Source organism: Physella acuta, unplaced genomic scaffold, assembly GCF_028476545.2.
Source record: "Physella acuta isolate Inbredline_101_S28 unplaced genomic scaffold, ASM2847654v3 ptg000166l, whole genome shotgun sequence".
In the NCBI taxonomy this organism is placed as follows: Eukaryota; Metazoa; Mollusca; class Gastropoda; family Physidae; genus Physella; species Physella acuta.
Genome location: NW_026731685.1, coordinates 1,460 through 540,575, shown reverse-complemented (window position 1 = coordinate 540,575; position 539,116 = coordinate 1,460). Strand labels below are relative to the sequence as shown.

The following is a 539,116-nucleotide window of genomic DNA, read 5'->3' as shown; positions in this document are numbered from 1 at the left end:
TATATATATATATATATATATATATATATATATATATATATGTATGTATGTATGTATATATACATATACATATATATATATATATATATATATATATATATATATATATATATATATATATATATATATATATATATATATATATATTATTCAGGAAACTGCTTCCATTTCCATCTCACTTAATAATCTATCATTGGGGATAGTGTTAAGCTAGTGGATGCCTTTCTCAAGCTCTTAGTTTGGATAGATCTGCTGGTGGCAGTTGTTGCTTTCCAGGATTCTTTGCCATACAGTAGGAAGCTAAGGACATTGCTGACTTTTGAAAAGTCTACATTTTGTCTTGGAGGAAATTTTTTCTGGCTACCACTGGTCCTCTTGTTTCTGATCGGGCCGATTAGCTTGTCCAAGTGAGGACTAACTATGCTGGTGCACCATAAAACGGCCCAGGACAAAACGTCAATATGACCCCGTCAAATCGATCCCCGACAAAACGATCCAGTCAAAAAAGCCCCGTCAAAAGTGCCCCGACATATTGGCTCTCGTCAAATGTGCTCCCTTCATATTAACTTGCGAAAGATAGGGCTCCCGAGCCCGATATTTAGACTCCCGATATATTGGCTACCGACAAATAGGTTCAGGACATATGGCTCCCGACAAATAGGTTCAGGACATATGGCTCCCGACAAATAGGTTCAGGACATATGGCTCCCGACAAATAGGTTCAGGACATATGGCTCCCGACAAATAGGTTCAGGACATATGGCTCCCGACAAATAGGTTCAGGACATATGGCTCCCGACAAATAGGTTCAGGACATATGGCTCCCGACAAATAGGTTCAGGACATATGGCTCCCGACAAATAGGTTCCGGACATATGGCTCACGACAAATAGGTTCAGGACATATGGCTCCCGACAAATAGGTTCAGGACATATGGCTCCCGACAAATAGGTTCAGGACATATGGCTCCCGACAAATAGGTTCAGGACATATGGCTCCCGACAAATAGGTTCAGGACATATGGCTCCCGACAAATAGGTTCAGGACATATGGACCCCGACAAATAGGTTCAGGACATATGGCTCCCGACAAATAGGTTCAGGACATATGGACCCCGACAAATAGGTTCAGGACATATGGCTCCCGACAAATAGGTTCAGGACATATGGCTCCCGACAAATAGGTTCAGGACATATGGCTCCCGACAAATAGGTTCAGGACATATGGACCCCGACAAATAGGTTCAGGACATATGGCTCCAGACAAATAGGTTCAGGACATATGGCTCCCGACAAATAGGTTCAGGACATATGGCTCCCGACAAACAGGTTCAGGACATATGGCTACCGACAAATAGGTTCAGGACATATGGCTCCCGACAAATAGGTTCAGGACATATGGCTCCAGACAAATAGGTTCAGGACATATGGCTCCCGACAAATAGGTTCAGGACATATGGCTACCGACAAATAGGTTCAGGACATATGGCTCCCGACAAATAGGTTCAGGACATATGGCTCCCGACAAATAGGTTCAGGACATATGGCTCCCGACAAATAGGTTCAGGACATATGGCTCCCGACAAATAGGTTCAGGACATATGGCTCCCGACAAATAGGTTCAGGACATATGGCTCCCGACAAATAGGTTCAGGACATATGGCTCCCGACAAATAGGTTCAGGACATATGGCTCCCGACAAATAGGTTCAGGACATATGGCTCCCGACAAATAGGTTCAGGACATATGCTTCCAGACAAATAGGTTCAGGACATATGGCTCCAGACAAATAGGTTCAGGACATATGGCTCCCGACAAATAGGTTCAGGACATATGGCTCCCGACAAATAGGTTCAGGACATATGGCTCCCGAAAAATAGGTTCAGGACATATGGCTCCCGACAAATAGGTTCAGGACATATGGCTCCCGACAAATAGGTTCAGGACATATGGACCCCGACAAATAGGTTCAGGACATATGGCTACCGACAAATAGGTTCAGGACATATGGCTCCCGACAAATAGGTTCAGGACATATGGCTCCCGACAAATAGGTTCAGGACATATGGCTCCCGACAAATAGGTTCAGGACATATGGCTCCCGACAAATAGGTTCAGGACATATGGCTACCGACAAATAGGTTCAGGACATATGGCTCCCGACAAATAGGTTCAGGACATATGGCTCCCGACAAATAGGTTCAGGACATATGGACCCCGACAAATAGGTTCAGGACATATGGCTACCGACAAATAGGTTCAGGACATATGGCTCCCGACAAATAGGTTCAGGACATATGGCTCCCGACAAATAGGTTCCGGACATATGGCTCACGACAAATAGGTTCAGGACATATGGCTCCCGACAAATAGGTTCAGGACATATGGCTCCCGACAAATAGGTTCAGGACATATGGCTCCCGACAAATAGGTTCAGGACATATGGCTCCCGACAAATAGATTCAGGACATATGGCTCCCGACAAATAGGTTCAGGACATATGGCTACCGACAAATAGGTTCAGGACATATGGCTACCGACAAATAGGTTCAGGACATATGGACCCCGACAAATAGGTTCAGGACATATGGCTCCCAACAAATAGGTTCAGGACATATGGCTCCCGACAAATAGGTTCAGGACATATGGCTCCCGACAAATAGGTTCAGGACATATGGCTCCCGACAAATAGGTTCAGGACATATGGCTCCCGACAAATAGGTTCAGGACATATGGACCCCGACAAATAGGTTCAGGACATATGGCTACCGACAAATAGGTTCAGGACATATGGCTCCAGACAAATAGGTTCAGGACATATGGCTCCCGACAAATAGGTTCAGGACATATGGCTCCCGACAAATAGGTTCAGGACATATGGCTCCCGACAAATAGGTTCGGGACATATGGCTCCCGACAAATAGGTTCAGGACATATGGCTCCCGACAAATAGGTTCAGGACATATGGCTCCCGACAAATAGGTTCAGGACATATGGCTCCCGACAAATAGGTTCAGGACATATGGCTCCCGACAAATAGGTTCAGGACATATGGACCCCGACAAATAGGTTCAGGACATATGGCTCCCGACAAATAGGTTCAGGACATATGGACCCCGACAAATAGGTTCAGGACATATGGCTCCCGACAAATAGGTTCAGGACATATGGCTCCCGACAAATAGGTTCAGGACATATGGCTCCCGACAAATAGGTTCGGGACATATGGCTCCCGACAAATAGGTTCAGGACATATGGCTCCCGACAAATAGGTTCAGGACATATGGCTCCCGACAAATAGGTTCAGGACATATGGCTCCCGACAAATAGGTTCAGGACATATGGACCCCGACAAATAGGTTCAGGACATATGGCTACCGACAAATAGGTTCAGGACATATGGCTCCCGACAAATAGGTTCAGGACATATGGCTCCCGACAAATAGGTTCAGGACATATGGCTCCCGACAAATAGGTTCAGGACATATGGCTCCCGACAAATAGGTTCAGGATATATGGCTCCCGACAAATAGGTTCAGGACATATGGCTCCCGACAAATAGGTTCAGGACATATGGCTCCCGACAAATAGGTTCGGGACATATGGCTCCCGACAAATAGGTTCAGGACATATGGCTCCCGACAAATAGGTTCAGGACATATGGCTCCCGACAAATAGGTTCAGGACATATGGCTCCCGACAAATAGGTTCAGGACATATGGACCCCGACAAATAAAGTTCAGGACATATGGCTACCGACAAATAGGTTCAGGACATATGGCTCCCGACAAATAGGTTCAGGACATATGGCTCCCGACAAATAGGTTCAGGACATATGGCTCCCGACAAATAGGTTCAGGACATATGGCTCCCGACAAATAGGTTCAGGACATATGGCTCCCGACAAATAGGTTCAGGACATATGGCTCCCGACAAATAGGTTCAGGACATATGGCTCCCGACAAATAGGTTCAGGATATATGGCTCCCGACAAATAGGTTCAGGACATATGGCTCCCGACAAATAGGTTCAGGACATATGGCTCCCGACAAACAGGTTCGGGACATATGGCTCCCGACAAATAGGTTCAGGACATATGGCTCCCGACAAATAGGTTCGGGACATATGGCTCCCGACAAATAGGTTCAGGACATATGGCTCCCGACAAATAGGTTCAGGACATATGGCTCCCGACAAATAGGTTCAGGACATATGGCTCCCGACAAATAGGTTCAGGACATATGGCTCCCGACAAATATGTTCAGGACATATGGCTCCCGACAAATAGGTTCAGGACATATGGCTCCCGACAAATAGGTTCAGGACATATGGCTCCCGACAAATAGGTTCAGGACATATGGCTCCCGACAAATAGGTTCAGGACATATGGCTCCCGACAAATAGGTTCAGGACATATGGCTACCGACAAATAGGTTCAGGACATATGGCTCCCGACAAATAGGTTCAGGACATATGGCTCCCGACAAATAGGTTCAGGACATATGGCTCCCGACAAATAGGTTCAGGACATATGGCTCCCGACAAATAGGTTCAGGACATATGGCTCCCGACAAATAGGTTCAGGACATATGGCTCCCGACAAATAGGTTCAGGACATATGGCTCCCGACAAATAGGTTCAGGACATATGGCTCCCGACAAATAGGTTCAGGACATATGGCTCCCGACAAATAGGTTCAGGACATATGGCTCCCGACAAATAGGTTCAGGACATATGGCTCCCGACAAATAGGTTCAGGACATATGGCTCCCGACAAATAGGTTCAGGACATATGGCTCCCGACAAATAGGTTCAGGACATATGGCTCCCGACAAATAGGTTCAGGACATATGGCTCCCGACAAATAGGTTCAGGACATATGGCTCCCGACAAACAGGTTCAGGACATATGGCTACCGACAAATAGGTTCAGGACATATGGCTACCGACAAATAGGTTCAGGACATATGGCTCCAGACAAATAGGTTCAGGACATATGGCTCCCGACAAATAGGTTCAGGACATATGGCTCCCGACAAATAGGTTCAGGACATATGGCTCCCGACAAACAGGTTCAGGACATATGGCTACCGACAAATAGGTTCAGGACATATGGCTCCCGACAAACAGGTTCAGGACATATGGCTACCGACAAGTAGGTTCAGGACATATGGCTCCCGACAAACAGGTTCAGGACATATGGCTACCGACAAATAGGTTCAGGACATACGGCTACCGACAAATAGGTTCAGGACATATGGCTACCGACAAATAGGTTCAGGACATATGGCTCCCGACAAACAGGTTCAAGACATATGGCTCCCGACAAATAGGTTCAGGACATATGGCTCCCGACAAATAGGTTCAGGACATATGGACCCCGACAAATAGGTTCAGGACATATGGCTCCCGACAAATAGGTTCAGGACATATGGACCCCGACAAATAGGTTCAGGACATATGGCTCCCGACAAATAGGTTCAGGACATATGGCTCCCGACAAATAGGTTCATGACATATGGCTCCCGACAAATAGGTTCAGGACATATGGCTCCCGACAAATAGGTTCAGGACATATGGACCCCGACAAATAGGTTCAGGACATATGGCTCCCGACAAATAGGTTCAGGACATATGGCTCCCGACAAATAGGTTCAGGACATATGGCTCCCGACAAATAGGTTCAGGACATATGGCTCCCGACTAATAGGTTCAGGACATATGGCTACCGACAAACAGGTTCAGGACATATGGCTACCGACAAATAGGTTCAGGACATATGGCTCCCGACAAATAGGTTCAGGACATATGGCTCCCGACAAATAGGTTCAGGACATATGGCTCCCGACAAATAGGTTCAGGACATATGGCGCCCGACAAATAGGTTCAGGACATATGGCTCCAGACAAATAGGTTCAGGACATATGGCTCCCGACAAATAGGTTCAGGACATATGGCTCCCGACAAATAGGTTCAGGACATATGGCTCCCGACAAATAGGTTCAGGACATATGGCTCCCAACAAATAGGTTCAGGACATATGGCTCCCGACAAATAGGTTCAGGACATATGGCTCCAGACAAATAGGTTCAGGACATATGGCTCCCGACAAATAGGTTCAGGACATATGGCTCCCGACAAATAGGTTCAGGACATATGGACCCCGACAAATAGGTTCAGGACATATGGCTCCCGACAAATAGGTTCAGGACATATGGCTCCCGACAAATAGGTTCAGGACATATGGCTACCGACAAATAGGTTCAGGACATATGGCTCCCGACAAATAGGTTCAGGACATATGGCTACCGACAAATAGGTTCAGGACATATGGCTCCCGACAAATAGGTTCAGGACATATGGCTCCCGACAAATAGGTTCAGGACATATGGCTCCCGACAAATAGGTTCAGGACATATGGCTACCGACAAACAGGTTCAGGACATATGGCTCCCGACAAATAGGTTCAGGACATATGGCTCCCGACAAATAGGTTCAGGACATATGGCTCCCGACAAATAGGTTCAGGACATATGGCTCCCGACAAATAGGTTCAGGACATATGGCTCCCGACAAATAGGTTCAGGACATATGGCTCCCGACAAATAGGTTCAGGACATATGGCTCCCGACAAATAGGTTCCGGACATATGGCTCCCGACAAATAGGTTCAGGACATATGGCTCCCGACAAATAGGTTCAGGACATATGGCTCCCGACAAATAGGTTCAGGACATATGGCTCCCGACAAATAGGTTCAGGACATATGGCTCCCGACAAATAGGTTCAGGACATATGGCTCCCGACAAATAGGTTCAGGACATATGGCTCCCGACAAATAGGTTCAGGACATATGGCTCCCGACAAATAGGTTCAGGATATATGGCTCCCGACAAATAGGTTCAGGACATATGGCTCCCGACAAATAGGTTCAGGACATATGGCTCCCGACAAATAGGTTCGGGACATATGGCTCCCGCCAAATAGGTTCAGGACATATGGCTCCCGACATATAGGTTCAGGACATATGGCTCCCGACAAATAGGTTCAGGACATATGGCTCCCGACAAATAGGTTCAGGACATATGGCTCCCGACAAATAGGTTCAGGACATATGGCTCCCGACAAATAGGTTCAGGACATATGGCTCCCGACAAATATGTTCAGGACATATGGCTCCCGACAAATAGGTTCAGGACATATGGCTCCCGACAAATAGGTTCAGGACATATGGCTCCCGACAAATAGGTTCAGGACATATGGCTCCCGACAAATAGGTTCAGGACATATGGCTCCCGACAAATAGGTTCAGGACATATGGCTCCCGACAAATAGGTTCAGGACATATGGCTCCCGACAAATAGGTTCCGGACATATGGCTCCCGACAAATAGGTTCAGGACATATGGCTCCCGACAAATAGGTTCAGGACATATGGCTCCCGACAAATAGGTTCAGGACATATGGACCCCGACAAATAGGTTCAGGACATATGGCTACCGACAAATAGGTTCAGGACATATGGCTCCCGACAAATAGGTTCAGGACATATGGCTCCCGACAAATAGGTTCAGGACATATGGCTCCCGACAAATAGGTTCAGGACATATGGCTCCCGACAAATAGGTTCAGGACATATGGCTCCCGACAAATAGGTTCAGGACATATGGCTACCGACAAATAGGTTCAGGACATATGGCTCCCGACAAATAGGTTCAGGACATATGGCTCCCGACAAATAGGTTCAGGACATATGGCTACCGACAAATAGGTTCAGGACATATGGCTCCCGACAAATAGGTTCAGGACATATGGCTCCCGACAAATAGGTTCAGGACATATGGCTCCCCACAAATAGGTTCAGGACATATGGCTCCCGACAAATAGGTTCAGGACATATGGCTCCCGACAAATAGGTTCAGGACATATGGCTCCCGACAAATAGGTTCAGGACATATGGCTCCCGACAAATAGGTTCAGGACATATGGCTCCCGACAAATAGGTTCAGGACATATGGCTCCCGACAAATAGGTTCAGGACATATGGCTCCCGACAAATAGGTTCAGGACATATGGCTCCCGACAAATAGGTTCAGGACATATGGCTCCCGACAAATAGGTTCAGGACATATGGCTCCCGACAAATAGGTTCAGGACATATGGCTCCCGACAAATAGGTTCAGGACATATGGCTCCAGACAAATAGGTTCAGGACATATGGCTACCGACAAATAGGTTCAGGACATATGGCTCCAGACAAACAGGTTCAGGACATATGGCTACCGACAAATAGGTTCAGGACATATGGCTCCCGACAAACAGGTTCAGGACATATGGCTACCGACAAATAGGTTCAGGACATATGGCTCCCGACAAATAGGTTCAGGACATATGCCTCCCGACAAATAGGTTCAGGACATATGGCTACCGACAAATAGGTTCAGGACATATGGCTCCCGACAAATAGATTCAGGACATATGGCTCCCGACAAATAGGTTCAGGACATATGGCTCCCGACAAATAGGTTCAGGACATATGGCTACCGATAAATAGGTTCAGGACATATGGACCCCGACAAATAGGTTCAGGACATATGGCTACCGACAAATAGGTTCAGGACATATGGCTCCCGACAAATAGGTTCAGGACATATGGCTCCCGACAAATAGGTTCAGGACATATGGCTCCCGACAAATAGGTTCAGGACATATAGCTCCCGACAAATAGATTCCGGATATATGGCTCCCGACAAATAGGTTCAGGACATATGGCTCCCGACAAATAGGTTCAGGACATATGGCTCCCGACAAATAGGTTCAGGACATATGGACCCCGACAAATAGGTTCAGGACATATGGCTACCGACAAATAGGTTCAGGACATATGGCTCCCGACAAATAGGTTCAGGACATATGGCTCCCGACAAATAGGTTCAGGACATATGGCTCCCGACAAATAGGTTCAGGACATATGGCTCCCGACAAATAGGTTCAGGACATATGGCTACCGACAAATAGGTTCAGGACATATGGCTCCCGACAAATAGGTTCAGGACATATGGCTCCCGACAAATAGGTTCAGGACATATGGCTACCGACAAATAGGTTCAGGACATATGGCTCCCGACAAATAGGTTCAGGACATATGGCTCCCGACAAATAGGTTCAGGACATATGGCTCCCGACAAATAGGTTCAGGACATATGGCTCCCGACAAATAGGTTCAGGACATATGGCTCCCGACAAATAGGTTCAGGACATATGGCTCCCGACAAATAGGTTCAGGACATATGGCTCCCGACAAATAGGTTCAGGACATATGGCTCCCGACAAATAGGTTCAGGACATATGGCTCCCGACAAATAGGTTCAGGACATATGGCTCCCGACAAATAGGTTCAGGACATATGGCTCCCGACAAATAGGTTCAGGACATATGGCTCCCGACAAATAGGTTCAGGACATATGGCTCCCGACAAATAGGTTCAGGACATATGGCTCCCGACAAATAGGTTCAGGACATATGGCTCCCGACAAAAAGGTTCAGGACATATGGCTCCCGACAAATAGGTTCAGGACATATGGCTCCCGACAAATAGGTTCAGGACATATGGCTCCCGACAAATAGGTTCAGGACATATGGCTCCCGACAAACAGGTTCAGGACATATCGCTACCGACAAACAGGTTCAGGACATATGGCTCCCGACAAATAGGTTCAGGACATATGGCTACCGATAAATAGGTTCAGGACATATGGCTACCGACAAATAGGTTCAGGACATATGGCTCCCGACAAATAGGTTCAGGACATATGGCTACCGACAAATAGGTTCAGGACATATGGCTCCCGACAAACAGGTTCAGGACATATGGCTACCGACAAATAGGTTCAGGACATATGGCTCCCGACAAATAGGTTCAGGACATATGGCTCCCTACAAATAGGTTCAGTACATATGGCTCCCGACAAATAGGTTCAGGACATGTGGCTCCCGACAAATAGGTTCAGGACATATGGCTCCCGACAAATAGGTTCAGGACATATGGCTACCGACAAATAGGTTCAGGACATATGGCTACCGACAAATAGGTTCAGGACATATGGCTCCAGACAAATAGGTTCAGGACATATGGCTCCCGACAAATAGGTTCAGGACATATGGCTCCCGACAAATAGGTTCAGGACATATGGCTCCCGACAAATAGGTTCAGGACATATGGCTCCCGACAAATAGGTTCAGGACATATGGCTCCCGACAAATAGGTTCAGGACATATGGCTACCGACAAATAGGTTCAGGACATATGGCTACCGACAAGTAGGTTCAGGACATATGGCTCCCGACAAATAGGTTCAGGACATATGGCTCCCGACAAACAGGTTCAGGACATATGGCTACCGACAAATAGGTTCAGGACATATGGCTCCCGACAAATAGGTTCAGGACATATGGCTCCCGACAAATAGGTTCAGGACATATGGCTACCGACAAATAGGTTCAGGACATATGGCTCCCGACAAATAGGTTCAGGACATATGGCTCCTGACAAATAGGTTCAGGACATATGGCTCCCGACAAATAGGTTCAGGACATATGGCTCCCGACAAATAGGTTCAGGACATATGGCTCCCGACAAATAGGTTCAGGACATATGGCTCCCGACAAATAGGTTCAGGACATATGGTTCCCGACAAATAGGTTCAGGACATATGGCTCCCGACAAATAGGTTCAGGACATATGGCTCCCGACAAATAGGTTCAGGACATATGGCTCCCGACAAATAGGTTCAGGACATATGGCTTCCGACAAATAGGTTCAGGACATATGGCTCCCGACAAATAGGTTCAGGACATATGGCTCCCGACAAATAGGTTCAGGACATATGGCTCCCGACAAATAGGTTCAGGACATATGGCTCCCGACAAATAGGTTCAGGACATATGGCTCCCGACAAATAGGTTCAGGACATATGGCTCCCGACAAATAGGTTCAGGACATATGGCTCCCGACAAATAGGTTCAGGACATATGGCTACCGACAAATAGGTTCAGGACATATGGCTCCCGACAAATAGGTTCAGGACATATGGCTCCCGACAAACAGGTTCAGGACATATGGCTCCCGACAAATAGGTTCAGGACATATGGCTACCGACAAACAGGTTCAGGACATATGGCTCCCGACAAATAGGTTCAGGACATATGGCTCCCGACAAATAGGTTCAGGACATATGGCTACCGACAAATAGGTTCAGGACATATGGCTCCCGACAAACAGGTTCAGGACATATGGCTACCGACAAATAGGTTCAGGACATATGGCTCCCGACAAACAGGTTCAGGACATATGGCTCCCGACAAATAGGTTCAGGACATATGGCTCCCGACAAATAGGTTCAGGACATATGGCTCCCGACAAACAGGTTCAGGACATATGGCTACCGACAAATAGGTTCAGGACATATGGCTCCCGACAAATCGGTTCAGGACATATGGCTCCCGACAAATAGGTTCAGGACATATGGCTCCCGACAAATAGGTTCAGGACATATGGCTACCGACAAATAGGTTCAGGACATATGGCTCCCGACAAATAGGTTCAGGACATATGGCTCCCGACAAACAGGTTCAGGACATATGGCTCCCGACAAATAGGTTCAGGACATATGGCTACCGACAAACAGGTTCAGGACATATGGCTCCCGACAAATAGGTTCAGGACATATGGCTCCCGACAAATAGGTTCAGGACATATGGCTACCGACAAATAGGTTCAGGACATATGGCTCCCGACAAACAGGTTCAGGACATATGGCTACCGACAAATAGGTTCAGGACATATGGCTCCCGACAAACAGGTTCAGGACATATGGCTCCCGACAAATAGGTTCAGGACATATGGCTCCCGACAAATAGGTTCAGGACATATGGCTCCCGACAAACAGGTTCAGGACATATGGCTACCGACAAATAGGTTCAGGACATATGGCTCCCGACAAATCGGTTCAGGACATATGGCTCCCGACAAATAGGTTCAGGACATATGGCTACCGACAAATAGGTTCAGGACATATGGCTCCCGACAAATAGGTTCAGGACATATGGCTCCCGACAAATAGGTTCAGGACATATGGCTCCCGACAAATAGGTTCAGGACATATGGCTCCAGACAAATAGGTTCAGGACATATGGCTACCGACAAATAGGTTCAGGACATATGGCTCCCGAGAAACAGGTTCAGGACATATGGCTACCGACAAATAGGTTCAGGACATATGGCTCCCGACAAATCGGTTCAGGACATATGGCTCCCGACAAATAGGTTCAGGACATATGGCTCCCGACAAATAGGTTCAGGACATATGGCTCCCGACAAATAGGTTCAGGACATATGGCTCCCGACAAATAGGTTCAGGACATATGGCTCCAGACAAATAGGTTCAGGACATATGGCTCCCGACAAATAGGTTCCGGACATATGGCTCCCGACAAATAGGTTCAGGACATATGGCTACCGACAAATAGGTTCAGGACATATGGCTACCGACAAATAGGTTCAGGACATATGGCTACCGACAAATAGGTTCAGGACATATGGCTCCAGACAAATAGGTTCAGGACATATGGCTCCCGACAAATAGGTTCAGGACATATGGCTCCCGACAAATAGGTTCAGGACATATGGCTCCCGACAAATAGGTTCAGGACATATGGCTCCCGACAAATAGGTTCAGGACATATGGCTCCCGACAAATAGGTTCAGGACATATGGCTACCGACAAATAGGTTCAGGACATATGGCTACCGACAAGTAGGTTCAGGACATATGGCTCCCGACAAATAGGTTCAGGACATATGGCTCCCGACAAACAGGTTCAGGACATATGGCTACCGACAAATAGGTTCAGGACATATGGCTCCCGACAAATAGGTTCAGGACATATGGCTCCCGACAAATAGGTTCAGGACATATGGCTACCGACAAATAGGTTCAGGACATATGGCTCCCGACAAATAGGTTCAGGACATATGGCTCCTGACAAATAGGTTCAGGACATATGGCTCCCGACAAATAGGTTCAGGACATATGGCTCCCGACAAATAGGTTCAGGACATATGGCTCCCGACAAATAGGTTCAGGACATATGGCTCCCGACAAATAGGTTCAGGACATATGGTTCCCGACAAATAGGTTCAGGACATATGGCTCCCGACAAATAGGTTCAGGACATATGGCTCCCGACAAATAGGTTCAGGACATATGGCTCCCGACAAATAGGTTCAGGACATATGGCTTCCGACAAATAGGTTCAGGACATATGGCTCCCGACAAATAGGTTCAGGACATATGGCTCCCGACAAATAGGTTCAGGACATATGGCTCCCGACAAATAGGTTCAGGACATATGGCTCCCGACAAATAGGTTCAGGACATATGGCTCCCGACAAATAGGTTCAGGACATATGGCTCCCGACAAATAGGTTCAGGACATATGGCTCCCGACAAATAGGTTCAGGACATATGGCTACCGACAAATAGGTTCAGGACATATGGCTCCCGACAAATAGGTTCAGGACATATGGCTCCCGACAAACAGGTTCAGGACATATGGCTCCCGACAAATAGGTTCAGGACATATGGCTACCGACAAACAGGTTCAGGACATATGGCTCCCGACAAATAGGTTCAGGACATATGGCTCCCGACAAATAGGTTCAGGACATATGGCTCCAGACAAATAGGTTCAGGACATATGGCTCCCGACAAATAGGTTCAGGACATATGGCTACCGACAAATAGGTTCAGGACATATGGCTCCCGACAAACAGGTTCAGGACATATGGCTACCGACAAATAGGTTCAGGACATATGGCTCCCGACAAACAGGTTCAGGACATATGGCTCCCGACAAATAGGTTCAGGACATATGGCTCCCGACAAATAGGTTCAGGACATATGGCTCCCGACAAACAGGTTCAGGACATATGGCTACCGACAAATAGGTTCAGGACATATGGCTCCCGACAAATCGGTTCAGGACATATGGCTCCCGACAAATAGGTTCAGGACATATGGCTACCGACAAATAGGTTCAGGACATATGGCTCCCGACAAATAGGTTCAGGACATATGGCTCCCGACAAATAGGTTCAGGACATATGGCTCCCGACAAATAGGTTCAGGACATATGGCTCCAGACAAATAGGTTCAGGACATATGGCTACCGACAAATAGGTTCAGGACATATGGCTCCCGACAAACAGGTTCAGGACATATGGCTACCGACAAATAGGTTCAGGACATATGGCTCCCGACAAATCGGTTCAGGACATATGGCTCCCGACAAATAGGTTCAGGACATATGGCTCCCGACAAATAGGTTCAGGACATATGGCTCCCGACAAATAGGTTCAGGACATATGGCTCCCGACAAATAGGTTCAGGACATATGGCTCCAGACAAATAGGTTCAGGACATATGGCTCCCGACAAATAGGTTCCGGACATATGGCTCCCGACAAATAGGTTCAGGACATATGGCTCCCGACAAATAGGTTCAGGACATATGGCTCCCGACAAATAGGTTCCGGACATATGGCTCCCGACAAATAGGTTCAGGACATATGGCTCCCGACAAATAGGTTCAGGACATATGGACCCCGACAAATAGGTTCAGGACATATGGACCCCGACAAATAGGTTCAGGACATATGGCTCCCGACAAATAGGTTCAGGACATATGGCTCCCGACAAATAGGTTCCGGACATATGGCTCCCGACAAATAGGTTCAGGACATATGGCTCCCGACAAATAGGTTCAGGACATATGGCTCCCGACAAATAGGTTCAGGACATATGGCTCCCGACAAATAGGTTCAGGACATATGGCTCCCGACAAATAGGTTCAGGACATATGGCTCCCGACAAATAGGTTCCGGACATATGGCTCCCGACAAATAGGTTCAGGACATATGGCTCCCGACAAACAGGTTCAGGACATATGGCTACCGACAAATAGGTTCAGGACATATGGCTCCCGACAAATAGGTTCCGGACATATGGCTCCCGACAAATAGGTTCAGGACATATGGACCCCGACAAATAGGTTCAGGACATATAGCTACCGACAAATAGGTTCAGGACATATGGCTCCCGACAAATAGGTTCAGGACATATGGCTACCGACAAATAGGTTCAGGACATATGGCTCCCGACAAATAGGTTCCGGACATATGGCTCCCGACAAATAGGTTCAGGACATATGGCTCCCGACAAATAGGTTCCGGACATATGGCTCCCGACAAATAGGTTCAGGACATATGGCTCCCGACAAACAGGTTCAGGACATATGGCTACCGACAAATAGGTTCAGGACATATGGCTCCCGACAAATAGGTTCCGGACATATGGCTCCCGACAAATAGGTTCAGGACATATGGCTCCCGACAAATAGGTTCAGGACATATGGCTCCCGACAAATAGGTTCAGGACATATGGACCCCGACAAATAGGTTCAGGACATATAGCTACCGACAAATAGGTTCAGGACATATGGCTCCCGACAAATAGGTTCAGGACATATGGCTACCGACAAATAGGTTCAGGACATATGGCTCCCGACAAATAGGTTCAGGACATATGGACCCCGACAAATAGGTTCAGGACATATAGCTACCGACAAATAGGTTCAGGACATATGGCTCCCGACAAATAGGTTCAGGACATATGGCTACCGACAAATAGGTTCAGGACATATGGCTCCCGACAAATAGGTTCAGGACATATGGCTCCCGACAAATAGGTTCAGGACATATGGCTACCGACAAATAGGTTCAGGACATATGGCTCCCGACAAATAGGTTCAGGACATATGGCTCCCGACAAATAGGTTCAGGACATATGGCTCCCGACAAATAGGTTCAGGACATATGGCTCCCGACAAATAGGTTCAGGACATATGGCTCCCGACAAATAGGTTCAGGACATATGGCTCCCGACAAATAGGTTCAGGACATATGGCTCCCGACAAATAGGTTCAGGACATATGGACCCCGACAAATAGGTTCAGGACATATGGCTCCCGACAAATAGGTTCAGGACATATGGCTCCCGACAAACAGGTTCAGGACATATGGCTACCGACAAACAGGTTCAGGACATATGGCTCCCGACAAATAGGTTCAGGACATATGGCTCCCGACAAATAGGTTCAGGACATATGGCTCCCGACAAACAGGTTCAGGACATATGGCTACCGACAAACAGGTTCAGGACATATGGCTCCCGACAAATAGGTTCAGCACATATGGCTCCCGACAAATAGGTTCCGGACATATGGCTCCAGACAAATAGGTTCAGGACATATGGCTCCCGACAAATAGGTTCAGGACATATGGCTCCCGACAAATAGGTTCAGGACATATGGCTCCCGACAAATAGGTTCAGGACATATGGCTCCCGACAAATAGGTTCAGGACATATGGCTCCCGACAAATAGGTTCAGGACATATGGCTCCCGACAAATAGGTTCAGGACATATGGCTACCGACAAATAGGTTCAGGACATATGGCTACCGACAAATAGGTTCAGGACATATGGCTCCCGCCAAATAGGTTCAGGACATATGGCTCCCGACAAATAGGTTCAGGACATATGGCTCCCGACAAATAGGTTCAGGACATATGGCTCCCGACAAATAGGTTCAGGACATATGGCTCCCGACAAATAGGTTCAGGACATATGGCTACCGACAAACAGGTTCAGGACATATGGCTACCGACAAATAGGTTCAGGACATATGGCTCCCGACAAATAGGTTCAGGACATATGGCTCCCGACAAATAGGTTCAGGACATATGGCTACCGACAAATAGGTTCAGGACATACGGCTACCGACAAATAGGTTCAGGACATATGGCTACCGACAAATAGGTTCAGGACATATGGCTACCGACAAAGAGGTTCAGGACATATGGCTCCCGACAAATAGGTTCAGGACATATAGCTCCCGACAAATAGGTTCAGGACATATGGCTCCCGACAAACAGGTTCAGGACATATGGCTACCGACAAATAGGTTCAGGACATATGGCTCCCGACAAACAGGTTCAGGACATATGGCTACCGACAAATAGGTTCAGGACATATGGCTACCGACAAATCGGCCTATATGATGGGATCCATTTATCGCTGGGGTCGATTTGACGCGACTCTTATGTCGAGGCCGTTTTGTCATAGGCCGTTTTGTCATGGAGCAGCAAAGCATCGGCACAGTATACATTTCAGAGTTTAGGGTTGAGTTTTAGAAAAAAAATTCTTTCAGGTTTTGAGTCTAGAACAGTGGTTCTTAATGCGCATTCCCCGAACCCTTTTTAATGGTTCTATCATCCGCACTGACAAAATCCGATGGTGTGTCTTGACCTCTGCCGAACCCTTGAGACTGATCTGATTCACCGAAGCCTTGTGGTTCGATGGTTGAATATAACTTGAATAAAGCAAGCTACACTGTTTCGGGTTTACGATGCAGGTTACACTGTTACAGGTTTACGATGCAGGTTACACTGTTACAGGTTTACGATGCAGGCAACAAAGTTACAGGTTTACGATGCAGGTTACACTGTTACAGGTTTACGATGCAGGTTACACTGTTACAGGTTTACGATGCAGGCTACACTGTTACAGGTTTACGATGCAAGCTACACTGTTACAGGTTTACGATGCAGGCTACACTGTTACAGGTTTACGATGCAGGCAACAAAGTTACAGGTTTACGATGCAGGCTACACTGTTACAGGTTTACGATTCAGACAACAAAGTTACAGGTTTACGATGCAGGCTACACTGTTACAGGTTTACGATGCAGGCAACAAAGTTACAGGTTTACGATGCAGGCTACACTGTTACAGGTTTACGATGCAGGCTACACTGTTACAGGTTTACGATTCAGACAACAAAGCTACAGGTTTACGATGCAGGCAACAAAGTTACAGGTTTACGATGCAGGCTACACTGTTACAGGTTTACGATTCAGACAACAAAGCTACAGGTTTACGATGCAGGTAACAAAGTTACAGGTTTACGATGCAGGCAACAAAGCTACAGGTTTACGATGCAGGCTACAATGTTACAGGTTTACGATGCAGGCAACAAAGTTACAGGTTTACGATGCAGGCAACAAAGTTACAGGTTTACGATGCAGGCTACACTGTTACAGGTTTACGATGCAGGTAACAAAGTTACAGGTTTACGATGCAGGCAACAAAGTTACAGGTTTACGATGCAGGCAACAAAGTTACAGGTTTACGATGCAGGCTACACTGTTACAGGTTTACGATTCAGACAACAAAGCTACAGGTTTACGATGCAGGCAACAAAGCTACAGGTTTACGATGCAGGCTACTCTGTTACAGGTTTACGATGCAGGCAACAAAGTTACAGGTTTACGATGCAGGCAACAAAGTTACAGGTTTACGATGCAGGCTACACTGTTACAGGTTTACGATTCAGACAACAAAGCTACAGGTTTACGATGCAGGTAACAAAGTTACAGGTTTACGATGCAGGCAACAAAGTTACAGGTTTACGATGCAGGCTACACTGTTACAGGTTTACGATGCAGGCAACAAAGTTACAGGTTTACGATGCAGGCAACAAAGTTACAGGTTTACGATACAGGCAACAAAGTTACAGGTTTACGATGCAGGCAACAAAGTTACAGGTTTTCGATGCAGGCAACAAAGTTACAGGTTTACTATTTACTTCGTTACACACTGTTAGTGAGCTTAACTAATTTCTAAACAAGATCAATATTTTATAATTGCACAAACAACTGTTCTAATTAAACTAATCTGTGTTATTAAGGATTATTTTGCTAAACAACTTGCTTGATTACCTCTGAGAGAAAGCACAAATGAACAGCATAGCGCCCGTTGTGTTTTCTTCTCAATGGGCGGAGAGGAAACCATAGTACAATAATAGGGACATATTTTTCGTGAATCGTTCAACTGGGATTTAAGGATTGTGACTTCATAACCTTTTTTACAATATTTCTACCCACTCCCTCCTCAATGACGTCTAAAAAATTAAATCCCCTCTACCTTCTCATCGAATGAAAGTGAAAAAGCTGTTTTTTTTTTTTAAAAACATTTTTATTTTAAAAAATACAACTACATATTAGGGCCGAATTTGTTACATTGAGTCAGACGTGGCACATCTTTGCAAAGTTTAAAGCCTAGACGTGCCAGCATTTACAGACAAACCACTAGCAGGTGAATTATTGCGTCAAATCACAATTGAATGTCGAATTAGATTGACTTGTAAACATTCTTGCACTTATCTGCCAAAATTGAAAGAAATCGCTCCAAAAGGTCACTATTGAGTTACAAGCAGAGTTTCCTCCAGCCCTGCTCCCCCCCCCCCCCCCCGAACGAAATGGAATTTATATAGAAAATAGATACTTTTTACAGTGTCCGCCCCCCCCCCCCCCGAAAATTTTAGTTTGCCCCCCCCCCTTCCCCCTCAACCCCCGAAAATTTCAAGTGCCCCCCATCCCCCGGAGAAAAAAGTCTGGAAGATGAAAGAAACATTGGTTTCAAGTTTCAAACAAATTTATTATTAACCCAAAAGCCAACAAACATACAGACCACATGACAGAAGAGAAAGCTTGAAAAAATAACTTGTTTTGTTTTATTTCGTTTTCAACTTTGTATTTATAGTTTTTTTTTTCTCGAAACATATTTTTTCTTTTATTCTCCACTTGAAATAGATTTTTGTACGATTTTTTTTCTAATCTTCAATGTTTAAAACAAGGCCACGAGCTTCCTGTGCAGACAGGAGACAACACTCAAACTTCACAATAAATGGAGTTGTCTATCTTGATGAAAGCTACCCGGATGTACATAAAAATGTTCACTGGAGGCGTCCTGTAAACAAACGAGGCGGCGTGCTCTACCTAGACCTAGGTTTACTCACCACCAATCTCACCGTGGGCCATCGATTATATCTTCAAGGCTTCATTCATCAGCAGCAAGGTGCTACAGAAGATCACGGATAATCTCAGGATAATGGCAACATCAAGGTTAATGCTGATTGATGTCAGCGGTCCTCAGATTACCCCCAGTGTTTCTTCCAGACTTTTTTCTCCGGGGGGGGGGGGGGGCACTTGAAATTTTCGGGGGTTGGGGGGGGGGGTCAACATTTTCCGGGGGGACAGGACACTAGTAACATTATGTTTTCTATATAAATTCCATTTTGTTCGGGGGCGGTAGACCTTCTTCGGGAGGGGGGGGGGCACCCCACAGAATAAATGCCTGGAAGAAACTCTGATTATCGCCCCTCCTTTACTTAGACGGGGCTATATTGTTGCCAGATCAGCTAAATTACCGCCCCTCCTTTACTTAGTTAAAATAGCCCTCAAAAAGGAGCTCTAAACTAAATAGCAACCGACAACAGGACTCACGACAAAAAGACCCATGACTTCATTAACTACGACATTTACTACACATTGACTGCATTTAGAAAAAACACTAATCTGTATCTCTTTGTATTTGTAACCCCCCCCCCCCCCCCCCCCCCCCCCCCACCGCCCCCTCGCTGTCTAGTCAGCCGCCGCCAAATATATTTGAATGACCGGTCTAGCCGGACGTGTATTAAATGAATGACTTGGTCATTACTGGCTGGAATATTTGAATGACCGGTCTAGCCGGACGTGTATTAAATGAATGACTTGGTCATTACTGGCTGGAATATTTGAATGGCCGGTCTAGCCGGACGTGTATTAAATGAATGACTTGGTCATTACTGGCTGTTGACAGCCTCCCGGTGTTTCCGATCTTTTGTCTGACGCTATTTTCTCTCGGCTCATTCACAAATATTTTTAAACGATGAAAAATGTTTTCCTCGCAGTTAATAAATCAGAGCTCTTCATTTCTAAAGTACAGGATGAAACAAATGAGGCACTGGATCTAAATTTAGAACAACAATTGGCTGATCACTTGGGGCGGCTAATGGAGTCTCAACGCCACACCACTAAAGTACACGGTTCATTCTCCAGCTGATTAAAAACAATTCTTATTTTGGAGATGACAAAAGAAACGGATCACGTGCTACGTCACGCGCCGTAGCACGAGCCAACGTTGACCAATGAGAGGCTCGGAGACAACAACAACAACCACAAAAAACAACGAACCATCACAAGCCACTGGACGCTGTTTCAATGTTCGCGGACAGGCTGTCAGCACCAAGTAGAAACTAAACAAATGGATGGTTTCATTTGTCCAGCTTATGGTCCATGCAAATCTCTGTTGTTTGAAGGTTTAAATCTGAACATTTCAATACCCAATGCTAAGCTTATCCCGTTGATATGTCTAGAGTGCTGATCTGTCGGGGTCAACAAAGCAGGTCTGAAAGGTTCTCACATCTGACATACGGGGGGGGGGGGGGGGGGGGGGGGGGGGAAACTAGGTCTAATACTTGACAATTGTCGCATACTTGACATTTTGGGGACAAAAATTTACGCCTGTCACCTGATATATTGCAAATGTCGACAAGGGTCACGTGATCATATTGTGGTACTCGATCCTCTGTGTGCAACCAATGGACAGAGACCCAAAAACATCACCACGACAGTCTCCTTGACAGTGCCAGTTAATTGACCAGATGACTTGACATTGACTGTCAAATCTTCAGCCGCTGGCTAGAGTACAGTCAGAATGTGATTGTTGTTGACCTAATTTTTCACTTAGCAGCAACGACCCCCCCCCCCCCCAAACATCCCTTACTTTGTATAGCTTACATTGTCTTACTACTCTTACATTAACTCACACAAACAATGTTTAATTTAGAATCGTTAGTTTTAAACGGGGAACTCTATGTGTTTTAACCCTCTCATATTTTGCCATTTTGTACAGAAGCCCCCCCCCCCCCCCACTACCACCCCGTTTGGCCAGAAGAAATTTACCTCAATTTACTTTCTCACAACTTACATTGATACAGTTAAAGACACAAAAAATGCACAACTTTTTATTTTTTTGTCCGCACATCGAGGTCACTTGTGGATCTTCTTTTAGGGGCGTCTACGACGGACCTGATTTCTGAGCCCTCGAAAAATGGCTCCCGTTAACACGGCCCTCATTGTGCATTGGTTATCTTGTAATTAAACTTGTCTTGTTTTGATGTCATTTGTTTTCTTGTAAAGTTGTCTTGTTAGGATGTCATTTGTTTTCTTGTAAACTTGTCTTGTTTTGATGTCATTTGTTTTCTTCTTAACTTGTCTTGTTTTGATGTCATTTGTTTTCTTGTAAACTTGTCTTGTTAAGAAGTCATTTGTTTTCTTGTAAATTTGTGTTGTTAAGATGTCATTTGTTTTCTTGTAAACTTGTCTTGTTAGGATGTCATTTGTTTTCTTGTAAACTTGTCTTGTTAAGATGTCATTTGTATTCTTGTAAACTTGTCTTGTTAAGATGTCATTTGTATTCTTGTAAACTTGTCTTGTTTTGATGTCATTTGTATTCTTGTAAACTTGTCTTGTTATGATGTCATTTGTTTTCTTGTAAAATTGTCTTGTTACTATGTCATTTGTTTTCTTGTAAACTTGTCTTGTTAAGATGTCATTTGTTTTCTTGTAAACTTGTCTTGTTAAAATGTCATTTGTTTTCTTGTAAACTTGTCTTGTTAGGATGTCATTTGTTTTCTTGTAAACTTGTCTTGTTAAGATGTCATTTGTTTTCTTGTAAACTTGTCTTGTTAAGATGTCATTTGTTTTCTTGTAAACTTGTCTTGTTTTAATGTAATTTGTTTTCTTGTAAACTTGTCTTGTTATGATGTCATTTGTTTTCTTGTAAACTTGTCTTGTTAAGATGTCATTTGTTTTCTTGTAAACTTGTCTTGTTAAGATGTCATTTGTTTTCTTGTAAACTTGTCTTGTTTTAATGTAATTTGTTTTCTTGTAAACTTGTCTTGTTATGATGTCATTTGTTTTCTTGTAAACTTGTCTTGTTAAGATGTCATTTGTTTTCTTGTAAACTTGTCTTGTTAAGATGTCATTTGTTTTCTTGTAAACTTGTCTTGTTATGAATATTATGATGTCATTTGTTTTCTTGTAAACTTGTCTTGTTAAGATGTCATTTGTTTTCTTGTAAACTTGTCTTGTTAAGATGTCATTTGTTTTCTTGTAAACTTATATTGTTAAGATGTCATTTGTTTTCATGTAAACTTGTCTTGTTATGAATATTATGATGTCATTTGTTTTCTTGTAAACTTACTTGTTATTGTGTAATTAGTTTTTCCGATCAACTGACTAAAACATTGAAAGATTGATTAGTTGTTAAACTACCGTAATGATGCTAAATAAACCGTGGCATTGTTATACTTACTGACCTTAATTCAGTCATTTGATCTAAAAAAAGAATCGAATGTTGTTTTGTCAGAAGGAAGATCTGATACACAGTGACAAACATATGTTCAAAGTTAGACCAGTTGTGCCACGTTGTGGGCCAGTAGTGTCACGTTGTTGACCTGTAGTGTCACGTTGTGGGCCAGTAGTGTCACGTTGTGGGTCAGTAGTGTCACGTTGTGGGTCAGTAGTGTCACGTTGTTGACCAGTAGTGTCACGTTGTGGGTCAGTAGTGTCACGTTGTGGGCCAGTAGTGTCACGTTGTGGGTCAGTAGTGTCACGTTGTGGGTCAGTAGTGTCACGTTGTGGGTCAGTAGTGTCACGTTGTGGGTCAGTAGTGTCACGTTGTGGGTCAGTAGTGTCACGTTGTTGACCAGTAGTGTCACGTTGTTGACCAGTAGTGTCACGTTGTTGGTCAGTAGTGTCACGTTGTTGACCTGTAGTGTCACGTTGTGGGTCAGTAGTGTCACGTTGTGAGTCAGTAGTGTCACGTTGTGGGTCAGTAGTGTCACGTTGTGGGTCGGTAGTGTCACGTTGTGGGCCAGTAGTGTCACGTTGTGGGCTAGTAGTGTCACGTTGTGGGTCAGTAGTGTCACGTTGTGGGTCAGTAGTGTCACGTTGTTGATCAGTAGTGTCACGTTGTGGGTCAGTAGTGTCACGTTGTTGACCTGTAGTGTCACGTTGTGGGTCAGTAGTGTCACGTTGTGAGTCAGTAGTGTCACGTTGTGGGTCAGTAGAGTCACGTTGTGGGTCGGTAGTGTCACGTTGTGGATCAATAGTGTCACGTTGTGGGTCAGTAGTGTCACGTTATGGGCCAGTAGTGTCACGTTGTTGGCCAGTAGTGTCACGTTGTGGGCCAGTAGTGTCACGTTGTGAGTCAGTAGAGTCACGTTGGTCAACGATTGATTAGGTGTTAGATCGATAAATGATCGAATGGTCGACGATTGATTGTTTGGATAAAGCCAACATTATAATTTCTTGCAAACTTTTAATTACATTGATTACACCTGACAAATAGCAAGTTGCAAACAGCTAGTTAGCAAACAAGTTATAGCTAGGTTAGTAACAGTAATGTAGTTAGGAAACAGGTAATTACAAACATGTAGTCACAAACATGTAATTAGCAAACGTATAATTAGCAAACATAGAATTAGCAAACATGTAATAAGCAAATATGTAATTAGCAAACATGTAATAAGCAAACATGTAATAAGCAAACATGTAATTAGCAAACATGTAATTAGCAAACATGTAATTAGCAAACATGTAATTAGCAGACATGTAATTAGAAAACATGTAATTAGCAAACATGTTGCAAACAGGTAGTAAAGAAGCAATTAGTTCGACATTTTTTTTACACGTTTAAGAATTGACAATAACGAATGAATGGATGTCATAAAAATCGGATGACATGATGACATTGGGTCATCTGACATATATCAGATCTGAATGCAGCTTTCAATATGAGAGTTTGATTGTATGTAGTGTAAGTTCACTGTAAGCTTAAGCGTCGAGTGACAGCTGCTCTAGTGAGTTGTACAATAGAATTAGGGTAACTGTAGGTTATCCCCCTTGGCATTCGCTTGACGTCATCATACCAAACAACGCGTACAACTAGCAAAGTTTAACAACTGTTTCAATAGACCCGCTCAATTGGATTTGAACCCGCGCCATCCTGCACGGGCTCCGCTGAGTTGTTGTTGAAACTGTTAGTGACCGAGTAGGACGGAAGGTCCCCCCGCCAGTAGTCCTCCCGCCAGCCGTATCGTGTGACGGCGGCCCCTCCCGTGCTGTAGTCACCCACCGTCTTCCTGTGTCTCCTGCCCATCAGCCCCACGCTCGTCGAGTTCCACGTCTCCTCGCTGCTCTCCCAGCCGAAAGTTCTAGAAAATCTGGCGAACATTTGCCGGAAGCTGCGGCGGTACTTGGAGCTCATCCTGTAGTAGAGGAAGATGTTGAGGCTGGCGTTGGTGGCGCCACAGATGAAGGAGAAGGACCAGGCCGAGTAGAAGATGTTCTGGTAGCGCCCCAGCACGCTAAACTCCTGGACGAAGAAGGCGACGATGGAGCAGGCGATGCTGGGGATGGAGCAGACGATGAGAACACTGGAGATGACGAGCACCATGCTCATGGCCTTCTTGCTGCGGGCGTAGGTCGAGTCGCGGGGGTCGCTGTGGTGCTGTTTGCGCCACCTGGACGTGTGTTTCAGGTTCCAGACCAAGATGGCGGTGAAGGCGAGGACGAGCAGGAAGGAGAAGACCCCCATGGAGGCGTTGAGGATGAACACAAGGCCCTCCATCCGCGCGCGGTCCTCCGTGAAAGCAAGGCCGAACAGAGTTACGTTTGTTTCGGGGTGAAGTTTCCAGTCGTAGTAGGAAGTGACGTATTCGGGGACAAGCATCAGGATCGTGATGACGTAGGTCAGGCAGACGGCGAGGGTGGCTCGCCTGGGCGTGATGAGGCGTTTGACCTTGAGCGGGTAGGTGATGCAGAGACACCGCTCGGCCGTGACGAAGGCCGTGATCAGACAGGTGGTCCTGGTGAAGCAGACGTGGGGCCAGCCCGCCACCAGGTACTGCAGCTCCCTCGTGTTGACCGGAAGTTGTGAGTGTTCGACCAGCGGGTTGAGCAGGACGGTGAAGGCGAGCAGCGTGAGCAGGCTGCAGAGGTCGGAGATGGCCAACCCGAAGAAGCTGATGTTCATGGTGGTCCTCAGGCCCTGCCGGAAGAAAATGGCGATGTTGATGGCGTTAGCCACGATCCCGAACAGCGACAAGCCCCCGCAGATGAAGACGTAGTTGACCACCTCGATGATCGTCCGCTGCTGGTCGGTCAGCAGGACGCTTTCATTCAGGTGCGGCATGGTGTGGCCAGAGAAATCAGCCAGAAAGATTTTCATACCGCTGCTTGAGTTGCCACATAACACTGTGCGCGGAAACGTATCTACAATAAAATGACACGCTTGCGTAAAGACAAATTATATAATTATTTAAATATTATTTAAAAACATAATTTTATATATATATTTGCTAAACCTAAAATATTGTGGCCCTTCAAGCCACTAATGTCATAAGTTAATGTAAAGCTGTTTGAGGGTCGTTTTAGTTTTGTCTTCTATACAGTAGAAAAAGTGCAGATGTTTTATGTATTACATGTTATAAAAAATACAGATGTTTTATATATTACATGTTATGAAAAATACAGATGTTTTATGCATTACATGTTATAAAAATACAGATGTTTTATGTATTGCATGTTACAAAACATGGAGATGTTTTAAGTTCTAATTGACTGAACATAACCTGTGAGATGACAGCCGTGAGATGACAGCCGTGAGATGACAGCCGTGATATGACAGCCGTGAGATGGCAGCTGTGAGGTGACAGCCGTGAGATGACAGCCGTGAGATGACAGCCGTGAGATGACAGCCGTGCGATGACAGCCGTGCGATGACAGCCGTGCGATGACAGCTGTGAGATGACAGCCGTGAGATGACAGCCGTGAGATGACAGCCGTGAGAAGACAGCCGTGAGATGACAGCCGTGAGATGACAGCCGTGAGATGACAGCCGTGAGATGACAGTTGCTTGTACAGAGTTAAAGTTTAAAGTTAAATTTAGAGTTAAGTTAAAAGTAAAAATTTAGAGTTAAATTAAAACTGAAAATTTACAGTTCAATTAAAACTGAAAATTTAGAGTTAAATTAAAACTGAAAATTTAGAGTTCAGTTAAAACTGAAAATTTAGAGTTCAATTAAAACTGAAAAATTAGAGTTCAGTTAAAACTGAAAATTTAGAGTTCAGTTAAAACTAAAAATTTAGAGTTCAGTTAAAACCAAAAATTTAGAGTTCAGTTAAAACTAAAAATTTAGAGTTCAGTTAAAACTAAAAATTTAGAGTTCAGTTAAAACTAAAAATTTAGAGTTAAGTTACAACTAAAAATTTAGAGTTAAATTAAAACTGAAAATTTAGAGTTAAATTAAAACTGAAAATTTAGAGTTAAATTAAAACTGAAAATTTAGAGTTAAATTAAAACTGAAACTAATGTTACCCTGCTGTACGAATAAGCTCCAGCTGTTAGACTTGGTGTGTGTTTCTGCCCTGTCAATGGCACAACGGTGGCACCGGCACTGTCCTATCACTGGCAGTGTCCTGCCCTCCGGTACTGTCCTGTCACCGGCACCCTGTCACTGCCCTGCACTACGGGACTACCCTCGTGCTGCCACCCTCCCCCCCCCCCCTCCGGCACCACCACCCGTGTCCCAGCACTGGTCTGACCCATCTCGCGAGCCGCTCGCTCCGTCTGTCGTGGCGTGGACAGAACCAAGTCTCATGAAACATCAGACAGTACCAAGTCTCATGAAACATCAGACAGTACCAAGCCCAGTGTGGCGAGGGTGAAAACAGAACCACGTCTAATGAAACATCAGACAGTACCAAGCCCAGTGTGGCGAGGGTGAAAACAGAACCACGTCTAATGAAACATCAGACAGTACCAAGCCCAGTCAATTTGAGTTGGTGTCTTGCTTTGGTCTCTGGTTTGTTGGTGATCAATATATTCTTGTCTAACGTTAATGGATAATTGTTAGGTCTGCAGTTTAAAAAGCGTGTACTCAACTTGGTCACACCCCCCCCCCCCTATACACACACGACTGTAGACGGACGGACAGATGGAAAGACGGACAGACAGACGGACGGAGAGATGGAAAGACAGACAAACAGACAAATGGCATATGACACAATATGTCTTAATGGCACGTGACACTTTGTGTCTTAAATGTCACGTGACATTTAGTATCACAAGGTTGAAGCTACGATTCCGGTAAAATTATGATGTTACTAAATGAGTCTAATCAGCGTGCACGTGAGTCTAACCACAGGTCACGGTTCAATGGTTGCTTGCTGCACAAGACCGTGAGTTAGACACGCTCGTTGATTGCTGATTAATTAACCACATATCTTCATATGGTTGTCGGGGGGGGGGGGGGGGGGGGGGCTAGGTAAGTCAGGTTTCAAGTAAAGGGGTGGGGGTGGGTGGAATTTGGTCAGTTCCAGTAATTTTTGTTGTTCATTGGTTTCATCCATGATGAACGAAGATGACCAACGGTTTCAAAATGTATCTGATGGCAGAGCACACGACTGCCGGCCCTTAAGTCTCAACATCGGGTCCCGGGTTCGAATCCGTAGGGTTCACCCTACCCTGATGGGTACCTGACTCACGTTACGAAAGTAAGGGCGACTGGGTGGGTGGGTGGGGGGAATGTCTGGGGGGGGGGGGGGGTAATTGAAGGGGGGCTGGTTATGTCCTAGACCCGTGCTGACCACAGTGCTGACCATATTATCCTTTTTTTCCCCATGGTCAGCCAGGCTATGAGGGTAGGAATGGACTAAATCACATTACGACTATACATTTTGGACGCCATTAAAAATATTTCTACTAGGTTATGACTCACTAAAAAAGTAAGCTTAAAACTTCTTTCGTATTGTAATGTAGCATGCCAACATTCACTTTAATGTAGGATAATTTTGTATTACATTCACGGCAATGAGGATAATTTTGTATTACATTCACGGCAATGTAGTTTGTTTAGTGTTACAATGATGTAGGGTAGTTTGTTTAGTGCTATAATGATGTAGGGTAGGTAAGTGCTACAATGATATAGGGTAGTTTGTTTAGTGCTACAATGATGTAGGGTAGTTTGTTTAGTGTTACAATGATGTAGGGTAGTTTGTTTAGTGCTACAATGATATAGGGTAGTTTGTTTAGTGTTACAATGATGTAGGGTAGTTTGTTTAGTGTTACAATGATGTAGGGTTGTTTAGTGTTACAATGATGTAGGGTAGTTTGTTTAGTGTTACAATGATGTAGGGTAGTTTGTTTAGTGCTACAATGATGTAGGGTAGTTTGTTTAGTGTTACAATGATGTAGGGTTGTTTAGTGTTACAATGATATAGGGTAGTTTGTTTAGTGCTACAATGATGTAGGGTTGTTTAGTGTTACAATGATGTAGGGTAGTTTGTTTAGTGTTACAATGATGGCAATGTAGAGTAATCTGCTTTTTTTTCTGTTTTCATCGTTTCCAGGACAAACCAATTAATTTTTCTTTATCGTCCAATTAGCTTTAATTGTTAATCCCTGGAGTAAACAAATGTTTATTTGTGTTAATTGACGCGCGCCTTAGCGTCATGACGCAAATTTGAAACAAAACAAAAAATCTTCACAATAGGATCGTTATTAGTTTTAATAATTAAACTCGTGATTAAAATTTTAAAATTATGTTTTTATTTAATCGATGATAACTTTTAATGAAGCAAAAAATAATGTATTTAAAACATTAGAAATATTCCGAGTATTTTAGAAAAAAAAATGTTTTAATAGCATCGCACGAGCCAGTGCTAGAAAATGGAGGGTCAGAAGTTAGTGTCGCAAATAGACGGTCAAAAATAACATCTTGATTTTCTCGGTGAAAATCGATTTTAACAAATTAAATTTGAAACGATGCCTGGGCGAATAGTCCTACAATCGCCGTGTTGTCCTACAATCATTGTGTGAGTCTACATTCATCGTGTGGCCCTACAATCACTACAATCACTGTATGGTCCTACAATCACTGTGTGGGCCTACAATCACTGTATGGTCCTACAATCACTGTGTGAGTCTACATTCATCGTGTGGCCCTACAATCACTGCGTTGTCCTACAATCACTGCGTTGTCCTACAATCACTGTGTGGGCCTACAATCACTGTGTGGGGTTTGTGGTGCCCAATCAACAATCTTCATGTTGTAGGCCAAGGACTGTGTTATTGTTTTCTTTACTAGTATCTTATACAAATGATTGGTGATTTTTGTTAACTTGGAAATGTTTATTTTCAACATAATGGCATTGTCTGTGTAGCTTATATGCAAAGGGAAATAATTCAGTTTATCTTCGTATTTTATCATTTCTTTGTAATTACCTCCCTTGTTTTTAGTGACTAACCGTTACACATTTCGTTTTCTTTTAGCAACACCCCCCTAGGCCCTAGGGCGATTGTTGACATCAATGTGTGAGCAGCTATCACAGGGTGAATGGGCCGTACAGTAGTGATCAGCTAGAGTCGAGGGGCCGTATAGTAGTGATCAGCTAGAGTCGAGGGGCCGTATAGTAGTTATCAGCTAGAGTCGAGGGATCAGCTAGAGTCGAGGGGCCGTATAGTAGTGATCAGCTAGAGTCGAGGGGCCGTATAGTAGTGATCGGCTAGAGTCGAGGGGCCGTATAGTAGTGATCGGCTAGAGTCGAGGGGCCGTATAGTAGTGATCAGCTAGAGTCCAGGGGCCGTATAGCAGTGATCGGCTAGAGTCGAGGGGCCGTATAGTAGTGATCAGCTAGAGTCGAGGGGCCGTATAGCAGTGATCAGCTAGAGTCGAGGGGCCGTATAGTAGTGATCAGCCAGAGTCGAGGGGCCGTATAGTAGTGATCAGCTAGAGTCGAGGGGCCGTATAGTAGTGATCAGCTAGAGTCGAGGGGCCGTATAGTAGTGATCAGCTAGAGTCGAGGGGCCGTATAGTAGTGATCAGCTAGAGTCGAGGGGCCGTATAGTAGTGATCAGCTAGAGTCGAGGGGCCGTATAGTAGTGATCAGCTATGATAGGGTGGGGGACCGTATATTAGTGATCAGCTAGAGTGGAAGGCCGTATATTACCAGACTAGAGAATATTTCAATCTCACAGCGTTGTGTTTTTAGATAGTGGAGACCTGCATACCTCAAGCAAAACAGGTGTAAAAAAGCACGTTTGAATCAACAAGTTATAGGTCGACAGTTAAAAATAACACACTTGGCCTACATAAGAATTTAGTCAATTAGGGGTCGAAATAAATAGCCTTACATTTTAGCGACCAATTTGTTTATTTTTTAAATTAAAAAAATAAAGGTTGTCCTAGCTAGTACTGCTCGTAATGCTAAAACTACAATGTTTATTTTGAAACCTACAAGTACTTAATTTATCGTTTGGAGGCAAACATTTGACACAATCAATTAGCTCTCAACCATATACACATAGGCCTATACACACACACACATACACACACACACATATATATATATATATATATATATATATATATATATATATATATATATATATAATAAAAAGGTTCAAATTATTAGCTATTAATGCAACTTTGTATAAAGAATACCCTTTTTTTATCCTCAGGTAAGAATGACTGTGTTGAATGTAAGCACTTTGTCATACATTACACACATGTAAGCGAAGTGTCCCAGGGAAATCTATCAACTTCCGGTCGGGGGTGTTGAAAAGTTGGCCGGGAAGTTTTTGAAGCCGTGCCCACAATATTAAGGTGATCACAGGATGTCTTTGATGCTAGACACAGGAACAAAAGGTGTGGGTAGAGGGTGGGGCTGAGCTGGGGGGTAGGGGGGGGAGGTATGCCACACCTGTTTCATCCCATGTTTGAACACATGCGAGGCTGAGTGAAAAGGGCATATGCCTACACTTATGGTAGAAAGGGCATATGCCACAACTTGAGACAGAGCATGTGAGCGTTATTGTGTTCTTGTATTTGTGTTCGTGTGTTTTATGTGTCTGTGTGTTGTGTGTGTTTATGTGTATGTGTGTTCGCCTGTGTGTGTTTGTGTTGGTTTTAAGTAATTAAAAACTGATAAAAAATCATTTCTATATCCCGAGTTGCGATCCCCCGTAGTGTTATATAAGAATATTCGAGAAAGCTTAGGGGAGATTACTCCAGGTTTATTTGCATTTACATCCAATTGTTTCTTTTAAATGTCCTTTCTTTAATTTCAAAACACTGTGGGTTTTACTTCAGTGTACCCGAGGGCCCCACTTCGAAAAGGTTACTGGTACCCACTTGGGGGTGTAGGTCACCAAGGTGAGGTGACGAAATGATTCTCATACACCTGGTCAACTGGTCAGTGATAGGCAGTGGCGTAGCGAGGTCGGGTGTCACCCGGTGCGGCACTTAATGGTGTCACCCCCCAGAAGCGTAGCGACCCTTCCCGGGGACAAACTTTCAAATTTTCGATTTGCACCCCTCCCACTCAAATTTTCGATTTGCACCCCCCCCCTCAAGTTTTTCTCTATATATTTTGCTATTTTTTTGCATTGGTGTCACCCCCCTAAATGGTGTCACCCGGTGCGGTCCGCACCCCCGCCACCCCCTCGCTACGCCTCTGGTGATAGGTCAACTGGTCGGGGCTAGGTCAACTGGTCAGTGATAGGTCAACTGGTCAGTGATAGGTCAACTGGTCAGTGATAGGTCAACTGGTCAGTGATAGGTCAACTGGTCAGTGTTAGGTCAACAGGTCAGTGTTAGGTCAACAGGTCAGTGTTAGGTCAACTGGTTAGGCTTTGGTCAACAGGTCAGTGATAGGTCAACAGGTCAGTGTTAGGTCAACTGGTCAGTGATAGGTCAACTGGTCAGTGATAGGTCAACTGGTCAGTGTTAGGTCAACTGGTCAGTGATAGGTCAACTGGTCTGTGTTAGGTCAACAGGTCAGTGTTAGGTCAACTGGTCAGTGTTAGGTCAACTGTTCAAGGTTAGGTTAACTGGTCAGTGTTAGGTCAACTGGTCAGTGTTAGGTCAACAGGTCAGTGTTAGGTCAACTGGTCAGTGTTAGGTCAACTGGTCAGTGTTAGGTCAACTGTTCAAGGTTAGGTTAACTGGTCAGGGTTAGGTCAACTGGTCAGTGTCAGGTGTTAAGTTGTCAGTATTAGGTCAATGCTGTGGTTAGTATCGGATAATCGTCCATAATGTCACGAGAATCTCGTCACATGATGTGACTATGACGTCACCAGCACCTCGTCACTTTCTGCGAGCCATGACGTCACCAAGTCACGTGATTCAGGTTTGTTTTCTGTATGACTCATCCCCTTACCTAACCATGCGCGTCTTCTGTATCTTTTTTTTTTCTCACCAGCAAAAAAGTCAATGGAGAGAAAGTAAAAAATGGAAAATAAAAAATGGAAAGTATACAAATGAGGTAAAACAATTTGGTGGGACCAGCTCACACACACACACACACACACAAACTCAAGAACACACCTACGCACTCAGGTAAAACAATTAGGTGGAAACAGCACACACACACACACACGGATAAACACATTCTCTCTCTCACACACACACATCCCGCTGTCTCTCCCCACACATTAACCTGCGGCAACGATTTCATTGTCTTAAGGTTTGGTTACCCCCTTAACCCCCCACCCCTCTACCCCCACCTCCCCTTTTAGCACCTCTCCTCCTCCACCCCACCACCACCTCCACCCCACCACCTCCTCCAACCCACCACCTCCTCCACCCCACCACCTCCTCCACCCACCACCTCCTCCACCCCACCACCACCTCCACCCCATCTTTTCCTGCAGTCATACGATCAGTTGACTGCATACACACATCTTTCCCTCCAGTCACACGATCAGTTGACTGTATACAAATGTTTACATCTTGACTCAAAAAGACCTTTCGCAAGTCACACTGACCTAACCTCGCCACACGCAGGTCATTTCAATCTATTTTAGTCCCCCAGACCTTCAGCGGATCTCACAAACCTCACATTGGTCGTAAACCTGGCACAGACCTTGAAATTATTTGCATGTTTTTTTTTTGTATCAATATTGAGTGTGTGAGTGAGTATCTACGCGTCAGTGGAGGGGGGAGGGGGTGGGGGAGCAAAATCAAATTGGCAATTTCTTTTTTCCTCATCTTCTGAAGTTAGTGCGTCAAACAGATTGCTAATGAACACAAATACACCCGCACCATACGCACTGACTAACACACTGACTAACACACTGACTAACACACTGACTAACTGACTAAAGCAGCGATTAGCCGACTCAGAACGAGGCTCCTGCCAACAGGTGTACCCAACTAGCGCGGGCGTGGGAAAGTTGCTTGGCCAGATATTTTCTCATCTTTGTCTGCCGTACTATTTCCCCCACCCACCCCGCTCTCGACTTATTACGTTTTTTTATGTGAAGCCAAAGTGGCAAGTCTCGTTCGCGTGCTATCAACCAATAGTAGCTGGCCAATCGCGTGCTTGCAGCTAGCTTTTTTCTGGCGAATGTCATGCTCGCGTCTTATGGCGAGCGCTATATTTTGATATTTCGGCGAATGTTAGGTGTATGTCATTTATTTTTGGCGAATGTTTTGTAGCGATTTCTGGATGAAAACCTTTCCAACGACAACACAAAAATATATTAATTTCAATCTATTCAGATATTAAATGAATTAATAAAATAAACTTTAAGATGTTTATAATTAACAAGAAAGGGGGGGGGGGGAGTAAGAAGTTGTGCCAAACAATCAGTCGGGTGAGCTGTATTCATACCTGACCAGTCGGGTGAGCTGTATTCACACCTGTCCAGTCGGCTGACCACTCGAGTGAGCTGTATTCACACCTGACCAGTCGAGTGAGCTGTATTCACACCTGACCAGTCGGGTGAGCTGTATTCACACCTGACCAGTCGGGTGAGCTGTATTCACACCTGACCAGTCGGGTGAGCTGTATTCACACCTGACCAGTCGGGTGAGCTGTATTCACACCTGACCAGTCGGGTGAGCTGTATTCACACCTGACCAGTCGGGTGAGCTGTATTCACACCTGACCAGTCGGGTGAGCTGTATTCACACCTGACCAGTCGGGTGAGCTGTATTCACACCTGACCAGTCGGGTGACCAGTCGGGTGACCAGTCGGTGAGCTGTATTCACACCTGACCAGTCGGGTGACCAGTCAGGTGACCAGTCGGTGAGCTGTATTCACACCTGACCAGTTGGGTGACCAGTCGGGTGACCAGTCGGGTGAGCTGTATTCACACCAGACCAGTCGGGTGAGCTGTATTCACACCTGTCCAGTCGGCTGACCACTCGAGTGAGCTGTATTCACACCTGAGAACTGACCACGGATTTCTAATGGACAGTTAATTGACCGAATAAAAAGAATAAAGTTGGTACTACTTACTTCTTAATAACTTCTCTAAATATTAAAAAGTAGATAATAAAAGAAGTTTAAAAAAAAACCTCTTTAATTTAAAGCTTTTTAAAGCAAAACTAAAGAATATCAACAAAAGTTATCTGTAGAAATATCAGTACAAAATCCCGAGCTTTTAGAAAAGGCTTTAAAGCAACAGAAGTTCTCCAACTCATTAGGTCCACACTACAGATGGTCTCCAGCTCATTAGGTCCACACTACAGGTCTCCAGCTCATTAGGTCCACAATACAGAAAGTCTCTAAATCATTAGGTCCACACTACAGGTCTCCAGCTCATTAGGTCCACAATACAGAAAGTCTCTAAATCATTAGGTCCACACTACAGGTCTCCAGCTCATTAGGTCCACACTACATAAGGTCTTCAGCTCATTAGGTCTACACTACAGAAGGTCTTCAGCTCATTAGGTCTACACTACATAAGGTCTCCAGCTCATCAGGTCCACACTACAAAAGGTCTCCAGCTCATTAGGTCCACACTACATAAGGTCTTCAGCTCATTAGGTCCACACTACAGAAGGTCTTCAGCTCATTAGGTCCACACTACAGAAGGTCTTCAGCTCATTAGGTCCACACTACAGAAGGTCACCAGCTCATTAGGTCCACACTACAGAAGGTCTCGATCAACTCTTGGCCCATTCTTCGAGCTCAAAGGTCAAATTTAGCTCAACAATTTGAGCTCTAAGGTAAAAATTAGCTCACCATTGTGAAATAGCTGAAATGCTAGCCTGGATCAGTTTGTCTAATAGACCACCCTGGGCGACCTAAGTCTGCTTCAGTTTGGCGGGAATTCGGGCTGTTAACCAAAGTATTCATCATCCAGTTGTAGATGGGGTCTGCCGGTGGGTGGAGGAGGGGGGGGGGCAAAGGTGACTATTTTTTAAATACGAATTATTTGTGTAAAAATCATTGTTTGAAGAGGAATTTGTGGTGTGTGTACCGTTGTGTAAGTATGGGGTGAAAGTTTGGTTTAGGGGGGGGGGGGACTATTGTGGTGGGGAAAACTGTGGTTTGTGGGTGGTGGTGGGGGGATAGTGTGGTTTGAGGTGGGGGATAGTGTGGTTCGGGGAATTGTGTTGGGGGATAGCGTGGTTTGAGGTAGGTAGTGTGGGAGTGGGGATAGTTTGCTTGTAAAGGGGGGGGGGAATGGAATGGGTAAGGAGTTAAAGAGAGGAGGGGGAGATTTGTGTAAAGTGTTAGATCTTGGCCTGTCAGGGAGATTTGTTTTGGTATTTTAGGTGTAGATAAAACACAGATAGGCTTGTTTGGTACAGGTGGCAAAAATTGTCTGATTTTTGTTGAAGGTCAAACAGGCAGGGTGCTCTGAAGGTCAAACAGGCAGGGGGCTCTGAAGGTCAAACAGGCAGGGGGCTCTGAAGGTCAAACAGGCAGGGGGCTCTGAAGGTCAAACAGGCAGGGTGCTCTGAAGGTCAAACAGGCAGGGTGCTCTGAAGGTCAAACAGACAGGGTGCTGCTGATACAGGGCTGCTGCTGATTGTTATGACCCAGTAGTTTAATTATTGTCTAGCTATTCACATCACTAACTCGATGTAATAATTCTATTACCAAAGTCTATTCACATTACTAACTCGATGTAATAATTCTATTACCAAAGTCTATTCACATCACTAACTCGATGTAATAATTATATTACCAAAGTCTATTCACATTACTAACACGATGTAATAATTCTATTACCAAAGTCTATTCACATCACTAACTCAATTATCACCCTATCGTTTCCCCGCTGAGCGAGGTAGCGCGCAGAAACACGATCACTACAACAATGGAAGTACCTTATTTCCGCCGTCTTTCTTCTGGCTACCGTTGCCATAGCGACACGGTGACGCCGAAATTGAGTTAGTTTATCTTGTTTGGGAATCAGTGGTGTAGCAGATATCAACACTAGGCGCTCAGAACAGGCATCGCTACAACAGACATCCACAAGACAGACATCCACAAGACAGACATTCACAAGAGAGACATTCACAAGAGAGACATTCACAAGAGAGACATTCACAAGAGAGACATTCACAAGAGAGACATTCACAAGACATTCACAAGACATTCACAAGACATTCACAAGACATTTACAAGACATTCACAAGGCAGACTTTTCAATGGAAATGCATTCTAAAGACAGACATCCACTATACAGAAATTCAATGGACAGACATGCCGTAGACAGACATCTATGGTGTTGGTGAATGGTTGATGTGGTCGATGTGGTTGATGTGGTCGATGTGGTCGATGTGATGGATGTGGTCGATGTGGTTGATGTGGTTGATGTGGTTGATGTGGTTGATGTAGTCGATGTGGTTGATGTGGTTGATGTAGTCGATGTGGTCGATGTGGTCGATGTGGTCGATGTGGTTGATGTGGCTGATGTGGTTGATGTGGTCGATGTGGTTGATGTGATTGATGTGGTTGATGTGGTTGATGTGATTGATGTGGTTGATGTGGCTGATGTGGTTGATGTGGTCGACGTGGTTGATGTGGTTGATGTGGTTGATGTGATTGATGTGGTTGATGTGGCTGATGTGGTTGATGTGGTCGATGTGGTTGATGTGGTTGATGTGGTTGATGTGGTTTATACGGTTGATGTGGTTGATGTGATTGATGTGGTTGATGTGGTTGATGTGATTGATGTGGTTGATGTTGTTGATGTGGTTGATGTGGTTGATGTGGTCGATGTGGTTGATGTTGTTGATGTGGTTGATGTGGTTGATGTGGTTTATACGGTTGATGTGGTTGATGTGGTTGATGAGGTTGATGTGTCTGATGTGGCTGATGTGGCTGATGTGGTTGATGTGGTTGATGTGGTTGATGTGGCTGATGTGGTTGATGTGGATGATGTGGTTGATGTGGTTGATGTGGATGATGTGGTTGATGAGGTTGATGTGTCTGATGTGGCTGATGTGGCTGATGTGGTTGATGTGGCTGATGTGGCTGATGTGGTTGATGTGGTTGATGTGGTTGATGTGGTTGATGTGGTTGTGGTAGACCAAGGTGTTGGTTGAGTCCCTGGCCTCGCTCTCTTACACCCATGAGACCACCCGACAGGTGATTCCGGTACCTGGGTGGTCCCCCGACCCTGCCCCCTCCCCCCTCCTGCCCCCTCCCCCCTCCTTCCCCCTCCCCCCTACCCTGCTCCATGGACCGACGATGCTCACGGATCCTGAAAAAATGGAAGGAACAGCAGCGGTGACTTGACAGGTGACTTGAAAGATGACTTGACATGTGACTTGACAGGTGACTTGACAGGTGACTTAACAGGTGACTTGACAGATGACTTGACAGATGACTTGACAGGTGACTTGACAGATGACTTGACAGGTGACTTGACAGGTGACTTGACAGATGACTTGACAGATGACGACAGGTGACTTAACAGGTGACTTGACATGTGACTTGACAGGTGACTTAACAGATGACATGACAGGTGACTTGACAGATGACTTGACAGGTGACTTGACAGATGACTTGACAGGTGACTTGACAGGTGACTTGACAGGTGACTTGACAGGTGACTTGACAAGTGACTTGACAGGTGACTTGACAGGTGACTTGACAGATGACTTGACAGGTGACTTAACAGATGACTTGACAGGTGACTTAACAGATGACTTGACAGGTGACTTGACAGATGACTTGACAGGTGACTTAACAGATGACTTGACAGGTGACTTGACAGATGACTTGACAGGTGACTTGACAGCAGCGGTGATTCGGCGGAAACAAAAACTGTAGTGTCAATAAAAATACATTATTGGGGGTGGGGGAGGAAGGGAGTTGAATTCCCCACCGCCCCTCCACCCCCAGCTACCTGGCTGCTAGTTAATGAACCAAAGTGTTGAGTAATTTTAAAATAGGCTACGGGGGCAACTTAATCCGACAGGAATCAATCCGACTAGCTAATGGGGTCTTCCATTCCAATTTGTTGTTAGCAATCAAAGCCTGTCTTTAAATGTCGGTGGTCTTTTTCTCCCTGATAGAATTGGTGTTTCAGTAGGTAACACTAGGTGGTGGTATATATTTGTGTGGCTATAGGTCTATATATTTGTGTGGGTATAGGTCTATATATTTGTGTGGCTATAGGTCTATATATTTGTGTGGGTATAGGTCTATATATTTGTGTGGCTATAGGTCTATATATTTGTGTGGGTATAGGTCTATATATTTGTGTGGCTATAGGTCTATATATTTGTGTGGGTATAGGTCTATATATTTGTGTGGCTATAGGTCTATATATTTGTGTGGCTATAGGTCTATATATTTGTGTGGCTATAGGTCTATATATTTGTGTGGGTATAGGTCTATATATTTGTGTGGGTATAGGTCTATATATTTGTGTGGCTATAGGTCTATATATTTGTGTGGCTATAGGTCTATATATTTGTGTGGCTATAGGTCTATATATTTGTGTGGCTATAGGTCTATATATTTGTGTGGGTATAAGTATATATATTTGTGTGGCTATAGGTCTATATATTTGTGTGGGTATGGGTCTATATATTTGTGTGGCTATAGGTCTATATATTTGTGTGGGTATGGGTCTATATATTTGTGTGGCTATAGGTCTATATATTTGTGTGGCTATAGGTCTATATATTTGTGTGGGTATGGGTCTATATATTTGTGTGGGTATAGGTCTATATATTTGTGTGGCTATAGGTCTATATATTTGTGTGGGTATGGGTCTATATATTTGTGTGGCTATAGGTCTATATATTTGTGTGGGTATGGGTCTATATATTTGTGTGGCTATAGGTCTATATATTTGTGTGGGTATAGGTCTATATATTTGTGTGGCTATAGGTCTATATATTTGTGTGGGTATGGGTCTATATATTTGTGTGGCTATAGGTCTATATATTTGTGTGGCTATAGGTCTATATATTTGTGTGGGTATGGGTCTATATATTTGTGTGGGTATGGGTCTATATATTTGTGTGGCTATAGGTCTATATATTTGTGTGGCTATAGGTCTATATATTTGTGTGGCTATAGGTCTATATATTTGTGTGGGTATAGGTCTATATATTTGTGTGGGTATAGGTCTATATATTTGTGTGGCTATAGGTCTATATATTTGTGTGGCTATAGGTCTATATATTTGTGTGGGTGTAGGTCTATATATTTGTGTGGGTATAGGTCTATATATTTGTGTGGGTCTATATATTTGTGTGGGTATAGGTCTATATATTTGTGTGGCTATAGGTCTATATATTTGTGTGGCTATAGGTCTATATATTTGTGTGGCTATAGGTCTATATATTTGTGTGGGTATAGGTCTATATATTTGTGTGGGTATAGGTCTATATATTTGTGTGGCTATAGGTCTATATATTTGTGTGGCTATAGGTCTATATATTTGTGTGGCTATAGGTCTATATATTTGTGTGGCTATAGGTCTATATATTTGTGTGGCTATAGGTCTATATATTTGTGTGGGTATAGGTCTATATATTTGTGTGACTATAGGTCTATATATTTGTGTGGCTATAGGTCTATATATTTGTGTGACTATAGGTCTATATATTTGTGTGGCTATAGGTCTATATATTTGTGTGGGTATAGGTCTATATATTTGTGTGGCTATGGGTCTATATATTTGTGTGGCTATAGGTCTATATATTTGTGTGGCTATAGGTCTATATATTTGTGTGGCTATAGGTCTATATATTTGTGTGGGTATGGGTCTATATATTTGTGTGGGTGTAGGTCTATATATTTGTGTGGCTATAGGTCTATATATTTGTGTGGCTATAGGTCTATATATTTGTGTGGCTATAGGTCTATATATTTGTGTGGCTATAGGTCTATATATTTGTGTGGGTATGGGTCTATATATTTGTGTGGCTATAGGTCTATATATTTGTGTGGCTATAGGTCTATATATTTGTGTGGCTATAGGTCTAAATAGTTGTGTGAGTATGGGTCTATATATTTGTGTGGGTATGGGTATATATTTTTGTGTGGGTATAGGTCTATATATTTGTGGGAATGTAAGTGTGTATGGATGTGTTTTTGTAAGTAGGCCTATGTGTGTATATGCTTATATATAATATATGTTTTATAAGATGGCGGTAAAATGTTGAATGTTTTATGAGATGGCGGTAAAATGTTGAATGTTTTATAAGATGGCGGTAAAATTTTGGATGTTTTATAAGATGGCGGTAAAATGTTGGATGTATTTGAAGATGACGGTAAAATGTTGGATGTATTTGAAGATGACGGACACCTGTAGGACGCTGTACCATTGACCAGCTGACCACCACACCTCCACATAATGTCTGCAGCAGTAGCGACACTCACCTCAGCAGCCCAGCCTAGGTATGTCTTTTACATTGGCTGCGTCTATGGCAGGGGAGGGGGGGGGGGGTGCTGGCTTTAAAACACACCGTGTCGAGATGGCCTCGGTGTGAGTACAAAGGTCAGGTGTAGGGGGGTGGGGGTGGGGGATGTTTATTACAACAAATAACTGGGAAGGTGAGGGGAGGCCTTTCCCCTGAGGATGGGGGGGGGGATGGAACTTCGAGGTGGATCTTTGCTACCTCGTGACTGTAAGAAAAAACAGAAGCCAACAAATTATGCAGGGGGTGGGGGGGGGGGGGTGAGGAGCTAGTATTGTGGAGTAGTGGTGGTACGGGGGGTGTATAACAATGTAGTGGTGGTTTTGGAAGAAAAGAAAAACAGAAAGTTAAAAAAAAACGATTCCGGGCATTTTAAAACTTGTAAATGTCCATTCTAAGCCAACCTGTAAATGTTCATTCCATAGTGGGCCATCCCCACATGTAAACGTCCACAATACTTTGATCCCAAGATCCACGCTATACTCCCTAGTTCCCCTCTGATCCACGCTATACTCCCTAGTTCCCCTCTGACCCACGTTATACTCCCTAGTTCCCCTCTGACCCACGCTATACTCCCTAGTTCCCCTCTGATCTACGCTATACTCCCTAGTTCCCCTCTAATCCCAAGATCCACGCTATACTCCCTAGTTCCCCTCTGATCCCAAGATCCACGCTATACTCCCTAGTTCCCCTCTGATCCACGCTATACTCCCTAGTTCCCCTCTGATCCACACTATACTCCCTAGTTCCCCTCTGATCCCAAGATCCACGCTATACTCCCTAGTTCCCCTCTGATCCACGCTATACTCCCTAGTTCCCCTCTGATCCTAAGATCCACGCTATACTCCCTAGTTCCCCTCTGATCCACGCTATACTCCCTAGTTCCCCTCTGATCCCAAGATCCACGCTATACTCCCTAGTTCCCCTCTGATCCCAAGATCCACGCTATACTCCCTAGTTCCCCTCTGATCCCAAGATCCACGCTATACTCCCTAGTTCCCCTCTGATCCCAAGATCCACGTTATACTCCCTAGTTCCCCTCTGATCCCAAGATCCACGTTATACTCCCTAGTTCCCCTCTGATCCACGCTATACTCCCTAGTTCCCCTCTGATCCACGCTATACTCCCTAGTTCCCCTCTGATCCACGCTATACTCCCTAGTTCCCCTCTGATCCACGCTATACTCCCTAGTTCCCCTCTGATCCACGCTATACTCCCTAGTTCCCCTCTGATCCACGCTATACTCCCTAGTTCCCCTCTGATCCCAAGATCCACGCTATACTCCCTAGTTCCCCTCTGATCCACACTATACTCCCTAGTTCCCCTCTGATCCACGCTATACTCCCTAGTTCCCCTCTGATCCCAAGATCCACGCTATACTCCCTAGTTCCCCTCTGATCCACGCTATACTCCCTAGTTCCCCTCTGATCCCAAGATCCACGCTATACTCCCTAGTTCCCCTCTGATCCACACTATACTCCCTAGTTCCCCTCTGATCCACGCTATACTCCCTAGTTCCCCTCTGATCCACGCTATACTCCCTAGTTCCCCTCTGATCCACGCTATACTCCCTAGTTCCCCTCTGATCCACGCTATACTCCCTAGTTCCCCTCTGATCCCAAGATCCACGCTATACTCCCTAGTTCCCCTCTGATCCACGCTATACTCCCTAGTCCCCCTCTGATCCACGCTATACTCCCTAGTTCCCCTCTGATCCACGCTATACTCCCTAGTTCCCCTCTGATCCACGCTATACTCCCTAGTTCCCCTCTGATCCACGCTATACTCCCTAGTTCCCCTCTGATCCACGCTATACTCCCTAGTTCCCCTCTGATCCACGCTATACTCCCTATTTCCCCTCTGACCCACGCTATACTCCCTAGTTCCCCTCTGATCCTAAGATCCACGCTATACTCCCTAGTTCCCCTCTGATCCACGCTATACTCACTAGTTCCCCTCTGATCTCAAGACCCACGCTATACTCCCTAGTTCCCCTCTGATCCACGCTATACTCCCTAGTTCCCCTCTGATCCCAATATCCACGCTATACTCCCTAGTTCCCCTCTGATCCCAAGACCCACGCTATACTCCCTAGTTCCTCTCTGATCCACGCTATACTCCCTAGTTCCCCTCTGACCCACGCTATACTCCCTAGTTCCCCTCTGATCCTAAGATCCACGCTATACTCCCTAGTTCCCCTCTGACCCACGCTATACTCCCTAGTTCCCCTCTGATCCTAAGATCCACGCTATACTCCCTAGTTCCACTCTGATCCACGCTATACTCCCTAGTTCCCCTCTACTGAATGTTTAACTCTTAGCACAGTCCCCCCCTCCCCCCAATTTTTGGTTTGCATTTTTAAAGTAATAATCGACCTCGATCGCCTCCCCTGCCCGCCCTCCTAAAAACCTCGCCCAACCACAAGAGAGACTCATCCTTCCACCCCACCCCCACCCTATCCCCAACTAAAAGCCGCCCCACCACCCAAACATCAACCGCCCGTCACCCACCCCCAAACATGTTCGAGTGAGTGGCTCCTCCATGCCCCCTCTCCTTCCACCCTGAGTAAAGACGCTCCAGGTGCATTAAATATTTATTTTTTCTGTCATGACTAGGTCAAGACCAGCAACTCGTACTTACTTTTTACTGGAAGAGTTACGCCTCCTGATGTTCTTGCTGTCTAGGGACATCACAGTGGCTTTGTGTGGTAGACTAAGACAAATAAACAAAAACATGTCGGTACACAGTCAGTAAACTGCCTACACTGTGCCCTAAAGCTGCCCAAAAACATATACCCACACACGAACACAAATATATATATATATATATATATATATATATATATATATATATATATATATATATATATATATATATATATATATATATATATATATATATATATACGTGAATATATAAATATAAGTTAGGCGGTATGTGAGTGAGTTCCCATCTGTATATGGTCAGTGGTGTGTATCTGTGTGTATTTGTATGTATATGTATGTATATGTGTGTATATGATTGGAACTTCAATACACGTACATGCGTAATAAATTGATCGATATTCCTTTAGGTCTGAGATTTCTGGCCGGTGACTCCTGCTCCCCCCCCCCTCCCCCCACCGCTTTCCTTCCCTCACCTCACCTAACCTCAATTCCACATCTGACTCAAGGATTTTAAATACGTAAAAAAATCTTTAACAAAACGTGGACATTTTTTTTGTCCCAAGTTTTTGTATTTCCACAAACCAAAAGTAAAAAGAAAACAAGACGCCCTTGAAAGAATGATTTAACAGACAAAAACATCGAGACAAGTTTTTCTCTTCAGTCGGCCAAACACGCATCAGTGCCGATGTTCAACAGATCTACTGCTCAATGTAGGTCTGTGTGTGTGTATGTATGTGTGTGTGTGTGCGTGTGTGTAGGGAGGGTTCAACAGATCTACTGCTCAATGTAGGTCTGTGTGTGTGTGTATGTATGTGTGTGTGTGTGCGTGTGTGTAGGGAGGGTTCAGCAGATATACTACTCAATGTAGGTCTGTGTGTGTGTATGTATGTGTGTGTATGTGTGTGTGTGTGCGTGTGTGTGTGTAGTGAGGGTTTAATTGACCCGAGGAAAAAATTTGGACCGTGTGTCACCCCAAACGCCGCCATCTTTAACGTGAATTAATCCGCCACGTTGTGGCAGAGATGTGCTGATCTCAAACATCAGTCAAGACGTTAGTGACGTCAACAACTAGACGTTAGTGACGTCAACAACTAGACGTTAGTGACGTCAATAACGTGACGTCAAAGACTTCAAGACGACAAGACCTGAGTACCTCCAAAGATTTCAAACATGAAAAAAAGACATCAGCAGACGGTATTGTTTTGACAACTACATGCGGCGGCCATACAACGGTCAAACAATTTGAACTGACCAGACGTCAATAAACTTTGTTTGAACAGACGTCAATCAACTTTGTTTTAAATTGACCAGACGTCAATCAACTTTGTTTTGACCAGACGTCAATCAACTTTGTTTTGACCAGACGTCAATCAACTTTGTTTTGACCAGACGTCAATCAACTTTGTTTTGACCAGACGTCAATCAACTTTGTTTTGACCAGATGTCAATCAACTTTGTTTTGACCAGACGTCAATCAATTTTGTTTTGACCAGACGTCAATCAACTTTGTTTTGACCAGACGTCAATCAACTTTGTTTTGAATTGACCAGACGTCAATCAACTTTGTTTTGACCAGACGTCAATCAACTTTATTTTGAACTGACCAGACGTCAATCAACTTTGTTTTGACCAGACGTCAATCAACTTTGTTTTGACCAGACGTCAATCAACTTTGTTTTGACCAGACGTCAATCAACTTTGTTTTGAATTGACCAGACGTCAATCAACTTTGTTTTGACCAGACGTCAATCAACTTTATTTTGAACTGACCAGACGTCAATCAACTTTGTTTTGACCAGACGTCAATCAACTTTGTTTTGACCAGACGTCAATCAACTTTGTTTTGACCAGACGTCAATCAACTTTGTTTTGACCAGACGTCGATCAACTTTGAAACTGTAAATGTCAATGTCGATGGACTCACACAACTTGAATGTAACAGACAAACACACGTTGTACGTCAGATAAAGCTTCGTGTGTGGATGTGTGGGATGTGATGTGGGATGTGGGGGTGGGGGGAACAGATAAAATGGCGGCAGGAAACTTATGTGACAGAGAGATGTAATCTCGACCATAAAACTGACGTATGCGCTAACACAAAGGGAAGGAACTCACAGAACCTTCTGGCTAACGAGCCAAACAACGGGGAAAGAGATTCCGCTCCTAATGATTCAAATATTTTTGTTTGCTGCACCAGGTGTCGTTTCCAAAACATACTTACATACATACATACATACACAAAATGATTTCTTTTTTTTTCCTTATTGTTCGGCTCAGTCCCAAGTTACATCACTCAACTTGACTTGGTGAGTGATGATCAACTTGACTGGGTGAGTGATGATCAACTTGACTGGGTAAGTGGTGATCAACTTGACTTGGTGAGTGATGATCAACTTGACTAGGTGAGTGATGATCAATTGAATGGGTGAGTGATGATCAACTTGACTGGGTGAGTGATGATCAACTTGACTTGGTGAGTGATGATCAACTTGACTGGGTAAGTGGTGATCAACTTGACTGGGTGAGTGGTGATCAACTTGACTTGGTGAGTGATGATCAACTTGACTAGGTGAGTGATGATCAATTGAATGGGTGAGTGATGATCAACTTGACTGGGTGAGTGATGATCAACTTGACTTGGTGAGTGATGATCAACTTGAATGGGTGAGTGATGATCAACTTGACTTGGTGAGTGATGATCAACTTGACTTGGTGAGTGGTGATCAACTTGACTGGGTGAGTGATGATCATCTACTTGTTTGTTATCGAACTGTATATCATCTAATACTATAGATGTATTTTATATCATCTTTCTGTATATCATCTTATATTACTGGTATATTTTATATCATCTGTCTGTATATCATCTTATATTACTGGTATATTTTATATCATCTGTCTGTATATCATCTTATATTACTGGTATATTTTATATCATCTGTCTGTATATCATCTTATATTACTGGTTTAACGAATGTTGTATGACGCGGTATCAATGACTAACGGAAATGTTCCAAAAAATTTTTGTCTGATTTTTCTCACGACAGCCAACTGACTAATCATGACGTCATCGATATGTGCGCAGTTTACAACACAGACTTTAGCAGATCGAGGCCAGCATCACATGGCTGGGTTCAATGGACCGTGACTAACGCTGATTTCAGCTCCAGAATTTTCTACTGGCAGTGTGCCTTGTCATATATTTGGATCTAGAGAATTCTACTTTTTTCAAGTTATATTCAATTATTATTTTTCTTTTGGTTTTTATTTTGACTAGTGTTTAAACATCTACGGATGTTCGGAGCAATCAAACCTAACCTAACTGTAGGGGCGTCACTCGGGGGTGACATCATTGATTGTAGGAAAAAAAGTCACAGGAAAAAAGTCACAGGATAAAAGTCACAGGAAAAAAGTCACAGGAAAAAAGTCACAGGAAAAGTCACAGGAAAAAAACAACAGAAAAAGTCACAGGAAAAAAGTCACAGGAAAAAAGTCACAGGAAAAGGTCACAGGAAAAAGTCACAGGAAAAAAAAACACAGAAAAAAAGTCAGTTTCCACATTGTTGTTAAGCAGAAAATAGGAGTAGCATTCTTCAAACTGTAGAGGGGCTGTCATGTGACTGTTATTTAGCCTGCACACAGAAGGTCATTGACCAGATGACAAGCTTGAAGGTCAGTGAACAGATGACAAACTTGAAGGTCAGTTACAGATGACAAGCTTGAAGGTCAGTGACTAGATGACAAGCGTGAAGGTCAGTGGCCAGATGACAAGCGTGAAGGTCAGTGAAAAGATGACAAGCTTGAAGGTCATTGACAAGATGACAAGATTGAAGGTCAGTGACCAGATGACAAGCTTGAAGGTCATTGACAAGATGACAAGATTGAAGGTCAGTGACCAGATGACAAGCTTGAAGGTCATTGACCAGATGACCAAGCTTGAAGGTCAGTGAATAGATGACAAACTTGAAGGTCAGTGAATAGATGACAAACTTGAAGGTCAGTGAATAGATGACAAACTTGAAGGTCAGTGACCAGATGACAAACGTGAAGGTCAGTCAGCAATCTTGCTCGCTCCCCTTCTCTCACCTGAAGGTCAGTGATCAGACCTCGCCCCCCCCCCCCTACAGAGGCGGCCACTTGCACCTACCTGGATTGTTGATGTTTTCACCTGAGTCTACCTAGTGCCGCAGGTGTTCCAGTAGAGGCTGCCAGAACTACCTAGTTCCAGACGGCGCGACTTGTTGGTTTGTTGTGGTACCATCGGTGAGTCAAGGTGTTGGCGGGACTTACCTGGGGAACTGGGCTACGGCTGGTGGAACCTGACCTCTGACCTCGTTAGTAGGTCTCGAGAGAATCGATACCAGAGGAAGGGAATGCTCGGGATTGTTAGATTTCTTAATTAGTAGAATATGTTTAAACAAAACAAAACATACAATACTATAAGACGGTGTTTCAAAAATACAAAACTTCTAGCCCATATGAAGACATCTCGCCGAAAGGAAAATTCAATGCACAATATATACGACCGATACATACATATACATATATATATATACATTATATATATATATATATATATATATATATATATATATATATATATATATATATATTATTTTAATTTTATTTTTAACACATTATTTACATTTTTGTGTATCTAAATTTAGCCAATACATTTTTGTGTATCTAAATTTAGCCAATGAAAGCTTGTATCGTATCTGTGTGTGTTTACACTTAGTGTACAAACACGTTGCTGATAGTTGGATGTAGGGCTTGGTGGGAGGGTGGGGAGCTTTAAATTGAGATTCTTAATGCTACCAAAGGTCAAGGTCACTGCCAACGGAACCCCGGTGTTGGTTGCCAGTTGTTTCCACTTGCGGTTCTCAAATTGTAAACAGACGGACCTTGTCCGCAGACAGGTGAAAGGTCATGGCCGTCTTAAGTGATTGAATCTGGCCGTCAAAAAAGCGGTCACTCATCATAAAGTTTGAAAATTAATTACTCCTGACACATTCGGCTGTGTGGTGGTCTGGTTTCGGCCAGAGTGTGGACGGCCATGTTGTGGACGGCCTGAAGTGTGCTGGTCTGGACGGCCAAAGTGTGGACGGCCATGTTGTGGACGGCTGTGCGCCAACCATCAGACATGGATGAAAGATGTCCGCGGCCATGTTTGTTTAGCTGGCGGCATCCGGTTAAAGGTGAATGACCTCGGGGTAGCCAGAAGCTAGCCGCTACCATAGGAGTCGGGTGTGGGGGTGGCGCACCTTTGATGGGTGTCGGGTGTGGGGGTGGCGCCCCTTTGATGTGTGTCGGGTGTGGGGGTGGCGCCCCCTTGACAGGTGTCGGGGGTACAAGAAAAGCCTCTCCCCTTCAATCGCCGGCTTGTCCGAGAGGGTTAACACAAGACGCAGACGTCGACTCCAGGCACAATCAGATCTCATCAGACACGAGGTTTGAAATTTTAAAAGCTCGGGCAAACTCTGGTCTGATCACATGACCACGTGTCACGTGATAAGGTAAAATGGTTTCCCTTGTACAACATCCAGTGCTATGAGACCTTTAAGTGAGAGCGTGTGTACGGTCATACCACAAGACTTTACACACCGATGTAAGATCTATCAAACCTTTAGTGATGTGCGCATCCAAACTTCACACGCCGATGTAAGATCTATCAAACCTTTAGTGATGTGCACATCCAAACATCACACGCCGATGTAAGATCTATCAAACCTTTAGTGATGTGCACATCCAAACATCACACGCCGATATAAGATCTATCAAACCTTTAGTGATGTGCACATCCAAACATCACACGCCGATATAAGATCTATCAAACCTTTAGTGATGTGCACATCCAAACATCACACACCGATGTAAGATCTATCAAACCTTTAGTGATGTGCACATCCAAACATCACACGCCGATGTAAGATCTATCAAACCTTTAGTGATGTGCACATCCAAACATCACACGCCGATGTAAGATCTATCAAACCTTTAGTGATGTGCACATCCAAACATCACACGCCGATATAAGATCTATCAAACCTTTAGTGATGTGCACATCCAAACATCACTAGCCGATATAAGATCTATCAAACCTTTAGTGATGTGCGCATCCACACACCGATGTAAGATCTATCAAACCTTTAGTGATGTGCACATCCAAACTTCACACACCGATGTAAGATCTATCAAACCTTTAGTGATGTGCGCATCTAAACATCACACACCGATGTAAGATCTATCAAACCTTTAGTGATGTGCACATCCAAACATCACTAGCCGATATAAGATCTATCAAACCTTTAGTGATGTGCGCATCCACACACCGATGTAAGATCTATCAAACCTTTAGTGATGTGCACATCCAAACTTCACACACCGATGTAAGATCTATCAAACCTTTAGTGATGTGCGCATCTAAACATTGGGGCTAAATGAAGAGTTCTCGTGTCTCTGGGTAGAGAAAGGTAATCAACAGAGGGAGGGAAATAGGGAGGCACGAGAAGGCATCAAATGGGAGTAGTGGATGGTACAAGATGGGGGGGGGGTTGAGCTAGGGAGGGTTGGAGGGAGGGTGGGTTGGAAGACACTTTGGTCGAGTCATGGGATGTTTTTTTTTAGAAAGTAGGTAAACTAGAAGCAGGATGCCATGGTTTACTGTGGGTAATGGTTAGGGTATGGATAGAGGGTGGGTAAGGGTTAGGGTATGGGTAGAGGGTGGGTAATGGTTAGGGTATGGGTAGAGGGCAGCTGGTTGCTGGTTAACGTCTGGGTGGGGCTGGGGTGGGGTCTAAAGCCAGGTACGCCATGCAGGAAATGGAGGTGGTTCAGCTGGTGACACGCCCTGTGATTACGTATTGCCCGGGGCGGGGATTGTGTAAATGTTTACAGAAGGGGCGGGGCGGAAACAGAAAACGACCATGTCACATTTTTAAAGCAGTTTTTTTTTTCTGAAGTACATGACGTAGTGGACCTCGTTCTGATCTTCTCTTAGCCAGATCCAAAACAGATCAGTAGGCCCCTAGAGGAGGCTAACAGGGTCCCTGGCTAGTGCAGGCACATGGAAAAGGGATCTGAGCCCAGTGCAACTAAGATCGGTCAAATGCGCTTTCTACCTGGTCACATTTTAATTGCAGCTTTGTTTACCACTTTGTTTACCTTAGTTACGTCACTTCCGGGTTGTGCGAGGTTCTTTCCGTCTGGTACTCCTGTACAGCCTCACGCTGATTGGACGGTTCAAACGAGGCTGAACTCTGTATTTGTGGAACAACGAGTAGCTGAACCATTGAAGACCAGGACTAGAACAGGTGTACGTGACTACCGTAGGTGATTACTGCACGTGATTACTGTACGTGATTACTGCATGCAGGGGATTGCTGCAGGTGATTGCTGCAGGTAATTACTGCAGCTAATTACTGCAGGTGATTAAAACTATTTATAACTGAATTTAAAAGTTTTAGCCACTGATTTTTGTATACATGAACGGTAGAAATCGAACCAATCAGATTCATTGTCACAGTTGTGAAATGTGACGTCATTAGTTGTGAATGATCTGAGATTGAAACAGCTGTGACGTCACAAGTTGTGAATGACCTTAGGCTGCAACAGGCTTGTAGAACAGATTTCATTGAAAAGTTGGCCAGGTAACAAAAAATGTTTACCTGGCACGTCACGGCACTCGCCTCTAGAAATAGATCTCTTTCATTAGCGTGATTAGACGGAGCCGTGTCACCTCTCATTAGTGGCCGTTTTAAGATGGCGTTTCATATTTGTAGGATTATCCCCCATTCAAGGGGAGGTAATGCGGTGGGCTTGTCTTGGGGGATCAAATGATGAGTGTGATACAGTTAATGCTGTGCTGCGTGGTATTCTATGCAGAATACTCTCTCTCTCCCTCTCACACACACACACACACACACACACGCAGAGACACACAGACACACACATACAAATGACGTTAGGATCAGAGGCGTAGCTAGGGGAGGGCGGGTGGGGCGGTCGCCCCGGGCGCCGAACCTAAGGGGGCGCCAAACGGGGTTAAACGGGGTTAAAAAAAATTAAAACTCATTCTGAGCTGCATTACTGATTGATACACATTCAAAGTTTTAAAAAGATATAGGCTACTGCTGGGCTTTCCTGAATAACTAGACAGTTTTTAATTTTGTTAAACCATACTAACAACTGTCACGGTATAGTGACTACTAACACTGGGTAAGGAGGGGGGGGCTTTGTTTTGCTCTTTTTGCGCAAATTTGAAAAGTTCGCCCCGGGCGCCGGAATGAGTCGCTACGCCACTGGTTAGGATAGAGATTTTTTTTGGGGGGGGGGGGGGGAAGAAATGACGTTATGGTAGAGATTGGGGGTGGGGGGATGATTGGGTTAAGATTTGAGGAGGGGGGGGGCAAATGACGTTAGGGTAGAGATGGGGGTGAAGACGTGAACTACCTACAAAAAAAGTCAGCATGAGCCGACTCAGCATGAGAAGAGTTCCAGCAAGTTTCAGAGAAGAGTTCCAGAAAGTTCCATCGTTAGATGTGAAATTCAAATCTGGTTTTTGTTTTCTTCCATCTCCCCTAGTCCGGCACGTTTTATTGTCTTTCGTTTAGCTCACAGCAAGCAGCCTTTCTGGGGTGGTTTTTAAGTTTACTTTTGACGTTTTTAAGTGGGTTTTTTTTTTATTTAAAGTTTTGTTTTCTTGGTTGTTTTTTTTATAAAGTTTGATTTTGTTGATTTTTGAAGACAAATGGATCGCGTCAAGTTTTTATAGACAAGTTTTTAAAACTAACAGCATCCTGTGTCTACTCTGGCCAAAACACAATTATCAGAAAAACAAAAACGAACTGATAGACTTGGATCAGTTGTGCTTTGCTTGTCTTGATCGCCGCAGCGAATCTTGTCAATCTGAGATGACGTCACCGTTTTTGCATCATCTGAGATTGCGCCTGACGTAGTTGTCTACCCTAGTTTTTCAATCAACGTTGTCTTTAATTCACATCGAAATATTTCTCTTACCTTGTTTTTGCTCCACTCTTTATTCGTCAAAGCTGTGTGCGGTGTAGGGGTTGGGCAACTCACGATGTCAGAATTACAAATCTTTAGGTTACAATTTCTTTTCCAGATTAATCAATAAATAGCGCTGGTCGACCTCGCCCCTCCCTCGGCAGATTTCATCACTTAACTCAGAGCCCAAATCACTCAACCTAGAGCCCAAATCACTCAACGAGAGCCCAGAGCCCAAATCAATCAACTCAGAGCCCAAATCACTCAACTTAGAGCCCAAATCACTCAACTTAGAGCCCAAATCACTCAACTCAGAGCGCAAATCACTCAACTCAGCGCCCAAATCACGCAACTCAGAGCCCAAATCAATCAACTCAGAGCCCAAATCAATCAACTCAGAGCCCAAATCACTCAACGAGAGCCCAGAGCCCAAATCACTCAACTCAGAGCCCAAATCAATCAACTTAGAGCCCAAATCAATCAACTTAGAGCCCAAATCACTCAACTCAGAGCCCAAATCAATCAACTCATAGCCCAAATCACTCAACTCAGAGCCCAAATCACTCAACTCAGAGCCCAAATCACTCAACGAGAGCCCAAATCACTCAACTCAGAGCCCAAATCAATCAACTCAGAGCCCAAATCAATCAACTCAGAGCCCAAATCACTCAACTCAGAGCCCAAATCACTCAACTCAGAGACCCATCACTAAACGCAAATCCCCCCCCCCCCCCGATGTAACTGTCGGTTACATCAATGACGCCCCCCTCCAAATCACACACACACATTTTGTCTAAGCATTTAAAAAAATGGTCACAGCATACAAAACTATTTTCATATCATACAAACTATGATGATAGATACAAAAACCATGCTCTTAGCATACACATACAATGCATACAAATACTATAATGATAGCATACAAATACGATGGTCTTATATACTATGAGAGAGGTTTACCGACAAGAACCTATAAAACTATCATTAAAACTTTTCCACCAGCTCCATGCATTCATCAAGTATCAAGAACAATAACTCTGCTTACGTTTCAGGAACAATAACTCTGCTTAAGAGAAGTTTCAGGAACAATAACTTTGCTTAAGTTTCAGGAACAATAACTCTGCTTAAGAGAAATTTCAGGAACAATAACTCTGCTGAAGTTTCAGGAACAATAACTCCGCTGAAGTTTCAGGGACAATAACTCTGCTTATGACAAGTACCAGGAACAATAACTCCGTGTGAGCTCCAACTGTTTTTTGACGTATTTATATTGCCATGTCTAGATTTTTCAGACACCTACCTGTAGTTTGACACTGAAGATTAGAACTTAAGACATACAAACTGTAACAGAGCTGCCCCAATAAAAAAAAACCTCACCAATAGCTCGATATGTCAAGAAGCTTCTCCTCCCTATCTGTTGGTGCTTGTGTTTAAAAGGGGGCTAACTCCGGCAGTTTCCTGAGTGGTTACCTCCCTGGTTACATGGCAACTATAAATAAAGTGAAGGGTGGGCCTTACAAGATGGTGACAGGGGTGTAAAGTGAAGGGTGGGCCTTACTAGATGGTGACAGGCTAGTATACGGTGTACGGACACAAGATCAGGGGGTCCATCTACCTACTGTATCTTCTTTCTGTGGGGGGGGGGGGGGTCCATCTACCTACTGTATCTTCTTTCTGTGGGGGGGGGGGGGGTCCATCTACCTACTGTATCTTCTTTCTGTGGGGGGGGGTCCATCTACCTACTGTATCTTCTTTCTGTGGGGGGGGGGGGGGGAGTCCATCTACCTACTGTATCTTCTTTCTGTGGGGGGGGGGGGTCCATCTACCTACTGTATCTTCTTTCTGTGGGGGGGGGGGGGGTCCATCTACCTACTGTATCTTCTTTCTGGGGGGGGGTCCATCTACCTACTGTATCTTCTTTCTGTGGGGGGGGGGGGTCCATCTACCTACTGTATCTTCTTTCTGTGGGGGGGGGGGGAGTCCATCTACCTACTGTATCTTCTTTCTGTGGGGGGGGTCCATCTACCTACTGTATCTTCTTTCTGTGGGGGGGGGGAGTCCATCTACCTACTGTATCTTCTTTCTGTGGGGGGGGGGGGTCCATCTTCCTACTGTATCTTCTTTCTGTGGGGGGGGGGTCCATCTACCTACTGTATCTTCTTTCTGGGGGGGGGGTCCATCTACCTACTGTATCTTCTTTCTGTGGGGGGGGGGGGGTCCATCTACCTACTGTATCTTCTTTCTGTGGGGGGGGGGGGAGTCCATCTACCTACTGTATCTTCTTTCTGTGGAGTCCATCTAACTACTGTATCTTCTATCTGTGGGGGGGGGGTCCATCTAACTACTGTCTTCTTTCTGGGGGGGGGGGGTCCATCTACCTACTGTATCTTCTTTCTGGGGGGGGGGGGGTCCAGCTACCTACTCTATCTTCTTTCTGGGGGGGGGGGGGTCCAGCTACCTACTGTATCTTCTTTCTGGGGGGGGGGGGTCCATCTACCTACTGTATCTTCTTTCTGGGGGGGGGGTCCATCTACCTACTGTATCTTCTATCTGTGGGGGGGGGGGGTCCATCTAACTACTGTATCTTCTTTCTGGGGGGGGTCCATCTACCTACTGTATCTTCTATCTGTGGGGGGGGGGGGGTCCATCTACCTACTGTATCTTCTATCTGTGGGGGGGTCCATCTACCTACTGTATCTTCTTTCTGGGGGGGGGGGTCCATCTACCTACTCAATCTTCTTTCTGGGGGGAGGGGATCCATCTACCTACTGTATCTTCTATCTGTGGGGGGGGGGGGTCCATCTACCTACTCAATCTTCTTTCTGGGGGGGTCCATCTAACTACTGTCTTCTTTCTGGGGGGGGTCCAGCTACCTACTCTATCTTCTTTCTGGGGGGGTCCATCTAACTACTGTCTTCTTTCTGGGGGGGGGGGGGGTCCAGCTACCTACTCTATCTTCTTTCTGGGGGGGGGGGGGTCCAGCTACCTACTGTATCTTCTTTCTGGGGGGGGGGGGGGTCCATCTACCTACTGTATCTTCTTTCTGGGGGGGGGGGTCCATCTACCTACTGTATCTTCTATCTGTGGGGGGGGGGGGGTCCATCTAACTACTGTATCTTCTTTCTGGGGGGGGGGTCCATCTACCTACTGTATCTTCTATCTGTGGGGGGGGGGGGTCCATCTACCTACTGTATCTTCTATCTGTGGGGGGGGGTCCATCTACCTACTGTATCTTCTTTCTGGGGGGGGGTCCATCTACCTACTCAATCTTCTTTCTGGGGGGGGGGGTCCATCTAACTACTGTCTTCTTTCTGGGGGGGGGGTCCAGCTACTTACTCTATCTTCTTTCTGGGGGGAGGGGATCCATCTACCTACTGTATCTTCTATCTGTGGGGGGGGGGGGGGGTCCATCTACCTACTCAATCTTCTTTCTGGGGGGGGTCCATCTAACTACTGTCTTCTTTCTGGGGGGGGGGGTCCAGCTACCTACTCTATCTTCTTTCTGGGGGGGTCCATCTAACTACTTTCTTCTTTCTGGGGGGGGGGGGGTCCAGCTACCTACTCTATCTTCTTTCTGGGGGGGGGGGGTCCAGCTACCTACTGTATCTTCTTTCTGGGGGGGGGGTCCATCTACCTACTGTATCTTCTTTCTGGGGGGGGGGTCCATCTACCTACTGTATCTTCTATCTGTGGGGGGGTCCAGCTACCTACTCTATCTTCTTTCTGGGGGGGGGGGTCCAGCTACCTACTCTATCTTCTTTCTGGGGGGGGTCCAGCTACCTACTGTATCTTCTTTCTGGGGGGGGGGTCCATCTACCTACTGTATCTTCTTTCTGGGGGGGGGGGGTCCAGCTACCTACTCTATCTTCTTTCTGGGGGGGGTCCAGCTACCTACTGTATCTTCTTTCTGGGGGGGGGGGGTCCATCTACCTACTGTATCTTCTTTCTGGGGGGGGGGTCCATCTACCTACTGTATCTTCTTTCTGTGGGGGGGGGGTCCATCTACCTACTGTATCTTCTTTCTGGGGGGGGGGTCCATCTACCTACTCAATCTTCTTTCTGGGGGAGGGGTCCATCTAACTACTGTCTTCTTTCTGTGGGGGGGTCCAGCTACCTACTCTATCTTCTTTCTGGGGGGGTCCATCTAACTACTGTCTTCTTTCTGGGGGGGGTCCAGCTACCTACTCTATCTTCTTTCTGGGGGGGGGGGGAATCCATCTAACTACTGTCTTCTTTCTGGGGGGGTCCAGCTACCTACTCTATCTTCTTTCTGGGGGGGGGGGGGGGGGTCCATCTACCTACTGTATCTTCTTTCTGGGAGGGGGGTCCATCTACCTACTGTATCTTCTTTCTGTGGGGGGGGGGTCCATCTACCTACTTTATCTTCTTTCTGGGGGGGGGGGGTCCATCTACCTACTGTATCTTCTTTCTGGGGGGGGGGGGGGATTAAATAAAGAGACTTGCCTGGGAATGTCAAGGGAGATAATGGGCCAAATACAGGAGCTTGATTTACATGGCAACTCTCGCTCTCTCGCTCTCCCTATCTCTCTCTGTCTCTCTCAGATCATGTCGTATCTTTGTTCTGAAAGATAATCTCTAATGTCAAACTCTGGTAGCTTTGGAGTGTGTTTTTTTTTTTTTTACAAACTTTTATTTGGTTTCACTGTGTCTGTTGGCTTGTATGTGGTGTTGTGGCCTGCACCAGAAGGAAACAACATCTGTATGTGGTGTTGTGGCCTGCACCAAAAGGAAACAACATCTTAATCTCACGGGGCTAAGGGAGACTATCATATTTAGGTTATAAACGAATTGCTTTTCATTTCGAAGCTCTAGACTCGTATATATTTTTTCACAGTTCTCTTAATATATTTTACTGGGCTCTATTGTCTTAGGTCTTGATAAATGTTTACAATTTGCTCTATTGTCTAAGGTCTTGATAAATGTTTCCAATTTGCTCTATTGTCTAAGGTCTTGATCATGTTACCACTGAGTTGAACTATACGAGAGCTGTCCTGTGGCACACTTTCGTTTGGCTCCCTCGGTGGCCCGTCTGTGGTGCCGCCTCGATACACGTCAGCATAAACTGCGCAGTACGTCACCTGTGAAGTGATGTCATCAAAAAGTGGTGGCCACTGGTAAAGTAGAAATAGACTAGTCGTATCGATCCTAAATACAGACTAATTTAACTAATCAAGTAATTAAACACCAATTGTGAGTCTCATGTTAGGAAAAGTATATTTGATGGGGGTGTAGTGGTGGGGGTTGGAGTAGGGGGTGAAATGTGGGGCCCCGCACCAATTTTCCCACAAGTATTCACGCTTGAGAGAAAATGAGAGTGATATCTGCTGCGTTTGTCTGAGGTGTAAGGGGAAGGGGGAGGGGTGGTGCGTTTGTCTGAGGTGTAAGGGGGAGGGGGGTGCGTTTGTCTGAGGTGTAAGGGGGAGGGGGGGGTGCGTTTGTCTGAGGTGTAAGTGGGAGGGGGAGGGGGGTGCGTTTGTCTGAGGTGTAAGGGGGAGGGGGGGGGGGTGCGTTTGTCTGAGGTGTATTGGGGAGGGGGGTGGTGCGTTTGTCTGAGGTGTAAGGGGGAGGGGGGGGTGGTGCGTTTGTCTGAGGTGTAAGGGGGAGGGGGGTGCGTTTGTTTGAGGTGTAAGGGGGACGGGGGGTGGTGCGTTTGTTTGAGGTGTAAGAGGGAGGGGGGTGCGTTTGTCTGAGGTGTAAGGGGGAGGGGGGTGCGTTTGTCTGAGGTGTAAGGGGGACGGGGGGTGGTGCGTTTGTCTGAGGTGTAAGGGGGACGGGGGGGTGGTGCGTTTGTCTGAGGTGTATGGGGGAGGGGGTGGTGCGTTTGTCTGAGGTGTAAGGGGGACGGGGGGGTGGTGCGTTTGTCTGAGGTGTATGGGGGAGGGGGTGGTGCGTTTGTCTGAGGTGTAAGGGGGAGGGGGAGGGGGGTGCGTTTGTCTGAGGTGTAAGGGGGAGGGGGGGGTGCGTTTGTCTGAGGTGTATTGGGGAGGGGGGTGGTGCGTTTGTCTGAGGTGTAAGGGGGAGGGGGGGTGGTGCGTTTGTCTGAGGTGTAAGGGGGAGGGGGGTGCGTTTGTCTGAGGTGTAAGGGGGACGGGGGGTGGTGCGTTTGTTTGAGGTGTAAGAGGGAGGGGGGTGCGTTTGTCTGAGGTGTAAGGGGGAGGGGGGTGCGTTTGTCTGAGGTGTAAGGGGGACGGGGGGTGGTGCGTTTGTCTGAGGTGTAAGGGGGACGGGGGGTGGTGCGTTTGTCTGAGGTGTATGGGGGAGGGGGTGGTGCGTTTGTCTGAGGTGTAAGGAGGACGGGGGGTGGTGCGTTTGTCTGAGGTGTATGGGGGAGGGGGTGGTGCGTTTGTCTGAGGTGTAAGGGGGAGGGGGGGGTGCGCGCGTGTCATCAGTGGCTGACTCGGTTCACTTTTTAAAATTACTCACCATCTCTCTCCTTTACCCCTTCCCAAACCGCTCATCCACGCCCCCACCACCTCCCCCGACTTGCACACTGCGCTATCGTATTTTCCCGCTAACATTCAATTTTAGGGGATTTTTTTTTTTAAATGGAGAAGCATCAAGGTAAGAGCTAACAGTAGAATGGAGAAGTGGCCAGTTTATGGCAAAATTTTACTTGTAGAAAATGGGCAGTTCAGGACAACATTTGATGTCTATGGCAGCGTCAGTCAAGCTCTGTGGTCGGGCAGTGACGGAGAGCACGCGAGATGTACCTCACCTACCTCCCCTACCTCCCCTACCTCCCCTACCTCCCCTACCATCACAGCCCACTACCTCCCCTACCTCCCCTACCTCCCCTACCATCACAGCCCACTACCTCCCCTACCTCCCCTACCATCACAGCCCACTACCTCCCTTACCATCACAGCCCACTACCTCCCCTACCTCCCCTACCATCACAGCCCACTACCTCCCCTACCTCCCCTACCATCACAGCCCACTACCTCCCCTACCTCCCCTACCATCACAGCCCACTACCTCCCTTACCATCACAGCCCACTACCTCCCCTACCATCACAGCCCACTACCTCCCCTACCATCACAGCCCACTACCTCCCCTACCTCCCCTACCTCCCCTACCTCCCTTACCCTCACAGCCCACTACCTCCCCTACCTCTACAACCTCCCCAGCTCTCCCCCCCCCCCCCCCCAACCTCCATGGGAACCTGGACAACTGGTGGCTGACCTTGACCTTCAAGGTGAGAAGGTCATCAGACCGAGGGGTTAAGTGGCCGGGGTTCTATTACTGTGAGCATCATTAGCGTGCAACCTATAGGCTTTTGATACTCTACATACGCTGTTATGACGCCAAACAACCGGCTCATATTTCATTGTGCTTGAATATCAGATGCATTGTGGGTCTCTCTCTCCCTCCCTCCTCTCTCTCTCTCTCTCTCTCTCTCCCAAGGGAAGTAATTAAAGCCGAGATAAAAAAATAAAAGAAGCGCGTCTTGAAAAAGTAAGGGCAGATAAGCATCTTCTGGTTATTACATAAAAACAGGTTTTTGTCTCCTAACCGCTTTCAGTGCTTTGTGAGTTGCGAAGGGGGGGGGGGGGGGATAGATAGATGAGGTATGGTGAAGATGTCTTGCTACTACGGGAGGGGGAGGGAAGGTCGTGGAAGGGGTAGAGTGGGTGAGCAAAGGCACTTAACTCCTGGAAGATTTGGTGAAGTCATAGTATGTCATCCACCGGGGGGAGTGGGGGGGGGGCCAAATTATGTGGTGGCGTGGGTGGGGTGAGGGGAGGAAGGAAGAAAATAAATAACGTCGCAACAACTGGCTAAAAAACATACACAAAAAGTAGAAGCTGAAAGAAAAAAAAATAACGGAGGAAACGTACGCGCTGTTTAAAAAGTGGAGATGGCCGCGATATGGAGACAAAGGTACGGAGCCAGGGGAAGCTACTAGGATGTCAAGGCGAACGGGGATTACCTCCCCTGCCCTTGCCATTAATTTTCGCGTTGCTCATCCTCCAGGTCGGGCCACTCTGGCGGACCGCTTCAAACCACGTGACTCGAGCGCAGTATTGAATTAGTTTACCTATAGGTGGGGAGGGGGGCAGCTACCTACCCCCTCTCCTCCCCCACCCCTTCCTCTATCGGCTCTTGTGGCCTGGCTCCCCTGTACTCACGCTTATACACACACATGCACGCACATGTGGTAGGAGTGAGTAGGTGGATGGCTGTGGTGGTGGCCCGTGCTGCCGTCTTTGTTTGAGTTTTACCCCAGTCAGCGCGCGTGCATGCTGTCATACGGAGTTCCAATGGTGAGTAGGTGACACGTGCGGCTTCGTTAAAAGCTGACCGGCCGTGGGTCTCAAACTATTAGCCGTGAGTTGGTCACTATAACAGCAAGTCTCTTTGGTGGTGACCGGCTAGTTTTCCTACAACTATTGGATTTATTCTTTCAAGTTCGATAACTCACGATTCAAGTTCTGAGAGTTATCTATCGTGATGACATCTTTTTGGCGAGAGTTTATTATTGTGATAAACTAAACTAATTTCAAATCTAAGCTTGTGTTTACATTTGGATTGGTTCTATTGTACGTGCTAGGTCATGCTCGCATCCGTTGACTTGTTTTCTTTAGACGATTAAAAAGTTGTTCGAAAATTCGACAAAAAATACCAAAATAAAATATTTTTAAGACTTAAAAACAAAGCGACAATTTGAGTAACATGACCGACGTTTAGATTGGGATGACCCCGGGTGTGACGGTAATCAATGTTTTGATTTTGTCGTCTGCAGTTCTCACCAAAACCCCAGCGGCGACTGACAGGTGTCTGTAATTAAATTAATCAACGAAGACTAATTTTGTTTAATTGGACTCGATAAAATACTTTTTTTTCTCAAAGATGCTCGCTTATTCTAACATCTCTTGAATGTAATTTAGTCTTTTTAGTTTCTACTAAATAAGTGTGATTTCATTGAACTAATTAGTCTAATTAATTTTTACGAGTGGCAAACCCAGTATATCGCCTTTGTTATGTAGTGGTCAGTCTATCAAATTTGTTATGTAGTGGTCAGTCTATCAAATTTGTTATGTAATGGTCAGTTTATCAGCTTTGTTATGTAGTGGTCAGTCTATCAAATTTGTTATGTAATGGTCAGTATATCAGCTTTGTTATGTAGTGGTCAGTCTTTCAGCTTTGTTATGTAATGGTCAGTCTATCAGCTTTGTTATGTAGTGGTCAGTCTATCAAACTTGTTATGTAGTGGTCAGTCTATCAAATTTGTTATGTAGTGGTGAGTCTATCAAATTTTTTATATAGTGGTCAGTCTATCAGCTTTGCTATGTAGTGGTCAGTCTTTTAGCTTTGTTATGTAGTGGTCAGTCTATCGCACTTGTTATGTAGTGGTCAGTCTATCATCTTTGCTATGTAGTGGTCAGTCTATCAAATGTCTTATGTAGTGGTCAGTCTATCAAATTTTTTATATAGTAGTCAGTCTATCAGCTTTGTTATGTAGTGGTCAGTCTTTTAGCTTTGTTATGTAGTGGTCAGTCTTTCAAATTTGTTATGTAGTGGTCAGTCTATCAAATTTGTTATGTAGTGGTCAGTCTATCAAATTTGTTATGTAGTGGTCAGTCTATCAAATTTGTTATGTATTGGTCAGTCTATCAGCTTTGTTATGTAGTGGTCAGTCTCTCAAAGTTGTTATGTAGTGGTCAGTCTATCAAATTTGTTATGTAGTGGTCAGTCTCTCAAAGTTGTTATGTAGTGGTCAGTCTATCAGCTTTGTTATGTAGTGGTCAGTATCAAACTTGTTATGTAGTGGTCAGTCTATCAAATTTGTTATGTAGTGGTCAGTCTATCAAATTTGTTATGTATTGGTCAGTCTATCAAATTTGTTATGTAGTGGTCAGTCTCTCAAAGTTGTTATGTAGTGGTCAGTCTATCAAATTTGTTATGTAGTGGTCAGTATCAAATTTGTTATGTAGTGGTGAGTCTATCAAATTTTTTATATAGTGGTCAGTCTATCAAATTTGTTATGTAGTGGTCAGTCTATCAAATTTGTTATGTATTGGTCAGTCTATCAGCTTTGTTATGTAGTGGTCAGTCTCTCAAAGTTGTTATGTAGTGGTCAGTCTATCAAATTTGTTATGTAGTGGTCAGTATCAAATTTGTTATGTAGTGGTGAGTCTATCAAATTTTTTATACAGTGGTCAGTCTTTCAAATTTGTTATGTAGTGGTCAGTCTATCAAATTTGTTATGTAGTGGTCAGTCTATCAAATTTGTTATGTAGTGGTCAGTCTATCAAATTTGTTATGTATTGGTCAGTCTATCAGCTTTGTTATGTAGTGGTCAGTCTCTCAAAGTTGTTATGTAGTGGTCAGTCTATCAAATTTGTTATGTAGTGGTCAGTCTATCAAATTTGTTATGTAGTGGTCAGTCTATCAAATTTGTTATGTATTGGTCAGTCTATCAGCTTTGTTATGTAGTGGTCAGTCTCTCAAAGTTGTTATGTAGTGGTCAGTCTATCAAATTTGTTATGTAGTGGTCAGTATCAAACTTGTTATGTAGTGGTGAGTCTATCAAATTTGTCATATAGTGGTCAGTCTATCAAATTTGTTATGTAGTGGTCAGTCTATCAGCTTTGTTATGTACTGGTGAGTCTATTAAATTTGTTATGTAGTGGTCAGTCATTCAGTTCTATGTGTTAGTGATAAAAAAATACCCTGTATTTATTCTGTAACATAAGACTTTTTTGTTAAATTTTTAAAATCGTGTAAGCTTTTTTTCTTGTAATTTTAAATATGAAAAATATGTGTTAAGTAATTATCTCCCTTTGACTGAGTTTACATTTTTACTTCTTTCAAAAAGTTTATTCTTTACTAACAGCAAAGATTGTTGTGGACAGATATTTAAAAAGAGCGAAAATATATTTAAATATTTCAAATAATTTATTATTAATTAGTAACCACTTTACTATTAGTTACTAACAGCGTTATTATTAATTACTAACTATTAATTAGCAGCCACAGAGTAAATTGTCTCCCCTTAGTATTGTCTTTTAAGCTGTACAACAATGTTCTTGGGAACGAACAAAGGCAATGAAAAATCTAACAAAAATATTTTCAAATCTAAATATGTTAATAGGAACCTAAAAATAAAAGAAACTAATAAAATGCACCTTCAAAATAATTTTATATTTATTATACAATCTTATACAAGCAATTCAATCATGCGGGGGAATATAAAAAATCAAATTTCTGCTAAATAATGTAATCAAATTATATGACTTATGTGTATGTGAAACAGTATGAAAATCTAAAGTCCTTTTATAAAATGTATCGAGTTGCACAATAATTACTGGGTCAAATATATAATAATAAAAGTTTCAATGATTCCCCCCACCTGCACCATCCCCACCTTGTGTTTCAACCCAAGGCTAGAAATATCAAGGGCTAGTTTAAAAAGGAATGCTTTTTGTTTTTATTTTCCTTTAAAATAAAACCTATTGATATATATTTTAAAAATTGTAAATGTTGATTACTCCCCTTTATAAAAAAAAAAACAGCCAAGAAAATATGTCTTGATTATCCCTGTCTCTGGCTCCACAGTTCCTCCCGTTCTGACTACTGACACTAATGGCGGATGTCCACGTGACCCAAGCATGCCACGGTCGTTCCTGATTACACACAGGCGTTTCGAGGAGGACAGCCGTGTCTCGGACAGCCGTGTCTCGGACAGCCTGAGGGACAGCCTGAGGGACAGCCCGAGGGACAGCAGCAGGGACAGCAGCAGGGAGAGCAGCAGGGAGAGCAGCAGCACACAGGGAGATAAGATGCTACAAGACATGAACTCGCGGGAACCTGCACGTGCATATAACAGCCCTCCATCAGGTGAGTCCACGCTGCCAACTCCCCACTGCCCCAACTCCCCACCCTCTCAACCCCCCCCCCCCCCCCCACCCTCCCTCCTCCCCCAACCCAACCATCCTCCATCCTATTTTGTTTCTTAAGTTTGTTCCTCAAGAAGCTAGTTCCGCCCTGGTTAACGGTCAGCCAATGGTCGCACTCACCTTATCATGTTTATCGTGTGTGTCGTCGTCCCCCCCCCCTTTCTCCCCTGACGGTCAGGCAGTGGACGCACTTGACCTACCCCATGTTTACCTAATGAGTCGCCCCCCCCCCCCCTCGTCCCCCTCCCCCAGCCCAGGCGCCGCCTGATTCAATCGACCGTGACTGACCTGTTGCCACAACAAACACCTCAGGTGCAGCCAAGCGTGAAACGCCGCGAAACATCGCGTGCACGCGGCACCGTCACAGGTGGCTGGTCCAGCAGATGTCGGTCGGTCTGGGTAGGAACTACGGGAACCACGTGACCTGGGCAGGAACTACGGGAACCACGTGACCTGGGCAGGATGGGCGGGAACAGGATGCCATTCTGTTAGAGCAATGGTCCTTAATCTTTTTGGAGGAAACGAACCCCACCAACCGAAAATCCCACCAACCGAACCCCACCAGCCGAACCCCACCAACCGTTTTATTGTCCACAATGAGAAATCATATTATGAGTCTGAGACTGACTACCGAACCCTTGGGGTTCGATGAACCCAGGTTAAGAACCAGTGTTAGGGTTATGGTTAGAGTAGAATTGAGTTGCCAGATAAGAGATGCCACGGAGAGAACCGAATACTATTTTTATTGTGGAAAAACTCCTGCAAAAAGAAATTCGCTGTCGGGACTACAGGCTAACTACTTCATACACATTTGTTAGCAATAATTATTTATAGCGACACTCACTATTTTTACTTTCTCGTGTATACAAAGTATAGAAAAGTCATGTAATCGCGCAAAAAAAAATATCGAGATTTTTGCAAATCTCGACGTTTTACAGTTCCATGAGTCGGAAAAACATAGTTTTGCAATCTTGTACGTATGTCTGTGTGTGTGTTGCGTGTGTGTGTCTGTGTTTGTGTGTCTGTATACACGATAACTTGAGCACTTTACAGCTAGGTTGATGAAATTTCATATACGAGTATTTTATCAAAATCGTAGATCCGTATCAACTTTTGAGCGATTTCCGATAAACAGAAGTGGAACTTTTTCTACTTTGAATTTTTCAAAAGCCTATAACTTATGTACTATTTCACATAGATAAATAAAATTTCACATGTAAGTAAAAGCTTTAACTCTCTGCGTTCTGTGAAATTTTGAGTAATTTCCGTTGACCGGAAGTAGTAATTTTTGCTATTTTCGATTTATCAAAAAACATATGTGAATTTATTAAGTACTAATAATATTCCGCACTATTATGCATATTTTATTTGGCGTTCACTTGGTGTGCAATTCTTTTTTTTTTTACAAGATTTTATTCTATTTTAAAAAGTTTAAGTATTTAAAATGGATTAAAAATCATGTCTATATCCCGAGTTGCCATCCCCTGTTGTTTCATATAAGAGTATTCGAGAAAGTTTAGGGGAGATCACTCCCGGTTTATTAGAGGTTATAGTTTACCGAGTGTTTAGATCAGGCAAATCGGCATGCAACCTATTTGTGTTCGGATTTTCGTGAGCACATCTTGGTCGCACCCCGATGTATTAGCACGGGCGTATGTTGTTTGGCTCATATTTATTTAGTTGCCACGTCCCGTCTACGTTTTTTGTTGTTGTCACGTCCTGTCCCGTACATGTTTGTGTTTTGTTGTTACGTCCCGTCCATGTTTTTGTTTTGTTCTTACGTCCTGTCCATGTTTTTGTTTTGTTGTTACGTCCCGTCCATGTTTTTGTTTTGTTGTTACGTCCCGTCCATGTTTTTGTTTTGTTGTTACGCCCCGTCCATGTTTTTGTTTTGTTCTTACGTCCTGTCCATGTTTTTGTTTTGTTCTCACGTCCTGTCCATGTTTTTGTTTTGTTCTTACGTCCTGTCCATGTTTTTGTTTTGTTGCCACGTCCTGTCCATGTTTTTGTTTTGTTCTTACGTCCTGTCCATGTTTTTGTTTTGTTCTTACGTCCTGTCTGTGTTTTTTTTTTTGTGTTGTTATGTCCCGTCCATGTATTTGTTTTGCTGTCCATGTTTTTATTTAGCCCCCGTACTCAGCCGTACTGTTAATGTTCGGTAACTGTGACAAGCACGCGAAAACGAGGTCGGTTTTTGAAGAGCGCGCGTCAATCGCTCATGGACCGGCTTACTTCTGCTAGAGCAGTCAGCGGGAAACACAGCACTGTTTAGCACACGGTACCAGGGTTTGTGCGGTTTTCTTCATTGGGAAATCCCCAACTGTTTAAAATATAAGTACATAAACATTAGCATTGAGACTAACATTACTAGTGGGATTTAACATTACAAGTGTGAATAAACATTACAAGTGTGAATAAACATTAGCATTGGGATTTAACATTACAAGTGTGAATGTCAGTGAAAATAAACATACAATATTTAAAACGTGGTAATTCGGTTTTCACAAAATAAAAAGATCTTGGTAGTTGAGGGAAATTTAAGACAATATTCAAATGTGAGCCATGCCCTTATAAGGAAGTTGATAGATTCCCGTTTTTTCCCGCACGGACCGCCGCACGTAACTTGAGGCTCACAAGATTCACCGCTCACGGCGTGACCTTTGCCCTGTGCGCGCGGGATGCCTCGTGACGTCAGCTGCCGGTGGTGCCGTTTTCTTTGTTTCCCTCCAAGACCGAACCGACAGGCGAGGATGGCACCGGGCTGGGGGAGGGGTGGGGTGGGGTGGGGTGGGGTGAAAACACAGGTGGAAGAAATGGGGGGGGGGGGTGTAGATTGATGATAATGAAGCAACTATTTGGGTGACACTTGTAGCAATAGAAACGCGGCTATCAAGATTCTTACAAGCAATTTTTGCTGTGGTTAGGCGTGCCTTGGATCAAATGATGGCGTCTAGAAGTATCAGTTCACTGGGATAGGTTTTTGTAATGTTCAGCTAGGCATAGCCCATAACTTGCCCATAAACCATACGCCACCCCAACCCATCAACACTAAATGTAAGTCAACTCACTCAGTCAACCCTCTCACTCAACTCACTCAGTGAACTCACTCAGTCAACCCTCTCACTCAACTCACTCAGTCAACTCACTCAGTCAACCCTCTCACTCAACTCACTCAGTCAACTCACTCAGTCAACTCACTCAGTCAACTCACTCAGTCAACTCACTCAGTCAACTCTCTCAGTCAACTGTGACTAAATGCAACGGTTCTGTAAGCCAAATGTGACTAAATGGACTAACAGAACAATCTAAAGTTTTGGAAACTGTGGAACGAAGATGAGACAATGAGTCGACCTAGGAAATTCTCCCCCCCCCTACCCCTACCCCTACCCCCACCCCACCTACCTCCCTCCCATCCCTCCCCACCTCCCCCCCACACCTCTCCCCCTCACCTTCACCCCAAAGTTGCATCACCGTGACATGAATGCCTGAATTCCAACTTAACTGGAATATTTTCTGGGGGGAGGGAGTGGGGGGGGGGGGGGGGGTGGAGATTACCTGCATCTGCATTGCTTTGTTACACTCGCTTGCTCTGAGAATTGTAAAACAAAATGGCGGCTGTTTTGGCTTTAGAATAGGGACCGATCTATCATTAACTCGCCGGTTATGGAGGGGAGGTTCATTACGTTTCTATGTGGATAGAATAATTGACATAGTCGTACATCGCGTAAAGTAAAACATAACATAGAGAAGTAATGGTAGCCTTCTGTATGGTAGCCTTCAATACGGTAGCCTTCTGTGCGGTAGCCTTCTGTACGGTAGCCTTCTGTACGGTAGCCTTCTGTACGGTAGCCTTCTATATGGTAGCCTTCTGTATGGTAACCTTCTGTATGGTAGACTGTAGCACCTACTGTTTGGTAGCCTGTAGCCTTTTGTGTTTCAAGATTAATTGTGGGTTATTTTTATTTCATGTGGTTTAGTTGTGTGTTTGTATGTAGAGTTACACAAAACTATGACTTGAAAGAAATGGCGTTGTCTGTTGTCTTTCGAAGCGGGATAATGATTCAGGCATCCTAAACGAAGCTATCATTTGTAGATAGTTTGTAAGCATGCAGCATATACGGACACCAAATAAGTAGAATGTTAATCTTAGAAACTAAGACCAAAATAAGACCAAAATAAAATCAAAATAAGACCAAAATAAGACCAAAATAAGACCAAAATTACACAACGTCCCATGAGCAACATTTTCTGCCAATTTAAAAATGAGCAACTACCCCAGCCTGACGTGAAGGTCTAAACGTCGGTTGTGAGTTATTTTAAACTCACGCAAGGTCGTCTATTTGATGTTTCTTTGTCAGAACATATCTTAAACCTAGACACGCTCACACAAACACACACACCAACTAACTTATACACCCGTAAACTGTTTCCCTTCACACAAACACACACACACACACACACTGACACTCACACCCAAGCTCACCACATTCCAGGCTGCATGCGTGAACTGCAGGCAGTGAGCAGTCACCTTCCCCTGAATGCTCACGCGTAACATTTTTGCACCTTTTTTATCCGACCGACTGATAGCTTTATGGACATGCGCGTTTGGCAGAGAGAGGGGGTGGGGGTGGGGAGGTGAGGATGGAGAATCAACTCAGTTTATTATTGCCGATGAATTGAATTCACTGCTCTCCCCAACCAACCCCACCCCTAACCCCACCCCAGCGAATACACTCTCTATACCAGACTAAACTAAAAGGCCAGTTCGTTCCCTGTAGGAAAATAACTTGGTTATTCGGGGCCCGACGTCTCTTAATATCAACCACACCTACCTACAGAATCGAATCGTAGTAATCAGTGGCGTAGGCAGGAATTTTCTTTGGGGGTGGGGGGGGGGGTCCATGGGAGAGAGGAAAAAACCATACCTACAGCAGACCCTGGGGCACCTCATACCTACAGCAGACCCTGGGGCACCTACATCAGACCCTGGGGCACCTACAGCAGACCCTGGGGCACCTACAGCAGACCCTGGGGCACCTCATACCTACATCAGACCCTGGGGCACCACATACCTACAGCAGACCCTGGGGCACCTTATACCTACAGCAGACCCTGGGGCACCTAAAGCAGACCCTGGGGCACCTACAGCAGACCCTGGGGCACCTAAAGCAGACCCTGGGGCACCTACAGCAGACCCTGGGGCACCTAAAGCAGACCCTGGGGCACCTAAAGCAGACCCTGGGGCACCTACAGCAGACCCTGGGGCACCTACAGCAGACCCTGGGGCACCACATACCTACAGCAGACCCTGGGGCACCACATACCTACAGCAGACCCTGGGGCACCTACAGCAGACCCTGGGGCACCACATACCTACAGCAGACCCTGGGGCACCTAAAGCAGACCCTGGGGCACCTACAGCAGACCCTGGGGCACCTACAGCAGACCCTGGGGCACCACATACCTACAGCAGACCCTGGGGCACCTAAAGCAGACCCTGGGGCACCTACAGCAGACCCTGGGGCACCTACAGCAGACCCTGGGGCACCACATACCTACAGCAGACCCTGGGGCACCACATACCTACAGCAGACCCTGGGGCACCTACAGCAGACCCTGGGGCACCACATACCTACAACAGACCCTTCTGCTAGAAGACATCTCGCCTTCTGCACATCTCGCGTTCTGTTGTCTTAGTGACAGCTTACGATTTGAGTAACATTTACTTAACACTGCTCATAAACAGAATGAAACGGCTTTCTGCTGACCCCGATATTTCTATTTTTTGCTGTATAGAGTTGATATATACTGACGATGTTTTGGGCTGTATAGAGTTGATATAGACTGACAATGTTTTGTGCTGTATAGAGTTGATATAAGCTGACGATGTCTTGTGCTGTATAGAGTTGATATAGACTGACGATGTTTTGGAACGAAGGTGGGATGACGTGTGTGTGGGTTACCTTAGAAGTTGAATTTCAAAAAGCAAAATGTAAACAAGATACAACAGGGTGGCCAGTTGCGGCGCGAATATGTCAACATTCTGTCGCCATCTTGGGTCCCAGTCTATGTCAACATTCTGTCGCCATCTTGTGTCCCAGTTTATGTCAACATTCTGTCGCCATCTTGTGTTGGGTCCCAGTCTATGTCAACATTCTGTCGCCATCTTGTGTTGGGTCCCAGTCTATGTCAACATTCTGTCGCCATCTTGTGTTGTGTCCCAGTCTATGTCAACATTCTGTCGCCATCTTGTGTTGGGTCCCAGTCTATGTCAACATTCTGTCGCCCTCTTGTGTTGGGTCCCAGTCTATGTCAACATTCTGTCGCCATCTTGTGTTGGGTCCCAGTCTATGTCAACATTCTGTCGCCCTCTTGTGTTGGGTCCCAGTCTATGTCAACATTCTGTCGCCCTCTTGTGTTGGGTCCCAGTCTATGTCAACATTCTGTCGCCATCTTGGGTCCCAGTCTATGTCAACATTCTGTCGCCCTCTTGTGTTGGGTCCCAGTCTATGTCAACATTCTGTCGCCCTCTTGTGTTGGGTCCCAGTCTATGTCAACATTCTGTCGCCATCTTGTGTTGGGTCCCAGTCTATGTCAACATTCTGTCGCCCTCTTGTGTTGGGTCCCAGTCTATGTCAACATTCTGTCGCCCTCTTGTGTTGGGTCCCAGTCTATGTCAACATTCTGTCGCCCTCTTGTGTTGGGTCCCAGTCTATGTCAACATTCTGTCGCCATCTTGTGTTGGGTCCCAGTCTATGTCAACATTCTGTCGCCCTCTTGTGTTGGGTCCCAGTCTATGTCAACATTCTGTCGCCCTCTTGTGTTGGGTCCCAGTCTATGTCAACATTCTGTCGCCATCTTGTGTTGTGACATGTACAAAGACGCACGCACTAGCTAAACATGCACAAACGCACGCATTAGCTGGGTTTATGCACAAAGAAAGTCGTCTTCCACCAATGGAAACAGCATCTCACATTTTTAAAAGACATGTTTTATCTATTTTATTTCTTATTTCAAATTACATCTCCCCTATCGCTTTTTTTTCCCCTTTCGATTTGAAACCTCTTGAGAGTTATCTTTCTTTATCAGCGCGCGCGAGATTGTTTTATTCACACCTTTTGACTGTTTTCTTATGACACCCCACCCCCACCACCCCTCACACCTAGTTACTGCCCCCCCCCTCCCCCACCCTGACGCTGTAACTCCCATCAGCCCTCTCGGACAGGGCTGGGGCGTCCCTTAAGTTGGGCGGCACGCTCAAACTCCTAAAACTTTTTCTGCCCCACCCCGCGTGCCCTTTCCCTCCCTTCTGCGCATGCGCCTACACTGCACTGGGTACCCTCAGATGTCTTTTACAGCGAGCATCTTTCAATCACCAACCACCCCCCACCCCATCCACCCTTCAGTTTTCGCCTGGTTCTCATTTCACTGTGACACGTCTCACAATTAGTTAACCTCACTACATGTCTCACCATTTAGCGCCACTACATGTCTCACCATTTAGCCCCACAACACGTCTCACCATTAGATCTGCATCTAGCCAATCATTTCCTCATCAAAAGGTCTTTAGAGCTGCACCAGTTGATGTGGTTTTATTACCACACCTGACTCCACACGTGACCAGCACCAGAAACCACAGGTGGACCATCACACACACACTCACACTCACATGAGGTCCACCACACACACACAAACGTGAGGACATGACTACCACCACTGCTGGGTATGAACTATTTAGTTCCTATCACGTGGTCTAGTCACGTGATATAATCAAACGTCTAACTTCCATGTGCCATCCACCGTCTCTTGGGAAACTCAAAAAATTCTGCTACTCGCGTGCCCCCCCCCCCCCCCACCGTAACCTTCACCCCCACCCTTATCCACCAAGCAAACCCCTTTATCTATCTACACTGTTGCTTTCTTCCATACCTCCCCCCCCCCCCCCCCACCGCCTTCTGCTGGAGCATTTCTGGAACCTCCTGTTGTCATGTTCCCCACCCCACCCCTCTCTCCCTTCGTGTGCCCCCACCAGCCACCCCACCCCCACCTCTTCACGGGCGTGCGTCTGTCCTCGCCCGACCAACATTAAAACTAAGTTCGACTTTTTTCTATCCCCCCCCTCCCCCCGACCAACATTAAAACTAAGTTCGACTTTTTTCTATCCCCCCCCCGCTCCCCCCACCCCACCACCCTCAGCAAACGTTTAGGACAGGTTCCCACCCCCGTCCGCTCCCCGCCCTCCACTGAGCCTCGGTGCCGCCTGTTTCTTTGTGTCTGAGACTCGCACGATGCTAGGTAAAGATGACATCTCTGCTGTCGGTAGCAGGCGTGCTACCGGCTACATTGCGCGGCCTAGCTACCGGCTGTATGTGGCACTGATTGGCTCAACTAGCAATAGGCTACATGTAGCACTGATTGGTTCAAAGTAGCAATAAGCTACATGTAGCACTGATTGGCTCAACTAGCAATAGGCTACACGACATGTAGCATCAATAGGCTACACGACATGTAGCATCAATAGGCTACACGGCCACTTGAAGCATTGCTTGGCTCAGGCTAGCTACCAGGCTACCTATGTAGAAGTATCGCTTGGCTCAAGCTAGCTACCAGGCTACCTATGTAGAAGTATTGCTGGCTCAGGCTAGCTACCAGGCTACCTATCCCCTTTCGTCTCCCCCCCCCCCTCCCCCCCCCCCCCCTCCATGTGATCTAGCTAACTGCCGCCATCTTACAATGGTGTGTTTATAAAAACAAAACTTAACATGATATTAAGACTCACAATTCACCTTGACCTTTATTACCGTGAGATGTTGTTCGTCTTAACCCTTTCATTCAAATTAAGACCCCCAAATTTCTACGGTCACGGTGACCGCCCGGAGTACGCCACTACCAGACCTGCCGGTGGTAATTGCTGTAACCCGTTTTTATCCACTTCCGGTCTGCTAGTGGCTGAGCCTAATGAAAATCGCGAGGTGGGGAAAATCGCGAGGTGGGGAAGATCGCATTGTAGAGCTGATCTATTTCTGGCCCCTCACCAAGGGGGACGGCCAGTGGCAGGGGATGTTTACCCTGCAGCGTGTCTGCTGTACCTGTTTTATCCTGTTGTACCTGCTGTACCTGTTTTATCCTGTTGTACCGGCTGTACCTGTTTTATCCTGTTGTACCGTCTGTACCTGTTTTATCGTTTGTACCGGCTGTACTTGTATAAAGTGTTGTTTTAGCCCGGAACTTCTTAACTTTCCCTTAACTTTTCTCGCAACTTTCTTCACAATTTTTTTTTCTCTCTTAACTTTTTTCACTCAACTTTTTCTGGCAACTTTTTTTTTTTACAATTTCTCTCTTAACTATTTTCACTCAACTTTTTCTGGCAACTTTTTTTCCTGTTGAAGAAGACCTCTCTGGGTCGGGCAGGAACACACCACTGCCGACTTCAAACAGTCAGCTGTTTCTTGATTGGCTGCAGCTGTCACAGTAAACCACGCGCTAATTGGCCAGACCTCTGTCAGCTGACTAGGACAAACCACTGGTCTTCCTAGTTGCCGAAATGTTGAGGAAACCTGGTGAAAAGCTCAAAACTTTTTCTCATTTTTAATTGGCTTGTAATGATTGAATGGAGGATATGGGGGGGGGGGGAGTAAACTCCGTTACTTGATTCGGGCACGTTTGTGATGACGGCAGGTGAAGCCAGGGTAGAACCTCTCGTCCACTCGGCACCAACAAACCAACAAACCAACAAACCAACAAACCAACAAACCAACAAACCAACGAACCAACAAACCAACGAACCACTGGACTGAAAGAAAATATCAAAATGGTGCTGTTAAAGCCTCGGCTATTTGTAGGCGTGGGTTCAAACCTCTTTCGACAGCTATGAACATCTTGATACGGTTTCCAACAATGATAAGGTACTGTCAAAATCACTGTGATACAATACTTACAAAATCACTGTGATACAATACTGACAAAATCACTGTGATACAATACTGACAAAATCACTGAAATGTACTACTCACTGTGATGTAACACTGACAAAATCACTGTGCCGACCAAGGATTTACGCATCTTTTTAGCCTCAAGAAAAAAAATTTGCTCCCCCACAACTACCTCTCTTGAACCTAAGTATCACAGGTTGTGTATTTAACAACAACCAAGGAACCAGGAAGTGTGTGGAGGGGGGGGGGGGTAAGGGAGGTAATTCTACAACCCATCCACCACCCCATCCACCACCCCATCCCGCCTCTAATAGTCCACCAACCCCACTAAATAGTCCACCTACACCCCTCCGATATCCCCCCTCCCCCAGGATGGTCCACCCCCCCCCCCCCGTTCGTCCACCTAGCATGCACGAGGTGGTGTATAAATCTTTCAAGCGGTGTGTGCCATATGTCGGCAGTGTTTATAGCCCCCACCTGGCACGCTCGGTACTTAGAAGTACCACGCGTTGTCTGGCATGGGCTGCCGTCCGTACAACTGCTGCCATCTTTGATCTCTAAGTACAAGAGAACTTTCTAAGCACCAGAAACACTCAATACCATTGGCTGACAGCCCAGAAACACTAAATACCATTGGTTGAGTTACAACATGCGAGCATGTATTGGCAGCTCAATCTGTCGCCTGATTTTATTGATGTACAGATTGAAAAGTTTTTTATTTCTTAGAATGGGCACCCTGTGACTTTGTTTGTGCTAATTCTGATATGCTTACATGTAATGGTCTTTCATCGTATGATATTCTTACATAATGTGATGTGCTTACAGCATGTAATCATCTTACATACTGTGTGCACATCAAGGGGTAACTTTACAATGACAAATAGTGTTTTATATTCGGCAAGGGAAATCATCCTCTAGATTAGTGCAAGGGAAACCATCCAAAGAGAGACAACTGCCGTTTAGGATTAAGCCAATAAATTACTGCCCTTATCTTGGGGTAGATTACCGTGGTGAGATCGTGGAAAAATTCTTGACATTTTTTCAGGCAATTTTCGCGTCTTCGCCCGGCAAGTGGTTTGACCAGGTTACGGGCCTTTCTTTCTTTACATCTATTTGATGATGATGCAATTTTTTACCATCTGCCAGGGGGGTGGGGGGGGGGGGGTCAGACAGACAGTAAGTCAGACAGTTGGTCGGACATTTAGGTCAGACAGTGGGTCAGACAGTGGGTCAGAGAGACAGGGGGTCATTCAGTGGAGCACGTATGGAGAAATTCCATCCATCATATGATTACGCTGTATGGAAGTAATTCCCAAACTGGGTGGTGTTTTTTTTTGGTCTTGCCGATCACTTGGCCGAGTATCTGGCGTCGCTAGTGCTCGCCTGCTGCACCTACTGAACAATGGCTGATGGTGATGGCTGATGGTGATGGCTGATGGTGATACTCCGCGCCATCAAGCAGCTCACACACTGAACATGAAAGCCTCTATCCCACGCCTTTAAAGCTGAGAGTCAGATCCGGTAGCCTGCAGACAAGGGACGCTAGAAATGAAACATATCGCGGTAGTTACAGATCCAGTAGCCTGCAGACAAGGGACGCTAGAAATGAAACATATCGCGGTAGTTACAGATCCAGTAGCCTGCAGACAAGGGACGCTAGAAATGAAACATATCGCGGTAGTTACAGATCCAGTAGCCTGCAGACAAGGTGCGCTAGAAATGAAACATATCGCGGTAGTTACAGATCCAGTAGCCTGCAGACAAGGGACGCTAGAAATGAAACATATCCCGGTAGTTACAGATCCAGTAGCCTGCAGACAAGGTGCGCTAGAAATGAAACATATCGCGGTAGTTACAGATCCAGTAGCCTGCAGACAAGGTGCGCTAGAAATGAAACATATCGCGGTAGTTACAGATCCAGTAGCCTGCAGACAAGGGACGCTAGAAATGAAACATATCGCGGTAGTTACAGATCCAGTAGCCTGCAGACAAGGGACGCTAGAAATGAAACATATCGCGGTAGTTACAGATCCGGTAGCCTGCAGACAAGAGACGCTACAAATGAAACATATCGCGGTAGTTACAGATCCGGTAGCCTGCAGACAAGGTGCGCTAGAAATGAAACATATCGCGGTAGTTACAGATCCAGTAGCCTGCAGACAAGGTGCGCTAGAAATTAAACATATCGCGGTAGTTACAGATCCGGTAGCCTGCAGATAAGGTGCGCTAGAAATGAAACATATCGCGGTAGTTACAGATCCAGTAGCCTGCAGACAAGGGACGCTAGAAATGAAACATATCGCGGTAGTTACTTCCCCGCTTGCTTGCCCGTGGCAGTCAACTACTGGAAGGGACTAAACCACCCGGTCACCTCGGGCCAACTGTGGTGATGGGGGGGGGGGGGGAGAAGGATGAGCTGTCCGAGGTCATCGTCTGCAGATACAACAGGGCTGAACGGTCAGATGATGGCGGCGGTCGGCTGCAACTTGTGAGAAAAAACAACACAAATTCCCGCTTGGTTCAAAGCACGCTTACCTGCAACCTTGAAATAAACGGAAAAATGGAGTCGGGGGTGGGATGGTGGGTAAGGGGGGGGGGGGTGCATACCCCAAGATTTGAAAGAGTTGAGTCATTAAAGTGTGCTTAGATATTGTTGGACCCCCGATAGCGTACATTTGTTGGACACCCATCCTACCCAAACACCCCCACCCTCACCCCCACCCTCACCCCCACCCCCTCATATGCATACATATAATTGTATCTGTTTTAGTCTCACGTAAGAATCCCACCTTTAAAACGCGTTTAACCTCGTTCTGGTTTTTTGTGGCTCTCATCTCGCGATAATCAGACGGCCTTAAAGTTGTGAGTTACCCGCCCCTGTGGAGATGCACACAGACTGGCCATCTTTGTGGGGGGAGCTGGGCGCCATTTAACGACTCATGCGGCCAATGAAACACACGCAGTAAACACACGGCTATCTAAAGCTATTGAACTTACGCGCTTTTACGGTCTTTTATTTTAAGTTCAAGACCGAATGTAATTTATTACACAACCTCTGCGCGCCACATCTTTCCCATAACTATTACACACCATTCTGTTGTTAGCCTTTCCTTAATTACAGTTTTAAATATACGAACTTTGACCTTTGGCATAACCCCACATTGGTGTGTACGTTCATGTATGTATGCCTCTATCCACGCCTGATCCAGACCTTCTCTCTATTCCCCAGCGTCCCCCGTGTCCAGGAAACAAGCCATTCTCCAGCGCCAAAGTTTAGAGAAGTCGACGAGCGTGTCGGACGGGGAGAGCGACAGTGGCTGCTCGAGCATCACGGATGCCCGCCACGACATTTCGCCGGAGCTGGAGTACACCTGGGACTGCCCGTCTGGACTCTCGCTCCTGCTCGAGCTCATGACGCAAAGTCCGCAGAGAAACGTGGGGCGGGACGGCATGGAGGCGGACCTCAAGAGCCCCGAGAAAAGGGCTGAAGATTTCGACAAGACACCAGGTCACGTGGTGGGGGGAGGCGACCCCAACCCCCACGCCTCCCCCCGCAAGATGGCGCGGCTAGACGATGACCGGTGTGGTCAGTCTGGGACCAAAACTTTAGACTACGCTGACCTTGGCATGAAGCAGACGTGCCGAGTTCACGTGACTGTGTCAGCCGACGCCCACATCTACACCCACCCGCCCCCCGGTTACCCCTACGACAGTTCGCACGAGCTGGAACCCAAATCCTTCTACGCGCAGAGAAAAATTTCCTTTGAAGGCAGCAAGGCTAGAGACGGCCACCCCCGTCGGTCAGCGAGTCCAAGTGAGCAGCCCATCGACTACTCCCAGCTGTCCTCCCGCCGCAAGGAGTCTGCCCCTCAAGAGGTCAGATCTGCCCGGCCCAGCCTGGGGCCATCTGTCAAGCTGGAGCCTGCCAGCACGGCCGCTGTAGTAGAGGCGCCGACGGAGAAGTCAATGTACACGCCCAAATACGAATTTATTCTCTCGCCAAAGATGGACGGAAACGGTAACCTTCTTCTTCCTACGTCACAGAGGTCAAAGTTCAGCCCGGCGTCATCCAATCAGGTGCCATCAAGCAAGCTGGTCAAAGATGAGCTTCCCAGAATCCTCGCCTCCCCCTCCTATGGCCCCTACACAGCGCAAATCTCCCCGGCCCACGGGTCCCCAGCCTCGCCCAGTGATGGCGGGCAGGACAGCAAACAAAGCGTCATCACAGACAGCAGCAGAAAGTTCCAGACCTCGACATATCCTCAAGAGAGATCCAGCGTGCCGTACCACCCCAAGCTGAAGTACCTGCTGGCAGCGTCCCAGTATGCTAAAAGCAAGGCCGAGCACGACGAGGCCGACAGACAGACGGCAGCATGCAGCAGCTCACCCCTGTACTCCGCACACACGCCATACCCTCAGAGCCTCCTGTTTTCTTCTGACCAAAATGCTCAACTGGAGAAGATGACGTCACTCAATGAACAACATCACGAGGGCGTCATCTACACGATGGACGCTGGTCATCGACAAGTTCCGTCCAGCGACAACTTCCAGCCCCACGTCTCCAGCCAGCCTCAACCCCATGTGTTCACAGCGGGCCCAGCGTTGCGACCCATCCACGTCTCAACCAGCAGCATCGACCAGAAGCTTCACGCTGTAGACGCCCATCCTCGCCACCTGGCAGCTTCCTCCAGCCTCCAGATCTCAAGCCCAGACAGCTATGACAGCAAGCTCATGTCCCCAGACAGCTACGACAACAGGTCCAACCCAGGCTCCCCCTCGCCGTCCGACCCACCCCTCAGCCCCGCCTCCATAAGGGACCAGCAGTCTGCACTCAGCGAGCTGCTCTTTTCATCCTCTCGCAAGGCCGGTGTTGACCCTTACGCATGCGCAGACTGCGGCAAGCGCTACAGCACCTCGAGCAACCTGGCGCGCCACCGACAGACGCACCGCAGCGTGTGCGACAAGAAGGCCCGCAAGTGCCCACACTGCGACAAGGTGTACGTCTCCATGCCGGCCTACAGCATGCACGTGCGCACACACAACCAGGGCTGTGAGTGTCCGCACTGCGGCAAGAAGTTCAGTCGTCCGTGGCTGCTCCAGGGCCACATCCGCACCCACACCGGGGAGAAGCCGTTCGGGTGTCCTCAGTGCGGCAAGTCGTTTGCCGACAAGTCAAACCTGCGCGCGCACATCCAGACCCACTCGACGGACAAGCCGTACGTCTGTGGCCGGTGCGGGAAGGCCTTCGCTCTCAAGAGTTATCTTTACAAACACGAGGAGTCTTCCTGCATGAGGGGTCAGAGGTTTAGTCGTGCCTGAGGGGTCAGAGGTTTAGTCGTGCCTGAGGGGTCAGAGGTTTAGTCGTGCCTGAGGGGTCAGAGGTTTAGTCGTGCCTGAGGGGTCAAAGGTTTAGTCGTGCCTGAGGGGTCAGAGGTTTAGTCGTGCCTGAGGGGTCAGAGGTTTAGTCGTGCCTGAGGGGTCAGAGGTTTAGTCGTGCCTGAGGGGTCAAAGGTTTAGTCGTGCCTGAGGGGTCAGAGGTTTAGTCGTGCCTGAGGGGTCAGAGGTTTAGTCGTGCCTGAGGGGTCAGAGGTTTAGTCGTGTCTGAGGGGTCAGAGGTTTAGTCGTGCCTGAGGGGTCAGAGGTTAAGTCGTGCCTGAGGGGTCAGAGGTTTAGTCGTGCCTGAGGAGTTTAGGGGTTTTGTGCCTGGGGGATTAAGGGGTTTTGTGCCTGAGGGGCCAGGGGTTTTGTGCCTGGGGGGTTTAGGGGTCATGGGTTTAGTCGCGCCTGAGGGGTCAGAGGTTGAGAAAGTGAAAGTCCCCCCAACAGAATCAGTACATCCGGAGTGAGGTCAGCTCTAACATTTTTTATAAACAGGCTTAAAAAACTAGGATTATTTGTTAGGGAGCGTATAGAGTTGGGTCAATTATAGTGGGGGGGGGACATCTGGGGGGAGTACTTGGGTCTACCATCTGGGGGGACAGCACCTCGGTCTACCAGCTGGGGGTGGGGACAGTACCTGGGTCTATCATCTGAGGCTGAAGATCATCCTCTGATAAATGTATCTCAAACTAATCCCCGTGACTTCGTGGAGGTCCGCTACATCTTTCAGCTCTGCACATTGTTTCATACATTTTATAGTTTTACACTTGTTGACTGTCTGCCTTCTGCCATGTTGGCCTACTGCCCACCAGTTATGTGCCTTGTGCCCTGTACTGCCCACCAGATATGTGCCTTGTGCCCTGTACTGCCCATGACAGCTGTGTGCCCTGTACTGCCCATGACAACTGTGTGCCCTGTACTGCCCATGACAGCTGTACCATCTGGCATGACAAACTCGATCGCCTCTGATTGTTGATGTTGGACCAGCTTAGAACTACAACGAAATGTGCCAATTGCAGCCAAATATACACAAAGTGGACCAAATTAATCATGCTCATTCATTGTCCATTGTATCCGCGTCTAATTAGTTTTAATTTTGTCTGGCCGATGGTGACTTATGTGACAAACTACATTTAACGTAGAAAAACTTTTTTTATTTAATTAATTACATGTATTAATATTTTCAAAATCAAAACAAGGATTTTGAAAACTTGTTCAATAAACATATTTTACTATATAATTTTTTTGTAATAAATAGTAATTATTTATAGGATTATTTTTTTTTATTATTTATAAGTATTTTTCCAAAACACTTTAAAAAATTGTATTTAATAAAACTATTTATTTTTAGCGAGTCTTACGGGAGCTGTTCCATTTTTTTACCAAACAGTTTCTCTGTAATGTCAGAATTTGAGAATCTCTTTGTGTCCTGACTATTTATTCTATTTATTTAATTTAACTTTTGGCGTGATGAACGACCATGTGACGTCACCAGCTAGGAGGCGTGTACATAGCCTTACGTTTAATTTATCCTACGTTATTTAACCCACAGCATGTATAGTTTAATTTATAGAAACCTTTTATTTATTTATTTTATTTATTTGATTATTTATAACATTGTTATCCTAACTTACATAGGGCCCTATAACTTATTGAGCTTTTTCATGTAATTAGCTCGAGCTTACAGAATTTTATGTAATTAGCTCTTTTTATGTGATTTGTAAACCATTTATTTATTGGAAGTCGTCTCTACTTTTAAATGTGTATTAGAACGTGAACGAAACATTGCCTTACCAGACAACTAATTAGCCGTATTTTTTTTTCCTTGTAAACATAATGTCCAAGATATCCAAATTAAATGATGCATGCATCAGAATTCTTACATTCAAAACTTTTGACGTCCTTTAGGAAATTATTTCAAGGAAAAACGTTCAATCCCTTTAACATTGTGTTTATATATATTTCATTCAGCAGTATTACAAACTTTGTGAATTTTTCCTGTGTGATTTTTTAATGTATCCATTTTTAATGTGTAAATATCAAGTGATCTTCTTATATTTTGTAATTAATCAAAGCTAATTAAATTATTCTCAAATATTTTTATATTCAAACGGTTAGCTTTTTAAAAGCATTCAAGTATTTCAGTATTACAATATTTTCCCATACTTACGTGCAGACGTGTCATCGTCTGCTGTCAATGTCTTCCCTACACCTGCTCAGCTGACTGGGTGGAGTTGAATTTTTATAAACACAACAATACATAGAACACGGTGAATTACATTGTACTGTTCCCCAAATGAACACAACAATACACATTACAATTACATTATATCAACACAACAATACACATGACAATTACATTGTACTGTTCCCCACATCAATACAATGTAACACAGTGAATTATATTTATAGTGCTGTCTTCCTTGCATTACATTAAGACACAATTCAAAATGTCAGTGTATAAGTTTGTACATTAATTTCTTTTTGTTTTTTATGCATTTATGCTATTATGTTTTTCGTAAGCCTGGGATGTTTTGGTCAGTCATGTCAATAACCTTCTGGTCAACCAATAACTTTTTGGCCAATAAATAACTTTTTGGTCAACCAATAACTTTTTGGCCAATAAATAACCTTTTGGTCAACCAATAACTTTTTGGCCAATAAATAACTTTTTGGTCAACCAATATCTTGTAATAGCTGGAACCCAGTTTTCTGGGCCAGTTGAGAGATTTGGTATTTGATGCACTGAACTCTTTGATCTTCCACGCCAGAAGTGCTGAACTACGTCATATGATGACCTTCACAGTCCATCCAACCAAAGGGTCATGACCTTCACTCATGTATTATCCATTTAATTATTTGACTATTGGGTGGTAGTAAGACAGGTTGTGGAGGGGAGGGGTGGGGGTAGATTTATTTCATTTGAAAATTGATTCCATTTCATTTTTGTTTTCATCTAATTATTTTGTCTCATTGAAACGAAATGGACCAATTTGCATTGTTGTAGCTCATAGTGTTATTAACTTTGTACAAAATGTTTTCTTGCCATTTTTACGACACCCTCAGCAAGAAATACGCCTGCTTTGTTCCGCAAACTTTTGACGTGTTTGTTTTTATCTAACCCACGAGTTTGTTATTGTTTGGCCTTTATTTGCACTGTGTGTATCTGACACGCTGGCTCCGCCCACCAATATATTTACATATTCGTGAGCCGGCACGGACTATTTTTGTGCTCATTTTGTTTCACTCGTTGTTGGATTTCTTTTGATTTGATCTTTTCAATTCTACTAACAAATTGTTTTTGACTTTTGAAATAAAAAGCCAGCGAATGTTATTGTTTACGATGTACCCTGAAACTGCCACTGTAAATGATACATTTTTTTGCCATTTCTCCAAACATACTTTTGCATGTCATTTGCTTAAAATTCCATGTCTTTAGTCAATATTTTTCTTTCTACTCACTGTGTACTTTACAGGGCGCCAAATCTTCTATCTTTTCTCTTACTATTGAATGTAGGCTGCTATAATCACAATGTTTACGTTTACTTTTTTAAAAAACCATTCCTTTTCCTTTAGTGTTCAGATGAAAGTTTAGATAATTTTGTCATCGCCAATTAACATTCAGCCATTCATTTCCTTTACTCTCCTAACTGATCACAAGATTTATCTTCCCTTTCTTAATTCGCCCTAACACTGGTTGCTAGAGACAACTATGCCAAAAAATGTAAACAAAGATAGTGGTATACATATATATATATATATATATATATATATATATATATATATATATATATATATATATATATATATATATATATATATATATATATATATATATATATATATATATATATATACTTTCACTTTGATGATTTTTTGTTTATATATATATATATATATATATATATATATATATATATATATATATTCACTTTGATGGTTATTTTTGTACTTTCTGTATGGCTGTTTAACATTGTTTTGAAACATTGATGCATATTTAAATTTTATGAGAGCAATTAACCCACTTTTACAATTTTAATTTAACACACTGAGATGAATCAGCTAATCAGCATGCAACTATTACCCTCCAGTGCAGGTGTACCTACGGAGTTATTTATTTGTAGCGTGTAGTACTCTTATACCATTGTGATTTTATTTAAACTATTTCAATATTTATTTATTTATTGGCTAGCCAAGATTTATCGACCAGGAAAATATCAGAAAATATTTGTATACAGCCCATCTCAGTATTTAAGTGACATATCAGTTTTTACTCTTTTGTATTGACCTTCGAACTAAAGTCACGTGATCTGTACACGAGGTCATGTCTCCTTAGAGCTATCTAAAAGTAGGCAGATCCCGCTAATGTGAAGGTCAATGGTCTATTCGGTTTCATGTTATACAGCTAAACTCAAGGCGAGACAATACAAATAAATGTGTTTAACTTTTTAAAAAACACAAATACACAACGAATTATTTGTAGCTAATATAACTTACACAAGGAGTGGGGCTTATCCTTCGTGTTACTTCTGAGAATCCCCCATAGTTATTCACATTTTCAGTAACTGATTTGATCTACGTAGCTTTAGTTAGGAAGTAAAACCCATCGAGTGTCTCAGTTTTGATAATTACGATTTGTTTATTATTTTAAATTAAAGCATTTAGATCTGTTTTCTTTTTGCGCCAGTTGTATTCGTTAATGTGATGTTTACTTCAAGTAACTTGCTAAATGATGACAATGAAAATCTGGGCAGCACAATTTTTAAGTGAAAAAAAAAATTTTATGAAAAAAATGTAATAACGTTGGATTTAGACAATGATACTATTCCTAAATTTTAAAAACTTTTTTGTCAACATTTAATAGAAAATATATCGCAGGAAAGTATTTTAAATTGTAAACTTTTATTTGTATAAATTATTTTTTTTAATTAAAGCAACATTAATATCGATAACTGTACACATTTAAATTGATGAACACCCCATTTTCTTAACAGTAGTGCATGCTGTTTTTGTTTCATTTAAAGAATTTGAGTTGAACTTTTCAACAAGTTAACCTGATGTGTTCAGCTGTGTCTAACCATGCAATGTTTGAATGATTCTTGTTAACCCACTCGTCTGGCTCGACCATTGGACATTCCTCTTACACAGGAGACGTACTACAACCAATGAAAAAAATTCACTCATTTCAAATCTTTTTGTTTCATCCAATCAGGAACCGGAACACCATTGATTGGCTCTAGTCAAGTTGAAAAACTAAGCAAAAATGTACATCTTGTTAATTGCTACAGAGCGTTTATTTTTTTTTAAATTGAATAACGATTCAAACGGATATTTGAAACATGCTCAAGTCATTTCTGTCCAATCAAAAAAAAAAGTTTGTTCTGCTGACGTGGCACTAAATAAATATCAAAAAGTCTCTGGTTCAAGGCCGTGGTAACTAGGCGACAACTCCTCAATGGTGTTCCGTTTGACCTGACCCCATCTTGAAACCATCACTGACCTAACGCCATATTTAAAACATCACTGACCTAACGCCATCTTTAAAACATCACTGACCTAACGCCATCTTTAAACCATCACTGACCTGACGCCATCTTGAAACCATCACTGACCTAACGCCATCTTGAAACCATCACTGACCTGACGCCATCTTGAAACTATCACTGACCTTATCTTAAAACCATCACTAAACTGACGCCATCTTGAAACTATCACTGACGCCATCTTGAAACTATCACTGACCTTATCTTAAAACCATCACTAAACTGACGCCATCTTGAAACCATCACTGACCCCATCTTGAAACCATCACTAAACTGACGCCATCTTTAAACCATCACTGACCCCATATTGAAACCATCACTGACCCCATATTGAAACCATCACTGACCCCATCTTGAAACCATCACTAAACTGACGCCATCTTTAAACCATCACTAAACTGACGCCATCTTGAAACCATCACTAAACTGACGCCATCTTTAAACCATCACTGACCCCATATTGAAACCATCACTGACCCCATCTTGAAACCATCACTAAACTGACGCCATCTTTAAACCATCACTAAACTGACGCCATCTTGAAACCATCACCATTGTTTATTTCAGCATGAGCAGCTTTACCATAGGTGCCTTTGTTTTATTGTGCGAAGCGACTGGCACTTGTTCTAGAAAGATTAATTCTTTTTTCAACTCTTCTTCTTCTGTTTTGTAAAAAAGAAGCAGATATAAATACTTTTTTTCTTTTTAGCTTGATTAGGATCCGATTATTTTGTGTGTACAAAACCCTGTAAACCCACGAAACACACAAAAATGTTTTTTTTTTTTAAATCATTTCTTCTGTCAGTCGAATATCTTACAGCCTTATAATCGGTGTCATTAATTTAACAATATGGGGCACTATATGTTATAAATTACTTTATTAAGGTATTATTCTTTGGTGTTACTGTAATTGTTTCACTAAAAGTGCCCCAGCTAGTAGTTTTACACCAACCGTTGATCACGTGTTGGTTGGTTGCTCATGTCGTCATCCATTTCCTCCCAGATTTTTCCCTTTCCGCAAACCAGCTAAAGACGAGGATAGACACAATGTTTGCCAACAAATGCAGCAATTTTTTTACTTTTTATATTTTAATGCCTTTTGTAATACGCAAGTTTTGTTTCGTATATTTTTTAAAAATATTTAACTCTACAAATACACATTGCTATTGTGTAGGTTGTATTTTTGACCAGACTTTTGTACTATAATTAGTTTGAGAACTATGAACCCCATGATACTGTACTTACTTTGTCCAACTTTTGTCCAGTATTTTAGTGAGTAAAATTTTAGAAGCTTTTCAACTAATTTTGTCTTGTGTTGTATTTCTTTGCGGTTTTTTTTTTACTCCATCTGAATTTAGAGATACTGGGGGTGGGTTCCCATCCCTCCACCAACTGAAGTGGGTTCCCGTCCCTCCACCAACTGAAGTGGGCTCCCGTCCCTCCACCAACTGAAGTGGGTGCCCGTCCCTCCACCAACTGAAGTGGATTCGCGTCCCTCCACCAACTGAAGTGGGTTCCCGTCCCTCCACCAACTGAAGTGGGTGCCCGTCCCTCCACCAACTGAAGTGGGTGCCCGTCCCTCCACCAACTGAAGTGGGCTCCCGTCCCTCCACCAACTGAAGTGGGCTCCCGTCCCTCCACCAACTGAAGTGGGTGCCCGTCCCTCCACCAACTGAAGTGGGTGCCCGTCCCTCCACCAACTGAAGTGGGCTCCCGTCCCTCCACCAACTGAAGTGGGTTCCCGTCCCTCCACCAACTGAAGTGGGCTCCGGTCCCTCCACCAACTGAAGTGGGTGCCCGTCCCTCCACCAACTGAAGTGGATTCGCGTCCCTCCACCAACTGAAGTGTGTTCCCATCCCTCCACCAACTGAAGTGGGTGCCCGTCCCTCCACCAACTGAAGTGGGCTCCCGTCCCTCCACCAACTGAAGTGGGTGCCCGTCCCTCCACCAACTGAAGTGGATTCGCGTCCCTCCACCAACTGAAGTGGGTTCCCGTCCCTCCACCAACTGAAGTGGGTGCCCGTCCCTCCACCAACTGAAGTGGGCTCCCGTCCCTCCACCAACTGAAGTGGGCTCCCGTCCCTCCACCAACTGAAGTGGGTTCACGTCCCTCCATCAACTGAAGTGGGTGCCCGACCCTCCATCAAATGAAGTGGGTGCCCGTCCCTCCACCAACTGAAGTGGGCTCCCGTCCCTCCACCAACTGAGGTGGGTTCCCGTCCCTCCACCAACTGAGGTGGGTTCCCGTCCATCCATCAACTGAAGTGGGTTCCCGTCCCTCCACCAACTGAAGTGGGTTCCCGTCCCTCCACCAACTGAGGTGGGTTCCCGTCCATCCATCAACTGAAGTGGGTTCCCGTCCCTCCACCAACTGAGGTGGGTTCCCGTCCCTCCACCAACTGAAGTGGGTTCCCGTCCCTCCGCCAACTGAGGTGGGTTCCCGTCCCTCCACCAACTGAAGTGGGTTCCCGTCCCTCCACCAACTGAAGTGGGTTCCCGTCCCTCCACCAACTGAAGTGGGTTCACGTCCCTCCATCAACTGAAGTGGGTGCCCGACCCTCCATCAACTGAAATGGGTTCCCGTCCCTCCACCAACTGAAGTGGGTGCCCGTCCCTCCATCAACTGAAGTGGGTTCCCGTCCCTTCACCAACTGAAGTGGGTTCCCGTCCCTCCATCAACTGAAATGGGTACCCGTCCCTCTACCAATTGAAGCAGGTTCCCGTCCCTCCACCAACTGAAGTGGGTTCCCGTCCCTCCATCAACTGAAGTGGGTGCCCGTCCCTCCATCAAATGAAGTGGGTGCATATATCTAACTGATGTATACCATGTGAATGAACTGTAGGAAATAACACACCCACAAAGAGTATCTCAGCTCAAGCATAGCAGGGTATTTGTGCTGGTACAGCTTTACTCTCTGCTTTTTTTATAACTTGTTTCGCACCTTGGTGCGTAAAATTATCCTCGCACTGGGAAAAAGTTGAACGCTGACTCCAAACTGCGACTGTTGTAATCCGTGGCCATTTTGAAACACCAATAGCAAGTTAGTCTTGGTGTATTTACAAACACACACCACCAAGATGCTGTTTTCGTTATTTGGCAAGGATATTGCTATTAACTTTCCACGCAATAGTAAGTAGTAAGGTTTGGTTTATTGTCGTAGATGTACAATGAGAGATATATACCGCGTAATGGACGCCAGCGAGAAAAGTCTCAAAGGTATTTGAGAGGTCCATAAATTAATTTAAAAATCATGCACGGCGTAGTTACAATTAATATGGTTATAAAATCCTGCATGTCTGATTTTTTTTGGACTTTACTAAAGATTGGATGTATCTGATGCTTTTAATATTTTCGGTAACTAAATAAAAAAAATTTAAAAAGCAAAAACAATTTGGTTTTGACGTGTAATGGCGACATAAACAATCAATGACATCCTGCTATTCGATAGGCCGCCCTAAATTTTATTGTACACATTGTAAGCTAAAAATAGAAAAACTAGGTCATGGGGTTTAAATTTGCATTGTTATTTAAAAACTTGATCTGCAAAGTTTTGTAAACAAATAGTTATCGATCACTAAGTTACTGTACAACCAATCAATATTTGTCTTACGAAAGTGAAACATCCGGTTAAAACTTAGGCTTGATGAAAATAAATAGAAATGTAGCCTTAAACTCAACAAACTATTTTCAAGTTCTCTGGATTTGCAACTTTTATAGCATTTATTCTAAAAATATAAAATTTCTAAATAAATTTTAGGCTTAAGTTTTTATTTTTTATTTTTACGGTCTAAATCTAAAAAGCACGTTTTTATTCCATGTCAACAACATTATGGAAGGAATCTCGTCAACTCGCTGGTGTCCATTCTAGATCTAGATCTAGTAGATTTCAAAGTCATTAGGTTTTTTAAATGTTTAAAATTAAAGACATATTGTAATTAATTGTAAGGTATCTCAAGAATCATACAAGTGGGATACAGATTATGGGGGTCGTTAGGGGATCAGGAAATAATTATTTTCACTGGTGTATTCGGTTGTCCTTTTTAGCGCAATTTCCATACTGGCAATTGCGTTTAATAATTCGTCATTTCTGGATGGATGGATGGATGGATGGATGGATGGATGTGTGTCCGCAGCTTTAAGTCGTATCTCCTCCTCAAAGAAGCAATATCGAGGACTAGTCCCAAAGCAAATATGTTAAGCAAGTTCCGAGGATGATTGTGGGCCAAAAAAATTCCGGGAATTCCTTCCTGGATTTCCCGGAAAAGCCAAAAAACCTCGAAAAAATGCAGTTCTTGGCCCATATCTCGGCAACCAGACCACTTAGCGACTTGAAACATTTACCAATCAATTCCTGCCATAATTTAGAACAATATTGCCGAAGAAAGTTTTCAAAAATATCCTTTCGTTTGGTCACAAAAAAATTTTTAAAATTACATAAAAACCTACAAACCGATCGTTCTCCTAGCTTGCACGCACCCCAGCATTATACGTCTTTGTGATCACTATCTATTTTTAGATAACATAAGGAAATTGCGCTTAAATTGTCACTAGACTTTTTATTAACTTGTTTTTAATTTTGTTTATCACTTTTTAAACTTATTAAATATAGATATAGATCTATGTTGATCTACATGTATATCAATCATTCGATATGGATGGATTGTAATGCAGAATCATTACTTTGAATACTCTGAAATCACTGTGTAGTAAGACAAGGCGGTCCAAGTTGTGTTTTTAGCTGCTAGAACTATTTACACCCCCCACACACATACAGACACACATTTGATCAACATCCTGAGCGGCTTTTTGTTTAGACCTGGGTTAAGTCTGAGAATAAATGTTTCATAGAGTCTGTAGAAGAATTTTTTTTTTATTTTACCCTTTTGTGTGATTCCATTCTATGCTCAATTAAAAAATGTCAGTATTCCCTCTTTCCCCCCCCCCCCCCCCCCACCCCTCTACTCGCCTAGCGTCCCCACTGGAGAACGGCCGAGGCGTGGTCTGGGAGAATGCCGTGGTGACCAGCTACCCGGCCAGCTCGTTCACCCTCAGGTCCATCCTCTCGTCCTGCCAGACGGCGCTCTTCAATGGCGGGAAAACCATCTTTAGGTAGGTCAGAGTCGCGCTGCTACACGCCACACCATATATCATTTACAGCAACCAGCAGTTTAAAATATCCGTTAGTGACAGCCCAGATTTTCGGCTAATGGTATAGAGCAGATCGTGGGGGACGGGTAGGCCGACCATTAAGGCTTGAAAAGCTGGTTCCAAATGGTTCACAAATGGTTGGTGCCAGCAGCGTTTCTTCCAGACTTTTTTCTCCCGGGGGGGGGGGGAGGCGGGGGGAATGCCTGGAAGAAACTCTGGTTGCCAGAGAGCATGTTTTTCAACCTAAATTGAATATTTTATAACGCTTGAGCTTTGGCTAGAAATATTCAAACCAATTTTTTCTAAACCAACAAACCAATTTTTTCTAAACCAACAGACCAATTTTTTCTAAACCTCCAGACCAATTTTTTCTAAACCTCCAGACCAATTTTTTCTAAACCTCCAAACCAATTTTTTCTAAACCAACAGACCAATTTTTTCTAAACCAACAAACCAATTTTTTCTAAACCAACAGACCATTTTTTTCTAAACCAACAAACCATTTTTTTCTAAACCAACAGATCAATTTTTTCTAAACCAACAAACCAATTTTTTCTAAACCAACAGACCAATTTTTTCTAAACCAACAGACCAATTTTTTCTAAACCAACATACCAATTTTTTCTAAACCAACAGACCAATTTTTTCTAAACCAACAAACCAATTTTTTCTAAACCAACAGACCATTTTTTTCTAAACCAACAAACCATTTTTTTCTAAACCAACAGACCAATTTTTTCTAAACCAACAAACCAATTTTTTCTAAACCAACAGACCAATTTTTTCTAAACCAACAGACCAACTTTTTCTAAACCAACATACCAATTTTTTCTAAACCAACAGACCAATTTTTTCTAAACCAACAGACCAATTTTTTCTAAACCAACAGACCAATTTTTTCTAAACCTCCAGACCAATTTTTTCTAAACCTCTAAACCAATTTTTTCTAAACCAACAGACCAATTTTTTCTAAACCAACAAACCAATTTTTTCTAAACCAACAGACCATTGTTTTCTAAACCAACAAACCAATTTTTTCTAAACCAACAGACCATTTTTTTCTAAACCTCCAAACCAATTTTTTCTAAACCAACAGACCATTTTTTTCTAAACCAACAAACCAATTTTTTCTAAACCAACAAACCAATTTTTTCTAAACCAACAGACCAATTTTTTCTAAACCAACAGACCAATTTTTTCTAAACCAACAGACCAATTTTTTCTAAACCAACAAACCAATTTTTTCTAAACCAACAGACCAATTTTTTCTAAACCAACAAACCAATTTTTTCTAAACCAACAGACCAATTTTTTCTAAACCAACAGACCAATTTTTTCTAAACCAACAAACCAATTTTTTCTAACCAACAGACCAATTTTTTTCTAACCACCAGACCTAATATACATAAAGTGGCAGAAAGAACTATCGTACTGGAGAGGACGGAAGCGGATGAAAAGTTTGTTGTAGAGCCGGGATTTAAGGATGAAAGTGAAATGCCGTCATCAAATATTTTCCCCGAAATAGAGTTGGAAGCTTTGAAGCCCGTTGGTCGGGGCGATGGAGACTTCGGTGAGGACAACATCAGGTGAGATTATTTACTGGTAAATCGTTAATCCTGCTTTCATAAAACGTTAATCCTGCTTTCATAAATCGTTAATCCTGCTTTCATAAATCGTTAATCCTGCTTTCATAAATCGTTAATCCTGCTTTCATAAGTCGTTAATCTTGCTTTCATAAATCGTTAATCCTGCTTTCATAAATCGTTAATCCTGCTTTCATAAATCGTTAATCCTGCTTTCATAAATCGTTAATCCGGCTTTCATAAATCGTTAATCCTGCTTGCCTGTTAATCCTGCTTTCATAAATAGTTAATCCTACTTTCATAAATCGGTAATCCTGCTTTCATAAATCGTTAATCATGCTTGCCTGTTAATCCTGCTTTCATAAATCGTTAATCCTGCTTGCCTGTTAATCCTGCTTTCATAAATAGTTAATCCTACTTTCATAAATCGGTAATCCTGCTTTCATAAATAGTTAATCCTTCTTTCATCGTGGTGCCAGATACCGGCCTCGGTTTCCATGGCAATCAGTGCAGTGGGTAAACTCTGCTGCCTCTGTCGTGTTCAAACAAATCTTTGAGATAGGTGCAAATCTTTAAAATGGCATTGCTCACTGAAATAATTCATGGTGACTAGAAATAGCCTTAAAGTTTGCATCACATCTAGTGACTTGATAAGATTATAGATTATACTTAGGGGAGCCAGGGCTACGCCGAAATTGACTGCACGAATTAAAAGATTTAATTAGAGCTAAGTGTGGTCTGGGACAGCTGACAGATACAACCCTTCACGTACTGGACTCTGGGACAGCTGACAGATACAACCCTTCATGTACTGGACTCTGTGACAGCTGACAGATACAACCCTTCATGTACTGGACTCTGTGACAGCTGACAGATACAACCCTTCATGTACTGGACTCTGTGACAGCTGACAGATACAGCCCTTCATGTACTGGACTCTGTGACAGCTGACAGATACAGCCCTTCATGTACTGGACTCTGTGACAGCTGACAGATACAACCACGTACTGGACTCTGGGACAGCTGACAGATACAACCCTTCATGTACTGGACTCTGTGACAGCTGACAGATACAGCCCTTCATGTACTGGACTCTGTGACAGCTGACAGATACAACCCTTCACATACTGGACTCTGTGACAGCTGACAGATACAACCCTTCACATACTGGACTCTGTGACAGCTGACAGATACAACCCTTCACATACTGGACTCTGGGACAGCTGACAGATACAACCCTTCACGTACTGGACTCTGGGACAGCTGACAGATACAACCACGTACTGGACTCTGGGACAGCTGACAGATACAACCACGTACTGGACTCTGGGACAGCTGACAGATACAACCCTTCACGTACTGGACTCTGTGACAGCTGACAGATACAACCCTTCACATACTGGACTCTGGGACAGCTGACAGATACAACCCTTCACGTACTGGACTCTGTGACAGCTGACAGATACAACCCTTCACATACTGGACTCTGGGACAGCTGACAGATACAACCACATACTGGACTCTGTGACAGCTGACAGATACAACACTTCATGTACTGGACTCTGTGACAGCTGACAGATACAACCCTTCATGTACTGGACTCTGTGACAGCTGACAGATACAACCCTTCATGTACTGGACTCTGGGACAGCTGACAGATACAACCCTTCATGTACTGGACTCTGTGACAGCTGACAGATACAACCCTTCACATACTGGACTCTGGGACAGCTGACAGATACAACCCTTCATGTACTGGACTCTGTGACAGCTGACAGATACAGCCCTTCACATACTGGACTCTGGGACAGCTGACAGATACAACCCTTCACATACTGGACTCTGGGACAGCTGACAGATACAACCACGTACTGGACTCTGGGACAGCTGACAGATACAGCCCTTCACATACTGGACTCTGGGACAGCTGACAGATACAACCCTTCACATACTGGACTCTGGGACAGCTGACAGATACAACCCTTCACATACTGGACTCTGGGACAGCTGACAGATACAACCCTTCACATACTGGACTCTGGGACAGCTGACAGATACAACCACATACTGGACTCTGTGACAGCTGACAGATACAACACTTCATGTACTGGACTCTGTGACAGCTGACAGATACAACCCTTCATGTACTGGACTCTGTGACAGCTGACAGATACAACCCTTCATGTACTGGACTCTGGGACAGCTGACAGATACAACCCTTCATGTACTGGACTCTGTGACAGCTGACAGATACAACCCTTCACATACTGGACTCTGGGACAGCTGACAGATACAACCCTTCATGTACTGGACTCTGTGACAGCTGACAGATACAGCCCTTCACATACTGGACTCTGGGACAGCTGACAGATACAACCCTTCATGTACTGGACTCTGGGACAGCTGACAGATACAACCACGTACTGGACTCTGGGACAGCTGACAGATACAGCCCTTCATGTACTGGACTCTGTGACAGCTGACAGATACAGCCCTTCATGTACTGGACTCTGTGACAGCTGACAGATACAACCACGTACTGGACTCTGGGACAGCTGACAGATACAACCCTTCATGTACTGGACTCTGGGACAGCTGACAGATACAGCCCTTCACATACTGGACTCTGGGACAGCTGACAGATACAACCCTTCACGTACTGGACTCTGTGACAGCTGACAGATACAGCCCTTCATGTACTGGACTCTGGGACAGCTGACAGATACAACCACGTACTGGACTCTGGGACAGCTGACAGATACAACCACGTACTGGACTCTGGGACAGCTGACAGATACAACCCTTCACATACTGGACTCTGGGACAGCTGACAGATACAACCCTTCACGTACTGGACTCTGGGACAGCTGACAGATACAACCACGTACTGGACTCTGGGACAGCTGACAGATACAACCCTTCACATACTGGACTCTGGGACAGCTGACAGATACAACCACGTACTGGACTCTGTGACAGCTGACAGATACAACCCTTCACATACTGGACTCTGGGACAGCTGACAGATACAACCCTTCATGTACTGGACTCTGGGACAGCTGACAGATACAACCCTTCACGTACTGGACTCTGGGACAGCTGACAGATACAACCCTTCACATACTGGACTCTGGGACAGCTGACAGATACAACCCTTCATGTACTGGACTCTGGGACAACTGACAGATACAACCCTTCATGTACTGGACTCTGGGACAGCTGACAGATACAACCACGTACTGGACTCTGTGACAGCTGACAGATACAACCCTTCACATACTGGACTCTGGGACAGCTGACAGATACAACCCTTCACATACTGGACTCTGGGACAACTGACAGATACAACCACGTACTGGACTCTGGGACAGCTGACAGATACAACCACGTACTGGACTCTGGGAAGCTGACAGATACAACCACGTACTGGACTCTGGGACAGCTGACAGATACAACCACGTACTGGACTCTGTGACAGCTGACAGATACAACCCTTCACATACTGGACTCTGGGACAGTTGACAGATACAACCCTTCACATACTGGACTCTGGGACAGCTGACAGATACAACCCTTCACATACTGGACTCTGGGACAGTTGACAGATACAACCCTTCACATACTGGACTCTGTGACAGCTGACAGATACAACCCTTCACATACTGGACTCTGGGACAGTTGACAGATACAACCCTTCACATACTGGACTCTGGGACAGCTGACAGATACAACCACGTACTGGACTCTGGGACAGCTGACAGATACAACCCTTCACATACTGGACTCTGTGACAGCTGACAGATACAACCCTTCACATACTGGACTCTGGGACAGTTGACAGATACAACCCTTCACATACTGGACTCTGGGACAGCTGACAGATACAACCACGTACTGGACTCTGGGACAGCTGACAGATACAACCACGTACTGGACTCTGGGACAGCTGACAGATACAACCCTTCATGTACTGGACTCTGGGACAGCTGACAGATACAACCCTTCACATACTGGACTCTGGGACAGCTGACAGATACAACCACGTACTGGACTCTGTGACAGCTGACAGATACAACCCTTCACGTACTGGACTCTGGGACAGCTGACAGATACAACCCTTCACGTACTGGACTCTGTGACAGCTGACAGATACAACCCTTCATGTACTGGACTCTGGGACAGCTGACAGATACAACCCTTCACATACTGGACTCTGGGACAGCTGACAGATACAGCCCTTCATGTACTGGACTCTGTGACAGCTGACAGATACAACCCTTCATGTACTGGACTCTGTGACAGCTGACAGATACAGCCCTTCATGTACTGGACTCTGGGACAGCTGACAGATACAGCCCTTCACATACTGGACTCTGGGACAGCTGACAGATACAACCATATACTGGACTCTGGGACAGCTGACGGATACAACCCTTCATGTACTGGACTCTGGGACAGCTGACAGATACAACCACATACTGGACTCTGGGACAGCTGACAGATACAACCCTTCACGTACTGGACTCTGGGACAGCTGACAGATACAACCACATACTGGACTCTGGGACAGCTGACAGATACAGCCCTTCACGTACTGGACTCTGGGACAGCTGACAGATACAGCCCTTCATGTACTGGACTCTGGGACAGCTGACAGATACAGCCCTTCACGTACTGGACTCTGGGACAGCTGACAGATACAGCCCTTCATGTACTGGACTCTGTGACAGCTGACAGATACAACCCTTCACATACTGGACTCTGGGACAGCTGACAGATACAACCACGTACTGGACTCTGGGACAGCTGACAGATACAACCACGTACTGGACTCTGGGACAGCTGACAGATACAACCACGTACTGGACTCTGTGACAGCTGACAGATACAACACTTCATGTACTGGACACGTAAAATTAATATTGAAAACTGTTTCTTTTCAGTGCACAGTCAGTATAAGGTGACCAAACATCAGAGTACAGTTATAAGGTAGGAGGCCAACTATTTGGGTACAGTTATAAGGTACAGTCAAAGTAGGAGGCCAACTATTTGGGTACAGTTATAAGGTACAGTCAAAGTACGAGGCCAACTATTTGGGTACAGTTATAAGGTACAGTCAAAGTACGAGGCCAACTATTTGGGTACAGTTATAAGGTACAGTCAAAGTAGGAGGCCAAAGATTAGGGTACAGTTATAAGGTACAGTCAAAGTAGGAGGCCAACTATTTGGGTACAGTTATAAGGTACAGTCAGTGTAAGGAGAACAAACATTAGGGTATTCATATTGTCAGGTGTTTTTTACCAACCTCTTTTACACTTTCTTATCATGTGTATATATATATATATATATATATATATATATATATATATATATATATATATATATATATATATATATATATATATATATATATATATGCTTGTCATAATTTTTTTCCACAAGCAGGCCCCTAGTGAAAATCCAGTCCATCTACTCATCAACTGTTTAAAGAACCCACTTTATGAAAATCCAGTCCATCTGCTCATCAACTGTTTAAAGAACCCACTTTATGAAAATCCAGTCCATCTGCTCATCAACTGTTTAAAGAACCCAATTTATGAAAATCCAGTCCATCTGCTCATCAACTGTTTAAAGAGCCCACTTTATGAAAATCCAGTCCATCTGCTCATCAACTGTTTAAAGAACCCACTTTATGAAAATCCAGTCCATCTGCTCATCAACTGTTTAAAGAACCCACTTTATGAAAATCCAGTCCATCTGCTCATCAACTGTTTAAAGAACCCAATTTATGAAAATCCAGTCCATCTACTCATCCACTGTTTAAAGAACCCACTTTATGAAAATTCAGTCCATCTGCTCATCAACTGTTTAAAGAACCCACTTTATGAAAATCCAGTCCATCTGCTCATCAACTGTTTAAAGAACCCACTTTATGAAAATCCAGTCCATCTGCTCATCAACTGTTTAAAGAACCCACTTTATGAAAATCCAGTCCATCTGCTCATCAACTGTTTAAAGAACCCACTTTATGAAAATCCAGTCCATCTGCTCATCAACTGTTTAAAGAACCCACTTTATGAAAATCCAGTCCATCTGCTCATCAACTGTTTAAAGAACCCAATTTATGAAAATCCAGTCCATCTGCTCATCAACTGTTTAAAGAACCCACTTTATGAAAATCCAGTCCATCTGCTCATCAACTGTTTAAAGAACCCAATTTATGAAAATCCAGTCCATCTGCTCATCAACTGTTTAAAGAACCAACTTTATGAAAATCCAGTCCATCTGCTCATCAACTGTTTAAAGAACCCACTTTATGAAAATTCAGTCCATCTGCTCATCAACTGTTTAAAGAACCCACTTTATGAAAATCCAGTCCATCTGCTCATCAACTGTTTAAAGAACCCAATTTATGAAAATCCAGTCCATCTGCTCATCAACTGTTTAAAGAACCCACTTTATGAAAATCCAGTCCATCTGCTCATCAACTGTTTAAAGAACCCACTTTATGAAAATCCAGTCCATCTGTTCATCAACTGTTTAAAGAACCCAATTTATGAAAATCCAGTCCATCTGCTCATCAACTGTTTAAAGAACCCAATTTATGAAAATCCAGTCCATCTGCTCATCAACTGTTTAAAGAACCCACTTTATGAAAATCCAGTCCATCTGCTCATCAACTGTTTAAAGAACCCACTTTATGAAAATCCAGTCCATCTGCCCAACAACTGTTTAAAGAACCCACTTTATGAAAATCCAGTCCATCTGCTTATCAACTGTTTAAAGAACCCAATTTATGAAAATCAAGTTCATCTGCTCATCAACTGTTTAAAGAACCCACTTTATGAAAATCAAGTTCATCTGCTCATCAACTGTTTAAAGAACCCACTTTATGAAAATCAAGTTCATCTGCTCATCAACTGTTTAAAGAACCCACTTTATGAAAATCCAGTCCATCTGCTCATCAACTGTTTAAAGAACCCAAGGAGTGAAAATCCCATCTTGTGTTAACTAGTTAATGAAGCCAAATGTGAAAATCCTCTCTATTTTCCCTTCTACTAATTTAAAAAAGACAAATTTTAATGTGAAACTCCATCTTCAACATTTTTTAAAGAACCCAAATGTGAAAGTGTGTCCATTTTCCATTCATCCGTCAACATCTATGCAGCAATATGGTCCATCAATCCTCTAGCAATCTTATGGCAAAAAATGAATGAAAACAATCATTGAATTTTTAAAAATTGTGGCTCGATAATAATTAAGAACACCATTAAAGCAACTTTTGACATTTCATGTTAATCTGCATTTTGTGTTGTTTTATCAATAAATCAATGTTTAGAGTTTGGGAAAACTTAATTCGTGAAAATATCAAATTCTTTTCTTTACAACCATATTCGTGAATAGACATGCCACACCTAAGGATTTCAGCTGGTGTATGTATGTGTATTTGTATATATATATATATATATATATATATATATATATATATATATATATATATATATATATATATATATATATACACATATACATAAATATACATATATACATAGGCCTATATGCCTATTTACAGATGTGCGTCTGTAAATTGTCACTCCCGGGTGAAAGCAAACGAACAAAATATTGTCAGCATTTGTCTAATACCATAAGGCCTCGTATGTTGTCTCTTTGTAAATTATGTTCTTTAAATGTTCAATACGATCTAACTATTTTCGACATCTTCAATTACTTTGTTTTTAGCTTATCTCTAAATAAATGAAGGTCAAAGGTAACTAACAGATTTTATGTTTTTAAAAAATCGGTAGCCTCCCTTTTATAGCTATATTTATTTGAAATTATTAGCGTTGGGGAGAGAAGGGGGTATATAAATATTTATCATTACATGTACACGCTTAAAGACTTCATATATATATACATATATATATATATATATATATATATATATATATATATATATATATATATATATATATATATATGTGTATGTATATGCCAGTAGCTTACGTTTGTGTGTGTGTAACAGAGGTGTGACATTCTTGTAGGGTTGTGTTCAACCCCTTCTCGCAGCACCAAAAGCGACAGAGGACAGAGCTTGTGTTACCACTTGTGTGTGTGTGTCCATAAAATAAAAACTCTAGTCACGCCAACAAACGATTTTTTAACAGGCACAATTTACAAATCCGTGTTATCTAATCTTTTGGAACATGTTAGCTATCTGTAGGGATTGAGGAATGATTTTAAGCTTAAGAAATATCTTCTTTCTTGCCTTAATGACAGGTGATCCAATGACAAGTGATCCAATGACAGGTGATCCAATGACAAGTGATCCAATGGCAGGTGATCCAATGACAAGTGATCCAATGGCAGGTGATCCAATGACAGGTGATCCAATGGCAGGTGATCCAATGACAGGTGATCCAATGACAAGTGATCCAATGACAGGTGATCCAATGGCAGGTGATCCAATGACAGGTGATCCAATGGCAGGTGATCCAATGAGAAGTGATCCAATGACAAGTGATCCAATGACAAGTGATCCAATGACAGGTGATCCAATGACAAGTGATCCAATGGCAGGTGATCCAATGACAAGTGATCCAATGGCAGGTGATCCAATGACAGGTGATCCAATGGCAGGTGATCCAATGACAGGTGATCCAATGACAAGTGATCCAATGACAGGTGATCCAATGACAGGTGATCCAATGACAGGTGATCCAATGGCAGGTGATCCAATGAGAAGTGATCCAATGACAGGTGATCCAATGGCAGGTGATCCAATGACAAGTGATCCAATGACAAGTGATCCAATGGCAGGTGATCCAATGAGAAGTGATCCAATGACAAGTGATCCAATGGCAGGTGATCGAATGGCAGGTGATCCAATGACAGGTGATCCAATGAGAAGTGATCCAATGACAAGTGATCCAATGGCAGGTGATCCAATGACAGGTGATCCAATGAGAAGTGATCCAATGACAGGTGATCCAATGACAGGTGATCCAACCATCCGAATGTGCCTGTCTGACTCTCATGCTGCACTGAACTTTAACCTTGACCGTGTATTACATTATTACATTAATAAAAATTCTTGGTTACAAGATTTGCCATGAATGATGAACAGTCTGAAACAAAAGGACAGACGGGCAAATAATGTGAACTAAATGTAAGATTAGGATAACAAAATATCCCATTAAGTATGATATAGTTTTAAGACAATACACACCAACTACAAATATAATTTATACGGCCTCTCTACGATAAACAAAGTTATACGCGTATGTATGGCTATAGCCCACCCCGCCCTCTTTAAAAACTATAAAATTAAACTTAAAATATTTGCGTAAGTGTAATTAATAAATTTTCGAATTATGGAGAAAAGCGTAAATGGGGATGAACTGGACACACCTTGCCTAAACCAACTAGCAACATCACCCGACAGGTACTAGGTTGGGATCCCCTTAGCAAAATAATTAGGCCAAAACAAACTTGAAATAGATCTGTTTTTAGCGCAGCAAAGTCAGCTGGAATGTCGTGGCCCAACTTGGGGAGGGGGGGGGGGATTGCCACGTTGGAGAGATACGGCTGCAGTAGCGTTGCGAGGGGGGGGGGGGGCGGGGGGGGACATATGTCCCCGGGCGCCGACCTTAGGGGGGCGCCAAATTGAAAGTTTGAGGGGGGTGCAAATGAAAAGTTCGAGGGGGGGGGGGGTGCAAATCGAAAGTTTGAGGGGGGGTGCAAATCGAAAGTTTGAGGGGGGGTGCAAATGAAAAGTTCGAGGGGGGGGGGTGCAAATCGAAAATTTGCTCCCAAGGGGGCGCCAAATTGAAAGTATGTCCCCGGGCGCTGGGAAGGGTCGCTACGCCTCTGTACGGCTGCGTCCATATTCTCCACAGGAAAAGAGATGCTGACGTTTTATCTTACTTTATTATTAGGCTACAATTTGGAGAAAAAGCTTGAGAATGTTAGGCATGTAATACTGACATCTAATAAATCAATAGCATGTAAAAGGTATAGCTCCCTATGCATAACATTCACCACTTACGCCGTTATATATATATATATATATATATATATATATATATATATATATATATATATATATATATATATATATATATATATATATATATATATATATACATATGATATTGCTTGGATAAAGAAAGCAAGTTCGTTTACATTTATTTTATGTTTAGTGCAATTTAAAAAATATTATTATTTAGATCTAGGTTTTTCTGTTGTTTTTTTTTTTTTTTTGTTTTTTTTTTCATGGTTATTTTCACTAAAACAAATTATCAGTTAAGGCGCCTGTGCTGATTTCTTACACAGAGACTAAAAACTAATAAATCTACTATTTTATTTAAATAATTTCGTACTTTATACAGGGGGGGGGGGGGGCTAAAAGAAATACTACTTTTTAAATAATTCAGCGAACTTAGACCGTGACCCCCAAGGGCCAAGAGGACATTTCTGTATCAAGGTCATTGCTAGACTACTGGCTGCGTAAGTCAGACGAGCTTTACCAGAGATCTGCAAACCAGTAAAAACCTGTAGAGTTAACTTTGGTGTTCGCTGATAGGCATACGTGAGTATTCTTAAAATTATTGAATAATAAATTTGCAACTCAGCTTTATGCACTTTTTTTACTAGATCTAGATCCATTAAAGTATAAGCACATTGTCATTTGTGTGCTCTTTAAAAAAAAAAAAAATAACCGGTTTGCGTTGCTTTGCTTCCATTCAATTTATTTTACAAGTTCTAGATTTCTAGAGTTTTATATAGATCTAGAATCTAGATCTACTATTGTTTAATCTAGGTCTGTTTTATTTTATCATTATAAACTGCTCGTTGTGCAGAAAAATAGCTTATTATATTATTTGCAAATAATATAAATCGTGTGTTGAGTTGTCATTTTGTTATTGTTGTCGGTTTACTGGGTGGGTTGAAGGTGAAGGCCGTTTCAGGTACTGCTTGTTTTTTGACCTTGTTTCACATTTGGCAAATGGGAAAGGAGGAACCTTCTCTATTTTTATATTTGAACCTTTCAAATGTAACTAATCTGCTTCTATGAATACAGTTATTATACAACCGCATTCGTTATTTAATTACTGCCTCTGTCAAATTACTTGTCATATTATTTTATGCGCACTAAAATATTTATTTCGATCCATTAACATTTTCCAACAAGCACGTAGGCAGTTGTTTTTTTGTATAAAGAACTTTTTGGGTTGGTCTAATTTTAGGACAAATGATAAACTAGATCTATTTATTTATAAACACAGATATTAAGAATAATTTTACTTTAAATTTTTTGAGAAATAAGAACCGCTTTTAAAGAGAAAAAAGACTAGGCCTACTCATCTATTTCTTATTTTGCCTTTATGCAGTATTCCATATTCATCCACCCATCATGCCCTTGAGATTTACAGACTAAGAGTACTTTTATAATATTGAAGGAAGGTGACCTCTGACCCAAGAGGGTGTTTTGAATTTCTTCTACAGTTTATAAATTTTATTGCTCTGCTTACACATCTAGTCAGGTTTTAAATTAGTGCAGTTTTAAATTCATTTTTAATACTTTCTCTCACTTCATTCTTAGCAGTTATTTAAAAGCATCTGCAAAGTATAGCTTGATCAAGATCAAACAACTTTCCATCTTCCTTGGGACTCTGTCTGATGGGTGCAATAATTACTATCAGATCTATCCCTTCATGTTCAGCACACTCTTGTTGTATCTTTTGTACAGTTGTATTCAAGTAATACTTATCAAAATCACTTCTCTTTTAGCACCATGTCTGAGGATGATCTAGTATACGAGGTCCATGAGATTGTTGTGCAAAAGGTTGGCCACATCCCAGTAGCCAAAGGAGATTTCACACATTTGCCAAAAAAAGTTAAGACCTTTGTGGCTCATTGTGTAAGTATTTTAAAAATTCTTGATTTTTTTTTAAGTTACCCATTTTATAACTTTTCTCATTATGTTTGATTGGAATAATTCACACACCTTTCACTTGATGAGCTCTTGTAAATGCTTTACACATTTGTTTGAAACCCTGATTTTAACTACTTTCACCCTTTTAACAGCTATCCTCTTTATTTACATTGACACCCATAAAACTTGTCTACTCTGAGAAAATGTTTACATTTTGTAAGCTAATTCTACTAATATAATGTAGATAGTTAATAGTAAAAGCCACTTGTTGTAAGTAATGAATGCAGAATGAGTTTTATAAGTATGTTGGTTGTTTTTTTTTCAGGTCCAGCTCTGCTCTCCTAGAGGCATTTACATTTGTGATGGCAGTGAAGAAGAAGCAGATGAGATTATTCACAAACTGCTTGAAAGAGGCACACTAACCAGGCTCACCAAATATAAAAACAAGTAAGAAAAATGTTTTTACCATATTATAAAATCTTTTGAGCTGTTGTAGGAGCATGCAGTGCATGTTGTCCATTTTTATCAGCGCTTTAACATTTTTACTACTAGGCCAGTGCACAACTTATTGACCCAATCCTAAGGGAAACGGCACAGTTTATAACTTTATATTAGGGCGGGCCATTCAAAAATTTGACTATAAATAAATGTACCAACATATTTTTAAAAACAATAAAATGGACAACAAATTTATAATAAAAAATGAGGTCTTTATTCCTTTTAATGTAGCAAATTTATAAATGATTTATGATTGTTTAAAATTCTCATAAAACTAACCTTTTTTGCATTTTTGTAGCTACAAATAGCATTTTTGTTGCTAAAATTTGCATTTTGATAGTTAAAAATACCATTCTCATTTTTAATAAAATGAAATATTTACAGCAATAGTGTAATGACTCGATATTAAAACCAAGTTTAGCAACATGCGTTTTTGAGTTACATTTTTTGTCAAGAACAAAATAGCAAGTAAAAACCTTTGTGGCTCACTGTGTAAGAATTTTTAAAATTCTTTTTTAATTTTGTTTCCCAAAAGCTACCTCTGCCGTACTGATCCTGATGATGTTGCCAGAGTTGAGTCTAAGACATTTATTACTACAAAAAACAAGTATGATGCTATTCCCCATTGCCGTGAAGGTGTCAAATCTGCACTTGGCTGCTGGATGAGCCCTGAAGACATGAAAAATGAGCTGGATCATCGTTTCCCTGGCTGCATGGCAGGTTTGTTGGCTGTTTACCTTCTCCCAATTTTTGTGAATCAAGTTTAACATTAGGTATTTTTCTGTAGAACATTTGTAATTCATAAATGTTTTGTGCACATGGCAGTTTTTCTTCATCTTTTCCTCCAGGTCGCATGATGTATGTGATTCCATTCTGCATGGGTCCTCTTGGTTCTCCACTGAGCAAGATTGGTGTGCAGGTAACAGATTCAAACTACGTGCTGCTGTGTATGAGAATCATGACCCGTGTCTGCCCCAGGGTGTGGGAGCTGTTGGGGGATGATGACTTTGTCAAGTGTATTCATTCAATGGGTTGTCCCAGACCTGTGGCAAGTAAGTCAACTTTACATTTTCTTAGGCAAGTCAGTTCTTTTAGATTTCATGTCACTTGGACATTTTTGTAGTGATGGAATTACTTTCTCTTAGGACGTGTGAAGAACCATTGGCCATGCAACCCAGAAAAAGTTATCATTGCCCACTTTCCTGAAGAAAGAAAAATTAAGTCCTTTGGCAGTGGCTATGGAGGAAATTCTTTGCTCGGCAAAAAATGCTTTGCATTGCGTATTGCTAGCGTGATTGCCAGAGATGAGGGCTGGATGGCTGAGCACATGTTGGTGGGTACACTAATTACTAAGATGATTGATGTTAAGTAATATAAATTAAAAAGTTAAAATACTTTGAAAATGTTTAATGGGAATTATAGTGAACTAAGGTTTATAAACATCATTAGACTAAGCTACCTTCAAGCAATCCTGTGGAAATTGTTTCTCATTTTATCAAATCACAAGAAAATATACTGCTCTAAAGTTACATAATATTACCTGCTTGATATGTTCTAAATGTTCAAAAATGCTAATGGACTAAACCAAATACTTGTCAGATTATGAGTGTCACTACTCCAAAAGGTGTTGAGAAATTCCTGGCTGCAGCTTTCCCCAGTGCTTGTGGCAAAACAAATCTGGCTATGTTGAACCCCAGCCTTCCTGGCTTCAGGATTCAGTGCATTGGTAAGTATTAAAGTCTAATTTTTTTTAGTGTTGTCCATTTTATAAACTGTTATAATACTTCTGAATGCCATGTGTTTTCAGGTGATGACATTGCATGGATGAGGTTTGACGAGGAAGGTGTGCTGTATGGTATCAACCCAGAAGCTGGTTTCTTTGGTGTTGCTCCTGGAACAAACATGAAGACAAATCCAAATGCTGTCCTCTCCTTCCAGGAAAACAGCATTTTCACCAACGTTGCTGAGACTACAGATGGAGGATACTTCTGGGAAGGCATGGAAGAAGATATGGAGAACAAGGTTGGTAGATTTTTTAATGATGGGTTAGGTTAGCTTCTTTGGTTAAAGTTAGAAGTTTAAAATTTTCTAACTTTAATAACAGAATGTGGGTATTACAAACTGGTTGGGCCAGCCCTGGCACATTGGTTGTGGAGGCAAAGCTGCTCATCCCAACTCTAGATTTACTGCCCCAGCCAAGCAGTGTCCCATCATGCACCCTAAATGGGAGGATCCTAAAGGTGTACCCATAAGTGCAATCATCTTTGGTGGTCGTCGACCAACTGGTAAGTTGTAAAAAAAAAGTTTGTTCCATTAGCAAAGTGTTTCCAATGTAGAAACTTGATTGAAAAATTAAGCCAAATGTCCACTACCTGTTCAGGTGTGCCACTTGTGTTTGAGTCTAAGAGCTGGGCTCATGGTGTTATGCTTGGTGCTTGTGTCAAGTCTGAGGCTACTGCTGCTGCTGAGTTCCAAGGTATTGTTTCTTCTATTGTTTTGGTGAACATCTCAATCTCTCATTTTAATCATTCCATTTTAGAGTTTAAATATTTTTTTATTCTATTTACCATTTTAGTAGTTGAACACTAAGTTTTTTCACACATTGCCCAAATTATGCATGACTATATATTTTAGGAAAAACTATCATGCATGATCCAATGGCCATGAGGCCTTTCATGGGCTATAACTTTGGACATTATTTGCAACATTGGTTGGATCTTGAAAAGCCAGGCCGCAAGGTTAGTTGTGTTTGTTGTTTAATTAGTAACAACAGATAACTTATTATATTTAAATCTCAACCCATCCTACCTATAAACTCTATAGATGCCAAAGATCTTCCATGTGAACTGGTTCCGTTTGGATGAGCATGGCAAATTTTTGTGGCCAGGATTTGGTGAAAATATTCGTGTCCTAGACTGGATCATTAAAAGGTGTGATGGTGATCAGTCCATTGCTGTTCCATCACCCATTGGCTGGCTTCCCAAAAAAGGTAACCAATTTGTATCATTTTAAATAATCTGTCATAATTGCTTTTTCTTCTGGTCATGGTATGTTGCTCTACTTAATAATCACTATTAAAAAGTAAAAAAAAACTTCCAAGAAAAATGTGATGCTTGTACCTTGAATGTTTCTGGATAATCCATGTTTCCACTTTTTAGTTCATTATCAGAAATCATGAATCTTTCATTGCAGGTTCTATTGACATGTCTGGTCTGGGTGCTGTCAATGAGGACGAACTTTTCAGTCTTCCAAGTCATTACTGGCTTGATGATACTCGTGAGAGCAAACGTTTCCTTGAAGATCAGGTACATATTGCTATTTTATTTTAGGGAATTCTTTATTAGCTGAAGTAGCTTTTGAAACTAAAGAATTAAAGTTGCAAATGATTTCAAGTGTCAGAATTAACTTTTTATGCATATTTATCAGTCACTAAAAAAAATTTTTAAATTACACAATCCCTTGCCCGTGGCCGCTATTACAAAGTTGATTTTGTTTTCCTGTTTCCAGGTTGGCTCGGACTGTCCACCAATCATTCACAAGCTGCTGGAAGAACAGGAAGTTGAGTTTAGCAAAATTCAGTAGGAGAATGTCACATGTGAACCTTGTCCTTGTACAGTGAAAGATCGCTGCTACATTTGTCTTGCCCCTGCACGAAGAATCAGGCAGCTTTAAGCTTATGAGATGTTTAGGAAATTTTCATTATCAAGGAAAGAGACAAGAATTTGCAAGCAGTTGACTTTTTTTAAGGAAAATATTAGCTAGCATTGATTAGGTGCACAGAGAAGGCATGAGCAAAGTGGTTTTTTTGTTATGTTCTCTTACTGCCATTCTTGGAACAATAATTCACTTGGGTTGTTGCTAATGATTGGCCAAGGAAATCTTGCCACTTGATATGCAATAGCCTCCACTTTAGTTTAAAAAGTACCATGTGTGCAACCAAATTGTCAGATCTGTTGTACTGCAGTATTTTTTATCAGTATAGTTTTTTTTATTTCTTTACATTTATTTACATGTTTCTGGGAAGGCTCAGTCTTATAAGTATGTACACATAAAGTCTAGCATGCTTTATCACTGTAAGTTAAGCTAGCTATTAGTATGCTGGTGGTTTTTTTGTTCAATTTATGTCAAGTAGTGTTAATAATCCTAGTTTAAATTTAAGATTTTCACTAACTTGTTGAAATTGATTTTTTGTTTTTTCATTTGCTAAACTTGGCCTTAAAGAGTCCAATAGAACAAATCATTTTTAATGTGAGAAAGAAATTTCATTAGGTCTGATCATTCCATCTGTTTTCAGGTATATTTCATTTTATGCAGAAACAATTATAATTTTGCTCAATTTTGATTTTTAGGCAATATTTTACATTTCTTTGTAACACTTTTTGTAATACATAGTTTGGTAATGTTATTCCTGATATATTTGTGTGAAGTAGTGTATGGAAAATAAATGTACTGAAACTTGTATACAAGCTATTTTGTCATCATTTAACAAATACAAATCATGTTATTAGGAAGTTTTATTTAGCTTATTACAGTACAAACACAAAATCTCCATTAGCAGGATTAAATTCAGTTTGTATATGTACAGATGAATCTTTATTTACAGCTCTTTCATGCCGATAAAGTTTGACAGCTTGTCTAGAAAACTTGTCCCACCTGAAATAATTAAACCTTGTGTCAATATGCAAAGTATAGACTCAAGATAAGAAAACTGATATTTAAAAAAAAAAACACACCTGATCTTTTTGCCTTCCCAATCATTGTTCAGTAGACCTGTGCTTGTAACAAGGTTTTCACCAAAGTCGTATTCTGTCCAAAGGGCTATTCCATTTAGAGTTTCATCTCTGTTGAGTAATTTCTTAATTATCTATGGGTATTGTAACTCGTGAAACAGCTGATAATGCAGGGGACAAATTGAATAAAACAATACACCAATTGGCTTACCGACAGCACTGCAAATCTGTGTTGTTGAGAACAGTTTCCATATTACAAGGGTTGGAAGAAAATTGTATAGAGAAAATTGTTTTGGGGGATGATACAGCCATTGCTGGGTATTCCCACAAAGGTTGGGGTTCTATATCTTCATCTGCTGATTCTGAGGATTTCTAAAGGATGCAAACAAATATAGATTTGATGCTTTTTCTAAGCTAGAATTTATTTAGAAACAGCAGGTAGACTAATGCAAAATTATAATAAATCATTTAGAAATTTACCCCACCTGTATTGACATTTTAAATTTATAGTAAATTTTGTAACACAATTTAAATTTTATTTTTACAGTTTATTGCTTTCTTTTTTTTCTTCACATATCCCAGTGGTGGTTGCTTCAAATGATAAGTAACCCAGCAGTGTAAATTGTTATGGTATCACTTGTGGAAATAATAACACACCTCAATAAGCTTGTCAAATTCTGTGATGTTAAATCCTTCACAATACCCAACAGGCGACCTTATTTTCTGTAGGTTTTCAAAATGGACTGCAATAGCTTGAATTGTCATGGACTTGGGGAGAATGACAACTGATTCACTGAGGTGAGCTTGTACATGATGTAAGGCATACCAGAAGTACAGGTGCTCCCATGGCAAACTGGCTGACTGGAAGAAGGGCTCAGCCACAACAACATCTATCTGAAATGTTCATTGGTGAAAAACAAAATTATTCCTATTTTATAATGGTAAAATGCTTACACATTATAACACCTTTATATTATAAAGTAGTGTAAAACTAGAAACACTAGCAGGGGCGGAACTACAGTGCCGCCAGACCCCGCAATGGGGGGGGGGGGGGGGGCAGCCCGTTTAGGGGCCCACAGCCGACCATAATCAATTTTTTTTTTAATAGATAAAAAAATAATTTTCTTGTAAAAAAACAAACAGGTCTACTACAGTAGTGATGTTCTACAGTAGGTAAAGGGAAAAAAATTATAGGCTACATGAGTTGTAGTGTGAAAGATAGGCAAACGTTCAAACCACTTCCATGACTTATAATAGTCAAATATATGTGCTCTTAAGAAACTTTTAACAGATTTGCACTAAACAAATTAAAAAGCAATTACTTCTCTTAATTATTATTTTTAAAAATAATACATAATAAAGAATGAGATAGTATAAAAAGGAAATGATTAAAAACTAATAATATAAATTTAAAAAATAAACACAAGGCGAAAAACCATTACACATACAAAGCTTTCATGCTTCATATTCTTTTGACCTACTTGTAATTTAGGAAGCATTATGTCAGACATTGAAACAGAATTTCAAAACAGACTAATAGCACTCACACAAATGATGAATGATGTGTTGTTGTAACATGTTTAAGTTAAAAATAAAAACTAAGTATTTTTAATTTTTTCAAATTTCAAACAAGCCCGTATTGAGGTATTGAGTATTCTATGTTCGTATTTTGTTTATATATATATATCTATATATATAAAAATAAAAATATATATATATATATTTATATATATATATATATATATATATATATGGGCCCGAAATATTTTTTATGGGGGTGGCCCTTTTTTTCTAGTTCCGCCACTGAACACGAGTATGTATGCATCAGGTTGGTGATGGAGCAGGGCAGTTAACTTTCTGTTAAATATCTAAAGTGTAGAATAAAATATGTAAAATTTTGATCAAAGGAGGGCTGTAAGTACACCAAAAAAAAGCAACCTTTAGTTGTTCCAAATCTTCTGCTGTAATATCCTCTACATTTTTCTCCAACACACAAACTTTATCTCCCAACTGGTTGAAATTCACCATTTCTTTGATCACTTTACGACAAGACCAACTACTATCCAGGTAGAAAACCTTAAATTTGTTAAGTATTATACCATTAGTACAGTAGAAAATTATGGGCAAAAAACTTGAAATAAATTTTAACATTAAAACAAATTGTTCTATAGTAATATCATATTGTGTAAGAGCTATTTGTAGCCCAAGCTTATTTATTTGCTGCTAAGAAATGAGAAAAAGTGGGACCAACCTTTTTAGCACCCAGGCATGCAGCCATAAGGGGCAACATACTTCCATCAGAGATCACAAGACAGACTGTATCACTGGTTATATGCTGAGGGAAAAGTTTGACACAACTATTTGAAGTTGGTTACTTGCTATAACAGAGTTTAAAAAATCTTTCAACAATTGACAGAGGTGTACTAGCAAAAGCTGGCTGTTTTTATTTTTTGGTTAAAAACATCTCTATTTACCTATCATCAAATATAAATATACCTGGTCTTTCAGTAGCAAAGTTAGGGATATTTTTTTGTACTGTTTAACAATAAAAACTTGGTATTTAAACTTGAAAACTGCTATAAATGTATAGATTATATTTTTTCTATTACAACAGTGTACACAGATAGTGTTTGTACAAATACTTAGCAGACCTTATAAAAATTTTCATAGAACAAAAAATAATGTTTAAAAGATTATTTTATAAGAATGGTAACATACTGTCTGTAAGACTTTGGTATAAAAAACATTTCTTTCAGAATCATTGATCTGTCCAAGCCTACTGCGACTAAAGGCTACATGGAGTCCACATGTGCAGCTGGGGGGATGACTGCTGGGAATATATGAAAGTCTGATATTTAACCATGCAACTGTATCTTGAAAGATAATTAGTGCTTCTGGATGCTATTTGTTTTCTGTTCTAGATACAAGTCACCCTGAACTATATCACAGCTCCATTAAACACATTGCTCATTTAATACACTTATGGATATACAAAGTTCCTCCAATATATACCAATCTGTTTTTCTATATAGCTCAGAAACATGGAAGGCGCTCCAGGCATTGATAAAAAAGCTTAATTGCTTAATTTACAAAAAATGAAGACAGCATCTTAAAATTGGGGAGCCACAAGTTTGAAACATTAACTATGAGATGTGTAGACAGCCATGAGTCTAAACCACCACCACAAGGTGAGGAAGTGGCCAGGAAATCTTTTGAAATGGAGATTAGTGACACTAGACTGACATGTTAGAGGTGAAGTGTTGTCTCAACCCAATGCAATGCCAACCTTACCTATCTGTAACAGCAGTATCAAACCAAAGGCTGTATTCATCATGATAGCAGTTAATTTCAAAACTTTCTCCTTTTTTCACACTTTTAGACACCGAAGGATAATACAGGGCCTGCATCCAATGGTCCCTCCACTTAAAATATACAGATGTTTGTTATGTGCAAAAGAATACAGAGTTTATCAAAATCCTACATCAAACTTAAAAGGAAAAATATACTGTATGTTACATTGAAAGTTGCTTTTATAAACAAAGAAAATAACTTATTAAATAATAAATATTATGTTTTTGATATTGCTGTAAAAATAGTTAAATAAGGTAGAGCCTATGTGGTCTCCCGAGAATTTTTGTGTGTGGTATAGTCTGGTGCTCCAGCTGTCACTTAACTTTGTATAGTGCTTTTACTTAGAAGAAGTAGCAGAAGTCTCTTTGGTAATGAGATTTTGAAGTTACGGGTGCAAGCGGGCAATAATAAGTTTTATTTACATTGTTTTCTTGTTGTTATATCACTAGTGGTTTATTTTCTAAAAAATTTTCTTAAGTTAAAAACTTTTTTTTTAAATTATGGGTAATATAATTAGTGAAATAAAATCTAATTAATATGCCTCTGCCATTGAAAGGGACTTTATTAATAATGTAACTATTGAACAAGAAAGTAGATCCAGTGTCTACTTGAAATTTTTTTAAACATTTAAAATCAAAATTGTATAGAAAAAATATTAAAAGTTATGTTTGTTTACATTTTTCTGGAATTAGTGTTATTTTTTATTTATAAACTAACATGCTAGTTACCTCATACATAATAAACATAAACCACTTTTGTGTACAATGCTTTTTATTTTATTCGTTTAACACAAGTGGTTAATTTTTTTTAAAATGCCATGGTTGAAATTACATTGTTTTATTGCTCGTCCGTAAGGGAAGTAAAAAGTTTTGATGCCCTGGTTGGTAAATGGTTTGAAGATATTGTAAAAATAAAACTTAGTTTCAAAATAAAATCTCCCAACTTGACTTTACTTATTATATCTCAGTTAAATGCTATTATATTTTTGTACTAGGATCAGACTTACAGGGACTGGAACATCTGCCTTTCTATTCCAGCATGGAGCACAGCTGAGGATAATTTCCCCTTGGGGATCCATGACCAGTTCCCACCACATAACAAATCCATTAACTGAACCGTCTAGTTGAGCCTCTGTAACTAGCTTTTTACTCTCAGTTTTAGGTAATGCATTTCGATGACTAAAGTCAAACCTAGCAGTTTCAAGAGAAAAAAAAAATCATGCATTGCTATATGAGTCAAAATTAGGCAAAGCTATTAAAGAATGCATAATTATTTACTACAATTTTTTTATTTTACTCTATAATTTTTAAATTATACTCTAAAATTTTAAAAATTATATTCTAAAATTCAAAATTATATTTTGATGTTGAATAAATAAATTAAAAGCCAACATAATGTGTTATTTTTTAATATCACTATTTCTAAACTTGAACTTTCAAAACATGTATTTGAAATATTGTTATTCTTGTCAATATTACAGTTTGATTTCTTCTAATTAAAACAAAATGTATTCAAACCTCTACTGACCTAAATACCTCTACTGGTGTAGAAACAAAAGTCAAATCCTCCTGTAATTCATCTACCTGCAGATCATGCAGCAGTGGAGCACCGCCACACCTGGCAAAATGGGCAGGGACTGATATGACTGACCCATTGGGCAAACTAATAGACTGTAGGTTGTTCCAATTGGTCAGGAGCGGGCTCTGCACAGCTTGGACGTACATGATTCCTGTGCTTGGGACAGCTACACAGTCTGACTACATTTGATGGAACAATGCAAGTTTTAATATTTATGATCCTGTAAACCTTGTAAAGCAAGCTTAAGTTAACAATGAACAAATAAATAGTAAATAATGAACACTAAGTTTAATTGTGATAAAATAAAGTCTTTTAATTTAATACAAAACTGTAACGGTAACTGGTAATATTTAATTCCTTATTATGCTTTACTTGCATATATATTTGTGTGTTGAATAGAAGTATTAGTAAAAAATGAACTACTTTTTTTACTATGCAAATAATTAAACTTTTTAAAATTAATTATTTATTGCTCAAAATGCATGTTAAAAGATAACCTGTTTACAATAACTAGAATATAAAAACCCATACTTCCATTAGTCGATCATGAGCATCAGAATAAGCACCAATAGCTCCTTCACCAATTAACTCTGTATCAAACAGCTCAGTTATTAGCAAATTAGCTCGATCTCCAATGTCATCTGTTGATAACAAAGAGTACAAATTCATTGCATTATTTTTTGTATTATAACTTTAATCAGCAGCAAATGTAGAAGGGTGGTTTGGTTATAACATATAATGTGTGAACGCTACCCCCAATAGGTCTTGCTACTAGAATAAGCCATATCAGAATTAACATATTAGGACAACTTGATAATGATACCACAAAGAGATACCTGGTTTTATGTGAAAACAGCATATTATGCTAGACTTGCATAACTTTCTAATGAATGTGTAAATTGACTTTATAAAATTTTTCTTGTTTAATAATCTAAGAATTTTTTAAGTTTTACTGTAAAAATTAATTTTAAAGTATTATACCCTCCAGGGAATAAAAGTTTGTACAACACTATAAGTGACATTTGATTAGAAAGACTAAAAGAGCTACTCATATTTTTCAATAAGTTGACTTTTGCCAGAGGAACTCCTCACATACAGCTAGCTGCATCATGCCATTAATAGGAATTATTTTATGAAAGGGTATTTTTAGGTAAATGTGTAAGTAATAATCATTCAATAAAAACACATCTTCTACAGTGTGATCCCTTTTTCAAAGAATGCAAGATTTTAAAAATGTATTATATAAGAAAGCATTAATATAAAGAAAAATAACTATTTACCTAATAAAACCTCGTTTGATCTCTTTGGAATAAGTTTAATTTTGTCTTTAAAGCCATTTATTTTCAGCACTGCATCTGCACATGCAGCCATTGGAGGAAATGCCTAAAAACACACATGCACAGTGAATGAAGAAAGTAATTAATTAATAAAACCTATACAATAAAGCCTGTGTACTTTTCATGGAGGGTTACCAAAATAAATACAGACAGGCTACAGTTGTTCACAAACTGATGCTTATGACAGATCCTCAAGGTAAGATGACCAGACAAAATATCCAAAAAAGACCCATGGCAAAACACTACAAATAAGAGAGCCACTCAAACCCGAGTCTGGTGGAAAAAGGTGTGGCTGCAGCCCTTTGCTCCATAAAGAACACGAAGGAAAAGTCAAGTACCTCACACGCACTGATGGTGTCCGCCCCTGCTTCTGCTGCCATCATGGACAGAAGACCAGTGCCTGTCCCAATGTCTAAGGCTTTGACTTTCTTGCCTTGATCCTTCAACAATTTGACAGCTTGTTTAATTGCCAGGTAGTATTTTTTATTCTATTAAAAATGGTAGAAATGACAATAGATTAATCATGAGGTTACATGTTTTTTTAAATGTTTTTGTCGCACATAATACCTTGAGCATGTATAGCTATAACTGAGGTAATTGATAAATTTTAATGCTGACGATATAATTAATAACTTAAACAAAAACATAAAACTATGAGCGTATAGTAGGGATTATACTATTAAAATAATAAAAATGTAGGCCTATGTATTTTGTATTAGTGTTAATACAATTAAAATGTTTTCTTACCCTGTCTGTGTCATGTAGCATATCACCATATCCTGACCTAAGAAAGGGTTGTTTTTTTTGTTTATTATTTAGAATAAGATTTCAATTGTTTATTCTTTTTTAATCTGGGGTAAATTTTCTATACAGTTAGTAATTACTCTTCAACTCTTACAAAATCTATGATTTTTTTCTCTGAACATATGCTGTTGAGACCGGGCAACCCAGTCTCAGCACAGTTTGTTCCCCTCCAGTGAGTTGCACTCATCTTGAATTTTGCATCTATGCTGACTTTTTAATTTAGTTATATTTTAGCTTTTTAATCTTTCATCAATAAAATGTGATTTTATATACCTATAACTCACTTCTCCCCACTAACAATCCACCCAGACCCTTCTTCCAGCAATTTTCATCATTACAGTTACCTAGTGGGGCTCTTAACTATATGTAGCACACTTACAATAAATGGTAGTAGTAGGTCTAGCCTATTAATTACTGTGATAGTTAATACTAGGTTGCATAGTACTAGGCCCATCTTAATCTGTCTAAAATCCTGAAGTGACAATATTATGTAGACATGTTATTCTCTATGGATAAAAAATGAAAGCATGTCCCTTATGCATCAATACACTGTTCAGCCATCACCATGAAACTATGGAAAGTTGTTGAGACTACTACTGGGAAGGTCTCTATTGAAAATAATGGTGTTGCCCTTGCAAAATGTGATTTCTCGAAAATTCTTATATAACACTACAGTCTACAGGGGATGGCAACCTGGGATATAGACATGATTTTTAATCAATTTTTAAATACTTAAACTTTTTAAAATAGCATAGAATCTCGTAGAAATAAGATGTGTGCACAAAGTGAACAACAAACAATGTGTGTATAATAGTGCAGAACATTAATACATTGTAAAATCATATGCATTTTTTTGAGAAAGTACAAATTACTCATAATATGACAGAAAACAAAGAATTAGATATTTTACTTATATGTGAAATTTATTTCATCTATCTATCAGAAACAGTTCTGAAAAAACCAAAAGTAGAATGAATTCCACTTCCGGTTACCGGAAATTGCTGAAAAGATACCGAACTACAAATTTGATGTGATACTAAATTACTTAGATATGAAATTTCATCAACCTAGCTGTAACAGTACTCAAGTTATCATGTTCACCGACACATATACACACACAGACTAAATTGCAAAGCCCAGTTTTTCCGACTCAATGACGCATAAACTGCCAAGATTTTGATAAATCTGGATTTAGAATTTTTGCCAGATTAAAATAAGTCCCCTACGCTCCATATATATAGGATGAAGTACTCTATGTGTAAAACTGTGGTAACTGTCAAAATTTAATGTGATTTTTGTGCACGATTACAATACTTCCTCTATACTCTATGACTCTATACTATACTCTATACTCAGTGAGAGAGCAAAAAATGGTAGAATCTAGAAATCTAGACTTAGCAGCGACTTAGCTAGATCTAGAATCTAGACCTATAAAAAATGGCATGTGTTTAACTGTTTTTTATTTATTTGGCTCACCTAGCAATTTCTTGAACATAGTCATAATGTTCATCCTGAACAACCCAATCCATTTTCCCAGTAAGTGGATTCACTCTTGAAACGAAAGTCAACTTCGGACTGTCCAACTCTTCTGCTATTCTTTTGTTTTTTATTAAAAACTCATCAAAATTTAAAAGGCTAACACTACTACTACTATTATTACTAGATCTATTATTAACATTGTTATTTGTAGTATTAAAAGCTCTAGAAATGTTAATATTGCCACAGTTTTTCTGAATGTTTAGGTTATCGCTTGTTAATGTTGTAGTAGGTAGATCTAGATCGTGTGACATTTTGATTTTACTGTAACTGTGACACCGAGAGTGATTGATGCTAGATCTAGTTTTTGTATTTATTTGCAATTTGGATAGAAAAAAGATTTTAAAATATATTAACGTTGATAATGATTGTTTTTGGCTAAAAACAAGTTGTTTATTGGGTATTAAAATGAAATGCAAATAACTTAATCTAGATCTACCAAATTTAAACAAAGTTCTAGATCTAGATCTAGTTTTATTTAACAACATCAGACTCATAACATTAACAAAGTGTAAAAAGCACATGGGAAATAGGACCGGAAGTTGTTGATTCTATATTTAGATTTATAGCTGGTAAACTGGGGTCACTCAGGCATGACATCGTCTAGAGTCTAGCCTAAGGGGTCATCTACTTATGACGTCCACAAACATTTTGGATTTTAGACCCCCTCCCCATTCCCCTACCACCGTCCAAATGCGTCTACTTTCTACGACCCCCCCCTCTCCATTGTGGACATCCACAAAAATTAAGTGAATATCTTTAAATAAAAATGTTTTATTTGAACAACATGTATTTTTTTCACTTTTTCACAAACAGGAATAACTATATATAGATATGGGAGGGCGGGGTTCAGAGATTCTTCCAGGCATCTCTTCGGGGCGGGGGAGGGCGGTGCCCCCCTCCCCCCGAAGAAAGTCTACCGCTCTCCTCCCCCCCCCCCCCCCCCCCGAATGAAATGGAATTTATATAGAATATATATACTTTTGACAGTGTCCGCCCACCCCCCCCCCCCCCCCGGATATTGTTGTCTGCCGCTCCGCCCCCCCCCCCCCCCCGAAAATTTCAAGTGCACCCCCGAAGAAAAAAGTCTGGAAGAAACGCTGGCAAGGTTGGAAATTGATAGTCCACTTCGGACTAGGTCGGTACGCCTGACCCCTGCTCCTCCCCCTATCAATTTGTACTTAAATTACTAATTAACTTATATCAGTCATTAAAAGCATTTTTCTTATGTGCAATTGGCAATTTTTTTGCCTTGGTGTCACCTCCCCCCATTTGTAAGAGATTTTATATGTGATCAATGCTTTTAATACTTTTGTTAAAGTAAATAAGTTTGTTTCATTTTAATTGCATATAAATGTAATAAACTTTTTAGCGCAATTTCCTTATTAGCGCAATTTCCTTACAGGAATTGCGATTATTAACTCGTCATTTCTGGATGGATGGATGTGTGTCCGCAATGGATGGATGTGTGTCCGCAGCTTTAAGTCGTATCTCCCCCTCAACGAAGCAATATCGAGGACTAGTTCCAAAGCAAATATGTTAAGCAAAATCCGAGGATGATTGTGGGCCAAAAAAAATTCCCGGAATTCCTTCCTGGATTTCCCGGAAAAAGCCAAAAAAACTAAAAAAAAAATGCAGTTTTTGGCCCATATCTCGGCAACCAGACCACTTAGCGACTTGAAACATTTACCAATCGATTCCTGCCATAATTTAGAACAATATTGCCGAAGAAAGTTTTCAAAAATATCCTTTCGTTCGGTCACAAAAAATTAATTAAGGAAATTGCGCTTAAATTGTCACTAGACTTTTTATTAACTTGTTTTTTGTTTTATTATCAACTTATTACTCACTCTTTCTTATTAAGTCAACAATACCCATACGACTAAAATATGTGCTTCAAAACATTAAACCCAAACAGTTTGTTGCAGTGTTTCTTCTAGACTTTATTCACCGGGGCAGGGGGGGGGGGGGCGGACGGACACTGTTAAAAGTATATATTTTCTATATAAATTCCATTTAAGAGATGCATGGAAGAAACTCTGGTTTGTTGCTATCTCAATAAAAAAATAATAAAAGACAATATTTGTTTTATCTGTCCCTTCTTAGGCCGTGGTCATTCGCAGGCATGAATCCAAGCATCCTTGTCCAACAGGATCCGTTATCTGATAGCTGACTGAGCAAAACGCTAGTACTTGATCTTGTTTTCTCCCCTTCTTTCATTTAATTTAATATGTAAATAATATGTAATTAGATAAAAACCTGTGATAGTCTAACATTGTCATCGGTGCATTACAAGTGGGTCAAAACTGAGTTTCAAAATTTGCATTGACATTCATTGTATTGTAAACTAAATGGTTTTAAAAAGCTAAATTCGGTAGATACCCAGCATGCTTAATAACTAACTAAAACGCTCGAGAAAGACTTCCCAAGATTTCTTTTTCTTAGATGTATGTGATGAAAGTTTAATAGGTCTATATAAATGTAATAATATTGGATTATTGAGTTTTATTAATGATGTTAATTCCCACTTCACAGGTGTTAAGTATTAACACTATTAACAGTGTTTGTATACGGTTTGATTTTGCATATGAGCCATTAAGTTGGTATCTGGTCTGTAGTTTTTCTTACACGTCTGTAAGTTAGTGTAAGAAACGCTTTCCAGAAATGATTCACAATCCAAAGTTAATAAAAAGCTTTAGTGAAAGAAGTTTTTAATGCAGGGGGAGGCAATGATAATGCTTTTCAGAAAAAAGTAGTAAAAAATATTTTTTTTTAAAGTTTATTAATTTTATTACTCAGATTCACATAACAAGTCACATAACCTTTTCCTTTTACCCAAAATTGCAGTCGGTAGCTACAAGCTAGTAAGCAGATTGGTGGGTTCTCAACACTCAGCTATGGATCCAATTATGGCACAAATTTTCTTATCCTGCTGGTTGGTAAATACTTCAGTTTTAAAGCAATGTGGAAATTATCTAAACAACTAAAAAAATAGTATTGTAATAAGGACAAGTTTTAGTCTGGGTTGATATAAAAAGAGAGTCAAGACAAAACACACTTTAAAAAAAAACACTAAAAGCATTCACATCAGAAAATACTTGACTAATTTGTTTTAGATAGGTATACTCTTGTAATATTGCTGGCATAGCAAAGTTGTGGCTGACTTAGCAATATGCATTCAATCCTAAAAGAAAACCTATAAAATACATGGCACACAACCATTTTTATTCATAATGCTTGATTGTTTACAATGTCAAACTTGTCCAATACTTGCTTTAATTTCAGCACATTCATTACAAAGCAAAACCCATGTGTTATACTAACATTAGTTAACATAATAAAACCCGCGTTGCTAACAAAAATGGATATTTCTATTAAAAACTATTAATAGTACCATACATGATTAGTTTGATCGAGACCAAGAGCATTTCCTACAACTTTATACATTTGCATTTGATGAAACACTGGGCAGGTAAACAAGCACATAAATCTGATGTGACAACACATGACATAACATTCTTTCTCTCAGCTGCCAATATTAAGTTGCAACCTGAATGGATTAATACAAAATAAATTACAACTAACCAATTGGAACAAGTGTACCAACTCCTATACTTGCCATGTGATACAACAGAAGGACACACCAAAATTGCTTCTGTTTAAAATTTGCCCATACTGCTCCTTAACTATATGTACATTCCTAAAAAAAAAACTCGTAGACACATTACTGTACATGGAACATCTGAAACAATGATCACTATTTTGGATTTTTTACTCTAATTTAGGCTGAATCATAAAAAGAGTTTTTAAAAATCAAATGACATTAATGCAAACTCTAATCTATACTGTATAGCTAAGTTTAAATATCTACCATCCATCAGAAACTTTATAAGAAACAAGTTATGGTCAAATACTTTATTTAAATTGCAACAGTAGATAAAAATAATGAAAAGTGAATAGCATTAATGACTGACAGAAGTTTATACAAGTTTATTCCTAAAATCAATAAAATAATAAACATTTTAATCTGATGGATAGATAAACAAGAAACACTTTAAATGTAACAGCCACTCTTCATTCACATAACCAGTGTACACTTTTATAAACCCCAAGGTCTAGTGAAATCTAAATGTGGTAAAGTAATTTTTACTAACATTTTAGTATTTTGATTTACCATCAGGATCAGTTATCCCGAAAACACAAAACCAGTGTATCTGACACTATCTTTCAAGAAATAATCTACATGTGATCTGGAATAATAGAGCATTCCTAGATGTTTAAAGCATCATACTAGCTTTAAGTGTGAAGAAAACTTAGTTCTAAAAACAGTTCTAGAAATTAAAAGAAATCTAGCAGCAAGAATATATTTAAAATAGTACACCATATACTTTAACATTCTTTTCACTGAATTCCAAAAGCAAAAGTACTAGTATACAGTATGGACTAAAGTTGACATTCACTATTGCAAAATGTGGACATAAAAAAAGAATTACTTTAGTTATCAAATACATTCTTCAATCAACCAAAGTTCCTGCTTTAAATTAACATGATAATGGTGATAATTTATGGATGGCAGGTGACCTAAGATGACATTCACCAGACAACAACTCAATGCAATGAAGAAAAAGACATCACTCCCCTTGAAATCTATATTTAATAAAATGAATATACAACAGTAGAGTTGAAGAGAAGGGCAAAACAGCCAAAGACTTGAAGACATCATAAATGATGGCTTTCAGCTTAAATAATTTGCAATAGTTTAGCTCTGAGCAGTGGCTGCATTGTTGGGCAGGGTGGCCATATTGGAGGACATAACAGGGGAGCTGGACGAACCTACTGTGCTGGTAATGGATGAACCTATAAGAAAAATAGATAGGATTTAACACAGTGCATTAAATTAAGAAATATTTTAAGACACCACCTTTTAAGTCAAAATTTCGTAAAATAGTAATTTTAACAAATATTAATTTAAAGCAAATGAACAAATTCAAACTACTTTTAACGAGAACTTATAAAATACACAATCTGCTTTATTTAAAGATTAAATGACTTTGATAGTAAAAGCAAAGACTATGAGCACTTCATAATACAAGAACCAGGCGCATATTCAACAAAGTCCATTAAGAATGAAAAACCTAAGTTAGAGCTAGTTGTTTTAGAGGATTGCTTATCAGATCTATACAATATAAATTAAGTTGCTCTATAGGATTGCTTATCTATACAATAAAAATTACGCCTCTCATATTTGTTAGGATTTTATTAAAACACCAAAAAAAATAATAACAAAAGAGCTTTTAAAATGTGATTTTAATATGATGAACTTGCATTTAAAATTTGATGTTGACCTTGTTAAATTTTGTACAAAGGTAAATTTGAAACTAATTAAAAACCCTAAACTAATTAGCAGCAATTATTCAAACCTTAAATGTATTATAACACACCAGAACTAGGATTTAAATGTATTAACAATATCAGCAAGCAATGCAACAAAAATTAGAAATCCTCAACAAAACATGCTTACATAATAATATGCTAATTTGAATAACAGAAAAGTTTGTGTAAATTTATTTTCCAAAGCTGAAGTAGCAACATAAGTGATGGGAGTTGCCAACAAAATTCAATGTTGTAGTGATAGCTATCCAAGAGATTTTTTTATCATTAAATAGTTCTGGATAATTAAGCTGATCATAATCACCATTTATAATAGAAAGCAATCACCAGCGGATGCAACAAAGTTAGAACTTTAAAAAAAAAAAAAAAGAAAACATCTTAACCTGTATTCCTCAGGCTTTCTGTTGTACTTCCCAATTCACATCTGAAAAATGAAATACCAAGGTGTTTTTTCTAAACTAAACAATAGAGTTTGACACTGTGAAGGTTTAAATTTTATTGTCTACATAAAAATAAATAAAAATCTAGCCTGCATTAAAAAGAAAGAAAACAAAACAGCATTATAAAAAAAAATCTTTGAGAGGGCTGAGAAAAAAAAAGTGACAAATCTTAAACGATGTTTAATGACACTAGACCAAGCAAGACTCTGATTTCCACAGTATAGTGCAACACTCAGTAAATGGCTCATGCTATGCAACTTGATGTAGCAAGTTGAAAAACTAAAAACTTACAAGAGCTAAAATAAACATGTACTTGCTGAATAGATGTTAAATCTAAAACTATTTTTCCTACATAGACTACTCTCTCTTAATAGCTTTTATTATTAGTGTTGTAGTATAGATTTTCATTATGCATCATGCTATTATAATTTAAGTTCAAATGTTGAGGGGGGGGGGGGGGGGGGGGGAAGAGAGAGAGAGAGAGAAGAACACATTTAGCTTTATTCTGTAAAACTAGCTTAAATTATCTGTTATACTTATTCAATGGGGTATTTTAGGCAAGCATATCAATTTTTAAAATGAGTCAGTTTTATGGCATGTACCTAACAAAAGGTAGATAATTAACAAAACATTTCAAATATTGCAGAATTAAATAATTTTAAATTCATTCTTATTCTGTGGAACTTATACATTTTAACATCTAATGCACAAAAATGGCATTGCTTGTTTTAAAAAGAGTGAATCAGTTAATGATACCCACAGCATATATAAATCAATATATCAATTATACAATGCATACAGTGCAAACTAGAGCTAGGGATAAAGCTAGGTAGCATCCTCAAGCTATAAACCCATTGAATGTGGTTTTTAGTCAACTCTGGACCATTAAACCAACCTCTATTTTCCTCCAGCTCTTCTATTCCCTCCTTCCCTATTGCATCCCTAAGAACACCATCTAAGACTGGCAAAATAAAGCAAATACTAATTATATTCCAGCTTCCATTTAACAGATCAAACTGATCTTCTTTGAAAGTGCATCAATAAATATGTACCGCAGCATTTCCCAAATCAGTGCACATTTGCAAGCCTCTGACAACAAGAATAACATGACAATATAACAGTTAAGCATATCTACACCAAATTACTTGACTAAAAATATGTGTAATCCCATACAGCACATAATGTATGAAAATGAGTGAAGCAGTTTAAGGTAGAAGCTGCTATTCATTAGGGATGCAGAATATCCATTAATAATATATTAAATTTATAAACAAACTCCATTAGACAATGATGATACTATTACGAGATATCTGTTACTTAAGCTAGAGAAAGCCTCAAAAAGTTGCATATTCCAAGAGTTAACAGAGCTTTTATCAGCTGCAATTTACTGGAATTATCAGCTGGAATTTATTTCCAACACAAAAAACAAACAGTAAACTACTGTGTCCTGTTGGATTCTAGTTCAATACATCGTTGCTAAATTTACTTTTTCTATACCATGGGAAGAAAAAAAATGCACATCAATTATATATAACAGCACCACCATAGAAAATGTGGGAAATGCTGATGTACAGTACTAAAATAAACACTGATCGAATACTGACCAGAGCCAATTTGTGGAGAAATGGGTTAGAAACAAATAATGCATAGCATCTTCTTGATGCATTAATATTAATGTGTGCAAAGGTCATAAACAAAAAAAAATCTAACAAATATTACTGAAAATAACAAGTGTTATATATAAAAAAGCATCAACAAAAGCTTACTGAAACTTGTTAATTAGCTATTATATTATTAAAAGCTAAGTATTTCAAAAACCTAACTTACTTTAGTTTTCACTGATGCTAACACTATGTAAGTTTAAAGAACAAAAATAAATTTAAGCACTATAAATTGTCAAAATTAACCACAAAAGGAAAATTTATAAGACTAGACTTTAAAATGTAACATTATTACAACAGCTAGGGTGATAATGGAAAAACAACATGAGAGTTTGTATTAAAAGTATACTGCATTGTAAAAGAAGTGCTGCAAACTACATTTCAGACTAAGAAAAAAAAATTACATTTAACTTGCCTCCAATCTGACCAGCAGCAGTTACAGGAGTTGGTGATGTGTGCCCTGAAATGTTGGACAATCGCCCTTGCTCTTTCACAATAGGGTCTGAAAAGTAAAAACAAAAGCAATGGTTTGCTTATTCTATTCATCAGCAACAATAAATACACTAGCCTGTAGCATAAAATCAATAATCTTACAGAAATAAGGATGGTCCATTGCATCTCTTGCTGTTAAACGATCATTATGGTCATAACGTAGAAGTTTATCTAGAAAATCCAGTGCCTCAGGACTGACAAGATGTTGATTTTCACTGTGTACAAATCTCTCCCATCGCTTTCTTGAGTGCCTATAAAAAAGTTAGAGAGGCTATAAAAACTTTATACAAAAGTTGTATTATTAGTGTGTAGTACTCATGATGACATTCAATGTTCTGACATAACCCAGCAGCAACTGACAAATTGTAGTTGACACATGTATTAATATAAAAAACTAACCTTCCTAAAATGTCATTAAATCTTGGGTCCAAATCAATTTGATACTTTTCAATATAACCATAGAGATCATCTGTTCCCAAAACTTTGGCAATCCTCACCAGCTGTAAAAACAAAATTTAAATGAAATATCTACACTATGCACTTACTAGAGTTAGTAAAATATATGTACTGTATTACAAAAGAAAAATAGCATTATTAAAAAAAAAAGTACCTGGTCATAGTTGTCATGACCATGAAAGAATGGTTCTTTCCTAAATATCATGCTGGCAAACATGCAGCCCAAGCTCCACATATCTAATGAATAGTCATACATCTGTAAAAAAAAAATATATATAGATTTTGATCATATTATAGTTTCCTGGATATACAATTTTAGCTTACATCCCTACACACACAAAAATGATTGTGCTCACCTGATAGTCTAACAAGAGTTCTGGTCCTTTAAAATATCTAGAAGCTACTCGAACATTATACTCCATGCCAGGATGATAGAACTCAGCCAATCCCCAGTCAATCAGACGAAGCTAGAAATTTAAAAATACATTACAACAATTAAAACAAAGCTAAAAAAAAATACATTAACACAACATAAATAAGACACAACAAAGTTTTAGAAATATTCAAATTGGCTGAAGTTTGCAGAAAACCTTCTAACCTTTCTGTTTTCATGATCAATCATCACATTGTGAGGTTTGACATCCCTGTGCATTATACCCATACTGTGACAATAGTCCAATGCCTGTAAAGAAATAAGAAAATAAATTAATATTCAAGTCTACTCCTCTGAAAATAAAGTAAGCTATGAAAGTTTAAAAAATTTGCATTTTTTAAAAAGTTACATAATTATACATTTTAAATAAGTTATTACAAATTAACTAAAATATTTTACCTTTAATAATTCATACAGGTAGAAACGTATATCAAAATCTATGAATGTCTGGTAGAGTTGCTACAAGAAAAAACAAATATTTTAGAAATAGGTCTAAGGATGCTGTTTGATGTAGCTTAAATTTCTTTGCTTTTTAATATTTATCAATGCCATACATATGTAATGTTGTGCCTGTGATTTTGACCAAACAAATAATGTTAGTGTTTTAAAAAGGAGGACACTTGATTCTCTTTCATCTACAGTAATAAGAGATTTAAATTGTAATTTACCTTGAAATCTGTATTATTGACATGCTCAAATATGAGGGCTGGTGTACGTGACTGAAAAAATAATTGAAAAGTAATGGCTGATCAAAATAAATTTTCATAATAAAATAATAATTCAAAAAAATAATAATACCCTAATAAAAACAACAAAAAAATGATTAAGTTTTTATTATAAGCTGGCATACTAACCACTGGATCTTTTACTATTGCCAATAATGTTATGACATTTGTGCCACCCCTGAGATTTTCTAATATCTTTATTTCCCGTTTGATTTTCTTTTTCTTTACAGGCTGAAAAGAGATAGTATTAAAAGCTGTTTATATCTGAAACATTAAACCAAATATGTTTCTCTTTTAAAACTAATAAGTCAGAAACAATTTTTTACCTTTAGTATCTTTATAACACATTTTTCATTGTTTGTGACATTCACTGCTTCAAAAACCTCGCTGTACTTTCCTCTTCCTAATTTTCTGACAACCTGATAATCATCCTGATTTCTGAAATGCATGCAACAATTTGTTAAAATAAGGTTCAATGCCTTCCCTATTAAGATTTAAGAAATAATTTGGATGGTTGTATTATGGTTCTAATATGCATTGATTTTAGTGCTAAAATTGTTTTCAAATAAAAGTAATAAAAATTATTACAAACCCCCAATCAACAACATGTGATTCATAATCCCAGTATTCTCTTGGTTTATGAGTGTTTATGTCAGCATAAACGCGAGCTCTGCTTGGAAGAGGCATTCTTTTGCCAACAAATAGTTGTGGGACAACTTTGCCCCCTTCTGTATGAAAACTTTTAAAAAGTTTTCTTCCAAAATGTTCAAACAAAGAAAATTTGAAATGCCGAAGAATATCTATGACTGATCTTGTTGAGCTCTGAAAATAATAATTATAACCATATTGCCAAAATTTTAATACATTTATAATACATTAACTATTGCTCTTCAATTCTACATGTAAAATGTGTTAGCTTGGTCTAAACTTGGAACCAACAACTAGTGATGGGGATAAAATAATTATACTCTGGCCCATCTATAGGCTTCTAGGGGTCTAACTAAACTAACTTATTTCAAAACAAGAATAATTTGGTTTTTAGCCTATACTAACCATCACCAAATACCCTTAATAAAAAAATATAGCATTGGTTTCATTTTCAAATAAATCAGACAACACAAGTCAATATTTAATTTATTTATTATATTTAAATCCTAACAAGCATGGGGCATTATAGCATGTAGATAGGTTTACTGGTTGTCTATTTTTTATATCTAAAACTAAACTTAAGGTCTATTAAAATCAACCATATTATTCAATTTAAATGATATAGGCAAGTATAACACCATCAGATATTACATGTGATTGTGTTTTGTTAATGTAATGTTAGTGAAAAGAGACAAGTTTAGGGGCCAAATGATTAGGCCTAACCTATTCCTTGAATGTTAGTTCATGGCATTATTGTTATATATTCCTACAGGCCTAGATTCTAGATCTAGAGTAGATAAAAAGTAAAAACTTATGGCAGTGGTTTGGTTATGTAGAGCTAGAATCTAGATTATAAAATTCCCACAAATGCTCTGTTACTTAATGATCTAATGATGAATCTAATCTAGATATCTATAGGCCTATAAAAGTATAAACTTATAAAATCTAGATCTAGATTAGATCTTTTTATTTAAAACCAAACAAAAAATGCACAGTTAACCTAGATCTAGATTCTAGTCTATACCTTAACACTCTGTGATAAACCAAAACTTAAAAGTGATAAAGAAAATCTTATTCATAATAAAGTATCAATCTAGCTAGGCAGTGCTAGAAAGCTAGGCCTAAAATGTCCACTAAATGAAAATAAATTAAATCACCCTAAATGTGTACAGCAGATATAGATCTGCATGCAGTGTTAAAACTATATGTATAATATATCTAGATAGATCTATATCTAGATCTAGTAAATTGAGACCAGTTAAGCAATTTTTTTATACAAAGACGCTTCACAAGGTCGGTAGACTCAGAATTTCACTAAAAAAATGAACCCACGCGGGATGTTAGCCAGCTAAAAAGATAACCTTACATTCTCTATCCAATTGTTAAATGATCCCAAAGATAAAAAAATTCAAAATAAGTGTTGCTATACTGGATTATAAAGATTAAACGTTAACAACTAGGCTTGTGACCAGACAAACGAAAAAGACTCGAGACAGACCACACTACGGAACGATCTCATTCTGTGCACAGTACAGACAGCAGATCACGACATGCATGATTAAAAAAACGCACCTCTACAACAGGCCTTTATCTGATCTAAGGAAATTAAGAGACGAAAATGTTATTCTTTACGTCACATTTCATGTTCGTGTTAAACACAAACATGATTCGTAGGAAAAAATAATAAGAGTATCGTTTGAATGTGTCAGGTTTATCTACATTTTAGAGGAATTTATAACAAGATGGCTACCGTCGTAGTTCTCAGACAAAACGAGGCTGTAAAACTTTCAACTTCCGGTAGATAATTAACCATTTATTCCCCTTGTTATAAATTTGAAAAAAAAAATTGAGTCATGGCTCAGGTGTATTAGATCATATACAGGACGATCCGTTGCTGTAGGTTTAAATATTCCAATCCTAGTTAATTTCCCATTAAACTTATTACTTGCAGACGATGACTAGACATGTTAGAGATGCTAAAATGAACTCCGGACGCTAAAGACCAGTGACAGTAAAAACCGTTCCTTCGCCACTGTCTATCGCCCAAGAGGGGGAGGGGTTGCTAAAGACGCTGAATGACTTATACTGGATCGGAAGGTTGAGAGGAGGAAGAGCTTACGTTCGATCAGTGTTTCTTTCAGACATTTTTCTCCGGGGGAGGTACTAGAAACTTGCCGTTTTTTTTTCTATTTGGCGTTGGGGGGGGGGGGGGGGGGGGGAAGGGGCAGTGGCATAGCTAGGAATTTTGGGCCATTAGCAAAAATGATCAGTGGGTCCCTTTATCAGCAGTTAAGGAGTTAAACATAGGAAACTAAGAAATCGACAGCTACTTACGGGGTAGGGATTTCAAATAATAGAAATAATCAGTACATTTTGTATTGCATACGTCCTGATTGTGTATTTATACTGTATACATATTATCCTGTAACGTAAAATATATTTTATTTTATGTCACTTTTCAGTAAAAAATAAATAAATTCACTGTAAATTCAATATAACTTATATAATGTAAGCATACACCGTAGCGTTACAAGGCGGGGAACGAGCGCATCTGATGACACGATAGGCACGACACCATGACAAAAAACATTATAAAATTAACTTTCCAAAGTATGGGGTCATCTATAGATGACGTCACGCATTTTTGACGATTTTTACCTCCCCCTCCCCTCCTTCATACATTGTCACAAAAAAGCCAGACCCCCCCCCCCCCTTCCCCCTAAAATGACGTTACACCTCAGCTTACAACCCCCCCCCCCCTCTCAAGATTGCAGTTGAATTTTTCTTAAAACATCGATATTTTTTTCAAAATCATGTCTGATCTCTGTCAACATAATTTTAATAAATTCTTATTACAAGTTATTAAAACTGTTTTCTAAAACACGAAATAACGGCTAAAACTAGTTTTCTAACATTGCTTTTTATAACCCCCCCCCCCCCCTCATCACACACCGTCACAAAATTACGCCCCCCCCCCCCTACGACCTACGACTGTGACTTCATTTATGGACGACCCCTATGTTTTATCCAGTTAAAATAAAAGGGAGATAAAAAAAGGGGGGGGGGGGGCACCTTTTGTAAAAGCACAGGGAGACACATGACCTTGTGACGCAACGAACCAAACACAATATATTTCTTTTAATTGCTTATGATTTTTAAAAAAGTTTTTAAGTTTGCAAGATGCTTAGTAAGTTTCTTGATATCTATTTTAGCTGCTTTCTGTATGTTAGATACTTAGGATGGCCTAATATCTGACAAAAACGGCATATCTACAATCAGTGGCGTAGCGAGGTCGGGTGTCACCCGGTGCGGCACTTAATGGTGTCACCCCCCCCCCAGAGGCGTTGCGACCCTTCCCGGGGACAAACTTTCATGTTTTCGATTTGCACCCCCCCTCAAACTTTCGATTTCCACCCCCCTCAAGTTTTTGATTTGCACCCCCCCCCCCTCAAACTTTCGATTTGCACCCCCCTCAAGTTTTTCTGTATATATTTTGCTATTTTTTGCCTTGGTGTCACCCCCCTAAATGGTGTCACCCGGTGCGGTCCGCACCCCCCCCTCGCTACGCCCCTGTCTACAGTGTATTTCCTAACATCATCATGATGAGCGAATCATGAGATAAACAAGTAATTAAAAAAAGTCTAGTGACAATTTTAGCGCAATTTCCTTGTGTTATCTAAAAATAGCTCTGTCGTAGCGTAAATCAAGAACAGGGTTAGTAAAACCATTGGTTAGTTATTAAAACGTTTTTTATTAAAAAAAAATTCAGTATTTTACATGTTTTATTTACAATAGAGTAGTAACATGACTAAAAACCATTGCGCGCCCAGCTACCGAACGTGACGTCGCAGCCATTGAACGTGATGGCGCAGCTATTGAACGTGATGACGCGTGTGGTATGGTTGCATAAAATGCCTACTAATTCGGTCCAAATTTTAATTAATTCAAAAATTTTTTTGTGACCAAACGAAAGGATATTTTTGAAAACTTTCTTCGGCAATATTGTTCTAAATTATGGCAGAAATCGATTGGTACATGTTTTAAGTCGCTAAGTGGTCTGGTTGCCGAGATATGGGCCAAAAACTGCATTTTTTTCGAGTTTTTTTTACTTTTTCGGGAAATCCATGAAAGAAACCCGGAATTTTTATGGCCTATGTTCATCCTCGTAACTTGCTTAACATAATTGCTTTTGGAACTAGTCCTCGATATTGCTTCGTTGAGGAGGAGATACGACTTAAAGCTGCGGACACACATCCATCCATCCATTCATCCATCCATTCATTCCCAGAAAAGACGAGTTAATAAACGCAATTCTCCAGAATGGAAATTGCGCTAAAAATTCCATCATATACATCAAAATCTCCTTCCCGAATTTTTGTACGGAACTAGCGTACCCGTCAGCGTTGCTGCGATCTAGCCTACATACCAGGGTAACACAACATTTTGATTTAATTGAGTAATCAATTTTAGTAGCCCTCCGTATACCAAGTGTATGGTGCTCATTAAAATGAATATAGGTGCCGTTGTGCTCATGGGTGAGCCCGAGCCGCACATGGTCATACCGTGACCGCCAGGGTGCCGACTGATGCGCCTGTGCAGTTTGACCGTTGAATCCATTTGTAACACTGAGCGCTGTGCAGGACGCACAATCACCGTGCCCATATGCTAAGATAGCCGCTGGGAAACAATGGGTGGCAAACGCACCACTCTACTGCCGGGCGCTGCCTTCCGATATTAAAAAAAAATAATTGCAGAAACCTTCCAATGAGTTAGATATTCTTGTAGGGGGGCGGTGGGGGAGGACCCGAGGAGGCGGCCGCCCGGGCGCCGACCCTAGGGGGCGCCTAAAGGGATAGCAATTTTTTTGAAAGCTCATTTTAAGCTTCAGTTTTGAATTATAAACAGTCAAAGTTAAGAAATTTAATGGCTTCTAGCCTCCAAATACTGATTTAACTAACCCTAATCCTGAGTGTGTAGCTGTAAAACATATACCCTTAAGAAACAGTGACCGGCAAAAAAAAGCTTTCCAGTTTTTTCTAAGGGGCTTGGGGTAGAAAACGACGACTGCTACTGCGTTGTTACTTTGTTCAACCTAACTGATAATTTAAAACTGTAGTATACTTTTATCGAAATTGTTCTAAAGACACGGTTAAAAGTAGACGAAATAAGCTTTCACCTTCTACAAACTACACTCTAAAGCAGTGGTTCTTAACCTTTTTGGAGGTGCCGAGCCCCACCAGTTTTATATGCGCATTCGCCAAACCCTTCTTAATAGTTTTATCGTCGACCATGACCAAATCGTGAACCCAGATTAAGAACCACTGCTCTAAAGGCTAAACTCTTTTGATTTTTTTTCTTTTTATATATTTTTGTCTTCCAAAGGAGCATATGCGTGGGCAACACTTCGTCAACTCAATTGATTTTTTTTTTGAAGATCGAACCCTGATAATCCAGCCTCCCACATCATTCTCTATTTCAAACAATTTTCTTCATGACTTTTTTGTCTCCATCTCTTCCTCTTTCCACGTGGACTTTACATCAGCACTTGTTATTTACTGTTTTTCTGATATTGTGCCCTAACCACCACTTTTTCGTTGCTCTTATTTCATTCTCCACTGTATGTAACCTAGCTCTCTGAGTCATACAGTAAAAGAGTTTCTTTGCATTTAGCTGCAGATCCTGATTGAATTTTAGTGAAAATGCATTTGACTTCTACTTGGTTTAGAATGTTAAAACGCGTTTCATCGCTGCTGATTCTAATCTGAACGTCATGGGCGGTGCCACTATAATTGAACCGATTATTAATGCTTCTTCAACCAGTACAATTTGTTGTTGACTATGCGCAAGCAGACAGCGCAGATCTGCGAAATCCAAGACTTCAAGCTCCTGTGTTTCCGTTGGATTCCAGTTTGAATGCTCTAGATTATTCATTATACAATTACCAGTCAGCGAAATACCCATGTCATATTCAAATGTGTATAATAAATGTTTATGATAATTTGCTATCGTGTGTCGCTTGTATTACCATATTCTAACAAGCTTATAATCCAACTATGTAACATATCAATATCATAACAGAGATTGTTCCAAAGATAGAACATAATAGACTGGCCTAAACGAATTAGCGCCCACTACAAACTTCCCTCGAAATTCAGACGAGGCTTATTTTTAAAAGGATAACGCATCTTAAGGGGGATTTTAAAAAAAAAAAAAAAAAAAAAAAAAAAAAAATATATATATATATATATATATATATATATATATATATATATATATATATATATATATATCTATATATATATATATATATATCTATATATATATATATATGCAGCCTATATATATATATGTATAAATGGGTGGGGGGAGTGGGGGGGGGGGGGCGCCAAATTGAAAGTTCTCCCAGGGAGGGGTCGCTACGCCTCTGGCTGTAAACGCCATCAAATATAAAAATTTAGTCTGCACGAGGATTCGTTGTTTTTATTTTATTTATTTCTTCTTTCCCTCGCGCATTTGACAAGCTTTTATTTAATTTTAACTTGCTTTTGTCGTCATGGATCGAAACTAGCGAGCGAAATTTTCACAACTTCTAACGAGCCAGTTCCCAAATCTTAGTAAAAGTATCCAATACACAATATTGCGACCCTCGCTATTCTTTACAGTTAAAATAATAAAATAGTGGTGGATTGTTTTATATTGCTTGAAAAAAATTTATTTGAAAATAATTATATAAAAGCTTGTTATTAAAACGTTTTTACAAGCTTATTTTTAACTTGCTTCCTCTGACTGTCTGTCTTTCTGTCGTCATGGATTGAAACTGTCGAGAGAAATTTCGATCAAACTGACCGATTCGTTTCAAACTTGGCACGTGGGTAAAGACCAGATGATAATCTATCAAGATTTGATAGAATCAAGAAAATAGGATTTTATACATTTGAATAACATTTCCGCCACCAAAACGAAATGGTACTTATGTTATCGATATTTTAGAAACCGGAAATAGAGTAAAGTACCACTTCCGGATATCGAAGGTTACTCAAATCTTGAGAGTAATCAAAATATAAGATCTTGTAAGTAGGCTATGTATGAAATGCTGTCTATTTATTAACTGAAACAGTTCTCAAGTTATCTTATACCAACGGAATTAAAGTACCACTTCCGGGCACCGGTTGTCTGATAAAATGTAATAAATGCTTTCATATTATTTTTTTTCTCCTTCGTTTTTTTTTTCGCCTCAGATATGTAATTTACAGCGTCAGTTTGCCTTGTATGTTCGCTTTAGTATTACAGTTTTCATCATCGGCTTGTGAGGACTGATACAGATTTACAACAAAAATACTTCTTACTTTCATTTTAGTGTTACAGGTTAAAGGGTAATAATAGAATGCAACATTTTGTTAAAACTGGTGATATAAACTCTTATATTAATAAGGTTTCTACATCAACATTATATATAGTCCCGTCCCCACCCCCTCACCATAACACCATCCCCGGAGAAAATGTAAGTGCTGTAAGTTTAAGTTTTTAAATAACCCGACCATTAAAACATGTGTTTAATTGAAACAGGATTGAATCCAACCAGATGTCAAGCACAGTTGTCTCTTGTCCCCTTGGATCCACCCCTGACATGGCCGCTACTGTCAGACAGGCGAGAGTTATGTCCCCTGACGACATAATCCCCCAAGTATTTCCACCGCCTGCTCGACCGTGTAGTTACAAAATTCTGGCCAGTCAGTTTTTCTCTGGTTAGGCGACGTGCAACATTCTAGGTAAGAAGAATATAGGGCTGTGTGTTGACTTATTGCAGAAATACGTTGTTGATATTCCATTCTATTACAGCTGGGGTATTGTTTTCAAACATGAGGCAGCAACGTTTATCAAAAAAAAATTTTTTTTGAAATTTCATAAGTGAATTTGAGCGTCTATGTTCTTGTTAGTTGTGGGTACTGTCAGATCAGTGCACCGTGCGATTAGATCACGTTAAGTGTAGGCTATTCTTTGATTAGATCACGTAAGGTGTATTCTTTAATTAGATCACGTTAGGTGTAGGCTATTCTTTGATTAGATCACGTTAGGTGTATTCTTTGATTGGATCACGTTAGGTGTATTCTTTGATTCGATCACGTTAGGTGTATTCTTTGATTGGATCACGTTAGGTGTATTCTTTGATTGGATCACGTTAGGTGTATGCTATTCTTTGATTGGATCACGTTAGGTGTATTCTTTGATTAGATCACGTTAGGTGTATTCTTTGATTGGATCACGTTAGGTGTATTCTTTGATTGGATCACGTTATGTGTATTCTTTGATTGGATCACGTTAGTTGTATTCTTTGATTGGATCACGTTAGGTGTATTCTTTGATTAGATCACGTTAGGTGTACTCTTTGATTAGATCACGTTAGGTATATTCTTTGATTAGATCACGTTTGGTGTAGGCTATTCTTTGATTGGATCATGTTAAGTGTATTCTTTGATTAGTGAACATGACTAAAATCTGCCTTAAATCAGAACCCGTGTAAGAAAATGTGTGTGCTGTAAAACTACGGTCACTAGCCCCCACCCGGTTCGTGTCGCCAGCACTAAGGTTGACCAGGGGCGGCTCGCCACAACACAACCTGAAGGGGACCACTGGCCAGCAACCATTGATTGATGTAGAACACGTGACCTATACATTGTGCACATGATATTTAATGTTAAGACATTTTGAAACAACCGACAACTTCGTACACCAACACATATTTTATTATATAACATCACGTGGTACAACAACCCTCTTTTAACCCCATCCCTCTTTCACCCCGCCCCACCTGTATAACCCGCATAGCTACAAACACCTGTATAACCCGCATAGCTACAAACACCTGTATAACCCACATAGCTACAAACACCTGTATAACCCACATAGCTACAAACACCTGTATAACCCACATAGCTACAAACACGTGTATAAGTCACATAGTTACAACACCTGTATAACATAGCTACAAACACCTGTATAACCCACATAGCTACAAACACCTGTATAACCCACATAGCTACAAACACGTGTATAAGTCACATAGTTACAACACCTGTATAACATAGCTACAAACACCTTTATAACCCACATAGCTACAAACACCTGTATAACCCACATAGCTACAAACACGTGTATAAGTCACATAGTTACAACAACTGTATAACATAGCTACAAATACCTGTATAACCCACATAGCTACAAACACCTGTATAACTCACACAGCAAAAAACACCAGTATAACCCACATAGCTACAAATACCTGTATAACTTAAGAGCTACAAACATCTGTAGCGAATGCCGTCCATTAAATGAACCTCTTCTCTTGTTACCCCTAGTCTTGTTCGGCCTTCCACAGTCCAACCTCTCAGTGTTAATCCAGTCCTTTTTTTAGACGGCCGTCCAAAGGTTTAACATCCCAGCAGTTTCCACAAGGGTGTTGTCTACAGACTCGTGTTTGATTGGTCGAATCATTTTAGATACCAAAAAATTACAGTAGGATTTAACAATGTTTTTGTCTTCTGTCATCTTTAAAATGTTGTCATGCAAAGTGGTTTACAAAATGCTGACATCTAGACTAAAGTGGTTTACACAATGCTGACATCAAGACTAAAGTGGTTTACAAATAGCTGACATCAAAAGTGGTTTACACATAGCTGACATCTAGACTAAAGTGGTTTACACAATGCTGACATCTAGACTAAAGTGGTTTACACATAGCTGACATCAAAAGTGGTTTACACATAGCTGACATCTAGACTAAAGTGGTTTACACAATGCTGACATCTAGACTAAAGTGGTTTACACATAGCTGACATCTAGACTAAAGTGGTTTACACAATGCTGACATCTAGACTAGAGTGGTTTACACCATGCTGACAACTAGACTAAAGTGGTTTACACATAGCTGACATCAAAAGTGGTTTACACATAGCTGACATCTAGACTAAAGTGGTTTACACAATGCTGACATCTAGACTAAAGTGGTTTACACATAGCTGACATCTAGACTAAAGTGGTTTACACAATGCTGACATCTAGACTAAAGTGGTTTACACATAGCTGACATCAAAAGTGGTTTACACATAGCTGACATCTAGACTAAAGTGGTTTACACAATGCTGACATCTAGACTAAAGTGGTTTACACATAGCTGACATCTAGACTAAAGTGGTTTACACAATGCTGACATCTAGACTAGAGTGGTTTACACCATGCTGACATCTAGATTAAAGTGGTTTACACAATGCTGACATCTAGACTAAAGTGGTTTACACAATGCTGACATCTAGACTAAAGTGGTTTACACAATGCTGACATCTAGACTAAAGTGGTTTACACAATGCTGACATCTAGACTAAAGTGGCTTACACAATGCTGACATCTAGACTAAAGTGGTTTACACAATGCTGACATCTAGACTAAAGTGGTTTACACAATGCTGACATCTAGACTAAAGTGGTTTACACAATGCTGACATCTAGACTAAAGTGGCTTACACAATGCTGACATCTAGACTAAAGTGGTTTACACAATGCTGACATCTAGACTAAAGTGGTTTACAAATAGCTGACATCTAGACTAAAGTGGTTTACACATAGCTGACATCTAGACTAAAGTGATTTACACAATGCTGACGTCTAGACTAAAGTGGTTTACACAATGCTGACATCTAGACTAAAGTGGTTTACACAATGCTGACATCTAGACTAAAGTGGTTTACATAATGCTGACATCAAAAGTGGTTTACACATAGCTGACATCTAGACTAAAGTGGTGTACACTTAGCTGACATCTATACGGCCTGTGAGTGTCTATTTTAAGGTGGCCCTTACGTTCGAGCGTAAAGCTAATGAATATTTTATGGAAATGGAGACATGACAGGAGGCGGGGAATGGCTGGTTGACATCGTGTTTGGAGGTGTTTAAATTTATCCTGGCCTGGGCTTTTGATCAGAGTTGTCGCTCACAGGTCCCAGCATCGATGTGGTTGTGTACACTGACCAATCCCATTCGATGTGTACAGTTCACTGGCCAATCACATCTCTGGTTACATCGGCAGTCGTTTACAGATTTTTCCTGATGATGGGATCCTACATTCTATGTTTGTTTTTTCACTTAACTTTTGAAGACAATTATTAATCAACAAAGGTACGTGCGATTAAGGAACTCTTTTAAATTGGTTTAAACTGAGTAGCCAAAAATACCACAAAGACGAGTGGGTTAGGCCATTTGCCAAAACAATAAACCGGGAGTGATCTCTCCTAAACTTTCTCGAATATTCTTATATAAAATAACCGGGGATGGGAACTCGGGCTATAGACATAATTTTTAATCCATTTTAAATACTTAAAGTTTTAAAAATAGAATAAAATCTCGTAGATAAATTAATTGCACACCAAGTGAACGCCAAATAAAAAAGCGCATTATAGTGCGCAATATTATTAGTACTTTTAAAATTTACTTTAGTTTTTTGAGAAATCGGAAGTAGCGTAAAGTACTACTTCCAGTCAACGGAAATTACTCAAAATTTTGCAGAAGGTAGAGAATTAGATCTTTTACTTACATGTCAAATTTCATTTATCTATCTGGAATAGTACTCACGTTATAGGCTTTTGAAAAATTCAAAGTAGGAAAAGTACCACTTCCGGTTATCGGAAATCGCTCAAAAGTTGATACGGATCTACGATTTTGATAAAATACTTATATATGAAATTTCATTAACCTAGCTGTAACGGTACTCAAGTTATCGTGTTTACACACGGACAGACAGACACACAGACACACAGACAAGATTGCAAAATTATGTTTTTCCGTATCAGTGAGGTGTAAAACGTCGACATTTGTAAAAATCTCGATTTTTTTTTTTGCACGATTACAAGACTTTCTCTATACTTCGTATATACGAGAAAGTAAAAATGTAAAAAAAGAAATGTAACCCCCCCCCCCCCCCCCCGTACATATCGCAATTCTCTAACAACGCCACTTACCATCTCGTGAAGTAAACCACAGCTCCCCACCCTGTTGGCGGTCATCAGCAAAGATTGATGACGTACACCGCACGGCCTAGCGCCTTGCTGTCAACAACAGCCATTTTTTGATGCGGCGACAACAAGCATGGAATCTTCGAGAGAATTTTAACTCGGGGTTGAATGCTAATTTTCGCGCCAAAAAAAAATCTGCAACCACCAGAAGACAGATTTGGAGGAAGTAAATAGTAAACATGCGTGATAAGGCGTGTCTGGTTTAATAATTAAATTTCACAAGGATCGGCTAGCGAGCACGTTACAGGATCAGCTAGCGAGCTCGCTGCGTCCCACATACTTGGACTACAAGCAATCTGGTTGTTGCTCTAATGTCAGGGCAATTGGTGAATCCTACGTGCTCAGTCACGTGACGCTGTTAGGACGTCATACTTGTGTCACATAGGACGACATACTTGTGTCACATAGGACGTCATACTTGTGTCACATAGGACGACATACTTGTGTCACATAGGACGTCATACGTGTGTCACATAGGACGACATACTTGTGTCACATAGGACGACATACTTGTGTCACATAGGACGACATACTTGTGTCACAAGGACGACATACTTGTGTCACATAGGACGACATACGTGTGTCACATAGGACGACATACTTGTGTCACATAGGACGTCATACGTGTGTCACATAGGACGACATACGTGTGTCACATATGACGTCATACTTGTGTCACATAGGACGTCATACTTGTGTCACATAGGACGACATACTTGTGTCACATAGGACGACATACTTGTGTCACATAGGACGACATACTTGTGTCACATAAGACGACATACTTGTGTCACATAGGACGACATACTTGTGTCACATAAGACGACATACTTCTGTCACATAGGACGACATACGTGTGTCACATAGGACGACATACTTGTGTCACATAGGACGACATACTTGTGTCACATAGGACGTCATACTTGTGTCACATAGGACGACATACGTGTGTCACATATGACGACATACTTGTGTCACATAGGACGTCATACTTGTGTCACATAGGACGACATACTTGTGTCACATAGGACGTCATACGTGTGTCACATAGGACGACATACTTGTGTCACATAGGACGACATACTTGTGTCACATAGGACGACATACTTGTGTCACAAGGACGACATACTTGTGTCACATAGGACGACATACGTGTGTCACATAGGACGACATACTTGTGTCACATAGGACGTCATACGTGTGTCACATAGGACGACATACGTGTGTCACATATGACGTCATACTTGTGTCACATAGGACGTCATACTTGTGTCACATAGGACGACATACTTGTGTCACATAGGACGACATACTTGTGTCACATAGGACGACATACTTGTGTCACATAAGACGACATACTTGTGTCACATAGGACGACATACTTGTGTCACATAAGACGACATACTTCTGTCACATAGGACGACATACGTGTGTCACATAGGACGACATACTTGTGTCACATAGGACGACATACTTGTGTCACATAGGACGTCATACTTGTGTCACATAGGACGTCATACTTGTGTCACACCTGCGTATCTTTTCCCCCAGACTACAATGCCCAGCCTGCTACAGGACATGTGGCCACGGATGGCGGGAAGTTTTAGACTGCTGGTGACTGTGTTGCTGGTGCAGGCTGTTGTCCCTTCTGCCAGTGGCGTAGAAATAGATGCAGCATCTTTTCAGTAAGTAGTAGAAATCTTCTTGTTTCTTTTTGTGATTGTTTTCGTCATAAATATTTAATAATGGCGGTCTAAATATGCAGGTGTTGCAATACGTCACCAACGTGAAAGAAGAGGTTAAAGGTTGAGGCCATTTGTGTTTGTACCCGATTTATGTATAACTCTACTGACACTTGCTATGTACGACTGTGTAAAATGTCCATTGTTTGTATCTGTCAGATATTGTGGTAAAATGTCCATTGTTTGGATCTGTCAGATATTGTGGTATAATGTCCATTGTTTGGGTCTGTCAGATATTGTGGTAAAATGTCTATTGCTTGGATCTGAAATGAAGCAAAATGCAAGATAAAAAGTAGTCTATACTTGTATGAACCTTTTTCAGACTTCCTCCCCCTCCTTATCTGACTGGAAGTCTAGAAACAAACAGCCTGCTGGTAGATGCCGAGAGGGTGCATGAAGGAGTTATTGGTGCGCCTCACAGTTATGTGGTTCATGGCGGTAAGTGGCCGAACCAACAGCTAGGTGAAAAGGGGAAGTAAGAGTGTACAGGGAGATAATACTGTTGAGCAACCCGGAAACAATACTCGACAGCCAGCAAGGTAAATAATGTGACTAAAATAAATTACAGACCAAGGCTGGACAACTTCCTGTTTGATGTTCGGCCTTGAACTCATTTACCACAACGATAGACTAGAGGCCTACACGAAACTAGCTTGGCTCCTAAAATAACGGAATGTGGGGAAAACCTGTAAGAAGTAGTAGTGACTATCACGTTAATTCTTACTTGGAGCTGACGACTATTTGCTATCTGTTATCTTGTCACAATCTTGTGCGTCTTAAGTCCATTCACAAGCTGGCTATTGTGAAGGCTTTGGTGGTATTTGTAAAATGTAATAGTCGAGGTCTAGAGGTTTAGGGAAATAAAACATTTTAATTTTATTTATTGTTTCCATGTCAACCGTTCTGGGATAGGTGGATACGTCTTGTCCCCCCCCCCCCCCTCCCCCCTCCAACTTTATGGCGGTATATTACATTTTAAATGTCTTTCTAGAATAATACTGTCGTCTCTGAATAAGCGTCCACATCAGCTAAGCAAATCAGGAACGTCTTGTGGGGTTTGTCCTTGTGTGTCCGACACTGTGGGCTGTGTCCTTGTGTGTCCGACACTGTGGGCTGTGTCCTTGTGTGTCCGACACTGTGGGCTGTGTCCTTGTGTGTCCGACATTGTGGGCTGTGTCCTTGTGTGTGTCCGACACTGGGCTGTGGCCTTGTGTGTGTCCGACACTGTGGGCTGTGGCCTTGTGTGTCCGACACTGTGGGCTGTGTCCTTGTGTGTCCGACACTGTGGGCTGTGTCCTTGTGTGTGTCCGACACTGGGCTGTGGCCTTGTGTGTGTCCGACACTGTGGGCTGTGGCCTTGTGTGTGTCCGGCATTGTGAGCTGTGTCCTTGTGTGTCCGACACTGTGGGCTGTGTCCTTGTGTGTCCGACACTGTGGGCTGTGTCCTTGTGTGTCCGACATTGTGGGCTGTGGCCTTGTGTGTGTCCGACACTGTGGGCTTTGGCCTTGTGTGTGTCCGACACTGTGGGCTGTGGCCTTGTGTGTGTCCGACACTGTGGGCTGTGTCCTTGTGTGTCCGACACTGTGGGCTGTGTCCTTGTGTGTCCGACATTGTGGGCTGTGTCCTTGTGTGTGTCCGACACTGGGCTGTGGCCTTGTGTGTGTCCGACACTGTGGGCTGTGGCCTTGTGTGTGTCCGACATTGTGAGCTGTGTCCTTGTGTGTCCGACACTGTGGGCTGTGTCCTTGTGTGTCCGACACTGTGGGCTGTGTCCTTGTGTGTCCGACACTGTGGGCTGTGTCCTTGTGTGTCCGACATTGTGGGCTGTGGCCTTGTGTGTGTCCGACACTGTGGGCTGTGGCCTTGTGTGTGTCCGACACTGTGGGCTGTGGCCTTGTGTGTGTCCGACACTGTGGGCTGAGTCGGTGTGTGTCCGAGATTGTGGGCTGAGTCGGTGTGTGTCCGACATTGTGGGCTGTGTCCGTGTGTGTCGGACGTTGTGGGCTGTGTCCGACATTGTGGGCTGTGTCCTTGTGTGTGTCCGACATTGTGGGCTGTGTCCTTGTGTGTGTCCGACATTGTGGGCTGTGTCCTTGTGTGTGTCCGACATTGTGGGCTGTGTCCTTGTGTGTGTCCGACACTGTGGGCTGTGTCCTTGTGTGTGTCCGACATTGTGGGCTGTGTCCTTGTGTGTGTCCGACATTGTGGGCTGTGTCCTTGTGTGTGTCCGACATTGTGGGCTGTGTCCTTGTGTGTGTCCGACACTGTGGGCTGTGTCCTTGTGTGTGTCCGACACTGTGGGTTGTGTCTGTGTTGGTGTGTATGTGTGTGTATCCTCAACACAATGTATGTCAGACACTAATGCCGCTCGAACGTTTCTTGAATACACCAAGATCTTTGATGAGTACATTTATATTGTAGAAACATCTTTTAAACATGCTATCTCCGGTAAATTTACAGCATTTTTCTTAAACGATAAATTAGCCGTATGCTAATTAGACAAATGGTTGAAATATAACTACATTAACATGTACCGACGCCAACGTTTTAGACATTGTGTTCCGTTTTAACACCCTGTTTTGAAATGTTTTTGTACAAAGCCCACAAGCCTAATATGATGTGCAGCTTAACATAACACAAACTATCCCTTCTTTTCCTTTTAGAAATCTTTTTCATTGTACAATAAATCCTTTTACGGCTCTTGAATTATACAGACGAACACTGAATATGGCAGTAAACCATGGCTCAGCATTGCAGGGCGTGTCCTGACTCCAAGGAAAACTTTTGTCTTCATAACGATTTGACCGGGAAAGTGTTTCACCGGTCAGCTTTCTCCGAAATGTGCGTGATACGATATTTCCAGCAGCAGCAGTATAAAACTTGTTGTCATTTGTAAACTCCAGCGACTTCCGGTCCTGAGCTCGTGTGCCAGTGACTCCAATGGCCGAGACGGCGTTAAATAATAAAAAATAAACAAAGCCAGTGACAGTTGTAAACATGCTTCATCAGACGACATCCTTACCCCTCATGTGACGTTAGGGATTATGATGTCACTTAGGATCACAGTCCGTGTTAATTGTTTGAAACCCCCATTTACAAAATGAAAGCATTGTTGTTGTTTTTTTAATTTCAAATAAATTTAAAAATAGCAAATGTTTATTTTTGTTTACTGAAACAAAACTTTTTAATGGCGTCATGTAATATATAATATTTCCATCAAAGTTTAGCTAGAGTTATGGCACAAAATTTGTGGTGTGTACAAATGTCAATGCAGCGATCTAAAACGTTTACACACGCATACACATGTATTAGACACATATTGTAGATCTATCAAAATACAAGGCTGGACCAGTGTTGTATGGTAGTGGTGGTGGAGGGGTTAACCGGAGCACCACACAAAATGGTCAAAAACAGATTCATTAGGAAACAAACTTGTATTTGCGACAATAAAACAAATATCAAATAACCATTATAGTAATACGCTTTCAAATACTCTGAAAATTAGAAAATTAATGAACTTGTTTTTCTTTACTGAAAGCATTGGTCGCAATCCGCAAAGGTGTTTTAAGAGATTTCACGAGCATTAATACCTTTACTAAAGAAAGCAAGTTTAAAAAAAATGTTTTGAGTGCTTTGTGTGAAGACAAAGGCCTAATTATTTCAGACAATGTTTATATTTTGTTTTATTTTGTTTTGAGTGCTTTGTGTGAAGGCAAAGACCTAACTGTTTCAGACAAAGACCTAATTATGTGTGAAGACAAGACCTAATTATTTCAGACAATATTTACACGGTCACATCCAGCGGTTTGGTGGTCAACGTTGCACCGTGTCGACCCCTGACCATCGCCTCCCTCGCGCCAAGAGGATGCCGTAAGTTGACCAACTCTGTCATTGATTTTTTTTTTAAAATCGATTTTAGAATGTCTTCTACATTCCAGAAACCATAGTGTAGTATAGTGTTCATCTTTGTGTATATTGATCCTAGGGTTAGACAATACATTGATCTGATATATTATGATATTGATACATTCATCAGTTAGACAATACAATAATCTGATATATTATGATATAGATACATTCATCCTGCTGTAATTCTGATCATTTGACCAGGCGTTAATTCTATTTACCAGAGACATTTTATTATTAGTGTAATGTTGTCAGTGTAATTGCCTGTCGTGTCAGTGTAATTGCCTGTCGTGTAACTGTAATTGCCTGTCGCGTAAGTCCAATTGCCTGTCGTGTCAGTGTAATTGCCTGTCGTGTAAGTGCAATTGCCTGTCATGTCAGTGTAATTGCCTGTCGTGTAAGTGTAATTGCCTGTCGTGTGTTATTGCCTGTCGTGTAAGTGTAATAGCCTGTCGTGTACGTGTAATTGCCTGTCGTGTAAGTGTAATAGCCTGTCGTGTAAGTGTAATTGCCTGTCGTGTTGGCGTCAGTGTAATTGCCTGTCGTGTAAGTGTAATAGCCTGTCGTGTAAGTGTAATTGCCTGTCGTGTAAGTGTAATTGCCTGTCGTGTAAGTGTAATTGCCTGTCGTGTAAGTGTTATTGCCTGTCGTGTAAGTGTAATAGCCTGTCGTGTAAGTGTAATTGCCTGTCGTGTAAGTGTAATAGTCTGTCGTGTAAGTGTAATTGCCTGTCGTGTTGGCGTCAGTGTAATTGCCTGTCGTGTTGGCGTCAGTGTAATTGCCTGTCGTGTAAGTGTAATTGCCTGTCGTGTCAGTGTAATTGCCTGTCGTGTCAGTGTAATTGCCTGTCGTGTAAGTGTAAATGCCTGTCGTGTAAGTGTAATTGCCTGTCGTGTCATTGTAATTGCCTGTCGTGTAAGTGTAATTGCCTGTCGTGTAAGTGTAATTGCCTGTCGTGTAAGTGTAATTGCCTGTCGTGTAAGTGTAATTGCCTGTCGTGTAAGTGTAATTGCCTGTCGTGTAAGTGCAATTGCCTGTCATGTCAGTGTAATTGCCTGTCGTGTAAGTGTAATTGCCTGTCGTGTAAGTGTAATAGCCTGTCGTGTAAGTGTAATTGCCTGTCGTGTAAGTGTAATAGCCTGTCGTGTAAGTGTAATTGCCTGTCGTGTTGGCGTCAGTGTAATTGCCTGTCGTGTAAGTGTAATAGCCTGTCGTGTAAGTGTAATTGCCTGTCGTGTAAGTGTAATTGCCTGTCGTGTAAGTGTAATAGCCTGTCGTGTAAGTGTAATTGCCTGTCGTGTTGGCGTCAGTGTAATTGCCTGTCGTGTAAGTGTAATAGCCTGTCGTGTAAGTGTAATTGCCTGTCGTGTCAGTGTAATTGCCTGTCGTGTAAGTGTAATTGCCTGTCGTGTAAGTATAATTGCCTGTCGTGTAAGTGTAATTGCCTGTCGTAATGTTGCAGGGACGCCAAAAGAATGCGGCCATCTCATCAGTATTCGACTCAGTCCGGACAAATTACTGCTGGTCTTGGATGCTTACCGCGGACTTTTCGAAGTCAATCCAATAACAGGTAAACAAAATAACAGGTAAACAAAATGACAGGTAAACATAATAACAGGTAAACAAAATAACAGGTAAACAAAATAACAGGTAAACAAAATAACAGGTAAACATAATAACAGGTAAACAAAATAACAGGTAAACAAAATAACAGGTAAACAAAATAACAGGTAAACAAAATAACAGGTAAACAAAATAACAGGTAAACAAAATATCAGGTAAAGAAAATATCAGATAAACAAATTAACAGGTAAACAAAAAACAGGCAAAAAAGTAAAAGGTAAATATTAAACCGTTTGAATAAACTTGGTAATGAAAACCCTTAAACAAGCAAAGAAAAAACGCAACCAAAGAAAAAGAAAAAGAAGACGAGTACTCAAGACACCACGTCACCATTAGCGTACTGTATGTGGCCATATCATGAGCGTACTGTATGTGGCCATATCATGAGCGTACTGTATGTGGCCATATCATGAGCGTAGTGTATGTGGCCATATCATGAGCGTAGTGTATGTGGCCATATCATGAGCGTACTGTATGTGGCCATATCATGAGCGTACTGTATGTGGCCATATCATGAGCGTACTGTATGTGGCCATATCATGAGCGTAGTGTATGTGGCCATATCATGAGCGTAGTGTATGTGGCCATATCATGAGCGTACTGTATGTGGCCATATCATGAGCGTACTGTATGTGGCCATATCATGAGCGTAGTGTATGTGGCCATATCATGAGCGTAGTGTATGTGGCCATATCATGAGCGTAGTGTATGTGGCCATATCATGAGCGTAGTGTATGTGGCCATATCATGAGCGTAGTGTATGTGGCTATATCATGAGCGTAGTGTATGTGGCCGCGTCATCATTAGCTTAATGCAGGGGTCTCCAAACTTTTCAGTCCGAGGGCCGCAGTTTCTTCCTTGCATGTCTTTAATTTTTCTGTGCAAAGTTCCTCAGCCATCACCAACAAACGTTTTTTTCCGTGGTCAAAAAGATCTCCGCGGGCCGGATGAAAGGACCTCGCGGGCCGTAGTTTGGAGACCCCTGGCTTAATGTATGTGGCCGCGTCATCATATAGGGGGAGAGTGTGGCTTGATCAAGTAGAACAGCGTTTGATTACTAATCCGAAGTTCTAGTTTAGATCTAGGATTACGTCATTTTAGAAGAAGACGAGTGAGTGATTGATTTGTAATAAGTGTGACGTCATCTATAAATGACCGCCCTCCCATGACCGCCGGTCAGCCCGGTCTAAATGACACTGGTGATCCACGCTTTTCTCCTAACTTTTTAAATAGTGTTGCACTGCTGTATATTTGAAGATAATTATTTCTTTTCTTTTTTTTTAGCGCATACATACATGCTTGTCGTTTAAAAACGCTTTTTGTTTAAAACTCTTTAAAAATTTCATTGAATCCAATCACTTAAAACATTAGCGCATAAAATTGAATAAATGTCAAATGATTACGAAATTTGAGTTACATTGCATTGTCATCGGGTTCTGACCTACGTGTTAAGTTAAAAAAAATAGGTTCTCTAGAAATGTTTGAAATTCCGCTCGTAAGTTTGAACCCACAATGAAGCAAGTAAAACTACAACAGCACGGATGAAGAATCAAGTAAAATAAAAACTTATAAAAAGAAACATTCCACTTGCTAGCAGAAAACTGCACATTGTGCTACGATGTCTGTTTTAAATGCCGTGTTTACCTGCCCCAGGCGTGGTCCGGCAAATGTTCGACTCAGGCACGTTCGTGAGTGGCCGAGCCAGCATCTACCTGCACGACATGGTCAGCCTACAGGACGGCACCATCATCATCAGCGACTCCAGCCCCACCTACGACTACCTCAACGATTTCTGGATTCGCTTTGAAGGACGGCCGGACGGAAGGCAATCATTTTCTCGTATTTTACGTAAATCTTCATTTCATTTAGCTACGGTGTTCTGTTGTTACTGTTTTCTCGTATTTTACGTAAATCTTCATTTCATTTAGCTACGGTGTTCTGTTGTTACTGTTTTCTCGTATTTTACGTAAATCTTCATTTCATTTAGCTACGGTGTTCTGTTGTTACTGTTTTCTCGTATGTTACGTAAATCTTCATTTCATTTAGTTACGGTGTTCTGTTGTTACTGTTTTCTCGTATTTTACGTAAATCTTCATTTCATTTAGCTACGGTGTTCTGTTGTTACTGTTTTCTCGTATTTTACGTAAATCTTCATTTCATTTAGCGACGGTGTTCTGTTGTTACTGTTTTCTCGTATTTTACGTAAATCTTCATTTCATTTAGCTACGGTGTTCTGTTGTTACTGTTTTCTCGTATTTTACGTAAATCTTCATTTCATTTAGCTACGGTGTTCTGTTGTTACTGTTTTCTCGTATTTTACGTAAATCTTCATTTCATTTAGCTACGGTGTTCTGTTGTTACTGCACATAGATCTACTCTTGACTTATTCAGACAAATATAAAATAACGTTATTTAAATGTTTGATGTTTAATTTTGTATGTATATGTAACTGTTTCTTTTAATTAGTTACAGGAGTTTATATGTAACTTAAATGTTATTTTACTTAGCTACGGGCGTGTGTGCTGTCTAAATGTGGTTTATGTCACTTAGCTACGTGAGTGTGTGTAGAAGTTTATCGAACTGTAATTGTGTCCGTAGCTATCGTTCACACTAAAGCAGCATCTGTGTTGACCAGCTTGTGGTGGGGGCGGGGATTAATTGATATGACCAGTCAGACTGGTACTAACTGGCTGAGATGGAGAGCGCTAGCAAGGGTTAACACCAATAATGAAATGATTTCCTTGTTGTAGACTGCTAGGATTTAATCCCAGCAACGGTCAAGCTAAGGAGATTTTGTCTGGTCTCGCGTACCCCACGGGACTCGAACTCACGTCTGACAAACAGGCGCTGCTGGTGGCCGAGGCAGGGAGAGCCAGGATCCTCAGGTGGGTGTGGCATGTGGTCAGATTAAAATCTGGATGCTCGACATTCTAATTTTAAGTGAAGAAACATGACCAACTGATGATTAACATTCGTTACACTCAACTGTGATTACTGGTCAAGTCATATCTTTTTAAAACTAATCCTTCAGGATAGAACTCAGCAAAGATAAATTTTTCCAGAAGTCCAATTTCAACGGAAACCTTCCCGGCATGCCCGAGCACATCCGGAGATCAAACCGAGGCACGTACTGGGTGGGGCTGACGTACGCCAGGTTTCATGGCGAGACGTCGGTCATGGACCAGTACTCCAACATGGCGTCGTCCAGAAATTTTCTTGCAAGGGTTAGTCAATGTTTTTTTTCCCCGCTGATCACGGCGTGTGTGTTGATCCAACTGTGTGTGTGTTTGTTAATTCTAACCCAGCCGTTAACTCAGTATAGAAAGTAGGTGTAGACCACGTGACCCACGTTTGCTCATGTCGCCAGCGCAGGACCATGGAGCAGCTGCGGATGATGTACAACCAGCGAGGGCTGGCCGTGGAGATGGACGAGGCGGGGCGAGTGCTGGCCAGCATGCACGACTCTATCGGCCTCAAGGTCAAGGACGTCCTGGAGGTCATGGAACATGAAGGTGTGGCTTATGTGGGTACCCGAGGCCAGAATGCCGTTATTCGGGTCATCAAGTCACAGAATGACCTCACGATCACATCGGTTGTCCAGGTAAACTATTTCATGTCACTGGTAGACATTGTTGTCACATCAGTGTCTTGTGTCTGTGTCTGTCATATTTTGTCACACCAGTGTCTTATGTCTGTGTCTGTCATATTTTGTCACATCAGTGTTTTATGTCTGTGTCTGTCATAATTTGTCACATCAGTGTCTTATGTCTGTGTCTGTCATATTTTGTCACATCAGTGTCTTATGTCTGTCACAGGTAGACCTTTTTGTCACATCAGTGTCTTATGTCTGTGTCTGTCATATTTTGTCACATCAGTGTCTTATGTCTGTGTTTGTCACTATGACTTGTTTCACGTGCCCACTAGAAGTGAGAGATTTAGAGCAGTGATCGGGTCAGATTGTCTATAGCACTAACACTGAATGACGCAGCTGAATAGATTTTCTTCCATGTAATTTAGTTTTACTTTTATTTCCCCAGGTCCTGAGGGGCAGGTGTAAAATACAAGAGGACAAAGTCAGCCTAGCTAAATCAAACTTGGAGCAGCAAATTTTAACGCGGAGAGGAGCGACAAGAGGGACGTTGGGAAACTTCCTGACTGCACCCACTCTAGATCTCACAGTACAATCATACCAGACCCCTAATATTGCCACTGGACAATCATACCAGACCCCTAATATTGGCGCTGGACAATCATACCCGACCCCCAATGTAGCGACTGGATACGGATTCGCTCAGCCTCAGAGACCTGCCGCTAATGCCCAACCCCAGACTACGCCGAATAGGCGACTGGACACGATTCGCCAGGGTCTGGCCAAGCTTCACAGCACACTGTCTGCCGGACTGTCTATCCCGCGACCCACGCAAATGCCGACCGGACCCGGCAACTTACCACGGGTACTTCCCCAGCAATACAACCAGTACAACTCAGGGTTTCCCAACCTACTTTCCAGGAACCAATCAGTGCTCTTTGCCCATTCAGAGGATCCCTTTCTTCCAGCTGGCTTCCCGCCCATTAAGTTCCCACTGGACGGCAATATCCCACAGAGTGACACGGGCAAGCGGCCGCCTGTCAACGCCGCATCCCAGTCGTCTCCTCTGGTCGTGCACAAAATGGAGAACGGAGAACTGGTCACCCACATCCTTATCGGCAATGACTTTAAGCCACAGACACCCAAACCTACCCCGTCCTCGACCACCCCAGCCACGCATACGACGCCGATGAATCTGGTAGAGGCGGCGCAAGTGGAGGCGAAGATTGCTGGCGTGCACCACATGGGGCAAAACGGGATTCAACATTTGACGCCACATGAACCTCAGCACCTTCCCCACGACCCCAACTCTTCCTTTGGTCATCCTCCCCCGGTGACCCACGACCCCCATTCTTCCGTTGGTCACCCTCCCCCGGCGACCCGCGACCTCAACGCTTCCTTTGGTGGGTTTTTTGAGTTTTTGCAGGGAGCAGCCTCCAAAAAGAATGAAGCACTAGCCACCACCCCAGGCGCCCCCTTGCCAGACCACGGCCCCCTCCTGGCTGACAGCCCCTACCTGCCCGTGGCAAACCCCAACGAGATCTACAACAAAACACCGGACTTTGATTCCAGTTTTGGATTACATAATCTCGGTGCCATCTCCGGGCACCAGCAACCAGTGACCGATGCAGGTCACGGACCTTCTCAGAAAAGACCAGAGAGCAGCCTACAAGATATTTCTAACAAAACCCCAATGGACCTCCAGCAGATGCAGATGTTTCACCCTTCAGATCGTCCCGACGCTTCAGTACTCAACCAAGCCCGCACAAAGGCCCAAAGTCCATTGGACCCGACCAAAACCTCTTTTCTAAAGCAAGGACTTCGAATGTTGCAGCAGTACTTTAAACAGAACAAACCAACCAATGGCGCCGCACAGTCGCCTGCACAGCATACCAATCAAGCAGCTGACATTGGAGTTACTAATTCCACAAAAACCCCAAATAACACACACACCACAGAGCCTGTGCCCCCGGTAACCACGGTAACCCCGACTTCCACGAGTCGTCCTGAAAGCACGACTCTAGCGCTGCCGCAAGAGAAAGACATGTTCTCCCAGATGGAAGAGATAAGTCAGGTGTCCGCTAATGATGTCATCAAATCTCAACAGCTTGCATCGTTTTCTGGGGCCGCCACCATCCACCCCAACCAGCCCCTCAATGAGGTGGCCAACACGTATGAACATCCCCATTTTAAAACCTCCAACCCGGCTGCTGCAAGTGATCCATCTTTGGCATCTGGTAGTACAGCGGCCCAACCAATGCTGGATGCTGGTCCTAGTGGAGCCACGGATGAGAGCAACTTCATCAAGATCGTCCAAGGTCCGGGGAAATACATTCTCATCCCTCTAACACGGAGCACCCTACTGCAGGCGCTCAGCGGCTTGCCTCTAGGCTCGTTAGACACAACTCTATCTGGCCAAACACAGGGCCAACCGACACAGGGCCAACCGACACAGGGCCAACCGACACAGGGCCAACCGACACAGGGCCAACCGACACAGGGCCAACCGACACAGGGCCAGCCGACACAGGGCCAGCCGACACAGGGCCAACCGACACAGGGCCAACCGACACAGGGCCAACCGACACAGGGCCAACCGACACAGGGCCAACCGACACAGGGCCAACCGACACAGGGCCAACCGACACAGGGCCAACCGACACAGGGCCAACCGACACAGGGCCAGCCGACACAGGGCCAACCGATACAGTCACAGGCTTATTATAGCCCCATGCAGCAACAGTGGCAACCCCAAGGACCAACACAGAACTATTTCCCGCAAACTTCTCAACAAAGCTGGAACAACCCACAAACACGGGCACCTTACAGTGGTGGGCCGCAGCCTTACAGTAGTGGGCCGCAGCCTTACAGTGGTGGGCCGCAGCCTTACAGTGGTGGGCCGCAGACCAACTGGGGCCCCCCTCAACCTACTTCCCCTTCATCCACAGCTGGGTGGACCGGTGGTAACGAGCTACAGGGCTGGGCCACGCGTTCCTCCCCAGCAGTTCAGTCAAACTGGCCAACACAGCCCACACAACCAGGCAGTAGCCAGTCTTCAGCTTACCGCGCACCTGAACCGACTGGTGTTCCAAACCAAACTTGGATGCAAACATCAGCACTAAGTCAACCATGGCCGACAAACAGCCCACTTCAACAAATGTGGCCGACAAACATTCCACCCCAGCAAACATGGCCGACGCCCGGAAACAACTGGCCCCCTGGCTATGCTCCGACTTGGCAAGGAAGCAACCCACCTCCTCAAACCTGGCCACCAGCTAGCACCTCACAACAAACCTGGCCGTCGCCCAACACACCGCAGGCATACCAACAAACCTGGGGGCCACAAGTAACCCCAACACAGTCGAGTTCTCAGCAAACAATTCAAACAATGGCGCCCACACTCAGTTCCAATTGGAACAGTAACCCGACTCAAGAAACTTGGAACCCGAGCAGAACCCCACCTCAACCCTGGCCCACCAGCTCAGGCCAACAGTCGGCTGCTGGCTCACATGCTAATGGAACCACTGCAGCCGATGTGGGTTCTGCTCAGTCTAAAAACGCCACCGCAATTGAGACATCAGCGAACAATCAGGACACAGCTTACGTCACTGAATGGCAGAGCACGGTGTAGGTTGATGACTGGGGCTGAGAAAATTGTACATACACAATCTTTTTCATGTTTAACATATGTGTGAGCTCTTTGTGAATAAAAGCATTTGAACCATTACTTTTTTAAACTGTTTTTATTAAGAGTCTTTATGTTATGCGTGCTCTAGATCCTGTTTGAAACTATGGATCTAAATATGTTACGCAAAGTAAGTTATGTGCACAAATTTAAATTTAGCTCTAAGGCAGCGTGACAATGTAATTTTTTTTTTTACTAGGCCAAGTACATTTACTTTAAAAAAAAATAATAATACACACTACGCCTCACACTTTAATGTACCACCAAGTTGTTTTGTTAAAACCCTCCACTGTGAGAGTTTCTTTCCATTTTTCTCAGAAGAGCGGGCTCGAAGGCTGAGCGGGGGCGTTTGATGTGCTCGATTGGGGGGGGGGGGCAGTGCCCACCGAAGAGATGCCAGACAGGAATTCTGGCTACATGGTAGCTAGTAGACAATATTGACGCAGTAGGGTGGGACCGGGTTTAATGAAGTAAAATTGAAGAATTGAATAGTGAAATATTATAGAAAACGGTATTAGAATTTAGAAGAAATCAAACTTGGCACCACACACTGTTCCACTTTTCCCCTGTGTGGGGCGAGGCATTTATTTTAGCGTTTGTAAAAATAAATGTGTTCATAATACACGTTTATTCATTGCTGCGATTATTTCTTCCTCTGGGAAGGTAACAAAAGTACTGAGGCCGTAAAGTCAGACTGCCATACAATGACTCTCAATGAGTACAGTTATGAGCCTCATTATTATCAAATAGTTGAGCTACCATGTGAGATTTTCAAATGAAAATAACTACGATGAGAAAACATTTCAATGCGATGACGTTATAACTCAGTTCTTGGACTTTCAAATGCTGCTGAGTTTTCAAAACAAGCCACTTGTTGAGTGTTCAGAAATTTTCAAATCGATATCACTGATGGATAATATCAGCTCAACTCTGTGTGCGAAGACATTGCCTTGGTTAAATCTTTGCTCAATCATTCGTATTAGTTATCAAAAAATGTATGACGCCCTTTTATGAACTCTCCTTGCCCAGAAAACACCCATACGCCTCTGACAGCAAGAAAAGGCACATTAAAAAGATATTTGGGTTTTGACATTCGTTAAGGTGAAAATGTGTAGTTATGAAATTTCAAGGTAAACAAAACAAAGATATCAATAGTTGAAGGATAAGAAACTAATGTATGGTCAACATCGTAGACAAAGATACATTTCTAACTTATGTTTTAATTTTGCTATAATATATTTTATATAGAATCTAATACAACCTAGTCAGTGGCGTAGCCAGGATCGTCTCAAGGGGGGGGGGGGGGGGGTTCCAATTTTTACCCGGGGACAAACTTTCGATTTGCACCCCCCCCCCCTCAAACTTTCTATTTGCACCCCCCCCCCTCAAACTTTCGATTTGCACCCCCCTCAAACTTTCGATTTGCACCCCCCCCTCATACTTTTTATATATACCGAGGGGTCTATGGGGGGGGGGGGGGTTATGACCCCCCCCCCTAACCCCCCCCCCCTGCCTACGCCACTGAACCTAGTTCTATATATCAAAGCTATTAAATAAAGTACGCTTATGTGTTGTAAAAATGTGTTTTTTTTTTTAAAAAAAGAAAACGGTTGTGGGGCTCTATATTATATTTCATTAAAACAACTAGACATCTTTATGTTTTCCTTCCTAATTTGTCAATGTCACTCTTTCCACTACAGTTGTATCTGATGGTACTCAAGTACTCAAGGTCCCTTTGCATATGCCCAGTTTGCCTTTTCAGTAGAGCGGAACCAGGGAAAAAAAATATTTTTAGTGGGCCCAAAGGGCATCTACTCTAATATTTTTAAAATGCTGCTTAGCTTGCAGCCGCTTGTTCCTGACGTCATGTTTGGTTGATGTTTAGTCAGAGTAGCCATAAATAGCTTCTTATTTTTGTACACACTTCTAAAACATTTATTTATTTACATTCATAGACTAGATCTAACTCTGACTGGAGTTCGATAGGATAAGTTCTGGATCTTAAGAACTCAATTAATAGATCTAGAGAGAGCTAGCTTCTAGATCTAGATCTAGATTAGGCCTACATTTTTTAAAATAAAAATTAATTTTAAAAAACCATTTGGACTTTTTATAAAATCACCAGATTCAAGATTCTGAAGCAAAAAACGTAAAATAGTATAGTCTTTAAAAGTAAAACTATCTAATATCTCAAGTCTTAACCTTTTTAAAAAAATGGATGGTAAGTACAAAGTTGTATTTTTAAAAAGTTCTAGTCTAGTTCTAGAATCTAGATTTAACTTTAAGTAAGTAGATTTAGTAATAGTAATAAGTAGTACTTTATAAGTTTATTTGGTAATCTATCGTTTTAGGTACGTAAAATCGCCCGCGACTAGTAATGTGAAAAACAGGTGACTCCTTACATTTTAATAATTATTTCACATTTTGAGAAGGATTTATGTTTTAAAAAATACAAAAATGTTTCCTTGTTTCATTTATGTACCTGTTTTTAAACAATTGAATTAAAACTTTTTAGTAATAAAAGAACACCAGCGATGTTTCCAACAGATGCAAGTTGCATTGCAACCATGCTCATTTAGTACATTTACTATAGCAGCCATCTTGTTAAAGTTTTATTTTTATAGACTTAAGAGCCGACCCGCGGCATATCATACGCCGCTATTTAGTTGTTGCTTTTTCTACTTTTCAGTTATTCATAATTTGTGCATTCGACACTACCAACGCTGACACTGAAAATGTTTCTTTAACACACTATAAGTAGCTCGTTAAGGACGATAACCTCCCCCCCCCTCCGTTAAAGTAAACTCCACTTAGTTACCCCCCCCCCCCTACGTTTAAAATCGTTTCAAACTAAATTATCTGCCCCTAATAGTCATCACTAAACCCGGCTCTGCTTGTTAGCATTTAGAGTGAACACAGCTCACTAAGACCATGTAGGGGTGGGTGTGGTAGGGAGCGCGTTTACAGCTTGTTTTCTAGCGTCTCTCAGAAGAGAATTATATATATTGGGCTTGTAAGTTTATCGTTCTCTCTCGCGTTAATTCATGTCTGGTTAGCCAGGGAGAGATAAAAGTTTTGGAACTAAATCAATTGTTGTGAACGGGATTCCCATTGATAACAAAAAACATGTGTATTCTAGATCTATCTATATAAAATATAATATATTTGTGTGTGTGTTATTTTAAAATTAATTTACATAAAACAACTCATCGTCTATCGATTCCAAAAGCGAAAGTAGATTTCATAACTTAAAAAAAATATTCACATTTGGTTTGAAAAAAAAAACGCTAGCTGGCAACTACCGGAGCGAGAACTTGGTAAGCTACTTTAACAACTTACAAGCCCAATAGAAGATAGCACGAGATTCAGGCGGAAGTCACTCTATTTTACAAATGGCTGCTGTTTATATAGCAAATGCAGACACTGCTGTTTAAAGTTAATTTCTGGCCTATATTGATATATTTAGCCATTGATTTAGGTTTATTATTCATTTATCTATAATATTTGACACAAACATATCACAATATACTTCTATTACAGCCTTGACATTGAGGTAATGTTTTCGTACATTAATAGCCGCGGGCCATTTTACGTACCCAAAACGATAGATTACCCTTTATTTTATATAGATCTAGATTCTAATATATATTATAAAAAATATATTATATAATTCTCTTCTTGGAGACGTTAGAAAACAAGCTGTAAGCACGCCTTGCAGTCCCCTCTCTTCCTCTCTAGGCATATCTCAATCACCCCCACCCCACATGGTCTGGTGAGCTGTGGTTCACGCTAAATGTTTACAGTTACAATCTTAGAGCCGGGTTTAGTGACGACTATTAGGGGCAGATAATTTAGTTTGAAACGATTTTAAACTTAGGGGAGGTAACTAAGAGGAGGCTGCTTTCAGGGGGGGGGGGGGGTTGTAGGGTAGGGGTTGGGGGAAAGGAGGGTGGGAGTAGTATTGTCCTTAATGGCCTACTGATAGGGTTTTAAAGCAAATATTTTCAGTGGCAGCATTGGTACTGTCGAATTCACAAATTATGAATTACTGAAAAGTAGAAAATAAAACAACTAAATAGCGGCGTATAATACGCCGCGGGTTGGCTTGTAAGTTAATTAATAAGTAGTTACTTCTTGTACAATCAATCTTTGACTATTTTGTACATTGTATTGTAATGCAATGTGAGAATGTACACAGGTAAAAAAAAATAGTAAATAGGCCTAGGTAGGCTAATCTATCATTAATCATTTTAAGGTATGTAAAATTAGCGGATACTAGTAGTAGTACTAGATCTAGTAATGTCACAGTAATTGAGTAATGTGTGAGAAAGGTGACTCATTAATAACATTAACATGGCTTTAATTAAATTATCTTTAATACTAATAGAATTTTATTGTGATATATTAGGCTTATTAATTATATAACAGGAAATTAACTTTAAACAGCCATGTTAATGAGCAAGTTTTGCTATATAAACAGCGGACATCTGTAAATTAGAGTGGTTTCCCCTGAATCTATCTTTTACCAAAAAACTTAAGCAAGATGGCTGCTAAAGTAAAAGAGCTTAGTTGCATGTAATGAAAACATTGTAAATCGTTATTTATTACTGAGTAACGGTTATTCAAAAACTGGGTGATGAATGAAATTTTGAAACATTTTTTTACCTTTCAAATCATTATTCCTTCTAAAAATGTGAAAAAATTACTAAAATTTTTTGCGTCACGTTTTTTTCACATTACTTGCTTCTGACAATTTTACGCACCTAATTATTACCCAGATCTATACACTATACGATTTGTAGGTAGACTAAATCTATAATTAATATCTAAATACCATCATCATTTCCTGTTCATGCCCAAGACACATTGGGTAGATGAAGTAGAGTTCATCTGCTTTAGAGACCTTGGCATATGAAGGCATAGCGAGGTCAGCACTATGCCCCGCCCCCTTTGTTTCTCTAACTTGAGTTAGGTACCCGTCAGAGCTAGGTGGACACAGGGACGTTCCACTGATTTGAATCCAGATGTGAACTTGAAGACTATCGCTTTAGCAGTCTAGCTCTCTACCGCTAGACCACGCCATCCCCAATAATTAAAATGGTCAGATAGTATTTTTAATGGACACAAACGAAAATAGTCTCAAAATTGTTTGAAAGGCGCATTAAAATAAACATGATTATAAAATCTGACGATTTGATTTTTGTTGGACTTTACTAAAGATTGGTTATAGTTCTAAGGCCTAATTGATGTTTTTAGTGTTTTTGATAACCAGTTACCTAGCAAAAATTTTTAAAGTCTAAAACAATTTTATTATTTTCATTCATTACAGAAATTGAAAAAAAAAATGGCTAAACTTTATGCATTGGCAAAGTTTTGAGTACAAATTTAATTACTATGAGATTTTTATGAAGTGGGATCACAGAGTTCTTGTAGAGCCAATGAGTATTTGTCTTGAAAGTGAAACTTATGATTATAACTTAGGTTGATGAAAATAAATAAAAATGTAGCCTTAAACTAAAAATAATCATTTTAGCTCTTTCTGAATTATTTTCAAAGTTAAGTTTTTATTATTTTTATGGTCGCTTTGATTGCTTTATCTAAAAAAACATGTTTTTATTCATGTCAACAATATTGATAGAAGGATTCTCATCAAGTCGGTTATGTCCATTGAGTTTAACAAATAATACATATTGAGTAGCTTGACATCGTTTCAACAAAACAATTCATGTTTGATTATGAGGGTAATAGATGCAACTAAAAATATTGCTTTAACACCCTTTCTCTAACTTGTGTTCTTTGAAGGACAATAATTATATAGATTAAAAGCTAGATATTATTGCATTGTCTTTGGAGATAAATGTATCTGGAAAGTTTGAATAGCTGCTTTAGAAATTGTTCAAAATTGAGTTACAAGATTTGTAACAGACACTGAGACTGACAGACATGGTGAACTAAATAATATGCTCATAAAAATAGCTATATTTGTGATTACATCACCCTATCAGTATTTATTTTAAAAAATAGAACCTCTGGGTTAAGTGACATTTATAAAATTAATTCTTCTGGGCTAAGTGATGTTTATAAAATTAGTTGTTCTGTGGTAAGGTAATAAAGAAACAAAAATAAAAAATTTCCAGAAAAAATACAACCTTCTAGGCCTATAAATTATAAGTACTGTATATTGCAAGTACATTTTGAGCCAACAATTATATTTTGTGGACAACCACATCAGGCGTAGTGGTTTTATCCAAATGGGTTGCTTGTGGACCAGGAGAGGGGGCTGTCTAAAAACTATATCGACATCATAAATAGATGATCCCTTGGGGAACACCCCAAATGTATGGGAGGGATGGTGCTATTAACTGCTCACTGATCTCTGACTTGGGCTGAACTTACCTTTATTTTGTAACTGTTAAAATCATGATGAAAAATTGTCAGTAAAAACAAACAACTGTTGTACAACTATCACTTCAAGTTAAAATAACATGTTAATGTTCAGTTGAAAATATTGTGTACTTGTTGCATGCTTATTAAATCTAACATGGAAAGCAATAGTTAACATTCTATCACCACGGTTGTAATAGCCTTTACACACAGCCAAAAATCAGGTTAATAAGCCTTACGTGTCTGGTAATTGTAATACTAAAACTGAAAAAAGAAACAATATCCAGTTGTTTCCCCAGGCCTGGTTAATTTTGTGATTTATTGTTACAGTCTCATCCCTTCTTCATTTTGTTGAACCTTTTTATCCCCAGATATGCTGTTTCAACTTAGAGTAAGTTTTGATTTTGTTGGAAGTTTTTACATATTTTGAAATATTTACATATTACGGTTACCTATACTGTAAGAAAACATAGTATTTAAGACAATTTTAAAGCTTTTAGCTCACATTTTACATAAACAATGGATTTATCAATTGTGTTTATTATAGTTTACTGCCAAACAACTTGAAAGGTTGGCAAAAAAAGCAGAGAAGGACCAAAAATTGCAACATGCTAAAGTTAAAAAGGTATTTTTTATGTTGTTTTTTATTTTGTATTTCCAAAAGCTTGTTATGCTGGCTGTGATTGAGATTTATGCCATTTTTATTAGAAGTTTTCAAAGAATCAGATGAGTCTGATAATAAGTTTAACATCTATAAACCTTTAATTGATTACAAAATATTTAGAACCTGAAATAGACAGACCTTGTGCACAGTAGTTAAGTAGTTCTATTAATCTGCCATCGAATCTGGTGCTGACCTTTACTGAAAATTTTGTCAGGGAATAGAAAACTAAAAGTAGTTCAGGTCTGTAAGGGATAAGATAAATATTGTTTTTGTATCTTCTAGTAAACTTTTTATTTCATTTGAATATTTGTAGTTTGTTAAGCATTTTATTTTGAAATCGCTATTTATAGCATCAGGTCAGTAGTTCAGCTAACACATTTTATTAATAATAAAAAAAACACTTTCCTTATTGTGATATGTTTGAATCATGAATTCACAATTTTTCTAGTAGAACTCAATCTTATGTTTTAGGCTTTACAGCAAAAAAATATTGAGGGTGCCCAAATCTATGCAGAGAATGCAATCAGAAAGAAGAATGAGGGCTTAAATTATTTACGGTTTGCTGCTAGAGTTGATGCTGTCTCTGCTAAAGTACAGACAGGCCTTGCTATGAAAAATGTGAGCATTTTCTAAAATTCATAGAATATTTCAGTTAAATTTCTCTCAACAAAACACAACTTTGTTATAAATTGTTTTTAAGTGCAGGAATGAAGAATTTTTAAAAAAATACTCTGTTTTTTTTTAAACTCCACATTTTCAGATAACCAAAGATATATCTGGTGTTTGCAAAGCTCTAGACAAAGCTATGGCTTCGATGAACTTGGAGAAAGTGAGTTTATTTATTCTCATTGTCTATCCTGCTCATATGACCCTCTGAAAGCTGTGCTGATATACAAAAAAATTACTCTCTGCATGTGCACTGTTTTTAGTTTGCTTTTCTTTCATGCAATTTTTACTTTATTTTGTTTAAATCTTGTTTTGAACCAATCAAGTTTAATTGTAGATCATTGGATCATTGAGTAACTTTGTATTAACCTTAAAGCTATGAGGGCAACGATAAAAAAAAATGTTTTTTTAAACAATTTTTTTCAGATATAAAGTACATATCAATAAAAGTACTGATTTAGTTAAAGATTTATATTTTTTTAAATTTATTTTTACTGCTATTTAATTTTTTTCTAATTAAACCTGTGTATGCAATGACAGGTTGAACAAGTGATGGAGAAGTTTGAGAAACAGTTTGAAGATCTGGACGTCAGGACTTCAGTATGTAGTTTTTCTCTTATTTCTACCTCTGTCATTTATCATTCATTTATTTAGATCCACTCTCAGTTTAGTTCATATTTAGAAACAGGTATAATTTTCACATCTTAAACAATGTTTGCTGTAAATTTGAAAAATATCTGAATGACGATACAGGAATTCCATTGTGTGTGTAACTTTCATGATGTTTCTCTTTGAATAGACTTTAGAAAATTCAATGGGGGCAGCAACCACTTTGTCAACTCCACAAGACCAAGTGGAGGCCCTAATACAACAAGTAGCAGATGAAAATGGCTTAGAAATTGTAGATCAGATAAAAGACTTGCATGCACCCTCCACATCCATTCGATCCTCTGCAGCCGGAGAATCTAGTAAAGAGGATGATCTTTCTAGAAGGTCAGTAAACTACACACAGTTTATAAGATATTTTTTTGAAATCATCTATTGGGCTTATTAGTAATACTTGAATAATTGTTGCATTTATTCAAAGCAATAAAAAATTTAAAAATTTTGACATCATTATTATATATTTTAATGTTATATTTTAAACATTATAAATAATTAGCTATTTGTCACTGGTAAAAACGTAATACAAAAATTAAAATATTTTCCTGATACTTTTTGATAAAAGCCTTTTTTCCTTTTTGCCATCTTTAAGTGTACTGAATCCTTATTTATAATATTTTTCAGACTTCAAGCATTACGGAACTGATAGTTTCTATAGCTACCATATGAATGTACTGTTTGTAACCGAATGAATGGGATCTGGTTAAAATAAATTCTTTCTTTTGAGACATTGCACAATACTAGAAAAAATAATATCTTGTATTGTATTTGTGATTAAAATAAATACAAAATGTGAAAATCATTTTAGCAGTGTAAGAAATAGCCTGAGACTTTGCTTTATTCTTTGATTTTGGTAAAATGTGTAGAAATACTAGGTTTTTTGTTTTTCAACTTTTCCTTCTAAAGAAATGAAAATGCTATTTTTTTGTCATGAGAAGGTTGTTTCCAAATATAGCTAACACTGCTAAACGTTATCAGACTACTTTAAGTCAAACCTATTGCCATGCATGTTATTCATCTTTCCAAATTGATTTCAACTACATACTGAAAGCAAATATGTTTAAATTAACTGTTTAAACAGTTGTAAATATTATTTTGCCTTAACAATTTCTTGTTAAAGTGTCACTGTTTTGTTTATCTGCCACCCTAGAATAATTCTGAAAATGACACTAAAAGAAATTGGTAGGCCACATTGTGAATTTTGTTGGCTCATGTAGAGCTCAGACACCAGGAGATATCTGATTGCCAGACCAAATAACACTTTCTGCCATCCTGTTGGTAACTTTCTATTTCAAGAATAAACTATAAATGTCTAATTGAAGATGTTTTCTTCTACATTTCCAATACTATGCCCATTCATTTAATTTCCCCCCTGATTAAGCCTTATAACAGGTGATGTTTTACAAAGTTTTTATGAAATGCTTTAGCAAGAAATATGTATCTATGCTTGTACTTGTCACTATATTAATGTTTTACCAGGAAATGAGTTTTATGCTGTGATGCGTTGTATATATCATCAGTCATTCATTTTTGCCGTCTTGGTTGTATGTGATGAAGATTTGTTCATAAAATTACTCAGTTTGACAAAATGTTTTTATTTTAAGCATTGGAACTTGAATAAGGGTTTAACTACAATCAAAATAAAATTAGCTACTGCATATTATTTGAAAACAGGACATAAATAAATAGTATTCTATTACTTGCTTAAGTTGAATCATCATATTCTTAATTATACTCGGTAAATTTCAATAATTAAACTTTCTTTTTAATTACATTGTGTTGAATTTCTTAACAACGTTGAATATTTAAAGCAATTATTAACTTGGAAAATAAAAACCACAAGGCAAAGCTCTTCATACATATTGTGCACTTTATTTTCAAATGTAACAATACTATAGCTAGGATTCAGTGTTTCCAGTTTAATGTTTCAGTGTGTATCAACTTTACACAATGAGTAACTGATAACTTTGGAAAGATGTTTCTCTATTGTACAATTTTTCACAAAGCTTCTTGTAGTGTCTAATAATGTTATGTACAATTTTGAACAAAATGTCTGTTGATCAAGATCTATACTTCAAATATTACAGCATATTAGGGGTTATTAAAGGAAAGACAAATCATGTTTGTAAAATAACAGAGGAATACAAATTAAGTAATTCCATTCAACATGTTGAGATAATTTTGACATGATAAAAAAGCAATAATATATTATTCAATTAATGGTACTCATGTTGCAGTAATTTACTCTACACAACCAAAACACGTACTGTAATATTTGGCAAGTTGTATTAATTTCACCTATCTTAGTAGACTGCAGCAACTTAAACATTTAAAGCTTCAATGATAATGTTCAGTGGACAAAACATTACTCTGTACTGTAATGTTTTTATTCCTTGAAAGATTTAGTTGTTTAATAAGCAATGCGCGCCTCTTCTAAGTTTTGAAATCCTGTAGGGGCTGGTGCACCACTGTGGTTGCCGAGGGGAGGAGCACCACCAGGATAATTAGTTGTTGCCGTGATGTTAGCGGGGAATCCAGATGTTCCTGGGTAGGATCGCACGTCAGCATAGGCAATATCAGCTGGATACGCATAGGAGGGATGTCCGGTGTAGAGTGAGGGGACCAGCCCTGGATCAGCAGTAGGAAGCACATGAATCTTGCCATGACCCTTGAGGAGGAGCAAACATTCAATCGGTTAAATCGTTTTTAACCCTTTATTTACGGAATTATGTTCTGAATGAGATTTTTACTTAAACAATGTGTTACTATATTGCTTTTGGCACATTCAAAGCATATATCGAAGGAAATTTTGTTTCATAAATTTTTAATGGCCCAAACAGATATTGGTACTTATAAGTACCGTCAGTAAACTAGGACATTTTTTTTCAAAAATTTTTTTTTACAAAACAGGAACAAACGATACAATTTATTAACTAATAACATGGCAATCATTATAACAATCGCTTTTTGTAATTTTCACACATAAATACAGCACAAAAGTATATTTTGAGTATGATTTTTACTGGATTTTCTATCGGAACACATCTTAGACCTCAAACACAGCAAAAGTAGTCGACATGTCATGCTCCTTCAATCTTGTCTATGGTCTTTCTGGTGTAGCAACGGTTGCCGGAATGAACATGCTTTTGCTGGAAGCTTCCAATAGCTAGTACAATGAGCCGCATTAACAAACAAAAGCCTAGTCATTCAGCACGCAACTACAAGCAAGTAATACTAGTATAATTGTAGCCTGCTAGAATGTTATGACAAGTCTAGACTACAGTGCAAAGTTCATAAATAGAAGTGAGCTCAATGTGTTTAGGATTGCTGTAGTGGCCTACTCCTTTCTGTTTACTGATTAAAATTTACCATATAGATCAATACTATATGCAGAAGTATGGACTATTACTAGCCTACATGTATACATTACGTAAATGCTAGTTGTTGTAGGCAAGACAGTTTAGTGCAGTAATTATAACTAACAAATTAAATCTTACAACTAGAACTAGGCTTTGGTATACAAATGAAGTAAACTAAACCTTGTAAACGAGTCTGCAACTGATACCTTTATTCTTGTTAATTTTTTACTTCTAGAAATTAACATATAATTACAATATTTCTTAGGTAAACCATATGATAACCTTCTTATAAATGTGTAAATATCATTTTTTGAGTACATTTCGATAATTAATTATCAAGACAATATTTATGTAACTCCACATAAAAAATCTGCCATTTTCTAAAAATCTTAAAAAAATGACCGTGTGCCCTGACGGTACTTATAAGTCCACTTGTAAACATCGATCTAATACAAAGACAATTTGATTAAAATTGTATAACTAGAAGTTAAATGCGTTTGCCTGACTATTGAAGTTGCCAATAAAAAATATTTGGGGTTGAAAACTTGAAAAATAAGGTAAAACAAAGGGAAATCAAGAACGTATGTGAAAAATGTACAGAAAAATTGTGAACTACCGATATAGCAAGACATTGAAAATGGCGTCACACCAGTAATTTTCAAAAAACAATGATACCTCCGACTACCGGCGACTTGGGGGAGATAATACTATTAATTACTTCAATATTTTTAAAAATTCGTATTAAATTAAAAATAATACAGGCATTTAATTAAAGTGGTACTTATAAGTACCGTCAGTAGATAAAGGGTTAAAACATTAATTGATTTTAAAATTCAAGAAGAATCTCGTATCCCATGCATGATTTAGAGTAGGCTGAGCGAGCTGTCTATTTGATCAACAGACATTCATCACAATTTTAAAAACCTATATATGATCTTTGACTATCCAGTTAAAAAAAAAATCTCCATGACTAATCCTAAGAAATTTGTAAATTCAACAAAAAAGGATTTTATAAAGAAAACACCATTAACAATTAAATACTCACAGGGGCACCCTCTGTTTGTTTTTCAAGATCTCCATACAAGTTGTATAGGAGAGGTCTCGCTTGTGAATATAGAGTGCCAAATGGTGCGTAACCTTGGTGACCACCGGCTGCAATGTGATCAGCTACATCTGATCTCACCTAATATTAGTGGATACAAATGACATTTAATTTGTATGTTGTTAGTAATGAAAAATGTCTAGTTACTAACGAGAAATAAATCCTGGGACTTACTTCACTGTATGTGCTTTTAAAGATTGGCCTTTACTCCAGTACACACTTATTTAAAAATGGTGTTCTTTTGACAAATTCACAAACAATGTTGTACATGGCAAAAAAAAACTTACAGTCTGTTGAATGGCTCTAGCCCTGGACTTATCATTTTCATAGATCATGGTACTGAGAGAATATTCCTCCCCTAAGGTGGTTTGACTGTCAGTCAGGACTCTGGTAATTATAAAAATAAATTTGGTTGTGCTATAGGCCTAAGTATTTTTATTATGGTTGATTACAATGTCATATTTTGTATACATGTTGTGGGGGCCCATCCTGTTATAGTTCTTTAACGGCATAGGCGGGTGATGAAAACAAAATTAGCCAAATGCTTGTTTCTAAACCTAATGCTATAATATTTAGCATATAGTCATAACTCACATAGTTAAGTCTAAAAATAACAAAATGGCCAAAAATTTCCTGCTGTTGCCATGGTGATGGCAGCAATCTTGGATTAACTATAGGTAAGAAATAAAAGAAGCTACTTTAAATTTGAGACAAACAACTTTGTTCTGAGTAGTAATTAAATGGCAAGTTTTAATTTTAAACATATTACAGAAGGAATTTGGTGTTTTTAATTCCAAAATATGTTTTGCCAAATATTAAACTAACCACTATTGTTATGTTCATAATGCTGAATAAAACTTGGCTTTTTTCTATTTATAACCAGGTGACAGATAAAAAGTACCAAAATATTTTAAAATAGTGTTAGCTCTGTATTTCTTAAAGCTACTAAAATATTTTAAAATAGTGTTAGTTCTGTCTTTCCTTCCTTCCTAATCTTTTCCTATCTCTGGGAAGGAGCATCGGGCTGAGACAACACTTCACATATGTACTTGATTACTGGCTATCTGTTTTTTTTTACAGTTCTGTCTCTTAAAAGATCTCCTACATAATTTTTTGTTGCTTCCTGTAAATTCCACTCCTGCACATGTCTAGTAATGTTGATAGCCTTCATTTTGATAATGTTTATACTCATCACCACTTCTTTTCTAAAATTTCCTTCTCAACTGTTTTTTAGATTCTTTAAAATAGAGCAATGATTTTCTTTACCTTTTAACACAATCAAGAGCAATTAGCCTATCATTATGAATGCTTATAGCTTCAATAATTTTGCGAGCCTCTCTGCATGTCATCCGACATAATCTCTGCAAAGTTAAAAACAATCAATTTTTAATGGTATTATAAAATCTCTGCTTTTTTTTTAAATTTTAAATGCTGTATTAAGAAATATTAACTTACAGATTCAAGCATTCGTAGAGCTGCTACTTTATCAGCTGGTCTTGGAAGCTCACTAAGTATTCTTCCAGCCTAAACAGTTAATAAAAATTAATAATCAAATATATCCTATTTATGAAAGAGTGAGAAATTAGGATTAGAAAATAATTGTTTTTTATAATACACATTTCTATTTATACAAACCTGCTCTGCATTAAAATAGCCCCGTGATGAAAATAAAATCTGCAGTTTTTTCACATGTGAATCAGTCTCCTGTGAGAATAATAGTGTAAATACTAGTTAAGCGTCTTCCATAAATAACTTTATTTTTTTATGATTTTTATCTACCCCTCCCCATTGTCTTACATCATCAACAAAAGCTAGACCCACAACCCTAAAATGGTGTCAATCTTCAGCTTGCAACCTCACCAAAATTGCTGCTTTTGTTTTCGATAATATTGATTTCTTTGTAAAATATTTCCTGAACTCTGTCAGCATTGAGTTTATTGATCAATATCTATTACAATATACAAAAATAGCCTTTTAAAAACATGAAAAATTAAAATGGCTACAATTTTTTTTATTTACACTGCCATTTAAAATGCAAAAGTGTTGTCACAATTTGAGGTCCCCCCCCCCCCCCCATGTCACACACGGTCACAAAATTCTGAGCCCTCTCTCAAAAAAGTGTGACATCGTTCATGAATGACCCCTTATTAAACTGAGATCTACATATTTTAAATTTTACTAAAAATGTTAAAAATTAAATCCCAACCCTTAACAAATAATAATAATTATTATTTAATAATCAACAATAGTCATACAACTGAAGCTAATTAGTAATTAGGCCTACTTTTATTTAATTTTAATTAGAGACCACTGATATTAATTTAAATAATAATTAATTAATAATTAGCCATTAGGTACTTACACACTCACACTGATATTAGATAAATTAATTATTAGTACATGTATAATGAATGTATGACTGTAGATTGTAGTATACATTCGTCATACATAATTGTCATTGAGTAACATTGTATTATAAATATATTTAATAATTAAAGTAATTATGTAGCATCCACCACCTAAACCTAACGCGGCGGATATTAGATCAACTTTAGATAGCGCCTTATGTTAAATGTTTTTTAAGTGTTATTTCTGCTGGATTTAGGATATAATTATAATCATATGCAAATAGTATACAATTTAACTATTAACACAAACTTGCCTGTCGTATTTTACAAACAAGTCTTTCAAAGTCAGAAGGGTTCATTGGCTCTTTCGCCATTTTCACAAAAGTAATTCGGACTTCAAGAGAGATTTTTAAGTAAAATTCATTCGCGTCCCTGACAACAGTGGGAAAATACAAAACATGGATTACAACTAAAACTTTCGGTTATTCAAAAATGCTTCGACACGGCATACGAAATATAAATACGTATTATACACCTTCACATAACATAAAGTCTAGACAAAGGCTTTTTAAACTTTTAAAATAAACTGTCATATTTTTTAAAATTAACTCTCGCAGTAGGCGTACCAGGTTGCTTTTTTCTTTTTGCAATACAATCAAAAACCTAATTACTAATTTACATGGACAGCTGTTCAAATTCACTCTGATTACTGGTTGCAGTTCAACCATAATACGTTTAATATTAACGACATGCAATTTTACCGTAATACCTAAGTTTTACCGTAAGTCATCAAAAAATTCTGTTATTATGAAATATAAATGCTACGTAAAATATATCCCCCCCCCCCCCCCCATCATCGCTCAAACATGTGGAATGTTCCTACAATTATTTCGCATGTGATTCAAGAACCAGTTTGGACATAATGTGCATTGTTGCTTTGAAATCTTTAGGGGTAATCGTGTCTCCTTAGTGCAAACACTTCCATAGGAATCATCACTCTGAACAGTGCTGTTTTCTTTTTGACAAGTGTTGTGAGATGTCATCACAATTGGAGGCCTATCATTTGGGTAAGTTTTGATAAGCAGTTCATTCCATCAACATGAATTTTTTTCACATTCTCCAATATCCTGTGGTTTAGGACAATAGTGTTGGTACAAACAGAAATAGAAGCTTATGAGTGGTTTTATAGCTTTTTATTTCTCCGTTTAATAAATAAAGACATACAAGAAAGATCTAACTAGTTTTTAACACACTTTCCTTAACAATTTATTTTTAATACAACAAATGAAAACTACAACTTTGGTACATGCCTAAAGAGATTCAACAAAAAATTCTTGACTTGTTTCCAAGTGTACATGATGATTAAACAATTGTTCTTGTGTTATGATAAGCCAAATTTTACTGGTTTGATTAACAATCAGAACCTAACAAAAGTTGTTTTACAATGCTGAAGTCAAAGAGAATTTAAAATTCCAGGTGCAACTTAGACATTTTTATTTAATGCATGTACTGCCTGGTTGAAATTATCAATTAAGTGTACAGAGATCTAGTCTATAACAAACTTGTTTAACTACACACAATTATACATAAATGTTTCCATAAATAAAATTAAATACATTTAATGATTATCAACACAACATTTTAGCATACACGACAGACTGTTGTACAGAATATAAAAATTGCTTTCGTGATGAACTTTAATTTGAAAAGCTATTTTTCTTTACATTTAATTACAAAAATTAAGATGTTTAAACACATAAACTTGGTTTTCACACCTTTTTAAATGCTTAATTACTTAGTCCTAAATGCAGCTTATACAACTTTTCAAAAATTTTCATACAAAAATTAGAAAGAATTGAACACAATATCACAAACTTTTTCTTACACCTGGGTTGTTCCCCTTTAATCGATTAGTAATAATACAGTCATAGACAGATATCCACCCAAGGTTATTCAGATTATTACTGTAGTTTGCTTGAAATATTTACAACACTCTTTTCAAAATCAAGCAGTAAGTATTTTACATAACATCACAATCAAGAGATGACATACTTAAATATGGTATGTTCAACATGCATTATGAAACAAAAGTCAAAGTTTATCACATTCAGCATGTGCTGTTTTTTGACACTTGTAGTGTTATAACAGTCATGAGATTTTATGACCAACAGCACAGATCTACTTTGATTTATTTGATTTCTTTTTTTATCTCACAAAAAAACTTAATTTCTTTTATAGATCACAATATCTAAAATCAAATATTTTTAGATCCTATCAAAATGACCCACAAGAAAAAAAAAACAACCTCAATAAGTTGGAATGTTAATTTTCTTGGAAGTAGCAGCAAAACCCATTCAATAATCACAAGAATATCAAATTCAGAAGATGTGAACATTTGAAGTTATGACTGAGAAAAACATCAAAATTGTACTAAATTACAAGTATTTCTCTATGTTCTTAACTATGAAAAGTGACAAATCTGGATTATTACTTATAGTAAATATTTTAAACCACTAAATAATTATAACTTTACAATATGTCATGGCAATAATTACGGAAACAAATGTATCACAAATAAATCTAATAAAATATATTTTAAAGAACCCACCTAACCATATTTCAGTACTAATATTACTTTTCAAAAGAAAATGTTTGCATCTTAAAATTTACTGTGAAAGTCATACAGGTACAAAAAGTTTAAATTTTGTTTCCAATATCAGTAGAAGACATAAGATAAGAAAATCTAAAATATTGGAATATAGCTGTCTATTTTTGCTCTATGTCTCTGAGCCACACATTCAGCAATCCAGATGATGTTTCTGATTTCCTGCTCCTTGAGACGAATGTAGGCATAGAACACACCAAACTGGAACTGCTGCATGAAAGCTTTCTTCATCAGTTTTACCTTGAAAAAATCATAATACAATCAATTAAAAAGGGTGGAGCTAAAGTTACAGCTTTTTTCAAAAGGTCTGTTTTAAAAATCTATACTATTTACATGAAAAATGTAGGATTTGTTTGAATAAAATAATAACCTCATATTCAAAAAATTTATCTTCCAATGTTTTATCACCAGGGTTTGAACCTGAGTTGTCAAAGAGTTCTTTGTATTCCTGAAATACAGACATGTACATTTATAGCAGAAAGTTATATTAGAAACCTATTTTTAATGGCAATACCACACCCACTAATATACACATAGAAGTACCCTTTTCTGGTAAATAGCTAATAGAGGGAATATGAACTTACAGGGTAATAATCAGCAACACCCCTGACTTGATCAAAGTCATCACAATCACCCAGTAGTTTTAGACCAGTGGGGTAAAGATGACCACAGCGAGGGTAAAGCTTCATTCTGTCTTCCTTGCTCAGTTCAGTTCCAAAAGAATTGATTGTGATTATGAATGATCTTCTGTCTGCATCAAACTGAAATTTAGAAAAACATACTTTACTGAGTACAAACATCTAGCAATGAATTAACATTGATGGCTTACTTCCTAAGCTACTAAAATATAAGAACACTGTGAAATAAAAGATGTTAGCCAAATATGTGAGGTGCAGTTAAAAATGTCACCTACTGCTAGTGCCTCACACATGACTTCTGCTGTAGCTCCTCCCTGTTTCTTGCAGAAATTGTAAAAGTCCTCCAAATAAGACTGTAAATATATATTTAAAAATAGGTTAATTACAAAAGAAAATATTTATGAATATGAGAAATAATAAAAGCACAGATTGATAACATTCAGACAAAACACAGAATTATGAAGTGATGAAAATATGACCTTGTAGAGTGTGTTCCGAATAATTTCTACATTCATTTCATCCAAATCTTCAGCCGAGATGCAGTCTTTAATGTATGGAGCTAAATCACAAAAATAATTTTAATTTTAAGAACAAATAAGTACCTCTGAATTAAAAATGATTACATCTAGTCATAAAGAGTTAATATACATGTCTCAATGCAACAATGTTGAAAATACACTGTCTACTGCAAAAAAACTTTGGGAAAAAAAACAGCATACTTTTTAAAAAATTTTTGTCACATATTCTTACCCAGAGGAGTATCTACTAACACAGCATTGTACAACATTATTGAAGTATTGGCTAAGTTAATAGCTGCCAACTGGTCAAATGTTCCCAACGGGTGACATTTGGGAAGTAGCTCATGAATAGGTCGGCCATGAAGAGTTCCAGTGATAAGAAGAATGACATTGTCAATCATGTAGCTGTATCTGAAATTAAAGAACAAATGACTGATTCTACATAGCATTTTTTTTAGTTCAACTTAACAGAAGCTATCATTAACACTAGTTAGCGTTTTATGTTATAATCTATTTTAATAATTTTCATTTTTTCAAAATACACGACTTACTTTATGTAATCAATGAATGCTGCTAATGGTTGCAAAGCTTGTATGCGCATATGTTCTACTTCAACAACAAGCTTCTCACGCAACTTGTCATCTATAACAGAAACTGTCAGTGGACTTGGCTCATTAGCTAAGAAGTTTCCATAGTCTGTAGACTGCAAATGTAGCTTCAAATCTAGGATGAATGTCACATTATAAAATTAAAAGTGGTAATACAAAATAGGCCTCGCACAGTAATTAAAGCAATTGCCTATTATTTATTTCAACATTCCGGAATAAACTGTGACTAAGCCTATATTTATGGTTAAAGGTTTAAGTTTACAACACAGTTACACTTCTCAGTTTTAAGTTTACAAAGTAACAAATTTTGAAAAATCCACCTTAAACAGTAGTTTTAGTCAATAATCATAGTTTTACCAAAATGATTAGGCCCTATTACATTAACTGAGCAACCAGATGAGAATTCTCCCATCATATTGTTGACATGGATTAAAAAATTGCTTTTTTAGATTTTGCAATCAAAGCGAACGTGAAAATAATAAAAACTAAAATCTTAAGCCTAAAAATAAGTCAAGTCAAGAATCAATGTTATAAAAGTTGCAAATAGAGAACTTGACAATAATTTTTTTTTAGTTTAAGACTACATTTCTATTTATTTTCATCATCTAGGTTATAACCTGATGTTTCACTTTCATAAGACAAACACTGATTTGCTGAACAGGAACTACGTGATCGATTTCTGACAGCCCCACGTCATAGTTTTTTGTTTACAAAACTTTGCAGATAAAGTTTTTAAATAACCCTGCAAGGATGATTATACATACCGGTGTCAAATAATGGAATCTTCTTTAAAAAAGGGGTGTTGGGTTGTTAGTAGTATTGTAATCTTGACTAATTTTATGGTTAGAAATTAGAGTTAGGCATACGGTAGGACCAGGGTTTGGGTTAGGGACAGGGTTAGCATTGACATTAGCCAGCGAAGCGTGTATTTAGTTAACTACCAGTAACCTAACATCCCTTTATTAAAGAAGATTCCATTATTGGACACCGGTGTAAACATTCTCCCCAATGCAAATTTAAACCACATGACCAAATTATGCCATTATTATTTATTATATTAGCTTTTTGAATTACCGGATGACATTGCTTATGCTGCCATTACACATGAATCATGAAAACCGAACTGTTCTTGCTTTTTAAAAAAAAATTTATTTAGTTACCAAAAATATTAAAGACATCAAATACATCCAATCTAGTCTATTCTAGTCAAGTCAGAAAAAAACAAAAAGGATTTTCTAACCATATTAATTTTAAGTACGCCGTGGCGGGCCGTGCATTATTTTTAAAAATTTTAATGGGCCTCTTGAATACATTTGAGACTTTTCTCGATCGGGTCCATTAAACAACTTAGACTTTAGGTCTAGTACTTACCGATCAACCTGCCTAAAAATATAAGCTAGGCCAAGCAAGGGGCACTAAAAATAAAGAAACGTAGGCTAGAGTAGAAACTAGAATAAGAATCTAGTTGACTTAGGGCCTAGAGTCTAGTATTTTTAGTAAAAAATTTAAAATTAAGTTAACAGTTTCCTGTGTTGGACTTCGGAGATTTTCGGTTTAGACTTTGTTAGGAAGAGACTTTCAAGTTTTCAACTTAAGATAAAAAAATAAATAAATTGACTTGGACTTAGGCCCCTAGGCCTCACTTACAATTAGGACTTGACTTATAGGGACTTAGTGACTTACTTAGGCTAAAAAAAAATTTCTCTGGTCTTGTCTTACCATCAAGTGTCTCACACTGAATCAAATTCAGGTAATCTGCCTGCTTCAATATTCCAGACTTAAACCCTCGGAGTAGACCTTCGAGATATCCATGGTCGATATTGAAAACAATTTCTTCAAACATTTTAATATTGAAGTAAGGTATTAGATTCTAACCTCTAACGTACTATATTCTAGTAAATAAGAAGACCGGAAGTCACAATGCAAAACAAATCACATGACGATCGCAACGCCTTCCGATTTATGACTGAAACGGAAGGTTACTCCCAAAAAAAAAAAAATCCATTTAGAATCTAAATTTAAAAAAATTATTACTTTAAAAGTAATAGTAATATAAAACACCATCGCTGACGAAACTTTGACCACCTCCACCGAACAATGTGACATAAATTTGACTTAGAATTTAGATGTTTAATCAATAATTATTGAGGTAAAAACAAGTTAATAAAAAGTCTAGTGACAATTTATTAATTTAAGCGCAATTTCCTTATGTTATCCATAACAATTTTAAATCGAGATAAATCATATATTCAGCAACGGAAATAGTTTTATTTTAACGAGTAGGCCTACACGATGCTCAGTTAAAAAAAAAAAGACAACTATATTATTATTAACCTATATTAACGAGTAGGCCTACACGATGCTCAGTTTTAAAAAGTAGTAAATATTTCTTAATTAAATTTTTTGTGACCGAGCGAAAGGATATTTTTGAAAACTTTCTTCGGCAATATTGTTCTAAATTATGGCAGGAATCGATTGGTAAATGTTTCAAGTCGCTAAACGGTCTGGTTGCCGAGATATGGGCAAAAAACTGCATTTTTTCGAGGTTTTTTTTTTGGCTTTTCCGGGAAATCCAGGAAGGAATTCCGGGAATTTTTTTGGCCCACAATCATCCTCGGAACTTGCTTAACATATTTGCTTTGGAACTAGTCCTCGATATTGCTTCGTTGAGGAGGAGATAAGACTTAAAGCTGCGGACACACATCCATACATCCATCCATCCAGAAATGACGCATTATTAAACGCAATTGCCAGTATGGAAATTGCGCTAAAAATTAGTTTCCTAAATTATTAGAATCTAATTTTTTGCGCTATTAAACACACATTGTTTTGCGTTCTTTCGGTACACGATTATTTTTAGGTAAATCTAGATTCTAGATCTAGACTAGATCTATTAGGCCTATGTAATTTTATTTAAAATTTAAAATAATTTAGTTTTAATAATATGCACCAAACATTTATTAAAAATGTTTAAATAACAAGCTTTTCTACAATAGTGCACTAAAAATGAAGAAAAGAAATGATTTAAAAAAATATACAATAAATAATATTTCAATAACTAAAAATACTAGCGTAGATCGCTGCTTAATGTTTAGCCCGTGCTTTTTTTTTTAGGAATTTAAATAGTGGTTAATAATTATATATTTAAAGAAAATCAATCATTTAGGCCTACTTTCTTACTTTTTAGAGCATATAGTTGTAAAAAAAGACTTTTTATAAAGACGGTTTAAAAAAAAATTAATATAGATCTAAATGCTTACATTTTTTGCATACCTAAAAATCGTGCACGCCAAATGAAGGCAAAGAATGTGCGTGCAATAGCGCGTTAAAATTAGAATGCCTACTTTATATAGGAAACTTTGATTGAATTTTTATTAAAAAATAATTAAGGATCAAATTAAGTCAAATTTTATGTAACAGTTTGTTGTCATCATGTCTTGTCCCAAGTGCTAATTTTTAAAGAAAATTAGTCCGCTAGAAATGGTCGAAATTTCGCTCGCCCGTTTCGACCCGAAATATAGCATGACAGTTAAAACAGACAGAGAATGCAAGTTTAAAAAAAAAAAAACTGTTTTAATAACAAACGTTTAGTTATGCACAAAAAAAGAAGAAAATAAATTAATTTCTTTAACTATATAACGCATCTCTATTTTAATATCTATAAAGAAAAGCGCAAGTCAATTGTTATTATTAAGGGCACCATTTAATCAAAATATCTAAATTCGGATGACTTTCGTTTATATTGTCATTCCATGTTGTTTCTGTAAACTTTTTTTTTAGGAACTGACCTAAATAACTGAAAGAACATCTAATAAAAGCTCGGTTATTAAAAATATTTTTTTTTACTTGAAATAAAAGTTCAAGCCAGCCTCGTGAGAGGGATGCTACGATATGCATCTTTATTTCTTCTGATGTCAAAGGGACACCGGATTCTAAATTAGAAGACTAAAATATTTATTTTTATATTTTATATAGACCCTAGAGCGTCACAATGTTCAAGCGCGAAAAAAAACCCCATTGTTTAATCAGTACATTTTGCAGGCCTTGGTGCCACTCCCAGTAAATGGTGTCACGTTTAATTTTATCCATGCATCTAATAAATCATAAACTAATTTAAACTATACCAAATATCTCTCTCGAAGAGCATAATAATAATATAGGTGCACTACCAAAACTTTTTTTTCAACAGAAATTTCGGCAAAATACGACCCCCCCCCCCCCCCCCCCCATAAATAGTGTTCTCTACAGCATTCATTCGTAATAGTACTAATAGTTCATTCTTTGTTTAATAAGATACTAAATGAATGTGGGGGGGGGGGGGGGTCGATGTGTACAGTTCCTTATCTTGTTCTTAGTTGTCTTAGTAACATTATTGTGGATATTGCGTTTTCCGCCTGGATAGATTTTTTAATGGATTTTCTTATCCCGCATTTGATTGGCTGTCGCAAATGCGAAGTAGGTCGCTAGATGCTATATAAGACGACGAGAGCTATTATTCTGTCTCTCAGTTTCACACCGGTTTGATCGGGGCTTAGAAAGTATCAGAAAACAAGATAGTTCAGGAAAATATTTTGCAAAGCGTTAAAAAAAATATTTAAAAGCAGTCAAGAAATTCAGATATACTAAGTCAAACATGTCTAAGCCTTTATACAAAGTCGGTACGTGAATTTTAAGGGACTACAATAATAAACATGAGAACTTTTTTTTCTATTTTACTTTTACCAAACAAGTTCAGTGAAGTTATCAGATACCCAAAAAAAATAAAAATAATGTTGAATCAATGAATAGTGTGAATGCTTATGCCGCTTGGGCGGCTTAAGCATTTAATTTATTTTAATCTAATAACAAAAAATTGCATTAATCAATTATCAATTTGATCTAGATCTTTAATAAAGATGCTTTATAATAATTATATTTTATATTCATTAGGCCTAGATCTAGACTCTATATACAGTGGTAGGCATATAAAATATAATAATCTAGAGTCTATAGTTATAGGGCCTAGATCTAGGCCAATTACTAAAAAAAGTAATTAGGCCTCAATATATCTATTTATCTAGATCTAGAATCTAGTTGTAAATAAATAGCCTATAATGCCTATATTTTATTTTTTAAGTATTGTTTGCATAAAAAAAAAACAGGATTCTAGACTTATTAGTATGATGATGATTTTTATATTTATTACCTTTACACTTCACTTTACAGCTGATATTGGTCTTGCTGAATGGGGACGCAAATGTCTTGAAATAGCAGAAAATGAAATGCCTGGATTAATGTCAATGAGGAAGAAATATGGAAAGTCCAAACCATTGCAGGGTGCAAGAATTGCAGGATGTCTTCACATGACTGTTCAAACCGCTGTTTTAATTGAAACATTAACAGAGTTAGGAGCTGAGGTAAAATTTTGATCTGCTTAAACTCAACAATTTATATAATATAGATCTATATTATAGAAGCATAGCTGAACAATTGTCATTTATTGATATAGTAACTAAAGAAATTGTATTTAATTATGTTATTTCTAGGTTCAGTGGTCAAGCTGCAACATTTTCTCAACTCAAGATCATGCAGCAGCTGCCATAGCTAAGACAGGGGTACCAGTTTATGCATGGAAGGGTGAAACTGATGAGGAATACATATGGTGTATTGAGCAGGTAAATTATTTATTTTTAATATTATAAAGCTGCTCTTTATTGTTTGAAAAGTAAATGTGTTAGCATATATGAATAATTTATTCTGATGTCTTACATTTCTGCAGACAATTTTTTTTCCTGATGGCAAACCTCTGAATATGATCCTTGATGATGGCGGGGATCTCACTAACCTTGTTCATGAAAAATACCCTGAACTCTTAGAAGGTAGGGTAAATTCCTAACAAGTTTATAGTTGTAAAAGTTGTCTTTAAAATTTTGTTGCACTGTTTAATAAAAACAATGTTAGACCAGATGTATTATTATTTTTAAGGAATAAAAGGCATTTCTGAAGAAACAACAACAGGCGTACACAATCTGTACAAGATGTTTGCAGCTGGTGAGCTTAAGGTCCCAGCTATTAATGTTAATGATTCAGTCACAAAGGTATATTTTTTGGTTGATATTTGAATTGAAAATAGTAGCCTAATCATTACATCTGTTAATGGTTAGAAATACTACTTTTATCTGATCTTTCATCTATTTAGTACTAAAGCAAATGAAAATCAATTAGGCCTAACTTAATTTTTAGTAGCTTGAAAGTGTTGTTAGTTTTATAAAATATTTTTCTAAATGCCTCTAACAATTGTCTATCATCAGAGCAAATTTGACAACTTGTATGGCTGTCGTGAATCTCTTGTTGATGGCATCAAACGTGCCACTGATGTAATGTTAGCTGGGAAGGTGGCATGTGTTGCTGGTTATGGTGATGTTGGTAAAGGCTGTGCTCAGGCATTAAGGGCCTTTGGCGCAAGAGTCATTGTCACTGAAATAGATCCCATCAATGCACTACAAGCAGCCATGGAAGGCTATGAGGTAAACCATAATGATTCTAGTATCCAAACATTAAAAATTGAAAGAAAGATTAACATTTGCAATAGCTGAATGTTTTCTGTTGTAGGTTAGTACAGTGGATGAAGCTGTGAAAGAAGCTCGCATCTTTGTAACATGTACAGGCTGTAAATCCATTTTGAGACCAGAGCATTTTGAACACATGCTTGAAGACACAGTTGTTTGCAATATTGGTCATTTTGACTGTGAGATTGATGTTGCATGGCTCAATGCCAATTGTGCTAAGAAGGAACAAATAAAACCCCAGGTAAGATCTTGTTCTCCTAATGTTGCAATATTGCTAAAAATTCATTAAAAATTTAAGATCATATAGCAGGATAATTGATTTAAAAAACAAATACAATGATTTAAATAAAATTGTTTAACTTATTGGTATTACAGTGTTATGCTACAATTAAAGCTTGATTCATTAGCAGTAGTATTTATTAGTAATTGCTTTCAATCAATTTGCCAGTAATATCAAGAATAAAATGTAACTTTACAAATAATTGCAGAAAATCAGAATAGCATAACATTTGTTACTTCATGGAAATACATGTTTAGGTACTTCTGATAGTAACTGCTAAGTCAGTGTATATGGTCTGTTATAGGAACTCAGCTGAATCTTGTAGTGTTGTAGGCACAAAATATTGTACATGAGGGAAAAGAAATGTAGACCATTGAGATTTTGTTTTCTAAATTAATAGTAATATTTTGTAAACAGGTGGACCGTTACACAATGAAAAATGGTCGACATATCATTCTTCTGGCTGAGGGTCGCCTTGTAAACTTGGGATGTGCTCATGGTCATCCAAGTTTTGTGATGAGCAATTCATTTACAAATCAAGTTCTTGCTCAGATTGAACTGTGGACTAAAACTTCTGAATACAAACTTGGAGTTCACATGTTGCCCAAAAAGGTATATTTTTCTGTAATCCATTGATGTAACGAATAATAGTTAGTATAGCAAAATCGCAACTTAAAAATACCCCACGAACTTACATAATGACTTCACCTTAAGATTTTAATGATACTAATTACAATATATTTTTATTAGCTGGATGAGGAAGTAGCAGCTGCTCATCTTGAACATCTAGGAGTAAAACTGACAACATTAACAAAGGATCAGGCAGATTATCTCAATATCCCACAGTCTGGACCATACAAGCCTGATTACTACAGATACTAATTTGTAGACAGCTAAGATAATGAAACTCTCTCTGCATACCAGTTGTAATCATATTTAGTGTATGACTGCATTATTCCAAAAATCTAATTCCCATAAAGATCAAATAAACAGATTCAGTGTTAACATAATGAATATTATAGGTTGACTGGTCTCATGGTTTTTTTTTATACCTAATTTCTGTCATTTCATGTTGCAATGTGTTCAAGCTGTACTGTAAGCAGTTGTTAAAAAAAAAAATAAACAGATGTATGAAATTGAACTTTCATTGGTCTGTCTTTCTAAAGTGTCATGGTTCTTCAAATTGAGCATTTTTAGACGCCCATGTTGTTTTTAGAATTTTAAAACGTTTGGGCAAGTATTGAGAATAACCTTTAAATTACCAGACAACACATTTATGACAATCAAAACAAATATTTGTGTCTAAAGGTTTAATACATTAGAATATTTACAATAACTTCCTGGCAGTAAATGTGTCTTATTCTCAATCTTTTTTCATAGCTTTGTCCCCAAAACTGTCTGATTTAGGGACAGCAGTTTTAGGATTATATGGGTATGTCTTGACAATAGGACCCTGCGCAGCCTTTCGGTAACTCAAATCCTCAAGTCTCTGTCGTTCCATAACTTGCTGAGAAGCTTTCATATTGCTGTAAGCTGAAATGAACCCCCACCAAAAAAGTATGCATGATATTATCCTTAATGAAAATCTTTAAAACAAAAAGAATAAAAACAACTAAGAATTACTAAAAAATAAACTGGATCAATTCCTGAGTGAGACAGAAACTTATTGCTAAATCTAAAGTTATGAATTTTCTTAAATTTGAGAACTACATCACCTTTTATAAGCACATATGAAAAAATGAGTATCTGAGGACCCCACCTCCCCCCCATTATTTAAAAAAAAAATTATGAAGAACTCTAGTTTTTATACAAATACCAAAGCCAGTTTTTTTTAATGAGCATTTCATAAAGATTAGAAAGTTTATTCAGATTTTTAAATAAAACAAATATAAAAACCTTTGTAATAACAGTCTTTTTAGCGCACATTGCAAATTTTACTGACCAAAACTATTTTATTTTCCGTGCATTTAAAAGCTTTTTATTATAGAGGTTTTCAAATTTTTTACCACTTTGTAGTCATTTGTTCTAAATGTAGATGCATTAAAACCTAACTAATAGCTCTAAAAGACAGTTATCTGCCCCTTAACAAAGTTCATGATCAACAAACTGTGACCAAACATTTGGCATGAATCACAGCTCAACAGATTGATCACACAATTGCAGCTGGCTAGTTATCTCCCCTTTTATTATATAATTCAGTAGTCTTTTAATTAGATTTTAATGACTAATCTATAGGATAATTAGATTTTAAAAATTGACATTGTTATGTTATCAATGAAGAAGGTATCTGGAAAGTTTGACTGAACTGGCGCATTAGAAGTGGGTTAAAATTGAGTGACAAGATTTGCCACAGTTACCATTATTAATATGGTCTGTTATATGAAATTTTAAAGTCTAATGTGAAATAATCAGAAAGAAAAGTAGTTAAGAAAAGAGAAAGAGTTGTACAAAATATGAATAGCAAAATAAGCTGATAAAACAAACTAATGTACAACCACAGCTCAACTATTTTTTTTTTAATTAATGAATTTTTAAAATCACTTACCTTCTTTAAATCCTTCCAGAAATCCTTTTTTCTGTGTAAGATCTATTGGCTGTTCAACTCTTTTAGGTATATTAAAGAACAATCTGACTCTAGGAATCTTGAGGAACAATACTTGAATAAGAGAGAATCCATTGGATGTAAACCAGTAGACAAGCATAGCCTGAAAATTAACAATACCAATTCACAAAATTCCTTAGTTTCAGCATATGGGATCAACCATAAACACACCCAGAAAAACTGAGTTGTAGCCACCCCTCCCCTATCCCAGATTGAAAGTAGAATCTAGAATGCGTTGAGAAAAAAGTCATAGTATAAATAGATACCTAGATCTATATGATAAGCAACTTATTTTATTTTCATGATTTAATATCCCATATCAACCAAAAACTGAAGAAGAAAACTTATTTTTTGCATGGAAAAATAAGTTTTAAGAAGTATTATTTTTTTGGGGTATTATAAAATTATTATTCAAAACATGAATCATTCCCTCCTCAGGTTTATGACCTTGATTTCTTTCTGTTTACTTCACTGCTTGCTTACCACAGGGGCACTAATTTTTAAACTAGATTTTGTTATTTATTAAGTGGGTTTAAAAACCTGAGCATTGCCTTTTCAGTTTAAATATACATTTTGTAAGTAGGCTAAGTGTTTTTTTAGGAATATCCTGATGTTATATATTCTGATGTTATAATATTCTGATGTTACAATCAACATGTGAGTGGTGGACCTGAAGCAACCCTTCCCTACAAAATTCAGAGATGTAACCGCACTCACCAAAGATTTTTTTTTAACAAGCAGTGTAATAATTTTCTCAAACACCTTATTTCAAGGTTTGAAACCTTGAAAAATGGATTCGAGGTGGTTTGTGTTATGGAGAAGTGTAGCAAAAAATGTCTGTAAAGTTGAGTAAGATAAAATGCTGAGAACAACAGATTTGTTTCATATATAAAATAGTCATAGGCAAAACAAAGTACAAAGAAAAAGTATTGGCGCAAAATCTTTCAGCCTTTAAAAAAAATATGACAATATGCTGTGCTAGAGATCATCCTACATAGACCTACGGTTGTAATGCTATAGTTATCTTTATTGCACAGCCCAGTTAATCCCCCTTCCCCTCTCCTGAATAATGTAACTAAGCGAATGGGATTCATATTGGGCTTGTAAATTTTTCCATTTTCATAAAAAAGTCGTAAGGTGGAAAAATATCAGTTTTCTTTTCCAGCGGAAAATGTTTTTTTAAAGCAGAAAATTTCCCCCAAAAGAAAATGGCAGATTTCTGACAAAAAAAGAGGAAAAGTTAAATCTCGGAAACGTTCATTCTTGACATCATAAACGGTGCCTGTTTACCATTATAGTAGACCTGTTTTTACATAACTTTTTCATAATATTTAAAATGCTTACTGAAGGAAAGTTAGCAATTAATGGCAACATGATGACAGGCATAGCTCTTAAAAACCATTTCATCACATGAGTCTGGGACTGAGCACTTAGACCATCTACACCAGCCTGTAACAAAATATTAGAAGGGAATAAAAAGTTGTACATTAATGCAACAAGCCACCTTGTGTAATTTTCACAATTATTCAAAGCAAATATATATTAATTTGGAGTATCTATAACATTTATCATATGTCACCTTTATAAACAATTTCAATAATTGGTCACTTAATCACTAAATTAGACCAAACTAAGAGTCTCCAACATAAAATCTATTTTACTGTATTTGTTTGGGGCTGAAAGTTGATGATCAACAAAATCAGACTAAAACAAGCTAAAATCATTGATAAATATCTGCTTATGACAAATATTAATAACAAGGCTGTTTGATAAAGTTTCCAACACAGCAGTATGGAGAAAGGGAGGATAAATCCCAGAAAAATTCAGAAAAGAAGGCGGAGATGGATAGACCATACTTTGGGGAAACTGGAAGCTACTATTTCCAGACAAGGAATTGCAAGGATCAAGAAAAAAAAGGGATACCCAAAAACACTTTGCACAGAGAACGGAAAAGGACATGAAAATAATGTATTGAGTTAGCTAAAAATGGAAAAAAAATAACAAATAACAGAAAAGTCCAGAGGGGGCAAATGGCCTATGCACCACTGTAAGTTGAAAAAAATTGAAGTAGTAGAAAAGATAATTTAGCTGAATCAAATAAATGTCCAAATGAAGGCTGCCTAAACAAACATAATAGAACAAGGTGTGTGTTATGACTCATTGCTTCCTAATGACATACCTCAACTGTGAGCCAGAAAGTAGCAGCTGTTAAAAGTGGTAAACCATACAGTGGTCCAGTGATGGTAAGGTCAGGAAACCAAAGGCAGCCACCAGTCTTCATACTTTCAACTGGCAGGTTTGCCATACCTCGTAATCCAATAAAGACAGAAAGAAATATTGGAACCTGTAATGTTGCAAAATATTAGCATTAATTGTGATGTAAGAGGGTACTGAGTGTTAAAGCCATTTTACTGAGTGCTGTTATTGTGAGTCTCAGTGTTTATCACGAGGTATAGGTCTATGATCAGTGTCATTATTGTTATGGTCACTAAAATTCTTTCTTTGCTGGTGATAGTGGTCCACCTTCTCACTTTCTGTAGTCTTCTTTAGTTTTTCTGTTCTCCTAAGATTTTACAATGCTATTTCAAAACTAAATTTGTTATATTGTACTCAGAAGCTTGATCACAGTATTCCAGCATCGCTCTCTCTCCATGTGCTGAAGTCAATGAAACAGGTGAAACTCTACTTTACCTGCCACACAGACCATAATGTTCGAAAATGTACTTTATATACAAGGGCAAAGACTATATTGTACACTCTTCACCCTATTTTTAATCATACTTGAAGAAATGACAGCTTGGTGAGGCATCCTATTCTGCTATACCCTCATGGCACCCATGTACAATTTTAGGTCTTGTTGCCAGATGTCGCGAAAACGTGACAATAATAATCAATGTAAGTAGGCTGAATTCACGAGTTCAAAAAATTTGCAATGTGCTTGAGTCAAGAGAGTGTGACATAAATTTTGACTCGACAACGTGACTGATGGTACAGATACAACCAGCAGCAGTAGGATAAATGTACCTATGCTGGAAGCTGTAAAACATTTGGTATGTATAAATTTAGGATGTATAAAACACAGAAAAATGTTAAACTCTCATTAAATTTTTGTAGACGATTAGAATATTTCCTCTGTACTCTGTAGTTCTATACGAGAAAGTAAAAAAGTTTAAGATTACAAAATCCTATAAAATTTTATTTTTAAAACAAGCAAACAATAAAAAAATATTGCAAGAAGAAACTTAGAATTGTGTCTTCACCTGACAAAGGGGCATCAGCATTTGACCAAATGGCTTCACATTATTTCTTTTCATGTAATCTCCCAACTCTGAACCATATCGCAGAGCTATGAAAAATTGAAGTAAATGCAAGAAAAACATTAGCAGAAACACTTTTTAAGCAACTAAATAAAACTACTTCATTCACAAAACATTTTTTTCCTAAACTTTTACAAGAAAACTTGTTTTAGATCTACATGTGATGACTAAACTTGGTATTCTTACACAAAATGTTAGTCAATGTTTGCTTGGACTAAAAAAGACTAATTTGTTGTATTAAATCAGAATAAAAAGTAACAACCTATTCCTGGGAAAACCCTGAAGCAGGTTACAATTAACAGTTCACTGATGTTGCCAAAACTTTTTATAAATATTAAAATTAAAATTCTGGATTTGATAAAAATAACACCACAGAAAACTTCCTTATAAGTATTTTAGCTAACAAAATCACAAATGGTATAGTTTAATGTTTAAAGAAAAAAATTGCATACAAATTTTCATTGTTTTGGGTATGATTACAGGCACCTCTGGACTAAGTTATAATCAGGATATGGAAATTTAACAAATGAAACAATAATTAAATAAATAAAGTAATTTTCAGAGGTGGATGTACACCTGAAGATTGAAATCCATAATAACAGTTAAGAAATACCAGGAGACATGTTTGCCATCTCATCTAGTCATTAAGTAATGTATTTTTGTTTAACTTAAAGCAATAAAGAACTCATTTATATTTCATATACATTTGTTGTCCATTTTACTGTTGTTTAAAAAAATGTTTGTCAATCAACGTTTTATTAATAGTGAATTCTAAGTACCAGTATTTAAAAAAAATTCTTACTCATATTTTCTTACTCCTTTTAGGATGAAGAGTTTAATTGTAATATCTAAGATCTAGTTTTATTTCCTTACTACTGTATTAAAAAACAACTTAAAAACAGAACCAATCAAAGAAGTACATCTACCTTCTACCATATTTCCTCTCTGTCTTGCTTGTGTGAACTTGAGTTGCAGTCTCTGTACAGTGGGCATGTGATTCATCATATTAATTGACATTTTTTGTGCTTTCACAACAATGGGGAACATACATGTCCTCACAATTATTGTGCCTGAAAAAAAAAAGAGTTAAATGTCACTTAGTATGCAGCTAATTACTAAAAAATATTAATTTTAAAAAATGTAACATTAAAATATTTTTCTTGCACTTCAAAAGACTGACAGGTCTGTCGGTTTTCAACCAAATCCAAATATTGTTTTCTATTATTAATACTAATAGTTTCGCTGTCTGTCTATCTGTGTATCTATGTATCTGACAAAAACGCTATAGAGAAAACACAAGCAAAATAAATACTCTCATAGTAAAACGAAAAATGACGTCACATTTAGCATGTAGTATAAAAAAAGTCTACAGCTGGAGAGTGCACACAATAATATGACGTCATTGATTCTCGAGTAAACATTGAATTAAAAAGCCAATTTTGTCTAATCTAAGTGGTTTGCGTGAAGAGTTTCATTCATACAATTCTTAGGGTAAGGGCAAAGCCCCACCCTCGCGAAAGAACGTCTAAGGCCCTCCCCCAACTCAAAAGAAATTTCTTCATCGATACTCTATAATAAAATTACCGCCTAATTAATGTGTCTAATCTAAAAAGTGGTTTGCTTGCAGTTTCTTTCATGCAATTCTTCGGGTAGTGGCTGAGCATGACACCAGTGTTTCTTACAGACTTTTTCCTCCCGGAGGGGGGAACTTATTCTAATCTAAAAAGTGTTTAGTGTGCACAGTTTTTTGCATGCATCTCTTCCGGCAGGGGCAAAGCCCCGCCCAGGTTCCTCCTTTAGTTTGTATGATCTACAAATGCGACCAGTGTTTCTTTCAGACTTTTTCCTTCCCGGCGAGGAGTGGGGATACTTGAATTTTTTGGGGGGCGGGGGTAGAATTTTCTGGGAGGGGGAGGACACTGGAAAAAGTATATTATTATATTTCGTTGAATGGGACGGTAGACATGTTTTGGGGTGTGTGTGTGTGGGGGGGGCAGCAGAGCCCCATCCTCCCAAGTAGAGTTGCCTGAAAGAAACTCTAAATGAGACTTTTGTCATGAATGAGATTAGCTGCATGGTTTAGGGATATGCCTATGACTATATTTTGTATAAATTAAAGTAGCGATTCTGGATAAAAATCCGTTTTCAATGTCATTTTTCGTTTTCGGTTAAATTGAATTAAGGTGGTGATTTTGGTTTTAGTTTAGAGAAAATAGACAGCACTATCAACCGAGTGCCAGTTGTATCCTTCCTCAACTGGCCATTTTTCTCGTAAATAAAATAGTTTTACTAATAGTTTTTACTAAATGCAGCTACAAATATAAAAAAAAAAAACTTTACAAGTATAAGCAGTTATATGCACTGAAATTAAAAATAAATAAAACAAACTTGCTTTCTCAAGTAAAAAACCATTGGTTGGTAAGTAAGAGATTTCATAAATGGCCAATGGTTTTACTAAAGAAAGTAAATAATGTGTGATCTCTAAAAAACTGTGTTTTTCTTAACAAGACTGATTGTGTATCACCATGAATGATTCTTGTTATCTCCCTTTTTGTTATTAAATAAAATAAATCAATTTAATTTTAAATGTCAAATTTAACACTTAATTAGATTAAAAATGGGATACTATTTTGCTGTCTTTAGATATTAAAGTATCTGCAAAGTCTATATGAAATAGCTGCATAAAAAGTAGATTAAAAATTGAGTTACAATGTTTATTAGAAATCCAGACAGACAGACATTGTGAACTAAAAATAGCTAATAAAAAGAATAATAATCTTCAGAAAATGTATTATAATCACACAAAGATCTAGATAAAAATAGTAGTTGTGATTTACCAACAACAATTGAACCCCACCAGGGTAAACCAAGCCCAGCATGTAGCAACTCCAACCCTTGCTGAACTAAGCCTGGAGGCAATAAGCCCCCTAAACCTACAGACTGTAATGTGGGTTCACCAAGTGCATTTAATGTCTCAACTAATTCTGATGTTGCTGAATCAGGTAGTGGTGGTACTGGTGGTATATAGTCTGTAGGTGGATTAATGAAACTTGATGGTTCTGTGCTCTAAAGTTAAAAAACAAAAGTACCAAAAAATGTTTTTTTCAGGATAACAAACATGAAAATGATAACTTTTTTTAAAAAGAAAAAACAATTACTAAATTTTAAAAATTCATTTATGTTAAATGGACACAATAACAATGGTGATCAGCACAAACATTAGTTAATATCAGTAGGCCTATAAAGTGAGAGAATTAAATTTTGCCAAAAAATAAATTGCTTACTTGACTGGTGTTTGAAGTTGCTGAACTGTTTAACCTAAAGCAACCTACAGATACTGGTGCTGCTCTAATGTGATGCTTCAGGGAACTTCTAGAAACAACACACCTAAGCTTTGGAAGATGTCTCCCGGTATGTAACGAAGCACACAATACATCTGATACATTCTGTAATTAATAAATTGAAGGTAGTATTACTTGCTAACCTGGATATTCTGACAGAGATTCAAAGGAGCGACTCAAAATATCGCTCCTTAGGATTGTTTAAAAAAATATTTACCACAAGCAAAATGACGAAATTTTCACGGTATAAAAACAATAGGTGGCAGGGCTATATATGCTATTGCTAGAAAAGCATTTTAAAATTTGGTTTGGAGAATGGAGGCTAAATTAGTTTCATTAAAATTAATAGAACTTTTAAAATACCAAATCCCTATCAAATAGGTATAAAAGTGAGCAAGTAAGTAAACTTAAAGCATTATTAGTTTTATCAGTCTATGAAAAAGAAATCAATTTTAGTGGGCACTTTTTTATAAGACCGGCTCTCATATCACAACCAATTTATTTTTATTTTTTAAAAACCATGTGACCCCTATATTTGGGTGATCACTAGCGAGGAACTCTTGTGCAGAGCTAATTACACTCCAGTGGGATCAAACAAAAGATTGATAGGATGATTTTTAGATACCAATGTCCGATAATAAACTGTTCCATAATAATATAGGTGTGTTGGGTTGTTAGAACGGGAGAATGTTTACACCGGTGTCCGATAATGGAATCTTCTTTAAAAAAGGGGTGTTAGGTTACTGGTAGAATCTAGTAAGTTAACTAAATGCACACATGGCTGGCTAATGTCAATGCTATCCCTGTTCCTTAACGGCGACGGCAGTAACAGTTAACCCTAACCCTGATGATCTGATCCAACCATATGCCCTAACCGCTAACCTTAATTTAAATCTAGATCGTAATTTCTAACCATAAAATAATAAAATGGCGAGATTACAATACGAGAATACTGTAACAATACAATACTACACTACTAGACTAGATCTAGACTTCTATTTTAGTAGTAATAACTAACACTCTAAGCAACCAAACAACAGTAACAATTTGTAACAAAACAAGTTACAACCCAACGCCCAACACCCCTTTTTAAAGAAGATTCCATTATCGGACACCGGTATCTATAATCATCCGATATGGGGCCTATTATATTCAATTTACTTACATGCTTTTTGGCTGGGTGTATGCATTTTAATCCGACTTTTAACAAATTAGACGAAGAGCGAAACTGTCGCAAAATACAGCACTGATTCATAAGTTGCATGCAGGCTGCCATTTTGACATTCAGCGGGGTTTCGGTAATTACCGTGAAATGATGCAAGACAGTTTGTCGCTATGATGTATAATATTGTTGCAAACAAAATAATAGACTAGATCTATATATTTTATACAAATATTAAATATAGTCTTTATTCTTTAGTATTGTCTTGAAGGCATGTAAACAATGTATCACATTTTGAATAGAGGTGCCGCAAGTTTAAACAAAAGAGACCTAGATTCTAGATCTAGGCCTATTATTATTATTATTTTTTTTTTTATATTTGTACTTAACCTGAATATGCTGAATAATATTGAATAGGCCTAGATCTATATCTACATCAGACTAGATCTACCTGTGTTCTAAAATAAAATATTCATTGCCCAAAATAATGTGATTGGGAGAATAACGCCCAACGCCTCCTCCCGGATGAAAATTGAAAAAAAAACCCAACCTCGCCCAGGGGAGGGGGCTACTGACTGAAATAAATTGCCTACAACTAATGGCAGGAAATTAAAATATTCACAAAATACTGATGTATTTAATAAGTAGGCCATAACAATAAGTCAATTAAAATAAAAATCACATATAGACCTAATTGCAAAAACTGCTGTAAAATATCTCGGAGACCCCGGCGTGTAATCGAGAGAGACGCTGAAGAGATATCAGATCGAGTATTGTTAATTTTATTGAACTGATCTTTCTTACGCCTTCTTTGAGTGCAATAAAACTGAGCATGCGATGTTTAGCATAAATATAAAATAAGCAGGCATGTTATACTGCGAACTTCATTATTATAAAGCTATTAAGATGGTTTCCCGTCAAGCGTATCATTATTTTTATACGACATTCCAGCACGCGGTGACCAGTTTCTCCAGGCATATCTTCGAAGAAAGTCTACCGCCCCCTGAACGAGATAGAATTTATATAGAAAACATATACTTTTACCAGTGTCCCCCCCCCCCCGGGAGGAAGAAAAGGCTAAAAAAAAACACTGGCGGTGACGAGGGTAGGATTTGGAAGGGCCGGTGGAATTTCGTGACATAGGCCTAACTTGGGTTTGGGATCATACTTTTTGTAACGAAGTGTAACAAAAGAGAACGAGTGGGTTAATTAAGAAATTTTCTCTTTTCTGGCAACATTCTTTTTTTTATGTTTATAAAAAAATCGAATTAGGATTTGATTTTTCCAAACATTTACAAACACGCATGTACGCGCACACACATACACACGAATTTCGTCAGTGCAGACAGTAGGCCATATTTTAGCAAGGCCATAGGCCTAAGCCTCTGCTTTTTCGCTACGACGGGCTAGTCCCGTGAACACAATTTAAAGCCAAATCTATTTATTTTTCATTAAAACGAAAAACACAAATTTTAATATAACGATCCTTTATTTTTGTTTTTTATCATAACAAGTAATAAATGTTACATGTCTCTACTAATTCAAATAAACAGTAATAATTGGATAGTATAACAGATAAACAAAGTATTAAATAAGGCTATATATATATATATATATATATATATATATATATATATATATATATATATATATATATATATATATATATATATATATATATATATATATATACATAATTAAAAACATCGCATCCTGGCATACAATGTTTCTAAGAACTCTAATCAAATATAAGGCAGTATTTTACTAACTTCCACAAATTCAACTCTCCAACCAACTTTACCAATACTTTTTTGATAGATGCAAGTTTTATATTAGATCTAGGCCTACTTTTGCTCAAGTAAATGATGAGTTGGGAAGAAATTATAAAGGAAACTTTGACATTTGTTTTTTCTATTATTTTTACACTGATTCTAATTGTTATAGGTGATTGTTTGTAAATACAACTACTTACTACTACATTTACTACACTATCTATACACAATATAGAAGGTCTATACAAATTATTAATTATAGATCTAATATTATAAATAATAAATACATGGTACTCTATCGTTTTGGGTACGTAAAATCGCCCGCGACTAGATCTAGTAATGTGAAAAACAGGTGACTTCTTAAATTTTAATAATTATTTCACATTTTGATGAGGATTTATATTTTGAAAAATACAAAAATGTTTTCTTGTTTCATTTAATATTTAATATGATTTATGTACCTGTTTTTAAAGAATTGAATTAATTTGAATTAAAACTTTTTAGTAATAAATGAAGACTATGTTTCCAACAGATGCAACCGTGCTCATTTTACTATAGCAGCCATCTTGTTAAAGTTTTTTTTTTAACTTATAGCGCGAGATTCAGGGGGAAGCCACTCTATTTTACAAATGGCTGCTCTTTTATATAGCAAATCTTGCTCTCAAACACTGCTGTTTAAAGTTAATTGCTGGCCTATATTGATATATTTAGCCATTGATTTAGGTTTACTATTCATATATCTATAATATTTGACACAAATAAATCACAATACACTTCTATTAAAGCCTTGACAATGAGGTAACGTTTTCGTACATTAATAGCCGCGGGCGATTTTACGTACCCAAAATGATAGATTACCAAATATATAAATATATATTATATTATATATTATGTATATTGGATTATATATATTAATAAATAATATTAGGCCTATTCATTTAATTATATTATATAATATATATTATATAGTATTTTATATATATAATATAATACTAATAGTATTTCAATATATTATTCTATATTATACTATATACTATAACTATATTAATATAGGATAGGCCTATTCAATATATTAAAATAGTATGTGTAGCATTTGGACAAAGGGAGATAATTTTCATACAAAAACCTGCACAAAGCTCTTGAGTGATTTTTCAAATTTTGTTTTTACCAAATTAAAAAATTAATATGATATTAATTTCCAATACTCAATACACAAAGCAACCACATTTTCCAAATCTACTGAGCATACCTAGCAGATATATTCCAAATTCAACATAAGCTTAATCTGAAGATTTTGGGAAAATGAATGAATATTATCTTTTTTCGTGATAAACTTGGGGCATATGTATCAAAGCTGCAAAATTGGCAAAGAAAAATAAATCTTTGAAATATTGCCATTTTTGAGAAACTCTGCAGTGCAATAGATTAATCTGATTGTGAGATAAATAAATTTTTGAAAGAGGAGATTTCTGGGTATTTTGAATCTCTTGAAAACTAACTGCAGCGTTACTTCGCTGAGCTGAAAAAAGAACAATCTGGATTGACATGTAACCCATTTTCTGCTTCCCTTGATGTTGCCAGCATTCCCGATGAATTCTTAAATTTGCGGAATTATTCCACGTCACATACCATGTTAAATGAATAACTGCTCACACAACTTTGGTGTAGTATGCACCATTCATACCCAAATGTGAAAATTGATTGCCTTTTGAGTGTTAATTCCTTTTGTGTCTACATATCTTTGCGAGAATAGATTTTTATTACTACTTCAATTAAAAACAAATCAAAGAAATAAATTAAATGTTCAGAATTAAATGAGGTTGGCATTAACAAAAACTTAACTGTGTATGTTGAGGCTTGTCAATAGCATATAATTTCATTCATCATATTAAAACAGTTATCAAGAATAATTCATACTGAAATTCTACGACAAAATAATATTTTAGTGTTTATTAATTTCTTTACTAATTTTGACTTTTTTATTCTATGGGGGTTGCGGGTCACTTAATTTTTATAAATGGGGGTCGCCAGTTAAAAAAGTTTGGGAACCACTGCTCTAGAACAATATAAGAATCTGCATCACAAATGTTAAGACAATACTACTTTATTGCTTAGAGACTTGGAGGGTTCCAATATCAAACCACTACATATTTTCTTTGCCTTTTTCAACTCCCAGTGTCACCTAGTGTAGTATAGGCAAATGACATCATTGCAAGAAATGTCTCATCTGATAATACTAGTTGCTAGTTTCCTCAACGTAAGGTATATCCATCTCCACTTTCTTGTCAGAATTTCTTGCTCCACTGGGATTGGCCTTGTTCTTTTCTATTCTGATTTTTATAAAAAATTGTAGCCTGTTACAGTCTCCATTTTTTATCGACAACTTTCAGCAGCGTGAAATCTTATGTTGGAGTTTAAAACTTGTTGTTTGATCTACTTTGTAGATTGGGATGACATTATTGAGTGCTAGACTACTAACCCAAAAGTCTTGAGTTCAGATTTCTGACTCGAGTCTGTAAGACTTCCTTTAGTCCACCCAGTTCTGATGGATGCCTTACTCAGGGAGATTAAAAGTGGATGGGCATGCACCATATTTTATACCCAGAAATCAAGAGACAGATGAACTCTACTTTATCTGCCCTATGGATTGTTAAGTCTGAAACCAAAGGGGAACTTTACAACTTTTAACTTATTCAAATCAATAGAAATTAGCACTTCAGTGAACAAACCCCTGCAGGGAAGGGATTCGTTTTTTTTTTACCTAAGCACCACTGTATATTTTTCAAATATTTTGAAATGTTTAAATTCCAATCTAACATGAAAATCACAAACTTAATTTTAAAAATATGTTTTTACACTTAACAGCATGGATGGTGATGTGGCGACTATTTTTCTCCAAAATCCAATTTGTTAGAGAACTGATATTTCCTGATGGAGATGTAAAGCAGAAAGATCCAGGTAAAAAGGAAGAGCTACGCAGTAGGAGAGAAAAAAAAACAAGAAAGGATTCTTGACGGTTCCCTGTAATAGTCTTCAAATTGATCTATCTTCACAAGATTTTGTTAGGTTTTGATAGCACACGTGAAGAGTCAACCAGCATTCACCTACAGAATCATGATTGATACCTCTAGTTTAGCAACATCTCAAGTTCATTTAAAAAACTTTTAAAACAAACTGTACCCAGCATTCACTTGTGAGCAGTGTAAATAGCTGTTGATAACTGCAATATGTGTGTAGTGTAAATAGCTTTTAACAGCAATATGTGTAAATATCTATGTATGTCGTCGTTGAGAATAGTGTATGATGGGCTGGTATGTCATCCATTTGTAATCACATAAAAGCGCATTTGTGTCACGCAGTTGCATGGACAAGGGGTTTAGACCCCCCCCCCCCCCCCCCTCCATGATCCCCCAAAATGGCAACTTCCTCATTATTTTTACAGTGCACACGTTGTTTTAACTTCATGGCTACAGTTTCAAAATTTCATGAAACCACAAGTTCATTTTTTATAATTTGTATGGAGAATAAATATATGTATTTGTGGAAAATATTTAAAAACCCACCCTTCCCCTCCATAACAAAATCCAGCCTACGCAACTGATCATATGTTCTGATACATCCTGAAATAGAAAATAATATGTAAAATCTAATTACAACAGTTAAACTTAATATTAAAAATACTTGTCACATTTTTAAACTAAGTGTAGTAAGGATAAGAAATAAAAAGAGTAAAGAGGACTAAATAACATTGCATTTGTATAACATCGGCCTCAGGGGCCTAGGCTTTTTGATTTAGTCTATATTGACATCATTAAAAAAAAACTTTTAATAAAAATGAATTTTTTTGTTCTGTTTCTATTTTATTCCTTTATCATGCAAATAAAATAAATTATCAGAAATATGATCTCACGAATTATTTGTCACTTCTCTTGAGAAGACCCTAAAATTTCCAGTGTGTGTGAAGTCAGCATGAAGACTGAGCCCATAATATATGAGTCCCAATTGTTAAAGGGAGACTTCTTTCTAAAATATGGTGAACAAATGTGTTGGAAAGATAAACACACCCTTTCCTTCACTCAAATCTCTACCTAATGGGTGAATGATTGTTCACTTTTAAATGCCTATAAACACATGTAGTGTGAATGGTTGTTAAATTTATATACACCTATTGTAAATTGTGTTTATAGTTTTTCTTTTTATACATACTATGTTCCACTATTTTTCAAATTAACTATACATTTAAAAAATTACTGCTGCTAGTTAATAACTAAATTCATTTTTAACTTTAAAGAGAATAACTAGTAAAACAAAATGAAGTTAAAGAAGTCATATATTTCTTCAAAATGTTTAAAGCATGGAAATTACTGCCTTATGCAACATGAGAACACCAGAGTGATAAGAACATGCCTAAATAAATATATCAAACCTTCTGCTCTGAAGTAAGTCCCATAACTCCAGAGTAAACATAGGCACTTCGAAGAAGAAAAAAAACAACATTGCTAACAGATTTTAATGCAAATTTCATAAACAATATATATAATCTGCATACAGCTAAATTGTCTTTGCTGTTTTCTCAATGATGCAAACAACTTTTTTTCTTTGCATAATCATAGAGAAGTTCTATAAATTAAAAAAAACTTAAAACATCCTACTTAGTGGTACTTGATGTTTTTGGTTTTACTTATCTATCCAGTGAACACGTTAGGGAACTTTGCTTAAAAAAAACAGGTAAAGGAAAATCATTCATGAAAACACTAGATACTTTTTAACAGTAAAAAATATTCCGACATCAACCCTATGAGTAACATTATAAGTTCTCTAAAAATAGCTCATCATAGTAATTAAGACTAGCCCCACATAATATATTAAATTATTGATGGGCCAACATAACATTTTGAGTATTTTGATCAATTTAATTAGTTATAAATTATAAATGTTCCTACATTTATAATTTATTTTGATATAGTACTGACAGTAATAAAATACAAATTATGCAAATTAAAGCTTCAAGTGTATAGCGCCATACATCAATAAATTACTGTACATTTTTTGCAACTTGTGTAGGATCTTTCCTAACACTTTTTATCAAAATATATAATACACCGAACTAGCTTCCAGCCCCGTCAACAATTTCTGCATTTGAAAGTTGCCCCTGAACCTGACAAGAATTGTTTCTGCTAGACTCTCCAGCCACATTATGAGCTGAGATTATAAGTTGACTGTTGTAGTTGTCTAACTCTGAGTGACCGTAGTGACTGCTCTCCCCCTCTGCCACCAGCAGCTGACCCTCAGTGTCTATTGTAATTAGTTGACCGGAATCCTCTGAAGACATGATCTGAGCATGCCTGCTCAGGAGCTGACCAGCTGTTGTCAGCAGCTGACCATCATCTCCACTTGTAATGATGAACTGACTGGATGTGCCAGGGGAGGAGTCTGTAGTTGCCAGCTGGACACTAGTGCTTGAGGTGCTGTTGCTGACCAGAGCATCCGGTGATTGCTGTCAGGACCAGATTCAATTATAGTCAGTACACAAAGACAGGACCAGATTCAATTATAGTCAGTACACAAAGACAGGACCAGATTCAATTAGAGTCAGTACACAAAGACAGGACCAGATTCAATTATAGTCAGTACACAAAGACAGGACCAGATTCAATTATAGTCAGTACACAAAGACAGAGTGATTTCTAATGCTGTCAGGACCAGATTCAATTATAGTCAGTACACAAAGACAGGACCAGATTCAATTATAGTCAGTACACAAAGACAGGACCAGATTCAATTATAGTCAGTACACAAAGACAGGACCAGATTCAATTATAGTCAGTACACAAAGACAGGACCCGATTCAATTATAGTCAGTACACAAAGACAGGGGGATTTCTAATGCTGTCAGAATCAGATTCAATTATAGTCAGTACACAAAGACAGGACCAGATTCAATTATAGTCAGTACACAAAGACAGGACCAGATTCAATTATAGTCAGTACACAAAGACAGGACCAGATTCAATTATAGTCAGTACACAAAGACAGGACCAGATTCAATTATAGTCAGTACACAAAGACAGGACCAGATTCAATTATAGTCAGTACACAAAGACGATTTCTAATTATGGTTTGTGGTTGGCCGATATGTGTTAACACAATTAGATTAAAGCTGCCCAACTTAGCCTCACACTGTTGTATGTTAGAGTTAAGAAGTTCTAGAATAAATACATAGATTGTCTTATTAAAAAAAACTGATAAAAAATGTAAAGTTTAGGCTTTTGGCATTTCAAACTCATTCAATTTGTTGTTCAAAAACATCTATATCACTAAACAACCATAAAAACTTAAACCGCAGTCCAAACCTATAAGAAACTGGCATTTGTTAACTAAAAAAACCTGTTAAGTACTATATTACTTATCAAAGTAATGCTGAAAGAAATCTTTTTGAAACTGACCACTTCCTCTGGGTTATAATACTGTATGACATATTGACTGCCAGGGAGCATCCCACTGGCATCCCCAGTCAGTAGCAGCTGACCATCCTGCTGGACTGTGATGTCCAATGGCTCACCATCTTCATTGACCACACGCAGCTGATTCTCACCACCCTGATAGAAATTGTTTTTTTTAAATTACAGAGCTACAAAAATCTTTGGAGAAAATCTAACACATCCACATATTTTTTCTTCTCTAATGAAATAAAAACAGAAAAGTAGTTGATAACGTATAAAGTATGTCAGAAATCAACAACAGTTAAACAAGAACATGATGGGCAGGTAGTTTCCTACCTGAGACATTCCAATCAAATGCTGGATAAGATTAACAGCTGACAGTGACATGTTGCCATCATCATTTGCCATTTGTAATTGGAGCTCTTCTGCACACACAAAAATTGATCATTGCAATTAAAAATTTAAATAATGTAATCCTAATAGAATAAGAAAATATTGACCATCAATTTTAAAACAAAGGGAATGAATAAAGACTGACCAGAGGGAGGCTGACCTGCAGCCTCAAGTTGTTTGTTGACTAAAACTGCCTGCTCATCCTCATACTGGACAACCTACAAAAAGAAAATCACTCATCACAAACTTCACTGGTAGAATATACGGATATAATTATATAAATAGAAAAAAAAGGAATAATTTTTAAAAAATAAGGTTTTGAAAACAAGCAAAATATGGACAAGTAGTATATGTTAAATAAAAAATAAGCAGTTATTTAACTGCAAAAAAATCTGTATGTTAGTTCAAGGCATAAAACTAATATAAGTCCAAGTTAGCTATCATAACTAGGTACCTAAACACCTACTATTGTATCTGACTTAAAGACACAATGGTTCATTGGAGATAATAAAGCATGAAAACTGAATAAAAAACTGAATTAAAAAAATAGGCTGAATGAAATAGTTTACCTCAACCTCTGATATCTGCATTTGTTCCATGCCTGCTATGTCTTGAATCTGGACATGATGCTTAATTTTCAGGTGGCGTTTAAGATCTGAAAGGTTCCCAAACAAATATCCACAGCTCAGGCACTTGAAGACCCTTTTCTCAGGGGACATGACTGTGGTGTCAACCACCTCATCATGCACAAAGGCTTTACCCTGCAGACAACAGCACAAATATGTGACAGCAGCTCAACATTAGTTTGGTATAAATAGCACAACTGGCATCTTAACTCCCAGTGACAAATCACAAAAACAGCTGGCATACCTTGTGCTCAATAAACATGTCTAGAGAGGTTCTAATAATTGAAAATTGTAAGCAGCCTTTTTTATCCAATAGCCAGTCCATCAATAAGTAGAAATTTTGAGTCTGTAAAGGACCTACTTTGTGACTTTTGGCATAATGTATCTTCATGTAGCCCTGGGTGTTGGCAGAAAAATCACAATGTTTACAGATGAACCGCTTTAAAACCTCATGAGTCTCCATGTGTCTCTTTAAGTGGCTGCTCTGTGTTGCCTCATAGGGGCATCTGAAACATCACCACATGCCAGGCCAAAGATATAGATACAGGGTGTAATACTACAATTTTACAAAGTTTAAGTATAGGATGTATCTCTACAATTTCAAAGTTTAGATATAGGATGTATCTCTACAATTTCAAAGTTTAGATATAGGATATAACTAAAAGGAAGTGTTTCTACAATTTCAATAATAAACACCTGTTTAAAACACAAATTCATTTAACAATTTCATCTGCTAGAGATGGAATCTATCAAATCAAGAGAAACACATTTAAAGATGATGAAAGCAAGTCAAACTAGTACTAACTTATCACATTTAAAAAGTCAAGCTAGTACTAACTTGTCACATTTAAAAAGCTTTCCTCCCTTGTGTGACCTAACATGCCAGCGGAGCGCTGTCTTAGACTTGTACTCTTTCCCACATTCTGAACAGGAGAAGGGTTTTTCTGTAGAGTGGCGCAGCATGTGGGCCTACACAACAGAAACATGAGCTCAGTATAACTGTATTCAAATCATTAAAAATAAACATGTCTACAAATAATCAATGGCGTCCATCGTATTCTTTTTACAACTAGCTAGCCCCACCCACAACTAGAACACATTTTATACCTGGAGGTTGTTTTTAGAGCGACAGGCATACGGACATATGGGGCAGGCAAACGGCTTTATGCCTTCATGTATCCATATGTGCTTCTGTAGCTCAGAGTTAGCCCGGATAAACACACGAGGACAATGTGGACATTTGAAAGAACGTCGACCTGTTCAATTTTAGAACCTCAATTAAAACGGAAGTCGACCTGTACAATTTTAGAACCTCAATTAAAAAGGAAAGTTTGTAATTGTTTCAAGCATGAAGCACCAATGAAAATTCTAAAGCTACCCATTTTCCCGAGAGGTTTGTGCCTATAACCAGTGAGCTTTTCTAGAGTTTCTCTGTCCATATCTTTGTGGGTGTTGAGTATATGGGCTCTAAGTTGTTTCATTCTGAAAATAAGTTAATTAAGTTGATCAGGACAAACAAAGATCATGGTAAGAACATTAATTATACCTGTAGTGTCTTATCTGATCAAACTCATGTGAACTACTGGAAGACCAGCCCACCAAACCTGCATGCCACACCCACCAAACTTGTATGACCCACCCACCCACCAAACTTGCATGCCCCACCCACCAAACTTGTGTGACCCACCCACCCACCAAACTTGCGTGCCCCACCCACCAAACTTGTGTGACCCACCCACCCACCAAACTTGCATGCCCCACCCACCAAACTTGTATGACCCACCCACCCACCAAACTTGCATGCCCCACCCACCAAACTTGTGTGACCCACCCACCCACCAAACTTGTGTGACCCACCCACCCACCAAACTTGCGTGCCCCACCCACCAAACTTGTGTGACCCACCCACCAAACTTGCATGCCCCACCCACCAAACTTGTATGACCCACCCACCCACCAAACTTGCGTGCCCCACCCACCAAACTTGTGTGACCCACCCACCAAACTTGCATGCCCCACCCACCAAGCCTGTATGACCCACCCACCAAACTTGTATGCCCCACCCACCAAGCCTGTATGACCCACCCATCAAACTTGTGAGGACACTCAGGACAGGAGAGTCCACTGATGCCCAGGTGCTTGAGCTGATGGTTCCACAGCCTAGCCCGAGTGGGGGCCAGAAAATCACACTCCTTACACTGGAAGGCCACCTTCTCATGCTCTCTCTCTGAATGTTTCTTTAGTTGGTCTTTAGTTGTAGCGCGGAAACTACAGTTGGCACAGGCAAATGGTTTGTCACCTGGTATAGACCAAAACGAAAAATCTTTTTGCATCAAAACAAGACCAAAAATTTATTTACAACTTTTTTTACCATTTGATTTGTTGAACACAAAAAACAAATTAATGAATTTTTAACAAAACTAGACATTCTTTGAGTCTGTATTGTCAGCTGATTATTTATGTTTATTTTCTTGAACAAATTTTCCCTGATAAGCTTCACAATACAAAAGCAGCAAATCTACTAAGCAAGAAACAGCATCCGGTTACCTGTGTGGGTCCGAATGTGAGGCTCATAATCAACTTTACTGTAGAACAGCCGGCCACAAAATTCACACTCCTCCGTGCCAAAAGTTTCTCTCATCTTGTTAAAGATTTGCATGGACATGTTTCTGTATCCCAGCCTCTTGATCAAGGCGTCAATTTTTTCCTCCTTGCTCAGCTCTAATTTTTGACTGGCATCCTCCATTATCTGCTTCCCACTTTCTTCACCAGCAGCTAAAAACATGGAACAGAAAATACTGACAGTTCTAGTCAGCTCAATGATAACAGACCGATAGAATACTAAATTTTTTACATATTATGTTCCATACGATGAATTGAAAAATAAGAAGATATGACAAAAAAACATACCAGTGCTGCCACCATTTGCTGCATCCCCAGAATTGTGTGCAGGATCTAACTCTCCACTGTCCTCTTGAGCTGGACAAGCCAGGTTGTCTAGGGAGTTCTCCTTATCATTGCCATCAAGGTCATCATTGCCATCAAGGTCATCGTTTCCCTCTAGATCAGAGCCTGGGTTCTGCAGCATCAGCAGAGATGGGGACTTGGATTTCTCTTGACCATTGTCTTCCAGGTCTTGTCCCGACCCAAGTGGGCTGATGGTGTCACATGAATCTGTCTTGGTCAGCTCTTCCTTGACACTGTTCTGCTCTTGGATAAACTGCCTGTACTCTGAGACAAAGTCACTCGACTGCTCCTCTAGTGTAGGTGGACTAGAGTCGGACTGAGAAATTCCTATCTGGCTGATGTCAGACTGTGAGAGGCTGTGAGACACCTGGCTAGTCTCTCTTAGTTCTTCTGGCAGGTTCACGTACTTGCTTCCTTCACTTGTTGTGCCCAGAGGCTCAGGTAGGTAGAGGGACCTGGGGTTAGATACACAAACAATCAGCCACGCAGGTACAGAGACATGGGGTTAGATACCAAAACAATCAGCCACGCAGGTACAGGGACATGGGATAAGATTCACAACCAATCAGCCACGCAGGTACAGGGACCTGGGGTTAGATACACAATCAGCCACGCAGGTACAGGGACATGGGGTTAGATACACAAACAATCAGCCACGCAGGTAAAGGGACATGGGGTTAGATACACAATCAGCCACGCAGGTACAGGGACATGGGGTTAGATACACAAACAATCAGCCACGCAGGTAAAGGGACATGGGGTTAGATACACAATCAGCCACGCAGGTAAAGGGACATGGGGTTAGATACACAATCAGCCACACAGGTACAGGGACATGGGGTTAGATACACAATAAGCCACGCAGGTACAGGGACATGGGGTTAGATACACAATAAGCCACGCAGGTACAGGGACCTGGGGTTAGATACACAAACAATCAGCCACGCAGGTACAGGGTGTTAGATACACAAACAATCAGCCAAGCAGGTACATGGGGTTACATACACAAACAATCAGCTGTGTTTTGAATGTCATATGTACATCATTGGCCTTACTACGGAAGTGGATGATGGGTGGTTTGGGTTATGGAGACACTCTAATTGTTCATATAAAGTAGAGTTAAATTAATATGCTGCACTTAAAATGGCATCAAATAAAATTGCCTTTTTTATAAATGCAAGGTGGAATTGATAAGTCTGCAATAAAAAAAAAAATGATACATCTTTGGCAATATGAGATAAATAAAAAATCCTGATGAGCTGAGAAATAAATGGAGCTTTACCTGCTGATACATTCCTCTAGCAGAGACTCAGTAGAAATAGTTGCATCACTGTGTGCAGATGTCAGGTGCTCCATAAGTCTGATTGTACTAAGGAACTAGAATAAAATATCTAACTGTCAAACAAATCAACAAACACTTGTAGATACACACTTGTAACAATAAAGTAAACAAGAGATTAATGGTGAAGTGATGCCTACCCTCTGATCACACACAGCACAGCAGTAGATGACTCGATGTTTTAGGTAGTGTTTGTCAAGGTACACCCGCCTGCTTGCCCAGTAGTCACATAACTCACACTGTCAACAGTTTCAAACATTAGATCATAGTCACACAACTCACACTGTCAACAGTTTCAAACATTAGATCATAGTCACACAACTCACACTGTCAACAGTTTCAAACATTAGATCATAGTCACACAACTCACACTGTCAACAGTTTCAAACATTAGATCATAGTCACACAACTCACACTGTCAACAGTTTCAAACATTAGATCATAGTCACACTGTCAACAGTTTCAAACATTAGATCATAGTCACACAACTCACACTGTCAACAGTTTCAAACATTAGATCATAGTCACACTGTCAACAGTTTCAAACATTAGATCATAGTCACACAACTCACACTGTCAACAGTTTCAAACATTAGATCATAGTCACACAACTCACACTGTCAACAGTTTCAAACATTAGATCATAGTCACACAACTCACACTGTCAATAGTTTCAAACATTAGATCATAGTCACACTGTCAACAGTTTCAAACATTAGATCATAGTTTTTGAATAATGTTGTATTTGTAGCTAAACAGATAATATTATTAGAATAATGTTGTATTTAGCTAAACAGATATTATTTGAATAATGTTGTATCTGTAGCTAAACGTATATTTGATTATGTTGTATCTGCTATCTGTATTTAAACAGTTAGTGTAATTTAATTACTGTTGTATCTTTTACCTCGAGTTAAACAAATGGCATACTTAAACCGTGGTGGAATCGTATAAACAAAAGCAAATAACCTGCTGTACATAGGGCAGATCTTTGATGTCATGAATGAATAAGTGGCGATCACGGTCAACTCTTTTTTTAAACTTTCTGTTACAAATATGACATTGATGGATAACCGTGGTTCCTTTTTGCCCTCGACCCTAAACATGGAGAAATTAATTGTGTTATTAGTTGTGACAATTGGCAGATATGACAGCTAATCCAAAAAAAGGTTAAATAACCCAATGAACAAAACATAACTCAATCACAAGTCACTTCCTGATTACCCCAGCAAGTTCTTAGCAACAGGGGAGATAACTCAATATTTATATCCAGTTTACTTGAGATATGAACTAGGTTAAATTAAAAACAATGTATAGAACATGCTACATTTAAGTTTTGAAGAAAACTTGGCACAAATTACACTTAAAAAATAATATGCTTAAATAAACTGTAATTTTTTAAATGACAAAGGCATATTAAACTTTATGTTGCATGTGCACTTAAATCTTCATATTGTAAGTCCATCTAAAATCTTTATATTGCCAGTTTAAAAAACAAATAGTCATGGTAATCAAAGAGTACTAACCTGTAAAAATGTCTGTAAATATTCTTTTCCTCTTTTATCCGTGTGATACTTGCGTATGTGGTTGATGAGTGATTTCACCGTGGAGTAATCTTTCTGGCACAGCATACACTGTGACCTGCGGTTGTCATGGGTCATCTGGTGCTCAGCCAAGTGACTTTTGTTGACAGTTTTAAACTCACACTGCTCACAGCGATAAAACTGGCCAGTGTGTTTCCTCATGTGTGTGTAGAGGTTACCTGTCAACACAGTGACATGCATTTGACAGAGCAGGTACAAGCTTTATAAAGAACAGGACTAGAGATTTTATAAACTTTTTTATGCTATACAAGTGGGGATGATATGGTTGTATGTTGTATCACATGACTGAATGGTGTATCGCATGACTGAATGGTGTATCACATGAATGAATGGTGTATTGCATGACTGAATTGTGCATCGCATGACTGAATTGTGTATCGCATGACTGAACAGTGTATCACATGACTGAATGGTGTATTGCATGACTGAATGGTGTATCGCATGACTGAATGGTGTATCGCATGACTGAATGGTTTATCACATGACTGAATGGTTTATCACATGACTGAATGGTGTATCACATGAGTGAATGCAGCTGATGTAGCTTACAAGTCAGGGTCAACATAGAGGCTGTTTATACTCCTAAAAGTTAAGAGTGGCGAAATAAAATCAGCTCTCCCTATCTAAACAATCATGAAGACTTTATAGTTACTGGCAAAATAATTAAACTTATACTACACAATAATACATCATATTTACCACCTTATTTTTATTCAGATTAAAAATAGAATGTTTAATTGGTTTCAGATTTGAAAATACCTGTAGATTTTCTTCCCTAAGGTTTCACTTTGAATATACCTGTAGATTTTCTCACCTTTGGAATTGGTTTCATATTCACATTTATTGCACTTGAAAGGCTTGGTGTCCGTGTGTGTAACACAGTGGAAGCGGATGTGGGAGAGGGACTTAAAGACCTTATCACAGATGTTGCATGAGTAGACCGAGAGGGAGGACATGGTGGGCGTGTTGTACACCAGCCCACTCAGTTCGTTCAGCTCCTGCTCTATGATGTGGATACGGAACATGTTGTCTACCTAAATAAGACAACAAACAAGCATGATGTGGATACGGAACATGTTGTCTACCTAAATAAGACAACAAACAAGCAATAACACTATAATAACACTATAATTTTTTTTAAATTCTGAAAAATAAAAAAAAAACTGTTTATTAGAAATTGTGAACAATATACATACTTGGGACAAATCAACATCAATGCAGGATTCAAACTCAGACTTCTCATCCTCAGTTTTAAAAATGGGGACATTTTCCATGGACTCCACGGCCACCTTCAACTGTTTAGCCCCAATGTTTTCCTCACTCACATCAGTATTCAACTGAAATTACAATTGATTGGAGACTTTTCATCTAATAGAAGAATTAGGTTTACTCATAACTTCTTCATTTTGTTATAAACATTAACGAAAATGATTTAATCAAATGTAGATAATTCTATGTGACATTAAAAACAAAAGACCACCTTATAACTAATGCGTTTTCTTTTCTTTCCTCTTCTACTTTTCCAGGGCCATTTTTCTTTGTCAGACTCATCTTTATCCATTTCATCTTCATCTTCTTTCTCATCCTCATGATCATCATCTAGTGGAGCTGTAAAGTCATCTTCATCCTCTTTGGCTCCTGAATCTGGCTCCACAGAATCATCTTCCTCTTCTAGTTAAAGACAAGTTTACAAGAGTGAATGTTTAAAGCTAAAGACAAGTTTACAAGTGTGAATGTTTGAAAAAGACAAGTTTACAAGTGTGAATGTTTGAAATTGTTCACATATTGAACTGTAGTGGAGCAGTACTAACTTGAAACAAAGTAAAATAAAAAACAAAATATTTTTTACCTGAGTCAATTTTGAGGATGTCTTTTTTAGTGATATCAACATATGAAGAAGATGCGAGGCACTTGTGTGTGTTGAAGTGACGTTCTTTGGTAAAAGTTCTTTTACATTGTGGACACACCAATTTCCCGTCTGAACCTACAGTTAAACAACAGTCATATAATTAGGGTAGAAAGACATCTAAGATAATATAAACTATTATTTAGATCAGGAAAACCCCCAAAATTTAAACCAATAAAAACCCCTACAGTTAAACGAAGAAAATCTCTAGTAGTTAAACTCCCAAAAGTTAAACCATTAAAATCTCCAACAGTTAAACCATTAAAAACCCCAGTTAAATCATTAAAAACCCTAGCAGTTAAACCCCCAACAGTTAAACCTCCAACAGTTAAACTATTAAAAACCCCACAGTTAAACCATAAAACCCCCAGCAGTTAAACCAGGGCAACTACCTACTTGTTTCTGGGACTGTTGGTCTAGGTGCAGTGGGAGGTACAGCTTCAATTATTTTTATTTTTCCTTCACCGGTCTTTGAACGTCCAACACGTTTCTCTGAACATTTGAACAAATCATTTTCAATCATTATATTAAATTATGTTGTTCTGAGCGCTTTACTAAACAAACTTCAAAAGTAATTAAAAATATATGATCCAATATGTTGAATTTGTCCCGAAATGTTTTTCTTACTTTTTGGCACTGCAACAATATCTGCATCCTGTTGGTCCAGTCCTCCATGTGTGTCTTTAGCTTGCTGCTCACTGAGTGAGGGATCCGTTTTTACAGTCACGCCAGAAACAGATCTAGGGCGATGAGAAGCGTTAAATTTGAGTTTTAAAGTATCAATATTCAATGTGCTCAAATGATAACACTAACAACACTCAATGTGACAAAATATTGAGACCAACAAATTCTTAATGTGACAAATTTCAAAATATTGAGACCAACAAATTCAAACAGTGACAAAACACTGAGACCAAAAACTCAGATGAAATATTCAGACAAGTAAAATGTGCAAGAGAAACCTGTTGAGAATGATCAAATGTGTGCCCCCAGCAGCAGGGTGGGGCTCCATGTCTCCCTCGTCAATACTGGCTCTCTCCAGCTCGGCTTCCATGTTGACATCATTCAAAAAAGCCAGTGACGCGGCATTGTTCAGTGACGCGGCATTGTTCACTTTCTCATCTGCACGTTCATTAACATTTTAAAATTTTACTAAACATTTATAAACAGTAAATAGACCTAAACTATACTTTTTGATTTTGATGGAAAACTTAATAATTATGTTTTAAACCTGATAAATGTACTCAGATATCTTTTTACTGTCTCCACCTACTGAGCTAAACCTATCAACAGTGTAGGTGATTCCTGTACCTCTCTCTCCCATAGGTTCTGTGGTCAGGCTGGTGATCTGGCCGGAGTGGTCCAGCTGCAGCTTGATGATTTCTGTCCTGTGCTGGCTGGTGGTGACCTTGAGGGGGTCAGTCTGTCCACTGGCACAGCTGCTTTTCTTGTGGTACATGAAGTCATTCAGGTCGGTGAACGTGTCTTGACATGAGCCACAAATAAATGTGTCAAGAGGCATTTTGGTGGTGCTACTCCCAGAACTAGACTTGGCTTATAAACTAAACAGATTCACCTGGAAAAAAATTGCTTTCAAATAAATTTTTGTTTAGACAACAGATTTATACCATTGGCTTGATGAGTGCCCCCCCCCCCCCACATTGGTAAAGCAACACATCAAGTGACACCAGGGTAGAGTAGAACAATTCTCCAGTCAGGACCCCCCCCCCCCCCTAGTTTGTTTCATTTACCATACAAAGCAATGTTTAACCTTATAGAGCTATAAAAAAAATACCTGCCAGTGTTGCTCCAGATGATATGCATTAGGTACTAACTTCAAGCACTAAAATATGGTACAAGGAGGGGATATCTTATTATCACTTTACCAGTGAGATTTCTCTCTTAGCCTGAAATCTGGTACCTACTGCAATGCATTATTATGTGGATCCATCTTTTTGTTGCATTGTGGTCAGTGTCTTCATGTTTCAAAATGAACTGTGGTCAGTTTATGCTTGTTTAGAAGTGTGAAAGCTAACATCTTATCAATTTATTCTCTAGTTTGTACATTACTATAAATTTGCCAACATCAATTAGTTAGGTGACACATGGTGCCCCCTCCCCCACTGACAATTTTGAGTCTTCCTTACCCTGAATGATGCCTAATATTATAACTTTAAAAATAGTATAACTGTAAAAGCTTGTTAGCTAAAAATTCTATACACACATTGTAAAGCTACTGCTTGCCAATGTGTAATTATTTCTCTGGTGCATGGTGTCAATAACACTAGCAAAAAGATAATTATTCAGTTAAAACTATAACTAGAATGAGTTGAGGTTTTCATTACACATCTAGACAACAGTCTACAAATGTTTTTGTGTGTTCACCTTCCTCATACCATACATTTTAAAATACAAAAACCAGACAGAACACAACAAACTGTTGAGACAAATTTTAAAATACAAAAACCACAGACAGAACACAACAAACTGTTGAGACAAATTTTAAAATACAAAAACCAGACAGAACACAACAAACTGTTGAGACAAATTTTAAAATACAAATACCACAGACAGAACACAACAAACTGTTGAGACAAATTTTAAAATACAAAAACCAGACAGAACACAACAAACTGTTGAGACAAATTTTAAAATACAAATACCACAGACAGAACACAACAAACTGTTGAGACAAATTTTAAAATACAAAAACCAGACAGAACATAACAAACTGTTGAGACAAATTTTAAAATACAAATACCACAGACAGGACATAACAAAATGCTGAGACAATTAAAAAAAATGTTCCATAGTTGTAATAGAGTTTATTGAATAGTCCAAGCAAGTAGAAACTTAAATTCAGTTATCACACACCAGGAATATTATCCTGACTGACAATTTAGTGAATCAAACTCTAGGGTAATATAGCATTATAGTTACTTTCAGACCACATAACTATTTACTGTATAAATCTCATAAGGACAAATAAAACTTCATGTATATCCCAGTCTCCAGTAGGACACAGTGATGCTGTAGAGGTAGAGGCCACTTTTGGCTCCAGCTGAGACTCTGGTTTAAAAATTAACTGTAAAATTTATTTTAAATAATTTTGCTGCATCTTCACTTCACATACTTTTTTTAAAGTACCCATTTAAAAAACATTGCAAATCAGTGGAATAGCTTATATATGATATAAAAATACATGAAGAAAAAAAAAACTCCACAAAAATAACACCAACATCTTGGTTTTCTAAAATCAAAAAAATCAAACAACATCAGCACCTAATAATTATTTGCTAAAACTAAAAGTACAGCAAACAAAAAAAAAGTACATATTTAAAAAAAAAATAGTTGTCCGAAAAATTGATTATTTGATTATAACTATATATGTTACATTGAACGAGATAACATTTTGTAACTTCAAACAAACATTAAACATATTTGAGTTGTATTCAAACAAATTAATACAAAAAACTGGTACTTTGCTTAACTTATGATCAAACAAATTAATTCATTCTTGACACTATCACTATCAGTAATGTCATGTCTCTCAATACCCTGGGTATAAGCATTTAATTGTAAAAATAATTACAGTAACAATAAAACCATGTATATTTATACTGGGCTGGAGGTTAGTCTGTTCAACAATGATTTTAATCACATTTTCAGATTACAAAACTCATTGAACATTTTAGGTACCATGACAAAATAAGCTCACACCACAGGGTGCACAACTGAATCACAACAAAATGAGCAAAACTAACTTTTTGTCTTATTGTTCCCATAAGTTATGCCAAATTAACCACTTACATAAAATGGTTTAACATTGGCATTTTGATATTAAAAAATACACGCAGTAATGATACTTTACATGAAGACATGGAGTCTACCACTGGAGTTAGCACCAACAACTGTGCATGTTGTATTGGGGTGAAACACATTCAGACTGCACACAGATCCTAGCCAATTTTCATCTGTAAGTGATCTTAACAGTGTTCCATCAGCATTGAAAACTTCAATTTCTCTGGGACGATTCATTGAGCCAGAAACAAACACACCCTCCACAGTTGGGTGCCAGTTGGGCTGGAATTTGGTCAACCACCGCCCTGTGAAGTTGTTGTGCTTCATCTTAATGCTATGTTGCAGTGTCATGTCTTTGTTAACCGTATAAACCATGATGGTATCATCTGCAGCACAGGACAACACTTTTGTCCCTTGAGGAGAGAAGAAGGCACTGGACACAGCTTTATGGTGGTCATGTAAAGATTGGATAGGCTTTGGTGTTTTTGAACCCATGTAACGCAAGTCCCATAACTGGACAGTGGGGTCAATTCCTGCAGTAATGAAGTAATTGGAGTCAACTGGATTTACACTAACTGAGCGGAGGCTTTTCTTGCTAACTGGGTATTTTGATGCAGAGTGAGGATTTCTAATGTCAAGAAATGTGACATTGCCGCTGAACTGAGACAGCAGCAGCGTATTGGGGGCATCAACAAAATTAAAGTTTCTAAAAAGGTCATCATTTTCTTCAGGAACAGAATATACATCATTGAAAACACCATGCTCAAAGTCGCCACAGCGTAAAGTAGCATCATAACTGCAAGAAAATAATTTGTTGGGTGCTGCTGGGATAACACTCAGATGGCTGACAGGTTTAGAGTGAGGTTTAAATGCTTCAACATGAGCATCGTCAACTGTGTCTTCAGCCGGCACATGCCACAGTCCGATGTGTCCATATTTGTCCCCAGCAAATGCCAATAAAATATCTGGAGATGGATGCCAAGTAAGTGAGAAGACACGGCCAGGTACAACTTTTGCCACTCTGTACTCTGTTGTCTTTATTTTATTCAATCTGGCTACAAATTTTTTTAAATCTACTGATGTTTCTGCTTGTAAAACTGGCTTGATGCCACAAATAAGAGATGAAACAGGATTACAGACTTCATCTGAATCAGTGCCTTTTTTGGAGTACACACAATCTGTCATAGGAATAGGCCCTGGTGGCAAACGTGCATCAAACTGTGAAGTTTCTGTTTTAGGTTCTGGGGATGGCAGTGGAGTGCCTGTTGGATCAATATGTCTGATGCGCAAACTCTTTCGCAGGAGAGTGGGCTCTGGAGGTTCTTTCTTAATTTTCAAGCCTCTTTTAGTTGATTTTAATTGTTTTTGTTTAAGTTGTAGTAGTGATTCTCTTTCTTGCTTTATGCCAAGACTGGCAAAAAAAGCTTGGTTAGCTTTCATGTTCTGTTCTCTTATTTTTAGGTAGTTGAAAGAATCAACATCAACAGCCTGATCTTCAGAACTTGATTGAACATCCAAGTTAACATTTTCTTTGCAGACAATCTGTAGATCTAGTTCTTTTTTGTTACTAGTTAAACTTTTATCAACTTTTGGCAAATAATCCAGTTTGGAATTTAATTTTTGAAGCTTCTTTGGACTTGACATTTTTAATTTAGTATGTGATTCATCTTGAGAGTCATCAACTTCAAGTTTATTATTAATTCTTTTTGATCGCCTCATTGTGGTTATTAATTATTTAATTTATTGATAATAAGAAATTATCACTAGGTCTAGAATCTACTATTTTACACTATTACTATACTAAGCTAAGATTTAAGAACTAGAATCTAGATCTAGATTCTTCGAGTCTAGATCTAGATTTTGATTCTAGTTACTAGATCTACATCTAGATATTCACAGATATTGTAACTAGATCTAGTGGTAGACTATCTTTTCTTGTTCATTTTCTTATACAATAGATTTAAATCTTGAGAACTTAAATGCTTAGGCTTTAGGGAAAACTTTTGTTTACATTAAAACGTTATGACTATGAACATAGGCTAGGCTAGATTAAATCTAGAGCTCCAACGGGAACTACGAATAATAAAACCGCGCCAAAGTTTCGTAGGCTAATGTTTACGAACAGAAATAGAAGTTAAAGTACGAAAATTTCCTCACAACACAGCTCCATCATGAACAGAGCTGTGCACTGAACTTCGTGTTTACGAATTTATTATCACTTTATTTAGCTTATTTTCGTGTTTTATAATGTAAACTGCTAGTATAAATAAAAATAAGCGACATTATAACTCACCACAACAGCGAATTCAATCTTTTCATTATTTTGTTCTACGGCTAGAAAATGGCTGCCAATAATATTTGTTTAACGTCTCGTAAAATCTCTTAACGAATTCGAGATCAAAATAGGCCAAGGAAAATAACAACGAGTAATAATAAAGTTACTTCGTATTATATCCCTTTGAACGCCACCTAATATATTAGGTGGCGTTCAAAAACTTGAATCTAACATCCAAGACTAAAATGCCACCCTCAATCAAAGATTGGCACCCAGGGCCGGCGCTACCTATAAGGCGAACTAGGCGGTCGCCTAGGGCGCTGTCCGTAGGGGGGGGGGCGCCAAAATGGGTTGGAAAAACAAATAGAAAGTTTGAGGGGGGGGGGGTGCAAATCAAAAGCTTGAGGGAAGGGGGGGGGTGCGAATCGAAAGTTTGAGAAAATTGCGGGGGGGGGGGGGGGGAAGGGGCGCTTTTAATAAGTTTTGCCTAGGGCGCTAAATACCCTGGCGCCGGCACTGTTGGCACCAAATCGTGTATTTTACAGCATTTAGTTTTAATATTACGCCAACTGAGAACAAAATCTTTCAGCTAGTGGTATAGTTAGTATAGTACAAATGGTAGGTGCAGTGAGGTTAATACAATAAGTAATAAAACAGATAGTGTTAGTTACCTCACAAGTTAAAGACAGTTACAAATACTATGGACGTTTCGACCCAAGGTCTTCGTCAACACATTATCTGTTTTATTACTAGTTAGTATAGAAGAATATGTGCAAAGGGTGGACTGGCCCGCCGGACTAGCGGGAAAAATCCCTTTGGATTCAGAGTTTCTTCCACATGCATATCTTCGGAGGGGGGGGGGGGGGGGGGCTCGCCCCCCCCCCCCCATCGCCCCCGAATGAAATGGAATTTATATAGAAAACATACTTTCCACAGGAAAATTTAGTCCACCCCCCCCCTGAGAATATCAAGTGCCCCCCCCCCCCCGCCCCGAGGAAAAAAATTCTGGAACAATTTTTGGATCCCCAGGTAAAAAAAACCCACGTGGGCCCATAATGAACAGGGTTGTACGAGGCCTTTAAGTGCTTTGATTAAAAAAAATTGAATTCCCATTAACCACCAGGCTTTGATTGGGAAAATAATACACAATGAAAATCTTAATATGAGGTTCAATATGTGGTGCCTCCTCCCCTACCCGCAAAATATTTATCGCCTCCCATGATTATATATATATATATATATATATATATATATATATATATATATATATATATATATATATATATATATATATAATTAGTAGATTATCTCGCTAAATTGTATATAACTTATCTTATATAAACAATTTAGTAATTTCATTGTAAAGTAGATCCACCGTGTGACAACAATTCACAAACAGATTTTCTCATATCGGGCCTGATAATCGCGTTTGAAAATAATTTTAAATTCGCCTTTATCTCATTACTAGGCATGCTGCCCAGCTTCGCTTAGGCTTTCGAAAACATTGCGAATTTGAATGCTTAATTAATTCGCCCGAGGGTCGGTCTACGACCTCAGGAGTTATGAAGAGGTTCCTCCGTGGACATTTTTTTTCGATTTATAGCTCATATAAGGCGCCGGTCAGTCGAGGTCAGTTTTGACCCCATCATCGTAGACTTTTCAGCCAACCGGCCCCCGTGTTCTGTCGCCCCAAGGCAAGATCCTGCCAAATTTGAAGCGCCTGCGGCGCCGGGAAGTGCCCTATCGGGCACCCGACAACTTTGCTTTATATATTACTAGCCGTCCCGGCCAGGCCCTGCTCTGGCTTCTGTGAAAAACCTTTCTGTTAAAGACCATTACCTGTGTGTTTAGTAATCATCATAAACCCGGCATTGCCCACCCAAACCACAACCAACCAAAACAACAAAACGCAAACATAACGCTAACACAATTACAAATACAAACGAAAACAAAAACCTAACAACAAACCCAACCACAAACACCAATACAAACACAAAGAAAAAACAAACAAAAAAGCAAACGAAAACAAAAACCTAACAACAAACCCAACCACAAACACCAATACCAACAAAAAAAAAACAACGAAAAAGCAAACGAAAACAAACCAAATCCAAACGCAAAACCAACCAAAAACACAAATACAAACCCAAACAAAAAAACACAAACAAAAACGAAAAAAGAAAGAACAAAAACGAACCAAATCAAAACGCAACCACTAACGCAAACCCACCTAAACACAAAGAAAACACTAACGCGAACATAAACGCCCGGGGCGGAATCACCTGTTTTAGCTTAATGAACGACTATAGTACCCCAACTTATTCATAGTCTTTTGCACTCACTTAAACGAACGCGCCTGTTTCAATTTAATGAACAGTTATAATACTCCAAGCTTATCCGTAAAATACCTACAACATTTGCACTTGATCAATCCCCGCTAATTATGTAATTTTTTTTTCCCAACACCAAAACAAAGTAATTAAAAAGTAAATTATTTTCCACAAAATGCAATGGTTTTATAAAGGGAAGTAATTGTGTTTTTCCTAATTTATCAAAGGGAAGTAAGTGCTATAAGACTAAATAAAGACATAATTAGAATTTTTGTAAAAGATGATATTTTTTTAAAACTTGTGTTTAATGAACATGCCGACAATTATTACTATAATTTGAAAAATGAAAATTATTTCCCAACACTTTCAATAGTAATTTTTTAACTCATAAATTTAGAGAAATGCGCACGATAATATTATAACACTTTAATCCATCGAAGACCAACGACAAACATATGCATTACATACAGAACTGAGCTTTATATATTAGATAGAGATTAGCAAATTGCATAGATAAACAAAGATTTCAATAAAGTAATTAAGGCCTGAAATACTTCAGTATAGAAATGTATTATTTGAATAGATTCTAGATATAGGTAGGGTCTACATAAATTTTATGAGTTTAGGCCGGAAAAATTGTATTGTATACATTTCATAGTGTACGTAGATCTAAATCAAATTTGAATGAAATAGTTCATTTCTTTTTATTCTAAACACTGCAGATGACGTCATTAGTTAATGTATAAGCAATAGTGACGTCACAGTTTTATGCGTTCTTTTTCACATCTATTAATGCTTTTCCGGTTGCATAAATAAAATTGTTTTTCTACATTCGAATACGCCTTTATTTTTTATTTTTATTCTTTAAATAAAATTGTGGTTATACATTTAAAACATCTAACATATTATTTTCAACAAAAGTCCGTATAAAGTTCTCCATATATCGCTGCCGTTTCTGACTTGATGTCCGGCGAAAATATTTTGCGGACAGAGAGAGAGAGAGAGAGAAGAGCGCACATGGCGTTTTATAAATTAGGATATGCCCGCCAAAAATTGTGAAAAGATTAACTTCATATCTGGCAAGCCGGTCAAAAGTATTTTAACACGAAGGTTTGATATGGGCTATGGTTTCCTGTTTTTTGTTTTGTTCTTAGGACAAAACTATTTAACTGAGCTTTATGGGCAGAGTTTCTTCCAGGCCCCCCCCCCCCCCCCGAAATTTTTTTACCGCCCCCCCCCCCCCCCCCCCCCCGAACGAAATGAAATTTATATAATTTATATAGAAAATATATACTTTTAACAGTGTCCGCCCCCCCCCCCCCGAAGAAAGTCTACCGCTCCCCCGAAAATTTCAAGTGCCCCCCCCCCCCCCGGAGAAAAAAGTCTGGAAGAAACACTGTTTATGGGCACCCCTATTCGCCTATTTAAAGAGAGCGATAAGTCATGGAAGTGGTCCTATGGTGTGCCTTCACACTAACACTACAGCTTATGTAGTTATTTTGCCTTTTTTTTCTTTTACAAAACCACTAGTGCAAAAAAAAATATTTTGTTGTTAATGGGCAGATTTGGATCCCCTAAACAGCCTCCCCCATTCCGGGATCTGGCAGTATGGTAGATCCACCCTGGTTGGGGGGGGGGGGGGGGGGTCCCTTTTAAAGGTGGGGTAAAGGTGGCGCTAGAGAGGGATCTCGTCAATTTATTCTTGTCCCCACGTATTTCTCCCTTATCCCACGTATTTCTCCCTTATCCCATGAAGATAATTTTGATCCCATTATTTTCTTCCTTCCCTCTCAAATTTCTTCCTTGTTCCTACGAATTTATCTTCAAGGGATTATCAATAATAACGTCACGCTCAGATTGCTATAAACCATCGCAAGTAGCCTGATCATTTTGTCACTGGGAGAATTCAACAGTTCAATATGTAAAAAAAAAGACCAGCCTCCAACCAACGTTGATTCAGGTGCAGACTTACATGTGATCACTTGTGTAGATCCCGTCTTATATTTCAGTTGATTCTTCCATTCCCCATGTCTTATATTTCAGTTGATTCTTCCATTCCCCATGTCTTATATTTCAGTTGATTCTTCCATTCCCCATGTCTTATATTTCAGTTGATTCTTCCATTCCCCATGTCTTATATTTCAGTTGATTCTTCCATTCCCCATGTCTTATATTTCAGTTGATTCTTCCATTCCCCATGTCTTATATTTCAGTTGATTCTTCCATTCCCCATGTCTTATATTTCAGTTGATTCTTCCATTCCCCATGTCTTATATTTCAGTTGATTCTTCCATTCCCCATGTCTTATATTTCAGTTGATTCTTCCATTCCCCATGTCTAATATTTCAGTTGATTCTTCCATTCCCCATGTCTTATATTTCAGTTGATTCTTCCATTCCCCATGTCTTATATTTCAGTTGATTCTTCCATTCCCCATGTCTTATATTTCAGTTGATTCTTCCATTCCCCATGTCTTATATTTCAGTTGATTCTTCCATTCCCCATGTCTTATATTTCAGTTGATTCTTCCATTCCCCATGTCTAATATTTCAGTTGATTCTTCCATTCCCCATGTCTTATATTTCAGTTGATTCTTCCATTCCCCATGTCTTATATTTCAGTTGATTCTTCCATTCCCCATGTCTTATATTTCAGTTGATTCTTCCATTCCCCATGTCTTATATTTCAGTTGATTCTTCCATTCCCCATGTCTTATATTTCAGTTGATTCTTCCATTCCCCATGTCTTATATTTCAGTTGATTCTTCCATTCCCCATGTCTTATATTTCAGTTGATTCTTCCATTCCCCATGTCTAATATTTCAGTTGATTCTTCCATTCCCCATGTCTTATATTTCAGTTGATTCTTCCATTCCCCATGTTCTATATTTCAGTTGATTCTTCCATTCCCCATGTCTAATATTTCAGTTGATTCTTCCATTCCCCATGTCTTATATTTCAGTTGATTCTTCCATTCCCCATGTCTTATATTTCAGTTGATTCTTCCATTCCCCATGTCTTATATTTCAGTTGATTCTTCCATTCCCCATGTCTTATATTTCAGTTGATTCGTCCATTCCCCATGTCTTATATTTCAGTTGATTCTTCCATTCCCCATGTCTAATATTTCAGTTGATTCTTCCATTCCCCATGTCTTATATTTCAGTTGATTCTTCCATTCCCCATGTCTTATATTTCAGTTGATTCGTCCATTCCCCATGTCTTATATTTCAGTTGATTCTTCCATTCCCCATGTCTTATATTTCAGTTGATTCTTCCATTCCCCATGTCTTATATTTCAGTTGATTCTTCCATTCCCCATGTCTTATATTTCAGTTGATTCTTCCATTCCCCATGTCTTATATTTCAGTTGATTCTTCCATTCCCCATGTCTTATATTTCAGTTGATTCTTCCATTCCCCATGTCTAATATTTCAGTTGATTCTTCCATTCGCGTATTACATTAACAAGTTACCAATAACCTCCCCTGACCAAAATTCAAACGACAAAGGTTGAAAGGCAAACAAGTTTGACTTGAATATGATTTTAATGTGATATTTAATGTACAATGTTGACAAGAACATTATCGTTGAGAAATGTATGTTTCATGTACAATAAAAAAGTAATTTTAACCATGTTATAAATTATATACAATAAAAGAAAGTTATCTTATAAGCATCATATAATTCATGTACAATAAAATATCTTTAAGCCATGTACAAAAAAAAAATCTTTTAGGCATGTAATGTTTCAAGTAAACATTTTTTTTACATACCATGTAAGGTCAGGATCAATAAGTAACAACACCTTAGTAGATAAACTCAAATACAAATATTTAAGTGTCAGCCCATTCAAGGGGATTTTAGAACATGTAGGGGATTTGGTTAAACTAAATGGAATTTTAGAAGATTTCATTGACTCACTGATTGAAACTCACTGGGATATTTAATAAAAGATTTAACTCCATAGGATATTCGAAGGTTTAATTGATTCACTGATTAAACTCAAGAGGATTTTAGAAAATTTAATTGATTAATTGAAACTCACTGGGATATTTAGAAGATTTAATTGATTATCTAATTGAAACTCAACAGTTTTAGAAGGTTTAATTGGTTTACAAATAACTAAAATGGCCACAAATAATTCTGGACTGTAACTAGGATGTTACTTTCCCAACAAAAGGCTTCACATAAAGGTATCACATCATTTCATCACTGTTTCTTATTAAATATTTTCTTTGTAAGTAAAACAATACATTTACATTGCTATTTTGATTGTGTAACTAGTTGATAAATAATATTCTTCTTGAGGTTTATGTAGTGACAACGAAAAGGCGAAATAAACAAAAGATAAACTCTCTGAAACCTGAATGGCGTTGGAGTCTTCAACTACAACTTGCTTAGCTTCTATCCATTTGCCAAACAATTTGTTAACATCTAAATGTAAGGGGGACTACTGTTCCTAGTAAATCAACCCTATACAATTACAGTGTTGTGTTAATGCATTATAGTTTGATGCTGCTTTAGGACCATCAAAAATATTTTAAAATTAAAACGTTTTGTCACTAGCAAGAAGATAACACATGTACCCTGTATATAGTCTTAACAGTACATTACTAGAGAGAACACCCCAAGACACGTGCATACAAGACACGTGCATACAAGCAAAGATTGAGTGAACAATTCAGACCAGTTATTGAAAAGTAAACTGGGGGTCAAGTTGCATTACATGTTGGTCTACATGTATGGATGGATGTCATTAATCAGCATGCTATGTACAAACAGAAAAACTTTCACAAACAGGAAAAATCATTCTACCGGTAGATTTAGCTGGAAGCACTAGCACAAAATGGAGGCCCAGCACAAAATGGAAGCACTAGCACAAAATGGAAGCCCACAAGTAACTATCTAAATATTTACATGCATCATCTCAAGCCACTGGGTTGGCTTGTAACACTATGATGTTTGTTTTAAATGGGTTGACTTGTAACACTATGACGTTTGTTTTAAATGGGTTAGCTTGTTACACCATGATCTCTGTTTTAATTAATCCTCCTGGGAGAGTGAAGCTAAGACTAATGTCAGTAGGACATGTCCTGGTTGTGTTTATAGGACATGTCCTGCTCATGTCAACTAAATCACTTGCTGGTGTCATTAGCAAGAGGATGTTCACACAACATCCCTGTTTCCAGCTACTAGGATACAACGAGACAAGTCTAAGCTAACCTTTGCTGACAACCTATTTCTGGGGGTTTTATACATGCTTCAGACAACTATTGTGCTTGAGAAATTATTTGTGACCCTAAATATAAACATAGGCTTATAGCAATGTCATCACAACCTTAAAACAGTCCACAAATGGAAGATAGAATGCTGCAATATTGTGCGTGTTATACCATTTAAGCCAACACAATTGTGTTTGTGTACCACATTAACCCAACACAATTGTGTTTGTGTAGCACATTAACCCAACACAATTGTGTTTGTGTAGCACATTAACCCAACACAATTGTACCAGATAACCCATGTTGTGTTTGTTTCCCTGTGTAAACTGTGCAGTACAGTGGCAAGTTTAAGTCAACAAAAAGATGCAAAGAAAGAAAACAACTTAGGCACTCGACGTTTTCTACACAAATTGCAAGTTTTGGTAGTTCTTCCATGTACATGTGTGTAAAAAAAACATGTAAAAATTTTGATTGAATGTTCAACAGGCATGTTCTAAAAAACTTGTTCTAATACTGATAGTCTGTACAGCAAAGCGTTTTATTTAACAAGGTGTGAAAGTAAGGGGGGGGGGGGAAGAGTGGTCTCCCAAAAACAATTATGAGGGTATTAATCTTAATCCCCACACTTAATAACCCATGATTAAAACAATTTTAACAAACACTGAAAGCTTTGAGGTTAGTCCTGTAACACCAAGAAATGTACAATTTGCACTTGAGAATATAAAATAGTTTAAGTCAGTCTAGGGCTTTTAAAAACAAAAATAAACAATATGTACATGTTATTTTTACAAGCCCAGAGTGATGGCTTTACAAATGTTGCTGGAGTTTAAATCTAAGGATGGCATGTCCTCTCTGGGTGGAAACCATTATGCACACTTGATAGTGCTTGAGCAGAAGGGATGTTAAGAGTTATAGTTAACTAACTTGGGAATGTATTGACTCTGAGAACATTGTTTGAGCACGCTACTAGATTCATCTGCTTTATTATGGTTAGCCTTCAGATCCTAACTCTTATGGCATGTTAGAGTAAACAAAGTCAATGAAAGAAGATTAGGTAGTAACTTATTAGTTAAGGTAAACGTTAATCCTAGTTGAGTCCTAGAAGTGTTCTTATCAAATCCAACTGTACAAGATGTTTCTCTGATAGATTTTGATGTTGATGTTGTTGCTAGGCAACCATGGCTATTGTTTGGCTGCCTGTGTGATGACAAACTTGAGCTCGTGAGCTGCATGGGAAACTGCGATGACACGGTCCACCATTTCCTGGATGGCGGGAGGGGATGGGTACAACAGGGCGGCCGCCTTGGTGGCCGTGACCGAGGCCTTGAGGCAGTCACACAAGTGGTTGGCGCAGTGCATGATGCGGGCACTCACGTTGTTGCTGATCAGGTTGCGGTGGATGCTGTCACCGATGTGCACTAGTTTATGGGCGGAGACGATGACAAACTTGCTGTGGGATATAAAGACGTTGGGCGGCTGGTTGCTGCTGACGACGCCGATGAAGGCGTCAACAGCGTTCCCCAGCAGGGTGGAATGAGAGTTCATCTGCTCAGTGTAGTACACCAGGACTTGCCGGTCGTTGGGGTCCAACGGCTCAGGGCAGTTTAATCCTCCTTCTACAGCCGCGGATGGAATAATAAAGTTGGATCCTTGTGAGAGAGAGTTGTTGACATTGACGGGCGTCTTCATGTCTTCTGAGAACTCGGTAACTGCACCATCCTCTGAGTTGTCATGGCTACTCTCCTCGGCTGCTACACCAACATTACTTTCTGTCTTAGCCACATCTCCCGTTTCTGTTTTACATAGATTAGCTTCAGCGGCAGTTTCTTTGACAGGAATCATATCCACGCCATTATCGTCCAGACTCAAGTCCCTGACACCACTTGTGATACTCCCAGTCTCCAGCTTTGATTTGGCCGTGTTGTTGCCGTTAGTTTGAGCTTCATCCCTGCCACCCCCCTTCTTGTTGTCTGGCTCCGTGACACTGTTGCTGCTCAGAGATCGTGTCAGCGTGTCCCTGTTGTCCAGCTGGACGTAGTCGTACTCCTGACCAACGTGTCCACCGCTGCCCGCGCTGTCTGAGGGCAGCTCGCCACACTCGGCGTAGTCGTCCTGATGTAGCGCGGCTTTAATGTCGTACAGAGAAACTTTGCTTTTCTTGGACAGCGTCGGCGCAGCAGTGGCTGGCGGTGTTGGCGGTGGGAGGCTGCCCGGCACGGCAGGAAGTGGACGGTGCTGGATGCCTTTCTGTTTACCAAAACCGTAGCCCGGAACTTTGGCGCCGTTGCTCTCACCAGCTTTGGGAACAATGGGTGGTTTGGACGCCACAGATTTCTTGCCGTCACCACTGGTAGCTTTCCTGAACAGGAAGACGCTCTGGCTCTGTATGAACGACGCCACTTTCTTCACCTCGGGCAGGATCTCCTTAGACACGAGCGCTATCTGCCCCAGGTCGTCAGGCTTGTTTTTGTCTAGCGGCTCGCACAGCAGCGACACCTGCCACTTCATGTCCTCCAGACTGGTGAACGACTTTTGAACAAAGTCCAGCGTGTTTTGGAGTGGGGATATGTACTTCTGTAATCTGCTTGCTAAATTCCTATCGGGAATTCGAAGTGCGTTAGCAACAGTCCCGTGAGCAAACTCGACGAAATCACTCAAAGAATTCCTCACGAGGGAACAAGACACTTTGATGTCGTACAACGTTTTCTCAAGGCTGGACCGGCTTCTCCACGTGGTGTTCACAAAACCGGTCAGCCGGCTGGTTGCCTTGGTAACGTCCTGCTGCTTCTTGGTCAGCTGCTCTAGCGCCGAGTCCAAGTCCAGCAGCAGTTCGTCCCACAGAGGCGCGTCGTTGAGCTGCTGGTCAGCGTCCAGGCTGGAGGAGGAAAACCTCTGGTTCTCGTCTGAAGAGTCGGACCTCATCGAGATGACCGAGTCTCTCATGACTTGAGGAGGAATGTCATACACGCCCGAGGTTTCGTTCAGCGCCGTGGCCGAGCTGTACCCAGCGTAGCCGCTCAGTTTCTTCAGAGTTACCTTAGGGGCGTTGTTGGTCGGAGTATCGTAAAGGTCATCCAGTGCGTGCTCCAGACTGCGGCTGCGCTTGATGTCCCTTGGAGATGGCGTAGATTTGCAGTCAAACGAGGACTGTGAGCTCCTGAGGCCGTCTGAGGGCGTCAGCGTGTTGGAGTTGATGGAGGATGGCCTTGACTTGACTGGACTGTCGTAGAAGCCGAGGCCCGAGTCCATGGACAGTTGTTTGCGTGACTTGTCTGCCTCTTGAGCAGACGGCGGTATATCATAGGTCTCTAGCGGCAGGTCCATGCTTGACCGAGCAGAGTCTGGGAGGCTGGTGGTCTGGGAGAACCTGGCACTACTCACACCGGAAGTGTTGGACAGCAAGGATTCGCTGGAGGCGGCTGAATGAAGACTAGACTGGGAGGCGGGGCTAGCGTGAGATAGTGTGTAGTTGCGTGCAGGGGGCGTGTCGTACGTTGGTTCGTTTAAGTTCTCGGTGGAGTGTGTTGGTGAGATGGACTCGTATATCGGCGGGCCCTCCTCGGACAAGATCCTCTCTAGAGATGACCTGTTACTCCCAGGCGGGGTCTCGTAACACGTGTCACTCGAGTTAGAGTGTCGGCGCTTGACGAGACCGGGCAGGCTCAGGGCGCTGTTGTTGAGGGGGGTCTGGCCCGGGCTCGACAGGAGGTTGGAGCCCGAGTCTCTCAGGGCGCTGTTGTTGAGGGGGGTCTGGCCCGGGCTCGACAGGAGGTTGGAGCCCGAGTCTCTCGAGGCCGAGGATCTGTTGCTGTGGGGTGGCGTGCGTTCAGTCGAGGCCCTCTTACTGCTGGGTGGGGTGTCGTATATCCCACAGGCGGTCTCCGCGGAGCCTCGCTTGCTGCTAGGTGGTGTATCGTACAGGTCGTCCCCCAGAGAAGCTTTCCTCGGGCCAGCGGAGAACTTGTCGTGGGAAGCTCTCCGTGCTGACCCTGCGTCCAGTGAACCTCTGTGGGAGGGCGGGACGTCGTAGTCTTGCAAGCTTCGATTGGGTTGGTCATAGAGCTCCATGCCGCTCTGGGGATGAAATAAAGATCAGTGTTATACATAGACTGGTATACTTATTTAAATAAAGATCAGTGTTATACATAGACTGGTATACTTATTTAAATAAAGATCAGTGTTATACATAGACTGGTATACTTATTTAAATAAAGATCAGTGTTATACATAGACTGGTATACTTGTTTAAATAAAGATCAGTGTTATACATAGAATAGCATAATTGTTTAAATAAAGATCAGTGTTATACATAGACTGGTACACTTGTTTAAATAAAGATCAGTGTTATACATAGAATAGCATAATTGTTTAAATAAAGATCAGTGTTATACATAGACTGGTATACTTGTTTAAATAAAGAATACAATGTTGAACGCCACATGCTTTAATTATTTGTTTAATTAAAGAACAGTTTCAACACATCGTACAGTTAAATTTGTTTAAATAAACAACGCAGCGTTTAAATTCTCCCCCCCCCCACACACACACAAGCCCATCCTTAAGATAGTATTGCGCATTATTTTACTTGGTGTGTTTGATTGAAGTGGTTTTTACATTTCATATTACCCCACTAAATGATCTACTTCTATTGACGCTTCAGGCTAGGCCCATTGAAGTGAAGAAAGTTGGAGCGGCTCATGGCTTGCTATGTACGGCCTGCATCTTCCCAGCAAACTTTGATTCGGGCTGCAGTCAAACGTTTTGATGGTCTCACCCCCCCCCCCCTCTCGTGCAGACCTAGGTGAGTGTTAGCTCACCGTAAAAGATCGGTATATTTTTATCTGGTCGCTTTTTTAATCTCCCGCACTATTTCTATTTTTAGCATCCAGCACTCAGCGCTCAGATAGCGTAGACGCGCTGCAACACTTGGCGCCTGTAAACACGTGCACGGTCGTCAGGACTTGAAATCATAAAATCTTGCCGCATCATCCGCTTACACGTCAGCAGCAGCACCATGTACACGCACAGCTAGAGAACAAGAACCGCATTAAATAGCAATCACCCTCAACAACTTTTGATTGAAGTCAATGCAGCTCCATCGCATTCTTTTCACTGTCAATTTAGCTCAAGGCTCCAATAACAAAGGCCAGTTTCACTGACAAGTTAGCTTAACATGTTTTGTACTGCTAGTTCTCGCAAGTGTGAAGTTTACAGCCGTGAGACGACACATAAAGTGCCCGCCATCTTGTCCATACGATGCAACCTTTGACCTAGCACTAGAACGTACTACACTCAGCGAGCTCTGTTGCCAGTGTGTAATGTCTATAAAATAAGACAGTAGCAAAACACAAACATGTTGCCAGTGTGTAACGTCACTAAAATATGACAGCAGCAAAACACAAACATGTTGCCAGTGTGGTCAAACATAACCGTTGTCAAAAGTGTGGCAAAACACGAACTCTGTCGCTTCACCAAATACACAGGCAGTTTTATCTTTAGACACCAGAGTTCCCACGTCCTAAAGCCTGGAGACTCTAGCGTCTTCTCCAGTGTGTTGTGACGATATTTACTTGTACAAACCCATCTAGTGCAGTTATTTTTTTGTGTTCATAAACTTTCGAATCTAGACAACTATCGCATCAAAACAAGGTTCTCTTACTATATGGCTGAGTGAAGCTAGGTAGCAACAAATGTAGTACAAGTCTAAGTAGCAACTAATGTAGAACAAATCTAAGCTAGCTTGGCAGCAACCAATGTAGCACAAGTCTAAGTAGCAACAAATGTAGCACAAGTCTAAGCTAGCTGGGTAGCAACAAATGTAGCACAAGTCTAAGCTAGCTAGGCAGCAACCAATGTAGCACAAATCTAAGTAGCAACAAATGTAACACAAGTGTAAGTAGCAACAAATGTAGCACAAGCACCAGTACAGGTTGAGGATGTAAGTACTGTCTGTAGCTGATCTAAAAATAGCAGGTTGCGCACCGAAGTGTAAGTTGTAGACAGCGTGTCAACACAGTTGTACCCGTCTTATCTGGTGTATCCTAGTGAGCCCGACAACGCCGACATTCCGCCCTAATCTCTGGCACTAAATATTCTAGCGCCACTGACGCCGAATGCTGTCTTTAAAAAGTGAGCGGGACAGAAATTCGCGAAATGTTTGTTTTTTAGCCGGACCAGCGGTGGACCAGTCTCTAGCAACTCGCGTTTCTCGGCTGGTAATGTGAGCACTAGGCGTGCTAGCCCATTCATGGGGGGAGTGCAGGACGCCCATTCATGGGGGAGTGCAGGACCCCCATTCATCATTGTAGGGCATCAAACAAGCCGTTGATTCATTCAGCACTAGGTGCGTACTCAGCATTATCTTTATCATCTCCCATAGCCTCTCGATGTTTATATGAATGGAAATTGTTTATTCCGTGCACAACGGCGGCGTCAGAAAGAAATTATCGCGAGCGGAATATCAAACTACCGCAAGTACAAGCCGTGTTAATTTTGTCGTGCGCACATAAAAGTGTATCAAAATGGGAGACATATGAGGCGAGGTATGATGTAAGCCATACAATGTTTCTTTAAACTTGTCTGAACCTGTATGTGCGATTGTATGTGAGCCGGCGAACTGTTCTATTTGTGTACGTTTTGTAGGAGTGATTTTCTGAAGGTCGAGAAAATACACGCCCCACCCACAAGTAGCCACGCCCATATCAAGATGGAGTCCTCATCTAAGTAGGGGGGGGGAGCAATGTTGGTGGTGAGGTGTGAACGAAGTCTGTTGGCTGAAAATGATTTCAGTATTAGAGGGGGAAAACCGCCTATACATTTGATGTATAACTTTGTTGGACCAATCTATAGATTTGCTGCATGTTGTTTTTGTATCTCTATCAAGTTATTGCAGATAAGCTGTAGGCCTCTAACTAAATCAAGACGCTGTTGGGATGTACAGCGACAAAAAGGGTGAGTCTGGGTCAGCTTTGGATTATTGTATCACAGCTACTTCATCCTCGCTAGTTAACGCTCAAGTAATTATATTCGACATTCCCTCGTACAAACAAATTTCAAGTGACGACTGTAAACACTCCCCCCCCCTCCCACAACCCAAGAACAAACTTAATTAAGACAAGTCATCGGATTTGCTACCCAATTGTTCAATCACCCTCTCCCCACCTCCCCTCACATCAACTGTGACGCTCCAGCTAATTATTCCACGAGGAATGACGCAAACAAATGGCGCCCATTGCTGAACGTGGTGGGTGACGCATCGCATCCTAAATGAGTTATGGGTAACGCTTGCACCAGCGGAAGGACGTCATTTGGGCAGTATATGTTTCACGACTGTTGTGCCATTTCTATATATGTTCATGACGTGGTATTAGGTGGCTGTTGTACCATTTCTGTATATGTTCATGACGTGGTATTAGGCGGCTGTTGTGCCATTTCTGTATATGTTTCATGACGTGGTATTAGGCGACGGTAAAGCCATTTCTTCTAGCTACACGGAAGTGATTTATTTATTTCTATAACAGGAAATAAGAGAACCTGTGTATGTTGTAATAAATATCAAATGCATATTAATAGCGGCAAGCGATTACCCCATCCATTATTCTTCACGATCCCATTAACCTAGGCTGCTATCTAGGTCACCGTCTATTTATTTATCCAGCCTGTCATTCCCGAACTAATCGTGACGTAGGCAGCCCATATCCCTAATCCTATTATCCCCTAGTTCTCCCCACACTAATGCCCGATGACGTGATCAATCGAGCCTTAAAGCTGTGGAGATGAAAATCTCGGCGTCCTTGTACGACCAATCAACGGTAATCTGACGTCATCATTGGCTCAATGGCAGACAACGGCAGGGGGATCACGGCGGCTAGCTGAGGGGGGGGGGGGTCATGCCGGCTAGCTGAGGGGGGATCACGGCGGCTAGCTGAGGGGAGATCACGCCGGCTAGCTGAGGGGGACTTTAAAATGTGAGGAGCTTATGGGCTGTAGGACATGGGGACTAAAATGTCTTTTCAGCCTACATTGACAAGTATAGACAAGTGTCCAGTCTTGACATTGTACCGTATAGACAGGTGTCCAGTCTTGATATTGTACCGTATAGACAGGTGTCCAGTCTTGATATTGTACCGTATAGACAGGTGTCCAGTCTTGATATTGTACCGTATAGACAGGTGTCCAGTCTTGATATTGTACCGTATAGACAGGTGTCCAGTCTTGATATTGTACCGTATAGACAGGTGTCCAGTCTTGATATTGTACCGTATAGACAGGTGTCCAGTCTTGATATTGTACCGTATAGACAGGTGGCCAGTCTTGACATTGTACCGTATAGACAGGTGTCCAGTCTTGATATTGTACCGTATAGACAGGTGTCCAGTCTTGATATTGTACCGTATAGACAGGTGTCCAGTCTTGACATTGTACCGTATAGACAGGTGGCCAGTCTTGACATTGTACCGTATAGACAGGTGTCCAGTCTTGATATTGTACCGTATAGACAGGTGTCCAGTCTTGATATTGTACCGTATAGACAGGTGTCCAGTCTTGACATTGTACCGTATAGACAGGTGTCCAGTCTTGATATTGTACCGTATAGACAGGTGGCCAGTCTTGATATTGTACCGTATAGACAGGTGGCCAGTCTTGACATTGTACCGTATAGACAGGTGTCCAGTCTTGATATTGTACCGTATAGACAGGTGTCCAGTCTTGACATTGTACCGTATAGACAGGTGTCCAGTCTTGACATTGTACCGTATAGACAGGTGTCCAGTCTTGATATTGTACCGTATAGACAGGTGTCCAGTCTTGATATTGTACCGTATAGACAGGTGGCCAGTCTTGACATTGTACCGTATAGACAGGTGTCCAGTCTTGATATTGTACCGTATAGACAGGTGTCCAGTCTTGATATTGTACCGTATAGACAGGTGGCCAGTCTTGACATTGTACCGTATAGACAGGTGTCCAGTCTTGATATTGTACCGTATAGACAGGTGTCCAGTCTTGATATTGTACCGTATAGACAGGTGTCCAGTCTTGATATTGTACCGTATAGACAGGTGTCCAGTCTTGATATTGTACCGTATAGACAGGTGTCCAGTCTTGATATTGTACCGTATAGACAGGTGGCCAGTCTTGACATTGTACCGTATAGACAGGTGGCCAGTCTTGACATTGTACCGTATAGACTACTGTCCACCCACTAATTAATGACCTCCAAAGACCGTGTTTCAAACTTCAGCATTATTACACGCAGATAAATCTCGATCCCCTTCAACACTAATAATTAAGAACGAAGAAGAAGAAGATTGCACGCAGAGAGTGTCACGTATGCGAATTGTAAACTCCGGTAGAGTACATGGATTACTTTATACATGACTGCTTGTGCTTTTCAAATAACTTGTAGTTAGACATGTGTTAAATTTTATTCATAAACAGGAGTAATTAACAACGTGCATCATCCGTGGTATGCGAGGTTATGAAGCTGCCGTGGGTTTGTGTACAAAATACGTGACGTCACATGTACACACTTCGTGACGTCATTCAGTTATACACAGTAGTCTAGATGGCGTCACTAAGGTGTTGGCACACAGTCGTGTCATCACGTAGCTGTGCTGTGGGTACCGGGCAGTGATAAGGGGAAGTAACTGGATCACAGTGGCGGTTGTCTAACCTAGCAGGAGCCTGTATCCAGGTCACATAATCTCTAACACCTCTTCAGCTAATCTGGGACAATGAACTCTCTGTCTCAAATTGTTTTGGACACAACCAGGCGAACATTAGAAACATACACGTTAGTGGATGTGGTGGTGCGGCTGTTGGTGGATGTGGTGGTGGAGCTGTTGGTGGATGTGGTGGTGGAGCTGTTGGTGGATGTGGTGGTGGAGCTGTTGGTGGATGTGGTGGTGGAGCTGTTGGTGGATGTGGTGGTGGAGCTGTTGGTGGATGTGGTGGTGGAGCTGTTGGTGGATGTGGTGGTGGAGCTGTTGGTGGATGTGGTGGTGGAGCTGTTGGTAGATGTGGTGGTGGAGCTGTTGGTGGATGTGGTGGTGGAGCTGTTGGTGGATGTGGTGGTGGAGCTGTTGGTGGATGTGGTGGTGGAGCTGTTGGTGGATGTGGTGGTGGAGCTGTTGGTGGATGTGGTGGTGCGGCTGTTGGTGGATGTGGTGGTGGAGCTGTTGGTGGATGTGGTGGTGCGGCTGTTGGTGGATGTGGTGGTGGAGCTGTTGGTGGATGTGGTGGTGGAGCTGTTGGTGGATGTGGTGGTGGAGCTGTTGGTGGATGTGGTGGTGGAGCTGTTGGTGGATGTGGTGGTGGAGCTGTTGGTGGATGTGGTGGTGGAGCTGTTGGTGGATGTGGTGGTGGAGCTGTTGGTGGATGTGGTGGTGGAGCTGTTGGTGGATGTGGTGGTGGAGCTGTTGGTGGATGTGGTGGGGCTGTTGGTGGATGTGTTGACAAACAGAAACTATGTTTTCTTTAAAAAAAGACTTCGCTCAAATAATCAACTGCGACGACTTTGAAATCATTTCCGGTATTTGTCATCAGGAAACTTCTTGAAAGGCTGGTTAATATAAAAATATAACCGGAATCAAAACGGAAGATTAAAAAAAAGTTGTACTAGATAGGCGTTATCTTCAAAAACTTTGAACTGAAGTGCAAGGTACAAATACATGGTTATTTATAAAAGTGTTCAAAGATGTACATTTTAATTTTGGGCTGAGTTGGTTACAGACACCTGTATAATCCTACCATCAGTTCCAGATAGGTTACAGATACAGTATAATCCTACCATCAGTTCCAGATAGGTTACAGATACAGTATAATCCTACCATCAGTTCCAGATGGGTTACAGATACAGTATAATCCTAGCATCAGTTCGAGATTGAATGCGAGTTTGTTAATTGTCCATTATTCGGTACGGCTAAAGTAACCCAGGGTTAACCGTTTAAATTAATCAAGCAAGGGAAGCCACTCCAGCAGTCAAGGTGATGTCACCCATACATAAACTACAACACTCCGGTTGAACAAAATTTACGACGGAAAAACTTAGGTCGGTATCTGATGGTGTTAGAACAGAAATCGGCAACAACATGGCTGGGTAAATAACAATGTCAAGGGCAGAGTAAAACAAGGACACGGTACACGAGAAGACTGGGTGACGATTTAACAACCCCCATTGACACCCTTGTGACGAACATCCCATACTTAACGGACTATATACCCAAGTGAAAATTTACCAAACAACCCTTTAATACAGACTAACTAAAACCTCCACCACTAAACTACAGACTAAAACCTCCACCACTAAACTACAGAACTACAGACTAAAACCCCCGCCACTAAACTACAGACTAACTAAACCCCCGCCACTAAACTACAGACTAACTAAACCCCCGCCACTAAACTACAGACTAACTAAACCCCCGCCACTAAACTACAGACTAACTAAACCCCCGCCACTAAACTACAGACTAACTAAACCCCCGCCACTAAACTACAGACTAACTAAACCCCCGCCACTAAACTACAGACTAACTAAACCCCCGCCACTAAACTACAGACTAACTAAAACCTCCGCCACTAAACTACAGACTAACTAAACCCCCGCCACAAAACTACAGACTAACTAAACCCCCGCCACTAAACTACAGACTAACTAAAACCTCCGCCACTAAACTACAGACTAACTAAACCCCCGCCACAAAACTACAGACTAACTAAACCCCCGCCACTAAACTACAGACTAACTAAACCCCCGCCACTAAACTACAGACTAACTAAACCCCCGCCACTAAACTACAGACTAACTAAACCCACGCCACTAAACTACAGACTAACTAAACCCCCGCCACTAAACTACAGAGTAACTAAACCCCCGCCACTAAACTACAGACTAACTAAACCCCCGCCACTAAACTACAGACTAACTAAACCCCCGCCACTAAACTACAGACTAACTAAACCCACGCCACTAAACTACAGACTAACTAAACCCCCGCCACTAAACTACAGACTACCTAAACCCCCGCCACTAAACTACAGACTAACTAAACCCCCGCCACTAAACTACACACTAACTAAACCCCCACCACTAAACTACAGACTAACTAAACCCCCACCACTAAACTACAGACTAACTAAACCCCCACCACTAAACTACAGACTAACTAAACCCCCGCCACTAAACTACAGACTAACTAAACCCCCGCCACTAAACTACAGACTAACTAAACCCACGCCACTAAACTACAGACTAACTAAACCCCCGCCACTAAACTACAGACTAACTAAACCCACGCCACTAAACTACAGACTAACTAAACCCCCGCCACTAAACTACACACTAACTAAACCCTCGCCACTAAACTACATAAACTACAGACTAACTAAACCCCCGCCACTAAACTACAGACTAACTAAACCCCCGCCACTAAACTACAGAGTAACTAAACCCCCGCCACTAAACTACAGACTAACTAAACCCCCGCCACTAAACTACAGACTAACTAAACCCCCCCCCCCCCCCACTAAACTACAGACTAACTAAAACCCCGCCACTAAACTACAGACGATCCTATGTCTGCATACATCCCCCCCCCCCCCCCCGGAGAAAAAAAAGTCTGGAAGAAACACTGCTATATAGCCAGGCAGTGTTAAAGCAGACATTTCTTTTAAAATGTGTTGAGGCTAAAACTGCCCGAGAAAAAAAAAAAGGGCAAGCTGGCAGAAGGTGGAGTAGTTTTTGATTGATCCATCTGAAATAACAGCAACAGTGGCAGACGATCAGTTGCAGTACGCTGAGGTGAGTGCCAGCAGACAGCAGTCAAGAATTCGACACCTGTTATTGCTATCGGAAGTTATATTTAGAAGTGTGGAGGCTATTCTCGAGAACGTTTTGCTAATAGAAAAGAATTGAGCACAGGTCTGGAATGTGATGCTGATGGGGGGGGGGGGGGGGGGGGGGGAGAAAGAAGGAGAGATAAATACCGTAAACAAACGTAACTACGTTGGGGAAATATTTTTAGATTGTTGCTATAAATAGAATACAACAGACGGGGCGATGTATCGTTAGCGTCGTGAACAGACAAGAGACTGTTACAGGTCTCACCATTGGAACTGTGATAGTGTGGCACAGGAGGTGATACATAACAGGGTCACCATCAGTCTATAGCGTGACCGATGTACCATCAACGTGACTCTGGTCTACCATCAGGTCTATCATCAGCGTCACGCTGGTCTAACACCAGTGAACAAAGAACTGTGTGTTCACTGATCTCAACAAATCTTGGCCGTGTCTCGGTGATTGTTGTCTTCTGGGTGTAGCGCGGTAATTTGATAGAGCCCCACAGCACCGTGCAGCCAGTGCAGCGTGTTACGTGTACACACAGTTTGTGACGTGTGCACACAATTAGTGACGTGTGCACACAGGAACCATGCTTTGTTGGGTCCTATCTTTATCTGCTGACAACGACATTAAATATTGGAACATAATATACAGCGGCCATTGATGGATTACGTACTTAAAGAACGACAACAAATACGGCGTCCATTTTACCCACGAATAACTGCCTCTAACCTATACTCTTAGTTCAACCATTGTAAACTTAACCCTAACGTAGGAATAAATTACTTTATTTCCAGTAATACAACACATTAAAATTAATAGAGGTTTAAATTTCCCTCCATTAACAATAGCATACATCAAAGAGTTTGGACAAAATTACTTTTAGTTTACCGGAAGTCTCTCATTATGGCGCATAAGACACTGCGCATGACCGGGTTCTTACAATGTTAAGGGACGGCGTGCACCGCCTTGTTCTATAATGACAAAGTACATCACACCGTGATGAAAGGCTTCTTGTTATCGCGACATCTAGTTGATAGTATCGATACTGTTTGAACATTGTTTTTTCAACTAAAAAGGTTTTTAAAGTTGCACAATTAATTCCTTTAAAAATCTCAAAGGCATTTAGCGGTCTGAAATATTTGACTTAAGCGGCCATTAAGCCAGTACACCGGAGGTAATGAAATAACGATAAAAACACGTTCCTGGTCGATGGGCAGCTAATCCATGTTTTAGAGGGGAAGTCAACATCCCCCTATCTAAATGGGCGGTTAACTACCTGGGTATACGTCATACGGGCATCACGTGGGCAGAATGGGAGGAAAGGGGGAGATAATTGCTGACAGGGGATTGGGTAATATCGTGGGTCAAGGTCCCAGTCGGACAGGGGACTGGGTCAAGGTCCGACAGGGGACTGGGTCAAGGCTACCAGGGTCAAGGTCCCAGTATAACAAGAGATTTGGTCCCATCGAAGCTCCAATGACTTTTGTCTACCAACGTTGTGCCACCACATTTAGAGAAATGTATGGTCATTGTTTCCATGGCCAGCCACCACATTTAGAGAAATGTATGGTCATTGTTTCCATGGCCAGCCACCACATTTAGAGAAATGTATGGTCATTGTTTCCATGGCCAGCCACCACATTTAGAGAAATGTATGGTCATTGTTTCCATGGCCAGCCACCACATTTAGAGAAATGTATGGTCATTGTTTCCATGGCCAGCCACCACATTTAGAGAAATGTATGGTCATTGTTTCCATGGCCAGCCACCACATTTAGAGAAATGTATGGTCATTGTTTCCATGGCCAGCCACCACATTTAGAGAAATGTATGGTCATTGTTTCCATGGCCAGCCACCACATTTAGAGAAATGTATGGTCATTGTTTCCATGGCCAGCCACCACATTTAGAGAAATGTATGGTCATTGTTTCCATGGCCAGCCACCACATTTAGAGAAATGTATCGTCATTGTTTCCATGGTCAGTCACCACATTTAGAGAAATGTATCGTCATTGTTTCCATGGTTACTCCACGCGTATAATGGCCGACTTATTTCTAAACATTAAAAGGTAGCTGACAGAGATGAGCAGCATGTCCAAAAACAAACGACGAGCCACATCCAGCACACATACAAGCCACATCCAGCACACATACAAGCCACATCCAGCACACCACATAGGCGTCAAGTCGGGAAGGTGTGGGTAAACGGTGGGACAACAGTAGAGATGGGAGATAATCTTCTAGTACACCAACAAACAGTAAAGATGGGAGATAATCCTGGCTATGCCCAACATCTTGGGCAGCCTTGTCAGATCTGTGAGTAAACAATTAGTCGCGCGGGTGGTTGAGTGGTTGCCACCGTGGTTGCCACGGGGGTGGTTGACATGGCTGTTTCATCCAACACAGATATTCTGTTGTCCGACCCACCAAACAGCACAGACTAGCAAGCAACTGACCAGTATCACTGTATCACTGTCCAACACAGTATCACTGTCCAACACAGTATCACTGTCCAACACTGTATCACTGTCCAACACTGTATCACTGTCCAACACAGTATCACTGTCCAACACAGTATCACTGTCCAACACAGTATCACTGTCCAACACAGTATCACTGTCCAACACTGTATCACTGTCCAACACAGTATCACTGTCCAACACAGTATCACTGTCCAACACTGTACACATGTACAACACAGTATCACTGTCCAACACAGTATCACTGTCCAACACTGTACACATGTACAACACAAGTTCGTCCTATTTGTTTCAACTGTTTAAAATGTGGAAGTTGCTCAACATTCTCACTTTAAATAAGTTAGAGGGTGACCGTGGCGAGTGGGTGCCCGTGGCCATATAAATCCATAAATGGATTCATAATATAAACAGAGTATCAAATAAAGATCAACTTACTGTATACAGATTACAAGTAAAAATAAACTTACTGTATAGAAAGTATCAAGAGAAGATCAACTTACTATAAACAATGTTACAAGTAAAGATCAACTTACTGTATAGAAAGTATCAAGAAAAGATCAACTTACTATAAACAAAGTTACAAGTAAAGATCAACTTGCTGTATACAGATTAAGAGTAAAGATCAACTTACTGTACATAAAGTATCAAGAAAAGATCAACTTACTATAAACAAAGTTACAAGTAAAGATCAACTTACTGTATAGAAAGTATCAAGAAAAGATCAACTTACTGTAAAGGAAGTATCAAGAAAAGATCAACTTACTGTATAGAAAGTATCAAGAAAAGATCAACTTACTGTAAGTAGTAGGGTGGCTGCCATGATACACGTGCAGATAGATCCTGACAGAGTGAGTTCGTGTGGACACAGGCTTTAAATAAAGAAGATCCGCTTATCGGGGATGGGAGGGGTGGACATATGCGGCACGGTGTAGTGTATCGGCATGAATGGTCGGGGGTGTTAGCAGCCTAGGCAGGACAAGGCTTGAGTGTGTAGGAGCGCCCCACTGAAGGGTGGACCATCTTGACGTGTTATATTTACACAATTCAAGTGGTCCCACAAACAGAGAGATGATGAGAATTTTTTAAGTAGGATGTGACGTCAAATGCTGGACCAAGGGAGACTATTACAATGACGTCATTTAGCGTAGAATGCTATACACTACCAACGTAGGATGATTCGACAACCCTGTTATTTAACTAGAGCAGCATTCTGTATTATTCTAACGAGGAGATTGCGTCATATTTTAAAAGCTTACAAAACCGTGTCAAATATTTTAAACCGTTATGGATTCAACAAACTACCGGCAAAGATGTAAGGTTTAGCTTTCGTCAACATTTATTTTTAGAAACGTTTCTATCTTACAAGTTAAGACTGGTCTACGTTTTTGGTTTCGTTTCCCTATTGGATTTATAGATGGTTCTTTAAAGTTTGATGCATGAAAATTGCGTTTCGCCTTTAAGGAAAACCAAGATAGACACGTTAGATCGTCATCGTTGGCTTCTTTCTTCTGTTAATTTTTAGACATATTTGAAAAGTAAACAAACCACGGCATCTCTCGTGTTGTAGGTTTTTATATCACATCCTCTGCTATCAGCGGGAAATGTGGCAAATTGTGAACAAACGTGGAACAGACGTGCAGCAATGATGTTGTGCACTATTTCTGGAAGCTCTAGATTGTAGACCACAAGTGTGTGATGAGGCTCATTGAACTATCTGCCGTTAAATATCCCTACACCCAGATCTGTGGTGCAGCAGTGCTTGTAGGTCTGTGAATCTGTTTAGGTTTAGGATAAGTGTGAGGGAATCGTTTGCTCGTTTGAAGATACACGTGCTCACTTTATCAGGGCTGGTTTTAAAATGTTGATGAAGAGTTGCTTAGTGATAAGCGAAAGAAAATTAATTAAATAACATTTTCAGAGGGCGACGTCTGGATAGATGGCGCGTTCAGCTACTTGACAGTTGATAAAACCCTACCCTGTTTACGTCCAGTTGACGGTTGATAAAACCCAACCCTGTTCACGTCCAGTTGACGGTTGATAAAACCCAACCCTGTTCACGTCCAGTTGACGGTTGATAAAACCCAACCCTGTTCACGTCCAGTTGACGGTTGATAAAACCCAACCCTGTTCACGTCCAGTTGACGGTTGATAAAACCCAACCCTGTTCACGTCCAGTTGACAGTTGATAAAACCCAACCCTGTTCACGTCCAGTTGACGGTTGATAAAACCCAACCCTGTTCACGTCCAGTTGACGGTTGAGGGCTACAGAAAACTTGTTACGTCTGTCACGGGGGGGGGGGGGGGGGAGGGAGCGGTAAAACATGTACGGTAACTTAGTTGACATGCGCAGAATGTCGGTGACGTCTGCAATGTGTGTATGTTATGAGAAATGTGTCGGTACGTCTGCACTGTGTGTGTATGTCATGTCATAGGCAGAATGTGTAATAGAGATAGATAGGGAGTGTGTGTGTGTATGTCATGTCATAGGCAGAATGTGTAATAGAGATAGAGAGGGAGTGTGTGTACATGTCTAGTGCGGCTACTGTAACCTTCACAAAACCGCTTCCCTCTAAAGTCGCCCGTTAAGCCGCCTGTACCTCATGACATCGCGACTGACACACAGACACAACAGTATGTGCCGTCTCGTGCCGTAAACCTTCTCAAGTTCCGGGCTACAGAATAAACACGTTTTACAGTCTTACACGCAACTGGTATTTCATGCTTGTGGTATCGCAACCCTAACCAGACCATATTCTTGACCCGGGTATCGCAACCCTATCCAGACCCTATTCTTGACCCGGGTATCGCAACCCTATCCAGACCCTATTCTTGACCCGGGTATCGCAACCCTAACCAGACCCTATTCTTGACCCGGACGAACAATGGCAGTGTAAAAAAGATAGCATTGAGCAAACTGCGGGGTCCTATGAACTGATGTATAAGAACTGTTAGATATGCAATAAGATTTACTAGACGTAGAACCACAGGACTCTAGGGGCAGGATGATTACTGGTCTGCTAGACACATTTACCAACACACACACAAGTACCTGTGACTGTCATTTTAAGGGGGGGGGGCTGTTATATGTGTGGTAAGCATTTTAAGAAAGGAGAAGAAAACCGTAGGTCATTTACAGCAAGCGTGTCAGAACGAGTACACACCTTGCCACCTACCTGGTCACATTTACCTGCTACGTCAGGTAACCCAGGGCTTCATTAAAGCGAGACCAACGTGCTACAGTAGGCCCGCCACACGCCTCCCGTCAGTACAGGGCGACCCATCCTCTGTGTCCGCCTATAGGACGACCCATCCTATATGTCCGCCTATACAAAGGACATAGTTGGAAGTTTTTACCTAAGGAGGGCACGCGACTCCATTTAGTGGGATGAGCTGGTTTAGCAACCCTAAGGTTTATACACGGCGTGGTGGTGCATTTGTATTTGTCAGGAAGGGGGGGGGGGGGGGTGAAGGTTTCATCATACACCTGCAGTTTACATAAACATTTCAGCTGACAGCCAATACCTAATGGATAACCAGGTCGAGAGGCTGTCTGAAAACTTAACAGTTTGTTTAAAAACTTGACTTGGTCTACAAACTTGACAGTCTGTTTACAAACTTGACAGTCTATTTAAAAACTAGACTTGGTCTACAAACTTGACAGTTTGTTTAAAAACTTGACAGTCTATTTAAAAACTAGACTTGGTCTACAAACTTGACAGTCTGTTTAAAAACTTGACGGTCTAAAATCTTGACAGTCTATTTAAAAACTTGACGGTCTAAAACAGGGGTCTCCAAACTGATGTCCTCTCATCCGGCCCGCGGAGATCTTTTTGTCCACGGATAAACCGTTGTTTGGTGATGGCGGAGGAACTTTGCCCAGAAAAATCAAAGACATTTCTGGAAGAAACTGGCCCCCGAACTGAAATTTGATAGTTAATGCGGCCCTCGGACTGAAACGTTTGGAGACCCCTGGTCTAAAAACTTGACAGCTGTTGTATCAAGTACCAGCACACCATAAGGGTTAGACAACTCTAGTGTAGCTTTGTGTTGTGACAAGTCTGATCTCGTTCATAATGCTTGATTTAATATACTGACTGTAAGAAGTTGACTGTAAGATGTTGACTGTAAGAAGTTGACTGTAAGAAGTTGACTGTAAGAAGTTGACTGTAAGATGTTCACTGTAAGATGTTGACTGTAAGATGTTGACTGTAAGATGTTGACAGATGTTGACTGTAAGATGTTGACTGTAAGATGTTGACAGATGTTGACTGTAAGAAGTTGACTGTAAGATGTTGACTGTAAGATGTTGACTGTAAGATGTTGACTGTAAGATGTTGACTGTAAGATGTTGACTGTAAGATGTTGACTGTAAGATGTTCACTGTAAGATGTTGACTGTAAGATGTTGACTGTAAGATGTTGACTGTAAGATGTTGACTGTAAGAAGTTGACTGTAAGAAGTTGACTGTAAGAAGTTGACTGTAAGATGTTGACTGTAAGATGTTGACTGTAAGAAGTTGACTGTAAGATGTTGACTGTAAGATGTTGACTGTAAGATGTTGACTGTAAGATGTTGACTGTAAGATGTTGACTGTAAGATGTTGACTGTAAGATGTTGACTGTAAGATGTTGACTGTAAGATGTTGACAGATGTTGACTGTAAGAAGTTGACTGTAAGATGTTCACTGTAAGGTGTTTACAGTAAGATGTCCACTGGATGCCGGTGTCAGTTGTACAGAGAGGAGAGTAGCAACTACAACACAAACCTACAGGTTACAGAGAGGAGAGTAGCAACTACAACACAAACCTACAGGTTACAGAGAGGAGAGTAGCAACTACAACACAAACCTACAGGTTACAGAGAGGAGAGTAGCAACTACAACACAAACCTACAGGTTACAGAGAGGAGAGTAGCAACTACAGCACAAACCTACAGGTTACAGAGAGGAGAGTAGCACAAACCTACAGGTTACAGAGAGGAGAGTAGCACAAACCTACAGGTTACAGAGAGGAGAGTAGCACAAACCTACAGGTTACAGAGAGGAGAGTAGAACAAACCTACAGGTTACAGAGAGGAGAGTAGCACAAACCTACAGGTTATAGAGTATCGAGTAGCACAAACCTACAGGCTACAGAGTATAGAGTAGCACAAACCTACAGGCTACAGAGTATAGAGTAGCACAAACCTACAGGCTACAGAGTATAGAGTAGCACAAACAAACCGCGCAGTATTTGACGGGTGGAATAATTGGTTAACTCTGAGATGGGCTGGCGGAAATGATGAGCGTCTCATTAGCATATTTAAACATGGCGCTGATTAAAGGTCAATAGCGAGAGCTGATGTAATTAATGAAGCAACGTCACGTCCGATGCATGCCTGTTCCCTGCCTGTTTCCTGTGTAAAGTTGGGTTTGGACGAGTCTCGTAGTTTCACCATTAGCAAGCAACATTCTCCAAATACATGTGACTTCATACATGTTTAAAGCTCTATTTTTTGTACAGCTTCTGCATCGTGTTCGATGCTTCAAGCGTCGGCCATTGTTTAAAGTCTAAGTTGAACTAGTCCTCGGCCAACGCCCCCTCAGCTGGTCCAGATGTGGGCAGTGGACTTGACGTCCTCTCTACAAAACCAAACAAAGCCAGTTGACCAGAGCAAAGGTCAGAATCGACCGTCAAATGAACAAAAAATATGGGGGCTGGTGTAGGGGGGGGGGGGGGGTAGTCCAACAAAAACGTCTCAATGTTGTAGAGGTGCCGCTGAGCTGGGGGGGGGGGGGGGGGTGAGGGTACACGGGGAAGCGAGACTAAACTTTAAAAAAGAAACAATCAAATGTCGAATTCTGGACACTAGACTTTTTAAACAGAGACAATCAAATGTCGGATTTCTGAATTTTAGATAAATAACACACCGCTCACGGACTTTAGCGATAGAACCACAAACAGAATGTTAAATATTTTTAAAGTGTCCAGCGTTGGCTGCCATTGCTTACAACAGCATCACGGGTTATCCTCCCCCTCCCAAGATAAGACAACTCTTATCCCAACACTCGGCGATACGAGGGTCAATGGCCTGGAGCAACGTCAACACGCGCAGTCTATGGCAGAGTTCTCGGACATGGCACGCACGAGTTATCTCACACTGCCTCACTCACACAGGGGTCCTGCCTCACTCATACATGGGTCCTATATGTCCTGCCTCACTCACACAGGGGCCCTGCCTCACTCACACAGGGGTCCTGCCTCACTCACACATGGGTCCTATATGTCCTGCCTCACTCACACAGGGGTCCTGCCTCACTCACACAGGGGTCCTGCCTCACTCACACAGGGGTCCTGCCTCACTCACACAGGGGTCCTGCCTCACTCACACAGGGGTCCTGCCTCACTCACACATGGGTCCTGCCTCACTCACACAGGGGTCCTGCCTCACTCACACATGGGTCCTATATGTCCTGCCTCACTCACACAGGGGTCCTGCCTCACTCACACAGGGGTCCTGCCTCACTCACACAGGGGTCCTGCCTCACTCACACAGGGGTCCTGCCTCACTCACACAGGGGTCCTGCCTCACTCACACATGGGTCCTGCCTCACTCACACAGGGGTCCTGCCTCACTCTGACATATGTTCTCAAGGAATCTTATGTACCACACACGCCACAGCAGACCACCCCCCCCCCCCACACACACACACAGATGAGACATGTGCACCAGTTAAGTTCCATTTATAACAACGGCCAAAACCTGGATAGACGTGCTCACAGCCCTAATTGTCGGCACTAGGGACAAATCGATATTTTAGGCCCACTTCTTCAGACCAATCGAGGCCCATCACGATGACAGATCCAAAACACAAACTTGTTCAACCACGGCCCACGTGGTCGGCCAGCCAGACTGGGCTGATCGTTATCTCGACAGTGAAAACAAAAGAATGCGCACCAAAGCTTCGCCGATCAAAGGGAAAATCCGAAACCTTTAAATGCTCGCAACATTTTGGGAACATCCTCTTAGGAAAGTTTGAAGGTAAGAAACTGAAGCCAAGAAATCGCAGGAGATAAATCGTTTGTACAATCAACACAGAACACCATCAGTAGCGGTACAGCTAACCGTACCTTCGCCACATACCACTAACCACACTACCACCAAGTCACATTATCTTGAGAGAACAAACTATTCTACACTTCCTGATGATTTGGTGTTTCTTAGATAAAATGAGATGAAATAATTGATCAATGGCCTGCATAGAGTGACGTGCATCAATACACACAGTGTACAACTGAGGGGGAGACTAGCATGGCGCTGTTTATTTTGTTGGGGGCAATAGAGCAATGTCTCGATATGGAGAGAGTCGCGTTAGAACACACACTTGGTTGAAATGTTGAGATAAAGCAAAATAAAGAGGAATTGTCCTATTCAGCCTTCAATCTAGAATCAATCACAAATTTTGTAGTAATGGGTTTTAAGTAGATACATCAAATAAGGTATTAAGGAATTAGTACCTGGCCATATTAGATCATTAGTGTGTGGGCATACAGAGGAACAGTAATAAGACTAGCAAATACTGACAACCAGATTCCTGACACGAAAAGCTGACAACCCCTGACATAATGACGTGACCAAATGTGGTATGTAAACAAATCACGAGGTCAAAGAACTTTGATCACATTCTTCAAGCGTTTCCGGTTCATCCTGATCACATCCGGACTGACTTAGTCACGTGAGTTGGGCTGTCATAAAAAGGTTAGGTGTCTGACATAACGTTTGGATGTCAGCCACAAGCAGACTATTGCTCACTCAGTTATTAGAGTTATGTTTAAATTTGCTTAGTGATACCCCACCCCCTCCAAAGCCTGGTTCAAATTCATTCCGGAGAGCCAATGAGAGATAAGATGGGTTAAAAACGAACCAATGAAAAAGCCGGTTATGTAGCATAAAGTTAGCTCATAACGAGGCACAATAGTGATGATACATGCCACCATTAGGGTTGACATCCGTGCTAAGTGGAAAGGTCAAAGGTGACTTGGTTAAAAGGCTGTGACAATGAAACGAGAGGGACTGGGGGTCGGAATAACGACCTTATTGGGGGGGAGGGGGGGTGAAACGATGAGAAAAAAACTAGATCTACAAAGTGAAGAGACAACATGGAAAGTGGCGAGTACATGCTCCACATTCACTGGCACAAACGAAACATCATTAAACAAAGCTGATGTCTATTACTGAACTATTTTTAAAAAAAACCTACTCATGAGAACATACATCAACAATCGGGCCAGTCGGTCGTGTAAGACCTGCCATAGCTGTTTGTTCTAACATTACTCACAGAACTTAGCTGTTTGGTGTGTGTGTGTGTGTATGGGGTGGTGTGTGTGTGGGTGTGTGTGTATGGGGTGGTGTGTGTAGGGGGTGGTGGGTGTGTAGGGGTGGTGTGTGTAGGGGGTGGTGGGTGTAGGGGGTGGTGTGTGTGTAGGGGTGGTGTGTGTAGGGGGTGGTGGGTGTAGGGGGTGGTGTGTGCAGGGGTGGTGTGTGTGTGATTGTAGGAAAAAAAGTCACAGGAAAAAAAAACACAGGAAAAAAAAACACAGAAAAAAAGTCACAGGAAAAATAGTCACAGGAAAAAAAGTCACAAATATATATTTGCATGATACTTGTTAATACTTTTATGTATTAAATATTCAGAGAGTGCAAATTAACTTAGGATTAATTAAATGTAATGTAATGTGTGTAGGCTGTATACGCATAGGAATTTTTATAATTCATAAAAAAATATTTAGTATGAAGTATGTAGATTGTAATTATTTTAAACTTAAGATTAGTAGCGTTTAATAGAATGCTCCAAAGTCCACGGTTTTAATCCTGTTTTTTTTTTAAATACCAACATTAAATTACCGTGAAATGGTAAGTTCGTCTGACTTGCTGCCCTCAACTCATGGCCATAATAGTTATGTTTAGATGTTTAGTTCAACCACCTTTACTGCCCTCATTTATCACGCTCATTACATAACAACACTTAGGATAAAAAAAGAAAGCCGACAAGGTTCAAATGCTGTCATTGACGCATGACGTTCGGACAATGCCTACTGAGGAGAGGCCGACCAGAGAATAGCCTACGGCAAAATTTGCCTAAATTTCTTTTATAATGAAATTTTCTACCGCGTTTTTAACTAAATACGTAACAAAAGTTGAGATTGTTGTGTAAATTATATTAGAGTATTTTTGATTACAATTGTTATAAACCATAATGCTTTTATGCTATAATTTATGCTATAAAAAATACAACCCACAACAATAAGCATACAAAATTTTACAATTCTAAATAAATTAAAAAAAATATTTCTAAAAATATTTTTGTGACTTTTTTTCTGTGACTTTATTTCTGTGACTTTTTTTCCAAAAAATTTTTTCCACTGTGACTTTTTTTCTGTGACTTTTTTTCCTAGCAAAAACTGTGACTTTTTTTCTGTGTTTTTTTTTCCTGTGACTTTTTTCCTTTTACCGTGTGTGTGTGTGGGGGGGGGGGGGGGGTCGCTGTCTAGCGGTAAGCCACATAAGCGGCAGGTAAAATTTTAAACATGATGAGATCACATTAACCAACAGATAAAAGTACATGTAAGTGTAGAGATTATTGAGTCGGGGCTTGGGGGGTGGCAAGTCAGAGACAAACAGGCAGAGACAAACAGGCAGAGACAAACAGGCAGAGACAAACAGGCAGAGACAAACAGGCAGAGACAAACAGGCAGAACGAAAAGTTGTGTTAGCGACACCCAACAGAGACACGCCAGAGAGCAGCAGGACAGACCAGGTCACCCCAAACATCCGCGGGGCCGGTGCGGTCAACCTACCGCCGATCTTAGTGCTGGCTAAAGGTGACTCATTGCACCTGGCTAATTGGGTCAACCTAATTACGATGTTGTTTCCCCGACACATCCAAAATATACCAATATAAGAAGAACTTATGATAATAAGATTAATTTAATGCAATAAAAAAGAAAGTAAAACTAACTTTCTTTTTCTAGTAAAAGCATTGGTCGTTAAATGTGTTTTTTTTTTATAATTGATAGTGCATTTAAAAACTTATTTCTGTAATACCAGGTTTTTAATATTACTTTTACTTTTTTGTTACCAGCGATTGGTTTGTTTTTTTAAGTAAAAGAATAAGTCTGTATTGAAATTAAACAAAAATAGCCTACTATTTATTCTTTCCATCCCATTAAAAAAAGTTGACAGCCAGCACAACACAAATTATTTGCAGTAAGATTTGACACTGTAAAGGCCATTATCATTCCCTAATTAACGTTCACGGTCGGCACTCGGGTATGAAATTAGTGAAAACATCCGGGATCACAACCCACCCGGATGGTCGCTGCCACAACCCATATGGATGACCGCTGCCACACAACCCACCCAGATGGTCGCTGCCACAACCCATATGGATGACCGCTGCCACACAACCCACCCAGATGACCGCTGCCACACAACCCACCCGGATGGTCGCTGCCACAACCCATATGGATGACCGCTGCCACAACCCATATGGATGACCGCTGCCACAACCCATATGGATGACCGCTGCCACAACCCATATGGATGACCGCTGCCACACAACCCACCCGGATGATCGCTACCACGACTTATCTCCCTTTTTTATCCCATGTAGAACCTTAACAAATGTGTCGGCTTACTTAACATCTAATTAGAATGAACATTAGATATTATTGTATTGTTATCGAAAATGGATGTATCTTGAAAGACAATGCGATGTCAGTAAGAACTTATATGAACAATGCGACTGTACCAAAGCCTTGGCTAGGAATGTGATCTTAAATCGTGTCAAAAAGGTGTAAAATCTATCCGCCGTGTGTCACCGTCAGCTCGTGTCACAGTGACCCAAATGTGACGAGATGTGACATGGACGTTGAATGTGTACAGCTCTCGGAATGCTCGCGGTATGTGCAGTTGGCCGTGAAGCTTAGCCCATGTCGTACAGTGACGTCATTAACAACGTCATCAATGGAAAAAATGTTCCCCGAGGCACATGACAGCTATGAACGTCAAACAGGTAGGAATTACCTTGTCTTGTCTATGTTACTAGTAATATAGGCAAGTATCTTTGTAATATAGACAAGTGTTTTTGTAATATAGACAAGTGTCTTTGTAATATAGACAAGTGTCTTTGTAATATAGACAAGTATCTTTGTAATATAGACAAGTACATTTGTAATATAGACAAGTATCTATGTAATAAAAGGAAATTGAAGGTGTCTTAGTGATGAAGAAATGTTTGGAACACACATAATTAGGAGTATCACTGTAATACAGAGAAGTTTTTTTGCACTGTGCATTTTGTAATTCAGAGAACTGTCTGTAATATTGTAGTGTCTTTGGTAACCTTGAATATTGACCAGATGATGTTAAAGAAATCCGCGGAATATTCGAGGTTGTGTGACAGGGGCGGGGCTGACTTGTTGACACGTCAATCACAGCAGGGCAGACAGAAAGCAAAGATGCAGTAAGGCATGTAGAAACTGGATTTGGTTGGGGGAACAGACGACAAGCCCACAACAAGTTGACAACCAACGCCAACTGTAAGCAACGTCACTGGGAGCTACAGGACATCGTGTACACCATCTGTACACAAGTAGTGAAGCAACAAAAAAAAATGACAGTACTAAAAAATAACAACCAAATTATAGTAGTAAAGCACAACAAAAATGACGGCACAAAACAACAACAAAAATAACAGTACTAAAGAACAACAACAAAAATAACAGTACTAAAGAATAACAACAAAAATGATAGTAATAAAGAACACAACAAAAACGATAGTACTAAAGAATAATAACAAAAATGACAGTACTAAAGCACAAGACCAAATAAATCCTGAAGTACATAGAGACATTAGACAAGAGCTGATGTTTAATCTCTAACACAAAGCCACAGTTCTACACAGTATGGGCTACGTCATCATCTAGTCAAAACATGACCCATATATCATTAACCCTTTAAACAATGGAGAGGTCTGTTACTTAGAGCTTTATATAAACACTACATTAATTGATGAGGGAGGTCTAGAAAATAATTAACTAATTATGTGACACCAGCCTCACACATAGGGTAGATACGTTTAACAAATTACCACCAACCATGAGCGTTGGACCACCGCTACAGCCCATAAAGGGTTAAAGAACTCCGGCGCCATCTTTCTAGTGACGTCTGATAATGTTATCTGGCGATGGGCCGCCATCTTGTTTTTGTTCGCTTAACGGGAATGGTGACATGGGTCTTTGGGATAAAACATAACTGGCTGGCTGTTGAACCTTTTGTCAGATATTTAACTGGCTGGCTATTTAAACGTTTGTCGGATAACTTTTTGCTCTTTAATAATGGAGTGGTTTGATGTTTTGATGTTAATTTTAAATGGCTGAGCCGACGGATTAGGCGAGGACAATTTTCTCCTTACCAAATCTTATCAGACGAGCATTGCAGCTGTCAATCAAAATTGAAACCCAGACTTCGGTCTGGCGGAGGTGGGTGAGGGTGATGGGAAATAGGAATGGGGAGAGGAGAAGTTAAGAGAGGAAGATTGTTTAAACCACGACAACATCCCCCCCCCCACTCAAAAGTTATAACTGAATAAGATGCCGTCAAAGTTAGCCTGGTAAAAAAATGAAAATCCGAGAAAGTAATTTTAGTAATGAGGTTTGTCCCAACAGCCGTGAAGACCTCAGCAAGAAATGTAGGTTAAGGGCTCCGTAAGAGGCTAGCTACACACTCAGTCATCGACTTGAGTTTTTTTTAATGAAGGTAAGGCTGGGGTTAGATAACTGGAAGGCTGGACTGACCAAACTGTACAGCTGGGGCCTGGGGTGGCCAAACTGTACGGCTGGGGCCTGGGGTGGCCAAACTGTACGGCTGGGGCCTGGGGTGGCCAAACTGTACGGCTGGGGCCTGGGGTGGCCAAACTGTACGGCTGGGGCCTGGGGTGGCCAAACTGTACGGCTGGGGCCTGGGGTGGCCAAACTGTACGGCTGGGGCCTGGGGTGGCCAAACTGTACGGCTGGGGCCTGGGGTGGCCAAACTGTACGGCTGGGGCCTGGGGTGGCCAAACTGTACGGCTGGGGCCTGGGGTGGCCAAACTGTACGGCTGGGGCCTGGGGTGGCCAAACTGTACGGCTGGGGCCTGGGGTGGCCAAACTGTACGGCTGGGGCCTGGGGTGGCCAAACTGTACGGCTGGGGCCTGGGGTGGCCAAACTGTACGGCTGGGGCCTGGGGTGGCCAAACTGTACGGCTGGGGCCTGGGGTCGCCTGTACGGCTGGGGTCACCTGTACGGCTGGGGTCACCTGTACATCTGGGGTCGCCTGTACATCTGGGGTCACCTGTACGGCTGGGGTCACCTGTACGGCTGGGGTCACCTGTACGGCTGGGGTCACCTGTACGGCTGGGGTCACCTGTACATCTGGGGTCACCTGTACGGCTGGGGTCACCTGTACGGCTGGGGTCACCTGTACGGCTGGGGTCACCTGTACGGCTGGGGTCGCCTGTACGGCTGGGGTCACCTGTACGGCTGGGGTCACATGTCACAATGTTAACCGAGGCTTACTGAAATAATTTGGGTCAGATCTGACACTGTGTGCAGCTAATGGTGTAGCTAATTTGCAACATTTGACGACTTGCGCTGTTAGGCTGTGTTCCTTTTGTGTTACTATAATTTGTTCTGGTGTAACTGAGTAAAGACAAGAGAAAATAACCGGTCATTTAGTCACGTGGGCTGGCCAGACTGGTCGTGTAACTGACCAGTGCACTAAAGTCAGTAGCATCGACCTTCAGGTAAGGAACGAATCCGAGCTGCACCTGCCAAGGGACGTTACTCTGTTCCAGCAGTATCGATTTCTATTGAGGCCAGCGAGTATTTGCTTTAGTCTTTTTGACAGTTTCCGACAGGAAAGGAAACCTTTGTTAGCAGCAAATGCTTTGTTCTATGTTACGTGTGAGGTATGGGCCGAGGGGGGGGGGGGGGGAGGAGAGAGAGAACTTTGGTAGCACATACACGCTATTTTAAGTATTTTCCAGGCCGTCCCAGACTACATCACGGCTTTACTCAGCGATTGTTTACAGTCGGGTATTTAGTACCCCCCCCCCCATATGGCTTTTGTTAAAGTTCAACACGTTACTCACACAAGCCGATAGTTACCTAAAATACGAACAATGGCATAACAATCAGCTGACACAACTGTCCGACAGCGTCTGAGACCCCCACATAAACTACATGACCCACCCCCACATAAACTACGTGACCCTTCCCCACATAAACTACATGACCCACCCCCACATAAACTACATGACCCACCCCCACATAAACTACATGACCCACCCCCCACATAAACTACATGACCCACCCCCACATAAACTACATGACCGACCCACTTCAAACAACCCCCCCCCCCACCTAAAATATATGCCCCCCCCCCCCCCCATAAATAAACTACACGATCCCTACATGACAGTATAGCCCATGCACACGTTAGCGAGCATCTTCTGTGCATTAAGACAAGATGCTGATACAAGTACTAGCAGGGAGCAGTAAACAGAACATAACTAAACAGAACGTAACTAAACATAAACTAAACAGAACGTATCTAAACAGAACGTATCTAAACAGAACGTTACTAAACAGAACGTAACTAATCAGAACGTCACTAAACATAAACTAAAAAGAGCGTTAATAAACATAACTTAACTAATGGGAACGTAACTAAACATAAACTAAACGTAACTAAACATAAACTAAACATATCTTGACTAAACATAAACTAAACAGAACGAAACTAAACATAAACTAAACAGAACGTAACTAAACATAAACTAAACAGAACGTATCTAAACAGAACGTATCTAAACAGAACGTTACTAAACAGAACGTAACTAATCAGAACGTCACTAAACATAAACTAAAAAGAGCGTTAATAAACATAACTTAACTAATGAGAACGTAACTAAACATAAACTAAACGTAACTAAACATAAACTAAACATATCTTGACTAAACATAAACAAAACAGAACGAAACCAAACGTAACTGATCATCTCTTCCCGACCAGACCCACCAACGTCCCAAACTTCTCCACCAGGTGAGGTTGAGATTATCAAAGGTTTGCCTTCACCTCACCAAATTACCTGCGATGGGGCAAATTAATGCGCGTGGGGGCTATTCAAATCGTCTATTTATAGAACCCTAATTTTTTTTTTTAGAAATTTACTATACGGCATTTAGGGGATCGGCTGTAGCAGTTACGACTTCAGCTTTGTAAACTTGTAAACTTACATCATCAGACAACACACGTGCTACCCATATATATATATATATATATATATATATATATATATATATATATATATATATATATATATATATATATATATCCATTGGAGCGCAAGTGAGTGAGACGTGCTTAGATTAACCTACGCCCTACGATCACTCCTTACCCCGCCCCTCTCCCGCACGCCGTAACGTAAACAAAGAGGTTTGTGTACACTCAGGACGACCAGTTTTTACCTGATATTTTTAAAAGGTAAAAACAAAAGGCTCCACACACTGTATGCACGGTACCTGCCTGACAGTGCAGTTTTTGGGGGGAAAAAACCTCACAAGACCCCCCCCCCCTCCCTCCATCGTAAGGTAAACGTCAGTAAACTAAAGACATGGTTGTGGGGGCTCAGGGTCCCCCAGCTACTAGCGGGGCCCCAGGTACTAGCGGGGGCTCAGGGTCCCCCCAGGTACTAGCGGGGGCTCAGGGTCCCCTAGCTACCAGCGGGGCCCCACACCCCGTGTCCTGGAGTCTGCTGATAGTCTTTTAGCGGTCCGAAGTTGTTTGAAAAGCAGGGCATAAAATATTTTGGCTAATTTGGTGGAGCTAATTAAAAGCTCGTTAATAGCATGCCATATTTTGTAAAAACAATCTGCAGAAGCAAATTAATGGCGTGAACAAATTAGGTCAAAGGTCAAATAGGAAAAGAATTTAATTTTTTTTTAATATTTCAACATCATTGAGGCTAGGGCTGGTACATTAGGCTAGGGCTGGTACATTAGGTTAGGGTTGGTAAATTAGGCTAGGGCAGGTTCATTAGGCTAGGGTTGGTACATTAGGCTAGGGTTGGTACATTAGGCTAGGTTGATACGCTAGGCTAGGTTGGTACATTAGGCTAGGGAAGGTATGTTAGGCTAGGGAAGGTATATTAGGCTAGGGAAGGTATGTTAGGCTACAACACAAACAAAACAACAGCGGATATACTTAATCAAAATGGTCATATGTACGTGTCTGCGTGCTATGTGTGTTAAAATGGCATGTGTGTTACTGTGAGTTGATGTGTACTCTACAAGAAGGATTGTCGATTGGACTACTCCACACAAAGACTCCAACGTCGACTGTTACAACATCATCCTACAACCATGTTAAAACCAATGTCGACTGTTACAACATCATCCTACAATCATGTTAAAACCAATGTCGACTGTTACAACATCATCCTACAACCATGTTAAAACCAATGTCGACTGTTACAACATCATCCTACAATCATGTTAAAACCAATGTCGACTGTTACAACATCATCCTACAACCAAGTTAAAACCAATGTCGACAGCCAAGTTAAAACCAATGTCGACTGTTACAACATCATCATACAACCAAGTTAAAACCAATGTCGACTGTTACAACATCATCCTACAACCAAGTTAAAACCAATGTCGACTGTTACAACATCATCATACAACCATGTTGACACCATTGAGCTGTAGCAACATCATCCTACAACCATGTTGACACCATTGAGCTGTTACAACATCATCCTACAACCAAGTTAACACCATTGAGCTGTTACAACATCATCCTACAACCAAGTTAAAACCAATGTCGACTGTTACAACATCATCCTACAACCAAGTTAAAACCAATGTCGACTGTTACAACATCATCATACAACCATGTTGACACCATTGAGCTGTAGCAACATCATCCTACAACCATGTTGACACCATTGAGCTGTTACAACATCATCCTACAACCAAGTTAACACCATTGAGCTGTTACAACATCATCCTACAACCAAGTTAACACCATTGAGCTGTAGCAACATCATCCTACAACCATGTTGACACCATTGAGCTGTAGCAACATCATCCTACAACCATGTTGACACCATTGAGCTGTAGCAACATCATCCTACAACCATGTTGACACCATTGAGCTGTAGCAACATCATCCTACAACCATGTTGACACCATTGAGCTGTAGCAACATCATCCTACAACCATGTTGACACCATTGAGCTGTAGCAACATCATCCTACAACCATGTTGACATCATTGAGCTGTTACAACATCATCCTACAACCATGTTGACACCATTGAGCTGTAGCAACATCATCCTACAACCATATTGACACCATTGAGCTGTAGCAACATCATCCTACAACCATGTTAAAACCAGTGTCGACTGTTACAACATCATCCTACAATCATGTTGACACCATTGAGCTGTAGCAACATCATCCTACAATCATGTTGACACCAATGTCTGACTGTTACAACATCATCCTACAATCATGTTGACACCATTGAGCTGTAGCAACATCATCCTACAATCATGTTGACACCATTGAGCTGTAGCAACATCATCCTACAATCATGTTGACACCAATGTCTGACTGTTACAACATCATCCTACAATCATGTTGACACCATTGAGCTGTAGCAACATCATCCTACAACCATGTTGACACCATTGAGCTGTAGCAACATCATCCTACAACCATGTTGACACCATTGAGCTGTAGCAACATCATCCTACAACCATGTTGACACCAATGTCGACAACATCATCCTACAATCATGTTGACACCAATGTCGACAACATCATCCTACAACCATGTTGACACCAATGTCGACAACATCATCCTACAATCATGTTGACACCAATGTCGACAACATCATCCTACAATCATGTTGACACCAATGTCGACAACATCATCCTACAACCATGTTGACACCATTGAGCTGTAGCAACATCATCCTACAACCATGTTGACACCATTGAGCTGTAGCAACATCATCCTACAACCATGTTGACACCATTGAGCTGTAGCAACATCATCCTACAACCATGTTGACACCATTGAGCTGTAGCAACATCATCCTACAACCATGTTGACACCAATGTCGACAACATCATCCTACAACCATGTTGACACCATTGAGCTGTAGCAACATCATCCTACAACCATGTTGACACCATTGAGCTGTAGCAACATCATCCTACAACCATGTTGACACCATTGAGCTGTAGCAACATCATCCTACAACCATGTTGACACCAATGTCGACAACATCATCCTACAACCATGTTGACACCATTGTCGACAACATCATCCTACAACCATGTTGACACCATTGAGCTGTAGCAACATCATCCTACAACCATGTTGACACCAATGTCGACAACATCATCCTACAACCATGTTGACACCATTGAGCTGTAGCAACATCATCCTACAACCATGTTGACACCAATGTCGACAACATCATCCTACAACCATGTTGACACCATTGTCGACAACATCATCCTACAACCATGTTGACACCATTGAGCTGTAGCAACATCATCCTACAACCATGTTGACACCAATGTCGACAACATCATCCTACAACCATGTTGACACCATTGTCGACAACATCATCCTACAACCATGTTGACACCATTGAGCTGTAGCAACATCATCCTACAACCATGTTGACACCAATGTCGACAACATCATCCTACAACCATGTTGACACCATTGTCGACAACATCATCCTACAACCATGTTGACACCATTGAGCTGTAGCCGCAGGAGAAGCGGTTTTATCTTGGAGGACACTTCATGCCATACATGACAAAATGTCTGCCGGCCTGACGTCAGGCAAGTGTATCCTGACCGGCAACCGGTCTGTCACGGTCCACAGATCGACTAAAGACGTCTCTGCTGCACATACTGTCTTTACAAACGGTTGTATGCAGCATAATTGAAGCAACGTACCCCTGTGTGATCTACTGTGTCCTTTAGTCAATTCAGCGGTTCTAACATTATATCACTAAAAGACTTTAAAAAAAACTTTTAAAAAATTAAGCATGATGTCGCATCCTGGTGTTGGGGGCTTACGGCAAGTCTAGATGTCGCATCCTGTGTTGGGGGCTTACGGCAAGTCTAGATGTCGCATCCTGTGTTGGGGGCTTACGGCAAGTCTAGATGTCGCATCCTGTGTTGGGGGCTTACGGCACGTCTAGATGTCGCATCCTGTGTTGGGGGCTTACGGCAAGTCTAGATGTCGCATCCTGTGTTGGGGGCTTACGGCACGTCTAGATGTCGCATCCTGTGTTGGGGGCTTACGGCACGTCTAGATGTCGCATCCTGTGTTGGGGGCTTACGGCAAGTCTAGATGTCGCATCCTGTGTTGGGGGCTTACGGCACGTCTAGATGTCGCATCCTGTGTTGGGGGCTTACGGCAAGTCTAGATGTCGCATCCTGTGTTGGGGGCTTACGGCAAGTCTAGATGTCGCATCCTGTGTTGGGGGCTTACGGCACGTCTAGATGTCGCATCCTGTGTTGGGGGCTTACGGCAAGTCTAGATGTCGCATCCTGGTGTTGGGGGCTTACGGCAAGTCTAGATGTCGCATCCTGTGTTGGGGGCTTACGGCAAGTCTAGATGTCGCATCCTGGTGTTGGGGGCTTACGGCAAGTCTAGATGTCGCATCCTGTGTTGGGGGCTTACGGCAAGTCTAGATGTCGCATCCTGTGTTGGGGGCTTACGGCAAGTCTAGATGTCGCATCCTGTGTTGGGGGCTTACGGCACGTCTAGATGTCGCATCCTGTGTTGGGGGCTTACGGCAAGTCTAGATGTCGCATCCTGTGTTGGGGGCTTACGGCACGTCTAGATGTCGCATCCTGTGTTGGGGGCTTACGGCACGTCTAGATGTCGCATCCTGTGTTGGGGGCTTACGGCAAGTCTAGATGTCGCATCCTGTGTTGGGGGCTTACGGCAAGTCTAGATGTCGCATCCTGTGTTGGGGGCTTACGGCACGTCTAGATGTCGCATCCTGTGTTGGGGGCTTACGGCAAGTCTAGATGTCGCATCCTGTGTTGGGGGCTTACGGCACGTCTAGATGTCGCATCCTGTGTTGGGGGCTTACGGCACGTCTAGATGTCGCATCCTGTGTTGGGGGCTTACGGCAAGTCTAGATGTCGCATCCTGTGTTGGGGGCTTACGGCAAGTCTAGATGTCGCATCCTGTGTTGGGGGCTTACGGCACGTCTAGATGTCGCATCCTGTGTTGGGGGCTTACGGCAAGTCTAGATGTCGCATCCTGTGTTGGGGGCTTACGGCACGTCTAGATGTCGCATCCTGTGTTGGGGGCTTACGGCAAGTCTAGATGTCGCATCCTGTGTTGGGGGCTTACGGCAAGTCTAGATGTCGCATCCTGTGTTGGGGGCTTACGGCAAGTCTAGATGTCGCATCCTGTGTTGGGGGCTTACGGCAAGTCTAGATGTCGCATCCTGTGTTGGGGGCTTACGGCAAGTCTAGATGTCGCATCCTGTGTTGGGGGCTTACGGCAAGTCTAGATGTCGCATCCTGACTGTGTGACGGTCCGAAATGGCGAGCCGACGCAAGCACGAACCTTGGAGACGGGAGGGGGGGGGGGGCGGGTTAACGGTCAGCCAGTGTCAACAAGCGGATATTGTTTCACCTGATCATTGTTTGATGCGGCCAAGGCCATCCAGATGGCTTGACATGCCCCGGGGGACGAGGAATATTGGCCTCTAATGGGAGCTGGCCACCCTTTAGTGGGCCATAACTGTCATTTATAGCCCTCGAACCGAGACACGCATTACATTTAAGTGACGATCGAAAATTAACCGTTTGATCGATGACCTGCGGCTGTTTGCTTTTCATCTGCGAGTTACGAGGGCGCCAATTTTAGAAGTATTCAGGATTTCGATCGGTTATTTCTGCACTGTAAGGATAGTCCTAGCACATCTATGCCGCGATTCACGTTAGAGAAGGTATGGCATGTCAATAAAACACTTCAGCACTAAGGCTCAATGGACACGGTTCTCTTGCTCGACGAGTTTTCCCACAAGACAAACATGAGTGACCTACCTTATTTGGGTCCAGGGACACGCCGTCCCCCACGAGTTTTCCCACAGGACAAACACGAGTTACCTACCTTATTTGGGTCCAGGGACACGCCGTCCCCCACGAGTTTTCCCACAAGACAAACATGAGTGACCTACCTTATTTGGGTCCAGGTTTTCCCACAAGACAAACACGAGTTACCTACCTTATTTGGGTCCAGGGACACGCCGTCCCCCACGAGTTTTCCCACAAGACAAACATGAGTTACCTACCTTATTAGGGTCCAGGGACACGCCGTCCCCCATGCCAGACAGGATCTTGAGACGGTTGCCAGGAGCTATCCCATGTTTCCCTCGGAGTGAGCACAGCCACCAGCCCTCGAGTCCGCTCGTGTCCTGTTCGACCACGGTCAAGACGTCGCCGCGACGGAAGGCCAGCTCGTCGGGCGTCTCGGCGATGTTGTCGTATAGAGCCTTGGCCAGGAACATGCCCTGTGGACAAGAGGTCAGACGTCAGTGTGGACAAGAGGTCAGAGGTCAGTGTGGACAAGAGGTCAGAGGTCAGTGTGGACAAGAGGTCAGAGGTCAGTGTGGACAAGAGGTCAGAGGTCAGTGTGGACAAGAGGTCAGAGGTCAGTGTGGACAAGAGGTCAGAGGTCAGTGTGGACAAGAGGTCAGAGGTCAGTGTGGACAAGAGGTCAGAGGTCAGTGTGGACAAGAGGTCAGAGGTCAGTGTGGACAAGAGGTCAGAACTGTGGGCTCAGTGTGGACAAGAGGTCAGAGGTCAGTGTGGACAAGAGGTCAGAGGTCAGTGTGGACAAGAGGTCAGAGGTCAGTGTGGACAAGAGGTCAGAGGTCAGTGTGGACAAGAGGTCAGAACTGTGGGCTCAGTGTGGACAAGAGGTCAGAGGTCAGTGTGGACAAGAGGTCAGAGGTCAGTGTGGACAAGAGGTCAGAGGTCAGTGTGGACAAGAGGTCAGAACTGTGGGCTCAGTGTGGACAAGAGAAGTGGTCAGTATGGACAAGAGATGTGGTTAGTATGGACAAGAGATGTGGTTAGTATGGACAAGAGATGTGGTTAGTATGGACAAGAGATGTGGTTAGTATGGACAAGAGATGTGGTTAGTATGGACAAGAGATGTGGTCAGTGTGAATAATCAAACCTTTTTCGTCACAATACCCCCACATGCCAAGACAAAACGTTTCGGCATTTATAAAATCAGATACAAACCCTTGGGGAAGATAATCTAGAGTAGGCCTACATGACCATGCTGTTCTGACCTAATTGTAAACAACAATTGTCAAGAAAGTCTTGTAAACAAACACACAAATGTAACTTTTACTCCCCATAGACATTAAGGCAAAAAACATACCATAAAATAAGTTTGACTAGATGTTTTAGTTGTTAAAATCAGCGAATGCACAGAGAATACAGAGAATGCACACCATAGTGCGCAAACCCTGTACTACTACAACCACTGCTACACTAAAACGTTTGCCATTAACTCTTGCCGTGTAACACAGCAGTAGCTAGGACAAGTGACCAACCTTTAGCGAGCCCCTTTTCATTCCCCGAACATTATCAAACAGCCAGTGCATATCCAACTATCGATCGATAGCAAATGTAAACAGTGATCGATTTCACCGAAATATCATATCCACAGGTTGAAGAAGTTTGAAGAGAATATTTTTTTATAATCCAGCATGAATAAACGATTGCACGTGGTGAGTTCACTGAAATGTTGGGTAAAACAATTTGAGCTGGTGAATCACAGCAGCAACCAGTAATGACCAACAATGCGAGAAAACGGCCGGTTGAAAGTGAGTTAATCTCCTGCTGGCCTGCGGTCCACTCAAGGATTAACCACGCTCTCAGCCGGACGAGTGGTCTCGCCCTCGCTCATCGTGTCAAGAGGCCGCAACAAACGAGCGAATCCAAACAACCGCTGGGCTAACACCGTGTTCGGGCGACGTGTTGGGCCACCCAAGTCTATGTCAATAAAGGCCATTGTAGCTTGTTGCGAACTTTGACCCGGGGCCACAATGTTGTCCATTTTAATGTTTTTGAGCACTACCCTCAAATGTTTTAATAAACGGACGGTTATAGTCTCCCAGCAAACTGACAGCTACAGCAAAAGTTGCAATGGCCCTCAAACTCACGTGCGTAATGGCCCTCAAACTCACGTGTGTAATGGCTCTCAAACTCTCGTGTGTAATGGCCCTCAAACTCACGTGTGTAATGGCTCTCAAACTCTCGTGTGTAATGGCCCTCAAACTCACGTGTGTAATGGCCCGGGTATAAAAGGGCCGTCTATCATGTGCACAATGGCCCCGAGTACATGATGGCCTTTGTTCTCATTTTGTTTATAGAATGCCAGACCCGGCACAACGTGAGCAAGAACTTGAGAACCGCCATGATAAAGTGGAGATATAAATATCCTTGACCTTCCAGCTCCAGGCATCTTGTGTATTACAAGGGGGGGGGGGTTGGGCTATTTAAAGACCAAAGTCCAATAGGAGTGTGACTGACCAAACCCTGACTTATTAGACACGCTTCACCGCCTACACGCCGGAGGGGGAGGGGTGGAGGTATGAATGCGTTGGATGGATGAGTGACCACTTGAGGAGGTGTGTGCTTATACCAGTTGGTTGAGGTTGGTTTCAGATGAGAAGAACCCCCCACCCACCCCTCCCAGACATACCCCATCGGTCCGTGGCTGATGGAGAAATGGTTTTAAACGCTCCAAGTTTACCGAGCTGATGGCGAGAGTCAGCTAAAGACAAGTGGGTGAGGGAGGCATCTCCTGGTGCCAACAACAACGTTACTAGAGGGGTTCGATGGCGAGATTAACGGATGATGTGTTGATAGTTGGGGGCAGTTTGTGTGGGGAGGCTGGTTTGGGGAGGCTTGTGTGGGGAGGTTTGTGTGGGGAGGCTGGTGCAGGGAGGCTTGTGTGTGGAGGTTTGTGTGGGGAGGCTGGTGTGGGGAGGCTTGTGTGGGGAGGTTTGTGTGGGGAGGCTGGTGCAGGGAGGCTTGTGTGTGGAGGTTTGTGTGGGGCGGTTTTTGTGGAGCGGTTCGTGTGGGGAGGATGGTGTGGGGAGGTTTGTGGTAGGCGGCTGGTGTGGGGAGGCTTGTGTGGAGAGGTTTGTGTGGGGCGGTTCGTGTGGGGAGGATGGTGTGGGGAGGTTTGTGGTAGGCGGCTGGTGTGGGGAGGTTTGTAGAGGGCGGTTTGTGTGGGGCGGTTTGTGTGGGGAGGTTGCTGTGGGGAGGCTTGTGTGGGGAGGTTTGTGTGGGGCGGTTTTTGTGGGGAGGCTGGTGCGGGGAGGCTAGTGTGGGGCGGTTTGTGTGGGGAGGATGGTGTGGGGAGGATGGTGTGGGAAGGCATGTGTGGGGAGGTTTGTGTGGGACGGTTCGTGTGGGGAGGATGGTGTGGGGAGGTTTGTGGTGGGCGGCTGGTGTGGGGAGGTTTGTGGAGGGCGGTTTGTGTGGGGAGGATGGTGTGGGGCGGTTTGTGTAGGGAGCTATGTGTGTGTGTGGGTAGTTGTGTGGGGAGCTCGAAACGGTTTACAAGCGCGGTGATTCTCTTGGCACGTGTCTAAGTTGACCCATATCAATGCCAAGGTCAGAGTGTGAGTGCTATCCTGTGCTGTGGCGTCATGTCTATAAAAATGCGAGTTGTAAACGAAAGGGACGAACTGTAAACACAGGCACATAGCTTCTATTTGGTGCTAATCGATTTATTGATCATTGTGCTAATTGGTTCAGGTACTAATTGATTCAGGTACTAATTGATTCGGGTACTAATTGATTCAGGTACTAATTGAGTATGGTAACAATCTTATCTACAGGTACGAAAAGCAGGTAACGCGAATACTGAACCAATAGGCTTACGGCTGGGATTAGGCTAAGATTAGGGTTGGGTTAAGGTGAAAATGTTATCGGCGATGTTATGTAAACATGTATGTCTACAGGGCACGATGCCATACACAACATATGACGCAGGTAGTTGGAATGATAAATTGTGACTACTGTCACATACGACGAAGGTATACAGTTGCCTATTGAGGAGAGCAGACGAATAGCTCAAGTGTCACACACGATGACTAATGCAACAGTGGCCCTGTGTGCAGGTCGTCAACACAGTGAACTCTGACCCTTAAGGCACGTTTATCTACGTTTGAAACCAACCTTTGATAAAGTTCTATAAATAGCTGAGATATCAGAGACACATACATCATTTAATGGTTGGTTTACTTTATTTGATGGGATGGCCTCTAATTGCTGGGGTGCCTCTATTTGCTGGGGTGGCCTCTATTTGCTGGGGTGGCCTCTTGAAGCAATACATGTGTTATAGTCACACTACATGTGGCACTCTTACAGTAAACCATCATCACGTGTCACGTAGCGACACCTACAGATGATCACACAACATCTACAGCTGAATACACAGCAACAACAACACCGGATCACGCAGCAACATCTACAGCTGACCACACAACAACAACACCAACATCTGACCACACAGCAACACCAACATCTGACCACACAACAACACCAACATCTGACCACACAGCAACATCTACAGCTGACCACGCCTACTTAAGGAAGCTTTAGTTAGAGCAAGCCTTAAGGGTTGACACAACACCGCCTTCACTGACCACATAACCAGGACAGAGGCGGACACTCCACCCACACTCAAATCCCCCTCAGCAAACACGGCCTCCACAGTAAACCTCTCGCATCAAAAGATGGGGCCACGCCCATGATAAGAAAACAAACAGAGCGTCGCCTAATTTATTTGCACAAGTGAAACTGGATTACTTATATAGTAAACCACTTAGATCAATTGTGTGTGGAGAGTACTTAGCGCTTGTTGCCAACTACTGGTGATTCACGATTCCACTCCATGACACGACTAGTTCTTTAATTCTTGGCGGTACAACTTTGGCCACAGTACAACATGGGCCACAGTACAACATGGGCAACAGTACAACATGGGCCACTACAACATGGGCCACGGTACAACATGGGCAACAGTACAACATGGGCCACTACAACATGGGCCACGGTACAACATGGGCAACAGTACAACATGGGCCACTACAACATGGGCCACGGTACAACATGGGCAACAGTACAACATGGGCCACTACAACATGGGCCACGGTACAACATGGGCAACAGTACAACATGGGCCACTACAACATGGGCCACGGTACAACATGGGCCACGGTACAACATGGGCAACAGTACAACATGGGCCACTACAACATGGGCCACGGTACAACATGGGCCACGGTACAACATGGGCCACGCCACAAAACGTGTATTCTGTTCAGTGTTTCTTCCAGACTTTTTTCTCCGGGGGCACTCGTAAAAGTATATATTTTCTATATAAATTCCATTCGTTCGGGGGGGGGGGGGGGGGGGGGAGAGATTTTCTTCGAAGAAACTGGAAGAAACTCAGATCCTGTTTTAAAACAAAACTGGGCCCAAAAAAGTGATACCACCTCTAATAATCAACTCAAACGGTAGAGCTGATGAGTCTAGCTCAAGTCGTCAGTCCATACAGTGCCATACACCACCCAACACGTCGTCAGGGGAGAAGATTTCGCTGGGGCGCCTCGTGCTTATGCCGTTAGCTCCCCCCCCCCCCCCCCCCCCCCCCACACACACACAATAGCATTTTTTAAACTATCGCACGTGTGATGATTTAATACGGCCCAAACAAAAGGATGTTCAAAAATAGCGCCGTTACTAAAGGTCAGCTTCACAATACCTGCCCACACATAGCAACAACAAACAAGTATGGCTGCTGGTGTGACGTCGGTCACGTGAGAGTGCCGCCCCTTTACAAGTGTCTTCTTGCTTGAGGACAAGAGTTTGTTTTCACGCCTAGGGTGGAGGTAGGTGGAGATAGCTCCACCCTATACACAGGTCTGGTGGAGGATTCCACCATAGGTGGCCATACGGGGCTTCCCTGATCGGGGCGAGGAAAGGGGCTTCAGTTATAGGTGTGGGAGAGTTCAAAGATGTGAAGAAAGAGGCTTCAGTAAGGTGAGATGTATTTTAACATGCGCGTGAGTCTGTGTATAAGTGTAAACGGGGGAGGCTTGGGGAAAGATAATACATATGTGTATGGGTGGGGTGAAGAAGCTAATACATATGTGTATGGGTGGGGTGAAGAAGCTAATACATATGTGTATGGGTGGGGTGAAGAAGCTAATACATATGTGTATGGGTGGGGTGAAGAAGCTAATACATATGTGTATGGGTGGGGTGAAGAAGCTAATACATATGTGTATGGGTGGGGTGAAGAAGCTAATACATATGTGTATGGGTGGGGTGAAGAAGCTAATACATATGTGTATGGGTGGGGTGAAGAAGCTAATACATATGTGTATGGGTGGGGTGAAGAAGCTAATACATATGTGTATGGGTGGGGTGAAGAAGCTAATACATATGTGTATGGGTGGGGTGAAGAATCTAATACATATGTGTATGGGTGGGGTGAAGAAGCTAATACATATGTGTATGGGTGGGGTGAAGAAGCTAATACGTATGTGTATGGGTGGGGTGAAGAAGCTAATACATATGTGTATGGGTGGGGTGAAGAAGCTAATACATATGTGTATGGGTGGGGTGAAGAATCTAATACATATGTGTATGGGTGGGGTGAAGAAGCTAATACATATGTGTATAGGTGGGGTGAAGAAGCTAATACATATGTGTATGGGTGGGGTGAAGAAGTTAATACATATGTGTATGGGTGGGGTGAAAAAGCTAATACATATGTGTATGGGTGGGGTGAAGAAGCTAATACATATGTGTATGGGTGGGGTGAAGAAGCTAATACATATGTGTATGGGTGGAGTGAGGGATACAACTGTTTTGACTTCGATTCAAACTAGGACAGATTTACTTTAAATAAACCGGGAGTGATCTCCCCTAAACTTTCTCGAATATTCTTATATAAAACAACAGGGGATGGGAACTCGGGCTATAGACATGATTTTTAATCCATTTTAAATACTTAAAGTTTTAAAAATAGAATAAAATCTCGTAGACAAATTAATTGCACACCAAGTGAACGCCAAATAAAAAAGCGCATAATAGTGCGCAATATTATTAGTACTTTTTAAATTAGTTTTTTGAGAAATCGGAAGTAGCGTAAATTACTACTTCTGGTCAACGGAAATTACTCAAAATTTAACAGAAGGTAGAAAATCAGATCTTTTACTTACATGTGAAATTTCATTTATCTATCTGAAATAGTACTCAAGTTATAGGCTTTTGAAAAATTCAAAGTAGGAAAAGTACCATATCCGGTTATCGGAAATCGCTCAAAAGTTGATACGGATCTACGATTTTGATAAAATACTTATATATGAAATTTCATCAACCTAGCTGTAAGGGTACTCAAGTAATCGTGTTTACACACGGACAGACAGACAGACACACAGACACACAGACATACGGACAAGATTGCAAAATTATGTTTTTCCGTATCAGTGAGGTGTAAAACGTCGAGATTTGTAAAAATCTCGATTTTTTTTTTGCACGATTACAAGACTTTCTCTATACTTCGTATATACGAGAAAGTAAAAAACGTAACAATTTTCATGGTCAACTTTTACCTATCCGTGTTCGCACCTATTATGTTGCTAGTAAAATAAAATGCCGCCGTCTATTTTTGGAGCAGCCATCCATCACATCCATGCTAAAGGGACAGAACCCTTGATGTGGGGACAGAAGCCTTGATGAGCTGCCAGAAGGTAAAAATAAAATTGGGAAAAATAAAGCCGTGATCTAGACAATTAATGCGCTCTATTCTTGTACTGTATGGAACACCGCGGGTTTGTGGTTTCGATAACTCCCTCATTCTTTCTAGAAACTTATTCAAGTGTCACGTGACCGTAGCTGTGCAAAGATGGCGGATCAATGGCAAGCACGGAGATAATTAAAACGACATTGAAGCATTAGAAGCTGACGCCAGTACAAATTGCAGCTGTAATATCCGCCCAGACACCCTACCCCCCCCCCCCCCCCCCCCCCCACCTATGTGGTACAGTATTCACTTATTGGCCCAATCTCCCCAAACATGACCCAGAGTTCCCGACCCGACCCCCCCCCCCCCACCCTAGCCCAGACGCCCCCAGACCCACAGGAATACAACAAAATATAATTAACGCAAATTACAGAGGGGACCTTGCTGTGCTCAAACCGCCCAATTAGGGCGTGTATTCACGGAACAAGGGAGATAAGTCCACAGGTAACTCTATTCAGTTTGTCTTTCCTTTAGCTGACACTCTCGTGACACATTGTCTGACCTGACAATGGCGGGAAATAAAGTGCGTCTGGTTGGCCCCACCCTCCCACCTTACAGCAGGAAAACAAAAATCGGGGGAAATATCTTCTAACGCAATTTATTTGATACATAACAAGGGAAAACAAAATTACCACAGAACGAGATAATACTTTTTTTTTGACAAACGTAACAGGACTTCCGGTTGGAATTTATCCGGCCACAAAGTATAGTGGTGATAGCCAATCAGCGTGCAGAATGAGATGGTGATGGACACGCACAGGTAATGCTGGGAATTAAGCCGCTTATGGCGTGCTGAGAAGGCTTTAGATAGTCCACAGGAGATGGACCATTCACGTCAAATTATGCACGGTCTGTGAGCCATACCAGCCTACATACGTTTTTGTCAGATGTATAACAGCATGTCCAGTATTGACGCCACACTGACCAACACTGCATGTCCAGTATTGAGGCCCCACGACCAACACTGCATGTCCAGTATTGACGCCACACTGACCAACACTACATGTCCAGTATTGAGGCCCCACTGACCAACACTACATGTCCAGTATTGACGCCACACTGACCAACCCATCTAGATATTTAGCAATCCTAGAGAATTTATTCCAAATCACGCGCTCATTAACATCTTCCCAGAAGTGATTGCATCGAGGGTCAAGGTCGGCCCTGATTCAATTAATGTCAGAGATAAACAATACGAGAGGAAAAATAACGGAGGGGGGGGGGTGAGATCTAGGGGAGATAGAGCAGGTTGGAACAATCGGGACATGAACTGAATACCTACAGGTCCACCAACAGAGAAATTGTGCCTATAGGTCCAGCAACAGAGACATTGTACCAGGGTCTTATAGGTCCACCAACAGAGATATTATAGGACCACCAACAGAGATATTATAGGTCCACCAACAGAGATATTGTACCAGGGTCTTATAGGTCCACCAACAGAGATATTATAGGACCACCAACAGAGATATTATAGGACCACCAACAGAGACATTGTACCAGGGTCCTACAGTATGCTACAGTGAGGGATGGGTACATGGAGGACAATGTAAAAAGACAAGAATTTACTGACCAAACTTTCTATACAGACAGATCCCGACACAACCCGATACTGCCCCCCCCCCCACACACACACAGTCCAGGAAGGATCTTCATTACGTCATAAGTTGGAGCACCCCAGCAGATAAGGGTAGACCACGCCCACCTGTCACATGACACCAGAGGCTGGAGATTTAACGCGGTGTCCAGGTGCGGTCTGTTTGTTATCTCTGGCCAGACAACACGTCCCCCTCCCCCACCCCACCACAGTTATTTCATTTAACACGTAGGGTTCTATCCTCATGAGCAGACTTCCTTCGTATTGCAGTGCGAGGGTTTCTTATGTTTGACCCATTTCCCATTGTCCCGGTTTATCGGCCCTCCCACTTACTGACACCAGGGCCGGGTTTAGAGAGTATCATCTCGATATATAGACATTATGTTTTAGAGAGTATCATCTCAAGATATATAGACATTATGTTTTAGTGAGTATCATCTCAATATATAGACATTATGTTTTAGAGAGTATCATCTCAAGAATACTCAAGATATAGACATTATGTTTTAGAGAGTATCATCTCAATATATAGACATGAGTGCCAATACCAAAACAACCAAAGAACACATCGCGATCAGCAAGTCGGTACGGTCGTCAGTACCGTGCTCTGTCAGTTACCCGGTTCCAAGTTTGTACTAGAACCTCCTGGACGGGCACCACCCCTCCCCCCTCACTGATGAAATTGTCTGGCTGTTGGCGTGACCTTTAAATGTGTACATTAGCAAAAGGGCGACCCCGTGGTAACGATTAAAGAGATAGTCGTGGGCGCGTGCAGTCTCCTGTGTCTTAGCATGGCATGGAGCACCAGAATTTAGTGCAGTCATTTTTAGCGGCCCGACTACCACAGTATTTTCACCTGACCAAATTAGCAGGCCAAAAGTTTCTCGCCCAAATAACTTGTTTACATACTGGCCAATACTGCCCCCCCCCACCCTTCTTCACGTTCACGCCGTGATGTAAACAAGAAAGGGGGGGGGGGGGGGGGGGCTAGCACCGACCATCAGCTGGTCACGTGACCGTTGGCTTACAATCAACAGTCCACTTTGGTATCTGAATGAGCTAACTGGTCACCGAGAAGTAATTGCCTGAAGATGAGGGGCGGCGGCGTTCATCAGACTTCCATCACGAGGGTTCTCAAACTCTCGGGGATTCCCAGCGGGTTGGGCGGGACCACCCGTGGCAGAACAAGGGAGACAACCCGTGGTTGTCCCGTGTGATGTTTCACCGTAACACATCCCGTCAGACCGAGCGGTCCGGATATTGTCCGGAGCTTGTCCGATTTGTTAACGTAATCAACCTTGCGGGATCGTCGAGGCTACGATGTCCACGTGTAAAGTGGTATCACGTGTTTTGCTAACTGGTGAGTAGTCGTCTGAGATAGGGCTGATGCAAGCAGAGAATGTAGGTTTTCTCTCAGGTAGGGATGGCCCAACAGCTGACCAAGGATGACTCAACAGCTGACCAAGGATGGCCCAACAGCTGACCAAGGATGACCCAACAGCTGACCAAGGATGACTCAACAGCTGACCAAGGTTGGCCCAACAGCTGACCAAGGATGACCCAACAGCTGACCAAGGATGACTCAACAGCTGACCAAGGTTGGCCCAACAGCTGACCAAGGTTGGCCCAACAGCTGACCAAGGATGACTCAACAGCTGACCAAGGGTGACTCAACAGCTGACCAAGGTTGGCCCAACAGCTGACCAGGGATGGCCTGACCAGGGATGGCCTACAGCTGACCATGGTTGGCCTGACCAAAGTTGGCCCTACAGCTGACCAGTGATGGCCCAACAGCTGACCAAAGATGGCCCTAAGCATTCCCTAGACGATGTTTCACACCAAGATTTGCAGTAAATAAAAGTATCACACATGTTAGAAACTTACAGTCAATAAACTATCGTTTGAAATTGACAACGAATAAACTATCGGTTAGAAATTTAGAGTGAATTACAGCGAATAAAGTATCAGATATTTAGAGTGAACAAACTTTGAGATTTCCAACGAATAAAGTATCAGATATTTAGAGTGAATAAACTTTGAGATTTCCAGCGAATAAAGTATCAGATATTTAGAGTGAATAAACTTTGAGATTTCCAGCGAATAAAGTATCAGATATTTAGAGTGAATAAACTTTGAGATTTACAGCGAATAAAGTATCAGATATGCAGACATGCGTTATCAAGGCCCGCCGACCTGTAGGAAATGTGTGTATTTTAACTAGGTTAAAGTTTAATAAGGAGGGGGGGGGGGGCATGGGTGGAGCTGCAGAGCTGAAGAAGTCGAATGATAACAGTAAGATGGGTGGAGTCTTTACTAGGAGCTGGGTGGCGCACTATGGGTGGAGCACTAGGACTGGTGGGTGGAGCACTATGACTGAGGTGGGTGGAGCACTAGGACAGGTGGGTGGAGCACTAGGACAGGTGGGTGGAGCACTAGCGCTGAGGTGGGTGGAGCACTAGCACTGAGGTGGGTGGAGCACTAGCACTGAGGTGGGTGGAGCACTAGGACAGGTGGGTGGAGCACTAGGACTGAGGTGGGTGGAGCACTAGGACAGGTGGGTGGAGCACTAGGGAGGTGGGTGGAGCACTAGGACTGAGGTGGGTGGAGCAGTAGGACTGAGGTGGGTGGAGCACTAGGACAGGTGGGTGGAGCAGTAGGACTGAGGTGGGTGGAGTGTAATTGTGAGGTGGCTAGGCGATAGGTGAGACTTAAACTAGCTTGATTTAGCGGGGCCTTAAAAAGAAGTGAGGGGGGTGGTGTGAAAACAAATCTATTTCAGTAATCAATTTCTTTTGACTCTAAGACACTGCGGGGATTTGAGGGGGAAGGGTGTGGTATCCAACGAGAGGTTTAATAGATGGGGGGGGGGGGGGTCTGAGAGCACAGTGTATGGGGCGATACGTTGTGAAACAATGGGAGGGGTGCTCTAGTGAAGACAAGGGAGGGTGTCAATGGTCAAGTTAAATGCTGTTGATTGGCAGCCACAAATCTGGCTACCCTCTGTAGTGTGACCTTTTAATTATAGCCACGGCCAGTTTTAATGAGTGGTCGACTGTTCTTACTTAAAGCGTTTCTTATTAATTTTAAAATGAACAATTAAATATCATTGTTTGCTCAGTGAAGTAGATCTGTATCACGTCATTAAGAAGTTTTTTATCAACTGAGATGTGTCATGTTTAAAAATAACTGGCGATTGTCCAGCCGCCCTTTGTGGACACTGATCGCTACTTGAGCCAGCACAGGGGACCCTGTCACACAACTATTGAGTGACCAGAGGTCAGCTGTCACGAGTACGTGCACACAGGGTGGTGGGTCAGTTGTTTCCTTGGAGTGGACACAATTCACAACGACACGATCCTGTCGATTTTTCAATCAACTTGTAAAGAAACGGTTCCACTATTGACTCGGGTAATTAGCAACTAATGCCACACGAGCCAGCATGTACTTTTCTGTGTCCGCCACAATCTCCCCCCCCCCCCCCCCCACCAGTCCTGGTGTTGTGAAACTAGAGAAGGGCAGCAACCCCGTCTGGCCCGTGGCAGGCGGCCAACTGTCCAGTGTTTGTCCGGCTCTCCGCATGTCCATCCATCCCCCAGTGGGCGGGGACACGAAGTGAAGAGTGACCCACCCTGACACCCGCTGGTATCGGGTCATCTCCTGCTTGTGGACGGTTTGTTGTGTCAAACTATCACAGCGTCCAGTCCACGGCCATATTGAGTACACAACAAATCCGGCATTAATGTGTATTAATGTGGCCTACATTATTAATGTGTATTAATGTGGCCTACATTATTAATGTGTATTAATGTGACCTACATTATTAATGTGTATTAATGTGGCCTACGTTAATGTGACGTGTGTGGCCCACAGTAATCTAATGTGTATCTATGTGTCCTACATTAATGTGATGTGTATTTATGTGGTCATATTAATGCGACACATGAATGTCCACTGCACTAACGTAAGAGGACTAATTTTTTTTTATCCTTGCTTTAATTTAAAATCTAGCGTCGGACATGTTCTGAACTTTAGCTGAAGTTTTAAGGTGAGCTAAAGGTTTCCATGGCAACAGTGTTATCTGGTTCCTGCTACCATCGATGATAATTTTCTGATTTAATGCTCAAACGTCAGTCAGTTCCACTGGGTTGGACAAAATACCAACAGCCGGATGGCGCACAAGTCAACACGGAAACTCGCAGAGGGGATATTAAACTTCCACTTTCACAACTTAGCTAGATCTATAGCCTCAGAGTCGTAGCGAGGTAGGGGGGGGGGGGCAGGGGTGCGGACCGCACCGGGGGACACTATTTAGGGGGGTGACACCAAGGCAAAAAATAGCAAAATATATACAGAAAAATGATAATTTCACTTAATTAAATAATTAATTAGAGTGAATTAATAGTCTTTTAAGAACTAAGTGGACAAATACCGACACGGGTGGAGGGGGGGGGGGGGGAGGGGGTGACACCATGACGTAAACCTGCTAATGATAAAGAAAACATGCAACATCCAGCTTAATTTATAACCGAATATAGATACAAATCGTTAGTATTATCTGAGCACAGTTTAAAGCAATCGCCGTGGGGGTGACGAAGGGGGGGGGGGGGGAGAGTTACATCAACTCTACGTTGCAATATATATGCCTGAGGAAAACGGTTTGGTTGAGAATCGTAATAAGCTATATGTTAATCCATGTATCGGGTGTGTGTGTGTGTGGGGGGGGGGGGTGACACCCGACCTCGCTACGCCACTGTATAGCCAAAACCCCACCACGCTAAAAATCGAGAATTTCCCTATCGCAGGACTAGACATTCTTATACAAGTAGTTTTTTTTTTAAATAGCGCCAAGAAGAAGTTTAATTAAAAGATCTAAGTGCTGCTTCAGTATCCCATACTGAGGGATGGGGTTACAGGTAACTGGCCGATGCTTAGTCAACGTGGCAGTTACAAATCTGGTCACGTGTCCAAAGAACATTTCTGTCAGCGAATTTCGTTTGTCTAACTCGTTTCAGCCACGGTAGATCAACAACACACAACAGATCAACAACACACAACAGATCAACAACACACAACACATCAACAACACACAACACATCAACAACACACGACGTCCGTGTTCAGCCATCAGCAGAAGTTGCATCATACAGAGGACACGATCGTCCCGAGTCTATCGGCTCAGTTGTTAACTCAGTTCACACCTGCCCGTTCTCACCATCTTCAATATCGATTTGTCTAGTGGGTATCGATAACAGTGCACACCTAGTGGGTATCGATAACAGTGCACACGAGGTAATGGCTAAAGCTGCAGCATGGACATTTTATATAACGACTTAAATTGTTTGATTGTCGGCAAAGTTTTTACTCTTTCGCACACGTCAACAAAAGAACGTGAAGAAAATAATAAATACACGCATAAAATTTGGGACGGGGCTTCACCAAATACCACTGGGGGGGGGGGGGGGGTAAACTTTTGGCCGACAACAACACTAGTTTAAACCAGCTGAAAGCATTGACCTGCCTGTACCATGGACACAAGAATGCGTGTATATTCCTGTAAACGTGAACAGCTTAATTGTCCAGCTTTACATTCCGCGGCCCGTCGCTTGTATAGCAGCTCTCGCTATCACCATTTTCACTCTCGCCATGAGACTCGGTTTACAAAAGTTTTAGAGGGCCGCGACCACCAGAGCAGAGCGAAACCCGTACACATGTAGCATGATCTGTACACATGTAGCAAGACCTGTACACATGTAGCAAGAGCCGTACACATGTACAAAGACCTATACACACCACGTCTATAGTCTGTACACTGTACATTCCGATGTTTGCTCCAGCCACTTGGACATTCCAGTCCGAGCAGCTTGGTGTTATTCGGAGAGCGACCGAGTTCTGTGTAGCGTCGACCCAAAACGTTTATTTTTACATTCCGGCAATCTAAGGGGAGATTACTGCTACATCAAGCGAACGTCTTTTGAATGAGCCCCGTACACACTTTTCAGATGCTGACATGTATGATAAAGTGCTAACACGACCAGGTCACGTGACCTCTACACAGTAGCACTGAAAACATTGAGACCAATACGTGGATGGCGTTTTTGTGGATGGATGTTTTTTTTTTTTTTTTTTACGGAGTTCCCTTGTGTGGTCGTTTCAGGACAATCTCGCTGTTAAGTGCGGGACTTGGTACATTGCGCAAACGGCTGGTCAGTCACATTCGGAAAACGCCTGGTCAGTCACATAACAACGTAGTTACACAAGAATAACGACGTAAACAAGAATAACGACGTAAAGTTACACAAGAATAACAACGTAGTTACACAAGAATAACGGCGTAAACAAGAATAACGACGTAAAGTTACACAAGAATAACAACGTAGTTACACAAGAATAACGACGTAAACAAGAATAACGACGTAAAGTTACACAAGAATAACAACGTAGTTACACAAGAATAACGACGTAAAGTTAAACAAGAATAACGACGTAAAGTTACACAAGAATAACGACGTAAATCTACACAAGAATAACGACGTAAAGTTACACAAAAGAATAACGACGTAAAGTTACACAAGAATAACGACGTAAAGTTACACAAGAATAACGACGTAAAGTTGCACAAGAATAACGACGTAAAGTTACACAAGAATAACGACGTAAAGTTACACAAGAACAACGACCTAGAGTCTCACAAATATACAGTTGTCATGTAACGACTGATTCATAAAGGAATCAGTCCTGACAGTTATTGCATATGAACGTGAGAAAAAAGACGGCTGGGGGGGGGGGGGGGGGAATAGGTCGAAAAGCAGAAACTCATAATGACTTAAATTATCACCGTAATGAGTTAATGGTAAAACGTGGAGGGAGTGGGGAGAGAAGGCAGTTGTACCTTGAGAAAACGAAACAGATGGAGGACGCACCTGGTCTTTGAACGTTCACGCCAAAAAAAAAAAAACCTTGCCGGTGCCAATCAACTTTTTACGTTACTGCCATTAAGTTAAAGACTCTCAGTAATATATACAACCCAAGACAAAATTTTGTCTGGAAAGAAATATCAACTATATATATATATATATATATATATATATATATATATATATATATATATATATATATATATATATATATATATATATATATATATCCCTATAAAGCATGCATAATATCCGTAAGTAAACCTATGCGGGCACAAAGTGAAGCTTATCTGACACACGTGCCGTGATATTTATTATCTTCATGTTTCTCAATGGATCTCTTCTGCAACCAGGAAAAACGTGTGTGTGTGTGGGAGGGGGGGGGGTTGTTAGCCATTTCAGCATTTCTTACTCACGTTCATAAAACTCGGCTCAGCTGGTAATAGCAGGTCAGACATTCTTGAGACTGAGGAGGTAAATCAGTGCTGGGTAGCGCTGGGCTTCTCCCCCACCCCCATAACCCACCCACCCCCTTGTTTATATTCGAGCATTTCGTTTTTAAATTATTTTTTTAAATTTATAGCAACGTCCGCGCTAAAACTAAACGACAGATGCAATATCTCTCCAATAATTACACCTGAAGTTTTGTAGCTAATTAAGTGAAACTTTTACCTGTCTTTTATATAAGGGGGAGTTTAAGTGTAGCCGACAGTTTATAAAATGTACCTGTGAGGCCGGCAAGAACCGGAAGTTTATAAAATGTACATGTGATGCCGGCAAAAACCGGCTTGTGCTATATTATGGGAAACGCCAAAGTTTAGACTAAATATTTAGTTGACCCTAATCTTATAAGTAATTAGTGGCACAGACGTTTGTAAATATTGGCTTTAATGAATGAAAACAAGTCGTCTAACTGACTCATTTTTACCCAAGTTACTAAATATCAAGACTAGCTTCATCTTAGGTGTGGTCAGTGAGGTTGGCTGATGTTGCATGTTACAAGGTCGATGGTACAGATTGTATGTGGTCAGTAAGATAGGTCGATGACACAGACTGTATGTGGTCAGTAACGTAGGCCGATGATACGAGCTGTTTGTCAGCAAACGATCGCTCTTTATTGACGAGCCCTCAACTAGCGTGACAGTGATGTCAGCTTTATGCTCACGTGAGGGTTATACGGACTGGGGGGGGGGGGGTAATAACAATGATAGGATATTTATTAGTGGACCAGAAAATGTGTGTATGTGGGCGTGTGAGTAGGAAACTATGACCTCTCAGAAGTCTGGTGTGTAGGAAACTATGACCTCTCAGAAGTCTGGTGTGTAATGTGGGCGTGTGAGTAGGAAACTATGACCTCTCAGAAGTCTGGTGTGTAATGTGGGCGTGTGAGTAGGAAACTATGACCTCTCAGAAGTCTGGTGTGTAGGAAACTATGACCTCTCAGAAGTCTGGTGTGTAATGTGGGCGTGTGAGTAGGAAACTATGACCTCTCAGAAGTCTGGTGTGTAGGAAACTATGACCTCTCAGAAGTCTGGTGTGTAATGTGGGCGTGTGAGTAGGAAACTATGACCTATCAGAAGTCTGGTGTGTAGGAAACTATGACCTCTCAGAAGTCTGGTGTGTAATGTGGGCGTGTGAGTAGGAAACTATGACCTCTCAGAAGTCTGGTGTGTAGGAAACTATGACCTCTCAGAAGTCTGGTGTGTAATGTGGGCGTGTGAGTAGGAAACTATGACCTCTCAGAAGTCTGGTGTGTAGGAAACTATGACCTCTCAGAAGTCTGGTGTGTAATGTGGGCGTGTGAGTAGGAAACTATGACCTCTCAGAAGTCTGGAGTGTAGGAAACTATGACCTCTCAGAAGTCTGGTGTGTACCTCATGAAAAAAATGAAAGAGCAAGAAAAAGCCGCAGGTACCGCGGGCTATACCGTAAGGACGGGAACTGGTTCATAAATACAGGGCAGATAACCACGGTAGCCGGCAGCTTATCGGATACACGGAGGGGGGGGGGGAGAGATAACGTAACCATTCCACGAGCACTGGTTTACACATGTACAACAGCACCTGATACAGGTACCACAGCAGCTGACACAGGTACAACAGCACCTGACACAGGTACAACAGCACCTGACACAGGTACAACAGCACCTGACACAGGTACAACAGCACCTGACACAGGTACAACAGCAACTGACACAGGTACCAGAGCAGCTGACACAGGTACCACAGCAACTGACACAGGTACCACAGCAACTGACACAGGTACCACAGCACCTGACACAGGTACCACAGCAACTGACACAGGTACCACAGCAACTGACACAGGTACCACAGCAACTGACACAGGTACCACAGCAACTGACACAGGTACCAGAGCAGCTGACACAGGTACCACAGCAACTGACACAGGTACCACAGCAACTGACACAGGTACCACAGCAACTGACACAGGTACCACAGCAACTGACACAGGTACCACAGCAACTGACACAGGTACTACAGCACCTGACACAGGTACTACAGCACCTGACACAGGTACCACAGCACCTGACACAGGTACCACAGCAACTGACACAGGTACCACAGCAATTGACACAGGTACCACAGCAACTGACACAGGTACCACAGTGTGATGACGCAAGGTTGCGTCGAGCTCAGGTAGATAGCAGAAGCAGGCTATAGCAAGTTGGTCAGACTAGTCAGAGAGAGAGACCAATAAAAATACGCGAACTGACCGGTCACGTGGGAGGGTCAGCTGACCACTGAGGCGTGGGTCAGTAGTAGAGAGATAGGACAGGAGTTGATGATTAGCTAGCGAGGAGAGAAGGTGTTAGGAAGCGGTTAGAGACGGTCGTAATATGTAGAGCTAGGGAACAGAAAGTTAGTGTTAGGATTGGTCATGGGAGTGCGTAGTTAGTAGTATAGTGAACAGTTAGTAGTAGTAGGTAGCATGTGGTATAGACAGTCAGATAGAAGTAGTACAGTGTAGATTAGTTAGGTAGAAAATTGATTATATACATTTGAATAAAGAACATTTTGATTTTCAACTTGGAACCTGTGTTGGATATTTCTGTCATCATCATTCATTCATCGTAAAACATTCGTACCATCACACACAGCAACTGACACAGGTACCACAGCAACTGACACAGGTACCACAGCAACTGACACAGGTACCACAGCAACTGACACAGGTACTACAGCACCTGACACAGGTACTACAGATGGCAGACTATGAAAGGCGGTGTAACGGGAACCTTGCCGCTGGTAGGATGAGAGGTTATGTGTTACTATCTTCTGCTTTAGAAAATAAAAAACGTTATCAAATAAATGAAATTAAGTGTAACGAAAACAGTCAACTTTTGTGAGCTAAGAGAAAAGGCGTGGGGGGGGGGGGATGTGTGAAGAGAAAAAGCAGAAGCCAATAAAAACGATGAGATGCTACGTTTCAGTTCCCGTCAAAATCGTGCATTTTCGGAGATTCTTAGACAGAGATATCAGTTTCAGGAAGTGTGTAGGGTTCCTTCAATCTGGGCCCTTCTCAGGTAACAATAGGTGTACTTATGTAGGTCACACTCTGCCCCAGTGGCGATGAATCAGGGGGGGGGGGAATTTCTCTGCTCGGTATTCGTATAACATGAGTGGTAAAAACTTTTTTAATATTAGAGTTGATGGAAAACAGAAAGTTTAAGTGGTCAGATGAATTTTTTTTGTTTACAGCTGTTCACATTTTAACGTCAAAGTGAGGTCTGCGATCTGTTGCTTGAGGTCAGTTCTCTGGTCATTTCACGGTCACAAAGACCAGTTGACCGTGAAGGTTTACATTTACTAACTGACCCATCAGGACTGGTCAGAGATCTTAATCCCACTGCCGACCAGAAGACAGTTGTTTGCAGTGGTGCACGCATGCGCATGGTGTGTGAAGACGTCTTTAAGGGGAGGGGCGCTTTACACAAAGTGATTAACACCGTAATAATAGTTAATAATAGTTACGGATGTGTCTATTACGGGGAATAAGAAAAAAACGTGCCGAATTTCAACGCCTTGAAATGGGTTTGGCTAGTTTTGGACTGTCAGACAAAAATAGCTCATTCTACTAACAAAACTGGCTAGGGCACATTGCAATACCGGGAAGCAAAAACTTAACCGTTTAGGCAATTTTTAAAAAATTACTTTAATTTTTTTTTTTCATGTCTGCCAAGTGCGCTGAAAACGAAGATAATTTTTAACGCAGTATTTGTATAAAAAAATTGGCGTACTGAGTGCAGGTAGAGAGATAAAAATAATTCTGGCGTTTGCTGAAGTCAGCTCACATCAACGTCTGCAGCACCTAGAGAGTCACTGGAGCTAATTACGTCATCACCGCTCGCCGCTGCCAACAATGACAACAGTCGGTGTAACAGTAGCTTCCCCTTTTTACAGGGCTCTGCTCAACATAGGAGCGGACGAAAATAAACTGGAAACAAAGAGCGGTGTACACCGGGTGGGATAAACTTGGCCTGGTGGGACTAGCACCATGGCTGATTGGGGATTCTATGGCTTCATAAAAAATAATCTACATTTAACTACACATCGTGATTTGGATGACTATTTAATCACTAGGTTAAATTGTGTACTATTTTTTCTAGTTAATAATTATAGACCCAGATATTATATCTTAAACTCGCAGAATACTTCAATAAGTGAGTAAAAAGTAAAGTTTCCCTCTCAAACCTGGCGGTCTATGGGGCAAGTGAAGTAGAGTTCACTTGTTTCTGTGACCTCGGCATATGAAGAGATAATGTGGTCAGCACTATGCCCAGCCGCCTTTACTTTCCCTAACAGGAGTTAGGTACCCATCAGAGTTGGGTGGACTCAGGGACGGTCTACTGACTTGAACCCGGATTCGAACTCGAGACTTACGGGTTAGCAGTCCAGCTCTCTACCTCTAGGCCACTCCGTCCCATCAAGTGAGTACAAAGTATAAACTAAACTGCCTTTTATTATTGGTAGATGTTCCATCTCTGTTGGCTTGGTAGATGTTCCATCTTTCCATCTCTGTAGGTGTTTTGGATGTTCCATTTTTCCATCTCTGTAGGTGTTTTGGATGTTCCGTCTCATGTTACCTCGAGGCTCTCGTGGTTTATAAAGAAAATCCTATCACCTGGCATATCAATCAAAAGGGGCGTGTCCTATTGATCAGTGGCAGATGGTGATCCAGTGAGCAGCCAAATTAAGCATGCACCGACCACCTCCCCGACCCCTCAGCCACAATGGCACCATCAATCTTCCACGGCCATACAGTAATCAAGTTCGGATAGAACCAACTTCTGTCAGCTATTCATTTTTTTTTTTTACTTGGACAGTTAATTTACGAGTCTCAATGACGGATAACACACTGCTATTTATAAACTTGTCCAGTTTAAAAAGTCCGAACTTAGCGGCGTCAACAGATCTGGACATTACTCGCCAGGTGGTATGTGGTCTGAGTGTGATGGACAGGCACTTGCTGTCGTGACCATCACATGCCGCGGCATTCAATAACCCCGCGAAATTTAAACCCGAGCCTTTAGCTGCTAGTGCTGAATGGACTACCCAAGTTTTTCTGCTACTGTTGTATGGCCTGTGTACCGCCTTATTTTTTTAAACAAACTGGGAGCTTTACAGGCAACCAATGAAACAAAGAAGATGAAATAAAATACAAACAAGGGAGTGTCAGATAAACTCCAGAGTGTCGTTCTAAGAAAACACTGGAATGTTACGACTAGTTACGTTGTGTTACGGTGTAACCCTGAGGTAAATGGTTGACCTAGCATGACATTGTAGCCTGACTCTGGTATACCCAACGTCATAAGTCTATATCTGACCCAGTATGACATATTCTTCTAGCCACCCCCCCCCTCCAAACATAAAACGGCACATGCCTATCGAACGGGGTCAACACGCCCGAGTACTGAATAAATAAACCGTTGTGCAACGTACACAGTCCAACGGTTGTCGGTTTTAGCTTTTTGTTTCCTTTCGGCGCATTCGGTACACACTCGACAGTTTATTTGCCCGTCCACCACTCCAATGCATGTGGCCCAACCCCCGGGATCACGTTATGACTTTAGCTAGGCAGCCTCAGACATCAAAGGTTGATAGAGGACAACCCCCGGGACATGTGTTGGGCCGGGGCAAACAGTTACCTGGTCATGGACATTTGATTTCGGAATCAAACACATCTGTTGTTTATCTTTGGAAACTTTCGCTGATAAGGTACATGCGGCAAGCCAGTTGGGGAAAGTACATGGACGTTAAAAAAAGTGAAAGAAGCTGTTACAAAATAAATGTGATAAAAAAGTTTAAAGAGAGATTTTGATCTACACTAGGCTTAGATTCTAGTTCTACGTCAGACAAAAAGTAGACTGTTTTCTGTAATTCTTACGGTTCTTACAAATTGCGTCCAGTGTCCAGTCAGTAGTTAGAGTTAAACTATCTATCTAGATTCAATCTATCACAACCAGGGTAAATTAAATTTTGTATGTAACCTAACTTTATCTAATAAACATCTCTATGTTAGCCTACTAGCTTAACACTGAAAACCTAAAAGAACTTTATATAGGCCTAGATCTAGATCTAATCTAAATCTAGAAAATCTAGACTAGATCTAAGCCTAGCCATCTAGAATACTCTAGGTCTAGATCTCTATACTACTACTAATAATATTAATATTAGGTCTACAGACCTATAATTCAAAATAGGCCTATGTAATTCTTAATGCTATAGTATAATAGTATAGTATAAATAAACTAATAGTAGGCCTGTATATTTAAATTCATGTAGGCCTAATGCCTAACCTTACCTAAACTCAAAACTAGGCCTAGAGATCTAGAAATCTAGACTACTAGACTAGGGGGCTGGGCTTAGTAAATAAATAAACTACACCAACAGGTAAGTTGACTTTTTAACTGGAAGTGCGTTGTAACTTACCTGACTCATGTTGGTAGTTCTAGGTGTAATATCAATGCGTCAGCGTTTCTCCTACTCTAGATCTACATAACACAGGTAAAGATAAAAATAACACGCTCCATACTGTTGTACTGAAGAGTATCCTTTTCTCGGCAACAATAAATAAATTAATCCTTTTCTAATCTGCTCATGATGTATGTAAATCCATCAATGTAAGAATTTGAATGTGTGAGTCCTTACACATTACACACAGCCCCTTTGAGAAAAAAGAAACAAGCGATTGTTTAGACACAGCGACCGGGCGGTAACTGCACGAATACGTGAACAACGTGAAGTTTCCACTGCGATGGCACATTCGGGGTTTCCGAACCGCCAAGCGAAGCAGACTACACAGGGTGGTGTTGTGTCGAGTTTTGCCAGCCTCGATCCCAACGTCAGAGCCCCGGATATATCAACATTTGCACCTATGGGGAAAACCACCAATGAAAATTCAAAATCATGTCTAAAAATGGCAACCAATGGAAAAATAGTGGTGTTCTATTTTTGGAACAATAGAACCTCGATATTGATTTTGAAACTTCGTAACCGCTCATTTGTTTCGCCGAGGTCTTTATGCTATTTTGAGGCAATGAGTAATTCCAAGATGATTGGTGGAATTAAGAAACGTAACGATTGCTCAATCTACAATGGAAAAAACAATAACATGTGGAAATGTAATTAAGATAGTGAATAAAACAACATTAAAGTATGTTGCCTTTGGTTGAATTTTAACAATACTTTACCTAAGTTATAAACTACAATTAAAGTATAGATTAATAGTCGGCGTAAGTCCAATTAGGGTTTCTTTCAGATGTTTTTCTCCGGGGTGGGGGAGGGGGTCACATTAAAATTCCGGGGAGGGGGAGGCGGCCGGGGGTGGGGGGACGCTAGTTGAAGTCAGTGTTTCTTCCAGACTTTTTTCTCCGGGGCGGTAGACTTTCTTCTTCTTCTACTTTCATCTCTTCCCCCGAAGAAACTCTGGGTGAAGTATATAGAGAGCCTATATATTTTAAGAATTATACAATGTTTCATTTCGTTCTGGGGGGGGGGGGGGGAGAGGAGGTGCTCCGTCGGTAGTGCCTTCCCCCCTGATGAGATGCTTAAATGAGATTTTGAGTCTAATTTTTAATGTATTATGTCGACACAAGGAAGAAGAAGAGTGTACGTGAGTGTATGTGCGTGAGTGTATGTGCGTGAGTGTGTGTGTGTGTGTATCTAAAGAAGACTTTAAACTGGTGGTAAGGTGGGGTTCGGAAATATATTGGAAATTGGCATATAAATAACATGTTTAGATCTAGTAGGTATATATTGGAAATTGGCATATAAATAACATGTTTACGGAAGTCCCCATTGAGTCTGGGGAGGGGGGGGGTCCAAAATGGACGCTGGTGGACAGCAGCTGGTCATGTATCTAAACAAATGTTTTGCAGACGTCATAAATGGATTGACCCCACAGCTTCTGAACGTTTGTTGATCTAACGAGGGGATTGTGCGACTATTAGGCAACAAACAGTCTGCACAAGCACATTTAAGCATCGTTATTGAACAAACTGCTACTATAAACTAATGAAAGCTAGTCACACTAGGTAGATAATGTGTGTGTAGGGGGGGGGGGGGGGTTAATCAGTTTTAAATGTTTGTGTCCCCGTGTGGTTTAGTGAGTAGAGATTAATTAATGATAAGAATCACACACAACCAGAGGAAACTTGCTTGTAAAAATAAAATCATTTGAAATTGATCACACATTTTCTTCAGAGTTGATCACGTGTTATAGAACAGCCTATATGTAAATAATTTTAAAATAACCTCATTTTGAGGTCGATGTATCGCCTTCATCTGGTGGCATCTGCAGGTGTAAATTGTAAGCACATAGAGTCTATAGGTTTTTTTGTCAGAGGGCGATTGTTGTCTATTAATTACTAAATGTACAAATGGAAATGTTGGATGGCAAGGATAAATTCTATCAAAGAAAAGTAACTCTAGATTAGATATTTTCGTTGTCAAAATACAAGAGTTACCGTTATTTGAGACAAAACATTTTTTTTGTGTGTCTAACTTAATGACTTGATTGTTTTTAAAATATGATTGGAAACACAACTGTCGTTACAAAGTAGAGAAAGTGAGCAGTGCAAAAATTATCAGGCCGATAAAAAAACTCTTCTTCTGTAAGGTCAACAAATCAGATTGGGAAAAAATCACTCGAAAAAAAAAATTATTTGCTCCGAGTTCGCTAATAAATTTAAATTGACGTATATTTTGTTAGGTATTTAAAAATTGCTCATCAATATACTTTAATTAATAGTAATTTTTAAAAATTAGATTTGGTTTCATTCAAGAATTGAACGCAGAGTTTCTTCCAGGCATCTCTTTTTTTACCGCCCCCCCCCCCCCCCGAACGAAATGAAATTTATATAATTTATATAGAAAATATATACTTTTAACAGTGTCCTCCCACCCGAAGAAAGTCTACCGCCCCCCCCCCCCCCGGAAATTTCAAGTACCCCCCCCCCCCCCCCCCCGAGAAAAAAGTCTGGAAGAAACACTGATTGAACGAATGTTCAAATCAACTATGTTTAGGATTCATCCTCAGTTTTTAAATACTATTGACTTTAAATGTAAAGACGTAATTAAAAGGAAGTTTTGTCCCCATTTGATCTCAATAAAATATCAGCCACATTTATTACCCAAATGTACCTTTAATATAGCAACCACGTTAGGGGTATAATGACTGGTAAAAGTTGAGGAGGGTGGACCAACGTGAATAACTTTACATTAAGTGAAGGGGGGGGGTGTGATAGTTCACCAGGGCTTCAAAATAAGTTGATACGCCTCTGATAATGGACCAAGTACATCAATAAATGAGTTTATGTACAAATTAATACCATTTATTATATTACACGTTTAAAGTTTTGGCTTATTTGGGTACATGTCTTTATAAAAGGGCAGAAAATTATCAGCTTTTATTTAGCGTTAGAGAACTAGACTGCTAACCCAAGAGTCTCGATTTTGAATAAGGGTTCAAATCAGTGGAACGTACCTGAGTCCACCCAACTCTGATGGGTAAGTAATTTACGTTAGGGAAAGCAAAGGCGGCTGGGTATAGTGATGACCACATTATCCCTTCATATACCGAGGTCTACTTCATCTGCCCCGTGTGTCTTGGGCACGAACGAGAAATGATGATGATGTAGTTCACAACTCCTGTTTGTTTGTGGGTTTGTGGAAAATCTTGTGACTCAGTTTTGACCCATGGCTAATGCAGCGATTTTGAAAATTTTGTTCAAATTTTCCGAACGCGTTTGTCTTTGCTGACAATGCAACCATGCAAGAATATCTGATTTTTAATTAAATTAGGCATTGTATTAGTAATGACAAATTAATTTAAATAAATAACTATATTTTAAAAAAATGGAAGACAACAACCGCTTTAATCTGAGGTGATTACTCAACCACTCTGTTTACGTACGTTTGTAACGGACAGCTGGTTGCTACGGACGTTAACGAGGGGGCAGATACGATAACTGACTTTTCGAGATCGCGAGCTACTGATTAAATTTCAAAGCAAAATTTTTAGTCGTATGTGGTGTCGATTTAATAATAACGAATTACTAAAAACCAAAAAATATATAAGCATAGTTAAAATTCCCCCCCCCCCCCTTTTTTTTAGCGACCAATGATTTTATTAAAGAAAGCGGTGTTTTTTTTTTCAGTTTTAAAATTGTTTTTGTTCAATTTTTATCTTGAACCGTTTATTATATTGAGGTGAGTGGGTGGACAAGGGAATATTTATTGGTGGATGTAATTAAAAAAAGAACATTTAATTGTGAAATCATTTTTTTAATTGCTGTATTTCATAGTAAACTGGTCCAATAGTGGCTCACACGATTTCATATTTGCCATTGTAAGGCTATACTGCATTTTACCGTTGCTATTTTTTTTCTCTTAGAATAACATGATGATGTAAAAATGTTTTATTTTAAACCTAGAAAAACTTGGTCTACCATGAAGTCAAGGAACATAGGATTGTTTCCCTTTAAATGTCAGGCGTGTGGGAAAGGCGTCATCTACAACACACTGCAGACCCACATGCTGACACACACCAACCACAGGCCACATGCTGACACACACCAACCACAGGCTGACACACACCAACCACAGGCCATATGCTGACACACACCAACCACAGGCCACATGCTGACACACACCAACCACAGGCCACATGCTGACACACACCAACCACATGCTGACACACACCAACCACAGGCCACATGCTGACACACACCAACCACAGGCCACAAGCTGACACACACCAACCACAGGCCACATGCTGACACACACCAACCACAGGCCACATGCTGACACACACCAACCACAGGCCACATGCTGACACACACCAACCACATGCTGACACACACCAACCACAGGCCACATGCTGACACACACCAACCACAGGCCACATGCTGACACACACCAACCACATGCTGACACACACCAACCACAGGCCACATGCTGACACACACCAACCACAGGCCACATGCTGACACACACCAACCACAGGCCACATGCTGACACACACCAACCACAGGCCACATGCTGACACACACCAACCACAGGCCACATGCTGACACACACCAACCACAGGCCACATGCTGACACACACCAACCACAGGCCACATGCTGACACACACCAACCACAGGCCACATGCTGACACACACCAACCACAGGCCACATGCTGACACACCAACCACAGGCCACATGCGTGTGACATTTGTGGCCACATGCGTGTGACATTCTTGAATTATAAAACTCATTCATCTTATTTTGTGAAGCTATAACCGTTGCATTGCTATATTATAGTTGTGAATGAAGATAATTAAACATACACTTGTTTTGGTGTTCTGTAATGTTTTCTTCTCATTATGGTGAATATCATTCACTTAAATCACGCTGGTTTATATCATTGTAGCTTTTAGAAATTCTACTTTGATTAGTTACCAAATGTTTTCAAGTGCACCACAATTCTATATAGTGAAGAACTTTAAGGAGTTCGAAAAGACACAATCAAGTGAATTTTTCTAACGTACCAGAATGAATGACTCAACTATTTGTCAGAAGATAATTGTTCATTACAGTCACATACTGTAAAACAAAAAGACAAAGGCTTTAGAAAAAATATATAACTATATTTGTATTTAAGTTAATAAGTTTAAATATGTTTACAATAAATAACAAGAGGCAACAAATCGAACATAAGTGAATGTGTCACTAAAGCTGGAACTACATTAAGTTTTTAACATACCAGGTAACTATTTGATGAATACAAATATTTAAGTATCAAAAAGCTGCCTTGACATCATAACTTTAGTCACCATGGAAAGGGAGGTAATATCAACATTCTTTGAGCAACTCAAAAAGTTTCTACAAGTTTCCTTGGTTTGAGGTAAGCGAAAACAAATTGCTAGTAACAAGAAACAGGTAGGCAACAAAATTAATGTGCTCATTGAAGAACAAGAAAAAAAATTCATTTAAAAACTTTACAAATGTATGTACAAATTACAAAAAGTGACTAAAATAGGTGGTTAATATAGGAGACAAAATAATAAAAATGGTAAAAAGGGAAGTAATAAAAAGTAGTTTGCTTGAATATAATTAATTACTTAAGTAAAAATTAAATAAATTGTAAATATACTTTTAAAAAATGTATAAACATACAGAAAGCTTATACAAATACAGTATAGGTATCAGGTGTTCAAAGGATTCATCATCATTTTGATTAATCATCAACATTTTATTAAGTAATGTCAGTTGAAGTCTCCTTTCACTGAACTTAAAACTAGATTATACAATTACCCTGAATTATTCTCATCCCATCCTTACATTAAATATAACCAATAATGGTTGCATCCATTTTCTTTTGATTTTTTTGCTTTGATTTTTTTTTTCACCAAGACCAAAGATTTTATGTCATTTCTCATATTTGTTCCTTCATTTTATAAAATTTATGTTTTTAACAGATTTAAACTTTTTAAACTTCAATGTAGCATACAGTCCTGTCTTATATTTGTATATGAATGTATTTATTTATAAGTACAAGATAATAAAAGGAGAAAACATACAATAACAATGTGTAAGTGAAATATTTCACAAAACTATGGGTAACAATTGGAATGCTTAATCAACATTTGCATATTGCACAGGAGAAAGATCATGGTAATTAAATCTTTATATAAAAAATATAATACTATTATACTCTATATTACAGCTTACATAATTAGAGTTGATATATCACATTTTATAATTACTAACAATCTTTGGTGTAACCAGTTCACTTTATAAAATCAAAGTGAGAGAGAGATAGAATATACAAGGAATAAATAGAATTTACACAGAAGGTTATAAATTTAAAATAATATTTTAAATATTATGCAACAAAATGCTTAGGTGCAGCTAGATTTTTAAAAACGATGACAACATTCTGAAGTCTTCAATCTCTACAAATAGAAATAATGAAAGATTTAAAAATTTTCAATATGCATTGTAGACAATGGCTTTACAGCGGTTTACAATTATACAAGATGCCATAGACAACTGTATTGTCTAATAATATCTTTATCTACTAAAGTTATCTTTCCATCCATTGGTGTTTTAACTAGAACCAGCTAGTAAAGGTGTCTTGTCATCTACCTGATCAGGTGCTAGTGTACTATACCTTCCAGTCACCTCCCCATGGGAAAGTAGACTTGACGTGTCGTTGTACACAGCACTAACATTTCTGCTGGCCTGTGGAACTTCCCTGTGCTGATGAGGAACATCAAAGCTTCGAGCCTACAGAAGCAAAATCAAATGCTTCATTTAAATTATAGACATGATGCAGAAATACTATAGACAATGAAGTATATTTTAAAAAGAGATTTATTCTTTACTTGCTACTGTTGTTTATTTTTTCTTAAGGGGACATAACCTACATTGGTGATTTTTGCCAAAAATATTGTATTGTTGCCCTTTGTAAAGAAAAAGGCTGGTTTAGCCAAACGCTATATATTTACATATTTAATGAAATTTTAGCAATTTTTAGCCAATATTACATTCCTTTTTTCAATTTTCATAACAATTCACACAAACAGGTGAAAAAAGCCTTGTTATTCAATTTCTTAAAATGCTAAATAGTGTCTTATTTGACACACCCTCATGATAAGTCTGAATTCCCCCCCCCCCCCCCTCTCCTTCCACTTGATGTGATGTGTATGGGACAACCACTAAGCTAAGTTTCTGCTTTAAAAAAAAATTTTTTGCAAGTTTAGACTGATACAAATAAAAAAAAACTTTTGCTGACATAAGAATTGCAATAAAAACTAAATACGTATGGACACATAATGTAGTGACTTACATTAATTTTACATTTCCGATAAATAATTGTCGCGAGTGAAGCAAGAACCATGACGCCACCTAAGCAGATGAGAGCTATCTTGACAATAAAAGCAATTTTGATGGGAGTGAAGAGTTGGTCCTTCAGCATGTCAGCATGCTTGTCATCAGTCACAGAGCTCTGGGGTAACATGAAAACATTGGCTCATGGTTTAAACTCACAAATAAATACAAGAGATGAAAACATTGGCTCATGGTTTAAACTCACAAATACAAGAGATGAAAACATTGGCTCATGGTTTAAACTCACAAAGTAATAAAAGAGATGAAAACATAGGCTCATGGTTTAAACTCACAAAGTAATAAAAGAGATGAAAACATTGGCTCATGGTTTAAACTCACAAAGTAATAAAAGAGATGAAAACATTGGCTCATGGTTTAAACTCACAAAGTAATAAAAGAGATGAAAACATTGGCTCATGGTTTAAACTCACAAAGTAATAAAAGAGATGAAAACATTGGCTCATGGTTTAAACTCACAAATACAAGAGATGAAAACATTGGCTCATGGTTTAAACTCACAAATACAAGAGATGAAAACATTGGCTCATGGTTTAAACTCACAAATACAAGAGATGAAAACATTGGCTCATGGTTTAAACTCACAAATACAAGAGATGAAAACATTGGCTCATGGTTTCAACTCACAAATACAAGAGATGAAAACATTGGCTCATGGTTTAAACTCACAAATAAATAAAAGAGATGAAAACATTGGCTCATGGTTTAAACTCACAAATAAATACAAGAGATGAAAACATTGGCTCATGGTTTAAACTCACAAATACAAGAGATGAAAACATTGGCTCATGGTTTAAACTCACAAATACAAGAGATGAAAACATTGGCTCATGGTTTAAACTCACAAAGTAATAAAAGAGATGAAAACATAGGCTCATGGTTTAAACTCACAAAGTAATAAAAGAGATGAAAACATTGGCTCATGGTTTAAACTCACAAAGTAATAAAAGAGATGAAAACATTGGCTCATGGTTTAAACTCACAAAGTAATAAAAGAGATGAAAACATTGGCTCATGGTTTAAACTCACAAAGTAATAAAAGAGATGAAAACATTGGCTCATGGTTTAAACTCACAAAGTAATAAAAGAGATGAAAACATTGGCTCATGGTTTAAACTCACAAATACAAGAGATGAAAATATTGGCGCATGGTTTAAACTCACAAATACAAGAGATGAAAACATTGGCTCATGGTTTAAACTCACAAATACAAGAGATGAAAACATTGGCTCATGGTTTAAACTCACAAAGTAATAAAAGAGATGAAAACATTGGCTCATGGTTTAAACTCACAAATACAAGAGATGAAAACATAGGCTCATGGTTTAAACTCACAAATACAAGAGATGAAAACATAGGCTCATGGTTTAAACTCACAAATACAAGAGATGAAAACATAGGCTCATGGTTTAAACTCACAAATAAATAAAAGAGATGAAAACATTGGCTCATGGTTTAAACTCACAAATAAATAAAAGAGATGAAAACATTGGCTCATGGTTTAAACTCACAAATAAATACAAGAGATGAAAACATTGGCTCATGGTTTAAACTCACAAATACAAGAGATGAAAACATTGGCTCATGGTTTAAACTCACAAATACAAGAGATGAAAACATTGGCTCATGGTTTAAACTCACAAATACAAGAGATGAAAACATTGGCTCATGGTTTAAACTCACAAATAAATAAAAGAGATGAAAACATTGGCTCATGGTTTAAACTCACAAATAAATACAAGAGATGAAAACATTGGCTCATGGTTTAAACTCACAAATAAATACAAGAGATGAAAACATTGGCTCATGGTTTAAACTCACAAATACAAGAGATGAAAACATTGGCTCATGGTTTAAACTCACAAAGTAATAAAAGAGATGAAAACATAGGCTCATGGTTTAAACTCACAAAGTAATAAAAGAGATGAAAACATTGGCTCATGGTTTAAACTCACAAAGTAATAAAAGAGATGAAAACATTGGCTCATGGTTTAAACTCACAAAGTAATAAAAGAGATGAAAACATTGGCTCATGGTTTAAACTCACAAAGTAATAAAAGAGATGAAAACATTGGCTCATGGTTTAAACTCACAAATACAAGAGATGAAAACATTGGCTCATGGTTTAAACTCACAAATACAAGAGATGAAAACATTGGCTCATGGTTTAAACTCACAAATACAAGAGATGAAAACATTGGCTCATGGTTTAAACTCACAAATACAAGAGATGAAAACATTGGCTCATGGTTTAAACTCACAAATACAAGAGATGAAAACATTGGCTCATGGTTTAAACTCACAAATAAATAAAAGAGATGAAAACATTGGCTCATGGTTTAAACTCACAAATAAATACAAGAGATGAAAACATTGGCTCATGGTTTAAACTCACAAATACAAGAGATGAAAACATTGGCTCATGGTTTAAACTCACAAATACAAGAGATGAAAACATTGGCTCATGGTTTAAACTCACAAAGTAATAAAAGAGATGAAAACATAGGCTCATGGTTTAAACTCACAAAGTAATAAAAGAGATGAAAACATTGGCTCATGGTTTAAACTCACAAAGTAATAAAAGAGATGAAAACATTGGCTCATGGTTTAAACTCACAAAGTAATAAAAGAGATGAAAACATTGGCTCATGGTTTAAACTCACAAAGTAATAAAAGAGATGAAAACATTGGCTCATGGTTTAAACTCACAAAGTAATAAAAGAGATGAAAACATTGGCTCATGGTTTAAACTCACAAATACAAGAGATGAAAACATTGGCGCATGGTTTAAACTCACAAATACAAGAGATGAAAACATTGGCTCATGGTTTAAACTCACAAATACAAGAGATGAAAACATTGGCTCATGGTTTAAACTCACAAAGTAATAAAAGAGATGAAAACATTGGCTCATGGTTTAAACTCACAAATACAAGAGATGAAAACATTGGCTCATGGTTTAAACTCACAAATACAAGAGATGAAAACATTGGCTCATGGTTTAAACTCACAAATACAAGAGATGAAAACATTGGCTCATGGTTTAAACTCACAAATACAAGAGATGAAAACATTGGCTCATGGTTTAAACTCACAAATACAAGAGATGAAAACATTGGCTCATGGTTTAAACTCACAAATACAAGAGATGAAAACATTGGCTCATGGTTTAAACTCACAAATACAAGAGATGAAAACATTGGCTCATGGTTTAAACTCACAAATACAAGAGATGAAAACATTGGCTCATGGTTTAAACTCACAAATACAAGAGATGAAAACATTGGCTCATGGTTTAAACTCACAAATACAAGAGATGAAAACATTGGCTCATGGTTTAAACTCACAAATACAAGAGATGAAAACATTGGCTCATGGTTTAAACTCACAAATACAAGAGATGAAAACATTGGCTCATGGTTTAAACTCACAAATACAAGAGATGAAAACATTGGCTCATGGTTTAAACTCACAAATACAAGAGATGAAAACATTGGCTCATGGTTTAAACTCACAAATACAAGAGATGAAAACATAGGCTCATGGTTTAAACTCACAAATACAAGAGATGAAAACATAGGCTCATGGTTTAAACTCACAAATACAAGAGATGAAAACATAGGCTCATGGTTTAAACTCACAAATAAATAAAAGAGATGAAAACATTGGCTCATGGTTTAAACTCACAAATAAATACAAGAGATGAAAACATTGGCTCATGGTTTAAACTCACAAATACAAGAGATGAAAACATTGGCTCATGGTTTAAACTCACAAATACAAGAGATGAAAACATTGGCTCATGGTTTAAACTCACAAATACAAGAGATGAAAACATTGGCTCATGGTTTAAACTCACAAATACAAGAGATGAAAACATTGGCTCATGGTTTAAACTCACAAATACAAGAGATGAAAACATAGGCTCATGGTTTAAACTCACAAATACAAGAGATGAAAACATAGGCTCATGGTTTAAACTCACAAATACAAGAGATGAAAACATAGGCTCATGGTTTAAACTCACAAATAAATAAAAGAGATGAAAACATTGGCTCATGGTTTAAACTCACAAATAAATAAAAGAGATGAAAACATTGGCTCATGGTTTAAACTCACAAATAAATACAAGAGATGAAAACATTGGCTCATGGTTTAAACTCACAAATACAAGAGATGAAAACATTGGCTCATGGTTTAAACTCACAAATACAAGAGATGAAAACATTGGCTCATGGTTTAAACTCACAAATAAATACAAGAGATGAAAACATTGGCTCATGGTTTAAACTCACAAATAAATACAAGAGATGAAAACATTGGCTCATGGTTTAAACTCACAAATACAAGAGATGAAAACATTGGCTCATGGTTTAAACTCACAAATACAAGAGATGAAAACATTTGCTCATGGTTTAAACTCACAAATAAATACAAGAGATGAAAACATTGGCTCATGGTTTAAACTCACAAAGTAATAAAAGAGATGAAAACATTGGCTCATGGTTTAAACTCACAAATACAAGAGATGAAAACATTGGCTCATGGTTTAAACTCACAAAGTAATAAAAGAGATGAAAACATTGGCTCATGGTTTAAACTCACAAATAAATAAAAGAGATGAAAACATTGGCTCATGGTTTAAACTCACAAATACAAGAGATGAAAACATTGGCTCATGGTTTAAACTCACAAATAAATACAAGAGATGAAAACATTGGCTCATGGTTTAACTCACAAATAAATACAAGAGATAAAAACATAGGCTCATGGTTTAAACTCACAAATAAATACAAGAGATGAAAACATTGGCTCATGGTTTAAACTCACAAATAAATACAAGAGATGAAAACATTGGCTCATGGTTTAAACTCACAAATACAAGAGATGAAAACATTGGCTCATGGTTTAAACTCACAAATACAAGAGATGAAAACATTGGCTCATGGTTTAAACTCACAAATACAAGAGATGAAAACATTGGCTCATGGTTTAAACTCACAAATACAAGAGATGAAAACATTGGCTCATGGTTTAAACTCACAAATACAAGAGATGAAAACATAGGCTCATGGTTTAAACTCACAAATACAAGAGATGAAAACATAGGCTCATGGTTTAAACTCACAAATAAATAAAAGAGATGAAAACATTGGCTCATGGTTTAAACTCACAAATAAATAAAAGAGATGAAAACATTGGCTCATGGTTTAAACTCACAAATAAATACAAGAGATGAAAACATTGGCTCATGGTTTAAACTCACAAATACAAGAGATGAAAACATTGGCTCATGGTTTAAACTCACAAATACAAGAGATGAAAACATTGGCTCATGGTTTAAACTCACAAATACAAGAGATGAAAACATAGGCTCATGGTTTAAACTCACAAATACAAGAGATGAAAACATAGGCTCATGGTTTAAACTCACAAATACAAGAGATGAAAACATAGGCTCATGGTTTAAACTCACAAATAAATAAAAGAGATGAAAACATTGGCTCATGGTTTAAACTCACAAATAAATAAAAGAGATGAAAACATTGGCTCATGGTTTAAACTCACAAATAAATACAAAAGATGAAAACATTGGCTCATGGTTTAAACTCACAAATACAAGAGATGAAAACATTGGCTCATGGTTTAAACTCACAAATACAAGAGATGAAAACATTGGCTCATGGTTTAAACTCACAAATAAATACAAGAGATGAAAACATTGGCTCATGGTTTAAACTCACAAATAAATACAAGAGATGAAAACATTGGCTCATGGTTTAAACTCACAAATACAAGAGATGAAAACATTGGCTCATGGTTTAAACTCACAAATACAAGAGATGAAAACATTGGCTCATGGTTTAAACTCACAAATAAATACAAGAGATGAAAACATTGGCTCATGGTTTAAACTCACAAAGTAATAAAAGAGATGAAAACATTGGCTCATGGTTTAAACTCACAAATACAAGAGATGAAAACATTGGCTCATGGTTTAAACTCACAAAGTAATAAAAGAGATGAAAACATTGGCTCATGGTTTAAACTCACAAATAAATAAAAGAGATGAAAACATTGGCTCATGGTTTAAACTCACAAATACAAGAGATGAAAACATTGGCTCATGGTTTAAACTCACAAATAAATACAAGAGATGAAAACATTGGCTCATGGTTTAACTCACAAATAAATACAAGAGATGAAAACATAGGCTCATGGTTTAAACTCACAAATAAATACAAGAGATGAAAACATTGGCTCATGGTTTAAACTCACAAATAAATACAAGAGATGAAAACATTGGCTCATGGTTTAAACTCACAAATACAAGAGATGAAAACATTGGCTCATGGTTTAAACTCACAAATACAAGAGATGAAAACATTGGCTCATGGTTTAAACTCACAAATACAAGAGATGAAAACATTGGCTCATGGTTTAAACTCACAAATACAAGAGATGAAAACATTGGCTCATGGTTTAAACTCACAAATACAAGAGATGAAAACATAGGCTCATGGTTTAAACTCACAAATACAAGAGATGAAAACATAGGCTCATGGTTTAAACTCACAAATACAAGAGATGAAAACATAGGCTCATGGTTTAAACTCACAAATAAATAAAAGAGATGAAAACATTGGCTCATGGTTTAAACTCACAAATAAATACAAGAGATGAAAACATTGGCTCATGGTTTAAACTCACAAATACAAGAGATGAAAACATTGGCTCATGGTTTAAACTCACAAATACACGAGATGAAAACATTGGCTCATGGTTTAAACTCACAAATAAATACAAGAGATGAAAACATTGGCTCATGGTTTAAACTCACAAATACAAGAGATGAAAACATTGGCTCATGGTTTAAACTCACAAATACAAGAGATGAAAACATTGGCTCATGGTTTAAACTCACAAATAAATACAAGAGATGAAAACATTGGCTCATGGTTTAAACTCACAAAGTAATAAAAGAGATGAAAACATTGGCTCATGGTTTAAACTCACAAATACAAGAGATGAAAACATTGGCTCATGGTTTAAACTCACAAAGTAATAAAAGAGATGAAAACATTGGCTCATGGTTTAAACTCACAAATAAATAAAAGAGATGAAAACATAGGCTCATGGTTTAAACTCACAAATAAATACAAGAGATGAAAACATAGGCTCATGGTTTAAACTCACAAATAAATAAAAGAGATGAAAACATAGGCTCATGGTTTAAACTCACAAATAAATACAAGAGATGAAAACATAGGCTCATGGTTTAAACTCACAAATAAATACAAGAGATGAAAACATAGGCTCATGGTTTAAACTCACAAATACAAGAGATGAAAACATAGGCTCATGGTTTAAACTCACAAATACAAGAGATGAAAACATAGGCTCATGGTTTAAACTCACAAATAAATAAAAGAGATGAAAACATTGGCTCATGGTTTAAACTCACAAATAAATAAAAGAGATGAAAACATTGGCTCATGGTTTAAACTCACAAATAAATACAAGAGATGAAAACATTGGCTCATGGTTTAAACTCACAAATACAAGAGATGAAAACATTGGCTCATGGTTTAAACTCACAAATACAAGAGATGAAAACATTGGCTCATGGTTTAAACTCACAAATAAATACAAGAGATGAAAACATTGGCTCATGGTTTAAACTCACAAATAAATACAAGAGATGAAAACATTGGCTCATGGTTTAAACTCACAAATACAAGAGATGAAAACATTGGCTCATGGTTTAAACTCACAAATACAAGAGATGAAAACATTGGCTCATGGTTTAAACTCACAAATAAATACAAGAGATGAAAACATTGGCTCATGGTTTAAACTCACAAATAAATACAAGAGATGAAAACATAGGCTCATGGTTTAAACTCACAAATAAATACAAGAGATGAAAACATTGGCTCATGGTTTAAACTCACAAATAAATACAAGAGATGAAAACATTGGCTCATGGTTTAAACTCACAAATACAAGAGATGAAAACATTGGCTCATGGTTTAAACTCACAAATACAAGAGATGAAAACATTGGCTCATGGTTTAAACTCACAAATACAAGAGATGAAAACATTGGCTCATGGTTTAAACTCACAAATACAAGAGATGAAAACATTGGCTCATGGTTTAAACTCACAAATACAAGAGATGAAAACATAGGCTCATGGTTTAAACTCACAAATACAAGAGATGAAAACATAGGCTCATGGTTTAAACTCACAAATACAAGAGATGAAAACATAGGCTCATGGTTTAAACTCACAAATAAATAAAAGAGATGAAAACATTGGCTCATGGTTTAAACTCACAAATAAATACAAGAGATGAAAACATTGGCTCATGGTTTAAACTCACAAATACAAGAGATGAAAACATTGGCTCATGGTTTAAACTCACAAATACACGAGATGAAAACATTGGCTCATGGTTTAAACTCACAAATAAATACAAGAGATGAAAACATTGGCTCATGGTTTAAACTCACAAATACAAGAGATGAAAACATTGGCTCATGGTTTAAACTCACAAATACAAGAGATGAAAACATTGGCTCATGGTTTAAACTCACAAATAAATACAAGAGATGAAAACATTGGCTCATGGTTTAAACTCACAAAGTAATAAAAGAGATGAAAACATTGGCTCATGGTTTAAACTCACAAATACAAGAGATGAAAACATTGGCTCATGGTTTAAACTCACAAAGTAATAAAAGAGATGAAAACATTGGCTCATGGTTTAAACTCACAAATAAATAAAAGAGATGAAAACATAGGCTCATGGTTTAAACTCACAAATAAATACAAGAGATGAAAACATAGCCTCATGGTTTAAACTCACAAATAAATAAAAGAGATGAAAACATAGGCTCATGGTTTAAACTCACAAATAAATACAAGAGATGAAAACATAGGCTCATGGTTTAAACTCACAAATAAATACAAGAGATGAAAACATAGGCTCATGGTTTAAACTCACAAATACAAGAGATGAAAACATAGGCTCATGGTTTAAACTCACAAATACAAGAGATGAAAACATAGGCTCATGGTTTAAACTCACAAATAAATAAAAGAGATGAAAACATTGGCTCATGGTTTAAACTCACAAATAAATAAAAGAGATGAAAACATTGGCTCATGGTTTAAACTCACAAATAAATACAAGAGATGAAAACATTGGCTCATGGTTTAAACTCACAAATACAAGAGATGAAAACATTGGCTCATGGTTTAAACTCACAAATACAAGAGATGAAAACATTGGCTCATGGTTTAAACTCACAAATAAATACAAGAGATGAAAACATTGGCTCATGGTTTAAACTCACAAATAAATACAAGAGATGAAAACATTGGCTCATGGTTTAAACTCACAAATACAAGAGATGAAAACATTGGCTCATGGTTTAAACTCACAAATACAAGAGATGAAAACATTGGCTCATGGTTTAAACTCACAAATAAATACAAGAGATGAAAACATTGGCTCATGGTTTAAACTCACAAATAAATACAAGAGATGAAAACATTGGCTCATGGTTTAAATTCACAAATAAATACAAAAGATGAAAACATTGGCTCATGGTTTAAACTCACAAATAAATACAAGAGATGAAAACATTGGCTCATGGTTTAAACTCAAATATAAATACAAGAGATGAAAACATTGGCTCATGGTTTAAACTCACAAATAAATACAAGAGATGAAAACATTGGCTCATGGTTTAAACTCAAATATAAATACAAGAGATGAAAACATTGGCTCATGGTTTAAACTCACAAATAAATACAAGAGATGAAAACATAGGCCCATGGTTTAAACTCACAAATAAATACAAGAGATGAAAACATTGGCTCATGGTTTAAACTCAAATATAAATACAAGAGATGAAAACATTGGCTCATGGTTTAAACTCACAAATAAATACAAGAGATGAAAACATAGGCTCATGGTTTAAACTCACAAATCAATACAAGAGATGAAAACATTGGCTCATGGTTTAAACTCAAATATAAATACAAGAGATGAAAACATTGGCTCATGGTTTAAACTCAAATATAAATACAAGAGATGAAAACATTGGCTCATGGTTTAAACTCACAAATAAATACAAGAGATGAAAACATTGGCTCATGGTTTAAACTCACAAATAAATACAAGAGATGAAAACATTAGCTCATGGTTTAAACTCACAAATAAATACAAGAGATGAAAACATAGGCTCATGGTTTAAACTCACAAATAAATACAAGAGATGAAAACATTGGCTCATGGTTTAAACTCACAAATAAATACAAGAGATGAAAACATTGGCTCATGGTTTAAACTCAAATATAAATACAAGAGATGAAAACATTGGCTCATGGTTTAAACTCACAAATAAATACAAGAGATGAAAACATTGGCTCATGGTTTAACTCACAAATAAATACAAGAGATGAAAACATAGGCTCATGGTTTAAACTCACAAATAAATACAAGAGATGAAAACATTGGCTCATGGTTTAAACTCACAAATAAATACAAGAGATGAAAACATTGGCTCATGGTTTAAACTCACAAATAAATACAAGAGATGAAAACATTGGCTCATGGTTTAAACTCACAAATAAATACAAGAGATGAAAACATAGGCTCATGGTTTAAACTCACAAATAAATAAAAGAGATAAGAGCTGAATGTTCATGAAAAAATAATGTTATTTTTAAATTCTGAACTGCAAGAAAAAACTATTTGCTAGGAGATAATTGTTTGATCTAGGTTATAGGATACAAAAATAGAAACAATATCTCACCTCATTTACCCACAGGACAGGAAAATACAACTTCCTTATGTTGAATGTTTGACTAAAGGATGAAGAATGCAATACAGCATTATTTTACTTGTTCATACTCTCTACAATCATACACTCTTTTTAATATCTCAACTTTTTTTTTTACCAGCATACACCCATTATACTATCTCAACTCATTTTATATATTACAAATTTTATTATTTTGTAAATATTTTTTTAAATTATTAAACAATAGCAACTTTGATGTGCATTTTATTCAACAATCACTTTAATTGTTTAATTATTTACTTACGCAATATCTGGTATTTTCTCAAGAAAAATGTTTATTTGCAACCGCTTTGATACCCTCAAAACCAAACCTGTCCACTGAACAAAAAATAAACAGATGAAGGAAATAAAATAAAAATACCATTTATTTAATTTCAGAGTATGTTTTGACTGTAATCACCAGAGGAAAAAATGATGTTATGGTTAGCTTAGTAACTATTTGCTCAAATATTTATTTACAGATGTATAAACACAAGCCTGAAATATTTATTGATCAATATATATAAGCATACATGTCTGTATATATAATATTGGCCGGCTCTCTTGGCCAAAGCCCGAAGAACTTAGCACTAAGAGCGTATTTTGTACATTGGCCGGCCAATGCACGGACTGGCCGGGATGTCCTGGCCAATGGTGTATCTAGACTAAATTGTGATCGCGTTTTCATTATTCTGGGTGCGGTTTCCTTGTGAGTAACGTATTGTTTGGCTCTTGTTGGTATAGCATTCTATATGCAATGCGACATGGACCAAAAGGACCGTCAGATCAAGAGACAGACATACCAGATGGCTGCCTAAAAAAATAATCATAATCCTAATGGAAAAGAATTTGTGGCCTGAACTGAAACTAGTTCACAGAAAACCAAGGCATAGCCAAAGCCAATGTTCAGTAGAACCAAGATGTTCAAAACATGATGACATGAATGTAGACCAGGGGTCGGCAACCTGTATACATATACATATATATAAAGCTGGGTAAACATTTTATTTAAGACAAAGTGTTTGACTGAATGCCTTACTGGCTCTATATCAATGATAGTTTGATGTTCCCACTCCTGAGGGTGTAAACCTCCCACATGGTTTATTACTTCCGGGTCAGCATACAGGAAGTGTGGGAAGGAAAATATAATCGGAAGAGGAAAACTGTCAACTGAGAGGAAATAAATTATAACAAGTTTAGTCAATTAGGTAGAAAAAATGAAATAAATCATAACAAGTTTAGTCAATTGTGTACAAAAGATGAAATAAATCATTACAAGTTTAGTCAATTGTGTACAAAAGATGAAATAAATTATAATAAGTTAAGTCAAATGTGTAGAAAAGGTGAAATTATGACAAGTTTACTCAATGTGTAAAAAAAAGTGTAATTTATACAAGGTAAAAATGCCCCCCCCCCCCATCCCCTCCGCCATGAAATACCTGGCTCCTGACAGGTGGTAGAGTTGAGTAAACCAGTTGGCAGACAGTTGGTCTGGGGTGTACAGAAGCCAATGTTGTCAGGGTTGACTGAAGAGTTCATCATATCATTTTGATCCCCACCAAAGCGCCTGAGGTCAATGCCTTGAGGTATTGAAACATCCTCTTTATAAACACCTCTTATTGATCTGACAACACAGGTGACAAATGTTGACATTTTAAGGCAATTGTAGATTGGGTCACTGGACATTGTCAGTGGTATAAAATATCAACATCTCACCTGCAAATATCTGATACAAAAATCTTGGCATCGTCTCTGTCAAAGCCAAATGGCGGAGTTAATGTTCCATCTGGGGACAAGGTTTATAGGGGAGTTAATGTTTGGATAAGGTTTGGGTTTTGTTAAAAAGGGGAATAATGTTGCATGGTGGGGAACATATTTGGGTTTTAATTTTTGTGTAAAACAATTTGAAAATGAGAACACAGTTTGTGTACCTGAGCCATTGATCATGTTAGCCCATTCTGTTGTCCACACACTGACATGGCTGAGAATAGAATTGGTTTCTCACATAATTATTAATTAATTTTAATTAGACAACAGTTGAATATTGATGGCTATGCATCAACACCTTAATACAACTTGAATCTGATTATTTCCAGTCAAACATTTGGCATTTCAGGTCAAACAGTTGTCATTTCAGGTCATACAATTGTCATTTCAGGTCAAACAGTTGTCATTTGAGGTCATACAATTGTCATTTCAGGTCAAACAATTGTCATTTCAGGTCAAACAGTTGTCATTTCAGGTCATACAATTGTCATTTCAGGTCAAACAGTTGTCATTTCAGGTCATACAATTGTCATTTCAGGTCAAACAATTGTCATTTCAGGTCCTAAGGTGTGCACCTACTGCCATTAGTCTGCCCCACATCCCACCCACTCCCCTGTCCCCAACCCTCAGGTGCAACAGCAGTAGGAACACCAGACCACAAACATACCTCTCTCCGTTATACTTTGTGATGACACCAACAGAACCACAAACATACCTCTCTCCGTTATACTTTGTGATGACACCAACAGACCACAAACATACCTCTCTCCGTTATACTTTGTGATGACACCAACAGACCACAAACATACCTCTCTCCGTTATACTTTGTGATGACACCAACAGACCACAAACATACCTCTCTCCGTTATACTTTGTGATGACACCAACAGAACCACAAACATACCTCTCTCCGTTATACTTTGTGATGACACCAACAGACAACAAACATACCTCTCTCCGTTATACTTTGTGATGACACCAACAGAACCACAAACATACCTCTCTCCGTTATACTTTGTGATGACACCAACAGACCACAAACATACCTCTCTCCGTTATACTTTGTGATGACACCAACAGAACCACAAACATACCTCTCTCCGTTATACTTTGTGATGACACCAACAGACCACAAACATACCTCTCTCCATTATACTTTGTGATGACACCAACAGACCACAAACATACCTCTCTCCGTTATACTTTGTGATGACACCAACAGACCACAAACATACCTCTCTCCGTTATACTTTGTGATGACACCAACAGAACCACAAACATACCTCTCTCCGTTATACTTTGTGATGACACCAACAGACCACAAACATACCTCTCTCCGTTATACTTTGTGATGACACCAACAGACCACAAACATACCTCTCTCCGTTATACTTTGTGATGACACCAACAGAACCACAAACATACCTCTCTCCGTTATACTTTGTGATGACACCAACAGAACCACAAACATACCTCTCTCCGTTATACTTTGTGATGACACCAACAGAACCACAAACATACCTCTCTCCGTTATACTTTGTGATGACACCAACAGACCACAAACATACCTCTCTCCGTTATACTTTGTGATGACACCAACAGAACCACAAACATACCTCTCTCCGTTATACTTTGTGATGACACCAACAGAACCACAAACATACCTCTCTCCGTTATACTTTGTGATGACACCAACAGAACCACAAACATACCTCTCTCCGTTATACTTTGTGATGACACCAACAGAACCACAAACATACCTCTCTCCGTTATACTTTGTGATGACACCAACAGAACCACAAACATACCTCTCTCCGTTATACTTTGTGATGACACCAACAGACCACAAACATACCTCTCTCCGTTATACTTTGTGATGACACCAACAGAACCACAAACATACCTCTCTCCGTTATACTTTGTGATGACACCAACAGAGTCTGTGTCTTTCTCTCCAGTCAAAACTGTATACACTCCATCATCAGTGTCATTCTTCTAAACAATGTAAACAGAAACAACAGACAACTGGTATAGTAGGAACTACTGGTGTTTTACTAAACATTGGACACAAACAACAGACAACTACTTACTAAATAAATGTGAAATCCTTATAACTATAAATGGTATACAATTATTATCAACAAACCGTTCACTGAACTATTAATATTAATGCTCATTGCAATGATAGTTAATGATTTAAAAATTTAAATCAGGCAAAAAAGATGGTGAAAGTAAAAAGGGCACTAACTCTGATAAAATAGCCAATCTGTGTAGTTTGAAACCATGAGGGTAATATAGATTTGAGCATGACTAAAGCAGGATCTTCGTAGCCCCACAAGGTTTCGTAGACAGTTCGAGTCATAAATAGATCCTCATTAGGCAAGACTTCCAAAACCACAGAAATTGCTTCCTTGATAAAGTTGGGCATCCACCTGAGATTTTGGGCTAAAACCTTGAGAAAATCACCCATTAAATATCATTTCATGCTAGAATAAAAGAGTAATAGTAATCTTTTTTTTAAAGATCTTGTTTACAAAATATTTTCATTTACACAACAAAGTTAGTTGCAGCACGTTATGCCTAAAGCATAAAAAAAATTCTTAAAGATTTTACAAAATTTATTAACGGCCATTTTAGGTTTAAAGTTAACTTTACATAAAATGAAATACATCAAAATGTGTGATAGTCTACTAATGTAATAACAATCTGCAATCAGCATTAACTTACACCAATTAAAGGATTGACTGTTGTAATTAAGTCAGATTCCCCACCAACAGATTTCTCTGGAACAAAATGAAATGTGCGATTCTGCTTGTAGGTCACAGTTCCATTGTCATTCCAAACAATGTCAAACTTTGTGCGCCTTTCTCTAGTAGAAAAAATGTCAGAACATTCCAAACAATGTCAAACTTTGTGCGCCTTTCTCTAGTAGAAAAAATGTCAGAACATTCCAAACAATGTCAGACTTTGTGCGCCTTTCTCTAGTAGTAAAAATGTCAGAACATTCCAAACAATGTCAAACTTTGTGCGCCTTTCTCAAGTAGAAAAAATGTCAGAACATTCCAAACAATGTCAAACTTTGTGCGCCTTTCTCTAGTAGAAAAAATGTCAGAACATTCCAAACAATGTCAAACTTTGTGCGCCTTTCTCTAGTAGAAAAAATGTCAGAACATTCCAAACAATGTCAAACTTTGTGCGCCTTTCTCTAGTAGAAAAAATGTCAGAACATTCCATACAATGTCAAACTTTGTGCGCCTTTCTCTAGTAGAAAAAATGTCAGAACATTTCAAACAATGTCAAACTTTGTGCGCCTTTCTCTAGTAGAAAAAATGTCAGAACATTCCAAACAATGTCAAACTTTGTGCGCCTTTCTCTAGTAGAAAAAATGTCAGAACATTCCAAACAATGTCAAACTTTGTGCGCCTTTCTCTAGTAGAAAAAAATGTCAGAACATTCCAAACAATGTCAAACTTTGTGCGCCTTTCTCTAGTAGAAAAAATGTCAGAACATTTCAAACAATGTCAAACTTTGTGCGCCTTTTTCTAGTAGAAAAAATGTCAGAACATTCCAAACAATGCCAAACTTTGTGCACCTTTCTCTAGTAGAAAAAATGTCAGAACATTCCAAACAATGTCAAACTTTGTGCGCCTTTCTCTAGTAGAAAAAATGTCAGAACATTCCAAACAATGTCAAACTTTGTGCGCCTTTCTCTAGTAGAAAAAATGTCAGAACATTCCAAACAATGTCAAACTTTGTGCGCCTTTCTCTAGTAGAAAAAATGTCAGAACATTCCAAACAATGTCAAACTTTGTGCGCCTTTCTCTAGTAGAAAAAAATGTCAGAACTTTCTAAATAATTTGAAGTGCAAATCAGGCTATTTTGTTGTTTATTTTTAGCAACTTTGTTAAAAACAAGGACTACTATTTAAACCAAATTTTAAAAATCTATACTAATATATCTTAAGAATAAGTGTATGGTTCTCTTTAAATGATAATATCATTACATCTAACTGTTAAGTGTAATAATATATCTTACAGATAAGTGTATGGTCCTCTCTGGTTAACATAGGGCCTCTCTCCAGCCTTGACCTCCAGTACATTAACGACATCAAAGATGTAGAACTGCATGTACACTGGGATTGGGATGTCTTGCCAGATGTCATAGGTTTCACTGGTGTTGGAGATTACAACTTTCTGCACACAACAAAAGTTGTTTTATGGAGAATACAACTTTCTGCACACAACAAAAGTTGTTAGATGAGAGATTACAGCTTTCTGCACACAACAAAAGTTGTTAGGTGGAGATTACAACTTTCTGCACACAACAAAAGTTGTTATATGGAGATTACAACTTTCTGCACACAAAAAAAGTTGTTATATGGAGATTACAACTTTCTGCACACAACAAAAGTTGTTAGATGGAGATTACAACTTTCTGCACACAAAAAAAGTTGTTATATGGAGATTACAACTTTCTGCACACAACAAAAGTTGTTAGATGGAGATTACAACTTTCTGCACACAAAAAAAGTTGTTATATGGAGATTACAACTTTCTGCACACAACAAAAGTTGTTAGATGGAGATTACAACTTTCTGCACACAAAAAAAGTTGTTATATGGAGATTACAACTTTCTGCACACAACAAAAGTTGTTAGATGGAGATTACAACTTTCTGCACACAAAAAAAGTTTGTTATATGGAGATTACAACTTTCTGCACACAACAAAAGTTGTTAGATGGAGATTACAACTTTCTGCACACAACAAAAGTTGTTATATGGAGATTACAACTTTCTGCACACAACAAAAGTTGTAAGATGGAGATTACAACAAAAGTTTTTAGATGGAGATTACAACTTTCTGCACACAACAAAAGTTGTTAGATGGAGATTACAACAAAAGTTGTTAGATGGGATTACAACAAAAGTTGTTAGATGGAGATTACAACTTTCTGCACACAACAAAAGTTGTTAGATGGAGATTACAACAAAAGTTGTTAGATGGAGATTACAACTGTCTGCACACAACAAAAGTTGTTAGATGGAGATCACAACTTTCTGCACACAACAAAAGTTGTTAGATGGAGATTACAACTTTCTGCACACAACAAAAGTTGTTAGATGGAGATTACAACTGTCTGCACACAACAAAAGTTTTTAGATGGAGATTACAACTTTCTGCACACAACAAAAGTTGTTAGATGGAGATTACAACTTTCTGCACACAACAAAAGTTGTTAGATGGAGATCACAACTTTCTGCACACAACAAAAGTTGTTAGATGGAGATTACAAAAAAAGTTTTTAGATGGAGATTACAACTTTCTGCACACAACAAAAGTTGTTAGATGGAGATTACAACTTTCTGCACACAACAAAAGTTGTTAGATGAAGATCACAACTTTCTGCACACAACAAAAGTTGTTAGATGGAGATTACAACTTTCTGCACACAACAAAAGTTGCTAACCTCTAAATAAAATGTTGACTAGGAACCAACAGTCAGCCTACATAGAAACATTATATAAGGGAGATAACTATTCATAACAGTTTTTTTTCTAAATCTTGTAAAACAAGAAGTAAATCCATTTACAAAGAAGATGGTCTGTTGTCAGAAGTGTATTTTTTAATGTATGAGTTTCAATGGAAACTCTCTACAGATGTAATATTGTTATAATGTTAAGTGTAAGGCAATGGTCCATATAGTTGATCCTCTTTACCAACATGTTTAAATCTTTTCAATTATTATTTTAAAAAATTTCCTAAGCATGACAACAATCACTGTGAGGTTGTAACAAAAGAAATAACCAATGAGCTCAGGTAACATTATTATAATCACAATTCATTATAATATTATTACTCTTGAGATAATACATTAGATATTTCTAAGTGGGCCTGCTACTGATAACATTTTACATTTTTTCATGGTCATGTGTATTTATAGCTTCATATCAGTAAAAAATGTCATAAACCATACAACCTAGCTTGGTTTTTTATTTACATTTTACATTATTTTTAAAAAATTAGATTTAAAAAAAAATCCTGATATAATTGTATAGATGGATAGAAAAGATGGTACAAAATGAAGTGAAAATGTGTAAAATTTAACTTGTTAAGGAATCAAATCTGCTTCAAGCCCTAACAGTTGTACAAATATAAAAAGAAGTTAAAGGAGAGAGTATTCTATGCAGAAAATTCAGTCTTTTACACAAGTATTTCATTCACTCAGCCCAAACACTCAACATGATCACACAAGTATTTGATTCACTCAACATGATTACACATGTATTTGATTCACTCAACATGATCACACAAGTATTTGATTCACTCAGCCCAAACACTCAACGTAATCACACATGTATTTAACTCACTCAGCCCAAACATACCTTTTTGATCTCCTCCCTGATGATGTAGTCAAGCAGAGGGAACATTGCACCACCAATAGCTGCCACCAACACACCCACTGCCAATATTATTCCAAGTTTTTTCAGGCTTAATTTTGACATTTCTTACTGCTGTTTTACTATGGAAAAAACATTTTAAATTGTATTAAATTTTTAAAAAAAAGGTTATTTTAAAATCTTACGCATATCCAATAAATAAAGACATTTCTTAGTGCTGTTTTACTATGAAAAACCATTTTAAATTATATTTATTTAAAAAAAATAATTTTAAAACCTTACGCATATAAAATAAATTTTGACTAAGTACAATTGAAAAGCAAACATTGGCAATAATACAACTGCCGTGATGATTGCTGTTACCTAACCCTAAGTCAACAATAAATTTAAAGTATTTAACTTTACACTTACATCACTGAAGAAAGTAAACTAATTTACTAAAGCACAATTTCAATGGTTAAAATAAAATTTGATTTGACATATTCCAGGTGGAAAATGAAAACAGCCTTTAAGAAGGAAAGTTTAAAAAAGTCTATCACATGTGTTTATTTATTAGGCCAGAGTTGCTTGTTGTTCTCTGCACAGGCCTGATTACCAAAGTTAGATAACACTAGATACTGCTGGTTGGGTAGGTACTCGTGGTAAATAAAACATGCAAACAAAACAAATAACTGAATCAGAAATTATGGAAAAAATGTAATTAAAAGCTTGTAATTATTTATAATCAACAGTGATAATGACAGGTTTGAGCACCACTTTGTTATTACATAACAGGAGGTCTTATGATAATAATTAGGTAATCACCCAAGTGTTATCAACATTGATGAACAGTTGTGTGACCTTGACAGGCTATCTAGTAGTTGATTTTAAACAACAGAAGATTGTTAAAAATAATGGAAAATATAAGCATATTATAAATAAAAGTAAACATGGAACAAAGTAAACAAGTATAAAGTCAACAGGTATAAAGGTAAACATCTATCTAGTTAAAGTAAAGTAAAGTAAAGTAAAGTAAAGTAAAGTAAAGTAAAGTAAAGTAAAGTAAAGTAAAGTAAAGTAAAGTAAAGTAAAGTAAAGTAAAGTAAAGTAAAGTAAAGTAAAGTAAAGTAAAGTAAAGTAAAGTAAAGTAAAGTAAAGTAAAGTAAAGTAAAGTGAAGTGAAGTGAAGTGAAGTGAAGTGAAGTGAAGTGAAGTGAAGTGAAGATCCCCTTCCAAACCTGATGGTCTATGGGGAAAGTGAAGTAGAGTTAATCTTTTTCTGTGACCTCAGCATGTGAAAGGATTGTGTGGTCAGCATTATGACTTTACTTTCCCTGATGTGAGTTAGGTACCCATCAGAGCTGGGTGGACTCAGGGATGGTCTACTGACTTAAACCCGGATTTGAATTAGAGACTTACGGGTCAGCAGTCTAGATCTCTACCCCTAGGCCCCTCCGTCCCCCAGAGTTCAGTTATTACTAGCTTTATTTATAAATCTTTAGTTTCCTTTCTATTATATCTATTGTTGAGAAATGGACAAAACTGTTACAATCGAATAGTTTAATAACAGGAAACCTTTATTCCCTTTTACTGTAAGTTAAGAACAGTGTTCAGCCCATCTCAGTGGGAGGTCCTGGTCAAATATCAGACAGGGTATCAGTTTGCTCCATCAGCTATTCTAGATACCAAATCGATCATTTTCAGTTCATTAGAACCTGAGTTATTAAACATACCCAATTCCTAAGATGTTAGTTGTTTGACACAAATATTCCACACTCCACCCTGATGCCCAAATATAATCTGTATGAAAACCTTGAATCTACGTTGATCACCCTCTACAAGGGTGAGATATAACACCACTTGGTAACCACTTGGAAAGTCAGATGTCCAATAAATGGACCCTCAATGCTAAGGTTGGTGTGGGGGAACTTGAGGTGCGTCTTTTATGCAGTACTACACCATTCATCTGATAGCTTGACAACCAGCAGCATCCTGCGCTCCCCAAGTCCACTATGGCACCTACACTTGTTTTAAAAAGACCCAACACTAGGGATAATGTGGGTTAATACAATCCATGACTAAACCAAACCAACGTTTGCACTAGTTGCCACTGTGGTAGTTAACTAATGGCTCCCACGAACGCCCTGCGGCGCCCCTGACACCTGATCAAAATACACTCAAGGTTTTCATAAAGAGCACCCTGGGGGTCTAGAGTCTAGAAGTCAGCATGGTGTGGACAATCCTGAAAGCACATTTTAAAAAATGGAACTTGTAAAGCAAAACTTACAGGGTCGATCCAGTCATGAAATCTTTCTGGTATTGACTGCATACTATAAAGTTTGTACACGCCATTCCCTTTCATTGTGATTTTATTACTTATCTTAATGAAGAAATAAAAAAAATTATGAAAAATTAATAAGATATTATTAGTCTAATTAACATATTAGGAATCTGTGTGGTTGGGCTGGGAAAAAGCATTGTTGCTAAACAGATAAGTCCCAAGTTCAAACCCCTGTGCAGATGGGGCTCATTAGTTAGGGACAGTTTAAAGTTTAAATTAAATAATAAATAGTATAGGCCACTATAGTAGTGCATATCACCTAATTATCACAGTTTACATAAACATAGTACATACTACTAGATCTACTAAACTTAAACTCTTAAACTAATTCAATCATTGTATTAAGTATTACTTTATTACTATTAAATAGTATTAAACTATTAATAAAGTGTAAGGTCAGTATCACAAGTATTTAGTTAGAGTTAGAGTTTAGAGTAATAATTAATAATTAAGTTAGTATGCAGTATGCTGGTAATTTTTTTCTTTTTTTAATTCAGTATTCAGTAGGCTTATATTTGGTAATCTATCGTTTTAGGTAAGTAAAATCGCCCGCGGCTAGTAATGTACGAAAAAGTTACCTCATTGTCAAGGCTTTAATAGAAGTATATTGTGATATATTTGTGTCAAATATTATAGATAATTGAATAATAAACCTAAATCAATGGCTAAATATATCAATATAGCCAGGCAAGAAATTAACTTTAAACAGCAGTGTTTGTGAGCAGGATTTGCTATATAAAAAGCGGCCATCTGTAAGTTAGAGTGGCTTCCCCTGAATATTACGCTATAAGTTTACAATTTTAAAAAATACACAAGATGGCTGCTATAGTAAATGAGCATGGTTGCATCTGTTGGAAACATTGCTAGTCTTCATTTATCACTGAAAAGTTTTAATTCCGTTATTTAAAAACAGGTACATAAATTAAACAAGGAAACATTTTTGTATTTTTCAAAACATAAATCCTCCTCAAAATGTAAAATAATTATTAAAATTTAAGCAGTCACCTGTTTTTCACATTACTAGTCGCTGGCGATTTTACATACCTAAAACGATAGATTACCCAGTCATTATTATAATTATTAATTATATTATGATTATAATGAATGCCCTTTATGGCCTTTAATATTAAAATTTAATTCAGTAGGCCTATTAATTATAATTAGGCCTACTATTAAATATTAATAATTAATAATAATTAATATATTATTAACAAACGTATACATTATGTATTTAACTATTTATTACACATCCCTCTAGAGTCATTAACTCTAGAATCGAGAGATCTCGATCTATGATGTGCTAGATTTAGATCTAGATCATATAAGAGTCTTTTATTAGACTACTAGAGTCTACTAACTAGATCTAGATATCTAGATCTAGATCTAGATTCTAGAACTTGGCCTGCTAAAGAAAATGTTTTAAGAGTTATATCCCTTGGTGTTATGTTGTCGTTGTTAAGGTAAGCTTTGGCCAGTTCAAAGTTGAAAAATCTAATTAAAATTAAAAGTATTTCAAATTTTTTGTTTACAAGTTAAAACAAATTACTAAATGAAGATATTGTGTTTGTAAATTGTTTACCAATAGGTCAATTAACGTGGCAAAAGGTCACGTGTTTGCAAGGGGTCTATGGATGTAGGATACAGTATTAACTGTTAAATCTAGACAATGTAAAGTTAAGAAACAGTCAATTTTCTTTACTTCGACGGTAGCCTATATTCTTCAGAACAGTAAATCAGAATTAGCTTATTTTTCTATACCCCGTTTGGCGACTCTGTGGGGTGGACGGCCGGGGCGACAACCCCACCCGCCCTCCATTTCATCGGACTGCCGGTGCGCTCATCTGGTTCTTTCATAGCTTTCAGTTGTAACATTGCAAACGCAATACAAAAGAGATATAATGACATTGTCCATGAAAGTGGCATGATCTTTTAAACAGATTAAGCTAATTGAATGGTTCGGCAAAAAATTAAGACAAGTTCAAACTGCTGAAAAAAAAAATATGACCTTTCAGAAATTGCAAACTTAAAACTGTCAACAGCTATATTTCCTTGTCCAAATTTATGTTAAGTAAAATAATATTTTTTAAATTACTCACCACATGCTTTCTTTTTCGCCTCCTCGGCGTCAAACTGAGAGCCAAAAGCAATATCGAGTCGTCTTTCTACGCGGTGAGGACAATGTCAGCCCTCTACAGGAGCATCTCGCTATGGCTCTTAACCCAGACTGGGCTTAACCTACATTTTTTTTTTGTATTACTTCTAATTAGAAACTAGAATGAAATAAATGAACAATACATCCACAATGTTTCACTTTAAATTAATAGAAACAAAAAAAAAATCATTTAAAAAAGATGACCATTTTTGAAGTTGGTTTTAGCCCTGTTATTAATTAGAAAAAAATATATCGCCTGTCATTATTTATGAATGAAATCAAGGGGTTGATTATCATAGAATAGCCTACAACAAAGGACCTGAATGTTGATTAGGGGTCATACATAAATACGTCACGCTTTTTTGACGATTTTTACCTCCCCCCGTACTTCCCTCCGTCACACATCGCCAAAAAAAGCCAGAATCCCCTAAATGAAGTCAGACCTCAGCCTACAACCCCCCCCTCAAAATTGCAGTTGTATTTTTCTTAAAATACGATATTTTTCCAAAATCTTGTCTGAACTCTGTCAACATAGAGTATTTTAATCAATTCCTTTTACAATTTATTAAAACAGTTTTCTAAAACGCGAAATAAAGGCTAAAATTCGCTGTCTAACATTGCTTTTTTTATAACACAAAAGTGTGACGTCCCACGATCTGAACCCCCCCTCCCCCTCATCACATACCATCACAAAATTACGGACCCCCACTCCCCTCTACGAGTGAGTGTGACGCCATTTATGGACGACCCCTTAATAAAATCCAGCAAAACATGTTTTTATGTATTTTCTTGATTTATTAGCAATTAGTCAGGACAAAATATTATGACATGATTTACTAGATCTGCCCTATAGGCCAAGTCAATAGGGACCGTCTATAAATGACGTCACTTTTTTGTTGTTGTTGGCGATTTATAACACCCCCCTCGTTGTCGTTTCACACCATAAAAAAACAATAGACCCCCCCCCCTAAAATGACGTCATACTTCACCTAAATCAAATTACATTTTTTTAGCTGGGTCCACAATTGTTTCTATTAATTTACCCCTCCCTCCGATTTACAATAAAGGTATTTAATTTGCTTAATGCATGCCAAAATTTGTTTCAAAAATTACTTTTTAAATACAAATCAAGTGAAGTCAAATCACCCCCCCCCCCAATACAGAAGTTGTCATCCCCCCCCCCCCCTAGAAGTGTGCTGTCATAAAGTTATGGACAACCCTCTTAGGCCTTAGGTTAAGCATCATCAGTAACTCTACACCACACGTCTCAAGATTCGGACAGGGATAGGGGGTGTGTTGTCTAAGGCAGTATTTACTGTATTATTAAACAAACAAAAGCTAGCTTTACTCATAGTATTGTTACGCAAAATAATAGGCCTACTATGACATGATACATATTCGAAAACCAAATATTTAGTAGGCGTTATCTAGATCTATATTTTGTTAGAATCTAAATAATAAAAATGGGCTTTAAAAATAAAAGTGAACATCGCTTAAAAATCTGGCATCACAAGTTAACGATACTCGTCAACCCATAGTGCGAAAAGTGAGTATTATAATTAAATGTATTTTTGTGAGTAATGTAAGCGTCTTAAATTTATATCTTGAAGCTGCAGTTGCAGTATGGTAAACCAACAAATATAAATTATTACATTGAAATGCTTTTGTTTAATATTTTTTGGAGCACGACATGCAACTTGCGGTCAGACAAGACAGTCTGTTATGAACAGCAGCAACATGGCGTCGAGGCTAGAAAAAAAAAACAAAAATATAAACTCGCTTGTCTTTTGAAAATTATCGAAAGATCGGTCGGCATCTTAGAGTTTCATTAGACAATTGGTCCATTGTTTTTTTCCCGTTTCGCGGCGTTCTTTAGTTTAAATTCAAGATAGTTGAAGATGGTTTATAGATTATCCATCGTTAATCTATCGTTTTAGTACGGTTTTAGGTACGTAATGACAGCTGAGTAATGTAAAATCGGAATCGCCCGCGACTAGTAATGTGAAAAACAGGTGACCCCGGCCTTACTGTGTGTTACTCCTTAAAATTTTAATAATTAGGCCTATTTCACATTTCGAGGAGAATTTAATTGAATTTATTTTTTGAAAAATACAAAAATGTTTCCTTGTTTCATTTATGTACCTGTTTTTAAACAATTGAATTAAAACTTTTCAGTAGCCTAATAAATGAAGATTAGCGATGTTTCCAACAGATGCAACCATGCTTATTTACTAATATTTACTATAGCAGACATCTTGTTAAAGTTTTTTTTGTAAACTTATAGTGCAAGATTCAGGGGAAGCCACTCTATTTTACAAATGGCTGCTGTTTATATAGCAAAAAGTTTTAATTCAATTTCACAATTTTCACTGCTGCATCCATTAAAAAAGTATCAGGCCTATAGATTACTATTAATTAGGCCTAATTAATGCTATTAAAACAAGTAAAAAACAATTCCATTTGTAGCTTCTTCTTTTTAGCGCAATTTCCATTCTGGAGAATTGCGTTTATTAACCCGTCATTTCTGGATGTATGAATGGATGTGTGTCAGCAGCTTTAAGTCGTATCTCCTCCTCAACGAAGCAATATCGAGGACTAGTTCCAAAGCAATTATGTTAAGCAAGTTACGAGGATGGACATAGGCCAAAAAAATTCCGGGTTTCTTTCATGGATTTACCGGAAATGCCAAAAAACCTCGAAAAAATGCAGTTTTTGGCCCATATCTCGGCAACCAGACCACTTAGCGACTTGAAACATGTACCAATCGATTCCTGCCATAATTTAGAACAATATTGCCGAAGAAAGTTTTCAAAAATATCCTTTCGTTCGGTCACAACATTTTTTTGAATTAATTAAAATTTGGACCGAATTAGTAGGCATTTTTATCCAACCACACCACACGCGTCATCACGTTCAATAGCTGCGTCATCACGTTCAGTGGCTAGGCGCGCAATGGTTTTTAGTCATGTAACTCTATTGTAAATAAAACATGTAAAATACTGAAAAAAAATTTAATAAAAACGTTTTAATAACTAACCAATGGTTTTACTAACCCTGCTCTTGATTTACGCTATGACAGAGCTATTTTTAGATAACATAAGGAAATTGCGCTTAAATGTCACTAGACTTTTTAATTAACTTGTTTAGATAATTTATTAAAAAAATTGGAATTTCTAGTTCTAGCTTAATTATTTAAAAATTCTAAATTTAGAAGTCTATATCAGAAAAAAAAAATTTTTAATTTTTTTTATTGACAATTAAACAATCAAATATTTTAAATTCAATATTGTTTTATTTTTCAGGTTTTAGTCTATGAAAGACTATGTATGACATGCTTGTTGCCCATGACACCAGCTGGAGGTAAACTTTAAAGAGCAACCATTCAAAGCAAATTTTAGGTGATTACTAAGAGTAGGAATGGATTCTGATGTGATTAGAATGGAGGAATATATGGATGTTGTCTATAGCTGTAAATTCTGTCCAGTCACATGCAAGCTACCTACGGATATGGGAGCACATGTTAGAGAAAATCATTTGCCGCTCCTGTTAGCAGCTCAAGGTAGTCCATCTATCAGAAACAAAGAGGAGTCTAGTAAGTTGGTTATTTTGTCTTATCAAACATAGGAGAAAAAATTATCATGTAATAGGTCTAGTTTCCAGCTTGACATTTTAACACTTGTCTTTATATTTTGAATTGTAAATTTATTTAAATAGTTTTGACTATTAGACAAATCTATGTAACAATTTTTATATCTTTACAGATGCATCAAATTCACCATTGACCTTAACATTAGATGGTTCTGCCTCAATGGCCGCTATTAATTCTGGAAACAGCAGAATAAATGCAAATAGTTCTAGCAGTAACAGCAGTAACTTTAACATGCAGGAATCAGAGGATGTTTTAGGATTTTCAGCTGATGGTCACACGTTCATGGACAAAGGTTTGAGTGCTGGTAAGGCTTCGTAACTTCCTGATTTCACTTGAGCAACGACTATAAATGGTTGTTACGTAAAATGTTGGATTTTTCTACTCACCATTGTTGAAACTTTCATTCATGCTTAATTTTTTTTATCCTGCTCTGTCTGATTTGTATCCTTAAAAAAATTGATGTAAAAAACACATTGATTTGTTTTCTCTAGGATTTTAAATCTCTTTCCACCTCTTCCAGTATCTTTTGCCCCTTTGGCTGTTCCAGTATCCCAAGGGGAACAGATTAACCTGAGCAACAACTCAACTCCAGATCTGACAGAGCTGATTAACTTGGTCAAACCCTCAGACAGCAGCAGCAGAAACCTTGTTCCTTCAGAAGGCCACTTCTCCACTGGAGGCCCCTCACAGTACCATGCCAGCATTAGTAATCACATGCCAGTGGTCAGCATGAGCAGTGGTGACCATGTTTCAAGTAGTGACATCAACAAAGCTTCCGTCATTCAGCTACATTCTAGTTCATCACAGATGTCACCCATGTCACAATCTTACAACACTGCAGAGTTAGATGCTTTGAATGTGTCACAACCATATACAGTCATGGCTATACACTTGCCTAATTTAGGTAAGTCTATTCGTACAATAATTGATCTTTCTTTAAAAAAAATCTTTGTGACATTTCATTTTATGACAAACATAATGTGATGTTGAATGTATGATTTCTTTAAACTAGTTTTGATTCTTTCCAATGAGTACTAGTTAATTCAATTGTTTCAGCTATGAATGGAACTAACTCAGTTCCTCAGTATATCATGAACACCCCTGAAGCAGATTCTGTCAACATTCCAGATCATACCGAAACTAAGGTTACATTTTCAAAGATTTTAAAATACAGAGTTAATATTAAAACAATTTTGGTGACAGTGTTTAAAGTTTGAGCTATTTAAACAATGTTCTGTGATTTTAAAGGAGTTTCTGCTGTGTGGATTGTGTCGGCTTGCATTTAACACCATGGAGGAATGCCAAGCCCACATGCAGCTAGAACACAAAGAACTGATGCAAGGGAGTGGGGTTAGCATTGGTGTACAGGTGAGAGAAGTGTGGAAACATTGTGTTGACATCAGCTGTAGATAATTTAGCTTATCAAACATCCATATACTGACTGCTTCTCCTAAATAAAACAGACGGATGGTGAATAAAATGTAATTAACTAAAGTACACACTAATACTTTGTTTAATTTAGGAAAACTTTTGTTATCATTCACAACACCATTGTTTTTAAAGGATTTTGTTTTATTTTTAAAGATTTAACTTGTAATGCATGCATGATTAAAATATATTTGATTCGGTAAATCTATTTTCCTTTATTAAATAAATAGTTGTTTTAATACATTTCTGTACCAAAATGTGTTTTCATGTAAAAAAATTAGCCTTTGCAGTGAATACCAGGTAAGATAACAATCTCATCATATATTTCCAGGCAGGTGGTGCCAAGCGAGGTAGAAAACGCAAGTCTGAGCAGCAGCTGAAGATAAAAACTGAGTTCCTTGATTCTGAAGACCTTGAGTGGTTGCCCAGTGTATCTGACAACAGTAGAACTGCTCACGCTGATGGTAGCATGCGACGCAAGGTCAAGCCTCCACGTGCTTTGAAAGAGGACTATGTTCTTGGAAAACGTCCTAGAAAGCGAATCAGAGAATCATGTGTAAACTTGGGTTATAAAATTGTCTGCCCCATGATGAATTGCAAGGCTAAGTTTAAAACTGATCTTGGTATGTTGATGATTAAATATTGTTACATCTTGGTAGTTAAAAAAAGTTTTCAATTTAATGTACTGTAAATGTACAGGTAGAGAAGTAGGAAGCAATACTTTTTTAGACGTTTTTGTTTTCCTTAAGCTGAATGTTCTTTTTGTGTTTAACGTGAATTTTCCCGACGCCAATAAAATGGATGTGTATTAATTTAGGTTTACACATTCATATGTCTTGTCACAATATGGATGACACTGCCTTTACCTGTATGAAATGCCAAACTCACCATGAATTCTGGAAACACTTGAGGATACATTTATGGAGACAGCACAAGGTTCGATATGAATTGTTAAAGCTGTGTATTTGAAATAGCTCTGCTCGAGTAACCAAACACCTATAGTGATGTTTTTTATTCTTAGGTTGATTGTGATCTGTTTAAATGTGAACAGTGTGATTATAAGACTGATACCCATCATAAATTAAGCATTCATAAGGTTTGGCATATTTTTCTTGTAAACATTTTAAGTAGTAAATTACTAGATATTTCATATACTAAAAATATTTTCTGTAATGTTTATCTTCCTAAAATATGAACAGAGTAAATTGTGTTGGCTAATTCTCATGTACTATTTGTAGGAGATTCACACCAATGTTAAGCCCTACACTTGTGATGCTTGTGGTAAAGGCTTCAGACAAGCCTCCCAGATGAAAAATCACCAAGTGATTCACGCAGATCGTGGGGAAAAGTCCGGAGCCAGGGGTTGGTTCTCATCTAAGTCATGTGATGTTTGTGATCGTGTTTTTGCTAACAGGTTTGTTTTACTTTACAAACAGCTGGAAATTTATTTAGTAATTACATGCAGGGTTCGACCTTCCATTAAACTGCTTTTGAAATCTTGCAAATGCTGACGATTAGGGCTAGACAAACCCGTCCCTCCTTGTAACTATGGTCACTGATATCTAAGCTTGTGTGAACTGGGGGGGGGGGGGGAATAAGTTACATCACAGTTCATGTTATGATGTATTAACCCTTAAAGCGCGCCTGGCCACGATCGTGGCTTTGCTATAACAGAACGTATAACGCGTAAGGCCACGATCGTGGTTTCGTGTGTTTGCGGCCGTATTTTTCGTAAATACTCGGCAATTAGACCAGTAACCGTAAATATACGACTACTTCCGCCATTTCCGATTTCAAACATCGTGGTTTAGAGTTTGCAGTGTGAAAGCAAAATTTTTTACAAATTATAATGGACAACGACTCAAGTGACAGCGAAGTTGATTTTCCTAATCTCAAGAACAGAATTGAGACTGATGATGAATTTGATAGCAGCGATTTAGATGATTTGTCTGGTAAGTGTTCGACTTTAAATTTAATAAATAGTAGATCTAATACTTTCTCTTCAGCGTGGTATGGTGAGTTGTAAAAATAAAGTAGAAAAATGTGACATTATTTTATTTCTACTCTAAGGGTGTGGGTGTTTGAAGTGCCACGCCCACCTCTTCAGGTAGATACTGTTTTAAAATTTATGAATGAATAGCTAGAACTATCGAATCTATATTAAATTTTACTACTTAGGTAAACAGATGTAAATGAAATCAATTTAATTATAAATAAATAATAAATAGGCTCTAATTAATTAATTTTAAATCTATTTTTCAGATTCAGAGGACAGGGAATCTCTTACAGCTGATGGACATTGGCAGCCTATTGTTGGAGAGGATTGTGGCCCTAGACCTATCCAGTTTACAGCAAATCCAGGACCCAAGCATAAACCAGCTGCTACTGCAAAGCCTGTTGAATACTTGGATCTGTTTTTAACAGCAGAGCTCACCAATGTCATCATAGCTGAGACCAACTGCTACGCTAGTGATTTTATAGAGACCAACAAAGAGAAGTTGGACAGCCTTCCCCGATCACGAGTCCACAAATGGACTCCACTCACCCTAGCTGAGTTTAGGGCCTTTCTAGCTGTGGTCCTGAACATGGGCTTAAACCAAAAGCCCAATTACAACGCTTATTGGGACTCCTGCCACCACAGTCAAGAAACACCATGGTTCCCTGCGCATTTTAACCGCGACAGGTTCCAGATAATTCTGAAATTTCTCCACTTTGCTGACAACAGCCAGATGCCTGAAAGGGATGAGCCAAATTTTAAGCTTTTCAAGATAAAGGAAGTGGTGGATTACTTCAACCAGAAATTTATCTACCACTACCATCCCTTTCAGAATATCAGCATCGATGAGAGCATGATTGGGTTCAAAGGACGCACCCCCTACCTTCGCCAGTACATGCCCAATAAAAGGCACTCAAGGTTTGGCATCAAGCTGTGGTGCTTGTCAGACAGCTCAAATGGCTATCTATGCCAATTTGAAATTTACACTGGCTCTCAGGCTAAAAGACCAGCAGTTCCTCCAGCCAGGTCATTCACCCACGAACTTATTATTCGTCTGCTGACCAATGCAGACTTGCTACACAGAGGTCACCACTTGGGTGTGGATAATTTTTTCACCTCTGTGGATTTGTTCAATGAACTTTATTCTCTGAACACTACAGCTACTGGCACTGTCAGGATTAACAGGAAAGGGCTGCCTGAATTTTGTGTAAAAAAAAAATTAAAGTCAAAAGAAATAACATCCGCACGGAATGGCAACCTTCTATGTTTGGCCTATCAGGACAATAACAGAAAGCCTGTTCTGTTGTCTACCATGGCAAAGTCTGGCTTCATTGACACAGTCAACAGCAGGAACCAAGCTGTCAGGAGGCCTGCTGTTATTCATACATACAATGAAGCAATGGGTGGTGTGGACTTAGGGGATGAAAAACTTTATATGTACCTGGCTGAACGTCGAACCCTCAAATGGACAAATAAAGTTTTCTTCTCATTGTTGGGTAGAGCTGTGCTAAACAGCTATATATTATACAAGCTTAACACTACAGACAATCCTGTGCTTTCTAGATACAATTTTATAATTTCTGTTTTGGAGAGCCTGGCCTCAAAGTTCACACCTGCAAAAATTGTTCGTCGCAAACGGACAAGGGAGGAAATGACAACCGCAAGAAATGGTGTTGAGTCCCCAGTGCCTTCCATTTCCAGTCATCCACTAGATGGCCATGACTTGGTAAAACTGCCAGTGGGCAAAAAAAGACAGTGTGTTGCAGGTCATTCTGCAAGAGTCAGAAGTGGGTGGGAGTGTTCTGGCTGCAATGTTGGACTGTGTCCGGAATGCTTTTCCAAATACCATAGGACCCTGTAGTTACTAGTGTTTGTGATTTCTATCAAAGATATATATGTGCTTGTTTTAGTACTTTGTTTTTTTATATTGTGGTGTTTGTTTTTTAAAATTTATGTGTATTTTATTCAAGGCATTAAAATTATTTGTGTTGGTGTAAAAAAATGGTTTGTATTTAATTTTCTTACATTTTTACAATTGTGTTTTTATGTTTATAGTTAATGTGTTATCATATTCTTTATTATTTAAGCTTTCCAATAATATATGGGTTTGTAGGTCTAAAATATATAGATCATACTTAAATATGGCCAAATTACAAGGGGGTATCAAAATTTGTGAACATAGCAATTTTGATCCCATTTTTTAATGCACTTCCTGGAAACCAGCTGAGCGCTTTAAGGGTTAAACAGGCGTACTGAAGTTTAGACTACCATGACCTCAAAGTGACCCCTTCTCAGTGTCTTGTTTGGGGGGAGGGGGGGGGGCAGGAATTTTGTAATAGCAGACTAAAGTTTCTCAGACAAAAGCATAAATAATGATGTGGTTACTGCAGAATGTTTTTTTTTTGTTGCTACAATTTTTCTTTAAATGTAGCTTACTTTATTATTATTCTTTTTCAGTAATTAACTATCACTAGTATGCAATACCATTTTAGTAATAGTTTAATTGAAAGCATAAGCAATTAGATCATGAACAGATTACATAAGTGCAGGGGCGTAGCGAGGGGGGGGGGCGGGGGGTGCGGACCGCACCGGGTGACACCATTTAGGGGGGTGACACCAAGGCAAAAAATAGCAAAATATATAGAGAAAAACTCGAGGGGGGGGGGTGCAAATCGAAAGTTTGAGGGGGGTGCAAATAGAAAACTCGAGGGGGGGGGGGGTGCAAATCGAAAATTTGAAAGTTTGTCCCTGGGAAGGGTCTCTATGCCTCTGGGGGGTGACACCATTAAGTGCCGCACCGGGTGACACCCGACCTCGCTACGCCACTGCATAAGTGTAATGTTGGAAACAAAGGTTTCATCATTTTAATCAATTATTTTAATTATTAAATTTTTGGGGGGAGTGGTACAGGCAAACTTAGAAAAGATATTTGGCTAGAGTAAGTTCAATATAATTATTAGCTCAATTGCCTAAAATAACTGTTAATTTATCATACTGAGAGTATGAATGCATAATTTAAAAATTAGTCACTAAAACTTCTGTATAAATTCTGGAGTTTTTCCAAAAAAGTCTGGAATTTCATTTTCAAAAAGTAGTACAAACAACCCTTTATATGTCATGTCAACACGGAAAGGGTTTTTTTTAGAATTTTGAGTTATGAAAATATATTAATTTTAGTTATTGATTAAATTATGGCTATTTAATTGTACAAATTGATCTTTGTATTGATTGATTGATTGCCAGCAAGTGCTTGAAGAAACATAAAGAAGCAGTACACACATCACATAAACCATTTGAGTGCATGTACTGTAACCACACAACAGCAAGGAAAGCAATGATGGAGTTGCATATCAGAACACACACAGGGGAAAAACCTTTTAAGTAAGTAGCCATTTTGAAATAGTTATTTAAGGATCCATTTATGTAGTGGAGTATTTTTGTTAATTTAACTTATTTTATTACTCGTTTATAAAATAATGCCTATGACAAGTCTATTTAGAACACCTAAAAAAATGTTCTGTTATTTCCAAAGGTGTGATATATGCACATACAGCACTGGTGATCACAACTCTATGAGACGCCATAAGGTAAAACATTAAAATCTTTCACCTTTATAGAGTTTGAAGCAAAAGTAACATACTCAATTATAATTCTAAATAGGCAGTGAAATGGTTCTTATTTAGTTGAGTAGAAAGGACAAGATCACATGATAAAATATATGAACCTCTGACTGCCCCACCCTGATATGTATATAAACTTAAGAACTGCAGTGAAGATTTTTTCTTGTTGTGTATTTTCTAATGTATTTAAATGTAATATAAAGCTCTGAGAATAAAAGACGTGACATGGTTGAGTGGTAAAGCACTTGACTGCTAACTAGAAAGACACTGGTTCGTATCACAGACTCTAGTGTCTGTAGGACATCCTTGAGTCATCCAGCTTTGATGGGTATCTGACTCCCTTTTAAGATAACTAAGGTGGCTGGGCATAGTACTGACCACACTATCCCCATGTATGTCAAGTTAATTGAAACAGATGAACTCTACTTCATCTTCCCCGCATGTCTTTGGCACGAACAGGAAAAGATTATATGTAAATTAGCTTTTTTATTATTTTACCCATACATTCATTTCTAATGTTTAAATTTGCTGTTCATTAACAAACTAGATGCGGCACACTGGTCAGAAACAGTACAGGTGTACACAGTGTCCTTACACATGTATCCAGAGTATTTCCTTAAAGCAGCACATGAGACACAAGCACCCAGGGACCTCAGCTGGAATATTCCAGTGCTCACGATGTCCTTTCCGCACAATCAATCAGGGAATCTATGGCAATCATATGCAGGTAAACACGTCTAACCAGTCAAAGATACAGGCTTGGTACTTGCTGGTTATGCTGTAGAGCACTCATCAAGCATCAAAGGCTGTTTTTAACTCCTCTCCCTTTGATTTCACAAAGTAAAAATTACGTGTATGGATATTGGACTGAGAATACAGCAGTTAAATATATGAGATAGTCTTGTGGTAGAGCATACTAAGGTCTCAAGTTTGATTTAGGCCTTAGACAACAGGACATCCCAAAGTCCCCCCAGCTGTGATAGATACCTTACTGAAGTAAAAGAAAAAAGTGGACTCTGCTTCATCTGCTCTATTGAATGGGAATTAATAGCTGACAATGTACATTGTCAACCTTGTCCTAACAAGTGTAGTAGATTTTGTTTACTTGTTTAACAAAATATTCCTCATTTTTTATTTTCAGGACCATAAAAAAGGCTTAATACCTGATAAGCTGATACCTCCTAGATTAGAATTACCTAAAAGTAAAAAGTTAAACCACAGATCTCAGAGTGGAAAGCGTCAAGCAGCAGGACAAACCTTGGTTAGTTGAAAGAAATGTGAATTTTTGGAATTTGTTTTAACATTGTCAAAACCCATTATGTGTGATAAAATTCAAATCTGCAGGTTGAACCATTGCTAATAAAACACCCGCAGTTCCATGCTGTTTTACCAGGCAGTGAACCAACATCATTGACAAACATTAGTGGAGATGCTATAGGGGGACTGAATGCTGCTAACAATGAAGCCTCACAAACTGAAGTTTTTACAATGCAGGTAACTAGCACCTAACTCTGTTGCCTGAAAATATATACATTTTTAATAATATAATAATTTTAAAAAATTTCTTGCAACAGGTGACAATGTTGCCAGAGGGGGACACCCAGATCAGCGCTGATGACATGACAAGACTGTCAGAGAGCACAGGTCTTCTTGCTACAGGAGTTTCACCCCTTCAGCTCATCTACGCAACACTTTCAACAATATCAGAACAAGGGGAGCTTGCCAGGGTTGGAGAGGGCAGGTCAGCTTTGTTAACTGCTGAACTGATTGGGGGAATTCATACTGCAGTTCTTAGTTCCATGCAGGACGGTGTGACTGTTCATTCAATATCATACCATCTCCCTAAGGTTTTAACCACAAATGAAATGAGCGGACAGATCAAACTAGACGGTGGTTTGATTAAGACCATAAAAGTAGAAAACACGGATGAAGCATTTCCAAAAGATGAATCAGGTTCAAACCCTGTGGTTTTACCCCACAGTTCCAACCATGTTGATTTATCCCATCTGGTTGAGAGTGCTGATGACAAGTGTGACGAAATATTTTTCATTGGGAACTCTGAAACCAGGACGGACAGTGTTGTTGTCACTGATCAAAGTGTCACCAATGAAAAGCTCAAGAAATCCCAGAAGAACAGAGTTGAGAAGATTCTGGGTTCTAGTGCACTCAGGGAGATGTTAGAGTCTAGAGAGAAGTTGACTGTCCTCAACACAGAAAATGGGGAAGTGAACTTCCTAACTGTTGATTTTCTTGAGCCCCAACCCATAAGTTCAACTTCCCAAGTTTTTAGCTCCAGTGAAGACAGCTAGCGTTGTGAGAGTAATGTGATAGTAACATTTTTTTTACAAATGTTTTATTTATAATTATCTGGTTCTTCAGTATTAATTCAAGACATGCTCTGTTGGTACACACTTGATTAGTTGTTTTCAAACAACTTAAATATTTATTTCTTGAAACAATGGAATCTCAATCTACTGCATATCATTTTGCAAAAGCCAGTGGTGTTCATATTAAAAAAAAAATTCTTTTTAATTTTGCTTTATTAAAAATTAAATTTGTTGCTAATGTTACTGTTAAATAAAATTTTAAGAAAATCTTGAGCTTTATTTTACTTTTAAAATAAGAAACCAGCAGGCAAGAGAGCTCTTGTGTTTGAGTTATTTTAAATAAAACAAGATCAGTGAGATAATGTGTCTATCATTTTTTCAACACACTGAAAATAATAGATAAAACAATCTTGTTAGTAAAAGCAACACTATCTAAAATTTCGAAGAGATTTCATGAGCGACCAATACTTTTAATTTAGAGAATGTTTTTATTTTCAGTGCTTTTAAAAACTTCTAGATCAGGGGTTCCCAACCTTTTTTTACTCTAGAGCACATTCTAAAATATCGGTAGGGTGGCGGGCACCACCTATTTAAAATCGACAAACTCCTTCCATAACTTGTCATTTTCCCATAATTTATTTTCTTATAGTAATAATGTATTAAAAAATAATAAACAAAAATGTTTCAAAATAATAAAATTATTTGGTATTTTTTTCAAATTGCATACACACAGAGAAATGTATTTACAAAACATAAATAATGCAGTCAAGTTGGGACTAGTATTGAATATATTTAATAAACCTAGGCAGTCAAAAAAAAAAATTAAAACTAACAAATTAATTAAAATAAATCATATTTTAAAATAATGTTTATGAAAAAAATTCTGTCTCTGTCGAATAGTGAGAGGCGGGCACATACGAATCGTTCGTTTGGGAACCCCTGATCTAGATTGTTTATTGATAAAAAAATGTAGTTGCTTTAAATTTAAGACATAAATACAGCTCATCTGTATGACAAAATACATTTGTTACAATATATATTGTGACCCATTTGTAGTAGACTATAACTAATAGTAATCTTCTTGTTGAATTTTGAAGATTATTTATCAGGTTTGTATTTTAAAAAAGCTGTCATTAGAGATAAATGTCTCTAAAAACTCAAAATGCAATTGCCATTAGAAGTGTATCAAAACTGAGATGTGCCACTAAACCAGACAGACATTGTGAACTAAGTACTAAATGTAAAAATTTGAAGTTGTAATTAAAATAGTCTCACATTTCTACAGAATTGTAGTTCTGAGGGAATAAATTTATGTCCAGGTTTACCTCTATGTATTTAACTTCTGTCTGCAGTTATTCCTGGGTGTACTTACAATAACTTATAGCCTTTTTTCTACTGATAACATCTGCAATGCATCAGTTTTCTTCCCTAGATAAGTAGAGTCCTCAGCTAACAAGTCTTATCTGCCTGGATGTGGTCCAGGGACTTAAGTTAGCAGTCACACACTTGATCATAAGCCATACAGACAATCAAGCAAGTGACTCTTACACAAGTTTGACATAAAATTTATTATTTCTGCATCACTTATATTGCAAACAAATTACAATGAATTTACAAGACAGCAAAGTTTATGAAAGACAATCAACTGGGCAAAACACTGGCTTTCAACTTCTCAAGATTGTGAGAACACGCATGTGTTAAAAAGTCTAACCACTTGGTATCCTCATTATTTGTAAGTTTGCAATCTCTGGTGAAAAGTATAAACAAAAAGAAACATTGAAAAACAAGTCAAGATAACGCTAGGTATTGTATAAAAAATTAATTTCACTCATGAAAATAAAATTTCAAAACAAAGTTTGTTTTAATTAGTTACATTTAATGAAGTAGGTGTCAGAAAGGTGTAGGCCTACTATAAAAACTGTTTGGGACAAAAGGGAAAAACCTGAATGCAATAATTTGATCATAAAATGAGATAATAAAAATGCTAATTTACTTACTTTAAAAATTTTATAATGTTTCTGCCAACTTCAGAAAGGACTTCACCCTGCAAAACAAACATTTGTTTTACATAAATTTGCAGCATAAAATGCAAGTGAGCAAACCCAAGAAAGAGTAATAATGAAAGTTTGTTAAAGTAGAAACTCACATTCTGAACAAAGGCATCATAATCCATGGGAGGATAAATGCCAGATACAAAGTCATCCACTACGCTGCTGACACCTGATGTCAAAGTTGACAATTCATCCAATGTAGATATGCCCTCATTAGTTGAAATATCTCCAGATTTTTCAACACAGCCACGAGTTTTTTTAACAATGCTAAGCAATGTTTTGACCTACAATAAACAAAGAATGTGATATTAGTTCTAACTACAGACACATACAACTACTAATCTTTTGTATTGCAGTCTTTTAATGAAACAATTTAAAAAAAAAATAACTGACCAGACCACCACAAGCAGAGATCACAGTTTTATCATGTTCTGACCACTTGTCATTATCTTCATCAAGCAAATCGTCTTGCATTTCAATTGAACTAGCCTGAAAATTATTTTTTTTTGCTTCATATTGAGGTTAAATTTGCATAATTCACAAATATTTTTACAACAATTGGTTTCAAAAGCCATCCAAACTGTTTTTAAAGTTGTAATTGTTTCATTTTGAAAAACATTGTTAAAAAAATATATTTTTTTATTAAAATGTATTTAAAGTGCTTTCTATTTAAATGTAATTTCATGGGAAAAAAATTTTAGTTGTCTTTTTAAGGTATTTTTTCACATCCAATAAAAAAAAAAGTATAAAAATCTTTTAAAAACAGCTAACTATTAAATGCACAAGAATACGAAAAAAAAAGCAAATAAATTCTCTAAATTTTAAAATGTATTATAAATTTCATTTGGCGTAAACTGTTGTCTAAAGAAAGAAAGGTTTTATTTTCTTATTTTGAGTGCTTTTATAAGCTTGTTGTTATCTAAGTTTTAAGTTAGTACTTGTTTAAATTTCTACCTTAAAATAACTATGAATTTCATTCAATATTTTTAATTAAGTCCACACACAACTAAAAATAGTTGCTTTACAAAGATCTTGCAAAAAAAATCTCATTCACATGGCTGATTGTGTTATCCTATTATCTTCCCTTTGTTTTTTACCACTATATATAAACTTTTGATGACTAGTTTAACATCAAATTAGGAATGAAAATGTATATTTTTGCAGTCATTTGGAATAATCTAATCTGAAAAATTTGAATGTCAACACTGGATTAGAAATTGGTTAAAATGGAATTACAAGATTTGACCACTAATCCACCCACCCAGACAACCTTGTAAAAAAATTAACACCTGGAATGTTTTTTTTTGTTTACCGACAATTTAAATTATTTTATTTTTACCTTTTCCAGCTCTTGTAACGCATCTTGAACAAGCTCATATGTTTCTTGTAAATCTTTTAAAACACATTCTCTGTTATCTGCACACATAGATTGTAAAATAAAGTAATAAATACTAAAAAAAAAAACAACAACAAATATAATTCTTCATGAAAGTTTAAAAAGAAAATTACATCACCTCTCAGAAGAACAAAATTGGAAGCTTCCCAGACTCCCCCTGTCCACTGAATTCTCTTATCACTGTAGATACAACACATCACAATCTAAGATGTTTACAAACAACTCAAGTATTTATGTATGTACACTTTAACAAAATGTTAAGGTTCAAATGAAAAAGTAGCAACAAAAAAGAAACTTTTCCACACAGGCGACATTAGTGAGGCAGGGGTCCCAAATAATGGACGATTGTGGACTGGAGAAGGAGGGGGTGTTCTAGTTTACATATGTTTAATTTAAAACAAAATAAATAATGAATTTATACTTTGACAGTTAAAATATAGCCTACTACTTATTTTTCACAACATTTTATAGGTTCTACTTTTTAATTTGTGAGCCCAAAAAATAAAGATTACCGAAAATATAAAATCTGTATATTAACTAACACAAAGTATATAATTATAATACTTGTAATTAAAATAGTAAATTGGAAATAAGTTTTGGGAAGTCTGCTAGATTTTTGTGGACATTCACATCGGGAGAGGGAGGGATGTTTTGTCAAAAGGGTACTAGTTTGTGGAGGGGGGTTGTTGGAAGATCAAAATTTGTGTGGATGTCATTAATAGATGACCCCTTATCAAATAGACTCAAATTGACTGGCATTACTATTTAAAATTAATTTAAGTTGTAGGTTGTTCATAAAACTGTGATTAAGTCTTGAAAATACCTTTGAGAATTGATGCAATCAGACAGTGATAAGACGAACTGCTGCAGGTTATCTAAAACTTGAAGCACAGCTTGTTGAAGATGAGACTTAAGTGTACTGCCTATAGCAGAGAAAAGGAATTCAATGTTATGATTTACAGTGAAAATTATTGATTAAACAAAAATAAGATTCTGATAGCTTATTTGTCATTAATTAGGATAATTTTTGTCAAAGAGAGCAACATTTATTAAAAGAGATGACTACCTTGAGAAGTAGGAAGGGAGTAGTATATAGAAACTAAAGTTAATATAGCTTTTTCCATCTCTTGAACTAATGCCTCTGTATTCTGTAAAACAAAAAAAGTTTTAATTTATTAAAGTTTTTCCTAAACTTTCAATATTCTATTTTACTCTATTTCTATTTTTAACAATGGAAATAGAGTACAGTTAGCATGTAAAGCAATTTAAAATAACTATTTTTTTCAAATTAATTTGTTTATCAGACATCTTAGTATATTCATTTGGTGATATCTTACCTTATTTGAAGGAAATGGTTTCTTAGAAAATGCCAATGAAAGCTTAGTGGTTTCCATGGAGAGAATTTTAAATATGGCAGCTGTGAAAATATAAAGCATGTAGTTTTTGCCAAAGAAAAATGTGTTACTGCAGTTCTCCACAATTTTTCTTATTTACTCTTTTACAGGTACTACTTTTGGAAAACTATTTTAACCTCAAGAAATCATTAAAGTTTTAATATTTTAAAATGTGATTTAGAAAGAAAACTATTCTAGAAAAGATTCATTAATACCAATTTTATTCCAATAAGTTTCTTTGTCAAACTCAGCAGCATCTTTGCGGGTATTCACTCCATCTGAAATGAAAATTAAAGATTTACAAATCTATATAGGTTTAGGTAATTTTATATAGGTTTAGGTCATTTTATGTACTGTCAAAAAACAGGTAAAAAATTAAAAACAAAATATTTAGAGGAACATTACAAAATTGAACATAAGCAGATAAGGTAAAGAAAACAAGTTTGGAGATACTCCTTATCTGCACACATTAAAAGTAAGTTACCATTTTTAAACCAGGTGGTCTATAAGGCAACCAAAATAAGAATTCACCAGTTTTCTGTGACCTTAGCATATGAAGGAATGTGTGTTCAATATTTTGCTTATCCTTCCCTAACATTAGTCACAGCTTGGTGGACACTAGGATATCCTATGCACTCAAGCTCTGGATTAAATCATGACCTTTTCAGGTAAGCAGTTGTCAACTAACAATCGCAACATTAAAACTAGTAGGCCCATTCATTGGTACAAAATAATCACAAATGGATGCGAGATGGATCTTGTTGAGTTTTAGATTGTATTGATAAAAAGGATAAAAAAAGAAGACAATATCATTACGTAATTAATTAGCTAATAAATTAATTAAATATTGCTAGGCTTAATGATCATATATTTTGGTTTACGATACAACACACATCAAGTGTGTGGTATGTGGCCTGACCTATTTAAATGAGATTGTTTATATTATTGTTTTGAGTTTATATTTAACTCAATGCAACAAGCCCACCGATTGGTTGAGGCCAGGCCGGGGGACGTTCTGACCGGGATTCAAAGGGACAACTCGAAATATCGTCCTCATTTACTTATCAAGTATGTTCTTTCATCAGACATTTTTTGGTGATGTTTTAAAAATGTACAAAATTTGTGTTTTCTACTTCCACTTCCCTTATAATTTTTTCAAAAAGTGAGAAAGGCCAATTTCAATGCAATTAATTTAAATGATGTAGGCCTATTTATTTTTGAGGTTGGAAAAAAATTGAGTCTGTTCTCTGTGTATGTGTGTTTGTGTTGAGTTCAAAAGATTTTGTTTATGACATAGATCTAGTCCAGGGGTCTCCAAACTACGGCCGGCGGGCCGCATGCGGCCCGCGAGGTCCTTTCATCCGGCCCGCGGAGATAATTTTGTCCACGGAAAAAACATTTGTTGGTGATGGCTGAGGAACTTAGCTCAGAAAAATCACGACATGCCTGGAAGAAACTGGCCCCCGAACTGAAATTTGATAGTCAATGCGGCCCTCGGACTGAAAAGTTTGGAGACCCCTGATCTAGTCTATATTTTTATTTTTACTGTGAGATGTAACCTCTCAAACATGGCACTTTTTAGGATGTTGGAAAAAAAGTTAAAAACCAATTTTTCAAAACGTCCCAACTTTTTTACTTGATCTAGATCTATTTGAGATATGTGATAAAAATTTAGGGCCCACTAGATCTATCTTAGAATCATGAGTTCTTGACATAGCAACTTTCAAAAAAGCTCTGGTACCGTTTTAAAAAATCAGTTTGACACCCCTAATAAAAAGCATGTTTTAAAACCTTGTCAACAATTATATTTATAAACTGAAACTCAGTATCTCACGAATATGATCCAATGATTCTCGTCAACTCAGTCGCCTCGCCTCCAACCAATCCATCATTTCATTATCCAATGGATCCATTCATTCAACATTTTGTCATTTTCACGTGCTTTTAGTGCCTTTTTAGTAAGTTTGCTACTCATACTGTTTGTTTTTTCAATTTTTTGGGTCTATGCCTAAATAAATAATTAGCCTATATCAATCCGGGTTCTTATTTTAAGTTTAGTTTACCAGTTATTTGTCTCGATACAAGCTGAATGTTCTCTCTAAGATTTTTAAAGATATCACTTTGGTCATGATTGTTGTGTACATTTACATTGGAGGCCATCTTTAATTCTTTAGTCTCTCTAATTACCAAAACTTTAAAAAATAACCCAAAAAAAACAAAAAACCAATAGGCCTAACTAAGACAATATCTTTCTTTTGTCTTCACATAAGAAAAGACTGAAGCGTCAAGACTATGCCCAGCCACTTTTACTTTACTTAATTTGAGACAGGTAGGCCTCCACATGTGAATTGCGTGGACAATAGGACCCTAACTTGAGACTTTTCATTAACAATCTATTGGACACTATTGGTCTATTACTTAATATAAGGCCACTCAGTCCTATCAAACAAAATGTCTACATGTATATAATTCTATAAGATTTAAACAGTGATAGGTCTAAAATAAAAACATGGATATTAATTCAATATTTAGTTCTATATTTCGATTCCATCCATTTATGATGCCCACAAAAAAAAGAGGCATTTTAATCCACCTATCACCCCATATCCACTTTGTTGGCCTTTCAAAACATACTGTTATTAAAAAAGGTCACTCGCAGGTTCAAGACATCTATTTATCTTACCTTCAGTGCTCGATAACTGCAGAGGTACTAATTTTATAAGAATGGATCGATAACTGCAGAGGTACTAATTTTATAAGAATGGATATTTAATTACCCACAAAGTTGCACCATTTATATGTATAGATTTTGTGAGCAGTTTAAACATTTTGTGTTTTCTTGTAGCATATAAATATTATAAGAATATTGATGTTTCATTCAACATGCTTACGTCTGCATGAATCAAACACTGCCTTTCCCACACATCCACAAAAATTGACTTCATCAGGACACCCCCTAGTGGTCATCATAAATGGATGACCCATTACTTAATGTGGGCATTTTTCTTAGCTAAATTTTGCTTTATGAAGGATTTCTATTTGTTAACATGAAAGAATAATGACTAAAATTTAAAAAAAAAAAGAATTTAACATGGTTTAATCAAACAATAACTTAGCTATATTATAACATTTTAACTTTATAAAAACATAAAATAAATACAAATATATATATTCTACCCTAATAAACAGAAGTAAAAAAAAAATCGCAACACATTTTACTCTGTTGATCACAATACATTTTATTGGAAGGGTTAACAACAGTTTAGGTAGTATGTCACAATTAAGCCTGTGTACATATAACATTAGTGGAAATAATTTCACCTATAAAGACACATGCACATTTCCATTTGAAAAAAAATGGAACAGCGTTTTAAATTATCACAACATATTAAGCTTCACAGGGTTGAACAAAATTAACCTCAGCTATAATAAATTAACATTGAAATAATAATTATTTTAAAATATATGTTAAAACAATAACATTTCTTTCACACAAAATGTAAATTTAAAAAATTAAATTCATCTAGAATATCACCATACAACCTCCGCTACCCCCAATCACTTATTCCTACTGTCCATAATGCATTTTCTGTCTTTGTTTTATTTTAACTTATGTGTTGTGCTTTCCTTGAAACGTACATGTTAAAATTCACATTTTTTTCTGTTGTCTCAGGTAAATAAACTTGTTTAAACCAATACAACACTTTAATCACAAAACTTTCACTACATAGAAGAATATTTTTACATGAAATCAGAGACAACAAATGTTACAATTTAGATTTTTCTTTAGCAGCTTCCACTTGCTTCCTGTAAGCATCCAGAGTTTGGTGGTATACTGCCTCTTTCATTTTTCTTAATGAGTCTCTTGGATAGCCGTTCTTTCCATAAAAACTCTTCAACACTCTTAAGGTATCAGGCAACAGCAGACTTTCATTTCGTATTGCACTGACGAGGCCACAATTAAATGCTTCTTCTGCTGTGTATCTTTTGCCCAAAACAACAGCATCAGAAAAGTTTTTACCAGTGCCTATTTTGTCCCTACAAAAAATGTTATAAGGGAATCAAGATTTTCACAAAACTAATTAGTTAGCTATAAAATACTTTAAAAAGTAATGTACCCTCTCAAAACTGTCTTTCCTCAGGGCAGGTGAAGTAGAGTTCACCTGTTTCTGTAGCCTTAGCTAATGAAGGGATAGTGTGGTCAGCACTATGGCCAGCAGCCTTTAGTTTCCCTAATGTGAGTCAGGTACCCATCAGACCTAGGCGGACTCAACTAGATTTTTGGGTTAGTACTCTACCATTGAGTACCATCCAACCACGCTATCCTTATATATACTTTATTTACAAGAAAAAGGAATACATACATCAATTGGCTGAATAATGAATATTAAATTATAACTTAAAACCTTAAAGACAGCCTTACCTTAACATCTGCAATAGGAACTCAGGAAAAATTCTATTAATAAAAACTTCATTAAAAGAAAGCCATCCTCTGTCTACCCTCATTGTGCGAAGATCATGAGCAAATGCCAACAGGGCTCCACCAGCAAATGCATGACCTGGGTAACAGAAATAAAAGAACATAAATTCATATAAGTTCCTATCAAATTTAATATTGGTATAACTGGTATAATCAACAACTACTTGATTTGGGTTTAGATATTAAGACTAGGCTTTGAGGCTGATATAATCTCAAGTTATTAAGGTAGATTCTATGTGTAATTAAGAAATATGTGGTAGGGCAGTTGGAATGAGTTATCATTATATTGAAATAATTCTTTCAAGCAAAAAGTAAATTTTGCAGCAGTAATTCTTCTTCTTCTTCGTTCTTAATTTTTAGTGTTGGAAGGGGTCGAGCCTTATCTGCCATAGGGTTTGAACTCGAGACTTTTTTTTCGAATTTATCAACAATGAGTTTTTTTGCAGACTCGACCACGCCTCCATCACAATTAAGTATGTGCCATTGAGGCCATTGACTCCGATTTCAGCCTGCTTTTCTTTTTGGATTTGCTTCCATAGCCTTTGTCCAACCAAGAACAAACTACAAGGCAGCAGTTGTTTAATTTTGGAGTTGTCTCTCCTAGAAGAGTGGCTGTCCCCAGCTAACGAGCCTCATCTGCCCGAGGGTTCGAACTCGAGACTTTTCGGTTTAGCAACCATGAGCTTTACCGACTCGACCACGCCGACCCACGCAGCAGTAATTAAACTTCTTGCTATCCTGGAAAAAAATAAATCTTCAAACAAATAAAAAGGTACTGATATATTAGAATATGGCATATTTCTAAATTTGAAGCAGAAAACATAAACAAACCATTAATAGCTGCCAAAGTTGGTAGTGGAAAGCAAAGTAAACGTTTGAGACTTGCAGACATCAAGTCTAGAAAGTCAAGCAATTCAGGAGCGGATAAATTAGTCATCCATTCAAGATCTAGTCCATTTCCATAGAATTTCCCTACTCCTGTGGTCACTAGTCCTTTGCACGACTCATTACTGTAAAATATTGCATTTTAACTTCAAACATGAAGTTTAAAATATATAAAATCTGAAGTTTGTAATACTCTAAGGCTGTAGTAGTAGCAACAGGTTTAAAATGCTACTAACCTATTAACCTCATCCAATAAACTATTGAAGACTGTGAAAAATTCATTGTTGAGTCTATTTTCTCCTCTGTCTATAACAATAAAGGCAACATCCTCAGCAAAATAAAGGGAAAATCCTTTGATCACCTTGCATGGGTTGTGTAGATATGAAACACTCATGATAATGATTACATCAGATTGAGTAGCTGTGGAGATTTACATAAATATCACATAACTTAATTCACACTAAATGCACTAAAGGATTGCATGGTACTTTAGTTATAATAATAAATTATACAACACGAGCTGACCCGCAACGTAGCATACGCCGCTATCTAATTGTTTTAATTTCTACTTATTAACAATTCATAATTTGTGAATTCGACACTTTGAAACATTTTGTAACTTTCAAAACATAAATCCTCCTAAAAATTTGAAATAATTACTAAAATTTAATTTTTTAATCAGTCACCTTTTTTTTTTACATTACTAGTCTCGGACGTAGGCCTACCAAAAATAATAGATTAATTTAATTAACATACAATATAATAGCTCTAGATCTAGATGCAGCCAAAACCAAAAGGCCAGTTGGACTATTAGTTATTTATTAGTTCTATTACATAACATTGATGATAACATTGGATTACAATGATTACAAAATCATTACATGCTGATTTTACAGAGAGTCTGAGAGAGTGATTAGTTTAGTACTTAGTACTACTGTAGTCTAGTAAAAAAATTGTAGACGCACTCTAGGACTTTGGGCATTAATGCCCTTAATATAAATTATTATGTCATATGAAACAGAGATGTAGATCTACTAACATTTAGATCTAGAGATCAACAACTCACTACACAACTTACGTACGAATCAGACCGGTTTGAACTTTAACCCAAAACAACAATATTTAACAGGAAGTCGTAAACATAAATAATAATATTACTGATAAATATTGTATAAATTGGCCAAAATTTACGGAGATCTAGGGCCTTGTTATGTAGTTAATTAATAATTATTAATTAACTAGGCCTACTTACTGCTAACATAGTTGTAACAACCAAAATGTCCTAAAATTAACCAATAGTCTAGGATATAATTTTATAAATGTTAAGAATATAATATACATTATCAATTTCTAATGTTGATTGAATCTAGATTTCCGTATAAAATAATGACGAAATTCAAGACGGGTTATGCCTGGCCTAGAATCCAAGAATCTGTAAACTTACGGCGGTAAAATTGCGATTTTAAAATTTCAACTCAAGGCCTCTAACTTCAGAAGTCTGTAGAAAGGTTTAGGAGTAAAGAAGAGGGTGTGACTCTAGATCTAGATCTATATTTTAATATTATTTAAACGTTTTAATGAATATTTTAGGGTAAAATCTTAGTTTAGCGTCGTAAATTCGGCCAAAACTAGTAATGTGGGAGAGAGTGAACTAATGAATATGTCATTAAATATAAGTATATTTTCGTATATTTTGATAAAATATTATAGATAATTGAATAATAGATCACCATTTATGATTAAATCAATTTAAATATCCTGAAATTAATTTTTATCAACCCTGTTCGAGATAGTAAATCTGCTATTAAAAACAGCAGCCATGTTGAGAAAATGTTATTTAGAGTAACTTCCCTTTCATTTCTATTCGTATGAAAATGTATTTAAATATGATTGTCTTGTTGTATAGTCCGTATTACAAAACATTTTTTTATTTAAATTCTGCCCTTTAAAAACTGAATTTCCTAACAAACAACTTTATTAATTCTAGAAGCATTGTGAGATGCAACTTGTATCCATGTATTAAATCACGTTTTTTTTAACTAATGTTTATTTGATCTTACTATTACTATATAGTTTGAGTTTTTTCTTATAGTTTGAATGACTATTTTCATTTCAGGTTTTTCTTTTCATTAATTAGTGATTATATCGTAACTTATGACATTTTTTTTTACTTCTCTTTACCTTAATTAAACCCCAACCTCCGTCATATTTTTGTTGTCAATGTCGCAACAAGCAGAGGCGTAGCGACCCTTCCCGGCGCCTGGGGACAAACTTTTCGATTTGCACCCCCCCCCCTCAAACTTTCAATTTGCACCCCCCTAAGCCTTTCAATTTATTTTTCCAACCCATTTTGGCGCCCCTTAAGGTCGGCGAACGGGGACATATGTCCCTCCCCCCCCCCCCCCCCCCCCCTCGCTACGCTACTGACAACAAGTCATAATGTAAAAAATTACGCTTCACTCTGCCTTATCTAAGATCTTTAACCATAATTTTGACAACATTAAATGTTTGTCATCATTTATATATATATATACAGAGAGACAAAATGTATTATCCACCAGCTTCCCCCGTAAAACATTATCTAAAACAATGAGCCAGTCCACCCCTTAAGTGCGTGTTGTCATTATGGTCGATCGCAAGTCTCCACCTGTCAGACACATTTTGGTTATCATTTGTTGTCAAATTGTCAATATCAAGTACCCAAGTGAGTGATATGGGGTTGTCCATAAATGATGTCACATATGATTTGCTATGGGAGTGAGTAAAGATTTGTGACGTCAACTCAGGCGGCTCCGCAATTTATGACGTGTCGGTCTCATGAAAGGAGGTGAACGGGGAAAATACCTAGGTCATTGACAGAGAACCTCTATAATGCTTTGTTCAATCAAAATAACGATAAATAAGCATTAGTATACGTATACCTTGCTCATCACAAATGTTGCAAGCCTGGTAGTTTAAGACATTAGGCAAAACGGCCTCAACACATTATCCCCGTCAAAAAGGCTTGCCACCAAATGCCTGCCGACGAATAAGCCGCGTCTTATGCGGGGCGTTAGGAATACGGCCATGAGCATGGGCCGCGTAAGAGCAACAGTAGGCTATCGCGCTTTGTAAGATGATACTTAAATTCAATTTCGCTAAACTGCGCGAAAATTTAGTAATGTTCCGTCGTTTGAGGAAATTTATTTTCTTGGACTTAAATTGAAATATCATGTTGACTCTCTGGCTCTTAATTTCCAAATATCACTTTTAATGTATCAAGATTCAGAACTATAATTTACCTTAATATAAGTGTCATCTTATCGTTTATTGTGCTTTTTATAAAGCGCAGAGCAGCTTCAAAATCGGACGGCCATCCTGTTTTCACCAAGCTTCTTTTGGAGCTTAATATGGGTAGTCTAGTTCTATACGGTGAGAGCTTAATACATTTTTAAAGGGCCGAAAGTCTCAAGACAGCAGAAATAACCAGGTACCTACTTTAAATGGACGAGTGATAGATGTGTTAGGGGCTGTTTAATGAACACCAACTTATGTAATCAAATTAAACGTCGCATAAGCGTCAAAACGGCAGTGCTTGTTTGTATTTTTCTATAAAATTAGCCTAACGGTCGGCTGTACCGGTATATGACGTCACGCGCGAGCGTTAACTCGGGTGACGATGTGCTAAGTGGGGGAATGAAAAGGTGGGGTTCAAGAAATGCGACTCAGCATGCTTTTTACATTTCTTGACCCTTCTTAATAGTTCTATCGTCCCCACTGAGAAAATGGATCACCAATGAATGACGCGTCATACTTCTACAGCTGGTCTTTCTCCCACAACCATCCCCTGTTTTCACAATAAAAAAAAACCTGACCTGTCTCCAAAATCATATCGATGAGTTCTACTCAACCTCTCCCCACCACAAATCACAATTTCTATCTGAAACAATATGTTCATATGTTTGTTCTGTAATAATGCACGCTGTCATTATTATCTTATGAGCGACATCATGTATGAGCGATCTAATATTGATTTGCTTACTGCAAATAAAGTGTTCAAAAGTTCGACCTCCCAACAATTGTTGTGGTCCTGGATGCACACTATTAAGTCTGAAAAGGTCTATTAGTCATTCATGTCAACTATATTAAAAAAAAGAAAAATATTACTATACAGGGGGTCATCCATAAATGATGTCACGCTTTTTTGACGATTTTTACCTACCCCCCTCCCCTCCGTCACAAAAAGCCAGACCCCCCCCCCTAAAATGACGTCACAACTCAGCCTACAACCCCCCCCCCCCCCCTCAAAATTGCAGTTGAATTGTTTTTAAACAGCTATATTTTTCCAAAATCTTGTCTGAACTCTGTCAAAATAGAGTATTTTAATCAATTGTTATTATAATGTATTAAAACAGTTTTTAAAACGCAAAATAACGTCTAAAATTCGTTTTCTAACATTGCTTTTTTAAAATGCAAAGTGTGACGTCGCACCATCTGAACCCCTCCCCACACAACGTCACAAAATTACGGACCCCCCTCCCCCCTACGAGTGTGACGTCTTTTATGGACGACCCCCGGCATATATTAAAACAATACAAAACAATCATATTAAACCACAAAATCAACACAAAAGACATGCGAATAGACAATTTATTGTTTTTAAAACATGGCCGCTGCTTGTATTTAGTCATTGTTGTCTCGAACGGGGTAGTTTAAAGTTTATTCCAGGATATTTATGACTGGTTTGGTCTTGGATTGTGATTTGTTATTCAATTATCTGTTATATTATGTAAAATATGACATAAATATGGCCAAATGAAAGAAATATTCATTAGTTACCTTCATCGCACATTACTAGCTACGTTGGAATTTACGACGCTAAACTAAGATTTTACCTATTTTAGATACTAATAGTAATAGATACTGCACTGACTTAACAACTACACTCACACTGACACTACACACTACTTTTTACTTTCTCGTATATACGAAGTATACTTGTATAGAGAAAGTATTGTAATCGTGCAAAAAAAAAAAATCGAGATTTTTACAGTTCTCGACGTTTTACACCTCACTGATACGGAAAAACATAATTTTGCAATCTTGTCCGTATGTCTGTGTGTGTCTGTGTGTGTGTCTGTCCGTGTGTAAACACGATAACTTGAGTACCGTTACAGCTAGGTTGATGAAATTTCATATATAAGTATTATATCAAAATCGTAGATCCGTATCAACTTTTGAGCGATTTCCGACAACCGGAAGTGGTACTTTTCCTACTTTGAATTTTTCAAAAGCCTATAACTTGAGTACTATTTCAGATAGATAAATGAAATTTCACATGTAAGTAAAAGATCTAATTCTCTACCTTCTGTTAAATTTTGAGTAATTTCCGTTGACTGGAAGTAGTAATTTACGCTACTTCCGATTTCTCAAAAAACTAATGTAAATTTTTAAAGTACCAATAATATTGCGCACTATTATACGCGTTTTTATTCGGCGTTTGCTTGGTGCGCAATGTTTTTTTTTATGAGATTCTATTCTATTTTTAAAAGTTTAAGTATTTAAAATGGATTAAAAATCATAGCTATATCCCCAGTTACCATCCCCTGTTGTTTTATATAAGAATATTCGAGAAAGTTTAGGGGAGATCACTACCGGTTTATTTTTTACACTACACAGTACTACACACACTTACGTAAAAAATACATTAATAATGAAATCATACATTCAAATTCAAAGTTACATTCGTAGTAAGTTAGGACAGTATGAGTAGTCACAGTGTGGCGCCTTAATATAAGTTTATTATTAGTATGTATTATATTAAGTATGTAACGAAGTACTAAGTAGGCTGTTACAACTATGTACTAGATCTATGTAGTATTGTACTACTAACTAATACTAATACCAGTCTAATAGTATAGTTAGTACTAATAGTACTATATTATGAATGTAATATAGAACACTCACTGTCAGTACACGTACCGTACAGTGTCGTACAGTCATTCACACTACCAAAATCTCCCCGTTTTTACAGTTCCACACATTATGATGGGGGGACAGGGGGGGGGGGGGGACGACGGGGTCAGATGGTGCTACGTCACATTTTTGCATTATATAAAAAAGCAATGTTAGAAAACGAATTTTATACGTTATTTTGCATTTTAGAAAACTGTTTTAATAAATTGCAATAGGAATTGATTAAAATACTCTATTTTGACAGAGTTCAGACAAGATTTTGGAAAAATATCGATGTTTTAAAAAAAATTCAACTGCAATTTTGAGGGGGGTCATAGGCTGAGGTGTGACGTCATTTTAGCGGGGGGGGTCTGGCTTTTGTGACGATGTGTGATGGGGTAGAGGTAAAAATGGTCAAAAAAAGCATGACGTCATTTATGGATGACCCCTTGAGTACAAACATTGACTCTAGATCTAATAATAGTAGCCTACTAGATTCAGTGGCGTAGCGAGGTCGGGTGTCACCCGGTGATGCACTTAATGGTGTCACCCCCCCCCCTTCAAACTTTCAATTGTACCCCCCTTCAAACTTTCGATTTGCACCCCCCCTCAAATTTTTCTCAATATATTAAGCTATATTTTGCCTTGGTGTCACCCCCCAAAATGGTGTCTCCCGGTGCTGTCCGCACCACCCCCCCCCCCCTCGCTACGCCTCTGACTAGATCTACTAACTAAATACTTACTTCTTAGGCCTAGAACTAGATCTACTCTACTTACTATCTAGATTAATAGATTTAATACTAGAAAATCTAAACTAGGACTAACTAAACTCCTAGTCCAAGTAGATTGGTCTAGTACTTCAAGTACTAGATGATCTAGTTTAGAGCCAAGAATTGAAGATCTAAGACTGGACTAGATTTACTAGAATCTATTCTATCACAACCGTTGACATCTTAAAATCACTATCTTACTTTATATGACATTATCATAATTCATAACATTATCATAACTTTTTTTATCATCAACTCTGTGTATAATAAGTTATGCAGATATATAAGTATAAGTTTCCAGTGTTAATATTAAGAATTTAAAATAATTTCTACCTTAGTAATACATGTAATACTGAAATGTATTATTCAATCTTTTTCTGCAGGGGTTGATTGATATATGCCAATAATTTTGAAAGGTGTGTTAAATCTAACCAGAAATATCTGAGCAAAGAAACAGTTATAACACAAGCAGTAAACATAGTGTTTCTCTCTCTGCTCTAGCTGATTAGTTCTATCATTGATCATGCCATTTAGCAGTGACACTCAGTGTATTGTGGATGATGTGGATGTTAAAGACTATTCAGCTGAAAGGAGTCCAATTGCTAAACTGTTTACTGGGAACCATGGTAACCTGATATCTACAGAAGCAAGTAAATATAATCTTTCAGTGGCAACTGATGAGTGTTCAACACAGCCTCATTGTGACACTGATACATTGTGTACCAATTCAGTGGCAACTGATGAGTGTTCAACACAGCCTCATTGTGACACTGATACATTGTGTACCAATTCAGTGGCAACTGATGAGTGTTCAACACAGCCTCATTGTGACACTGATACATTGTGTACCAATTCAGTGGCAACTGATGAGTGTTCAACACAGCCTCATTGTGACACTGATACATTGTGTACCAATTCAGTGGCAACTGATGAGTGTTCAACACAGCCTCATTATGACACTGATACATTGTGTACCAATTCAGTGGCAACTGATGAGTGTTCAACACAGCCTCATTGTGACACTGAAACATTGTGTACCAAGAGAAAAGTTTCTTCGGGCGACCCTTTTGACTTGTGTGATGACGAAGAGGAACCAAAAAAAAAATACAGACCAATTCAAAGAAAATGTAATACTCTTAGACAGGATGTTGATTCTATTGGTTCACTAGTGAAAGATTTAGATAGTGACACTTACACAGTGAAAAGTGAAGGTGGTGACACAGACACAGTGAAAAGTAATTATGGTGAAACGGACACAGTGAAAAGTGAAGATGGTGACACGGACACAGTGAAAAGTGAAGGTGGTGACACGGACACAGTGAAAAGTGAAGGTGGTGACACTGACAAAGTGCCAGTTTTCGAAGATGCCCCTACTGAAACATTGAAAGTAGCCAACACTGGACCAGCCAAAGATATTGGCAAAGTGTTAAGAGTGATCTACCTTCACAGTGATGAGCTATTAGATAAAACAAATCAATTGATTCGAATAGAAGGTCGAGCTGAGCTTGTCCACAGTCTTATTAGAATTTACGGGCTGTTAAACTACCTTCAAGTTTTCCCACCACGGACAGCAACAGAGAGTGAAATTCTGGGCTTTCACTGTCCAGAGTACATCAGCTGTCTACGTGGTGACAGCCTGTCCGACACTGAGTCAGGTGAAACAGAAGAATTTGGATTGTCCTATGACTGTCCTCACCAAAATGGAGTTTTTGAAACTGCCAGATTAATTTGTGGGGCTTCTATTGTAGCAGCGGAGAAGATCCTGGATGGTTCTGCTAATGTTGCTATAAACTGGTATGGGGGGTGGCATCATGCCAAGCGAGACAGTGCCTCAGGGTTTTGTTATATGAATGATATTGTGTTGTGTGTTCTAAAATTAAGGGAGAAGTTTGAGCGGATACTGTATGTTGATATTGATCTTCACCATGGAGATGGTGTAGAGGAAGCTTTCTTCACCACGTCTAAAGTGATGACAGTTTCCTTTCATAAACTGGCTCCAGGCTTCTTCCCTGGGTCAGGGGATGTTGACAGTGTTGGTAGTGGACGAGGCAAGTTTTATTCTATCAATGTCCCACTCATGGATGGGATCAAAGACTCAGAGTTTTTTACAATGGTTTACAAAGTGATGAACCAGGTGAGAGAAAAATTCACACCTGATGTCCTAGTTCTGCAGTGTGGGGCTGATGGGCTGGCTGAAGACCCTATGGCCTCGTTTAACTTAACCCACACAGGTATGGCCAGGTGTGTTAGCTACATGCTGTCCTGGAGGCTACCCACGGTTTTACTGGGGGGAGGAGGCTACAATTTCCCTGCTACAGCCAAGTGCTGGACTGTCCTGACGTCCGTGGCTGTGGGCAAAAAGCTGCCAGTGGACATCCCTGAACACCAGCACCTTCTGGCTTACGGCCCCAGCTATGACCTCAGCACTTGTGTGGGAAACAGGAGAGACTGCAATACCAAGCCATATCTGGCAAACCTGCTGGCCAAGATATCCAAACACCTCAGTAACATACCAGCAGCACACACAAGTTAGGCTTACCCATCATATTGTTATCACCCATCATTTTGTTATCACCCATCATATTGTTATCACCCATCATATTGTTATCACCCATCATATTGTTACCACCCATCATATTGTTATCACCCATCATATTGTTATCACCCATCATATTGTTATCACCCATCATATTGTTATCACCCATCATAATATTCCAGAGCTATACATTAAAATTCCCCCACTGTTATGATGGAACTGTATGAAAGATGTGGATGTAGAGGATGAAGTACTGTCAACTGTGTGTCTGTACACCTTGAATACAGTATTGGGTAAATTAAAAGCTTAGTTTATAAGGTTTTACCTGCCCGGTATTGTGTTGTGAGACACTGTCTAGTCCTGGTTTGTTGACATGTGTGTTGTTGTATGGGGGGAATGAGGGTAACAAGGGAAGCAACTGGTCGAGTGACAGCGGGTGTGTTGTGATGGATGTGTGTAATGGTGGATGTGGGTGTCAGCCAAGGGTTGTGATGGGGATAAGGAGCCGTGTTGTATTGATGGCATCACTGAGAAGTTGACATTAAACCCTTTTTGTGTCATCTTAATGACTTGTTTCTACTCCCTTTGTAATCTGTTAAATACCGCCATCACATTTTATATCATCCATTATATTCCAGCAGTTTTACCCCTCTTCACATCAGTCTGATACCACTAATGTGACATCACCCATACTATTTAAACACTACACAATCATGCCACATCATATTCTTACCACCCATACTATTTAAACACTACACAATCATGCCACATCATATTCTTACCACCCATACTATTTAATAAACACTACACAATCATGCCACATCATATTCTTACCACCCATACTATTTAATAAACACTACACAATCATGCCCCATCATATTCTTACCACCCATACTATTTAAACACTACACAATCATGCCCCATCATATTCTTACCACCCATACTATTTAATAAACACTACACAATCATGCCACATCATATTCTTACCACCCATACTATTTAATAAACACTACACAATCATGCCACATCATATTCTTACCACCCATACTATTTAAACACTACACAAACATGCCCCATTATATTCTTACCACCCATACTATTTAATAAACACTACACAATCATGCCACATCATATTCTTACCACCCATACTATTTAAACACTACACAATCATGCCACATCATATTCTTACCACCCATACTATTTAAACACTACACAATCATGCCACATCATATTCTTACCACCCATACTATTTAAACACTACACAATCATGCCCCATCATATTCTTACCACCCATACTATTTAATAAACACTACACAATCATGCCACATCATATTCTTACCACCCATACTATTTAATAAACACTACACAATCATGCCACATCATATTCTTACCACCCATACTATTTAAACACTACACAAACATGCCCCATCATATTCTTACCATCCATACTATTTAAACACTACACAAACATGCCACATCATATTCTTACCACCCATACTATTTAAACACTACACAATCATGCCACATCATATTCTTACCACCCATACTATTTAATAAACACTACACAATCATGCCACATCATATTCTTACCACCCATACTATTTAAACACTACACAAACATGCCCCATCATATTCTTACCACCCATACTATTTAATAAACACTACACAATCATGCCCCATCATATTCTTATCACCCATACTATTTAAACACTACACAATCATGCCCCATCATATTCTTACCACCCATACTATTTAATAAACACTACACAATCATGCCACATCATATTCTTACCACCCATACTATTTAAACACTACACAATCATGCCACATCATATTCTTACCACCCATACTATTTAATAAACACTACACAAACATGCCCCATCATATTCTTACCACCCATACTATTTAATAAACACTACACAATCATGCCCCATCATATTCTTACCACCCATACTATTTAAACACTACACAATCATGCCCCATCATATTCTTACCACCCATACTATTTAATAAACACTACACAAACACGCCACATCATATTCTTACCACCCATACTATTTAAACACTACACAAACATGCCCCATCATATTCTTACCACCCATACTATTTAATAAACACTACACAAACATGCCCCATCATATTCTTACCACCTATACTATTTAAACACTACACAATCATGCCACATCATATTCTTACCACCTATACTATTTAAACACTACACAAACATGCCCCATCATATTCTTACCACCTATACTATTTAAACACTACACAAACATGCCCCATCATATTCTTACCACCCATACTATTTAAACACTACACAAACATGCCCCATCATATTCTTACCACCTATACTATTTAAACACTACACAATCATGCCACATCATATTCTTACCACCCATACTATTTAAACACTACACAAACATGCCCCATTATATTCTTACCACCCATACTATTTAATAAACACTACACAAACATGCCACATCATATTCTTACCACCCATACTATTTAAACACTACACAAACATGCCCCATCATATTCTTATCACCCATACTATTTAATAAACACTACACAATCATGCCACATCATATTCTTACCACCCATACTATTTAATAAACACTACACAAACATGCCCCATCATATTCTTACCACCTATACTATTTAAACACTACACAATCATGCCACATCATATTCTTACCACCCATACTATTTAAACACTACACAAACATGCCCCATCATATTCTTACCACCCATACTATTTAAACACTACACAAACATGCCCCATCATATTCTTACCACCTATACTATTTAAACACTACACAATCATGCCACATCATATTCTTACCACCCATACTATTTAAACACTACACAAACATGCCCCATTATATTCTTACCACCCATACTATTTAATAAACACTACACAAACATGCCACATCATATTCTTACCACCCATACTATTTAAACACTACACAAACATGCCCCATCATATTCTTATCACCCATACTATTTAATAAACACTACACAATCATGCCACATCATATTCTTACCACCCATACTATTTAATAAACACTACACAATCATGCCACATAATATTCTTACCACCCATACTATTTAATAAACACTACACAAACATGCCCCATCATATTCTTACCACCCATACTATTTAAACACTACACAAACACGCCACATCATATTCTTACCACCCATACTATTTAAACACTACACAAACACGCCACATCATATTCTTACCACACATACTATTTAAACACTACACAAACATGCCACATCATATTCTTACCACCCATACTATTTAATAAACACTACACAAACATGCCCCATCATATTCTTACCACCTATACTATTTAAACACTACACAAACACGCCACATCATATTCTTACCACCCATACTATTTAAACACTACACAAACACGCCACATCATATTCTTACCACACATACTATTTAAACACTACACAAACATGCCACATCATATTCTTACCACCCATACTATTTAAACACTACACAAACACGCCACATCATATTCTTACCACCCATACTATTTAAACACTACACAAACATGCCACATCATATTCTTACCACCCATACTATTTAAACACTACACAAACACGCCACATCATATTCTTACCACCTATACTATTTAATAAACACTACACAAACATGCCACATCATATTCTTACCACCCATACTATTTAAACACTACACAAACATGCCACATCATATTCTTACCACCTATACTATTTAAACACTACACAAACATGCCCCATCATATTCTTACCACCCATACTATTTAAACACTACACAAACATGCCCCATTATATTCTTACCACCCATACTATTTAATAAACACTACACAAACATGCCACATCATATTCTTACCACCCATACTATTTAAACACTACACAAACATGCCACATCATATTCTTACCACCTATACTATTTAAACACTACACAAACATGCCCCATCATATTCTTACCACCTATACTATTTAAACACTACACAAACATGCCACATCATATTCTTACCACCCATACTATTTAAACACTACACAAACATGCCCCATCATATTCTTACCACCCATACTATTTAAACACTACACAATCATGCCACATCATATTCTTACCACCCATACTATTTAATAAACACTACACAATCATGCCACATCATATTCTTACCACCCATACTATTTAAACACTACACAAACATGCCCCATCATATTCTTACCACCTATACTATTTAATAAACACTACACAAACATGCCCCATCATATTCTTACCACCCATACTATTTAAACACTACACAAACATGCCCCATCATATTCTTACCACCTATACTATTTAATAAACACTACACAAACATGCCACATCATATTCTTACCACCCATACTATTTAAACACTACACAATCATGCCACATCATATTCTTACCACCCATACTATTTAAACACTACACAATCATGCCACATCATATTCTTACCACCTATACTATTTAATAAACACTACACAAACATGCCCCATCATATTCTTACCACCCATACTATTTAATAAACACTACACAAACATGCCCCATCATATTCTTACCACCCATACTATTTAAACACTACACAATCATGCCACATCATATTCTTACCACCTATACTATTTAAACACTACACAAACACGCCACATCATATTCTTACCACCCATACTATTTAAACACTACACAAACACGCCACATCATATTCTTACCACACATACTATTTAAACACTACACAAACATGCCACATCATATTCTTACCACCCATACTATTTAAACACTACACAAACACGCCACATCATATTCTTACCACCCATACTATTTAAACACTACACAATCATGCCACATCATATTCTTACCACCCATACTATTTAAACACTACACAAACACGCCACATCATATTCTTACCACCTATACTATTTAATAAACACTACACAAACATGCCACATCATATTCTTACCACCCATACTATTTAAACACTACACAAACATGCCCCATCATATTCTTACCACCTATACTATTTAATAAACACTACACAAACATGCCACATCATATTCTTACCACCCATACTATTTAATAAACACTACACAAACATGCCACATCATATTCTTACCACCTATACTATTCCAACCAGACCTGGTGAATAAACCTATTGAGTTAACTTGTTATCACACATTTTTTGACTGTATATGTAATGTTTGGTCAAGACTTTGATGTACAATAGTATCATTAAAAATTGCTTTTTTGTGTGTTCACTTGCATTTTTTTTTAATAATTTCATTTTCCTAAATAAAACTTAGGTAGATTCTAATTTGTAATATATTTGTTATAAATTAGCTATCTAAAAAAAAAAAAAACGAAACGTTCACCATGTTTATTTTCCGGTAACAGAATTTTTTCAGGTAAACAATCCAATTATTTCTCTACAATCATTTCCCTTTAAGTGTTGAATTATTTCCCCTGAAAACGTATTTCACTTTTAAAATACTAAAAAATAATAATTAAGAATTATAATTTCAGGCATTACTACAACTATCCTAATATTTCAACCCACCCCCTACCCAACATGAAATATTACCAGACCATAAGTCGACTGACAGCGCCTGAGACCACGGGGAGATCTCTAGCATTGTTAGAAGTGATCTTATCATAGAGCTCAACAAACCAGCTCGACCCCGCTAACCTGCTCGAGTCACACTGACAGGAGACAGAATATTGAACAATGTCCTGGCTTAACACTTAGCTACTGCCAGATGCAACGCTGCCGTCAAACGCCATTCCGCTGACAAATGCCGAGTTTATCGGTCGACCGGAGCTTGGCCAAGGGGCGAGGTAACAGATGTTAATTAATTATACGTGCCGGCAAGTTATTCCAAGTTTTTCTCTACACGACATTGCTAAACTTCAAAAAATTATTTTTCTTATGGTTGTGTTTAATTGGGGGGGGGGGGGAGTATATAAATTGTAGATCAATTTACTGATCGAGGTCTGAATTACTCTCTGACCACAACTCATTGAACAAAGTGACCAACGCAAACCTTTTCCAAAATCTGTTTATTTATTTCTACATCTCCTATATGGTCATTTTTAAGTTTGGTTCTCTGTAGTTCTGGTATGTCAGTTTGTGAAGGCTTTCTGTAGTTCTGGTATGTCAGTTTGTAAAGGCTTTCTGTAGTTCTGGTATGTCAGTTTGAAATGGCTTTCTGTAATTCTGTACATTCGCTGAAGGCACATCAAAAAGTTTTTGTTGAATAACTCCCAGCCGCATATCTCTGTGGAGAGAAAGTTTGAACAACTTGTACATCACACTGTGTACATCCCCTACACTGTGTACATCACACTGTGTACATCCCCTACACTGTGTACATCACACTGTGTACATCCCCTACACTGTGTACATCACACTGTGTACATCCCCTACACTGTGTACATCCCCTACACTGTGTACATCACACTGTGTAAATCCCCTACACTGTGTACATCACACTGTGTACATCCCCAACACTGTGTACATCCCGTACACTGTGTACATCACACTGTGTACATCCCCTACACTGTGTACATCGCACTATGTACATCCCTACACTGTACACCACACTGTGTACATCCCCTACACTGTGTACATCACACTGTGTACATCCCCTACACTGTGTACATCCCCTACACTGTGTACATCACACTGTGTACATCCCCTACACTGTGTACGTCCCCTACACTGTACGTCCCCTACACTGTGTACATCCCCTACACTGTGTACATCACACTGTGTACATCCCCTACACTGTGTACATCACACTGTGTACATCCCCTACACTGTGTACATCACACTGTGTACATCCCCTACACTGTGTACATCACACTGTGTACATTACACTGTGTACATCCCCTACACTGTGTACATCACACTGTATACATCCCCTACACTGTGTACATCCCCTACACTGTGTACATCACACCGTGTACATCCCCTACACTGTGTACATCCTCTACACTGTGTACATCACACTATGTACACCCCCTACACTGTGTATATCCCCTACACTGTGTACATCCTCTACACTGTGTACATTCCCTACACTGTGTACATCCCCTACACTGTGTACATCCCATACACTGTGTACACCCCCTACACTGTGTACATCCCCTACACTGTGTACATCCCCTACACTGTGTACATCCCCTACACTGTGTACATCCCCTACACTGTGTACATCCCCTACACTGTGTACATCCCCTACACTGTGTACATCCCCTACACTGTGTACATCCCCTACACTGTGTACATCCCCTACACTGTGTACATCACACTGTGTACATCCCCTACACTGTGTACATCCCCTACACTGTGTACATCACACTGTGTACATCCCCTACACTGTGTACATCCTCTACACTGTGTACATCACACTGTGTACACCCCCCACACTGTGTACACCCCCCACACTGTGTACATCCCCTACACTGTGTACATCCCCTACACTGTACATCACATTGTGTACATCACACTGTGTACATCCCCTACACTGTGTACACCCCCCACACTGTGTACATCCCCTACACTGTGTACATCACACTGTGTACATCCCCTACACTGTGTACATCACACTGTGTACATCCCCTACACTGTGTACATCCTCTACACTGTGTACATCCCCTTCACTGTGTACATCCCCTACACTGTGTACATCCCTACACTGTACACCACACTGTATACATCCCCTACACTGTGTACATCCCCTACACTGTGTACATCCCCTACACTGTGTACATCCCCTACACTGTGTACATCACACTGTGTACATCACACTGTGTACATCCCCTACACTGTGTACATCCCCTACACTTACATCCTCTACACTGTGTACATCCCCTACACTGTGTACATCCCCTACACTGTGTACATCCCCTACGCTGTGTACACCCCCCCCCCCCCCAACGAAATTGAATTTAAATATAAAAAATAAATATTATTACAAGTGTCCCCCCCCCCCCCCCCCTAAAATTTCAAATTTCAAGTTCCCCGCCGCCGCCTTAGAAAAAAGTCTGGAAGAAACACTGAGACACTAGTTACCCAAGGGAAGCAACTAGCCAAGAGTTTTCAGAAAATCGCATTGTTGACGTCGAAGTTTGTAGTCCACATTGACGCCATCTTTGTTAATGATGACGTAAGATTCTGTCTCTGTGTTGTACTCTGGCCAGATTGTCTCTTCGGCTTTATTTGGATTTCTGAGAAGAAAACAGAGAGAGAGGAAGTGAACAGTTGGTCATGAAATTAACGGCAATGGTACCTGACATTGTCGGTGTTGTAGTTATTTAACTGTGTAGTTATTTAACTGTGTAGTTATTTAACTGTTGTAGATATTTAACTGTTGTAGATATTCAAGTGTTGTAGATATTTAACTGTTGTAGATATTTAACTGTTGTAGATATTTAACTGTTGTAGTTATTTAACTGTTGTAGTTATTTAAATATTGTAGTTATACTGTTATATAGGGGGAATCTATGGGCTCGAAATCAGTTTATTCCCTGTTGGCTATGAGCTTCAGGACAAATTGACTTCAAGGCTATTGGCCTTCATGTCTAACGGCATCCCCTAATGGTATCTATGGCCAGCAGTTCCCAACTTTTCTTTCATCACCCCAGTTCCCAGGCCAATAATGTGGCTATGAGCTTTATAATTCCCACGCAATTGTGTGTATGGAGAGGGGGGGGGGGTTGGCTTTGTTCTCTCTATGTATCGGCATCAGAAGGTAAAAACGACAGTGACGCCACCTACCCCGCGAGTCAGAAGGTAAAAACGACAGTGACGCCACCTACCCCGCGAGTCAGAAGGTAAAAACGACAGTGACGCTACCTACCCTGCGAGTCAGAAGGTAAAAACGACAGTGACGCCACCTACCCCGTTCTGGCAAAGTTGGTCAGGAGTCCCATGACGTTGAGGCTGAGGTTCTTCTCGTCGTTGGTGTAGCTCGAGTTGAGGGCCAGGGGCAGCCCGAACACGACCTCGATCTCGTAGCCGTGGGCCACCCCGAGCCACTCCGGCCAGGCGTTGGTGCTGATCCGGTGCTCGAAGCTGTACATGTAGACACGGCCGCCCAATCCGGCGTAGGCCTCGGCGAAATCCACGACGGGACACTTGAATAACTTGTCCCCAGTGGCGCTGTCAATGACCTTGATGCGGTCCTCGGCTGAGCTGACCGGATACAGCTGGCTGAACGCGGCTGACGAGCTGACGTTTGGGGTGAAGATGTAGCTGATGACCTCATCGTACTGACTCTCGCTCAGGCTGCCAGTGCCGTTGAGAGGGAAGTAACTGAGGAAAGCATACACGACGAAATAAAGTCCTTCATTTTTGTTGACGCCCACCAGGACGCTGGTATTTTTTATCTCGCCCCGACTGATCAGGTTTTCCGGCGTGTCGGGTAAAAAGTGTTTATCGACAACTGGCGGGAAAGGTAAATCGAAGAAATCGACGATGCTGTTGTTAAGGTACTGGTTGTTGGTTAAGTCTGCGGGATTGGCTTGTCTAAGACACGTGATCCTGGCCTCTGGGGTGTTGTTCGGGCAGTTGACGATGTCGGCCAGCTGGTTGGCCCTGTCGACAGCCCGGCTGGTGTCTATCGTGCCCCAGTCGGCCAGGGGCGAGGCACTCTCCATGATGGCGTACTTGAAGAGGTCACGTGAGAGGGGAGACAACAAGTGAAAGCCGACACTAACGGCGCCGGCACTTTCTCCGAAGATCGTAATGGCGTCGGCACTGCCGCCCAGATTCTCAGCATTGTCCTTGACCCAGTTCAAGGCCATGACCTGATCCAGCAGTCCCACGTTCCCAGGGGCGTCCTCCGTGCCCAGGTAGATAAACCCCAGGGGTCCCAGCCTGTACGCGATCGACACAACGACCACGTCATTTTTTATCGCCAGCTCCGTGCCATCATACACGTCTAGAGTCGTGGTGCCGGTCGTGAAGGAGCCGCCGAAGATCCACACCATGATGGGCTTCTTCTTGGAGCTGTCGCAGTTGGCCGTACACGCCGGTCTCCAGACGTTCAGGTACAGGCAGTCCTCGCTCATGGGGGTGTTGGGGTTCCACATGTCCGCCCCGGAGAAGTTGCCGAACACCTCGTCCACCATCTGCCAGCAGGAGTTGGGCTTGACCGAGCAGTTTCTAGGACATTCCCACTGGTCCGACGCTACAGGCGCCTTGAACCGCAGCTCCCCTAGCGGCGGTTTGGCAAAGGGAATCCCGTAGAACACGTCCACGGTCTGCTCGCAGATAACTTTTCTGATGCCAATGACGTCACCGTTTGTCGTGGCCATGGTAACGGGTGAGGTTCTGACGTGGGTGGATGATACGGATACAAGTAGTGTCACCATGACAACCAGAAGTTTCTCGAGCGCCTGCATCGTGCTGTTGGGGTCAAATAAGTGAAAGATTATCAGTTTGTATTCGTATCTCGCATGTGTAGGTTTGTAATGAATCAGTTTGTATTCGTATCTCGCATGTGTAGGTTTGTAATGAATGAACTGGTCAGCTAGACGTGTACCCTGTTTGAGTCGCATCATTTGACAATCTCATTCGTCAAGGATCTACACGCAGCATTTGCACTGACATTCCTACCACCCCCCACCCCCGCCCCACCCCAACCCACAAAGAAATTAAAAAAACAATATTTAATTCAAATAAAAAAGAATACTAACAATAATTCCCCCCCCCCCCCACCCGCAAATTTGAACTCCCATCAACAGTAGCTAAATGTCTGGAAGAAACCGGCGCTATTTGGAACGTTAACAAAACCCTAACAACATGGCTGGCGTCGTGCTACAAACATACGTCGTTAGACTCAGGGCGGCCGCTCACTGCCCCCCCCCCCAACATACGTCGTTAGACTCAGGGCGGCCGCTCACTGCCCCCCCCCCCCAACATACGTCGTTAGACTCAGGGCAGTCGCTCACTGCCCCCCCTCCCCCCCCAAATATGCCATTACTCAGGGCGGCAGATGAAAGGGTCTACACCATGTCAGTGACGTCTTTGTGTCGAGCTCTATCTGGCAGCAAATATTGACCAAGTTTGATTGGACGCATCTTCTTAGCTTTGTGACATCAACTGACATCTTAGCTTTGTGACATCAACTGACATCTTAGCTTTGTGACATCAACTGACATCTTACCTTTGTTATATCAACTGACATCTTACCTTTGTTATATCAACTGCCATCTTAGCTTTGTGACATCAACTGACATCTTACCTTTGTTATATCAACTGACATCTTACCTTTTTTATATCAACTGACATCTTAGCTTTGTGACATCATTTGACATCTTAGCTTTGTGACATCATTTGACATCTTAGCTTTGTTATATCAACTGACATCTTAGCTTTTTGACATCAACTGACATCTTAGCTTTGTAACATCAACTGACATCTTAGTTTTGTGACATTAACTGACATCTTAGCTTTGTGACATCAACTGACATCTTAGCTTTTTGACATCAACTGACATCTTAGCTTTGTAACATCAACTGCCATATTAGTTTTATAACATCAACTGACATCTTAGTTTTATAACATCAACTGACATCTTAGCTTTGTAACATCAACTGACATCATAGCTTTGTGACATCAACTGACATCTTAGCTCTGCGAGTAGTATAAACGTAAATACTTTCATACTAACCTTTTTAAACTTTGACTCGTCCAACAGCTAGATGTAGAGATTCTGACCAGCTTGGCTTACAATCACAACATTAGAGCACCAGCTACTTCCCCGAGTTAATTAGACGAACCCTAAAAACAACAGAAAATGTTATTGGTCCTGCCCGCCCTCTCCATATATAGGCCAGAAAGATGTTACCATCCATTGGTCGACCTACCCGCCTCAAATCTCTCAAATGTCATGAGTAGGTGACATTTCAAAGCGAGCATCATTTAGAAAGCCAGGCTCCCGCAGTTTTACAGCCCTCTAACCGGACGTGTCGTGGTGGTCAGCGGGCCGTCCACTTGGCCGCCCCATCGCGTTTAATGACGCCACTTAGTGGTCAAAAGGTCAGCGACGTCTGCTTGAAATAAAACACAAGATGCCGGCTATTGGAGTCACTGCAGTCATTTAGTTCTGGTTTAGGTGACTCGTGACCTCTGACGCCACACACCCAGTTTAGTTCTGGTTTAGGTGACTCGTGACCTCTGACGTCACACACCCAGTTTAGTTCTGGTTTAGGTGACTCGTGACCTCTGACGTCACACACCCAGCGGTCCACTCAGCTTGACACAGAGGCCGCAGCAGACGACAGATGGTCACGTGGGTGGCATGGATGATGACACGCGAATTCAAATTTTGTATCTTTTTTACAGACCGACTTTTCCAAATCTTTTACACAGACCGACTTTTCCAAATCTTTTACACAGACCGACTTTACACAGGACAACCGATGTATGTAGGACATACATCGGTTATTGCTCACGAAGCATACAAAAAATACAAGTCAGAGTAAACATAATCTTGGTTCGTTCAATTAGATTTGATCTTTCCAAAACACTGATGTACTTGTCGTTTTAAATTACCGCCAGACGACAAAACATGGCTCATGTCTTGGCTGTAACTCTATCAAACTCAAGTTGAGCTGGTGGGTGTGATCTCCCTTGTTTTAGTAGACTATGCTGTGTGTGCTAATTACGTCCCTTGTTATGGTATGACTCTTATTTAAATTACGGGTTTGGGGAAGGGATAGGATTTGTTGGGGAAGGGAGAGGATTTGTTGGGGTAGGGGAAATGTCTTTTTGGGAAGCGCCAAGATTTGTTGGGGGAAAGGACAAGATTTAGTTGTGTTTTAAGACAGACATTAAAATAAGATTTGACGGGGAAGCGCCAAATGATTAAGGCAAACATAGGCTTAAAGTCAACAAGCTTTGAAACCGCTTTTTCAGTTTCTAGTTTAAATCTGCTCAAGTTGCAATTTTGTATTTAAAAATGTGAAGCGATGGTTACACATCTGTAGTTGCCAACCAAGATTTTTCGATGTTTTATTTCGCTGTACCCCAGTCGGTCGGTTCTTGCACCAGCACGTCAGTGCAGAGTTTCTTCCAGGCATCTCTTCGCGGGTGCTCTGCCCCCCCCCCCCCCGAAGAAAGACTAACGCCCCCCCCCCCCCCCGCCCCCGAACGAGATGGAAATTATATAGTAAACATACACTTTTACTAGTGTCCGCCCCCCCCCCCCGAAAATATCAAGTGCCCCCCCCCCCCCGGAGAAAAAAGTCTGGAAGAAACACTGCGTCGGTGACCGGACCCAGTCAGTCGGTGCTTACGTCGGTGACCGGAGACAGATCACCACCGCCGTGTATCTAACCACTCACCACTTGCTTCCATTCATAAAATGTCGCAGCGTGCCGTAATTGGTGATCCCCAACAATTCACTCAATAAAAATAGGTGACCGGAAGCCAATTATTCGGTACACGTGGTGTCAAAGGTCAGCTGATCGTGTAGAGGTTATTTATGGCCAGCAGGTGTGCGGGAGTGCACCACGTGCAGCCAAGTACTCACGACAGCGTTATTTATGAGATTCTGTGACCCCCGATACAAATGTGTCGCCAGGAATTCATACATCTATTTATAGTTTTTATGGTGACAGGAAGTCATACATCTATTTATAGTCTTTTTCGTAATGCTGCTGACATTTTAGGCTTTTTATAAAGTTAAATAAAAATATGCGACCGTCTGGATTGAGGTTTGGATAAAGATGTAGAAGCCGCGACCAAACCTAAATACTGCTGTTATATTTAACCCTGTTCTAATCCGAAAATAATCCAACCTAGCCTTAAACCCAATTTTTATCCAAGCATAAGTTTCTACTTTGGAATAAATAACTTCAACTTTGACCGATATTCACTTCTTGTGTTTAATGCCGAGGTATTGAAACAGATGAACTCTACTTTATCTGCCCCATGTGTCATGGGCTCCAACGGGAAAAGATGATAAAAAAAAAATAAAAAAATAAACTAATTTGCTTTCTTTATTAATAAAAGCATTGGTCGCAAAAATGTCAAGATTTCATGAACATCGACACTCATGCAAAACATCAATCATCATGAAAAACCAGTTCACTGTCGTCGGCTAGCTGATAGAGGAATCGCTAATATTTAGTCTTGTATTACCCCCAACCCTTCCACCCCCTTTTTGAAATTAGTAATCTTTTTATAAAATTGTAATGTCTATTCTAATGTCTAATTAGATTAAAATGAGTATAAATTGTATGTCAACGAATGGATTTCGCATTTAATTTTCAACTCAACAACACAGAAAATCGTTTCCATTTATCATGGACCGATGTGATAATTATGTGGTCAGTTTGAACCGTAGACCGATGTGATAATGATGTGGTCAGTTTGACCTGATGAATCATAGTGGCCTAGCGGTAGAGAGCTAGACTGCTAACTGTAGAACTGTCCTTTATAGTCTGACCGATGTAATAATGATGTGGTCAGTTTGACCTGTGGACCGATGTGATAATGATGTGGCCAGTTTGACCTGAATGCACCACCCTGATTATTTTGTGGCTAACAAAAACATTCCAAAACAAGGTAATTAAAAAGTCTAGTGACAATTTTAGCGCAATTTCCTTATGTTATCTAAAAATAGCTCTGTCGTAGCGTAAATCAAGAGCAGGGTTAGTAAAACAATTGGTTAGTTATTAAAACGTTTTTTATTAATTTTTTTTCAGTATTTTACATGTTTTATTTACAATAGAGTTACATGACTAAAAACCATTGCGCGCCTAGCTACTGAACGTGATGAAGCAGCCATTGAACGTGATGGCGCAGCTATTGAACGTTATGACGCGTGTGGTGTGGTTGGATAAAAATGCCTACTAATTCTGTCCAAATTTTAATTAATTCAAAAAATTTTTTTGTGACCGAACGAAAGGATATTTTTGAAAACTTTCTTCGGCAATATTGTTCTAAATTATGGCAGGAATCGATTGGTACATGTTTCAAGTCGCTAAGTGGTCTGGTTGCCGAGATATGGGCAAAAAACTGCATTTTTTCGAGGTTTTTTGGCTTTTCCGGGAAATCCATGAAAGAAACCCGGATTTTTTTTGGCCTATGTTCATCCTCGTAACTTGCTTAACATAATTGCTTTGGAACTAGTCCTCGATATTGCTTCGTTGAGGAGGAGATACGACTTAAAGCTGCGGACACACATCCATTCATACATCCAGAAATGACGGGTTAATAAACGCAATTCTACAGGATGGAAATTGCGCTAAAAAACTTGACAGTTGACACTTAAGTTTAACTAAGGAAAAAGTAATTGAGACGAACCAAAATGGTTTGTTCAACCCTATTACCTCCCTTTGACCATTTTGCTTAAAGTATCGAAAGGTCAACGCAAGAAGTAACCCCCCCCCCCTCTCACCTACAAATACCCACAAACAGAATTTCAATAGACATTTGTTTATTTGTAGAGCAAAGGGCTGCAACTCCAGTGAAACTTTGCAAAACTAAAATCAGCGACAGTGTAGTGTAATATGAAGATCTCTGTACAACCTGTCCAACATAACAAACGAATACACCACCTCCTTCCCACTCCGTGTTCTAAAATATGTGCACAATTCCTTAACCACGATGCTACATTGTTTCCACTACTCTGCCCACGAAACATATATTATACTCAGTAACACTGACCCCAACCCACCCCTAAAAACAGGAAATACACCAAATCAAAATTATACCAGAGCCCTAACCCCCACCCCCAGCCTAAACCCAGGAAATACACTAAATCAACATTCTAACAGAGACCGAACCCCCACCCTCCCTAAACCTAGGAAATAGGCCTACACCGGATCAAATTTCTACCAGAAGCTAATGCTAGATAATATCTATGTATCCCAAACCTACATCTGTTGTTCACAAGGCGTTTAACTATCTAAGATGGCACGGCGTATTTAAATCACTTTGCCTCTACGGACGGCAATGTTGATTTTTTGAGTGAGAGGGTGGGGGGGGGGGGGGGGGGGGGGGCGGGCTACCTCTTGAGGGTGGGTGGGGGGGGGGGGGCTACCTCTTGAATGTAGATCCTTGTATGTTACGAAATACAGGTGAGACATAGGTGACATCACTGTATGAGACATACCTCATATCTTTCTTTTAATCTGTTGATATTGTAGTTAGCCCAGTCTTACATCTTACAGGGGCTACTGACAGGCACTGATGTCAGTGCTTACATCTTACAGGGCCTACTGATATATACTGACATACGCATACAGGGACTAGCCCGATACTGATTTAGAACTCATGTAAAGCTGTGTCAACAGTTTTTATATAAGTGACCTTGGTGAGTTGACATGTGACCTTGGTGAGTTGACATGTGACCTTGGTGAGTTGAGATGTGACCTTGGTGAGTTGACACGTGACCTTGTTTAGTTGACATGGAGCTGACATGCTATATTTACCCTGGCCACAGAAAGACGCTTTAGATCGCACAGGTAGACTACCCGGACGTACAAGGATGAAAATATTTTATTATTTATTTTATTGGGCCAAAAAACGGGAGATCTGTTTGTACTCCAGTGACCTGTAATTATTTTAAAAGATTAGATTTTTTCGAGTGGATTCAAACACTTTTTTTTATGAAAGTTTATTACTTTTGAGTAAAAACTTAGTTTTCAAAATGAGCGCTATATCAATAATTGAAACATCCAGGAACATAGTTACTGTGGCCTCGTGACTTTTGTTTACCTTTGAATCTAGTTCCGGTTCATCGTGTCGCAGCAAGTTTGTACAAACTTTATCCTGCTATTCGCATTTCAATTGCTTTATACTTTATTATGTCATTCTGCCAGCACTCCCTTAAGTAAATTAAGTTTCAACTTAAGATCTACATCTGCTCCTGCTTTTAGTAGAAAAACAAGTCTATCTATCTGTCTATCTGCCTATCTGTCTGTCTGTCTATCAGTCTATCTCTCTGTCTATCCGTCTCTCTGTTTATCTGTCTGTCTATCTGTCTATCTATCTATCCGTCTCTCTGTCGGTAAGTCGGTTGGTCGACCTGTCGATCGGTCGGTCGGCCTGTCTGTCGGTCTGTCTCGTCGGTCATGTATGTCAATATGTCTACCATTTCTGCCTGTTACAAATCTAGTAACCCACCTATGACTTCTTTCATACAGAAATATTGTCTTCAGACTAATTCTTATCCGATGGCTGTGCAAGAATATCTCATTTTCAAACTTAATTAAAATTGATTAAAAGATTACTATATTCATTAACCTTCGGACCACTAAGGAGAGGTAAATATCGTCTAGAAGTCTCTCTTAACCTTGAGTACCGTTACAGCTAGGTTGATGAAATTTCATATATGAGTATAATATCAAATTTGTAGTTCTGTATCAACTTTTCAGCCATTTCCGGTAACCGGAAGTGGAACTTATTCTACTATAACTTGAGTACTATTTCAGATAGAGAAATTCAATTTCACATGTAATTAAAAGATCTAATTCTCTGCCTTCTGTTAAATTTTGAGTAATTTCAATTGACAGGAAGTAGTAATTTACGCTATTTTCGATTTCTCAAAAAAACGCATGTGATTTTATAAAATACAAATAATATTCCGCACTATTATACATATATTGTTTGGCATTCACTTGGTGTCCAATTCTTTTTTCTGCGAGATTCTATTCTATTTTTTAAAGTTTTATCAAAAATGGATTAAAAATCATGTCTATATCCCGAGTTGCCATCCCCCGTAATGTTATATAAAAATATTCGAGAAAGTTTAGTGTAGATTATTCACGGTTTATTTTCTGCTGTGAATGTTTTACAACACAGACTAGCGTCATTTATAGTGTAGTGGAGATACAGTGAAAACCACATCTTGCCAGCACAAAAACATGGCAACTGGTGGTTAATGGAAGATATTTAATTTATCGATACTTAGACGGACGCGATAACAATAAAGCGAAACGTACAATTGAAATAGTCCTCAGAACATCATTGAGTCCAACCAAGCTGTTTTTGGTACCTGAACTCTACTTCACCTGCCTTGTAGAATAGCTGTCCTGACGCAAACAGACAACTAACGCGAGTCTGTAGAATAGCTGTCCTGACGCAAACAGACAACTAACGCGAGTCTGTAGAATAGCTGTCCTGACGCAAACAGACAACTAACGCGAGTCTGTAGAATAGCTGTCCTGACGCAAACAGACAACTAACGCGAGTCTGTAGAATAGCTGTCCTGACGCAAACAGACAACTAACGCGAGTCTGTAGAATAGCTGTCCTGACGCAAACAGACAACTAATGCGAGTCTGTAGAATAGATGTCCTGACGCAAACATAGCTAGCTGAGACCGACGCATTAAAAAGATAACATTCAAGTACAGACAGTCACCGATATGGCCTTCACCTAGCTCAGAACTTCTCGGTGAAGGTTCAGTTATCTGGGGGGGGGGGGGGGGGGGGGGGGGTCCGGTTATCTCCGAAAGGATTCGGTTAACTCCGGGAACGATCGTTTATCCTCGGTAAGGTCCGGTTAACTCCGAGAAGGTCCGGCTCATTCCCCCGTTTGCACGACCAAATTTTTCTTGCTGTTCACCTGTGATCCAGTACTGAACCTACCTCATCTGTTATCTCTTACTGTCCAGTACTGAACCTACCTCAGCCGTTATCTCTTACTGTCCAGTACTGAACCTACCTCAGCCGTTATCTCTTACTGTCCAGTACTCAACCTACCTCAGCCGTTATCTCTTACTGTCCAGTACTGAACCTACCTCAGCCTTTACTGTCCAGTACTAAACCTACCTCAGCCGTTATCTCTTACTGTCCAGTACTGAACCTACCTCAGCCTTTACTGTCCAGTACTAAACCTACCCCAGCCGTTACTGTCCAGTACTGAACCTACCTCAGCCGTTACTGTCCAGTACTGAACCTACCTCAGCCGTTACTGTCCAGTACTGAACCTACCTCAGCCGTTATCTCTTTGGGTGTCATGCTATGGCCTGTAGCGAAGATTGCCCCAATACCAAACTACGGCTATGTCAGTGATTAAAGGGGAAGTTAGTATCGATCCTTTAGAAAGACATTTGTGTGTGTGTGTGGGGGGGGGGGGGTTATGTAGTATGGAGATTAGACTGCAGTCATTAGAAATGTCAGCTAGTTTAAACATTTATAAATTTACATTACGACCTATAATTTTTTAGCTGAAGGAATGAACATTTAGAGGACAAAAGCAGATGTCTCGAATAATGTAACAAAACAAAGGCGAGTAACATTGTCATGTTACACAGAGAGTTAGATAAGAATGTCGCATATATATATATATATATATATATATATATATATATATATATATATATATATATATATATATATATATATATATATATACAAGACACGTGTCTTAAGCAAGAAACCAGTAGCGGCAGATTTTAAAACATCGAATAAAGTAAACAAAATTTGATATAAATTGAGTCTGGGCAAACACTCCACATATCACAGCATATTTAAACAACTCCATCTCTGTCGATATAAGATCCCATTTTTGCTGGTCTCAGTGGTATCTAGATACAGTAACCAAACGAGACTTATGCAAACGAAACTTGCAGAAAGTGAACAAAATATTTGCCCAGAAGTCCTCCCATCCTGTCACGGTCTGGTAGGTGAAGCAGTGTTTACCAAGGTCGATCGGCAAGTATAGAACGTCAGGTTTAAAATTACCATACGGAATTCCAAGAAAAAAATACGAATGTAAATATAAAGCGCTTCAGACTTGCAAACAGACGGACATGCACACAGAACTAGCCCTACAAATCTCAAAGTGGCTGTTAATATTGCAGCCCATTGTAAACTTGGTATTAAAAACACAGTTGTTACGTCATTTGTAAACTTGGCATTAAAAAAACTTGTTGTTACACTGTAATCCCGTTTGTGGGTGTAAAATTGTCACTGGTAAACAATTGTTGACTTGTCATCTACACCTGTGACAGGTAAACAATTGTTGACTTGTTATATACACCTGTGACAGGTAAACAATTATTGACCTGATGCCGAGAACTGAGCGGACAGGTAAACTTCTATCAAACCAGAAATCTATAACTGTCTTTACAACTCTTATGTTGACTTAAGTGTAGACAAAAAAATAATTTACAGTTGTCTGCCCCTAAATGACACAGCTATTAAAACCATAGCTGTTGTTATCTCCCTTGTCACATGGCAACAAATCTTTGTTCCGTTATCTCGACCAGTCTTAACTCTATTCTGTATTTTTGTTAAACCTGGCCCTTTTAAATTACGTTTTTAATGTTGGAACTCCCTTACCCTCCCCCCCCCCCCCCCCACCCCCCGTGTCCTGACCATCCTCTTCGATCCCCTTATCCGTCACTTGAGGTGTTTTTAAGACGTGCCAAGGCCGATCTTCCACGAATTATCTCGCGAGTTTCCAAAGTTTGTCCAGTTCCGTCAACACTCCGCCAGCAGTTTAAAATCTAGCGTACATCATACCTACTCCTTTATTTACCTGTGGGCCCGCATAGCCCGACAGCAGGCCTGACGAGCGCATTAGTTGGTACAGTGTGTTTGTCTGTGATATTTTATTCAAACTGCGGGAGACCACGACACGGTAAGAAGAAAAATTGTTTTGGAATAATTTTCTAAATATTCACTTTTTAAATTGATTTAAAAACCATTGTTTGTGCCTTTTTACTTATGTTAAAAACTTAATTTGCAACATTATTCATAAAACACATTAAACAAACACATATTTTGTATAACCAACACATGTAAAATTTATCAGTCCAGTAAGATGAACAGAAGACTTCCATTTAAGACATCTTTTTGTTTAGTTACAATTTAGACTAAACATGACCGCATTGTTTCGGTGTTTAGACAATCCTTTTATAATACATGACGGGAAAGGGAGACAATGCTGGCTATTAATTAACTCTAATTTATCGTGTCATGTTTCGTTTTTTACTTGTTGCACATTTAATTAGTTTCTTAGTTTTATTCTACCGTCAACTGCATTAGCTTGTGAGATGAAGGCCCTCCACCAACTGTCGTGAAATAGACTCCCCCCCCCCCTCAATATTAGGTCAACTAACACTAACTGTCGTGAAATAGACCCCCCCCCCCCCCACCACCAATCTTAGGTCAACTAACACTACTAACAGTGAGCATTGAACTTTGAGCACCGTCAAGCAATTACACGGTGTGTGCACACGAGGGACTAATTACACGTCACCAAAGGCAAATGTTAATTACATTCATCAAATACAGGTCGTGACATCAGTCATCTAAAACATGTCGTGACATTAATCAGACACCTAAAACATGTCATGACATCAGACACTTAAAACATGTCATGACATCAGTCATCTAAGACTTGTCATGACATTGATCACTCGCTCATGTAAAAAAAAGACCTAATTAAATAGTCAGAGATCTTGTAATGAGAGCTGTGAATTAGATAAGAGCTGGAGCAGCTGGTTAGATCAAAGAGTCTTCAACAACAAGATAACAGAGCTGGAGCAACAACAAGACAATCGTCCACAGCTGCTGGAGTAGGCTGGTCTTCGTGGTACACGGTAGAGATAAGAGAAGTGTGGTTTTGTTAGAGGGGGGGGGGGGGTGTTCTGGGGGGGGGGGGTCTGGGGGGGTCTGGTTATGTTGGAGGGGGGGGGGGGGTAATTTCTGGTTATGTTGGGAGGTATTGTCTGGTTATGTTAGAGAGGAGTTGTATTGTCTGGTTATCTCACAGAAATTGTATCGGTCCAGTGAGTCCTACATCAGTCCAGTGCTCTACCCTCCATATCCCCTCCCCATGGTGCATGGACCACTTGAACTCTGACCTTGCATATTTTAAAACAACACACCCACTGAGGCAGCAGCACACCAAAGTACAGCAACAACAGATGGCAAATTATTTATGTTTTCCAATCATCGATCCAGCCATTGTCATGTCAAATTAGAGTCGCACCAGGTCTAAATGTGAACACGTCCTACATTCAGCCTCGCCATAGATTTGTTGAGACTGGTCGTGTGGAGATGAAATAAGCAAACTGCTTGCCATTGTTGATGTCGTTGACCAAACCTAGCACTTGTAGATGGACCTTGCTCAGGTGTGGGTCGCAAAGATTTAAATTTTAAAGCACTCCATCTTACACAGTTTACAATTAACATTGGACCCTCTGCTAGGTCAGGAACAGTTAAGAAAGCCTGGGAGAAAGAAGAGATAACAAAGAAGTGGGAGCAATCCACCTGGGCCAAGAAACTAGCTACAGATACAGATACAGCTCAAATGAGAGCTCAACTGTCGTCATCGCCTAATCAACATACAATACGGTCAACATACAAAATAGTCAATATACAATACGGTCAACATACAATATGGTCAAAAACATACAATATGGTCAACATACAATATGGTCAACATACAATATGGTCAAAAAAATACAATATGGGCAATTGAGGAAAGCAGAACACAAAGCCCCAGCCAAGCCCAAGAGGCTTAAAAAGTAGAAGACTAGCAAATCATTATCTAAATTATAACTGACAATCGCATTAAATTTAATTTTAAAAAGTCGGCCCATTGAGGGGCATCAACAGCTAAATACCACATTCCCAGAAGCGCCTCTGCAAACAATGAATTAGGTTCACCAAATCATGACTTGTGCCAACAAGCTAACACTTCACGGGTCAAAGGTTAATTCACCAGACAATACCATTATCACATTCACACGGTTTTTGACCGGGTTACGTTTAGGCTTAGCGGCTAAACTAAGTGTCAGTCGTGTTCCAGCTATATGTTCACTTGAGAAATGTCCAAATTTGATGTTCAACAAGAAAATGTTCGCAGTAAATTAGAAGTAAATAATGGATTGGCTAAAACAAAGTTGATTTAAATAACCTCAAGCAGTGATGATTCGTTCACATTAGGCAGGTGATGGAAGAATTTGAAACTTGTCTCATATAGTGGAAGTTGTCACACATAGTGAAACTTGACTCATATAGGGCTAGAATGTCCTACCCACTCTCAGTATCAACCTGATTCTTTCTATTGTATTTTATGGAGCATAGACTTAGTCCTTCTTGACCGCACAGATGATCGTTAATTCTTGACCGCACAGAGGATCTTTAGTTCTTGACCGCACAGAGGATCGTTAATTCTTGACCGCACAGAGGATCTTTAGTTCTTGACCGCACAGAGGATCTTTAGTTCTTGACCGCACAGAGGATCTTTAGTTCTTGACCGCACAGAGGATCTTTAGTTCTTGACCGCACAGAGGATCTTTAGTTCTTGACCGCACAGAGGATCTTTATGTAAGGGGTGACTGGATGGGGTTGGGAAATACTGTCACAACCCTTTGTGACATTTGTCCCTCTACTGACCACAGGATTTGGTTACCTAATCCACCAAATGTGACATTTGTCCCTCTACTGACCACAGGATTTGGTTACCTAATCCACCAAATGTGACATTTGTCCCTCTACTGACCACAGGCTTTGGTTACCTAATCCACCAAATGTGACATTTGTCCCTCTACTGACCACAGGATTTGGTTACCTAATCCACCAAATGTGACATTTGTCCCTCTACTGACCACAGGCTTTGCGTTACCTAATCCACCAAATGTGACATTTGTCCCTCTACTGACCACAGGCTTTACGTTACCTAATCCACCAAATGTGACATTTGTCCCTCTACTGACAAAGGCTTAGGTTACCTAATCCACCAAATGTGACATATGTCCCTATACTGACCACAGGCTTTGCGTTACCTAATCCATCAAATGTGACATTTGTCCCTCTACTGACCACAGGCTTTGCGTTACCTAATCCACCAAATGTGACATTTGGTCCTCTACTGACCACAGGCTTTGCGTTACCTAATCCACCAAATGTGACATTTGTCCCTCTACTGACCACAGGCTTTGGTTACCTAATCCACCAAATGTGACATTTGTCCCTCTACTGACCACAGGCTTTGCGTTACTTAATCCACCAAAATTGACTGACGTAAAGCAGACGATTGCGGTTCCACGTCTGGAAGTAGCAAAAGAAAGCGTGGAGCCAGTATTCGAACCCACGCCCGCTGACGTCTGTTATCATTCGATTGGTTGAATCTATGGACACTCAAACCTTATCTGGTCTTCCGCGTCGGTCACGTGGTCGTTAGATCTATATTTAGCTTATCCAAGCGGTTACCTGTGATTAGAAGAAACGGATCTAGAAAACCAACCCAAAGATCTACAGGTAACCTGACCATATATCAGCCTACACCCTGTTTTGAAGTAAAGCGACTGTGGGGTTGGTGGGGATGGGGGGGGGGGGGGGTTAAAGGTGAAGGCCGTGACGTCAAGATTATTACACTGTACACGTTAAAAAATTTACCTGTTGTTTACAGCCTTTACAATAGCTTTTACACACCATGAATGTAAACAGCATGAATGTAAACATCATGAATGTACACACCATGAATGTACACACCATGAATGTAAACACAATGAATGTAAACACCATGAATGTAAACAGCATGGGGTGTGTTTAATGCATTGTCGATGATGAGATATGTGTCACATAAGAAAAACTCTATTTTAGAATCTTTAATGACAGTAAAAAAAATTAACTACTCGAAACAATCAAGTTATTGAACTCGAAAGTCTAGAGTACCGTGTTTAGGTCAGTAGGATGTCACTGAGTCCACCTAGCTCTTGGGGGTACCCAACTCACGTTGTAACTTAGAATCATGATCGTCTCAATATATGTAACTAAAAATAATGATTTTCTCAATAGGCCCTATGTAAAAGTTTAGTTTTGAGATTGACAAAATTCACGTGAATATTTCTCTCTATTTGTAGAGCAATAATACAAACAAACGCGAGAGTTGACCTACTTAGACATATCTTCTTGTCAGAAATGTCTATTTACGTTCTGTAATCCGACACTTGTTACAATATTAGCTGAGTTGTCCTCTCAAAATTAACATAATATATGCTGCCAATATCGCACCTTTTACAACGATTAAAGTTTAATATCAAACAAGACGCTTTTTTGAAATCAACTGAAATTGTACTTTGTGATGAATTTTCTCAATTACCTGATCACAAAATGCAGTTTGTGTGCTTTAAAAAACTGCCGACCATTTGATAAATACATTTTTAAAAACATCTCCTGTCGAGTACAGTCAGTATTTGATCAGTATTTGTTAATTATTTTAACAAAAAGAGGTAACTCTTTTTAGTTATAACAGTATTCATTTATTGGGTTGTCTTTCTTTTTTCTTTAGCATAGCATCAATATCGTAGTAACACCTGTTGGGATAGTTCACTGCTCCTGAAATATTTTTTAATAATCATGCACACAATTTTTGTTAGTCTTCAGGAAATAAAACTTTAAAAGGGAAACGATTAGCGCAAATTTACAGTGGGAGTAGAATTAATTTTTTAAATATAAAAAACGTTTTAATAACAAGCTTTTATGTAATAATGCACTAAAAAAAGTAGAAAATAAATGATTTTGTTTAAATCTATAAGTTGACCGCACTTAGGGTTTGTCTGAAGTGATAGTGGGTTGAAGATATTTTGTATAATCGCAGTCAGCAAACTATAAAAGGTTTTAAAATCTAATTAACCTAGTTTCTAATTAATTAGTCTAAAAATTTCAGAGCCCAGAGATGGACGAAGACTCCCCGACCCACACGGACAAGCCCTCCCCGACCCACACGGACAAACCCTCCCCACTTGAGATGGTGGACGTCAACCTTCACAACTCATCCAAAGATGGACACAGCAATGGCAAGGTCAAGGATGATGAGGTCACAAGCAAAAAAGTTTCCCCAGAAGCGCAAGGTACAGCATTGTATTAGAAGTGTTACACTTGGATGTACTGACTCGAACAATTGCGTAGACTTGAAGTAACATTTGGGTGAATTCACTCTAAAAAATGTGTACACTTAATGTAACATTTGGATACATTGACTTAAAGATTGTGTAGCCTTAATGTAACATTTGGATGAGTTGACTCTAAAATTGTGTACAACTAAATATAACATTGTGTAAACTTGTGGCACAAAGAAAGGACCAGCAGCATCTGAAAGTTCACCAGTGTAGGCTGTTGTTTCCATCAATCTTTACAATTCATGAAAGTTATAAGCGCTAGAATAAATGATGGGAAAACATAATGGATCCTAGCAGTTCGCGGTGTAAACTTGAAGACATTATCTCCCCCTCTTTCTGTAAATTATATAGTTTAATTATTGTTACTTTTTTGTTGAAAATTAACAGAAATAATATTTATTGTTATTTTAGATTACAAGCCATTTATGGGCATGAAGCAGATCCTAAAGAACGTTTTTGTTGTTAGTCTGGCCTTCACCTTCCTCTTTACGGCCTTCAACTCTATGGCGAACCTGCAGACCAGTTTGAACAAAGAGGACGGTAAGGCTCCAATATTTTCTGTAGCTCTTTGAACAGATTTTATCAGGAGAAAAATACAACTCGCTGGTGTTAAATTTTAATTGAAGAAAAAGCGTAACGATGGTGCTACGTCAACAGGTTTTGGAAATTAGATTTAAAAAAAGAAAAATTCCACGAATATATATATGTACTTTTATATATAGGCCCTATATATACGAAAGTGTGTGAGTGTGTGTATGTGTTTGTATTACTACATCTTTGTTCCAATTTCCAATAAACAAGATTAGAATACTCCTAGCAAGGTAAGTTTCTGCGGGGAAAAAAAAATTCAATTTCGATCCCCCTGAATTGAATTTTGAATAATCAGAGGAATTAACCATGCTTAGATTATTTTGCAAAAATATTAACTTGGTTGTTTCCCTTTGTCCATAAAAAAAATTCTGTCGAAAACTGCGATAAGCCTATAGTTCTAAAAAATAATTTAATAATGTTTGTTTCACTGTGTGTGTTTTTTATTTATTACTCAGTCTTTGGGAAGTTGTTGAGAATACTTATTGGGAGGTTTCTTAAAAAAATGTTTACAAAGGGGCGGCGTTTTCACTAAATCGCCCCGGGCTCCCTCGTGAGCACTTACGCTTGTTTTAAAGAGTACGATACATTAAGGATACGTTTAAAAAATCGAATCTAGTGCGTCAGCTGGGGGTCGGGTGACCAGCAACAACCCGAGTCCCCCCTGTGGCACATGCCTACATCCGTTTAATCAAACCAAACTAGGGGCCGTATTGGTGCTCCTGCGTTAGTGGCTTCCGAGAGCATAAGTGTTCTAACTCTCTATATAAACGAGGGTGATTAACTTACAGTCAAGGCTTTTATACAGCACCCCCTGGGGCGTCTGGCGGTAGCGGGAACGTCATTGTTTACATTTAATGAAAACAAGTTGACGCGTCTAAATGCGTTAACGCATTAATGACATCTTCATACAATATTGCGTTAGCCCGCGGATCAGGTACGCTAGTAATAAATAAATAGTTTCGTTTTAATCTAATATATTTGTATAAACCTATTTATATAAAAGAATATTTGATCTTAAATAATTTTTAAAACGTTTCGTTTGAATGCGCTATCATTATATATATATATATATATATATATATATATATATATATATATATATATATATATATGTAAGTACAATGTTGTATTTGTTACAATATATAGGTCTAGTTCTGAATGTAATTTGACTTTTCCAAAGTTTCACCGCATTTTGTGTACTGTTACTTCTTTTCAGGTGTTGGAGCTTGGAGCTTGTCCACGATTTATGTCAGTTTAATTGTTTCCTGCATGTTCCTGCCCAATTTTATCATTTCTAGATTGGGCTGCAAGTGGACGATACCGATCTCAATGGTTGGATATATTCTATACATGTGTGCTAATTTTTATGCTGTCAAAGGTAACGTATTTTTTCTCCAAAAAAAATCAATTTGAATTTGTTTAAATTATAAGATTAAGATAAATGAAATTGTAACGACAGATCAACATAAAACATTTAGTCCTACTAAAATATTTCAAAGGGAAAAATTATCTTCAAGTACATAATTGAGTTTATTTTTATAAAAATGAAATTAAAATAGTTGTCAAATGTTGGTTTTGTTGTGTGCAGGAACTATGATCCCAGCCTCCATTATCCTCGGCCTTGGAGCGGCTCCACTTTGGTCTGCCAAGTGCACGTATCTGACACAGCTGGGTGTCTGGTATGCCAAATTGACAAAACAAGACCAAGATGGAATCATCAACACGTTTTTTGGCTTCTTTTTTCTCTTTTTTCAGACTTGTGAGCAAACTTTAAAAACAAAATTTAGTTTTTGATATAGATCTAGGTCTAGATCGACTAGAGTAACGTGTGTAGAACAAGCTACATACACCATAAAAGTATGGATAACCCCACCAATACTAAAATCTAGAGCTAGAACACTGACTTTTTTAACTAAAATATACTAGAAAAAAATGTGAATAGAGCTTTGTTTGTTATAGGAAACAGGGAAACTATCAAACTATGTTACAATTATTATATTTTTTAACCTCGGAAAAATTATGTCAGGTGGAAGAAGGGAAGGGCGTTCAAGTGGGTTTAAAAAAATAGATTTTTAATACTTGCAATTTACATGAGAACAGTAACTGTTATTAAAAAAATAATTCATGCACTTAGTAGGCCTAATTAATTAGTAATTAATTTTGTCTACTCCAGCCCAGATTTGGGGTAACCTCATCTCCTCCCTGGTGTTCACGCCAGATAAAAGTAATGGGACAGAAACCAAACAATGTGGGGCCAGTTTCTGTCCTGAGGTTGCCACAACTAACGGATCGGATAACTTTTCACAGACATCAGACAAGGTAGGTTCAGATAACTTTTCACAGACATCAGACAAGGTAGGTTCAGATAACTTTTCACAGACATCAGACAAGGTAGGTTCAGATAACTTTTCACATACATCAGACAAGGTAGGTTCAGATAACTTTTCACAGACATCAGACAAGGTAGGTTCAGATAACTTTTCACAGACATCAGACAAGGTAGGTTCAGATAACTTTTCACAGACATCAGACAAGGTAGGTTCAGATAACTTTTCACAGACATCAGACAAGGTAGGTTCAGATAACTTTTCACATACATCAGACAAGGTAGGTTCAGATAACTTTTCACAGACAAAGTAGGTTCAGATAACTTTTCACAGACAATAGACAAGGTAGGTTCAGATAACTTTTCACAGACAACAGACAAGGTAGGTTCAGATAACTTTTCACATTTATCAGACAAGGTAGGTTCAGATAACTTTTCACAGACATCAGACAAGGTAGGTTCAGATAACTTTTCACAGACATCAGACAAGGTAGGTTCAGATAACTTTTCACAGACATCAGACAAGGTAGGTTCAGATAACTTTTCACAGACATCAGACAAGGTAGGTTCAGATAGCTTTTCACAGACATCAGACAAGGTAGGTTCAGATAGCTTTTCATAGACAAGGTAGGTTCAGATAACTTTTCACAGACATCAGACAAGGTAGGTTCAGATAACTTTTCACAGACATCAGACAAGGTAGGTTCAGATAACTTTTCACAGACATCAGACAAGGTAGGTTCAGATAGCTTTTCACAGACATCAGACAAGGTAGGTTCAGATAGCTTTTCATAGACAAGGTAGGTTCAGATAACTTTTCACAGACATCAGACAAGGTAGGTTCAGATAACTTTTCACAGACATCAGACAAGGTAGGTTCAGATAACTTTTCACAGACAACAGACAAGGTAGGTTCAGATAACTTTTCACAGACAAGGTAGGTTCAGATAACTTTTCACAGACATCAGACAAGGTAGGTTCAGATAACTTTTCACAGACATCTGACAAGGTAGGTTCAGATAGCTTTTCACAGACATCAGACAAGGTAGGTTCAGATAGCTTTTCATAGACAAGGTAGGTTCAGATAACTTTTCACAGACATCAGACAAGGTAGGTTCAGATAACTTTTCACAGACATCAGACAAGGTAGGATCAGATAACTTTTCACAGACATCTGACAAGGTAGGTTCAGATAACTTTTCACAGACATCAGACAAGGTAGGTTCAGATAACTTTTCACAGACATCAGACAAGGTAGGTTCAGATAACTTTTCAGACATCAGACATGGTAGGTTCAGATAACTTTTCACAGACATCAGACAAGGTAGGTTCAGATAACTTTTCAGACATCAGACATGGTAGGTTCAGATAACTTTTCACAGACATCAGACAAGGTAGGTTCAGATAACTTTTCACAGACATCAGACAAGGTAGGTTCAGATAACTTTTCACAGACATCAGACAAGGTAGGTTCAGATAGCTTTTCACAGACATCAGACAAGGTAGGTTCAGATAGCTTTTCACAGACATCAGACAAGGTAGGTTCAGATAACTTTTCACAGACATCTGACAAGGTAGGTTCAGATAACTTTTCACAGGCATCAGACAAGGTAGGTTCAGATAACTTTTCACAGACATCAGACAAGGTAGGTTCAGATAACTTTTCACAGACATCTGACAAGGTAGGTTCAGATAACTTTTCACAGGCATCAGACAAGGTAGGTTCAGATAACTTTTCACAGACATCAGACAAGGTAGGTTCAGATAACTTTTCACAGACATCTGACAAGGTAGGTTCAGATAACTTTTTACAGACATCAGACAAGGTAGGTTCAGAAAACTTTTCACAGACAACAGACAAGGTAGGTTCAGATAACTTTTCACAGACATCAGACAAGGTAGGTTGAGATAACTTTTCACAGACAACAGACAAGGTAGGTTCAGATAAATTTTCACAGACAACAGACAAGGTAGGTTCAGATAACTTTTCACAGACAATAGACAAGGTAGGTTCAGATAACTTTTCACAGACAACAGACAAGGTAGGTTCAGATAACTTTTCACAGACAAGGTAGGTTCAGATAACTTTTCACAGACAAGGTATGTTGAGATAACTTTTCACAGACAACAGACAAAGGTAGGTTCAGATAACTTTTCATAGACATCTGACAAGGTAGGTTCAGATAACTTTTCACAGACATCAGACAAGGTAGGTTCAGATAACTTTTCACAGACATCTGACAAGGTAGGTTTAGATAACTTTTCACAGACAACAGACAAGGTAGGTTCAGATAACTTTTCACAGACATCAGACAAGGTAGGTTCAGATAACTTTTCACAGACATCTGACAAGGTAGGTTCAGATAACTTTTCACAGGCATCAGACAAGGTAGGTTCAGATAACTTTTCACAGACATCAGACAAGGTAGGTTCAGATAAATTTTCACAGACATCTGACAAGGTAGGTTCAGATAACTTTTCACAGACATCAGACAAGGTAGGTTCAGATAACTTTTCACAGACATCTGACAAGGTAGGTTCAGATAACTTTTCATAGACATCAGACAAGGTAGGTTCAGATAACTTTTCACAGACATCAGACAAGGTAGGTTCAGATAACTTTTCACAGACAACAGACAAGGTAGGTTCAGATAACTTTTCACAGACATCAGACAAGGTAGGTTCAGATAACTTTTCACATACAAGGTAGGTTCAGATAACTTTTCACAGACAAGGTAGGTTCAGATAACTTTTCACAGACAAGGTAGGTTCAGATAACTTTTCACAGACAAGGTAGGTTCAGATAACTTTTCACAGACATCAGACAAGGTAGGTTCAGATAACTTTTCACAGACAAGGTAGGTTCAGATAACTTTTCACAGACATCAGACAAGGTAGGTTCAGATAACTTTTCACAGACATCAGACAAGGTAGGTTGAGATAACTTTTCACAGACATCAGACAAGGTAGGTTGAGATAACTTTTCACAGACAACAGACAAGGTAGGTTCAGATAACTTTTCACAGACAAGGTAGGTTGAGATAACTTTTCACAGACATCAGACAAGGTAGGTTGAGATAACTTTTCACAGACAACAGACAAGGTAGGTTCAGATAACTTTTCACAGACAAGGTAGGTTGAGATAACTTTTCACAGACATCAGACAAGGTAGGTTCAGATAACTTTTCACAGACATCAGACAAGGTAGGTTCAGATAACTTTTCACAGACAATAGACAAGGTAGGTTTAGATAACTTTTCACAGACATCAGACAAGGTAGGTTCAGATAACTTTTCACAGACATCAGACAAGGTAGGTTCAGATAACTTTTCACAGACAACAGACAAGGTAGGTTCAGATAACTTTTCACAGACAACAGACAAGGTAGGTTCAGATAACTTTTCACAGACAATAGACAAGGTAGGTTCAGATAACTTTTCACAGACAAGGTAGGTTTAGATAACTTTTTAGACATCAGATAGGTAGGTTCAGATAACTTTTCAGACATCAGATAGGTAGGTTCAGATAACTTTTCAGACATCAGATAGGTAGGTTCAGATAACTGTAAATAGACATGCCAGATTTGAAACACAGTGCTAAAGAAATGTGTCTTGATCTCCAGGTGTACACTGTCTGTGGAATTTACCTGGCGTCTGCTGTCATTGCTGTCATCATTGTGTCCATCTTTCTGGACCGGATAGTCCTGGATAAAGAGACAAGTGAAGAGGACAGAAAACTGAGCCCCAAACTTTTGATCTCCACCTTCCGCCATCTGTTCAGTTCACCCTTGCAAGCCATGCTCATCCCCATCACTATCTACAGTGGAGTGGAGCAGGCATTCATGGGAGGGGATTTTACAAAGGTATTTACACAATCATTAACACAATCATTTTTAGCAGGGGATTTTACAAAGGTATTTACACAATCATTCACAGGAAGTGGTTTTAATATGGTACTCACACAATCATTCATTGAACATTAATAACTTCTTTTTGATTATTATTATATTAAATTATTATAGTTTACCAGTTTTATTTTGTAACACAATTTTAATGGTTAATAGCTTAAAATGTGTAGTTGCTAACATAACAAATGCCTATGGTTAAAGTATGTTTTTATTTTTTTTTAATAGAAAAACATTTTTTGATTAGTTAAAAGAAATTATTATCAATAGCTAATTATTTGTCCACCACTTGTTTTAATGTGTAATTCTGTCCCTTAGGCCTATATCAGCTGTACCCTGGGTATTTGGAACCTTGGCTACGTTATGATATGTTACGGTGTTGCTGATGCCCTTTGCTCTATTCTCTTTGGTCGTCTGGTTGTTTATATTGGTCACATCCCATTTTTTATCTTCGGTGAGCTTTTTTCTTTCCAAAAATGTTTAAATGTAACATTTAAATGTGTAGAAAATAATTTTTCTCTGTGTAGATCTTCACTTTGTTTTGCATTTAAAAACAAAATATAAAAAGTATAAACCACCAAATATATTCTGTCATCCCCAGCTTTCATAAATCACGGAGCTTTGCAGATTGCGTTTTTATTGTGGAGTCCCCAGGAAGGACAAGAAGTGATCTTTTATGTTTGTGCTGCATTGTGGGGTATGGGGGATGCTGTGATACAGACACAGCTCAATGGTAAGTTCTTACTTCAGGAAATATCAGGAAATAATCTGACAAATGATGTATAAAGGTGTCTGGTTGTTAGATTATGTATGATTAAAAAAAGTTAACAATTTAAGTTTTATTTTTCAAGAAAAAGCTAATTTAACATTTAAAAGTTTGAAATTTTCTGTGTGTTAAGAACTGGATTAGGTTTACTTGACTCTTTGAAATCAATAGGAATTTGAAATGTGTGCATGAATGTAAATCAAAAAAATGTTATACATAGTGATTTAATTACAGTAGGGCTCAACAAATGATTTAATTTTTTTTCAGCACTTTATGGTCATTTATTTTCGGACAAAGCTGAGGCAGGTTTCGCTAACTACCGCTTGTGGGAGTCGTTGGGTTTTGCAGTGACATACGCCTACAATGATTATCTGTGCACAGACACAAAACTGTATGTGTGTTTGGGTGTTCTAGGCACATCTGTCATTTGTTATTTTATTGTTGAACTCATGTCATGGCGAGCAAAGAAAACCAGTTTAGATATAACAAAACAGTGATTCTCATAATGTGCAACAAATATATTCAAATCAATTCTTTATGGGTAAATATTCTTGGTTAAATATTGGTCTGAATTTTATTAAAAAAAAATATTTTAAGTAAATCATATAACATTTTTTTAAGTCGTGAAGAATGCAATGCTTGTCTAAAATGTGGGTAATCTATCGTTTTGGGTACGTAAAATCGCCCGCGACTAGTAATGTGAAAAACAGGTGACTCCTTAAATTTTAATAATTATTTCACATTTTGAGGAGGATTTATGTTTTGAAAAATACAAAAATGTTTCCTTCTTTCATTTATGTACCTGTTTTTAAACAATTGAATTAAAACTTTTCAGTAATAAATGAAGACTAGCGATGTTTCCAACAGATGCAACCATGCTCATTTACTATAGCAGCCATCTTGTTTAAGTTTTTTTTTATAGCGGATATAGCGCGAGACAGGCGGAAGTCACTCTATTTTACAAATGGCTGCTGTTTATATAGCAAATCTTGCTCGCAAACACTGCTGTTTAAAGTTAATTTCTGGCATATATTGATATATCTAGCCATTGATTTAGGTTTATTATTCATTTATCTATAATATTTGACACAAATATATCACAATATACTTCTACTAAAGCCTTGACAATGAGGTAACTTTTTCGTACATTAATAGCCGCGGGCGATTTTACGTACCCAAAACGATAGATTACCAAAATGTGTAATGTCTAATTAAAAAATCACAACACGTGTGGTTTTATAAGCTTCTCTATTTTAAAATCATCTCAAAACTTTAATGGACTAACAAGCAGAAAGCATTTATTTCATATGGCCTGAATGGGAGATTTTTCTAAAAAAGTTTTTTAAAATCTAAGTAAATGAAAGAATGAAAGCAGAAAAAAATGTTATCAGATGCCAGTAAGGATAGGCTTACTGTAATGAAAACAAGAATATATTTAATGTTTCTTTTGATGGTTGATGGTGAAGGCTTTATAACTGGTAAAAATGAAGTTTTGAAAAAGTAAAAAAAAAAATGTATCTGTCTCATTGATAAGCTTAAGTTAATTATAGACGCTATTCTGTGCAAACCATTATTTAAGCCTCTGATTTTGTATAATTAATGTTGTACATTTTTAAAAAGCGCTGGGACTCTCTAAGAGGTAGAGGAGGTGGGGTAGGGTCTAGGGTTACCCCCCCCCCCCCCCCCCAAGTTGCAGTTGCCCAACCACTGTTATGCAGCTTTTAAATTTTGATACATGCTGCTACTCCTAAAACAGAGCTATTTCCATTTACTAAAGGGGAGTAACAAATAAATAACGATATATTTATAGGCTCAGAAACAGTTAATTATCTGCAGTCAAATTGTAAAACAAGTTTTATCAATTTAGTAATGTTGAAACTTTAGCGAAAATTAGGTACGCTGGCTAATTTTTTAATGCATTTTTTTTAAAATTTACACACTGTTGAATGTTGAAATTCAGTTCAAAATATTTTAAATTAACATATTTGACGTCATACGTTCTGTCAACCGTGAAACCCCCACTACCTGTTACACAAGTCCCTCCCCCACACACACACACACTTCTTCCTACAGGAAGGTAGTGTTATTTATGGGCGACTGCCAGAGTAAGTCCCTGTATGTGTACTGCACTGAACAGGAAAGGAAAATTTCCTTAGTGGTCATGTACCCCGTAGGTTGCAACTGTATTTAGCCATAGTTCAAGAGCAGCAAATACAATTTTATTTTAATTTGACTTTTACTAGATCTATACACAAATACATCTTTTAAAATAATATTTTTCACTTTTAAAAGCAGCTATTTAAATGGTTATATGTAAAATGTAAATATATATATATGTATTACACCTATTTATATCAACTCATTCATGATTTTTATGTACTGTAATTGTTAAATAAAATATTTTGATATATACATTAGTTTATGGGTTGTCCTGTCAATATTGCTGTGTACAGTAAACTTTTAATCACTTTTAAAAATATTTTGTCTTTCTATTAGTGTAACTGCCAATTGGTTTTAAAATCTTTTAAAAATGTCCACACGGCATCAACTTCACATGCTTCTCTATCAGTCTTCAGTCTCTCTCTCTCTTTCTCTCTCTCTATGGATATATATATATATATATATATATATATATATATATATATATATATATATATATATATATATATATATATATATATATATATATATAGTCTACAGATTTATATGGTGAAGAGAAAGATGCGCAACGAAAAAAAAACGCAATGGAAAAAATAAGCGCATAAAAAATTCTTTGTAGGTATACAATGCTCAGTTTGGTAGTAGGCTATTATTTACTTGTACACAAAGCCATGTGATGTTGCACAATAATTTGTTGGTATATGATATTGCAAGCTAACGTTTGTTATTATGTTGTTACACGCCAGAGGGGTATCGACCCCTCCCGGCGCCCGGGGACAAACTTTCAATTTGGCGCCCCCCCCCCCATATATTTTTTGTTTATAATTCAAAATTTCAGCTAAAATGAGCTTTTAATATTTTTTCCAACCCATTTTGTCGCCCCTTGGGTCGGCGCCCGGGGACATATGTACCCACCCGCCCCCCCCCCCCCCCCCCCCCCCCCCCCCCCCCACTTCGCTACTCCTCTGGTACACGCAACAGTTTTGATGCAAGCAATGAACAAGTTTTATGATGAACTGAGACAGAAACACAGACATTGACATCTGGCGGCTTCTGAATGAATGCAAGATTTTCAAAAGAGACAACACGATATGAAAGTTTACATTATGTTATTTTACATTTGCGAGTCTAGTGTTGGCGTTTAGCTCAATTATTTATGCCGTGTGGAGCTATAAATGCTTATTTATTGCTTGATCTCTGTCCGATTTTGCGCGTTCATTAAAACATTTTTCTGTTTGCAACTACTTTAAAAAATTTGCTATAAAAGTTGGAATATCTGTGAAAAGGCAAAAGATAAAAAACAATACTATCAAGCATGCAGTGGAGAAACTACTTGGTGTGTGTGTACTATATTCAGAGGTAAAACTGCAACAGGCGCAGCCGTCGTGCCCCGTCATTGAATGAGCACTATGTCGTCTACATTAGTTTTTTTAAAAGGCTCCCGGTGCGGCACTTTGTGGTGTCACCCCCAAATGGTGTCTCCCGGTGTGTTTCTCGCTATGCCTCTGACTATATCGAATCAGACTTGTCCGCCGAAACCACAGAGGTGATTTGGCGCCCAGGGCTCACCCGTAAACACTATGGCGCCTTTTTAAGAGTCTGATAAGATAACGATACAATGAAATGCTATAGCCGCTAATTAAATCAAATCAGGCGCGTCCTCCTGCGTTCCGCAGGGTGCTATTTTGCTCCCTGGGCGTTCCCGTGAGCGCTATAACGCATACGTTCGTTTTAAAGAGTGGGATAGAATATAGATAACATGTAATATTATAGTCGCTCTCTAACCAGGCGCGTCCTCCGGCGCTCCAGCTGGGTGCAATTTGGCGCCCCGGGTTATCATGTGTGCACTATGGCGCCTGAGTTAATTTTAAGGAACACCCTATAAAATTGACACGGCGACACACGACATTCAATGATCAAACAGATCCAGGGGTCGTACGCGGCGCTCTTGTGTTTCCTACCTCATAATTACGAAGAGTGATTAACGTAAACTCTACGCTTTCATACACCGCGTGATTGGCGATAGTGTAGGTAAACCCGTGCCTCGACAAATATGATCCAAGAAATGTAGCGCAGGAATGGTTAACACTTAATTAATTCAGTTTTAGAAAAAAAGGTCACACGTCTAAGACCATAGGATTGGTAACGTATTGATGAAACCGTCTTAAAATATTACGTCAAACTTTCTTCTGTGACCGCGGCAACGCTCGGGGATGGGCATGCTAGTATACTATATTTACTTTCATATATATATATATATATATATATATATATATATATATATATATATATATATATATATATATATATATATATATATATAATATATATATATATATATATATATAATATATATATATATATATATATATATATATATATATATATATATATATATATATATATATATATATATATATATATATATATATATATGTGACTAGGGTAGGCCTAGCCACTAGTTACAAATCTGATAACGAACGATAAGCCGAGACGCAGTATTACAGTCTGATGCAACATAGCAGGTGGCTTATTGGATCGGACTGATAACAATCTCAAAGCCAACGCGTGCTATTTTGGGAAACGGTACGAGGGGATTCAGACAGCCTGTCAACTTTGATTGATAGGATGCAGATGTTATTTCACGGACTGTACGTTAGAACTGCGCAACTAGTGGTCGGAGACATCGAGTACAAGTATCGATTACGGAGGAATACAAGTACAAAGACGAGTACGGATACAAGGGATAAATAGGAGGGGACGGCTGAACTCGTTCTCTTCCCTCTTCATCGCTCGCTTTAGATCAGTCAGTCTGTGTGACATATCAAGTTGGTTATATTGTGTTAAGAAGGACAATAGACATGTGGATTCAGTTATATGAAGCCTAGTGAGGACTGTTAGGGGTCAGTTGATTCAGACTATTATTGTGAAACATTCCTGTTGATTCATTGTGTTATATTGAAGCATTTCTTGATTCATGTAATAAAAGGATCAATAGCGAACCTGCATCTTCGAGTCTTTCTACTGTAGTCGATGTTGTGTAGCATGAGTGGTTCAACTCGTTACAATTGGCGTTGTCGGGCAGGATAGACTCGGGGAAGGTCACATTTGGCGCTGCGATCAGGATGAATTCAACTAGACTTGCCGGTTGAGGCACCCATAGTCAACCTTGTGCATAACTGTGTTTTGTGTGTATGTGAATTCGGACATTCAGGAACTGTGAAAATTGAGGAAAATTTTTTCATACACACACGGTAAGAAAGAACTCTTTTGTTTTACTTACGGGATAAAATGTCTACTCTGGACGAGAAGCAGACCCATATAGTGGTCCTACCCAGAGAGTCCCACATTAACAAATTTTACGGGGACGGGGATCCAACTTTAACCAACAGGTTCAGTGAAGAGGTCAAAGCGGCCTGGGCCTCGAGAGGCATGTCACCAGAGGAAAGATTAAGACTGCTGATGGGCAGTATAGGAGAGACGGTCAGGGCAGAGGTCAAATGCCACGATAAAACCATCCAATCAGATCCGGATAAGGTGCTGGATCTGATTATGGAGACCTTTGGGGAGAGACGGTCGGGATCGCAACTGCTAGCAGGGTTCGTAGGCTTAAGGCAGAGGTTGGCGGAGAGTGTGATGGAGTACTCACACCGGATGAACAGGGCCTTTGATTCGGTAAAGGTCAAAACACCTGACATTGATGTGCGCCTACTGAGGGACCATTTCATTGAGGGGCTGGCAACCCCGATCCTAAGAAGAGAGTTGAAAGAGGAGGTCCACAAAGACCCGCAGTTGACCTTCCTTCAGGTCAGGAACTCAGCGATCCGCAGGTCCGAGGATGAGGACCAATCGAACTGTTCGGTGGACAAAGTCTCGGTGCCTGAACAGAGACAATCCCCACCCACAGGGGCCGACACGATGGAGACCATGATGGCTCAACTGTTGGCCCACCTAGATAAGGTTGACCAACGTTTGGAGAGGTTAGAAAGCAGGTCAACAGCTGAGAATCAGGAAAAGAACGGGACAAAACGGGGACGGGTTGGACGGCCGCGTCCTGCCAAGCCATCACTCCAATGGACGGCCGACGGTCGACCAATTTGTTTGTCTTGTTCACAACCCGGACATATGGCACGGTACTGCCAGGGAAACGGTCGTCCTCTGTAAGGCAGGGCCAGGCTACAGAGGGGCGAGGGTATGGCCCAAGAAGCAAAATGATGGGAGTCTGTCCAGAAATGGTGATTACGATTGGGGACATCGCGGTGAAGGCAATTGTGGATACAGGCTCCCAGGTGACGACAATCACGGAAAATTTTTACACCAAATGGATGAAAGAAAAAGACCATAGGTTGAGGTCTGACACATGCATGCGCCTGACGGCAGCTAATGGACTAACCATTCCATACTGTGGTTATTTTCTGGCGGATGTCGTGGTGGCAGGACATAGGTTGAAGCAGGTTGGGGTGTTCGTTACGAAACACAACCTAGAGACAAATGTGTCAAATATACCTTGCCTGTTGGGCATGAATATTCTTGGCCAGTTGCCAGAATTTCTTCCAAATATTGTCGGATCGACCACACCAGGTCGGGGATCCAAGTTGGCCAGGTTTGCCAAGACCAGAGGAAGGACAGCAGTCCCGGCAAACACGGTCAAGGCAATCAAATTACAAATTGGTGATAGAAGCGTGAATGGTGATGTGATGATAGAACCATGTGGCGCCGCACTGAGGGCAGGCGTCGTGTTACTGCGGACATACACATCAGCGGAAAATGGACTAGTTCAAGGATTAGTGGCAAATGTTTTGGATGAGGAAATTTTTATACCGCCTAATACTCTGGTAGGAGTACCACAGAACGTCGAGGTACTAAGGTCGGCACAGTGCATCGAACTGAGCAATACCAGCAGTAATGAAGTAACAATTAGGTCGGTCAATGTGACGGCCGAGGTGAAGAAAGAGGATGGCCGATCATATACATTCCCGGAAACTGAGGACCCAAAACTAAATGAATTGCTGAATAAATACAGTGATATATTTGCCTCGTATGAGGGTGATTTGGGGTACACGGAAGTAATCAAACACCAGATACCCTTACTACAAGACAAGCCGGTGGCGCAACCCTACCGAAGATTACCGCCAAGTCACTACTCGGCGGTGAAAGCACACCTGAATGATCTACTAAAAAAGGGAATTATTACAACCAGCACGAGCCCGTATGCGGCACCGATAGTAGTGGTAAAAAAGAAGTCAGGGGAGATAAGACTGTGTTGTGATTACCGGAAATTGAACAATATCACAAGAAGGGATGCATTCCCCTTGCCTCGTATTGATGAATGTCTTGATGCGTTGGGGGGAGCAAGATTTTTTTCTACCTTGGATTTGGCTAGTGGCTACCACCAAGTGGCCATGCACCCCAACGATCAACATAAAACTGCATTTATTTCTCCACTGGGACTGTACGAGTGGACCCGTATGCCGTTTGGTCTAACTAATGCACCTGCTACATTCCAGCGAGTAATGCAGAGTGCTATGAGTGACTTTCTATTTCAAATAATGTTGGTGTACTTGGATGATATACTAGTTTATTCAAAAACTTGGGAGGACCATCTAAAAAGATTAGAACAAGTGTTTCTCCGTCTTAGGGAGATAGGAGTAAAGCTGAACCCAGACAAATGCTGCTTTGGTTTGAAATCGGTACATTTTTTGGGTTACGTGATTTCGTCGGATGGCATCGCCACTGACCCAGATAAAATTGCAGCTGTTAAAGAATGGAAACAACCAACAACTACGGTAGAGGTCAGGTCATTCTTGGGCTTTGCCTCCTATTATAGAAAATTTGTGCCTGGTTTTGCAAAAATTGCCGCACCATTGCATGACTTGGTAAACAAAATGACAAAGAAACACAGTAAGGAGAAAAAGAAAGGTAAAACACAACTGATAGGTGAATTATGGACTGATGAATGCCTGAACTCGTTTAAGCTATTGAAAAAGGCTTTGACAGAGGCGCCGATATTGGGATACGCGGACTTTGACAAACCATTTCGGCTAGAAATTGACGCCAGCTCTAAAGGTCTGGGAGCTGTGCTATCACAACAACAAAAGCAAGGTTTCAGGGTTATTGCGTATGCCAGTCGAGCTCTGAAGGGATCAGAGAGGAACATGACAAATTACAGCGCCATGAAACTAGAACTTTTGACATTAAAATGGGCTGTGACTGAGAAATTCAGGGACTATCTATTAGGTGCTAAATGTGTGGTATACACTGACAATAACCCCTTGAGTCACCTAAAGACAGCAAAGTTGGGATCCATCGAACAGCGATGGGCAGCAGAATTGGCACTCTTTGACCTAGAGATAAAGTATCGCCCGGGGCGGTCCAATGGCAATGCGGACGCCTTATCAAGGAATCCTTACGAGAGACCGGGTGATGAGGAAGAAACACTGACAGGAATATGTGAGGTCAGAGCGTCAACAGATATCCCTCATGGGGTACAAGTGATGCAAAACGGGCAGACCGGGGTGGAGCACATATCCACAGAGCCCGAACATATGGACAGTAGTGATTTTAATTGCCTTAATCACAAAAAGATAAGAGATGCCCAGAGAACGGATAGTGGCTTACAGCCGCTGTTGAAACACGTCCAGGAACAAAAATTCCCAGGAAGAAGGGAAAGAGAACAATTTGGTCGAGAAACAAAGAAAATACTGAGTCAGTGGGACCGTCTCAGTATAGAGGATGGTGTTCTCATGCGGAGAATTCATGACCAAATTGATGGGACAATACACCAGGTGGTGGTGCCTGGACAGTTACGAGAAGAAGTGCTAAGGTTGGCACATGACAGGGCAGGACACCAGGGTCAGGACAGGACGCACAAGATATTACGACGGAGGTGTTACTGGCCCAATATGGAAATGGAGGTCAAACGCCATTGTGAGGCTTGTGTGAGGTGTCAGCATGCGAAAATGCCAGTTGTCAAATTGAGACAGCCATCAGGACACCTACTAGCGACAAAACCACTAGAGATTGTGGCTATGGACTTTACGTCGTTGGAGCAATCATCGGATGGGACGGAACATGTGTTGGTAATGACTGATGTATTCACCAAATGGACGGTGGCGGTGCCCACGCGAGATCAGACTGCCAAAACAGTGGCAAAGGTCTTAATAGAACATTGGTTCATCAAATATGGCATACCAAGACAATTACACTCTGACCAAGGAAGGGCTTTCGAGTCAGAAGTAATTAACCAACTGTGCAGCCACTACGGGATCAACAAATCTAGAACAACCACATTTAATCCGAAAGGAAACGGACAGTGTGAACGGTTCAACCGCAGCATGCATGATTTGCTGCGTACGCTAGAACCTGAACAGAAAAAACGTTGGCCTGATTTTCTCCCAGAGTTGGTATATCTATACAACTGCACACCCCATGCCACAACCGGCTTTGCGCCATACATGTTGCTGTTCGGACGGGAGGGTCGACTCCCTCTTGATTTGTTCCTAGGAAAAAGGGAGAGTATGACTGGCTCATACACCGCACTGGAATATGTGAATGAACACATGAGAAGAATTAGAGAAATGTACAGGGTAGTACAGGAAAGACTAGAACATGAAGCACGGCGAAGGGAACCGCCGGTACAGACAAAGGACCCGCCACTCAAACTGAATGACAGGGTATTACTGCGTAGCCACCCGTTAGGCAGAAACAAAATCCACGATCTCTGGGGACAGGAGATATGGCAAGTCGTGGAGATGCCTAAAGTAGCAGGTGGCCCCTTTAAGATAAGACCCATCGATCACGCCAAACCGGATCGGTGGGCGAATATTGCTCAATTAAAGAAATATTGGAATAGGCAAGAAGAGCAGTTACACACAAGGAAATCCAAGACAATTAGGGAACCGGAAACTATAACGGAAATTCACATACCCATCCCGGAACCATATCACCATCAACAGAACAACCGCGATACACAAGTGGAGGATAACGGCAACAAAGAGGATCCCGTTCCTTCCAGAAGCAGAGAGACAGTAGACCATCAGATAAGTGGTCCGCGGAGAAGTTTGAGGAACAGAAGGAAGACGAAATTTTTTGTCAGCAACCATCAAGTCTTTCATGGTCGCGCTGGTATGAGAACAGACGGTTCAAAAAGCTATAAAAGTGAACTGGTGAAGGCACCAAACGAAAAGGGTGGATGTGAATTCTAGAACTGTTTTGTGTCTCAGGAAGATGATGTAGACACAGTTGATATGTGAAATAGGTATAACTGTCAATCGTATACGAATGGGACGTCGTGGACAGTGAGTGGAATAATAAAAAATTTTTTACGATTGTGCGATTGACTTTGGAGGAGTGCACCTGCCAGGCGTTTTTTGTGGTTAAAAACACACAAAAAAAGGCAGGGGTGGATGTGACTAGGGTAGGCCTAGCCACTAGTTACAAATCTGATAACGAACGATAAGCCGAGACGCAGTATTACAGTCTGATGCAACATAGCAGGTGGCTTATTGGATCGGACTGATAACAATCTCAAAGCCAACGCGTGCTATTTTGGGAAACGGTACGAGGGGATTCAGACAGCCTGTCAACTTTGATTGATAGGATGCAGATGTTATTTCACGGACTGTACGTTAGAACTGCGCAACTAGTGGTCGGAGACATCGAGTACAAGTATCGATTACGGAGGAATACAAGTACAAAGACGAGTACGGATACAAGGGATAAATAGGAGGGGACGGCTGAACTCGTTCTCTTCCCTCTTCATCGCTCGCTTTAGATCAGTCAGTCTGTGTGACATATCAAGTTGGTTATATTGTGTTAAGAAGGACAATAGACATGTGGATTCAGTTATATGAAGCCTAGTGAGGACTGTTAGGGGTCAGTTGATTCAGACTATTATTGTGAAACATTCCTGTTGATTCATTGTGTTATATTGAAGCATTTCTTGATTCATGTAATAAAAGGATCAATAGCGAACCTGCATCTTCGAGTCTTTCTACTGTAGTCGATGTTGTGTAGCATGAGTGGTTCAACTCGTTACAATTGGCGTTGTCGGGCAGGATAGACTCGGGGAAGGTCACATATATATATATATATATATATATATATATATATATATATATATATATATATATATATATATATATATATATATATATAACTAGAAGCAGTGGGCGACTACGGAAAAGAGAAAGTACGCTATTGCTCCAATGACGTCTTAAGTCCAAATTATTTTTTTTTGGAATTCGCATTTTCCAAAGTTCAACAGCCACATTGTTCTTAATTAAATTAGACTGATTCGTTACGCATCATATGTTTGCGGTCAAGTTACCAGAAACAAAATAGGTTATTATGTATGTCCGTGAACTTCTAAGATAATTTTTAAAAGTCTTCCCAGAGTTTGTGTGTATTATAACACTTAGAATCTAGACTATAAGAGAGCCATCATTTTTCCCATCTGATACCCAGACCTGTGGACCACGCTCAAGCGCTTGTGGCATGTGTTAACTTCTGCTGGTTTGGTCAAGCTAGTCGTCTGCTGGATATTTTGTGTTCTTTCTATCCCAGCGGTGGGGAAAATTTATTTTTATAAAAAAAAAACGGTAAGAGAAAGAAAGATTGTATTCGATAGTATCTATTATTATGTGTGTTTAATTAACTTCAAAAAGATATTTGACTTTAAAAAAATGTGCGGAAAGATAACGATAAAAATTCTAAAATTGAATTATACAAAAATTCTAAAATGAAAATTAGACCATATACATTAAATAAAATCATAAAAAAATGAAAATCAGAGCATATTTTAAAACAATTGTCTTGAAGAATAGAGTGCGGTGAATTTACTCGACTTGAGTAAATGACTTCAATGACTAAATGTAAACAAAAGTAGTCAGAGTGTGACGAGTAAATGACTTCAATGACTAAATGTAAACAAAAGTAGCCAGAGTGTGACGAGTAAATGACTTCAATGACTAAATGTAAACAAAAGTAGTCAGAGTGTGACGAGTAAATGACTTCAATGACTAAATGTAAACAAAAGTAGTCAGAGTGTGACGAGTAAATGACTTCAATGACTAAATGTAAACAAAAGTAGTCAGAGTGTGACGAGTAAATGACTTCAATGACTAAATGTAAACAAAAGTAGTCAGAGTGTGACGAGTAAATGACTTCAATGACTAAATGTAAACAAAAGTAGTCAGAGTGTGACGAGTAAATGACTTCAATGACTAAATGTAAACAAAAGTAGTCAGAGTGGGACGAGTAAATGACTTCAATGACTAAATGTAAACAAAAGTAGTCAGAGTGTGACGAGTAAATGACTTCAATGACTAAATGTAAACAAAAGTAGTCAGAGCGTGACGAGTAAATGACTTCAATGACTAAATGTAAACAAAAGTAGTCAGAGTGTGACGAGTAAATGACTTCAATGACTAAATGTAAACAAAAGTAGTCAGAGTGTGACGAGTAAATGACTTCAATGACTAAATGTAAACAAAAGTAGTCAGAGTGTGACGAGTAAATGACTTCAATGACTAAATGTAAACAAAAGTAGTCAGAGTGTGACGAGTAAATGACTTCAATGACTAAATGTAAACAAAAGTAGTCAGAGTGTGACGGGTCGTGAGTGAGTTATTGTTTACGTACGTCTGGAGATGTTGTCACGTATGTTTTTGGTAATTAGTTTATCCTCACCTCCTTCGTAACAAATGGTCATAGATTCACACCTCAACTCATACACCATCCCAAAGTCACACCCATATCCCATTTTATTCACATTTCTTATTTTAGAAATCAAATATCCTTGTCACTATTGACGTTATTTTCATAAACTAAACGTGGGGGTAGCGGCCATAACGGGTAGGAAATGTTGGGAACACACACTTGAGCTGCTGTAGACATAACGGGTAGGAAATGTTGGGAACACACACTTAAGCTGCTGTAGAAAAAGTATGAGCCTGTAGGCCCATACATGGTTTATTAAACATTTCTACGAGTAGATATTTGAAAAAATGCCGAATTTATATTAACCAACAGCCTGGAATAAGTGATTCCCAAAGTTAAAAGTCTAAGAAGAAAAGTCTTTAATTAAACAAATATTCCAACTAGGGCATCACTCTCTTGTCACTATGCCCCAAAAAGTCAGACCCCCACCAACCCCCATCTGCTGAGGGCACCTATCTAGTGCAAGACAGTAAACACATGATTAATGTCTGTGTGGACTGAGGTCAGTAGCTGGCGTGTACTCAACACAGTGAGTGATGGACAGAGAACAGGTGTGGTTAGTGGTTAGTCGGTGTACTGACGGCTGGGGGGGGGGGACTCATGCGGACGTACTTTAAGTTCTGTTAGTGGAGCATAGTCAATCTCACAACTCTACTGACTGTACACACATTATTTACTCAATGTGCAAACATTATCAACTGAATGTGCATACATTATATACTGGCTGTGCATACATTATTTACTCAGTGTGCATACATTATCAACTGACTGTCCATACATTATCAACTGACTGTCCATACATTATCAACTGACTGTCCATACATTATCTACTGAATGTGCATACATTATCTACATTATTTCACGAAATCGCTTGCCCAGACCAAATAACTAGACCGTGGGCTATGTACAGAGATACAAAACTTTTCAAAACAAAGAACTCACTGACGCTACATGCACTCTAACCTACTGATATATTCACCTTACGAGAAAATACATCCGCCCTAACCTACATTATAAACCCCACCAGAAAATATATCCGCCCTAACCTACATTATAAACCCCACCAGAAAATATATCCGCCCTAACCTACATTATAAACCCCACCAGAAAATAGAAGAAAGAAAAAAAAAACAGCAACACTCCGACACATCACGGACAGGAGAAGATCCAGAGAGAATGTCAATGAGATGGTTGTATCCAGGTGGTATGTTCCCAGGGTGGGGGGGGGGGAGGTTATATAACTTGTATGTCCTGTATGTCGTGGGAGAGAAATGTGTGAAGGGTGTGTGTCGGGGGGGGGGGGGGGGGGGAAGGGAGGTTGTCAATGCCTGTGATCTAGGAACGACGGCACGTATTTCCTGGACTTTAGGGAAACTTTAATTAGGTTAAAACCAAGGTGAAGGCCGGGTGACCATAGACAATAATTTAATGAATGCAAAGATATGGCAGGACATGTTGGCCAGGAGAGATTACATAATGTTGACCAGGAGAGATAAAATAATGTTGGCCAGGACAGTTAACATAATGTTGGCCAGTAGAGATAAAATAATGTTGGCCAGGACAGTTAACATAATGTTGGCCAGTAGAGATAAAATAATGTTGGCCAGGAGAGATTACATAATGTTGGCCAGGAGAGATAAAATAATGTTGGCCAGGACAGTTAACATAATGTTGGCCAGTAGAGATAAAATAATGTTGGCCAGGAGAGATTACATAATGTTGGCCAGGAGAGATAAAATAATGTTGGCCAGGACAGTTAACATAATGTTGGCCAGTAGAGATAAAATAATGTTGGCCAGGACAGTTAACATAATGTTGGCCAGTAGAGATAAAATAATGTTGGCCAGGAGAGATTACATAATGTTGGCCAGGAGAGATAAAATAATGTTGGCCAGGACAGTTAACATAATGTTGGCCAGTAGAGATAAAATAATGTTGGCCAGGAGAGATTACATAATGTTGGCCAGGAGAGATAAAATAATGTTGGCCAGGAGAGATGAAATAATGTTGGCCAGGAGAGATAAAATAATGTTGGCCAGGAGAGATGAAATAATGTTGGCCAGGAGAGATAAAATAATGTTGGCCAGGAGAGATGAAATAATGTTGGCCAGGAGAGATAAAATAATGTTGGCCAGGACAGTTAACATAATGTTGGCCAGTAGAGATAAAATAATGTTGGCCAGGAGAGATTACATAATGTTGGCCAGGAGAGATAAAATAATGTTGGCCAGGAGAGATGAAATAATGTTGGCCAGGAGAGATAAAATAATGTTGGCCAGGACAGTTAACATAATGTTGGCCAGTAGAGATAAAATAATGTTGGCCAGGAGAGATTACATAATGTTGGCCAGGAGAGATAAAATAATGTTGGCCAGGAGAGATGAAATAATGTTGGCCAGGAGAGATAAAATAATGTTGGCCAGGACAGTTAACATAATGTTGGCCAGTAGAGATAAAATAATGTTGGCCAGGAGAGATTACATAATGTTGGCCAGGAGAGATAAAATAATGTTGGCCAGGAGAGATGAAATAATGTTGGCCAGGAGAGATAAAATAATGTTGGCCAGGAGAGATGAAATAATGTTGGCCAGGAGAGATAAAATAATGTTGGCCAGGAGAGATGAAATAATGTTGGCCAGGAGAGATAAAATAATGTTGGCCAGGAGAGATGAAATAATGTTGGCCAGGAGAGATAAAATAATGTTGGCCAGGAGAGATAAAATAATGTTGGCCAAGAGAGATGAAATAATGTTGGCCAAGAGAGATGAAATAATGTTGGCCAGGAGAGATTACATAATGTTGGCCAGGGGAGATAAAATAATGTTGGCCAGGAGAGATAAAATAATGTTGGCCAAGAGAGATGACATGATGTTGGCCAGGAGAGATAAAATAATGTTGGCCAGGACAGTTAACATAATGTTGGCCAGTAGAGATAAAATAATGTTGGCCAGGAGATATAAAATAATGTTGGCCAGGAGAGATGACATAATGTTGGCCAGGAGAGATAAAATAATGTTGGCCAGGAGAGATAAAATAATGTTGGCCAGGAGAGATGAAATAATGTTGGCCATGAAATAATGTTGGCCAGGAGAGATGACAATGTTGGCCAGGAGAGATAAAATAATGTTGGCCAGGAGAGATGAAATAATGTTGGCCAGGAGAGATGAAATAATGTTGGCCAGGAGCGATGACATGATGTTGGCCAGGAGAGATAAAAATAAAAGCAAGAATAAATATCTTAATTTATCTTATAAAGTCTGAACACACAAAAAACAAGATTTACAATTAGAGACTACAATTTTTAAGCGTAAGCTTTTTAAATGTGTTTCTGTTGCGTAGGCAGCCAACAGACATGGACGGCGAAAGTCCAAGGAACACTGACCACACTGACCACACCTCTTCCCTTGAGATGCTGGACGTCAACCTCCACAACCCATTAATAGATGGACACACCAATGTCAAGGTCATTGATGGTGTGGCCAGCACTAAAGCCCTACAGGAACCTGGTACTGTTCTCCGCCAAACGTTTTTTTTTTTTTGTTAACTTTGAACAAGGCAGGACAACTAATTAATTATGTTGAAATTATTTTCATTGTTTTTAGCTGTTGGCCAGTCTATGGGACCGAGACAGATCCGAAAAAATATTTTTGTGATTAGCATCGCCTTCGTCTTTCTCTTCACTGCTTTTAACTGTATGGCAAACCTTCAAACGAGTTTGAACAAAGAGGACGGTATGAATTTTACATAGTCTAGCATTATACAGGCCTACTTTTAAAAATAACACAACACATTTTTAGGGTAAATATTTCTAAATTTTATACATAAAAATGTGAATATCAAAATGCATATCTGATGAGGCATGTATTATATTGTATTGTTTCATTTCAGGTGTTGGAGCTTGGAGCTTGTCCACGATTTATGTCAGTTTAATTGTTTCCTGCATGTTCCTGCCAAATTTTATCATTTCTAGATTGGGCTGCAAGTGGACGATACCGATCTCAATGGTTGGATATATTCTATACATGTGTGCTAATTTTTATGCTGTCAAGGGTGAGTGGCTCTCAATATAATTCGATTATTGCATGCGTTCATTTAAATTCTAGAATTGCATGCGTTCATTAAAATAATGTTGGAAAATTTTGAAAAATAAAAGCTTTCCTATTTGTTCCGTGTAGGAACTATGATCCCAGCATCCATCATCTTGGGTGTTGGAGCAGCCCCTCTATGGATATCCAAGTGTATTTATCTGACACAGCTGGGCGTCTGGTATGCCAAATTGACAAAACAAGACCAAGATGGAATCATCAATATGTTTTTTGGTTTCTTTTTTTCTTTTTTCCAGACTTGTAAGTAGAACGTTTCAAGACACGTATAGAATGTTTTACAAAGTTCAAAACTATTCTATTCTTTTTAATCTACAAGCTTTTATTTAGTTTGCAACGTCCGTATGTTTGTTTGTTTGTGGGCAAATCTTGTAACTCCATTTTGAACAACTTTTAATGCAGCGATTTCTTTCAAATTTTCCAGATTTATTTGGGGGCAATGCATGAATATCTATTTTTAAATCTGATTTTACATTGGATTAGTCATTAAATGTAATTAAACGTATTCGAAAATAAGGGGAGATAACAAGATTAAATACTAACAACCATTCGATATATTACTATAAGAAGGGGAAATAACTAATTAAACTCGATCCACCGATGACCTGAGCTGTGGTTCACGCTGAATTTTAAAGATATTCAAAAATAAAAGGGGAGATAACCAAACTAATTTTAAAAAAAAACTTTATTATAGCAAACTTTTAACTGGAATGAAAATAAGAAAAGAAACACATATTCTTTCATAAAAAGCTTTTGTCGCACATGAGATTCCCATCATTTTTCGCATCCAAAGCTTTTAATAAAGAATACATGTTTATTTATTTTCTTATTTTAAAGTTGTAAATTTTTAGTTTCTGCTATTTATATTTATGGAATAGAACAGGTCCAGGTGTTTACTTTTAGTGAACTACATTTAAAATAAAATACTAAAATGCTTTATTCCTGGAGCATCAATTAAGACAATCTTCTGCAGCCCAGATATGGGGGAACCTCATCTCCTCCCTTGTTTTTGCCCCTGACAAAAGTAACACGACAACAGATACCAAATATTGTGGGGCGCGTTTTTGTCCAGAGGTCACTAAGACAAATGGGTCAGATAACTTTTCACAGACAACAGACAAGGTAGGTTCAGATAACTTTTCACAGACATCAGACAAGGTAGGTTCAGATAACTTTTCACAGACATCAGACAAGGTAGGTTCAGATAACTTTTCACAGACAAGGTAGGTTCAGATAACTTTTCAGACATCAGACAAGGTAGGTTCAGATAGCTTTTCAGACATCAGACAAGGTAGGTTCAGATAACTTTTCACAGACATCAGACAAGGTAGGTTCAGATAACTTTTCACAGACATCAGACAAGGTAGGTTCAGATAACTTTTCACAGACATCAGACAAGGTAGGTTCAGATAACTTTTCACAGACATCTGACAAGGTAGGTTCAGATAACTTTACATAGACATTAGACAAGATAGGTTCAGATAACTGTAAATAGACGTGTCAGATTTGAAAAACAATTCAATAGATTACACAATGCTAAAGAAATGTGTCTTGATCTCCAGGTGTACACTGTCTGTGGAATTTACCTGGCGTCTGCTGTCATTGCTGTCATCATTGTGTCCATCTTTCTGGACCGGATAGTCCTGGATAAAGAGACAAGTGAAGAGGACAGAAAACTGAGCCCCAAACTTTTGATCTCCACCTTCCGCCATCTGTTCAGTTCACCCTTGCAAGCCTTGTTGGTTCCTCTTACAGTCTACAGTGGTTTAGAGCAGGCATTTTTTTGGGGAGATTTTACACAGGTCAAATTGTTTTTAAATTTGTAATCAAATAAAGTTATGTTAAGTCAGGCCTAATTATTGACTAATTTAACGTCAAAAATAGAAAAGATTTTTAAAAAAAAACCAGCTGAAAATCATATCTATTAAGAGGAAAAGTGAGAGAAATGGATGAATAGATTTTTTTTGGATTAATGATTAATGACACAGTTTTTAACAGCTTAACCAACACTCTTTTTAATTAACTTAATCGTTAACATATAATTACTTCACCTAAACCCTCCTGTACAGGCCTATATCAGCTGTACCCTGGGTATTTGGAACCTTGGCTACGTTATGATATGTTACGGTGTTGCTGATGCCCTTTGCTCCATTCTCTTTGGTCGTCTGGTTGTTTACATTGGTCACATCCCATTTTTTATCTTCGGTGAGCTCCTACACATTTTTAAACTGTTTTTTTACACGCAACATTAAAATATATGGAGAATAATTTTTGTTGTATGCATTTTTAAAATCTAAAAATATATCCACTTAAAAATTAGAAACCATCAAATGTTTTGTTGTCCCCAGTTTTTATAAATCACGGAGCTTTGCAGATTGCATTTTTGTTGTGGAGACCCCAGGAAAACCAGCAAGTTATTTTCTATGTATGTGCTGCATTGTGGGGCATGGGAGATGCTGTCATGCAGACACAGCTCAATGGTAAGTTTTTACTTCATACCTCAACGCAGGCCAATTAAATATTGATAAACTAAAATCAGCTTATTTAGGCCTGTTTAAATTAAGTTTTAATAAAGTAATTAAATCCTTGATAAGGAGAGTTTTTATTTTATTATTGTCTATGGTTTTTTCAGCACTTTATGGAAATTTATTTTCTGACAAAGCTGAGGCAGGTTTCGCTAACTACCGCTTGTGGGAGTCGTTGGGTTTTGCAGTGACATACGCCTACAATGATTATCTGTGCACAGACACAAAACTGTATGTGTGTTTGGGTGTTCTAGGCACATCTGTCATTTGTTATTTTATTGTTGAACTCATGTCATGGCGAGCAAAGAAAACCAGTTTAGATATAACAAAACAGTGATTCTCATAATGTGCAATAAATATATTCAAATGAATGCCTGAGTAAAGTATCTATTATTTAACTGCTATGAAGTTGGAGAATTCAGTGCAGTGGCACTGGTAGGCATGGCTAGCTGGAAGTGACGAGGTGAAATGAGAACAAACAGAAAAACTTTGAAGATAAATTTATTTCACCAAGTAGACAACAACAAATGTATAAATAAATAAATATTTATACAAACATAAATATGTATTAAGCTTCAATTTACAAGATTTAACACTAAAGATCTAATCAATGGAAAATGTTGATTGAATGAACCTGTCCCAACACTCATAAAAACTAGTGCTAGATATAATTATAAACCTGCTAGATATAATTATAAACCTACTTCTGCATTTTCTCAAGGGGAACAACTGGAAAGTTATTGATTTCTTATTTTTATATTAAATCTCCTTTCCCTTTTAATATCAAGCCAAAGGCTTACAGCTCTAAATATTTCAAATATTTAATTTTGAGCAGAAGAGTGCAGCCATTTGATATTCAATGCCTTAATGCCTGGCCAACAATCTCGCCATGATCTGTCAATCAATCCTCACTGGCCATACATAAATGATGACATGGCAGCACATGTTGCTGGTTGTTATCATGTCCATCCTGCTCACTCACTGTACCGTTATCATGTCCATCCTGCTCACTCACTGCACCGTTATCATGTCCATCCTGCTCACTCACTGTACCAGTGTAGAATTGACTTTTGTTGGCTCACTCACTGTACCAGTGGAAAATCGACTTGTGTTGGCTCAGAAGACTCCAGTCCCATGGACTTAACTAAGTTTTGATTTTACACTAACTCATCTGCATTTGAAACTATAATTTTACGTAAAGTTAATTTGTAAAAAGTAATTTAACCCTAATGGTAATATGTGAGCTTAATGGGTAAGAAATATTTTTTTCCTGCAGTAAAAACACACACCTTGTATAAAATCTTCTACATGATTGCTAGCAGTGGAATGTTTAGAAGATTAAAAGAGCACATACAAATGTATAAAACAGATTGACAATACTAAAGTGTGTAAGATTTACTTGGCTAGATTTTAAGCACTGAGTCAAGGTTAAACTTGGACGACAGAGTAGATACAAGCTGGCATCCACACAATGGATTACAAGCAACAACTGGCATCCACACAATGGATTACAAGCAACAACTGGCATCCACACAATGGATTACAAGCAACAACTGGCATCCACACAATGGATTACAAGCAACAACTGGCATCCACACAATGGATTACAAGCAACAACTGGCATCCACACAATGGATTACAAGCAACAACTTGCATCCACAGATTGGAATGTTCAAGTCTTTTACATTGGGTTAGAGATGGGCTAAACAACACGTCAAACACAGCAGCAAAATATTCTGGGAACAAAAAACTTGACGCAAACAACGAAATGCTTTACAGTAAGTAGTTTTTCAAGTTTGATATCATTACAATCACACAGAGGTTTGATATCATGACATTCTAACAGAGATTTGATAATCACAAAGAGATCACAAAAAAGAGAAAAATCTCTGTGTACTTAAATAGCCATGAATTAATCGTGACAGAAAAAGATTGTTTCACAAATAGTCAAGTATGGCTGAGAACAAAACTGTTGTACAAGGCTGAGCCAATCATGATTTAGCATTGATCACAGCAATGATTGGCTGAGAACAAAATTGTTGTACTAGGCTGAGCCAATCATGATTTAGCATTGATCACAGCACTGATGCCTACAAGTTTGCCTACATAAACTTGACAAATGTATATCAAATTTCTGTAGCCTCAGCACAAATATTTACAAAAAAAAAAAAAAAAAAGGTTATTATGAATTTGAGCAATGAAATATGCATAGATGTCTAGCTTAGAGAGAGAAAAAGAGATTTTTATTTGCTTTACAGCAACATTTGAAATCCATTTAAAGAGATGATCATTTGCTTTACAGCAACATTTGAAATCCATTTAAAGAGATGATCATTTGCTTTACAGCAACATTTGAAATCCATTTAAAGAGATGATCATTTGCTTTACAGCAACATTTGAAATCCATTTAAAGAGATGATCATTTCCTTTACAACAACATTTGAAATCAATGGTTCTGATGTGATGTAACAATTTGACCAACATATTAGATTCAAAGGCTGGACATCCCAATGACCATTGGACCAGTCCAGCCAACTTAGTGCCTTCACATCAGTTGTAAGCTGTCAATAAACAAGGACACAGACATGAATCAAATGACCAGTAAGTGGTCAGAGATAACCAAATGTTTGAAAGTTCCTCCAGAATTTCTTGGGGCCGTTTCCTACAGTAGGCTGTACAAACTGTTAGCAGAGTGTAATGGGAAGTGTCTGACACACACCATGGGTGACTGAAAGAGTGTCTGACACACACACACACAGTGGGTGACTGAAAGAGTGTCTGACACACACACACACAGTGGGTGACTGAAAGAGTGTCTGACACACACACACACACACAGTGGGTGAGTGACCCCAAGGCCAGCCAACATCACAACACAAATATTGCACTAAAGCATCAAAAGATCAGTCTAACACTTTCCTGGGGTTAAATCTCACTAACTCGTCACAACAACTGGAAGTTCTAAATAATTTATTTTACACAACCTTAGGTTGGGTCCTAACTGTGTTGGGTATAGTAGCTTTTGGGTGTGGGGGCACATGGGTGTGGGGGCTCATGGGCGGGACACCTGGGTGTGGGGGGCACATGGGTGTGGGGGTCATGGGTGTTGGGGGCACATGGGTGTGGGGGTCATGGGTGTGGGGGGGTCATGGGTGTTGGGGGCTCATGGGTGTGGGGGTGCATGGGTGTGGGGGGTCATGGGTGTGGGGGGGGTCATGGGTGTGGGGGGCACATGGGTGTGGGGGGGGGGTCATGGGTGTGGGGGCACATGACAGGTGGTTTATATCACTGGGCATGTGTTAGGATGGTGCTCAGTTTTCTAGATATACAAGTTACATACATATCTGCTTAATTTTGACATTATGCAGTCAGTTATTGTACATTCCATAGAGCAGGTAATGAGGAATTGGTCTGACCAAATCAGGTGGTACAAGACTGGTTAAACATTCTGGGCACAAAAGATGTTTCTATATCATAATCACACGACTCTGGCAGATCTCTTTAATGAAAGAGCTGTGACCACGTGATATACTGACCACGTGATATACTGACCACGTGATATACTGACCACGTGATATATTGACCACGTGATATACACTCCACCACATCTTGTCTAGCCGGTATTTTGGGTTGACACACCCTACAGTGTGCTCAGACATGTGGACTTGTTTTGGTGACCTTTTTCAACAGTTCACAACATTGTGGGCAGTCTAACATCCAAAACAGGACAAAATCCACTTTAATACCCCAACAACCTAACAGGAAACTACATTTATGGCCAGCTAAGTGCCTGGTGTAAGACAGTCAAAATATTCATAGTACATCTGTGGTTCAGAGAATTAATTCACTCAATAATATAGTCTGTGTTACTATTTCTGAGTAAATTGAATAAAACAAAAGATCACAACATCATACCTAAAGATTTTTACATATAATCTTTTATCATATAATCTAGCTAAATCCCTTGACTTTTATTTTTTTCTAGTAAAGATATTGCCAATATTTGCTTTAGAGGTCGTGTCCTTGATCTTTGACATTACCGATGCCTTGAGGTCATCTGTTGGAGCAGGGGTCAAGGTTCTAGAAAATAAAATAAAAATTGACTTTTCAATCTAATTGAAGAAAAAAAAATTGACTCTAAATCTGAGAATCAACCATAAGTTATCCCATCACCACATATGAAAGTAAGTGCACAACAAACTGACCTCTCACCAAAATGACCTCACACCAAAATGACCTCACACCTAAGTGAGCTGACACCTATGTGACCACACACCCAGGGAGCAGACCTATCGTCAGCTAGTGGATGACTGACCTGTGGTCAGCTAGTGGATGACTGACCTGTGGTCAGCTAGTGGATGACTGACCTATCGTCAGCTAGTGGATGACTGACCTATCCTCAGCTAGTGGATGACTGACCTGTGGTCAGCTAGTGGACTGACCTGTGGTCAGCTAGTGGATGACTGACCTGTGGCCAGCTAGTGGATGACTGACCTATCGTCAGCTAGTGGATGACTGACCTATCGTCAGCTAGTGGATGACTGACCTGTGGTCAGCTAGTGGATGACTGACCTATCGTCAGCTAGTGGATGACTGACCTATCGTCAGCTAGTGGATGACTGACCTGTGGCCAGCTAGTGGATGACTGACCTTTGGTCAGCTAGTGGATGACTGACCTGTGGCCAGCTAGTGGATGACTGACCTGTGGTCAGCTAGTGGATGACTGACCTGTGGTCAGCTAGTGGATGACTGACCTATCGTCAGCTAGTGGATGACTGACCTATCCTCAGCTAGTGGATGACTGACCTGTGGTCAGCTAGTGGACTGACCTGTGGCCAGCTAGTGGATGACTGACCTATCGTCAGCTAGTGGATGACTGACCTATCGTCAGCTAGTGGATGACTGACCTATCGTCAGCTAGTGGATGACTGACCTGTGGTCAGCTAGTGGATGACTGACCTATCGTCAGCTAGTGGATGACTGACCTATCCTCAGCTAGTGGATGACTGACCTGTGGTCAGCTAGTGGACTGACCTGTGGTCAGCTAGTGGATGACTGACCTGTGGCCAGCTAGTGGATGACTGACCTATCGTCAGCTAGTGGATGACTGACCTATCGTCAGCTAGTGGATGACTGACCTGTGGTCAGCTAGTGGATGACTGACCTATCGTCAGCTAGTGGATGACTGACCTATCCTCAGCTAGTGGATGACTGACCTGTGGTCAGCTAGTGGACTGACCTGTGGCCAGCTAGTGGATGACTGACCTATCGTCAGCTAGTGGATGACTGACCTATCGTCAGCTAGTGGATGACTGACCTATCGTCAGCTAGTGGATGACTGACCTGTGGTCAGCTAGTGGATGACTGACCTATCGTCAGCTAGTGGATGACTGACCTATCGTCAGCTAGTGGATGACTGACCTGTGGCCAGCTAGTGGATGACTGACCTTTGGTCAGCTAGTGGATGACTGACCTGTGGCCAGCTAGTGGATGACTGACCTTTGGTCAGCTAGTGGATGACTGACCTGTGGTCAGCTAGTGGATGATGACTGACCTGTGGCCAGCTAGTGGATGACTGACCTGTGGTCAGCTAGTGGACTGACCTGTGGTCAGCTAGTGGATGACTGACCTGTGGTCAACTAGTGGATGACTGACCTGTGGCCAGCTAGTGGATGACTGACCTGTGGTCAGCTAGTGGATGACTGACCTGTGGCCAGCTAGTGGATGATGACTGACCTGTGGCCAGCTAGTGGATGACTGACCTGTGGTCAGCTAGTGGACTGACCTGTGGTCAGCTAGTGGATGACTGACCTGTGGTCAGCTAGTGGATGACTGACCTGTGGTCAGCTAGTGGATGACTGACCTGTGGCCAGCTAGTGGATGACTGACCTGTGGTCAGCTAGTGGACTGACCTGTGGTCAGCTAGTGGATGACTGACCTGTGGTCAGCTAGTGGATGACTGACCTGTGGTCAGCTAGTGGATGACTGACCTGTGGTCAACTAGTGGATGACTGACCTGTGGACAGCTAGTGGATGACTGACCTGTGGCCAGCTAGTGGATGACTGACCTGTGGTCAGCTAGTGGATGACTGACCTGTGGCCAGCTAGTGGATGATGACTGACCTGTGGCCAGCTAGTGGATGACTGACCTGTGGTCAGCTAGTGGACTGACCTGTGGTCAGCTAGTGGATGACTGACCTGTGGTCAGCTAGTGGATGACTGACCTGTGGCCAGCTAGTGGATGACTGACCTGTGGCCAGCTAGTGGATGACTGACCTGTGGTCAGCTAGTGGATGACTGACCTGTGGCCAGCTAGTGGATGACTGACCTGTGGCCAGCTAGTGGATGATGACTGACCTGTGGCCAGCTAGTGGATGACTGACCTGTGGTCAGCTAGTGGACTGACCTGTGGTCAGCTAGTGGATGACTGACCTGTGGTCAGCTAGTGGATGACTGACCTGTGGTCAGCTAGTGGATGACTGACCTGTGGTCAGCTAGTGGATGACTGACCTGTGGCCAGCTAGTGGATGACTGACCTGTGGTCAGCTAGTGGATGACTGACCTGTGGTCAGCTAGTGGATGACTGACCTGTGGTCAGCTAGTGGATGACTGACCTGTGGTCAGCTAATGGATGACTGACCTGTGGTCAGCTAATGGATGACTGACCTGTGGTCAGCTAGTGGATGACTGACCTGTGGTCAGCTAGTGGATGACTGACCTGTGGTCAGCTAGTGGATGACCGACCTGTGGTCAGCTAATGGATGACTGACCTGGCTTCCAACTTGTTCTGGTAGTCTCTGATCATGGCCGCCACGACCTCCTGATGGTCAGCAGCGATGGCCTCCATGTCCAGCTTCAGACACCTCAGGCCGGGCAGCATGGCCTCAGCAATCAGCTGTTCACTTAGGACTGTCTCCAGTTAAGGTGTAGAGAAACTACGCTAACCTACAAGCTAACTCACAAAGTAAGATGGGCTAAGGCTAAGGCCAGTCACGTAAACTCAATGAGCTAAGGCCAGTCATGTAAACTCAATGAGCCAGGGCCAGTCACGTAAACTCAATGAGCCAGGGCCAGTCATGTAAACTCAATGAGCTAAAGCTAGTCATGTAAACTCAATGAGCTAAGGCCAGCCATGTAAACTCAATGAGCTAAGGCCAGTCATGTAAACTCAATGAGCTAAGGCCAGTCATGTAAACTCAATGAGCTAAGGCCAGTCATGTAAACTCAATGAGCTAAAGCCAGTCATGTAAACTCAATGAGTTAAAGCCACTCATGTAAACTCAATGAGCTAAGGCCAGTCATGTAAACTCAATGAGCTAAGGCCAGTCATGTAAACTCAATGAGCTAAGGCCAGTCATGTAAACTCAATGAGCTAAGGCCAGTCATGTAAACTCAATGAGTTAAAGCCAGTCATGTTAACTCAATGAGCTAAAGCTAGTCATGTAAACTCAATGAGCTAAGGCCAGTCATGTAAACTCAATGAGCTAAGGCCAGTCATGTAAACTCAATGAGCTCAGGCGAGTGGTATAAAGGATACAGCAACACGAGAGGGCGCTGTAGGCCTCAAACAACTGCATGGCGATGTCCGTTCTCTTGGTGTCGTTGGTGCGGTTGTTGTTGGCCGTTGCCATGGCAGCCAGTCGGGGCAGGATGACTGAAATAAACAAACAAAATATGACGTCCATATGTGGAGCTATGTGGGCCAGGATGACTGAAATAAACAAACAAAATATGACGTCCATGTGTGGAGCTATGTGGGCCATAAACAAAATATGACGTCCATTTGTGGAGCTATGTGGGCCAGGATGACTGAAATAAACAAAATATGACGTCCATTTGTGGAGCTATGTGGGCCAGGATGACTGAAATAAACAAACAAAATATGACGTCCATTTGTGGAGCTATGTGGGCCAGGATGACTGAAATAAACAAACAAAATATGACGTCCATTTGTGGAGCTATGTGGGCCAGGATGACTGAAATAAACAAAATATGACGTCCATGTGTGGAGCTATGTGGGCCAGGATGACTGAAATAAACAAAATATGACGTCCATTTGTGGAGCTATGTGGGCCAGGATGACTGAAATAAACAAAATATGACGTCCATGTGTGGAGCTATGTGGGCCAGGATGACTGAAATAAACAAAATATGACGTCCATGTGTGGAGCTATGTGGGCCAGGATGACTGAAATAAACAAAATATGACGTCCATTTGTGGAGCTAAGTGGGCCAGGATGACTGAAATAAACAAACAAAATATGACGTCCATTTGTGGAGCTATGTGGGCCAGGATGACTGAAATAAACAAACAAAATATGACGTCCATTTGTGGAGCTATGTGGGCCAGGATGACTGAAACAAACAAAATATGACGTCCATGTGTGGAGCTATGTGGGCCAGGATGACTGAAACAAACAAAATATGACGTCCATTTGTGGAGCTATGTGGGCCAGGATGACTGAAATAAACAAACAAAATATGACGTCCATGTGTGGAGCTATGTGGGCCAGGATGACTGAAATAAACAAACAAAATATGACGTCCATTTGTGGAGCTGCGACAACCACGGGACAATGCTTGACTAGATCAATAGAGCTCCTACATGCAGGCTTTTCTTTCTTAGCTGGGGGAGGGGGATAGTGGGGGGGGGGGGAGAGAGAGATGCTGACGTTTACATATGCTAGCGACACAACAAAAAGTAAGAAAAGATTAACAAGGACATTATCCAATAAGCGTTAAGGGTGAGTCTGGTGGTGGTGGTGTATATAATTACAGACGACGATTCACATAGACGCGAGTTCCCATTCAAATGTGCCACTCCTTACAATTGTGCCACACAGACCCACACAGAGTACATTTTAAAAAGCAAAATAAAAAGTCGGCCCCATCTTGTACATAACACATGGGTCATAAAACATGGGTCACGTCTCATTGTGGTTAAACATGGGTCATAAAACATGGGTCATACAACATGGGTCACGTCTCATTGTGGTTAAACATGGGTCATAAAATATGGGTCACCTCTCATTGTGGTTCAGCATGGGTCATAAAATATGGGTCATAAAACATGGGTCATATAAGATGCATCACGTCTCATTGTGATTAAACATGGGTCATACAACATGGGTCACGTCTCATTGTGGTTAAACATGGGTCATAAAACATGGGTCATATAAGATGCATCACGTCACATTGTGGTTAAACATGGGTCATAAAACATGGGTCACGTCTCATTGTGGTTAAACATGGGTCATAAAACATGGGTCACGTCTCATTGTGGTTAAACATGGGTCATAAAACATGGGTCACGTCTCATTGTGGTTAAACATGGGTCACTATCATGTTGTAAAAAGTCGGCCCAGTATGGACGACGCGCGACGATGTATATCGTGTTACTTGATTAAAGAAAGCCAGTCAAAACCTAGGGGTTAATCAAGTGCTGGATCAATTACACCTTGTCTTGATCACGTTCACAGAAGGAAGGTCTTTATCGGGTACACGGAAGGAAGGTCTTTATCGGGTACACGGAAGGAAGGTCTTTATCAGGTAACGGAAGGAAGGTCTTTATCGGGTACACGGAAGGAAGGTCTTTATCGGGTACACGGAAGGTCATTATCACATTCACAGAAAAAAGGTCTTAATCGGGTAAACAGAAGGAAGGTCTTCAGTATGTATACGGTAGAGAAGGCAGAAGGCCCTTATCATATTAAAGGATCAGAGGTCTTCACTCATCACGGCATTCTTAAATGGGAAAAGGGAAATATTCTTTATCAAGTCAATAAAAGAAACACGTCATAATACCAAGTATTCAAGGATAAAGGGGCATCACGTGATCATCTCATGACATCAAATCATCTCATTTCATCAGCGACAGCTCTTGGGGTATTCTTGGTAGTGCTTGAAATAGTAGGAAGCTTGTTTACATCTTGTGACGGTCACATTAGAAAGCGGCCACATTAGGACGTCAACTCTAAACAAGACGTTCACATTAAGACGTCAACCCTAAACAAGACGGCCACATTAGGACGTCAACTCTAAACAAGACGGCCACATTAAGACGTCAACTCTAAATAAGACGGCCACATTAGGACGTCAACTCTAAACAAGGCGGCCACATTAAGACGTCAACTCTAAATAAGACGGCCACATTAGGACGTCAACTCTAAACAAGGCGGCCACATTAGGACGTCAACTCTAAACAAGACGGCCACATTAAGACGTCAACTCTAAATAAGACGGCCACATTAGGACGTCAACTCTAAACAAGGCGGCCACATTAAGACGTCAACTCTAAATAAGACGGCCACATTAGGACGTCAACTCTAAACAAGACGGCCACATTAGGACGTCAACTCTAAACAAGGCGGCCACATTAGGACGTCAACTCTAAACAAGGCGGCCACATTAGGACGTCAACTCTAAACAAGACGGCCACATTAGGACGTCAACTCTAAACAAGACGGCCACATTAGGACGTCAACTCTAAACAAGACGGCCACATTAGGACGTCAACTCTAAACAAGACGGCCACATTAGGACGTCAACTCTAAACAAGAACCCTCAATTGACGATTTCTTTAAAATAAAAATGGCGTCATCCATTTGGCGTCATCCATTGGAGCAGCTGAACACGTGATCTGCCCCATCTGCCAACAACTTGGGAAAAAATATTATTTAAAACTTCATCAAAAAGAAAAAAAACCTCGATTTCCAAAGTGATCAACGTATCTTGAAGTGTCTTCTATGTAAGCTGGTCGATCAACGTATCTTGAAGTGTCTTCTATGTAAGTTGGTCGATCAACGTATCTTGAAGTGTCTTCTATGTAAGCTGGTCGATCAACGTATCTTGAAGTGTCTTCTATGTAAGCTGGTCGATCAACGTATCTTGAAGTGTCTTCTATGTAAGCTGGTCGATCAACGTATCTTGAAGTGTCTTCTATGTAAGCTGGTCGATCAACGTATCTTGAAGTGTCTTCTATGTAAGCTGGTCGATCAACGTATCTTGAAGTGTCTTCTATGTAAGCTGGTCGATCAACGTATCTTGAAGTGTCTTCTATGTAAGCTGGTCGATCAACGTATCTTGAAGTGTCTTCTATGTAAGCTGGTCGATCAACGTATCTTGAAGTGTCTTCTATGTAAGCTGGTCGATCAACGTATCTTGAAGTGTCTTCTATGTAAGCTGGTCGATCAACGTATCTTGAAGTGTCTTCTATGTAAGCTGGTCGATCAACGTATCTTGAAGTGTCTTCTATGTAAGCTGGTCGATCAACGTATCTTGAAGTGTCTTCTATGTAAGCTGGTCGATCAACGTATCTTGAAGTGTCTTCTATGTAAGCTGGTCGATCAACGTATCTTGAAGTGTCTTCTATGTAAGCTGGTCGATCAACGTATCTTGAAGTGTCTTCTATGTAAGCTGGTCGATCAACGTATCTTGAAGTGTCTTCTATGTAAGCTGGTCGATCAACGTATCTTGAAGTGTCTTCTATGTAAGCTGGTCGATCAACGTATCTTGAAGTGTCTTCTATGTAAGCTGGTCGATCAACGTATCTTGAAGTGTCTTCTATGTAAGCTGGTCGATCAACGTATCTTGAAGTGTCTTCTATGTAAGCTGGTCGATCAACGTATCTTGAAGTGTCTTCTATGTAAGCTGGTCGATCAACGTATCTTGAAGTGTCTTCTATGTAAGCTGGTCGATCAACGTATCTTGAAGTGTCTTCTATGTAAGCTGGTCGATCAACGTATCTTGAAGTGTCTTCTATGTAAGCTGGTCGATCAACGTATCTTGAAGTGTCTTCTATGTAAGCTGGTCGATCAACGTATCTTGAAGTGTCTTCTATGTAAGCTGGTCGATCAACGTATCTTGAAGTGTCTTCTATGTAAGCTGGTCGATCAACGTATCTTGAAGTGTCTTCTATGTAAGCTGGTCGATCAACGTATCTTGAAGTGTCTTCTATGTAAGTTGGTCGATCAACGTATCTTGAAGTGTCTTCTATGTAAGCTGGTCGATCAACGTATCTTGAAGTGTCTTCTATGTAAGCTGGTCGATCAACGTATCTTGAAGTGTCTTCTATGTAAGCTGGTCGATCAACGTATCTTGAAGTGTCTTCTATGTAAGCTGGTCGATCAACGTATCTTGAAGTGTCTTCTATGTAAGTTGGTCGATCAACGTATCTTGAAGTGTCTTCTATGTAAGCTGGTCGATCAACGTATCTTGAAGTGTCTTCTATGTAAGCTGGTCGATCAACGTATCTTGAAGTGTCTTCTATGTAAGCTGGTCGATCAACGTATCTTGAAGTGTCTTCTATGTAAGCTGGTCGATCAACGTATCTTGAAGTGTCTTCTATGTAAGCTGGTCGATCAACGTATCTTGAAGTGTCTTCTATGTAAGCTGGTCGATCAACGTATCTTGAAGTGTCTTCTATGTAAGTTGGTCGATCAACGTATCTTGAAGTGTCTTCTATGTAAGCTGGTCGATCAACGTATCTTGAAGTGTCTTCTATGTAAGCTGGTCGATCAACGTATCTTGAAGTGTCTTCTATGTAAGCTGGTCGATCAACGTATCTTGAAGTGTCTTCTATGTAAGCTGGTCGATCAACGAATCTTGAAGTGTCTTCTATGTAAGCTGCTCGATCACAACTGATGTCACACCGTAACAACAATGGCAGGTGGTGGTGCTGGACAGTCTTACTTTGTTAGAGCTATCAGCTCCCAACCCTTCCATATCTCGAGAAATCACGGGGCAGATAAGATGGCCGCCCAGCCCCCAACCCTTCCATACCTCGAGAAATCACGGGGGAGATAAGATGGCCGCCCAGCCCCCAACCCTTCCATATCTCGAGAAATCACGGGGGGAGATTAGATGGCCGCCCAGCCCCCAACCCTTCCATACCTCGAGAAATCACGGGGGAGATAAGATGGCCGCCCAGCCCCCAACCCTTCCATATCTCGAGAAATCACGGGGCAGATAAGATGGCCGCCATCATCGTGACTAGATTTACTGCACGAGCAACAAGTTGAATAAGAGAAATGTTTGCGGCAAGTCTTTAGCTGACACTTTTTGTTTATTGTAGTGTCATAACGGGTGTAGCGTGTTCTTAATAAATCGTAACGTGTGTAGGATTGGAGGTTCAAGCACTGAGTCAGTCTACGGATCATCTAGCGAGCACTGGGTCTATGGATCATCTAGTGAGCTGCACCCGATTTTCTTCATTTGGCTTTTATCTGCCTTGTGTTTTTTATCCCCAGAAACGTGTTGGCTTGAGGGAACGAGTGAGAAATTGGAAAAACATGCCAGTCGTGTGGGACGTCTACCTGTTGGTACCGACACGTTTTTTAAACGTCTGACAGCCAATCAGCAGCTTCACTGTTCATTAACTCCTCGACTTAAATCTGGCTAGCAATCGCCTCCCTTACAAAGTGGAGTGGTCCCATCTACACATTTTTGGGAACATCAACAGTAGGTAAATACATAGGATTGGCTGGGTCGGAGGTGGCATAGGGAGGGGTGGCATAGGGAGGGGGTGGTATAGGCAGTTTCTTCCAGGCATCTCCTCGGGGGGGGGGGGGGGGGGGGGGGGGGCTAAGGCCCCCCCCCCCCCGAGGAGATGCCTGGAAAAAAATTACCGCCCCCCTCCCCGAACGAAATTAAATTTATATAATTTATATAGAAAATATATACTTTTAACAGTGTCCGCTCCCCCCCCCCCCCTAAGAAAGTCTACCGCCCCCCCCCCCCTTGTAAATTTCAAGTGCCCCCCCCCCCCCGGAGAAAAAAAAAGTCTGGAAGAAACACTGGGTATAGGGAGGGGGAGGCAACGATGCCTTATGTCCATTTATGCCCTTCAGCTTAGTCCTGTCAAATGCCCAGATAAATTGACTAGTGACAAATCAAAGCGATCCATGTCCCCCACAGACCGACCCAACTTTTTAAAAAGAAACCAGCCAATCAAAAGCTTAGGAACAATGGTACAGCCTACAGATCCAATTACCGACGCTCACATTTACATTGAGCCTTCCTCCGTCTTAATCAAAGCTCTAATCCAATTGGCTGACACAATTCAGGCCACAGGTCGGCTCAAAGGTCTAACACCAAGTATCATGAACTTCGCTTTGGTCAGACCATACCAGGAGCTGGAGTAGAAGCTGGAAGAGTCAGGAGCTGGAGTCAGGAGCTGGAGGAGTCAGGAGCTGGAGTAGAAGCTGGAGCAGTCAGGAGCTGGAGGAGTCAGGAGTTGGAGGAGTCAGGAGTTGGAGGAGTCAGACTATACGGGGAGGGTGATGACTATTTGGTTCATGGCTAATGGAGATAGTGGGTAAAGACAGATTCTAGAGGTAGTGGGTCAATGTTACAAGATTCAGGACTTAAGGAGGTAGTGGGTCGATGTTACAAGATTCAGGACTTAAGGGAGATAGTGGGTCGATGTTACAAGATTCAGGACTTAAGGGAGATAGTGGGTCAATGTTACAAGATTCAGGACTTAAGGAGATAGTTGGTCAATGTTACAAGATTCAGGACTTAAGGGAGATAGTGGGTCAAGGTTACAAGATTCAGGACTTAAGGAGGTAGTGGGTCAATGTTACAAGATTCAGGACTTAATGAGATAGTGGGTCAATGTTACAAGATTCAGGACTTAATGAGATAGTGGGTCAATGTTAAAAAATTCAGGACTGAAGGAGGTAGTGGGTCAAGGTTACAAGATTCAGGACTTAATGAGATAGTGGGTCAATGTTACAAGATTCAGGACTTAAGGAGGTAGTGGGTCAAGGTTACAAGATTCAGGACTTAAGGAGGTAGTGGGTCAATGTTACAAGATTCAGGACTTAAGGAGGTAGTGGGTCAATGTTACAAGATTCAGGACTTAAGGGAGATAGTGGGTCAATGTTACAAGATTCAGGACTTAAGGAGGTAGTGGGTCAATGTTACAAGATTCAGGACTTAAGGGAGATAGTGGGTCGATGTTACAAGATTCAGGACTTAAGGAGGTAGTGGGTCAATGTTACAAGATTCAGGACTTAAGGGAGATAGTGGGTCAATGTTACAAGATTCAGGACTTAAGGAGGTAGTGGGTCAATGTTACAAGATTCAGGACTTAAGGGAGATAGTGGGTCGATGTTACAAGATTCAGGACTTAAGGAGGTAGTGGGTCAATGTTACAAGATTCAGGACTTAAGGGAGATAGTGGGTCAATGTTACAAGATTCAGGACTTAAGGAGGTAGTGGGTCAATGTTACAAGATTCAGGACTTAAGGGAGATAGTGGGTCAAGACTAAAACAGTTAAGACATTTAGAGGTCAAGTATATGCTTGTGCGTGAAAAGCGCCGAAGCCGTAGTGGAGATAAATCCATTGGGACGATCCAACGGCACAGAGCCAATAGGATTACCGCCTTTATCTAGAGAAACCACACAACAAAACAGGCCATATTTAGAGTTGGTTTCACTCGACACAGAAGACTTAATCAGAATTGGAACAGTCAGGGGGTGGAGCAGTCATTACTCAACCCACCCAGCCCCTAAAACAGATACCACGGAGCCCCTAAAAATTATACCACCCAGCCCCTAAAACATGTACCACTGAGTCCCTAAAACATATACCACCGAGTCCCTAAAACATATACCACCGAGCCCCTAAAACATATACCACCCAGCCCCTAAAATATGTACCACTGAGTCCCTAAAACATATACCACCGAGTCCCTAAAACATATACCACCGAGCCCCTAAAACATATACCACAGAGTCCCTAAAACATATACCACCGAGCCCCTAAAACATATACCACCGAGCCCCTAAAACATATACCACCGAGCCCCTAAAACATATACCACCGAGCAACTCAAACAGATACCACCCAGCCCTCCAACAGATACTATACCACCAAGCCCTCTAACAGATACCACTAACCCGCACCAACAGATACCACCAACAGATACTATACCACCGAGCCCCTACCCTCAAACAAGAAAGTATCCAAGACATTCTGACAGACGTTAAGACTAAGAAAAATCTCAACCTTTCTCAACTGGTGTCTATGTCCGACACTGGCTAGGGGTGGGTGAAGGTTGAAATAGTTTGAGGCTTTTATTAAAATTTGGGCTATTCCAATGATACTGTTCTTTACCTCGGCACAAATTTGGGGCTATTCCAATGCTACTGTTCGCTACCTCGGCACAAATTTGGGCTATTCCAATGATACTGTTCGCTACCTCGGCACAAATTTGGGGCTATTCCAATGATACTGTTCGCTACCTCGGCACAAATTTGGGGCTATTCCAATGATACTGTTCGCTACCTCGGCACAAATTTGGGGCTATTCCAATGATACTGTTCGCTACCTCGGCACAAACTTAGGGATATTCCAATGCTACTGTTCGCTACCTCGGCACAAACTATCCTAAAGATCATTTACCCCAACCACGCGGCTATAACGATCACGTGACTCTAATGGCTCCAGCAACAGTTGGCACGTGACAAATGGCGGGATAATTCAGCTCTAGCCAATGAAAACTTAGAGGCAAATCAAATGAAAAAGCAATGATAGGATATTAACAACTGGCTAGCTCTTAAACTCTTCACCCCCCCCCCCCCTCCATATGGTTGACGTCATCCATTAACCTCTGACCTAAATCACAATTGCGTTTTAAAATGTTTATCGCGAGTTGTGGGAAAAGTTTGGACATATGCATAGACCCGCAGCCTAGGCTGGTACTTGACACTGGCCAGTGGCTTGCTGATGTCCATTGTGTCATTATCAAGTTGGTGTTTACTCAAGTCACGTGACTTGCTGATGTCCATTGTGTCATTATCAAGTTGGTGTTTACTCAAGTCTCGGGAGTTCACAAACCTAACACGTGATCAGTTACGCGACCTGGGGGCGTGGTGCTAGAAGTTGCTGGGGTCAAAGGGGACCGCGAACCACAGGCAGCAACAGGCTGACACAACCACAGACTGACACAACCACAGACTGACACAACCACAGACTGACACAACCACAGACTGACACAACCACAGACTGACACAACCACAGACTGACACAACCACAGACTGACACAACCACAGGCTGACACAACCACAGACTGACACAACCACAGACTGACACAGACTGACACAACCACAGGCTGACACAGACTGACACAACCACAGACTGACACAGAATGACACAACCACAGACTGACACAACCACAGACTGACACAACCACAGACTGACACAACCACAGACTGACACAACCACAGACTGACACAACCACAGACTGACACAACCACAGACTGACACAACCACACACTGACACAACCACACACTGACACAACCACAGACTGACACAGACTGACACAACCACAGACTGACACAACCACAGACTGACACAACCACAGACTGACACAACCACAGACTGACACAACCACAGACTGACACAAGCACAGACTGACACAACCACAGACTGACACAACCACAGACTGACACAACCACACACTGACACAACCACAGACTGACACAACCACAGACTGACACAACCACACACTGACACAACCACAGACTGACACAGACTGACACAACCACAGACTGACACAACCACAGACTGACACAACCACAGACTGACACAACCACAGACTGACACAACCACAGACTGACACAACCACAGACTGACACAACCACAGGCTGACACAACCACAGACTGACACAACCACAGACTGACACAACCACAGACTGACACAACCACAGACTGACACAACCACAGGCTGACACAACCACAGACTGACACAACCACAGACTGACACAGACTGACACAACCACAGGCTGACACAGACTGACACAACCACAGACTGACACAGAATGACACAACCACAGACTGACACAACCACAGACTGACACAGACTGACACAGACTGACACAACCACAGACTGACACAGACTGACACAACCACAGGCTGACACAGACTGACACAACCACAGGCTGACACAGACTGACACAACCACAGACTGACACAGGCTGACACAGACTGACACAACCACAGACTGACACAGGCTGACACAACCACAGACTGACACAACCACAGGCTGACACAGACTGACACAACCACAGACTGACACAACCACAGACTGACACAACCACAGACTGACACAGAATGACTCAACCACAGACTGTCACAACCACCGGCTGATACAACCACAGACTGACACAACCACAGGCTGACACAACCACAGACTGACACAACCACAGACTGACACAGACTGACACAACCACAGGCTGACACAGACACAACCACAGGCTGACACAGACTGACACAACCACAGACTGACACAGGCTGACACAGACTGACACAACCACAGACTGACACAGGCTGACACAACCACAGACTGACACAACCACAGGCTGACACAGACTGACACAACCACAGACTGACACAACCACAGACTGACACAACCACAGACTGACACAGAATGACACAACCACAGACTGTCACAACCACCAGCTGATACAACCACAGACTGACACAACCACAGGCTGACACAACCACAGACTGACACAACCACAGATTGACACAGACTGACACAACCACAGACTGACACAACCACAGACAGACACAGACTGACACAACCACAGACTGACACAGACTGACACAACCACAGACTGACACAACCACAGACTGACACAACCACAGACTGACACAACCACAGACTGACACAACCACAGTCTGACACAACCACAGACTGACACAACCACAGACTGACACAACCACAGACTGACACAACCACAGACTGACACAACCACAGACTGACACAACCACAGACTGACACAACCACAGACTGACACAACCACAGACTGACACAGACTGACACAACCACAGACTGACACAACCACAGACTGACATAACCACAGACTGACATAACCACAGACTGACACAACCACAGACTGACACAGACTGACACAACCACAGACTGACACAACCACAGGCTGACACAACCACAGAATGACACAACCACAGACTGACACAACCACAGACTGACACAACCACAGACTGACACAGACTGACACAACCACAGACTGTCACAACCACAGGCTGACACAACCACAGACTGACACAACCACAGGCTGACACAACCACCGACTGACACAACCACCGACTGACACAAACATAAAATGACACACACCACCACACACTCTCACACACACACTTGCGTGAAATCTAGCAAAACTTATCTGTTTTCCCCGTTCAATATTTATGGGGGGAAATGAAATGAGCCAAAGGAAGATGTAATCCTCCAATTAATAAAACAAATCCGAGACTCGAGCGGCGATAGAGTGCTCATCAAGCCAGACTTACCCGCCCCCAATTAACCAGGCCCGCTCGTGGGGTGCGCGTGCAATGATGGGTGCCGACGTTTCGCGGGCTGCCAGTGCCGCGCGCTCCCTGGCCCGAGCCACGCGCACAAAACCTCGACGGGATTTGAAGCGGTTCGAAACATTCCGGGAATTTAAAAAACTGTTCCATTCAACGAAAAGAAATTTAGATTTAACCTAAGAGGAAATGACCTTTAAAAAACCAAGAGGAAAAAGCGTATAGTGATAAGAAAGTCAAACAAACAGTAGGTATGTGGCTAGGATTAGTGGATTAAAGTGTGTCTAGGACAAGAGGACTTCTATAGTGGGTCCAGGACATAAGGACACTCTCTGAGCAAACTGTCCCGTCGTTGTATGCTACAGGACATAAGGACATTCTCTGAGCAAACTGTCCCGTCGTTGTTACAGTTTGACTCATGGATTATAGGAAGATTCAACACAACTAAGGTCAGTCATTCAAATTGGTTGTAAGCCGGGTTCAAACCGTTTTAAGTCGGGTTCAAACCGTTTTAAGTCGGGTTCAAACTGTTTTAAGCCGGGTTCAAACCGTTTTAAGTCGGGTTCAAACCGTTTTAAGTCGGGTTCAACCCGTTTAAAGCCGGGTTCAAACCGTTTTAAGCCGGGTTCAAACCGTTTTAAGCCGGGTTCAAACCGTTTCCAACGGGTTCAAACCATTTTTAAGTTTTGACTGAAATAAAAATAAGTGTACTATCGGAGCACATAAAACTTGACATAAGACCGACAAGACTGTTGACATAAGACCGACAAGACTGTTGACATAAGACCGACAAGACTGTTGACATAAGACCGACAAGACTGTTGACATAAGACCGACAAGACTGTTGACATAAGACCGACAAGACTGTTGACATAAGACCGACAAGACTGTTGACATAAGACCGACAAGACTGTTGACATAAGACCGACAAGACTGTTGACATAAGACCGACAAGACTGTTGACATAAGACCGACAAGACTGTTGACATAAGACCGACAAGACTGTTGACATAAGACCGACAAGACTGTTGACATAAGACCGACAAGACTGTTGACATAAGACCGACAAGACTGTTGACATAAGACCGACAAGACTGTTGACATAAGACCGACAAGACTGTTGACATAAGACCGACAAGACTGTTGACATAAGACCGACAAGACTGTTGACATAAGACCGACAAGACTGTTGACATAAGACCGACAAGACTGTTGACATAAGACCGACAAGACTGTTGACATAAGACCGACAAGACTGTTGACATAAGACCGACAAGACTGTTGACATAAGACCGACAAGACTGTTGACATAAGACCGACAAGACTGTTGACATAAGACCGACAAGACTGTTGACATAAGACCGACAAGACTGTTGACATAAGACCGACAAGACTGTTGACATAAGACCGACAAGACTGTTGACATAAGACCGACAAGACTGTTGACATAGCGACATTTGACGGACGTACCATCTTATGTCACACCGACCAGCGACAGTCAGCTGTAAACAACGACCCCAACTGACATCTGTAAACAACGACCCCAGTGACAGCTGTAAACAACGACCCCAGTGACAGCTGTAAACAACGACCCCAACTGACATCTGTAAACAACGACCCCAGTGACAGCTGTAAACAACGACCCCAACTGACATCTGTAAACAACGACCCCAGTGACAGCTGTAAACAACGACCCCAGTGACAGCTGTAAACAACGACCCCAACTGACAGCTGTAAACAACGACCCCAACTGACAGCTGTTTTTAAACAACGACCCAAGTGACAGCTGTAAACAACGACCCTAACTGACAGCTGTAAACAACGACCCTAACTGACAGCTGTAAACAACGACCCTAACTGACAGCTGTAAACAACGACCCCAGTGACAGCTGTAAACAACGACCCTAACTGACAGCTGTAAACAACGACCCTAACTGACAGCTGTAAACAACGACCCTAACTGACAGCTGTAAACAACGACCCTAACTGACAGCTGTAAACAACGACCCTAACTGACAGCTGTAAACAACGACCCTAACTGACAGCTGTAAACAACGACCCTAACTGACAGCTGTAAACAACGACCCTAACTGACAGCTGTAAACAACGACCCTAACTGACATCTGTAAACAACGACCCCAGTGACAGCTGTAAACAACGACCCCAACTGACAGCTGTAAACAACGAGCCAGTGACAGCTGGAAACAACGACCCCAGTAACAGCTGTAAACTACGACCCCAACTGACAGCTGTAAACAACGACCCCAGTGACAGCTGTAAACAACGACCCCAGTGACTGGCAGCTGTAAACAACGACCCCAGTGACAGCTGTAAACAACGACCCCAGTGACAGCTGTAAACAACGACCCCAACTGACATCTGTAAACAACGACCCCAGTGACAGCTGTAAACAACGACCCCAGTGACAGCTGTAAACAACGACCCCAACTGACATCTGTAAACAACGACCCCAGTGACAGCTGTAAACAACGACCCCAGTGACAGCTGTAAACAACGACCCCAGTGACAGCTGTAAACAACGACCCCAACTAACAGCTGTAAACAACGACCCCAACTGACATCTGTAAACAACGACCCCAGTGACAGCTGTAAACAACGACCCCAGTGACAGCTGTAAACAACGACCCCAACTGACAGCTGTAAACAACGACCCTAGTGACATCTGTAAACAACGACCCCAGTGACATTTGTAAACAACGACCCCAGTGACAGCTGTAAACAACGACCCCAGTGACAGCTGTAAACAACGACCCCAACTGACATCTGTAAACAACGACCCCAACTGACAGCTGTAAACAACGACCCCAGTAAAGCTGTGTGTAAACAACGACCCCAGTGACATCTGTAAACAACGACCCCAGTGACACCTGTAAACAACGACCCCAACTGACAGCTGTAAACAACGACCCCAGTGACAGCTTAAACAACGACCCCAGTGACAGCTGTAAACAACGACCCCAACTGACAGCTGTAAACAACGACCCCAACTGACAGCTGTAAACAACGACCCCAGTAAAGCTGTGTGTAAGCAACGACCCCAGTGACAGCTGTAAACAACGACCCCAGTGACAGCTGTAAACAACGACCCCAACTGACAGCTGTAAACAACGACCCCAACTGACAGCTGTAAACAACGAGCCAGTGACAGCTGTAAACAACGAGCCAGTGACAGCTGTAAACAACGACCCCAGTGACAGCTGTAAACAACGAGCCAGTGACAGCTGTAAACAACGACCCCAACTGACATCTGTAAACAACGACCCCAACTGACATCTGTAAACAACGACCCCAACTGACAGCGACACTTGTCAAGCAGCACACCACTTGTCAGATGATTCCTTGATGGAGTGAGTGATATTTTAATTGCCTATCGCCGTTGATAGAAGTTGAACCCAGCCCAGGAACGTGACCTCAGGTAGATAATATGTCAGTCCAACTACTTGTACAAGACGGACTTTTAAAAAAAGATATTAGCTTTACGCCAGTGTGAGCGGTTAGAAAGATTATGTTTCACACAGACTCACCCACGCACGCACTCACGCACATCTCCCTTCTAGGTGTTACACACCTGCTGAGAATGGAAGAAAGTGTGGTCAAAGATGGCCAAATCGGCAGCGGTGGCCAGAGATGGGCAAATACGCAACGGCGGCCAGAGATGGCCAAAAAAAAACAATGGCGGTCAGAGGTGGCCAAAGAAACAATGGTGGTCAAAGATGGCCAAATCGGCAGCGGTGGCCAGAGATGGTCAAATAAGCAACGGCGGCCAGAGATGGCCAAATAAACAATGGCGGTCATTTAATTGTACTTAAAAACGATGTGTCAACAAGCGTATGTGTTTAACTCAATTAGGCGTCCCCCATACAGTCCTGTCACTAATTAAGTGTCACTGTCCTGATCGCGATACAAATGAGTCAGTCTGAGGCCAGGGTTGATGCGATACAGCTTAGCTTCAGATTTCAGGCCATTGGGCGACTGATGTTTGATCCTAATGTGGTATAACAGATGGAGGGGGGGGGGGGTTAAGTAATTCTATACTATAAAAGAAACAGCTTAACGCCAGCACAAACAGCTAAACAACGACATTAGAAACAGCTAAACAACGCCAGTAGAAACAGCTAAACAACGCCAGTAGAAACAGCTGAACAACGAAATTAGAAACAGCTGAACAACGAAATTAGAAACAGCTGAACAACGCTAGAAACGGCTAAACAACGCTAGAAACGGCTAAACAACGACATTAGAAACAGCTAAACAACGCCAGTAGAAACAGCTAAACAACGCCAGTAGAAACAGCTGAACAACGAAATTAGAAACAGCTGAACAACGAAATTAGAAACAGCTGAACAACGCTAGAAACGGCTAAACAACGCTAGAAACGGCTAAACAACGACATTTGAAACAGCTAAACAACGCCAGTAGAAACAGCTAAACAACGCCAGTAGAAACAGCTGAACAACGAAATTAGAAACAGCTGAACAACGAAATTAGAAACAGCTGAACAACGCTAGAAACGGCTAAACAACGCTAGAAACGGCTAAACAACGACATTAGAAACAGCTAAACAACGCCAGTAGAAACAGCTAAACAACGCCAGTAGAAACAGCTGAACAACGAAATTAGAAACAGCTGAACAACACTAGAAACGGCTAAACAACGCTAGAAACGGCTAAACAACGACATTAGAAACAGCTAAACAACGCCAGTAGAAACAGCTAAACAACGCCAGTAGAAACAGCTAAACAACGCCAGTAGAAACAGCTAAACAACGACATTAGAAACAGCTAAACAACGCTAGAATTGGCTAAACAACGACATTAGAAACAGCCGTATTTTTCAGTCTGACGTGGCTACACGCAGCGATTCGAGGATCAGATTCTCCCCAGTTAAACCATTGTACGGCCAAAGATTCCACTAAATACGAGTCTAGATGGCCAAAGATTCCACTCAATACGAGTCTGGATGGCCAAAGATTCGACTAAATACGAGTCTGGATGGCCAAAGATTCCACTAAATACCAGTCTAGATGGCCAAAGATTCCACTCAATGCGACTCTGGATGGCCAAAGATTCTCGTCCACTCAATACTAGTCTGGATGGCCAAAGATTCGACTAAATACGAGTCTGGATGGCCAAAGATTCCACTCAATACGAGTCTGGATGGCCAAAGATTCCACTCAATACGACTCTGGATGGCCAAAGATTCTTGTCCACTCAATACTAGTCTGGATGGCCAAAGATTCCACTAAATAAAAGTCAGGATGGCCAAAGATTCCACTCAATACGACTCTGGATGGCCAAAGATTCCACTAAATACGAGTCTGGATGGCCAAAGATTCCACTCAATACGAGCCTGGATGGCCAAAGATTCTCGTCCACTCAATACGAGTCTGGATGGCCAAAGATTCCACTCAATACGAGTCTGGATGGCCAAAGATTCCACTCAATACGAGTCTAGATTGTAACGAGCACCAATCTATCAGCCAGATAGTTGGCGAACGCTCCCGGATTCATTAAACTGATTACACACAGATGGCGACAAGCCTAAATAAAAGAAAGCTAACACAATAGTTTTACTAGGACTCGTACTTGATGTCTAGGGAAAACACTAGAGAAACTACTGATGCCAACAATACATTTAATCTGCATATAACTTTTAATGAGTGTACAAAGTCGTGGCAGAACACTAGATTTATACAGGATAAAATAGATTTACAGAATGAACAAAACCCAACTTACAATTTGTGGGAAAAAATAATATGATACACTATCACAGCTTTTAACACTTCCGAAAAATCACCACAGTATACAAATCACTGCTATAAGCATATAGTATTACTTAACCACAAGTAATATAAGAATATGCTACTTAAACAACTTAGTACTACACAGCGACACACAGGGCTTATTCTCTTTCAAAGACGTCTGGTCAATGAACTGCCTCGAGAGACCTGTGCGCGGTCTATTTATAGACTTAGGCAACATGGAAGGTCACCTTCAAATCATAAGGCTATTGGTTGGGGTATCACCTGGTCCGAATCAACCAATCATCTCATGATGGAAAAATAATGAGTCTAAGACTTTCTTAAGACAGTGGAAAAAACCAGAGATTATACCACAGACCATATATGGTAAGGCAACAAATGTAAAAATAAACATTACCAGACCTAAGTAGGTCACAAGATGGCCAAAGATTCCACTAAATACGAGTCTAGATGGCCAAAGATTCCACTCAATACGAGTCTGGATGGCCAAAGATTCTCGTCCACTCAATACGAGTCTGGATGGCCAAAGATTCCACTCAATACGAGTCTAGATGGCCAAAGATTCCACTAAATACAAGTCTGGATGGCCAAAGATTCCACTCAGTACTAGTCTGGATGGCCAAAGATTCCACTAAATACGAGTCTGGATGGCCAAAGATTCCACTCAATACGAGTCTGGATGGCCAAAGATTCCACTCAATACGAGTCTGGATGGCCAAAGATTCCACTCAATACGAGTCTGGATGGCCAAAGACTCCAGGAAACAGTCTGACGGCCACGAAACCTTTCAACGTGTCTATCATTTCAAAAGAGCAGATCTGACAAATCTTCCGTCCCCTGTAATGAGGCGCCATTAGACGCGGGAATCAATGAGATGGGAGCGGACTTCTTTTCAAACGTCTCTTTGTGTCGGCCATTTCAAAACTTAAATGTAATAAGGTCAGGGAAAATAGCGGGAAAATGGAAAAATACACGAAGTAATGAGGCAATCGATTGTCCCAATTATACTATCCATTCAATTAGTTTTGTCTTAACGATTTAACTACGTTAACATTAAAATTAGTTCTATCTTTAGACATAATTAAGTAAACATTTAACGTAGTTCTATCTTTATACTATATATGAAGTTAACATTAAAATTAGTCAACATTAAAATAAGTTCTATCTTCAGATTTTACCTACGTCAAAAATTATTTCTAACTACAGATTTTACCTACGTTAAAGTTTAAATTATTTGTCTTATAATTTGTCTTAGCCGGGGATTTATAAAAGGCTTAAGTGGAGTTTAATCACATGTCTGATTTCAAGGTGTTTTGTTTCTGTCTGTTGTGGGTTGTTTGTCTGTTGTTGTTTTTCTTTTTGGCTGTTGTTTTCTTTTATCTGTTTTTTTTCTTGTCTGTTGTGTTGTTCCTGACTGTTTATTTCCGTCTGTGTGTTTGTTTCTGTCTGTGTGTTTGTTGCTGTGTGTGTGTTTGTTTCTGTCTGTGTGTTTGTTTCTCCCTAACACTAGGGCTATCACCCTAACACTAGGGCTAACACCCTAACACTAGGGCTATCACCCTAACACTAGGGCTAACACCCTAACACTAGGGCTATCACCCTAACACTAGGGCTAACACCCTAACACTAGGACTATCACCCTAACACTAGGGCTATCACCCTAACACTAGGGCTAACACTAGGGCTATCACCCTAACACTAGGGCTAACACTTGGGCTATCACCCTAACACTAGGGCTAACACTAGGGCTATCACCCTAACACTAGGGCTAACACTAGGGCTATCACCCTAACACTAGGGCTATCACCCTAACACTAGGGCTAACACCCTAACACTAGGGCTAACACTAGGGCTATCACCCTAACACTAGGGCTATCACCCTAACACTAGGGCTAACACTAGGGCTATCACCCTAACACTAGGGCTATCACCCTAACACTAGGGCTATCACCCTAACACTAGGGCTAACACTAGGGCTATCACCCTAACACTAGGGCTAACACCCTAACACTAGGGCTAACACCCTAACACTAGGGCTATCACCCTAACACTAGGGCTAACACTAGGGCTATCACCCTAACACTAGGGCTAACACTAGGGCTATCACCCTAACACTAGGGCTATCACCCTAACACTAGGGCTATCACCCTAACACTAGGGCTATCACCCTAACACAAGGGCTAACACTAGGGCTATCACCGTAACACTAGGGCTATCACCCTAACACTAGGGCTATCACCCTAACACTAGGGCTAACACCCTAACACTAGGGCTAACACTATGGCTATCACCCTAACACTAGGGCTATCACCCTAACACTAGGGCTAACACTATGGCTATCACCCTAACACTAGGGCTATCACCCTAACACTAGGGCTAACACTAGGGCTATCACCCTAACACTAGGGCTATCACCCTAACACTAGGGCTAACACTAGGGCTAACACTAGGGCTATCACCCTAACACTAGGGCTATCAACCTAACACTAGGGCTATCACCCTAACACTAGGGCTATCACCCTAACACTAGGGCTATCACCCTAACACTAGGGCTAACACAAGGGCTATCACCCTAACACTAGGGCTATCACCCTAACACTAGGGCTATCACCCTAACACTAGGGCTAACACTAGGGCTATCACCCTAACACTAGGGCTATCTCCCTAACACTAGGGCTAACACTAGGGCTATCACCCTAACACTAGGGCTATCACCCTAACACTAGGGCTATCACCCTAACACTAGGGCTAACACTAGGGCTATCACCCTAACACTAGGGCTATCACCCTAACACTAGGGCTAACACTAGGGCTATCACCCTAACACTAGGGCTATCAACCTAACACTAGGGCTATCACCCTAACACTAGGGCTATCACCCTAACACTAGGGCTATCACCCTAACACTAGGGCTATCACTAGGGCTATCACCCTAACACTAAGGCTATCACCCTAACACTAGGGCTATCACCCTAACACTTGGGCTATCACCCTAACACTTGGGCTATCACCCTAACACTTGGGCTATCACCCTAACACTAGGGCTATCACCCTAACACTAGGGCTAACACTAGGGCTATCACCCTAACACTAGGGCTATCACCCTAACACTAGGGCTATCACCCTAACACTAGGGCTATCACCCTAACACTAGGGCTATCACCCTAACACTAGGGCTATCACCCTAACACTAGGGCTATCACCCTAACACTAGGGCTAACACTAGGGCTATCACCCTAACACTAGGGCTAACACCCTAACACTAGGGCTATCACCCTAACACTAGGGCTATCACCCTAACACTAGGGCTATCACCCTAACACTAGGGCTATCACCCTAACACTAGGGCTATCACCCTAACACTAGGGCTAACACTAGGGCTATCACCCTAACACTAGGGCTAACACCCTAACACTAGGGCTATCACCCTAACACTAGGGCTAACACTAGGGCTATCACCCTAACACTAGGGCTATCAACCTAACACTAGGGCTATCACCCTAACACTAGGGCTAACACTAGGGCTATCACCCTAACACTAGGGCTAACACTAGGGCTATCACCCTAACACTAGGGCTATCACCCTAACACTAGGGCTAACACTAGGGCTAACACCCTAACACTAGGACTATCACTCCCATGTAAATGATCCAACTGGGCTAGCGGCAAACTGGAATCAGGCCGGGTGGGAGGAAGATAAGACTCTGCCTGTTTGGTGAACCGTTGGACATCTCGCGACATGGGAGAAGATATTGGACATGTCGCCACATGCGTGTATTCACCTAATCTGTGTGTAACACAAGCCAAAGTGAAGCCACCGGCTGGTCTAAAATAACTGTAGGCATGGTGTTGATGTCGTTTAATGGTGTGGGTTTAGTTTTGGTGTGGTGCTGATGGTGAAGCTTTTGTGGTGGTGGATGCGTTGGTGTGGAGTGGTTGATTCTGATGTGGTGTTGCTGTTGTAGTATTGGGTTGGTGTTGTTGTGGTATGCTTTTCGAGCTTAGAATGTTGTCCACAAACCAACTGTCTTGGTGACACATGTCTCACCAAAACAACTGTCACCAACCAACTGTCCTGGTGACACAAGTCTCACCAACTGTCCTGGTGACACACGTCTCACCAACCAACTGTCATGGTGACACAAGTCTCACCAACTGTCCTTGTGACACAAGTCTCACCAACCAACTGTCCTGGTGACACAAGTCTCACCAACTGTCCTGGTGACACAAGTCTCACCAACCAACTGTCATGGTGACACAAGTCTCACCAACCAACTGTCACCAACCAACTGTCCTGGTGACACAAGTCTCACCAACCAACTGTCCTGGTGACACAAGTCTCACCAACCAACTGCCCTGGTGACACAAGTGTCACCCAGTGCACTCTGCCCTACGCTAGATGGGCCAGGTCTACAGCCCCCATCAAAGAAACGGATCCGACTGATGTATCCCCTGATGTATCCGACTGATGTATCCCCTGAGAGCGCGAGTGAGCCTGCCAGAAAATTACAATCTTTTAAAATTCTCGCCCAAATTGAACAGCAATTTTCGATGAAAAACCTCAGTGTTTTATGCATGCCACAGGGCGGACGTTGGTAATAGATTTTATTTTCATCTGGTGGGTTGGCGGTTCGATTGTAGGGGAAAAAAGTCACAGAAAAAAAAAAGTCACAGGAAAAAAAGTCACAGGAAAAAAGGCACAGGAAAAAAGGCACAGGAAAAAATGCACAGGAAAAAAAGTCACAGGAAAAATATCACAAATGTGTTTTTGCATGGAGTTTATTAAAGCTTTTTCGTATTAAACGTTCAGAAATTGCCAATCAACTACTATTAATTAAAATGTAATGTAGTGTGCGTAGGTTGTACACGTATAGTAATATTTATAACAAACGTAAACATATTTAGTATGAAGGGTGGCTTTGACGTAAAACGTCAACATCACACAATATGGTCGGAAAAAGCCGATTGAAGAGAAGCCGACCAGCGAATGGCCTTCGGCAAAAAACATATGCAAAACACAATGATGTGCCAAAATGTCTTTTGTAATTAATTTTTCTACCGTGTATTTACTACTGTGTAAATCACCTTATAGTATTTTTATTTATTATTGTTATAAACCATAATGCTTTTAAAGTATTTAAATATGCTATTAAAAAAACCCACAAAGATAAACGATTCTCAACAACTAAATCAAAATATTTCTTAAAAGAAACTGGGATAACTGGGATGTGTGATGGCGGGTAACTGGGGTGTGTGATGGCGGGTAACTGGGGTGTGTGATGGCGGGTAACTGGGGTGTGTGATGGCGGGTAACTGGGATGTGTGATGGCGGATAACTGGGGTGTGTGATAGCGGGTAACTGGGGTGTGTGATGGCGGGTAACTGGGGTGTGTGATGGCGGGTAACTGGGGTGTGTGATGGCGGGTAACTGGGGTGTGTGATGGCGGGTAACTGGGGTGTGTGATGGCGGGTAACTGGGGTGTGTGATGGCGGGTAACTGGGGTGTGTGATGGCGGGTAACTGGGGTGTGTGATGGCGGGTAACTGAAGTGTGTGATGGCAGGTAACTGGGATGTGTGATTGCGGATAACTGGAGTGTGTGATGGCGGGTAACTGGGGTGTGTGATGGCGGGTAACAAAGGTATGAAACTTGACAAAATGCGACCACTACAGTTCACGTTAAGGCCTACATTTACACTTCCAATGAATAATGACGTTTAACATTGAGGCCAACTATAACACATACGTCTCACTTAGACCTCTATATCCAACTTAAACCCCTATGTCCAACTATGACCCCTCTGTCCAACTATGAACCCACTGTCCAACTATGACCCCTCTGTCCAACTATGACCCCTCTGTCCAACTATGACCCCTCTGTCCAACTATGACCCCTCTGTCCAACTCTAATCTCCATTCACCTACCACCTACAAGTCACGTGATTTATTATTCTAGACAAAAACAACAACATATGTATCTGGGCCCATGAAAATTTTTCTATCGATTTTTTATTGGCAGCACACACGTAAAGGCCGCAGCAAGAAACGGGCTTTTATTGAATGGAGTTACGGCCTTCATAGGATGGTTAAACTTGGGTTTAACCTGGCTGTATGTTTAACCTGACTGTATGTTTAACCTGACTGTATGTTTAACCTGACTGTATGTTTAACCTGGCTGTATGTTTAACCTGACTATGTTTAACCTGACTGTATGTTTATCCTGATGGTATTTAAGCTTGAGAGCACGACGGTTGAGAACAATAGTCGTCTAAGGTTTAACCTTCATGAAATTAAGGTCAATTTACAACAACAAAATGAACGATGATACATTAGTCCATTTGATCTATAAAGTTTATCTGGACAAAAAATGTCCTATGTCGACAAAAAATCTCCCCTATCTACTAAACGATGTCCCCATGTGTAAAGAATGTCGAACATAATCTGCCACTAATGGACTTTCTTCCAATGGTCGAACAAGCCTTATCTCCCCACTAATGGACGCCCTTGTTCCAATGGTCGAACCAGCCTTATCTCCCCACTAATGGACGCCCTTGTTCCAATGGCCGAACCAGCCTCATCTCCCCGCTAATGGACTCGCCCTTGTTCCAATGGTCGAACCAGCCTTATCTCCCCACTAATGGACTCGCCCTTGTTCCAATGGTCGAACCAGCCTTATCTCCCCACTAATGGACTCGCCCTTGTTCCAATGGTCGAACCAGCCTCATCTCCCCACGAATGGACTCGCCCTTGTTCCAATGGTCGAACCAGCCTTATCTCCCCACGAATGGACTCGCCCTTGTTCCAATGGTCGAACAGCCTTATCTCCCCACGAATGGACTCGCCCTTGTTCCAATGGTCGAACCAGCCTTATCTCCCCACTAATGGACTCGCCCTTGTTCCAATGGTCGAACCAGCCATATCTCCCAACTAATGGACTCGCCCTTGTTCCAATGGTCGAACCAGCCTTATCTCCCCACTAATGGACTCGCCCTTGTTCCAATGGTCGAACCAGCCTTATCTCCCCACTAATGGACTCGCCCTTGTTCCAATGGTCGAACCAGCCTTATCTCTCCACTAATGGACTCGCCCTTGTTCCAATGGTCGCACCAGTGTCACCTCCCTTCTGATGTACCGTACAAATGCTCTCCCTTAGAGCCTGGTTTTATTTTCTCTCGAAGACGACAACCACATGCCCCAAGCCCTCACCCCCACACCACTTGTCTGCCCCTTCCCCCCCCCCCCCCCGTCAGACCCACTGACATGTTAACAGCCGTACAATAAACCAGCATCTAACAGACTTCACGAGGGAGGGGGGAGGGGGGGGGTCTCATTTCTTTGGGGTTACTGGACAGCAGATGTCAGTACAGGACAATTCAGGACAATACTGGACAATACAGGACAATACTGGACAATACAGGAAAATACAGGACAATACAGGACAATTCTGGACAATATAGGTCAATATAGGAGAATACAGGACAATACATGACAATACTAGGCAATACAGGACAATACTAGACAATACAGGACAATACTGGACAATACAGGACAATACTGGTCAATACAGGACAATACAGGTCAATATTGGACAATGTCTGATAATACTAAATAGTGGTCTTTAATTCTCGTTTGAGTAAAATAGTTTTGTTGTCGTGGGTTTAAAATATTTTTTTTATTTATATCTGGATTACGGAAGACTGTTCTTATAGAAGGGTCATAGATAGGAAAGGGAGAGATGTCTTAATTGTTTTATTGTGTAGGTGTAACATTGTTTTATTGTGTAGGTGTGACATTGTTTTATTGTGTAGGTGTGACATTGTTTTATTGTGTAGGTGTGACATTGTTTTATTGTGTAGGTGTAACATTGTTTTATTGTGTAGGTGTGACATTGTTTTATTGTGTAGGTGTGACATTGTTTGATTGTGTAGGTGTGACATTGTTTTATTGTGTAGGTGTAACATTGTTTTATTGTGTAGGTGTGACATTGTTTTATTGTGTAGGTGTGACATTGTTTGATTGTGTAGGTGTGACATTGTTTCTTGTAGGTGTGACATTGTTTTATTATGTAGGTGTGACATTGTTTTATTGTGTAGGTGTGACATTGTTTTATTGTGTAGGTGTGACATTGTTTGATTGTGTAGGTGTGACATTGTTTTATTATGTAGGTGTGACATTGTTTTATTGTGTAGGTGTGACATTGTTTTATTGTGTAGGTGTGACATTGTTTTATTGTGTAGGTGTGACATTGTTTTATTGTGTAGGTGTGACATTGTTTTATTGTGTAGGTGTGACATTGTTTGATTGTGTAGGTGTGACATTGTTTTATTGTGTAGGTGTGACATTGTTTTATTGTGTAGGTGTGACATTGTTTTATTGTGTAGGTGTGACAATGTTTTATTGTGTAGGTGTGACATTGTTTTATTATGTAGGTGTGACATTGTTTTATTATGTAGGTGTGACATTGTTTTATTGTGTAGGTGTGACATTGTTTTATTATGTAGGTGTGACATTGTTTTATTATGTAGGTGTGACAATGTTTTATTGTGTAGGTGTGACATTGTTTTATTGTGTAGGTGTGACATTGTTTTATTATGTAGGTGTGACATTGTTTTATTATGTAGGTGTGACATTGTTTTATTATGTAGGTGTGACATTGTTTTATTATGTAGGTGTGACATTGTTTGATTGTGTAGGTGTGACATTGTTTTATTGTGTAGGTGTGACATTGTTTTATTGTGTAGGTGTGACATTGTTTTATTGTGTAGGTGTGACATTGTTTTATTGTGTAGGTGTGACATTGTTTTATTATGTAGGTGTGACATTGTTTTATTGTGTAGGTGTGACATTGTTTTATTATGTAGGTGTGACATTGTTTTATTGTGTAGGTGTGACATTGTTTTATTATGTAGGTGTGACATTGTTTTATTGTGTAGGTGTGACATTGTTTTATTGTGTAGGTGTGACATTGTTTTATTGTGTAGGTGTGACATTGTTTTATTGTGTAGGTGTGACATTGTTTTATTGTGTAGGTGTGACATTGTTTTATTATGTAGGTGTGACATTGTTTTATTGTGTAGGTGTGACATTGTTTTATTATGTAGGTGTGACATTGTTTTATTGTGTAGGTGTGACATTGTTTTATTGTGTAGGTGTGACATTGTTTTATTGTGTAGGTGTGACATTGTTTTATTGTGTAGGTGTGACATTGTTTTATTATGTAGGTGTGACATTGTTTGATTGTGTAGGTGTGACATTGTTTTATTATGTAGGTGTGACATTGTTTTATTGTGTAGGTGTGACATTGTTTTATTGTGTAGGTGTGACATTGTTTTATTGTGTAGGTGTGACATTGTTTTATTATGTAGGTGTGACATTGTTTGATTGTGTAGGTGTGACATTGTTTTATTATGTAGGTGTGACATTGTTTTATTGTGTAGGTGTGACATTGTTTTATTATGTAGGTGTGACATTGTTTTATTATGTAGGTGTGACATTGTTTTATTATGTAGGTGTGACATTGTTTTATTGTGTAGGTGTGACATTGTTTTATTGTGTCGGTGTGACATTGTTTGATTGTGTAGGTGTGACATTGTTTTATTATGTAGGTGTGACATTGTTTTATTGTGTAGGTGTGACATTGTTTTGTGTAGGTGTGACATTGTTTTATTGTGTAGGTGTGACATTTTTTATTGTGTAGGTGTGACATTTTTTATTGTGTAGGTGTGACATTGTTTTATTGTGTAGGTGTGACATTGTTTTATTATGTAGGTGTGACATTGTTTTATTGTGTAGGTGTGACATTGTTTTATTGTGTAGGTGTGACATTGTTTTATTGTGTAGGTGTGACATTGTTTTATTGTGTAGGTGTGACATTGTTTTATTGTGTAGGTGTGACATTGTTTTATTATGTAGGTGTGACATTGTTTTATTGTGTAGATGTGACATTGTTTTATTATGTAGGTGTGACATTGTTTTATTGTGTAGATGTGACATTGTTTTATTGTGTAGGTGTGACATTGTTTGATTGTGTAGGTGTGACATTGTTTTATTATGTAGGTGTGACATTGTTTTATTATGTAGGTGTGACATTGTTTTATTGTGTAGGTGTGACATTGTTTTGTGTAGGTGTGACATTGTTTTATTGTGTAGGTGTGACATTTTTTATTGTGTAGGTGTGACATTTTTTATTGTGTAGGTGTGACATTGTTTTATTGTGTAGGTGTGACATTGTTTTATTATGTAGGTGTGACATTGTTTTATTGTGTAGGTGTGACATTGTTTTATTGTGTAGGTGTGACATTGTTTTATTGTGTAGGTGTGACATTGTTTTATTGTGTAGGTGTGACATTGTTTTATTGTGTAGGTGTGACATTGTTTTATTGTGTAGGTGTGACATTGTTTTATTGTGTAGGTGTGACATTGTTTTATTGTGTAGGTGTGACATTGTTTTATTGTGTAGGTGTGACATTTTTTATTGTGTAGGTGTGACATTGTTTTATTGTGTAGGTGTGACATTGTTTTATTGTGTAGGTGTGACATTGTTTTATTGTGTAGGTGTGACATTTTTTATTGTGTAGGTGTGACCTTGTTTTATTGTGTAGGTGTGACATTGTTTTATTGTGTAGGTGTGACATTGTTTTATTGTGTAGGTGTGACATTGTTTTATTGTGTAGGTGTGACATTGTTTTATTGTGTAGGTGTGACATTGTTTTATTGTGTAGGTGTGACATTGTTTTATTGTGTAGGTGTGACATTGTTTGATTGTGTAGGTGTGACATTGTTTTATTGTGTAGGTGTGACATTGTTTGATTGTGTAGGTGTGACATTGTTTGATTGTGTAGGTGTGACATTGTTTTATTATGTAGGTGTGACATTGTTTTATTATGTAGGTGTGACATTGTTTTATTATGTAGGTGTGACATTGTTTTATTATGTAGGTGTGACATTGTTTTATTGTGTAGGTGTGACATTGTTTTATTGTGTCGGTGTGACATTGTTTGATTGTGTAGGTGTGACATTGTTTTATTATGTAGGTGTGACATTGTTTTATTGTGTAGGTGTGACATTGTTTTGTGTAGGTGTGACATTGTTTTATTGTGTAGGTGTGACATTTTTTATTGTGTAGGTGTGACATTTTTTATTGTGTAGGTGTGACATTGTTTTATTGTGTAGGTGTGACATTGTTTTATTATGTAGGTGTGACATTGTTTTATTGTGTAGGTGTGACATTGTTTTATTGTGTAGGTGTGACATTGTTTTATTGTGTAGGTGTGACATTGTTTTATTGTGTAGGTGTGACATTGTTTTATTGTGTAGGTGTGACATTGTTTTATTATGTAGGTGTGACATTGTTTTATTGTGTAGATGTGACATTGTTTTATTATGTAGGTGTGACATTGTTTTATTGTGTAGATGTGACATTGTTTTATTGTGTAGGTGTGACATTGTTTGATTGTGTAGGTGTGACATTGTTTTATTATGTAGGTGTGACATTGTTTTATTATGTAGGTGTGACATTGTTTTATTGTGTAGGTGTGACATTGTTTTGTGTAGGTGTGACATTGTTTTATTGTGTAGGTGTGACATTTTTTATTGTGTAGGTGTGACATTTTTTATTGTGTAGGTGTGACATTGTTTTATTGTGTAGGTGTGACATTGTTTTATTATGTAGGTGTGACATTGTTTTATTGTGTAGGTGTGACATTGTTTTATTGTGTAGGTGTGACATTGTTTTATTGTGTAGGTGTGACATTGTTTTATTGTGTAGGTGTGACATTGTTTTATTGTGTAGGTGTGACATTGTTTTATTGTGTAGGTGTGACATTGTTTTATTGTGTAGGTGTGACATTGTTTTATTGTGTAGGTGTGACATTGTTTTATTGTGTAGGTGTGACATTTTTTATTGTGTAGGTGTGACATTGTTTTATTGTGTAGGTGTGACATTGTTTTATTGTGTAGGTGTGACATTGTTTTATTGTGTAGGTGTGACATTTTTTATTGTGTAGGTGTGACCTTGTTTTATTGTGTAGGTGTGACATTGTTTTATTGTGTAGGTGTGACATTGTTTTATTGTGTAGGTGTGACATTGTTTTATTGTGTAGGTGTGACATTGTTTTATTGTGTAGGTGTGACATTGTTTTATTGTGTAGGTGTGACATTGTTTTATTGTGTAGGTGTGACATTGTTTGATTGTGTAGGTGTGACATTGTTTTATTGTGTAGGTGTGACATTGTTTGATTGTGTAGGTGTGACATTGTTTGATTGTGTAGGTGTGACATTGTTTTATTGTGTAGGTGTGACATTGTTTGATTGTGTAGGTGTGACATTGTTTTATTGTGTAGGTGTGACATTGTTTTATTATTTGGGTGTGATGTTTTATTGTGTAGGTGTGACATTGTTTTATTGTGTAGGTGTGACATTGTTTGATTGTGTAGGTGTGACATTGTTTTATTGTGTAGGTGTGACATTGTTTTATTGTGTAGGTGTGACATTGTTTTATTGTGTAGGTGTGACATTGTTTTATTGTGTTGGTGTGACATTGTTTTATTGTGTAGGTGTGACATTGTTTTATTGTGTAGGTGTGACATTGTTTTATTGTGTAGGTGTGACAATGTTTTATTGTGTAGGTGTGACATTGTTTTATTGTGTTGGTGTGACATTGTTTTATTGTGTAGGTGTGACATTGTTTTATTGTGTAGGTGTGACATTGTTTGATTGTGTAGGTGTGACATTGTTTTATTGTGTAGGTGTGACATTGTTTTATTGTGTAGGTGTGACATTGTTTGATTGTGTAGGTGTGACATTGTTTCTTGTAGGTGTGACATTGTTTTATTGTGTAGGTGTGACATTGTTTTATTGTGTAGGTGTGACATTGTTTGATTGTGTAGGTGTGACATTGTTTTATTGTGTAGGTGTGACATTGTTTTATTGTGTAGGTGTGACATTGTTTGATTGTGTAGGTGTGACATTGTTTTATTGTGTAGGTGTGACATTGTTTTATTGTGTAGGTGTGACATTGTTTTATTGTGTAGGTGTGACATTGTTTGATTGTGTAGGTGTGACATTGTTTCTTGTAGGTGTGACATTGTTTTATTGTGTAGGTGTGACATTGTTTTATTGTGTAGGTGTGACAATGTTTTATTGTGTAGGTGTGACAATGTTTTATTGTGTAGGTGTGACCTTGTTTTATTGTGTAGGTGTGACATTGTTTCTTGTGTAGGTGTGACATTGTTTTATTGTGTAGGTGTGACATTGTTTTATTGTGTAGGTGTGACATTGATTTATTGTGTTGGTGTGACATTGTTTTATTGTGTAGGTGTGACATTGTTTTATTGTGTAGGTGTGACATTGTTTTATTGTGTAGGTGTGACATTGTTTTATTGTGTAGGTGTGACATTGTTTTATTGTGTAGGTGTGACATTGTTTTATTGTGTAGGTGTGACATTGTTTTATTGTGTAGGTGTGACATTGTTTTATTGTGTAGGTGTGACATTGTTTTATTGTGTAGGTGTGACATAGTTTTATTGTGTAGGTGTGACCTTGTTTTATTGTGTAGGTGTGACATTGTTTTATTGTGTAGGTGTGACAATGTTTTATTGTGTAGGTGTGACCTTGTTTTATTGTGTAGGTGTGACATTGTTTCTTGTGTAGGTGTGACATTGTTTTATTGTGTAGGTGTGACATTGTTTTATTGTGTAGGTGTGACATTGTTTGATTGTGTAGGTGTGACCTTGTTTTATTGTGTAGGTGTGACATTGTTTTATTGTGTAGGTGTGACATTGTTTTATTGTGTAGGTGTGACATTGTTTGATTGTGTAGGTGTGACATTGTTTTATTGTGTAGGTGTGACCTTGTTTTATTGTGTAGGTGTGACATTGTTTTATTGTGTAGGTGTGACATTGTTTTATTGTGTAGGTGTGACATTGTTTTATTGTGTAGGTGTGACAATGTTTTATTGTGTAGGTGTGACATTGTTTTATTGTGTAGGTGTGACATTGTTTTATTGTGTAGGTGTGACATTGTTTTATTATGTAGGTGTGACATTGTTTTATTGTGTAGGTGTGACATTGTTTTATTGTGTAGGTGTGACATTGTTTTATTGTGTAGGTGTGACATTGTTTTATTGTGTAGGTGTGACATTGTTTTATTGTGTAGGTGTGACATTGTTTTATTGTGTAGGTGTGACATTGTTTGATTGTGTAGGTGTGACATTGTTTCTTGTAGGTGTGACCTTGTTTTATTGTGTAGGTGTGACATTGTTTTATTGTGTAGGTGTGACATTGTTTTATTGTGTAGGTGTGACATTGTTTGATTGTGTAGGTGTGACATTGTTTTATTGTGTAGGTGTGACATTGTTTTATTGTGTAGGTGTGACATTGTTTCTTGTAGGTGTGACCTTGTTTTATTATGTAGGTGTGACATTGTTTTATTGTGTAGGTGTGACATTGTTTGATTGTGTAGGTGTGACATTGTTTTATTGTGTAGGTGTGACATTGTTTTATTGTGTAGGTGTGACATTGTTTTATTGTGTAGGTGTGACATTGTTTTATTGTGTAGGTGTGACATTGTTTGATTGTGTAGGTGTGACATTGTTTCTTGTAGGTGTGACCTTGTTTTATTGTGTAGGTGTGACATTGTTTTATTGTGTAGGTGTGACATTGTTTTATTGTGTAGGTGTGACATTGTTTGATTGTGTAGGTGTGACATTGTTTTATTGTGTAGGTGTGACATTGTTTTATTGTGTAGGTGTGACATTGTTTCTTGTAGGTGTGACCTTGTTTTATTATGTAGGTGTGACATTGTTTTATTGTGTAGGTGTGACATTGTTTGATTGTGTAGGTGTGACATTGTTTCTTGTAGGTGTGACATTGTTTTATTGTGTAGGTGTGACAATGTTTTATTGTGTAGGTGTGACATTGTTTTATTGTGTAGGTGTGACATTGTTTGATTGTGTAGGTGTGACATTGTTTTATTGTGTAGGTGTGACATTGTTTTATTGTGTAGGTGTGACAATGTTTTATTGTGTAGGTGTGACATTGTTTTATTGTGTAGGTGTGACATTGTTTGATTGTGTAGGTGTGACATTGTTTTATTGTGTAGGTGTGACATTGTTTTATTGTGTAGGTGTGACATTGTTTTATTATGTAGGTGTGACATTGTTTTATTGTGTAGGTGTGACATTGTTTGATTGTGTAGGTGTGACATTGTTTTATTGTGTAGGTGTGACATTGTTTTATTGTGTAGGTGTGACATTGTTTTATTGTGTAGGTGTGACATTGTTTTATTGTGTAGGTGTGACATTTTTTATTGTGTAGGTGTGACATTGTTTTATTGTGTAGGTGTGACATTGTTTTATTGTGTAGGTGTGACATTGTTTTGTGTAGGTGTGACATTGTTTTATTGTGTAGGTGTGACATTTTTTATTGTGTAGGTGTGACATTGTTTTATTGTGTAGGTGTGACATTGTTTTATTGTGTAGGTGTGACATTGTTTTATTGTGTAGGTGTGACATTGTTTTATTGTGTAGGTGTGACATTGTTTTATTGTGTAGGTGTGACATTGTTTTATTGTGTAGGTGTGACATTGTTTTATTGTGTAGGTGTGACATTGTTTTATTGTGTAGGTGTGACATTGTTTTATTGTGTAGGTGTGACAATGTTTTATTGTGTAGGTGTGACAATGTTTTATTGTGTAGGTGTGACATTCTTTATTGTGTAGGTGTGACATTGTTTTATTGTGTAGGTGTGACAATGTTTTATTGTGTAGGTGTGACATTGTTTTATTGTGTAGGTGTGACATTGTTTTATTGTGTAGGTGTGACATTGTTTGATTGTGTAGGTGTGACATTGTTTGATTGTGTAGGTGTGACATTGTTTTATTGTGTATGTGTGACATTGTTTTATTGTGTAGGTGTGACATTGTTTTATTGTGTAGGTGTGACATTGTTTGATTGTGTAGGTGTGACATTGTTTTATTATGTAGGTGTGACATTGTTTTATTGTGTAGGTGTGACATTGTTTTATTGTGTAGGTGTGACATTGTTTTATTGTGTAGGTGTGACATTGTTTTATTGTGTAGGTGTGACATTGTTTGATTGTGTAGGTGTGACATTGTTTTATTGTGTAGGTGTGACATTGTTTGATTGTGTAGGTGTGACATTGTTTGATTGTGTAGGTGTGACATTGTTTGATTGTGTAGGTGTGACATTGTTTGATTGTGTAGGTGTGACATTGTTTTATTGTGTAGGTGTGACATTGTTTGATTGTGTAGGTGTGACATTGTTTTATTGTGTATGTGTGACATTGTTTTATTGTGTAGGTGTGACATTGTTTTATTGTGTAGGTGTGACATTGTTTGATTGTGTAGGTGTGACATTGTTTTATTATGTAGGTGTGACATTGTTTTATTGTGTAGGTGTGACATTGTTTTATTGTGTAGGTGTGACATTGTTTTATTGTGTAGGTGTGACATTGTTTTATTGTGTAGGTGTGACATTGTTTTATTGTGTAGGTGTGACATTGTTTTATTGTGTAGGTGTGACATTGTTTTATTGTGTAGGTGTGACATTGTTTTATTGTGTAGGTGTGACATTGTTTTATTGTGTAGGTGTGACATTGTTTTATTGTGTAGGTGTGACATTGTTTTATTATGTAGGTGTGACATTGTTTTATTGTGTAGGTGTGACATTGTTTTGTGTAGGTGTGACATTGTTTTATTGTGTAGGTGTGACATTGTTTTATTGTGTAGGTGTGACATTTTTTATTGTGTAGGTGTGACATTGTTTTATTGTGTAGGTGTGACATTGTTTTATTGTGTAGGTATTATTTTTTAATGTGTATGAATACTATAGTACTGCTGTACCAACATTTTGAAAAAAATGGTGTCTATTGGTGTAAACTTGAACAGTCAAGACAGGCTAATACAAGTAAAGGCAGACCTCCTAACAATTCACCAGACCAATGACAGACCACCTAACAATTCACCAGACCAATGACAGACCACCTAACAATTCACTAATCATTCATTACTTTCTCGTATACAAAGTAATCGTGCAAAAAATCGAAATCGAGATTTTCACAAAACTCGAAATTTTACACCTCTCTGAGTAGGAAAATTTAGTTTTGCAATTTTGTCCGTATGTCTATGTATGAATGTATGTGGGTGGGTGGGTTCGTGGGGTGAGAGGGGGGGGGGAGGGGGAGTGTACGTCTGCGAACATAATTGGAGTACCGTAACAGCTATGTTGATGAAATTTCATATATATAAGTATTAGGGCCTATATCAAATGTGTTGTTCTGTATAAAATTTTGTGGTATTTCCAGTAACCGGAAGTTGAACTTATTCTACTTTTTTTTTTCAAAAGCCTATAACTTGAGTACTGTTTCAAATAGATAAACGAAATTTCATATATAAGTGAAAGATCTATTTCTCTGCTTTTTTGTCAAATTTTGGGTATTTTTCCGTTGACCGGAAGTAGTGCTTTACGCTATTTCCGATTTCTCAACAAAAAAAAAAACCACATATGCATTTATAAAGTATTAATATTCCGTACTATTATACACATATTGAGTGCCGTTCACTCGGTTCGCACTTCCTTTTTTTTCTACGAGATTCTATGCTATGTTTAAAAGTTTAAGTAATTAAAAAAAGATTTCATGACTATACCCGAGTTGTCATCTCCCGTAGTGTTATATAAGAATATTCGAGAAAGTTTAGAGGCAATCACTCCCGCTTTATTTTTTCATCGTTTTTAACGCGGATACCATAAGCACAGAACAAGGGACGAATGAAGACAACTCCTGCCCACATCAAGTATGTAATGAGACATATTGGCAGCAAAAACGCGGGGGATTTAAAGGATGGAAGAAGCCGTTGGGGTGACCTTTTGTGTGCCTGTATTGTCTGCTTAACCTTTGGCTGGCGCTACAAAGGTGTCAGGGAATCCTGGCAACTGGCAACTTCCTCAGACCGTCTGGGATTTCACAGCTGCTGCTGTTACAGGGGCTGCATTAGAGCCACACTGACCACATAAGAGCCACACTGGCCACATTAGAGCCACACTGGCCACATTAGAGGCACACTGACCACATAGGCCACACTGACCACATAAGAGCCACACTGGCCACATTAGAGCCACACTGGCCACATTAGAGGCACACTGACCACATAGGCCACACTGACCACATTAGAGCCACACTGACCACATAGGCCACACTGACCACGTTAGAGCCACACTGACCACATAGGCCACACTGACCACGTTAGAGCCACACTGACCACATAGGCCACACTGACCACGTTAGAGCCACACTGACCACATTAGAGTCACACTGACCACATTAGAGCCACACTGACCACATTAGAGGCACACTGACCACATTACAGCTACACTGACCACATTAGAGCCACACTAACCACATTAGAGCCACACTGACCACATTGCAGCCACACTGGCCACATTACAGCCACACTGACCACATTAGAGCCACACTGACCACATTAGAGCCACACTGACCAGTATGGAGGCACAATGGCCACACTCCAGCCACACTTTACCACACTAGAGCCTCTGGACCTTATAAAAAAAGCGAATATCCTACCGGCCTTTTAAAAAGCAAATATCGTACCCGCCTTTTAAAAAGCAAATATCGTACCCGCCTTTTAAAAAGCAAATATCGTACCCGCCTTTTAAAAAGCAAATATCGTACCCGCCTTTTAAAAAGCAAATATCGTACTCGCCTTTTAAAAAGCAAATATCGTACTCGCCTTTTATAAAGCAAATATCGTGCCCGCCTTTTATAAAGCAAATATCGTTTCGACTTTTTAAAAAGTAAATATCGTTCCGGCCTTTAAAAAAGCAAATATCGTACCCGCCTTTTAAAAAGCAAATATCCTACCGGCCTTTTAAAAAGCAAATATCGTACTCGCCTTTTAAAAAGTAAATATCGTACCCGCCTTTTAAAAAGCAAATATCCTACCCGCCTTTTAAAAAGCAAATATCGTTCCGGCTTTTTAAAAAGTAAATATCGTACCCGCCTTTTAAAAAGCAAATATCGTTCCGGCTTTTTAAAAAGTAAATATCGTACCCGCCTTTTAAAAAGCAAATATCGTGCCCGTCTTTTAAAAAGCAAATATCGTACCGGCCTTTTAAAAAGCAAATATCGTACCGGCTTTTTAAAAAGTAAATATCGTACCCGCCTTTTAAAAAGCAAATATCGTACCCGCCTTTTAAAAAGCAAATATCGTACCTGCCATATTCTACCAGCTCGGTACATCATGTTCAATCGATAACCAGTGAATTATTCACATCTTCATAAAGACGTGGCTCCCTGTCAAATGACTAGTTCAATGATCGTAAAGAGTTGTTGTATTGCTTTCATCAATGGAAACTGCTGTAAGAAATGGAGGAAATCTGTTCGCTGGGACGGACAAAATGTTGCAGGGGCCGGTGGGGAAAGAGGGAGGGTTGGGGTGGAGACATTAACAGTGGGCGGTGAAAAGGTTTACAATGAGCTTCTCGAGACATCTGAGCAGTTCAGAATTCTCCCCATAGCTGGGCAAGTGTGTTCTCCCCACCATAGCTGTGCTGGTGTGTTCTCCCCATAGCTGTGCTGGTGTGTTCTCCCCACCATAGCTGTGCTGGTGTGTTCTCCCCACCATAGCTGTGCTGGTGTGTTCTCCCCACCATAGCTGTGTTGGTGTGTTCTCCCCACCATAGCTGTGCCGGTGTGTTCTTCCCATAGCTGTGCTGGTGTGTTCTCCCCATAGCTGTGCTGGTGTGTTCTCCCCACCATAGCTGTGCCGGTGTGTTCTTCCCATAGCTGTGCTGGTGTGTTCTCCCCATAGCTGTGCTGGTGTGTTCTTCCCGTAGCTGTGCTGGTGTGCTCTTCCCATAGCTGTGCTGATGTGCTCTCCCCACCATAGCTAGAAGCCCCCCCCCCCACACACACACATACCGGCTTGGTTGTGTGTGAGACCACACTTGTGAGGTCTCTTATTTAAACTCAATTAGGTACCGACTACTTGAGGATCCTTTATGTAGAATCAATAGCTGCTCAATTAAAAGCTGCCTGCCACTTGAGCTGCTGGATAAACTCTGTCAGACTTTAAGGGGCACGGCTACATACCAGCTACAGACTGCGGGCACGGCTACAGACTGGGGACACGGCTACAGACCAGCTACAGACTTTGCGAGGGGTCACGGCTACAGACCAGCTACAGAATGGGGACACGGCTACAGGCCAGCTACAGACTGGGGACACGGCTACAGACCAGCTACAGACTGGGGACACGGCTACAGACCAGCTACAGACTTTGGGAGGGGTCACGGCTACAGGCCAGCTACAGACTGGGGACACGGCTACAGACCAGCTACAGACTTTGCGAGGGGTTACGGCTACATACCAGCTACAGACTGGGGACACGGCTACAGACCAGCTACAGACTGGGGACACGGCTACAGACCAGCTACAGACTTTGGGAGGGGTTACGGCTACATACCAGCTACAGACTGGGGACACGGCTACAGGCCAGCTACAGACTGGGGACACGGCTACAGGCCAGCTACAGACTGGGGTTACGGCTACATACCAGCTACAGACTGGGGACACGGCTACAGGCCAGCTACAGACTTTGCGAGGGGTTACGGCTACATACCAGCTACAGACTGGGGGCACGGCTACATACCAGCTACAGATTTAGGGGGGGCACGGCTACAGACCAGCTACAGACTGGGGGCACGGTTACAGACCAGCTACAGACTGGGGACACGGCTACAGACCAGCTACAGACTGGGGACACGGCTACAGACCAGCTACAGACTTTGGGAGGGGTCACGGCTACAGGCCAACTACAGACTGGGGTCACGGCTACAGACCAGCTACAGACTGGGGACACGGCTACAGACCAGCTACAGACTGGGGACACGGCTACAGACCAGCTACAGACTGGGGGCACGGCTACAGACCAGCTACAGACTTTGGGAGGGGTCACGGCTACAGGCCAACTACAGACTGGGGTCACGGCTACAGACCAGCTACAGACTGGGGACACGGCTACAGACCAGCTACAGACTGGGGACACGGCTACAGACCAGCTACAGACTTTGGGAGGGGTCACGGCTACAGGCCAACTACAGACTGGGGACACGGCTACAGACCAGCTACAGACTGGGGACACGGCTACAGACCAGCTACAGACTGGGGACACGGCTACAGACCAGCTACAGACTGGGGACACGGCTACAGACCAGCTACAGACTGGGGACACGGCTACAGACCAGCTACAGACTTTGGGAGGGGTCACGGCTACAGGCCAACTACAGACTGGGGGCTCGGCTACTGAGGTTCGAGCCATCAGAGGGAGTTGAATAGAATGTGATAGCACAAGTCTTGGTGGAGATGAATAGGAAGTGGGAATTATACTCGACGGATAAAGTAGGGGATCGTGCTTATGAGGGGTGCGGGATGGTTTTTGTGACGTCGTTTTATGGGGTAGGGTGAGTTAGCAGCAATGTCCTATGACATCTTATTTGATTTGATTTTTACCTGTTCCGTCCCTGACAAAAACATTCTTTCAAAATATCATCGGGGTTTATATATATATATATATATATATATATATATATATATATATATATATATATATATATATATATATATATATATATATATGTATATATATATTATATATATATATATGTGTGTGTGTGTGTATAAAGTTTGGCATGTCGATTCGACGTCAAGAAATTCTTCCTGTCCGCCAGTGAAGCGTGATGAAGCTTCGCCTCACTGAGCCTAGACGAGTGAGCAGGAAATTGAAAGATTCCAGGCAAGCAGATTTATAACATGCCAACTTGTACGTCGTTTAGACATGCCGCTTAACCGAAACTTCATCTCTGACTAATAGTTACTTACATGCTAGTCAAGGTTTTATTTTGTCAGTATTTATTATATACACATCCATTTACGCTCAAGTGTGAAGTTTTAGTTTAGAGAGTTGTATTACAACGGGGCCCATGTATAAATAAATAAATAAATATGTATATATATATATATATATATATATATATATATATATATATATATATATATATATATATATATATATACGTATGTATGTATGCATATAATATACTGCTTAAATTGTTTCTGTGTCTCTGTATGTATTATGTGACAACGGACAGAGGACAGAGTGCGGACGAACCCTTGAGATTGGAGGTAGATCTATAAAGTTTTTAAAAAAACACGATTTGATCGCCAGTGTAATATTCTTAAAGCGTTTATCATCTAAATGAGTGATTAATAATTTTAATATGGATAGTTTTGCAAAAACAAAAACCATTTTCCAAACGCATAATTTTAAATAACGTCATGTGGAATAAACAAAGTAAAAAAAGATGTATCATTCTTTACACAAATTTAAAAAGTGTACAGATTACTGAACTTGGTTTCATTTATTGTCGATTGCTTCCCTTTATAGATCAGAAGAAAAACTTTTTATTTGTTTGTTTTGGTGTTGGAAATAAAAATAATTACATAATTAGGGGGGATTAATAAAGTGCGATGTGGTAAGTAAAACACGGAAATTTTAAATACTGCCTTTTATTTATTTTATACACTGAATGTAGTGTTTACTAATAATTATTTTAAATCAATAACAGTTTAGAAGCCACTTCAAATTGTCCTTTATGTTTACTTCTGTTTCGGTTTGCGGGCAAGCTGGGGGTATTATAGTCGTTCACTAAATCAAATCAGGTACGTCTGCCGGCACCCCGGCAGGGTTCGATTTGGTGCCCTGTGCTATTTTGTGGGCGCTATGGTGCATGCGTTCGTTCTAAACCGTGCGATAGACTATGGCTAAGAAAGGTTACTATAGTCCTTAACTAAATCGAATCCGGGCGACCTCGGCGCCCCGGGTCTTTCCGTGAGCGCTATGGCGACTACGTTCGTTTAAGTGAGTGAAAACGACTATCAATAAGTTGGGGTATTATAGTCATTTATTAAGTTGTGTTTGTGTTTGCATTTGTATTTGTATTTGAATTTGTGTTTGTGTTTTCGTTTGCTTTTTTGTTTGCGTTTGATTTCTCTTTTGTGTTTATGTTTGGGTTTGTGTTTAGGTTTGTGTTTGTGTTTTTACGTTTGGGTTTGGGTTTGAGTTTGTGTTTTCGTTTGTGTTTGGGTTTCTGTTTTCATTTGTGTCTGTATTTGTGTTTGCGTGGTTTGTGTTAAGATTGCTTTTTATTTTTTTATTTTTTTTTTTGGTTTGTTTTGGTTTTGGTTGCTTGTGGTCAGAGTTAATTCGAAAAGTAATATATTCTTTAACACGGGCGATGCCGGGTACATGCTGCTTAATAAACAAACAAGTCATGGTCCTTTACAGATAGGTTTTTCACAGAGGGCAGTGCAGGGCCTGGCCGGCTAGTATATACATATATACATACATACATATATATATATATATATATATATATATATATATATATATATATATATATATATATATATATATATATATATATATATATATATTAATATATAATATATAATATATAATATATAATATATAATATATAATATATAATATATAATATATAATATATAATATATAATATATAATATATAATATATAATATATAATATATAATATATAATATATAATATATAATATATAATATATAATATATAATATATAATATATAATATATAATATATAATATATAATATATAATATATATATATATATATATATATATATATAAATAAAATGTTGAATTTCTGACCAATTTGTAAATGAAGCATGTTGTAAGCTGATCAGGTAGAAGATACCTTTTTGATCAGCCACCCTGGACGCGGTCAAGTCCCACTAGAGGGAATCAGTGCATATCACGTGACGTTATTCCATACACGATCATCGATCAAACACCCCCCCTACACACGTACACAACCAGACTATCAAGGGAAAATAGGGCCAATATACAGCTGGGCACATGGGGCCCATATACTGGTGGGCACGTGGAAAGGTAGGGCCCATATATTGGTGGGCACGTGAGAAGGTGGGGCCCATATATTGGTGGGCATGTGGGAAGGTAGGGCCCATATACTGCTGGGCACGTGGGGCCCATATACTGGTGGGCACGTGGGAAGGTAGGGCCCATATATTGGTGGGCATGTGGGGCCCATATACTGGTGGGCACGTGAGGCCCATATACTGGTGGGCACGTGGGAAGGTAGGGCCCATATATTGGTGGGCACGTGGGGCCCATATACTGGTGGGCACGTGAGAAGGTAGGGCCCATATACTGGTGGGCACGTGGGAAGTTAGGGCCCATATATTGCTGGGCACGTGGGAAGTTAGGGCTCATATATTGCTGGGCACGTGGGAATCCTTAGAGCGGCCATGATTCATCATGATTGAGCTGAATCATTAGATGTCACTGAATAAATCTGATAATGGAAGCCAGCCGGGCAGTAAATAACGGTCCCGTGTTAATTGGCCAGACGAGATAAGTCGTCGTCTGCTAGATTTCCGCAACTGTTGGCTGTTCTATCATCTGCTTAGCTGAATGGTGTGTACTTTTCGATTAGCCGTACACTAGCACGAAGAACCTTGTGAATGTAACCCAATGGTACAGCGGCGGCTACATCTCTTGAGTCAAATCTAAGGAACAGTTGTTGGGGGCGTGGGGGTTATCTTAATGGTAGCCGACCTGCAAGGGGGGTAAGGGGGACGCGTGGAGTGGGAGAAGTGGAGTGGGTCGGGGAGGTGGGGTGGGTCGGGAGATGTGGGGTGGGTCGGGGATGTGGGGTGGATCGGGGAAGTGGAGTGGGTCGGGGATGTGGGGTGGATCGGGGAAGTGGAGTGGGTCGGGGAGGTGGGGTGGGTCGGGAGATGTGGGGTGGGTCGGGGAGCTTGGGTGGGTCGGGGAAGTGGAGTGGGTCGGGGAGGTGGGGTGGGTCGGGAGATGTGGGATGGATCGGGGAAGTGGGTTGGGTCGGGGAAGTGGAGTGGGTAGGGGAGGTGGGGTGGGGTGGGAGATGTGGGGTGGGAGATGTGGGGTGGGTCGGGAAAGTGGGTTGAGGAGGTGTGGGTGGGGTGGGTCAAAGAAAAGACAAGAGGGGAGTACTAAAGAACCAACATCAAACTATACACTATTAGTAAAAAAAACTCCAATATACCAGATACAGTCTCAAGCTTATGGCGTCTATATTGACCCATCATTGTTGAAACATAAAATATTGAGAAGATTGTTCATCTTTTGGGACAATGTATTGCCGAAACCTTCCCATAGATCTATGTAACTGTCAGAAGGGTCAGAGGGACAGTGTGGTCTATGGAAGAGAGGGTCTGTGTGATCTATGGGAGTCAGGGTCTGTGTCATCTATGGGAGTCAGGGTCTGTGTGATCTATGGGAGTCATGGACCGTGTGATCTATGGGAGTCAGGGACCGTGTGGTCTATGGGAGTCATGGACCGTGTGATCTATGGGAGTCAGGGTCTGTGTGGTCTATGGGAGTCATGGACCGTGTGGTCTATGGGAGTCATGGACCGTGTGGTCTATGGGAGTCATGGACCGTGTGGTCTATGGGAGTCATGGACCGTGTGGTCTATGGGAGTCATGGACCGTGTGGTCTATGGGAGTCATGGACCGTTTGGTCTATGGGAGTCATGGACCGTTTGGTCTATGGGAGTCATGGACCGTGTGGTCTATGGGAGTCATGGACCGTGTGGTCTATGGGAGTCATGGACCGTGTGGTCTATGGGAGTCATGGACCGTGTGGTCTATGGGAGTCATGGACCGTGTGGTCTATGGGAGTCATGGACCGTGTGGTCTATGGGAGTCATGGACCGTGTGGTCTATGGGAGTCATGGACCGTGTGGTCTATGGGAGTCATGGACCGTTTGGTCTATGGGAGTCAGGAGCCGTTTGGTATATTCCATGAGTTGTGTTGAGAATCATCATGTGTTCCGCTTAAAAACAATAATGTTTTCTCCGCAAATAAAAGAAGTGAATTGTTTTCACACATCAACAGGTAACACACACCTTCACACATCAATAGATTTCAGTTATAAGACAAACCACAACTTTCATAATAGATTTCAGTTATAACACAAACCACAACTTTCACAATTGATTTCAGTTATAAGACAAACCACAACTTTCATGGGATTTTGTTCACTTTCTTTTAATTTAGCGAGCCACGGATTACTAATGGTGAAAAAAAGGGGGGGGGGGAATACAATTGTACTGCTTATAGGCAAATGTGGCTAGACAGACATTGTACTGCGTATAGGCAAATATGGCTAGACAGACACTGTACTGCGTATAGGCAAATATGGCTAGACAGAATTGTACTGCTTATAGGCAAATATGGCTAGACAGAATTGTACTGCTTATAGCTAATATGGCTAGACAGAATTGTACTGCGTATAGCAAATATGGCTAGACAGAATTGTACTGCGTATAGCAAATATGGCTAGACAGAATTGTACAGCTTATAGCAAATATGGCTAGACAGAATTGTACTGCGTATAGCAAATATGGCTAGACAGACGGCCTCAACTCCTGGCTGTCGTAGACATCGTCACTAGCACATCAGAACCTTGTGGGCTGTTAGCGTTAGTGACACCGCCCCCCCCCCCCATAAAACAAGTGACTATGTTAAATCTCCCCCCCCCCCATTAAACAAGTGACTATGGTAAATCCCCCCCCCCCTTTAAACAAGTGACTATGGTAAATCCCCCCCCCCCATTAAACAAGTGACTATGGTAAATCCCCCCCCCCCCACATTAAACAAGTGACTATGGTAAATCCCCCCCCCCCCATTAAACAAGTGACTATGGTAAATCCCCCCCCCCATTAAACAAGTGACTATGGTAAATCCCCCCACATTAAACAAGTGACTATGGTAAATCCCCCCCCCCCATTAAACAAGTGACTATGGTAAATCCCCCCCATTAAACAAGTGACTATGGGAAATCCCCCCCCCCCCCATTAAACAAGTGACTATGGTAAATCCCCCCCCCCCCCCATTAAACAAGTGACTATGGTAAATCCCCCCCATTAAACAAGTGACTATGGTAAATCCCTCCCCCCATTAAACAAGTGACTATGGTAAATCCCCCCCCCCCCCCATTAAACAAGTGACTATGGTAAATCCCCCACAAGTGACTATGGTAAATCCCCCCCCCCCCCCATTAAACAAGTGACTATGGTAAATCCCCCACAAGTGACTATGGTAAATCCCCCCCCCCCCCATTAAACAAGTGACTATGGCAATCCCCCCCCCCCATTAAACAAGTGACTATGGTAAACCCCCCCCCCCCACATTAAACAAGTGACTATGGTAAATCCCCCACAAGTGACTATGGTAAATCCCCCCCCCCCATTAAACAAGTGACTATGGTAAATCCCCCACAAGTGACTATGGTAAATTCCCCCCCCCCCATTAAACAAGTGACTATGGTAAATCCCTCACAAGTGACTATGGCAATCCCCCCCCCCCCATTAAACAAGTGACTATGGTAAATCCCCCACATTAAACAAGTGACTATGGTAAATCCCCCACATTAAACAAGTGACTATGGTAAATCCCCCCCCCCCCCATTAAACAAGTGACTATGGTAAATCCCCCCCCATTAAACAAGTGACTATGGTAAACCCCCCCCCCCCCCCATTAAACAAGTGACTATGGTAAATCCCCCCATTAAACAAGTGACTATGGTAAATCCCCCCATTAAACAAGTGACTATGGTAAATCCCTCCATTAAACAAGTGACTATGGTAAATCCCCCCATTAAACAAGTGACTATGGTAAATCCCTCACAAGTGACTATGGTAAATCCCCCCATTAAACAAGTGACTATGGTAAATCCCCCCCATTAAACCTCCCGTCCAATGTATTCAGGACCACACAAAAATCACCCCAGCTGTCCAGGCCGAAACTTTTTTCTCCAGTAGAAAAAGCTTTGTTAAATATTTATCATCTTAAGGCTGGGGGCTGGGGGGATGACGGCCCAAAGAAATGTATTCATATTTTTGGCTGACAGTTGCGGTTTTTAAATCAATAGATGCGATAGGGAAATGAAGTCATTAACTGAATTTTTAGTACAAGTCAAGAACATTTGTACTTTGGACATGTTCCAAGTCACAACTGTAGCTCACACAGAACATTTGTACAATAGACATGTTCCAAGTCACAACTGTAGCTCACACAGAACATTTGTACTCTGGACATGTTCCAAGTCACAAATGTAGCTGACACAGAACATTTGTACAATAGACATGTTCCAAGTCACAACTGTAGCTCACACAGAACATTTGTACTCTGGACATGTTCCAAGTCACAAATGTAGCTCACACAGAACATTTGTACTCTGGACATGTTCCAAGTCACAAATGTAGCTGACACAGAACATTTGTACTCTGGACATGTTCCAAGTCACAAATGTAGCTCACACAGAACATTTGTACAATAGACATGTTCCGAGTCACAAATGTAGCTCACACAGAACATTTGTACTATAGACATGTTCCAAGTCACAAATGTAGCTCACACAGAACATTTGTACTCTGGACATGTTCCAAGTCACAAATGTAGCTCACACAGAACATTTGTACAATAGACATGTTCCACGTCATAAATGTAGCTCACACAGAACATTTGTACTCTGGACATGTTCCAAGTCACAAATGTAGCTCACACAGAACATTTGTACAATAGACATGTTCCAAGTCACAAATGTAGCTCACACAGAACATTTGTACAATAGACATGTTCCAAGTCATAAATGTAGCTCACACAGAACATTTGTAATATAGACATGTTCCAAATCACCAATGTAGCTGACACAGAACATTTGTACTATAGACATGTTCCAAGTCACAAATGTAGCTCACACAGAACATTTGTACTATAGACATGTTCCAAGTCACAACTGTAGCTCACACAGAACATTTGTACAATAGACATGTTCCAAGTCACAAATGTAGCTCACACAGAACATTTGTATTTTGGACATGTTCCAAGTCACAAATGTAGCTCACACAGAACATTTGTACAATAGACATGTTCCAAGTCACAAATGTAGCTCACACAGAACATTTGTATTTTGGACATGTTCCAAGTCACAAATGTAGCTCACACAGAACATTTGTACAATAGACATGTTCCAAGTCACAAATGTAGCTCACACAGAACATTTGTATTTTGGACATGTTCCAAGTCACAAATGTAGCTCACACAGAACATTTGTACAATAGACATGTTCCAAGTCACAAATGTAGCTCACACAGAACATTTGTATTTTGGACATGTTCCAAGTCACAAATGTAGCTCACACAGAACATTTGTACAATAGACATGTTCCAAGTCACAAATGTAGCTCACACAGAACATTTGTATTTTGGACATGTTCCAAGTCACAACTGTAGCTCACACAGAACATTTGTACTATAGACATGTTCCAAGGCACAAATGTAGTTCACACAGAACATTTGTACTATAGACATGTTCCAAGTCACAAATGTAGCTCACACAGAACATTTGTACTCTGGACATGTTCCAAGTCACAAATGTAGCTCACACAGAACATTTGTACTATAGACATGTTCCAAGTCACAAATGTAGCTGACACAGAACATTTGTACAATAGACATGTTCCAAGTCACAACTGTAGCTCACACAGAACATTTGTACAATAGACATGTTCCAAGTCACAAATGTAGCTCACACAGAACATTTGTACAATAGACATGTTCCAAGTCACAAATGTAGCTCACACAGAACATTTGTACAATAGACATGTTCCAAGTCACAAATGTAGCTCACACAGAACATTTGTACAATAGACATGTTCCAAGTCACAAATGTAGCTCACACAGAACATTTGTATTTTGGACATGTTCCAAGTCACAAATGTAGCTCACACAGAACATTTGTACAATAGACATGTTCCAAGTCACAAATGTAGCTCACACAGAACATTTGTATTTTGGACATGTTCCAAGTCATAAATGTAGCTCACACAGAACATTTGTACAATAGACATGTTCCAAGTCACAACTGTAGCTCACACAGAACATTTGTACTATAGACATGTTCCAAGGCACAAATGTAGTTCACACAGAACATTTGTACTATAGACATGTTCCAAGTCACAAATGTAGCTCACACAGAACATTTGTACTCTGGACATGTTCCAAGTCACAAATGTAGCTCACACAGAATAAACGTGACTTCTATCTGGACTGAACGCAAGTAACTTCTTCCAAGATAAAACATCGTGGAAGAAACAACAGCAGATACCAACAGCAGATACCAACGCGAGACCAACAGCAGATACCAACAGCAGATACCAACAGCAGATACCAACAGCAGATACCAACAGCAGATACCAATAGCAGATACCAACAGCAGATACCAACAGCAGATACCAACAGCAGATACCAACAGCAGATACCAACGCGAGACCAACAGCAGATACCAACAGCAGATACCAACAGCAGATACCAACAGCAGATACCAACAGCAGATACCAACAGCAGATACCAACAGCAGATACCAACAGCAGATACCAACAGCAGATACCAACAGCAGATACCAACAGCAGATACCAACAGCAGATACCAACAGCAGATACCAAAAGCAGATACCAACAGCAGATACCAACAGCAGATACCAACAGCAGATACCAACAGCAGATACCAACAGCAGATACCAACAGCAGATACCAACAGCAGATACCAACAGCAGATACCAACAGCAGATACCAACGCGAGACCAACAGCAGATACCAACAGCAGATACCAAAAGCAGATACCAACAGCAGATACCAACAGCAGATACCAACAGCAGATACCAACAGCAGATACCAACAGCAGATACCAACAGCAGATACCAACAGCAGATACCAACAGCAGATACCAACAGCAGATACCAACAGCAGATACCAACAGCAGATACCAACAGCAGATACCAACAGCAGATACCAACAGCAGATACCAACAGCAGATACCAATAGCAGATACCAACAGCAGATACCAACAGCAGATACCAACAGCAGATACCAACAGCAGATACCAACAGCAGATACCAACAGCAGATACCAACGCGAGATCAGCCGATCACCTTTCATTAAGGCTTCAAATATTTGGGGACAACTTCAGGGCCAAGGTTAATAAAATACCTGGCTAAACTTGCGGGACTTTAGGGCAAAGGTTAATAAAATACCTGGCTAAACTTGTGGGACTTCAGGGCAAAGGTTGATAAAATACCTGGCTAAACTTGTGGGACTTCAGGGCAACGGTTAATAAAATACCTGGCTAAACTTGGCAGGTCTAGCTGTACTTCGTGTGTGGCTTGCACATTGAGAAACAACCACATTCCCAGCGCCAACCACATTCCCAGCGCCAACCACATTCCCAGCGCCAACCACATTCCCAGCGCCAACCACATTCCCAGCGCCAACCACATTCCCAGCGCCAACCACATTCCCAGCGCCAACCACATTCCCAGCGCCAACCACATTCCCAGCGCCAACCACATTCCCAGCGCCAACCACATTCCCAGCGCCAACCACATTCCCAGCGCCAACCACATTCCCAGCGCCAACCACATTCCCAGCGCCAACCACATTCCCAGCGCCAACCACATTCCCAGCGCCAACCACATTCCCAGCGCCAACCACATTCCCAGCGCCAACAACGGAAAGAATAAATCGTACGACTTTCTGTAGCCCCTCCCAACGACAGCCCACGTTCAATGATAAGGAACGTACCGGTCGTGTGAGACCCACACTAAGAACGTGTGGAGCCAATTGAAGCAAATCCTGCCGTGTGAGACAGACCCACACTAAGAACGTGTGGAGCCACTTGAAGCAAATCTGGTAGGACAGGGATGACATCAAACAAGACTTTGTCACGCTATGGGCCGGTCAGTTGTCCACAGCTATATGTTGCACTGTCAGGTTTAGTGGGCCACACCATGACCAGATCTTGACATGTACACATTTGATGGACCACATCTTGACATGTACACATTTGATGGGCAACATCTTGACATGTACACATTTGATGGACCAGATCTTGACATGTACACATTTGATGGGCCACACGATGACCAGATCTTGACATGTTTTACCACATATGATAAATCACAAAACGAAAATGAACACATTAATTTGCTTATTACGAAATGCTCACACTAAATCATACTGTAAGGCTGGCCCAAAAGTTGGCCCGATAGTGTGAACAGCTGTCACGAATTTGGCGTTGGCCAATATGTACAGACATGTTCTGAATTAAAGCTGGCACTAATATGTAAAGCTGGCCTTAATGTGTAAAAGCTGGCACTAATATGCAAAGCTGACACTAATATGCAAAGCTGGCACTAATATGTAAAGCTGGCACTAATATGTAAAGCTGGCACTAATGTGTAAAGCTGGCACTAATATGTAAAGCTGGCACTAATATGTAAAGCTGGCACTAATGTGTAAAGCTGGCACTAATGTGTAAAGCTGGCACTAATATGCAACGCTGGCCTTAATGTGTAAAAGAGGGCCAATTATGTCAAAAAGGATCCATATTATGTGTAAAGGTGGCCCTTTTATGTAAAGCTGGTCTAAATGTGTTGAGCGAACACAGATGTGTGACGAATCAACACATTGAGCCCGCTACAAAAAGAGCATTCTTTTAATGCCATTGATTCTTATCGAGGCGTGCTGATGGGGCCACCGATAGAATTTTTCTCTGGAAATTTGAAAGAATTGGCTAGCTCCAAATGTTAAAAAACGTTCATCCGGCAGGAAATGGAAGCTTTCGTTAATGTAGTACAGTAATCAACAACTGCCCGCTATGGGGGCGTCACTGGCGTGTTGGTGGCGTCATTGGCGTGATGGTGGGGTGGGGAACAGCCAACCTTGGTACAGCTAGACTGGGTACAGCTAGACTGGGTACAGCTAGACTGGGTACAGCTAGACTGGGTACAGCTACACTTGGTAGAGCTACACTGGGTACAGCTAGACTGGGTACAGCTAGACTGGGTACAGCTAGACTGGGTACAGCTAGACTGGGTACAGCTACACTTGGTACAGCTACACTGGGTACAGCTAGACTGGGTACAGCTAGACTGGGTACAGCTAGACTGGGTACAGCTAGACTGGGTACAGCTAGACTGGGTACAGCTAGACTGGGTACAGCTAGACTGGGTACAGCTAGACTGGGTACAGCTAGACTTGGTACAGCTAGACTGGGTACAGCTAGACTGGGTACATCTAGCCTTGGTACAGCTAGCCTTGGTACAGCTAGACACTCGACAGCGAATGTTTTAAATGTGATAAAACCTACAAACATAAATGTCGTTATTCAGTTGAAGTCCTTAAAAGTTGTGTCAGGAAAACATCACTAAAACGTGCGTGTGTGTGTATGTGTTTTGTATGTGAGGATTGGGGGGGGGGGGGGAGAGAAACAGCATAGTTGCATATTTCAGTCCCTTGTAACACCAGAACTTTGTCTTTATATATCGGTATTTTTATGTCCGTGTCAATATAGTATCTGTACCAATAAATTTACCAATCTATACACATATTTATACATTTATCTATATCATTACATACATCTATCTATACCAATGGCTACCTATATCTATACCAAAATATACATTCATCTATACATATTTACATCCATCTATACCAATAGATATCTATTTATAGCAGTGTGAACTGTACGCAATGGCAGAGAAAAGCTATCATGAGTTAATTTTATAATTACCAATCAATGGCAGAAAAAAACTATCATGAGTTAATTTATAATTACCAATCAATGGGGAAGGGTGTCGAGGGTGGGGTGTGGGGTGTCGGGTGTGGGGTGTCGAGAGTGGGGTGTCGAGGGTGATGTGTCGAGGGTGATGTGTCGAGGGTGGGGTGTCGAGGGTGGGGACAGCAGCTTGAGGGAATGCCAATGGCAGGAGGGGCTAACAGTAAACGCCGGCTAGATCTTCATACAGCAGAGCGTGCCGCCATATACGTCATCGTGTTTGCAATTTGTGACTCAATAAAGTAATTAGTAATTATAAAACAAGCTGGGGTATGTTTCTCTATGATAATTAAGTTCTGACAATTAACATAATTAATCTTGTATCACATGTGCATCATTGATGTGTGTCCCAATAAGGAGCCGCTATGAATGTTATTAGATACTTATTCAAATGTTTGCCATTTTGCTTCGCCTTTTTTACACACAGTCAACACAGGCGCTTAGCAAACAGCTATACCACCTCTACAGCTAATGGTTTGTGGAAACCACCTGGAGCTGTTACCATGGTAAAACAATCTCTAGACAAAGGTTTGGTTAAAATCAAAGTTATGCCACGATAAAAACAAAAATTAAAAATGTTCGTTCATAAATGACAATTTTTTAAAAAAAAGCTATTTGTTCTTAAAATATCAACTGGGCTGGGTCATTTAATTTTATTATAATTATCAAAAACAACTTTTTAAAAATGAAATAACTTCTAAAACTCAGCCATCACACTTTTTACACCCCCCCCCCCCCCCCCGCCCTCAAGAACTAGCAACCCATCTACTACCAAATTACACTCAAGTCTACAGCCACACTGTAAAAACAACTTTACACTCAAGTCTACTGACACACTGTAAAAATCACATTACACTCAAGTCTACAGCCACACTGTAAAAACCACCAACGGAGAAGTCTACTGACACACTGTAAAAACCACCAACAGAGAAGTCTACTGACACACTGTAAAAACCACCAACGGAGAAGTCTACTGACACACTGTATAAACCACCAACAGAGAAGTCTACTGACACACTGTATAAACCACCAACAGAGAAGTCTACTGACACACTGTAAAAACCACCTCAAGAGGGGAAGTCTACTGACACACTGTAAAAACCACCAACGGAGAAGTCTACTGACACACTGTAAAAACCACCAACAGAGAAGTCTACAGCCACACTGTAAAAACCACCAACGGAGAAGTCTACTGACACACTGTAAAAACCACCAACAGAGAAGTCTACTGACACACTGTAAAAACCACCTCAAGAGGGGAAGTCTACTGACACACTGTAAAAACCACCAACAGAGAAGTCTACAGCCACACTGTAAAAACCACCAACGGAGAAGTCTACTGACACACTGTAAAAACCACCAACAGAGAAGTCTACTGACACACTGTAAAAACCACCTCAAGAGGGGAAGTCTACTGACACACTGTAAAAACCACCAACAGAGAAGTCTACTGACACACTGTAAAAACCACCAACAAAGAAGTCTACTGACACACTGTAAAAACCACCAACAGAGAAGTCTACTGACACACTGTAAAAACCACCAACAGAGAAGTCTACTGACACCCAGCAGAAAAAAAACCACCAACGGAGAAGTCTACTGACACCCAGCAGAAAAAAAACCACCAACGGAGAAGTCTACTGACACACTGTAAAAACCACCAACAGAGAAGTCTACTGACACACTGTAAAAACCACCAACAGAGAAGTCTACTGACACACTGTAAAAACCACCTCAACAGAGAAGTCTACTGACACACTGTAAAAACCACCTCAAGAGGGAAGTCTACTGACACCCAGCAGAAAAAAAACCCACCTTAACAAACGAAGCCCCATGAAATCAATGCCAACTTGAATCTGATTAGCTGTGCCAGCAGAAAGATTTCTTTTAATGTGATCTGGTTTACAAGCGACAACAGAGATGACCTAGTTCTAATTAGAGAAGGCCATCATTAAATGTCATCTGGTTTACATGACGCGACCTTGTTCTAATTAGTGATGCTCATGTACATTAGCCATACCACTTTACAACGTCTAAATCCACGTCCACGGGTCACCCCTATTGCCACCACTCGCACCTGTATCAGCTGACTCAGGTCGTTGACATCCGCTTATCTACATCCGGTCCATTGTCTCCAGCCATTGGCGAGTGATGTCCGAGTCCCACCCCACCCCACCCCCACCCCACCCCACCAAGAACAGGCAAGCAGGCGGAGACAGACGTTGAACTGATTAGGGTATCTTTACTGCTCTCACGCGGACACTGTCCAGACTAGGTGAGTTGGACACCGGTCATCTACCCCCCCCCCTCCCACAAGCCCGTCCCTCGCCTGTTACGTCAGAAGGAAGCGGAAGTGACCCCGACAGCTGTAATCAGAGCCGAGTGGACAGACGCTATCCGACAAGCCCATATGACAGACAGACGCTATCCGACAAGCCCATATGTCAGACAGACAGACGCTATCCGACAAGCCCATATGTCAGACAGACGCTATCCGACAAGCCCATATGTCAGACAGACAGACGCTATCCGACAAGCCCATATGACAGACAGACGCTACCCGACAAGCCCATATGTCAGACAGACAGACGCTACCCGACAAGCCCATATGTCAGACAGACGCTATCCGACAAGCCCATATGTCAGACAGACAGACGCTACCCGACAAGCCCATATGTCAGACAGACGCTACCCGACAAGCCCATATGTCAGACAGACGCTATCCGACAAGCCCATATGTCAGACAGACGCTATCCGACAAGCCCATATGTCAGACAGACAGACGCTACCCGACAAACCCATATGTCAGACAGACGCTATCCGACAAGCCCATATGTCAGACAGACAGACGCTACCCGACAAGCCCATATGAAAGACAGACGCTATCCGACAAGCCCATATGACAGACAGACGCTACCCGACAAGCCCATATGTCAGACAGACGCTATCCGACAAGCCCATATGACAGACAGACGCTATCCGACAAGCCCATATGTCAGACAGACAGACGCTACCCGACAAGCCCATATGTCAGACAGACGCTACCCGACAAGCCCATATGTCAGACAGACGCTATCCGACAAGCCCATATGACAGACAGACGCTACCCGACAAGCCCATATGTCAGACAGACGCTATCCCACAAGCCCATATGACAGACAGACGCTATCCTACAAGCCCATATGACAGACAGACGCTACCCGACAAGCCCATATGACAGACAGACGCTATCCGACAAGCCCATATGTCAGACAGACAGACGCTATCCGACAAGCCCATATGACAGACAGACGCTATCCGTCAAGCCCATATGACAGACAGACGCTATCCGACAAGCCCATATGTCAGACAGACAGACGCTATCCGACAAGCCCATATGACAGACAGACGCTATCCGACAAGCCCATATGTCAGACAGACGCTATCCGACAAGCCCATATGACAGACAGACGCTATCCCACAAGCCCATATGACAGACAGACGCTATCCGACAAGCCCATATGACAGACAGACGCTACCCGACAAGCCCATATGACAGACAGACGCTATCCGACAAGCCCATATGTCAGACAGACAGACGCTATCCGACAAGCACATATGACAGACAGACGCTATCCGACAAGCCCATATGTCAGACAGACGCTATCCGACAAGCCCATATGACAGACAGACGCTATCCCACAAGCCCATATGACAGACAGACGCTATCCGACAAGCCCATATGACAGACAGACGCTATCCGACAAGCCCATATGTCAGACAGACGCTATCCGACAAGCCCATATGACAGACAGACGCTATCCTACAAGCCCATATGACAGACAGACGCTATCCCACAAGCCCATATGACAGACAGACGCTATCCCACAAGCCCATATGACAGACAGACGCTATCCCACAAGCCCATATGACAGACAGACGCTATCCGACAAGCCCATATGATAGACGCTATCCCACAAGCCCATATGATAGACAGACGCTATCCGACAAGCCCATATGACAGACGCTATCCCACAAGCCCATATGACAGACAGACGCTATCCGACAAGCCCATATGACAGACAGACGCTATCCGACAAGCCCATATGACAGACGCTATCCCACAAGCCCATATGACAGACAGACGCTACCCGACAAGCCCATATGACAGACGCTATCCCACAAGCCCATATGACAGACAGACGCTATCCGACAAGCCCATATGACAGACGCTATCCGACAAGCCCATATGACAGACAGACGCTACCCGACAAGCCCATATGACAGACAGACGCTATCCGACAAGCCCATATGTCAGACAGACACTATCCGACAAGCCCATATGTCAGACAGACGCTATCCGACAAGCCCATATGACAGACAGACGCTATCCGACAAGCCCATATGACAGACAGACGCTATCCGACAAGCCCATATGACAGACAGACGCTATCCGACAAGCCCATATGACAGACAGACGCTATCCCACAAGCCCATATGACAGACAGACGCTATCCGACAAGCCCATATGATAGACGCTATCCCACAAGCCCATATGATAGACAGACGCTATCCGACAAGCCCATATGACAGACGCTATCCCACAAGCCCATATGACAGACAGACGCTATCCGACAAGCCCATATGACAGACAGACGCTATCCGACAAGCCCATATGACAGACAGACGCTATCCCACAAGCCCATATGTCAGACAGACAGACGCTATCCGACAAGCCCATATGACAGACAGACGCTATCCCACAAGCCCATATGATAGACAGACGCTATCCGACAAGCCCATATGACAGACGCTATCCCACAAGCCCATATGACAGACAGACGCTATCCCACAAGCCCATATGACAGACAGACGCTACCCGACAAGCCCATATGAAAGACAGACGCTACCCGACAAGCCCATATGACAGACAGACAGACGCTACCCGACAAGCCCATATGTCTAGTGACAGACAGACGCTATCCGACAAGCCCATATGACAGACAGACGCTACCCGACAAGCCCATATGTCTAGTGACAGACAGACGCTATCCGACAAGCCCATATGACAGACAGACGCTATCCGACAAGCCCATATGAAAGACAGACGCTACCCGACAAGCCCATATGACAGACAGACGCTATCCGACAAGCCCATATGACAGACAGACGCTATCCGACAAGCCCATATGACAGACAGACGCTATCCGACAAGCCCATATGAAAGACAGACGCTACCCGACAAGCCCATATGACAGACAGACGCTATCCGACAAGCCCATATGACAGACAGACGCTATCCGACAAGCCCATATGTCAGACAGACAGACGCTATCCGACAAGCCCATATGTCAGACAGACAGACGCTATCCGACAAGCCCATATGAAAGACAGACGCTACCCGACAAGCCCATATGACAGACAGACGCTATCCGACAAGCCCATATGTCAGACAGACGCTATCCGACAAGCCCATATGACAGACAGACGCTATCCGACAAGCCCATATGAAAGACAGACGCTACCCGACAAGCCCATATGACAGACAGACGCTATCCGACAAGCCCATATGTCAGACAGACGCTATCCGACAAGCCCATATGACAGACAGACGCTATCCGACAAGCCCATATGAAAGACAGACGCTACCCGACAAGCCCATATGACAGACAGACGGTGGAAGACCAGAAGGAAATCCAGAACAAAACGGCCAGCACGTCTTAAGGGATCCCCCACCGTTTGAAATAGCTGTCGGGCGGGGATGGGAGGGGCGTTTATTACTGAAGGGGCTTCTGGGAATTAGTCGTGGCAGTGGTGTCGGGGGAGGGGGTGGCTGAGAGATTTACTTAAGTACTGGTACTGAGGCGATGAGGGCACACAAGAAAAATGACGTGGTTATTGTAACACCAGCAGGCAAAAAATAGATAGCACAAATAGAAGACAGATACACTTGATTGGATAGTGCAAGCTACATCCAGCAAACAATAGATAGCACCAACAGGAGACAAAAAATAGATAGCACAAATAGAAGACAGATATACTGGATTGGATAGTGCAAGCTACATCCAGCAAACAAACAATAGATAGATTTGTCCACTCTTTAGACATGTAATCCCATATCCTTGACATGTCCCGCCATGAAATGTCATGTCCTTGACATGTCCCGCCATGAAATGTCATGTCCTTGACATGTCCCGCCATGAAATGTCATGTCCTTGACATGTCCCGCCATGAAATGTCATGTCCTTGACATGTCCCGCCATGAAATGTCATGTTCTTGACATGTCCCACCATGAAATGTCATGTCCTTGACATGTCCCGCCATGTCATGTCCACAAATGCTAAGCTACCTTATAGACAAACATTAAATAAAGATCAGCAATAGAGGTCTACTAGTCAAAGTGTCGACCCTCACAAAGTGCTCAATGAAAGAAGAAGGTGAACGGGAAAAAAAGTCACAGAAAAAAAGTCACCGCGGAAAATTAATCGAAAAACAAGTCACAGAAAAAATACACGTTTGTGTATTAAGATTTTTTTTTCTTTTTTTGGATTTACTTGTTGAGAATTGACATTATTGGGTGCGTATAAATATGGGTCGTATAGACTGATTGTGAAAATAGTAGTCCGACATTGATCTTCACAATAAGTACAAAAGATAATTAATTAATACCACAAATTTTGTTACATATTTATTTCAATACCTATTAGAAAAAGTAAAAAAAGTAGGCAAGTTTTTGTGTTTTGTGGCTTTTATTTGACCGCAGGACTTTGTCGGCCTAGTCCGTCCACATTGTGTATGTTTTGCTTCAATAAGTTCAATGACAGCCTTTGTAGCGTGTCGGCTTTTTTCTTGATTCTATGTTTTGTGACGTAATGAGTGCGAGAAATGTGGGCAGTAAAGGTGGCTGGACTGTTATTGGGACGAGTAGAGGGCATCAAATCATATTAACTATGTGTTATTCCCATTTCACGCTGATTCAAATTTGTATTTTAAAAACAGCGGAAACTGAAAGGGTTGGAACATTCTAGATCTACTTAATTCTATAACTGAGTTAAAACCTAAACACTTCAGACTTAATAATTTACGTGTTACCATACAAACACAACATACGCAAATTATATATATATATATATATATATATATATATATATATATATATATATATATATATATATATATATATATATATATATCTTAAATGTTTAAATTACTATTAATGAATCGTATGTTGATTTGCACTTTCTGAAAACATATAAGTATAAGCAATTTCCATGCAAATACACATTTGTGCACTTTTGTCCTGTGCTTTTTTTTTCCTGTGACTTTTTTTGTGTTTTTTCCTGTGACTTTTTTGTGTTTTTTCCTGTGACTTTTTTCCTCCAATAAAGAAGAAACCTTGCCTTGCAGACTGGCTAAGAGAGATGAGACGATGGAAAGTTCACTAGACAGCGGCTACGACTATGACGGCATTCCAGTCAACAGCAGCGATTTTGGGGAGGAGGACAGTTGTGGGTAAGTCCTGGGTGAGGGGAGGGGGCAAGTGTGGGTAAGTCTTGGGTGAGGGGAGGGGGCAAGTGTGGGTAAGTGTGGGTAAGTTCTGGGTGAGGGGAGGGGGCAAGTGTGGGTAAGTGTGGGTAAGTTCTGGGTGAGGGGAGGGGGCAAGTGTGGGTAAGTGTGGGTAAGTTCTGGGTGAGGGGAGGGGGCAAGTGTGGGTAAGTGTGGGTAAGTTCTGGGTGAGGGGGCAAGTGTGGGTAAGTGTGGGTAAGTGTGGGTGAGGGGGCAAGTGTGGGTAAGTGTGGGTAAGTGTGGGTAAGTGTGGGTGAGGGGGCAAGTGTGGGTAAGTGTGGGTAAGTGTGGGTAAGTTCTGGGTGAGGGGGCAAGTGTGGGTAAGTGTGGGTAAGTTCTGGGTGAGGGGAGGGGGCAAGTGTGGGTAAGTTCTGGGTGAGGGGAGGGGGCAAGTGTGGGTAAGTCCTGTGTGAGGGGAGGGGGCAAGTGTGGGTAAGTTCTGGGTGAGGGGAGGGGGCAAGTGTGGGTAAGTTCTGGGTGAGGGGAGGGGGCAAGTGTGGGTAAGTTCTGGGTGAGGGGAGGGGGCAAGTGTGGGTAAGTTCTGGGTGAGGGGAGGGGGCAAGTGTGGGTAAGTTCTGTGTGAGGGGAGGGGGCAAGTGTGGGTAAGTTCTGGGTGAGGGGGGGGGCGAGTGTGGGTAAGTTCTGGGTGAGGGGGGGGGGGGGGGCGAGTGTGGGTAAGTTCTGGGTGAGGAGGGGGACAGTTGTGGGTAAGTTCTGGGTGAGGGGAGGGGGCAAGTGTGGGTAAGTTCTGGGTGAGGGGGGGGGGGGCGAGTGTGGGTAAGTTCTGGGTGAGGAGGGGGACAGTTGTGGGTAAGTGTGGGTAAGTTCCGGGTGAGGGGAGGGGGCAAGTGTGGGTAAGTCTTGTGTGAGGGGAGGGGGCAAGTGTGGGTAAGTCTTGTGTGAGGGGAGGGGGCAAGTGTGGGTAAGTCCTGGGTGAGGGGAGGGGGCAAGTGTGGGTAAGTCTTGTGTGAGGGGAGGGGGCAAGTGTGGGTAAGTTCTGGGTGAGGGGAGGGGGCAAGTGTGGGTAAGTGTGGGTAAGTTCTGGGTGAGGGGAGGGGGCAAGTGTGGGTAAGTCCTGTGTGAGGGGAGGGGGCAAGTGTGGGTAAGTTCTGGGTGAGGGGAGGGGGCAAGTGTGGGAAGTCCTGGGTGAGGGGAGGGGGCAAGTGTGGGTAAGTCTTGTGTGAGGGGAGGGGGCAAGTGTGGGTAAGTCCTGTGTGAGGGGAGGGGGCAAGTGTGGGTAAGTCCTGGGTGAGGGGAGGGGGCAAGTGTGGGTAAGTCTTGTGTGAGGGGAGGGGGCAAGTGTGGGTAAGTTCTGGGTGAGGGGAGGGGGCAAGTGTGGGTAAGTGTGGGTAAGTTCTGGGTGAGGGGAGGGGGCAAGTGTGGGTAAGTCCTGTGTGAGGGGAGGGGGCAAGTGTGGGTAAGTTCTGGGTGAGGGGAGGGGGTAAGTGTGGGTAAGTTCTGGGTGAGGGGAGGGGGCAAGTGTGGGTAAGTCTTGTGTGAGGGGAGGGGGCAAGTGTGGGTAAGTTCTGGGTGAGGGGAGGGGGCAAGTGTGGGTAAGTTCTGGGTGAGGGGGGCAAGTGTGGGTAAGTCTTGTGTGAGGGGAGGGGGCAAGTGTGGGTAAGTTCTGGGTGAGGGGGACAGTTGTGGGTAAGTGTGGGTAAGTTCTGGGTGAGGGGGGCAAGTGTGGGTAAGTTCTGGGTGAGGGGAGGGGACAAGTGTGGGTAAGTTCTGGGTGAGGGGAGGGGACAAGTGTGGGTAAGTTCTGGGTGAGGGGAGGGGGCAAGTGTGGGTAAGTCCTGTGTGAGGGGAGGGGGCAAGTGTGGGTAAGTCCTGGGTGAGGTGAAGAAAAAGTTACAGCGAAAACTGTCACAGGAAATATAGTCACATGGGTAAAGTCACATATGTATATTTGCGCGGAACTTGTTCATACTTTTATGTTTTAAGTATTTAGAAAGTACAAATCAATCTACGATTAATTAAATGCAATATAAACATGGGAGGTATATGTGCGTATGTTGTATGCGTATGGTTATTGCAAGTGTGTTCATGGTCTAAGGTGAGTGCACCTGTGTTGATGGTCTAAGGATGAGTGCACGTGTGTTGATGGTCTAAGGATGAGTGCACGTGTGTTGATGGTCTAAGGGTGAGTGCACGTGTGTTGGTGGTCTAAGGGTGAGTGCACGTGTGTTGATGGTCTAAGGATGAGTGCACGTGTGTTGATGGTCTAAGGGTGAGTGCACATGTGTTGATGGTCTAAGGATGAGTGCACGTGTGTTGATGGTCTAAGGGTGAGTACACGTGTTGATGGTCTAAGGATGAGTGCACGTGTGTTGATGGTCTAAGGATGAGTGCACGTGTGTTGATGGTCTAAGGATGAGTGCACGTGTGTTGATGGTCTAAGGATGAGTGCACGTGTTTTGACGGCCTAAGGATGAGTGCACGTGTTTTGACGGCCTAAGGATGAGTGCACGTGTTTTGACGGTCTAAGGATGAGTGCACGTGTGTTGACGGTTTAAGGTGAGTGCACGTGTGTTGACGGTTTAAGGTGAGTGCACGTGTGTTGACGGTTTAAGGTGAGTGTACGTGTGTTGATGATCCCTCTCGTCCCCAGCTACGGTGAAGCAGGAGACAGCCAGTGGCTGGAGCTGACCGTCTACCCGCTGCTGCTGCTGCAGGGCATTGTGGGTAACCTCATGTCTATCCCCGTGCTGGTCCGCATCAGCCGCAACTCCTGGTCCACCGTCATGTACCTGGCACTGCTCACTGGCACTGACCTCATCATCCTCCTCATTCGCTGTGGCGGCGCATGGTAGGTAATCCTGGCACGTCACGTGCTAGCTAATCCTGGCACGTCACGTGCTAGCTAATCCTGGCACATTACATGCTAGCTAATCCTGGCACATCACGTGCTAGCTAATCTTGGCACATCACGTGCTAGCTAATCCTGGCACATCACGTGCTAGCTAATCCTGGCACATCACGTGCTAGTAATGCAATGACCCTAGCCTTGACCCTAGCCTTGACCCTAGCCATGACCTATGTTTCAGGTACGACACCCTAATGATGGTCAAGCTGAGCCAGCAGATCATGAACTCCTCAGACGCCGTCTGTAAGACGTACATGTTCGCCTTCACCTTGATCAAGCACGTCAGTCCCTGGCTCACGGTGGCCATCTCCGTAGAGATGATGGTAAATATATCTTGCTTACATCGATGTGTTGCTTACATCGATGTGTTGCTTACATGAATGTGTTGTTTACATGGATGTGTAATTTACATGGATGTGTAGTTTACATGAATGTGTAGTTTACATGGATGTGTAATTTACATGGATGTGTAGTTTACATGGATGTGTAGTTTACATGAATGTGTAGTTTACATGGATGTGTTGTTTACATGGATGTGTAGTTTACATGGATGTGTAGTTTACATGGATGTGTAGTTTACATGGATGTGTTGTTTACATGGATGTGTTGTTTACATGGATGTGTAGTTTACATGGATGTGTAGTTTACATGGATGTGTTGTTTACATGGATGTGTTGTTTACATGGATGTGTAGTTTACATGAATGTGTAGTTTACATGGATGTGTAATTTACATGGATGTGTAGTTTACATGGATGTGTAGTTTACATGGATGTGTAGTTTACATGGATGGGTAATTTACATGGATGTTTTGCTTACATGAATGTATTGCTTACATGAATGTTTTGCTTACATGAATGTATTGCTTACATGAATGTTTTGCTTACATGAATGTATTGTTTACATGGATGTGTTGCTTACATGAATGTTCTCTTATGTACCCATCACGTTTGATGGTAAACATCCTTACCTTACTTGGAAAGTATTTAGACTTGGTTTTTTTAGTTGCATAGTGAATTAATTTTTGTTACATAATTTTTAGTTTATATGGTCAATTATGTTTTGGTTGATGTGTTTTTAATTAGCTGTTAAATTAGCTTTAGTCTGGTGGTTTATGTCTGTTTTTATGTAAATACTTCGTCCATTGGTACTTATTTGTATTGAGTAACCTTTAAACAAAAACGTTTTATTCTTTAGTATTAGCAGAAAACAGTCGATGTTAATGGACTTTAATCAATCAATTTTAGACATTTTTGTGAATTATGTTTTAAAAACCTGCTTTACATTAATGACAAATGTAACAAAAACATGATTTCACAATTGACGGGTCTCATGGGACATGGGAAACATACAGGAATTCAGTTATCTCCCTTTTAAAGGTTGGTAATCGCGTTTGTCTCCTCTCCCCCACTACACCCGCCCAGGGGAGCAGATAGCCAAGTCCTAGTCGCTTTACTCTGCCGCACCTACAATTCCAGGGGTGTGAAAGAACGTTGTACCGGCAGTTTTACCGGCAAAAATTACCGGCAGTTTTGCCGGCAGTTTTACACTAATCAGGCGTGACGAAAACCTTTTGTAAACAAAAAACTAGCTTCAAGATCAGGAGGTAAACTCTGTGTGTCTCCGCTACTCCAAGTTTAGAAATTAATGTATCGCCCCTGCTCCAAGTTTAGAAATTAATGTATCGCCCCTGCTCCAAGTTTAGAAATTAATGTATCGCCTCTGCTTCAAGTTTAGAAATTAATGTATCGCCCCTGCTCCAAGTTTAGAAATTAATGTATCGCCTCTGCTTCAAGTTTAGAAATTAATGTATCGCCTCTGCTTCAAGTTTAGAAATTAAGCTCCATGGGTCGCCCCTGGTCCAAGTTTAGAAATTAATGTATCGCCTCTGCTTCAAGTTTAGAAATTAAGCTCCATGGGTCGCCCCTGGTCCAAGTTTAAAATTAACAAGCCGACCCGCAGCGTATCATACGCCGCTATTAAGTTGTTTTATTTTCTACTTTTCAGTAATTCATAATTTGTGAATTCGACAGTACCAATACTGCCACTGAAAAGATTTGCTTTAAAACACTAACCCCCCCCCCTTCCTTTCCCATAACCCCGACCCTACACCCCCCCCCCCCCCCGTGAAAGCAGCCTCCTCTTAGTTATTTCTTTATAGTTACCTCCTGTAAGTTTAAAATCGAACTTAATTATCTGCCCCTAATAGAAACCCGGCTCTACGGCTCTACGATTTGTAAACATTTAGCGTGACCACAACTCACCAGACAATGTGGGGGTTGGGTGGGGGTGGTAGTGATAGTGATAGAGAGAAAGAGAGGGGACTGCAAGGAGGCGCTTGCAGCTTGTTTTCTAACGTCTCCCAGAAGAGAATTATATATATAGATGTGTCTCCACTACTCAAAGTTTAGAAATTAAGCTCCATGTGTCGCCCCCTGCTCAAAGTTTAGAAATTAAGCTCCGTGTGTCGCTCCACAGATCGCTACACGGTGGCCCTGGAAAACGTACGTCATGTGCACGGCCGAGAGGTCCCGCTACGTCCTGATGCTCATCACCATCATCATCGTCTGCCTCGACATCAACTTCTTCTGGACCTATGGAGCGCCCGTGCTAGAGATGGGTTGTAGGTGAGTGACGGACTCTAGACCGGCAGGTGTACACGCAAGACACATGTACATACAGATATTGCACGTGTACACACAGCCATTACACTTAAACAGCATATGTACACACAGCATTTGCACCGTACACAGAGGAATAATACACGTACACAGACCTTACATGTACAGACAGGCTTTTAGCACTATTTTTTCCATTGTGTGTCTCCACACCTTGATATCGCCACCTATGTCTCCACACCTTGATATCGCCACCTGTCTCCACACCTTGATATCGCCACCTGTCTCCACACCTTGATATCACATGTCTCCACACCTTGATATCGCCACCCATGTCTCCACACCTTGATATCGCCACCTGTCTCCACACCTTGATATCGCCACCCATGTCTCCACACCTTGATATCGCCACCTATGTCTCCACACCTTGATATCACATGTCTCCACACCTTGATATCGACACCTATGTCTCCACACCTTGATATCGCCACCTATGTCTCCACACCTTGATATCGCCACCTATGTCTCCACAGGTACACCGAAGAATTCTCCGAACAGTTCCGCGAGTGGATCTGGCCGGCCCTGGACAACGCAGTGGAGCTGGTCCTGCCCCTAGTCACCGTGTCCGTCTGTTTTTTCCTGACCGCCACGACCATGATCCGGCGGCCGGTGGCCCGAGAACACGACATGGGCGCCGAGATGGAGAAGTACTTCTTCGAGCTGGGCACCCTCCGAGATTTCCGGACTATCTGCTTGGTCGTCTGCCTCGTCTTCATCTGCCTGCACACCTTCCAGGTCATCTACCACGTCATCAACTTCCTGTACATGAAGGGCTACCTGCACATGGACTGCGCCGCCTATAGGAGCTTTGACGAGACGGTCCTAGACATAGGTACGACCTTGACCTACGTCTTCTACGGAGCTAAGATCTACCTGTACCTGGCCCTGAGCTCTGCCTTCAGGACGCGAGTCCGCCAGGGCTTGAGCTACCTGCTGGCCAAGCTGCGGGCCGTGTCCAAGTACCTGTGTAAGTGTGGCACCCAGTGGATCCCCATCTCCCTGCAGGAGACCAGCCCGGCCCCCAGACCCCCCGCTGACCTCTTGCTTGTACGCGCTGACCACTCCGGTGAGGCCTCGACTATTTCCGCGGAGAACCGGCCACGGGGGGAGCCGTTTCACCAGTCTAAAGGTGAAGGGTCCGCACGTGCAGGGGCGGACCTCGACGGTAGAGCTCTAGGAGACACAAGAGGTCAGTCACCTGACCGACATGAAGTCATGCCACTACAGGCTATAGGGACCAAAGTGTGATACTGACCAGCACTGCAAGATTCCTAGACTTGGTAGAACGACTTCAATGTCTTTCAACCATTGGAGCTCCACAATGGGGGACATAAACAGAGATCTCAACAAGGTTGTGTATAATTCATCGACACAGTTATCTGACGCGTCTAATCAACTATCTAACAACTCGGGCTTGGATGGAAGACAAGCATCGTTACACACCAAACTTTTTGAACCAACAGAACTAGCTCTAGAGTCTGCTCTCACATGTTTGCTGAGCTAAGCTATTGTTGCACTCTAGCCGTACCAAGTCATCCTGTACCTGGCAATCTTACAGACACGTCAAACATGTGTGCAGTGACCTGTGTGGCTTTTTAAAGTCAACTTGGAATTATTTCAATCTTAGTTTAGTCCGTCATTCAAGTCATTCAAGTCAAACGCTGTCTAACATTGCTATATATCACACTCCAATAAATGAGACATGTGACGCTCCATACAATGATATACGTGACGCTCAATATAATGATATACGTGATGATCAATATAATGATATATCATACACCATATAACAATATATGTGACGCTCCATATAATGATACATATCATACTAAGTCTAACTAAAAATGTCATGATATCATGAGAGCTGGGTTACGTTGTGTGAACAAAAATCATCATTCAGCCACTAGTACACACTCCAAGAATCACCATTCATTCAGCCACTAGTACACACTCCAAGAATCACCATTCATTCAGCCACTAGTACACACTCCAAGAATCACCATTCATTCAGCCACTAGTACACACTCCAAGAATCACCATTCATTCAGCCACTAGTACACACTCCAAGAATCACCATTCATTCAGCCACTAGTACACACTCCAAGAATCACCATTCATTCAGCCACTAGTACACACTCCAAGAATCACCATTCATTCAGCCACTAGTACACACTCCAAGAATCACCATTCATTCAGCCACTAGTACACACTCCAAGAATCACCATTCATTCAGCCACTAGTACACACTCCAAGAATCACCATTCATTCAGCCACTAGTACACACTCCAAGAATCACCATTCAGCCACTAGTACACACTCCAAGAATCACCATTCAGCCACTAGTACACACTCCAAGAATCACCATTCAGCCACTAGTACACACTCCAAGAATCACCATTCAGCCACTGGTATACATGCTTTATATGATGAAAGCGAATCTAGATTTCATATTTGTGTTGATCAGTGTTTACTATTAGATCGATGTGTCTGTGTTTTCTAGTAATATAGTTTCAAACTTTGATTGTCAATTTATAAGCTTATTTATACAGTGATTTGAATCTAAATATATACTTTAACAAAAATAAAGGTTTTAAAATTCATCATTATGTATCTTTTGAGATGGCTTCTCTAACAACACTGGACAACATATCATTAGCCTCCTCTAACAACATATCATTAGCCTCCTCTAACAACATATCATTAGCCTCCTCTAACAACATATCATTAGCCTCCTCTAACAACATATCATTAGCCTCCTCTAACAACACTGGACAACATATCATTAGCCTCCTCTAACAACATATCATTAGCCTCCTCTAACAACACTGGACAACATATCATTAGCCTCCTCTAACAACATATCATTAGCCTCCTCTAACAACACTGGACTACATAGCATTAGCCTCCTCTAACAACATATCATTAGCCTCCTCTAACAACACTGGACTACATATCATTAGCCTCCTCTAACAACATATCATTAGCCTCCTCTAACAACATATCATTAGCCTCCTCTAACAACACTGGACTACATATCATTAGCCTCCACTAACAACACTGGACAACATAGCATTAGCCTCCACTAACAACACCGGACTAAACTATATTAACCAGTTAGACAACAAGGGTCTAGCATCAGAAAACAGTTCACCACAGAACAATGTGTTTCTCCACATGGTGAAAACCTTTAGAGCAGCCTCCAGTCATTTTCTCAAGTGTAATGGCTTCTTAACAATAGCTGCTACATCATTAGCTGCCTCCCCCCCCCTCCCCTGTTTGTCCCAGTCTGCCCTGATGGGGAGGGGGGGGGCACAAAGTACAGGTAAGAGGTGAGCAACTTAAAATCTTTGCTGAGATTTATGACGTTTAACTGGGTCTAAAAATAGAACAGATAGGAAACAAGCATGGTGTGAGCGGGGAAGCAGGTAGAAGAGTGCCAATGTTGAGTCATCTACCTGAGTTCTCCACTGCCACCACTGAATACACTACAGAGAGATCACTTGCAGAGAAAATAAAAATAAGAAGCGCCACTAGAAACACCACCAATATCACCACCAGTATCACCACTAGAAACACCACCAGTACCACCACTAGAAACACCACCAGTACCACCACTAGAAACACCATTAGTACCACATATGTTTCACCACTAAGTATTGTACCGAGATGACATAGAACTGTACCAAGAGAGGTCTAGACAAAAATAGAATAATGTTAATGTTTCAGTCAACAAGTAATAGGTCTAGACAGGCAAACTATGATTGAACTATAGCAAACGTTTGAACAACTGGCACATCATAGTGAGTTAAAGATTGAGTGCTATGTGTCTATAGACAGGCAAACTATGATTGAACTATAGCAAAGGTTTGAACAACTGGCACATCATAGTGAGTTAAAGATTGAGTGCTATGTGGCTATAGACAGGCAAACTATGATTGAACTATAGCAAACGTTTGAACAACTGGCGCATCATAGTGAGTTAAAGACTGAGTGCTACGTGGCTACCATTCCTCTCCCCCAGCACCCAGTTGATAATCTCTCCCCCCCCCCCCCCATGCCTTCCTCTCTAAAATTTATTTTTTGTTGAAAGTGGTGTTGGCAGGGGATGAAAACTTTTTTACACTAAAATTTGTGGATTAATATTGAAAAAAGCAAAACATGGAGAACAGTTTGGTTCTGGAGAAGCAATATCCTAGATATACATAAAATAAGTAGTAAGGGCATAGGCAGAGGTGTTAGGTGGATGAGAACTCCCCCCTTTCCTCCCCCTCCCAGGGAACAGCTGTTTTTCTCATGCTGTACACATGTTGCTGTCACTCATTCAGATGTTTAGTTGCTATGGTTTCTGTGTTAAACCACACAAAAAAGGGGGCACCATGAACAATGGAGGATTCAAATATAGGTCATCATTAGCAGAGGCGGGAGGGAGGAGGGGTTGATAGAAGGAGGGGTGGGTAAAGCACCAGCCAATGGACCCAATATATATATATATATATGGTGAACTCTAAATTAATTTAAAAGTTTTTTGTAATAATAAGAAGGTCTTGTTTTTGCACTAGCTGTTTGTAATGTCATTTAAAATATGCACATTGTGCAAAATTAAATAAAGCAGGAGTGATCTCCCCAAAATCTTCTCATACATTACATTTTTAATTAGAATAGTCGCATAGAAAAAAGAATTGCACACCCAATGTATATAAACAATATGTGTGTACAATAGAGCAGAAAATTAATGCTTTGTAAAGAAAATATTGATTGATTTTTATAAAGTTAATATAACTCTAATTCTAATTTCAAATATAAGAAATGTCATCAAGGTAACTAAAACGGTACTCAATTTTCATGTTTATAGACACACAGACAGACAGACAAACAGGCTTGTGTAAAACTGAGATTTTGACAAATCTTGATTTCAGTTTTTTGCACAATTACTAAAAACAAATTAATCTAGGCTCATTTGTAGTTGGAGATTTGACATGAAGGCGGACATGACAAGTCATTGTAACAATGGTACTCATATAGTGGCAAATAGAGAAGTGACAATGGTACTCATAAAGTGGTCTATAGAGAAGTGACAATGGTACTCATAAAGTGGTCTATAGAGAGGTGACAATGGTACTCATAAAGTGGTCTATAGAGAGGTGACAATGGTACTCATAAAGTGGTCTATAGAGAGGTGACAATGGTACTCATATAGTGGCAAATAGAGAAGTGACAATGGTACTCATAAAGTGGTCTATAGAGAAGTGACAATGGTACTCATAAAGTGGTCTATAGAGAGGTGACAATGGTACTCATAAAGTGGTCTATAGAGAGGTGACAATGGTACTCATAAAGTGGTCTATAGAGAGGTGACAATGGTACTCATATAGTGGCAAATAGAGAAGTGACAATGGTACTCATAAAGTGGTCTATAGAGAAGTGACAATGGTACTCATAAAGTGGTCTATAGAGAAGTGACAATGGTACTCATAAAGTGGTCTATAGAGAGGTGACAATGGTACTCATAAAGTGGTCTATAGAGAAGTGACAATGGTACTCATATAGTGGTCTATAGAGAAGTGACAATGGTACTCATAAAGTGGTCTATAGAGAGGTGACAATGGTACTCATAAAGTGGTCTATAGAGAAGTGACAATGGTACTCATATAGTGGCAAATAGAGAAGTGACAATGGTACTCATATAGTGGTCTATAGAGAGGTGACAATGGTACTCATATAGTGGTCTATAGAGAAGTGACAATGGTACTCATAAAGTGGCAAATAGAGAAGTGACAATGGTACTCATAAAGTGGTCTATAGAGAAGTGACAATGGTACTCATAAAGTGGCAAATAGAGAAGTGACAATGGTACTCATAAAGTGGTCTATAGAGAAGTGACAATGGTACTCATAAAGTGGTCTATAGAGAGGTGACAATGGTACTCATAAAGTGGTCTATAGAGAAGTGACAATGGTACTCATAAAGTGGTCTATAGAGAGGTGACAATGGTACTCATAAAGTGGTCTATAGAGAAGTGACAATGGTACTCATAAAGTGGTCTATAGAGAAGTGACAATGGTACTCATATAGTGGCAAATAGAGAGGTGACAATGGTACTCATAAAGTGGTCTATAGAGAAGTGACAATGGTACTCATAAAGTGGTCTATAGAGAAGTGACAATGGTACTCATAAAGTGGTCTATAGAGAAGTGACAATGGTACTCATAAAGTGGTCTATAGAGAAGTGACAATGGTACTCATAAAGTGGCAAATAGAGAGGTGACAATGGTACTCATATAGTGGTCTATAGAGAAGTGACAATGGTACTCATAAAGTGGTCTATAGAGAGGTGACAATGGTACTCATATAGTGGCAAATAGAGAAGTGACAATGGTACTCATAAAGTGGTCTATAGAGAAGTGACAATCGTACTCATAAAGTGGCAAATAGAGAAGTGACAATGGTACTCATAAAGTGGTCTATAGAGAGGTGACAATGGTACTCATATAGTGGTCTATAGAGAAGTGACAATGGTACTCATAAAGTGGTCTATAGAGAAGTGACAATGGTACTCACATTCGTCTCTGAACTTTGGCTCAGCACTTGGCCCACACCTGGCCAGAGTCCGTATCAGCTCCACGTGTACGGCATGCTGATCCCTGTAGGCTGGCTCGTCAAAAAACATTTGTAGTTGCATGTAAACTCTGTCTAGAACCTGCAGTAAGACAGACTTTTGTATTGCATGTAAACTCTGTCTAGAACCTGCAGTAAGACAGACTTTTGTAGTTGCATGTAAACTCTGTCTAGAACCTGCAGTAAGACAGACTTTTGTATTGCATGTAAACTCTGTCTAGAACCTGCAGTAAGACAGACTTTTGTATTGCATGTAAACTCTGTCTAGAACCTGCAGTAAGACAGACTTTTGTATTGCATGTAAACTCTGTCTAGAACCTGCAGTAAGACAGACTTTTGTATTGCATGTAAACTCTGTCTAGAACCTGCAGTAAGACAGACTTTTGTATTGCATGTAAACTCTGTCTAGAACCTGCAGTAAGACAGACTTTTGTATTGCATGTAAACTCTGTCTAGAACCTGCAGTAAGACAGACTTTTGTAGTTGCATGTAAACTCTGTCTAGAACCTGCAGTAAGACAGACTTTTGTATTGCATGTAAACTCTGTCTAGAACCTGCAGTAAGACAGACTTTTGTATTGCATGTAAACTCTGTCTAGAACCTGCAGTAAGACAGACTTTTGTATTGCATGTAAACTCTGTCTAGAACCTGCAGTAATACAGACTTTTGTAGTTGCATGTAAATTCTGTCTAGAACCTGCAGTAAGACAGACATTAATTGTAGCTGTGTGTAAACTCTGTCTAGAACCTTAAGACGGACATTAAAAAATTGACAGAACAAGAAAATTTATGCTGCCTGAGATTTTTCTGTTAAAAATTGTTTACATTTCTCAGCTGTTCCATACAAAATGTTCAACTTGGATACACACAAAATGTTCAACTTGGTTTAACACAAAATGTTCAACTTAGTTTAACACAAAATGTTCAACTTAGTTACACACAAAATGTTCTACTTGACAGACAATAGTTACCTCTCTAATTGTGATATTTTCTATGATGGCACCTAAGGACGGAATGGTTGTGATACGGACAGATCTGCAGATATAAATTACAAAAATCTTTAATCATACTAATTGTAATTATTACTAATTGTAATCATACTAATTGTAATTATTACTAATTGTAATCATACTAATTGTAATTATTACTAATTGTAATCATACTAATTGTAATTATTAGAAAAGTAAAAAACACCTTTGTTTTACATAAAATATTTTTTTAAAATTATTTTTCAATTTCAAAGACTACTACTGTCTGACAATCTATGTAGAAAATAATTATCATTAAAAAAGTTTTAAAAACCCACTTTTTCTGATTGAACTAAAAAGTAGAAAATAAATACTATGCATCACAATAAGGCAAGCGATCACTCTACTATAAGCGATGAAAAACGTGGGGCGCCGAAGTAAAAGTTTTTTATCGGTCATTGTTAATATAAGATGTAAAAGTTATATTACTATTGATTAGATAATACTATTGAGTTTTATTAGGGAGCTTGTAGAGAGTCAACAGTATTAAAAACTAAGAAAATCACTGCGCCCCACGTTTTTGATCGCTTATAGTAGAGTGATCGCTTGCATTATTGTGATGTATAACATTTATTTTCTACTTTTTAGTTCAATCAGAAAACGTGGGTTTTTTTAAACTTTTTTAATGATGATTATTTTCTACTTTTTAGTCTTTGTCTGTTTGTTTGCATTCAAATCTTGCTATCAATTTTATCTTCTCGCATTCACTTTTTTTTTGGGTAGACGAAGACAACTCGTAAAAAACACGTGCCTTTTCCAATCGACGTTTCTTCTGTGTTGCCGTTTCTTTCACAGTTGTTTGTACACAAACACCGCGTGACCACTACTCAGTAAGACAAAAGAGGGAGAGTACCGAACCTTGTTTTCATCAAATTACAATTACTAGGTTATGTCCCTTTTTTGTACAAATACATAGATGCCTAAAATGATCAATAAAAAATTTGGTAATAATAACAATTGAATATTCTATTGTCATCGGAAACAAAGCTTCCCTGAAAATTTCAGCGCGCTAGCTAACTGGGAAGTGCCTGAAATTTCGATCGCAAGATTTGATTGGAGAACCAAACAAACAGACGCGAAAGCAAGTTAAAGAAAACGTGGGAAAATACTCTGTCCCCACCATAGAAGAAAAACCTATTTCCCTGTAACATAGCATGGTCAGGTGTACAATGTGTTGACATAAATTTATTTGAAACCTATTCAGTAATCTAACCATTAAATATTTAGCTTAATGATAATTGCTATAGCCCATTATTGTAACAAAATTAGAGATGTTATTGGATGAATTCAAAAAGTTTCCTCGAGGGCATGGTTTTATGACACTCAGGTAATAGATTTCATCATCGACTAAACACCACTAAATCTAATAACGTCCATCTTGGTGAGGAGAGAGTTGATAAAGTGAGGCTGCTTACATTTCTTGGTCATTGGATAATGTGACTAGAGCTGGGACAACTCTGGATGAGATCAGGGAGTCACTCACACCTTTGATCATCAGCTGAAATACAGTTCAACCAGTCAAAAATCACAAGGTCTATTTATGTCTTGACAAACATGACTACTGATCTAAGTCTTTAGCACTACAATAGAAACATGACTACTGACCTTTAGTACTACAATAGAAACATGACTACTGACCTTTAGCACTACAATAGAAACATGACTACTGACCTCAAACAGGGCAGCTGCTGCTTGTCTGACCTGCGCTGACGAGTGGACAACACCTTCCCATAAGACAGACAACAGCAGCTCATGGTTGGAGGGATTCTCGCTGTCAGAGGACAGAAAAGTTACATCACAACATATGACAGCAGAAACAGTTCAAAAAATATAATAAAGCGGTAGTGATCTCCCCTAAACTTTCTCAAATAATACTTGAACGCCAAACAATCTGTGTATAATAGTGTGGAATATAATTTGTTCTTTATAAATTCATATGCGTTTTTTAAGGAATTGGAAATAGCGTAAAGTACTACTTCCGGTCAACGAAAATTACTCAAAATTTAACAAAAGGCAGAGAATTAGATCTTTTACTAATGTGAAATTTTGTTTATCTAACTGAAACAGTACTCAAGTTATAGGCTTTTGAAAAACCAAAAGTAGAATAAATTCCAATCCCGGTTACAACAAATCACTGAAAAGTAGATACAGAACTAAAAATTTGATATATGAAATTTCATCAACCTAGCGGTAACGGTACTCAAGTTATCGTGTTCACCAACATGCACACACACAGAGATACACACATAGACATACAGACAAAATTGCAAAACTAAGTTTTTCCAACTCAGGGAGATGTAAAATGGCAAATTTTGTGAAAACCTTGCAAATCTTTGATTTTTTTTTACAAAACTTCCTCTATACTTCATATATGCGAAAGTAAAAACACATATTCTGGAGCATTTTCAACTATCAATTAAGTGTATCAAACATAAAAATAAGTTATATTAAGCAGGTGATAAAATAACAACCAAACCTTTCCTACCTCAATTCCACAAGAGTTACTCTCAAACTATCTAAAGATGTCTGACAGAAGGCTAAAGTACACAAAACTCTTTTCAAGAATATACTCAAGCGACTCTTGTCTTCATCCTAAGACAAAACGAAAACCATTCAGTTCAAAAACCTTGCAGGCAAAATTCATTATTCAACACACAAAAAAATTATCCAAGATTTCAAAAAATTGAACCAACAAACTTTGGGTTTTAAAAAAGAATTTTTTTTTAAATAGAAGAGCTATGACAAACAAAATTAGTGTTCAAAGGAGAAATTAAAACAGCAGAGCTAAAACTTGCATAATTTTAAAACCAATATTTTGTAAAATCATCATAGTTTTAAAAAATAAAACTTCCAGTCATATTTTTTAAATATTTCAAATAAAAAAGTAGCCTACAGTGACGAAAGACATGAGGACGCCTGATGCATACACAGGAACAATGCATGTGGTTATTGCCAGCTGGCCTTGTTTAATTTGTGGGTCTGTGGAGCACAGAAAACAGTTACATCACAGAAAACAGTTACATCACAGAAAACAGTTACATCACAGAAAACAGTTACATCACAGAAAACAGTTACATCACAGAAAACAGTTACATCACAGAAAACAGTTACATCACAGAAAACAGTTACATCACAGAAAACAGTTACATCACAGAAAACAGTTACATCACAGAAAACAGTTACATCACAGAAAACAGTTACATCACAGAAAACAGTTACATCACAGAAAACAGTTACATCACAGAAAACAGTTACATCACAGAAAACAGTTACATCACAGAAAACAGTTACATCACAAAAAACAGTTACATCACAGAAAACAGTTACATCACAGAAAACAGTTACATCACAGAAAACAGTTACATCACAGAAAACAGTTACATCACAGAAAACAGTTACATCACAGAAAACAGTTACATCACAGAAAACAGTTACATCACAGAAAACAGTTACATCACAGAAAACAGTTACATCATAGAAAACAGTTACATCACAGAAAACAGTTACATCACAGAAAACAGTTACATCACAGAAAACAGTTAGGCCTACATCACAGAAAACAGTTACATCACAGAAAACAGTTACATCACAGAAAACAGTTACATCACAGAAAACAGTTACATCACAGAAAACAGTTACATCCAGTTCAATCCTTATACTACTTACAGTTTACTGAGAATGTCTTTACCTAATTCATCCTCTGTAACAATTTATTCTACTACTTACAGCATACAGAAAATGTCTTTACCTAATTCAGCCTCTGTATCAAATTATTTAACAAGTTACAGCGTACAGAAAATGTCTTTACCTAATTCAGCCTCTGTATCAAATTATTTAACTACTTACAGCGTACAGAAAATGTCTTTACCTAATTCATCCTCTGTAACAAATTATTCTACTACTTACAGCGTACAGAAAATGTCTTTACCTAATTCATCCTCTGTAACAAACTATTCTACTACTTACAGCATACAGAAAATGTCTTTACCTAATTCATCCTCTGTAACTGTGACCAGTTCTTCAAACTTTAATTTCACCTGATAAACAAATGATGGCAACATTTTATTTATTAGACAGTGATAGTTGAGCTGTACTTAAGACAGGATAGTTTTGTTGTCTTTTACTTCCCACATGAACTACTTAAGACAGGATAGTTTTGTTGTCTTTTACTTCCCACATGAACTATCTGCTTAAGACAGGATAGTTTTGTTGTCTTTTACTTCCCACATGAACTATCTGCTTAAGACAGGATAGTTTTGTTGTCTTTTACTTCCCACATGAACTATCTGCTTAAGACAGGATAGTTTTGTTGTCTTTTACTTCCCACATGAACTATCTGCTTAAGACAGGATAGTTTTGTTGTCTTTTACTTCCCACATGAACTATCTGCTTAAGACAGGATAGTTTTGTTGTCTTTTACTTCCCACATGAACTATCTGCTTAAGACAGGATAGTTTTGTTGTCTTTTACTTCCCACATGAACTATCTGCTTAAGACAGGATAGTTTTGTTGTCTTTTACTTCCCACATGAACTATCTGTTTAAGACAGGATAGTTTTGTTGTCTTTTACTTCCCACATGTACTATCTGTTTAAGACAGGATAGTTTTGTTGTCTTTTACTTCCCACATGTACTATCTGTTTAAGACAGGATAGTTTTGTTGTCTTTTACTTCCCACATGTACTATCTGTTTAAGACAGGATAGTTTTGTTGTCTTTTACTTCCCACATGAACTATCTGTTTAAGACAGGATAGTTTTGTTGTCTTTTACTTCCCACATGTACTATCTGTTTAAGACAGGATAGTTTTGTTGTCTTTTACTTCCCACATGTACTATCTGTTTAAGACAGGATAGTTTTGTTGTCTTTTACTTCCCACATGTACTATCTGTTTAAGACAGGATAGTTTTGTTGTCTTTTACTTCCCACATGAACTATCTGCTTAAGACAGGATAGTTTTGTTGTCTTTTACTTCCCACATGAACTATCTGCTTAAGACAGGATAGTTTTGTTGCCTTTTACTTCCCACATGTACTATCTGTTTAAGACAGGATAGTTTTGTTGTCTTTTACTTCCCACATGTACTATCTGCTTAAGACAGGATAGTTTTGTTGCCTTTTACTTCCCACATGTACTATCTGTTTAAGACAGGATAGTTTTGTTGTCTTTTACTTCCCACATGAACTATCTGCTTAAGACAGGATAGTTTTGTTGCCTTTTACTTCCCACATGTACTATCTGTTTAAGACAGGATAGTTTTGTTGTCTTTTACTTCCCACATGAACTATCTGCTTAAGACAGGATAGTTTTGTTGCCTTTTACTTCCCACATGTACTATCTGTTTAAGACAGGATAGTTTTGTTGTCTTTTACTTCCCACATGAACTATCTGTTTAAGACAGGATAGTTTTGTTGTCTTTTACTTCCCACACGAACTATCTGCTTAAGACAGGATAGTTTTGTTGCCTTACTTTTACTTCCCACATGTACTATCTGCTGAGCCATTGATAAGATGACTAGTACCATTAACACATGTATGTTTGAGATTGACATATTCAAGCAGAGGAAAGAAGAAAAGACAAATCATTGATGACTTTGTTTACATGGGAGCAGGACATAAGGCCCTAACCATATTCTGATACAGAGGGCTGAAAGTTAGGCGAGGGAAATATTCTGGACTCTATCATTAAGTCTAAGCATCTTGGTATTCTCTAGAATGCCTAGGCTCAGGATGAAATCTGATTAGTTTTGTAATCAGAGAAGTCACCATGTATACCAGACATCCCCTAGAGGGAGGTGACTCACTGGGTAAAATTGACAGGAGGTAACTGCCAGGGACAAATGTCCTGACCTCACAGCACCTGTCCAAGCTACACTTACCTTTTTCTCTGTAAAGGTGCGACCAAACGTTCGACATAATCGAAAGGTGAATTGGCAAAGGGCATGTACCACTTTCTGCATGGCTAGTCCTATACTCATCACAACCTCAAGTAGCCGGGGTAGCCTAGTGGACACAAACATGACATTTAATGGTCAGCAGTCTAGTGGACACAAACATGACATTTAATGGCCAGCAGTCTAGTGGACACAAACATGACATTTAATGGTCAGCAGTCAAGTGGACACAAACATGACATTTAATGGTCAGCAGTCTAGTGGACACAAACATGACATTTAATGGTCAGCAGTCTAGTGGACACAAACATGACATTCAAAAGTCACACCCAATCAAGACTGACATACAAGACTGAGACACAGGGCAGCTGGACTTACATGTTATTTACAATCCAATTCATTTCCTCCCAAGGTTCAAACCACTCCTGACCAATGTGGCCTTCAAACTTAGTCACCAACTGGACCAGAGCCCTCTCTCCGCCAGACATCACTATAAGGTCACTTAGTGGACAGCTGGACCCAGGGAACCTAGTCACTATAGAACCAAAGGTCAAAATATCATTTTCTCAGGTCACTTAGTGGACAGCTGGACCCAGGGAACCTAGTCACTATAGAACCAAAGGTCAAAATATCATTTTCTCAGGTCAATTAGTGGACAGCTGGACCCAGGGAACCTAGTCACTATAGAACCAAAGGTCAAAATATCATTTTCTCAGGTCACTTAGTGGACAGCTGGACCCAGGGAACCTAGTCACTATAGAACCAAAGGTCAAAATATCATTTTCTCAGGTCAATTAGTGGAGAACCAGCCCTTATCCCAGAGTAAGAAAAAACACAAAATACAGGGTCAAATAAGTGTTTTACACTTCAAGATAATAATTGTTTCAACCTTAGGTCTTCATTGAAATTTGCACCCAGACAAATTTGGAAGCTGATTCAAAAAGGAGATTTGATATTACTTTTAGTATAGCTCATCTGATTAAAGAACATTGGTTCATGTAAAATAACATTTGTTTTTTTTTGTTCAAAATGCTTCGTTAAGTCTTTGTTAGGTGGTCACTTGAACTACTAAAAGCTGTTGCCTTGGTAATGATGGCTGCCAGAAAAGACCAAACCACCTTTTTATTTTTTACAAAGTTGAGTGATCATTTCAAAACTATATATTGTAATTAGTTTTATCAAGCAAAATCTACAATACTGATTAGATTATAACAATGAATGATTTGAGTTGCAATGCACTTTCCATGTGTGGTATATTTGTTCACTTTGCTGAGTACAACAAGGTAGCAGAAGATAATTTAAGAACTAAGGTTTCATCGCATACAAATCATTTATTGACATTCTCAAAACTTACAGAGAGAGAAAATATTAAATACCCTGCCCTAATCAAGTAATTTTAATTCTAAAACATATATCTGACTCAGAAAAGAAATGTAATAAAACTAATAACTTGATCATAACAATAGTCAACATTAAGCCAGATGTAAATTTGAATGAGAAGAACTCTAGCAGACATCACATTTGTGATGAATGATCTATCACATCACAACAACACAACTTAAAAACTAACCCACCGTATCAGTCACAGCCATTTCAAAACAAAAGGGTTTTTTCTAAAAATAAGTTTCTAGGCTTATCATTTATTTTTTATTATCAAAAATTGGTATCAAATGCAATTTATAATTGTTTAAGTCGTCTTAAACAATAATGAAGTTTAAAACCTTAAGCGACAGTCTTTGTACTCCAAATGTATTTACTATTTATTCAAATTAAACTGTGATTTGCTTGAACATTTTCCATTGCAGTTTCAAAAATAAGATAACCAATCAGACCACATACAAAAGAAAAGATGTGAATAAAAACTTACATTCCACATGAACCTCATCCGTGTAGTTTTTAGAGGTGGGGCAGGTCTCAACCACAGTCAGGTACAACAAGGGAATCAACTCCTCCAGTGTGTTGAGCAGCAAGAGAAACTTACTCTCATTGAGAGGCAGCGAGGTTGAACTATTGACCTTCTGTGCTGCCACAGCTCCCTAGACACAACAAACCTGGTCTCACTATAAAATAACTTATAGTACAACTATTTTAGACACATCAACAAACCTGGTCTCAATATACTGGAAGACTGGCACCAACAATTCAAATAACTTATAGTGCAACTATTTTAAAGGAAAATGTTTCAACTTGTCAATAATGGATAATTCAGACATAAAAACTTTTTTTACTGGAACTTGTAAGACTAGTTTAATACATTTAGTTGAAGTTTGAACTTATAAGACTAGTCTAATACATTTAGTTGGAGTTGGAACTTGTAAGACTAGTCTAATACATTTAGTGGAAGTAGTATCATAAAAAAATTATCTCAAGTTGTGGACACTGCTAATGAATAATTGATATATTAAAAGCTACAAGGTTTTTCCTTCAATCAAACATAATAAGAAATTTCAAGCTAATGGTAAACAGCAAAGCACATTATCAGGTGCTGTTAGGGAACTATAAAAAAAAGCAGGTAGAGACATTGCTACATATAGAAGGTCAAGTAGAGTTCACTGAAAGAGACACTTCTAAACAAAGGAAAAATATTTCCCACTTGAAAAAAGTGTTTAAGAGGGTGGGGAGGGAGGAAGAGGGCGGAAAGGCATTAAGGCAGTGGGAATTATTGAAGCAAAGCTGTTAAACAAATCTGGTTCGTAATTAACATAATGTGAAAACACAGAAAGCTTCTGCATACATGAATGATTGTAAAAAAAATGTACAGCTTCCAGAAATGGTGGCACTTATTGTGATACACCCACAAACTTGTGAGATACTAAAGTAGTCAGCTGAATTAGGCACAAGTTCATCTTATCATTCACTTCTTGTGATACACCCACTAACTTGTGAGATACTAAAGTAGTCAGCTGAATTAGGCACAAGTTCATCTTATCATTCACTTCTTGTGATACACCCACTAACTTGTGAGATACTAAAGTAGTCAGCTGAATTAGGCACAAGTTCATCTTATCATTCACTTCTTGTGATACACCCACTAACTTGTGAGATACTAAAGTAGTCAGCTGAATTAGGCACAAGTTCATCTTATCATTCACTTCTTGTGATACACCCACTAACTTGTGAGATACTAAAGTAGTCAGCTGAATTAGGCACAAGTTCATCTTATCATTCACTTCTTGTGATACACCCACTAACTTGTGAGATACTAAAGTAGTCAGCTGAATTAGGCACAAGTTCATCTTATCATTCACTTCTTGTGATACACCCACTAACTTGTGAGATACTAAAGTAGTCAGCTGAATTAGGCACAAGTTCATCTTATCATTCACTTCTTGTGATACACCCACTAACTTGTGAGATACTAAAGTAGTCAGCTGAATTAGGCACAAGTTCATCTTATCATTCACTTCTTGTGATACACCCACTAACTTGTGAGATACTAAAGTAGTCAGCTGAATTAGGCACAAGTTCATCTTATCATTCACTTCTTGTGATACACCCACTAACTTGTGAGATACTAAAGTAGTCAGCTGAATTAGGCACAAGTTCATCTTATCATTCACTTCTTGTGATACACCCACTAACTTGTGAGATACTAAAGTAGTCAGCTGAATTAGGCACAAGTTCATCTTATCATTCACTTCTTGTGATACACCCACTAACTTGTGAGATACTAAAGTAGTCAGCTGAATTAGGCACAAGTTCATCTTATCATTCACTTCTTGTGATACACCCACTAACTTGTGAGATACTAAAGTAGTCAGCTGAATTAGGCACAAGTTCATCTTATCATTCAACTGCATTAGGAAGATGTTATTGAATATATTTTGCACAATGAGATAACTTAAAGCATAAAGCCTGCTAAAACAAATTAAATTTTCTTCATCAAATATCATTTTCAGAAACAAACAGAAAATCTCTGATTAAAAAAAAAAGTATAATTTACCTGTACAATAACTGATTAAATATGTCAATCCCTTTACCAGTTTGTAATGGTCTCATGAGATTTTTTAAATTTAATTACATAATGAAAAATAGTTACTAATGATATAATAGATGAAGAAATATTTCAGAAAAATCTTGTTTTCTAGGTTACGGCCTAGACTTATTATGTACACTTTAGATGTTACTTTGTTACATGAGTCCCCTGTGCTGCTAAATTAAGATGTCACTTTGTTACTTAAGTTCCTGAGGTGCTATATTTAGATCTTACTTTGTTACTTAAGTCCCCTGAGCTGCTATATTTAGATCTTACTTTGTTACTTAAATCCCCTGAGCTGCTATATTAAGATGTCACTTTGTTACTTAAGTCCCCTATGTTGCTATATTAAGATGTCACTTTGTTACTTTGTTACTTAAGTCCCCTGGCTGCTATATTTATATGTTACTTTGTTACTTAAGTCCCTGAGCTGCTATATTTAGATCTTACTTTGTTACTTAAGTCCCCTGAGCTGCTATATTTAGATGTTACTTGAGTCCCCTGAGTCTTACAAACTGGTCAGGTTTGAGAGCAGCTTGTATGGGCATACACCATCCACCAAATAACTTGCAAAGGATAAATTGTTCAGGCACATCCAGTGTTTGTCCAAACAAATGGTTCAGATAAGAGCTAACAAGGACTCCCCAGCACAAAATATTACATATATATATTTCAGAGATTTTGTAACTATCTTGGTTTTAAATTTGTAATTAAGATCATCTGAATTAATTTTCTTGTGTAAATATCCTATAGACTGATGCTTATCAAATTAATGAAACAGCCTTTACACTGGAGCTCGAATAAAATTAAGTAAATAAGCTAAGTACTTGACATATAAGAGTGTAGTTAGGTTGTTTAGGAACATAATAAAATTGTGCCAATATCCACCCTATCCACTGGAGGTTCCTGAACATTGTGATAAAGCTGTGAGGTATACAAAGGTGCCCAGTGGGCTAGTATGGAGTTGCCTTAACTGTGTCCTCCAGGTGTTTGAGCAGGTTGTGGATGAGGTGATGCTCTAGACGCCCCAGCTCCCTGGACCACATGCCCAAGGCTGGCAAGAAGACATGTAACGCTGCCCTGTGGACCTTCTCTTTTGAGTCTTTCAGTGCCGTCATTAGCAGCTCATAGCCCTGTCAGATACAAACCACACTGTCAAAAAAACCTGTCAGATTCAAATCACACTGTCAATAACATCTGTACACACTTGTACAAGTCTGTATGTGCTTGTACAAGCCTACATAAAACTATGTACCTGTACAAAACTGTGTACAAACCTGCATGTATTTGTCAGCATCACAAATAAAGCCCATGAGAAGCCCAAGGCTTTTGACCACAGCCTCTCTGACCTCCTCATCTCTGTCGTCCATCATCATCTGCTGCAGCATTGACAGGACCAGGGAGCTGCGGATCTCAGCCTGTCGATACAGACAGTTGCAGTCACTACATGACATGCAGGAACTACATGACATACAGGAACTACATGACATACAGGAGCTACATGACATACAGGAGCTACATGACATGCAGGAACTACATGACATACAGGAACTACATGACATGCAGGAACTACATGACATACAGGAACTACATGACATACAGGAACTACATGACATACAGGAACTACATGACATGCAGGAACTACATGACATACAGGAACTACATGACATACAGGAGCTACATGACATGCAGGAACTACATGACATACAGGAACTACATGACATACAGGAACTACATGACATACAGGAACTACATGACATGCAGGAACTACATGACATACAGGAACTACATGACATACAGGAACTACATGACATGCAGGAACTACATGACATACAGGAGCTACATGACACACAGGAACTACACGACAATCAGGAACCATTAGGATTACTTAAAAGTAGGTGAGATTACTTACAGGTAGGTGAGATTACTTACGGGTAGGAGAGATTATTTACAAGCAGGTGAGATTACTTACAGGTAGGTGAGATTATTTACAAGCAGGTGAGATTACTTACAGGTAGGTGAGATTATTTACAGGTAGGTGAGATTACTTACTGGTAGGAGAGATTTCTTACAGGTAGGAGAGATTACATCAGGCAGGTGAGATTACTTACTGGTAGGTGAGATTACATCAGACAGGTGAGATTACTTACAAGCAGTTGAGATTACTTACAGGTAGGTGAGATTACTTACAGGTAGGTGAGATTACTTACAGGTAGGTGAGATTACATCAGACAGGTGAGATTACTTACAAGCAGTTGAGATTACTTACAGGTAGGTGAGATTACTTACAGGTAGGTGAGATTACATCAGGTAGGTGAGATTACTTACAGGTAGGTGAGATTACATCAGGCAGGTGAGATTACTTACAGGTAGCTGAGACTACTTACAAGCAGGTGATATTACATCAGGTAGGTGAGATTACATCTGGTAGGTGAGATTACTTACAGGTAGGTGAGATTACATCAGGCAGGTGAGATTACTTACAGGTAGGTGAGATTACTTACAGGTAGGTGAGATTACTTACTGGTAGGTAAGACGCTAGAGCACCACAAGCTTCTGCCACCAAAAGACGCCTTTCAACAAACTTGTGACCTATCTGAAAGAATACGCAAGGTAGAATGTAATCAATCCTGAAGTCTCACTAACTACTTAAAGAACATTATCAGTTACTAAAATAAGATACATGTATTAGCTGGAGTCAAACCCCCACCCCAATTACATCCATTATCACCCCCTCCCCCAGATCAGTTTCACCTCATAGTAACTACCCTCCCTCTCCTAAAAGATTAGCTACTTAACCTGTTCTATGAAACCCCACATAGAATGCCTGAAATAGGCAGAGGATGAAATCTATCAGTTTCATGCTTTAGTGAGACATTCTAAAACATACCTCTAATCCTAACACTATCAAATACTTAATCCTAATTCACCTTAGTGTTAGGATTAAGGTAAATTTTGGGCAGTAGGTATTTGTCAGGAGGGGAGGGGTGTGTGCTGCTCCCATTACCTGCTCCCAACATTGAGGTAGAAGTTCCTCCACCAGTCTATCTGCCCCAGCATGCTCAGCAAAAACAACACAGCCTGTCAGGATCATTTGCCTGGGATGGTAAGGAAATACAAAGTCAACACATCTCAAGTTTGAAATGGCTTTCTACTGATGTTGTTTATTTTTCCTACTCATGTTGTTTATGCTTTCTATTATACTGCTTACTGATGTGGTTTATACTTTCTACGAGCCGACCCGCGGCGTATCATACGCCGCTATTTAGTTGATTTATTTTCTACTTTTCAGTAATTCATAATTTGTGAATTCGACAGTACCAATGCTGCCACTGAAAATATTTGCTTTAAAACACTAACCCCCCTCCTTTCCCCTAACCCCGACCCTACACCCCCCCCCCCCCCCCCGTGAAAGCAGCCTCCTCTTAGTTACCTCCTGTAAGTTTAAAGTCGGTTCAAACTAAATTATCTGCCCCTAATAGCCGTCACTAAACCTGGCTGTACGGTTTGTAAACATTAACGTGACCACAGCTCAGCAGACCATGTGGGGGTGGGGTATGGTGGTAGTGATAGTGATAGAGAGAAAGAGAGGGGACTGTAAGGAGGCGCTTGCAGCTTGTTTTCTAATGGCTCGCAGAGGAGAATTATATATATAGATTATACTTCCTACTGATGTTTATACTTCCTACTGAAGTTGTTTATACTTCCTACTAATGTTGTTTATACTTTCTACTCATGTTTATACTTTCTACTGATATTTATACTTCCTACTGATGTTGTTTATACTTCCTACTGATGTTTATTCTTTCTACTGATGTTGTTTATACTTTCTACTGATGTTGTTTATACTTCCTACTGAAGTTTATACTTTCTACTGATGTTTATACTTCCTACTGATGTTGTTTATACTTTCTACTGATGTTGTTTATACTTTCTACTGATGTTGTTTATACTTTCTACTGATGTTTATACTTTCTACTGATGTTGTTTATACTTCCTACTGATGTTGTTTATACTTCCTACTGATGTTGTTTATACTTCCTACTGATGTTGTTTATACTTTCTACTGATGTTGTTTATACTTTCTACTGATGTTGTTTATACTTCCTACTGATGTTGTTTATACTTCCTACTGATGTTGTTTATACTTCCTACTGATGTTGTTTATACTTCCTACTGATGTTGTTTATACTTCCTACTGATGTTTATACTTCCTACTGATGTTGTTTATACTTTCTACTGATGTTGTTTATACTTTCTACTGATGTTGTTTATACTTTCTACTGATGTTATTTTTCTTTTGTCCAAACAAAAATAAATGAAATAATATAACAAATATTGACAAGAAACATTTTGGCGAGCAAGCAGAAATGCTAGGAAAAAGGTTACCTTTGTTCATCATCAGGCTTCTTGATCAGGTTAAACAAGATATTCAGCAACTGATCTCTCTGCTTTGGTTGAGGGTGAAGGATAGCCGTGCACAAGATGACCGGTATCAGCTCCTAAACCAATAAACATGACACATATAGCCAAAGTGGACCTAACATTTGAAGGATAGCCGTGCACAAGATGACACATATAATGATATAACCACAGAGGACACAACAACTGAAGGATAACTGTACACAAGACGACACATATAACCACAGTGGACATAACAATTGAAGGACAGACGTACACAAGATGACATATAACCACAGAGGACACAACAATTGAAGGATAACTGTGCACAACATGACACATATAACTACAGAGGACATAACAATTGAAGGATAACTGTGCACAAGATGACACATATAACCACAGAGGACACAATAATTGAAGGGTAACTGTGCACAAGATGACACATATAACCACAGTGGACATAACAATTGAAGGATAGCCGTACACAACATGACACATATAACCACAGAGGACACAACAATTGAAGGATAGCCGTACACAACATGACACATATAACCACAGAGGACACAACAATTGAAGGATAGCCGTACACAACATGACACATATAACCACAGAGGACACAACAATTGAAGGATAGCCGTACACAACATGACACATATAACCACAGAGGACACAACAACTGAAGGATAACTGTGCACAACATCACACATATAACCACAGTGGACATAACAATTGAAGGATAACTGTGCACAACATCACACATATAACCACAGTGGACATAACAATTGAAGGATAACTGTGCACAAGATGACACATATAACCACAGTGGACACAACAACTGAAGGATAACTGTGCACAAGATGACACATATAACCACAGAGGACATAACAATTGAAGGATAGCCGTACACAAGATGACACATATATCCACAGTGGACACAACAATTGTGTATCTAACACCAAGAACAACAACTGACCTCTCTCTTGGCAAGAAGGACATTAGGAACTATGTGAGGTAGGCATCTTCCCAACATTTTCACAACTCCATGCACATCAGAGTGGTTAATTTTTGACATCTGTCAAAATCAACAACTCAAGGGATCAAATTTTTCATATCACAAGACAACATACAGACAGATTTTCCAAATCCCAAGACAAAATGCAGACAGATTTCTCAAATCACAAGACAACATGCAGACAGATTTCTCACCTCAGAAACGATACGGTTGTCTAGGGAAACATGGAATGCAACGTCCAGAAGGGCTTTACGGAATGATGCAGTCATTTTCCTAGTCAAATAGTTGAACATTTATGAGTTTATTAACTTTTACTTATTTATTATATGTATTATGTACAAAAGCTAAAAGTAATGAATAGTTGATAGAAATCAGCACATAAAAAAGCTAAGCTTCTCGTAAGTGTGGTTGTTTGCATACCTGTTTCCTAATTGGCTGGAGTGGTCATCTGTTCGCTCACTCTGGTCGTGATTTGTGACAGGTTCTGCAAGACTTGCTGCCACTTGTCTTTTATCTGCCTCCTCCTGCCCCTCCCCCTCCTCTCTCTCCCCTATAACGCTAGAGGTTGAGTCCACTGTATCCCCCACTCTACTGTGTGCATGTGGCCCCACACTGTCAAGTCTATCAGATCTATGCCCATCTTGGCTGCTCCCATTGACCAGACTATGGTTACACTTGTCACTGACATGTGGGCTTGTCTGTGTGGCAGATCCTTCAGGGGTGGCCCAACTTTGATGGGGGGGAGATTCCAGGGGTTTACCTCTGTCAAATAATTTATACTAAGGACATTTTTTCAAATAATGGGTTTCTCTTTTAAGTAAGATGTGTTAAAACATGTGTGTACTAGTTTTGTCAGTTTACACAAGAAACAAATGGACCCCATCTCTTCTACACATGCTGAGTCTTTAATTCCTTTAAGGTTTTCATTGAATAAACATGGATGAAGAAGCTATGAGGTACAGCTTCTAGAAATGTTACTAATACAATAGTGTACATGTTGAGACAGCTTGGTATTTGACCTAGGGTCACATTAGCATGGCTAGGCCCGCTGTTGACACGCTGACCCGAAAAGGCCACAATTTGAGCAGACGCTAACAGGAAAAAGTTGTTGGTCTGCGACAGGAAGATAGGGTCAACCAGGGGGGAAATGAGATAATAGTTCTAGGTAATATAATCTAGATGTCAGTGTAAAATAGTTACATTTTGAGAATGTCAACTTGCTGGGCTAAGATCTCATTCTCCTGTGCCGACAACTTCAGCTGTTTATCTAATGTTGCTATCTGTGATTCCTGCACAACACAAGACAGTCAATATTAAAGGTGGGCTCCTAAATTACTTGTCAAAAGGTATGGTCACTCTAAGATAGAAGGTATGGTCACTCTAAGATAGAAGGTATGGTCACTCTAAGATAGAAGGTATGGTCACTCTAAGATAGAAGGTATGGTCACTCTAAGATAGAAGGTATGGTCACTCTAAGATAGAAGGTATGGTCACTCTAAGATAGAAGGTATGGTCACTCTAAGATAGAAGGTATGGTCACTCTAAGATAGAAGGTATGGTCACTCTAAGATAGAAGGTATGGTCACTCTAAGATAGAAGGTATGGTCACTCTAAGATAGAAGGTATGGTCACTCTAAGATAGAAGGTATGGTCACTCTAAGATAGAAGGTATGGTCACTCTAAGTAGCCAGACAAAATGGTAAACAGTTTCTCAAACCATACCAATGTTAGATTTGACAAGCAGACATATCAATACACAAAACATATTTTAACCTTACAATTATCCTACAAATCTAGGCATGGAAAAGCTTACTAATTAAGCAAAAAAAAAAAAAAAATTCCATCAATTTTATTATGGTTGATTTCAACACTGACAGAAGACAAGAAGACTGACCAAGCTTTGAGTTCTCTCCCTCCAATCAGCTTCAAGTTGGCTGAGGTGCTCACTCTCAATGTCCACGCTGATTCCAACATCGGATGTTTCTTTGCTTGGAGCAACATGACTACTATAATCTTTAAACAAATGTACCAGACCAGGAGGTCTTGGAATGTTAATGCCTACATCATCCCAATCTTCAAAATCCTGCATGCAAAAAGAATGCCAGCTCTATTTTCATTACAAAGACAAAAACAAGATAAACAATATTTTCAAAAGCAAACCAACCTGTTCTTCATTCTCCTCTGCAAAGGTTACTGAAGTTACTTTGTAATCTGCCTGTAACAGATATTCATTGACTAAAAAGTTAAGAGCTTTTTTCTCAACTGGTGTAATAACATCACTAGTCTCTCCACTTGGACCCCCTTTGTATTGACTTTCTGGAGATGATAACTCTGTTTCTGGTAGAAGAAAATATAATTTTGAAGTTAAAAGTTAATTCCAGTCTGAGTCTACAATTAAGTCTTATCATCAAATTATTGTTTTACATAGACAAATAAAAACAATGGCTCAAAACATTCAAGGATGAGCAAACTGTGTGTTAACCTGCTTGTTGAGTGAGACTGGCTCTCAGTGATTTGATTGTTTCCTGAGCTTTCCGCAGCTCAAATTCAAGCACTGCAACAGAAGAGTACAATTTTTTAAATTCTCTTATCAGACAAATCACAAGTTTCTGTCTCAACAGAACTTAGTGAAACAAACCAAAACAAGCCTAATAGGATCTTCTACTTGCCTGCCACCCTCTCGTCCACTTGTCTTTCTCCATCATCAGAATAACGGGCAAAGTCAAGAGAATCAAATGTTTGAACACTGGAAGTTCGAGCTGTACAAAACAGGAAAACAAGACAATATTCTGAACTAGGAACACATGATCAGCCAATTTTATCTTAAATCACACAACAATTGTCCCCACTAGTAAACTATAACCTACAAGAGACCTAAATATAATATAATAGTTACTTTAAGGTTTTATGGATAAGAAAAGCGGATAAGAAAAAAACGTTTTATAATTTATTGGGTGTGCAGTTTTAAAAAGATCAACCAAAATGTAATTCATCCCTGTAACGAACACTAACACTTAACACTACTTAACAGTAACTACTAACAACTGCTAAAAACCAAAAGGACAAAATAATAATATTAAATATTAATAATAGGCAAAATGAAAAATACCCTTTGTTTTGTTCAAAAAGAGAAATATTAGCTCCCAAATGAGGCAACTTGTTCGCACATTACGAGCCTCGGACGATTTTACGTACATAAAACGATAGATTACCAATTTAAATTATTATACTTACGCAAAGTTGGCGAAGGCAAATCTTCTTTTGTTCTCTCAAAATTTCCAGGGTTTGAAAAGTAGTCTCGGAGCCTTGGAAGTTCTCTTCCTGATTCAATGAATTCCGTATAAAGTTCTAAGGCGGTTAAAATGTAATTATCTCTTAGTAGCTTTGCTGCAACACTGTCCCATGATATGTCTATGTTTTCTGCGCGCTGTATGTGAACAGGGCGTGATGAAAAATCAGCAACAAAATCGTTATCCTCTTCCATATCAACATCGGGAACAGCTGAATCGATAAAAGGATTCAGACTGTCCGCCATTTTGTACCTTTTTTGTCACGTGAACAAACGTTTCTATTAACAGTCACCGTTGCAATGTTGATACCTGTTGTATAGAAGTGTAGTATCGAATTCATACTTTATTAATTATTTTCCATATATTTATTAAAATATATATTTTAAAAATAAAATTCACTTTATATTCGTAAATTTTCATAGCCATAACAATTGAAATTCACAAAGTTTTGCCAAATATATATCTATAACTTAACTGCATTTCAATCATATGAATAATATGATTAGGCCTAATTGATATAATTAATTAGTTATACCTATGGTCAATCTTCTATTGTATAGGATTCACGCTTGTTAATAAAAATAATAAACTTTATTTGATTACAACATTAAACTTTTTTTACAAATTTTAACTTAAAAGATGGTTTTCAAATGCAAAAGATAGATCTATATACATCTGTTTGAAAGCGCTAAACTGGGGGCGCGGTGTAGGCCTACTTCTAAATAACTAAATCTAACCGGGCTGACGCCCCTGCTGTAGTAGCACTTAGGCGGTGTTTTATCGCTCCCGTGGGGAGGGGGTTGCTGATTAATACAGACTCAAGGTTCCCACACAAATAAATCGAGTGACAGTCAACCTAAAATTATAGATTTGGTGTCCAAGCCGGGGAATATCACTAATATCAGCTGATAGCGCAAACTGATACCCCGTTGTTATATTTGGACGACGTACGCCTCACACAAAATTGGAGTTTATACCCAGTCTTACATAGTAAATATTTCACAAACGTTAAGATTATGCGTTCTTTTGTAGTTAAATACTCATATTGAATTAAATTCCTTCTTCTTAGATCGCAATAACTCGCGACGGGTTGGCAGACATTTATATATTTTTTTATATAACAATATATACTATATAGACAAAGAATAGCCTACTGCTCTTTCACCGTGGCACGCCCAGGTTTTACAGTATCGAACAATTTGCTGGTGATGACGATGTTATTCTGGGTCGAGGCAGTGCAAGAGATTTTCTGGTTTAATCAATATTTTTTTTTTTTTTGCAACAAGTCATTATAACATTGTGTCTACGTCTAATCTGTTAGACGATATTGGTATTCATTTTTCTTGGTGTCAGGAATCTTTCTCCATGTTTTATTAAATAAGCTGTGTTGAGCATTATAAGCTGTAATTCGAATTCGTATATTATTGGACTAACATGACCCAGACCATTAAGGAAATAAATCTACCATGTTTTGTCATATAAAAAGGTATGAGAAGAGCATTGTTGCATTTTGTTTTTATTACTTATGTTAAAATGTTTTGTATCGACCTGAGGTAGTTGGAGCAAACGCATTAGCATTGCATATAATTGATATACTCTATAGCCAATGAAATATACATTAGTCACTAGTGTACACAGTTTTAATCAAATTTACTGTTTCACAAACTGTCACGCTACCCAGAGACCTCGCAAGGCGGAGGCGGGGGGGGGGGGTGCGGACCGCACCGGGTGACACCATTTAGGGTAGGGGGTGACACCAAGACAAAAAATTAGCAAAATATAGGACCATAGAACGAGCTGACCCGCGGTGTAACATACGCCGCTGTTTAGTTGTTTTATTTCCTATTTTTCATGTTTTGTAAATAACTGTTACGTAAGAAAAGCGTCCGGGTCCCTTCCTAAACATTAGTACTAAAAGTATCCAATAGATAATTTTTTAAAAAATATGCCATGGGGTCATCCATAAATGACGTCACGCTTTTGTTGATAATTTTTACCTCCCCTCCCCTCCGTCACACGTCGTCACAAAAAGCCAGACCCCCTCCCCTAAAATGACGTCACACCTCAGCCCCCCCCCCCCCCCTAAAAATTGCTGTTGAAGTTTTCTTAAAACATCGATATTTTCCCAACATCTTGTCTGAACTCTGTTAACAAAGAGTATTTTGATCAATTCTTATTACAATTTATTATAACCGTTTTCTAAAACGCGAAATATTGGCTAAAATTAGTTATCTAACATTTGCTATCTAACATAATGCAAAAAAAGTGACGTCACACCATCTGAACCCCCCCCCCCCCCCCCCTCATCGCACACCGTCACAAAATTACGGACCTCCCTTCCCCCTACGAGTGTGACGTCATTTATGGACGACCCCTATACTATTATTTATAGTGACCCGCGCTTTTCTTTATAAGTCTGGTTATTTATTAATTTAAATAGTAGTAGTAGTGTATTATATATTTAAAGAAATTTTCTACTTTTTAGTGCATTGTTATTTTTTTTTTTTAATATGATTTTTTTTTTTATTTTAATTTTAGTGACTCGCATTGCTCCGAAGTTTGACACTAGACGTCTAGAATCTAGATCTAGACTATTTACTTCCGTATTTTACTATTTTACTATTATTAGACTAACTCGAGTCTAGATCTAGTTCTAGATCTAGATCTAGATTCTAGATCTATTAATTTTATTGTATTTTCTGTTAGATTTAGAATCTAGATTCTAGAAATTCTAGATCTATATCTAAGTAAGTAGATCTAATAATAGTTTATTAGTAGGCTAATATGATTATCAAAGTATTAAGTAAAAAAAGTAGGGCCTAGATCTATATTTTTTATTTATTAATATTATTTTGGGAGATTTTATTTACTACTAGACACTAGATTTTAGATCTAGTTGACTAGATCTAGACTAGATGTCTAGATTCTAGGTCTAGATCTATTATATTTTGATCTAGATTCTACTCTAGAGCTAGATTTCTAGATCTAGTACTAAGTATAGTTTAAAAATATAAAATAAGGATGATTATAGATACCGGTGTCCGATAATGGAATCTTCTTTTAAAAAGGGGTGTTATGTTGTTAGTAGTAGTATTGCAATCTTGACTAATTTATGGTTAGAAATTTGAAATTAGGGTTAGTCGTATATGGGTGGACCAGGGTTGAGGTTAGGGTTAGGGACAGGGTTAGCATTGACATTAGCCAGCCATGAGTGTATTTAGTTAACTACCAGTAACCTAACACCCCTTTTTTAAAGAAGATTCCATTATCGGACACTGGTGTAAACATTCTCCCAGTTTATAGTTATTAAATACTTTTTTTATAGTAGTGTAGTGTTAAGTGTAGTGATGTAGCGACACTCTAGACTAGTCTGTGTAGGTAAGAGAAGAGTGATATTTTAATTTTAGTTAGTTAGCCTCAACCTGTTGCACTGTTAATGTTAGAAATGTTACTGTTAGGCCTTTTCAAGTCTTTAACTTTAAGACTAGTTTAGCTTTGATCTTTCCTTCAACTCTTTTTCATTGATCTTCTCCAATGTTTTTTGTCTGCCTTGTGGTGTCCATCTGAGAGCAGTCCTGGCCCATTCATTCTCTAAGCACATGACCCAACCAACTCCATCTTCTGTGTTTGATTACTACTGCTTGTCAGTGGTGTAGGAAGGTCGGGTGTCAACCCCACCCCCCCCCCCCCACCCCGAGAAAAAAATATATATGTAATATGTGTATATATATATATTAATATATATATATATATATATATATATTAGCAGTTGGTACCCGTTACAGGTGAATTATAGGCCTATAGGTATTTTAATGTTACACTTGTTTGAGAAAAATATTGTATATAGATCTAGATCTAATAGTTATTGGTCAAAATGCAATGTTCTTTACTACACGTCAAACGATATTAGTGACAGTAATTTTTTTTAAGCTACGCACTTTTGACTGAACTTTGTCCTTCAAATTTTAATGCAAATACTTTTTTTATAACGTTTCAATCTGCTAGAAGCTCTTATCCATTAATGGGTATACTAAATTTGTAATCAATTTAAATAATTTAACATATATAATCCATTGCATATAAAATTTAAAGATCAAACTGACTTAAGGTGTGAATTGTTTTATAAACGTTTGGCCACTCTTTTCGTGGCGACAGTGTCCAAATTTATCAGTATGGCAATCTATTCATCTGTTGCTCGCTTTTGATTGCTTATGGTGTCCATTATTCATTTCGTCGCTTAAGTTTCAAAAGTTGTGCTATTTTGTAATACCCACTTTTAAGTAGTAGTTAAAAAACAAAATGTTTTCATTTAACTTATTACATATTTAAATGAAAAATATTTAAGACATTGACACAAATTGATTTTAGTCATATATCACACAACTTTTGATAGAATAGAAAAATAACCCATTAAAATATCAGAAATCATGGATTAAAAAAATCAGTAAAAGAAAGGAAAGAATTATAGTAATTATTTGCTTAATTGAATTGAATGATATGCAGATTTATAAATTTCCTATGTGGTTTCACCCCAATCCACTTGGGTGGACGTTGTATTTGGTGTCATCCCTTAACTTTTTGTCGAATGGCGTCAATTCCTTCAAACATTATATTACTTATATTACTCCACATAGAAGCATTTAGGGCCTAACTCTAACAGATATTAATTCAATTGCAAAAATTGTTTTTGTAGTAAATTGGAACATTTGTTTTGCAATCTTCTCTTTTACATATTATGAAGGTTTTATAATTTTATTAAACTCAAAGGCATTTCCAATAAGTGGTACCTTATTGTCACTTCCTCATAAACCTTGTTAAATTTCTACTACTTGATTTCACTGAATTGCTTGCCCAAACCTTACTTTTATATTACAATTGATGGAGGCTCACTAAATCTTTTTTTTTTTTAAATTATTTTCCTTCTCTAAAATTACTAAAAATTTTAAAAATAAAAAAGCTAGGCGAGTCTGAAGAAGGTGAACATATGAAGATGACAATTCATTTTTTTCAAAAAGTCTAGAGATCTAAATCTAAAAAAAAAATTTTTAATTCCAGAGGTTAAAATGATAATGGAGAGATTTTACATCACTGAGACATGCTGAAAATGGAAAACCATACATTTTGGGGCAGATTAATATCAAAGCTACGACAAAGGACTTCTAGTGCCTTCTACAGTTTTGAGCACAATACTCAAAGCCAACACTCTAGATCTAACCAAAGATTTTTGCAGAGAACAAAATCAACGCCAGTTTGTGAAACATCTGGAGAAACTAATTATCCAAAATATCGATCCACTAATGAAAGCTTCATACCAAAATGTCTTACAGGGATAAATGTTCAGAATGTACTGTTTGGTCATGGTTCAATTGAGAATTTTTCTCCCAACTGTTGGCTTGAAAATAATCTCCATAGGTTTGGGAGACTAACAGATGAGCCAGAACATGACACAGTAAATGATTCACTTAACAATCCACTGTCACCAGACTCATTCATATCATCAGTTCGAGCCATTGTGATGAGCAATCAAATAAACACTTTAAACCAAGCACTATCTAGCAGCAGTGAGAGCATTATTTCTTCACTGGCTTCCAGCACAATATCAGATGTGACCAACTTTTACCACAATTTAAATCTATCAGGTTATGCCTTTGATCCTGAAGCGATACCTCAAGACCCTCCTCCCTATTCTGAACTCTCTGATGATCCTCCACCACCTTATACAGATTCTTCTTTCACTGTGATAAATGATAGAAGCCAATCAAATCAGTTACATAGCGCAAGTTTTCAGGTTTTTGCCGATGATGCATGCTTGTATTGACCGTTTTATGTCTCCTCACACTTTTTAAAACTCAAATATTAATATTAAGTAAAATATTAAAATTCTGTGATAAGGAGTAAAAAATTGAAGTAAAGTAATCAAATGTTCTTTCAGTTATACAACTTTATGCTTGCATATTTTTGATAGCTTAATGTGTTTGGGATCTGATTATATTCAAAGCATAATCATATTATAAATGAATCTTTTTGTGACTATTAAATTCAAATTATTAAAATTGGTAATGAAGGGTTTACTTATCAATTATCATACATATCTTAACAGTACTAGTAATACCTCCTATTAATAAATTAATTCCTTTCTGACATTTCAAAGGCCTACATGCAGAGAAATTTCAGTGAAAGCATTAAAAAAGAATTTTCCCTATATATTTTTAAATCTTAAATTGTATACCTCTATATACTGGTAACCATGCAGATTTGCCTCATTCTAATCTTGCAATACTTAAAATGTATCAAATTACTGTCTATAATTTAATAGCTTTCAATTTCCAATATTTGCTAGCATATGCTGTTGAAAAATGTTGTATTTCCTGTTAATGTTTCTTTTTTTTTTTTGTAATATTTCCTTAAGACAAAGTCTTCCAATATGTATTTGATTGTAAATTGTTAAATAACTGTTTATGACTTTAATATTTCATAAGCACACTAAAAATTTTATATTTTGTGATAAAAGAATAAAGACTGGATTTATTTCAATAGTTTAATTGATAAAATTAAACAGTATATAACAGTTACACCAACCATGAATTTCATAAATTAACACAAACATGGATAAAAACATTGCATATAAGATATGCTTTAAATGCTTGCACCTTAGACCAACTTCCACTCACACAATTTTTTTTTACTCCTCTCTGTCATCAGTTCTTTTTTTCTCCACAATATTTACATTTTAAGATTTTTTTCCTTCAAATTTTTTTTTAAATTGCATTATTTTTTCCACTTTGATTCCACTTTTTTTCTTCCAATCTTCTCATTTTTTTTTTAAATTTTTTTTTTTACAGTGAACATTAATCCCACCACCCCCATCTCTTTAATATGCACTAAAGTTATGTAGGGTGCAAAGTTATCAATAGAATCAAACAAAAATAAATATCTAGCATGGCACCTGAAGTGCTGATGCAAGCCTGAAAAAGAGAAATACTCGTTAGTGTTTAAAAGATATGCCTGCAAATAACTGGAGAGCGATGTCCAAGAATGCTTAAAGAAACAATGCAATGAGCAAGAAAGCTTCAAGAAAAGAAATGGACGGTATGGAAGACTATTTTACGTTTGCATGGATTAACCCAGAGACTATCGCAACTAATCCCATAATTTGTGCCACGTGGAATCAAACTGTAAAGATGCTGTGGTAAAGCCTACAGCTAAACTTAAATGCTGAAAACGCAATTTGACTGGATACTTCATTAAAATATCTTAAGATCTTAAATTCAATCTGAATTTTTAAAATAGTTTAGCAATATTTTTCTAGGTTTATTTCTTTTTTTTTTTGCAGTGAATGTTTCAATAAGGACTGTAATAAGCTGCCCTGCGATACCTCCTGCAAATAAAGTAACATTGGCGTATGAGACAAAAAGATAGCTCTATATAAAGGAACATAATTTTGAGGAGGTCAAGCAGCTTAACACCAACCAATAGCAAAATTAATATTTCTAACAGCCTAATTTTCCCAATCTAATATACATACCCAAAAGGTCGACGCCCTCTCGGTGTAAATGCACCAGCATAGTATGGAGCAGCACCTCTTCCACCACCTCGTGCAACACCCCTGCCCCTAGGACGTCTGTTTGTACTGCTAATACCTGGACGATTTGTTCTCTTTGGAACTACCTAAAAAAAGTTGCTGCAATTATTTTCACACACACCATTTGTGCTTAAACATACAGATGAATTAGCAAATAGTTTAACCATATACCGTCCTGGGCATCAAAACTATTTTCCTCCCCTCCTTTTAACTAGCGTTAAAAAAATTAAAAAGCAATATACATAAAACTGGTCAAGTTTAGTAAGGATGAAGCTAAATAGCTTATTAATTTACAAATAATTAATAAAAATAACACTAATTCAAGAAAAACAAACAAAACTTCTATTAATATTCCTATAATTTATTTTTATTTTAAACGCTAACAAAAAAATTCAACTAAGTCACTGGGGCTACTTTCTTTTTCAATAAATACATTATAAATAAAACCCAATTCAACTGCAGAAGCATTTTAATTAAATTTAAATTCACTAATTATATTGCCAGTAATTTTGAGAAAAATTCTTAACTTTAGTGTTATTTCCCGCTTACACCGGTATCTTCAAAATCTCGTTACCAACCAGACTTAAGCTACTACATGTTAATAAATGTATTATACAAAGGGGACGGAGTGGTCTAACGGGGTCAAGTCAGTAGACCGTCGCTGAGACAACCCAGCTCTGATGGGTAAGTAAAGGCAGCTGGGCAAAGTGCTAATCACACTGTCCCTTCATATGCAGAGGTCACAGGAACAAGTGAACTCTGCTTCACTTGCCCCATAGATGTCAGGTTTGAAAGGGAACTTAACATAGTAGGGCGACCGTGGGCACACAGGACTGTAAAGGGTGAATAAAAACAATGTGTTAACCTTGAAGGTTGCTACACCAAAGTATGAAATCTTTAATTTAACAAGATATGCCTACCTATGGCGACCAAAAGTAGGAAGTCATACTATACCAAAACTACCAGCCACTTACTTTAATTTGTCTGCCCCTAAATAGGGATTCATCTAAAGCCATTGCAGTTATAACTGAATCTTTGTCTGCAAATTCTATATAAGCAAACCTGTAAAGAGACACAGAAATTTCTAAAATTAAAAGGGTCTGAAATTAATTTTAATAAATGGTTTAGAATTAATACTTATTAAACATTTAAATCAAAATAAACAATTTTGATAGTCAAGCCTTATTATTTATGCTTTTGTAATAGCAACTAGTATGAAATATAGTACGTAAAATTAATTCTCCATTATGTATAAACAAGTCACTGGGTCACAGTAGGCCTATATTATATTTTCCCAAACAGGAAGTACTAATAGTACTAAACAGGTACTTGGGGGCTTTGGTGAGGTCAACAGATCCACTGTAGCTACCTGGGGGGGATGGGGATTGTGCAAGTCCACACTGTTTTAGTAATGGTCATTTCTATTTTTTTTCAAATATTTAAAATGTGCAAAAATTCAAGGGGGGGGGGGGGGGGGGGGGGGAGAGAAGAGAGGAGGCAACAACTAAGTTTTAAAAAATTGGAATTCTGATGAAACCAGAAATTATATCTTCGTATTTTATTATATAGTAACTATAGGCCTAAATACAATTTAATTGTTGCACCATAGTACAAATTATTTAACTGATCAAGATCAGGAAGAAATGTGTAATCACAATAATCATGAGTCTAACATGCAAAAACATCATCTCATGATCAGTCAAGAAAAAGTCACACTATAAATCTAAAAAAAAAAACGTGATGTTAACGTTTTACCCTTTAGGATGTCCGGTGTATTTATCACATAAAATGGTTACTCTATTCACTGAACCACAACCATGAAAATGCTGTTCTAACTCTTCAGCTGTAGCACCATAATCAACCTGGCAACAAAATGGGTTAAACCAATCGAAGGAATAACAAGGAGAAAACTGCAATCATTGTTACAAACACTGTTAGAGTACAGATTATAGTTAAGCTGTCATAAAACAACTTGTATTGCTTAACTATGTGAAAAATGCAGTGTATAGGCTACAGCTTATAAACTAATATATCATCACTTACATTACCAACATAAATTGACTTCCCGTCAGCTTCTTGTTTTTCTTCTGGCGTAGGAAATGGCACCGCTGCAGCTAATTTTAAAAATTAAAACTTTGTGAAACTAATATTACAGCAGAATAACAAGTTAATATAAATTTTTAAAAAAGCTTAATGGGCATTGCAGTCTAAACTTACGTGTTGCTGTAGGAGAACTCATATTCATCTGTTTATCTACTTCTGTCTGCATCTCCTTCAATTTTTCAGCTTCCTCTTCCATTTCCCGTACTCTTGCTTTAATTGCTTCCAATTCCTGAAATGGAAATCTCAACATAAAAAAATGTTTGACATGGTAAAAAAAAAGTTAAGAAAATGGCAAAAATGATCAAGATCAGTTATTCATATTGTATTCATTTTACTCATTAGTCTAACATGCATAAACATCATTTCTTGATCTTAGTGCACAACAATAGACTATGCATTAAAAATTAAACACTCAAACATTTGAAAACTTACAAATATGAAATAATTTTACACATTCTATACTTCAACTGTTTTTAAACAAGCATTTTAGGCCTATAAAAAGAGCCTCTTAATTCGAATGAACACAAAATATTTATTTGAAATCAATGTTTATCTAGGACTCGAATATTCGATAGATTTCCCAGGAATGGCGTGCAATTTTTAAAAATTGAAACTTTTCAATTGGGTAAATTTTTGATTTAGAAAGAAAATCTAAAAATTAAGCCCAGGCCTGGGCATTATTGATGGCACTGAATGCAATATAATATTATTTTTTAGTCTTCTAAAATGACCTAAAAGGAAAAATAAAGCTTAAATTAAATGTAGCCGGTAGCCTAAAATTGAGCTAGATCTTTTTAGAATACTAGTCTAGATCTAACTGGAGTTTTACTTGACTGGCCAAGTTTTCAGTTAGGCCGATGCTATAAGACACATGCGCAATGGAGAGAAACTACGACTTGCCATCGCTGCGATGTTTTCGATGGTACTGCGTATGCGTGTTTTGCAACTGCAGAACCCTTACACTACACCAACCCTAATCCTAACCCTAGGTCACTGCACATGTGCAGAGCTATCTTTTGCTGACTTAGTGGAGACATTAGGGAGAAAAATCTTCCGAGTAGTCACTTCGTTTCAGTTATTGGAGCCCCCCCCCCCCAATTTGATTCTGGGATGTAGATTGCCGAGTCTCACAGTCTAAACTGAAACACAAGACAGACAAGCAGCTAGAATCTAGATTTCTAGTATTCTAAGTAGTAGAGTAGATCTCTAGATTCTTGAGTTTGATAAAGTCACTTCTTAAAGTTTAAAATATAAAAGTGATCTATTCTAGAAATCTAGATCCTAACACTAACACAACTAACAATAACAACTTTTAACTTTAGTTGTAATCTATTTTTAGTAGGGCCCTAGGCCTATATACTATATACTTTATTAAGTGTAATTAGATCTAGATCTGTTCTAGATTCTAGAAAATATATCTTACTGGGTCTTCTACGCCGCTATCTTCAGTGATGTTCGTGGCGTCACCCCCGCTTCCTTGTGTTAATATTGAGGAATCCTCTCCGAGAATAGCATCTGTTTCTCCATTCTCGTCGGCCATCATGATTAGATTCTAGTAAAATCTGTAAAGAATATGCATTAATACTATTAAATTTAAAATTCATCAATAAGTTAACAAAAAGAGCTGCTGGATTACGACAGATTGATAAAGGACTAACTAACCTAACTATGGGATTTTGCCAGCTATTGAACGTTCGTTAGGCCTAGAACACCGATCCTGTACACATAAGGCAAAAGATGAGAATATCGAAGCCAGTAAAGTATCGATATGACATTATGAAGGAGATCTGGACCTACTATTTTAAATTATTTAACTAAAATACTTCTTAAAAAAAGAATTATAATTTTTGCAACTTAGGAATGTATATGCATATTGGTCTTATTCGGACAAAAAGTAGACCTACTCAAAAAAGTAAATATAAAATTAGGCTTAAGCTTTATGATACTTCCTTCCGACGCATAGATCTAGATCTAGTATTCGTCGTTTATCATAACTTAGGCCTAACGATATCCTATTTTTCCGGTTCCGTTGTAGGCATACACAAGGCCCAACCAGGATTTTCAAAGATGTATGCCGAATTTATATTGTTAAGGGTCATTTGAGGCATACAGAGGCGTACAATGGTTTTCGGGATAGGAGGAGCGTCGAGTCAAGAAAAGACCATATAGAATCTATGTAGGGCTGATACCGTTATTAATATGTATCTATGCTTATGAATATACATATGTATCTTCACTTAACACTCATTAGGGGGGTTGGTACGCCACAGTTGATTCCTCATAATTTTCCGCCATTTGTCTCTGTTCTCTGAGTTGTTCTGCAAAGGGCATATATATATATATAATACATATATATATATATATATATATATATATATATATATATATATATATATATATATATATATATATATATATATATATATACACTAGCGTGCCCGTTCCCGCGCGTTGCCGCGTTCTCCAAAGAAAGTCTGACGTAAGATTTTAAGAGGGTTTCATCATTGCGTTACCAATCCTAATTTCTTAGACATGTGAATTGGTTTCTAACACTGAGTTATTGAAATGTAAACAATGCCTGCGCTATATTTCTTGGATCGTATTTGTCGGGGCATAAGTTTGCCTACTCTACTGCCCAGCACACACCAAGGCCTACTGTATGAAAGCCTTGAGTGTGCTTTAATCACTCTCCGTAATGGTGAGGTAGTACACACATTCGGTGATCTCCCAGATGTTGGGGAAAGCCTTGGAAGGTGCTCACAGGAGCCCTCGGTTACACTGCGGCAGGAGCGCTGCGTACGGCCCCTGGCTCGATTTAATAAACGAATGTCGTGTGCCATCGTGTCAATTTGTAGGGTGCTCGTTAAAACTAACGCTGGCGACATAGCGCACACAGGGCGTCATATCGCACCCTGCCGGGGCACCAGCGGACGCGCCTGATTCAAATTAGTTAACGACTTTAATACTCCATCTTATCGTACTTTCTATCACACTACTTAAAACGAATGTAGGCGCCATTCGCTTACAGGAAAGCCCGGGGAGCCAAATAACACCCTGCGGGGCGCCGGAGACTGTGTCTGTTGCAGCTTTAACCGCTGAATATAGTAAAACCCTTTATCCCCTGTGCAGGACGCTCAATAAACGGATACAAAGTGCTAAGATAGCAGCTTTGGAACTCATGGATGCGTAACCGCGTATTGACAAAAATCGATTTTTTGCAGAATCCTTCCCAGGAGTATTCTCATCAACTCCCCAAAGTTACATGGTGATCACATGAACGGTGTCAAACCGCAATCGATTTTTATTTTTATATACTGTATTTAGAGAAGAATCAAACCGTGCCCTGTGGGGCACCGCCCTTGCGAAATTTTAATATTTTTGTTCGCAGAAACCTCTGCAGGAGTATTCTCAAAAAAGGGTGTAATAAAACTTGCATATGCAGGTGTACTTTGATATATATATATATATATATATATATATATATATATATATATATATATATATATATATATATATATATATATATATATAGTTATTTAAATAGTAGTCTATAATTTATTTTCTACTTTTTAGTGCATCATTACATAAAAGCTTGTTATTAAAACGTTTTTTATGAATTTTTTTTCCTAACTAGGTTAATTAAAAAAAACTGCATTGCATAAATAACGTCATTTTTTATATTGCGAGAGTATTTTTTACAGCTTTTTAAAAAAATCACATGTGCATTAAATATTTAAAAAATACCACAAGTATTTTTAAAATAATTTTTTCCTATGCAGTTAATACAGGTATGTATGAAACAGATTTTAAGCTGCTAAATTGTCTAACAGTAGTTGTAGTTGATAAATAAACTTTTTGTCGATAACATTACAATTAAGTGTGGGTTTTTTTTAAATGTTATCCTTGATTTGTGTCAACAGGTGTATCAAAAAAAATGTGAATGTGTATTAAACAAATAAACAGATGATACATATGGCATAACAAATAATCTTGACATGGAATACATTCTATTGGTGATGGAGGAAATTAATGTTAATGACACATCTTTTACTAGCTGTGTTCACCAATGATGCAAACTGATTTATTGTAAAAGACATTAAAAAAAAAACTTTTCTAAATATTAAAAGAAAATAAATGACGAAAACAAACAACAACAATGGATAACACTATGAAGGCATATTTATTTAGTCACTTTATAATCAGCTCCAACATGAAGAACATCATTCTGGCAAAGGTTTACATCTTGCTACTCATACACAAGCCAGAAGTTCACGTTGAATCATTTTGAATCTGTTAACTAAAGATAACTTTTTCTACAATGTATGGTAAAATTGAACACACTGAAAAAAAAATTAAATACATGTTGAACAAAATTTGTTGCTAGACTATGATGGAACTCATGCTACCAACTATGATGAATCTCATGCTACCATCTAGCCACCAAAAAGTCAGAGGCTACCCTCTCATTAGCTCTCTCTCTCTCTCTCTCTCTTTCTCATTATTTTTAGAAATTGTTGAGTTTTGATAAGCATTTCATTCGTGAAAATTACTAGGCACATGTAAAAAAGTTGAATTCAAACAAGGAAACAAAACACTAACAAGGCAACATGAGCAGAGAAAATACTGAGGATTTGCACTGGAGATCATTGAAGCTGGCACTACAAGCAGCTCTCATAATGCTCAATCTCTGAAAGGTACCATGAGTACAATTTGATTGTTTATTTGTTTAAATGTGACCTACACGTTCAAAACTTTTAAAGAAATGTATATCTGTAACTAATCTATAGGCTTCAAAAAGAACAACACATTAATATCAATGAGTTTGGTGAATTATTATCCAACATCTCTTTCTCTATTTTTAAACGAAATGTCAGTCATATTTAGTTTTTAAACATGAATGAAGCAAGTCATAATTGAAGTTAGAACTGCCATAATGATACAAAAAACGGTTTCAGTTCTTGCCATTCCCTCAGCTATTTTTGTCACTATATCCTCGACACACTTCAAACCATCTGACAGGATGTGAAATCTTGACTTCAATGACTAAAGAAGGAAACAAGCTAAACATAATTTGGAAGAAGTATTTTCTAACAGTTTTGTACACAAAGAAGCTAGTCTGGTACTGTCTGTTATGATGATACACCAGTGCCATAATTGGCTCCCCCTGCTTTCCTCAGTGCTGTTGCAACTGTTTCTAATGCAATATCATGTTGGTCTTCTGCCAAGATTTCTACTGCAAAGTTCTGGCAAAACAAAATAAAAAATTCATTCAAAATGTGCAACGTAAACACAGTGAAACAAAAAATAGAACAATCAAATACTATTATTAGAAGTTTAGAAATACAGAATATATACATAAAATAAATCTAAAATGTTGCAAGCAACCATTAAAACCTCTTTAGGACAGAAGCAAAATTTAAAAATTAAATTTTAATTTGGGCAGTTGCTGAATAGAACATGCATGTACTCAGAAACACCTTACATATGTAAACCCATGTAGGCAGATATAAATCTGAGTGAGCTATTTAGACCCTTAAAGAAGGCTAAAATGAGATCATTAGCCCCTTAAACTGAAGGCTAAAATGAAACAGCCTCTTCAGGCTAGCAATGAGATCTTTAGCCCAGAAGCCAACTGGTGTAGAATCAACTTACTTTAATGACATGTTTAACAACTGCCTTATCCACACTCAGCTTAGAATCAACTTACTTTAATGACAAGTTTAACAACTGCCTTATCCACACTCAGCTTAGAATCAACTTACTTTAATGACAAGTTTAACAACTGCCTTATCCACACTCAGCTTAGAATCAACTTACTTTAATGACAAGTTTAACAACTGCCTTATCCACACTCAGCTTAGAATCAACTTACTTTAATGACAAGTTTAACAACTGCCTTATCCACACTCAGCTTAGAATCAACTTACTTTAATGACAAGTTTAACAACTGCCTTATCCACACTCAGCTTAGAATCAACTTACTTTAATGACAAGTTTAACAACTGCCTTATTGCCTTATCCACACTCAGCTAGAGAGCAACTGGTGTAGAATCAACTTACTTTAATGACAAGTTTAACAACTGCCTTATCCACACTCAGCTTAGAATCAACTTACTTTAATGACAAGTTTAACAACTGCCTTATCCACACTCAGCTTAGAATCAACTTACTTTAATGACAAGTTTAACAACTGCCTTATCCACACTCAGCTAGAGAGCAACTGGTGTAGAATCAACTTACTTTAATGACAAGTTTAACAACTGCCTTATCCACACTCAGCTTAGAATCAACTTACTTTAATGACAAGTTTAACAACTGCCTTATCCACACTCAGCTTAGAATCAACTTACTTTAATGACAAGTTTAACAACTGCCTTATCCACACTCAGCTTAGCTTTTTTGATTGGGCTCACGTCTTTCCCTGCCCATGTGATAAAAGCAAATTTGGCTCTTTTACTCATTTCATCGCCTGTTGTCACACGCACATAACCAAATAAGCGCTCATCATCTGAAAAACATAAAATCCTCAACAGTTAAAAAAACAACAGTTGTTTTCGGGGGGGGGGGGGGGGGGTTGAGGCCAAATAAAAACCCACCAAACAAGGAGAATACGAAGTAAAAAATAGAAACAACTAGAATACCCGTCATCCGTTGGATAACTGTGGGCTTCGGGGGTCATCCATCAAAAAACATCACGTCTGTCACTCAGAGGCATAGCGACCCTTCCCGGCGCCCGGGGACAAACTTTTCGATTTGAACCCCCCCCCTCAACCTTTCAATTTATTTTTCCAAACCATTTTAGCGCCCCAACATATGTCCCCCCCCCCCTTCCCCCCCCGCCTCCCCTCCCCCCCCCCCCGCCTCCCCTCCCCTCCCGCCCCCCCCCCCCCTCCTCGCTACGCTACTGCAGTGTCACTTATCGTCACAAAAACAGACCCCACATTCAAAAATATGTTTTTTATCTTTTAAAAACACCGAAAACAACGATTTCGGACTATCCCTTCATATACTGACGTCACAGGTGACCTACTCAACTCTACTTCACCTGCCCAGTGTCCCGCCAAGTCTCAGACAACAAAAACTATTCCAGCCGAGCATGTCTCTGACCACACTATCCCTTAATTTGCTTAGGACAAAGAAACAGATGAACCCTACTTCACCTGCCCTGTGCCCCGCGAGGTCCTGATAGTCAACCTTATCATTCACATATAGGGCTTAAGAAAAAATAATTGAAAACGTAAAAAAAAAAAGTTCTATTAATGTTTATGACACTGACTTTAAAATTTAGCCTTCATTCTCCAAAGCAAATTTTAAAATGCTTTTCTGGCATATCTAGCCCTGGCCACCTATACAATGTTTAAATAATGTGAACACCCGCCATTTTGTTCGTGGTAAACATGGCCTAAAAATGATCGGCAGACATGCGTCCGGTCCGTACGCCATATTGTTGTTAGCAGCCGACCACGCCTCCAAGCTAGTGAGTAATCCTACTTTATCTAGATATAGAACGTAGATAACAAAAAAAGCCCATGTATTCTCGAATTAGATGATCATTGAAGCTAAACAAAGATTTATATAAAATAATTAAGGCCCGAAATAGATTCTAGATGTAGAATTTACATTAATCTAGATCTAGAATTTACATTGAGTCTAGTGACCTAGATCTAGATCTAGGCCCTAGGCTAGATTCTAGATTCATAACTTTCCTTCGACAGCAGATCTTTAGATCTAGAGAAATTTATTGTAAAACTAAATGAAAAAGCCAGTTGAAAATTGGTATAAGTGTTGGAACGTAATAAATACAGCAAACGGACGTATTGTTAAAGTTAAAGCCGACAGAAAATTAGCTTTAGAACGCGTTAAACATTGGAATGGGAACACAATCTTCTTCGATAGGCCGCCATTATCGATGTAAAAAAATAAACACATCATGTGACGTCACTGTTTCCGTCGAGTCTAGTGGCTTTTCAAATATTTTTTAAAAAAATGGGTTAATCTGCATATGAATAAATCAATTAATTAATTAACGTCTTTAAATAAATTTGTGATCAACAGTCTGTCTGCATTAAAAAATTATTCTCTACCTGCATACCATTTTACAGCTTTCCAGATAGAGTCGAACATATCACAATTTTCGATCAGGCAAACAAATAAATATTCAAACATGTAAACAAAGTTGAGTTTTAGTAGTATATAGATGATATATCTCGCACCTGTAAATCGAGAGAGGAATTCCTGATAGTCAGATCCTTTGCTGTCAATCTCAATCAAGGTGCCGTTAAAATGTAGAGTAAACCTGAAATATATTCAAGATTTTCATTGATTAATTCCCCTTATTTCAGATTTTAAAATAATGGGTTAGCTCCCATACCTTAACCAAATGTTTTTATTTATGAACATTTGGCTAACCTTTAGATTAGAAACAGGTTTACCATATTAATTAATTGAGGCTTGACTGAAACAGAAACAAATAAAGTTAATGTCTTTGTATCACTTAGGATAGGGAATGTGCTTAGTGTACCTGACCATAGCAGAAATATTAAGAGAGGTTTGAGCCCAGGTCACTCATGAAAATAAAAAGTGGATCAAATGGTGGTTTGGTGGGTGTGTCTACATCAACTGGTGTTTTGGTGTGTGTGTGTGTGTGTGTGTGAATCAACTGGTGGTTTGGTGTGTGTGTGTGTGAGTGTGTATGTGAATCTACTGGTGGTTTGGTGTGTGTGTGTAAATCAACTGGTGGTTTGGTGTGTGTGTGTGAGTGTGTGAATCAACTGGTGGTTTGGTGTGTGTGTGTGTGTGTGTGAATCTACTGGTGGTTTGGTGTGTGTGTGAATCTACTGGTGGTTTGGTGTGTGTGTGTGTGTGTGTGTGAATCAACTGGTGGTTTGGTGTATGTGTGTGTCTGTGAATCTACTGGTGGTGTGTGTGTATGAACCTACAGGTGGCTTGGTGTGTCTAGGTTTTATTCAAGTTCAACAAACTGCCTGCCAGAAGCCCCCCCCCCCCCCGAAACTTTTTTACCGCCCCCCCCCCCCCCCAGAACGAAATGAAATTTATATAATTTATATAGAAAATATATACTTTTAACAGTGTCCGCCCCCCCCCCCCCCCGAAGAATGTCTACCGCCCCCCCCCCCCGAAAATTTCAAGTGCCCCCGGAGAAAAAAAAAGTCATGAAGAAACACTGCTGCCTGCACCCCCTCTAACTTGTTGCAACCAAGACATGCCTTGTGAGAGGCCCGGATGTAGACCTAGTGCAAGAAGACCCTGTATGTAACCTACACACCTGCTTATTATCGATTTATGTGCAGAGGTTTTCTTTCAACACCCCAGCCTCCACATCCCAAGCCCCCCCCCCCCCCCCCCAGCTTCTACTGGCCTAGGACTACACATTGAACATACATTGACGTAGGGTATACAGGTAGAATTTCATATCCCGCTTATTTCGTTAGAAGCTGTATGGGGGTCGTCCATAAATTACGTCAGTCGAAGGGGGGGGGGGAGCAGTGTTTCTTCCAGACTTTTTTCTCCGGGGGGCACTTGAAATCTTCGGGGGGGCGGTAAACTTTCTTCGGGGGGGCGGACACTGTTAAAAGTATATATTTTCTATATAAATTATATAAATTTCATTTCGTTCGGGGGGGGGGGGGGGGGGGGGCGGTAAAAATTTTTCGGGGGGGCTTTGCCCCCCCCGAAGAGATGCCTGGAAGAAACTCTGGGGGGGAGGGAGTTCGTAATTTTGTGACGGTGTGTGATGAGGGGGAGGGGGGTGCAGATGGTGTGACGTCACACTTTTGCATTATAAATAAACCGGGAGTGATCTCCCCTAAACTTTCTCGAATATTCTAATATAACACTACGGGGGATGGCAACTCGGGATATAGACTTCTAGACATGATTTTTAATCCATTTTAAATACTCAAATTTTTAAAAATAGAATATAATCTCGTAGAAAAAAGAAATGCACACCAAGTGAACGCTAAATAAAGATGTGCATAATAGTGCGCAATATTATTAGTACTTTATAAATTTACATGCGTTTTTTGAGAAATCGGAAATAGCGTAAATAAGTACTTCAGGTCAACGGAAATTACTCAAAATTTGATAGGAGGTAGAGAATTAGATCTTTTACTTACATATAAAATTTCATTTATCTATCTGAAATAGTACTCAAGTTATAGGCTCTTGAAAAATTCAAAGTAGAAAAAGTACCACTTCCGGTTATCGGAAATCGCTCAAAAGTTGATACGGATCAACGATTTTGATAAAATACTTACATATGAAATTTCGTCAACCTAGCTGTAACGGTACTCAAGTTATCGTGTTTACACACGGACACACACACACACACACACACACAAGGACAAGATTGCAAAATTATGTTTTTCCGTATCAGTGAGATGTAAAACGTCGAGATTTGTAAAAATCTCGATTTTTTTTTTGCACGATTACAAGACTTTCTCTATACTTCGTATATACGAGAAAAAAAAGCAATGTTAGAAAACTAATTTTAGCCATTATTTCGCGTTTAAGAGAACTGTTTTAATAAATTGAAGTTGGAATTGATTAAAATACTCTGTTCAGACAAGATTTAGGAAAAATATCGTATTTTCAGAAAAATTCAACTGCAATTTTTGAGTGGCATAGGGAAAGGTTGACTTGTGTACATGTAAATGTAATGTGTCAAATCGGTGTGATGTGTAGGTTTACTTTGTACTGGTACCAAGACATCAGTTTGATATGTAGGTTTACTTTGTACTGGTACCAAGACATCGGTATGATATGTAGGTTTACTTTGTACTGGTACCAAGACATCAGTTTGATATGTAGGTTTACTTTGTACTGGTACCAAGACATCAGTTTGATGTGTGGGTTTACTTTGTACTGGTACGAAGACATTACTTTGATGTGTAGGTTTACTTTGTACTGGTACCAAAACATCAGTTTGATGTGTGGGTTTACTTTGTACTGGTACCAAGACATCGGTGTGATGTGTAGGTTTACTTTGTACTGGTACCAAGACATCGGTATGGTGTGTAGGTTTACTTTGTACTGGTACCAAGACATCAGTTTGATATGTAGGTTTACTTTGTACTGGTACCAAGACATCAGTTTGATGTGTGGGTTTACTTTGTACTGGTACGAAGACATTACTTTGATGTGTAGGTTTACTTTGTACTGGTACCAAAACATCAGTTTGATGTGTGGGTTTACTTTGTACTGGTACCAAGACATCGGTGTGATGTGTAGGTTTACTTTGTACTGGTACCAAGACATCGGTATGGTGTGTAGGTTTACTTTGTACTGGTACCAAGACATCGGTGTGATGTGTAGGTTTACTTTGTATTAGTACCAAGACATTATTTTGATGTGTAGGCTTACTTTGTACTGGTACCAAGACATCAGTTTGATGTGTAGGTTTACTTTGTACTGGTACCAATGTGACCTACTTAGGTCGAGTCAGGTTCTATTTTTATGTTGACATTGTATAATACCTTATATGGAGTGATTGTGCAACAACCGGAAAATTTCCACTGACTTATTAAGGGGTCTAAGATATAGAAATTTTCCATTAAGATCTGATTGAATGATTCTAATCAGACGACTACCCCATAGCTCAATGGCTAGGATCTCGGCGCGCCACGGCGGCGGCCGAGGTTCGAATACTCGGTGAGAAACTGAGTAGAGTCTATGGTGCCTAGTGGTCTAGTGGCTTAGAAACTCGGCTGGCTGCCGAGTAGTGTGGCATAGTGGTTAGGAACACCACTAGTGGCCTAGTGGTTAGAACCACGTAAAGTGTCACACCATAGGAAACACAACCAGCACGATAACAGTAGCTCAGGTGGCCTTGAGTGATCTGTGAGTCTCCATTTGAGACTTGTCGCAGGCAGTCTACATGGCGATTTTACCTTGATCAGGCAGCCGTCCATATTGTCCGGCTATAGACTCTGACCATTTGAACGTGAGAGAACTTAAGTCCTGTGTGTGCCTTGCTTTCTTAAGTTGATTTAGGCTTCTAGTATAATATTACTCGTCGCTGAGTTATTCTAGAAGCTATAGCAGTGTTGTGTGGCCTGTAGTTATTTAGACAGTGTAGAAATCTGTGATAGTGTTTTTCCTACATTTTGTAAGTTGTGTTTTGACATTTTATACATTAAATACTTTAACTAGTTCAACCTTGTGTTTTGCCACAACTGTGTTCGCTGATTAAAGTTGTATGTAGATTGGATGAGTGTTAATTACAATAGTATCACTAGCTTCCCTAGACATTGAATTCGAGCCCTAGTGTGTCGTTGTGTTAGTGTTCTTCCACTTAGGCCGTAAGGCATTTGCATATGACCCCGAAAAAAGAATCCGGGGACGTTCACCGTCTATTTGGCTGATAGATAGGGGACGTTACACCAAGACATCAGTTTGATGTGTAGGTTTACTTTGTACTGGTACCAAGACATCGGTGTGATGTGTAGGTTTACTTTGTACTGGTACCAAGGCATCGGTATGATGTGTAGGTTTACTTTGTACTGGTACCAAGACATCAGTTTGATGTGTAGGTTTACTTTGTACTGGTACCAAGACATCGGTTTGATGTGTAGGTTTACTTTGTACTGGTACCAAGACATCAGTTTGATGTGTAGGTTTACTTTGTACTGGTACCAAGACATCAGTTTGATGTGTAGGTTTACTTTGTACTGGTACCAAGACATCGGTGTGATGAGTAGGTTTACTTTGTACTGGTACCAAGACATCAGTTTGATGTGTAGGTTTACTTTGTACTGGTACCAAGACATCGGTATGATGTGTAGGTTTACTTTGTATTAGTACCAAGACATTAGTTTGATGTGTAGGCTTACTTTGTACTGGTACCAAGACAAAAGTCTGATGTGTACTTGTACATTGTACTGGTCTGTTAGAAGTGGTCGAAATTTCGCTCGCCATGTTCAATCCACAAAAGACAAAAGCAAGAGGAAGCAAGTTAAACCAAAGCTTGTAAAAACAGCAAACGTCTGCTAAAACAGCACACCTCCGTCAATTAAAACACTGTCTAACTGAAGTTGTTGGGTCTTGATTTGGTCTTTACGCAGATCACAGTCTTGGTTTCAGTCTTTGAAGGAAATGTGTCTCATGAGGTTTCACTTGTCGTGGCACTCCTTGTACATCAAGTCTGAACCCACTTGTCGCACACACACACTTGAAGACTGTGGGAACACACCTCAGTACTACTTGTGCATCAAATATCTGACAACTAGCTGGTCCATCTGCCTAGACAGATCGCCTCCTCTCTCTCTCAGCTAACATACATTGTTCACCCCATGGAAATTTTTAGCCCCCCCCCCCCCCCCCCCGGGGAAAAAAGTCTGGAAGAAACACTGGTCAAACAGTACTGCGAGATATTAAAACAATAAAGTTAATACAAAGGTAATTTATATTTTCTCAGCCTTTCTGCGGGAGTATAAAATGCACAAACATCAATTCCGTCTATTGTTAACAGCCAACAGCTACAGGCGTGTATTGTTAACAGCGTGCTGCTACAGGCGTGTATTGTTAACAGCGTGCTGCTACAGGCGTGTATTGTTAACAGCGTGCTGCTACAGGCGTGTATTGTTAACAGCCAGCTGCTACAGTCGTGTATTGTTAACAGCCAACTGCTACAGGCGTGTATTGTTAACAGCCAGCTGCTACAGTCGTGTATTGTTAACAGCCAACTGCTACAGGCGTGTATTGTTAACAGCGTGCTGCTACAGTCGTGTATTGTTAACAACGTGCTGCTACAGGCGTGTATTGTTAACAGCGTGCTGCTACAGTCGTGTATTGTTAACAACGTGCTGCTACAGGCGTGTATTGTTAACAGCGTGCTGCTACAGTCGTGTATTGTTAACAGCGTGCTGCTACAGGCGTGTATTGTTAACAGCGTGCTGCTACAGGCGTGTATTGTTAACAGCCAACTGCTACAGGCGTGTCACTGTATTGTTAACAGCGTGCTGCTAATCTATCACTATCAGCAGAATACAACCGTGGGACGCTTCGAGCAACATTAATCATCAGGAGAGCTGAACTTGGTTGGCTCTAAATCTAAATGGAGGGGGGGGGGGGTAGTGACACTTATCGAGAGTTCATCGACAAATTAAATCTCACAAATCTTTATTTAAATTGAGGTTAATTAGTTTTTAGACAATAGGTGAGATTTCATGTGTATCCGTAAATGTCCACCACACATTTCTAAGCAATGTTTATAATATACATTTTCAAAACAAAAAGTGAGGAAGATTTTACTTTATTTTGTCAAAAGATAAGTAGAGCTATAGTTAGTTGAAAAAAATATGTGTATTGCTTGTTGGTTTAGGTAATGTCAAGACATCCCCCTACAATATTCTTCCATCATGTCAAGACATCACCCTACAATATTCTCCCCTCATGTCAAGACATCACCCTACAATATTCTCCCCTCAAGACATCACCCTACAATATTCTCCCCTCATGTCAAGACATCACCCTACAATATTCTCCCCTCATGTCAAGACATCACCCTACAATATTCTCCCCTCATGTCAAGACATCACCCTACAATATTCTCCCCTCATGTCAAGACATCACCCTACAATATTCTCCCCTCATGTCAAGACATCACCCTACAATATTCTCCCATCATGTCAAACATCACCCTACAATATTCTCCCACCATGTCAAGACATCACCCTACAATATTCTCCCCTCATGTCAAGACATCACCCTACAATATTCTCCCCTCATGACATCACCCTACAATATTCTCCCCTCATGACATCACCCTACAATATTCTCCCCTCATGTCAAGACATCACCCTACAATATTCTCCCCTCATGACATCACCCTACAATATTCTCCCCTCATGACATCACCCTACAATATTCTCCCCTCATGTCAAGACATCACCCTACAATATTCTCCCCTCATGACATCACCCTACAATATTCTCCCCTCATGTCAAGACATCACCCTACAATATTCTCCCCTCATATCAAGACATCACCCTACAATATTCTCCCCTCATGTCAAGACATCACCCTACAATATTCTTCCATCATGTCAAGACATCACCCTACAATATTCTCCCCTCATGACATCACCCTACAATATTCTCCCCTCATGACATCACCCTACAATATTCTCCCATTATGTCAAACATCACCCTACAATATTCTCCCCTCATGACATCACCCTACAATATTGTCCCCTCATATCAAGACATCACCCTACAATATTCTCCCCTCAAGACATCACCCTACAATATTCTCCCCTCAAGACATCACCCTACAATATTCTCCCCTCATGTCAAGATATCACCCTACAATATTCTCCCCTCATGTCAAGACATCACCCTACAATATTCTCCCATCATGTCAAACATCACCCTACAATATTCTCCCACCATGTCAAGACATCACCCTACAATATTCTCCCCTCATGTCAAGACATCACCCTACAATATTCTCCCCTCATGACATCACCCTACAATATTCTCCCCTCATGACATCACCCTACAATATTCTCCCCTCATGTCAAGACATCACCCTACAATATTCTCCCCTCATGACATCACCCTACAATATTCTCCCCTCATGACATCACCCTACAATATTCTCCCCTCATGTCAAGACATCACCCTACAATATTCTCCCCTCATGACATCACCCTACAATATTCTCCCCTCATGTCAAGACATCACCCTACAATATTCTCCCCTCATATCAAGACATCACCCTACAATATTCTCCCCTCATGTCAAGACATCACCCTACAATATTCTTCCATCATGTCAAGACATCACCCTACAATATTCTCCCCTCATGACATCACCCTACAATATTCTCCCCTCATGACATCACCCTACAATATTCTCCCATTATGTCAAACATCACCCTACAATATTCTCCCCTCATGACATCACCCTACAATATTGTCCCCTCATATCAAGACATCACCCTACAATATTCTCCCCTCAAGACATCACCCTACAATATTCTCCCCTCAAGACATCACCCTACAATATTCTCCCCTCATGTCAAGACATCATCCTACAATATTCTCCCCCCGTCAAGACATCACCCTACAATATTCTCCCCTCATATCAAGACATCACCCTACAATATTCTCCCCTCATGTCAAGACATCACCCTACAATATTCTCCCCTCATGTCAAGACATCACCCTACAATATTCTCCCCTCATGACATCACCCTACAATATTCTCCCCCCGTCAAGACATCACCCTACAATATTCTCCCATCATGTCAAACATCACCCTACAATATTCTCCCATCATGTCAAACATCACCCTACAATATTCTCCCCTCATGACATCACCCTACAATATTCTCCCCCCGTCAAGACATCACCCTACAATATTCTCCCATCATGTCAAACATCACCCTACAATATTCTCCCCTCATGTCAAGACATCACCCTACAATATTCTCTAAACAAGGCGAGTTGGCAGTCACATCTCCTTGCTAATCGCATTAGGGAAAAGGGGGGGGCGGGTGTTGTAAAAATCAAACAAGAATTTTCTGCCAAAAACATGTCGTCGGGCCTGCTCCATCGTCTGCCCTCCTCACTTCCTCTCACGACCAAAACAAATGACGTGTTTGCGTAGCTTCTCTCTACTTTCGGTAGATGGAAGCGGCGGAGTTCAGCAAAGAAGTTTTTTTAAGCGGGGCCCCGTAAACGTTGACCTCATACCGGTCACGTGATGTTTAACGTTGACTCTAACCATAAAGTCGGGATTTTGAGAGAGAAAAAATAGGGTGACTTAGTGGCGACTCTGCGCTCTCAGTAGCTACTACGTTATTTAATAGAGGGGGGGGGTCATCTGTCTGCATGTTGTGTGACACTTGGGACAGCTATATAGTGTGTCCGTTTTTGTAAAATGACAACCGCAGGCAGTCACGTAGATGCAACCCCCCATCCCGCCTAATCGCCGTCTTCTGGACGATCTAACACTGCTCAGAGGCGTAGCGACCCTTCCCGGCGCCCGGGGACAAACTTTCGATTTGCACCCCCACCCCTCAACCTTTTCAATTTATTTTTCCAACCCATTTTGGCGCCCGGGGACATATGTTACCCCCCCCCCCCCCCCCGCTACGCCCCTGACACTGCTATCAAATCATTGTACAAGACAGTTGCAACACTTCTACCAGGAAGTGCTTATTTCCGTCATCGGTAGACGAAATAGTCGACGTGCTTATTTCGGTCAACTATGAACAAAATATAGCTTCTATTTATAGGCAAACATATTTTTAGAATTTTTGAACAGAAGTTTGGTTTTGCTTATTGCGGTCAGTTGAAGCGAAAAATAGCTCAATTAGTATTTGTAATAACATGTTTTAACGCATTATTTCTAAATTAGGCTTAGGTTTTGATATAATCTTAGAAAATTTGAACTGAATTAATGATATAACCATCTTTTGTGGCATCAACCTTAAGGTGATATAAGCACAGTGTTTATTTCCGCGAAAATTTCATTCGTCTACTTATTACGAAAATATGCAATAAAATTCTACCAAATGGCTAGATTCTAAAAGGAAGTTGAAATACTTCAACTAAATCGGTGTATTCTACAAGAAAGTTGCAACACTTCAACTAAATCGGTGTACTCCTAAAGAAAGTTGCAACACTTCAACTAAATCGGTGTACTCCTAAAGAAAGTTGCAACACTTCAACTAAATCGGTGTACTCCTAAAGAAAGTTGCAACACTTCAACTAAATCGGTGTACTCCTAAAGAAAGTTGCAACACTTCAACTAAATCGGTGTACTCCTAAAGAAAGTTGCAACACTTCAACTAAATCGGTGTACTCCTAAAGAAAGTTGCAACACTTCAACTAAATCGGTGTACTCCTAAAGAAAGTTGCAACACTTCAACTAAATCGGTGTACTCCTAAAGAAAGTTGCAACACTTCAACTAAATCGGTGTACTCCTAAAGAAAGTTGCAACAGTTCCCCCCTCAAACAATTCGCAGTCGGATCGACATGCCTGCCAATTGCGTTGTTGACGTGAAATAGTTTTCTGGGCAGCGCTCGCGTTGTTCGGGCGGAAGACAGTGCGTACACAACGGCCCAACGACAACAGACTGCTAAAGACTATCACAAAGCTGAAACTGTGGACGTTTTTAGCAGAAATCATACAAATTTAGCAAGGCTGTCTTAGTTAAAAAGTCAGTCGATGGTCGAATTGAATTTTCGGATTTCAAAACTAAAGAAAATCGACATTGACTAACACAGGAAACTTTTTTTTCTTGTATGGCAACCATGACGTAACCTTGACACTAATCCACACAGCGATACGGCTTAGGCTTACCTGGAAGGGAGTTTTCCCTACAGATAAAAATAAACTATCAAAACAATAATCGATCACTTATTATTCAACAAAAGTATCAACGAGCACATGTTTACAGTTTTAAAAAGTATTACAACATAAACAAGACAAAACAAACCTTCGAACAGAAGACATAACTAAACCACTGGTAGAAGGCCTACTAGTCTACAGTCTAAGGTTTAAACTTAAACGGTAGTAGTAGCCTACAAACATTTTTATTTTACATACGGTATTAAAGAATGTATGGCTAAAGAACCACTTCGTTATGAGCAGTTATATGCTCCTCAATTCTATGTCTAAAACATCAACGTGATTATTTAACCTCTAAGTCTAAGTCAATGGCCCTCGCATTTTCAGAGGCTCTTTTAAATATTCAAAAATCGTGTGCAGCGTATTAAAAAAGTATTTTCATGTTCTTTGCATTTTCATAATTGGGTATGATTACTATATTGTATTTTAACATGAAGTTGCATGAATGTAGAGTACCTGGCCAACGGAAACACTGTGTGAGCGACTCGTCATGTTTTTCCCATGTGAGATCGCTCACAGACGTAAGGGGAGAGAATGTAAGGTATAAAAGGGGAGCGCAAGGTGAACAAGGGTGCTTGCCTGTGTCTGTGAAGTAAGATGTAAGATTTGTCAATTTGTCGTTTCTTCTACTTTGGATTATTGTCATTATTCTTGTGGATCTATGTAAATAAAGTTTAAAGTTAAAAAGCACTGTTGATCGTGTTCCTGAATGAAAGAACCCACAATAACGACCGTATTAATATTATCCTATCAACAAAATACGAGTTGTTACATATACCATTGATTCTTAAAATAATACATTTCAGAAAGGTTCGTTTTTTCATGGTCGATAAAGACGATAAAATTTACAAACAGAAAAAAAAACGCGTTTTCATCCATGTCATCAATAGTGGGAGCCATTGGTAAAAATAAAAAGTAAGACTAAATCTGTTTCAGAGGACATCCCCCCCCCCCTTCCACCGGAAATAAACCTACCCAAAAATCGACGTGATTATGCTAAAAACAAAGGTAACTTCTACAATAAATCTTGTTGCACCAGTTTATCCTACACCAAAATCTGTGGCGTAGTTTGGGGTCCCGGCGCCCGGGGGACAGCTACTCCTAGACTTAACGCCGCATCGGCCCACACAACCAACGAGACTGAACAAATCTAAAATTAGAAAGGCCAAGTTCATTGAACCGGATGTATCTGTTGACGACCCAAATGAGAGCTGTCTAGTCTGCTACACATCTCACTACGCGTGTTACTAGGGAGAATTCAGGCCTGAAGATCTCGTAGCGGGGTATGTAACACTGGGGCAAAAGACAAGCAAGGAAACAACCCCAGAACAATGCAGCAAGAAATGCAGCGCCGTGGGCCGTATGGCCATATCTGCTGAGAGGTGTCTGCTGTTCTACTGTGAAGTGTCAGCTGTAAAGCCGATCTGTACTGGTGGTGTCTGCAGATCTGTACTTGTGGTGTATGCAGATATGTACTTGGGGTGTCTGTAGTTCTGTACTGGGGGTGTCTGCAGATCTGTACTGGGGGTGTCTGCAGATATGTACTGGTGGTGTCTGCAGATCTGTACTGGGGGTGTCTGTAGATATGTACTTGGGGTGTATGCAGATATGTACTGGTGGTGTCTGCAGATATATACTGGTGGTGTCTGTAGATATGTACTGGGGGTGTCTGCAGATATGTACTGGTGGTGTCTGTAGATATGTACTGGGGGTGTCTGCAGATATGTACTGGTGGTGTCTGTAGATATGTACTGGTGGTGTCTGTAGATATGTACTTGGGGTGTATGCAGATATGTACTGGTGGTGTCTGCAGATATGTACTGGTGGTGTCTGTAGATATGTACTGGGGGTGTCTGTAGATATGTACTTGTGGTGTCTGCAGATATGTACAGGGGGTGTCTGCAGATCTGTACTGGGGGTGTCTGCAGATATGTACTTGGGGTGTCTGTAGATCTGTACTGGTGGTGTCTGCAGATATGTACTGGTGGTGTCTGTAGATATGTACTGGTGGTGTCTGCAGATATGTACTGGTGGTGTATGCAGATATATACTTGGGGTGTCTGTAGATATGTACTGGTGGTGTATGCAGATATGTACTGGTGGTGTCTGCAGATATGTACTGGGGGTGTCTGCAGATACCTACTGTTTTTGTGTGTGTGGAGATTACAGAGAGCTAAAGACCAGAGCTAGGTTTGCAACTTAATCAACCTGAATGTGTCGGAGGTACAGGGAAAAATCAGTTCTGGTTTTAAACATTTTTTCACACGGTAAACAAATGGGATGTCAATCGTTTCTTCACATGGTCAACAAATGGGATGTCAATCTTTCTTCATACGGTCAACCCATGGTCAACAAATGGAATGTTAACCGTTTCGTTACACGGTCAAGCCATGGATGACTAATCAACGCCATTTCACAATGTTTGTGAATGTTCTGGAGTGTTTCATCAGCCCCCACCATCCACCCCACACAGACATACACAAAACTGCATACGACGTGTCACGACTGGTGTAGATTACTCATAGTTCATTCCCATTTTCTTATGGTGGCTACTTCTAAACGAACAGAAAACAGAGGAAGGGAAAGGTTGTAATATATTGTCTAGTCAATAACGTAGACACCTGTAGCAATAGTTTGTCTAGTCAATAAAGTAGACACCTGTAGCAATATATTGTCTGGTCAACAACGTAGACACCTGTAGCAATATTTTGTCTAGTCAATAAAGTAGACACCTGTAGCAATATATTGTCTGGTCAATAAAGTAGACACCTGTAGCAATATATTGTCTGGTCAATAAAGTAGACACCTGTAGCAATATATTGTCTGGTCAATAAAGTAGACACCTGTAGCAATATATTGTCTAGTCAATAAAGTAGACACCTGTAGCAATATATTGTCTAGTCAATAACGTAGACACCTGTAGCAATATATTGTCTATTCAATAACGTAGACACCTGTAGCAATATATTGTCTAGTCAATAAAGTAGACACCTGTAGCAATATTTTGTCTAGTCAACAACGTAGACACCTGTAATAACCCCACAAGTCCAGAGCACGATAAAGGTGTAGCTAAACAAGGCCCAGGTTAGTCAGTGCACTGTGGTAGAAACGTATGCGTCATGGTGGGAAAAATGTCAGGGTCTCAAAAGGTGGGTGGGGATAATTTATTGATTGGTCGCTTCACATGATTTGACAGATAAATACACAGCAGGCTTAACCGTGTTTCTATGTAGAACTACAACAATGAAACCAAGCTGCCAAAATAGGTTTTGATGGAGGAGGAGTACCCATAATTGTTCCTGCAGTCGACAGCTAGTGTGATTGTTTTTTTTTCCCTAAGAAATCTGGGTGTGTGAATCATGTTTGCTTTGTTGTGACGTAGCGACATAAAAACTCAGTCGTTTCCCCTTCATTTTAAATAAATGGCGGCGATCAAAGTGCTGATACTACAAAATGTAGTTTAAAATAAAATAAAAAAGTTATTCATTAAAAGTTAACGGCTTGTCATCTGGGGCATTGTGTAGGCCTATGTTGTTTTTTTTTGTTTGCATTCTCATACATTGTCATACAATCTTAATGCGCAATGTGCATGACACATTTTTTAACAGGTGAATTCGCATTTAAATTCACATCTACCCACCTAGTCCTAGCCCAACAAAAAAACGAAATTTTAATATCTAGATCTATTTTACTATTTAGAATCTAGATATTCTAATATTTGAGTATAATTATTATAAATATAGTGAGTCGATCTAGATCTAGAGTGCGACGTCAATTATTTTTGACTCAGGTTGTAGGCGTGTAACTATTCCTCTTGGTCCATCATTTAATTACGCGTTCTTAATAACGATTAAAATCGTAATTAAATTTTACCTTTACCCATTCCATAAAATAATTCAATGTGGCTTATTGTGTATAATTAATTCGTTACGTCCCCATTACAGAGATAGAGAGAAAGCGTCACTCACCATGTGATGGGACTGTTGTCGTCCCTTACTTCCTCGTATGCACAGTTCACAGCTTCTTTATCAATGGTCGTAGACATGGTGGATTTCTTTACAACTCTTCTATCCTAAAAAATTACAGTTTTCCCTATTTAAAGATGTTTAAATCTCACAATTTAAACTTTCCTGTTATGGTGTGTACTTTAAATGTGTGAATGTGTAGAATAAAGAAGGGGGAGCCGGTCGGAAATGGGCGGTGGCTCTGTGATCAGCTGACCCGCCGTCTAATCGCAGATGTCAACTGTACGCCGAGAAACTGTGTCGACTCGGTCACACAGGCTTAGTTTTGTGTCTCGCGTCGTCAGCACGTTCGCGGGGAAGGCGGTGGTTTCCCTTCATTGATGACCATATTTGGTAGCTCTAGTCATTGATTGTTGTAGCGCGTTCCTTGTGCCATTTTGCACTCTCATTAAAAGCACGCTGTTTACATCCAGCGTGTCACGTGTGTTATTGATATGCTTGTGTGCTCGACATTGTTTCAGCTCTGACAGAGTTTTTTTTTTATTGAGCAGTGTGTAAATATTACACAATTTAGCGCTACATGTTGGGCGATTTAAAGTTGAACAATAATTGAATAAAATCCAAGATATGTGTTGCCCTCCGCCGATCCACTGGGACTGACTCACCGAAACCCCAGGGTTCGATCGAACCCAGGTTAAGAACCACAGATCTGCTTGCACAGGGGCAAGTTGTTAAAATAATAAACACAGATATGGATCTACTAGAAAAAAAAATGAGGCTTCACAAAATAAAAAACAAGTGGTATTGATAACGTTGGGGGAGGGGTGGGGGTCAAGCATAAAACATTGATAAGTTAGATTGGTGAGTGAAGTAGATTGGTGAGTGAAGTAGATTGGTGAGTGAAGTAGATTGGTGAGTGAAGTAGATTGGTGAGTGAAGTAGATTGGTGAGTGAAGTAGATTGGTGAGTGAAGAAGATTGGTGAGTGGAGCAGATTAGTGAGTGAAGTAGATTGGTGAGTGAAGTAGATTGGTGAGTGAAGTAGATTGGTGAGTGAAGTAGATAGGTGAATCAGTAAAATATGCGAGGGAATGAAACAAATAAAAGAATCAGGTATAATCAGATTGATGAACCAGAGTGCTGAATGAATCAATTAGATTTCATCATTGAATTGGCTCTCCCCTGGATCCAAGACCAAGACCAGTTATTTTTAAAACTCAGCAGCCTAGATGCAAGGCACAGCCACACCTCCCACACACCACAGCTGACCCACACACCACAGCTGTTACAGGCCCATCTCCCACACACCACAGCTGTTACAGGCCCATCTCTCACAGCTGTTACAGGCCCATCTCCCACAGCTGTTACAGGCCCATCTCCCACACACAGCAGCTGTTACAGGCCCATCTCCCACACATCACAGCTGTTACAGGCCCATCTCCCACACACCACAGCTGTTACAGGCCCATCTCCCACACACCACAGCTGTTACAGGCCCATCTCCCACACACCACAGCTGTTACAGGCCCATCTCCCACACACCACAGCTGTTACAGGCCCATCTCCCACACACCACAGCTGTTACAGGCCCACCTCCCACACACCACAGCTGTTGAGACAGCAGTTGAGCTGTTAAGCCACAGCCTTTCTGTATCAACAGCCCAGCTTATGTTCTAATGCAGACCTACAGCTTCCTTTACAAGGGGAATTAATCTGTTGATAATTAATGGTTTTCGTTTTCATGAATAAAGAGAATTTAATTTTATGAAATTATTTAGTAATAAAAAAATAAAAACATCAAAAGTATTGATCAAGAATTGATCAACTGAAACCATCAGTAGGTTTAAAATTTATGTATTTTATAATTGTATTCAATAATCAACATTTAGCAATATAAAACTGTTTCCCAACTTCAGAGCCTGAAACAGTGCAATATGGTACAAAACACATTCACTTGTTCTCCAGATGAGCCAAGCAGAAAAACAAGGTAACAAAACCAGCTGTAATGGTACATTTCAGTTCAATAAATTATTCCAAATACAAGTGGGCTATGTACACAACTGTGGAATATCATTTCATCATTTACACTAGTTTTAATCATGTTTGCCAAAAGTATACATTTTTTGTTATTAAAAAATTATTTCTGCAAGTCTAGATTAGTAGAGTTTAAAGAAAAGTAAAAACATAAAAGGCCATTGCACACTTTTCATTCACTATTGTTATGGCACATCATGGAACAATGAATAACATTAGCAACAACAAAACATTTACTAGCAGTGTTCTCGTAAGTGAAAGTTTTAAACCTAAGATTTTAGAATACATCTTTTTCTTTTTAAAACTTTTGAGAAAAATCTTCCAGTTTGAACGCCTTTTTTAAAAAATGTAACAATTCCAATGTTTAGAGAAACATGTGAATCTTCAGTTTTTATGGAATGTCTAATAGAAACATAAGTGTAAAGCACACAGAGCCAAAGCATATAGAAAGTAAAGTAACAAAATCCCCAAAATATGCTAACCTTAGGCCCAGAATATGAAAAACTAAACCACCTTTAAAAACTGTAAAATTAGACATAATTATAAAAAATGCAAAAGAAAATATAATTAAGTACTCTAAATCTACTTCAAGATTTGAACAAAACTAAATATGGCACCTCACATTTAGTGGTCAGTAAATAAGCTGTCTTTATAAAAACCAGAGGTGATAATATAAAAATGAAATCTACAAAATAATTGTTCAACCACTTTGTATCTCTTCTGACAAGAGACATGATATAGCTTTAGATAAAAACAAAACACATTTCGCTGTAAAGTTGGATAAAAACAAATGTTGGCATAGCATCAGGTAAAATTAAAACATTTCTGGCATAGAGTTAGATATAAACAACAGATATGCTCAGTGAAGTGGAAGAGATATCCACAGACTAGATGTGGGCAACAACGGTCAAACTATAACAGCTGACAACAACAGCCACTGTCAAACTATGACAGGTGGCAACAACAGCCACTGTCAAACTATGATAGCTGACAACAACAGCCACTCTCAAACTATGACAGCTGACAACAACAGCCACTCTCAAACTATGACAGCTGACAACAACAGCCACTGTCAAACTATGATAGCTGACAACAACAGCCACTGTCAAACTATGATAGCTGACAACAACAGCCACTCTCAAACTATGACAGGTGGCAACAACAGCCACTGTCAAACTATGATAGCTGACAACAACAGCCACTGTCAAACTATGACAGGTGGCAACAACAGCCACTGTCAAACTATGATAGCTGACAACAACAGCCACTGTCAAACTATGACAGGTGGCAACAACAGCCACTGTCAAACTATGATAGCTGACAACAACAGCCACTGTCAAACTATGACAGCTGACAACAACAGCCACTGTCAAACTATGATAGCTGACAACAACAGCCACTGTCAAACTATGATAGCTGGCAACAACAGCCACTCTCAAACTATGATAGCTGACAACAACAGCCACTGTCAAACTATAACAGGTGACAACAACAGCCACTCTCAAACTATGACAGGTGAACTGATTAAAATGATGCAACAAGTAGCAGGTTATTTAATGTATCAAAAACTCTTTCTCACATTTGGAACAATTCTGGTACACTATAACATAAGCATTTTTCATTACTAATTAGAGCAGGAAAAAAAAGCAAAAATATGTTTAAAAAATCTAGCGTTATAAAATATTTTTTTGTCGATTTGTAACAAAATAAAAGTTGGTTTTTTTTTATTACACCTAATTGAAAGGTGTAAAAATGTATACATTGAAAGGTGTAAAAATGTATACTTTGAAAGATGTAATAATGTATACTTTCATGCTTGGTGAAAGGCAACACAAACCTGTACATAAATTGCAAATCTTAAAACATCTACTTGACAAACTTAAGACTTTCAACCCAGTATTGGTGGCAAGAAAGAAGCTAGCTTAACAGCAAGCACCATTTCCTTAAGCACAATGGGACCAAACATAATATTTTGGCCACTATTATCAAAAAGAATCTACTTTAAAATAGCATGCGCTTTAGTAAGAAAACTGTGTTGGGTGCCCTAACAATGGACACCACTGGTCAGGGTAGAAAACTATATTGATGCAAATATAAACCACATAAATATGGTACAAATGAATATTACTGACATACTACTAAAGTTTCTAATTGCACATTCACAACCTAGTTAAATATCAAACTGCTGAGATGCATTCAAAGATAGAAATATTTTTGTGTATATGACAGTGTAATCAGTACTGAATATCACAGAACACTGATCTTACACATTATTTGCAATATCTATCAACCACACATACAGCATAATGTAATTGTTAGCCATACTAACAGCATAATATAGTAGCCATACACACAGCGTAATGCAACAGAGCCATACAAATGGCATAATGCAATAGTTAACAGCCATACACAGAAATTACTGCAATTGATGCAGTAATTGAAAACTAAAATGGTGTGTTTTATAGATTGAGCATTGTTACTTCTATGGCAGGGAGATTGATAAGCCAAATTAAAATTTATTTTTGATAGAGAAGCCTTTTATCTCACAAAGTAAGTACATTTATTATGCAATGAATGCAGACACTAAGTAGACAAGATTTGAAGATTAGCCAAATCTTGTGAACCATGCCCTCACAGTGAGGGGCAAAAATTATCCCATCCACAAGTTTATAATTAGTACTTGGGCAGAGGCGTTGCGAGGCGGGTGCAGGGTTGTGCGGACCATACCGGGTGACACCATTGGGGTGTGTGTGTGTGTGTGTGTGACATGTGACACCATGGCAAAAACTTTCAAAATATAGAGAAAAAATATGCTTTTTGACAGATTTTGATGAGTGGGGTGATACCAGTTAAAACTATATATGGGCCTAAGTAGACCTTTATATATATATATATATGTGTGTGTGTGTAATTTTTTTCAGGGGGGGGGTGACACTCGACCTAGCGGCGCCACTATACTTGTGCTATGGTCAAAACTATCAAAACTATCTGATCCACAAGCCTAGAGAGCCACTGTTGCTTATCAGCAGAAGATGGCATTATCCTAAAACTAAACCTCTTGAACTTATGAACTTAAAATCTGATCCAATTAAAACTGATCTAAGGACCAACGTAAATAGAAAGTGTACATTTTAAAATCAAATTAAATAGAAGCTAAAAACATTATGTCCAGCATATGGATATTCAAAATAAATATGGACAGAAAATGCAAGTAGGTAATTATTTATAAACATTTGCATCACAATAGATTAACACCAGTAGCTAGTGTGATAAGTGGAATGTAAGAAATGATAAACGCATTAGCGTACTGTTCACATCACATATGACTTCACGCACTGTGTTACAAACTAACATTATCTTCACATGATTTCTTTCTGCTGGATATAACATTCTAATGATTGACCAGTTCATAAAAAAATCACATAGGTAAAATAAACAGCTTAATCAAAAATTTAAAAACCATGCATTTACACATTTGTTCATTGATATTTGAATGTAGTATAGATAGTGACATATTGCATTTACTGAGCACATATTTTGTTTGAATATAAATATGTACGTCGGATTTAAACTACAGGTGTAATATGTTAATAAATATTAACATTATTTCAAGACTGATGACTGCATATTCACTCAAAATGCATACTTGTATGAAAGTAAGAAGACGAGACTTGATCCAATGTTGATATCAAGATTGAAAGGAAGAATAATTTGATCCATGTGCAGCAGAAGCACTGCGACGGTTGGTGGCAGGTTCTGAATCAGCAGAGCCACTGCAACATTTTCCTTTCTTTTTTGATGCGTTGTTCCTTAAGTTGACGGTACTCCCCCCAGGCTGACCCACACCCCCACCCAAGTCTTCTGGTGGCAAAAGTTTGGCTGAGGGGAAAAGAGGAAGAACATTTTTGTAATCAAATTAGCCTTACTATCACTAAGTTTTTGGTTGCTTTGTTTTTTGTTTTTTAAAACTTTGATTTTTTTTGCTCCTACTTCATATTTTTTTAAAGATTTAAAATGTATTATTGTACGCAGTAAAGACAAGTCTAAAAAATATACAGGTTAGTAAGTTTTGCCCTTTTCTGTAACGCTAAAAAATTGAAATACTCATTGACTGGAGTTTACAGCTACAAAAATACCAAACCTTTGGGCAGATAAACATGGGCTAACATTTAAAAAATCTACAAATAGTTCAACTTTACCTATGGCATCAAATAGTTCTGCAATGTTAACAGCTGTCATGGCGCTTGTTTCACAAAATATAGCACCAATTTCTTTAGCATATTCTTGAGCATCTGAAATTATGTATATGGAATTCTGCTAATATCCTTCAAATGTTCTTGTTACTTTTAATAAACAAGGGGACTTTTTGCAGTTTTATTTTTAAAACCTTACAGCCCATGGTGTGTACTTTTACCTTTCCTCATACCATGGTGTAGTTCAACTTTCCAACCCTGTTCCTCATGTACTGTTACCTTTCCTCATACCATGGTGTGGTTCAACTTTCCAACCCTGTTCCTCATGCCCCGAAGAATGAGTTCCCACCAACCAAAATGCACTTTTTAAAAAAAAAAACTCTAACAGCAGATGAGTTTTACCTTTCTCTCTGACTTCTCTCAGGTCTTCAAGGTCACATTTGTTTCCAGCTATAGCAATAACAATTTTTGATGGCCCGTGGCGTTGCAGTTCATGAACCCAGCCTTTTACAGCGTGGAAGGAGGTCTGAAAATAAATTAATTCTCATCAAGCTATTTTTCATTATTCCTGTAAGATTTAGTATTATTAACACTACACCATTAAAAAACACACTTTAAAAGTTAGCTGTTTAATTGAACATACTATTCTTTATAAAAACTTTACTAACCTCTCTAGTAACATCATAAACGATAATGGCTGCAGCTGATCCTCTATAATACATGGGTGCGAGCGCTCGATACTTAAAAGAAATTGGAATGGAATAAGTTTGGATGAAGTTAAAAAAACTAACAATAAGCAGCAGTAACTATAGGTTATGAGAATCTTACACAAAAATCTATATAGATCTAGTTCTTTTTAAAAAGATTAACTACTAAAAGTAATAAATCCATCTGCGAAGTAATCATGTACTTAAATTAATTTAACTATGGTATCAGTACTTTTTCCTGCCCAGCTGTATCCCATATTTGAAACTTATAAGTGTTGTCATCTAAAAATATGGTTTTTGTCATAAATGATGCCCTGAAAAAAATTGAGTGACATTTATTTTTAATAAACATAATATTTTAGTATGTAACGCTGCAATCTGTCTTTGAAACTTAAAAATCATTCATTTAACTTGCAATTAATACTACTCGTAAAAAAATATATATAAATCTATATATTAGAACTAGAATAATCTTGATTACCCTATTGTACTTTCAAGCGCATTCTTAAATTTATCAGCAACAAATCTCATTACAATACTTGATTTACCAACACCAGATTCCTAGAAAGGTAAAAATAAGTATAAATACATTTTTAAGGAATAATACTGTGATGCTAGTTTCAAAATATTGTATTAAATATTAAAACAAAATCTACCCATACCCAAATCTGCCTCTCGTATAACTTGCCTTGTAGACTATTCTCGCTTAGGACCATTATGAAAATAAATCTTTTCTAAGCAACAGTAAACAAATCGTAATCTAGTTAAAAGTGTATTCTAACTAGGCCCTAATTAGTAATAGTAATTACAAAATCTAATTGTAAGTATTAAAAAAGGGTATTCTATCGTTTGAGGTCCATAAAATCGTCCGAGGCTAGTAATGTGAAAGAAAGGTGACTCATTACATTTTAGATATCTAGTAATTATTTCACATTTTTAGGAGAATTTATGTTTGAAAAGTTCCAAAAATGTTTCATGTACCTGTTTTTAAAGTAATTAGCATTAATGTATTATTCCTTAAAAATGTATTTATACTTCTTTAAATGAAGATTAGCTATGTTTTCATGAGATGCAAACAAGATAGTTTTTTTAGCAGCCATGTTATTAAAGTTTAATTTTTGTGAACTTATTGTTAGAGATTAAGGGAAAACCTCTCTTATTTACAGGCGGTTGCGTTTATATAGCAAATCTTGCTCTTAAACACCGCTGTTTAAAGTTAATTTCTGGCTTATACTGATATATCTCAAGACATTGCTTCTGGTTTATAATTCAATTATATATTATATTTGATACAAACAATATATCACAAAATATACTTGTATTAAATATTAAAGCTATATCAATGAGTATGAGTCACCTTTCTTTCACGTTACTAACCTCAACCAATTTTATGGACCAATGGACCTAACGTCCTAAAACGATAGTTTACCTAAAATGTAATGTTTTTCATTAATAAATTAAATATATAAAAAGGGGCCTAATAGTAATACTGCTAATAATAATAATAAATAAATATAAATAAATAATATTTAGGCCCAAATAGGCCTAATATAATATTACGAGCCGACCCGTGGCATATCATACGACGCTATTTAGTTATTTTATTTCCTACTTTTTAGTAATTCATAATTTGTGAATTCGACAGTACCAATGCTGCCACTGAAAATATTTGCTTTAAAACACTATCAGACATATCAGATGGTAATTAAGGAAGATACACCCCTCCTTTTCCCCAAACCCCCCCCCCCCCCCCACCCTTGAAAGCAAACTCCTCTTAGTTACCTCCCCTAAGTTTAAAATCGTTTCAAACTACATTATCTACTCCTAAGAGCCGTCACTAAACCCGGCTCTACGTTTGTAAACATTTGATTTAGCGTGAACCACAGCTCACCAGACAATGTAGGGGTGGGGGTGGTAGGGAGCGCGCTTACAGCTTGGTATTTTCTATCATCTCCAAGAAGAGAATTATATATATAAATTATTATATTATTATTAATTTACTTTAGGCCTAGGCCCTATATTTATTTATTATTTAATAATAAGGGTCTAATAAATAATAACAATATTAAAATTAAATGAAAAAAAAAAAGTCAACAAGAGGAATCCTGGTCCCCATCAACTCTCACGTACCCCTAAGAGACAAACTTTAACGTCTCTCATTGACATCGTGGTGTCTATTTGTTTCACACAATTTTCATTCACAATGTATTAATTTTTCATTCAACTAAATCAACTAGGCCAAACTGTTATTGATGAGATGTTTTGGTTCGACCTCCTCTATCCTACAACGCCATTTTGGCTAATTTGATCACATGACTGTTGTGGTCATCATAATCGCCGAAACATTTCTTAACAGCTGAAAATAATAGGTTTTTAAGAATTAAAATGTTCAAAACGTTTTAGTTTTTCCTTTGTAGTTGTGCATATTTATTTAAAGCCATATCAAAATCAGGTAAAACTCCATTTCAGCGTATTTTATTCTCCGTTGCTTGTTTACCTCCAGTTGAGCGTATTTTATTATAACAACCGAAACACACCAATACGGAAAACACGATTTATTTTTTGTATCGTATTTTTGTTTTAGCAAATGAATAAAAATGAATATTTAAAA

At 39.8% G+C, this 539,116-nt stretch overlaps 28 protein-coding genes and 1 long non-coding RNA gene across 48 annotated transcripts; 11 read left to right on the top strand and 18 right to left on the bottom strand.

The window, feature by feature from the left end:
- Nucleotides 1-25,027: 25,027 nt before the first annotated feature.
- LOC131936066 (galanin-like G-protein coupled receptor npr-9) lies at nucleotides 25,028-26,254 on the bottom strand. Its single transcript, XM_059292915.1, has one exon. It carries the CDS (start codon nucleotides 26,252-26,254, stop codon nucleotides 25,028-25,030), a length of 1,227 nt encoding a protein of 408 aa, XP_059148898.1.
- Nucleotides 26,255-36,725: 10,471 nt separating this feature from the next.
- On the bottom strand, nucleotides 36,726-44,442 carry LOC131936065 (uncharacterized). Its single transcript, XM_059292914.1, has 4 exons — nucleotides 44,393-44,442; nucleotides 38,848-39,139; nucleotides 38,569-38,759; nucleotides 36,726-36,768 (listed from the first exon to the last, which is right to left on the bottom strand). The coding sequence occupies exons 1-4, from the start codon at nucleotides 44,440-44,442 to the stop codon at nucleotides 36,726-36,728; spliced, it is 576 nt and encodes a 191-aa protein (XP_059148897.1).
- Nucleotides 44,443-89,190: 44,748 nt separating this feature from the next.
- LOC131936063 (uncharacterized) lies at nucleotides 89,191-98,515 on the top strand. The gene is made up of 5 exons (XM_059292912.1): nucleotides 89,191-89,331; nucleotides 91,173-91,311; nucleotides 92,745-92,936; nucleotides 97,877-97,922; nucleotides 98,379-98,515. Exons 1-4 carry the CDS (start codon nucleotides 89,280-89,282, stop codon nucleotides 97,890-97,892), a joined length of 399 nt encoding a protein of 132 aa, XP_059148895.1. The 5' UTR covers nucleotides 89,191-89,279; the 3' UTR covers nucleotides 97,893-97,922; nucleotides 98,379-98,515.
- A 4,887-nt stretch (nucleotides 98,516-103,402) lies between these two features.
- Nucleotides 103,403-109,833, top strand: LOC131936054 (phosphoenolpyruvate carboxykinase [GTP]). 2 transcript variants are annotated; one of them, XM_059292892.1, is made up of 14 exons: nucleotides 103,403-103,521; nucleotides 104,724-104,853; nucleotides 105,194-105,315; nucleotides 105,902-106,086; nucleotides 106,215-106,418; nucleotides 106,512-106,699; nucleotides 106,966-107,092; nucleotides 107,174-107,388; nucleotides 107,471-107,651; nucleotides 107,747-107,842; nucleotides 108,001-108,104; nucleotides 108,190-108,355; nucleotides 108,559-108,671; nucleotides 108,874-109,833. In XM_059292892.1, the coding sequence occupies exons 2-14, from the start codon at nucleotides 104,728-104,730 to the stop codon at nucleotides 108,946-108,948; spliced, it is 1,902 nt and encodes a 633-aa protein (XP_059148875.1). In that variant the 5' UTR covers nucleotides 103,403-103,521; nucleotides 104,724-104,727; the 3' UTR covers nucleotides 108,949-109,833. The 2 variants fall into 2 exon arrangements, with proteins under 2 accessions (XP_059148875.1, XP_059148876.1); XM_059292893.1 differs by lacking the exon at nucleotides 103,403-103,521 and adding an exon at nucleotides 103,963-103,986.
- Nucleotides 109,834-109,865: 32 nt separating this feature from the next.
- On the bottom strand, nucleotides 109,866-119,233 carry LOC131936051 (protein arginine N-methyltransferase 7). Of its 3 annotated transcripts, XM_059292885.1 has the most exons (16): nucleotides 119,142-119,233; nucleotides 118,643-118,762; nucleotides 117,110-117,146; nucleotides 116,701-116,850; nucleotides 116,306-116,408; nucleotides 115,557-115,666; nucleotides 114,975-115,204; nucleotides 114,454-114,637; nucleotides 113,388-113,518; nucleotides 112,815-112,926; nucleotides 112,348-112,431; nucleotides 112,035-112,172; nucleotides 110,754-110,990; nucleotides 110,308-110,468; nucleotides 110,100-110,207; nucleotides 109,866-110,019 (listed from the first exon to the last, which is right to left on the bottom strand). In XM_059292885.1, exons 2-16 carry the CDS (start codon nucleotides 118,693-118,695, stop codon nucleotides 109,893-109,895), a joined length of 1,965 nt encoding a protein of 654 aa, XP_059148868.1. In that variant the 5' UTR covers nucleotides 118,696-118,762; nucleotides 119,142-119,233; the 3' UTR covers nucleotides 109,866-109,892. The 3 variants fall into 3 exon arrangements, with proteins under 3 accessions (XP_059148868.1, XP_059148866.1, XP_059148867.1); XM_059292883.1 differs by having other exon boundaries at nucleotides 118,643-119,214; XM_059292884.1 differs by having other exon boundaries at nucleotides 112,815-112,923; nucleotides 118,643-119,214.
- A 2,673-nt stretch (nucleotides 119,234-121,906) lies between these two features.
- LOC131936057 (casein kinase II subunit alpha) lies at nucleotides 121,907-130,729 on the bottom strand. Of its 5 annotated transcripts, none has more exons than XR_009386006.1 (15): nucleotides 130,521-130,729; nucleotides 128,893-129,122; nucleotides 128,627-128,738; nucleotides 128,430-128,531; nucleotides 128,244-128,294; nucleotides 127,975-128,034; nucleotides 127,741-127,824; nucleotides 127,499-127,609; nucleotides 127,297-127,398; nucleotides 127,086-127,186; nucleotides 126,789-126,937; nucleotides 126,599-126,696; nucleotides 126,361-126,383; nucleotides 124,477-124,517; nucleotides 121,907-123,559 (listed from the first exon to the last, which is right to left on the bottom strand). XR_009386006.1 is itself a non-coding variant. In XM_059292900.1 (15 exons), the coding sequence occupies exons 2-14, from the start codon at nucleotides 128,985-128,987 to the stop codon at nucleotides 124,512-124,514; spliced, it is 1,083 nt and encodes a 360-aa protein (XP_059148883.1). In that variant the 5' UTR covers nucleotides 128,988-129,122; nucleotides 130,521-130,729; the 3' UTR covers nucleotides 121,907-123,559; nucleotides 124,477-124,511. The 5 variants fall into 5 exon arrangements, 4 of the variants coding, with proteins under 4 accessions (XP_059148883.1, XP_059148880.1, XP_059148884.1 ...); XM_059292900.1 differs by having other exon boundaries at nucleotides 126,610-126,696; XM_059292897.1 differs by lacking the exon at nucleotides 126,361-126,383 and adding an exon at nucleotides 125,429-125,494 and having other exon boundaries at nucleotides 126,610-126,696.
- Nucleotides 130,730-136,640: 5,911 nt separating this feature from the next.
- Nucleotides 136,641-155,589, top strand: LOC131936050 (mucin-2). 3 transcript variants are annotated; one of them, XM_059292881.1, is made up of 11 exons: nucleotides 136,704-136,717; nucleotides 139,938-140,116; nucleotides 142,561-142,694; nucleotides 143,074-143,189; nucleotides 146,530-146,622; nucleotides 148,121-148,228; nucleotides 149,935-150,106; nucleotides 151,032-151,166; nucleotides 151,313-151,505; nucleotides 151,649-151,882; nucleotides 152,319-155,589. In XM_059292881.1, exons 3-11 carry the CDS (start codon nucleotides 142,567-142,569, stop codon nucleotides 155,499-155,501), a joined length of 4,362 nt encoding a protein of 1,453 aa, XP_059148864.1. In that variant the 5' UTR covers nucleotides 136,704-136,717; nucleotides 139,938-140,116; nucleotides 142,561-142,566; the 3' UTR covers nucleotides 155,502-155,589. The 3 variants fall into 3 exon arrangements, with proteins under 3 accessions (XP_059148863.1, XP_059148864.1, XP_059148865.1); XM_059292880.1 differs by lacking the exon at nucleotides 139,938-140,116 and having other exon boundaries at nucleotides 136,641-136,717; XM_059292882.1 differs by lacking the exons at nucleotides 136,704-136,717; nucleotides 139,938-140,116; nucleotides 142,561-142,694; nucleotides 143,074-143,189 and adding an exon at nucleotides 145,679-145,817.
- A 1,050-nt stretch (nucleotides 155,590-156,639) lies between these two features.
- On the top strand, nucleotides 156,640-165,704 carry LOC131936062 (charged multivesicular body protein 1a). 3 transcript variants are annotated; one of them, XM_059292908.1, is made up of 8 exons: nucleotides 156,640-156,685; nucleotides 162,311-162,330; nucleotides 162,487-162,564; nucleotides 163,075-163,221; nucleotides 163,364-163,432; nucleotides 163,810-163,869; nucleotides 164,069-164,262; nucleotides 164,557-165,704. In XM_059292908.1, exons 1-8 carry the CDS (start codon nucleotides 156,673-156,675, stop codon nucleotides 164,576-164,578), a joined length of 603 nt encoding a protein of 200 aa, XP_059148891.1. In that variant the 5' UTR covers nucleotides 156,640-156,672; the 3' UTR covers nucleotides 164,579-165,704. The 3 variants fall into 3 exon arrangements, with proteins under 3 accessions (XP_059148891.1, XP_059148893.1, XP_059148892.1); XM_059292910.1 differs by lacking the exon at nucleotides 156,640-156,685 and adding an exon at nucleotides 157,403-157,776; XM_059292909.1 differs by lacking the exon at nucleotides 156,640-156,685 and adding an exon at nucleotides 157,405-157,445.
- Nucleotides 165,705-165,784: 80 nt separating this feature from the next.
- Nucleotides 165,785-171,188, bottom strand: LOC131936061 (uncharacterized). Its single transcript, XM_059292907.1, has 7 exons — nucleotides 171,056-171,188; nucleotides 170,029-170,097; nucleotides 169,849-169,917; nucleotides 169,660-169,754; nucleotides 168,681-168,780; nucleotides 168,337-168,474; nucleotides 165,785-166,600 (listed from the first exon to the last, which is right to left on the bottom strand). Exons 1-7 carry the CDS (start codon nucleotides 171,113-171,115, stop codon nucleotides 166,343-166,345), a joined length of 789 nt encoding a protein of 262 aa, XP_059148890.1. The 5' UTR covers nucleotides 171,116-171,188; the 3' UTR covers nucleotides 165,785-166,342.
- Nucleotides 171,189-171,919: 731 nt separating this feature from the next.
- On the bottom strand, nucleotides 171,920-177,110 carry LOC131936058 (V-type proton ATPase subunit d 1). Its single transcript, XM_059292902.1, has 8 exons — nucleotides 176,890-177,110; nucleotides 175,114-175,285; nucleotides 174,795-174,973; nucleotides 174,524-174,603; nucleotides 174,320-174,397; nucleotides 173,991-174,167; nucleotides 173,777-173,854; nucleotides 171,920-173,646 (listed from the first exon to the last, which is right to left on the bottom strand). The coding sequence occupies exons 1-8, from the start codon at nucleotides 177,011-177,013 to the stop codon at nucleotides 173,485-173,487; spliced, it is 1,050 nt and encodes a 349-aa protein (XP_059148885.1). The 5' UTR covers nucleotides 177,014-177,110; the 3' UTR covers nucleotides 171,920-173,484.
- A 190-nt stretch (nucleotides 177,111-177,300) lies between these two features.
- On the top strand, nucleotides 177,301-183,139 carry LOC131936056 (adenosylhomocysteinase B). Of its 2 annotated transcripts, none has more exons than XM_059292896.1 (9): nucleotides 177,301-177,319; nucleotides 180,376-180,566; nucleotides 180,696-180,824; nucleotides 180,929-181,028; nucleotides 181,135-181,247; nucleotides 181,461-181,676; nucleotides 181,762-181,959; nucleotides 182,416-182,610; nucleotides 182,749-183,139. In XM_059292896.1, the coding sequence occupies exons 2-9, from the start codon at nucleotides 180,432-180,434 to the stop codon at nucleotides 182,878-182,880; spliced, it is 1,218 nt and encodes a 405-aa protein (XP_059148879.1). In that variant the 5' UTR covers nucleotides 177,301-177,319; nucleotides 180,376-180,431; the 3' UTR covers nucleotides 182,881-183,139. The 2 variants fall into 2 exon arrangements, with proteins under 2 accessions (XP_059148879.1, XP_059148878.1); XM_059292895.1 differs by lacking the exon at nucleotides 177,301-177,319 and adding an exon at nucleotides 179,654-179,828.
- A 154-nt stretch (nucleotides 183,140-183,293) lies between these two features.
- On the bottom strand, nucleotides 183,294-192,590 carry LOC131936055 (mitochondrial inner membrane protein OXA1L). The gene is made up of 9 exons (XM_059292894.1): nucleotides 192,424-192,590; nucleotides 191,202-191,363; nucleotides 190,755-190,983; nucleotides 188,844-188,987; nucleotides 187,861-187,946; nucleotides 186,780-186,944; nucleotides 185,945-186,049; nucleotides 184,544-184,703; nucleotides 183,294-183,531 (listed from the first exon to the last, which is right to left on the bottom strand). Exons 1-9 carry the CDS (start codon nucleotides 192,532-192,534, stop codon nucleotides 183,362-183,364), a joined length of 1,332 nt encoding a protein of 443 aa, XP_059148877.1. The 5' UTR covers nucleotides 192,535-192,590; the 3' UTR covers nucleotides 183,294-183,361.
- A 5,914-nt stretch (nucleotides 192,591-198,504) lies between these two features.
- LOC131936048 (zinc finger protein ZFAT) lies at nucleotides 198,505-215,698 on the bottom strand. The gene is made up of 25 exons (XM_059292878.1): nucleotides 215,565-215,698; nucleotides 210,782-211,046; nucleotides 210,433-210,592; nucleotides 210,098-210,210; nucleotides 209,867-209,962; nucleotides 209,414-209,548; nucleotides 209,045-209,235; nucleotides 208,761-208,901; nucleotides 208,379-208,598; nucleotides 207,487-207,722; nucleotides 206,930-207,058; nucleotides 206,101-206,199; nucleotides 205,904-205,998; nucleotides 204,565-205,076; nucleotides 204,202-204,429; nucleotides 203,740-203,953; nucleotides 203,033-203,136; nucleotides 202,762-202,910; nucleotides 202,493-202,623; nucleotides 202,016-202,160; nucleotides 201,598-201,789; nucleotides 201,174-201,246; nucleotides 200,972-201,060; nucleotides 200,639-200,791; nucleotides 198,505-199,689 (listed from the first exon to the last, which is right to left on the bottom strand). Exons 2-25 carry the CDS (start codon nucleotides 210,990-210,992, stop codon nucleotides 199,300-199,302), a joined length of 4,206 nt encoding a protein of 1,401 aa, XP_059148861.1. The 5' UTR covers nucleotides 210,993-211,046; nucleotides 215,565-215,698; the 3' UTR covers nucleotides 198,505-199,299.
- On the bottom strand, nucleotides 212,289-215,070 carry LOC131936049 (WD repeat-containing protein 76-like). The gene has a single exon (XM_059292879.1). It carries the CDS (start codon nucleotides 214,988-214,990, stop codon nucleotides 213,338-213,340), a length of 1,653 nt encoding a protein of 550 aa, XP_059148862.1. The 5' UTR covers nucleotides 214,991-215,070; the 3' UTR covers nucleotides 212,289-213,337.
- Nucleotides 215,699-221,410: 5,712 nt separating the features above from the next.
- On the bottom strand, nucleotides 221,411-283,273 carry LOC131936047 (breast cancer anti-estrogen resistance protein 1). 3 transcript variants are annotated; one of them, XM_059292876.1, is made up of 3 exons: nucleotides 282,882-283,273; nucleotides 259,865-260,083; nucleotides 221,411-227,173 (listed from the first exon to the last, which is right to left on the bottom strand). In XM_059292876.1, the coding sequence occupies exons 1-3, from the start codon at nucleotides 282,888-282,890 to the stop codon at nucleotides 224,282-224,284; spliced, it is 3,120 nt and encodes a 1,039-aa protein (XP_059148859.1). In that variant the 5' UTR covers nucleotides 282,891-283,273; the 3' UTR covers nucleotides 221,411-224,281. The 3 variants fall into 3 exon arrangements, with proteins under 3 accessions (XP_059148859.1, XP_059148857.1, XP_059148860.1); XM_059292874.1 differs by lacking the exon at nucleotides 282,882-283,273 and adding an exon at nucleotides 261,140-261,320; XM_059292877.1 differs by lacking the exons at nucleotides 259,865-260,083; nucleotides 282,882-283,273 and adding an exon at nucleotides 259,617-259,642.
- A 4,837-nt stretch (nucleotides 283,274-288,110) lies between these two features.
- On the bottom strand, nucleotides 288,111-310,099 carry LOC131936079 (lysosome membrane protein 2). The gene is made up of 14 exons (XM_059292935.1): nucleotides 309,781-310,099; nucleotides 309,355-309,491; nucleotides 307,006-307,163; nucleotides 305,698-305,839; nucleotides 305,219-305,422; nucleotides 304,874-304,965; nucleotides 303,135-303,184; nucleotides 302,920-302,989; nucleotides 302,643-302,827; nucleotides 302,243-302,373; nucleotides 301,469-301,542; nucleotides 301,177-301,228; nucleotides 290,288-290,446; nucleotides 288,111-289,725 (listed from the first exon to the last, which is right to left on the bottom strand). The coding sequence occupies exons 2-14, from the start codon at nucleotides 309,472-309,474 to the stop codon at nucleotides 289,546-289,548; spliced, it is 1,617 nt and encodes a 538-aa protein (XP_059148918.1). The 5' UTR covers nucleotides 309,475-309,491; nucleotides 309,781-310,099; the 3' UTR covers nucleotides 288,111-289,545.
- Nucleotides 310,100-315,346: 5,247 nt separating this feature from the next.
- Nucleotides 315,347-328,104, top strand: LOC131936070 (zinc finger protein 652). 4 transcript variants are annotated; one of them, XM_059292921.1, is made up of 16 exons: nucleotides 315,347-315,386; nucleotides 317,143-317,432; nucleotides 317,602-317,793; nucleotides 318,010-318,393; nucleotides 318,546-318,634; nucleotides 318,738-318,857; nucleotides 319,249-319,540; nucleotides 319,735-319,853; nucleotides 319,939-320,013; nucleotides 320,156-320,331; nucleotides 324,157-324,294; nucleotides 324,446-324,500; nucleotides 325,081-325,260; nucleotides 325,675-325,794; nucleotides 325,878-326,027; nucleotides 326,108-328,104. In XM_059292921.1, the coding sequence occupies exons 2-16, from the start codon at nucleotides 317,258-317,260 to the stop codon at nucleotides 326,840-326,842; spliced, it is 3,000 nt and encodes a 999-aa protein (XP_059148904.1). In that variant the 5' UTR covers nucleotides 315,347-315,386; nucleotides 317,143-317,257; the 3' UTR covers nucleotides 326,843-328,104. The 4 variants fall into 4 exon arrangements, with proteins under 4 accessions (XP_059148904.1, XP_059148906.1, XP_059148903.1 ...); XM_059292923.1 differs by lacking the exon at nucleotides 315,347-315,386 and adding an exon at nucleotides 315,656-315,788 and having other exon boundaries at nucleotides 318,037-318,393; XM_059292920.1 differs by lacking the exon at nucleotides 315,347-315,386 and adding an exon at nucleotides 315,656-315,788.
- A 313-nt stretch (nucleotides 328,105-328,417) lies between these two features.
- LOC131936069 (cyclin-D1-binding protein 1 homolog) lies at nucleotides 328,418-333,874 on the bottom strand. The gene is made up of 11 exons (XM_059292919.1): nucleotides 333,765-333,874; nucleotides 331,917-331,979; nucleotides 331,645-331,724; nucleotides 331,374-331,455; nucleotides 331,131-331,230; nucleotides 330,426-330,487; nucleotides 330,251-330,327; nucleotides 329,305-329,400; nucleotides 329,007-329,195; nucleotides 328,858-328,904; nucleotides 328,418-328,607 (listed from the first exon to the last, which is right to left on the bottom strand). Exons 1-11 carry the CDS (start codon nucleotides 333,859-333,861, stop codon nucleotides 328,502-328,504), a joined length of 999 nt encoding a protein of 332 aa, XP_059148902.1. The 5' UTR covers nucleotides 333,862-333,874; the 3' UTR covers nucleotides 328,418-328,501.
- A 1,018-nt stretch (nucleotides 333,875-334,892) lies between these two features.
- Nucleotides 334,893-338,161, bottom strand: LOC131936071 (uncharacterized). The gene is made up of 6 exons (XM_059292924.1): nucleotides 338,145-338,161; nucleotides 337,753-337,787; nucleotides 337,303-337,486; nucleotides 337,013-337,191; nucleotides 336,125-336,260; nucleotides 334,893-335,739 (listed from the first exon to the last, which is right to left on the bottom strand). Exons 3-6 carry the CDS (start codon nucleotides 337,458-337,460, stop codon nucleotides 335,469-335,471), a joined length of 744 nt encoding a protein of 247 aa, XP_059148907.1. The 5' UTR covers nucleotides 337,461-337,486; nucleotides 337,753-337,787; nucleotides 338,145-338,161; the 3' UTR covers nucleotides 334,893-335,468.
- A 5,999-nt stretch (nucleotides 338,162-344,160) lies between these two features.
- On the top strand, nucleotides 344,161-346,425 carry LOC131936064 (histone deacetylase 8). The gene has a single exon (XM_059292913.1). It carries the CDS (start codon nucleotides 344,294-344,296, stop codon nucleotides 346,301-346,303), a length of 2,010 nt encoding a protein of 669 aa, XP_059148896.1. The 5' UTR covers nucleotides 344,161-344,293; the 3' UTR covers nucleotides 346,304-346,425.
- A 5,948-nt stretch (nucleotides 346,426-352,373) lies between these two features.
- Nucleotides 352,374-358,329, bottom strand: LOC131936080 (acetylcholinesterase). The gene is made up of 4 exons (XM_059292936.1): nucleotides 358,010-358,329; nucleotides 355,234-356,742; nucleotides 354,406-354,560; nucleotides 352,374-352,606 (listed from the first exon to the last, which is right to left on the bottom strand). Exons 2-3 carry the CDS (start codon nucleotides 356,736-356,738, stop codon nucleotides 354,419-354,421), a joined length of 1,647 nt encoding a protein of 548 aa, XP_059148919.1. The 5' UTR covers nucleotides 356,739-356,742; nucleotides 358,010-358,329; the 3' UTR covers nucleotides 352,374-352,606; nucleotides 354,406-354,418.
- Nucleotides 358,330-366,716: 8,387 nt separating this feature from the next.
- LOC131936041 (protein unc-93 homolog A) lies at nucleotides 366,717-380,447 on the top strand. Its single transcript, XM_059292867.1, has 10 exons — nucleotides 366,717-366,938; nucleotides 371,982-372,165; nucleotides 372,625-372,753; nucleotides 374,021-374,182; nucleotides 374,393-374,563; nucleotides 374,978-375,123; nucleotides 378,753-378,992; nucleotides 379,353-379,488; nucleotides 379,636-379,767; nucleotides 380,068-380,447. The coding sequence occupies exons 2-10, from the start codon at nucleotides 371,991-371,993 to the stop codon at nucleotides 380,295-380,297; spliced, it is 1,521 nt and encodes a 506-aa protein (XP_059148850.1). The 5' UTR covers nucleotides 366,717-366,938; nucleotides 371,982-371,990; the 3' UTR covers nucleotides 380,298-380,447.
- A 15,620-nt stretch (nucleotides 380,448-396,067) lies between these two features.
- On the top strand, nucleotides 396,068-399,826 carry LOC131936042 (protein unc-93 homolog A). The gene is made up of 9 exons (XM_059292869.1): nucleotides 396,068-396,185; nucleotides 396,282-396,410; nucleotides 396,568-396,729; nucleotides 396,855-397,025; nucleotides 397,756-397,904; nucleotides 398,345-398,584; nucleotides 398,852-398,987; nucleotides 399,131-399,262; nucleotides 399,415-399,826. The coding sequence occupies exons 1-9, from the start codon at nucleotides 396,089-396,091 to the stop codon at nucleotides 399,642-399,644; spliced, it is 1,446 nt and encodes a 481-aa protein (XP_059148852.1). The 5' UTR covers nucleotides 396,068-396,088; the 3' UTR covers nucleotides 399,645-399,826.
- LOC131936040 (RAB11-binding protein RELCH) lies at nucleotides 399,802-513,930 on the bottom strand. Of its 2 annotated transcripts, XM_059292866.1 has the most exons (29): nucleotides 513,860-513,930; nucleotides 497,486-497,850; nucleotides 496,921-497,010; nucleotides 496,734-496,805; nucleotides 496,416-496,588; nucleotides 496,146-496,334; nucleotides 495,452-495,540; nucleotides 494,672-495,013; nucleotides 494,446-494,524; nucleotides 494,213-494,311; nucleotides 493,222-493,334; nucleotides 491,840-491,930; nucleotides 491,357-491,428; nucleotides 490,110-490,250; nucleotides 489,801-489,965; nucleotides 486,724-486,892; nucleotides 485,235-485,391; nucleotides 484,842-484,965; nucleotides 482,953-483,001; nucleotides 481,858-481,943; nucleotides 481,450-481,556; nucleotides 480,636-480,735; nucleotides 480,380-480,462; nucleotides 478,908-478,971; nucleotides 477,881-478,019; nucleotides 406,845-406,961; nucleotides 406,078-406,216; nucleotides 403,223-403,387; nucleotides 399,802-401,868 (listed from the first exon to the last, which is right to left on the bottom strand). In XM_059292866.1, the coding sequence occupies exons 2-28, from the start codon at nucleotides 497,784-497,786 to the stop codon at nucleotides 403,279-403,281; spliced, it is 3,459 nt and encodes a 1,152-aa protein (XP_059148849.1). In that variant the 5' UTR covers nucleotides 497,787-497,850; nucleotides 513,860-513,930; the 3' UTR covers nucleotides 399,802-401,868; nucleotides 403,223-403,278. The 2 variants fall into 2 exon arrangements, with proteins under 2 accessions (XP_059148849.1, XP_059148848.1); XM_059292865.1 differs by lacking the exons at nucleotides 399,802-401,868; nucleotides 496,146-496,334; nucleotides 496,921-497,010; nucleotides 497,486-497,850; nucleotides 513,860-513,930 and having other exon boundaries at nucleotides 402,592-403,387; nucleotides 496,734-496,806.
- Nucleotides 418,715-472,888, top strand: LOC131936045 (uncharacterized). The gene is made up of 6 exons (XM_059292873.1): nucleotides 418,715-419,091; nucleotides 465,621-465,725; nucleotides 468,391-468,588; nucleotides 468,827-468,968; nucleotides 471,123-471,271; nucleotides 471,796-472,888. Exons 2-6 carry the CDS (start codon nucleotides 465,643-465,645, stop codon nucleotides 472,568-472,570), a joined length of 1,347 nt encoding a protein of 448 aa, XP_059148856.1. The 5' UTR covers nucleotides 418,715-419,091; nucleotides 465,621-465,642; the 3' UTR covers nucleotides 472,571-472,888.
- Nucleotides 500,265-504,906, top strand: LOC131936046 (uncharacterized). Its single transcript, XR_009386005.1, has 2 exons — nucleotides 500,265-500,353; nucleotides 502,597-504,906. It is a non-coding gene; the product is annotated as an uncharacterized LOC131936046 (long non-coding RNA).
- Nucleotides 504,378-508,978, bottom strand: LOC131936043 (polyadenylate-binding protein 2). 2 transcript variants are annotated; one of them, XM_059292871.1, is made up of 8 exons: nucleotides 508,889-508,978; nucleotides 508,650-508,788; nucleotides 507,341-507,455; nucleotides 507,167-507,237; nucleotides 506,879-506,985; nucleotides 506,098-506,185; nucleotides 505,067-505,209; nucleotides 504,378-504,506 (listed from the first exon to the last, which is right to left on the bottom strand). In XM_059292871.1, the coding sequence occupies exons 2-8, from the start codon at nucleotides 508,767-508,769 to the stop codon at nucleotides 504,476-504,478; spliced, it is 675 nt and encodes a 224-aa protein (XP_059148854.1). In that variant the 5' UTR covers nucleotides 508,770-508,788; nucleotides 508,889-508,978; the 3' UTR covers nucleotides 504,378-504,475. The 2 variants fall into 2 exon arrangements, with proteins under 2 accessions (XP_059148854.1, XP_059148853.1); XM_059292870.1 differs by lacking the exon at nucleotides 504,378-504,506 and adding an exon at nucleotides 504,813-504,919.
- Nucleotides 511,388-529,860, bottom strand: LOC131936044 (coactosin-like protein). The gene is made up of 4 exons (XM_059292872.1): nucleotides 529,576-529,860; nucleotides 515,440-515,522; nucleotides 513,577-513,734; nucleotides 511,388-512,469 (listed from the first exon to the last, which is right to left on the bottom strand). Exons 1-4 carry the CDS (start codon nucleotides 529,650-529,652, stop codon nucleotides 512,356-512,358), a joined length of 432 nt encoding a protein of 143 aa, XP_059148855.1. The 5' UTR covers nucleotides 529,653-529,860; the 3' UTR covers nucleotides 511,388-512,355.
- A 4,705-nt stretch (nucleotides 529,861-534,565) lies between these two features.
- Nucleotides 534,566-538,811, bottom strand: LOC131936038 (ras-related protein Rab-22A). Its single transcript, XM_059292859.1, has 7 exons — nucleotides 538,636-538,811; nucleotides 536,987-537,066; nucleotides 536,738-536,819; nucleotides 536,467-536,538; nucleotides 536,201-536,324; nucleotides 535,805-535,897; nucleotides 534,566-535,484 (listed from the first exon to the last, which is right to left on the bottom strand). The coding sequence occupies exons 1-7, from the start codon at nucleotides 538,669-538,671 to the stop codon at nucleotides 535,294-535,296; spliced, it is 678 nt and encodes a 225-aa protein (XP_059148842.1). The 5' UTR covers nucleotides 538,672-538,811; the 3' UTR covers nucleotides 534,566-535,293.
- Nucleotides 538,812-539,116: the final 305 nt, after the last annotated feature.

Coding starts and splice junctions, on each gene's coding strand:
- LOC131936056 (XM_059292895.1), top strand. CDS start 179,804: ATGTCTAAGCCTTTATACAAAGTCG. Junction 181,029..181,134: donor ATACCCTGAACTCTTAGAAG/GTAGGGTAAATT, acceptor ATTATTTTTAAG/GAATAAAAGGCATTTCTGAA. Junction 181,960..182,415: donor AGGAACAAATAAAACCCCAG/GTAAGATCTTGT, acceptor TTTTGTAAACAG/GTGGACCGTTACACAATGAA.
- LOC131936057 (XM_059292897.1), bottom strand. CDS start 128,987: ATGCCTCTTCCAAGCAGAGCTCGCGTTTATGCTGACATAAACACTCAT. Junction 128,295..128,429: donor CAATAGTAAAAGATCCAGTG/GTTAGTATGCCA, acceptor TTATTTTTTCAG/TCACGTACACCAGCCCTCAT. Junction 125,495..126,609: donor TGCTGCTGGTCAGATTGGAG/GCAAGTTAAATG, acceptor TTATTTTGCCAG/TCTTAGATGGTGTTCTTAGG.
- LOC131936069 (XM_059292919.1), bottom strand. CDS start 333,861: ATGGCCTCCAATGTAAATGTACACAACAATCATGACCAAAGTGATATC. Junction 330,488..331,130: donor GATTGCATCAATTCTCAAAG/GTATTTTCAAGA, acceptor TTGTATCTACAG/TGATAAGAGAATTCAGTGGA. Junction 328,608..328,857: donor AACATTATAAAATTTTTAAA/GTAAGTAAATTA, acceptor ACTTTTCACCAG/AGATTGCAAACTTACAAATA.
- LOC131936065 (XM_059292914.1), bottom strand. CDS start 44,442: ATGTCCCTAGACAGCAAGAACATCAGGAGGCGTAACTCTTCCAGTAAA. Junction 39,140..44,392: donor CGTAACTCTTCCAGTAAAAA/GTAAGTACGAGT, acceptor TTGACACTACAG/TTTTTGTTTCCGCCGAATCA. Junction 36,769..38,568: donor CTTCCATTTTTTCAGGATCC/GTGAGCATCGTC, acceptor TTTGACCTTCAG/AGCCCCCTGCCTGTTTGACC.
- LOC131936054 (XM_059292892.1), top strand. CDS start 104,728: ATGTCTGAGGATGATCTAGTATACGAGGTCCATGAGATTGTTGTGCAA. Junction 107,093..107,173: donor CTTCAGGATTCAGTGCATTG/GTAAGTATTAAA, acceptor ATGTGTTTTCAG/GTGATGACATTGCATGGATG. Junction 107,652..107,746: donor TGGTGGTCGTCGACCAACTG/GTAAGTTGTAAA, acceptor CTACCTGTTCAG/GTGTGCCACTTGTGTTTGAG.
- LOC131936055 (XM_059292894.1), bottom strand. CDS start 192,534: ATGGCAGCCTGCATGCAACTTATGAATCAGTGCTGTATTTTGCGACAG. Junction 190,984..191,201: donor CAACTTCAAACACCAGTCAA/GTAAGCAATTTA, acceptor TTTTAACTTTAG/AGCACAGAACCATCAAGTTT. Junction 183,532..184,543: donor TCTGGAAGGATTTAAAGAAG/GTAAGTGATTTT, acceptor GGTTCATTTCAG/CTTACAGCAATATGAAAGCT.
- LOC131936043 (XM_059292870.1), bottom strand. CDS start 508,769: ATGATGGCCGACGAGAATGGAGAAACAGATGCTATTCTCGGAGAGGAT. Junction 507,456..508,649: donor ATAGCGGCGTAGAAGACCCA/GTAAGATATATT, acceptor TTTCCATTTCAG/GAATTGGAAGCAATTAAAGC. Junction 507,238..507,340: donor GAGTTCTCCTACAGCAACAC/GTAAGTTTAGAC, acceptor TTTTAAAATTAG/CTGCAGCGGTGCCATTTCCT.
- LOC131936049 (XM_059292879.1), bottom strand. CDS start 214,990: ATGAGGCGATCAAAAAGAATTAATAATAAACTTGAAGTTGATGACTCT.
- LOC131936079 (XM_059292935.1), bottom strand. CDS start 309,474: ATGTCAAAATTAAGCCTGAAAAAACTTGGAATAATATTGGCAGTGGGT. Junction 303,185..304,873: donor ACAAAGTATAACGGAGAGAG/GTATGTTTGTGG, acceptor TTCTATTCTCAG/CCATGTCAGTGTGTGGACAA. Junction 302,990..303,134: donor TAACATGATCAATGGCTCAG/GTACACAAACTG, acceptor CCTTGTCCCCAG/ATGGAACATTAACTCCGCCA.
- LOC131936047 (XM_059292874.1), bottom strand. CDS start 261,190: ATGCACTGGCTGTTTGATAATGTTCGGGGAATGAAAAGGGGCTCGCTA. Junction 260,084..261,139: donor TGAAAAGGGGCTCGCTAAAG/GTTGGTCACTTG, acceptor TCTTGTCCACAG/GGCATGTTCCTGGCCAAGGC. Junction 227,174..259,864: donor TGTCCCTGGACCCTAATAAG/GTAGGTAACTCA, acceptor TTTCATCCCCAG/AGCGGCATGGAGCTCTATGA.
- LOC131936080 (XM_059292936.1), bottom strand. CDS start 356,738: ATGCAGGCGCTCGAGAAACTTCTGGTTGTCATGGTGACACTACTTGTA. Junction 354,561..355,233: donor ACCAACTTTGCCAGAACGGG/GTAGGTGGCGTC, acceptor TTTTCTTCTCAG/AAATCCAAATAAAGCCGAAG.
- LOC131936050 (XM_059292880.1), top strand. CDS start 142,567: ATGCCCAGCCTGCTACAGGACATGTGGCCACGGATGGCGGGAAGTTTT. Junction 142,695..143,073: donor ATAGATGCAGCATCTTTTCA/GTAAGTAGTAGA, acceptor AACCTTTTTCAG/ACTTCCTCCCCCTCCTTATC. Junction 151,883..152,318: donor CGATCACATCGGTTGTCCAG/GTAAACTATTTC, acceptor TTATTTCCCCAG/GTCCTGAGGGGCAGGTGTAA.
- LOC131936066 (XM_059292915.1), bottom strand. CDS start 26,254: ATGCCGCACCTGAATGAAAGCGTCCTGCTGACCGACCAGCAGCGGACG.
- LOC131936063 (XM_059292912.1), top strand. CDS start 89,280: ATGCTGTTTTCGTTATTTGGCAAGGATATTGCTATTAACTTTCCACGC. Junction 89,332..91,172: donor TATTAACTTTCCACGCAATA/GTAAGTAGTAAG, acceptor CTACTCGCCTAG/CGTCCCCACTGGAGAACGGC. Junction 91,312..92,744: donor GGCGGGAAAACCATCTTTAG/GTAGGTCAGAGT, acceptor TCTAACCACCAG/ACCTAATATACATAAAGTGG.
- LOC131936045 (XM_059292873.1), top strand. CDS start 465,643: ATGGAAAGTTCACTAGACAGCGGCTACGACTATGACGGCATTCCAGTC. Junction 465,726..468,390: donor GGGGAGGAGGACAGTTGTGG/GTAAGTCCTGGG, acceptor TCTCGTCCCCAG/CTACGGTGAAGCAGGAGACA. Junction 468,969..471,122: donor CCATCTCCGTAGAGATGATG/GTAAATATATCT, acceptor GTCGCTCCACAG/ATCGCTACACGGTGGCCCTG.
- LOC131936041 (XM_059292867.1), top strand. CDS start 371,991: ATGGACGAAGACTCCCCGACCCACACGGACAAGCCCTCCCCGACCCAC. Junction 379,489..379,635: donor CATCCCATTTTTTATCTTCG/GTGAGCTTTTTT, acceptor TGTCATCCCCAG/CTTTCATAAATCACGGAGCT. Junction 379,768..380,067: donor GATACAGACACAGCTCAATG/GTAAGTTCTTAC, acceptor ATTTTTTTTCAG/CACTTTATGGTCATTTATTT.
- LOC131936070 (XM_059292921.1), top strand. CDS start 317,258: ATGGATTCTGATGTGATTAGAATGGAGGAATATATGGATGTTGTCTAT. Junction 318,858..319,248: donor GGGTTAGCATTGGTGTACAG/GTGAGAGAAGTG, acceptor ATATATTTCCAG/GCAGGTGGTGCCAAGCGAGG. Junction 324,295..324,445: donor ACAGGGGAAAAACCTTTTAA/GTAAGTAGCCAT, acceptor TTATTTCCAAAG/GTGTGATATATGCACATACA.
- LOC131936044 (XM_059292872.1), bottom strand. CDS start 529,652: ATGTCTACGACCATTGATAAAGAAGCTGTGAACTGTGCATACGAGGAA. Junction 515,523..529,575: donor GACAACAGTCCCATCACATG/GTGAGTGACGCT, acceptor AATATATTTCAG/GTTTACTCTACATTTTAACG. Junction 512,470..513,576: donor TTGTTAAACTTGTCATTAAA/GTAAGTTGATTC, acceptor TTGTTTTGCCAG/AACTTTGCAGTAGAAATCTT.
- LOC131936061 (XM_059292907.1), bottom strand. CDS start 171,115: ATGGCGAAAGAGCCAATGAACCCTTCTGACTTTGAAAGACTTGTTTGT. Junction 168,475..168,680: donor CTAGAGCCATTCAACAGACT/GTAAGTTTTTTT, acceptor CACTAATATTAG/GTGAGATCAGATGTAGCTGA. Junction 166,601..168,336: donor AACAAACAGAGGGTGCCCCT/GTGAGTATTTAA, acceptor CTCCTCCTCAAG/GGTCATGGCAAGATTCATGT.
- LOC131936042 (XM_059292869.1), top strand. CDS start 396,089: ATGCTGGACGTCAACCTCCACAACCCATTAATAGATGGACACACCAAT. Junction 396,411..396,567: donor GAGTTTGAACAAAGAGGACG/GTATGAATTTTA, acceptor GTTTCATTTCAG/GTGTTGGAGCTTGGAGCTTG. Junction 397,905..398,344: donor TTTCACAGACAACAGACAAG/GTAGGTTCAGAT, acceptor CTTGATCTCCAG/GTGTACACTGTCTGTGGAAT.
- LOC131936062 (XM_059292908.1), top strand. Junction 163,222..163,363: donor CAGGCCTTGCTATGAAAAAT/GTGAGCATTTTC, acceptor CCACATTTTCAG/ATAACCAAAGATATATCTGG. Junction 163,870..164,068: donor ATCTGGACGTCAGGACTTCA/GTATGTAGTTTT, acceptor CTCTTTGAATAG/ACTTTAGAAAATTCAATGGG.
- LOC131936051 (XM_059292883.1), bottom strand. CDS start 119,199: ATGAGTCTGATGTTGTTAAATAAAACTAGATCTAGATCTAGAACTTTG. Junction 115,205..115,556: donor CTCATGATCGACTAATGGAA/GTATGGGTTTTT, acceptor CATCAAATGTAG/TCAGACTGTGTAGCTGTCCC. Junction 112,173..112,347: donor CATGCCTGGGTGCTAAAAAG/GTTGGTCCCACT, acceptor AACAAATTTAAG/GTTTTCTACCTGGATAGTAG.
- LOC131936048 (XM_059292878.1), bottom strand. CDS start 210,992: ATGCCTCTTGACACATTTATTTGTGGCTCATGTCAAGACACGTTCACC. Junction 210,211..210,432: donor CATTTGATCATTCTCAACAG/GTTTCTCTTGCA, acceptor TCATCGCCCTAG/ATCTGTTTCTGGCGTGACTG. Junction 203,137..203,739: donor TGTCCTCACAAGTTTGATGG/GTGGGTCATACA, acceptor ACTTATTTTCAG/AATGAAACAACTTAGAGCCC.
- LOC131936038 (XM_059292859.1), bottom strand. CDS start 538,671: ATGTCAATGAGAGACGTTAAAGTTTGTCTCTTAGGG. Junction 536,539..536,737: donor ATACAGCTGGGCAGGAAAAA/GTACTGATACCA, acceptor ATTTCTTTTAAG/TATCGAGCGCTCGCACCCAT. Junction 535,485..535,804: donor AGAACTATTTGATGCCATAG/GTAAAGTTGAAC, acceptor TTTTCCCCTCAG/CCAAACTTTTGCCACCAGAA.
- LOC131936040 (XM_059292866.1), bottom strand. CDS start 497,786: ATGGCGGACAGTCTGAATCCTTTTATCGATTCAGCTGTTCCCGATGTT. Junction 496,589..496,733: donor CAGTCTCACTCAACAAGCAG/GTTAACACACAG, acceptor TTCTTCTACCAG/AAACAGAGTTATCATCTCCA. Junction 480,736..481,449: donor GTAACTCTTGTGGAATTGAG/GTAGGAAAGGTT, acceptor GTCCTCTGACAG/CGAGAATCCCTCCAACCATG.
- LOC131936058 (XM_059292902.1), bottom strand. CDS start 177,013: ATGTTTGAAGAAATTGTTTTCAATATCGACCATGGATATCTCGAAGGT. Junction 175,286..176,889: donor TCAGTGTGAGACACTTGATG/GTAAGACAAGAC, acceptor CATTCATCCTAG/ATTTGAAGCTACATTTGCAG. Junction 173,855..173,990: donor GTGTTGCTGATTATTACCCT/GTAAGTTCATAT, acceptor TCTGTATTTCAG/GAATACAAAGAACTCTTTGA.
- LOC131936064 (XM_059292913.1), top strand. CDS start 344,294: ATGCCATTTAGCAGTGACACTCAGTGTATTGTGGATGATGTGGATGTT.
- LOC131936071 (XM_059292924.1), bottom strand. CDS start 337,460: ATGAGTGTTTCATATCTACACAACCCATGCAAGGTGATCAAAGGATTT. Junction 336,261..337,012: donor AACTTTGGCAGCTATTAATG/GTTTGTTTATGT, acceptor TCTGTTACCCAG/GTCATGCATTTGCTGGTGGA. Junction 335,740..336,124: donor TTCCTATTGCAGATGTTAAG/GTAAGGCTGTCT, acceptor CATTTTTTGTAG/GGACAAAATAGGCACTGGTA.